Genomic DNA, 547,954 nt, shown 5'->3' with positions numbered 1-547,954 from the left:
TAAAAGGGAAATGAAAAGAATTCTGGCTGTGTCGACCTCAAATTGTCCTCTTCAGTGTCTTTCTTCCCAGTGGAGCTTTGTGGATGACTCATGGCACTCTTCAAGCTTTATTTTGTATGCGCCGTGCTGCCAGGAGAGTGGGAATGTATTCTACTCAGGGTGGCAGAGGAGAAGCTGAAGCCTGGTGAAGTAAGCACAGGGCACACCGGAGAGCTGACTTCCACTCCTGACTTGACCAGTCAGCACAACCCATCTGGGCTCTGGAGCAAGCTGCCTTGGCCAATAGCAAGGGGAAAATGACTGAAGAACAGCGAAGAGAGTAACAGATGGAGACAAGAGAATCAAGAACAGAAGTATGTCTCCTCTAGAACATTGGTTCTCAGCCTGGAGCTGCACATCAGAATCACCTGGGAAGCTTTCTGACCACCAGGCCATACCTTAGACCATTTAATCAGAGTCTCTGGGCATGGTACCCAGGCATCAGCCATTTTTAAAGCTCCCTGGGTGGTTCCAACGTGCAGCCGGGGTTGAGAACCATCTCTCGAGCATCCGCTTCTTCCAGCAACTGTTCTGCCTGCCTTCTCTCAGGAGAACCATGCATCAGGGCACGGGTCCCTTCTCATTTGTCTTAGCTTGTATTTTCTTCATTCTTCTGGCCTTTAAGGACTGTCATGTAGAATCAGGGGCATCTTGTGAAGTGAAAATGGAATCTGATCTTCTTTTGCTCAGGACCCCATATTTCCCTTTGGATCCTGTATCTTTATCAAACGTTGCATTGGAGTCCCAGAAGAAATAATTGGTTTTAGTATTCGATAGTGAGATACAAAGTCAGACCTATCATTTGACTTTGAACTTCCTGGTCACTTCTGGTTGAGTGATAAACAAATGAGCCTCTCCAAAATGAGACAATGCTTCATGATAGAAGCTAAAGAAAAGTAGAGTCTCAACAATAGGATAGATTCAATGTTTCACGGGACAAATACCCCTTTCAAATGTATATCACCAGGGCCTACAAACAACCATTTTAAAGTTTGCCAAATTATGACCACAAGATCTACCCTTCTCTCCTCTGCTGGGCATGGGGAGGTCCTGTCTTTTTTACAAGGCCCCTCCTCTCCCACTGACTACAAAGCCATTCCTGGAAGGGGTCTTGGGTTGAACTTGTATGTAAGAGAAAGCCTGTGATTTTGAAGTCTTAAGGACCTTGGGTGTGCTGGTCACCCGCTTTTGCCTAACGAACACTCCCCTCCTTTTTTCTTGCAATGTAGCTCTTCTAAACACTAAAGCCTCTTAAAAATCCTGAAACAGTTTCCCCTACTCCCTCCTCCATCCCCACCCCGCCACACTCACTAACTCCTCATAGTCTTCGCAGGATCTGGAGCCTCATGGACCACGAGGAAAGCAGAAATATACAACAGGTTGTGAACCAAGTAAGCATCAAGGAAGCATATGGTACCCCCTCTTGCCCCTCTCCTTTGCCCCCTGCTGCCTGGGGATGCCTCAGCGAAGCACCATCCTCAAGCTGTTTTCAATTAAAAAATGCTGTGTCATTTCAGGGAGGGCCCACATTTTGTACCCATTAAATGTCTGTCTACTAGCCTTTATGGTACCCTTCTTAACTTTTAACAGCTTTCCATGAAAGTTGGGTTTTCCATTTCATCCGTAGGCTAGATGGATTTACTCTGGGCACTCCCCCGGCCAAGGGCCAGGAAGAAAGCCTCTCTTCCCTTCTCACAACAGGTTAAATCTTTAGGATCCCGGCCCTGGCCCAGTTTCCCCAGGAAACGGAGCCTGAGGCAAAGCTTGCATGCTAAGGCTTTACTGAGGAGAGGGGTTGAGTTCCAGGAAAGTAAGAGTGAGGAGAAAAGGGAGGTGAGGAGGCAAAGCAAATACAAGGTGGCTCGGTACCAAACAGTCCCTGGCTTCTTAAGTAAACACAGCTGGTTGCTCAGGGAACCCGCGCTTGAGCCAGGGCCTGGGATAGAAGATGGGAGAAGCAGGAGCTGACTCGGGGCACGTTCCCAGGATGATGAGGACCCCAGCAGAGGAGGCAAACTCCAGGGTGGCTCCTAGAAGCCTGAGAGAGTGACAGCCAGTGCTGGGTGCCAAAGTGGAAAAGCCTGGGTTACCCTGGCAGATGGTAGTGAAGGAGTAGAAAGGCTGAGGAAAGTGGGAACACGGGAATGGACAAATAATGTGAGGCCAGAAGATCCACCAGGGAAGTATGTCCCATGGGGGGTTCTGTTAGAGCAGGAAGATAAGGGAAATATAATTTTTATCTCATTCGTAATACTAGTAATTTTTATTTTCTAAATTTTCTGGAATAAGTTCTCAGCATCAAAGTGAGCAAGTCATCAGGAGCTCCTCATGTGGTGAGTTTTCCTGGATGCAGATTCTGCAAGAGGATGGACCACCTTCAGGGAGCTGACTGTCCCAAACCCAAAGCAATGAAGCCCAGGAGCCGCCAGCTCTTTGCAGAGGAGGTGTGATGTGGCAGGGGGAGGGGACAGGCTCTGATGTCAATTCAACAAACATTTGTGCAGCATCACCTACGTGCCAGGCACTGTGCCAGGCATCAGGGTACAGAGATTAATCTAGTCTGGTCCCTGAGGTCCAGGAGCTCCCGGACCAATAACCAAGAACTAACCGTGGAGGACTCTGCCTGGGTAGAGATCGTCTCTGCCGGCCTCTCTCAGGATTGGGGGTGTTGATATTTACTCACTACTGGGGAGGGTTGCCTTTGAGTTGTTTTCCTAGTAACAGAAGAATCCTCTGATCCGCTGTGCACATCAGTGAGACCAGGGCAGTTCAGGGCCTGAGCTCCTCCCTAAGCCCGCAGGGCCCCTGCCAGCTGTGTGCAAACCAGCAGTTACAGGGGCTCTGACCCACTGCCCGGGCTGGCAGCCTTCTAGGGAAATGCACGAAGAAAACACGCTTTGGTGTGTGACACACTCTTTCTTGGGTTTCTGTAGGGTTCCTGACACCTTGGAAATGAAGAAGGAGAAACATCTGGCAGCAAATGGCTGAACAAAATGCCACTGGACTGGAAAGGAGATCCTCAGACTCATGGTTGTGTCACCCCAGTGCCCAGCATGCGGCCTGCACGTGATTGGTCCTCGGTTCTGTAGTTGATTGAGGCCAGGTTGTTATTGGACGTATCTGAGATATTTTACTCAGTGCCTTTTTTGTTATTGTTTTAATTATGAAAGTCCTAAATGCTCTGACAACAAATTCAGACGGACAGAGGGGTAAAGCAAAAACCGTCCCCATCCATCCCTGCTCTTTTTTTTTTTGAGGAAGATTAGCCCTGAGCTAACATCTGCTGCCAATCCTCCTCTTTTTGCTGAGGAAGACTGGCCCTGAGCTCAGATCCATGCCCATCTTCCTCTACTTTATATGTGGGATGCCTACCACAGCATGGCTTGCCAAGCGGTGCTGTGTCTGCACCCGGGATCGAACTGGCAAACCCTAGGCTGCTAAAGCGGAACGTGTGAACTTAACCGCTGCACTACCAGGCTGGCCCCCATCCTTGCTCTTACTAACCAGGGTCAGTAACTCCCTATAACTCAATAATTTCTTGTAATTCCATCTAGAAATTTCTTAGCAAATGTAAGCATAATAGACACACACACAGAGTTGGTCATACTACACATTAGATCCTTAATTTGCTTTTCTCACTTAAAAATATATCTATTGAAGATCTTTCACACCAGCCTATGCTATATAATGGCTGCAAAATATATTTCAGTGCTTGAGGGTGCCATAATTTAGTTACTCATTCACCGTCAGGTGGATGTTTATATGGTTTGCAGGTTTTTTGGTTTTATAGTGTTATAGTGAATGTAATCATGCATAGATCATTGGGCACTTTTACCAGTAAATCTAGATGGCACATCACTAAAAGTGGAACTGCTGGGTCAAATTTTGGAGAACATTGCCAAATTGCTCTCCACCCCAAATTTATTGGAAACAACTAGCGTACGAACCTGTCTGTTTCCCTGCATCTAGTACCGCCCTGGGACCAGGCCTGGGGGGGCTCCTACCATGAGCCCCAAGCCGTAGCCTGCTCCATTCTGGCTCTCCTCTGGCTGTGCCCTTCCCACAGCGCCTGTGCTCTATGGAGTCAAGGGGATGTGCCCACCTAGAGCCTGCGCTCCCCTTCTTGACCGTGCTCTGGGGATTTGGGACCTCACAATTTCCTTCCCAAAGAGCCCTAAGCTTCCCTCTCGGGTCTGCATAGGCCCCTTCCCAGATCCACCTTTCAGAGTGTATATGGTTGGTATAAGGTGGCCAAGGGGTAACCAGATATAAAGTGTAGAGGGGGCTTGGATGTATGAGGTGGGGTATACACACACACACACACACACACACACACACACACACACACACACACGGGCATAAGGCAGCTTGAGGTGGAGGATGGAGCTGGGGCGGGAAAAGAAGTGGGAGGTCGGCTACGGACGCTAGCCTGGGAGCTGGATCTGGTGCAGAAATCTGAGGAGTGTGAGGATCCTAAACTTGAACCTGGCCTTCTAGGTTGTGACTGAGATGTCTTTGTTAAGGTAAGAGAAAAGAACATATTTTATTTAACAGTTTGCTTGATTTATAACCTTTAAGTATTTAATTATATGATATGTGGGTATGTATTTGTATTGCTGCTTTAACCCTGCAAATGTTAAGGGCGGGTCATTTCCAAGTTTTTAATCTCTGCCAATCTGTTGGTGAAAATTGTATATGTAGCTGTGACGGGTGTGTCTTTAAGATTAGTAAAGTTGAACACATTTACACATGTTTCTGAGCCATTCACTTTTTTTTCTGTTCACTACCTTTTTATATCCTTTGCTCATTTCTTTCTTTCAAATCTTTGTCTTCTTTATTTGTAAATGTCTTCTTGTGTATTAAGCTAATTAGTTCTTTGTCATATGTATTCTATTCTCTTCCCCTCTTTTTGTCATTATATTTTGATTTTGTTTAGGTTATTTTTTTTTCGTGAGTGTTTAAACATTTCCTGCTTTCAAATTTATCTATCATTTTTCTTTTCTCTTCTCTCTCTCTCTTTAATGGCTGTTGTTTACTTGCTATTTATATGTTTTTCTAAAATCTATCTTACTCTAAGACTTTTTTTTGTCAAAAAACATTTCATTTAGGGGCTGGCCCGGTGGCCGAGCGGTCAATTTCGCGCGCTCCGCTGCAGGCGGCCCAGTGTTTCGTTGGTTCGGATCCTGGGCACGGACATGGCACTGCTCATCAAACCACGCTGAGGCAGCGTCCCACATGCCACAACTAGAAGGACCCACAACGAAGAATATACAACTATGTACCAGGGGGCTTTGGGGAGGAAAAGGAAAAAAATAAAATCTTAAAAAAAAAAAAATTTCATTTACAAAATATATACACTGAATACGATACATTAGGCCCTGTCACCATGGAAACAATGCCAAAGCCAAGGCAGGGAGGGCTAGAGAAAGGTGGTGCCCATGGAAAGGGTGAGGCTCCATCTCCCAGCCACCATTCCACCCCAGAAGGAACAGCTTCCCTTTAGCCCCTGGGAGAGGGCGTAGGCTCAGAGCCCACAAAGGACTGAAGGCCTGGGGGGTGTGAGGTGGTGGTGGAGACTGGCTGCTATGCAGGCGCTTAGGAAATGGGTGCTTCTGGGGACCGGTGGCAGGAGGAGTGGAGACCCAGCACCCAGTAGGGGAAGCTGGGTGGGTGCAAATGGGAGGGGGAAGCAGCAGACCGCTTGGTGCCCAGGCTCTCCAGGACCCTGAGGTTCTAAAGCTCAGGGCAAGAGGTCAGATCATGTCTGACATCCAGCAAGGGCATCTGTTTGTGCTGGTAGCCCCTCTGCCAGCCACGTGCCACCTTGGGGTCTCCCATGTCAAAGAGCAGCTCCTGCTCAGCCACGTGTAGCTCTTCAGTGGGGTGGTAGCTGCACATGGGGAGCAAGTGATGGTGAAGACGGCCCACCCACTTTTTCTTCTGTACATACATTACCACAGCCACCACCACACCGACCAGGGTGATGAGGAGGAGAGGCCCCAACACATAGCCCACCATGGAGTCACTATTGGCCTGGGTGGCATTGGGCACTGTGGTGTTACTCATGACACTGGCAGCCGGAGGGCTGGGTAGTTGGCATGGGCAGTAGTGTCTCAGGAGGCACCTCCACTGAGCTCCCTCCTGCTGCCGCAGTCTGCCACAAATGCCCTCATTAGGTTCCTGGGCCTAAGATAATTTTTTTTTAAAAAGCAAAAAGACAACTAGCTATCCTTTTTTTTTTTTTAAGTCCCTAGGAGTGAATAGGATGCACTGTCAGGTTTAATACCAGTGATGAAGCGAAATTATTCAAAGATAAATGTCCAAACTCTCCTGAAAAGTTGAACTGAGAAAACTGATTTATTTTTGGTGAGGAAGATTGGCCCTGAGCTAACATCTGTTGCCAATTTTCCTCTTTTTGCTTGAGCAAGATTGTTGCTGAGCTAACATCTGTGCCAGTCTTCCTCCATTTTTGTATGGGGGATGATGTCACAGCATGACCTGATGAGTAGTGTGTAGGTCTGTGCCTGGGATCCAAACCAGCGAACCCTGGGCCACCGAAGTAGAGAGCACACTTAACCACTACACCACTGGGCTGGCCCCCGGCTATGCTTTTTTCCCCCAGCACATTTTGGACATATACTGCCTCCTGAGCCAGTCAAAGGTCAGCTTCAGAGAGAGGAGAAGGAAGGCAGAACAGAAAAAAATATTTGCAAATATAATGACCAAAATTTTTCCAAATTTGATAAAAACTATAAACTCATGGATCCAGGAAGCTCAATAAACCCCAAACATAAGAAACACGAAGAAAACACCACCAAGGAACATCATAATCAAATTGCTTAAAATCAGTGATAAAGAGAAAACCTTAAAAGCAGCCAAAAGGAAACATGGAGAGGAACAAAGAAAGAGGACAGCAGATTCTCACTGGAAAAAACACAAGCAAGAGAGCAGTGGGGTCACCTCTGGAAAGCAGTGCAAGGAAAAACTCGAACCTGTTAACCAGCATTCCAGAGACAGCACAAGTATCCTTCATAAACAAGGTGAAATAAAGGCTTTTTTGCAGACATACAAAAGCTGAAGGAGTTCATCTCCAGCAGACCTGCACTTCGAGAAAGGTTAAGGGAGGTCCTTCAGGCAGAAGCAAAATGATACCAGATGAAAATATGAATCTACACAGACGAATGAAGAGCAACTACATGGGTAAATATATGAAATATTTTCCTTATTACCTAAATCTCTTTAGAAGACAATTGACTGTTTAAATAAAAACAACAATGTGGTGGAGGTTTTATAGTAAGTTTAAAAGTTGAATGTAAAGACCAGCAACAGAAAGGTCAGAGGGGAACAATTAAAGGGGACTACTGTGTGTTCCTAGAGTACACACATGCATTAGGTCGCTGGAAGGGAAACTGTGCTAAATCAGAGATTTATACTATAAACCTTAGAGCAGCCTCTTCTTGGGCTTTCAGTTTGCTTTCTGGTAAGCTAGGCACATTCATTTGATGATTACCTATTTTTACCAGGTTAAAAAAGAAGGAAAGTCCTTTTGTAAACAGAAAAACAAAATGTTGTTTTAGCTACCTTCCCACCAACTTGCACCGTCTTCACAGTCATTGATACAGTTCTGAAATTTATAGCTAACTCACAACAAAGTAAAGGCAGTAGGTACTCACTGACATCAGAAACTAAAAATGGGCAACTCACTTGTCTCCAGTTCACTTCTTTCTCTCTCCTTGTCTGTCTTGCTTTTTCTGTCTTCTTTTCCCACCCAGGGGATATAGAATCCTGGTGGGCTGGGAAATTAGTGGCTTCCAGGAGGTGAAGTGTTGGTCCAGGTGTCTGAGTTTGGCTTGCAGGGTTGGAAAGAACCAGGAGGCAGGAACAGCCCACAAGCCCTAAGTGAAGGAGGAAGGTCCCAGGGACCAGACCTGATGGACGAGAACTGCTTACAGGGGCTAAAGGCAGCACAGCCAGACATATCAGGCTGAAGGTTTAATTGTGGTTTGATTTTTCACTCTGCTAAGACCTGGATCCCCTCTGGTATGCCTCCTATCACCACTGATCTCCCCGTGTTGTTAAATTCAGTGGCCCTCCTCAGTCCTCGTGTCGTGACCTGTCAGCAGCATCTGGAGCACTTGACCACTTCTGCCTCTCATGTTCTTTGTTCACCGGGCTTACAAGAGATCACTCTTTCTTGGTTCTTCTCCTACCTCCTGCCTGTTCCTTCTTCGTCTCCTCCGACAGTTCCTTCTCTCTTCTCTCACTTTTAAATCAGAGGGTCTCAGGGTTCAGATCTAGGAGTACTTCCTTTCTCTGTCCACATTCACTCCATTAGGAATCTAAGCCAGGTTCAAGAAGTTATTTTTTCCACCCCAAGTCTCTTCCCGACTGGATTCCAGACTCCATCTCTTCCTTGGGCTGTGGAAGCATCTCAAAGTTAATATGTTCAAAACTAAACTCTAATCTTCCACTTAAAATCTGCCCTCAAATTCCCCCCATTTCAGTTAACGGAACTACACCCTCCCAGTTACACAGGACAAAATCCTCGCACGGAGTCATCCTTGCCATCTCTCTCTCTCTCCTACCCTTACATCTGATCTGGAAGCAAATCCTGCCGACTTTATCTTCCAAGCATATTCAGAATCAGGCCATTTCTCACACCTCTGCGGCCGCCAGCCTGGTCCAGGCCACCATCATCTCTCTCCTAAATTGTTCCAACCGGCTCCTAACTGTTCTCCCTTCTTCCGTCCATGACCTACTTCAAAATATTGTCTATTCTCAAAAAAGCAGTCAGAGGGATGCTTTCAAAATGGAAGCCAGATCATGCTACTCCTCTTCTCAAAAACCTCCAGTGGCTTCCATCCCAACCAGGAAAGCCAAAGTCCGACATCCCCGGTCATCTGGCCCCAGCTCCCTCTGACCGCACCCGGTCCTGCTCTTCCCCTGGTTGGCTCTGCTCCAGCTACCCTGGCCCCTCTGTGCTCACTGCGCATGATGCGCCTGCCTTGGCACTTGCTGTTCTCTGAGCAGGCGCTCTTGCCGGAGCAAGGCGGTTGCTCTTGAGCTAATGTGAGCTTCTGGCGCTTAACTTACATGGGCCCGTCTAAAGCCGTGCAGCTAACTTTATATTAATAACTTTATATTCTTTTTCTTAAAGAGGGTCTCAAAGTTGTATAAACATTGGGTCCCACAAATCTTGGATCTACGAGAGCCCACAAATCTTGGTCCCCAGATATCTGTTGCCTCATTACTCCGCTTTCTTTAAGTCTTTGTTCAGATATCACCTTTGGAGTGAAACTGTTTTAAATTGCACCACCATCCCATCGTCTCTGACAACTTCTATCCTCCTTTCCTACTTTATGTTTATCCTCAGCACTTATCACCATGGCAATATGAATCCTTATTTATCTTGTTTATTTTCTGTCTCCCTCACTGGGATTTAAGCCCCACGGGAACAGGGATTTTTATGTGCTTTGTTCCCGGGTATATCCCCAGTGCCTAGAGCGAATAGTAAGTGCTCCATAAATTTTGGTTTAATGAATGAAGTTCTACTTTTGGAATGAGAGGGGTAGAATAAGCTAATTTTTATTTGGAGACTCAAAAAGGCGGCAGGACCGTGGGAGGGGGACAGAGGTAGGAGGAGTGGAAAAGACAGGTGGCTCTGTGTTCACCAAGCCCCAGCTCCCTGCATCCCCTGACAACACTCCTAAGTTGGTGTTTGGTCTGATGTGCTGGGGCCGATGGAATATGGGTATTCTGTAAGGGGCGCATGCCCAGGAGCAGACACGGCTTTGAGGGCCCATTTCTGCTCCATTGTCTCTAAGGCACCTCCCTGTGGAAGGATGCTCCACTTCTGAGCAGTGTCTCTCGAGTCCCTCTTCTTCATAGGTTTCTCCGATGATAAGATGTCCCTCTTCCCTAATGGTGTAGGACACTTGCTAGCCCTAGGGGACCACTGAACACCTAAAAGGAGTGGGCTGGAATGGAAGTGAAGATGAGAGAAAGGGTGACTAGCATTGGATTTAAAGAGTAGGTAAGATTAGCCCAAAGACAGGAAATAAGACACACCTGGGAAGTTCAGGACAGGTCAGCGTGGACTTGGAGTTGGGTACGCATCTTGGAGATGGGTCAAGATGCATGGTTCTGGACAAATGACGTAAACCATGCAAGAGCACTCAAGGCTCAGCAGTAAGTGGTAGAGGCTGCGTGGTTCAAGAGCCGAGTGGCTTGGTGGTGGGAGGAAGCACAGATGCATCTTGCAGGAGGAGCTGCCAAGCCTAAACCTCCTTGCCAGCCGTCCCTGCCACCAAGGACCCATCGTCAGCTGCCCTGGATCTTTGAGAGGGCCACTGCCTTTCCAGGGCAGTCATCTGGCCTGGGTCTCAAAGACCTTTCCCACTTAGCTTGGAGTCTCCAAGACTTGGGAGGTAGAGCAGTAGTCAGGAAGGCAAGGTTCTGAACACGCTCCAAGGATTGAGGTTGCTGCTGCTTTAAACACCATTGAGCATTTGGGAGCGAAATGATGCATTATTTATATGGTAATTTTATTAACGGAATAAATATCTACAACTTCATGGTACATAAATTTGTTCAGCCCTAAGTGTTAGAGGCATTTTCCAAAACCTTATTTTAATTAATTTAAGCCCATTAGATTGACTTCCTTACTGTTTCTGGCCCAAACCAAGTTGTCTCACTCAGATTAATTTCTCCTAGAAGAGAAGTGAGGCTATTATAACTGTACACATGGCGAGTCACTCATCGCTGGCAGATGCTATTGATACTTGAGGGAGTATTATTTACCCAAAATGTTCGGTGCTACACTGTTGGACCATAATATTTAATGAGACTATTAACTCAACATACGGCTTAACTTTTTCTCAACTAAATGGAGAGCTCCACCTCTAGCTAGCTTGGTTCGCTGTGGTTTCTCATAAGGGCTGGTCCCACTGCTGGGAAGGGCTGCTGGGCTCTCTTCCGGCTGTCCACCTTGCCTCCCGCTTGCACGTCCCTGATCACAGCTCCTGGGAACTTGAAAGGGCAGTGAAGTTCCTGGAGGAGTCAGGAGGGCATCACGCTGGATGAAAATGAGGGAACATCGGCACTCTAAGCTGTCTGCAGTGTTCCCCAAGCCTGCCTTGTCATTCTGTGTCCGCTGTGATGGAGATTCAGGGAAGAGAGGTTTTAAGGTCACACAGCAAGAGAGCGGCAGAAACTGGATGCCAATTTTTTGACTCTGAGAAGTGTTCAGATCTGCTGAATTGCTAATTTCTTATTAGACTCTAGAGTAGGAGTTCTTCACAGCTTTGTCATTTTGATGCAGGCTGCCCTTGGAGAGCCTGTCCCTTGGAGCACTTTAGGAATAGCAAAGACCAGGGGCTGCCCGGTGGTGTAGTGGTTAGGCTCACACACTCCACTTCAGAGGCCTGGGTTTCCCCAGTTCGCACCTGAGGTGTGGACCTAGCACTGCTCATCAAGCCATGCTGTGGTGGTATCCCACATAAAATGGAGGAAGATTGGCACAGATGTGAGCTCAGCGACAATCTTCCTCAAGCAAAAAGAGGAAGATTGGCAACAGATGTTAGCTCAGGGCCAATTTTCCTCACACACACACACAAAGAATAGCAAAGAACAGAACAGGAGGTGTGGGCTCCACCAGTCTTCAGGGCTTCCCTTTGGCTCTCTGCCCTCAGGATGGGGGAGAAGTGGTGAACACTCGCTCTTTGTCCCACAGAACCTCAGGGAGCAGAAACTCTACAGAGATCTCGGAAGATCAAGTAAAGATGGGAACAGATGTGAGTGGCTGTCCCCAGGGACTTCTTTGCATTTGCTATTATCTCAACGTCCCTTGGGTGACTCCCTTGAGATCGCCTCAGGAATCAGAGGCTACCTGTTGTCTCAGGTGTGAAGTTCCCCTCAGTTTGCTCTGAGCCTTGGGTCAGGACCCGGCAAACATTTCCGCCGGTTTCGGAACAACTCTGCTCTCCTGGCCCCAGCGGGAATAGGGGAAAGGTCAGTGCCCGTGTCTGGGTGGAAAGTAAAGGGGAGCAGCTTCAGGCATGCCTAAGGGGAGGGGCTCCCTGGAGGCGGGAGTTGAGGTGGTGAGGGGCAGCCACACTCCCAAAGGTTGACATTCTCCCTCCGCTGGTTACGTTGGAAGGTCTTGGTGGCTTTTTTAGTGCTGACGTGATCAAGGGTGAATGTGCCTACTTAATGTAGCTATTCCTTCATTTAACAAATATCTGTGATGTGCCTCTTATATGGCCGGAACTGCTTATAACAATCCCTCACATGCCACCCAGTTGGCTCAGTGCCTTCGACTAAATCCAGCTCACCGGTTCCAACAAGTGCTGGGCATAATTCTGTGTTGCAATGAGCTGCCTTGGGCGTCGGTGGTGTCTCCAGGATTGCTCTGCTCTCTGCTTCTCCCACTTTCCTCTCCTGCTTTTGGCTCTGTGCCCTGTCCATGCCCCACCTCCACTTCTGGTTCCATATCTTAGCTCCTTGGATCCTGTAGGCTCTTGTTTGTTTGTTTTTTAACCTAGTGCGCCTTCAGTGTTGGTCTGGAATGGATGTTCCTTAAAGGTAGGTGTTTGCTGTGTCTCCAGGGGCTAGATCAGAGGCTAGAACTCCCCAAAGCAGGGGCTCAGTAAATATTTGTAGAATGCATAAATGAATGTTGGAGCAATTGTAAAAAAACAAAAAATGATGTAGGGCACTGTCCTGCCCTCCGAAGCCTTTTTATTTTTTTATTATTTATTTGTTTTTCACAGGGAATGATTTGCCCTGAGCTAACCTCTGTTGTCAATCTTCCTTTTTTTAATTCCCCTCCCCAAAGCCCCAGGGCATGGTTGTACATCCTAGTTGTAGGTCCTTCTAGTTCTTCTGTGTGAGCTGCCATCACAGCACGGCTACTGACAGACAAGTGGTGTGGTTCCACGACCAGGAATGGAACCCGGACCACCAAAGCAGTGAGAGCGCTGAACTTTAACCTCTAGGCCGTCAGGGTTGGCTCAGAAGCCTTTTTAATTAAAAAAGTAATACACCAGGATTTGGAGTGAAAGTAAATTTCCTCACTGCCTCTGCCGTCCAAATCCCTTAGAAATAATAATTATTGGGAGTTCGGTGTCTACTAGTCCACATCTTTTTTCATGCCTAAGTAACAGTTTGTAATTTTGTATATTACACAAATAGTGCTCTTAAAATTAAAAAACAATTTTCAATGAAATCATGGTATGCCTATTGTTCTGCACCTTGATTTTTTTCACATTACAATATGTCCTGGATCTCTTTCCTTGTTTCTTCATACGTTTGACTTCAGTCTTTTTAAGGCTGCACAGTGCTCCATGGTGGGAAATCATAGTAGGTAGTACATGTTTGGTTGTAAGCAACTGAAAGCCAGCTTGAACTAGTTTAAGTGAGAAGGAGAATTGAGCCAAAGGAAAACAACAACAGGGTCTTATGAGACCCATGACAAGGACGGACAGCTGGAGTGGGGGCGGGACTCTCCCCTTCTCTGTTTGTGGGACTTCTGCATGTCAGCTTTACTACTCCGCTCACACTCCCTGCAGCCTGGCAGCTGTGTTTGTCGGGTTCACGGGGCAGAAACCTGGCTTCTGAGGGAGCTCCCCAGCTACCTCCTGAGCTTAATATTTTACGTCTTTAGACTGACTCTTCTCTCACTTTCAGTTCCAAAATTTCAGGGGAGGGCCCTGACTGATCTGCCATGGATCAAGTGAGGACCAGAAATCAATCAGCTGTGGCCAGAAGGCAGACTTATTCTAACAGGAGTCATGTGAAAAGGGTCAGGGGGTGGATGGAGCCAGGACATGAGGAAGTGTGACCCAGAAAAGCAGCCGTACTGGGCAGACGGTATTTTTGGTGTAGGTGGTCCATAATTTATTTAAATGTTCCAGTCTTAGGTTATTTTTGATTTTTTTTTCCTGTTACAAATAATGTTGTGTCAAACACCTATGTACACACGTCTTTGTGAAGTATGTTACTATTTTTGTAGGCTGGAATCCTAGAATGGAATTGCTCAGTCCATGGGTATCATGCATGCTGCCAAATGGCCAAATTGATCAGAAAAGATCACAGTTTTCCTCTTGCCAGCAGTGTAAGAGGATGCTGCATATTTATATTCCCTCCCATCTTTTAATGTTCACCAAACTGATTGACAAAACAAATTTTTAATTTTTGCATTTAAAAAGTTAGGATTCATCATCATAAATGAGCATATCTTTGTATGTTTATTGGCCATTTGATTTTATTTTTTGTGATTTATCTACTCTTTATGTTTTTTTTTTCAATTAAGTTGTGTATCTTCTTCTTATTCATATGTAAGAGCACTTTATAGGTTGTAGATTTTTAGCCCTTATTTATTATATATGTTGCAAATTTTTCTTTCAGCCAATGATTTCAATGGTGGCCCTCCTTGTACAAAAGTTTCAATTTTTTTTTTAAAGATTTTATTGTTTTCCCTTTTCTCCCCAAAGCCCCCCGGTACACAGTTGTATATTCTTCGTTGTGGGTCCCTCCAGCTGTGGCATGTGGGATGCCGCCTCAGCGTGGTTCAACGAGCAATGACTCGAACCCAAGAAACACTGGGCCGCCTGCAGTGAAGCACGTGAACTCAACCACTCGGCCATGGGGCCAGCCCCAAAAGTTAAATTTTTAAGTAGTCTAATCTTCCAGTCTTTTCCTCTGTGTCTCCCGGACATTGTGTTAAGGTTAACAAATCCTTCTCCAACCTCAAGATATAGAAATAGTCTCATATTTTCTTCCAGTATTTTTATAGTTTTAGTTTTCATTTTTAGATCTTTAATCTACTTAGAATTTATTTTTGTGTATGGTATATACATAGATAATTGTCTCTATACTATTAAATAATTTATCTTTTTTGATTGGAAATGCTAATCTTATCGTATATTAAATTTCCATTAATTTGTGGTCTTGTTTCTGGGGTGCATATTTGTTCTATTAATCTACTTTTTCTATTCATGCACCAGAACCATCCTTTTTTTCTTTTCTTTTAAAGATTGGCACCTGCACTAACATTTGTTGCCAATCTTCTTTTTTTTCTTTCTTCTTCTCCCCAAAGCCTCCCCCGCAACCCCACCCCAGTACAAAGTTGTATATTCTAGTTGTAAGTCCTTCTGGTTGTGCTATGTGGGATGCCACCTCAGCATGGCTTGATGAGAAGTGCCACATCCATGCCCAGGATCCGAGCTGGTGAAACTCTGGGCCGCTGAAGCAGAGCACATGAACTTAACCACTCCGCCACAGAGCTGGCCCTGTACCATCTTTTTGTAGTTAGATTAGCTTTGAAGTATTTATTTTTTTTTCTGCTGAGGAAGATTTGCCCTGAGCTAACATCTGTGCCAATCTTCCTCTGCTTTATGTGGGATGCTGCCACAGTGTGGCTTGACAAGTGGTGCTAGGTCAGTGCTGGGGATCCAAACCTGTGAACCCTGGGCCACCAAAGTGGAGCATGCAAACTTAACCACTGTGCCACTGGGCTGGCCCCATCAATCTTCCTCTTTTTGCTTGAGGAAGATTGGCCTTGAGCTAACATCCATGCCAATCTTCCTCTATTTTGTATGTGGGTCACTGCCACAGCATGGCCACTGACGAGTGGTATAGGTCTGTGCTCAGGAACCAAACTGGGCTGCTGAAGTAGAGTGCACCAAACTTAACCAGTAGGCCACTGGGGCTGGCCCTGTAGTATGTTTTGATCTTATGAGGCATTTTTCAAAATTATCCTGCCTAATTTTGCATATTTACTCATTCAGGATTAATTGGTTGAGTTCCCCCCTCCCCTAACCTGCATTGAATTCTAAATAAATGTGGGGGAAAAAATCCGTTTTTTTATAATATTGCATTTCTACCTGGAAACATGTATTTGCCCTCATTTTCCAGTTCATCTTTCATGTCTCTGAGTAGACACATACTTTTGTAAAATACAGACTTTTCATTTCCTTGTCTCCAAGTACATCATAGTTTTTGGGCTATTGAGATTATTATGATTTTTTCTTTTTTTTTTTGCCGTTACCTTTTCTAAATGGGAAGGGTTTTATTTTTCTCACTATATTTGTCTTGTCAACCAACTTACTGAACTCCATTATTATTCCAATAGTTTTATGTTAACTGTGCTCAATATTCTAGATTAATAATTATGGTGCTGCAGTAATGGTGTTCTGGCTCCTTTTATTTATAATTCATTTCTTTTTCTTGCCTTTCATCCTCACCATTGAGGTGTCTGGACATGGTGTCTCTCTTTGGCATCTCTTTGGGACATGACTTTGGGGCTCTGCCTTCCAGCTGCAAGCCCCCAACCACGGGTGGAGTTCTATCACTATTTTGTGTGGGTGTGGGACCCATTTCCTGAGCCAGCCTCTACTTATCAGAACACCCCCTCCCCGTAAGCACGGCTTTCACCTCTCTCTGTTGTGGCTGCTGCAGCCTCACGTCATGCAGGAAAATGAGCAGCCATTCAAGGGAAAACCTCTAAGGATGGCCTGATATGCCCTGAATGCCAGCAAGCATCTGGGCCCTGTCTTAGCTCACTCCTTTCCACACTGCTGGTTCTGCCTTTCCTTCTAGCTCAGTCAGTGCTGGAAGACTGGGCTGGTCAGTCTGGTGGTCTTTGGCTTCCAGCTTACCCCAGACCCCTTTGTGTATCCCTTCATGTCCTATACTTTCCTTGACTCTTCCTAATTGACTCACTAGGATCCCAGCTTGTGTCTTCTGTCCTCCACTACCCTAGACATGACCCAGTGACTGGAGAGAGGAAATAGGAAGCTGGGACAAGTAAGCCAACCCCTCCTGCATTGGAGGCTGGCTGCAGAACCTGGTAAAATGGGAGGGATGAGGAAGCAAGGAGAAGTTCCAGAAACCCTTGGTCTGCCTCAAGTAGTCTCCTCCAGCAGTGAGGAAACATTGTATTAGGATAACCCAGAGTTACCCGAGCTGGCTGGGGTCCCCTTAAAAAAGAGATATTGCTAGGGTGGTTGTGTAACCTTAAGAACACACCTCTCATCGCCCAGTGAATCTGCCATGAAATTCAAGAAACAAGCTTCCCAACCCCCAGCCACCCTCCCCTCCTCCCCCTAGCCTCCCAAGACATTCCTCAGCCTCATCTCTTCAGACTTTCTTCGTTTCTACAAACTTCTCCTTCCAGTTTGGTCATTGGCTTGGGGCACACCTTACTTCCTGTTCACAGCCTGCATCCCCCGCCTGAGTCAGGGTCTTTGGGCATCTCCCAGGCCCCCAGGTGGAGCTTCCCTAGAGGACAGCCAGTACCTGGTGACCTGGTCCTGGCTGTCCTCCCCCACCCTCCCCTGCAGCACCGGCTATAGGGGGCTGGGCCAGGCAGCCTGGATGTGAGGGGTGAAGCAGAGGGAATTTGGGGAAATCCCAGGTTTTTGGCTGGGTGACTAGGAAGGAGAGAGAAGGGAGGGCAAAGGATGCAAGGGGCTGAAGGAAACATCCCTGAGGAAAATGACTATAGACAGAGCTAGTGAAAGAAATAGTGAAACATAGAGAAAGATAGTGAAAGAAAGAGGAATGACACTAAAGTAATTATGCTCCTTTTTATTTAATTGAGATTGTCTCTCTCTTTTCCAATTTATAATATGTGGTGTAGTGGGGGATACTTGGGAAGGCCCCATTGTTAAAATATCTCTTCCAGGGCCAGGACTCTACCATGTGAGACTTACTTCTTTGGGTCTTGAAGGCTTTTTGGTCTTTGAGGTTCTTTTATGAAAAGCTAATATGCCTCCAGAGGCTATGATTCCCCAGTGCCCTCTGAACAAAGGCCATTGAACATGGACCAAACTTCCCTGGCCATCCTTGGCTCCTGCCACTTACCCGTCTCCTGCCTCCCCCCCCCACCCCCAACGTGCCCCATGACACAGTGCAGCTCCCTAGGGCCACAGCTATTCCCAGACTTGCTGGGCTTTTTCACACCTAAGGAATATAATTTTTGCTGCTCCCTGTGTCTGGTGTACCCTTCCCCGTCTCAGCCCATCCAAATTCTTCCTAAACATCATCTCTGTAGTATTCCTACCAAAAATGTTTAGCCTGGATCCAATCATAAGGAAATGATCAGACAAATATGGATTTTGGGACATTTTACAAAACAACTAGCCTGGACTTACATTGTCAATGTCATGAAAGACCCTCTCCCTGAAAAAGAAAGGCAAGGCACTGTTCTAGATTAAAGGAAACTAAAGAGACATGATAAGTAAATGTAGGTCATGATCCTTGATAGGAATCCTGATTGAGGGAAAAGACTATAAAACTATCAAGGACATTATTGGGACACTTGAAGGAATTTGAGTATGGATTAATTAGATCATATTATTGTTGTCAATGTTAAATTTCTTGAATGTGACAATAGTATTGCGGTTATGTAGAAGAGCCTTGTACTTTTGAGATACATGCTGACATATTTGGGAGTGATGTAGCTTGATGTCTGCAACGTACTTTCAAATGACTCAGCCAAGTGTATATGTGTATGTGTATATGTAAAGAGAAAACAAATGAGACAGTGTTAACAATTGGTTAATCTAGATTGTGACTGTATCGGTCTTCATTATACTCTTCCTTCATCTTTTCTGTAAGTTTAAACTTTTTCAAATTCAAAGTTGGAGGAAAAATATCCAGTCTATCTTTGAATCTGGGAGCCAAGGCAGTCATCTCCTCGGTGAAGCCTGCTCTTTGGCCCCAATCTGAAGAAATAGCTTCCTCCCCTCTCCTCCCAGAGCCCCATGGTTTTCCCTCTTACATCATCTGGCCCAAGCTGCCCTGGAGTGGAGCAAGCTGCAGATGTGTCTGTCCAGCTCCCTGGGCTGTGAGCACCCGGAGGGCAGAGACCGCAGAGAGCTCAGGGGATGGAGAGAGTGAAAAGCAAGCCTCGCCACGTCCCAGCTTGGCCTGAGACCAACATTCCTGCCTCTGACCTGTGCCCCAGGCCCCTGAGTAAGGGCCCTCCCTGTTCCTGTTGGGTCCTGCCCTCCCAGACAGAAAGAGGGACCAATTCCAGAGTAGAAGGATCTATTTCAATATTGTATCAGGGTCCACTTAGGGAAGCAGACCACTCTGCGTGAGTGTATTAGTCAGGGTTCTCCTGAGGAACAGAACCAACAGGATGTGTATGGATGGAGAGAGACAACAAGAGACTGATTTCAAGGAATTGGCTCACATGATTGTAGAGGCTTTGCAAGTCCAAAATCTGCAGGGTAGGCTGGCAGGGTAGAGACCCGGGGAAGAGTTGCAGTTCAAGTCCAAAGGTGGTCTGCTGGCAGGATTCTCTCCTCTTCTGGGGAGGTCAGTCCTTTTCCACTAAGGCCTTCAATTGCTTGCATGAGGCTCATCCACATTATAAAGGGTAATTTGCTTTACACTAAGTCCACCGATTTAAATGTTAATCTCACCCAAAAACACCTTCATAGAAACATTCAGAGTAATGTTTGACCTACTATCTGGGCACTGTGGTCAAGCCAAGTTGATATATAAAACTAACCATCACAGTCCACTCCTTGTCAACTTGGCACCCATACACATCTCCTTAAACCATACTTAGTCTCCAATAAAGACAATAACAAAGTCATAATTCCACCTAACATGATACAACTATCCTGTGTACAACTGAAAATGCACTGGGAGAGGTACAAAGTCCTTGCGTGATGTTTACTCTTGTCCTAGATGGTCTGTAACTTAAATACTATAATGTGAAGCTAACAATACTATGATATATATGATATGAAGTCAAAACATCTTATGTTGCATGATAAGGGGATAAGAGAGAAAAGAAAACAAAGATATTACACACGCATATTCATAACAAAGTAAGAAAGAAATCTCATGACAATACAGTCCTTGTTTCTGTAACTGGACGTATGGTTGTAGCTGGTATTTATAATGACCTTTTCCCACTGCCCATCCCATATTGCCTTTGCCCTCAACTGGTCGTGGTTCTTTACCGGGTGGGACGAACCCAACCTCCCTTCATGAAGGCTCTAAGCCTTAGTAGTCCTGCCTGAACTGGGTTGTTGTAATTTTCCATTGACCTTCCTCACAGGGCATGGTAATACTAAGAGATACACTTAAGGGATTTCCTGTATTCCAGATGTACTCTTTCTTACCTCCTTTTTGATGTTCAAGGGGTATGTTTTGGCCCCACCGTCTTACAGCTGACCCTGTCCAAAGCCACTTGGCCATTTGAAATCTTCTCAGGTCCTGATTCTAGTCATGGTCAGAGCACTCTAGATATTTCTCATTCTCTTCAGGCCAGTTCCTTGCTCACTTATGCCCACACACACCTGGTAGGGAGAGCTCAAGATGGAGTCAGCTGGAGCTGCCCTTTGGCATCATTTTTTCTTGTGTGTCCCGAAGCAGAGGCATCTACCCTCGACCCTCTGCTTGTCAGAGGGCCAAACTCACAGACATTTTAAGCTTAAAACAAACAGTTATGAAGCTGAACTTTGTCTATTCCATGACAAACACACAAAGACCCAGAACTCCAAAAACTGTATTTTATCATTAGTTGGCTTTGCTTGTCATACGACTGTGAGAATTTCCCTTCCCAGCTAAAGGCAAACATTGAAATAACATACTTAAAGCCTAGTAGAGGTTTCCAGGGGTGTCTATTACACCCTATTAACAAAATTAAGAGGATTCCAGGTGTATCTGGCTTGTAATCTGCCTGGAGAAGATCCTGCGTGTTGATAGTGCTGAAGGAGCCTTGCTACGCCACCAACTAAGGTGAGAGAATGCTGGATATGAGAACGATCAGTAGAAGGAAAACCTTCAAGTCTTGGAAAGAGCTGGTGTGAGGGGAAGGGTTGGGGAGGAGCAAACAAGCCTTTGGTAAGGGGTGGTGGCAACCCGAAAAGAGAGGCAAGAGCTTTGCAATTTGATTTCCCTTTTGAAATAGTAGGCTCTGTCCCTGGTAGCAATATGCAGAAAACATAAATAATACACATTCGTTGGGAAAAAATTGAAAGATGTTAATCAAAATAAGCATATGGTTTTGTATCCTGGGTTTTAAAACAGTTTAGTACAACATATTCAATATTCTCTGAAAAAATAGAATTTGAAGTTTAGAAAATTAGATTTAAAGGTTGAGAATCTTATATTTTTGTCTTGCCAAGTTTTTATGATCAATTAGAACCTACTTTTCCTAGTGGAGGGCATCAGATCTTGGCATCTGTGTTGTGCTGCAAGAAATTTCCACATAACAAAGCAATTCCAGCTTCTGTTGGATTGCTCATGGAAACAACGCCCAACTGGTTATAAAATATTCTATATCCCAAATAGCCTTGTAAACTGGGATATTTATACTTTTTTTCAAAGCAAGAAACTTAGGACAATCGTGGCGTGCTTAAAGAAAGGGGCTGACTTGGGTGGGATCTGTCTCTGCCACTTCCCAGTTGTGTTGCTGTGGGCAATTATTTGACCTCTTGAGGCCATGCAAATGGGGATAATCTTAGGTCACTTTTAGGATTGTTGCAGAGATGAAGTGAAATAATGCACACAAGGCACTTGGCATAGTGTCGGGCACACCGTGGTCAGTCGCTAACTGCTAAGCTGTATTACTGGAAACAGGGACCCTGAATTGGGTTATCACCCTTGCAAGAACAAAATCGCAAGGCCTGGGGTATAAGAAGGGCTGGATGGTTGTAAACTGAAGGCAGGCAGGAAGGAATTCTATGGGTTGCTCTAGCTTGGGGTGGATGGGCAGTGGTGGGGACACATGTGTTTTTTATCTCCTCCCCTACTTTCCCCTCTTCAAAGATCCCAATCACATCAAAAGAACTTTGCTTAAATTTCCGAACTACTCCCCCTGAAACTTTGTGGCTTAAACAAACAGTCATTTTAATTAAATACGTTAGAGTCAAGAGAGAGAAAGGAGCTGGGGATGAAGGCACTTAATACACCCCCCCCCCCCCCCCCCGCCCCCCACCGCCCCCGTAAGATCCAAGCACTTGTTTTACTTGCTCGTTCACTTCAGGGAAAAAGTTGGGCCTCTGGTTCTCGTTCATGGGCAGAACTCAGTATTACAGCCACGTCAGGATCGAGGGCTCTTTTCATCACCCTAGGTTCTCAGCACCACAGCTTTGTTTTAGAAAAATACACTGGGCTTTTTCTTTCCTTCACTGTCAGTTACAGAAAAAGCAACTTGATCCTTCTAAAATTCTGCAGATTAAAGGCATGGTTTCTAGCCACCCCCCCCCCCCCAAATTTTTCTTTAAGGGAAATTCAATTGCATCAAAACAGCAGACCTACGGGGTTTGGGAGAGTAAATGGTGTTATTATTCTCTATCCCCCAGCAGAACTCAGCACAGAGCACTGCACACGTGCACTCCTGGAGGGCTTCGAGGTGGCTGGCTAAGGGCAGGATTTATTTATTTTTTATTTTTTTATTGAGATAACATTGGTTTATGACATTATATAAATTTCAGGTGTACATCATTATATTTCGATTTCTGTTAGATTGCATCATGTTCACCACCCAAAGACTAATTTCCATCCTTCACCATACATATGTGCCCAGTGACCCTGTTCGCCCTCTGGCTCCCTCCTTCCCCTCTGGTAACCACCAATCTAATCTCTGTATCTATGTGTTGATTTGTCCTTGTTGTTGTTTTTATCTTCTGTTTATGAGTGAGATAATATGGTATTTGACTTTCTCCCTCTGACTTATTTCACTCAGCATAATACCCTCAAGGTCCATCCATGTTGTTGCAAATGGCAAGATTTCATTTTTTTAATGGCTGAGTAGCATTCCACATGCATATATACCACTTCTTCTTTATCCGTTCATCCCTTGATGGGCACCCAGGCTACTTCCAAGTCTTGGCTATTGTGAATAATACTGCGATGAACATAGGGGTGCATGTATCTTTACACATTCATGTTTTCATGTTCTTTGGATAAATACCCAGCAGTGGAATAGTTGGATCATATGGTATTCCTAGTCTTAATTTTTTGAGAAATCTCCATACTGTTTTCCATAGTGGCCGTACCAGTTTGCACTCCCACCAGGAGCATACGAGGGTTCCCTTTTATCCACATCCTCTCCAACACTTGTTATTTCTTGTTTTGTTAATTAGAGCCATTCTGATGGGAGTGAGGTGATATCTTATTGTAGTTTTGATTTGCATTTCCCTAATTATTAGTAATGTTGAACCTCTTTTCATGTGCCTGTTGGCCATCTGTATATCTTCTTTGGAGAAATGTCTGTTCAGATCTTTTGCCCACTTTTTAATTAGGTCGTTAGTTTTTTTGTTGTTAAGATGTATGAGTTCTTTATATATTTTGGATATTAACCCCTTATCCAATATATGACTTGCAAATATCCTCTCCCAACTGTTAGGTTGTTTTTTCATTTTGTTGATGGTTTCCTTTGCTGTGCAGAAGCTTTTTCCTTTGGTGTAGTCCCATTTGTTTATTTTTTCTTTAGTTTCTAAAGGCAGGATTTAACCTGCACCAGCTGGCATTCGACACTTAACACTGAGGGCAGAGAAGACCAGGGGCATTTGGAGAGGGGGCAGGGCCCGATCTAGCAGGGGAAGGCTGGGGCCTAGGAAGATGGGGGAATGCTTAGCTTGAGCTGGGATTCAAAAGTGTGAGCTCGGAGGCAATTAGGAGCTGATACAGGGGCAGGAGCAAGCGCTGTGGCTCTCTGAGCAGGGGATCTTTGGAGAGTACTTCCTTCCAACTGAGAGTTTTTCAGGATGCGACCTCTTCTACAAGCCCATCCTGACCCACTGCCAGAACTCTCACTACACTCACATGCCCCTCTTTTAGAAGACTTACGGACTTATGATTCATTTAGCTTATGTCCCTGTCTCATTTCCCTCCTTGAAGGCAGGGACTAAGGGCTCTTTCCCACCTAATCTTAGCTTGGTAATTTGCAACAACACCCTCTTGGTGTTGAAATGAGTTGAAATGTCCTAGGTGCCAAAGACCCTGGCCCGAAACGTTGTATCCAGGCAGAGGAACTGCTTTTACAGGGAGGTGGGGGTAAGGGGAGGGCAGGAAGGAGACAGAATCTTGGCACACGCTGTGTAGGGAGTGACCTGGGTCTCACACTGTCTCTGCTTCCATGTTCAACCCCAGAGCTGAGAGTTTCTCTAAAGTCAGCAGCCGGGACCTTGGAAGCAGGGGAGAAGTTTAAGGCGAGGCTGCCGATGGCTTTGTCGGACTCTCACTGAGTCCCAGCCCTTCAGGGGCCCTTTCTCCTGGGAGTTTCTGACACTTCCTGTCTACCTCTGAGCTAATTAGCGATGCCCCAGAGGGCAGGCCAACTGGGAAATAAAAGGAGCAAAAGCTCAAAGCAAACAAATGATTCCTCATTAACAGAGTTGGGAAAGGTCTGGGGAGAATGAGGTCTGAAACGTGGGCTGAGATGCCTCTTTCGGATTAACCATTGGCTTAATCTGGGTTCCCCCCTAAAACAGAGCCTGAGCAAGGATTCGTGTACAGGTAGTTTATTTGGGGAATCAATCACCAGGAACAGGAGTGGAAGACTGGGAAGAGTCAAACAGGCAAGGAGGGAAAGAGAAAGGCAATCACGGGATGCATTATTGAATTGATCGAGCTGGGCACTATATGGGCATCGGGAACTCTATCATCTTGGGATCTGTATAGGACGTGCCCCAGAACTGCTCACCTGAAGAATGGAAGAGTGGAGTATGTCCCCACCAGCTCCTGTCTGCCTTGGTCAAGGGTTGTCCCATGAAGTGTTAGTTTCTTTGCACTTCCAGGTTTATGCACATGTCAGAATGGGCAGTGGGTTCCTGCAGGGGTCCCAGGCTGCAGTGACAGAGCCCTGAGGCTGGAAGATAGCAGGTGCCGCTGAGGCAAGGTGCTCTTGAGTCACACCTGTCTGCAGTTGGCTGTCAAAGCAAAGCTGGAGTAAAAAGATGAGCTAGCTGAGCTTTGGGAATCCTATAAATAGGGAAAGGGCAACTTTGTGAAAGTGGAAATGAAATTGCTTCAAGGAGGGGCTATTCTTAAATGGTAGAGGAAAAAAAATGCAGCCCTGGTGAACATGGAAAAAGGATACCTAAGTCAGTTGAGAAAGACCAAAATATTATTGCAAAGAAGAGTTATATGTTTTTCAGTTCACCGCTGGAATGTAAAAATAAATAAGTGAACAGAAAACAAAACAAACAAAAATGATGGGCTGGGAAGATGTGAGGTCAGCCACAGGAGGAATCTAATAAGACCTCAGGTCACACGTCCTTTCCCTGTCTTCCATAAACAGAACTATATTTCCATTTAATTCTCATCCAAAGTCAGGATCTATGGTTTTCCTAGGTGGGAATATTAATTCTTCCTTTAATTAACTGCTTTTTCAGCAATGCATAACCTCAAAGTGTAACCTGGTGATTAGTGATCTATTATTATGGCTCTCGCATGATGTACAGAGTGACTATTCTGAAACACAGCACTGAAGCACGTGCTCTGGCTTGAGGGTCTGTGAAATGGGCACTCAGAACCAAGTGCACAGTCTCTTCATGATTCTCCCAGTCTTCAGGACTCTGTGCCAGGAACCAGGGATAAAGAAGGAGGACAGACCCTCAGCCCTCAAGCTCATGGACCAGAGACGCCAGGTTTCTTTGAAGGTTCACAAGCCAGTACATCCCTCAGGGTTTTGCCTGCCTGGTCCTTTTCCAATCAGTCCTTCTCGGTAATCTGACCTAAATATAGCTCTGCAGCTAATTTGCTCCGATAGTTCCCCCTCTCTCCTCAGCCTGTTTCCTGCCCTGGAAACTTAGCCGGGTGGGAGCGGGGTGGGTGTGGGTGTGGGGGCGGGGCAGCCTGATCTGTGGCCGATTGGCCTCTGATGTTCTATTGTTGAAACTCTGGGAAGCTGTGCTATTCTTAAATTATTTTTAAAGACCCTTAGGAGAAAATCTTTAAATACATTTCAACTGATCGAAAGACAAATATAAAAACCAACCAACCAACCCTGATGAGCTCTAAAGATAGCAGAGATGCATAAGACCTGGAAGGAGCCTCGCCCTCACCAGGCTTTTCCTCACTTCCTGGAGCGGCACCTTCTCCTCCCTACCCGCCGCGCTGAAGCCTCGGAAGCCGGCTCCACGAGGGGGATACGGGTGCAGGAGATGAGCGCCGGGTTTGGGTGCTTAGCGACTAGGGGAACCGAGGGCTAAAGAGGAGGGGCGGGAGCACTCCCCGCCCCGGCGACGACCGCCGCCGGCCCCGCCCCGCGCAGCCCTAACGCGCGCACCCAAGGTGTCTGGGCGCATCCCGGCAGCTGAGGCCGCAGCGGTGGGAACTGGTAGAGGGGCTTCGAGAAGGAGACGGCGGCAGCGCCCCCACTCGGTTGTCCAAGCCAGGAGCGCGGGTACTTAAGAAGCCCCGAGTTAAGGTGAGTTCACCAGCTGAGCCCTCCGTAGCCGGAGTCCCCTGTTCTTTTGGTTTGGGGTAAGAGGAGGGGTCCGCATCGCTGCAGCTCGGGTGGGATGCGCCGGCGCCCCCTGCTCCGTTTGGTTAGGCCTTGCGTGGCCCCTTAGACGGGTGCAGGGATGCGGTTGGGGAAGGGGGCGCTGAGTCCTGTAGGCTGGGCCCTACGGCCGTGGCGGAATAAGGTTAAGAAGATGGACGGATCCCGCCCAGACCCGTCTTAGCCTCAGGTGGTCCTTCCCCGCCGCTCTCCCGGGCCTTCTGTCCGCGCTCTGGGAGCCCGGCCTGGCATTTATTATTCGGAACAATGTGCTCGGAAGGAAGAGGCCCAGGTCGAACACGCTGCCCTGAGGCTCCCAGGTGAAACCCTCAGTACTCATCCTTCCCTGCCGCCGCATTTTGCAGAAGGCGACCCCGGCTCCAAGAAGGGAAGGAACCCGCCCAAGGTCAGTCACATCGTAGTCCGAGGCTGAGCCAGGACCAAAGCCAGGAGTCCTGCCTTCCAGCCCCGGGGTCCGGGCACTGCTGCCTTCTCCACCGCATTTCCGTCTTTCTGACCCGCATCCCTCCTCATGCTCCCGCATCCTCCACGAGGCTGCGTCCTCTAGGACTCGGGGAAGACTCCCTGCCCTCCTGCTGGAGGCTGGGCGGCGGTCAGGCCGCCGGTTCGGCTGCCTTGAGCACGAACTGAGCGGGCGGTTGCTGGAGTACCAGACAGGCCGCAGGACCGGGGGAGGAGGAGGACTGAACAAGGTGGAGGCGCCCCGGGGGCAGGTTGGGGATGCTGGGGTGCCGGTGGGCCCGGGTCAGGCAGAGCCCGAGCTACCGCGGCGCGCCGGCTAGAGGACTGGAGGGCTTTGTCTGGGCGGTGCCGCCTCAGCCAATGGGAGCGCGGCTCGGGCCGAGCCCCTCCGCTCCCCGCCTCCCGACCGGCGGGAACCACGCGGCGCCTGCGCGTCTCGGGCGTTCCGCGCTCGGCCGGTGCGCGGGTTAGTGCCTGAGACAGTGAGCGCGGCCGCCTGCGGGCTGCGCCCTGCTCCGGGCGGGTTTGGCGCTGCGCCCGACGTTGAATTCTCCGCCGCTTTTTCCATCCAGTCATCCAAAGTATGCCCATAGTCAGCTGCTGCAGAGTCACTGTCTAACCCTGCGTGGGGTTGCGGAGGCACAGATTTCATTATGGAGGGCCGCCCGCAGGCTTCGTGCTGCCCAGATCCTTTACGAGGCAGCAAATGTCCTACTTTCTACCAGAGCGGTGGAGCCGGGCTGTGCACAGGGCATATAATTCTGGCGGGCGAGGAAGCTGATCTTTGAAATTTGTGTAGCTTTCATAGTCTCTCAATACACATTTATAGAGCATCTGCTTCCTGTCAGCCATCAGAGTAGATATTTTGGAGGAGCCGGAATTCAATGACTCGCCACGGGATCCATCTATGGGGCGCTCACCGTCCAAGAGGGGAATGACGGTTAGATGGGGGCTGTGAATGGTTATAAACATAAATACCTCTAATACTACCCTGCCTCCGGGAGTGCTATGACAGAGGCGCAGTAGGAAGGTGTGAAATGTGAATGTAGGCAAGAGATTGATTTTTATTTAGGGGATCAGGACAGGCATCTCTGAGGAGGTATTTGAATCAGTTGGGACTTGGTCAGATAAAGAAGTCAGATTTGGTATAGGATGAGCAAGGCACGGAAACTGGAAAGTACAGGGCTTGTTGTGGGATGGCGTAGCAAATGGTCTGACGAGTAGATGAGAAATGTGTAGTTGGAGATAGGGTTTGGAGCGGCCAGGTGAGGACCAGGATGCCCAGCCTGTATACTCTGATTTGAAATGTGGTAGGAATAGAATGGCTCCTGAATCTGTCGCTTGTGCTAATGTCATTTTCTACATCTGCGCCAAAAGTCTTGGGAATATCTTTGATTCTTTTTTTCACATCCTAATTTAATCTGTCAGTAAATGGAACAGGGCTTTACCTTCAAAACATAGCTAGATTCTGACCACTTCGAATCACCTCCATGGTTTCCACCAGGGCTGGCTGCCCTTTTGTATATCTCCAGGGAGCACCTTGTCACATTTCACTGGAGTTGTGCAGTGCACAGCCTGCATGACTGTACATTGTGTCCTTGGATTATTGCCATAGCTTTTAAATGCTCTCTCTGCTTCTACCCTTGTCCATCCTTAGTCTATTCTTAACCCAGTGAGAGTTACTGGAAACTCTGTTAATTCATTCACATATTATGTGCCTCCTGTGTGCAGGCTACTGTTAGGTGTTGGTGATACAATAATGAACAAAATAGACAAAACCCTCTGCTCTCAGAGTTCACATTCTAATGGGGCTGAAAGACAACAAATAAGTTAAATAATTACATTATGTATAATGTGTATAATGTTATAATTTTGTAAGTTGCCAAGGAGAAAAAAAAAAACGGAAGCAGGGAGGAGGGGTAGAAAATGTCAGGGTCCGGGTGGGGTTGCGGGGGTGGTCAGGGAGTGTCTTACTGAGTAAACATATGAGGAAAAGGCTGAAGTGAGAGAATGAGCCCTGTGGAGAGTGAGGGGAAGAACATTCCAGAAACAGGGAAAAGTAAGGCAGAGGCCCTGAAGCAAGAGGTTGCCTGTCACTCGAAGGACAGCAAGAAGGCCATTATGGCCAAGGTGCAGTGAACAAGGGGGCATGAGGTCAGGGAGGTCACGGGGACCCAGATCATGGAGGGCCGTGTAAGCAATCTGTACACAGTTTGGCTTTTACTCTGAAAAAGAGTTTGGTACAGGAGTGACGTGATCTGATTTCTGCTTCTCAGGCTTATGCAGGCGGTGTTGAGCAGCGTCCAAAGGGGGACTGGGGGAGGAGTGGGCAGGGAGCCCCGTGGCGGGGCTGTTGCTATAATCCAGGCCAGAAGTGATAGAGGCTTAGACAAAGATGGTAGCAGAGGATCCTAGATATGTTGTGACGGTGGAGTCAGGATTTGCTGACAGCTTGGCTGTGGAGTATGCAAGAAAGAGAGGAGTCAAGAGTGAGGAAGACTGAGAGGAGCAGATATTCAGGGCCATAGCACAGGCTGCATTTTGGACAGGTTAAATTTGAGCTACCTATTAGACATTCGAGTGGAGATGGTGACTAGGCAGTTGGATCCGTAAGGCTGGTTGGAGATAAACATCTGGGAGTTGGCAGCATGTAAATCATATTTAAAGCTATAAGAGCTCACCATGGTGGCGAGAAGAGACCAGGAACGGAGCCCTGAGACTGCGTCATTTAGTGGTCTGATTGAATTTGGTAGTCAGGCCCTGTTCTCCTGGGGCTGGAAGGCCTGCTTCAGCTGGCAGTTGTAATGATGGCAACTTTGACAGCTCTGGTACCACTTTCTCTTGGAGGACAGATGAGAAGTGGAGCGGGGGAGGCACATGTTCCTGTGGGCATTGCAAGATCTACAAGGCGTCATTCTCAAAATGATGAGGCAACAGTAAGAACTAGTAATAATGATCTGCAGAAAGAACCTGCTTTCAGTATGTTTTAGTAAATATTGTTTTGGCTGCAAGCAACACAAACTTCAAGCTTGCTTAATCGACATGGAGAATAAAGCCATAGCCTGCCTGACAGAGCTGGAGGACCAGAGGGTGGCTGGCCCTCAAAAGTAGAGCTGCCCCAAGGAAAGCTCACAAGGCTCTGTTGCTTCTTTCTCTCTCTCCACCTCCATCTCTGCTTCTTTCTGCATATGTGCCTTCTCTCTGCAGACTGGCTTTCTCCATCTCTCTCTGGCTTCAGACTCACTGTAGCGAGCGTAGCTGTCCCGCCTCCAGCAGCCGGATGATGTGACCTCACCCCACAGAGGCTGATTTGCATTCTTTCAGTGTCAGGGCACAGAATGACAGGTCCCTCCTGGGTCGGTGTTTCTCCCTGACCCAGTCCTCCATGGCCCGAGGGGAGGTCTCATGACCAACTACAGCTGCAGAGGCCAAATCCTAAGGGCAAGAGGCAGGTCTGAGAGGACAGGGATCAGCTGAGCAGGCAGACACCCACAAGGTGACCACTGCAGAGAATGTCTGTGATAGGTTGTCTGGGGAGAACTGGCCACGACCTAAGTGTGATCTGGTGATGAGAGTGTCTCTCAGACTAATCAAAGTGTCATGTTAGGTTTACCTTCTCTGCACTTGGTTAAGGCTTTGGCTTTTCTTGAAGGTCTCTGTTAACCACAGCTATATGAGAGTCACCTCTGCATTTATGATAAAATGGTGATAAGAACATCATCTACTGTGTCATTTGCTGCTCCTCTGTAGTGCTCAGAATAGTTCTCTTTCGAAGGAATAATAGGCATCTTTTTTGAATGAGGGCTTTACAACTTGTCAGGTTTCCCTTTTGCACGGCCTCAAGGAAGCCCCCATTTACCGTGCAGTTAGCATGTGTAGCTGAGCTGGGCTGGAGCTTATAGGCAAGACGGTGCTAAATGATCAGAAGGGAAATAGCCAAAGGAGAACATACATCTCTCTGGTGAGGGATCTCAAACCCAAATGCCCATGGTGTCCAGGCAGCTAACAAAGGTCTGGGTAGGCGTAAGATAGTAAGTGCATATTGTTTGTACTGAGTTGAGTTAAAGCGTAACTCAGCTGCCTAGTCACATTACCTTTTCTAACACTAGGCTTTGCCAAACAAAGCAGCCAAGTGCAACATGTCGGAGGCAGGCTGCCAGTTGTCAGACCTGGGATTCTCACGTAGCTCACTGGTCTTAAGCTCCTCAGCGTGGGGTCCCTGCATGGGGTGTTCCCTGCCTGAACCCAGCTTGCCCGCCTCAGAGGGACAGGGCCCTCCTTTCCCACTCGGTGGTGCCAAGGCCCAACCCAGAACACCTGAGTTCTCTTTCCTGCCTAAGGCCTCCTCCTGAGTTCCTGTTTCCTGCTGACCCCCTGCCTCTTCCGAGGATGTCAGTACTGGGAATGCCTGCCTCCTGCAGGCGAGACCTTGCCCCTGACCCACAGGAATGCAACCAGCTGTGTCCTCTGCAGGATAGCCCTGTCAGAATGCAACAAGGGAGCCCAGCGTCAGGACAAGGATGCACACACCATTTTTCTGATGCGGGGGTGCCTTCCACAGGTTATGCATCGGTTATGCATTGACAACGGAAAGGAAGGGCCCCTGAGAACAGACCCAAGTGTTCCCAGTGTTACAACAGTTTCTCCCAGATTACAGATTGATATGTGAGCATCTTGATTTTGTGACCGTATCTTATAAATTTGGTCACTGGGAGTCAAGTGCCCTGTGCCAGGTCACCCTGGGGCAGCTCATGGAGTTTCAAGGCTAAGGAGACTATCCCGCCCACAGGTGCTCTGCCTTCCTCCTCGCAGCACCCACTTCCCACAACCATTTCTGTTTCCAAACCAGAAGGCCAGGGAGTGGTTTTTCAAGGGGAGAACTTAATATTTACGGAGACTAAAGCCCAGCACGAAGCCTTAAGATGGGAAACAACCCCGAGGAGTGCGTGGGAATCCCGCTGCCTGTGGCATTGTGTTTGGAGTGAAAATCCACAGCCTGTTTCAGAAACTTAAAAAAGAGGAAGAGGAAGAAATCTAAATTTCTACCATTCCCTGTGTGAGACTACGCGGTGAATAGTGCATTATTCAAGGGACTGAGTTTTCCTGCATTTCAGGCTATTTTGCCTTCAGCACTTTAGGTATTGCTGACTCCGAGGAAAACAAAATTGAAAGCAGGCCCCTATTTGGAGACGGTGTGGAAGCATTCGCTGCCCCAGGCATTGGGCCGAGGGATGGAAAGGGATTTGCTTACAGACAATTGGACTTGAAACCACCCAGTGCTGGTGATCTCTGACTTCAGTCATGGCGGGAGAGGTGGAGATGGGTGTGCTCAGCCAGCTGGTCAGTACTTGGGTGGGGAGGGGGCACCCGGGCAAGGAATCTGAGCCCAACATGGGCCTGTGCCTTCCCTAATGGGTCCGTCTGGGCTCCATTTTGCTGTTGCTGGCCAGGGGCTTGCCATGGAAACTTCTGTTTTGGCCACAGGCTGACTTTCCACCTTTAGGAGGCTAAGTGCTCCAGAGTGCTCTGTGGGGGGTGGGGAGGGGAAGCACACAGCTCATCCCCACTCGGCAGAGACTCACTGAGTGCCTCCTTGTGTCATGATTCTTCTAGACGCGGGGTATTCCACGGTGAGCAAGATGGACAAGGCCCCTGGCCTCACTGAGCTTATGATCTAGAAGGGAAGATAAAGGAAAGAAACAAGATTATTTTGGATTGAAGAGTGATCGTGTAGAGAACAACCTCTGTGTGTTGCATGGAGGATTGGGGACAGTGTCTCTGAAGTTGGAGGATCCACATGGAGTGAGGGAAGAGCAAGGCTAGGGGACCTGAGGCAGGGAAGACTTGGTTTTCAGAAACTTCTAGAAAGTCAGCTCAGGGAGCACAGGGGAGGGTGGTACCAGACAAGGTTGGAAAGGGAGGCAGAGGCCACACCACCAGGTCTGGGAAGGAGGTATCAGGGAGTCACGTAAACTGCCTGGTGTTATAAAGATCCTTCTGGCTGCATGGCTGAGAAGGAGTGTGGTGAGCTGGTCCAGGAAAGATCAGGCAAACCCAGAGATCCCTATTTGTTTACCTTTCCTGAGGATTAAACAGAGTAAACGCTTCCACCTGCCTCCTGCAGCTAATGCTGCAGGGGTTGCTAGTAAATGGGCTAATTACACACCTATTGGCCCTGGCTGGTTATCAGTTAGGTTTGGAGGGGAGCAAATGGGCAGGGGCGGAGCTGCCTCCCAGGCAGGACCTGTTACTGATAAGAACAGTCTAACAAACCACAGACCTGTGTGCAAAGGATAGGCCTGGAGCGTTCACCAGCAAAAGAGCAACAGCTCCCCCAGCCGTGGTTGTGTAGCTCAACTCCCTCCCAGCCTCCCCTGCCTTAACTCAGGCCAGGAGGCATCACCAGAACAGATTTCACCAGAACAGGAGGACAAGTGATGCACACGCTGATCAACAGTTAGTAACGCACAACTAGTCATGGTGCTGGGTAACCTTAAGGTTACACCAAGTGATACATGGCTTTGTTGCAATAAGGTTGATTTAACCTCAAATGGGGGTGGTGGGGGAGACCGTGTGTGTGTGTTTTAATTTAGGTAGATTAAAGCGTGTCTCATCATATGGCTCCAGTCTCCGTGCTGCAATGAGTTGCTGATGAATTCAGCCTCAGAGCCAGACCCTCTGTTTGGTGGGGTTGGGGAGAGGGGTGGGGAGCTGAGTCAAATGGCACATGACATGGGGCTAGAAAAGCTGCCTGCAGAGGCATGTGGGCAAATTGAGGGATTTTTACTGGATGTGGGGGACACAGACGAGAGAATGAGACCCACACAGTCAGAGTTAGGTCCCTGAGTCCCCCAGTGTTTGCTGCAGAGCCTGGTTTTAGGATCACTGGGCTGGTCCAACCGCCTCATGTTACAAATAATTGGGTGATGACTTGTCCAGGGTTGCCCAATGAGTTGGTGGTACAGCCAGAACCAGAACCCAGATTAATAGATGTCCCGGCCTCCTGACTCTTTCCATCACATGAGGCTGCGGCTTGAGAGGGAGGTGCAGGAGGGCCCTGCCTGGTACCGTGACCAGACCTGGGTCAAACAGACAGAGCCACTCCTGCCTAACTCCTTGAAGGCAACAGGGCCGGGCTGAGGGTACATTCTGTGTTTCAGAACCTGCTAGGAGGAGGCCGACCATCCTACCTCTTGTGGCCACGATGCTGACCGCCCGCCTCTCCAGACCCCTGTCACAGCTCCCCGGGAGAACCCTGAATTTCTATGAAAGAGAGAATGGAACGAGGTAAGAAATGAAAGGATGTAGGTGCCCTTGAGGATCACACTTTCTAGGCGAAGCTCAGCTCTTCACACACAACGATGCAGATGGTCAGAAGGGCTGCCTCTTAAAGATGTCTCCCAATACCCACCATCTACCAGCAAAGGAAATTCAACGGCGTGCTCAGAAGACAGAGACCTTCCCAGGCACACAGGGCACGCAAGAAGATCTTTCATTCCTGCTTTATTTTTTTTTAACTTTTTATTTTGAAATAACTCTACTCTTATACAAAAGTTGCAAAAATAGTACAAAGGGTTCCTGTTTCCCCTTCACCTAACTTCTCCAAATGTTCACATCTTACAAAACCAGAGTGTAATCAACGAAACCAGAAAATTACCGCTGATATAATACTGTTAACTAATTGACAGACCTGATTCAGATTTCACCAAATGGCCCACGAATGGACCTTCTTCTGGTCCAGGAAACAAACCAGGGCCCCACAGCGCACTTAGTTAGGTCTCCTTGGTCTCTTTCTCAGTCCTTGTGGGTAGTTCCTCAGTCTTTGTGGTGCACGACCTTGGCACTCTGGAAGCGTGTCTCTCAGTTTGGGTTTGTATGACGTTCCTCGTGTTTAGATTCAGGTAGGCATGTTTGGAAGAATCCCAGCCAAGTGAGGTGGTGCCCTTCTCTGTGCATTGCATCAGGAGGCACAGGATGGTGACACATCTTATTACTTTGATCTCCTGGGTAACTGCTCTTTTTAAACCTTACACATGAAACCGGCTAACTAAAGTGTCCTGAGACTTCACTGAACTGTTTGTGTGGTTTCGAGAAAGTGCTAAGGACAAATTAAACAAGCAGCGCTTTTTTTTTTTTTAAGATTTTATTTTTTTCCTTTTTCTCCCCAAAGCCCCCTGGGTACATAGTTGTGTATGTTTTTAGTTGTGGGTCCTTCTAGTCGTGGCATGTGGGACGCCGCCTCAGCGTGGCTTGATGAGCAGTCCCATGTCCGCGCCTGGGATTTGAACCAACGAACCCCGGGCTGCTGAAGTAGAGCAGCGAACTTAACCTCAGCCATGGGGCCAGCCCCTCAGCTCTTCTTCTTCAAGAGCTTCTGAGCCTTTTGCAGGGGATTCACTGTGCTCAGCTCCTTCATTTTCTTCTTTTGCAGCCACAGCAGGGAAAAAATAAGAAATACCATTTTATTTCTTTTATATTTGCGGGGAATGAAGCTGAGTGTCCAGTTAAATTCAAAGTCCCAGCAGCTAGAAAATTGATGCATCTTTTCTATGCCAATAAATATGTTTGGAAGAACATGCATTTAGGCTTTTAGCAGCATTTGCTTAAAAGCATTTCCACGGGATACAGATGCTTGGTTGGAGATGGCCTCATGTACCAGAGGACACCATAGAAGAAGGGGTTAAAATGGTCCCTCTCGCAAAGGTGACATCCCATGGAAGAGGGAATGGAGCGTGGCTCTGTTGAAGGGATTTTGGAAGATTTACTGCAATTTTTTTTCAGCGAGTGATTCACAGAAATGGCAAAATGTGTCTCAAAAGTGGCTTTTAGGGATTTCTGGAGATTATTTTTTATAGACAATAAAATAATCCCAAAGGGAGCCAGCCCTGATGGCCTAGTGGTTAAAGTTCGGCATGCGCTGCTTCAGTGGCCTGATTTAGTTCCCGGGCACGGAACCACATCACTCATCTGTCAGTAGCCATGCTGTGGCAGCAGCTCACCTAGAAGAACTGGAAGGACTTACAACTAGAATACTAGAATATACAGCTATGTACTGGGGCTTTGGGGAGAAAAAAAAAAGCAAGATTGGCAACAGATGTTAGCTCAGGGCAAATCTTTCCCAGCAAAAAAAAAAAAAAAAAAAAAAGAATTCCAAAGGAAGTTAAAAATACTTTTACAAAGGTTTTAATCCTCAAATTAAAGGGATGTGAGGCATTAGTCAAGCTTCAGGCTCATTTGCGGAGAAGGAAAGGCTGTCAAAGGGAGATTCTGAATCTTCTGGAAGGATTGTAGAAATAACCTGGTTAGGCTGAGGGAGATGGGGCAGGGTGGTCAAGGGCAGAGCTTTGTCGGAGTTCGTGAGCTGTCCTCAGGGCAAAGGTGTGAGCAGAGGTCAGGAAGAGAGACCCAGGCGTATGAGGAGGATGGACTGGTGGCTGATCCCCATGCCTGAGCAAACAGCAGGTCTTTGGATGGGAAAAAACTTAAGCCTGATCATTTTGCTTGAATCTCAGTTGGAAAGGGCCTCATACTCCTGTCCTCACCTGTAGGTAGATCCTCTGATAGCATCCTTAACAAGTGACATCACAGCCATGGGGCAGTCAGTACCTCTCACATCAGGCCTCCTGTCTTTGGACACTGCTATTGTAAAGTTTTTTGTCATATTGAGCAGAAATCTTTTCTCCTGTAAATGCCACCCCTTTGCTCCTGGGTCTGCCCTCTGTATTCACACTGAACAAGTTACTCTCTAATCCCCAGAGACACCATGCCACCCCAGTCTCCCCCACCCCCCACTTCTCTTATATCATTTGCATGTTTTTTCATTGCTGATCTCCCTTGGTTTCCCCACTCAGCATCCAGGTCTCCCACCTCGATGATGTCCATTTGGCCTGTGCTCCTTCTTGAGATGCGGTGCCCTGAACAGAACACCCCCCAGGTGTACGAGCCTCAGAGCAGCAGTCACCCAGTACACAGCATCTGTCCAGATGAAAACTTCTCCAGGAGTGCCTGGATGCAGCCCCCACCCTGACACCTGACAGCTGCTGGGTTCACTGGCTCTCTCAGGTTTTTGATCTCCAGCTTTGCCAGAAGGCTCTGGCACCCCCTGGGGCGGGTGACTTACCAATGCATTCCCTACCCAGGATACTGCTTCCTGGATCTTGGTTACACAAATCAGCTGGCTCAGCCCCAGTGCTCAGCTCTGCATGGCCGGGTATGACACCTAATCCTCCAGGGCAGCTGACCTGGGCAGAGTGGAGAAGGGCTCTGGCCTCCCTTATCCCTGTCCAGTCTGCGCTCACACAGCTTCTTTTGGCAGCCACATCAATTGTGATTCATGGTCCGCCAGACTAAATATTTTTCACGATGCTGCTGAGTGAGGCCGTATTTCTCCCAAGCTGTGCTTGTGTCACTGACGTTTGTCCCTCCTTAACCCCATCTTGTTAGATTAGGCCTGTCAAATTGACTCATGACACCTCTCAGCAGAAAGCTGGGTTACTGGTTATTGTTGCCGATTCATGATGGGAGAAACAAAAACGATAGAGCTTCAGACCAGTAAGATGGAAAAGCAGCCAGAATTAATGCCTTGGCCAATGTGTGGTGGCGTCTCAGATGTGGCCTGGCAAGTTCCTGGATGCCAGGGCTCTGGGGACAAGCAGGTTCCTCCACAGGCCCTTGGGGAAGTGCCAGACAGCACCTGTCCGCCTCTCTGATTGCCCTTCTGGGTTAGGATGGAAATCAGCAAGCTCTCGTCCTCTGAATCTGGCAGCCGTCGCTTTGGGACTCCACCCTCAGAGAGTTTACCGACCATCCTGAGTTTCACTGCACCACCTGTGAGACTGGCCTAGCTGTTGGAGTAAGTGGTTTGGTTGATTGACCAGCAGCTTGCTGCCACGGCAAGATCCTCCTGGGCAGAGGGGACCCTCCAGGGAAATGCACACTATTTTGTATTATGGGATTTAGGCTTAACCCTCTCAGGGACACTTTTAGCCCCGAGAAGCCAGTGTATCAGGGCTGCATCACACTAATAGGAGCAAAGACCGCCAGAAGGCTGGTGTGGCTTCTGAGACCCCAGGCTCCTTGTTTCTTTCTGCTCCGTCATCCTGAGGCGGCTCTCACCTTAGAGAGCCAAGATGCCCCTCCACCTCCACTTCAGTCCAGGCAAAGTAACGTGGAGGAAGGGAGGAGCTGCTCCTGCCCGCAACGAGCATACCTCTCCCAGCAGTCACTGCAGACTGATGCTCGCACCTATTGACCAGAGGTGGGGCACACTATCACCAGGTAGGTGGAAAGAAGTGCCTGGAAAGAGTCTGGAAATAGTTGGGCACATTGCTACCCCCAGACAAAATTTTGTTAGCGAGGCGCATGAGAAGAATGGGTATTTGCGAGTGAAGAGCCGAGCTGGGCTGTGGCCTAGAGCTGATTTGGACCCCAGAGACGTTAGGGCCTTGGCAGTGAAGAGGCTCCAAAAGGAAGCCCCAGCAGGGAAAAGTCCTTTTTTAATTTTTTAAGGCAGCAGTTATGAACGCTGCTTGCAGATTAGAATCACCTAGAGCACAGTGGGGAAGAAATTCCTACTGCCCACCCCAGGGATTCTGATTTAATTGATTAGAGATGAAACTAGGCATGGGAATAGTTTTAAAAGTTTCCCTGGTGATTCTTCTTAAACTATTTTGGGAAGAATTTTAAACGTATGCAAAAGTAGAAAGTAGTGTATTGATCTCCTGTCTACCTGGGCTTCAACAATTATCAGATCATGGCCAATCTTTTTTCATCTCTGTTCCCACCCATTTTCCTTCCCCTCCCCCTACTGGATTATTTTGAAGCCAATCCGGGACATCATGTTTGATTTGTAAATATTTTGGTATCTATCTCTAAATGGTATGAACTCTTTTTACTAACATAACCACACAACCGTGATCACATTCCCCATGATTCTAATAAACAACCAGGGCAAACCTGAGAACAACTGCTCCAGACCCATGTCCGTCAGCCCTCTCCCCGGGGCCCCCTGTACTGGAATGACCTGAGGTGCTTGCTTGTTAAACATGCAGGTTTCCAGGGGCCACCCTTTCTTACTGAATCAGAGTGTCAATGGGAGGGACCTGGGAGTCTGCATTTTAACAATCTCCCCAGGTGCTTGTTAGCTAAAGTTTCAGAATTGAGGTACCAAGGTCTTGCCGAGCCCAAGGCCCCTCCAAAGTGAGAAGCAGCCCCAAGCCCGGGATCCACAGCACCTGCAGGAGCTCCAAATTGACAGATGAGAAATAAGAGCAGGCTGAGGCAACCCCAGCAGTGGCCAAGAGAAGGAGGCTGAGAAGCCAAGCAGTGCCCAGGGGGGTACTCTTGTGCCAGCTGGAGCCTCGCAGCCGTGTTCTTGGCACCGACTCACCCACCTTATCAGGGTTCTGCCTCTTAGGGGTCAAGTGTAGGGGGATGGAGCCTTATGCTCTCTGGAAAAGTAGAAATGCCATTGCCAGCTGGGTGTGAGCAGTAGAGCCTGGTATAATACACCCAGAGATAGTCAAGTTCAAGTCTGAATATATTTGAGAATGGGGAAGTGGATTAGAGAAGATTTGGCAGCAAGTCAGTCTGAAATAAGCTCTTTCTCTTGCTGTGAGCTTTTTGTTACTTTTTAAAATATCGGATAGTGCTAAGGGGGTGGCAGAGGACAAGCACATATAATCTAGTTCCAACAAGGACACCTTATTCTTTTTGCAGAGCAACACCTGGAGTCGTGGAAAAACAGTGATTCTCTTTGGGTAAAGTCATTTAACCAGCCTTGGGTGTCCTAACCATGCCATTCTGCTCACCAAGACCGTCCACGCACAAGGACTTAAAATCCAGAGACTCCTCTGTGGCAGTTCAAAAGGACGGGGTCACCTGGCAGACTTCCCAGGGGACCCTTGTTTCTATCTAGTGGGCCCAATGTTTTCAAAGAATGTTGGACAATACATTTTAATGAATTTTTTAAAAACTTTATATTTTGAATAGGTAATATATTCACATGGTACCAAATTCAAATGGTACAGAATAGTATACAGTAAAAATAAGTCTATCTCCCACCTCTTTCCCCTGTTACCAGCTGCTCACTCACCCATACTTCCTCCACTTATTGTTTCTGGTTTAATATTCATTTAAAAGTAAACAGGATTTCCACTTCTGGAAAAGATGGAGTAGATGTACTTTCCTCTATTCCTTCCGCTAAACGCAACTAAAACCCCTGGATATTATATACAACAAGCATAAAAAGAGTGTAAAAGATGGAGAGAAGAAGGCAGATCATTAGGGACCTCAGGACCCCAGAAACAACACAGTATGAGTTTCTACGTTTTCTTTTCGTTTCATATATCCCAGATTTGGAGCTCAGGAAGGAGGCAACCCAGAAAGGCCAGAAAGCTCAGGCACAAAAAGCCCCAGCAGCAGTTTGCTCTCTCTGGCCAAAGGACCAGCCTAGCCAGATGGAAAACTTTGGACAATAACCACTCTACTCCAGCCGAACACCACAGAAAAAGCTGTAGCCTTACCCCTGCCGACACCAGCGAGGGCCAATGCTGAGCCTAGACTCCCGCCTTCACCAGGCTGTAGTGAGGGACCCCAGTCCTCCGACTGGGACTTTCATTCTCCCCCAGCAATAATAAGGCTCCGTGCCTGCTTGGGGTGGGGGTGGGGGACTGTCAGAGTGTACTTTCTCTACCTCCCAGCAGTAATGAGACCACACACTGCCACACATATGGGGAGCAGTAATGAGGCACTCCAACCCCTCCCAGCCGGGGAGACCTACTGAGGAGCTGGAACCTGTCGCCACCCGGCAGTAACACTTCCCAATTTATTTAACGAAGCTACTATTACCCTGATGCCCAAACCAGACAAAGACAGTACAAAAAAAGAGAACTACAGACCAATGTCCCTCATGAATATAGATGCAAAAATCCTTAAAATATTAGCAAGTAGCAGTCAGCAATATATAAAAAGAATTATAAACCATGAAGAAGTGGATTTGTTCCAGGGATACAAAGATGGTTCAGTATTTGAAAATCAGTCGTTATAATCCACCAAATTAACAGGCCAAAGAAGAAAAATCACATGACCCTATCTATCAGTGCAGAAAAAGCAAAATTTAACAGCTGTTTATGATAAAAACTCTCAGAGAAATAGGCATAGAGAGGAACTTCCTAAACTTCATAAAGAGCATCTACAGAAAACCTACAGCTAACGTGCTTACTGGTGAAAGACCGAATGCCTTCCCTTAAGATGGAGAACAAGTCAAGAATGTCTGCTCTCACTACTGATTAAATGTAGAGCAATAAGCAAGTGCAATAAGGCAAGAAAAGGAAATAAAAGTCATACTGATTGGAAAAGAAGATATAAAACTGTCCGTATTGGCAGATTACATGATTGTCTCTATAGAAAATTCCAAGGAATTTGCAAAAAACTCCCAGTACTAATAAGTGAGTCCAGCAAGGCCACGGAATACAAGATAACCCACAAAAATCAATGTATTTTTATGTCCTAGTAATGAACCTGTGGTTATCAAAATTATATATAATACTGTTTACAATTGCACAAAAAATGAGATACTTAGATATAAATATAACAAAACGTGTACAGGATTTGTATGCTGAAAACTATATAATGCTGATGAAAGAGATCAAAGATCTAAATAAATGAAGACCCCATACCATATTTAGGGATTGAAAGACTCAAAAATATTAAAGATGTCAGTTTTATTCAAATTGATATACAGGTTTATCACAATTTCTATCAAAATCCAAGTCAGATTTTTATAAAGACAAGATTATTCTAAAGTATATATGGAAAAGCAAAGGAAATAGAATAGCTAAAACAATTTTGAAAAGGAAAATTAAGATATTAAGATGGGAGCACATAGCTCAATGAAACAGAATATAGAACGCAGAAAGAGACCCCCATGAATGTGCCCAGCTGGTATTTGACGAAGGTGCAAAAGCAATTCAATGGAGGAAAGATAGCATTTTCAAAAAATGGTGCTGGAGCTATTGGACATTCATAGGCAAAAAAACCAAACTTTGACTGAAGTCTCATATCTTATGTGAAAGTTAACTCAAAATGCATCACGGACTTAAAATGCAAAACGTAAAACTATAAAACTTTTAGAAAAAAACCTAGGAGAAAAAACCTTTGGGTTTTGGGATAGGCAAAGAGTCCTGAAACTTGACACCAAAAGTATGATTCCAGTGTCTAGGGTTATTATTTTAAAAATTAATATTTTGAAAAATTGTGAGCATAGGTTTTTACTATACAGTAAACTGTGTGCAGCATCCTTAAAAAAATGATCCATAAAAGGAAAAATTGATAAACCAGACTTCATCAAAATGAAACAATTTTCCTCTGTGAAAGACCCTGTTAAGAGGATGAAAAGACAAGTTACAGACTAGGAGAAAATATTTGCATGCCACATATGCAACAAAGGACTAGCATCTGGAACTTATAAAGGACTCTGAAAACTGAATAGTAAAAGAATAAATAATCCAATTAGAATATGAAGACATTTCTAATGGACAAAAGACATGAAGAGACGTTGTACCAGAGAGGATATGCAGATGGCAAATGAACACACGAAAAGCCGCTCAACGTCATTAGCCATTAGAGAAATGCAAATTAAGACCACAATGGGATATCATTCCACAGTTATCAGCCTGGATAAACTAAAAAATAGTGACCCCATCCAATGCTGGTGAGAATGTGGGGAAACTAGCTCGCTCACACATTGCTGCTGGGAATGTAGAAAGCTACAGCCGCTCTGGAAAACAGTTTGGCAGTTTCTTAAAAAAAACATGCATCTACCGTGTGACCCGGCAGTTGCTCTCCTGGGTATTTACCCAAGAGAAATGAAAACTTAGGTTGGCACCAAAACCTGTACAGGAATGTCCATAGCAACTTTCTTTGTAATAGCCCTAAACTGGAAACAACCCAGATGTCCTTTGAGAGGTAAACAGTTAAACAATCTGTGGTTCACCCATGCCATGGAATATGGATTTAGCAAAAAAAATGAACAAATTAGTGATATACGCAACAATCTGGATAAATCTCCAGAGCATTATGTTGAGTGAAAAAAAGCAGTCCCAAAAGGTCACATACTGTGTGATTCCATTTATGTAACATTCTTGAAATGAGAAAATTGTAGAGATGGAGAACCGATTCGTGGTTAAAGAGGATGTGGGGTGGGAGGGAAGCGGGTGTGCCTATAAAAGGGTAACATGAGAGATCCCTGGGGTGATGGAAATATTCTGTATTTTCACTGCATCAATGTCAATATCCTGGTTATGATACTGTACTGTAGTTTTGCAAGATGTTACCATTGGGGGGAATTGGGTAAAAGGTTACAGGACATCTCTCTGTATTGTTTAAATGCATGTGAATCTACAATTATTTCAAAATAAAAACTTTAATTAAAAAAAATGTCAGGAAGCAGCATGAAACCTAAGGGTTAAGACGGTGAATTTGCAGAAAGCTTCGCGAACAGAGCTATGTCACTGGAAGGCTGTTCCCACACAGTGGCAGAAATGGCCCCTGCAATTGCTGGCCTGCTTCCTCCCAGCCTAGCAAGCCTGGAGGAAAGAGCCCCTCTCCCTCAGTGGGACCAGCAGGTTGTCCTCAGTGGCTTGGGGTGGGGAGACAGTCAGTGCTGCTGCTGCTGGCTGAGGGGCCTCTGAGTTGCCTCTGCCCCAGGAACAAGGTCTGGGTGTGACCACACCCTCTGCTCAGGGTTTCCTTTTCTCTTGCAGACGCCCCCTGCTGTGTTCCCCTACCTCCTTTGACTCTGCGGGCCAGCGCACTTATGCCGATGTGGTGAACCCGGTGAGTGGCAGCCCAGCTACCTGGGAACCAGCCAGGTGGTCACAGCCGTTCCCTCTGGGCCCCCAGGCCCTGAGCCACCCTCAGATCAGGGCTTTAGTGCTTCCAGGATGCTTGGAGTCACCTCCTCACTCACTTAACCACTGCCCCCGCCTCCCCATTAAATGAAGTTTAGGGGTTAAGAGTTTAGACTCTGGAATCTCTCAGCCCTGGTTTCAATTCCACCTCTATTCCTAACTACGTTGGGCATTTAAAAAATGTCTGTTTCCTCACTTGCAACATGGTATAATAACCATACTTACTATATGGAGTTATTGTGAGAATTACATAAGAATAATGTAGGCACAGTGCTTTGCACATAGTAAGTGCTCAATAAATGCTACCTTTGATGATGGAGATGACAGTGATGATGGTGGTGATGGTGGTGGTGATAACGGTGGTGACTGCAGATGAGGAAACTGAGGTCCAGAAAAGAGAGTAACTTCCCTCAACAACATTGTTAGTTGGTGGCAGAGTCTGGGTTAGAACCGGGTCTCCTGAATCTGAGTCCAAGTGTTTTCCACTATACCGCGGTGCTTCTCCAGATAGAAAGAGCCAGGCGGGGAGGGCCAGGCCTGTCCCACGCAGGAAGCACGAATTGTTACTGCCCAGAGGATGCCTGGTCACTGTGCCTCGGGATCCTGGGTTCCTAATGTGAGTCTAACCTTCTGAAACAGGCTGGCAGCAAAGCTGTCCTGGTCACAGGCTGTGACTCTGGATTTGGGTTCTCCTTGGCCAAACATCTGCATTCAAAAGGCTTCCTTGTGTTTGCTGGCTGCTTGATGAAGGTAAGAGATGGGTCATCTTTGTCACCGTTGTCCTTCACACATTGTCATTGTTTTGGAGGGTTTTTAAAAAAATTGTGGTGAAATTCACGTAAAATTTACCATTTTTAAGTGTACAGTTCAGTGGTATTAAATATATTCACATCGCTGGGCAACCATCACCCCCATCCATCTCCATAACACTTTTAATTTTATCAAACAGAAACTATACCCAGTAGACAATAACTCCCCATTCTCGTCTACCCCAGACCCTGGCAACTACCATTACAATTTGTGTCTTTATGAATCTGACTACTCTAAGTACCTCATGTGAGTGGAATCATACAGTGTTTTTGTGAGTGGCTTATTTTACTTAGCATCATGTCCTTAATGTTCATCCATGCTATAGTCTATGTCAGAATGTCCTTTTTAAGGCTGAATAATATTCCACTGTGTGGATATATTATGTTTTGCTTATCCATTTATCTGTTGATGGGGACTTGTGTTGCTTCCATGTTTTAGCTATTGTGAATAATGCTGCTGTGAACATAGGTATACAAATATTTCTTTGAGACTCTGCCTTCAATTCTTTTGGGTATATACCCAGAAGTAGAATTGCTGGATCATATGGTAATTCTATTTTTAATTTTCTGAGGAACTGCCATACTGTTTTCCACAGCGGCTGTACCATTTTACCTCCCAACGACAGTGCACAAGAGTTCCAATTTTTCTCCATAGCCTTGCCAATACTTGTTTTCTGGTTTGTTTTTTTTAAGATTTTATTTTTTTCCTTCCCAAAGTCCCCTAGTACATAGTTGTGTATTCTTAGTTGTGGGTCCTTCTAGTTGTGTCATGTGGGACGCTGCCTCAGCATGGCTTGATGAGTGGTGCCATGTCCACGCCCAGGATCCAAACCAGCAAAACCCTGGGCCACCAGAGCGGAGTGCATGAACTTAACCACTCGGCCACGGGGCCGGCCCCTGTTTTCTGGTTTTTGATAGCAGCCATCCTAATGGGTGTGAGGTGGTATCTCATTGTGGTTGTGATTTGCATTTCCCTAATGATAGCAATGTTGAGCATTTTTCGTGTGCTCGTTGGCCATTTGTGTATCTTCTTTGGAGAAATGTCTATTTAAGTCTTTTGCCATTTTTGAATTGGGTTGTTTGTTTTTTGTTGTTGAGTTTTAGGAGTTTGCTCTATCTTCTGGATATAAATCTCTTACCAGATATATGATTTGCAAATATTTTCTCTCGTTCTGTGGGTTGCCCTTTTACTCTGTGGATAGTATCTTTTGATGTACAAAATTTTAAAATTTTTATGAAGTCAAATTTACCTATTTTTCTTTTATTATCTATGCCTTTGGTGTCGTATCCAAGAAACTATGGCCAAATCTAATGTCACGAAGTTTTGTCCTATGTTTTCTTCTAAGAGTTTTATTGTTTGGGTCTTACATTTAGGTCCGTGATCCATTTTGAGTTAATTTTTGTATATGGTGTTAGGTAAGGGTCCGGCTTCATTCTTTGCACCTGGATACCCAGTTTTCCCAGCACCATTTGTTGAAAAGACTGTCCTTTCCCCATTAAATGGTCTTGCATCCTTGTCAAAAATCAATTGACCATATATGCGAGGGTTTATTTCTGGGCTCTCTATTCTGTTCCATTGGTCCTTATGTCCGTCTTTATGCCAGCACCGCATCATTTTGATTACTGTAGCTTTGAAGTAAGTTTTGAAATCAGTAAGTGTGAGTCCTCCGGTTTTGTTCTTTTTCAAGATTGTTTTGGCAATTTGGGGTCCCTTGAGATTCCATATGAATTTTAGGATAGGTTTTTCTCTTTCTTCAAAAAAATGTTATTGAGATTTTTATAGATACTGGATTAAATCTCTAGATTACTTTGGGTAATATTCACATGTTAACAACATTAAGTTCTCTAATCCGTGACCTTGGAATTTGTTTCCATTATTTACGTCTTCTTTAATTTCTTTGAGAAGTGTTTTGTAGTTTCCATCGTACAAGTCTTTCACCCCCTCGGTTAGGTTAATTCCTAAGTATTTTATTCTTTTGATGCCATTGTAAATGGAATTGTTTTTAAAATTTACTTTTCAGATTGTTCATGGTTCATGTATAGAAATACAACTGATTTTTGTGTGTTGACTTTGTGTCCTGCTACTTTGCCGAATTCATTTATTAGTTCTAACAGTTTGTGTGTGTGTGTGTGTGTGTGGAATCTTAAGGGTTTTCTACATATAAGATCATATCATCTCCAAACAGATAATTTTACTTTTTCCTTTCCAATTTGGATGCCTTTCATTTCTGTTTCTTGCCTTATTGCTCTGGTTACAACTTCCGATATTATGTTGAAGAGAAGTGGCCAAAATTAGCCACAATTTACCATCCAAATCTTCCGCTGGAAATTGCAAACCTTCAACAGACTCCAGAGTTCCAAAATAGTTACAATAGGCAGATTCTGCCAGTGCCATTGTGGTCTAGGTGGGGAGACAGATTTCTAGTGCTTCCTACTCCATCATCTTCCCAGAATCCTACTTCAAGTTGAATATTTAACACCTGTACTGCCCAGGACCTGGGCAAAGTTCTGTTGTTGTTTTTTAATTGCTTTCCTAACAACTGGCTCATCTGTTACTTAAAACAGCCCACACCTTTTCCATTTGCTTCAGTCTCACTTGTTCTTCATAGCTTTGTCCATTCATTCATTCATTCATTCATTCATTCATCATTTGCTAAATGCTAATGATGTGTCTGACACTTTACTAGGTGCTGTAGACGACTAAGACCTGGTCCTTGCCCCCATGGAGCTCACTGTCCAGTGGTGAGGGGACAACCATACACAGACACAGCTGGAGGAATTAGAGTGAAGAGGGTTCTCAGGGTTGTGCAAAGAATTTTTAATGAGACTACATAGAAGAAAGGGATTGATTCCGGCAGAACAGAGGAGGTAACATTTGTTCTGGGCCGTGGGGAGTGAACAATACTGTTGTAGGTGGAGACGGAGAGGAATGACCTGAGCGAATGCTTGGAAGCATGAGGCTCCTTTGGGACTCATCCAGTGGAGTTTAGGGTGCATGAAGGGAAGCACTGTAAAAGTAATTAGGACATGAGCCTGCAAAAGTAATTAGGAGACAGCTCCCTCAATTTAGAGAGTTGTGCAACCATCACCACAATTCACCTTTAGAACATTCGCATCACTCAAACATTTCCCTCTTGACCATTTGCACACCTACTCACACCTACCTCTAGTCCTAAGTAGCCACTGATTTCTGTTTCTTTCGATTTGCCTTTTCTGGACTATTCATATAAATGGAGTCATACAACGCATAGGCTTGTGTACCAGGCTTCTTTCACTTAGCATAATGTTTTTGAGATTCATCTATGTTGTAGAATGTATCGGTAGTTCGTTCCTTTTTACTCCTGGATAGTATTCTATTGTATGGATATATCCTACATTAAAAAAATTCATTCACAGGGCCGCCCTGGTGGCACAGCGGTTAAGTAGTGCTCACCTTCTGCTTCGGCGGCCCAGGATTCGCCTGTTCGGATCCCGGGTGCGGACATGGCACCACTTGGCAGGCCATGCTGTGATAGGCATCGCACGTATAAAGTAGAGGAAGATAGGGCACAGATGTTAGCTCAGGGCCAGTCTTCCTCAGCAAAAAGAGGAGGATTGGCAGCAGATGTTAGCTCAGGGCTAATCTTCCTCAAAAAAAAAAAAAAAGAAAAAGAAATTAATTCACGAGTTGATGGATATTTGGATAAAAATGTTTGGATTTTTGGCCGTTATGAATAATGCTGCTATCAACATTCACACACATATCTCTGTAGACATGTGTTTGTACCTGGTTACTTTTAATGGAATCTAGAAACCAACACTGGGCATTAGGTATGCTCATTGCTAATAGGGCATTTGCTGCTCCTTGTCTCTCTCAGTGGAGAGAGCTAAAAGATGTATAAATAATCAGACAGACATATATATATGCACACACTATATTTATTTATGTCTATATATCCCCTATCTACATTCCTATAAATATCACACATTCATAAGGTTATACTGACCTCCTATTCCAATTCAACATGACAGCATTCTTCCTTGCTTCTCTCACTCCATTTCGTTTCTTCCTTCTCCTGCAATTAGGACCTTGATTCGCAACTACATCGATGTATTTACTCTCATTTGGCTAATCCTATAATACACACACAATCGCTTCAGAATTGCTACGTTCATACCATTACAAACAGCCAGTCTAAGTTTTTGTGTCAGCTCAGATCTTCCAAGAAGCAGATGCCAAAATAGGATTAGATGTGCAAGAGATTGATCTGGGAAATGCCCGTAATGGCTAACGGGGAATGAGACAGGAAATGGCAGGGAACGCATTTAGACTGCGATGCAGGTCAGTGAAAAGGCATTGGAAGGAAGGGGATGAGGTGGGCAGAGCTTCTGACTGCAGTCCAGGCAGGGCATCCTGTTTAGAATGATGGGGAACCCCAAGCGAAGGGCTCCTGCTGGAGGAGACCTGCCTCAGGCAGGAATGGCCCAGCGTGCCTGCCGTGCTCAGCCATCAGCTGACAGCAGCCCAGGCTAGCGTGCCCGTGGCTGTGGTCATGGCATTCAGGCTGCAGTGGATCTGAAGGTGCAGCAGCCAGAGACCATCTGTCAACTGCTCCCACAGCAAGTTGTCCTGAACGGAGTTCTACTGTGGCCACCACTGTCGAGCTTAAGACTTTTTAAAGTATTTTTTATCTATTGACTGAACATATACCAAGTACTATGTTTAAAAGTTACTTGGATTAATTATCTTTTTCTTTATCATTATACTATTTATTTGAAATACAGTTTGATTCATGTATTTGTTTGTATTTTGTTCCCCCTCGTTCCTGTTGATTTAATTTGTTTGGAATATGTAAAACATTAACAAGGCTGTAAAGTCAAAATTGTATAAAAAGGTTTACTCAAAACAGTGTTACTCTCCCACCACCTATCTTTTCCACTCCATTCTCTCCTTTCTCCCTTCTTACACAAATGTTTGCATACTATGTGTGCCCTTTTGCACTTTAAAAAAAAAAAAACTTAACAATGTTTCATGGAAATCGCACCCTATGAGTTCACAGAGATCTTCCTCACTTTTTTTTAACAGCGTCATAATACTCCGTTGTGCAGGTGGACCATAGTTTACTCCGCCAGTCCCCTATATGTGAGCAGTTAGGTTGTTTTTCAATATTTTGCAATTACAAGTAATGCCACAATGAATAACCTTGTGCATATGTCTTTTTGTATTATTGGGGGTTTATCTTTAGGGTAAATTCCTAGGATTGAGATTACTCTTGTGTCAAAGGGTCTATAAAATATGTTGTCATTTTTAAAGATATTCTCAAATTTCCCACCATAAGGGTTGTGTATTTTACATTCCCACCAGCAATGTATGACAGTACCTGTTTCCACACAATTTCACCAACAGAGTGTGCTTCAAGCAAGACCCAGAAGTTGTTCACAGAGCCCCTGTACTCTCACGCTATTGGCCAGAACTTAGTCACATGGCCTTCCCTGGCCACTGTGGAGGCTGGGAAATGTAGTCAGTACTCTGAGACAATAGGTACCCTGCTGAAGGTCAGGGGTTCTGCTGCTGTAGAACAAGGGAAGAATGGGCATTTGGGACAATTTGTTGTCTCTGCTTAGTGGATGAGATATTTTTCTTTATTTTGAAGGCAGTAGGAGCCAAGGGAAGGAATTTTTTTTCATACTGGGTTTAATATCTGTAAAAGCAATATCTGCTCAATGTAAAAATTTCAATAATATAAACACACACAAATAGTAATTTGCTTTGCCACAGTCTGAACATATTTCCAGATCAGAGAAGAGTTTATTTGTCCTTTTAATTTTTGTTTCTTTTAAATTATGGAAGTAATACATATTCATAGTAGATTCAAACAGTACAGAAGTGGATGATATAAAAAAGTGAAGTCTTTGTACTTCAGTCTTTTGCCCCAAAGTAACTAAAATGCATGTGTGCACATTGCTTGTGACTTTTGCTATTATAAACAAAGCCACATTCATAATCTTGCACATATCTTTGCATGCTTTCACTAGTAATTCTTAGGAAAAATTTCTAGATGTGAAAGTACTAGGTGGAAAAGTGTGCAGATTTTAGATTTTATTCAAATCTGCCTAACTGCTCCCCTAAAAAGCTGTAACAGTGTCTGCTCCCTCTGACAGGGTATGAGAGAACCTGTTTCAGGAGGGATTTGGAGACAATGGGTGTGGCCTGCTTGGAGCTGGGTTTTCTGCATAATGCGGACCTGCCTCAGCAGGTCCTGGCAGGAGCTACAATGCCACACAGCGCTTTGAGCCTTTAAAGTTCCTTGTCCATAAGTTTAGCACCTGTGCCATTGTGCTCGCTTGTCCGGTGACACAGAGGCCGCACCCTGATTCCAGAGCACAGTGCAGAGGCTGCTCGGTGCTGCAGAGGAGCCTTCAAGAGGGTGTAGGGACCTTGGGTTCTAGTCCCAGATCAGCCATTAACCCAGGGACTGGGCAAATACTTCCCCTCCCTGAGCCCCAGTCTGCTCTTTATAATAAGAGGGTTGGACTGGGCGATCGTAGGTCCTTCCACTCCTGGTAATTCCATGATTCAGTGACTGGAATTTCAAAGAAAATACCAGACAAGATCACTGCCAGGTTGTGTAGGTTAGTGTCTACCTCTTAACTATTTTGGTGTCATGGTCTGTCTTTTCTGGTCAAAAGCTAGAGGGGGCAGAAGTCACTAGGGCTCTGAAGAATGTGTTTCTACTCATATTAGTTATGCAAATCCAAAAGGTCAGAGCCACCAGAGACTAAGGACAAAGTGCCGTAGGAGCTGGAAACGGGAGATTCTTCCAGCCGATTCTGAGACGTTAAGCCGCATGATGGATTCCAGCTGCCTCTGCACCCACACACTCTGCCTGCTCTTATCTCGACTCACTCTCCTCTTGTGCTTCAGATCTCAGTGCCTCGGGCCAAGTCAAGGACATGGCTCCAGCAGATGTCTCCACTGTCCTAGTCATTAACCTTTCTCTCTCTACGGGGTCATTTTGGCACATGTGCACATGCACACAGATATACACACACACCTGACACAATCCCACATCCTGTGTGCACTACTACCCCGTTTCTCTGCTTCCCTTTGTAGAAAAGCACCCCAAAGGGTTGTTTGTACTAGATACATTCATTTATTTGCTTCCCATTTTTTGTCCAACCCGCCCAGGTGGGGCTTTCGCTCCGTCACTCTGTTTATTTGTTCGTTCATCCAGCAAACATTCATTGAGCACCTCCTCTGAGCCGGCAGTGTTCTCTGCTGGAGACACAGGATATACCATTCAGTGAAAAGTTCTCGCCCTTGTGGAGCTTACACTGAGGGGGAGAAATAGACAAGGAGCAAGGTAAATAAGTAAATTGCTTCTCTGTGGGATGATAAAAGCAATGGAGAAAAATGAAACAGGAAAAGATGGAGGGTGAAAGTTACCGGTAGAGGGGTGTTCAGTTTTAAAGAGGGAAGAACGACCTCACTGAGAAGGTGACATTGAGGGGAGGAGAGGGAGAAAGTCTTGCAGATATGTGAGGGAAACGGGGACAGCCCAGCCAGAGCCCTGAGGAGGGTGTGGGCTGGAGAAAGAGCGGGAGGCTTCTGTGGCTGTAGCCGAGAGAGAGAGAGAGTGAGAGCGAGAGCGAGAGCGAGAGCGAGAGAGAGAGAGAGAGAGAGAGAGAGAGAGAGAGAGAGGGAGGGGAGTCGTGTGAGGTGAGAATGGGGGGCTGAGATCCTGTATCAGGGAAGGAACAGACTGCCTCTCTCCGGGAGCACAGGGAGGGCTTGATGGGCCAAGGTGGCATCTCATCGCCATCTGGAAGGACGAACAGGAGTTCCCTGGGATGGGGGGAGGTGGCATATCCAGGCATTGCCGGTAGCTTGAGGTAGCTGAAGCCCAGTGCCCTCGTGGAGGGAGAGATGAGCTGGGAAAGGAAGGCAGGACTGGACCAGGAGGGGCCCCAAGAGCCTCTGACACGGACGCCAACAGCCCCCATTTTGCCAGACCCATTGGCCACTTCTCAGACCATATCACACTCAACCTGCAGACCTGACCAGACAAATCACTTGCTTGTACCACTTTATTTCTTGACTTCATGGAGCCCTGTTCTTCTGGTTTTTCTCCATCTCCCTTGTTAGTTCCTCCTTTGGCTCATCCTAGAGCTGTTACATGCCCAGTGTTTCTACTGTGTGTGATAGATGCTCACATGTAACATGTACCGAGTGTCCTCACATCCTGCCTTGAGGTGCTAGACACCTAACAATAAATGCCGAGAGACTGTCAGATCTCGCTGGCAGGCTTCGCCCATCGCCTGCCTCAGTACTGTAATAAGTTGGGGTGGAAGGGGGTGAGCGGTTGGACAGAGTTGTTGGTATGCTGTACTATTTTCCTTCTCGTCTCAAGTGAAATGAACTGGGCTTCAAGACAACTAGTTGGAGAGCTTACCTTTTGTATCCTGGAGTCTGAGGCCACAGAATGGAGTGTTAATGTTTACCCAAGGAAGTCTAAAGACCCCAAATGAGGCCAGAAGTGGCTTGTCTGGAAGCAGAGCTGAGAGAGCTGCATAGAGAAAGGCTGTCTTTCACCCAGACAGGACACTGTTGCCTGGACCCGATGTGGGCAATGGGGAGAGTTGACTGGAGTCATCTTAAGGGCACCTGTCCAGTAAGACTCCTAGGAGGGTCTGTGTGTCCCCAGCCAGAGGGGTGCCTCACTGAAGTCCAGACTGAGGAAGAAGATGCCCAGCTGGAGGAGGGAATGGCTGGAAGACGGAATGGCACGGGAGGTCTTCAGTGGAGGGAACCCACAACAGCATCCCCAAGAAGGGAGGGCCAGCTCTTATGCATCTGCCGTCCCAGGGCACCAACTGCAGACACTGATGGCACCACCCTCAGAAGACTACAGTCTTGTTTGCCAGTCCCTGGATCCAACCCTGAAAGGGTCAGAGGTTAAGGAGCAGGAGAGGAGGAGGAGCTAGAGAATAATGAGACAGACAGCCTCCACCCCTGCTGGCGTCCCAGCCTGCTTCCCGCACTCCGTCAGGCCTGGGTCAGGGCAGGCTCTGAAGTGGATACAAGTTTGAGAGTTTGGGTATTGAAAGCAGGCTGGGCGGGAGTTACTTGATTAGTAGTCTGAACTGGACTCTTTATACCAAACAAAGAGGTTCTCTATTATCTGAGAATAAGTGGGAAAGCTACAAGGTTTTGCCGGAAATTTCATCCAGGGGTGGAAAAAATAGCTTAGAGAGGAAGTTAAAGGGATAGTGAAAGAAGTGGGTTTATCAATAAACCAGTTACACAGGCACCAGCACAGGAGGATCAAAAGCTTGTCCCTGAGCAGCAAGATAGACCTGGACAAAGACAGAAACCCTGGAGCCAGGGGGGCAGTGTGGCGTTGGCCTAAGGACAGGTGGATCTGAAGGGGACAGGCTGCCATAGTCTGTAGCCTACGGGCTGAGGGCGGTTGGGAAAGGTTTCCTTTGAAAAGCTGGAGGCAAACTGGCCGTCTCTGTCCCTGCGGATGAGGACTCATGGGGAGGTCTGTCCGGCGAAGGTAGGCAGATGGGGTTTGTCTCCTGGGGGCCTGAGTGCTGAGCCTGGAGCTGTGGGCAGTAAGACCAACTCCCAGTTTCCTCGGAGAGAACACTCTTGGCTGCCAAGCTGCCAAACAAAGTTCATGTAGGTACCCTGACCTGGAATGAGGGGCTTCCTCTGGGGACCCCAGCGGCAGGGGCTCAATGCTGCCTAGAGGCACAAGGAGAGGTCTGGTGTGGGCGTCTGAGAGTTGCTGAGAGATAGCAGCAGGGTTAACAAAGTCCAGAAAGAGGGGAGGACGCTCAGGTCCCTCTCATGCATCTCAGCTGGAATGTGTTCTGTTGGAAGGAGACATCAGCACCCCTTTGGCAACTCAGCCCACTTGGGCTCTGCTCCCAGGGGCGTTTGAGGAGCCAGAATGTGAAGACTGCGTTAAAACAAGATACGTGTTTTCCTGGTGCCTGTGTGCTGTCTGGAAAGGAGACGTGTCTGTGGGCACCAGCCCCTCTGGACTGGAGATGGGATCACAGGGAGTTCCTTTCTGGTGGGCCCTCTGTGGGAACGGTGGCAGAAGCCCCAGGCCTGTCTGCTCCCCTGTAGATGGAACACCTGCCCTGTCGTTTGGGGAGGTTGGCACACCGAGGGGTGTTCAGAGCCGAGCCTTGGCCTAACCAAGCCTCACAGCTGGCTGCTCTGTGCAAAGGTGACTCTGGGTGTGGCTGCCACCCCCAGTGCCAGGCTGGGCAGAGCCTGGGGGGCCATGCCATTTTGCTTCTGCCAGGGCCACCGGGGAGGCTCCCTGGAGACAATGAGAGTTCAGAGGTGGAAGAGATCTGAGAGAGGGATCAGCCTGACCTCCTGTCTGATGCTAGGTTGTCTCTGCACCACGTTCCCCACCCTGCCCCAACCCCCACCTCCACCCTCATTGTTGCAACACCTCCCAGCAGTCCATGCCATCTTCTGCCTGGGAAAGTCACTCTTCATTGTGAGCTGAGTTTAACTTCTTGGCCCTGGTTCTGTTTTCTGGGCTGCACACAATAAGTTGGCTCCCTCACCATCGTGTTCTCCCTGAGTCTCACCTCCAGAGTGATTATAGGCATACTTCATTTTATTGCACTTCACCGATACTGTATTTTTTACAAGTTGAAGGTTTGTGGCAACCCTGCATTGAACCAGTCTATCGGTGCCATTTTTCCAACAGCATTTGCTCACTTTGTGTCTCTGTGTCACATTTTGGTAATTGTCACGATGTTTCAAACATTATTATTGTTATTATTATAATGAAATTTGTCATGCTGGTCTGTGATAAGTGATCTTTGATTACTAGTGTAATTTTTTGAGGGGGTGCCACAAATTGCACCCACGTAAGATGGTGAACTTAGTCGGTAAATGTTGGGTGTGTGCTGACTGCCCCACTGACAGCTATTCCCCGTCTCTCTTCCTCTCCTTGGGCTCCCTTATTCCCTGAGACACAACAATATTGAAATTAGGCCAATTAATAACCCTACAATGGCCTCTAAGTGTTCAAGCGAAAAGAAGAGCTGCACATCTCTCATTTTAAATCAAAAGCTGGAAGTGACTAAGCTTAGTGAGGAAGGCATGTCAAAAGCCAAGACAGGCCAAAAGCTAGGCCTCTTGTGCCAAACAGTTGGCCAAGTTGTGAAGGCAAGGGAAAAGTTCTTGAAGGAAAGTAAAAGTGATCCTCCAGTGAACATACTATAAGAAAGCGAAGCAGCCTTATTGCTGATGTGGAGAAAGATTTAGTGGTGTGGATTGAAGATCAAACCAGCCACAACATTCCCTTAAGCCAAAGCCTGACCCAGAGCAAGGCCCTAGCTCTCTTCAATTCTATGAAAGCTGAGAGAGGTGAGGAACCTGCAGAAGAAAAGTCTGAAGCCAGAAGTTGGTTCATGAGGCGTAAGGAAAGAAGCCGTCTCCACAACCAAAAAGTGCAAGGGGAAGCAGCAGGTGCTGATGTAGGAGCTGCAGCAAGTTGTCCAGAAGATCTAACCAAGATAACTAGTGAAGGGGCTACACTCAACAACGGATTTTCAATGTAGATGAAACAGCCTTATATCGGAAGGAGATGCCATCTAGGACTTTCATAGCTAGAGTGGAGAAGTCAATGCCTGGTTTCAAAGCTTCAGAGGACAGGCCTGACTGTTGTTAGGGGCTAGTGCAGCTCGTGACTTTAAGTTGAAGCCAATGCTCCTTTTTCATTCTGAAAATCCTAGGGCCCTTAAGAATTATGCGAAATCTACTCTGCCTGTGCTCTATAAATGGAGCAACAAAGGCTGGATGATAGCACATCTGTTTACTACATGGCTTACTGAATATATTAAGCCCACTATTGAGACCTTCTGCTCAGAAAAAAAGATTCCTTTCAAAGTATTACTGGGCATTGACAATGCGCCTTGGTCACATAAGAGCTCTGATGGAGGTGTGCAACGAGATTAATGTTGTTTTCATGCTTGCTAACACAACACCCATTCTGCAACCCATGGATCAAGGAGTAATTTCAACTTTCAAGTCTTATTATTTAAGAAAAACATTTAATAAGGCTATAGCTGCCATAAGTACTGATTCCTCTGGTGGATCTGGGCAAAGTAAATTGAAAATTCTCTGGAGAGAATTCACCATTCTAGATTCCATTAAGAACGTTCGTGATTCATGGGAAGAGATCAAAATATCAGTATTAATAGGAATTCGGAAGAAGTTGATTCCAACCCTCACGGATGACTTTGAGGGGTCGAAAACTTCAGTGGAGGAAGTAACTGCAGATGTGGTGGAAACAGCAAGAGGATGAGAATTAAAAGTGGAGCCTGAAGATGTGAGTGAATTGCTGCAATCTCTTGATAAGACTTTAACAGAGGAGGAGTTGATTCTTATGGAGGAAGAAAGAACGTGTTTTCTTGAGATGGAATCTACTCCAGGTGAAGATGCTGTGAAGATTGTGGCAATGACAACAAAGGACTTGGGATATGACATAAACTTAGCTGATGAAGCAGCTTCAGGGGTTGAGAGGACTGACTCCAATTTTGAAAGAAGTTCTACTGTGGGTAAGACGCCATCAGACAGCATCGCATGCTGCAGAGAAACCGATCGTGAAAGGAAAAGTCAATTGATGCGAGGGACTTCACTGTTGTCTTATTTCAAGAAATTGCTACAGCCACCCCAAGCTTCACAACCACCACCCTGATCAGTCAGCAGCCGTCAACATCAAGGCAAGACCCTCCACCAGCAAATAGATTATGAATCGCTGAAGGCTCAAAGGATGGTTAGCAATTTTTAGCAATGATTTTTTAACTAAGGCATATGCATTGTTTTTTAGACATGATGCTATTGCACACTTAATAGACTACAGTATAGTGTAAGCATAACTTTTATACGCACTGGGAAACCAAAAGATTTGTGTGACTCACTTTATTGCGGTGGTCTGGAACCAAACCCACATCTCCAAGGTACGCCTGTATCTCCAGCACCTTTGGCCCTATTTCACGTGGTCACTTCACCATTCTTTCCTATGTCCCTCTGTGGTTGTATGATGCAGGTCCTCCAGTCACGGGGTTAGGGTCCTCCTGGTTCAAACCACTTACGAGGCTCAGCCCAACCCATGGAGAACTTTCCACTGCTAACGTATGCTGACCGTCCTATGCTTCCTACTCTGGCCCTTGTCGGGCATGTTTGCTTTAGTACCAGTCATATGTGCCCTGAGCAAGCCCTTGACTGAGAGTGGGCATTTCTCCCTCACTTCATCCTCTGGCAGCTGCTCCTGTCCTCTTGTAAGATACACCACTGTTGCATGCACCACTAAGAAAAGGCACTGCCAATTAAATTATGACTGACAGTGTTTACTTTTCACATCGATTGTAGCTCATCCGTATGGTGGAAAAAAATACGTGTCATAGAATTGACGAAATATGGTAATACAACCTGCCTCACGACGAGAGGACTAATGAGATAACTCATGTCAAGTGCTCAGCACAGTGTGAAGCACAGTAAACACTGCATAAATGACAGCTACTTTTATTCACATTCTCCGGCAGCTCACCACTGCCCCGAGCAGCTTCCTGCCCACTCCAGCCTCGGGTCCCACCACTTCCTTATGCCTCTGCTCTGCCTGCAATGGCAGCACCCTCTTCCCTCTTCCTGAAGTGCCCTGTCCCCAGGGCCCCCTCTGGTTAATGCCCTCAGCAGTCACTAACTTCGGAAGGCCTTCCCTGCCTGCCTCGCCTTCGGTGCAGCCTCCCACCTCCTACAAGCTTCCATGCTGCAAATACTCCCCGTGTTGTTTGCTGACTCATCTGTCTGCTCCCCTAAAATGTGACTGTTCGAGAACAGGGCCTGAGTTGTTATTTTTTTGTCTCCAGTTCTCAGCACAGTGCCCGAACATGATAGAGGCCTGAGAAATGTTTGCTGAGTGAGTGACACTTTGTTATGGTTAATAATACTTGAATTTGCATAGCACGTTATGGTTTAACAGCTTTTTAAATAAAGGTTTCCTCATTAACCTGAGCAGGTCAGGATAGGGGATGATGTCCTTGTTTCCACCTGGAGCTGGAAAAACTGGGCACTCGTTAGGGGTGCACCTACGTGCCCAGAGCCTGGTCAGGGACTCCGCAGGACGTAGAGCTTGGCCCTGGCCTCTTACCAACTTGGGGGGGATGGGCCCTTGGCTTGGGCCAGAGGTGGCAAACTGGCAGCCTGCTGGTCACCTGTGGCCTGTGGATGTGCTTTGGTTCACACAGTGTTTTTTTAAAATGTGAATAAGTTGCCAACACTTAAAAAAATTAGGAGATTTCACACAGAAAATTCCCAATTACAAGCTTAAAAATATAAGCATCTGGCAACCCTGGGCTTACATACACATGAGGACAACAGCCAGCAGGGGTTGAGAGGCGAGGCGTTTGCTCCCCTGCCAAGTCCCTACCCTTCTCATCGTCTGATACCCACACGCCTGGCCCTGGTATGTGTTGAGTTTGCAACCTCTGCTTAGAGAAAGAGTGCTGCCGGGGGGTCTGGGGGCTCCTGGTTGTGTCTATGGCACTTCTTCTGGTGCTTGATTTGTCATCAGTGCTTCAGGGTTGGGTAGAACCACCTGCAGGTGGAGCAGCCCAGGTGGGCCTCCCGAGACCACCCCCTGCGGCTGTGAGTGAGCCCCAGCCTTTGGCAGGGACTAGGGGCCAGCTCCCCGCATTGGTCACGGTCTTCATCCTGGAGGCAGGGTGGGAAGGAGCGGGGTGAAGCAGCTCTTCTCTCCTCCCCAGGACAAAGGGGATGTTGGGGTCAAGGAACTGGACAGCCTGAAGAGTGATCGACTGAGAACCATCCAACTCAATGTCTGCAAGAGCCAGGAGGTGGAGGCAGCAGTGGAGACCGTCCGCTCCAGCCTGGGGGACCCTGAGAAAGGTAGGGGCACCTGGGGCAGCAGGGCAGTGCACAGGCCACTCTGAGGATGCCCCTCCTAAACCACCCCCCTCCATTTGCTGGTATCCTGCCAGAGACCGCTTTCCTTATTGTTCAAGCTCTTCCTCCTGCCCAATAGGAGGAAGCAGGTTAAATTAAACACACCCATGCAATAAGGCAATATGAAATAAAGCCAGACGTGATTTCAGAAGCTACAGGAACCATGAATGGATGTGCACTGGTGCAGGTCACCTTGGCCAATGCTCATTGAATGCCCATTCTCGGCCAGGTACTGGGCCGATTGTTGGAGACACAAAGATGGCCAAGACACAGACCATGTCCCCAAGGACCTCACAGTTCTTTGGGGGGCTGACCCAGGTGATTTCCACATCCCCTCTCAGGGAGCAGCACAGGCCAGAGGGATGCCTTGGGGTGGGGTGGGGAACAGGTCAGTTATGGCAGATTGTGGCAGAGACAACGAGTCAGGGGTCAAGTCTAGCGGAGGAGGTAGCAGCAAATGAGGTTGGGAGGGAGGTCGTCTGGGGCCCGGGGTGCTGGGTGAGGGAGCATGGCTGCTCTTTTGAGAGCAGTGGGAGCCAGTGAAGAGGGGAATGACCTGGTCAGACCTGGGAAAGCTCACTCTGGGGACTGTGCCAAAAGTGTGAAGGGTGGATTTAAAGGGGGAGCATGAGTGGGAGAGGCCTGAACAAGGGCAGAGGATGCTGGGAGAGAGTGGGGATCAGACTTGGGGAGTATTGAGAAGACAAAGCTGGCTGGACGTGCTGACTGATGCACGTGGGGTTGTGGGAGAGACAGGGGGTCTGTCTCCTGGACACCTGGCGCCCCTTGCTAGAGGAGCAGGTTGAGGGACCAGAAGACGCTGAAGTGCCCATGGGATGCCCTGGGGGAGTGTCCGGGCTGGAGATGGGGTGTCCAGGGTTGGAGGTGAGACTAGGAGTGGATGAGATGCAAGGAGGGCACTCCTGGGGAACATGAGCAATTAGGGCCCGGAGAAGGGGAAGAGACAGCTGTGAGAGAGGTTGGGTCCAGCACCCCAGAGCTAAAGGAACAGACAATTTGGGGGACAGTAGCCAACAGGGTCACATTCTGCAGAAAGTTCCCATAACATAAAGACTCAAGCGTTCTCCTGGTTCAGCGCATGGAGGATCTCGGTGGGGGGGCTCTGTTCTAGAGCAGAGGGGAGGGGATGCCAGCGTGGTGGTGCTGCCTGGGGAAGCCAGTCTGGTCTACTCGCTTCATCTCTGACATGTACCTGTGAGCTTCCTGACAGCCCAGGCAGAAAGGGCATGCCTCCTTCACCTCTCTGCTTTCCCACAGCACAGGGTGGGGGCAGTTCTCCTGAGTGGTGACTTCAGTGGCTGGTAGGGAGCAGGGAAGGGGTGGGGTGACCAGGGCCTGTGCTGGGCACCCTGCCGAGCATTATCAGTCAAGTGGAGATGCCTCAGAAGCTCTTGTGCTGTGTGGCTGTCACAGAAGCCGTTGCTTGGACTACCAGCCTGTCACTGATCGTCACCTTGTCAGCCCAGTGCTGCTCCCCTCCCCACCCCATAGCAGGCCATTCCCAGGCCCTCTGCTCTCTGAGGAGAGGCCTGTGAGTTCCCAAGCTCACTGAATATCTGCCTACGAATTAACAGGCAGAGCCAGGGCTCCTGTCCCATTAGGAGAAGGCAGGCTGGGTCCCACTGGGATGGCTACCAGCTCGGAAGGTACAGCCTGCATCACCCCCTTCCTGGTGGTAAATCCTCCTCTACTCGCCTTCCCTGGTGGCCAGGGTGTCATCTTCATAAACTACTAGGCAGGAAAACAGCTGCAGTCAGCGCCACAAAGCCACTTCATTCCAGCCTGTGGCGGGGGGGGGGGGGGGGGGGTTGCTGATTAGCATGCCCGTGGGAAGGACTCATCACGTAGACCTGAGCACAGAGTGGGGCTGCACCAGGGCTGAGGGCTGCTCAGGCCCTGGTTCTTGTCCCCTGCCACCGGGGCAGAACCACCTCCGTTCCCCGTACTGGACTGGCCAGTTAGCCTAATAGGCAAGGGAGCCCACGGGGGAGGCACTCAGCCCCCCGCCCCTGGACCGGGCGCCAGCTCCAGCACCAGCCCTGATGCATAAACCCTTCCCTGCTGCCCTTCTCCGCGGGACGCATTCCAATGGGGGCTCATAAACCACTCACCACGATCTTACTTACTAATATTGCATTTTTGGGAAAAAGATTTGAAAATTTTTAGGTCTGAAAAAGAAAATAAATCCGTCAGATATGTGGTTGTGCAGGTCTCTCTGTCTCCCCCTCTCCTCCTCCTGCCCTCCCTCCACCCCCACCTCACCCGGGGGGGCCCCCCAGACGGTGTCTTTTTCCCAGTAAAGCCGCTGGATTTTTCCCTTCTCTGGCAATGCTGTTTTTGAACTCCAGGTGGCGCCCTCCCAGAGCTTTCAGACCAGCTTGCTGTTCCTAAGCAGGCGGCTGCTTCTGACTCACGCTCCACCCAGGCAGGAACTTTCGAGGAGACAAGTGGAGGGCACGTTTTGATGGCTCGTTTGGTGCCCTTCACCCTGGCTCTGTGGAACAGTTGCTGCCAACAGGGGAGCCAGCCATGGGGGTGAGATGAAGGGACTGTCTGATTAGAGCAGGTGAGCCATCTGCCACCAGCTCTCTGCTCCCCAGCACGACTGTGAGGGACTGGACATCTGGAGCCTGTAACCAGCACTCACCTCTTCCACCCCAGGAAAGGTCAAGTGAGAGGGCCAACCGGCAGGCTGTGAGCGTGGTCTGATCTGGAAGCCACTTAACCTCGCAGGCAGTAAGCATTTATTGAGTACCTGCTGTATGACTGGTAGTGTGCTGAGCATCAGACAGGTCTGACCTGGCAGGAGGAGTTTGCAGTTGGACACCAGGGGGAAGTCAGTGGCTTCACGGCAGGACCTGTGAGCAACGGTCACAGCACTGGGGATGTTATGCACGGACAGGGAGGCCCTATTATCTGGGACGCCCTCAGTCTGGGAGTGAGAAGATGGGATTTACTCTGAGCTTCACCTCTTACTGGAAGGGTGACCTTAGGCTTGTGCCTCACCTGTGTGGGCCTCGCCTTGCCCGTCTGTGAAGTGGGAGAAGTGCTCAGAGAGCCCTCCAGTGCTCACACCTAGGTCCACCCGCTGCAGGAGCGTGCGTGGAATTTCAACAGAAAGCTGCTCTCACGCTGAGGGGTGAGGGAGCTGAGCAGAGGCAGGAGGGCCACTGTCAGAGGGGTAGCAGGCTGTTCAGGCCTTAGGAGGACCGAACACATGAGGGGGAGTGGGTGAGAAGCGTGGAAAAGGAGGCCTCACATCCCCACTAGGAGAGGGAACCATCAGAGCAGGAAGAGACAGACAGGGGAGGAGAGCGTGGCTGAGGGGCTTCGTGAGGTGGGGGAGAGAAACAGAGACAGGGAGACCCAGAGAGGCTTCTAATACAGGGAGGCGGTAACAAGGACCCAAACTAATGCTGTGGAAACAGGAAAGAAGACACTGATCCTAGTGACCCAGCAGAGAAAGCCAGCAGCAGGACAGGGTTAAACATATCCCCTCATACAGCCTGAGTCCTAATTCTGTCCTGTCCGCCTGTTAGCTGGGTGACATTGAGCAAGGTGCTTAGCCTCTCTGAGCCTCAGTTGCCTCATCCAGATATGGGACAGTTCTGTGTCTGCTGCGTAGGTTGGCTGTGAGGATGAGGTGAGTTAATGGATGCAAAGTGCTGAGTTCAGGGCCTGGCAGCTGTCCTCTGACCCTTCTCAGTGAGATTAACAGTACTTGGTGACTCATTATTTGGGGAGAAGTGAAGGAGCCGGAGGAGTCAAAGGTGAAAGTGAAACTACTAACAAAAAGGAGGAGCCAGCTGGGGTAGCTGGGAACTTGATGTATTGGTGTGGGCAGGGTGGGTTGGGGACCTGTGGGACATTCAGGTGACAGTGACCATCAGGAGGAGGAGACTAGGGTTAGGAGAGAACGCCGACTCCCGAGGGACCCCTGGGAGCCATGGACGCGGAGGTGATGCTGGGCCGTTACAGACAGCTGTGGTCCAGGCCAGTGGGAAAGTAGTGAGTGTATTCACTGTTGGCCGAGGACTCCAGAGAGCTCCTGCGTCCACAGAGCATTACTGCGTATCAAGTCAGCCGTGCTCTGATCCGGGAGCAGTGTGCTTTTATGGGTCAAGTTCAATGAACCTTTTTGGATATCAGTGTCAGATGTAATTAATTTTTAGATGGAAAAAAGACTGTGTATTTTGGGTCATGTGATACTGCCCTGTATGAATCAAACACAAAGTGGCTGCAAAATTCCAAGAACGTAAAGAAGACCAAGCTGCCCAAGCACGGAGTGTAATTTGAGGGAAGGTGGCCTAGCACAGGACATGGGGGGACCCCTGCATCTAGGGCAGCAGGTGGAAGAAAGGTGCCAGGGAGGATGGAGGAGATGCTTGGGTATTATTAATGGCCAGGGCGGAGTCAGTGGCAAAGAACCAAGAGTAGTGCTCACACCGTGGAGAGGTTGAGGAGAGGGAAGACAGGGTAGTGTCCTTAGCATGTGGCACCTGGACACCCTGGAACAGGGTTGGGACCCAGAATAGCAGGGAAATGGGAAACTGGAGGGCGTGACTTTTGTTCTCAGGAGCCTGGCCAACGAGGAAGGAGAGCAGACAGTGGCATGACGACATGGTGGGGTAGCAGGGTTAAGAGAAGTTTCTCCAGGACATGGAGACATGGTGTTTGTATTCACCTGACAAACATTTATTAAGCACCTAAAATGTACAACATTGAAGGGAAGGAGTTGGAGGCAAGGGAAGAGTTGAGGTTTCATGAAAGAGAGGATTGAGGGCCTATGGTGGTTTGGAAGGTGGAGGGTGAGGTGTGAGCCTTCGCAAGTGGTGAGAGGCCTCCTGTGCTCTGGGAAGAGGGGAGGGGGGATGTCTGCAGGGAGGGGGGCAGGCGCAGCTGTGGGGGTGGAGCGGCTGCGTCAGGAGGTCAGTGAGGGCGGAGGGCTGGCCCAGCCTCAGCCGCTGCGCTGCCTGGGGGAGTGGGAGTGAGAAGTTCAGGAGCACTTTGTTAACCAGCAATTTCCTTTCCCTAATAAATGGCCTTAATTCTCCGTAATTGAAGGAGATGGCACCAGAGGTCAGTTGACGAAGCTTTAATTTGGGTAACACGGAAGGAAAGCAGCTAGAGACCAATTACTGTGTCATTTACACAAACTCATTTCCATGATTAACTTGGAAGCAAAGCGGGGCCTGAGCTGCGCAGGCGCAGGCGGGGCGCCCAGGAGGGCCGCTCTACCCTGAGGCTGCGCCTTGGGAAGGAGGAGCCGCTTCCCTGAGGGTTTCCGCAACAAAGAGGCAGGGCCGGCTCTGTCCTGACGCTCCAGCCCATCCAGTGCTTGCAACATTCCTCCTTGCCGCTTCCCCCGGCTCAGCTCAGCCTCTGACTCACTGGGCGCACTGCAGCCAGTCCTGGCCGCTCATGGCGTCCCTTTCCCCAGCTGTAAGATTAGCTCTCAGACCAAGTGAACTCCAAGCAGCCTTCCAGTGCCAATGTTCTGTGTCTACAGAAGGCAGTGTCCCTTAGCTGGTCTTGCAGGAAACGGTCAACCCAAGGATACTTGAGGAGTGGACATTTGCTCCGACCCTGTACTCAGCCCCATAGGCCCATGCAAGGCTGAGGGATGTTCTCTACCTGCAAAGACCGGGTTTATACATGTGGGATATTGACACACAGGTTACTGGGTCTGGGGGCTTACCATAGGATAACCAGCAAACAGTGCGTGGTCCAGACAGGGAGGTTAGAGGACGGAGTAATTGTTAGGTGGGTCTCAGGGTGGAGCGGGATGAGGGTGTGACCTGAGATCAAGGCTGGGCTGAGCCCCTAACTTGGATGCTGGGTCCGCTCTCTGGTCCTCCAGGGAGGGCTTGGCCTGGCTTCCAGCAAGAGAGAGAATGCAGGCAAAGGCTCAGAGGCGGGGATGCAATAAGAGGTGCCCGGGTGCTGAGTGCTGGGATGCGACTGCATGGAATAGAGTGGAAGTGAGTGAGGGGGCACCTGGCAGGGCTGGGTGGTGATGGGCCCAGAGAATCGATTAAAGCAGAAGATAAGGATTGGACTTTCTAGACTTAAGGGAGGCTCACAGCCAGCACTTGAGGCCTCTCTGTCTCCTGTTGTTCTTGGTGACTCTAGAAAGTGTCCCAAGAGCCTTGGGCAAGATGCCGGCAAGTCCTGGGAACAAGGCATGAGAGTGGGGAGGGGAAGGGGCTGCAGGCTGATGGGTGCTGGCTGAGGTGGGGCCCACATGGTGACTGTGGTTCTGTCCTGCTATCAGGCATGTGGGGCCTGGTTAACAACGCGGGCATCTCAACGTTCGGGGAGGTGGAGTTCACCAGCATGGAGACCTACAAGGAGGTGGCGGAGGTGAACCTCTGGGGCACGGTGCGGATGACGAAGTCCTTCCTCCCCCTCATCCGAAGGGCCAAAGGTGAGTCGGAAAGAGACCTCCCTCCAGCCCCCCGCACCTGCCCCACCTTTTCATCTTTGCTCAGAATGGAAAGAGGTCTCAGCAGATCCAGCATCCACAGCCCAGTGAGGCTGAGCACATGGCTCCCAGGGGCCACGTGGGGCCCGTGGATGGTGGCCAGTAGAGGTGCTGTGGCCAGGTGGGTGGAAAGGGACATGTGGCTTTCAGATAGTAGAGCAGGTAAGGGCCACAGTCTCTGCCCCAAAGGCTAAAAGCTTACAGCAGCAATCCCACACTGGGAACCTAATCTGGAGAAATAACCACCCTGTGCACAGAGCTGTGTGGACACCTCAGGCATCAATAGGGGTGTAAATTTTGGTATATCCATTCTGTGGGTTACTATGCCATAGTTAAAAAGTGAGACAATTGTGCTCTAAGTAAAAATAATAATGATAATAACCAAGAGTAGAAATTTGGAAAACACAAAACACCCAAACCGTGTGAGGTAGCCAAATGCAAGCAAACTACCTAAGAAGTCACTGACTCAGATTTTCACCCTAGAACAGCAAGCAATTCTGGCAAAAAGGGGAAGATCCATATGATCTATCCCACAGTCCCAGAAGTACAGGATGAACCTAGAGAGCAGCTGTAGGATTTTAGAAGAAAACCCCAACCCTTCAGCGACTTCTAACTTAGAGGTTTCTGAAAGGTGCTTCCCCATAGTGCCCAGCATGGGGCTGCCCGTTTACTTCCAGGGGCACACCCGGGGCGAGCGGGTCCCCGGTCTGCCTGGGCTTCCTTGGCTGGGCTGGGTGAGCTCCACCTCCATCCCGCTGCCCCCAGGGCTGGGAGAAGCTGTGGTCAGCTCCCAGCAGCCCTAGGCTGGGCCTGTGGGAGAGCCTCTCCAGGTCACCACTCTCTCCCCATGCCCGAGACTCTGCCCACATGTCCTAGCCTGAAGTCAGGTTCAGACCCTGCCCCTGCCCTGCTTACTTGCCCTACCAGGTGAACACAATTTGGGGTGAAAATGCAATGGGAGAATGTTCGAGGGGAGACACAGTTGTGTGTTGTCCATTATACTGTGCCCTCTTGGCATGCAGGCCTGCTTCCCTCTCATTTCCCCTCCCCTGTCCTGCCCTGCACAGTGGGCTCCCCAGGAAGTATCAGGGATGCAGATGCTGATGTGTGGGCCTGAGCTAGCCTTGACTTCAAATGAGAAGGCTCCCTGACCCTGGATGGTTCAGAAAGCCAGGCCCCAGCCTGGCAGGCAGCAGAATAGGTGTGAGAGGCCAGGGGGCCAGGTTCCAGCCAGGCCTCCAAGAGCCTGCCAGGCCCCAGGCCCTCTGTGCCGCCAGACAGTGCCTCTGAGCCGTGTTTGCTCTCTTCCTCTGTAGGCCGCGTCATCAACATCAGCAGCATGCTGGGCCGCATGGCCAACCCGGCCCGCTCCCCATACTGCATCAGCAAGTTCGGGGTGGAGGCCTTCTCCGACTGCCTGCGCTATGAGATGCACTCACTGGGCGTGAAGGTCAGTGTGGTGGAACCTGGCAACTTCATCGTTGCCACCAGCCTCTACAGTCCTGAGCGCATCCAGGCCATCGCCAATAAGATGTGGGACGACCTGCCTGAGGTGGTGCGCAAGGACTACGGCAGGAAGTACTTTGATGAGAAGATCGCCAAGATGGAGACTTACTGCAGCAGCGGCTCCACAGACACGTCCCCAGTCATCAACGCTGTCACCCATGCCCTGACCGCCGCCACCCCCTACACCCGCTACCACCCCATGGACTACTACTGGTGGCTGCGGATGCAGATCATGACCCACTTTCCCGGAGCAATCTCTGACAAGATCTACATACACTGAAGAGTTCTGCAGTGGCCTGTGGCTGTTGGGGAGCCTGGTGAGACAAGAGGAAGGGAGGGAGGAGCTTGTGTGGTCACCTCTTGATTACTCACTTGTGGATTATCCACAGCCCCAGGAGGACCCACTACCAGTTTTAGTGTTAACCAGAGGGGGTAGCCCAGACCAACTTGTGTGCACAGCGAGTAGCTGGGCGTTCTCAATCAGGGCGCGGAGGGGCGGGCAGGCCCCCTAAAGCTCAGGGCAAACCTGGTGCCTCCGTCTTTCTGGAGTTGATTTCACATGAAGATTTTGGGCAAACATCCTTATATTAAAAACAGATTTATTATAAAATAGAATCCGAATCCTTTACATTTTTAAGCCAAAACATCAGTTGGAAAAAAATGTATCTCATTTGATTCCTAAGCCAGCCTCATGAGTAAAAGGACAGATATTTTTTCTTTTGTACATGAAGAATTTGCAGCCCAAAGGGGATATATGAATAACCCTTTTATTGCTTATAAATGGTACAAGTAGTGTATTCCTGCCACTGCCATAGAAACGCTTCAGGTTTTGTGTCCGAGGGCTGTTCTGGATCCAGTTGTCTAGGAATCCTCTGCTGAGCTCTGAATCCCCACCTGAGCCATGCATACCCTGTGCCCACTGCGCACCTCTCTCCATGTCCACAGTACTGGTGTGTGTGGCCCCCAGCCAGCGATTCAGAGCTATGTGGAGGGGGTGAGGCCATTCTGGAGATTTCCATTTGAGATATCTCCAACCTCTCTCTCTTTTTTTTTTGAGGAAGATTAGCCCTGAGCTAACATCTGCTGCCAATCCTCCTCTTTTTTTGCTGAGGAAGACTGGCCCTGAGCTAACATCCGTGCTCATCTTCCTCTACTTTATATGTGGGATGCTTACCACAGCATGGCTTGCCAAGCGGTGCCATGTCCACACCCGGGATTCCAACCGGCGAGCCTTGGGCTGCTTGAAGCAGAACATGCACACTTAACCACTGCGCCACCCGGCCGGCCCCTCCAACCTCTCTTAAGACTTAGGATAAACTTGTGTGGAGGTGCTCTTTGGCTAAGAGGGTGGTTTGTTTCTGGTTTGGGTCTGCTTGGTTTTGCCTGGAGTGGGACCCATGTTAATGGGGCATCCTTGGCAGGCACTGTGGTCCAAAGGCCAGGCACTGTGGCACCTTCTCCCCCAGGGGTGCGTCTGGATTCTCTGCCTGTCTCGGGTGGTGCTCACACACACAGACACACACACACACACACACACACACACACACACACACTCTCCCGTTCTGTAGGGCCCAGGTTGGGCTTCATTGATGGCTCACCTTCCTACTGTGGCCTTATTTTTAATTAAGAAGCCAAGTCACTGATAGGCAGAGTCTGTGTTATCACTTCTTGGGTTTGGGTTTGGGTTTGAACGCTCCCATCCCTACAATTGCCCAGGGCCTAGATGTGTGGACCAAATCCAGGTACCACCCTTCTCCGGGGGCTGCAGGCCTAGGACCAGCTCCCTTGTGCCGGCCCCGCAAATCACGGGGGCACTTCCGCCCCTCCCTGGAAGGGCCAGGCCTGCCACTAGAGGGCGCCCTGCCTCCTCTGCAGCCGGAGCGGCCTCTGCTCCGATCCGGGAGCTTCCACCCCAACCTGCGGTTTCTCAAAGGATTCGCGATCCCCACCTCGGAAACAGTCCGGGCACAAAGAACAAGGCCCCTTTAGAATCAGCACTCCTGCTCTTCTAGTAGCCGACTGGCTTACACGAGGAGCCTGGCGCCAGGAGAAGGCAGAACCTGGGCAGCTAGAACTGGCCACCGGGCTCAAGAGTGCCAAGGAAAAGGGGGTCCTAACGAGCGAATTCCGCCTGCCTCTTGGGCCTTTCTCCCCTCTGCCTTCAGTCTGGGGTGCCCTGTCCGAGCTCCCTTCTGCAGGTGAAACGGAGTTGGCTCCGGGGTGGGCCGGCAGGGCCCAGAGGGGGACATTGGATGACCCTCGTGTTTACATAACACACAAGATCTTTTTGAATCGCAGAGCTTGCCTTTCAGAATTGCTTTTACGTCTCGGGAGATTTTGTTCCCCTGCTTAATTTTATTAGAGGAAAATGGATGGAAGGGGAGATGGTCAAGTGCTCCGGGCCGGATCAGCAGTAAAGTGACCACTGGAGAAGCTGCATCCACATCCGCTGGGGTCTCCGGGAGGAAGATGGGACTGCTAGGCTGCCCTGAGTTTTCATTTTGATCCCTGTGAATGAAAAGCCCTGAGCGCCTCCCCTCCAGATAAGCTCAGTGCACCTCATGTTACCATTCACCTGGGGCAGCACAGAGCCTGCGCAGGCACAGGTGTAGTTGTGATACAGAGAAGGCTGAGGTGGGCAGGATAGAGGTGGCCGTCCCATTTTAGAGATGACATAACTGAGAGCCAAAGAGGGGAAGTGACTCACCTAGAATCACAGGGATCTGGGCAGACTCAGGGCCAGCACAGAAGTCTCCTGAGTGGTGCTGTAACACCACCATCCCCTTGCCCTGTGGCCCCCACAGCCCTGGGAACTCGGCCAGTCTTGGTCACCAGGCACCTGGACCCTCACTGCTTATCTATGAGCAGAGAGCAGCCCCTTCTTGTGGGGGGAGGGGAGGGAGAAGGCCTTCCCGAGGCTGCCCCCCAGTTCTCACTGTCTCGTCCTGCTGGGAACAAATGGTGTCCAGAGGTGCCACCTTAGGTAGGAGCATTGTCTCCAGTATTGTCCCCTTGGAAGGATTCACTCAGTGAGGCCTGAAGACACTTTTCTCATTGTCTCCTCGGACATGCAGCTCTGGCCTGGGCCCCCTGAAGTATATTCCCATCTCCTAAGCGGCAGGTACGGGTCAGCAGGGTCCAGAGCTGTGCGGTGCAGGGTATGGGGAGTTAGCAGGCACCCATACCAGGCCTTGGGCCAGGCACCAAGCATTAGTGATCTCATTTGATCCTCCCTAGGGCCTGTGAGGTGGGGAGAGAGTCCAGCAGCCCCTGGCAGTCCCACTCTGTCACCCCTGCAGTGTGACCTTGAGCAAGTGGCTCTCCGTCCAGGGCCTCAGTTGGTGCCTCAGACAGAGAAGGGAACCGTGGAGACAAAGCCTGGACCTGTGGGAGGGGAGTTCAGGCTGGGCTCAGCTTACACCCGGAACTTCGCCCAGCAGTACTTCTGTCTGTGGGGGCCCAAGGTCCAGTGCCTTCAGCCAGCACTAAGCTGCCTTTGATGGCTGGAGGCTGGGTGTGGGCTTTCTGCAAGATGCTCCTGACAGTGCTTTTTTTCAGAGCACATGCTGTGCTTAACTTTCCACCTGGGGCCAAGAGGCCCGTGTGAGGGGGTGACGGGCCGACCTGGCCCTGCCTGCCACAAACTGCTCTGCTGTGCCTCTGCCGCCCATGGCAGGGGGTCTGCCAGACTCCCCACTTGTGAGGCCTGTGTACTTCCTGTGTTTCAAACGGGGCCTGGTTCTGCAAAGCTGTGCGAAACTCTTCTGGTGCACGTGCAGGTGCAGACGTGAGCAGGCAGAGGCTCCCTCAGCTTGGGTGGCACTCGGCTCAGGCTGGCAGATGACAACCAGGCACATCTGTGCAGTGCTGGGCACGTTTGGCAGCCAGTCCACCTCCTCCTCTCCCCCGATTCTTACAGTAGCCCTGGGAGGTGGGCAGGGTGGGGTTCTTATCTCATTTTACACACAAGGAAACAGTACCCCAAGTCTCTCGCCAAGTGAGGGATAGAACTGGGTGGCCAAGCCGGATCTAACCTCCAGCCCGGAGCTAGCGATGCATGAAAAGCAGGGCAGATGGCTCCAGGATCTAAAATAAGGAGGGAAAAAAATACCTCGCTTATGTCACAGTGAGGAAAAGCTGTAAGCGTATGCACAGTAACCACCACAAAGTACTGCCACATGAGCCGCTCCTCCTTCCCTTCCCTCTGGGCTCTGGGTGCCGCTCCCGGGAGAGAACGTGCTGGAGGAGCCCATCAGTGTCCCTCTAGCAGGAAATCTGCCTTGACTGGGCTAACACTGCCCCCTTCAGGGGCATTTCTGGGGGCATGCTCTGGGAATACCAAAACCCACACCTTGGAGCTGCCTGCAAAAAGGCCAGAGGGTTATATGAGCATGGGGCTTCAGGACCTCAGACGGAACATGGAACTTGGAGGGGTCCAGAGCTCTGGTGGAGACTAAAGAAACAAGTAAACCCAGAGCATCCTAAGGCCCTCTGGGTGGGTCTACGCACTAAGGAGGGTGGTGGTGAGTGGCGGCTTCAGAGATATAGGGTGAGCACCTGCTTGGGTCAGGGACCAGGCCCAGGGACTGGGGCTGAGAGAGGCTGCCAGGACCCCCAGAACCTCAGAGAGGGAAAGGGGACTCAGCCATCACCAAGCCTGATTTCCAGCCTCCTGGGAGCTGGCCTTGACGCCCTCCAGTGACAGGGAACTCATTACTTCCTAATAGGGCATTTCCTTGGTTAGGGAAAATTTATCCAAAGACTGACCTAAAATCTGCCACCTCGAATTCAACTCCTCTGGCACTTGGCTATGGCTCAGAACCACACAGAACAATTTAAATCTTCTCATTTGACCCACTGGATATTTGGAAATGGCCAAGTCAGGTTTAAGAGTCCAGGTCCCTCGTTCGACAAGGTTTCCATACTCCTCACGCAACAGAGGGTTTCAGCTGTGGTCATGCCATCCCTCGTTCTTGAAGACACACACCAGGCTGAATGGCCACCTGAGTCCCCTCAAGCAGCCAGGAACTTTGAGGTGGGTTTTAATACATTTGGTGAGATCCTTACAACAACTCACATGCACATGTCCCTTCACAACTAACCGAGTGTGCGCACAACTTCTCTCTCATCTGATCCTCACAAGCAGTTTATGAGTTAGGAATATTATTCCCACTGCACAGATAAGGAAACAGCCTCAGGGAGGGGAAGCGGTTTGCCTGAGATTACAGAGCCAGAAAGTGGGAGTGCCAAGACAGAAACCCAGGCCTTCTGGCTTCCCTCCAGCGGGCCCCTTCCTTTATCCCCAGGCTGCCTCAGTCTCCCAGTCAGGGCCCTAAGGCTGGGCTGGTCTCTGCTCAGGCAAAGGCTGGCCACGTAGCCTGGGAAGGAGTGATGCAGAGGGAGCATTAAGCCTGGATCTTCTCTGGAGCCCACCGTAGAGAGCTGTGGAGAAAGGGAGACGGAGCCTTTTTGTGTCTTGCTGCAGGTGTGTCCATTGAGTCTGTGGGATCTGCCAGTGGCCTGGGCAGCGATGGAGGGCCCGAAGTGGAGAGAGCTGGGCCGTGGCTGAGGACTATCCTGGCCTCAGCATTGAGCAACATGTGTTAGAGGAGAGAGCATGAATGGAGACCAACTTCAGCAGATGCTGGGCTCCAGAAACACCTTGTGCTGCTCTCTCAGTGAGACTTAATTACTCTATAAAATGTGAGGCTGCTCCCACTTATCAAATTCTAGATGAGCTTAATTACAGCTCATGAGTAACCACACTGGGCTCCTTCAGAAATAGCAGCGGGCTGACTGCTCTTCTCAGCTTCAGCTGTCGCCATCCCGGTTTCAGGAGGAACCGCCTATTGTTCTGGGTCTCAGTGCTGCTGAACACTGCTCTCGGACCACGCGAGCGGGCTGGGTGGCCTCAATGGGTGCTTTCCGGTACTGGCCACTGCCTGGCTGGGACCGCTCATCCAGCGAGTGGTCTGCTGGGCCATCCGGCTGAGTGTTCTGTTACTGGGTCATTTACTCTACTTGGGCCTCTCTCTCTCCTACTTCTGTTGTGTTCTGGCCCAAGGTTTGGGCTCATAATATCTGACAAAGATGTACAAAGTCGTGTGGGACCTGCCATGAGAAGCGAAGAAAGAGCGTGGTGCTGGATGAGAAATCACATGCTTTATGGAGACTCCGGGTACCATGAAGGAAACAGGGAACAGGGCGGAGGCCACTAGGGACTGTGAACGTTCTATGACATCATGAAGGGCATTGCAAACCCCCTGCAGGCTGGCAGGATGCATGGACCTGTTCCAGTGGGAGAAACCAGCAGAAGGCATGATAAGATTTCAGGGGGTTTTGCTGCAAATGGAGGAGCAATTGCTGGTGCTAATCCAAGTGCCATTAGTGCTCCCGTATTCAGACGTGCAGCTCCGAGCAGGTGCAGCACCTGCTCCCTCTCCTCCCTTGATTACCTAGTCTCTTCCCTGTGCCAGGCCCTGTCCTGGGCATGGGGCGTCCAGTGACAGGCAACACACTGCCCTTCCAGGGCTCACCGACTTACCCAAGAAGCCGGAAAATTGAACCCAGGGTGACAAGTGATTTGGGGAAGGAAGTAAAATGCTTTATTCTACTATTTTCCATCTGCGCACAACCTAATTTGTCTTATTCCCTGCACAGCCCCAGAGCCCAAGGTCGACGGCAGATGTAAGGGGGCATGAATGCGCAGGGTCTTACCCTGCTTGGGGAGTCCCCTGACTTTCTCGAAGGAAAAGTAAAAAGTGAGTTTCCCTGGAAAAGCACTGCTGGGCCTTGCCCAGATGCCAACAACATGAAGTGGCCAAGCGAATGGTTCTGGGACCACTTGAAGAATGACCAGCGAGGGGGCTCTGGGACACATGGAGCTGGGCACGGGGTCTGGGGCTGAAGGTAGAACATAGAAGAGTGGACACCGCCTGGAGGAATGTGACAAATTAGCATTTTCAGCTTTGGGAGTTTATTTTCTGTGAGATTAAGGGTACAACAAAAGAATACAATGGAACACTAAAAAGTGCTCTTGGGGAAGCCCTTGTTTTCCTGCAGCAGAGAAAGAAGGGGCAAACCTGGGGGTCCCCGAGTGGGCAGCCCCTGGGGAAGGGAGCCCACTGGTGAGGCCGTTAGAGATGGAAGGACCTCAGAGACCTTGCAGCCAGAAGGATGGGAAAGAAACAGGCCTTGCTGGAAATTTCATTCCGAGTGAGGATGGGTAGAAAGAACACAAGTTTTGGAGCAGATAGACCTGCCTTTGAATCCCGTTCTGCAACTTCAGATTGCATAATGCTGTCAAGTAATCCAGTCTCTCCCAGCCTCATTATGTCTACAATGGGGATAACAATGGGGACCTTGCAGCGTTGTTATGTAGATTAGTGAGTGAGTAAGCTCCCCAGTACAGTGCCTGGCACAGGGGGAGGGACGGGCCAGGCCAGCATAGCCAGGGCTTAAATAACCCTTTCCCACCCCCGCCCCACCCCAACCTTTCTGAGACATGCATAAGCCTTAGTCCAAGGGTGTTGCAGAGACAGAAACTGAGAAACACTTCAGGTTGCACCACAGCAGCCAGAGCCCACCTTCCTGCTCTCCCTGCTCCTTCCAGGGGCCTGGACAGAGGAGGCAATCCCCTCCTTCTGGTGCCCCCTTCTGCCTGGCTTAAGTGCTGTCTATAATCAGGCTACAGGGGATCTGTAGTAAGACTTGATTCTCGGCCTCAAGGGGCTCCCAGTCGTGTGGAGCAGGTTGGCTGTGCATCGGGGGACAGCCTGTGCAACAGGGGATGTGCAGCCTCTGTGGGGCCCAGGGAAGGGACAGGAGAATTCTGAGTGGGTACATTACAGAAGCTTCCTAAAAAGAGGTCGTGTTCCAGTGGAGCCTTGACAAGTGAAGAGGACCTTGACAGGTAGAAGTAGGAGGCAGGGCACTTGGCAGGGCATTCACACCGAACAGGAACAGCATGGGAAGGGTCCAGCAGCTGGAAGGACAGAATTCCTGAAGGGAAAGTGCAATAAGGCACTTGACGCTTGATGACCTCTGGCCCCTGGGAATTAAAGGATGGTGGAAGGAGAGTGTGTGAGATCTCAGAGGGAACTCCTCTGCCAGACCTGACCCTCAGAACCGTCAGAACCAGACCACTCCAAGTTGACCTCAAAAGCCATCCAGCTCCCTGGTTCCTGAACCAACTGCACATAAATTTCCTGGAAAACTGGTTAAAAAACAGAACCAGTGAGTCTGGAGTGGAGCCCAGGAACTTTTTTCTAAGGGGTGACTCCAAGGCACAGCCTGGAAAGGGACAGTGAAAGAAGAGGGGATGCCACATCCTGAGTTAGTGACAGACCTGGGGCTAGAAGCTGAGTGTCCCCGCCCTGGTCTGTGCTCCTCCAGTGCACACACGAGGGCACAGCCGGAGCATCTGTGACCGTGGGTTTGCCTGGCCCTTTGTAGCTACTGGCAGGGAAACTCCTGAAGCAGAAAGGGCCTGGGGGCTCATTTCAGAAGCACCATGGCAGGGAGACACTGGTGAGCTTTCCTTCCCATTTTAAAGACCTTTGTGGGTGAAAGAAAGGCTAGGAGGGAGGGGAGACAGGTGTACCCTGAGCCCCGGTAGAGGCCGGGTGGCCTGCTGGAGAGTTCCCATTATCAGGAAAAGAAGGGTGGAAGCCTCTAGTGTGAATTTGTCCCTCCAGTTTGGCATCTGGGTTGTGGCACTGGCTGGCGGCCTGACCTCCCCACAATTTTCAGGTGTGCATCCTACTGTGGGTGACACCCCCAAGCTGTGCCAGGCCCACCTGCTTGCTGTGCCACTCTGCCCTGGGAACCTCTGCTTTGCTCAGTGTCCTCTCCTTGCCAGGAGGGGGCAGTGAGCTGCCTCTCCAATATCCTTCCTGCCTTTAGAGTTGAGGCTGGGGAGCATCCAAAAAGTGGTTAAACAGGAGAGGACTTTCTCTGACCCATGGCAGGACGCCTGAGTCCCACTTCCACATTCTCAGTTGCAGACTAAGCCACTGAGGGTGTCTGAGGAGCAGCAGCATGCTCCCATTCCTGTTTTTTAGTGCTCAGGTACCTGGCTCCCAGCTGCCAAGCTGGCCTGGACAAGCCAGAGGCTTGGGGCAGAGACTACTACAAGTCTCTGATATCCATTCTCCCCTTCTATAGCAATATATCAACCAATGTTTACCTGAGCACAAGGCTGCCCATAATAAAGACTACATTTCCCAGCTTCCCTTGCAGCTAGAGGTGGTCACATGACTATGTTCGGCCAATGGCATATAAGCAGACATGGTAGTTCAACAGCTTTCAGGAAAGTTCCTTAAGAGATAGCTTATAAACACCCTTTGGCTCTTTCATCCCCTTATTCTGCTGCCTGAGACTTGGATGCTGCCATCTTTGGACCATGAGGTCAAGGCCATGTATGGCACTATAAGATAATGTCTGGATCCCAGACACTGGGGAGCTACTTTCCACCCTTAGCTGCCCATCCAGATTTTATGTGAGAAGAAATAAACTTGATTTTTTTGCTTTAGCACTATTTTGAGATTATTTCTTTGCAGGCAAACCAAATCCTAACAAATAAAGGCCCCAGCTGTACAGAAGATGTGGCAGCCATTGCACACACATGGGGGCAGGAGCCACATTTGACAATAATAGTCATGAGCATTTATGGAGCACTTCCTAGTCCAGGCCCTGGGTTAAGCACTTTATATGCATTATCCCATTTGATCCTCCCAGTGATACTATGAGGCAAGACTTATAATCCCAATTTTATAGATGATTAAACTGAGGCTTAGGTTTAAATTATCTTGCCCAGTCAGCCAGAAAGTGACAGGATTCAGAACCAGACTCTAACTGCTGGGTGCAAGCACTGACTATTTCTCAGGCAATGAGGTGGGTTCCTGACAAGCTGGCTGGCCGCAGCCTCCCTGACCTCACCTGGGCCATGGCTCAGCTTAGATTGAGAGGAGAGGCTCCTGAGGCCGTGACTGCCCTGAATTTGACCACAAATCAGGCTGAGACCGTGGGGAACCCAAACTGTAGTCCTTATTCCCCAAACAAAATTCTGAGACTTGAAATATTTTTGAGGTCTAGTTCCTCTACCTAATGAAGGTATCTTCTCGAGAGCATTCCCAATGCGATCATCTGTTATGGTCTGAATATCTGTGTCCCCCCAAAATTCATATGTTGAAAGCCTAACCCCTAAAGATGACGGTATTGGGAGGTGGGGCCTTTGGGATATGCCTAGGTCATGAGGGTGGAGTCCTCAGGAATGGGATTAGTGCCTTATAAAAGAGGCTCCAGAGAGCTCCCACGCCCCTCCCACCGTGCGAGGACACAGTGAGAGGCTCCAGCTGTGAACCAGGAAGAGGGCCCTCAGTGAACCATGCTGGCACCCTGATCTTGGACTTCCAGCCTCCAGAACGTGAGGAGTAAATTTCTGCTGTTTATAAGCCACCAGGTCTGTGATGCCTTGTTACAGCAGCCTGAGCTAAGACACCACCTCTTGTTCAGTGGCTGCACTGAGAGGGCTTAGGGCTCTTCTCCCACCTCCTCCTCTTCTCCCTGCCTTCTTTCTCTTTTCTCCTCCTCTTTTCTTCCTCCTCTACTTCTTGAGGACCATGGAGGTTGTGCCAGAAGTCCCCTATGCAGGGCGGCCACCCCCAAATAGGCTTCTGTTCATCTTCAAGGATTTCCAAGGAGCATCAACTTCAAAATGTCTAAGACATACAGGACGCCATCTAGACAGTCAGGAAGCCTCGGAGCTACTCTGCTCTGCCACCAAGTTCCCTCGTTACCTGGGCAAGTCCCTTTTCCTCTCTGGGTCTCATTCTCCTCATCTTAAAATAACAGTAATAATAACAACAACAACCCCTAACACACAATTGTTACTGTGACCCAGAAACAACATGTTCTAAGCGCACTGCACGCATTAGGTCACTTAATCCTTACAACCACCCCGTGAAGGAGGTACTATACTACTCTCGTTTTATAAATGAAGAACCTGAGACCAGAGGTTTTCAGATTGTCCAAGGTCATGCAAAATAAAGTGAAAATGAGAGCAACAGACTTGAAAGAGGACCCCAAACTTGTGTTTAGGAACACAGTCTCCTGTTTAAGTGACTTCTCCAGCAGTATCAATGCAGTAAAGATGGAAGTGGGGGTTCAGGGTGGAATAGGGGTGAAGGTCTAAGCTCTCACCCCTCAGCCTCCCCTGCACCACCCTGGAGGCCTCTCCTTTGCTCTAGAACAGTGTGAAAGCCACCAAACTCTCTAGTCTCTAAGGGCCCCTCCAGCTGGAACATTGTGAGAATCTCTCATGCCAGGAGTCCCCGGGGTTTGTAAGGCCCTGAACAGAGAGGACGCGGCGCTCTGCCATCTACCAGCTGAGACTGGGATTAAGGGCTTGATGGGAACCTGTCTGTAAGTTCCCGGCACGATGATTAACTCCCCAAAATGGCTATTTTCTAGATGAGCAAAATCACCCCCCAGGAGAGCTGGGGCCGAGCGGCCTTCCGCTCCTTTCAGAAAGCAACTCTGCTTTACACTAGCAGCAACACCTACTCCCTAGATCAGAGGAAAGGGGGCAGCGACGTCTTTGGGCAGACACAGCAGCCCCTTGTCTGTCCGTCTGTCCCTCCGAGGCCCCAGGGCGGGCACAGGAGGCGGGGCGACCCAGTGGCCCCACCGCGTTGGCCCGGGGAGCCCGGCCTGCCGGCTCCGCGAGGCTCCTCCCTGCCTCCAGGCTGAGCAGCTGGAGCGCCTCCGCCCTCCTCCCTGGGCCGCTGGGAGTCAGGAGAGTCAGCTCGGAGGGTGACCTCCTACCCCAGATCTGTAGAGTGACGGGGGGGTGGGACGACCTTGGTCAAGTCTCGTAAACCACTTAGCAACAGAGCCGCGTGCCTGGCCTTCAGTCCCTGTCGGTCCTCTCCTCCCCTGTGTGGACTGTACCTCCATTCGGGCACCAGTCCCCTATTAACAGCGGTGATTTGCGTGTCTGACTCTGCCCGCCCCCCCCCCCCGCCAGCTGTCAGCTCCCAGGGGCGGGAAGCCAACCCAAAAGGACCACCGAAAAGTCACTCTCTGGCTCATAACTCATGCAAGTGCCTGTGGCCACGGGTGGGAGACACCTGGGGCCCTTCTGGTGGTGGGTCTGCCTCATGTTGGCTGCTGGCTGCCAGGGCTCTGGGAGCAGTGGAGAAGGCAAAGCCAAGGCAGCTGGAAGATATTTCCATTTGTCGGGTTTTGCCAGGCCTGCTTCTGCTTTATTTCCACCAGGGGCTCAGGGCCTCAGAAACATCCAGCCCAACCAATATTGTTGCTTTCAAAGGAGAGGTGAGTCCCCTGCTGCCCGGTAGAATTTGTTTATTACAGCTCTTGTCAATACCTTGCTCCGTTTCCTACCCCGTACTCCCGTATGAGCTTCCCTCCTCAGGATGTGTGAATGGCCTGGAAATGCGGGAAACCTTCTGTTTGTCTTTGATGACTCCCTGAGCTGGAGACACCTGTGCTGAGGGTTAGAACCCTGCATTGAAGGTGGTTTTGAAAAATTTGTCTGTTTTAACCGCTGGTTTATTGTGTGGCTTTGGTCACATTCCATCCCCGCTTTGGGTTTCATTTTCCCCATCTGCACAATAATCAGTGGTGCTTCCTAGAGTCCCAGTGGTTCTTCAAAAGTAGCTGATAAGGGGTTTGCTTTAAGATCTTGTGAGGAAAAGGTTCTGCTAAAAAAAAAAAAAAGTTCGAAAACCATTGGCCTAGGTGACCTCACACCTGGGTCAAGGAATTGTCTGCTTACATCTCTGACTGAAAACTTTTCTTTAGGCTTAATCAGCACGAGATCTCTGAGTGTGACATGTCTTCTCCTCTCAGAGTGGCCAGGCTGAGCCTCGCACTAGGAAATGGGGGTGCCATAAAGCAAAGGACCTGCTGCCCTGGGACAGCCCCAAGCAGAGACAGGAATCAAACCGTTCTGCAGGGCTTTCCTGCCTCCTGGAGTTGAAAGAGGGAGTTGGGCAGTGCTATGCCCACCCTCTCTCTCCCCATCCGGGCCTCCTCTGTCTTCTTCTCCGACAAGATAATAACAACACAGCCCTTCCCCACAAGCTCTCGTTCGACACAGCAAACATATAGTGGAGGGAGGGACAGGAATTATTTCCCCCATTTTACAGATGAGGAAACAGGTTCAAAGGGATGAAAGGATTGAGCAAGATGACAAAGCAAGTTTTTGGCAGAATGGTGGAAGAATCCTGGCATCCTGATAACTTAAGGTGAACCGGGATTCCTGCCAGCTGGGGAAATGGTTCTGAGAGGCGAGATGTGGCGGGAAGGAAATATACACTCCTACTGAGCTAATCCTCCCTCTTGAGCCTGCTCCAACAGCCAAAACAGGCCATGGCATGAAAGGGTGGGATGTGACTACTCTTGGTCCCATGGGGTCCTCTGAACACTTCCTAGGGCTCCTGAGCCAGGACACTGTAAGAGATGGGCAGAGGGTCCTGGCAGTCCCAGGCAAGAAGCTGAAAGGCCCTGACCCAGTGACACTCGCCAACCCCCAACACACACACACCTGGCAATGAATGAGAGGAGCCCTCGTCCACGGCAGCTTCCCTGACACGGGAGCCCTGTGTGAGCAGAAGGGCTCTCCCTGCCAGCCAGCCCAGAAGGCTCTGAGAATCTCCCCTGAGCATCGCTGGCAGCTTCTGAGCTTCCTCTGCTGTTTCCAAGACAGGCCCAGCACGTCCTCAAGGGACCCTGAGTGGAAATCAGCATTCTAGTTGCATCTCCAGTGGCTGTAATCCCTCCTGCTTAGTGGCACTTAGGAGTTCACAGGGCACATTCACCCCAGAGGCCCGGGAGGTAGGCAGCATAGACAGCAGATTTATCCCTGCGTTGTAAACTGGGCAAAATGAAGACTCAGGGAGGGGAGTGACTTGTCTAAGGTCACCCATGGCACTGGATCCAGGACTGGAACCCGGGCCTGCTACTGAGCCAGGCTGAGGGCCTTGCTGTTTCGATTCCTGGCTTTGCCTGCAGGGGTTCCTACTCAGCTAAGGTGACAGCAACCTCTCTGGGTATCCATCTTTACTTTCGGCATTTCCCCATGACAAGAGGCCCCTCTTGCAATCAGAAAAGGGAAGGCCCTGTTAGTGGACAAAATCATGCAACTGACTTGGGAAGGAAGCACTTTTCACGCCCAGTCCTGGCGCCGGCCAGCCCAGGGGAGTGGGAGTCAGGAGGCCTGGGCTTGGCATCTGGCTCAACAACTGATTCTCTGGGGGCCTTGGTCAGGAGGACACTGCCTTTTGAGTCTCCGTTTCTTCCTCTGTAAGATGGGATGAGGGACTAGAGTCACTATTCTTGATCAACTCGTGTTAGGATCTCCTAGGAAAGTTTATACAAAATCCAGATCTTGGGGTTTCACCCCAGGCCTAGTGGATAGGCTGTGGGGTTGGAGAAATCCATGGGAACCCACATTGTTAACTAGTTCCCTGGGCGATTCTGAGGCCCACTGTCATCTGAGACCACAAGACTAGATGGTCCCCAGGCCTTTCCTGCTCTGACAGCCTATTATTTGAGGTGTCAGGAAGTGTGATAAGTGCACTCTGACTTCTGCTTATTTCCTCCCATGTTTTATTCTTTATAGCAGACTTGGGGTCCTAGAAGTGGAAAATATTTGAACAGATGATTAGAGCACAGTCTCTTTAGGAAAAGCCCAACAAGTCCGAGAAGGCACAGGGTTTGCCTCCCCTTGAGGCCATGGGGCCAACCATGGGTTCTCTGGGTCTCCACCTACCAAGGTGTTTCCCAGGCCACAGGTCTGGGATGTATTAGGTGACACACCCCATGGGCGTATCCCAACGGTAGGATGATTTCTCCAATATGGCCTCTCCTCACAGATTTGTGGGAATTCTGACTCCATCCAAAGACTCTGTCTGGCTCAAAATGGCCACCTTCCCTCACTGTTCCTGAGGAGCCCCTAACTTCCAGGCTGCCAAAGCATTCTCCATGCTCCCGGGGTGTCTGCATGCTTGGCACCCACATGCTTGGCTACACAGAGAAGCCAGATGTCACTTTCCTGCTGGCCCCAGACTATACCAGTTATGGTTCTTGGCTGAAAATAACAGAAGCTAATTCTGGATGACTTAAGCAGAAAAGGAATTTATTCAAGGATATTGGGAAGGCTAGAGAACCAGGCTTGGAAAACAGGTAGAAACAAAGCTGGCTGCCTCCCAGAAAGACTCACACCATGGGGGTTCCCCAAAACAAAAGGGGGGATTTAGATGCTGTGCGTCCCACAAAATGACGAATTCTCTCTCACTTGTGGATGCAGCACCTGAGACTCTCCACCCAGAGAAATGTTGTTGGTGATTTTTGCCGTGGCTGGTGCCAATGATCACATTTCCTGTTCTTCTAGCTAGGTTTCAAATCCCCTGTGCACCCCATCTGAGAAGGGTCCTACCAGGAGTCATCTCCTTTGCCTTACCCTGCTTATCCCTCGTGATGCTAGAATCATGTTTTCCACATACAGCTAGTGGAGCTGATAGCTTCTGGCCTCTGATTCCAGACCAGCCCTTGCACCCTGCCCCCACTCATACACAAACGCCCCATCCCATGCCTCCCCAGTGTGCCCCGCTTCCTGAAAGGAGGGCATTTGATCTCCAAAACCGTCTACTAGGACTGCACCTTCCCCAATCTTTGTTTCTCCCTCCTCCCGCCAATCAGTAAATATTCACTGGGCATCTGCTACATGCCAGTAACTGTGCTGGGTGCTGAGAAATAGGATAACCCCTTCTTCATGGAGCTTGGAGTATAGGGTGGGGCACAGGCATTAAGTAAAGAACCATACAATATCTTATTACCAACCGCAAGAAATACCATGAAGGAAAAGCTCGCCAAAACCTTGAACACTTTCGTAGGGAGACCTAATTTGGTCTTGGATGCTTCCCTGGAAAAGGGACATTTGAGTTAAGTTGTGAAGGATGAGCAAGAGTTACAGAAGAAGAGAAAGGAAGGAAGGAAGGAGGGAAGGATAAAGGGAAGAAGAAGGAAGGAAAGAAGACCATTCTAGGTAGAAGGAACAGCGTGGGCAAGGATTCTGAGGCAGAATGGAGCTTGTCTCCTCCCAGAAGTCAATGAAAGCAGGGCGACTGGAGCTCCTCCTGTGAGAGGAAGAGTCATGCCACCCGAGGCTGGGGTGGCAGGCATGGCCCACATTATGGATTTTAGTTTTTACCAAAGGGCAACAAGGAAACATTAGAAAAAATTTAGAGGAGAAGTTGGGGCCTGCAGTGTGGAGAACAGATTGGAGACAGCCAAAGTGGATGAGGGGGTCTGTGAGGGTCCAGGTGAGAGACAGAAGTGTCTTGGGCTGCTGAGTAGTGGCCGTAGAATGGAATGACGAGGACAGATTCAAGACATGTTTAGGAAGCGAAATTGACAGGACTTGGTGATGAGCAGGGGAGGGGATGGGGGCAGGGGATGAGGGCGACCACCTGTCTAACATGCCTCCGGTTTGTGAATTGTGCAACCAGGTGGATGGTGTTAGGGGAATGCTCATTCTCCACTCCTCGTGTTGCCAGGTGGAGGGACTCCTATTAGAGTGACACTCCTCAGTTCTGTCTCCCCAGCTCCTTATATGATTAGTGTGTTGGGGAGGAGGAACTGGGCTAATGTGGCTCAGAGCCTTCTGGGTTTTCCAGTCATCTCTCCCTGCCACAGACCGGTGGTGATCTAGTTTGTTCTCTGAGCCATACAGTGAGCTTAGTGGGGCTGGCTCTGCCTCCCATGGCAGAACCCTGCGGTGTGGGAGGCATGTTCAGTTCAGGGTGGGGTAACCAGTTCAGCCAGCCCCAAACCTTGGTTCTGACCTGGAAATGGAAGAGGGCTGTCGTTTTCTTGACCCCCCTCCAAAGCCCCAACAGCTGAAGGTATATTTACTGAGATAGGGAACACTGAAGAGTAGGTTTTGAGCGAGAGATCATAAACTCAACTTTAGGTCCCTTTCCTGGCCACTTTGATTTCTAAACTTTGGCTAAAAATGTCCCACTACATCAGCACACTTGCCCACATGCCTCTTTTTAAAAATATCTTGGGGGCATTAACTACATCAAAATAAGAATTTCTAAAATTTTACTTTGCTTTGGCGGATCAGCCTGGACTTAAAATCTGAGCCAGGTCTCCTCAGAGAGGTGGGGAGCCTGCACCCCATCCTAGGGGATAATACTAATAACAGTAACAAATGCCGTGATTGAGCACTTAACACATGGCCTATACCTAAAGGTTAAATGGCCAGAGGCAAGGCCACCTGGCTAATGGGAAGTGAATCTGAGATTCCAAAGCTCTTGCTCTTAAACACTGTGCTGAACTGGAGGATGTGCTGGAAGAATTTTAAGCACTGTGTGAAAAGTAAGAGACACAACTGTTTCTCATGCTCTCAGCGGAGAGATTCCTAGGATCTATTAGTCTCTGCTTTCCTCTCCCCTCCAGGCTGGTCCTGCGAGCCTTTGAACTCAGAGCTGCTCTCCTTTCCTCTCTTCAGGCATTTTCCAGACATCCCTCCCCCTTCTAATGCAGGGACAGCCTGTCTGGTAAAGCCTTGCAAATTCAGCCAGAATCATCTGGAAGAGTTTAGCAGGCAGGCAGGAAGGCCAGCCTGAAATTGAGTTAGCCGGGATTCTGCCTGAGGTTCCTCACATCGACTGTGCGATGTAACCAGCGCCCGATGCAGAAAGCAGGCTGCTCTGGAGCTGGTCATGAAGTCACCTTGCTGCCATTTGTTGCCACTGGCTTGTCCTCATTTGCATCAGGAAGTAATGCTGCTGTGAAATTTGGTCTCTTTTAGTTCTGCGTCGTCGCAGGAGGGCACACCAACGCCCTCCCCCCAGCAGGCTGTCTCAAACCCCCTGTACCTGGGCCCGGGCCAGGCGCTGTCACAGCTGCGTGCCGAGCATGCTCTGTGATCTGAGCATCTGGGCACAGTCCTCCACCCTGCGTCCTTCAGGGGCTCCCCTGGGCCTCTGTGTCAAATGAGGGTAATAATTGTACCAACCCCAGGGAGCTGTCTGGGGAATATATGACTTAATATATGGAAAGGCTTTTGGCGCATACTAAGTGCTATAAAACAGGTTCCTGTCATCATCACCATCACCATCAGGGCTTAGTTTCCCACCTTCATTTTTTTTTTTTTAATCAAAACTAAGTACCATAGGTAATATTATTTATTTAATACTTTAAACAAACTTTGAATAAACCCACTTTTGAAACATAGCCTCCTCCTAAGCTCCAGCATCTTTGAAATCACAGGTTTGATGGTTTCAGTTATATTTTTAAAGGCTCCTTACGGCAAATGCATGCCTATTGAAATAAATACCTTCACCCTGCAGCACTAAATCGTCTTGTGCATGACCAGGGGTCCTCTGCCCTTGCTTTGAGGAACACCAGTGTAGGCGAGTGCTGGCACATAGCTCAGTTTTCTTGTCTGTAAAATAGATGCAACGTGATGATGACCCTGCCTCCCAGGCCCGTGGCTCTCTTCTGCAGCATTTGGCTGTGACCGTGCTTTGCAATTCACTAGCCAAGCTGATATGTAGCTCCCCCATCCCCTCCCATTCCAGGTTTGCAAAAGGAACTGCTTATCACAAGCTTCCGCCGCCCCATCCCACCTCTTTTTGGAATTTATTGGGCTGTTGCTCCTATTTTTTTTCTCACGTGTTTCCTCTTCTCAGGCTACAACGGCCCCCAAAGCCTATTTTAATCCTACATCCCCGCTCAGCAATCCTCCTTCTTATCTTAACTCTCCCGAGGGTGTCAGGCTGGGTTGCTATACTCAAGGGACAGAGCCCCCGCCCAGGCCCCTCCAGCTAGTCTGGAGCCCGCCTCAGGCTTCAGAAAGCAGAACTTCCTGGAGTTTCATCTTCACTGCCGTGGGCTCTGCTCTTGCTCGCCTGTCCACCTAACTCACAGGTCCAGAAACATCTTTCTCTGCCTGACCAGCACAGGCCGCTGCTCAAGCCCCGCTTTTTCCTTCTGCCCGATGACTCATTTGGCATTCCCTCTGACAGGAGCTTCTTCCTCTCTGTCCACACAGGCCAACAGGGAAAATCTCCCCGGGAGGTCCTGGGGTAACTGCAGCTCCAAGTGGAGAAGGCTGCAGCCTGGCGGGGCTGTGCTGTGGGCAGAGGAGAGGATGGGAGTGGATTCCAGGCTGATGCCTGGGATGCTTTGCATTTCTCTGACTCCACCCTGCCCAGCCAGCGCCCAGGGCTTCACAAATGTCCATTTAGAAAGCTCGACCCTGCTTACATGGTGAGGTCCCTGTGGCTGACTGGCCCCCCCATCAGACACAGGAAGAGCAGAGGGAGCTGGCACCAGCTTTGGAAAACTGATGACAATAAGATTCTTTTTATTTTAGGGGAAAAAGGAAAAAATGCCTAGAAACAAATCCAGAGCTGCTCCCCGAAGAGTGGAAGGGAAGAGCAGTTTTCAGTTTCTGATAAATTTTACTCAGCCTATCATGTCCCGTGGAGTCTGGAAGAAGGTGCAAACAGCCCTTCAAGTGTGGGTCGTATCTTCCAAATCAGTCAGAGCCTGTGAGGTTGGGGGTCGGATGGAAGTGGCTTTTCTCCAGTTGGGGATCCCTGGGCCTGCCTCAGCCCTAGGTCCTTTGATCTGGGCCTGAGGGCCTCTCCCATTTGGCCCTCTCTTCTTTCAGCACCCCCACCCCAAATCCTGCCCCTTCAGACTTTCCTACCCCGCTGCTCCCACTCCCAGGTCCTCTCTCCCATCCTCAGCCTCCAAGACAGGACAGGCTTGGGTTCTGCTCTGCCTAGGTGGGGACGGGGGCGGGGGCTGGTGGAAGGTCCACACCCAGGATTTGAACCGATAAACCCCGAGCCACAAAGCAGAATGTGTGAACTTAACCGCTGTGCCACCAGTCTGGTCCCTTTTTTCTTTTTTTTTTTTTTTGAGGAAGATTAGCCCTGAGCTTACATCTGCCACCAATCCTCCTCTTCCTTCGGGTTCTGTAAGGTGAGCTGAGCTTGCTCTTGGCCAAGCTGTCCTCCTTGGTCTATCTCCTGTCTACTGATGTGCTTACAGAATGTCTGTGCTCTCTCCACCTCGAGTTGGCCTAGCTTTGGTTTTTCAGGGCCCAGGAAAAGGCGGGGGAGATGGATGGAGGTTTGTTATGGTCTGAATGTTTATGTCCCCGACACATTCATATGTCGAAATCCTAACCCCCAAAGGTTATGTCTTAGTAGGTGGGGCCTTTAGGAGTGATTAGATCGTGAGTGTGGAGCCCTCCTGAATGGGATTAATGCTCTAATAAGAGAAATCTCACAGAGCTTCCCAGCCCCTTCCACCATGTGTAGATCCCCAGGCCATGCTGGTACCCTGATCTTGGACTTCTAGCCTCCAGAACAGTGAGCAATAAATTTCTGCTGTTTATAACCACTCAGCCTATGGTATTTTGTTATAGCAGCCCAAATAGACTAAGGGTTTGAGGAATATAAAGACCCATTCTGCCCTGTACATATATTTAATTATTTCATCAGAACACTAAATTTAATTTTTTTCTTTTCTTCTTTTTTTTTGAGGAAGATTGGCCCTGAGCTAACATCTGCGGCCAATCCTCCTCTTTTTGCTGAGGAAGACTGGCCCTGAGCTAACATCCGTGCCTATCTTCCTCTACTTTATATGTGGGATGCCTGCCACAGCATGGCTTGACAAGCGTTGTGTAGGTCCACACCCAGGATTTGAACTGATAAACCCCGAGCCACAAAGCAGAATGTGTGAACTTAACCGCTGTGCCACCAGTCTGGTCCCTTTTTTCTTTTTTTTTTTTTTTTTTGAGGAAGATTAGCCCTGAGCTTACATCTGCCACCAATCCTCCTCTTTTTTTTTTGCTGAGGAAGACTGGCCCTGAGCTAACATCCATGCCCATCTTCCTCTATTTTGTGTGGGAGGCCTGCCCCAGCATGGCTTGACAAACGGCACATAGGTCCACACCCAGGATCTGAACCAGCGAACCCTGGGCTGCTGATGCAGAATGTGCAAACTTAACCGTTGCACCATTGGGCAGGCCCAAAATTTCGTTTTTCTATGGCATCTATTTCATTGTACTGGCAATTGTTATCTCTTACTAAATGAGGTTCATAAATAGCTGTTCCAGCTCATGGAATTCTAGGGAAAAGAGCTTCCAGAACAGTGATATGGTGTACTTCCCACAAAATGAAGCAAGTTGAAGGCGTTTGTGAGCATCAACCCTCATTCTAAGAGCCTCATCTGGTGGGGTGGTTAGTAGGTGATACAGGGACATTTACAGCAGAATAACAATGAAATAATAGTTCTTATCATCAAACTACAACCTACGTGCTGGGGCCTGCGCTGGACCGTGAGGACTCAAATATCAACTAGATGTGATCTCTGTCCTCAAGGGCTCCCAGCGACTCAAAAGAGTTTGAAATGACCCTTCAAATCTGCTCTTCTCTCTCACCAGCCCAAACTGAGCCGTCCGCATGCCATCAGATGGGGACAGGTAGGACTGAGGACTGTGCTCCACCACCTTTCATTCCTTTATGATGTGTGCATGCAGATTTGGTGCACATGGTGCAGTCTGCACGTCCTTTTATATTTTCATCACGCCAGATTTCTTTTCTGCTTCTCCATTAAATTCCCAAAGAGGAGAAGGAAGTGTGTTTATTCATTTAAACTGCTTTGTGCAAGGGTCTGCTCAGCCGAACACCTGGACCGTATTTGGAAAATGATGATGTTGATGTTGACAAAAGCTTGAAAATTGAATAACTATGTCATGTGCCCTATTTTTAAAAGAAAGCTTGGCTAGAGCCTAACTAAAACCGCAGACAGAATTCAGAAGAGGGTTCTTTCAGGGAAATGGCAAAAGAAAAGGATTTGCAAACCCGCCAGATGAGAGAACAGAGCTCCTCCTGGCAGTTTTGTCTGCCTTTGGCGCTGGCCAGGTCACTCCCAGAATCACACAGCATCCCTGTGGACCTCATTCCATCTGCTTCTGTCTGTCGTGGCCCAGGGCCCATCAGGCCCTAAATCAGTCCCAGACAGGCCTGGGCTTCTTCTGTGAGTCATCTCGCAGCCGCGGTGACCTGTGCAGCATCAGAGCGCCTCAGTGAGACACTTCATTATTCGTCTCAGTGTCCATCCAGCAATTTCAGAAGGAAGCTGCAAGATATCGTTCTATGCCTAATCAAAAGCTGTCTTGCAAAATTGCTTCCAAAGCAAAAAGTAAAGCCAAACAAATACAACCCTAAGATATTCCATTGGTCAAGCTGGGTGCTTCGATATCAGCCTGTTACATGTAGCAGTGACACCCCAAAAGTCTCTTGTGGAGGCTTCCTTGACTCCTTGTGACCAGAGGTGATACTCAGCTGGTGTACAGAGTAAAGACAACTCTGTTCCACCAGCTACCGTGGGCCCTCTCTTCTCTGGAAACGCCCAGGGAAGAAACTAGTATGGCTCCCTCTTGGACAGAATGGGCCACAACCGCACTGCACATTTAGTGATGGAAGCCTCTAGACCCATTTTTCATCACCAGACTTTGGTAGCGCATGTCTCTATCTCTGGCCTGAGATACTCCAGCTGAACAGCACAATGATGAAGTGCTCTGGCAATCTCTGCATCTCTGTGGACCTGAAAGGTGTGCCTTCCATGGCCAGGGAACTAGAACTACGAGCTCCTGGGAGCTGGCACTTTCTCCGTAAATATTGCAAATGTAAGGCAAATTCTAAATGTAAGGCAAATCCTTGAAGACAAAATTCTAGAAGATATCAAGAAGAAAGAAATGGAGGGGAAAAAAAGAAAAAAGAAAAGACAAGTGACCAAGACTGATGCATAAACACAGAATTGGTAGAATGACACTGGTTCCCAAGAGGTGATCCTTATTCCACTGGTGCTCAAGAAGGGCGGGAGGTTCTGTGTTGGATTGTGAAGGCGCCTTGGGTGTGTCCAATAATCTGGGCATCCTCTTTGCCCTTCACTGGGTTTCAACTTGAGAAACAGAAAAGAGGGAGGATGGTGGGTGTGTGGGAGGTCTGTGAGAGAGAGAAAGGTGTAGCTGTGAAAGAAAGAAACTCTTCAACTAACATCTGAGATTTGCCACCAGCCAGGAAACATTAGTAAAGCACTAGCCCAGGCTACCTGATGCAGGGTCCTCAGAAGTCCTGTGAAATAGTTTCAACCTGACAGCCTCTTACTCACCCAGTCATGTGTTTCATATTCTTCAATTCCTAGGGAAAGAGAAGGATGGGAACCTGGTGGGGCTGCAAGTAGCCTGGACCAACAATGAGAAGGAGCTTGAGTTTGGCGCTCACTCAGATCCCAACAGTATAATCTGTCTTGTGCCTGAGCCCTCTTGAATCCCCTGGACATACTGGAAATAATCTTTGACAGTTATAGGATGGTTTGCTGGCTGAAGTCGCTGAAGAAATGGAAATTTGGAGAGCAAGAGCCAGTCCACAGTAATCTGTTGGCCACAACAAGCCACGCTGCAGACTGCCCTCAATGCAATTCAAGTCATCATTTATTACCAAGGCTTCCCTGTGGATTACCTGCTGACTGCGGCCTACCACCTCACCAAACTGGTGGGAACAGATGGTCTAATGTGATGAGAGCATCACAGAGTAGCACTGGAACTGAGAGGGTCAGAGAGTGTCAGGGCTGGAGTGCCTTCATTTTACAGGTAAGGAATCTGAGGCTTAGGGGAGAAAATATTATAATTATTCATTCACATTTCTGCTTCTACAATTAGATTACAAGGTTTTCTAGGGTCAGGACTATGTTTTTTTTTTTTTTTCCTTATATGATCATTTATTTATTTATTTATTTATTTATTTTTATTAATGTTATGATAGATTACAACCTTGTGAGATTTCAGTTGTACATTTTTGTTAGTCATGTTGTGGGTACACCACTTCCCCCTCTGTACCCTCCCCCCACCCCCCCTTTTCCCTGGTAACCACCGATCAGATCTCCTTCTCAATATACTAATTTCCACCTATGAGTGGAGTCATATAGAGTTCGTCTTTCTCTGACTGACTTATTTCGCTTAACATAATGCCCTCGAGGTCCATCCACGTTGTTGTGAATGGGCCAATTTCGTCTTTTTTTTTGGCTGAGTAGTATTCCATTGTGTATATATACCACATCTTCTTTATCCAATCATCAGTTTCTGGGCATGTAGGCTGGTTCCACGTCTTGGCTATTGTAAATAATGCTGCGGTTCCACGTCTTGGCTATTGTAAATAATGCTGCGATGAACATAGGGGTGCAACGGACTCTTGAGATATCTGATATCAGGTTCTTAGGATAGATACCCAGTAATGGGATGGCTGGGTCATAGGGTATTTCTATTTTTAACTTTTTGAGAAATCTCCATACTGTTTTCCATAGTGGCTGTACCAGTTTGCATTCCCACCAACAGTGTATGAGGGTTCCTCTTTCTCCACAACCTCTCCAACATTTGTCGTTCTTGGTTTTAGATGTTTTTGCCAATCTAACGGGGGTAAGGTGATATCTTAGTGTAGTTTTGATTTGCATTTCCCTGATGATTAGCGATGATGAACATCTTTTCATGTGTCTATTGGCCATATTCATCTCTTCTTTTGAGAAATGTCTGTTCATGTCCTCTGCCCATTTTTTGATCGGGTTGTTTGTTTTTTTGTTGTTAAGCAGTGTGAGTTCTTTGTATATTATGGAGATTAACCCTTTGTCGGATAAGTGGCTTGTAAATATTTTTTCCCAATTGGTGAGCTGTTTTTTTGTTTCAATTCTGTTTTCCCTTGCCTTGAAGAAGCTCTTTAGTCTGATGAAGTCCCATTTGTTTATTCTTTCTATTGTTTCCCTCAACTGAGGAGTTACAGTGTCCGAAAAGATTCTTTTGAAACTGATGTCAAAGAGTGTACTGCCTATATTCTCTTCCAAAAGACTTATTGTCTCAGGCCTAATCTTTAGGTCTTTGATCCATTTTGAGTTTATTTTGGTGTGTGGTGAAAAAGAATGGTCAATTTTCAATCTTTTGCATGTGGCTGTCCAGTTTTCCCAGCACCATTTGTTGAAGAGACTTTCTTTTCTCCATTGTAGGCCCTCTGCTCCTTTGTCGAAGATTAGCTGTCCATAGATGTGTGGTTTTATCTCTGGGCTTTCAATTCTGTTCCATTGATCTGTGGACCTGTTTTTGTACCAGTACCATGCTGTTTTGATCACTGTAGCTTTGTAGTATGTTTTGAAATCGGGGATTGTGATTCCGCCGGCTTTGTTTTTCTTGCTCAGGATTGCTTTAGCAATTCGCGGTCTTTTGTTCCCCCATATGAATTTTAGGATTGTTTGTTCAATTTCTGTGAAGAATGTTCTTGGGATTCTGATTGGGATAGCATTGAATCTGTATATTGCTTTAGGTAGTATGGACATTTTAACTATGTTTATTCTTCCAATCCATGTGCAAGGAATGTTTTTCCATCTCTTTATGTCATCGCCTATTTCTTTCAAGAAAGTCTTGTAGTTTTCATTGTATAGATCCTTCACTTCCTTGGTTAAGTTTATCCCAAGGTATTTTATTCTTTTCGTTGCGATTGTGAATGGGATAGAGTTCTTGAGTTCTTTTTCTGTTAGTTTATTGTTAGTGTATAGAAATGCTACTGATTTATGCACGTTAATTTTATACCCTGCTACTTTGCTGTAGTTGTTGATTATTTCTAATAGTTTTTCTGTGGATTCTTTGGGGTTTTCTATGTATAGGATCATGTCGTCTGCAAACAACGAGAGTTTTACTTCTTCGTTACCTATTTGGATTCCTTTTATTTCTTTTTCCTGCCGAATTGCTCTGGCCAGCACCTCCAGTACTATGTTGAATAGGAGTGGTGAAAGTGGGCACCCTTGTCTTGTTCCTGTCCTCAGAGGGATGGCTTTCAGCTTTTGTCCATTGAGTATGATGTTGGCTGTGGGTCTATCATATATGGCCTTTATTATGTTGAGGTACTTTCCTTCTATACCCATTTTACTGAGGGTTTTTATCATAAATGGGTGTTGGATCTTGTCGAATGCTTTCTCTGCATCTATTGAGATGATCATGTGGTTTTTGTTTTTCATTTTGTTGATGTAGTGTATCACGTTGATTGACTTGCGGATGTTGAACCATCCCTGTGTCCCTGGTATAAATCCCACTTGATCATGGTGTATAATCTTTTTGATGTATTGCTGTAATCGGTTTGCCAAAATTTTGTTGAGGATTTTTGCATCTATGTTCATCAGTGATATCGGCCTGTAGTTCTCCTTCTTTGTGTTGTCCTTGTCAGGTTTGGGGATCAGAGTGATGTTGGCTTCATAGAATGTGTTAGGGAGTTCTCCATCTTTCTCAATTTTCTGGAACAGTTTGAGGAGAATAGGTATTAAGTCTTCTTTGAATGTTTGGTAGAATTCTCCAGAGAAGCCGTCTGGTCCTGGACTCTTGTTTTTGGGGAGGTTTTTGATTACCGTTTCTATTTCCTTACTTGTGATTGGTCTATTCAGATTCTCCATTTCTTCCTGATTCAGTTTGGGGAGATTGTAGGAGTCTAGGAATTTGTCCATTTCTTCCAGGTTGTTCAATTTGTTGGCATATAGTTTTTCATAGTATTCTCTTATGATCTCTTGTATTTCATTGGTATCTGTTGTGATTTCTCCTCTGTCATTCCTGATTTTATTAATTTGCCATTTCTCTCTTCTTTTCTTGGTGAGTCTGGCTAGGGGTTTGTCAATTTTGTTAATTCTTTCGAAGAACCAACTCTTTGTTTCATTGATCCTTTCTATTGTCTTTTTTGTTTCAATATCGTTTATTTCTGCTCTTATTTTTATTATTTCCCTCCTTCTACTGACTCTGGGCTTTGTTTGTTCTTCTTTTTCTAGTTCTGTTAGGTGTCGTTTGAGGTTGCTTACGTGAGCTTTTTCTTGTTTAGTGAGGTGAGCCTGTATTGCAATGAATTTCCCTCTTAGGACTGCTTTTGCTGCATCCCAAATGATTTGGTATGTCGTGTTCTCATTTTCATTTGTCTCCAGATAATATTTGATTTCTTCTTTAATTTCTTCAATGATCCATTGTTTGTTGAGAAGCGTGTTGTTTAGTCTCCACATTTTTGCACCTTTCTCTGCTTTTTTCTTGTAGTTGATTTCTAGTTTAATAGCGTTATGATCAGAAAAGATGCTTGATATTATTTCAACTCTCTTGTATTTATTGATGTTTGCTTTGGTTCCCAAAATATGGTCAATCCTTGAGAATGTTCCATGTGCACTTGAGAAGAATGTGTAACCTGCTGTTTTTGGATGAAGTGTTCTATATATATCTATTAAGTCCATCTGGTCTAATTTTTCATTTAATTCTATTATTTCCTTGTTGATTTTCTGTCTGGATGTTCTGTCCATTGGTGTTAATGGTGTGTTGAGGTCCCCTACTATTATTGTATTGTTGTTGATGTCTTCTTTTAGTTCTATTAAGAGTTGCTTTACAAATTTTGGTGCTCCTGTGTTGGGTGCGTATATATTTATAAGTGTTATGTCTTCTTGGTGGAGAGTCCCTTTTATCATTATATACTGTCCCTCTTTATCTTTCTTTATCTGTTTTGCTTTGAAATCTACCTTGTCTGATATTAGTATAGCGACACCTGCTTTCTTTTGTTCATTATTAGCTTGGAGTATTGTTCTCCATCCCTTGACTCTGAGTCTGTGTTTGTCTTTGGGGCTGAGGTGTGTTTCCTGGAGGCAGCATATTGTTGGATCTTGTTCTTTGATCCATCCTGCCACTCTGTGTCTTTTGATTGGGGAGTTCAATCCATTTACATTTAGAGTGATTATTGAGACGTGGGGGCCTACCACTCCCATTTTGTGTCTTGTTTTCCGGTTTTCTTCAGTTTCCTTTGTTTCTCGTCCCATGGTTTAATCTGTTCTGATGTAGAGCTGCTACTCTCTGTTGTTGTCCTTCTACTTATCTCCTCTGCTCTTGGTTTTGTAGCCCCTTTCCTTTTTTGGATTTTTCAGGAATGAGGGTTTTCCTGAGGATTTCCTGAAGAGGAGGTTTTGTGGCAATGAACTCCCTTAATTTTTGTTTATCTGGGAAAGTTTTTATTTCTCCATCGTATTTGAAGGATATTTTCGCTGGGTAGAGAATTCTCGGCTGTAGATTTTTGTCCTTCAGATTTTTGAATATATCATTCCACTCTCTTCTAGCCTGTAAAGTTTCTGCTGAGAAATCTGCTGATAGCCTGATGGGGGTTCCTTTGTAGGTTAGTTTCTTTTGCCTGGCTGTCCTTAATATTTTCTCCTTGTCATTGACTTTTGCTAGCTTCACTACTATATGCCGTGGAGTTGGTCTTCTTGCATTGATGAAGTTTGGAGATCTATTGGCTTCTGTCACCTGAAGATCCATCTCCCTCACCAGATTTGGGAAGTTCTCAGCCATTATTTCTTTGAATAGGTTTTCTGCCCCTTTCTCCTTCTCTTCTCCCTCTGGTATACCTATAATCCTTACGTTGCATCTCCTAATTGTGTCTGATAATTCTCGGAGAGTTTCTTCATTTCTTTTAAGTCTTGCTTCTCTCTCCTCCTCTGCCTGCAACAATTCTATATTGCCATCTTCCAAATTGCTAATTCTTTCCTCCATATTATCGGCCCTACTGTTCAGAGCATCTAGATTTTTCTTAATCTCCTCTATTGTGTTCTTCATTTCCAATATTTCTGTTTGGTTCTTCTTTATCGTATCAAACTCTTTTGTGACATAGCTCCTGAACTCGTTGAGTTGTCGGTCAGAGTTCTCTCTTAACTCATTGAGAATCTTAATGATGGCTGTTTTGAAGTCATCATCATTTAGGTTATATATCTCATTTTCTTTGGGATTGTTTTCTGTGTATTTGTTGCTTTCTTTCTGTTCTGGAGATTTAATGTATTTTTTCATATTGCTTGATGTTGTTGATTTGTGCCTCCGCATGGAGATAGAGTTTAGTTGCTCCTTTCACTTGTTTCAGTTGCTGTGGTGGGGGGAGCAGCTGTTTATACTTCACCAACCAGGAACCCTGTCCGTAGTTGCTAACTGGGCCTGGGCCCCTCTTCGTAGCCACAGTGGCCCTTTGGATTCCCTCCTCTGCCGTGGGGGCCGTCACAGGGGGGCTTCAGGCTGCAGGTGCCTACTGTTGCAGCCCACCTAGATGTGCTCTCTCCTTGGGGTCTGCAACGGTGTTATGGGCTTTTCCAGCGGCCAGGGGTGGGATCACTTATATTTGTCGCTCCGTTGCTGTCGGCACCCACCAAATCTCACTTGTCCTCTATGGGTCGCAGGAGAGCTATTGGCATCTTCTACAGTCTGTGGTTAGTACACCTAGCTATGCTGCTTTTGCCCTGGGGTCTTCCAGCCTTGTGGCTGGCGGCTGGGTGCCTTCTACTGGTGCTGTGCAGAGGCTTTCCCTAAGGCTGCTGTGAGCCTGTAGGGTTTCCCCCTAGGCTACTAAGCTGGGTCTCTGGAACTCTCTCCAGCCCCAGTCCTCTCCGAGATCTCCGGCAATCCCTAGCCCCACGGGGCGGGCAACGGCAGCTAGGGGGTCGCCCCGCCCTCTGGGATTCTCTCCGGGCCTCTCCCGGAGCCGTGAATGCTCAGCGTGGCCCCTCTGCTAACGGCAGACAGAGAGTTTTGTCTGCTGCCCAGGCGGAGCTCCGGCGCTTCCCCTCCGGGTCGCAGAACTGGCCTTTGAAAGTTCCCCCAGCCCCGGTCCTCTCCGAGATCTCCGGCAATCCCTAGTCCCACGGGGCGGGCAACGGCAGCTGGGAGACCTCCGTGCCCTCCGTGTCTCTCTCTGGGACCCTCTGGGTGCCCCGAGCACCAGGCTGGGTCTCCCCGCCAATGGCGGGGAGAGACTCTCCCCGCGGGCTCAGGTGTGCAACTCCAAAGTTTCCCTCTGCGTTTAGGAGTAATTGCGGGGGGTTTAGGTAGGGTTCGGGTCACCTGTTTCCACCGTCGCTCCTCTGTTGTGTTCTCGCTCCTGCCCTAGATGTGTGTGGATCCTCTGGGGGCGTCCGTTGGAAGAAAGCCGCTTGCGGGTACTAGGCTGCCCGTCGGGGTCAGAGAGTTTTCACCTATTTCCACATCCTCCCGGAGGAAAGTCCATCCGCCTTCCGATGTATAGTCGTGTGGGTGTCTCAGACGTCCTGAGATGCTGTCTGGATATCCTTTGTCAAGCGATAAGTGTCCAAATCGGACTATGTTTTTGAAGCCTCAAAGCCTAGCACAGGGCTTGGCCCATAGAAGATGCTCAATAAATGCTTGTGAAAGGGAAGGAGGGAGGGAGAGAGGACTTGCCCAAGGTCACACAGGTAGCAGCAGCAAATGCTGGACCTCCCCGACAGACCTCTCTGGAGGGATACTGGCCACTGGGGGAGCCCCTCATCTCCTTCGCAGCATTGCCAGCTCTAGCGAATGCTCTTAGCAGGTCAGGCTGGCTATTGCTGTTGCCAGGAAAGTGTCACTGATACCATCAGACCCCAAGGCATCTGCTGTTCCACAGCAAGGCCTGCAGGAACTCCCCTGGTCTATGATGTGAACAGCATCAGAGGAATCAAGACTGCTTTTGTCTCAACTTTCCTGCTGGAGGGGCGAGGTCTGGGCTATCAACTTAGGCTGGGGCCTGTGGCCAGGCAGGACCCAAGGGTGCAGCAGAACGAGAGCCAAGAGTGATGCCTCCAGAGCGCAGGTAGGATGGAGCATAGCAAGGTTCTCATGCAAAGGAGTGGCAGAATTCTAGAAAAGTCAATGAGGCAGGGCCTAGGAAGCTGAGGTCCAGAGCACAGAATGGACCTACTCAAGCTCACCTGCCGTCAGGGGCAGAGGCAGATTAGAGGCAGGGTCCGTCTTTTCATGGGAGGGAGAGGTAGCTCAGAAAGGAGAGGAGGAGAGGGAGCCAGAGCAAGTCCCTGAGGAAATGCAGTGCAGCTGCAGATGCTGTTTATAGGGCGGCAGCAGCCTCGCCCAAGGCATGTTGGGAGTGGGGTGGGAGTGGGCGCTCTTAAGAGAGCTAAGCTGGTCTGGATCATTCTGTGTTGTCTCGGACTTGCTGCACTTTCTGACAGCCCTGGGAATCTACCTTGTCTCTGTTCTTTGCCCTGTCCTCACTTTCAGGGTGGGGAGGGGCCCAGAGTTGGGAGAGACCTTCTTCTAAGCAACCACTAACCTCAGGGCCTTGTCAGTGATGTCACCATCTGCAACATCCACAGACACTGACTGCGTGTCCCTTGTGTCCCAGGATTGGTGCTGGACCCAGAGCTTGGTCCCTGCCCCCAGGGTCTTAAGATCTTGTTGGGAGAGTGGGGCACAGTTGAGATGCCTAGCATGGGGCTCTCCAAGGCAGGCATGGCTCCGGGTACACCCAGTGGGTTGTTCAGAAGAAGTAGAAGCCTTGCAATGAGTTGGCTTCTTGTGGGGAGGTGAGGCTGGAATTGGAGCCCAAGCATCCCATGTTGGGGTGCTCCACATTGGGATGGGGTTTTGAGTGAAGTCCCTGCAGCAAGAATACATAGGGCTTCTTGCAGGCATGAGGGAAGGAGAGCTATTGAGGTGGCCTCAGAGTCAGGGAATGAAAGCCGGTGTTTTTCAAGCATTTTTTTAGCAGCAAATCCTTCACCAAAGGAAACCTAACTCAGAATGGATCAACCTGCTAAGAGCAGAACTGCTCTGTCCTCTCAGCTTTCCTCCTACCCCAGTGTGAGCCCCCAGAAAGTGAGCGGAACTTTACAGCTCGACCAGGTCAACCTCCTCGTCAGACCAGCAGGGACACTGAGGCACAGAGAGCAGAAGAGACATGCTCATTTGCTCTCAAGAGCAGAGGCAGACAAGAAGGCAGGTCTGTCTCCTGTCCTCAGCTCGGGAATTTTGCCGGTAGATCTTACTGCCTCCAGGATGGGGCTGGACTGGCGACAACTTCAGCCAGGCTAAGGAATGTGGGTTCCACGAGATGGGGAGCCATGGAGTGTGTTTGGACACAGGCATTCTTTCCGGCATTCCAGTTTGACAGCCCAGCTAGGACGGCAATCTCTTGCTATTTCAATCCCTTGATTGAGAAGACTAACATATTTGAATCATCTGAGAAACATCTCCAGCAGTGCAGGGTCAAGGAAGTTTGTGGGGATGGTGGTTTGGGCTGAATAGGGACAGATGCCATTGGTTGAGTTTCGGTAAATGGATGAATTGTCCGTGAATAAGTTCAACAGAAGAATCAGTGCGTTCTTAAACAGCAGCAGAAACTGCATGCATTCATCGGCCTAATGATGTGGCTTTAATTAGAAACTCAAAAACAATGAAATAAAAGTGCTCCATCTTGAGCTTACAAATAGTGCAAAGAACTGATAAGTATCTTTGGAAGCCAGACAAGACCTTCTGCTTCTGTGTTCCTCAGGGTTTGTCTTGGCAAGGCTCCTTCCACTAGGCCTTACCAGTTTTCGTGACAAGTCTTAGTGTCAGTTACCTTGGGGCTGAGAATGCTAGCTGGGACTTGGAGTGAGGTGAAATATCTAGAGTGGGTGGCACATGCATTTATTGAGTTTTTTTTTTTTTTTTTGCTTGTTATTTTACACAGCCAGGCTGAGAAATCCTTGTCAGAGATAAGTCGCTTCCTGAGGTCTTTGAGTCAAAGTACCCCTCTGCAGTCACCTGGAACTGCTCGCCCAAGCTCTGACTCCCCCCGGCACCTCCTGGTACATTATACGTCTGGAGCACTTTACAGTTTGTAAAGAGCTTTTAAGCTCATTCTCTCATTCCATCTTCACTCACTAAAGTGGCGTGAGGCAGGCCGGGCAGGCATTGTCTCAATTTTAGAGATGGGCAAAGCAAGAGTCACAGACGCAACGTCTTGCTCAAGATGGTGTTGCTAGTTAGCATTTATTCAACAAATAGTCATGGTTTTATTTATACTTATTTGTGAATGATATTTGTTATTACAGCATGGAGCTGGGTCTCCTGACTTGCTTCCCAAGACTCTGTCAGCTGCACCCGGCTCTTTCTCCTAAGGATGTAAATAAAAATGGATTTTCCACTGGAAATAGGTCAAATGACTTCATGCGGCCATAGGTAGTTCGGAGGGACCTGGCAAATCCTAAATAAGTCATGCTTCATTTGAATAACCAACCAGAGGAACTCTCAAGCCTGCAGCAGAAAGAAATAGAATTACACCGTTGGAGAGAATGAGTGGCTTTTAAACATTTTTAAGGCATAAAAACCATTCTTAAAATAAAGTCTTACCAGGCAGCTCAACGTGAAAGCCTATCAAAGCAGCATCTTTGCAGAACTTGAGGCCTCACTTAACATCCTTGGAAAACCCTCTTATTCATAATGAGGAAACAGGCCCAGAGGCCCAGGAAGAGGTGGCTCGGGAATCGGTGCCTGAGCTGGGGCTGGAACCCCAAACCAATGGTGTTCCCATTGAAGGGTCCCCATGAAGAATGAGCTGATTGTCCCAACTCACTTTTCGGTCATGTCCCCCACTGTCCCCATGCTGCTAACACACCCTGTCCTTCCTAGTCTCCTTTGCTCATGCTAGTCCCTCTTCTCAGAATGCATTTCTGCCTGTGAAACTCGCATTTTTCTCCTCCAGACCTAGGTCAAAGGGATGTCCCCTCCCCTGTGAAGTTTCCTTAAGGGTCATAGCAAGAGAGACTCACAGTCTTACTTCTGGGTCCCTCTGGAACCTTTGGTGACACTCTCCAGGCATTCTGCTTTGTCTTGGAGCCATTTGGGGCTTAATCCTACTCCTGAGATTTCATCCTTCTTGAGGACAAGGACTCTTCCTGAACCTAACTCAGCGTCTTCCAGCTCTAAAATACCGTGAAGCTATGATCTCAAAAGATGTTACTCTAGTCCTTTTCTTTTTTTTTTTTTTTTATGGAATCAATGTACAGAAACAGTCTCATTTCTGAACACCACAGGCCTGGCTAGTTAGATTCTTTTAAAGCTAAACAAAGTTCCTCTTATCTTGTCTTCATCCTTATTCTTGAGCATTTCTCACGTAGCCTCACACAAACACTGTGTCTGTTGGACCTTGCCCAGGGCCTGTGAAACGACACAGTTGCTGCCTTTAAGGACACTGGTGAAGGAGTCCACCGGGACTGGGCCCCCTTCCTGGCCCTGCCATTTCCTGGGGAAGCCACATCCTCCCTCGGAGCTTCTGCCCCTTTAGCCATTACCATGCCCACACCTCTGTGAAGTGCCAAAGACTGGATATACCTAGAGGCCTTTGTAAACTGCAGGCTGCCTTGTCAGCCAGTTTATTGACATCAGGGGGGAAAATTTAAATTTGGTTTCTAAGACTTAAAAAAATTGTGTAGTACCAAATAACTGGTTGATCTGAATGTTCTCTTTCTCCTGAGTTGCTTTGACATTATATAGTCACAGGCTTCCTTCTGCCGGCAGGTTCAGCCCCAAGGCCGTCGTATTTACTGCTCTGGAAATCTGCTCACTGTAGTCTACTGACTCCAGTTGAAAATAATTATTCATTCCCAAAATATTTTTTGAGCATCTACTATGCCAGGCTGTTATGAGTTGAATTGTGCCTCCCCACCCCTTGTACCCACCTCCCCCCACCCCCGCCAGCCAAAGATATGCTGAAGTCCTAACCCCTGGTTTCTGTGAATGTGGCCTTATTTGGAAACAAGATCTTTGCAAATATAATCAAGTTAAGATAAGGTGATGCTGGAGTAGGGCTCACCTTACTCCGATATGACAGATGTCCATATGAGGAAAGAAGAGACACAGACACAGAGGGAAGACTGCCATGTGAAAATGCGGGCAGAGACTGGAGTTACGCTGCCATAGCCAAGGAAGTCCTGGGGCTACCAGAAGCTAGAAGAGACAAGGAAGGATTCTCCCCCACAGGCTTGGGAGGGAGCATGGCCCTACCAAGGCCTTGATTTTGGCTGTCCAGCCTCTAGCACTGTGAGAGAATAAATTTCTGTTGTTTTAGGCCACTTACTTTGTGGTTCTTTGTTATTGCAGCCGTAGGAGACTAATACATTGGCATACTGGGGTCTAGCAGGGAACAAGACAAGCAGTCTTCCCTCATAGAATGCACATCTTGATGAAGGAGGCATGACAATACACAATGATGAATAAATATGAAAATGGCAGATTCGGGTACTGAAGGGATTGAACAGGGTCGGGCGATGCTTTAGTTCTTACTTGAAGAAGAGAAGCCCGGTGTGGGGGAAGTAGGCAGGAACCGGCTCATATAGGGCCTTGAGATGATCTTGGGAAAAGAGATTGTCATGGAGCCAGGGTGGCTGTGGACAGAACTCACTGGGTTGTTCGAATGGATGATGGTGGCTTGGAAGAGAATGGTGGCAATGAAGAAAAGGACAGATTCAAGATAACTCATGATGGTAGAACCAAAAGATCCCGTGGCTGAGTGGTTAAGTTAGCGTGCTTTGCTTTGGCGGCTCGGGGTTCACCACTTTGGATCCTGGGCATGGACCTACACACTGCTCATCAAGCCGTGCTGTGGTAGCATCTCACATAGAACTAGAATGACCCACAACTAGGTATACAATTGGGGCTTTGGGGAGAAAAAAAAAGAGAGAGGAATTGAGGATGAATCTAGATTTTTGGTTTAAGCCAAAACCATTTATTTTTGAGTAGATGGTGAGGTGATTTATTGAAATGGGGAAGATTAGGGGAGGCACGTGTTAGGAGTGAGAGGGACGGAATCAGGAGTTCTATTAGGTTTGAGATGCCTGTGAAACATCTTTATGGAGATGCAAGCAAGCCATTGGCTATGTGAATTCAGTGGCAAGAGGGCCGCCAAGTCCAGGGTCCTGCTCCCTGTCTGGGGACAAGAGATATATCCAAATCCCAAGGCCTCCAGCGGGACTGGAGAGAGTTTCTGTCTTCCCATTGGAAGGCTTCTCTTTCTCCAGGATTACAGCTGGGCACACGCTCCCTGGGTGGCCCTGAATAACTGCTAACACTAAGAAACTTGCTAAGTCGCACGGAAGTTTTCAGACTCCTTCAGAAAGTATTTTGTGTTTCAAAAGCTTCCCGCAGCGTCCTCAGAGCTGTGTCTAGCTTCATCAGCAGAGTCAGGTCTCCTGGGGCTTCCAGGATAAACTAGGTGGGAGGGTTGGGGGAAGCTGCAAACGACCCTGGACAGTATTCCCAGGACTCCAGGCTCCAAGCTGCTTGGCTAATTAAGAAAGCAAAAGAAATCTTTTGCTTTGCACAGACCCACTTCCTGCACAAAGCGCTCAGGGGAAAAAGAGCCAGAAATGCTTGCACTCTGGGCAGGCCGAGCCCCACCGGGGGGTGCTAACTCAGAAATGGCAGCTGCCTGCCCTGGGAGCCGGCAGTTGTTGGCACAATCAAAGATCAATTAAAACATGCCATTCTGGTTTGCTCTCCCCACACCGGTCCCTCCAGGGCACTTCCTCTCACTTTCAGCTTCCTCCAAAGACTTCCTTGCTGCCTAATTAACTTGGAGCCCAGTGGCCTGAGAAGGAGGCGGGCTGTACAGGAGGGAGGAGCATTGCACCAGGAGCCCAAGACCTGGGGCTTCTTTTGGCTCCCCCAGCACTGTTCCCGGGACTGTCAGCAAGTCTTTGAACTCTCGGGGCCTCTGGTCCCCGAACTGTGAAACACAGTGGTGGTCCACCTTCCCATCCTGTGCTTCCAGGGTATCTTGCCAGTGAAGAGAGATTGCATATGGCCACGCTCTGTAAACTATAAGTTCCTCTCCAAGTTTAACAGTTTCTAATTTAACAGTTTCTATGACGTATAGCATAGACAATATGACAAAGCATATATTTTTAACCCATCTTAAAAGTAATCCTAGCAGAAAAAAAAAAGAAATTCTTCTTTTCTAGTTGCAAAACAGTTTAGGGGGGAAGAAATCAACAATCCCCAAACTCCTGAAGTTTCTCGAAGTTGACACTACCTCTTCCTGCCCCAGGGGCCCAGAGGGGGAGCTGTAGCTGGGTGCCAGAGATTGACTGTAATGGGGGTTCCAGGAGCCTCTAAGGGAGGGTTGTCAGGTTGAGCAAATAAAAATACAGAACACCCAGTTAAATCTGAATTTCAGATAAACAACAAATAGTTTATAGTGTAAGTATGTTCCAAATATTGCATGGGACATACTCATACTAAAAATTATTCATCGTTTATCTGAAATTCAAACTTAACTGGGCATCTTATATTTTACCCAGCAACTCAACAGGATGCCTGGGTCACATCAAGCAGAGGGTTGGGGAGGTCTAGAAAGCCACTTGGATGCCTGATATGCCTTGCCCATGTCTCCAGGAGAAAGCCCTGCCTTCAGGGTAGGCTCTCCTTACTCTTCAAGCAATTTGGATTAAGGAAACAGTCTGTCTTTACTCACTCCATGCACATGTTTGAGGGCTCCCCATGTGCAGAAGGGCATTGTCCACATGTGCAAGACGATACAGCCAGTCACCATGGACTTGAACCTCAGAGAGTGTTAAAGGAAGGAGAGGATACCACACTCAAAGGATACAACAAGGTAAAATGTTAGAAGGTGTTAGCTGGGGAGGAGGACCAAGGAGAAAGCAAGGTTTGGGCCTTCCCATCCCCCAGCACAGCCTCTCTCCTCTCTGACTGGGCACTTGGGACCCACATCTGTCATGTCCTTATGTAACTCTTCCTGAGAAGTCCACACACTGGAGTCCATAAAGGGCTTTACAGCGAGGTGCAGGGAAGCAGCGAGAGAGAATGACCGCAGGCAATGCCTCACCTGGGAGCAGCAAATTTGAGATTTTCTGCTGCAATTTGTCATTAACAACAACAGAAGTGCAAACAAAGGAGAAAGCAAAGAAAATTGGCCACTGACCCTGCCGTACCCCATACTCAGGAGACTCTGGTCTGGGGCCATAGAGTCTCCTTCCTTCCCTCCCTTCCTGCCTTTCCTCATTATTTTCTGACCAACTACTACGTGCAGGGCCCTTATCTAAGTCATGGAAGAGAATCAGCCAGAGACCCGCAATTAGGATGCTTACAATCGGAGGTAAGAAAGTTAAGAAGGGAAAAGGATTGAGGACTGTGAGATCATGCCCAACTGGGGAATCCGAGAAGGCTTCCTGGAGGAGCTAGCGTTGTGTTCTGAGTCCTGAAGAACACATAGGATTTGGATGGGTAGAGAAAGGGCTCTCACGAGCAAAGGAGAGAGGGTGAGGCAAGGAAGAGAGGTGGAGAAGCTGGGAGCACAGGAAGAAAGGTGGTCCGGATGATTGCAGGTCATCCTGGGGTTGGTTTCAGGGTTCGAACCATGAGCCCAAGGGAAAGCGAAGTTTGCATCGTCCTGGGATGCTCAGAGAAACGTTCTGACCCACTTGTTTACCTGTTTTTCTCTTTCCCCTCTCTTGAGCACATCTTTCTCTGTTGGAGGCTTATTTATAATTCAGGCAACCTCCTTCAGAGGGAGCAGGTGTTTCTCTGGGATGAAACACCTTGGGAAGCAGCAAGTACAAGTGGGAAAAAAAAGCATGTCACAGCACAACCAGGCAGAGAGAAGCTTGGGTTGAGGCAAGGGCAGAAGGAAGAGGAGGGTAGCTGGCACAAGGTGACAAGGCAGCGAAAGAGAGCGTCATTCCCTTCCCACCCCCACCTCTCTCTCTCTCTGTCAAAATCTGGATTGACATTACCGTCCCTCAACCCCACTGCCTGTGACTCCATCATTAGATTGCCTTTCTTTGAGTCTCCACAGCTCCTCCTTCAAGATGCCCCTTTTAAAATGCTCACATCCTCATAAAGGACTGTCACCTGGGTTCCTCAGCAAGCCAAGGAAGTAAACGTGCTTTATTATGGGGTGCAATCCCAAGGAGCAGAAGAGAAGAGAGGAGTGAGGCTGAGAGAGAGCCAATAGAAGGGCATGTTTTCAAGCTGGCCACAACTTGGTATAAACTACAGCTGCTCGTTTGCTGAGACCCTCTTCTGAGAGCCATGCAACAACCATATACACCATTCCATCTCAGTCTGGAGGAGGAAGAGAGGAGAACGTATTTGCTGGCTCCCATCTCCTATTGGAGACATTTGGCCCACGGGGCATGAATTCCTCCACTCCTCCACGTGGCACAGGCATGAACACCAGGCAGGTCCCGAGGTATTTTATGTGTCAGGGTCAACAAGGAAGCCCCAGGACTGATGGTGAATGAGTGGCCTTGAGGTGAGGCACTGTGGGGTCACATCCAGGGGAAGGTTGCTGGCCCACACAGATTTGGTGACTGCAGTGAAGACCGGGGCTGAAACAAACAGCCTTTGGAGAGGCCAAAGAGTTTCTGGAGATGCCTATGAGGTATCTGGTTGAGGGACAGTCCTTCCTCTTATTATTAGCAGATCTCGCCTTAGTTTCCAGCTAGCTCTTCAGCAGGTGCCTTCATGCTGGCAAACCACTGAGAGCAGGAGCCAGACTCAGATTGGACCTGCCTGTGGGTGAAGGTGCTGGGAGCATGGTGGGCATCAGGCAAGCTTACCCACCACCCCCTGACCCAGGTTGGGATGTGGCTGTGATTTGAATCACCTTGAAAGCCCATTTTGGACTGCTCACCTGCGACTAGGAGGCAGACCCCAGAGGGCCTCCCCAAGCAAATATAACCCTGAAAAAAGGTAAAGCATTAAAGGGACTCCTGAGGACCCAGCATTATTAATGGCCTATTCAAGCTGGGGAAAATCAATAGCTGTTTAGAAAGGGCTTTGGGGAAGAAACTAGTTTCGGTTAAGAAAAGCAAAAAATGTTTGTTCTCTATGAGGATGAAAGGATGAAGCAGGATTTCCCCCAGACTGGCAGTGTTTCTATAAACTTTGATCGACACCTGCCAAGAAGGAGGGTCTGTGCGCGTGTGAGCAGAAATTGACTAGATTGATTTCTTAGTCTGATTTTCCCTTACCTATCCAGAGATTCCAAATTCCAAAACAGAAAATACAGTTTTCTAAAACACATTAGTACCTTCTTTCCCAAAGCGCTCAGGAAATGAAAAAGGCTTTTAAAGCTCTGGGGGACACATTTGAAACGCTGTGTATTTCAGTTTGACAGTGAAAGTGAAAACAAGCCCAGATTCTATTTGACGGGTACCGTGTTTATCTAATACTTTTCTCCAGGAGTTCCGAGCTCTGCTGGATGTAAACACTTTCTTCTTTCCCCTAAGGGAAAGAGGTGGTCAGCATTATTTGCCCAGTTTGGCAGCTAGAGAGGCCAAGTGTGTGACCGGGGAATGATCTCTAAAAGAACACAGCGACAGTGTGGGGCATGACTGTCCTCCACTGTCTGTCTTTTTGATTAAGTTGCTGTTTCAGACTAGAAATCATGGTAGAGAGCCCGGATGAAGCACCATCATTGGAAAAGGGGAAAAGAGAAGCATTGTAGATCACAGAGGGCCACTCCTTCCAGGTCTGGAAATTTGCTTGTGTTCACTTCCTTTGTTCCTCACCCTGCAGGATGAAAGCTGACTACTCGTCTGTGGCAGACAGACCAGCACTCCAGCCATCCAGTGAGGGCTCTCCTGGTCCCCCAGTGACTTTGTTCAGAACCAGGGTGCTGGCATCCGTCCCAGTGACCTGGTGTGGCTTATGTCATGACCTAAGGATACTTGAGTTCAGTTCCCCTTTGTTAAGGGCCTTCTGTGTGTCCTTGTGAGCAGGGCACTGAGTGGCCATGGGAGGCTGCACTTGGCAGAGGCAGAAGAGAGGACCCTTTGGTGCCGACTCCAGTGACAGTGGCCCCTCAGGTATGGTAGGCCCTCATGGGAAGCCACAGGGCCTGTGGCATTCTGTTACCAGCAGCCTGGGCACGAGAAGGCAGCTCAGTACTACGAACAGCTGTCCCAGCTTCAGTTCAAACCTCAGCTCTGTCCCTTAGCTTTGTTGGTCTTGGGGAAGTACACTGTTTAAGCTTGCTGGACTTGGGCCTCCTCGTCTCCCCCTCAGAACGGGGGGATTAAATCGTATGGTATGTGTCAGTGCCTGGCATGCGGGAGGCACTCTGTAATTCTGCTCCTCGTTAGGACTGGTTTCGTTCCTGGTGTCTCCAGGTGACCCTATTTCATGACTGGAAGCTGCACTTCCCTTGGCTCCCTTTGTCACTCCTGTTTAGGCTTGTATCTGTCAGGGAGGTCCACAGGTGGAAAATTACAGGCAGTTTGGAGCGTGCCTCAAAACACACCCACTGTTCCCACAGGAAAATCGGGAAGCTTCCAGACTCCAGGGCCCCCCGACTGCAGGGGGGCCGGGGTGGGGCGGTGTTTGATTGAACACGCTTGTTTTTCTTTGCAGGTTTCTTTGGCAATCTGAAAGGGCATAGCCTACTGCTGATGAAACAGTGTTTTCCATCTCTGTCTTCCCGATCAGATGTCATCTGTCTACGAGGCTTGGGAGGGGAGGGATCAGATCTCCAGAGACTCCGGATCTGCTCCCTGATTTCCTACCAGGTAGGAGGAATTGCTTTAGGAAGAAAATTGTCAGGGGGTGGAGAACCAGCATGGTTCCGGGAAACGCTGCATGGCTCCCCTCCCTCCTTCTCCCATTCCTTCCCACTGCTCCAGCAGCGGCTGTTCAGATGCCAGCACAGCTGACCTTAACATTGACAGACAAGCCCCCCCACCCCCAACCCATTCCCACAGGCCTGCTTTAACTGGGAGGTACTGCTTTGTGCCATTTGTGCCTTTGCATGGGCCACACACAGCCTCCTGGGGACAGGGGCAAAACACATATTACAGGTGCGTGCAGTCTGGGCAGGAGAAGGTGGGAGTGTCTTTGTCTTCCACGGGCGTAGTAGATGTTATCTATGGGCTTTTTATGTTTTCAGAGGTTATGTGAGATCCTGAGGCCTTCCTCTTCTAGGCTGAATCAAGCCCCCCAAATTCGTATGTTGAAGTCCTAACGCCTAGTACCTCAGAACGTGACTGTATTTGGAGATGGGACCTTTGAAGAGGCGTTTAGGGTAAAATGAGGTCCTATGGGTGGGCTGTAATCCAGTATGGCTGGTGTCCTTATAAGAAGGGGAGATTAGGACGCAGACAAGTACAGTGGAAAGGCCGTGCGAAGACACAGGGAGAAGACGGCCATCTACAAGTCAAGGAGAGAGGCCTCAGACGGAGCCAACTCTGCTGACACCTTGCTCTCGGACTTCCAGCCTCCAGAACTGTGGGAAAATAAACTTCTGTTGTTTAAGCATCCCGGTCTGTTGCACTTGGTTATGGCTTCCTGAGTGAACCAGTACACTTCCCAATTACATGCCATCAAGTTTTGTGGTGGTGGTCGTTTTTTTTTTAAGTTAATTTTTATTGAGTTTATGATAGTTTACAATCTTGTGAAATTTCAGTTGTAGATTATTGTCTGTCAGTCGTGTTGTAGGTGCACCCCTTCACCCTTTGTGCCCAACCCTCACCCTCCCCTTTCCCCTGGTAGCCACTAATCTGTTCTCTTTGTCTGCATGTTTAAATTCCTCATATGAGTGGAGTCATACAGAGATTGTCCTTCTCTATCTGGCTTATTTCACTTAGCATAATTCCCTCAAGGTCCATCCATGTTGTTGTGAATGGGACGATTTTATTCTTTTTTATGGCTGAGTAGTATTCCATTGTATATATATACCATATCTTCCTTATCCACATCATTTGATGGGCACTTAGGTTGCTTCCACGTCTTGCCTATTGTAAATAATGCTGCAGTGAACATAGGGGTGCATGGGACTTTTGGGATTGCTGTCTTCAAGCTCTTTGGATAGATACCCAATAGTGGGATGGCTGGATCATATGGTATTTCTATTTTTAATTTTTTGAGAAATCTCCATACTGTTTTCCATAGTGGCTGCACCAGTTTGCATTCCCACCAGCAGTGTATGAGGAATCCTTTTTCTCCACTCCACAACCTCTCCAACATTTGTTACTTTTTGTTTTGGTTATTTTTGCCATTCTAAGGGTATAAGGTGATTTCTTAGTGTAGTTTTGATTTGCATTTGCCTGATGATCAGTGATGATGAACATCTTTTCATGTGCCTATTGGCCATCTGTGTAGCTTCTTTGGAGAAATGTCTGTTCATGTCTCCTGCCCATTTTTGATCAGGTTGTTTAATTTTTTGTTGTTGAGTTGTGTTGGTGGTCATTGTTTTTAATGGGGAGTCCCTCTTGAGTTTGAAGGATATATTCAAAGGGAGCTTGTTTTTTTGATGAGTAAGGTTTATTAGAAATCACTTGGGGCTGGCCCGGTGGTGCAGCAGTTAAGTGTGCATGTTCCACTTCGCTGGCCTGGGGTTCCCCCATTCAGATCCTGGCACTGCTTGGCAAGCCATGCTGTGGTAGGCGTCCCACACAGAAAGTAGAGGGAGATGGGCATGGATGTTAGCTCAGGGCCAGTCTTCCTCAGCAAAAAGAGGAGGATTGGCAGCAGATGTTAGCTCAGGGATAATCTTCCTCCAAAAAAAAGAAAGGAAGGAAGGAAGGAAGGAAGGAAGGAAGGAAAAAAGAAAGAAAGAAAGAAATCACCTCATGACGCTCTTGGCAGATTTAGACAAGAGACAAAATGCAAACCCATGCTCGCCAGTGTTGGTGCATTTGCGCTACAGATCCTGGACTGGAGAGAGAATCGGGGAAGATGCATCTGTCTGTACTGACACAAAATGTTGTGAGTTTGTGAGATTTGTCCTGCCAAGCAGGACCAAGAAAAATGAGCAATTATGACAGCAAGTTCTTCATCTTAAGAATTGATTTATAACATCATTAGAGAACTAGATATTTGTCTCACTTAAAAGGCTCTTTTTTATTTGATAAGAAATATGTTTCTGTCAGTTATAATTCTAGTTAACCTAATACAACGTGCTCTGGGCTTCAGTTTTTCCTTCAGTTGTTGATAATTCGATCAACCTTTATTACCTCTTCAGTTCTTTCTGGGGCCAGAAGATTCTAGAATTTTTAATAATAATAATTCTCTTTTGAATAGCACTTTGAAAGAAGTCTCATAACAACCCTGTGAGGCTGCACACGCATCATTACTAAGAACCAGGATTTGTGTACCATCTTATCTTTTACAAATTGCCTTCATATCCACTGTCTTGTTTAACTGCCAGAGAAATTAAATGAATTGGTCGAAAATACATAGCGATTTTTAATGCTGAGCTTGGATTAGAACCCAAGCCAGAACTTTTTCCATGATATCATCCTTTTTCTTCACAAACAGGCTTAGAATTTTGGCCTCTGATGGTCTAAAAAGTCCTGTAACTTATTTTTACCCATCCTTCCAGGCCCAGTTCAGAGGCCACCTCTTCTGTGCAGACTTGCCAGATACAATGCAGAACGAATCACTCCTTCATCTGTGACCCCCAAAGCACTTTCTCAGGCCCTTCCTCAGAACTCTCAGCCCCTCTTGCTTGTATTTTGGTTATCTCTGTACCCATCTTATCACCCCAATAGACAGAGCTCTGTTAGGCTGAGAGGAGGACTTAGCCCAACCACTCCCACGCTCAACCACCAGTGTTCAACTCATGTTCAGGACGTGAAGCTGCATTGAGTTCACGTGCCCCGAATGTCAGGTCCAGGGGTGCTCCTTGGCTAAAGGGGAGTTCACTGCTTCCTGGAGTAGATGGGAATGCGGACACTTCATCTGCAAAAACTGGATGGATTTTTCTGATGGGAGAGTGCCTGATTCAAACCTCCTCGCACCTACACTAATGCCGTCTTCCTGCTGCTCCCCAGCTGCATCTTTACTCGGGTTCCTAGTTCTTTTGTTTTTCCCTTGGGTAGGTTTGAGTGCTTCTCACCACTCCTCCTACCTCCACCACTCTCCTTCTCCTACCAGCCCTCATCCACAAACCCTGCAGGGAACTCCAAAAACACAGCAGCCTCTACAACGCAGACCCACTGACCTTCAGATTTCAACCTGAGGCCCTCGGGGAGCCAGAGGCAGCAAAAACTCGGCTGGACTGAGGCCTGTGAATGGAATTTACCTCTCTAGTAATACTCTCAGAAATCGTACTATTGGTGGAATGTTCTTTAGAAAATTTTTCAGTCCTTAATTTTTCAGGATGGTGGAAGATAATTCACAATGATCAGTTTCAGCTGTTAAATATTCCATATCCATATAAATATTTCCCATCACTGCTTGTCTGTAGTCTCTGAGTTCTCTAAATGTGTTAGATAAACTGTGATGATGGAACGTACTCTAAAATGTAGAACACTGCCATTCCTAGGACCCGGTCCCCAACTCAGGTCTGACCCCCCAAATCCCTCTTGCTCCTCACCCACACTTCAGCCTCCCAATGGCTTCTTTGTCTGGGGGAAGGTTTTCGTAAAACTGCAGGTTAAGCTGCTAGTTCCTGATGCAAAGGCAGACAGCAGGCCGCGCACAATTCTTCCTGGGCATTTCACTCAGAGCAAAGAGTGATCTTTTCTGAGGCTCGAGAACATCAATATGTGACTGCTTTGCTAAAACACTTTCCGTCTCTCACAGTCAGAGGAATGTGCTTGCCTTGAGCTAGCCTCCAGTTTCTTGTTAAAAGCTAATTTTAGAGCTCATTTGGGTTCCATTAGTATACGGTGCTGTTGCAAATCTGACATTAACATTGGCGGCTTGATGAGTAGCAAAGAGAGGAGAAGCTTTTACCCTGACTGCAGCGATGCAGGCACATATGGTGTCATTTTTCAAGGAACAGATTTTTGTCTTTCATGCCATTTCAGAGCTGTTTCCCTCTGAAATTACCAGCTCTAATTTAATGCAGAACATGTCTGGATGTCACTGCAGAGATCTAGTTAAACTGAGAGAGCTGGCAGGTTCCACAAATTTGCAAAAGCAGTGTTCATTTGCACAGGATAATGTCTCCTGAGTCCATGTTCATAGCCTAGGAATCAGCCGCCAGCAAGTGTGGGGGGCTCTGCCCTTAGGATGAGAGTCGGGTCATGATTCTGGGTCTGAGGCTGGGACTCTGGTCACACAAACCCAAGTGAGGGGAAGTCAGGGTTTCCTAACCTCCAGGTACGTCCTCTGCTGCCCATGTGCTTGGGCCCACATGGCTTACCTGGGATCTGTGAGTCCAACTGGGGCAGTGACAGGGACCACACAAGACCCCATTGCTAATCTGAACTCTGCCCATAGCTGGCTGGCCTCCGCTGCCTCACCTGCAAAACAAGGGAATTTGGACACTCTCTGTAGCTAAGCCCACTAGCCTGTCGTTGTAGCTTGCATTTATCTAACTTTTTCCATTTTTCTGAGAATTTTCATGTTTGTCTTGTCCTGTGATCATCACAACATCCTGTGAGGCAGGCATTCCTGTCTCATACTTGGGAAATTCTGACTCAGAGAGGCAAGGAAACTCACCCAAGATCGTACAGCTGCTCAGAGAGAGAGCTGGGACTCGAACCTAGTTGGCCTCACTCCTGGTTCAAGGCTCTCAGAAGTCAACAGACTGGATCAGAAACCAAGTTTGAACATGGCAGCCCTTCATCAGGGGCCATCATAGAGAGCAAATAGCCTTGCCCAACAGGCCTACGCTGTTCAAACTTATCCAAGGTGGGAAGATTGCACAATGACGTGGGACATCATATTCTTGCCTTGGGACACACAGTATCACAACTGAGCACCCCAGTAGGGGCTGAAATGTAGTAGGAAAATCGCTAGAGCTAGTTCTAATCTTGGCTCTGTCTCAAGTTGCTGTGTGACCTCGAAGAAGTCACTTGGCCTTTCTGAGCCTCAGTTCCTAAATGAGGCAGGTGGATAAGCTGCTCTCTAGTGTAACTTTCCTTTGGATAGGTTTATAGTTCTGTGGCAACAGGTTCAATGCCAACACCAAAGAACACAGCAGCAAGTGTAAGACTTTTGGTCAGAGAGCAGCCTCTATGGCCAAGACATTCAAACTGGTAAAATAAAATGCTCCAGGAAGTTAAAAAGTGAAGCTTATATAAAGAGCGACCAAAGTGGGTTACTTCTGTAAGTGACTAGGCAAATGCTAAAACAGGAGTCACACTCAAATCACGCAAGTCATGCAAGTTAATAACGAAAGATGTGGGCAATAGGGACACTAGGGAGTGGTGGGGACTACAGTAAATTGGCAAGCACTGCCTGACTAAAGGGAACAGTGACCACTCTGCTCCAGGCGAGTGTTGCCAGGGAGGCATGTAATGTAGTGCAAACAATATTCCAGCTTTTCAAGAGAATTGGAGATCTGAATATTCATATAAAATATCCTAATTTTTAAACATTGGAAACAAATCCAAAAACTTAAAAACCCTTTCATGCCAAACAAAATGTGTCTGCTAGCCATATGCTGCCCAAGAACCCCAGTTTGCTAATTCTGTGCTAACATCTTCTGGGTTCGTTTGTGTCTATCTCTGCCTTAAACAGTTCCAGAGGGCCTGTTTCCTGGCCTCCCCGGGAGCAGGCTGCAGCAGTGACCCGCCTGTACTGTTTCAAGTCAACAATACTTTGCATCACACAAATCCCATTTTCCTGTCCGTGGCCTTGGAGGCTGGACCCCTGACAGGGGCCAGCATGCACACCAGGTTCCCACTCTGCCTGCCTGAAAGTGACCTTCTCCTGAGAGGCAAACAACAGCGGGCGGGGAAACAAGGGGTTTGGCCTTGCTAGGAGGGTAAGACAGACGAGGTTATTTTTTCCCTGCTATGATTTTTACATTATTGGATCACGTAACCATTTTTATTGTTAATTTAGGTACAAATTAATTGCTGTACAAATGAATGAAAGCACAGACGAATGCCCTCACCATTACTTGAAACTTAAATGGCAATTACTCGGCTTTGTAATCCAATATAGCAAACATTCGTGCCGCCGTGGTACACCCTCTGGCCCAGTGCACTGCTGATGGGAACAGCGGACATCCCTGGGGTTTCCCTGAGCCCCTGCGCAAACCTGGGAGCAAGGTGTTGCCGACCGCAGAACTTCCGTGTCTGCCTGACTCTTCTTTCCAAGGGTAACTGAATAAAGGTATTAGAGGATTTGACAGAATGGCCGTGTCCTGGCTTTTCCCCTGAAGGATTTCTTATCACACCTTGAGATTCTCTGCTTATTCTTCTCTTCAGAGCCACATATAAAATATCAGTAGTGGAAAGCACTTTAGAGAAACCCCTGTCCAGGCAGCATGCACAGACCCCCAGCTTGGGTGTGGGGGCCTCCTATGTGCTCCCACAGTCCGAGTACTGGCCCCATTAGGTTCTGATCGCACTGAGGTGGAGCCGTCCAGTTATTTGGCTGAGTCTCCCCCCAACTGGACTACAAGCATCTCTAAAGCAGGGACGGAATCTTACCCCCCTTAGTGGCCCTGCTCGGGGCATGGCACCTCATGTTGGCATGGGCAGTGATGCTCAGAAATGAAACAGAATTCACTTATCTGCCTGCAGCACCTTCTCAGTGCACCCTCTCCACACAGGTACCACGCAAGTAATTTCCTCCTTTGTGTCACAGGCTTTTGTAATTTCCTGCCTAATTTTCTCATCTTCCATGTCACAGTGAAAGTGAAAATATCCATCTAGAAATCTCTCTTTGGTTTCCATTTGCCAAATCAATCCCAACACCCCCTTACAAATAAAACGTAGTTACTTTTTGATCAAATGAAAAGATATTGTATGAATAATGGAATTGTAGTGTACAATTTTTTTTTAAGACAGGAAGAATGTCCCTTCGTGGACAGCCCTCTGTCCCAGACTCTAGATTAAATCTAGCAAATTTTCTTTTCTTGTCCTTGAGATAGTTGCCTGGAACCTGTTTTGAAGTTTTTATGAGATTGTAGATTCTCGTCACAAAGAACTGAAGGTAAAGAGTCCGTGACTAGTTTTCTCTAAACACTATAGTCATTTGAGAGCCTGTTTACAATTCAGAGAATTTCTGAGTCACTCGCAGGAAAATGTCTTCGTCTGCATACTTTACATTCCAATAGAAGAGCCCTAACTTTTGGTCAAAAGTGGTTTAAGCATCACTTGTAAGCCAATTATAATGACTTTCCTATAGTTGTTCTTGATTTCCTTACAGAGGCTAGCTGCATGGGTTTGTGTTCAATGGACTTTTTCTCTTTTCAAGTCTGCACGCTGTACAGAACCTAACACTTGAGCAATGTTTGTTGAACGACTAAATGAGTGAATGAATGATGGATGTCTCAAGAACAAAGGTAACGAAACATTCATTTATCCTAGAGAGTTCTTCCTTTGACGTTGTTGATAGAACTCAGATTTAGACTAGTAGAATGTTGGAGACAAAATAACCCAGAAATATCTAATCTAGTTCAGCATTTTTTACTTTTCAGATTTAGCATGTGAGGTTCAGAGTACCCCAAGATCACCTGGAACCCTCAAGGGAAATTTCAGGAAATTGTACCAAATATGAACCCTAAGGAAAGCTTAGGTTTCCATGGCACTGAACGTGGACTTTTTCATCACTTTCTGTTTTTTTTTTTTTTTTTACCTTTGTGCGATTCTCATAAATCAACTGAGATTCAGAAGTATGTGAAACAACTAGTTCATCAAAGCTCTTAAATACTTCTTGGCTCTCTTCATCCACTAGTTACTATGGAGTGGAGTATGGAGTTTGGTGGAGCAGAACCCTCCAGAGGGGTTCATTACTGATGCGAAGGGAGTGGAAAGAGCTCTGGTTCCTGAGTCAGAGGATGGGCCCAGGTCCCAGCTCTGCCAGCTGTAGATCCTGAGGGGAATGAGGTCTGCGAGCCCTGCCCTCATCCTCAAAGCAGAAGTCGTCACCCCTGTTCCACCATCCTCACCGGCAGTTAGAAGAGCCCATGAGATACGCATGTGAAAATGTTTTAGAAATTGTAAAGCATGCAAGGGGTTAAGCCTGTTCCCCACAATGTGTCCCTGGAGACAGAGTAAGCAGGCAGAGTGCACGGTGGTGAGGGGTGGAGGGCAACCCAGGGGTGCGTGCCTCCCTGCCCAAGAACTAAGAAACAAGGGAAATTAACTTTCTGAGGGTCAAACCAGTGGTTCCCAACTTTTTCCAGTATAAGTCCTCATTTTTATCATCAAAATATTCCCCAGACCTACTCCCACACAATAATATTTATACTTTTAGTATCTGTTGATTGAGAAAATACATACTGACAAAAAGCTATTGTGAATTATGACCACTCTTTAAATTGCCTATATTTTATTAATTACTGCATCATATTAACACTTTTCACAAATACTGGTACTAGATTAGAGTAAACCATGTTAGTTATTCAACCTCCAGGCACTCATAGATTAGGTGGCTTCTCAAAATAATTCCCTCTGCTCTCAGATCAGGAAAATCCTGCGTTAAAATTAATCCACTCATTAAACATAATGCATGAATCAGAGCCAAGTAATGCAATCATCTTAAGTGGACTCTGGCCCCAGGTTGAAGTCAGGCTTCACTGATGGCGTTAACAGAAACCAAAGAAACAAGATGTTGGTCACTAGAAGACTTGGCTGCCAGCGGAAGCCAGAAGAGGCGGCTCCATCCAGGTGAACCCTGGCCGCACCCTCCCAGTCCTGCCCAAGGAAGACGTGCACGAACGTCGGGACTCAGTCTCAGGTCCTGGTGGAACAATTCCATATGTTCCACTCTGGGCTCAACTCAGTGTCCTTGTTGCCAGCAGAGAGCAGCTAGACATCCTGATTGTTGTGTTTCGTTGCACATGAATGTCCTGGATTTAGATCATATAACCACGCTAAGAGCTTGGGTAAGGAGAGAGTAGCCCCAAGCAGTGGCCGACGGGGCAGGCCTCTGAGCCCGTCCCTCAGGGCTGTGAGTAGCCTTGGGACAGCTACTCTACTGGTCCTCACTAGGAGTATATGTTCTTTTTGCATCACTGTGAGCCATGATTTCTTAATCCCAGCACTATTGCCATTTTGGGTCCAATACTCCTTTGATGTGGGGCTAGTTTGTGCATTGTAGCTTGTTGAGCAGCATGATGCCAGTAGCTTCTCGCTCCTGCCCCCACCCCCTAGTTGTGACAACCAAAAATGTCTGCAGACAACGCCAGATATTCCCTGGGGAGAAAAATGTCCCCACCCCCCAGTTGAGAACCACTGGCACGAACCATTCCAGTCAAATGTCTACAGGATGCGACGACATGAGGTTCTTCGAAAAAAGAGTAACTCATTCCTGAATGTGCAATACATTCAATTTATATACAGTGTCGCCTTTATCCAAAGGATGCTAGAATTCTTGAAAAATCAATTTCAAAGGGCTTGCAGTTAATTTAGAAATACGGTCAAGCTCCACTTCACTATAATGCAAAGGAAATAGAGATTCTGGCAGCTGAGCGGACTGAAACTTTCCTTTGATAACCTAGTGATTCAAGGGTCGTCCTTCCGAGCGTCGATTGTTCCTATTGTAAAAGTATGGTGGGGATGGCTTGCACTGGCCAGGGGAGTCTTTGGAAGCTGCTGATATCTTGTTGTTTTAAAAAATAAATCCTTGATTTGTTTTTGAGTCTTTATAATTTACTTCTTTCTCCTAAAAACAGTACAAAAAAGATATCCCAGTTACCAGAAATTCAATTAGTTTTGTGCTGATAAATTGAGGATTTTTGCTAAAACGGTTCCAGCTTTTTCTAAAGGATTCTCCCATTGGAAATTCCTTCCTTTGAGGAGAGCATGCCCACCACAGTCAAACCCCTCAGCAGTGCAGAATCCATCAGTGCTCTTACTTACAGAGAAATTTCCACCTGGTTCTGTTCAGGAGTGAGGTTTTCCATTTTGGCCTCATCCCTACTCCTGGCCCCGGAGGCCACCATTTGCTGTTCCAGGCTTTACAAGTGCCCAGCGCTGGTGGTGGGGGGGAGTCCACGCCGAGCCCCGCGCTGAGTGCCCTTCCATCTGCTCCCTTCTTCCCTGCCTCTCCCCGACTTCAAGAACTCAGGCGTCTCCACTCCTCCTGTCTGGGTCCAGTGGCCGCCTCCTGCTTCCTCAAGCCCGGTTGTGTCTAGTCTCCGGGAGAAGAAAATCTGCTCCTCGAGCACACTCTGAGCCTTCCCCTCGCTCTAGCTCTGTGGTTTCTGTGTGTGTTTCTGGTCAGTGTGGACCAGGGTGTCCTGGGTACCAGTGAGAGGGCAGACTGAGGGAAACACACAGACTAACTCTTGGAGATGTCACCCTGCGTGTGCCTTACCAACGATGTGAGACAGAAATCAAGGCAGAAAGGGGTAACAATCTCGGCAGGCCTGCATGGGGAGCTCCTGCAGAGGCACGGGGCGTCTCGGGGTGGCCGGGCCTTGAGCTCATTGCTTAGTCTTTTCCTGCTGGGGAAAAGGAAACAAACGTGCTGGCTGTTTAGCTACAGTATTAAAGAGAGCCTCCCTGGGGGTGCTGGGATATGAAGGAGAGGTTCTGGGTTTGAGACCTTGAAGTCACCCCAGTGGGCGGCCTGCTGGAGGAGGAACAGTGGCCCGAGCCCAGCTGTAGGCAGGCCAGCCCCCCGTCAAGGAGGCCCCTCTGATGGGCAAAGGGGAACCCTCACGGTGGCAGTGCTCTCCACCTCACCACGGTCCCCATGACAGGCAGGAGAGGAGGCGAACCTGGCCTGACTGTGAGGAAAGAGGTAAGCTAAATGCTCGCGTTAGAAATGCCGTTCTTTCTTCCCCCAGCAGGGTGGGCTGGGTGCTGGGCAGACCCCCATGGCTGCTGGCCGCCCCTCCAGTGCTGGAACAGGAGAGCTGCGGCCTCTGGCAGAAAGGCCCAGCCGGGGCACCTGCCGCAGTGAGCGCGGGCCCATTGCCTGGGCCTTGGGACAGGCCTGTCCTGCCGCGGCCTTGCTCTCCGGGTGCTGCTGTTCCCCAGGGAGAAGGGGACCAAGTTTATTAAGCCTACTGGGTGCCAGATACTTTATGTATATAATCTCAATCAACTCAACAATCGTGCAGAGTAGATATTTTTATCCCCTTTTTATAGACGAGGTAAGACGAGAGGCTTAGCGAGGTCAAGCGACTTGCCCAAAGTCACACAACTTGGAAGACCGTGAGTCTTCCCAGAAAGGGACTGACCTGGAGGCTCTGCCGCCTCCTGATTGGGCAGCTGCTCTCCCTCGGGGGACACGGCGGGCGAGCCGGGACTGGCCCTGGAAAGTTAGGAGCACTGCTGAGGCCGGGAGAGCCTTCACGGCCCCCTCTGGCGGGACGCAGGCCAGGGCTTTGCCTGGGAATCTCTGTGACAGCAGATCTCAAAGTGAGACGGGCCCAGGCGCCGAGCATCTTCTGAGAAAAATCACTGCTCTTTTCAGAAATGCAAATATTTTGAGATTAAAAAAATTTCAAATCTGCTTCTCATCTGTAATTTGATTAGGAGCTTCTCTATCTCAGTTGGCATTCGCAGCAATGAAATGGCTTGAGGGTCAGTCAGGGGCATCAGGACAGGGAGGAAAAGCTGGGAAATTCTGTGCCCTCCTGTGAATCCAGTGTGGGGTTGAAAGGAACCCCAAGGGGGAGGAGAGGGGGTGGCAGCTGGAAAGAAAAGACCGTGCTCCCTGGGTCTGTAGGAAGAAAGTGGTGGAGACCCCCAGAGAGAGCAAAAGGTCGGGTGGGGGGCCAGTTCTCTGTGGGAGGCCTTGTGTGTTCATCTCTGCCGCTGGCTGCCTGCAGGGCTGAGCGTGAAGGGCTGTGCTGAGCCGGCATCCGGTCGGAAGTACACGTCTGGAGCTCCTGGCGCGGGATGCTGCAGCTGTTCTGGGGATCTGCACAATTAGAATTCTGCTAGCGCTCGGTGCCCACAGGAATCCAGTCACGTGGGCCGCGGTGCCTGGAGCCGGGGTCAATGAGAGCTCAGTCTGAGCGAAAAGCGTTCCTTCCCTCTGAGACGGCGTCCTGCTTCAGTTGCGCCCTGCTGGGCTCTTGCTCACAGTAAACCCAACCACCTGCAGGAGCAGGATCCTGCGGATGACCCAGGCCGGGTTTCTGGAACAAAGGGAATCACTTCCCCTTCTGATGAGGATTTGGCCAGCCTACCATTTCTATCAGAGGCTCTTTATCGATACCTCCTCCTCCTTTCTTTGGTTTTCCTCTCTACCGCAATGCCGACTTCTCTCCAGCAGGCTAGGATCTAGTTGCTGGATAACTTTGGGACTACAGCTTTAGAGAAATCTTTCTCTTTTCTTCTATCCTGCCCCACTTGCCAAGAATATGTAATTAATTAAGAGGGCAAAAGCTTTCATTAGAATTTCCTGAATCAAAACCAAGGCTTTGTTATTTCTGGGTTTGGGGGATTGAAGAAGGACCAGATTTCCCTCTCTTCTACTTCCTCCAAGTCTCTCTCTTTCTGCCCGCCTGCCCCCGAGCCCCAGTACATAGTTGTATATCCTAGTTGTAGGTCCTACTAGTTCTATGTGGGACGCCGCCTCAGCATGGCCTGATGAGCGGTGTGTAGGTCTCCGCCCAGGATCTGAACCTGTGAACCCCGGCGGCTGAAGCGGGGGTGCTAACTTAACCACTATGCTACCCAGCTGGCCCATCTGCACGTCTCTTGATGGCAATGCATTTCCTAGTTATTTCGGCTCACATCTATGATGTAAATCTCCTAGATACTCTCCCTCCAACCACTTAATGCCCCTCTGCCACATGAGAGACTAGATCCGAGATCTTGCCCACTTTGAGCCTCCCTTCATCCAGCTGGTTGTTTGTTACTGATGAACCTCCCTCCACACCGAAGACCAACAGATTTTTCCCAAGGGAGTTCAGATCCTCCCTATTGTTTTCCAGTTTGTTCTTTGCTGCTGCTTTTTGTCCTTCCTGACCAACACCCTCATTCCTGTCAAAGGCCTCCTGTCAGATATCACTACTCTCTTATGTAATGGGCACGTAATGTTCTGTCAGAAATTCATGCTTTCCTACCAGCAATCACTGTTTTCCTGTCAGAAATCACTGTTGTGAAGAAATCACGACTCTTCTTCTAAAAATCACTGTCCTGAGAAAAATCACCACTCTCTTCAGAAATCCTTGTTCTCTTGTCAGAAGCGCACTAACATCCTGTCAGAAGTCAACATTTTCTGTCAGAAATGCCTGTTTTCCTGTCATAAATGGTTGCTCTTCTGTCAAAAATCCCTGGTCTCCTGTCAGAAATTCCTGCCGTCCTGATAGGGATCCCTGTTTCTTGTCAGAAGTCATTACTTTCCCATAGGAAATCGCTGCTCCTTGCCTGATCCTTCTCTCCACAGGCTATTCAGAGTTGTTTGTCAGGCTTTGACATTGGTAGCTTTCCTGTGACTTCCTTGCTCCTGGCTGTTCACACCTGTTTTGCTGCATCTCTTTAAGCTCAATGCTGGGTCCAGAAGCAGCCCCGGGGGCAGTGGGCACAGCCCTGGGGAGTCCACATTCTCCTGCGCCCCTCCTGGGTGATCACAGACAAGTCGTTTTTGCTTGCTGGACTTTTTTCTCCTCTCTTTGTTACGGATGATAATATCATCGACTCTCCCTGCCTCATAGGGTTGTTTAATTTAGATCAATGATGGTTCCGACTTTCAGAAAGCTGCTACCTTGTTTGAGCCAACATCTCTCTTCCTATAATTTTTATTCACTATTGCCCACAGAGCAAGTCTAGTATTTCTACACTACAGCCTTTCAACTCCACCCCTGAATCTTCTCTTACCCAGGAGAAATGCCCCCAGTTCTCTAAGACCCAGATTAAACCTATTCAGTTCCTTGTATGACGTGGTTTCCAGACCTGTCACCAGACTGGCCATATACAACTCCTCTCTGATATGGTCTAGTTTGTTTGGGTTTCCCTTAGAGCGTGGTCTGAGCAGCTCAGGGGAGAACAGGATTGTCACCTCTCTCCTTCTAAAGCAGAGTGTTAATGTGGCCCAAGATTGCGTGACCTTTTGTACCTCAGGACAACTTTACCATTTACCCTGTAGGATCTTCCCATCCAGAAGCTCCATTTATTCAAGTCACTTTTTTTTTTTTTTCCTATTAGAGGCTTGTAATTTTCTTTGGATAGATTTTGCATGTCCTTTTAGGTTAATTCCAAAATACTTCATGTTTAGGATTCTTCAGGGAATGAGTTATCCTTTTTTTTCATTATATTTCTTTCTAGTCTTCATCATTGGAATCTAGAAATGGTATTGATTTAATTTTAATTTTATAATCTGCAACGTTGCCAAACAGATTTGTCATTTCTACTAATATTCCTAGAATACTCTGTTTCATTTTTGGAGTGTTTACCGATTCTGTGGTACAATGGGGAAAGCTTTATTTATGGCAAGCTGCAGCACTAATCCAAGCTGTAGCATTTTCCCCTGGAAACACTCAGAATGGGTGACTACATCCTCTTAAGCAGGAGTTTTGCTGGCTACACCTAAAAGAGCACGTCAGAGTACAAGAAAATGAGAGTGACTTGATTAGAGGGTAATCTTCAATTAATTCTGATTCCTATTTTTAAAAGCAAATCATTCAATAGCATTGGTAATTCAACCATTAATAGCAACAAATTGCTTACCACTTACTTCACAACTGAGCACTGATTGCACCAAAGTTGAGAAAACCCAGCCTGATGATTAAAACAGGCTTTGCACTAAATTGTATATTTTCGAAATGGTGAATTTTAAGGTATGTGAATTATTCTCTGCCGCTCCCCCCCCCCCAAATCCCATAAAAGCCCAGAAAAAATAAAAAACACGAGCTTTGGGAGCAAGTATTTTGAGTTTATGTCCCAGCCCTGCCTCTACCAGGCCCTGTGGCCTTGGGCAATTACTTGCTTTCCCTGAGTCTCAGTTTTCATCCTGTGTAAAATGGAATTATGAATTGCCCCTCCTTCAGTCCACTGATAAGGGGGACTCTCCTCCCCCACACTCAGCAGCTATGGAGTGGCCGAAGTAACCTGTTTTCCTGGACATAATGATTGGTGCAGATGTGCTCACATGACCCAAAGAGGATCAGTCAAGGTCTTGAGGAGGGTTGATGAGGATGTTGAGTCAGGATAGGGCTCCTTCCTTCTGGAATTGTAAGCTCTGAGGCTCATGGGAGCTACGACAACTGGGGGTCATCTTTTTCATCACACGGAAAGGACATACTAGAGAGTAAAGCTAACAAAGAGGAGATAGAAGGAGAGAGAGATTTTGACAACATTGTTTAAGCATATGGATCCAGTCTAGCCAGAGCTAGACAACTCCTGGGATTTTAATTTACGTGTGTAAATAATTCTCTTTTTTCTTAAGCTTGTTTGCATTGGGTTTCTGTCATGACCAACCCAAAGAGGCCTAACATAGAAATCTATTTTATAAGGATGTTATGAGAATTCTTTGTAGTAATACATGCAAAGCACCCAATGCTTGTCCATTACAGGAACTCAAACATTGAAACTTACTGTCATCATCATCATCATGAAATAGATAGGGGCAATTTTGTGTTCGCTTTGTACCCTCCAGTGGCTAAGACAGTACTAAGCATAAAGAGAGATTCCAATAAACACATCCTTATAGACAAGTCGATATCTTTGCCTTAATATAGAATTTAAACATGAATTAGTCAGAATTTTTCTCTGTTTTCTATTCTTAGGAGATAGAGACAAATCTATAAAATGAAAAGAGTGTTGAACTGGAGCTCAAGGACCAAGGTTCCAGTTCTGATGATGCTCTTCAGATGCTGAGTGCTCTCAGGAAGCCCCTTCGCCTCTCTGGGCCTTGGTTTCTCCATTTGTCTGATTAGGCTGTTGGGCTGGATGATCTTAGTCCCTTGTAAGCTCTAACCCTGAGATTCAGAGAAAAACATATCGGGGAATTCTTTCAACGCCTATGATTTCTTGGGGTTAAAAAAAATTTAATCTCATACCCCTTTTGCATCCCTCCCATAGCCTCCCATAATGACACATGGTCAGGGGCATTCGGGGTACTTGCTGATGACCATTTGCAACACTCTGTATTCGCACAGGAAGATGCAAGGAAGTTCAGTACTCTTCACTTGCTAATGTGGAAATGCTGCTGAATACATCGTGGAGTGACTTTTCAGCCACAAGGCCTAAAACATAATGTAAGATCCAGAAAAATCAATGGAAACAATACTTTATTTTTCAATCATCAAGCATTCATTTAGGCCTTCTAGGCACATACTGTGCCAAGTATCAGGGAAACAAAGTCTAAGACTCTGTTCCTGAAGTCAAGGAATCGTGCAAGGACTGTTCGCTGAATGTCTTGCTCATCAAGATTTCCCCGGAGCTTAGATGCAAATAGAGATTTTACTAACCTTACTGGCTGCCCGCTGAGAGCCAGGCACCAGGTAGACAAGTTTGTGTGCATTGTCTCGTCACTTGGTTATAACTTTCCCGTACTTGCACCTCCCAGAGACGCCGATCTGGCTGAGGCGCGGAGACATGAGCCATTGTAAACTGATTCTCCCTTCACAAACAGGCCCTGACACTCGCACCTCGTGCTCTCTCATCCGTGCTGTGGGATCACAAACTGAAGCTTCGCTCTGTGGTGGAGCCTGAAGCTCAGGCGTGCGCGGATATCTGAAGCCCCACCTTTGTGGAAGACTTGAGGCATCCATGTTTTTTTCTTTTGTTTTGTTTTGCTGGGAAAGATTCGCCCAGAGCTAACATCTGTTGCCCGTCTTCCTCTCTTTTTTTATTAATTTTTTCCTCCCCAAAGCCCCAGTACATAGTTGTATATTCTAGTCGTAGGTCCTTGTAGTTCTTCTGTGTGAGCCCCATGGCTACTGACAGACAAGTGGCGCCGCTCTGCATCTGGGAACTCAACTCGGGCTGCAGAACCAGAGCACACCCAACTTTAACCACTAGGCCATCAGGGTTAGCCCGAGGCGTCAATGTTTGCTCAAGTATCTGAGGGGAAATCACTTTTATATTAAAAATATTCATAGCTCATGGAGTACATTTTAAGATTTGAGCAAGTTTAAGATTTGTTCATTTGTTCCAACAAATATTTATTGAATGATTACTGTGTGCCAGGCATTGTCCTAGGCCCTGAGGATTGAGCACCAAATAATGCAGTAAAAAAAATCCCTGCCTTGAGGCCAGCCTGGTGGCGTAATGGTTAAGTTCACACACTCAGCTTCGGTGGCCTGGGGTTTGCAGGTTCGGATCCTGAGCAAAGACCTACACACCGCTCATCAAGCCATGCTGTGGTGGCATCCCATATACAAAATAGAAGAAGATAGGCACTGATGTTAGCTCAGGGCCAGTCTTCCTCACCAATAAACAAACAAACAAACACATAAATCCCTGCATTCATGGAGCTCACATTCTAGTGGAAGGAAGCAGAGCAAAAAACATAGTATTTCAGATGCTGACACACACTACAGAGAAAAATAGAGCAGGGAAGGAACTTAAAGAAATGTCCAGCTTACAGAGAATTGCTTCAGCCTTCACCATCTGATTCCTTGGGTCTCCCTCTCCTTGCCTTTGCCACATGGGTTGCCTGGGTAGGGGATGGGGGTTGGGAGTTGGGGCTGACGGGAGGTGACCAGGAGATGAACTGGCCTAAGTGATGCATCTTGAGCATATTGACCCAAAGAGAGTTGATGCTGAGGGAAGGGAGGAGGTAAGCTTGCCTACCCAGTGGTGCCTCATGGCCCAGAACCCACATCCTATGGGGCCCCAGTCAGGGTTTGAGCCCTCTTCAGCAGGCTTCTGTCTCTATATTTCTACTTCCTCACTCAACACAATCGCTGCTTGAGTTTCTCAGATGCCCAGATGGCTGCCCTGGGGAGCTTCCTCCAGCTGATCATCACTTTCTCTCGCCAGTTTCATCACCAGTTCCCCAGGCTCCATCCCAAGCCCTTTGCCCTTCTGGCCAAAGGCAGCCCCGCTGTCTGTCGCCATCCTACTTCCTATGGCTACAGAACTTTACAGTGTGCCAGACACTCCCCTCACCACACTTGGTAGTGTTTACTCATGCCTCACTCTTGAAGGGCAGAGGAGGAGAAGGCAAATCAGAGAAGGGAGCCTGATGAGCAGTGGGATGGGGGATGGTCCTGACACAGAGGAAAGAGACCGCAAGCCAGTGGTTCTCAAACTCCAGCATGCATCAGGGTCACCTGCAGGCTTGTGAGAACAGAGATCTCTGGGCCCCACCCCCAGAGTTTCTGATTCAGTAGGTCTGGGGTGGGCCCCGAGAATCTGCGTGTCTAGCATGATCCAGGTGACACTGGTGCTGCTCATGTTGGCCCCACACTGAGATCCACTGCTCTAGTCCAGCTGGTGAGCAGGCTGAGTCTGCCTTCTGGGCCCCAGCCTTCTCTTGGGCCCTTCCCTGCCCTCTAATTCGTGGATCCATCTCTTCCTCCACTTTCGTCCCTTTCTTGGACATCTGGGTTTTTTTCTCGCTCTAAAAAAAATGCTTTTGGAGTGTGATCTGAAAAAAATTATACTAAGTTACAAATGGCTGGTCATAGCTATTATCCCTTTCAGGAGTATTTGAATTTTAACTGTCCAATAAACGCCAAAGCTAAAGAAATAAAACAGATGGTAGATTTGAGGGATCAGCTAGTGAGTGGTGGCTGTGTCTGGGGGCTCAGAGTCTCTGAAACCGTGTATATGGCCACTTATCTTACCTCCTGCTACGTGCCCGTGGGGGAATGTCTCCCAGCCAGCTTGGACAGGAATTGGAATTCTACACCCCTCTTCTCCAGAGGCAGTGAGGCGAAGATGCCACTACTGAAGAGGAAAGCAACTAATGGCGATAATTAAACCCCCAAGGAGACAGGATTCTTAGCGTCTTTTGTGTTCCAGGAGTGTCTCTTGCTTTGGTGGAAAAAAAGAAAATCTGTTGTGACAGGCTCGTTTCAGCTGAGGGAGGTCCCACTGTGATTGCATCAGGGACTGGATTTTTTTTTTTCTGAAAAATAAACTGATCAGAATTTAAAAAATTAAGGCCATGGCCCTCCGCCCCAGGTTCAAAAAGAAAGAATGGGCAGGCTTAGAAGGGTTGGGAAGGGATGTGAAAGGAAGAGGCCAGAAAAGAAGGTGAGTGGAAGGAGGTCAGCCATGGCCAAACTGCTCCTCTGCCCAGAATTTCACCCCTGAGCAGTGGCCCTGTAATCCCCAGGGGCCTCCCTTGGCCTCCCTGCCTCTTGCCCCTCTGAGAAGCAGTTGCCTCCCGGAAAGAATGAAAATGCTAGTGGGAGAAGGAGCAGGGAGGAAGGAGCAGGGTCTGCTGGGTGGGCCAGAGGGAGTTGTCCCTCCAAGCTGACTTAAGGAGGACAACAATGTGGCACAGGTAGGTGAGAGAGGCCTGGGAGCCAGGGGCCTAGGTTCTTGACCTTGTGTGACCTTATGCAGGTCACTGTCCTCTCCACCACCCACTGAGGAGTTGGCTGAGTTGACCTCTAAATATCCCTTCAGATCCTGGAATTCTACCACCACTCCTACCATTGCCATCTGCCATGAGAGGTGTGTCAGGTGAGAGTCAGTGCATTAGAGCTGCTCACATGACCTTCATTTCTTTTCGTCTCTTCTCTTGGCCTCAGATGGAACTGCACACAGGGACATGTCTGCTGCAAAGCATTTCTCCAATCTGTCTTCTATGGCTATTTCCGAAGCCACATTACACACTGGGAAACTCTCCCCATTTTCCCCCTTCTGCCCCTTTCCCGTCTCCCCCTTGTCATTCTTGTTGGTTTTACACAAGGAACTCTGTGACCATCCCAACTGCCCTTGTCTGCCCCTGAGAAACACCTCTTCACAGTGCCTCCAGAGCCCAGACAGATGAAGCTCCCAGAGTATGAATTTATTTCATGACATGTAACTTGGGTAACGGGCCTGTGTAAGTGTGTGCATGTGTGCATGTACGTGGCACAAAGACTGCTGGGAGCATTATAGCATGGTGGTTAAGAGCTCAGGTTTTGGAGTCGCACACACATAGATTCAAATCCTGCCTCTGCCACTTATTAGTTGTGCGACCTTGAGCAAGCTGCCTACCCTTTCTAAGCCTCATTTTACTTATCTACAAATTGGTAATAATATGCACCCCCCGAGTTTGCTGGGGTCCACTTCCTCCCTTCTCAGGATAGAAAATGTTTCAGAGATAATCAGAAGCTTCCATCAGTGTCTTGGGCATGCATCCTCTCTTGTGGATCGTAGGACTTCTTTCTAGTGCTGCTATCTCATTGTGGGCCGTCCTCCTGTGCCCTCAAAGACACCTGGAATTCTGAGCCAAAGTCCCCCAGATAGGCCAGGGCATCCTAGAGGCCACTGAGTGGAAGAGGCCCCTTTTCTCCTGACTCACTGGCCCTTCAGCTGCCATAAGATCACACACCAGACTCATGCGGATTTCTCTTCTGACAGATTAGGGTGACTTCAGAGAGTAGGACCAGAACCTAGAGCACAAGTTTATTTAGACTTTGTCTTGACTCTCACAAGAAAACACTTAGTCTTCCTGAGGAAGGCCCACTTGGATGCCACCCTCGTTCTTATGTTTTTGGACCCTAAGTGCAGAAGCACACTCTCCTCTTTGGGCTGTGCAAGGCTCTGCTGTTGTGTTAGTTATGCATTCCCTTTATCTTCCATGCACCCCTCCCATTCTCCTTCCCCTATAGGCAATCATGGACTTAATGTGTATCTTTTTGCATATTTCATGTGGTGTGTTTTTATTTTACATAAATTGTGTTGTGTCCTATAGCACATTCTGTTTCTCTTTTTCCCCCCATTGCTGTGGCTTTAAGATCCATCCGTGCATGCGCTTCCAGTCTGCCATCCCCTCCATCTCCCTCCAATGAACCCGGGTGACCTTCAACTTCCCTGCCACAGGTAGCAATGCTGCAATGACTTTCCTCTGACAGCACTTCCTCCCTCTCCTAACCTGACTCACCTGCCCTCAGATTGGTCAGCATAATCTCCGAGTTCAAACACTCATAAAGAGCTCTTCTTCCTGGGTCCTTCCTGAGTCGTGAAGACTCCAGTAACACCCAGGCTGCAGAAAAACGAGCGTTGATGTTTGTGCCACCCTGTCTCATGGCCCCTGGGACATGGGCTCTAGATCTGTGGTCCTAGACAAGAGGAGTCTCTTATGTGAGTTTTCACATCAGGCCTAGTGCTTTCTTCCTTCGGTTGACTGGTTAAAGAAAGCACATCTCCCAAAAGCGGACAATTTTTTACCCCTCAGAAAGTGTAGTCTAAACCCACAGTGAATATATCCTTCATTAGCGGCACATTTACCCTGCCCTTGGGGTCACGTTGAGGAGACGTTGGTTTCTTTTTGGGGAGAGCAGGGGTCTGGGGAGGCGCAGGGAGTCTTGCTGGCATCTCAGAAGGCTGCACTTGCTTCTCACGGCTGCTCTGGGCTCTTATGGAGAAGGGCATTGGCCTCAATTAAATTCTTTCATCAGTAATTCCCTTCTAGTCTGGAAGGACTCAGTGGTTTGCCATTTCCTCCCAAAGCTTTAACAGATTAAATACTGTTCACTGAATGGTATCTATTATTGTTGGGCAAAGTTTCATGAATTTCATGACTTTTTTTTCCATCCTTCTTCTTTACTCTGGCTACTTCCTCAGTCAAACTGTTTCTTCTTGGGGGTCCAGAGGTGCTGCACAGGACTCAAGAAGCCAAGCATAGGGAGCCAGTGGCCTCGACCCCAGCCCTGCCTCCATATCCCTGGGCTATTGGCTTGTCACTCTGATCTCCTGGCTTGACTTCTCAAGGCCTCAGTTTTTTGTTAAAAAAAGTGGAATGTTGGAGAGTTACAGCCTTCTGGCTCTTGATGTCTATGATTTTACAAATGTTCAGTATTCCTTTGTAGCACCCTCTGCCTTCTCCCTCCCCATGTCAGCTCTGACGCCCAATGCTCAAACACCTATGACCACAGCCCTGTGGTCCCAACTCTCCATCGTTCCCTCCTGCCTCTGTAGTCCCTGGCCCTTTCTGAGGACCCTCTTCATTTCTCACCTCTTTCCTCCTGCTCATTCTGATACCTTTCCATAAGGAATTTCCATCTACCTCTAGTCTCCATCATTGAAATGACTGTTCTAGGTGTGTGGGGTCTTGTCCTCTTTTCCCAACCCTCCTCAGTCTCACAATCCTCTCAGGGGTTCTTGTCAGGTAAGTGGAAGTCGAGTGGGCTTTGAAGGCACTTACTTTGCTCTAGAATTGCCCCAGATTCTTGAGGTTCCTCTTGATCAGGAGTAATCTGGGCTGCCCTGAAGCTCTCACTGTTGTGTCAGGATCTCAGGCTACCCCAGACTCCTCTTTGGCTGCCCCAGACTTGTTTCTTAGGCAGAGAAGACAGGGACCAACAAATCTCCTCTATGACAGACTGATAATGCTTCTTGACCTTTCCCCGGTCAAATCAAGCCCACAGGGATTTACTGTCTTCTAAGAGCTTTGGGCTACCACTCTGCCTCAGCCTCATTCTTGCATTCTTTCATGCATCAGTCATTCCTCAAACATAGGGAAAATAGCTCAAGGATGCCCAGATGGATACACTGCAGAGACCTGGCCTTCCAGAGCTCACAGCGGGACACACAGATAGTAATGGATGGAGCCCTGCAGGCAGGTCCCATCCCTTCCACCACAGACAGTGCTTTTTCCTGAAGACTGAGAACCAGGGGACAGGTTGGGATTTGGGGAGGGTTTGAGTGAGCCCCTCACCTAAGCTATCATCGCTCAGTTGCAAGGTTGCTCACAAGCACACTCATTCCCCTAGAGAGCAGCACACACAGCAGAGCACGAAAATCGATAGGATGAAAATGGCGGAGCATTGTGCAGTGATAAATAGGCACGTTTATCAACTTGCCGTTCTGTCGGAGCTTTCTCCCTTTCCACGTCACCTTGCTTTCCTTTTTTCTCAAGAATCCATCTCGCTGTAATTCACAGGGGTGGTTAGGAGCCAGAAGACAGTTCTGAGAGGATTTATTTTAGTACACAAGGGGACCCTACTGTGGCTGTGTGCAAGCCAAGTGGGGAGACGTCCAGTGTTCTTAATATAATGATACAGACGGAAGTGCTCTCTCAAACTTGGTGTTATCTTGGAATCACATCCGCTTGCTGGATGTCAATTCTTAAAAGAGTCCTAAAGACACTGGAATTTTTTTGTTCACTGGTAGTCCATATGGACTACCATAAAAATGGAGCTACATGGACTACATAAAGATATGGTAGTAGCCATATTTTTAATGAAGCTTTAGATAAACAGAGATCAAATAATTGGTAAGTAAGTGTAATACAGTTGCAAATCTAAACACAACTACTCAGAGGTGAGGGGAAAATGTGGGGGTTTTTCTATGACTGATCTCTCATTAGATTACTCATTAGATTTCGCATGAGTCCTGTCCCTGTTGTGTAATGGGAGTAAAGATGGTGGTAACTTGCCAATCAACAGTAGCTCTGTCTATTCTGGTTTTTAGAGGCACCTTGGGGTAAATGCTTAGACATTCTGACTTATTTCCCCTCCCCTTGCCCAATCCCAAGATGGTGGCAGAGTATAGGGGAGTGGCCCTGGAGCTCTTGCTTGTCATGTTCTGGCCTCTGAGCCCTTGTGGGCTCCTAGTGCAGGCCGGGTGTCTGACCGGTTTCTGGTTTCCACAAGGACCTTGTGACTCAGTCAGCGCCTGGGGTACCGCCTTGCTGGCTCATACTTCTGAGTCTCAGCCACTTCCCCGCTCCATCCTACAGCCTCTAATGCCAGCTCACTCTGCTCCTCACCACAGAGCCCCCTGTCATGCCCACCAGCTTGGACCTCAGCTACCATCTCCATTTCCCAAGGGGCATATGGAAACTTATGGGCCCTTCCACAGAATGGGAGCCTTGAGGGAGGCCTGGGAGCACCGAAGCAGGCCTCTGCTACCTCACCACCTCATATGGCCATTTTCAGCTTTTGGTGTAGCCACTTCCTGTTAGTAATGGGGTGCTGCTTGCTAGCTGATTTCCTCACAGAGTGCCGCCATGGAACAGAAGGCTTATAAGAAACCCTTGCTTTTGGCTTTCCCTGAAAGACATCTCACATCCCCACACTCCTGGATTTCAAACTTGGGGAGTGGGGTAAACTATAAACTTCTGACCTGATTATTTCCTTCCCCTATTTTTATCTCTCTTCCTGCACCCAATGGAGCAGGAGAGGCAGGCTCCCCACCTCTTCAGCTTGTTCTTCTCCTCCATCTTCCGTAAGACAGCGGCCCTCAGAGCCTGGCCATCAGGGAGAACATAGGGTTCTTCTCTACACTCTGGAAGGAATTATGAGTTGAGGCCACCAGGCTTGGCCTTCTATATGGGAGCTGCCAGACAACCAGGAATTAAGGACAAAAACACACTGCTTTACTATGGCCCACATATCTCCGTTAGATTTTTTTTTGTTGTTGTTCTGCATTTTTTTCTGTTAGTATATTTTATTTTATTTTATTTTTTTATTGAGTTAATGATAGGTTACAATCTTGTGAAATTTCAGTTGTACATTAATGATTGTCATTCGTGTTGTAGGTGCACCACTTCACCCTTTGTGCCCACCCCCAACCCCACCTTTCCCTGGTATCCACTAAACTGTTCTTAGTCCATAATTTTAAATTCCTCATATGAGTGGAGTCATACACAGATTATCCTTCTCTCGCTGGCTTATTTCACTTAACATAATTCCCTCAAGGTCCATCCATGTTATTGCAAATGGAATGATTTTGTTCTGTTTTGCAGCTGAGTAGTATTCCATTGTATATATGTACCACATCCTCTTTATCCATTCGTCTGTTGATGGGCACTTAGGTTGCTTCCATGTCTTGGCTATTGTAAATAATGCTGCAAGGAACATTGGGGTGCATAGGACTTTTGGGATTGCTGACTTCAAGCTCTTTGGATAAATACCCAGTAGTGGGATGGCTGGATCGTATGGTAGTTCTATTTTTAATTTTTTGAGGAATCTCCATACTGTTTTCCATAGTGGCTGCACCAGTTTGCATTCCCACCAGCAGTGTATGAGGGTTCCTTTTTCTCCACAACCTCTCCAACATTTGTTACTATTAGTTTTAGATATTTTTGTCATTCTAATGGGTGTAAGGTGGTATCTTAGTGTAGTTTTGATTTGCATTTCCCTGATGATCAGCGATGATGAGCATCTTTTCATGTGCCTATTGGCCATCCATATATCTTCTTTGGAGAAATGTCTGTTCATGTCTCCAGCCCATTTTTTGATTGGCTTGTTTGATTTTTTGTTGTTGAGTTGTGAGAGTTCTTTATATATTATGGATATTAAGCCTTTGTCAGATATATGACTTGCAAATATTTTTTCCCAGTTAGTGGGTTGTTTTTTTGTTTCAATCCTGTTTTCATTTGCCTTGAAGAAGCTCTTTAGTCTGATGAAGTCCCATTTGTTTATTCTTTCTATTGTTTCCCTTCTCCTAGAAGGCATGGTGTCCGAAAAGATCCTTTTAATACTGATGTCAAAGAGTGTACTGCCTACGTTTTCTTCCAGAAGCCTTATGGTTTCAGGTCTCACCTTTAGGTCTTTGATCCATTTTGAGTTTATTTTGGTGAATGGTGAAAAAGAATGGTCAATTTTCATTCTTTTACATGTGGCTGTCCAGTTTTCCCAGCACCATTTGTTGAAAAGACTTTCTTTTCTCTATTGTATGCCCTCAGCTCCTTTGTCAAAGATAAGCTGTCCATAGATGTGTGGTTTTATTTCTGGGCTTTCAATTCTGTTCCATTGATCTGTGCACCTGTTTTTGTACCAGTACCATGCTGTTTTGATTACTGTAGCTTTGTAGTGTGTTTTGAAGTCAGGGATTGTGATGCCTCGTGTTTTGTTCTTTTTTCTAAGGATTGCTTTAGAAATCGGGGTCTTTTGTTGCCCCATATGAATTTTAGGATTCTTTGTTCTAATTCTGTAAAGAATGTCATTGGGATTCTGATTGGGATGGCGTTGAATCTGTAGATTGCTTTAGGTAGAACGGACATTTTAACTATGTTTATTCTTCCAATCCATGTACATGGAATGTCTTTCCATCTCCTTATGTCGTCATCCAATTCTCTCAGAAAGGCCTTGTAATTTTCATTATATAGGTCCTTCACTTCCTTAGTTAAATTTACCCCAAGGTATTTTATTCTTTTTGTTGCCATTGTGAATGGTATTGTGTTCTTGAGTTCTTTTTCTGTTAGTTCGTTATTGGAGTATAGAAATGCTACTGATTTATGCAAATTGATTTTGTACCCTGCAACTTTGCTGTAGTTGTTGATTACTTCTAACAGTTTTCCAATGGATTCTTTGGGGGTTTCTATATATAAGATCATGTCGTCTGTAAACAGCGAGAGTTTCACTTCTTCCCTCCCTATTTGGATTCCTTTTATTCCTTTTTCTTGCCTGATTGCTCTGGCCAGGACCTCCAGTACTATGTTAAATAAGAGTGGTGATAGAGGGCATCCTTGTCTCGTTCCTGTTTTCAGGGGGATGGCGTTCAGTTTTTGCCCATTGAGTATGATGTTGGCTGTGGGCTTGTCATATATGACCTTTATTATGTTGAGGTAGTTTCCTTCTATGCCCATTTTGTTCAGAGTTTTTATCATAAATTCTCCATTAGATTTTATATTTATGTATGATCCCCGGGCTTTCTCTAGATGAGCATTGTTGCTCAGGAAGACATTAACGGTTAGGCAGATAATTCCTACGGCTTGAAAGTCACCATGCTGGGGGAGGGGGAGACAAATGACCAGACGTGGTCTCCGACCCCAAGGAATGGTGATAAATGTCAATAGGTAACCAATCTGCAACAGAAAGTTGAAGTACTTAAGAGATGTGGTGCAATGGCTAAAGCAAGAGGGTTTGCGGAGAACTTGGGGTGCTTTGGACACAATGCAAGCAGAGAGGGAGTTGAAGTCGCAGAGGAATAAGATTTCAAGACTGGATTCAGAAATATGAGGTTTTTGAGGAGGATCTGGTTCTACTTTGCCCTGTATGCCCCTAGAATTGCACTTCTAATTGCTCACCACACGCTGGCCCTGGCTTCTGGGTGCTGCCTGGAATTCACTGTGCCCTCTGGGCTGCTGCATGGATTTGCACTCTATATGCCTGACTGGTTTCTAATGAGAAACTAAGTCTATAGCAAAACTTGACTCTTTCAGGGTTTGCCCAAAGGGAAAAAATGGCTTTCGAAAAAGGAGGGAGTCTATGGAACATCTCCAGATGTCACCTCCCCTTCTCCCTAGCAAACTGATCACTAGCCACCTTCATCATTGCCAACAGCAGGACCAGCTACAGCTACAGCTATAGCTATAGCAGCTGAGATGTGGATTTCAGAGAGCCAACAGGGTTCCAGGCCAAGGAAGATCCAGGAAGGTAAGTGATACACACTTAAGGAGCTGATGGTGAGGGTGGGAGGCCCAGGCACTGGGCGGTGCATTAATGCAACAAATATTTATTGAGTGCCTACTGTATACTAGGTTTTGTTCTAGGCAGTGAGAATACAGTGGTGAGAGACAGAAAAGGGCTCCACTCTCCCTACATTCTAGTAGAGAATGTGAACAATAAATAAGTAAAAAAACAAACTATAAACAAGAACTATAAAAATAGCAGAGGGGTAAGTGCTATGCAAAAAATTAAAATAGAGTGATGGGCTAAAAGGAAGGATGGCGCAGCTTCTTTGGAGGAGCTGATCAGGGAAGATCAGCAAAAATTATAGTCCTTCTTGTGGGCTTCTGAATGGAGCAGTGCCCTCTAATTATTATTGGAGTAAATTGTGTTGATGGTCTCCACATGCTCTGGAGCATTTATATGTATTATTTCTGACAACTACAGTTTATTAAGTATTTAGCAATAATTTAATAACAGGCCACGCTTACCTTGTTTTTTCTCTAAGCTTCCTTTAGATTGGATTAAGATAGTCCCATGTACTTCTAGTTGAAGTGGATGGAGTGAAAGAGGTTGCTTCTTTGGCTCAGACTGCAAAGAAGGCTGATAACCTTGCATTGAGAGCAATTTCTATGAAGAAAAAAATAGGGGAAGCAATCAATTCATTAAAGGATGAATCAGAGAAGAGGAAATGGGGTCATTGGATATGGGACTATGAACCATAAGTTGTGAGCAATCTTCCCATTTATAGTTGATGGGAACATTAACTCCTTTCAAGTCGGTCACTTAAGAGAGCTAATACTCAGCCACGGGTCATTTCCACCTAAAATAACCTCTTGTTTTCTCTGAAAGGATCCTCTTAAGAATGCACAATGCTCAGACACTAAGAAAGAAAGTCTATGGTAACACCCTAAAACAGTAAGAATATCAGTCACTGCAACCTAAGGTTTCTGGGACTTTACAGAAAGAATCACCCAGAGAAGAACACGTGAGCCCCGGAAAAGGTCAGCTCTTGCCAGTCTAGAGGCTGGTCTGGCACTGAGCGGGCAGACGCAGCCGTCTCCTCCCCTAGGGAGGACCGCTAATGAGCTCTGCTCCATGATTTAAAACGCCATTGATTTGTCTGTGACATTCAAGTATTTCTGAAGATCAGGGTTTGAAATATGCAGTTTCAGAGCATTTTACCCCAAATGACCAAATCTAAGGGAGATCAAAATGATATATAGAAATGAAAGGAGATTTGAGCAGTATTTCCTTAAACCTCATCATCCTTTAGATAAACCAATTAGTTTTATGTTCAACATTCTGTTTAGTTTTCTTTTTCTCTGTGGTGAGCTCAATGATTTAATTTTTTTACATTTATTTCACTTATTTATTTTTTTGGTGTGGAAGATTGGCCCTGAGCTAACATCTGTGCCAATCTTCCTCTATTTTGTATGTGGGACACTACAAACAGCATGGCTTGATGAGCAGTGCATAGGTCCATGCCTGGGATCCAAACCTGCAAACCCCGGGCCACCAAAGGGGAGCATGTGAACTTAACCACTACACCATCGCACCAGCCCAACTCAATGATTTTAAGTATTGTTTCTCAAAGTTTCCATTACCAGTGAGAACCTCAACAAGCAAATAGCCACCGTGTGCTTAATAGCTTAAACAATACTAAATGGGAGGGATCTAAAGTGATTCTTCCATTTTGTCCTTTGTGGGGGGAAAATTCACTATGATTTTGGAGGGGGACATCTAGGTGAGGTGAAGATTTGTAAAAGCCATCTTCTAATATGAAGAGATAGTTGTATTTCGGCAACTCAGAAGACTAGAGCCCTCAGTGCCAAGCAGAAGGAGGAGACCTAGTCATGTGGGCAAGAGGTGAGTGCCTCTTGGCTGAAGGAAGCCCTCTTCTTCATGCCATTTGGGTCAGTCAAATATGAACACCCCTGCTGAGCAGGGAGCAAGAACGGAGGTGCAAAGTGCCAGAGCTGCCATATTGGAAATGTAGGTGGTTACATATATGGGAGTACTGGAATGCAAGCCCTCTTCTGAGAACCAACTTACATCCTTGTCCAGAGAATCGACTTCCCCTGTCCCTGCTAAGACCTCTCATAATCCCTCCCTTACCTTCTGCCACAGCTGATTTGACCATGAGTTGACATGTGACCCCAAATGGACCAATCAGATGTGTTCTCCTGGGAAGGTGGAATTAGGTCTCAGAAACTTAGGTTTCTGCTAGGCACTTGCACTATGAGTTGGATATGAAGCTAGGATTGGGGCACCCATGTTTGGACATGGTTAGGTGAGCAGAGAAAGATAATAATGAAAGCAAACACTTGCAAAGTGCCAGGCATTGTTCAAAGAACTTTATATCTATTGATTCACTTACTCCTACAGAAATCCTATAGGTAGATACCATTATTGCCTTCATCCCCACTTTCTAAATGAGGAGACTGAAGAACAGAAGCTCAAGGAACTTGCTCAAGCTCGTGAGTAAGTGGTGGAGCTAGCTTTGAATCTAGCCGTTTTGACTCCAGAGACGGCCTTTAACCATATGTTAAACCGCTCTCTGGAGGGAGGGAGGGAGAAAGAGAGAGAAGAAAGAGAGAGAGAGAGAGAAATGAGGCATGTGCCCTAAAGAGTCAGAAATAAGAGACAATATAGCTCTAGAGAGAAAGAGATTTGGAGAGAGAAGCCAGCCAGGCTCTCGTCAGTTCTGCAGTTTCTGGCATCAGTTGCTGTGAAGCCTGGCCTCACTTCCTGCCTTTGGGGTCTACCAGATCCCTCTATTTCGAGCCAATTTTCTTTTTTGCTTAAGCTAGCTTGAATGGGTTCTGTTCAATGCAACCAAATGATCTCTGACTCAATAAATTGGAATAGGAGGGAACGTTTTCCAGCAGGGGTTCTGAAATTAGCTAGAACTGTGTTATGTTAAGCAGCTAGAGAAGTATGTGAGAGATGTTTTAATTTTGCTTTTTCTTAAATTCACACAGTATACTAAGGAGGGATGATCTAATTGCTTTAATAACCAAGATTAAATGTCATACAAAAGTGTGGTTTAGAAAAAGGAGTGAGGTCTCTGCCTGATGACTGGGGCCTATGCAATCATGGCTTCACTTGCACCTGGGCAAGTGGACCTAAATTACAGGGATAGCTTTTTAGAATGGCAGCAAACCAAGGACTGATCAGTCAGAAGAAGGGTATAGATGATACATTCTTAATTACTCTTGCTTTTTGTTTCTTTGTTAAGGTGTTTTTAGTTATTGCATGAGTTCTCCATTTTTACATTACAAACCATCCCCCAAAACTCAGTGGCCTAAAAACCATCATTGTATTCTCTCATGGTTTCTGTGTGTAAGGAATTCAGACAGGACAAAGCAGACATGGCTTATCTTTGCTCCATAATGTCTGAGACCTCAGTTGGGACCATGAAGTCTGGGTGTGACTTGGGAATCTAATCATCTGATTTGGGAAGTATCTTCATTCATATGTCTGGCTATTGTTGCTGGTTATTAGCTAGGACTTTGCCAAGGCTGTCATTCAGAACTCCAGCATGTGACTTCTCCATGTGGTTTCTCCAAATGACCTGGTTTGGTCTTCCTCACGGCATGGCTGCTGGGTCCCAAGAATAAGCATCCCCAGAGAGAACCAGCTAGAAGCTGTATCACATTTTATGATCTAGCCTCCAAAGTTGCATAGCATCCCTTCTGCCACCATCACAAGCCTACTCAGAGCACACCTATTGAGGGGAAAAATGTTAAAGTCACATAGTAAGAAGATTAAATTTGATGGGGGATATTGAAGACAGTTTTGGAAAACTAGCACAGAGACAATGACAAATAGACGTTTTGTGGAAGTCTGTAAGTCTCCACTTTTTCAAAAAGCAGAACATTTAGTAAATTCTTAAGTGGCCTGATTGAAAATTTCATTACTTGAAAGAAACAAGTTACAGCAAGGGGAATTGATGATACTCCAGACTTGATTCTCTCAGCAAAGAACGGTTAGTGATGTGAAAGTCACGAGAGCTCGGGAGAAAGTGTCCATCCCATTGAAGCAGGATAAGTCAGATGTGTATCTTCAGACTCATAGACTTGAGGAAAGCAGACTTTAACAAGTTCAAGATAGATGATCTCATGGTGAGAACGTCTGAAAGGGAGTATGGCTAAAAAAAGAATGGCTCTAAAAATAAAACTCAGAACCTAAGATTGTGAATGATCCTGATGAGGAAGGAAAAGAGGAGATCTCTAAGGAAAACAGCATTTCTGCTAAGGAACTCTGCTTTCAAGAGGACACACACAAAGATGGAAGGAGGAACACAAAATCAAGGATGTATACAGAAGAATGTCACAGCTTTTAAGAATGTCAGAGGAAAACAAAATTTCATACAAAGTTGAGGTTTCAAGGGTTGGGGGATGCTATAGATAAATAATCGAGAAGATCCTTCTGACTCTGTGCAGAAGAACAGGGAAAAAACAGGTACCTTCTATTTCCAAGACCATCTTACAGTCTGTTAAAACATCTAGAGTTAGCCTACGAGTTAACACAACGCACACTTTAAAAAAGAAAACCTTGGTAGCAAATACAACTTGGTAAGATTTCCTACAATTGACAGAAAGAAAGCAGAATGTCTTTACTCCTATTTTGCTTTCTTCTTCACCATATGGACTTTCAAATTTAGGAGGACCACGTGTCCTAGGTTGCTCAGGATAGGGTTTATACCTACGGCCCGAGTGTAATTATTAATAGTGCTCCATGTCGTTCTCAGAAGTGTCCCAGTTTGAATGCTGTATGAGATAGGACAGAGACGGCTGCAGAATTTACTGGACCCAGTGCAAAATTAAAATGCAGGCCCTGGGTCAAAAAGCAGGAAAAAAGTGCTGTTAAAAGCACTAAAATATAAAACTTTTCCTTTCTTCTGCAGTTTCTCCTGACTTGTCATGGTGGTTTTTATTTGCTATTCTATGACGTTTTAGGTAAAGAAAAAAATTTAATTATTAACACCAATTTTACCTTTCATATTTATATTGTGTAACGCCAGTTTTAAATGCAACATAAGAGCATTTAACTTGTATGTGGAATCACCAAAATTACACAATTCGTATTTTGTAGTTCATACATGTACATGTATTTTATTCTTATCAGAACAATGGAAATGATGCACGAAATTGACTTGAATGTTTTTATTTAACCTTTTCACACATGCACATTCTCCCAACACTTTTTACCTTTGGCTTATTGAAAAAAGACCGACAGCAAAAGGGAACTGGGTTATCCTATCTTTCCCTTTCCTTCTGTGTCATAATAGTCAGCATAAGTGATTAGCTAACACAGGGAGGTAACATGAGCAACAAAGGATGTGATAGAGTGCCTTGGTCATTCGTGTTTCTTAAAGTACTATTGCCGCCTTCTGTGTACAAACCAAGTTCTGGTTCTAAGGCAGAATGTGGTTTCTTAGATCTCTCATCACCCTACTCACTCAGTCGTAGACGTAACACACCTACCTTGTACTCACTTTGAGTCTGGCTGAACTCGGTGCATTATGGGCCCACTGGAATTCGTGAATGCTGTATGCAAATAGACGGGCAAGGCACGGCAGTGAACACACATGTTGTGTATATCTCCTCTGTTCATGCGCTTGCTCCAATGTCTCACCAGTTCACTTGCAAAACACAAGTTCAAAGATAAAATCAAGAATTTTGAGACAATGATAAGGAGCATTAAACCGTGGGCATGCGCCCAGGAAGCCCCTGGGTAAGATAAGGATTATGTATGGTTTCTTGAACTTGAGCATGATCAGGATCATGTGGAGGGCTTGTGAAAGCACAGATTGTTGGGTATCAGAAACTCTCAGAGTTTCTGATTGAGTAGGCCCGGGGTGGAGCTCGAGAATTTGTGTTTCCAGGCTGGCCCGGTGTCGCAGCGGTTAAGTTCGCACGTTCCGCTTCTCGGTGGCCCGGGGTTAGCCGGTTTGGATCCTGGGGGCGGACATGGCACCACATGGCACGCCATGCTGTGGGAGGCGTCCCACATATGAATTAGTGGAAGATGGGCATGGACGTTAGCTCAGGGCCAGCCTTCCTCAGAAAAAAGAGGAGGATTGGCAGTAGTTAGCTCAGAGCTAATCTTCCTCAAAAAAAAAAAAAAAGAATTTGTATTTACAACAAATTCCCAGGTGATGCTGATGCTTCTGGTCCTAGGACCACACTTTGGGCACCACTAGTTAAGAGCAGTGCGTCTCACTTGATCGTCCATACAAATCACCAGGGTGTCTTGCTAAAATGCAGAATCTGATTAAGTAGTTCTAGAGTGGGGGCTGATACAGCTGGTCTGTGGCCACACTTTGAGTAGCAAGGGTCTGGAGGAGATAATGAGTAATATGGGAGGGAGTGGGGGTAGGACTTGAAATGGGCTTTAAAGCGTGGTAGGAATTGCTTAAGTGCAGGTGTGGGCAGAGTGCATTCCAGGCAGGGCAAAGGGGAATGCGCAGAGAGGAAGCAGCGGGAACAGTGAGTAGATGGATCTGGCTGGGGCACAGGCTCTTATTAGGGAATAGAGAGTTGAGGGTGGAGACGCTGGTGGGGCCAGAATGCAGAGGGCCCTCAGGCGGGTTGAATGTCTCCCTTGAAGTGTCAGTTTGGGAGAGTATGCTTGGGTTGCAGATCCCCCAAAGCAATTCTCCATACCCATTGTCATTAAACCCTGATCATCAGTCAAACTAGCAGTCCCCGAGGGACCAAATACTCCAGGAGCTTGGTTTCCTTGGGGGGCATCCTATGTCGAGTTCTAGGGCAGCAGAGTGGGGCAGCAAAGGCCTGCTGAGTCAGGAGATCTGGCTTCAGGATCTGGCTTGGGTGAGTGACTCTGGGTGAACCAGGCTTGTCATACCTCTCTGTAGGATTCCTCTATACCACAGGGGGTCTTAGATCATCTCTCGAGTCCCTTCAAACCAAAAGAATTCACAGTTTTGGGAAAAACGTGTGTTCCATCCCTGTCAACACCCCTGCCATGAGGGTCTGCACTAACCAAACCCAGGTGTGTTGGGTCAGGGCTGAATGTGGGCAAGGAAAGTGGGCCCAGTGGTTCCCAGAGAAAGAGGAGCTTCATGGCGCTCCTGTCGCTACCCTTGGTGTCTGTTTACAGGATTAGGTGCTGAATGCCCACGGACTGAGGCAGTTCTAACCCTCAAAGAAGCATTCCAGGGAAATTAACCTTGACTGCTGAGGTCTAAAGCAGATCCAGGTATGCCCAGGGAAGGGTGGAGGGTGGTCTTGAAGATAAATTACCAAATGGATGAGGCTGTGGCCTGAATTGATGCAATGCACGCTGCAGCTTCTTCTCACTTCTCTCTCTGCTCACTGATGCCCCAGACTCAGGGTTTAGGGGGAGCTTCCAGAACCCTGGTGGGGACTGTTGCTTAGCTTTCTCACGGGCGGGAGGGAAAGGATGGTCATTGACCAATAAATAAACATGATTCTAGCAACTTGTATGTATTACCTAAAACGGTGCACAAAAGATCAGAGAGTTTCTTTTAAGGCTGGAAGACAGAGAAAGTTTATCCTCTACTGTCAGAACTGAGAGAGGGCACCCTGAGTTTATCCTGCCTTTGTATGGCTCTGCTCCTATCTTGGTCAAGAAAAGGCTCCAGGCCCTCGCTCTCACCCCCAGGGAGGCGGGTGAGCCCACTTCACTGAGGTTTTTAATTCCTGGGGTAATCCCTTCCTTCCGTGCCCGGTGGGGGCTGGGGAGACCCCTTGCCTCCAGATCTTTGATCTGGGTTGAAGCAAATGAGAAAGGCTTCTATAAACCTGTCAGGGAGATGGGAAGGGGCCTTGAAAAAGGGCTTGTAAACAGGCAGTTCACTTTGATCAGTCGCCCTAGATCCTTTTTATAGCCTAGGATTATGGGTTTAGAAGTGCCCTTCGTGTGTCCCCACAGGAACCATGTGACTTAGGAACAATTAGATTGTTCTCAAAGTTTAGAGACTGTGCACAAAGGACTTTCATTTTCGTTAAAGGAGAAAGAAGAAAAAAAAAGAGAGAAAAAGGAATAGAAAACATCAGCCCAAACCATGAAGCTGATCTCTGAGTTAGTAATAAACTGGAAACCAGTCTGTTTCTTTCCATGTAACAGGATGCTCTCTGATGTGGCAATTCCACTAAAATCTGTTAACTGACAAGGGCAGGAGACGTATTTTTATTCGCCAGTCCCCCACCCCTCAGACAAAAGAAACAAAGCATTTGCTGCCTCTTGTTGTTGGATTTTTATTTCATGCTATTAAAATGTCAGAAAAACAGAAACTTAACAGTCTGCCTTTTTTCGCTTGGGTATAAACAGATATTAGGGCTGACCGCTGAGTCCCCGTTAATTTAATGTATGTAGTCAAATACTTCCTAGAAAGAGTGATTCAGCATGGCGGTGTGTGTTTGTGCATGTTTCTATGAGTGTCTCTATCCCCTCCCACTCCAACACCACTTGAAGAGAAAGAAAGTTTACAATCTGTTTGTCTTCAAATCTGGTCAGCTAAAGATTTCATCTTTTGCTAGGAAATATAAACAGCTTCATGTCAGTGTTTAGGGAAAGTTTGCGATTTGGGGGAAGGAAGAAACTTTTCAAATGCGGCCAGTTCTAAGCCCATTAGCCATGGCCCTCCTCTTGCTCACTGAGCCCTCCTCTCCCAGGAAGCATGACTGTGAGCCCCCATGACCACACGGGCAGCCGCACCCCAGGAACGTCCCATTTCCTGTGGCAGCCCTGGCTTCCCCTGCCTGTGCATCAGCGGGGAGGCAAAAGTCCTGCCTGTGAAGTTTGCATCCCTGTGAAGCTTGCATCCCTCTGAAGCTTGCATCCCTCTGAAGCTTGCAGGTTTGCTTGGAATTCACCACACCTAGCTGCTACCCAGACCCCTTCTGAACCCACTGGAACAATCTCTTCCCCCTCTAAATAAGCATACTTGTTATACGGTTCTAGGTACCTACCTCCTCCTCCAGCACCTTTGGTCCCCCACTAAGATGGAAGTGGAGTCGACTCCTCCATTGGCCAATACTGAGCCGTGGGGCCCAGACAGGGCTCTCACCTTTTCTGTAGTGGGCCTAGCCATAATTATAGAATCACCCAAAGCATCATCATCCCTGAGAGGGGACAGCAAGCATCTGGTGGACAGTTAGGACTTTCTTCCTTGCAGTGAGGGAGGCATGGAATTCAATGCTGTCGCCATTCCTGCACAGGGCCCTGATGTCTACATGGGAGGGCACCGGAGCTGGGAAGGTGGATACCAACCTCTTGTAGTTGGACACCAACTACAACTCAGAGCAGACTCCTAAAGACTGATGGGAAATGTGAACAGCAGGGGATGGGGCCCTCTTCAAGGGAGCTGACCAGGGGAGTCTTCACAAAGAAAAGTATTTAAAATTTGAGACTTTCCATTTTTGAATAATTTTCTCTTCTTCCCTGTCCTCAGATAGACACACACACACACACAATTTCTTCTTTCCTTTGTGATTACCAACAAGCACCAGAGATTGTTTCTCTGCCTCTGCCCAGCAGTGCGTAGTTTCCTGGGATGCAAATAATAAGGAAATTTCTGAACTCCAGATGCTTACATATATATATTTAAATATTCAATGCCTGCGTCTTTATGACCCCAAAATATCTAGTCAGAGTAGTTAAAACCTCAGGCAGTTTGAGACAAATCAATCTAAGTAATCATGTATTCATTTGTTCATCCGACAGATACATACTGGGTGTCTTGCCTGTGCCAGGAACTATCCAGGAAAACAGAGGAGCCCAGGCAGAGATAATTGCTTGGTGATACGTAGCTAAGCCTTTGGTGGGTCAATTAGCCTTCTCACATTCTTGCTGTTGCTTTGGTTCTTTAAAGAGCCTCCTTTGGTGTCCTCAGTTCTGTGGGTTCTGTCGTCCTGCCGTCAGCTCACGTCTGGTATGCATGCACTTTGGGCTGCCTGGGAATGGGGCATCATTTCCGCTCCCTCTCACCGTGACAGGATCTATGTGCACATTGTAATTTTACATTCTTTCTGCTGGAGATTACTGATTGTCTTAAGCCTGTGGTTGGGAGAGCAGGTTCCAGAATGGCAAGCTCTCAAAGTGCTGGTAGTGATTGACGGTGGGAAGGCCAGAGAGTCCAGTCTGTGGGGAAGGGAACAATGCAGTAATCTAGGAAAAGTGAGGGGTTTTTTGATGAGGAAGATTGGCCCTGAGCTAACATCTGTGCCAATCTTCATCTATTTTGTATGTGGGACACCACCACAGCATGGCTTGATGGGTGGTGTGTAGGTCCACACCTGGGATGCAAATCTGCTAACCTCAGGCTGCCTAAGCAGAGTGTGCGAACCTAACCACTATGCCACTGGGCCAGCCCCAGTGAGTTCTTTTTAGAGACTATTATTTCTATTGTGTCCAGACTCCCCTGGGCTTAACAGAAGTGGAACCCAGAGCCTTGCTAGGTTTGCTATAGGAAAAGGTATTTTGCCAAAAGTCTGGGAAGTGGATCATGACAGGTTGGGGTTGGGAATGGCAGATACACTGAACCCCATTCCAGGGGGAAGAGACTTCCAAGTGCAGGAGGCTAAGCTGAGTGTAAACCAGAGGGAGACAGAAGCAAAGGCCTCCCACCCAAGAGGTCCCTCAAGCCCGGTGGCTCAATGGGATCAGCTTCTCAGGTTCTCCCCCAGGAAGAGTTAAAGGCCCTGAGATGCTGTTGGCAGTTGCTTAGTTACCCTGGCCTGGGAACTTGGAATCCTCATGCAAGGATCTTCTCAGCCTCCCACTGTTAGTGATTCCTCAGCAGGTGGACACCTCTTCAGCGGGTGTCTAAGGACCAGCCCCTGGAGGAGCTGGGAAGACAAAGGGATCCTGGGGTCGCCATCCTCATCCATGGAAAACCTAGTGTGTGAATTCCACCTTACTGGGTAAATCCACAGAAAAACTCTGCGACAGCATTCACAAGACAGATTAGTAAAACCCTGGAATGTATGCATTCCCTTTTTATCGAGAAGGGGTCAAGAAATACTTGCTGAGCACCTGCCTAATAAATTCTCTCTCATTCTCCTCCTCCATCTTTCAGTCCCTGCCCCTTTTCCTCGCCCTCCACTTCTAAGTGAGATCTTCCCTGACTCCTCTCTAATCCTTACGCCGTCAAACTTATCTCTTCGCAGTCGCCCCCTTGTTGCATTGGAAACCTGGAAATGTGTTCATTGCTTTGCTCCTCCACTACAGTATTAGCACTGTGGTGGTGAAAACCCTGACTTGTTTTTCTTTCATCTCTCTCGGTGCCTAGCTCTATACTCAGCACAGAGCAAGGGGCTCTGTTAAACGTTTGTTGGACAAGCAGAGGAATGAGGAGATGGATGAAGGAGTATAAAGATGCATTTGCTATGGACGTCAGGTGACCAGGCAGACGCTGGGCAGACAACCAGTTTGGCTTACATGTGCCAGACGCCCACTTTGCTGGAAGGCCATCACTGCTGCTTGCTCACCTTCCTCCCAGCCAGAAAGGCCTTTTTGCCCTTGTGCTTGCCTCTGGTAGGGCATGGGTCCTCCTGCATTTTCAGGGCCTTGACAAGCACAGAATGAATGCCCCTTAAGATGGCATCCTCATTCATTTACATTCAGATTGCCTTTTCTCCCAAAAATTAAATTCTTTTCTTCCTCTGGAGGTATAATAATCCCTGCGACAGATTGTTTCCTGTTCTATAAAACGACTCCTTTCTGCTTGCCGCATCCCCACCATGGCGTTACCTTCTCTCAATGTTTTCTACAGTCCTCTCTTGGGCTCCTTCTTCCTTTCTTTTTTTAAAATTTATTTATTTATTTATTTTATCTTTTTTTAAAGAAGATTAGCCCTGAGCTAACATCTGCTGCCAATCCTCCTCTTTTTGCTGAGGAAGACTGGCCCTGAGCTAACATCCATGCCCATCTTCCTCTACTTTATATGTGGGACGCCTGCCACAGCATGGCTTCCCAAGCTGTGCCATGTCCGCACCAGTGAACCCCGGGCCGAGGAAATGGAACATGTGAACTTAACCGCTGCACCACTGGGCTGGCCTCTCCTTCTTCCTTTTCAAATAAGCTTCCTTGTGCTTGAGCCTGAGCACGGCTCCCCCAGCTGACCGTGGAACCCATTGCTGGCAACTGATAGGTCTCAGCCTCAACTTAGCATCCCTGGGCTTTGCAGACAGAAGATAACAGAGTAAGGTCAAGCCTGTCTTCTCATGGGCAATCCTCTCCCTGCCACCTTCCCAGGCCTTGAGCTCTGGGATCGTTTAGCCTGGATAGGTTCTTCATCTAATTTCCCAGCAAACTTGGACTAGACAATTGAAGATTCAATTAGAGAGTGGGGAGTTCTGCATGCTGTCCCGGGGGATTCACTCAGTTCTGTACATCTTAGCCTAGGAAGACCGCCCCCTACCACCTTCCCAGAACCCCTCTTAGGGGACCACTCGTATCTAGAAGGGCACCTGTCACTTGTGGTTGGCCAGCAAGGAGAAACAGTCCTAGAGTGGGGTGAGGTGGGTGGGAACCAGGGCAGGATTCAAAGGACCCAGGCCACCAGCCATACTGTGGGTCACCTCTGCAAGACCAGAGGCAAGAGGCACTGGGGGGGTGGTCCTTCCCAGGGCTAATATTGAAGGAAGCGTGTTCTGGGAGGGACTGAGATTATAACACATGCACGTTTGTGCACAAACGTGTGCACGCACACAGACAAACAGCATCAAACAATACCCTCTGAATCTACTCCAGGCTGGAAACCCAGACGGGATTGAGGTAATGGGACTGGGTGTTCTGTAAACTGTGCCCACTCAGTCACTGTAGAGGCTTGGACTAAACACTGGTTACGTTAGGAAGGAAATCGGGTTATGAGGCTACGACTTAGAGCGACATTACATGAGAAAGTGCCAGAGAGCTCTTTGACTCTCTAGATGCACTCTCCGCCTTCTCCGCTCTGCTTGCTAGAGAGGGAGGTTGATGGCCTCAGGGGCTCCCCGTCCTCTGGCCTCTGATTGGTTTCAGCCAATGAAGAGCCTCAGCATTAGAGGGAAGGGGAGAGGGATGTCAGGTTTTATTCCCCTGGCTCCATCCTCGTGACATGGCCTGGGTCCGACTCTTTCCTTCCTTATGGTGCATCCCAGCTCTGCACAGCTCTGTCTTTGTGGTTCTGGGAACCTGTTCCTCCCCTGGTTCCGTCAGACTGGGGGATAGCGACAGCTCTGCTGCCACTAGCCCCGGGTTTCTGAACTATCCTTTGTGGTTCTCCCACACTCCAACCTTAGCTTTGTTGTTAGTTAACGTCTTTATAAACAAAACCCCCTTGAATTATCCTAATTTGACAGTGCTGTTTGTCTTCTACTGGGACCCTGACTGATACAGATAGAAAAATGTATTTCATTAGGATTCCCATGTTGTTTTAAAGAACATGGTCAGGAGCTCAGCTGAGCTGGCAGAGAGCGCTGAGCTGTCAGGCGTTGGAATAGCTGATTAAAGCAACAATGAGCCAAAATGAAGATAATGGTGAAGCCTTTCATCTTGCTGCGGTGGGTGTAAGCAAGAGGCTAAACCTGGAGGAGACGTGGGGTCCCCGTTTCATTTTCCCTGTGAAACGGCACACGGGTGGAGGGTCAGGTGGATCAGGGCTAATGAGGGGTTTTCTCACTGTTGAGGGAGCCCTGAACAAGAGGCTCCAGCTGCTTTATGGGCCCTGGAGTCGGGGGAAGCAGAAGGGAGAGCTGGGTGTGGAAAAGTGCCAGCTACAGAGTCACAGTGAGGAGAAGTGTCTTTGAGGTTCTCCCTCCTGCCTCCATGAGGAGGTCTCAGTAGAGCTGCCTGGAGGAGAGCTCTGCCCAAGGCCTCAGGTAAAGAGACTGGGAGTATAAACGTGGCAAAAAGCACGACCAGCCAAGGGGCCAGAGACCCAGACTGCCACTCCCTCCAGAGACTGCGATGCGCGGGCTGGGTGCTGAGTCTGACATGGAGAGGGCAGCTTTCCGGGGGAGGCCTGCCAGGTAAAGCCTTTCTCATTGCCTAGGGTCAGGCCTGAAAAATCACACATAGGTTCTTAACCGGGAGCTGGGCTCCTCAAATACAAACACACAGAAAACAGGGAAGTACACCAAAATGTTTACAGTGCTTTCTCTAGATCAGGGCTGTCCAAGAGAAATGGAATGTGAGTCATATACGTAAGTTTAAGGTTTTTAGTAGCTACATTAATAAAGAAACAGGTGAAATTCATTTTTTTTTTAAAGATTGGCACCTGGGCTAACAACTGTTGCCAATCTTCTTTTTTTTTTTTTCTGCTTTATCTCCCCAAACCCCCCCGTACACAGTTGTATATCTTAGTTGCATGTCCTTCTAGTTATGGGATGTGGGACGCCGCCTCAACGAGGCCTGATGAGCGGCGCCATGTCTGCGCCCAGGATCCGAACCCTGGGCCGCCGCAGCGGAGTGCGTGAACTTAACCACTTGGCCACAGAGCCGGCCCCTGAAATTCGTTTTAATAATAAATTTTAGTTAATCTAATATATCCAAAATATAATTTTAAGCATATAAGTATTTTTTAAGTTATTAATGCTATATTTTAGACACCTTTTTTTTGCACAAAATCTTCAAAATCCAGTGTGTGTTTTACACCTACCGCACATCTCAATTCAGATTTTTGCATTTCAAGTGCTCAATAGAAACCTGTGGTAGGTGCTTCCCTATCAGCCCGCACAGCGCTGGGCAATGGGACCGTGGATTTCTAAGAAGCATTTTTCAAGTTTTCTGCCACAAGCGTGGGTTTTAAATTTTATTTTATGTCTATGGTCTATAAACATGATTGTATCTAGGTTTTGTTTATTTTCTATTTTATTTTAATAAAGCATACCTCTTTTAAAAATTCTAGGCTTGTCTGTGGTGGCCTAAGAAGGAAAGGGGCTACATCTATCTTGAGTCGACCGGCCAGGGGCTGTGCGTGGTCCAGGCTTGAACCTCAGGAAGAGGAGGCGCAGCTGTGGTAGATGAACAGGGCGGCCCCGGGTGGGCCCTGAGCTGGCTGAGAGCCTGCTGCTCTCTTCCCTCTGCCTGTTCTGAGCATCACGCTGCCCAGAAGTGGGATCCAACCCACTCGAAAACCTGCAACTCCTTCTAACTAACTCTAGATGTTTCTCAAGGAATAGGTGGAACACTAAGTTTCAGTTCCAGAGATGGAAGGTCCTAATGATCAATGCAGGCTCTCTCCTCTTCTGGTCCCAGCTATCCCAGGAACCAGACGTGGAAGTGATTTTCCAAGGCCAGCTCTGCTCTGAGTCAAGAGGTGAGTGAGTGTTTGCTGTTGCACTTTGGGATAGTAAAAAAACCCAAATTATTTGTAGCCGAGTGCACAGTCCTAGGCTGGAGGAAAGCACTTCCAGGTTAGTTAGCTGGTTGGTTGGTTTGGAAACAGCTCCCATGAGAAGGGAGCAGAAAATTTACCTTGTAGCTGGAGGGAGTGTGGAAATGGAAAGAACCCTGAAGTGGGCCTCGGGACTCCTTTCCCCGGACCTCTCTGTGTGACCTGGAGCAAGACACTTCCCCGCCTGGGATGCTGTGTTTCTCCACAGAGAGGGGATTAAATTAGGATCACAAAATAATCTCTCAAACCTATTCTAGTGAGAATATTTTGTGATTTTGCCTCTTGAGGAAGTATTTAAAAGTCAGGCAGCCCAAAGAAGAATTTGAAAATAACTTCCAAGTCTGGTTCCTAGGATAGCTGGGACCAGAAGAGGAGAGAGCCTGCATTGATCATCAGGACCAACATGGAGTGGAAAAGAACTGCCCCAGGGCCAAGGACCTGAGCAGCAGCCTGGGCAGACAGTATTAGCAAACACAATACTGCTGATTTTTTTTTCCACTGGAAAAGTCCTTTTTTGTCTGAGGCAATGTTTTCCACAGCTCCAGGGGGGCTGTGGTCATTTCCTAACAAGATTTTTCCTATTTTGGTGCAGCTGTGGTCTGGCATTTGAGACGGTGTTTTTAAGCTGAACATCTCTTAGGTCCTCCAGGGCTGAGGGCTGGTGAGTAAATGCAGGCCCAGTGCATTCTGGGTTGTGTCCTCTGGCCCTCAAACCTCGGGTACTGCTTTTTCTCCAATACCTTGGAGTCAAAAGGTTAAAAAAATTAAATTAAATTAAAAAGTTGTGGTAGATAGATAGAATGCATGGTCACATGGCTTCATTCAACAGACATTGGCCGAGAGCCTTCCACTGCTGTGGATGCAGGGTAAGTTAGACACTGGTCCATTGCAGCCTTGAGATTTGCTTTCCTTCCCAACCACGGTCCAAGGCAACAAGCTCAGTAACACCCACAGAAGGCCCTGCTTAGGGAGCACAGAGGAGAGCTGGCTTGTCCTGTCTGGAGCAGGTCAGGGGTTGCAGAAGGAGATAGACTGGCCGATAGAGATCCAGCTGTATATAATAGATACTGAGATTTTGCTTATTTGGTAAAGGAGTTGAATTCTGCCTCCAGTGTGGGTAGGTGTTTGTATTTAATCCATGACCATCAGACAAGGGCCATGAGAAACAGGACCTCCCCCGGAGTCAGTCTCATAAAGTTCTGCCTGGGTCCGCAATTATGCAGCCCCTTTCTCCATCTTATCTTTTTGGTGCTCAGTTTACACTACCAATTAGAGGTACTTGGCTTGTTCGCAAGTCCGAAAGCCTCCGCCAAGGTCTTTCTCATCCCACCGAAGATGTAGACCCTGGGAAAGGAGAGCAGGCTGAGCCATAGGCAGGACGGAGTGGCATTCAGCACCCACAATGGGTCTGGGGATTCCCTTTCCACCAAGAGGCTGGGTGAGAGCTTGATGGGAGTGAAAGCTAATCTTCTGGGTCTCTTTGAATAGAAAGTCAATTTGAAAATGTCAAGCACGGCCTTAGTTAGTCCTTTCTCCAGGTTGTTATTTACTTGTGAAAGGAGCACTATTCGAGCCTTAAATGTCAGCTCCTTGCCTCTGCAAATGTGGGATCAGGTAACCCCTTGAGTATTTCAGCCTGTACTCTTACACCGAGGCCTGGGCACCCCGACATTATTGGGGCAGCCAGACATCCTGGCCTGGACTCAGTCCCAGGGAAATGGCCCTAGATACTGAAGGTTTTTGGGGTTCGGTCCCCTGTAAGTTTAGTACATCTCCTCCCTGAGGGCACCTCCAACTCTTTACCCTTATGCATTTAAAAAATGATAACTCTTTAAAAACACATTATATCTGAGCTTTAATTCCCAAGCTTGGGTCTCTACCTGGCAGTTCCCGAATCTAGCAAAACTGCTCTCAACTGCCTTCTCTTCTATGAGCTAATCTCTCTCTGCCTCTCTCTCGGCTCTCATCTGTTAATGGGCTTCCCCACCCCCCTGAGGCACCACATTTTTAATGATGTCCTGTAAAGAGGATGAATCTCCCTTAGCTGTCCTCTAACTTTTGGAATGTACAGTCCCCTCCATAGTGTTGGGGGGAAGAAAACCAAATTAAGTTCTAAGGCATCTGGACTACTAGTGGATCTGTCTTTTCCCAGGGAAGGGAAAACAAAGGTTCTAACCATTTGCAGCTCCTAAAATTCCCGCTGAGAGGTGATCCGTCCCAGCCCCCTAACGAGCTCAAAGTTTCCTATTCAGTGGTGGTCCTTTGTTCCATTCTTCTCTGCTACCTGAATTGTCTTCCCCATTCCGCTTTCAGACACACTGAAGCAGGAGTTCATCTCAGGGGCAAGAGATGGTGATTTGAGCTTGTAGTCATCACAAATCACTAGAGTGATGTCTTGAAATTCAAGGCAATATAAATTTGCCTTTTGGCTTATTATGAGCTGGTATTACCAGAAACATTTCCAGTGCAGATTATTTGAAATGCGGGAGTTCTTTTTTATTGTCTCCTCTCCATTCAGATCATAGAGAGATTAGTATTGAATATGAATAGACTTTAACTATATTCATAAAACATGAGGTTCCAGCCCAATATTTCCAAGTTATTGCTCTAGATGACATACACATACGGTGAGAGTCAGTTTTAGGAGAAGCGCCTTAAGCTCCAAACCTTACATAATTGCGCTGTAATCTTGTCTTTGCTCCTATCCAGACACAGGGCTGAACACTGACAAAACAAGCCAGCCAATTCAAACTAAAATCTCATTTGACTGTTTTCCCTCCACTAAATTAGCACGTTTCTCAGGCATCATTCAGAACAATGGTTCTCAATCCTGGCTGCAATTAGAATCATCTGGGGAGCTTTAAAAAAAAAATCAATGCCCAGGCCCTGCTCCAAATCAATTAAAATAGATTTTCTGGGGGTGGGCCTCAGGCATGGGAATTTTTCTAAAGCTTCCCTGTTATCCCAATGTGCAGCCATGGATGCAAATCACTGTTTTAAACACAATCAAAATTAATGATTACAGATTTTGAGGCATAACAACAGTTAATTTAATATTTGTATAAAACTTAACGTAGTCACACTTTAAATTAAATAAGCCAACAGGAAACTATATCTATAGAGTGAAAAGTAGAGATGCTCGTTCCAATGCAACCTCAGTTAGCCAGATCTTTGGAGGTCATAAAACGATAACTTAGACAAACAAATTTGGCCAAATAAGCTTAGCAACTGGTTTCCTGTTTGGCATGTTTCTAGTAGAACCAGGGCCGCGTGAATGTGGGAGGAGTCGTGATTCACTCTTCATCTCTCCATTGACGGGGCCTGGATGAAAGCCAGTGGTCTAACTGCAGTACTGAGTGGGGAGGATAACTGAGATTAGACCCAGGACACAACCTCCCCCCATGGGCATTGAGACCACAGAAGACTGTGGCATTTTCTTCTTGAGAATTCCGTGACGACCTGAAGCATCCACGTCATGGGCGTTTTCCTATCCCACCACATCCCCCAGCAAACACACACCCTGGGCCAATCCTGAAGGCGACTCTGTTTACTGGGCACGACCACATTCCAGAAAAGACATGCTGGCTGCTGCAGGTCTGCAGCTTCCCTGCTGAGGCAGAGCCTGCTTTCCTGAATTTGTTTGCCAAATTCCTGTGTCCCCAAATGGTCCTTCTCACAGAGAGGCCTGATCTACAAGCCTTACAACGTCTTCTTCTTCGCTTTAAAAGAACGGAAGAAATGTCTGCTTCTAATTACCACATTTACAGCTCCTTTTTCTCTCCCACAGAAAACAGACCCAGCTCCTTTTTGAAAACTTGCAAATATTTCACATTTGTTTGGAGAGCAGATTTCTTTCCAGGTTTTTGGAAAGCTGAAGTCACTGACACATGGCTGCTGGGTGATACTGTTGCTGAGTGCAAACATCACTTGTTCCTAACACAGCCAAACGTGCCTTTCAGGCCGGGCTGGGGGAAGGGAGGGGCAAGCCTGATCAGGAACAGTTCTGGGGGCTGCTGGGACCAGCACTTTTCTGTCTGTAGAGACTTCAAAGAGCAGAATTGAACAAGGCCTATGGTGGTCTGTCTTGAGCCCTGCCTCTACCCGACCCGACCCTGCCCTAGGCGCTGGCTGATTCTGGTTCAGACCACTAACCAGCGTGGGGCTGCAGAGACATTTTGTGCTCCTTTGGGAATAAAAATGGAACAGCGTAGATTCTGGGATATCAGGGCTCTGGTCTGATTCTCTGTCCATTCTGGGTCTCGTCCCAGTTACCAGTGGGCTCCCATTAATCTGTTGGATCCTCTTCTATAAAGGGGCACAGAGCAAGATCTAGTCTGGGGTAACTGGCTGCTGAGGCGCTCTGGGATCCCGCTGGTTATTGCGATCACCTTGGTCCACAGGTCAAGTCTTCATCTGTACATATGCATGTTGATCAAATGTCACAGGGATTTCAAGACTGTTTAATACAGACACTAGAATGTTAGCACTAACATTCTACATTACAGAGAGGACTGTAAGGGTCGGCCAAGGGAAGTGACTTTCTCAAGGTCACACGCTAGTTAATGTGAGAAGTAGGATGAGAACCTACCTCAGAAATCCTAACTCCCAAATCAGTGCTCTCTCTACCACCCTTTGCTGTCAAATTTTAATGAGAACCAGAACACGTCTGTAAGTTGATCAACACATTCCTTTTGCAGAAGAGAAGGCTACTTGGGGAAATAACATTGTCAGTAGAATGCTATTTGGAACGCATGGAGGGCTAGTCTAGGGTGTGCTGGAGAGAAACCGATGACGCTGAGTCAGGGGTACAAGAAGCCAAGCTGAGAAAGCCACCCAGAGAGACACTCACTCCCCACATTGGGTGCAGACCAAAGGAGCTGGGAAACTTTCTGTAGCTTTATGGACAGTCAATAAAGAACCAGGAAAGAAGCCAGTCTCCAAAAGGAACCTAAACCCCTGAGTTCGAAGTGGAATTATTCTGAGAAAGAAGAGAGAAGCCAAGCGAGAGACAGTTGATCCCTTCTTAACTGCTCTTTGTTCTTGGACAGAAGCTGAAGCAAGTAGGAGGAATTTCCAGCCCAGAACCCCCAGTGAGAAAAGTCTGGTCAGTTGATTCATTTAACCAACAGTCAGTCCAAGAAAGGAGACCTGCAGGGACTTAGAGGGACACTGCCATTTTGTGGGGGGAAAACCCTGGCTGCTGGAATGAAGCTGCAATTGTGTTTGGTCCCAGGTCAGTCCAGTGCCACAGTCGGGAGAGAAAAGATTCCCTTGATGCCAGGCATGGGGGGCAGAGTTCCCAGGGGCTGCTGGCAGGAAATAATTCCGCCCCTCCCCACCCCCGACTCTGGAAAAATACAAGTCAGGAAATTTGAACTTGGCTCTCGAATAAGCTCATTTTGTGTATCAGCGTAACCGGAGCACCCAGCAACCCCCAGGGCTTGGTGTCTGGTGACTTGCCCCTTCAGTGGCTCTGGAGACTGCCAAAAAGGGCTGGTCACTCAGAACCCAAGCCTGGTTATCCTCTGGTTCCAATCAAAGGAAAAAATGGAGGGTGACTGGAATGAGTCTCTTGGGCTGGAGGTCAATCCTAGGCCCTCTGCTGCACACGGGAGACAGTCATGTTCGATGGGATTCCCGAAAGGCATCTTGGTAACAAAGAAAAGGAGCTAAGGAGAAAGAGATTTCTAAGAAAATGGTGAGGTTTATGTCAAATCAAGAGTAGGCTGAGGTCACTAAAGTGGAGCCGCAAGGAGCTGCTCAGGGACCAAACAGCGAGTTCACGCAGGCCCACACTCTGGGCAGACATTTGCCCCCACAGGGGGCGTGGGTCAACTGTCTGGGGACTTCCTCCACTGAAGTTCCTTTCCTCCTCCTCCCAGGGCAGGCCTCAGCCAGGGGGTTGCATTCCAGAGGCTGTGAATGGAAAACCCAGTCTCTACTTGTGTCCTCAGTTTTGGCTGCTGTGCTGCGGAAGCTCTCCCCCCACCTCTGTTCATTCCCAGATCCTGAAGGACAGAGCTGCAGAGCAGGTGTTTATTAGGAAAGGGCGCAGTTACCCACCCAAGGACTCTGGCGAAGGACGGGAGCATTTCTAGGCCTCCACAAAGAGGCGACTAAGGAGTGAAAGGAAAGTTCTGCCTGTCCTCAGCGCAACCACCACCCCACATTGCCTGGGACGCAGCAGGAGGCACCAGGTCTTTCCAAACAAATCCTGGGTTGGAAAGCACTTGCTGGCAGCCTCAGAGCTATAAATTTCCACCCTAAGGAACTCCCAGGGCCCTTTGGTGACAGCACCTCGTTAGTTAGCACGGATGTGTTGCACATCCACTCTGAGCCAAGCTCTGGGCTAGCACAGGGAGACCACGGGCAGGAAGACAGACACGGCCCCCCACTCATGGAATTTACATTCTAGTCTGGAAAACAGACAGCAAGCCAAAACTACGGGAGAAATGAGTGTGGCAGAGGAGATGTGAGGGAGCGCCCAATATAGGCTGGAGGGCCAGGGAAGGCCTCCCCAAGGGAGCGGCATAAATCTGAGATCTGGGGACGAAAGGGAGTTAAACAAAGTGGGGGGTGGTGTCAGAAACTGCCGCTGTCCCTCAACATCTAGCTCCCCTTCTTCCATAATCACAGAGTGTTCAGTTGAGTACATGGCTTCCCAGGAAACAACTACGTCTCCTAGCTCTCTTATGGCCGGAGGGGGCTATCTGATCACATTCTGGCCAACGGGAAATGAGAGCAAGTGGTGTATAAACTTCTGGATTATGGGGAAGGGGCTTGCCCTCCCTTTGTCCCTTTGCCCCTTCTGCTAGCTGCAATGTGGCAGAAGCGGTGAGCCTTCTTGGAGCATGCAAAGGAAGGTGACACTCTCGGCAGTAAGACAGAAGGTTCCTGGGCCTCTGATGATTTCTCAGACCAGAGATGCCATGCCAGCTTGGAGTTTTATATGACAGAGAAATAAATGTCTACCTTATTTAAGGCATTGTTGTTTTGGTCTCTTTCACAGCAACCAAAGCAATATCCTAACACACAGGCTGAGGGAACAGCATGGAGCTCCTACGTATCTTAACTTCGTCTGCTCTTCCCAAGAACCGGATAAGTAGGGGATTGTTATCAGCATCTTGGTGTTACAGAAACTGAGACTGAGAGATAATTGTCTGGTCCGAGGTCACACAGTGGTGGAGCCAGGGATTCAAAACTCAGATCTTCATCCTTCCAAGTCCAGGAACCGTGCGCCATGCCAGGCTGCCCCCCTGCCTCTAAAATGGGTTTTGGTGCTTCCTCCATTCATGGCATGAGTTTTCACTAAGCCATCCACACTCCGTCTTCATCCCCCTCCCCTATGCTCATCCAGCCATTGACTCGTGGTCTTGATAGCACACGCGGTGACCAGCCCCAGCAGTAGTTTTAAGTGCCTGCATGATGTGGTGATTTCAGGTCAGGGACACAAAACTATTGTCACTTTTCTCAGGGAAGCCCTTACATTTTATTCTAAGAGGGAGTATTTGGAATAATTCCCCCTCTGCAGCTCAACCTGCCTTCCCTTGTACAAAGAACCCAGGAGTTCTTGAAGACACCAGCACTCGGTGAGCCCAAGGGGCCCTCTGCTCCTTTGTTAGGGCAAGCTGCTTCTCTCCTTATCATGGCAGTCTAGACGTCTTAGCAGGAGCAGCCCAGCTCCCCCGGGCTTTCCTCAGGACACTGTGTAAGAATGATTTTGTTATTTTATCTTTTGTCAGCCCTCTGACTGATTGCATGGGAAACGGTGAGCTAAGCCGTGTTCACACAAATCCTCAGCCGCTGTTCTCCTGCTGAGGCACTCCTCAGGTTATGCATCACCTCTGGGGCACAGCATCTGAATAATTCAGATTTTAAAATATTGATCTGTAGTCCTCACAGCCAGGAGACATGCATTTGGCTTGATCGGGCCACCGCGTGCCTCAGATGCCTGTCACTTGCAATGATTTAATGGGGCCTTCAGTCTGCAAAGACTGAAGCAGCCAGGGAGACAAGGATGCAGGCTGGAGGGGACACCCCTGGGAAGCCTACAGCTTAATATTGGACCTGGAGGTAGGGTGGGCATACAAGTCATGCCCCAGGCCTTGTCTCAAATAAGCAAAAACCATGTGGCTCAAGGAGGCCTCATCTGGATGGCTTCCTCTTTCCTTTCATGAAGCTCCCTCGTGTCCCTTTGTTGCTACCCACAAAAGGACTCTTGAAAATCAGGTTCCTCTCTCAGTTCTGCTGTTTTTCTCTAATTGCTTTCTCATGAATTGCCATATTTGCTTTGGGACAGGAGGCTGCTCTTAATTGATAATAACTCTGCAACACCCAAAGGATTCTTTAAAATGTTTCGGAAATCTTCACAAAAGACTACTGAGACTCTAAGATGGCCCTTTCCTCCTCCCACTCCACACCCTCTCCCTGGGGGATTGGCACACCCCCACAGTGTCAGCCTCTGCCTCTGTGCCCTGGAGGCTCCTGGGTGTGTATCGGGGCCAGTTCCCTTCCTTGAGCTCCTAACCCACGTGTCCGTGTTCCTCATGGATCGGCCTGGATGTCGAGCCTCAAACTCCCTGTGCCCCCGATGGAACTCATGATCTTCCCCTCCAAGCCTGCTCCTCATCCCGTTCTGTCCCTTAGATGATGCTGCCTCCACCCAGCAAGTCACACAGGTCTGAAGCCTGAGAGTCGGTGTGGTCATCTGGTCACCGAGTTCATTAAAGCTCCCCTTTAATGTCGTTCATGTCCGTTCTTCTCTCCATCCACTTTCCAAGTAGGTTCCAAATAGTCTCCCAGCTGATCTCTCTCACAGCCTTCTTGTTCCTCCAGTCCATTTCTACACAGCTCTGAGAGTAATCTCCTGCAATGCAAAGCTGCTCATCCTGGGACTGTAGAATTCTTTCCATGGCTCCCTCATGCCCTCAAGGCAAAAATGCAAATTCCTAGCAGGGCCAGAAGAGTCCCTTCTTGGTCTGGCCCTGCCTGCATCTCTGTCTCTCCCTCCCACTCCCCAGACACTTTACTCCCAAACTGCTGTGTTCTCACACCTCTGGGCTTCTGCTCATCTGTCTCTGCCTGAAATGGCCTTCCTCCATCTCCCTACTGGGAAAGTTTCCTCAGGACTCAGTTCAGGCGTCTCGTCTTTCAGGAGGACTTCCTGCCCCCTAGCCCCTCATAGCAGCCTCTGCACACTGTCACAGTACTCATCACCAGCTACATGGGAGTTCTCTGAAGGCAGGAACTGTGTCTTGTTTGCCTTGTCCTAGAGTCTGGCAGGGTATCTAACACAGAGAGGGTGCCATTGAATGTTTGTTGCAAGGGTGAGGCTATGGGGAACCCTAGGATGACACAGTCACTTTCTCCCAAGATTTCTGTTACTTCTACTTTGCCAGTTTTTTGTATTGGTAAAACTGAGGCAACACTAGCTTAGGCCAATGAAAGCAGTTCTCTTATTTTTTTCTCTGGGAATATTAATATATTAATTCACTTAGCCATCCCTTAATCAATCACTTCATTTAGCTTCTATGAACTACCTCCCTATGCCAGCCCCTGTGCTAAGCATTAGGGATATGCAGCTAAGCGAGACACAGTGTCTCTCCTGAAACAGCCAACAGTCCAGTGGGGAAGACAGACCCGCAGACATATCATGACAAAATGACGTGATCGGCGTTACAGTGGGTAACAGAAGTAGGAGCAATGACTCCTGGTTAGGGTCCGCTCCTGTGAGGTTCTCCTGCCTACATTCCCTCCCTGCTCCTGGGTTATAATTGTGTAGTTCTGCTCCCCTCTCCCACTGCACTCAGACTTCCTTGAGGGCAGAGACTGTTATTCATTTTTGTATTCTTTCCTTCAGCAAATATTTATTAAGTGCCTACGGTATGCAAGGCCCTTTTTGGTGCTGTGGAGACAACACGTAATAACACGGACTAAACTCTCTGCCCTCATGGAGTTTACAATGTGCTTAACATAGCGCCTGGTAGGTACCTAGTAGTCTCTGGAAGAACATTTGTTAAATGAATGGAGGGTAGACTGTGGGATGTGAGAATTGTCGTCAGACTTCTGGAGGGCAACCGTGGGAAGAGAAACACACTTGTTCAAGGATATTTCAAAGGACAGGGCTAGGACCAATGTGGGTACATTGCGTGGGAGCTGGTTTGGGAAAATTAGGAAGAATCTTCTGTTGGTAAAAGCTGTTGCATGATATGATATAGTTATAGTAAATAACTGATAACCCAGAAGCTTGTAGAAGGGATTACTATAGTGAGTTCAAGGAGGTTAAACCTGATGACCTTCAGGTCCTTTCCAAATCTGGAATTTCATCATTTGAAAACACTGAAATTTGTCCAAAATGTTCAACATATCTGGCAAATTGACCCTTGATTTGTGGCTATTTTCTCCAGAAAAGGAAACAGGCAAACACTGTCACCCATGACAGTTTCCCAGCAACTTTGCCCTGAACGCTTGGGTATATGGCACTTCTCTGTCTCACTTGGCACCTGAATCACAGCTCCTGGCCAACTCTGACCCTCAAGAGGAAATAAGGAGCAAGAGGCTGAGCTGGTGTTCACAAAAGGAGAGAAATTCACAATCCTCCTGGACTGACTTATAAGTTCATTTGATGAAATACGTTTAGCTGTTATAAAGAATAAAGTAAATTATGTTAAGTTAAAGATATGTTAAGTTAAAAGAGAGCAAATCAGGCAATTCTGCATATGTTATAGTCACTTCCACATATTTTTTAGAAAGAATACATGTAAGCATATATGCATCGTTTTTCTGTTTGGCCTCATACGAAACTGTTAATAGTCGTTATTTACTTTGGGGGCATAGTTAGCTAGGGTGGATATTGAGAAGGAGAAAAGGTGACTCAATTTTCATTTTGTGTGTTTCCATATTGCTTCTATTTTTAACACTCCATCTCTAATGCCAACAGATTTTACCTGGATCATAGGATTAGGCTAATTTTTTACTTCTTCTTTATAGTTTTTTACTTAAGAAATTAAAATCTAATAATATGTTTAATTCCCTTAAGGCTACAGAAAAGGAAGCAGGGACCAACCTGGCCACCACTGAGACACATTTTGCTAGCTCCAATTCTAAACACAAGAAATGAGCATCAGGGAAAGCCTCTTGCTTGAGACAACTCTGTAAAAAGATGTCTGAGCCAAGGACAGAGGCCAGGGTCTCCTGGGGTGAAGTGTGACTCCTCAACTATACCAATAAGGGAGAAGGAAAAGGGTGGTGGGGAAGCGAGTTAACACTTGCAGAAGGCCTACTGTGCACAGGCATTTTATACGTTCACCAGCCAACTTCTGTCCTTAGAAAGCCTTTAAACAGCAAGATCCATGTTACCCTGAGCTTTCCAGAATTAAAAGTCTTAAAGCAGGCACAGAAATTTACTTCCTGGACCCAGAAGGAAACGTGATAAAAATGGTACACACATGAACTCCCTTACCATGTATCCTGGGATTCTCATTTTTCCTAGGGATCCTATTTCTTTCAGAGACTGGTTTGTGGGACACAATGCTGGTGTCTAGAAAAGACCTTTTATATAGTGAAAACTGAGGAAGGTGTGGTCTGGGCAAGGAAGGGTTAACCTTGGTGTCAGGGCCTGGAGCCAGCCAGGAGGTTCAGCACAGTATTTGTGGCCACCCTGTCATGCTGGTTCCACCCTATGAGCCTGAGAGGCAGGGCTCAGCCCTCCTCTGCACCCCTGCATCTTAATCTCTGTGTTCCTCACTTGGGACTGGTAACCTGACCTTCCTTCTCATTTGCTTGTGGTATAGAGTTAGGGACTTTACAGACAGCAGTCAAGGTTTGGAATAGCCACCATGGGGAATGGGACCCAAGACCAACTGATAAGCCTCATTCTTCCTCGTGCGCTCTCAGGACCTCCAGTTTTTCTGGGACTGATGGGTCATGCAGGATGGATTTCACAAGAGGAGCTCATACCTCACCCACTCCCCATTAGCAGACAAGGCTTTCCAGGACAGTGGGCCAAAGGGAGCCCAGTTCCCAGCAGATGTCACCCTACCGTTCTGGGCCCTCCCCGAGGTGGGCAAGATCTAAGACATGGCTTGGGTTTGGTTGTTTCCTCTATCTCTCATGCCAGTCCTGATCAAAGAGGGGCATTGGTGGTTATGCTTACTGCTTTTCAGTTTAGGTTATGACTTTGATTGGAATCAAAGGTGGGAAAGTTCGTGGGATAGGAAATGAAAAGGCATCCTGTGAGCAAAGTCATTGTGCCTGAGAGAGGCACAAACCTTTATCCTGGTGCCAACCTTTTCATCCCACTGAAGATCGGAGGTGGATGTCACTTCATTCACAGGTAAGAGCAGGGAGGGGGGTGTAGTAGGGCCCTGCCATTTTCCGGTGACTCAGCCTGCGACCTTTTAGGAGAGATCTCAGAGAAAGCGAAGGTAGAGAAGATGGGCTTGCTTTCCCAGGGCTCAAGTGGTCGTTGTCACTGCTGCTTATTTTAGAAGTCGGCTGTAGGGAGATGAATTAATCCAACTCCTTGGTTCGTGGATATTAGCATCATTGGTCCCTGTGAGACCATGCTCTTGGATTTATTTACTTCCTTATTCCTTTTACTCCCCATCCTGCAATTCCATTCCTCTCTCTCACTCACAATGATTTTTATGTGTTTTCTGTGTATCCTTTTGTTTGCATGTTTTTATACAAGCTGTATTTGTTTGCAGTATTTTTAATTTATGTAACTGTTCTATCTCATTATGTTTCTTACCTTTTTTCACTGTTTTTTCCCCTTATTGTTTTCACTGTTCCTTAAGATCCATCCATATAGCTATGTGTGTGTATCTGCTCATTTGCTTTAATCCTGCTGCGTAGTACTCCCTGGTGTGCATTCACTATATTTTAGTCCTCAATCTCAGTGATGGAAACTCAGTTAGCCCCCCAACTCCCACCACAAATAACTGTGCAGGAAACATTTGCGTGCATGTATGCTTATGGAGTTATGTAAGGATATCTTCAGATGTACACCAAGTAGAGGAATTGCTAGTATGCTACAGTGAGTTTGACTCAGAGTGCCAGAATGCTCCCCAGAATGTTTGCTGATGCACTTCTCTGATGTCCATCTTCTCACCGGCAGTGTGGAAAAGTGGTCATGTCCCACCTCCCTGCCAATGCTTGGCATTACCCTTCTTTCTATATTTTGCTAATATAAAAGGCACACAGTGATAACTCTTTGTTTTAATTTGCATTTTTCATTACTCAATGCTTTTGAGTCTCCCTTTGTATCTGCCGTGGTGGAGGCATGGTATACGGCTCAGATCCCTGTTCCAAGACAGAGGCCCCATTATCTGAGCTGTCATGAGTGCTGGCTGCTCATGGCTCACAGGTGAGATCCTCTCCAGCAATTGCCCTCAGCCAAGGAAGCCGCTTCACTCAAGGTTATGAACACTCCTTGGGTGCGGCATCCATCCAATGACTAGTCAACGCAGGGGACTAAATTCAGGACATCTCAGAAGAGACGCCCCAGCTTCCACATTGCCCCGTGGGATGAGCCTGTGTTGTAACTGCATCACAGTTCACATTTTTACTCTACTCAGTCTTGCTTCCCTCACTCCCTCACAGTGTTGTTGCCAAGACCACTCCCAAATAAATCTGCTCACAACTCCCCATCTCAGAATCTACTTCCCAGGAAAACCGACCTAAACCAACTTGTTAGCTTTTTGGAGTTTTATCTTCTTGATAGTGTCCATTTATATCCTTTCCCCATTTTTTTCTATTGCAGTTATAAATGTTCAAGATCCTTGCATATTCATCGCATCAATCCCCTGTTGCTTTTAGATGTTACGATTACCGTCTCTTATTTTATCATCAGTCTATTAACTTTGTCCGTGGCGTTTTGTTGATTAGAAATCCTTAATTTTGATGTAACCAAAATCACAAAAGTTTGAAGTTTTGTTTTAAAAGAACTCTGAATCATAAAGATATTTTCCTGTACTTAATTCAACTAATTTCATTTTATTTCTACCACTTTTCTTTAACCGTTTACAGTTAGATCTTTAAACCACCCCGAGCCCTCTTTTGTATATGGTATTAAATAGGGATCCATTTTATTTTTCTCCATGTAGTAAACCAATTTCTCAAATGCCATTTACTAAACAATCTATCCTCCCCCCACCAATTTGTGGTACCACCTCCCCCCTATATTAAGATCTGACATATACATGAGTCTGTGTCTTAGCTTTCTGTTCTGTTCTGTTGGTCTATTTGTATTTTTTTTTAATTACTGTTTTTATCACCACAGCTTTATAATATGTCTTGATATCAGAGAGGGTAAGAGCCCCTTTTCTCTCTCCTTTTTGAAAGATGGCTTAGCTGTGCCTCCCTGTGTCTAATCTGAGTGTCTTTCCCTGTCCTGTACCCCCCTAGTTTTTAGCGTAAGTTCAGTTCGTGTTTTGGACTTTGTATGTTTGCCTTGAGTCGAAAGGCTTTGGTTCAGCTGGCAGCAGTGGATCTGCCAGCCAGCATGCCTGAATGATGACTTGCATCATCAGCAGTGAGCACACAGAAGCACAGGGGAGAAACCTGAGGAAGAAGTCAAGCCAAGAGATGATATCTGGCCTGCATTGGACGCTAGAAAGCCCTGACAGTTCTCTGCAATGCAGAATCCAATCTGATCCAAGAGAAACAGTCAAAGGCGCACAGATCTTAATGAGCCTGGGAACCTCATCAGAGACAGTAATGAATGACATTAGCAAGACAGGCCTGCCGAGGAGAAACCCCTGCCTGGATCCTTGGTTGCTTGGCCTGGGCTCCTCAGGACTGCAAGGGCCTGTCAAAAGTTCATTGCCATCTTGTCTCTCTGCTGCTTCTGCCACTCTTCAAACTCGCTGTTCCCAAAACCTCAGCTTTAAGGCAGGTAGCATTTTGGATTAGTGATAATTAGGGGACTGTGAGGAGGCCATGGTTAGTCATGCATGGTGTGAAGACGACAGGTACTCCAGCTGTGGAGGTGTTTACAGGTCAGGCACGTCAAGGCTATGGTTAAAGACAGGAGCTGATGAGGGAGAATTAGGTGACTCATCGCCGAAACCTTGAAAACTGAGTTCAAGGAGAGGGCCAAGGCTTTCTGAATGTGGACTCCGCTCTTTGATGGTGCTGAGCCTCCAGCTGGGCGCAGGCTATGCTGTTAGCTTCCATTTTCTCCTCACCAAGGACTGCAAGGCCAAGAGAATCAACAGTTTGGTTCAGTCTGAACGGCTGTCCTGGTGTTGACCAGGTCTGCTAAACCTCTTCTGGGTGTTTGTGTCTCACCTGTCTCCCTCATGCTCTTCTCGTTCTCGGCTGCTGTATGATGCTCATGTCCCTTCTTGCTCTCAGAGCTCTTCCTCCTAGGTTCATAGACTTTGAGAACAGAGATTTTCAACTGATTTGCATGGATAGAGTTTCTTCCCACAGGTGACTCCACAAAATGCTCTGTTGGCTTCACATGCTTGCCTCAAGGGTGGTCAACCAGTCTGATTGCTTGACCTTGTGACCTTCTCTGCCTAACCTGAGTGTGTGTCCCTATCCTGCACCCACGCTGGCTCCCACACTGTGGTGGAGGAGGCCCATATCATCTGCTCCCTTACAGAGGGCAGTACCTTTATTGGGGCCCAAGACTGCCTGAGCAGTGCCCTCATTTGTAGCTCTGCTGAAACTCTGAAGGCCGGAGTTCAACGGCTTTATTGTTTTGCCTCTCTGCACCTGGGCGGCAGGGCCACATAGAGCACTCCAGGGAAGAAGGTCTTAATCTCTACTCTTCATTCTCTCCTCTTTTTTTTTTTTTGAGGAAGATTAGCCCTAACTACTGCCAACCCTCCTCTTTTTGCTGAGGAAGACTGGCCCTAAGCTAAGATCCATGCCCATCTTCCTCTACTCTATACATGGGACGCCTACCACAGCATGGCTTTTGCCAAGCGGTGCCATGTCTGCACTCGGGATCCGAACCAGCGAACTCCGGGCTGCCGAGAAGCAGAACATGTAGACTTAACCGCTGCACCACTGGGCCGGCCCCTCTCCTCTTTCTTTTGCTCTGAGTATATGTTGGGAGCTCAAGGAAGTCCACTAATTGTTCCTCTGTTTCTTTTAGATCTTCTTTAAATGTAGGGGCCAGTAATCAGAGCCTCCACAGGCTGCTTCAGAGACTGGCCACTGTGTCTGGAACAAAGACAACTTGGCAGAAGGCCTTCTGGTGGACTTTTGGGGTCCTTACTCTGAGGGATATGGAAGGCTTTATCCAATGTTGGCCTGCCTGCCGTGGTAGGAGATAGGAAAGGCACTGGAGATGGCTTCTTTTTTCAGAGTCGGTGAGGAAAGGAAGCAGGCTGTGCTGTGTTTTAAGATTCTCAGTGTGGCTGTTTAGGAAGAGTCCATTCAGAAGCCTTGAGACCCGGCATATAGGTAGGTAAAATATCTACAAAAGGAAATATCTCAGTGGTGGGGATCAAGTTGTTGACTAACCCTGTGGAAAATCAGATCATCCATTCTCCATCTCTACCTTCTTTCCCCTATCAATCCAAGCTTTTGGGAGAAAAGGAGGATGACAGTCCAGCCATTGGTCAGGACACTAGACACGATGCTGAGCTGACTAAGAGAGCTGCTCACACAGTATTCTCTGGTGCCAGTCAGGTGCTGACCAAATCTAGCAGGATGACACTGACCTCGTTTAGGGCTGTCAAGGATGCTGGAATGTTCCTCTACCTCTTAAAGCCTCTGCTTGGCCACATACCTAACTAGGACTAGAGAATTCACAGTCCAACTCTAGAGGACTGAGAGTTCACCAAACACTTAGGCAGAGATGCTTCTTACAAAAAGAGCAATTGCATCCCACAAAATGACTTTCCCACATTTGGCTTCTCCCAAGAATATTAAATATAACTTTTCATGTGTTGCAGGCTTCAGAGTAGACCATGTGGCCAACAGATTTCTCTGTGTGGGTTCTAAACTTGGCCTATCAGTCCCCGAGGGGCCCTCTGAAAGTTAGGCTGTTCCAAACCACTCTGAAAAAAGTTGCATGTGGGTGAGAAAAGATGGGCAAGAGCAGAGCTGTGTCCAAGTAGCTGAATATCAGGGTTCTCTCTCTGATCCACTCTTCCTGCTCCCTGAGCCACCACTTTCTCCCTGGAGCTTCCGGGGAGCTCAGTTCAGCTAAGTCAATGTGGCCGGAACAAACACAGCCAGGAAGAGGTTTTTTTCCAGGATGATACTTGGGAGTCGCTCCGCTATACCTTCTTGTGAGCCATGGCGGCCCGTGGGCAAGGAGAAGCTAATGAGGAAAGGTACTTATGCTCCTTTATGATTCACGGGCTCTGACTCTTGCTTACGAAAGCAGGAAGAAGAGACCTCAGAATAAGGAATCAAAGATAATGCACAGAAGGATTGCAGATAATAAATACCCACAAACAGATGCATAACCGGACTACAAAAGAAAGAAATGCAAAGCCAGGACCAGGTCTCAGGCCCCACTACCCATTTGTTAAACTGGTGTCCACCTTGACTCTGAATTTTCAATCCAGGCCAGCCCACCACATACCCGTGGCTGTAAAAAATGAACCTCATTCACTTTGTCCCATTTGGAGCCTTTTTCTCAGCTTCCGCCCAATTCTGCTTCTTGGCTTCATCTCACAGATCTGCTCCCTTGATTTATACCCTCTATTCCTGACTGTTTCAGCTTCCACAATTTGACGTAACAAAAATGAATATGAATGACAAAACTCAATGATAGTACAGTTCTGTGCTGGGGGAAACAGCACATTTAAATGGAGTTGGAGGCCCTACAAATCGGGTGCTTCTTTCTGGAGCGTAATCTAGCAATAGCAAGAGCTGAGTCCTAGCATGATCCATTCACTCCATCTGGGGAGGCACATCCTGGACAAATAAGCCCGAAGGGATAAAAAAAACTACTGGTACAAAAATAACCATATTGATGTTATTAATACTAATGAACTAGAAATTATACAAATATTCAACCTGAGGCAAATTGGAAAGCAAATTATTATAATGCACCCACATAATGGACACAGTATTACAATTAAAACTGACGAAGACTCTGTTGACACAAAAAATCTGAATATGAAATAACATTAGAGAAAAAACACACTGAGAAGGGAGTACCCACACAGATTACACAACGTGAAAACTTGACAAGCACCAGAAGCGAATTAACAGAAACACAAACATTTCATATGCAATGGGTTTTCCTCTGGAAAAATTGTGTAATTTCATAAGAAAAGTGTTTCCTAAATAAAATAGACAGGTGGGAGGACAAGGTGTTCTCCTTCTGGTGGGTGTTCCTATGCTGGCTTGGGTAAGGGGCTTGGCTGCTTCTTTAAGTTTTCTCTCTGTCCTGTGGATGTTCTCAGCTCAAGGAGAGGTCTCACACCTCGGCAGCACTGCCCTCTACCCTCTTCTTCTGCCACCCAACAATTTGGTCTGCAGAAAATCCTTGGCTTCCTTTCACTTCTCCTAACTTATTTTTCAAAAATCAACCAAAGCCAATAGCCTATTGGAAAGCACCTGGAGAATCTTTGTCACCAGCGATGGACAGTTGAGATGGCACCAAACTAGGAGTCAGAGGACCATGGTTCTAGCCCTGGCTTGGCCACCATCTTGCTGGGTAGCCTTGGGCAAGTCATTTCCAGACTTGGGCACATCTGAGCCTCAGTTTCCTCATCTGTAAAAGGGCAATGTTGGACCAGGAGATTTCTAAAGTTCTTGAAGTTCTGACATTTCCGTGGCTTCATATTTACTGACCCAGGACTAGGGAAAGAGCCCTGAGATGGAATTCTCCTCACTTTGAGGCTGAGAATCAGCTCTGCCATGCAAAGGCAGCTACCTAAAACCCTGAAGGCCAAGTGGCAACATGACTAGATCCCTCTTACTGCAGGTACAAGGGCTCCTCAGGGATTAGAATAAAAAAACACTCTGCATGATTTGGGCCTTCATCATCAGACAATAATAGTTCAATGTTTCTTGAAAGGGTTAAGAGCTAGAAAGTTCTAGCAAGAAGCAGATCTCCTTTAGAAGAAGACTGCGAGAGTCCTGCTTGACCTGGAGTTCCCGGAACGAGACACTCTGAACAGCTCTGAAACAGCTTATAGGGTGACGATGATCAGAGTCTGGTGTCAAAACAATTCCTCCCCTTGAAACTGCCTGGAGAACCAAGCAAGTCAAACAGGAGTGGAGTCATAGAAGCTTCAGCCAACTGGAGAAAAAGCATTTAAAGCAAGTCAGAATTCTTCCAGGTACATTGTGATCAAGAAGAAAAAGATTGGAGAAAAATAGAAACTGTAAGAAAAAATGGCTGGCTGTGCTGTGCAGAGAGGGCCCTCACGGCCACGTCAGTCTCGAAATCTAATGAGTGCATCTCTCTTTATGCAGGGAAAAGTATCAGGGGAGCACAAGAGGGTAGGAAGAGGGGAAAGCTTTTGTCTGCTTTTGGCAGAGAGAATGAATGCCCTCTTGGCTGCTTCAGTGACTAGGCTGCAATAAGAAAGTAGATAAAGGAGCCAGCTCCATGGTATAGTGGTTAAGTTTTGTGTACTCCGCTTCAGCGGTCTGGGTTCTTGGGTTCGGATCCCAGGCACAGGGCTACACCATTCATCAGCCATGTTGTGGCAGCAACCCACATATAAAACAGAGGAAGACTGGCACAGATGTTAGCTCAGGGCTAATCTTCCTCAGCCAAAAAAAAAGAAAAAATGTAGGTAAAGCTCTATTCACTAAGAATAGAGGTACTGGGGCACGAGAGTATCCTGTCTGCAGTGAAGATCTTATAGGAACAATGAACATGGAATATTTTACGCGGAGCTGTATGAATTAGTTTTCACTGAGTAACAAATCATCCCCAAATTTAGTGGCTTAAAACAAAATCCATTTATTTAGACCACAGTTCTGCAGGCTGGCTGGGCAGTTCTTCTGGTCTGGGCCAACTTGGCTGAGCTCTGCTGAGCTCTCATGCATCTGCAGTCAGCTGGCGAGTCATCTGGCAATTACATGATGGAGGATGGGCTCACTCACATGTCTGGCAGCTAGCAGGCTGTGAGGAAGAGTTATGAGGCGACTGGGCCACATGCCTCTCATCAACCAGCAGGCTAGCACGGGCTTGTTTATGTGGCAGCAGATTTCCAAGAGCAACGAGAGAGGAAGCTGCAAAGCCCCTTAAGGCCTAGGCTTGAAACCTATATGTCATCACTTCCAAAGCATTCTATTGATCAAAGCAAGACACAAGACCAGCTAGAGTGACCAACGGTCTCAGATTGCCTGAGACTGAGGTGTTTCCCAGGACAAGGGACTATCAGTACAAAAACCTGGAAAATTCTGGACAAACTGGGACAGTTGGTCACTCTAATGGTCAACCCAGATTCAAAGAATGGGGAACTTGACTGGACATTTCTCCAAAGAAGATATGCAATGGCCAATAAACACATGAAAAGATGAGCGACATCACTAATCATTAGGGAAATGCAAGTCAAAACCACAAAGAGATACCCCTTCACACTAATTAGGATGGCTATTATCCAAAAAACAGAGAATAGCAAGTGTTGGGGAAGATGTGGAGAAATTGGAACCTTTGTGCTCTCTTGGTGGGATTGTAACATGGTGCAACTGCTATGGAAAACAGTGTGGTGATTCCTCAAAAAATTAAACATAAGATTACCGTAGGATCCAGCAGCTCCAATTCTAGGTATATACCCCAAAGAATTGAAAGCAGGGACTCCAACAGATATTTGTACACTCATGTTCGTGACAGCATTGTTCACAACAGCCAAAAGGTAAAAAAAAAACCTGTATCTCCTGTATAACCCAAGTATGAATGTATAAACAAAATGTAGTATATATATACAACGGAATATGATCTAGCCTTAAAAACGAAGGAAATTCTGACCCATGCTACAACTTGGATGAATCTTGAAGACATTATGCTAAGTGAAATAAGCCAGGAACAAAATGACAAATATCGTATGATTCCACTTATACGGGGTACCTGGAGTAGTCAAGTTCATGGAGACAGAAAGAAGAATGGTGGCTGCCAGGGGCTGCGGGGAGGAGGGAATTGGGAGTTAGTGTTTAGTGGGTATAGTGTGTCAGTTGGGGAAGACAAAACAGTTCTGGAGATGGATGATTGTGATGGTTGCACAACAATGTGACTGTACTTAATGCCACAGAAATGTACGTTTTAAAATGGTTAAAAGGATAAATTTATGTTGTGTATATCTTGTCACAACAACAAAAAAAAAGGACTGGGGAAATAGGCTCCTCTGTTAATGAGAGGAGCTGCACACTCATGTGGCCATTTTTGTCATCCAACACAGAGGTGAACGGGACCTTAATTAAATAAAGCTGAGCTATTGCAGTCGATCGTGGTTTTTGAGAAAGTGTGCTGGAAGACAGCGAGCAGAATCCAAATATTGACTATGTTGATACTCTTTCCTTTGGGAGCCAGTTGTAACTTAGGGTTATTCATCTGGATAGGAAAAAAGAGGAAAGAAGATACATGTCGATGAGTGAATGAGGTTGTTGAAATGTGTGGTAAGACTTTGGCACTAGCCAGAAAAGCAAAATAAAATCAGAATAATTCAGAGCCCTAAAGACATCACTGACGTGTGTGAAGGGGCCAAGCCGCCTTTTCCTGCTTCCTCTGTGGCCCTGGCAAACTGCTGTGCACAGAGCAGGCAGTCGGTAAGGAAACATCCAAGAAGCTGGGCTCACAGCAGCCTGACTCATGCTCTGCCTCTCCCTCCTAGTCTCTCTGTTTGGTGTTCATGGGAAACTCTGAGAGTGCCTGATTCTCTGATCCAGCAGCAGGAGGGACAGCCAGCAGGGAGGAGTGAGAGAAGGGTCAGGGCATGTGGGTGGCCAGGCAGGGTGGAGGCAGAGAAGCCTGAAGGAAGCCATGAAGCAGATGGCCGTGAGGAACAACCAGACTCCCAGAATGCTGTGGCTAGAAGGCACTTGGAGAAATTCTCATGCACTCTTCCCATCAGAGACTGAGGAGAATGAGTCCAGAAAGCTTCGGGGACTTGTTCAGGGCTGCCTGCCCAGGTAAGCAGGAAGTGGCACAGCTGGTCTTTAGGAGCCAGTTTTCTCATTTCTAAGCCTAAGATCCATCCTCTGCATCTAACGGCTTCCAATTTCCCACTGAACCTTCCTTACACTAGTCACTGGAAGAGGGAGTGGTACAGCCCCGCCACAACGTGCCTCCCTTCTCCCAGAGTGGATCTACTACCACAGAGGAATCCTGCCCTCTGGTACACAGGCACGAGTATTCTAGCTCCCTCAGCCCTGGAAAGTCTAGGACAGCGGGTGTACCTGTCCTTGTATCTTAATTAAGCTGTTCTACTGTATTTCCCAATTTCCTACTCAGGTCCATGGGGAGAAGTTTTTAGGTGTTACTAGGAGTAAGTGCAGACCAATTCTTTCTTTTCACCTCGGTGACTACCATTTAGCCTGCTCTGGGTTTGTTGTCGACACGGGTGGGCATAGCTCGTCTTAGGAAGCTAGAGTGCTAGGAGCCCGAATAGGACTCAACACCATGGCCCTCTGTTTCTGTGTGTGGAGTGAAAAGCTTCTTGGAAGAACCCCAATGGAGACGCATCTACTGAATTGACTTCTTGATCCAATTGCCTTCTCTAGCTGGGGAGGCTTCAGTAACTGGGAAGAGCTAGGAACAAGCCCTCAGCAGTCTTCACTGTCCAGGACTCATTGTGGTGCTTTGGAAATCCCAAGATGCAAATCTACACACACTGATTAAAGGCCTGCTATGGACAAGTTACTTGGAGACCTTTCAAGAGGAGGCAGGTACAATGCCTGCCCTCAGGGAGTTCAGTCTGGTCAGAGGGAAATAAGGCAAGGACTGAACTCAAAGACAAGTGGACAAGATGAGGGCTCAGGTGGCCTAAGTGCTTGGTGTCTGACATCTGAGTAGTGGAAATTAGAACCAGAGAGTAAAACAGAATCTGGAAATACCAGCTTCATCACCACCACCCTTCCCCACAGGGTTACCTGTCAGGGCAGTTCCAGAGAAAGGATCAAGGCTACCTTAAGAGGTCAGGTCAGGCCAGGTGGGAAGGGACAAGCCAAGAAGCTGGGAGATGAAGCAGTGGGCTGAGGGTTAGAGGCAGGACGAGGGCGGAAGCAGAGCAGGAAGCCAGGAATTAAGTGGGGTGGGACACTGTTAGTTAGGATACAGGTTTAGCTATATGGAACAGAGACCCAGAGTAACTGTGGTTTAAACAAAATAAAAGTGTATTTCTCAAGTAAAATCTGAGCTGGTAAAATGGTTCTGCTCAGTGAAGTCATTGGAGGCTCAGGCTTCTTTTTTCTTCTTGTTCCGTCATCTCTAGGTTGCTGTCCTCCTTTTCATGGTCAACAAGGCTCACCACCACCTCCACATTCCAACCAATGGAAAAAGGGAAAGGAGCCACAGAGGGAAGCTTCCTCCCTTTCAAAGGAAAGAGATTGCGCTCACCATTTCCACTCACATCCCATTGCCCAGAACTTGGTCACATGGCAATACCTAGCTACAAAGGAGGATGGGAAGCGTAGTCTTTATCGAAGGCAGCCATATGCTCTGCTAAAATTTCTACAGCCACGAAAGGAGGAAACAGTAGTACTGGGAGACACCAGACAGTCTCTGCCCCAGGCATAGACTAGAAGGCAGCATGGCAAAATAGAGTCCATGTGAGACAAGTCCAGATATGGAGCACAGGGGATTGGTACTGGGAATTGTAAAGACAAGCTCCCCTTGGACACTGAGAAGAGAGAAGCACAGAGAAGAGTAAGATTGCAATCACTGGGAGAACTGAGAAAGGCTTCATGTAGGCATGCATTTGAACGGAATCCCAAAGGATGGGTGGGATTTTGACACTAGGTGGGGAGGAAAGGCACACCAAGAGGATATGTCAGTTGTGTGAGCAGAGAGGCAGGAATCGAATCCAAGATAACTGGGGCCACTGAAGATGTTTGAACAGGGGGAGAGGTAGGGATGTACTTCCCCTGGCCTTTCATTGGCCAATGCAACATTGCTTTGATGCCAAGACAAGCAAAGGAAAAGAACAACAGATAAGATGAAGCTCTTGAGCATTGTGCTCTAGACTGAGTTTATCCCTCCCAGGAAGACTTGGATCTCACTGATTTTCTATAAGCAGGTGCTCTGTCCCACTCTGCTGTAAAGAGACTGTAAGCTTTGCCTTCTCATTTAGTCAGGGGTGAGACTGCTCTGTCCTCTAATGCCCCACTGAGGCATCCTCCCTGTCTCCCTGAGCCCTGGGTGCAGATGCTTGACACTGAGCCTTAACCTGATGCTCTGGTTCCCAGTCGGCATCTCGATGGGGTTGGGGAATGAGGATGGGAGCCAGATTGGCATCATTCTGCATACGTAATAGAGCCGGAAGAGTTGTGAAACCCAGGAGCTTACAGCTAGGCTGTTCTGCAGTAAATACTTGTTATAAAAATAAACCTATCTTGCTAACAACAATGAGCAATACCCTAGGGTTGCCAGCACTGGAAGCACTCGTACATCCCTGGGCACCCTGCTACAGGATACAGGCCAACCCACAGCAGCATGCACAAGTGCACACACTCTCTCACAGCCTTCGACATCTCACCGCAGACTCAGACCTTCTTCAAGTTTTCAACTGATGAAAGGTTAGGACTGTAGTCGGGTATAGAGAAACGCCAAGTGCTACGTTTGAGTCAAAAAAAAAACAAACCGAGACAATAATCTCCAACATGGGGGGTGGGGAGCTTGACTGCAGCTGGTGCAACACAAAAACTGAAGAGTTTTCATGGACTCTACATGTAATATGAGCCAATGGTACAGAGTTAGCATAAAAATGCTAATGTGGTCTTTAACCGCGTTCGAGCTGGTGGAGTGTCCAGAAGAGAGGAGGTTGTTAATTCTGTTTTAGATCAGAGTAACATACGAGGTCCGTGGATAGAAAAGACTCCAGAGTGGTATGAGAACTCAAAACAATGGACATAAGTTAAGAGGACTGAAATCTTGCAGCCTGGAGCAGACCCAGATAGACATAACTACCATCGTCACATACCTGAGAGGTTGTGAACAAGGGAGCAACTTGTTCTGTGTGGGCTCCAAGGGGTAGTTATAGCCTGGCCAATTTTGTTTCAAAATAGAATTGTCTGAAAATGGAATTCTCTCTCTCATGAGATAGTGAATTCTCCATTGCTGGAGTTTGAAAAAGGCTGGGTAAGTCTATATGTGGGATGCTGTGGCAGAAATTCACAGATTGGGTAAAGATAGGACTAAGCGACCTCTTGAGTTTCTTCTGGCTTTGAGATCTTGTGATTCTGTGTGTTTTGGTTTTTAATTAAACTTTTCATTTTGAGACAATTGTATATGCAAATGCAGTTATAATACAGAAAGATCCTATGTACCCTTTACCCAGTTTCCCTCAACTGTAAGACTTGCAAGACTGTAACACAATCTCACAACCAGGATATTGACCACACCAACAAGGTCTGTCCTTCCTGTGCCTTAATAGTCCCTGCCCTTGAGGAGCTATCAGTCTAAAGGAGAACAAGACTCATATTGAACCCAAAATAGTGCACGTCTGGGTATAAGATAATCAATTGAGTGGGACCAACCGAATGCTATGGATGATCAGAACAGAGATCACCTCTGCCTAGGGATTTCAGGAGCTCCTTCTTGGGGAAGGTGCCATTGAATTGGGCCTTGAAAAATGAATGGAACTTGACAGACAGGTGGGCATTCTTAGTTAAGGACTTGTGGCCATCCAGGCTCACTAAGAGCTAGAAGATAAGCCTCCTTTTGAATGACTTTCTCTTGTTACAGATCTAATACACAACCTGAAAGGGCCGGAGAAGTGAACACAGCAGCTTGAAGAACCTTTGGCAGCCTCTGGGCTGCGCTTCGTCTAGTTCCTACTTCTCCTGGAGGGCCCCATGTACTGTAGGTGCTTAGCATCTGCTGAGTGAATGCCTGAGTGAAGAAATGAATGAATAGGTCTCTGCCCCTGTTGCCCCAGTTCTGCTTTTCTTCCTCATAGGAGAAGAGTATACAATAGCATGGAAGGCAATGGCACTGGTATAATTTGGGTGATTGCCTAAAACCCAGGTGTTTTTCTAGTGTTCTAGGAGAGCATGTTATGCTGATAAAGGCTGAGGTTACAGGTGCCCCACAAAACCCCCAGAGGCCAGTTAATTTTTTTCTCCTCTGTGGCTACAGGTTCTCCACCTCATCCAAGGTGTACCTTGTTCAAAGGAATCTTGTACCCACAATTGGTCGTCTTTTCCTTAAACATTTTGATAATCAAGCCTGCAGAGCAAGTCTCTGTACCTAGCTACCTTGGCTCCTGCCTAACCTGCCTCACCTCTGGGACTGTGGTGTGAGAGAGGAGTGTGTTTCCTAGAAGCAAAGGATGGCAGGGCTTGGAAGTTGGGGAGAGGGGACTTTGAAATTTAGAAATCATCTGACCCTACCTGCTTATTTTAAGACAAGAAAATGGAGGTCAGGACGGGGCATGTCCTGCCCAGTGTCATCTCATGAGCCACAGGGGAACAGGGACCAGAGTTTTGGCCTCTTGGCTCCTCTTCCGGTGCTCACTCCAAGGAATCCAGCTGTTTCATCCTCCGACAAAGCCAGCCCCTTGGCAGCCTCCTACCCATGGCTACGTGCCAAGAGTCTCTAATGCTTATGACAACATGGCATGAGAATTAGGTGTACTTGGGTTTCCTTATGTACAGAAGCATAAGAAAGATCAAAGCATTTACAGTTTGATGATGTTCCCAAATGCGAGTTAAAATTGCTGAGTTAAACAGCCAGCAATTTTTTAGAGGAATTAAACCATGTTTGCCTTCGGCTCCTTCTCATCCCCTCCCAATGCCTTTGAAGGGAAGGAGGGGGGAACCAACAAAGAAAATCCTGAGAGACTATTGCTAATTACAGATTTTTACCTGCCTGACGTTCTCTTGCTTTGCACATTAATTAAATCAAGACCAGGTGTCTTGCAGATGGGTTGGCTGAAGGCTATTGGAAGAGGTTAATAGATTCCAGCAAACGGGTAAGGGAAAAGGCTCTTGAATTTTATGGGTCATTGATGCTGCTTTTCTCAGCAGAAATCCAGACAGAGAGAAAGAACTTGAGCTGAAGTGGCCTAGTTCATTAGAGAGCCTCAAGAGCTGTTCACATGTTAGCCATCTCCGGAGCCCCCGAGAGCAGACAATCCCTGCTGCCAGCAGATCTGGCGACGCCATCAGATCTGACTTAGACCTTAAATTTTTATTCTAGAGGAAATTGGTTCAGGATTTGGAGGTTTGTCACCTGGGACTAGAGGCTGCCGACAGGGCCCTGAGCAGCAACTGGGGTCCGCCAGGTGATCAGGAGCTCACTGCCTGCTGACCTAGTCTTCCTCTGCTGACTGACAACTTTCCCACTGTCAAAGCCGAGAAAAAGAGTATGACAGAAAACAGACTTTAAAAGTTGCTCCGACACAGTTTAGAACATAGCTCTGCTCTTAGAGGCCCTGTCCCCATCCTTGGGAGAAGGACTTTGGGTTAAAACATAGAATGACACCCCCATCCCGGCTACATTGTGGCTAAGGGTGCCCAATCCTGTTGGCGAGGCCAGGTCAGGTTTCCTTCTGGAGGACCCAGGATCAGTGCTGAGGCCACAGTAAAGCAGGGAGGGAGAGGAGGCTGAGGCAGAGGGAAACAAAGGTCACTTATTGTTTACAAAGGACGTATTTGTCCTAGCGTGTAAAGCCCTGAGCTTTCGCACAGTACTGGGCCATTCACTGGAGCCCTGAGCTCAGGCTAACAAACTAATCGGTTCCAAATGCTCCTCTAAAATCTGCCTTCCGTGGTGCCGATCTCTGATTCACTGCCACTGAAACTGATTTCTGGGTGAGACAAATGATGAGCAACCAAGAGCTGTGCCAGGGCCCCCGGAGTCTCGCCCACACACCATTTGGAGGCAAGGGGACACTCTTTGTCTTTGTGACCGCAACAGAGCATGAACACACATTGGTTTCTACAACTTGAATCCCCTTCTAAAGAACTCTGGACCTAGTCCACCCGCCCCCAAGCTGAGTTAAACCGAAGCGGCCTGGCTTCAGAGAGTTGGTAGAAATGACTAAGCTGTATTCTGCAGCCAATAGCCATGTCATGTCATTCTCATCCCAGAAGCCAGCAAAACACTGAAGGTAATGATTTGGTCTGTTCATTCTTTGCTTTTCTGCCTACTCGCTTCCCAAGCCCATTCCCCAACAAGTCTCTTGGCCCCATGACACTTCCATCTGCAACCTTCTGGTGGCTTCCAGAGGAGAAGGACTCATGGCCTGGGTTACCTTTTCAAATTGGGCCAGGGAAGGAAGCCACCTGGACAGGAAGTAGAACAGAGAGGGTGAGGCAGGCATGGGACCCAGGGCACACACGGAAGGAGGCGCTCTCTCAGGCACCCACAGTGCACTTGCACGACCTTGATGGTAAGCATCTCCCTAAATTTTGTGCCCTAGGTGCCTCATTTGCCTTACCCTAGTCTTAGTCTTGATGTGGAGGATATTTCTAACCCTGAAGACGGCAGTTCCCTTCCTTGGTTCACAAGTGCAGGGAGCTTTATAAAGATACCAAGGCCACAGCTTCACCCTGGACCAATTAAATCAGAACCTTAGGGGGTGGAGCCTGGGCACCTGCTGCTCCTCCCCGCTGGGTCTATCCTGCAGGCATGGTTGCGAGGGGCTGCTCTGAGGGCTCACATAGGGCCACAGGTACCGTCTGGATGTTCCGCTGATGTCTGCTGCAGTGTGGCCAGGGCTTAGTTGTTTCTGTGCTGACTTGCCCCTCCAGGAGTTTCTCTGGGCCCCACAAGGCCCTGAGGTCTGGCTGGACTTCCAGGTAGACTGAGCCAGGAAGCCTGATCTTGGCTACAGTGCCAGGCACCCATCCTCACTCCCAGCTCCCCAGCCAGACTTTGAGCCAAGTTCTTTATCAGCCTCTAGGAGCCGCAGAGATTCCCGTGCTAAGCGGCATTTCCTTTGATACGGCCATAGACACTCCTGTGTTGGGGCAGGGAATGTGTGAGGCGGCTCTTGCAGACTCTGAAAGGAGGACAAAATGTTCTTATCAGGCACATCTCCCCACGGACTGGAACCTGGGGTAGGGAGATGGAGACACACGCCTATCTGACTGCCCGACGCCCCTCCCTGCTCCCCCTTTTCCATGATCTGTTGGAAATTCAGGGTGGGCTTCCCCCTCCTCTTCCTGCCTTGTAGGACCTCCCATTGCTAAAATTCTATGATCCAATCCTCCAGGACTTTAGAAAATCCTCTCTCCTTAGCACTTGACTTTCCAGACCATTGTCCTTTTGGGGACTCGTGAAAATCTGATTTGACAGGGAAACTCCACAGGAGCAGAGCTGAGCCATTTCCCCTGCAGCACTGCCATTCCCTGCTACAGTGAATGGGAAGCCTGGAGCCCGAGATTTATAGGATATAGACACACCTCTGAAAATATTTCAAAACAACGTTATCTCCACTCTACACACGTTGTGCCGAGATTCAGCACTTCACGCAGAGCCTTGGGACGCACGAGCCTCTTCCGGGGTCTCCACTCATGGTTCTCTCAGCGTTTGGAGAGGCAGGTAGAAGGGGGACGTTTCTGTTCCCATCTCGTGTTTGTACAGTGAGACAGAGGAGAGAATTAAGTGAGTGCTGGGGCCCTCGGGGAGGGGGTGCAGTACAGGGGCCAGAGGAGAGAAACAAGAGCTCTGAAGTGGGTCTCGCGTTTCTGTTAATGTACGAGGCCCCTTAAAGCTCTGAGCAGGTCTGTGAAATTGTATTGACAAAATTGAAGCCTTTGATTCAGCTATGAGAACTGAAAAACGCACAACGCTTCTCTTCCTAAACCTGGATGTACAGTCGGGACCGACTTCATGGGTGTGGGTTTACCTGACTCTCCCCCACTCCCACCCCCGCCCATGTTCTGTCCCCCATCAGTCCCTTCTGCAAACACTCCTGTCGCAGGCTGGTGCAGGCTCACCTCTCCCTCTCATCCTGCTTCTCACTGCTCTCCACCACCCGACTCTGCTCTCCTGCCCTCCTGCCCTCAGTCAGGCAGGGCTTTGTGCCAGCCCACAGGCCCCGCTTCTCTAGCTGCACAAACACCACTAAGCCCTCTAGGCTTCTAGAAGCTGGGCCTGTCCTCCACGGGAGATTAAGAGCCCACAGGGAGTCAGCAGCCCGGCTGGGCCTGCTGGGCCTGAGCCCAAGACTCTTGGCTGGGCCTCTATCAGTTGCGGTATTTCCTGTCCCCACCTCCTCCCCTCTCTCCTCTAGACCCCTTCTCCTCATTCCCCTGGCCCGTAGGCCAGCACCTGCCCCCACAACAGGCCATCAGAGTCCCAGTGTGTCCCCCTCCCTACACTGCTCAAGCTCTGAAGCTATGCTGCCTAAAGCCCTTGGCCTTGATGGTTGGCCATGCCTATAAGGCTGAGAAGCCTGATGCTTGGTGGTGACAGTGGCATTCTGGAAGACTGGGAGGTATGGGGTGTGCATATGATCTCTCCGCGGCTGTGACCCTCAGGGTTCTAGAAGGGAGAACTGAACAGCTGCCAAGACTCACCCTCAGTCTCTGGGTGCCCACACACTCTGAATCACAGCTACTGTACGGTGTGCTGAGTCACCACCAGCGATCTGCAGAGACAACATAGGCCTATTTTTAAAAGATTTGCTAGCATGCCCAGGCTCTTGCAAAATGCTCGATAATTATTGCCAAAAATAGGTATTGGTTCAGGGTCTCCGGTGTTGTAGCAGGCACTTCCTTCAATGAGGGCTGGAGGCCACGTGTGCAGTCCATACGTCGCCACAGGGGAAATCGCCTGGATTTCCTAGCTGGACCCTATTATCATGGACCCCACCTTTGCTTCTTGAGAGGAGGAAGGGAACTGCAGGAGAAGCCCTCGGAGCCAACTTCAAAGAACAGAGCCCGCGTCTTTGCCAACTCTTCTTTGAGTCACTTAATGCCATCCCATTCATGGGGAGAGAGAAGTCTGGTGCCTGAGACTAATGAGTTTGAATTTCCAACTTCTTGGCAATCCAAGAATTTCTATTCCATAACTGAGTCCCCTCTCGAAGCACTCTCTCTTCTGGTGGGGATGCCCTCTTCATAACCTTCTAGTCCTTCAGTGAACCTTGAGCAGGCTACAGACCACAGGCCTCAGAGCTACGGTGCTCCTTACAGACCATCGCATCCGCCCCCTCACTACAAATGAGCAAACCAAGATTCAGAGCAGGCACAGGACTTGTCCAGATCACAGAGCTAAATAGCAGGTGCACAGCTCTGGGGTGAGCCCCGCAGAGAAGAGGATGGGCAAGACACAGCCTCTGCCTTCAAGGAGTCTCAGATTGGCTGGGGAAGCAGTCATTTGCTCAGAGAGCAGTGATACGAGGTAGAATGTAATTAGATCCATAAAAAGTTGAAATGAAGTGTTATGGAGAGCAAAGATGCAAGATCACTCCTGCACAAGGGATCAGGAACGATATTAAGGGGAAGAATATTAGAGTTGGCCTTCCAATGATGAACTGGATTTGGATACTCAGGGATAGGAGAAGGGGAAAGGGATATGCAGATGGAGACGGCTTGAGATGAGCTGTGGAGACGGGACGCCCAAGGAATGTAGGCCAGTTTGGCTGTTGTATAGGATGCTGAAACTGAATAAAGGGGGGTGGGGTGGGAAGAGGAGTAGCTTGGGGGTCAGATGATAGAAGGTCTGGAATGCCAGAGTGAGGAACTTAAACTTTATCATCATTGTTATCATCTCAAAGCCCCAAGTGGCAAGGTTCCTGGCGTTTTACTGAGCAATAGTAATCGTGTTATGCAGAGTCTGCGCTTTCTAGGAGCTTGGAATTTCAGACAGAGGATGAAAGTATAGACAGATATTGAAGGCATATATTAAACAGGTGCATAAATCAGAATCTATTTAACACACCAGTCTTTAAGTGCAAGTCAAGGAGTAAGTGCATTTAATGGACTAGTGGGGGAAGAATGCGTCTCGGAATTTGTTCCTGGAAGGTCTCCCTCTGTCCTCAGCCTCCCCTGTTCTCTGTGGCTCTGGGAAAGGCCCAGAAGAGCTGGGACATCAGTCTTCATATTAGATACTGGCTTTGTTTGGCTTTGTCTTCTGGATGGCTGATATCTGAAATAGAACTCTTCCTTGAGCCTCCTCCTTACGCTCATTCATTGATCCGGTTCTTTTCTATGCCTAGTCCTGAGCTCATAGTACACAGGAGACACAGCTTTGAGCGGGCAGAGGATAGGGATCAGGGCCACCAAGTACAGCAGTGCATGTTATCCACTGCACAAGAGAGAGCAAGGGAGAGCTAAACTCCAGATCTCCTCCTCTTGCCAAGTCAAAAGACTGTGGGGCCTGTGTCCACCTGGAGCAGGGGGTGCCTTTTTCTAATCCACACAAATGCACTTTATGGGCCTGTGGCTCTGACAGGAATATGGCCAAACAGCTTCTCTAGATAATGCTTTCCAGCCTTATGCTACCCCCCACCTCCTGCCATGGGACATGCAAAACACTTCCAGCCTGATGCCCTGGGCCAGGGGCCTGCGTAGAGATGACTCAGCCACCCAGCTCTCCCCACTGGACCCTAGCTCAGTTTGTACTCCATTAGGCTGGAGATCTGAGAAACAGGAGAATAAAATCTTTGCTCCAATATCTCAAAGGCCGAGAAGAAACCACACACATGCTCTAAGCACCTAGTGGGTCAGGCCCTGTCCTCAAACAGTTAAACAGACCTCTGACTGTCCTGGTGCACCGTGGCAGACACAGGACTCAGCATTTCAATACACTGTAAGAGCTGGAAGTGCCTCGGGGCCCTCATCTGCAGAAATCGCTCCCCATCCCCTAACACCCACACCATCCCTGGCAGGAGCCCCCCAGCCTCTCTCCTGGGAACATTTTCCATGACTTAGAGCTCACCAGCCCTCAGACAGCCCCTTCCATTGCGGGCGAGCTCTGGCTGTGTTAGTAGGCTCCTTTTTGTTCAGCTGCAATTTGACCCCTGTAACATCCACTGTTAGTTCTGATTCTCTTCCTTTTTGCCATACAGATTTGTAGGTAAGAAGAAAAGACAAAGAAAAACTGACACCCCTCCCTAAAACAAACTATTCCTTTTTACCCCCTCACTCATCTGTTCCTGTGCCAGGAAGGCAAACCCCACCAGAAGCAGCCGTCAATACTCCCAGCCAAGCCTCTGCCCATCGCCCCTGTAATGTGCCACTCTTTGCCCTGTTCCTGTTCTCAGCTCCTGACTCCTGGGCTGGTTTCCTGACTGCAGGTTGGGACCCAATCCCTCTTATTTATTGTTTCCTCATTCCCCTCCTCAAAGCCTCCCACCTCTTTGATTCTGCTCCTCCAGGCAGCTCATGGCAAATACCTTGCCTGAATAAGCACCAGGGCCTGAACAGTTGAACAGTTGCACAGGTTGTGCATTGCTCTGCTACACATCAGCCTCTAGACCCTATCTTTAGTCCCTCAAGTCCCTGCTGTGGCAGTCAGCGTTCCTGCCAAGTTCACTGGATCCGTTTTGAGGGGGCAAGACACAGGGGCAGAAGATAATGAGGCCTTCTTCCCTAGGGTCCCTTGGTCCTCCAGCTACCCACCTACTCTCCCCAGTGGATTGTGAGCTCTCAGAGGGCAGAGTACACCTCTTATTTATCTCTGGGTCTTGCACAACAAAGTCCAACTCAGGTCCCCAGGCAGGATAGAAGCTCAGGAAATGTTCCTCAAAAGGATGAATGAATGAATGAATGAATGAGTGGTGGTAGAGTAGGATTTGATTGCTAGGGTGAGAGGGGAGCCATTGAACAGCAGGCAGAGACGAGAGGGTCACTGACAACATGTGCATTGCCTCACCTCTCCGTGCCTTAGAGACTCTTAGAGGCCTCCCTTTCCTCTTGGCAACTGTTCAGATGACATGTTGTCAGAATAAACATCATCTTGGCCTACTGGTCCCCCAAACCTCCCTCCTGTATCTGGTTTCTTTGCAGACTCCCTCTTTCTTCCCCCACATTACCAGTCTGGCCCCCTTCTCCAAGGTCCATTCCTGCTTTTCCGCTGGATCTTTAACAAAGCGAGACATCTCTAAGACCACTCATACAATAGTGATGATGAGGGCCCAAAATAGGTGTTGGAAGTGGAGATGGAGAGAAGGAAACAGGAGTAAAAAGCAATTTGAAGGCTGAATCAAGAGAACGTGATCTGGGGTGAGCGGTCAGTAGAGACCCAAGGCGGCGAGGGGCGAGAGGAATCACAGAGAAGTCCTCCAAGAGGGGGTGGTGGTGCCGTGGAGGAAACGTAGCCATCGAGAGGACACTGACTGGAGCAGATTATGCGTTTGACTTTGGTTTTGTGCATTTTTGAGGTGCCAACTGCACAACAAGTTGGAATTGTGTAACTGGTTTTGGGGATACAGGACCCAATCTTTGATCAGACAACTGAAATAGAAACATAGAAGTCTGAAATGATGGTGAGCAAGCAAGGGTGGGAACATTCTGCCTAAGAGCCGTTGCTGCATCTCTTGGCTGTTTCTGTCAGGACATAGGCCCGGCTGCACCTGCCTCAGAGCTGTGAGGAGGCAAAAAGAAAGAGAATCTAGTTTGTTCTAGGAATTGTGCCAACTGCTCCACACAAGCCACGCATCCATTCTTACTAGACGTCTAGGCCAGTGCCATCCAATAGAACTTTCTGTGGTGATGAAAATGTTCTCCAATTGTCCTAATACTGTGGCTACTAGCCCCAGGTAGCTATTGAGCACTTGAAATGTGGCTAGTACAACTAGGAAGCAGAATATTAAATTTTATTTAAATTTAATTAATTTAAATATAAATGTAAATGACCACATATGGCCAGTAGCTAACATTTTGGACAGGGCAGATCTATTCCAGCCCCCCAAATTGATATGTGAGGAAACCAACAAAGTGACTTTCTCAGCAAAATTTTTGTCTCTAAAATATAACTAATCTGCAAAAATTCCATTTTCATATGTCTCTTTTTTCTTTTTTTATTTTGTTGTTGTTGAGGAAGATTGGCCCTGAGCTAACATATGTTGCCAATCTTCCTCTGTTTTTTTTTTGGTACGTGGGATGCTGCCACAGCATGGCTTGCTGAGCAGTGTGTAGGTCCATGCCCAGGATCCAAGCCTGTGACCCCCCGCTGCCCCCCACTCCCCCTCCTGAAGTGGAACAGGTGAACTTAACCACGACACCATCAGGCCAGCCGCTCCTGTAACTCTTTGTATAATTGAGGCCATCTGTGCTTCACAGAAACCCTGATATGGTTAGAATTTAAAGCTTGAATAACAAGACACATTTTTTGAAGAATGGAAGGTTTTGCTGAACTTTTACATTGATTTTCAAAGTTAGGATCAGTGGGATTGTTATTTTTTTCCGTCTTCTTCTCCCCAAAGCCCCGCGGTACATAGTTGTATATTCTGGTTGTGAGTGCCTCCGGTTGTGCTATGTGGGACGCCACCTCAGCACGGCCTGATGAGCGGTGCCATGTCCACGCCAGGGATCCGAACCAGCGAAACCCCGGTCCGCCAAAACAGAGTGCATGAACCTAACCCCTCGGCCACAGAGCCGGCCCCCAATGGGATTATTTTTTAATAACTTGGATGCTTATTAATATTACTACTGATAAAACAGATAACCTTGACGGAGCACTTACTATCCGCTACGTCCCTGTATTAATTATCTCTTGCAATGTAACAAAATACCCCCAAACTTAGCACCTTCAAACAATAAATATTTATTATGTCACATGGTTTCTGCGGGTCAGGAGTCAAGTTGTGACTTGGCCGGGTGGCTCTGTTCTGGGGGCTCTGAGGTCTCAGTGGACAGACATGTCAGCTGGGGTGCAGTCTCTGAAGGCTTGACCGACAGCTTCCAGATCCGCTATTGGCAGCAGCCCTCAGGTCCGCACCGCATGAAGGCTGCTCACAACATGGTAGCTGTCTTCCCTGAGAACAAGTGATCCAGGAAGAGAGTGACAAAGTGGGAAGCCTCAATGCCCTTTTATGACCCCACCTTAGAAGTGACACACCATCACATCCGCTGTATTCTATTGGTCACACAGACCAATCCTAACGCCATAAGGAGGAGATTACACAGGTGTAAGCATCAGGAGGCAGATTATTGGGGGCCATCTTGGAGATAGGCTATCTCGGCACTTCACGCATAACCCCTCACTTTGTCCTCGTAAAACTAGCAAGTCGAGGCTATTATTATACCCTTTTACACATGAGGTGATTAAGGCTCAGAGAAGTTTAGTGACTTCCCAAGGTCTCTCAGGTGACAAGTAGCAGAGCCATCTCTCCCCAGGTCTCCTGGCAAAAGCTGCCAGACCTCCCAGTTTGCACTGACGACCACTACACTGTTCTGCTCCAACGGGCATTTGTCTTGGTCAGTTCCCCGGACTCAAGGCATTTTGCAGCTACTAAATCTTTACCAGAAAACTTAACACTCATTCTTGAGTTGTTACAAAACTATTTTTGAACTAGGAATAGAAAGATACTTCCTTAACACCATCAAATGCAACTCATGAGAATAACGCACATAATACTTAACTGTAAAACATTAGACATAATCTCATTAAAATCAGGAACAAAGATCTCTGCAATTACTCTTCCTTAAAACTGAGAAAATCTGATTAATGCAATAAAATAAAGATAAGAAGTAGTATTATTAGAAAGGAGAGAAAATCATTAGAAAATCCCAGATAATCAACTGAAAACATTTGCCAGTATTAATGAGATTTCAGCAAAGGGCTGGATCTAGGATCCACACCTCAGAGCAGCTTTCCTGTAGGTCAGCAATAACTAGCGACAAGACACAACAAATGCCCCTCGTGCCACCCTGGAACCAGTGGCCAGTGCTCATTCCATGGCCAAGCATTCATGCCTTTTTTCTGACCCACGTGCAGGGCAGGCCAGCCTGAAATTATCCAGGGAAAAGACTGGGAGGTCTGACAGCTGCAAAGGAAGCCCTCAGGCTGGCAGTTTTCTGCATGGTTCTAAGACTGTCTACCTCCCTGAGGAATGACAGGCAAGGCCTCTCCTGCCACTTTGGCTTTTCCTCTCTAGGGGGAAATAAAGGACGGAGACAGCAAGCTGGCAGGGTCTGGACAGTATCTCATCGTAAAAGTGGCTGAACAGAGTGGAAAGTGCCCCTGGTTTTTGAACCCGGAAGATCCAGGTTGGTGTGGCTCTGGTGCTATTCACTTGAAGAAGCCATGCGCCTCTCCACTCCCCGCTTTCTTTACTAAAGGGGATTGCCTACCTCCTAAGGATTGCCGGGAGAAGGAGGTATGATAATGAGCAGGGAAGTGCTTTGCAAACTAAAGTACAGTGGAAACAGAAAGTGAGACCGCTAGTATTGATGAGGGCTCCAAGCCAGCCCCCTGACAAAGCCACAGCTGTGCCAGCTCTCTGACCAGTCCCCAGGGGGCATTTGACCCAGCTGTAACGCTAACCTGAGGTCCCACACGGGCCTCAGGCTTTGGTGAACTGACCGCACTAAGCTGCTTCAAACCCCTGTTGCCTCACGTGGGCGGCAAGGGCAGGCACAGGAACATAATTTTCTTGCAAGTTGACCTGGGCCCAGTTTTCTAATCCAAGGTGGGCTTTGATTTCTCAGATGGGTTTGTTTATTTTGCAACCTCTCCTCTGAGGTCCCAGGGTCAAAGGGGCAGCATGTTTTAGGTATCATCTTCCTCTCTAACAGGGAGATGGCAGCACGTTGCCTGGAACCTCAGGGCAGTGCCTCACATCCCTGTCGGGGTCTGGATCTGGCCAGCAAGAGAGCCACCCACCCGCTATAGGGCCCCAGGATGAAGACAAGCTCTGGAAGGGTCTGGGGTGGTCGGGGTAGGTGAGCACTGTGAGGAAAGGAGAGCAATGGTTGAGGAAGAGCAGCCTCAGGAGTTGGGAGCACGAAGGGGAGCGGGCAGAGGCTGGAGGAGCACAGGAGTGAGATCGAGGCAGGAGTGAGGGAGCGGCTCTGGGAATAGAGCCCCAAAATGCTCTCTTAGCATCTTAGGTGTTTGTGGGTGATTCCCCTGCGCAGAGCCCCTGCCTGTGGGTGTCTACAGGAGGTACCATGCTGAAAGCAGCTAGGATTTCCTCCAGGAAACACTCTCCACCTGACTTTGCCCCACTGTGTTGGGAAATACGGAAGTTCTGCAGTGGCTGACTTAATTATTAAGTCCTGACTGCTTAAGAGGAGCCATTCCCCCAGCAGACTGGAAAGTGTATATGTCTACGCGGCATGTACACACCTGGTTGCGTGGGGTGGGGTTTGCTAAGGAAACGGGCTGGCTGCTCCCCGCAGTCCTGAGACAACAGCAGAGGCCTGCACCCACAGCCAGGGCCAGACCAGCAGCTGCAGGGCCAGGCCCCAGGCCTCTTGCCGGCTCCCGACTGGTGGATGTCCGAGTGTGCATGCAGACATTCCTCTCTCAATTATGTCAGGCCTGGGTGCCGGGGGCTGCAGGGTCCTTTTCGTGGTCCCCTGGGGAGCTATGGGGAGAGCCTGCCCTGAGCTCCCAGGCCCTGCCTGCAGCCCCAGCCCATGGATTAAAGTGCCAGGCGCTGCAAACCACGGCTGAAGTCCAGCTGTCCCTGTAAGTCCACCCAGCCCACTGTCTGGAGCGTGTCGTCTGAGCATGACTCTCAGCTGGCTGCTGAGAGCCAAGAAACCCCCTCAGTGTGAAGACTCCTAGGCACAAACTGCACGCGTCCCCAGCAGAGCCACCGCCCGTCTGCCTGCCCCTAAGTCTGGCTTCTCTCTTTCGCCTCATTTGCCTGGAAGCTGTGTTTTCTCTCCCTCTCCTGCTGACTGCGTCTCTCGTCTCTCTGTCTATAGCTCTCCCTCGCTGTAGTTTGTCTCTTTCTATCTATGCATGCCTCTCTCTTTGTCTTTCTCCATATATCTGTCACTCCCTCTCCCGTCTCTCTCTCTCTTTTTCTCTCTGTCTCACTGTGTGTTTGTCTCTGTCTCTCTTTCTCTACCTCTCAGTCTCTGCCTCTCAGTCTCTCTCTGTTTCTGTCTTTCTGTCTCTGAGTGCCTCTTTCCGTCTCTGCTCCCTCCTCGCTCTCTCTCCCTCTGCCTCTCATGTCTCCTGTCTGTCTCTCTGTCTCTCTCTGTGTTTCCCTTTCAGTCTTTGTCTCTGGTTCTCTGTCTCTTTCTCTCGCAGCCTCCCTCTGATCAGCTCTTGCTGTCTCTGTCTCTCTCTCATCCTTGAGTAAAGACGCCCTGACAAAATGTCCAGCAGGACCAAAGCCCTCCCACGGGGGTTCCACGGAACAGAGCAAGGTGGACTACCGGGCTAGGTCCGTGAGTCAGTCTGGCACAAGAGTTTTGCAGAAACTTCCCCTCTGGCCACATGAAGCCAGCCCCAGGGAGAGAAAGCGTGGAGCAGGGGTGTTCTGGGTGTGCAAAGCAGGGCTCCATCTGCACTCACTTAATAAGCAACAGCCATACGCATCTCCTGTCACCCTGGGGAACAGCATAAAGGCGATTACGTGCTGTGTCAGCTGATCTCATGAAGCCCTGTGTCTCCCTCCGAGGAGTCAGCATTCTTCTTCCTTGTGTTCTTTAGTCCTTCCAAGTGGCAGGAAAGACCTTTAGAAACCAGTGTCTAAAGAAAATGCCAGCAGGAAAACCACAGGTTTCTGCTTTCTGTAAGGGAGTGGGAGAGAGTAGAGCTGGGGCTGAAGGATGGATAAAGAATTAATGAGGATGTAATAGGTAAAACAATGCAGGGCCCCAGAACCTGAAAGCTTGTGAAAGGACAGCTGGATCCAGCGCTTCTGACAGTGCACACCTGTGGCCAAATTACGTGCCACCCCCCAAATAAAAATAGCCACCCAGCAACCAATATATGAATCATAATATATTGTAATCATATCAATATACCAATCATAACCAATATATTGTAATCATAATCATAGTAATAATAACGGCTATTTCTCTTGGGTCAGGGGTGCTATCAGCCACTCTTCATATATTATCTTAGTCTATTCTACTAAAAATCCAAGGTAAGTAGTCAACTCTCCATTTTACAGATAGAGAAACTGAGGCTCAGAGAGGTTCAGTAACTTGCCCCAAAGTTATATAGCTGGTGAGGAGAAGAACTAAGATGAGAACCAGGACTGTCAGACTCCAAGCCACGTGCTTGCCCCATTGTCACATGGAACAAAAATTTTTAGTCAAGTAGAGATGGTTCTTTTCATATCTGAGTGTTCTTTCTGTGGGTGGATCAGAACACGGAAACATTCGGACACAATTATGCATCAGGTCACGCTGACCTCCCCTCTCTGCCTTCAGGCAGCACGTGACTTCTGAGTACGTCCAGGAGCAGTGCTGTTCCCGTTAGTCCAGGTAGCAAAGGCCCACAGTGATGTCTCCAGCGCATCAGGAAATATTCCACTTGCTGCGCCTTCATCTTACCAGGGGTCAAAAAACCAAAAAGGCACGAAAAGCTTAAGAAAAATATATGCGAGAAAAATTTACTACTGACACAATTTATTTCTTCTTTTCTTTGAATTGGGATAAAACTGACATTATTCTCATTACTGTGGCAGAACAGTTTTTCCAGTAGATTTGACCTCGAAGTCTGAGAAGGGAGCCTTCCCCTGGAGACTTCCGCCCAAATGCGGCTCCTCCTCTGGTCAGTGGTGTTGGGAGGCATGTATGTGCCTTCCCAGGTCAGAGAGAACTTCAGAAACAAGAAGGGGGAAAAAAGGATGTGTGGTCCATCTATCTGGAGACTCCCCAGCACTTTCTTCAGTGGAGAGAACTCACAACCACTGCAGAAAGGGCGGCTTGAAAGGAAGCCAGGCGGTGTAACATGCAGCACACACTCGGGGACATTTAAACCTGCCAAGGCTCTTGGAATTAACCTCTCCCTGCAGTGACCTATGGGGACAAGACGTGTGTATTTGGTGCCAGGATGAGGCTGTGGCTTCCTACAAAAAAGTTTGTGAGGTTTAAAAGAATTTGTCACTCTGATCCTACAACAGTGGCCCAGAGAGCACACGCCCAAAGTGGATTGTGGCCCAATTTGGCAGTCTTGATATAAGACCTAAACCAGATTCCATTCCACTCCGCAGATATTTCCTGAGCTCCTCCTGTGTGCGGGGCGGAGCTGGACACTGAGGACGCAGATATGAACCAGCCGTGCCCTCTGACCCAAGGGGCTCATTCACTCTAGGAAGAGAGATCAAAGAGGACTCACAGAGGGAGGGTCATTCAACAGTCAACAAATGTTTTTGGAGGGCCTGCTAGGTCCCAGGCATTCAGAACTAGGGATCCTAAAAAGGCTTTTTGGAGGAAGTCTGATGGCATATTTGACTCTTTTTTTGATGATATAAACCACATTCAAATTAATTTCATGGACAAGTCCCTAATGTTTAGGAACTTTAAAAAAACGATGTTAATGCCTTTAATTTTAAATTTTGTCTTTCCTGCCTGACTGTAAGCTTCAGGGGGGCTGGGCTACAGATGTGCGTTGTGCACAGTGTGTCTCCAATGCTGAGATGGTATCTGGTTTGGTGGGTAGTCAAGAAAACCATGAACCTGGGGAGGCTCCTAGGCTGTGAGGGTGGGGGTGGCCATGAGATGGAGAAGGGAAGAGGAACGAAAGGCCGGCTCACAAATTATCCTACAAGACAGGGCGAGATAAGTTTTCTAAAAGAAGTAGCAAAGTCTCTTTCTCTTTTTCTCTCTCTGTCTCTCTCTGTATCTCTCTCTCTCTCTCTCTCTCTCTCACACACACACGCACACACACACACACACACACACACACAGAGTCAATTAAGGGCACAGGATAAATTAGGGGCTTCAAACTCCCATGGCTCACTGAACTTGCCATGGTTTTCAAGCTTTGAACCCTCAAATGGCAGATACCTTGGCTGGCTCTCTCAATACCCACTGCAACTTCCTTTTTCTTGCCATCTCTACCAGAGTCTGGAAAACTAAAATACTCAACTTCCCAGCATCCTCAGCAGCTAGGGATGGCCACATGAGTTATCCATCCCTAGCTGAGTGAGATAGGGCCAATGACATGTTGGCGGAGGTCCCTGGGGAGGACTTCCCTTTGAGAGTATAGAAGCAAATATCACAACAAGGAAGTATTTGCCTTTTTGTCCTTCATGCTGCCCCTCCTTCCTGCCTGGAACAGGGACTGGAGGTGTAGCAGCCATCCTGCAACCATGAGGACGAAAACCACACACTGAGCAAGTCAGGCAGGGAGGCAGTGGGAACCTGGGTCCTCAGAGGTCCTTGCAGAGCTGCCACGCCAGCCCTGGACTGCTCACCTCTGGGCTTCTTGTTATAGCAGGGAAAAGATCTCCTCATTGTTCAAGCCACTCTAGCTGGTTTCTTTTACTTGTACCTGAGCCCATGCCTAATACGTATGAAAACTAGCACCATTGAGCACTTGCCATGTGCCAGAGGCTTTACATTCACCAGCTATCACACTGAGAGGCACAAATAACTAACATTTATGGAGCATTTACTTTGTGCCAGAAACTATCCCAAGTTGTTTACACGTATCCATTCTTTACTCCGCACTTATTATCATTCCCATCTTACAGATGAAGAAACAAGTTTGGAGAGGCTGTGTAGCTTGCACACGTCTGGTGAAGGGCAGACCTGCTAGCTGAGCTCTTCGCCACCCCCCATGACATCTCCACATCTCTTTAATGAAGTCATTCTCAAAGGGCAGCCCCCAGACCTGCAGCATCAGCATCCTGGGAACTCGTTAGAAGGCGAATTCTCAATCCCCACCCTAGACCCACTGAGTCAGAAATTCTGGGGTTGTGGCCAGCACTCTGTTTTAACAAGGCCTAAAGGGGATTCTGATATGTGCTAAGGCTTGAGAGCCACACTTGAGAATATGTGGAGAGCCTCCGTTGTTCTCTTCTGGATCCTCCTTGTTGCAGCCTCTGTCAGGCTCCTCCTTGGGTTCTTAATCTTGGAGTCTTTTCTTGATTTTGAGTCCCAGTTGATCTCTTCAGCCACCTTTATGTGTGAAGAAAATGATTTCTTTGCTGTTATAGCTCCAGGCTCACCTTGGGCCTCACGTCCATAGCCACCTAAACCCAGTGGTATCCCAAGACCCCATCCATGAAATGTCAGTCTGTCTAACTCTGAGGTGGCCCAGCCCCACCCCATGCCGGATCAGCTCATTTGCTATTCTAGGCTCTCCATTCTCTTTTCCACACACGCCAAAGCACCTTCCAGATGCCAAGTGGGAAGCCCCACCTGGAGCTCCCACTTTCCTCCCAGCTCTACCTTTGGCCCAGGTGGCCTCTAAGGGTCTCTGAGTTAGGGCCTGGATTCATGAAAATACTTCTAATTTCCAGGTTTTGTGACTTTTTTTTCATAGATTCAGAGCTAGAAGGGGTCTTTGGGACCATCCAGTTCAATCCCCTGAGTTTTACTGGGAAACCGAGGCAAAGGGAGTAGAAGTGATAGGTGCACGTTCTTCAGAGAGCTGATAGAAGAATGGGGTTGAAATTTACTCTGCAGTGCAGGACGCTGCCTCTCTGACACCCGACAGCAACTTCATGGCACCAGCTTAAAACACACACCTGCTGACTGTTTGGGGGACAAATAAGCCCCAGATGCTTCAGCTCCTGTTGGACAGTGTTCAAGATCAAACCCTGGACTAAGCCACATTTACTGATGCTTCTTACGAGGGTGGAGAGAAATCTCAGACCAGTGGAGCAGAAAAGAAAGAAGACAAGGCTACTGGCCTGGTTGGGAAGTGACCAAAAGACTTTTTGCAGCAGCAGTGATTTCTTTCAGATGTAAACTAGCCCTGGTTTGAGCTTTCCATGGGGGAATGTCAAGGGAATATCTATGATGTTCATGGAGTTAGGAAGAGAAAACTGGGGACCATAAGTAAAGAGACCTTTAAGGGAGAGCAAGAATGATTGTGTTTGTTTCCTCCAAGGCCACAGGGAAGATAAATGCAGGCCCTCCAGAATGGCTACTGCTGTGTTCCCTTAGCACAAGGTCTCATTTGTCAATGTAACAAAAGCAGAGGGACACCACGCCTCCAAGGTGAGTCCCAGCAGGGAGCCTGCGTCTGCTCTGAGGATGACTCAACAGAGGCCAAGTTAATTTACTTAAATTGTGCCATCCCCAGATGCTCAGCATAATTTTAAAGTGATGTGAACATCAGAACCCTCGTTTCTGGGTAGGTTATCTAGTGACGTCTCCTGGCATTCAACGGCAGCCAATTTCTCCCTGAGGAATTTCCGCTAATCTCTTCTCCAGGAATAGACCTTGGCTCCCAGGGCAGTGTCAGTGAGTTCAGGGCATAGCCTGACTCCAGCCCCAGCACTGCCAAAGCAAAACGCCCAGCTGTGGGCAAGTGGACGGAGACATGCAGAGTCTTCTCTAAGGCCCCCAGAACCAGAATGGCTGCAGTGGTCTGTGAGCTTTGGAGTCCTCCCTGCTTCAGGGACCTGGGGACAACAGGTTTGAGGGAGAAGGAGCTGGCAGTAAGGGAGAGCAGAAGCTTATGTACATATGATAAGCCTTAGCCACTCTCTGACCTTCTTCTTCCTCTTTTCCCCTTTCTGTGGCAGCTTTCCCACCTCATCTGCACTTCATCTTTATGCCAAACAGATTAACCTATTTGGGGTGAAACAGTATTTGTTTCCTGGCTCTCATTCTCCCTGGGAATGATCTTCAACCAAATAGAAAATATTATTTGTAAACTACATCATTTAGATTTTCTTCAAAATATTATGGAAGGGGAAAGTGATGGGGTTATAGATGAAACAGAATAGTCTCTGAGTTGGTAATTGTTGAAGCTGGGTGATGGCATTATTCACAATAGCCAAAAGGTAGAAGCAACCCAAGTGTCCACCAACAGAAGAGTGGACAAACAAAATGTGGTCTATACATACAGTGGAATATCATTTGGCCTTAAAAAGGAAGGAAATTCTGACACATGCTACGAGATGGATGAACCTTAGGGATGTCATGTTGAGTGAAATAAGCCAGTCACAATAGGGCAAATACTGTATGATTCCACTTATGAGAGGCACCTACAGTGGTCGAATTCTCAAAGACAGAAAGTAGAATGATGGTTTCCAGGGCCTGGGAGGTGGGGGGAATGGGGAGTTGTTGTTCAACGGGGATGCAGTTTCAGTTTTCCAACATAAAAAGAGTTCTTGAGACTGGTTGTAGGACAATGTGAATATACTTAACACGACTAAACTGGACTCTTAAAATGGTTAAGATGGTAAATTTTATGTTCTGTGTATTTTACCACAATTAAAAATTTAAAAGAAAAAAACTTTTAAAAGCTGAGTGATGGTCACAGGAGTGTTCATTATACTATCCCATCTACTTCTAAATGCACTTGCAATTTTGTATAAAAAAAGCTAAACATGTTCCATGTACAAAAGCAACAAAAACTGTTTTAAAAAAACTAGTAATAAACTTAAAAAGAAATATGCAAAGTCTACATTAAAAATACCATGAAACTTTACTAAAATATATAAAAGGAGGCTTGAATAAATGGTTATTTTGTTCCTGGAGGGAAGATGTAATCTTGGAATGACGTCCATCCTCTCCGTATTTATCTATAAATTTAGTTCAGTCCTTTCCAAAAAAATCAACAAGGAGCTGTTCTCAGGAACAACAGGCTGATTGTAATATTCATCAGGAAGACGAAATGCATAGGAAGAGCCAAGGTAAATTTGGAAAAGAGAAACAAAGAGAGAAGACATCCCTCATCAGGAGGCAGACTTAACTTTAACGCTAATTAAAACTCTGCAGTAGCAGCGATGGCACAGGAATACACAAAGACATCCGAAAAGCTGAACAGTGAAGAAACGAATTCTGGGATGGCAGCTGCTTAATGTGTCTACTCTCCCTCCACACGTGACTCTGGCTCCCACCCACCCACCTCTTCTGAGCCATGCCGCTGCGGAGGCCGCCAGGCAGGAGAGGGCCTGGAGGAAACAGACTGGATATTGAAACCAGCTTTGTCTCCCTAAGGGAGCCCTGGATGAGAGGCAGCAGGAAGCACAACTCTGGCCACGTGCACATGCTCAAGTGTCCCAGGACCCCAAAAAGCTGGGGAGGAACGGAACAGGTGAGCTGAGGGTGCTACACCTTTGGGACCATGACACCCAGTAGCAAAGAGTTCTTCCTGCTGCCTCATCAGGGGACTGCCACCTGTCTGTCTGCTCCGACACAGGCCTCCTCCACAGCCATCAGTTTTCCAGCCATGGAGCCACAGGGATCAAAGAAAGGAAACAACATATCCAAGAGGCAACCTAGCCCAGGAGAGGTACATATGAACATCCAGAACAGGCTTCTAAAGAGCCACCAGAGGAGACGGAGGACAACTTCAACCACAAAAAGAACCCAAGGAAAACGTCCTGAAACTGAAAAACATACTTTTTCCTTTTTTTTGCTGAGAAAGATTAGCCCTGAGCTAACATCTGTGCCAATCTTCCTCCACTTTATGTGTGGTTCACCACCACAGCATGGCTGAAGAGTGGTGTAGGTCCATGCCTGGGATCTGAACCCGGGAACCCGGGCTGAGCGTGCTGAACCTAACCTCTATGTCACAGGACCAGCCCCCTAAAAAACTGATTTTTTTAACCAAAAAATGAAGTGGATGATTTAAGGGAATAGATAAAGATGAGACTCAAATTAGTGGCTTGTAAGATAAAGTGTGAGAAATATCACAAACCACAAAGAAAATGAAATCATGAGAGAAAATGTGAGATTTTGAGGATGAGATCTAGCAAACTTAACGTGGGGCTGATTGAGTCCCAGAAGACGAAAAGGAAATAAGGGAGTGGGTAATATCTACAGACTCTGGGGCTCAACAACAACAGCTCAACAGTCCTATACCCAGCCTAGTCATCATTCACCCACAGGAGTTAAGAAATACACATATAGGGCCTGGCCCCGGGGCCGAGTGGTTAAGTTCGCGCACTCCCCTGCCGGCGGCCCAGTGTTTCGTTGGTTCGAATCCTGGGCGCGGACATGGCACTGCTCATCAAACCACACTGAGGCAGCGTCCCGCATGCCACAACTAGAAGGACCCACAACCAAGAATATACAACTATGTACCGGGGGGCTTTGGGGAGAAAAAGGAAAAAATTAAAATCTTAAAAAAAAAATACACATATAGACATATATATATATATATGTAAGTGTATGTATATATATAAATATTTACAAATTTGCAAGGATTCAAAAATCATAGCACTCTCTGAATAAAATAGTTTTAAAAAGACTCCAACCAAAATCAAATGAATCTTAACAAAGAAGAGAGGAAACAGGGAGGAGCAATAAATCATGTTTAACTATACATACATATACACACATGTATATATTTTACTTACCTATATATACACACGTGTGTATACATATATGTGTGCATAGATATAGACACACATACATAGTTCAACATAAATAGATAATGATAGACTGTCTGGAAATGTGTAATGCTGAGTAAGGATTCTTAAAATAGAGGTGAAATAACTGCAAAGGAAATTCTAGTAAGATCTAGAAAGAAAAGTGCTAGGCAATTTCAGCCAAAGCTAGAGCTGGGAGCAGGGCATGCAGAGCGAAAGCATCCCACAGTCTCTTGGGGTAAGGAAAGGAAAACGAGGGAAGCGAGAGTGTTCCAACCAGCTCGTTGGCGGAGGGAAGAAGCACTTAAAGGGGAGAAATAAGGGGATGGGGTATCTAAGTGGGAGAAATAATATCTCATGTTCCCACGATAGTCAAGGAATAGAGTTTATTACGAGCGCCAGAAAAGGGAACGGAGATGATCATTAATGGGATGGGAAGAGTATGGGGGAGCTCCCACATTAACCAGGGTAAAAAGGAACAGCAATTTGAGCAAGCTAGCAAAATTGAGGGGAAAAAGAGAAAATAATTCACAGCAAACACAAGGTAAAATGGAAGGAATCATATCAAGTATCGTAGTTGTTACACTAAGCGTGGATGAAGTGAATTCTGTCTTTAAAAGACAGAATCTATAGATTAGGCCAGAAAACCCCCCAAAATCTATCTTAATACTGTTTATAAGAAATGTACATTGAAGAAAATGATAAAGAAAAATCAAAAGCTCAGGAACAGATCCACGTAGATAGGAAATTTTACTCTCTGGTAAAAGTGGCATTTCACATCATCGGGAATGGATGGATATGTCATGAGGAGTGTTGGGACAATTAGATATGTATTTGGAAAAATTCAAAATTGGATCAAAAAGAAAATATCTGTAGCAAATTAGGTACCCTGAAGAAAATCAAAAGACAAGCAACAGATTCAGGGTAAATATTTACAACATATATGTTATTCATAATAGACAAAGAATTAATATCCAGAAATTGTAAAGATATCTTACAAATCAATAAGAAAAAGACAAACTACCCAATGCAGCAAAGGTTATGTATGTTTCACAGAAGAGGAAAGTCAAATGGTCAGTAAACCCATAAAATGATGCTCAATCTTACTTAGGGAAAATGGGGAAATGCACCTTAACATAACACAGCGCCATTTTTCTCTCATCAGACTGGCCAAACTGTTAAAGATTCGTAACATCAAGTGATGGCAAGGGTTTGGGGGACTATAAGTACAGTCTCTTTGGAAATCCATTTGACAATATCTAATACAATTTTTTAGGCTTGAATCTAATGCAATTTTAAAAGTGTATTTCTTTTGACTCAGAAATTCTACTTTTTCATCTTTATTCTAGAGGAAGGCACATGTGTGCAAGGAGGCATGTACAGAACGAAACACTGGAAATAATGGAGATGTCCATGCCTAAGGGAATGGTTAAAAAGCTACGGCCCACCCAAATTGTGGGATCTTGCAGCCGTTAGAAAGACTGAGTTACCAATTATCTAACGCGTAGAAAGATGAAAAGATATTTTTGACATATTGTCAAGTGAAAGAAGCAAGCTGCAGAATAATTTATATAGTATATCACTTTTGTCAAAAAAAAAATCCCACAAAATTCTATTTTACCTTTATTGATTAGGTACGTAAATGGGGAGGGGACTGGGATTGGGTGTAAGCAAAGGGAAATTTTAGTCTTATCTATATTGTTTGAGTGTTTTACAGTAAGAGTGTAATCATGAACTGTATATGTGTAAATAAAAGATACATTTAACCTATAACAAGAAGGAAGACTTTCACGTTCTTAAGAGCAGATGCTGCCATTAATCCATCCGTAAGTGCCCACGGTAGGCGAGTTGCTGCTGGGGAGAAAAAATGAGTCATACACGGCTGAGTGCTGGAGGCGCTCTCTGTCTGGTTGAGGAGATAGATTTGTGAGCCAGCGAGTGAAATATGTCAGCAAAATATGATCCAAGCCATAGGAGGCCCACAAACAAATGCTGAGGGAGCTCTGAGAGGAGATTAGCTCCTGGGGAGAGAAGAGGGGAGCAGAAAGAAGCAAAAAAGGCTTCATGGGGAAAGCAGTGTGTGTGTATGTGTGTGTCCAAGTGCCCAAACACACATATGTTGACAGAGGTTGGGAAGAGTGGCCGCTGGAGGGACCCGAAGGGAAAACCCCCAGTGGGGAACCTCTGTGTCAAGGTACAGATGAGGAGAGAATTGGGCGGGAGAGGAGGGGGGGCAATGAGCACGTGAGTCTGACTAGCCTGAGGCAGGGAAGGTGAGCAGGGGCGAGTAGTGAGTGATATAGCCAGAAAGAGAAACCAAGGCCCAAGTGTCCATTTATTTAGCTAACACTTCCCGAGTGCCAATGAATTTCACTGTCTAAGGACAGGAGGGAGAGAGATTGTCTGGGGCAAACAATAAATACATGATTATGCATTTAGAAATAACTGCAATATCACACGCACGCTTGATCACAGAATAGACATGGCCAGGCTGAGAGATTTGGATTCAATTTATAAAGTGACGGGGAGCCACAGAAGGTTTTTGAGGAGGGGAGTGACATGATGGGTTCTAGGAATCTCACCGTGACATTGTGTGGGAGTGGGTTATGACAGCTGGTTACAACGGTCTGGACCAGAGGTAATCGGAGCCTTTGCAAAGGAACGACAGGGAGAGAGAAGAGGAGAGAACAAATCTGAGCAACATTATGAAGGAAGAATTGTCAGGCTTTAGTGAGTTTGGTTTTGAATATATTGCCTCTGAAGTATTTGGGGACACTCAAGCGGAAGTGTGTTTGATGAAAGAGGAAGTTAGATAAAAGGAACTCGGGAGGGCCAGCTGGCTGGAGAGGGCAGATTGCAGAGCTGTCCATTCGAGGCGGAAGACAAAGCATTGGAGAGCTGAGTCAAAGAGAGCACTTGGTGTGGGATGAGAAAAGAGAGGGTCATTCTGGAATCTCTTGGAATCTCAGCAGAGCAGAAAAAGCTCTAGGGAAAGATGCCAGGATTTCAATTACCCAGGAAGGTCGTAGAGGAACCAGCAAAGGAATTCAGTTCCGGCATCTCCACCTCAACTTGGGCTCCGACTCTCGAAGGACGGGAAGCCCGTCCTAATGTGTGTGTGCAGCTGGCACTGGCCATGCTGAGCTGCAACTGGGAGCTGACCGGGTGGGGCAGAGACAAGAAGAGAAGGCTTCTCCTACAGCATGGAGGAAGGATGGCTGTAAATTGGACGTTCAGGATGTAAGGGCTGCTGAAATAACGGGAGGAATAGCCGCAGCCTCTGATTAGGAGTCACATCTGCGGTGATGGTGCTCTGCCCCTCGACTTCATGCTCTTCTTCACCTGCTCCCCACTTGCAGCTTGCTTGGGAGCACAGACCCTCCCCAGGCCACAGAAGAGGAGAAAAGGAGCAGACACGTCTTGCCTGTACATGGGTGCAGGACCGTTCCTCAAGTGGTGCATGGCAGGTGTATTTTACAACCCCAGCTTAAAGGCTCCTCCAGTATATATGTTTGTTTTTATGCCACTCAGATTTCATTGTTCTAGAATAAAGTACAAGCTGAGTTTGGCATTCAAGGCCTCCACAATCTAGTTCCATATTACTTAACTGTAGCCGGTATCTTCAATTTGTGCCACCCTTCTCCACCCCACATCTCATCCCAGAGACTGACCAATAGTAGCCTCTGGCTTCCATTGGGGTTGGCTGTTGGGGCACTCCAGAAGGATACCTGAGGGAGGGAGGAGTATGAGGTCAGGGTATTATCCCTCTGCGTCTAAGTGTGATTCTGGTTTTGAGTCTGAAAATTGCAATTTTATTGGTCCACAATTGTGAATATAATGTTAGATACAAAAGTGAATATGTATAGAAGTCACAAGAAATTGCAAATTTTAGAAAGCTTACAAATATCACAGATATCACAAAATGCATAAAACTACTCTTCTTAGTTAATTGCCTGGAAATCTCTATACTAATTTTTTCCCATATTTTTTAGCTGTATACTGTATGCCTCTTCATATGACAACTTTGTAATATAATTTTCTAGAGGAGTAATGGAAAGAGAATCTAGTCTTCCCTCTAATAAGTTTGCTGGAAATTTTGTTTTATCCTTGGCCTTGTTGAACTCGTTGTTTGTAACACAGAGTAAAATTTTTGAGATTGTTGTCCAATTTGGGAAGACCACCATCAACTTCTTCCTTATATATAACAAGATGTAGGACATTTCAAATTTTCTTGTGCAGGAGCTAGTCTCAATTACCCTTTGAATTGCTGACACTTACAAACCAGCCTGTCTTTCATGTCCCCATTATGGCGTGTTATGAGTTTTGTGTTATCTTTTATAGATAACACCAGATCTCCTCTTGGGGCCGGTGCAGCCATCCCTCAGCTGCTGGCAATAGCAGATCTGCTGAGACCACATGCTGGTCTGCTTCTCCCAATCCTGCCATCCTCCTTTCCTTGCAACTTTATCTCCTGAGAGCGCTCCACAGTAAGCCTTCTGCATGCAACTTTCTGTTTCACAGGCAGTTTCCTAGGGAACCCGATCCAAGACATCTTCATAGATGTCAGGCTTTTATATCAAAGCAGTAAGAAATGTAAATCTTTTCCCAATGAGCTCATATGCTTTACTCCTCTTCATCAATAAGATTATCAAATAAATTAAGGTCCTTTACTTCTTTTGGCATTTTCTTTCTTCCTGTTAAGAAATTACTAATTTTGGTACGATCTGAAATTTTTTTATGCTTATAGGCTACAAACATAGGAATCTAAAAACTGTAAAATTCCATTTAAAAAGCAAATAGTAAGGTATGTTTATAGTTGCATGTGCTGCATTATTTTTCCCCTGAGAACTGAATTCTCCGCTTAAAATGTTACAAGTCCGACAATGGGCCACAGACCAGCTTCTGGTTCCACACATTACTAACTTCTGTTCTCTTGACTACCCACGTACTTCCATGCTGGGCACCAAAGGACACATTCGTATTACAATATGACCTTTCTCTACCTTCAAGTCACGACATCAGATGAGTTAGAGGTAAGAGTATTCCTGGAAGCCATTCCTACAACAGGACAGCTAGCAATGAAGTAAATATATACAGAGGTGACCGTGAGCAACTTAACTATATCCCACCAAACCAAACTCATCTTCCCCTTCACCGGATCCTAAAAATGCCCATGAAGATTCCAAAGCCACCGAAAGTATGATGTGTGTGGTAAAGGGAAACTGAGGTAGAAAATATCCTACCTTTACAAAATTTACTCCAAGAATTTACAAAAACATGTGACATGAATACATTGCTAAGGCTCCTCCCCAGGCCTGGGGAGGGACCTGTGCAAGTGCAGGGCCCTGCAGCTCAAACTTAACCAGCTTCACTGTGAAGGCACCTGTGTCTGTGTCTCTCTCTGTAAGGGTGCCTTGAATTTCCTGTGTCCTTGGCTGAAGGCCTCTGTTTCTTCTAAGGCAGCTGCTCTACCTGACTGTTCCGGTCATGTCTCTGTGCCCAGAGGTGCCAGCACCTCGGCTCTGATTGATCCCAGTTGACTGCACTATTCTTTGTGGTTCCCCTATGCCCACCCCTTTGCAAGTAAACCCTCCTCAAATTATTCCATTTTGGGTGTGCCCTCTGTTTCCTGTTGGGACCCTGACTAGTCAACACGCTCTTCTCCCCAATAAGCACCTCTGCTCCCCTCCAGCTGCCCCCTGACTCCCTCCCTTCCTCACCCCATCCCCTGGTCATTCATTCTCCCAGGCCTTGGCTATAGCCACCTCCCTGCCTGATTGTCCTAAGCAAATTCTACCTATTCTTCCAGCTCAGCTCCACCCCACCCTCCTCCCCAGTCAGAGTGGTGCTCAGGAAGCGCGTGGGCAAATGGATGCTTGAGTATTATCTGAGCAGTGTCTGTTTGGTAGAAGCTCCAGGGAAAAGGGAGGGGCTCCTGAAGGTATCGATTTCATAATTAACTCTCGGAGAAGGAGGCTCTTTACAACATCTCTCCTGGAGACCAGACTGACTGTTTACTCCACCGCTTAAGGAGATCCTGTCAAAGTGAGTGAGGTTGCCTCCATTCCCCGGGTGAGCAGGGCGGGATTCCCTGTGTCCGTGAGTGTGTGAGTGATTAAAACGGAGGCTGGCCAAGTTCCATGCACAAATCATTTCCAGCCACAGTGCCGGAGGGACTCTGCAGCAATGCAGGGCAGGAACACAAATGGATCCTCGCTGAGCCTGTCTTAGAGGAGACAGTCATGTCTGACCTAGAGACAGGAGCTTCTGGGAGAACAGAGGGGAGAATGGCACTAATCCAGGGGGAGCAGGGTCCAGGTTTCCTCCTCTCAGTCTCCATGAAATACCTCATTGCAGAAAGTGGTGGGAAATAGCCACTGCCCGGGTTAATGGGAGCAAGTCATGGCCCCCTCCTAGAAAAAGGAGACTGTGAAAGTGGTAGGCTCCAAGCCTTTTGCTCCAGAGAGCAAAACAGCCTGGGAGGCTTGCTGGCTGCCCAGGTAGGAGGTGGCTGTGGGGCCATGCATATTCCATTGGTGAAGAAGATGGGATTTTGGCCAGAGAGGAGGTTCTTGTCTCAGAGTGCAGGAAATCTGCTTAGCATTTGGGGAGGTTCATGTAAAATAAGATGGAGCATGGGAGCCAACTCTCTGCTTTGACTTTCTGAGACTTGAGCCGAAAAAATGTAGGGGCTTTCAAACCAGAAAAGTACCGGATGTCTGGGGAATTGCTTTCACTGGTTGATCTGAAATTTGGACGCATTTTTATCTCCTTCATAAAACTGGAAAATTATGCCTGTCTAAATGTAAGGAAGTGATGGATTACCTCTTTATTCTCCACATGTGCATATGCGGGGTGGGGGCATGGAGCGGGGGTAGTTAATAGTCAGTAGAACATAACATTAAACGTTAGTGGAAAGAGCACTAATCGTAGGCAGTGGATCTGTGACCTAGACCAAGTGCCACCACTAAAATTGTTGTGACCTTAGGCAAGTCAATTTTCTATTCTGAGCCTCAGTATTCTCATCTATAAAATGAATCAATTAGATGAGACGATCCTTACTGTCTCCTCTAGTTGTAAAAATTCTGTGATTCTCGTAAAACCAGTCACAGGCCGTTGAGAGCATGAACTGTAGTCTTCCAAAGAGATGAGTCTGTTCTCCTTGGAGCAGCGCAGTAACGGAGCCAGGGTCACGGGACCTGGGCTCTGGTCTTGACCCCACCTCTTCCCATCTGTATGAGCTTAGATAAGTCAACATAACTCTCTGAGCCTCAGTCTCTTCCCCAGGGCTCACAAGGTCAGATCTGGTCTCTCGTTCCCCAGAGAGAAGCTTTGTGACATAAAACCAAAAATGTCTTGGGTCTCACTGTGTCAGTTCCAGCTGAGGAGATGGGCATTTCTGAGCCTTCTCTCCTGGACACCCTGTCACAAATAACTATTAGTCTATCATACGTCCTGACTTAAGATCCACCCTAAAATGTAATCCCCTGGATTTAAATGGAGCACAAATACACAGAAGATGAAAGTGTCTTGGGGTTTCCTACATTTAGGTTCACATTACCTTCTTAAACTGGGTCTCAACCCCTGACACTATTCTTTTTGGCTAGCTCAACATTGCCAGAATACTCACGAGGTCATTTGGAAGAGGAGACCCATCTCCTTCTGGCGGTTTTTCATGACCCTGAATCCTGGAACCAAAAACATATCCCCATTGGGTCTCAATTCCTCCTCAGACAGCTTCCAACTCACTCTTTCTGCTAATTTATTGGTAACAGAACTTCCTTAAACACAGGAACTGGAAAGAAGTTGTGTTTTCAGGTAGAACAGGTAAGGACTGAAGGCCTTGTCTCTTGGCACTAGTTTTGGATCAGGCAAACTCAAATTTGATTCTCAGTGGACTGGACTACTTTCTAGCTGTGTGACATTGGCTAAGTTACTTAACCTCTCTGAACGTCAGTTTCCTCCTCTGTGAATACCTACCTTCCAGCATGGCCACGAGGTTTAGAGACGCTATCTCACATGTATCTGAAGCTCAATACATTTTAGTTTCTTCTCCTTCTCTTTCCTTTTGTGAAACATTATGAGAAAGTGAAAAGTTGATGACTAAAAAAAAAGCTTGGGAGCATCCTGGGCCCATCACATCAGGCCTGCACTCAGCTCTCCAGCCTATCGTTACCCCCCAACCTTTCATCTCCCCTGTTCTAGTCATGCAGAACCACCCACCCATCCTCAGAACACACCGTACATTGTGCGTTTGCTTTCACAATTCTCTGCCTAGACTGCCCTCCCCAGTCTCCATAAGCCTAAGTATTTCTCATTCTTCACGGTCCAGTCCAAATGCCACATTATGCAGGAGGCGTTCCCTGACTTCTCGCTGGAAATCAATGCTGCCTCTTCCGAGTTTCCACATTGCTTTTGCTGTCTCACTCATCATTTTTCCCTTCTATTATAAAGAAGCACAAACATTGCTCCCCCCAGCAGACTGTAAATGGTATATACTGTGCATGTATTATCTGGAAACCCTCAAGAGAGTGACCTGCACAGAGCAGAAACTCAGAAAACCATATCGATTGAATAAATGAATAGAGATGTATTTATTTGAGGCAGAAGACAAGATGAGATAAACTGTAGCTCTTCAGAAAAGGGAACAGAGGGGAAAAGGATCTTATGATTTGCACACTTGTGTAAGATGGATATTGCAATCCCCAATTTACAGAGGTGGGAAAGGAAGCTCATGGAAGCTAAGTAATAATGTCATGTAACCATTAATGGGCACAACGATGTGCTGGGCACTGTTCCTAGTGCTTCTCAGGCACCATTTCACTTAAAACTCACAACAGCCCTTATGAAGTAGTATTATCCTCATTTTGTAGATGAAGAAACTGAGGTTCAATGCAGTTAAATACATAACTCAAGTTTACAAAGTTCAGCCGGGGGGTGGGGACTGTAAATTGATCCACCGTACATCAATGGTGCATAATTGGTGGGGTCCTTTATTTTCCGCGAATGATCGTTTTGTCCTTTAGAGCCCCAGATCCCAGTGAGGAGCAGGAAAAAACACCGACTTGTCAAGCCAAAGATCTCAGAGATTTTTTTTTTTTTTTGAGGGAGGATGGGAGTAAAAGAAGTGTTGTTTTTTTGTTTTTTTCCCCAATTATTTCTGTTTCTTTTCAACAAGTATTCAACTAATTCAAGCCCCAAACTTCCTACCAGGCTATTTCTCCCTCTCTAAGTCTGGCCCCTTCCCTCCTCCTTCCCAGGAAGCTGGGCCTTGTTCTCTTTTCTAGATTCTCACTGCCTTGAATGGAAAAGTCCCTACTGTGCCTGCTCACGGGTCCCTGTTCACACCTGCAGCTAAAGTCGGTGCCACAGAAGCTGTGGTCTGTTCTCTTGGCTGAGTTGGGTGTGGCATGACGTCCCTCCCTTCCTCCTTCCTACTGCTGTCCCCCAGCTCTTACTAGTACAGCAGACCTGGGTCACAGCCTGTCCCCTGTGGTGCGGGCAGTCCTCCTCACTGTCTCTGCTTTGGGTCACTTCCCCCTTGTCACTGAGGCCCATGGCAGACTTGCTGGCCTCGGCTCTCACTGACCATCTGCATTCCACCCTGGGGACCCTCAGGAGCTTCTGGCTCAGGCTGGGGAGCACCAAGCTGAGGTCTGCTCATTGCTCTGTGAGCCCACCCCAGGCCAGTGTGGGGCTCTCTAAGGGCAGTCTCCTCTCAGAGTCTCGTAAGCAGGAAGAGGGGTACAGACTACTGCGCTAGAATCCCCCTCAACTGAGCTGACTACTTCTAACCCTCCTCTTCTGGCTATTTGCCCTTCTCCTTCCCTTCCCTCTTCGCCTCCCATTCCTCCTCTGCATGTTGAAATGGTTTCCTTTCCCTTCCACTGTTCCCTGTATCGTCTCCTCTCCTTCCTGGGGTGCCCTTCATCTTTTCTTCTTTCTTAGAGCCGTAATGGCAGAATGGCTGCAAGAAGAATATATAAGGAAGGTATTTTGAAAAATACTATAATCATTCCACCTGTAGCACTAGGAATTAAATCGAAACGTGGCCAACTCTGAAGTTTTGCTCATACCCACCATATTATAAAGTCCAACATGACAAGACTAGAGTAGGCGAGATCTGGTTTGAACCCAGGTCTAATCCAACCTCAGAATCCAAGCTTTTCCATTACACCATCTTTCTCTTTCTCCTTCCACCAACAGAAAGCATCCTCACACCCTGTCCCCTCCAGACACATCCTGGGGCCTCCATAGCAGGGGTGGGAGTCCCAGGGCCCTCACTGCAGCACCACCATCTCCTTCCTCCCTCCTGGCCAGGCGGAGTCCACAGTATCTCCAGAGGTGACTCAGAGTCTGGTAGGAGCGGAAACGCAGACCTGTCTTTGAAAGCACCTGAGCATTTACTTGCCTGCTTTGCATCACTTAAGACAGGCTTGAGCGGCCTTTTAATAGCCTTGTTTTGCGGTTGCTTTATTCCTCCAATGGGTGAGTGGATCTCACTTGGCTGTATAAAGGAGGAAAGGCAGTTTATGAGCCAAGTGGAGCAGCAAACGTCCGATCAGGCTGAAGAATGCTGAAGCTTCCCACCAGCCTCAAAAACCCTCTGGAGAAGCTTGCTCTGCTGGTTTGGTGCAAGCTTTGTTTCATTCTGTTTTCCCCTTGACCGGATATTCCGAATCTGTTTCACTCACCTGGAAAGTTGCAGAATCTTGACAAGCATAAGGCGATTAAGGGATTCCTAGCTGCTGCTGCTGTGTATTGTGGCGGGAGAAAGGACGGTTGGCATCTTAGATGTGCCTTCACTGGTAAATAGAAATGGAGAGCTGAGGCAATGTCCCAGATCATTCTGATGTATATGAGCTATACTTGCCCAAAATACGTTGAGTCATAATTTTCAGACAGAGGCAAAGTGATGCATCTTCTTAATTATCTCTGTTCTTTACTGTAGGCATGGAGAAACTCAGTCTAAGGATTTAATTTAGCAATCATCTATTGAGTTCCTGATGCACAAGAGAAAGGGTCCATGCAGGTCGGAGGTTTGGTTACAAAGACAAATAAGAATTGGTCTTGAACCTCACATAGTTTCTGGCTGTTGGGGGCGGATGGGAGTGAGACAACATATGGTGCCTGCTCCCCTTGAGAAAATCCTCTCTCTCTTAACCCTGCCCCCTACTCTGTTGCTTCACAGCCTGAGTTCTAGAAAGATGGGTTCACATGCGCTATCTCCCAGTCCCCTCCCGCGTCTGCGCCTTTTGGTCCTCTGATCCTGCTTTAACTACCACACCTCTGCGCACATTTTAGCCTTTATCTACTAGAGTTACCTTATTTAGCAAATAAAAATAGGGAACATACTTATACTAGAAATTAAGGTTTAACTGGACACTCTGTGTTTTATCTGACAACACCATCTCTTACATGACTTGTCTGCCAGCTCTAACCTAGCGACTGTTCCCTCCTCCTTAAAACCCTCTCCTCCTTTAGCAGATGTGACACGGATTGACATCACTTTCTCCTGGTCTTCCTCCTTCTCCTTGGACCACCCCTCAGTCTCTTAAATGCTGAGCCCCATGAGAACTCCAGCCTCTGTTCCCTCTCCTTCTCTCTTGCTGGGACACCTTCAACACAGCCATGGGCTCAGCCATTGTGGTGTTTGCACTGATGAGTCTGCTTCTAGCGTAGAGAGCGCACTTGCCATGCACACTTCAAATCTCTACACTTCTTGGTCACTTGGGCAACTCCAAAATGTATCACAGGTTCCCCAAATTCAGCACGTTGCAAATTTTACTCATCTGTCCCTCTCCATTTTGTCTCCTCCCAATCTCAGTGAGTTTACACCACCATCCAACCCACTGCCCAAGTTAGAAACCCAGGAGTTACTCTTGATTCTGTCCTCTCTCTAGCCTTACATCCAATTGGTCTCCCTGGAGGATGGATTCTATCTTCTAAAGCCCTCCCATCTGTCCCCTCCTCCCTCTCTGTCACTGCCCTGTTACAGGCTGTCGTCATCTCTCACCTGGATCATTGCAGTAGCCTCCTGACTGTTGTCTCAGCTCCCTTTCTCCTTCTCCCATCTTTCTTCCACACTGTCCGCTGAAGGATGTTGCCGACACAAAAGTTGCATTATGCCCTTCACTTGCTTTGTTGGTTCCTCATCAACCATCGGGTAGCTTGTCATAAAAGACTCTTCACCACCTGGTAAATGCTCACCTTTCCAAGCTTATCTGCTGACACAAAATAACCCCAGCCATACTGAAAATACACTCTCTTCCCCGAGCCCACAGTATGGTCTCAGAGTCTGATTTCACATGTCATGGTTTTTCCTGCAGTGCACTCTTACTCATACTTGAAACCACAGAAAACTATTCATCCTCCCAGTCTCAAGCCAAGCTTTGCCTCCTTGCGGAAGCCTTCCTACATTCTCTAGTAAGACATGACGTGGGAGGGGTGCTCCTTGCTTTGCGTTCCTTCAGCTGCTAGAGTCTAGCACCTCCGTTCAAAAGCTCTTTAGAGCAATGATCTGTTTGCTAGTCTTGAGTGTACTTAATTGTTTGCACATTGCACCAGAGCCTGAGCTCCTTGAACACAAGGACCGTATCTTTTGCTTTGTTTAGTTTTATTAATATTTAGAACTTTAAAAATATCTGTAAGGATATAGAAACTAATACAACCAACACCCGTGTCCCAGTTGCCCAGAGTTGACCACTGTTCATACTGTGTTGTACTGACTTCCAATCTTATCCCTTTGATTCTGCTCTCATTCCTCAGAGGCAAAATTGGAACCAGAAACCAGACAAACGGATTCCAGGGTTGGTGTTTAAGTGCTGGGGTGAGGTGGGCGGCCATCTGGGAGGAGCAGGAAATGGGTGAAACGTAATCAATCAAGGCATTCTTGTAATGGGCTTTGAAAAAGCAGAAATCCACCTTTTTCTTAAAAATGCCCATTTTCCCAGAGAGTGATGGCCAATTTGAGCTGTGTAGTGGTGGCAAACTAAAAACATTCAATGAAAGTAAATCTTACTTTATGTGATTTTGGCTTAAAAAAAAAGATTTTGAAGAATGTGGCAACACTTAAAGCCCTGGTGAAGCTTATTTTAAGTTTTTTTGGGTGCTTACTGAAAGACAGCTGAGAAGACTATGCACCAAAATATGAATTGTGATTATCTTTGGGTGGGAGACTTGGAGGCAATTTTGTCTTCTGTTTACCAATCTGCCTTTTTTTAAAGCAATGAAGAAGAAGGAAGTTGCTTTAAAAACTATAATCAAGGAAAATTAAACTTTTTGAGAAATTTTTTCACGCTAGACAGAGAATTTGAGGAGAAGGAGATTCTATATGGATAGCCTAGCATTTGAAGCTTGAACTTGAATGAGATTTCTCCCTGTCAGGGTTATGGATTGACTATACCACCCAGGGAACAAACAGCTGACCTCAAATCACATGCCAATATATTCACAGTCAAACAATCACTCAAGAAGCTATAAAGCACACAAAATGCATAGTGGCTAAAAATAATAAACAAATGGAGCTTCTGTGTTTTCTTGCCTGAGAACAAGGGGACTGTTCTTTTAGCCTTTATAGTGAAATAGAGAGACTCTGTGGAAAAAAATACCGCAGTTGGTAAATGTTCTAAGCGAAGCGTTGCAGAGATGTCATGGAATCCGACAGCTTCTGACTTCACCTGGGATTGGCTAAGAACGAAGGACTGGCTGTGAGCAGGTGGCCAGTGGGCCTCTAGATAATCAATTCAACACCAAAAATGACCATTTAAAATCTCATTTTTTTCCTTGTTAATTTTTTTCCTTTCTGAATTTTAAAACAGGAGAAGTTCATAATGAGAAAGAGATTTATTTAGTGTTTTTCTGCGTATACTCCTAAAACAAGGTTGTGCTTTTCCCCCCAAAAGTAACATCTCTATTCCGGGACAGATTTATAATTGATAAAACAGTTTAGAAAGCTTTGCAAAATTTTGAAGAGTTTTTGAAAACAGAACGCTTTTCCCTATGTATTAAATCCTGTACATTTGGCATAGAGAAAGCAACAAAGCAAAATGCCCAGTTTGGTTTCTTTTAATTAGATACTTGCTAGAGTTTAGTTGTTTTTAGCTCCCTTGCTTCCTTGGGGAAGAGAGTTAATGCTAATGCTTGCTATTTGCACATCCAAATGATGGGGGTAGTTTTTGGCAACCTCTGCACTAACCAGTCCTGAAATACCTTTTTAGCGTGAGGTCAGACGGACACATTTCCCTGAGGACGCTTTCCTGCACAGCTTGCCAGGACTCCACAGGGTGCAACCAAATCCTATAGTGTGAAATGGAAGAATCGGTGCTCACTGGTGTTTGATGGGCAGCGAACTGAGGATGGCAGGTCAGCCTGCCAGGCTCCATTCCAACAAATGCCCTTTAGAGAGCTGACCTTCTGTTTGCTGGGCCTCTCTCTGCTAGATACCACATGGAATTCTGGTGATAAGAGGAAATAATTTAGGGTGTTCATTCAGTCATTCAGTCAGTCAACAAATCTTTATTGGGCACCTACAAGGTGTTAGGCACGAATAGATGCAAATAATTTTACAAGAATACAAACTTAGACTTGTGAAAGCATTTCATAATTTGTGCTGAGCTTTCATCTGTGTTATTTCAAAGAAGATAAAACAGACATGGTCCTTCTGCTCAAAAAGTTTACAATCTAGGAGGGGACGTGAAGCACGTGGATAAATTACTGCATTACAGAATAGAATATGGTACATGTCACAAGAGAAAAAGCAAGTCCCTGACTAGGGAATAAACGGCTCTCCTGGAGTCACATGCCAGAGCTTTCTCAGTTCAGATGGTTTGAAAAGGGGAGAGGCCACATCCAGCTTTGGGTCAGGCTTGTGCCTGGGCAAGACCTACCTGGTGGAATTTGGACATGTGAATATGCAGGACAGAGTGGCTGCACTTTTGTCCCCTTCAAGATATTTAAAGGTGTGCTCTCTTGGTTTTGAGGCTCAACATCTTCTTCAGGAGGACGTGTGACAACAATTTGGTTGCCTTCGCAGCACGTGCATTTTGAAATTTAGGAACATTTTTGGAGCCTAAAAGACAATCAAATCGTGGCTAATAATTTATATAGAACTAAACCTACTAAGAGCAGATCTAAGTCTCACGCTTGGGCCATTTTCTAAAGGCACACAATTTAGGGGCTAATATTTTTTTCAAATTGAGAGGGAATAATTTACAGGTTTCAGGGGCGTAGGTTGTTAACTTAGTCCTAAAATTGATAACTCTAATACAATCTCACAAAGATTCATTATGCTGCTTAGGAATGAAACCTCTCCTGGCTAAAAGTTATTCAATAAACACTTTTTGTTTCAACTCTTTATTCTGATAATTGTTCTAATATGATGTAGAAAGATTTCTTGCTTTGGTAATGAATATGTTAATTTTTTCTTTGGTGATTCAATGCCTTGTGGTGTTTCAAATTTCTCATTCCAAACGCCAGTTGCCATTGAACAAGACGGTAGATAAGGAAGATGCAGGTGTTTCAGATGAATGTGTACTGACGTCAGATTTCTTTGGGAAAAAATTACTCACTAAGTCCCCACTGACATAAATGTGAATGTGTGTGTGTGTTGCTCTTCTTTCTTCTAAAAATAAGAGTTCATGAGGGATTCTGATTAGTCCCATATTTTGCTTTCCTGACTTTGCTTATAATCTATAGCATTCATCTAGTTTTTATGACCCTAATATCCTGATTGTCGGTGTCTAAAAAGCTGAAGACACGCCTTAGAAAGTCTTCCATATTTCAACACCAAGAAAAATTAGAGGATTTGCTAAGTTCTGAGCTTGGCTTGGCCTTCTTTCCCCAACTGACTGAAACAAACTAACAAAAATATACTTCTTAAGAATGCATACAGTAATCTGAAGTCTTAGTTTGATTAAATAAAAGATATAAATTAGTCGTATTTATTTCCAGATAATTTTCTTAAGCTTTTACAATGCCAAAATCAACTATTACCTGCTGAAGTCAAAAGCCACACAGAATGAATTTTATTTCAATGGGCCAAAACATTTCTGTTAATCTCTCCCACCCCTCTGTGTTGAGGCAGAAATGAAGATGAGAGACAAAGTTAAGTCCAATGACAAATATAGAAATGTTTTGCGTACCGAATGAGTGTGTCCATGTTTTTCTGTTTCCATCTGGATCCTTTTCAGTGCGATTACTTATTTTTAGGTTGGCATTTTAGAAGGAAGATGAAATGGCTTCAGGAAATGATGTGAAAGGTTAAGAAGATGGATGAGAAGTGTAAGTCAAGAGCTGTCACGAAGGAAAACGCGGCCTCATAGTTTTATGTTCAATGTATTTCTTAGAAAAACTAGATATCCATACCTCTGCTGAATCTATATCCTTGAAGCCTGTAAACTTGAGTAGCTATGCCATAGCATAAAGGCCCGTAAGAGAAAATGTGGAACATGAAGTCCTATAAGCATGGGGGGAGGCAGTGTAACCAAGTAAGTGGGAACAGGCCCCCAATCAGGCTGACACTGTTTAAAACACAAAGCCTTGGAGTCCTGGGGAGAGTGGGGGTGAACTAGGACAAGGCGGCACTTTGGTCGTGTTCTTCACATTGAACCCAGGCAACTTATCAAAGCTGAATTACACAGTCTTCAAAATAGCGTGGAGGAAAGAAGCCCTAAGAATCTGAATAAGTATTAACTATTCTCCTAACATTTTGAGGAGTCCCAGATTTCCTAGAAATTGTCACTCCTTTCTGAAGTAAATAACAATGAGGCAGTGAGTTCTGGCTGTGTCTGTAAGTCAGCCATCGGGTGGGCACCAGGACAGCTAAGGGCAAGTAGCGCCACCCCCGCTGTATGGATGTTCTGTGCTTGTCGTTGACCACGCCAATCCTGTTCCCGCTGACTCCTGATTCTAGGCTCCCCTTGGGTTCCTGCGGCTTTCTGAACTGGGTTTGGTATTTGTTCATCTTTGACTGAACCTGGGCCCTCTGTCAAGATCTCACCTCATACTCATCCTTAAAGTCTTGACTGCAGTCTGCCTCAGTGACTCTGTCAGGCCCTCCCATTGCCACCCTGGCTCTAGCCTATAAAGATGCAGGCTTAGCTGGGCACCCTTGCCCCTGGAGACAGGGCAGTCCAGCAGGAGTTACACTGTTGTTTTCTAAGGATGCAGAGGTTCACACGGGGGACCTTCTCCTTTCTTGCCCGCACTCCCTCCATCACATGAAATGGGTCCTGTGCACTGATCTGTCATTAACTAAACATGACTTTTCTGCCCTGACACAAAAGAGAAGCCCGTCCAAGGTCTATCAGAGGCCTCTTCCCTTTCTTTACCTTCTTTTTCCTTATCTTCCTTCCTCCCAAAAGTCTTTGCTGGGCTCCTCCTGTGAGCCAAGCCCTGCGCTAGGTGCTAGGATTATAAACACACTTTCCTGCCTTATAAATTCACATTCTAGTGCCTTCTGCCTGGAAGAAATAAGACCAATCAAGACTATATGTTCATAGATTTGTTCAACATTTTTGTGTTTTTGCCTCTGTTTAACATAGGGAGGAATATGAGTTGATTTGTTCTTTGTCTCATACTGGCTGCTTAATTAAAGGCATTTAGGAAGAGCTTTGGGGAAAAAATATGTCTTAGAGAGCTTTAACTTCACCAGCCCAACCTGATATCTCCGGAAGAGTTTTTTTTTGAATCTCCATTATGCATGGATATTTGTAAACCTTTTATTTTGAAATCGTTTATTTTTGAAGCCTTTTATTTTTTATTTATTTATTTTTTTTAAAGATTTTATTTTTTCCTTTTTCTCCCCAAAGCCCCCCGGTACATAGTTGTGTATTCTTCGTTGTGGGTTCTTCTAGTTGTGGCATGTGGGACGCTGCCTCAGCGTGGTCTGATGAGCTGTGCCATGTCCGCGCCCAGGATTCGAACTAACGAAACACTGGGCCGCCTGCAGCGGAGCGCGCGAACTTAACCACTCGGCCACGGGGCCAGCCCCTTGAAGCCTTTTATTTTGAAACTGTTACAGATGACAGAAAGTTGCAAAAATAGCTTATAGAGTCCCTTGAACCCAGCTTGACATCTTATATGACTGTGGTACAATATCGAACCCAGGAGGCTGACTTTAGTAGTGTGCTGTTAGGTAGACTATAGACTTCGTTCGGTTTTCACATGCATTCATTTGTGTGTACGTATGTGTGTGTAGTTCTATGCAATTTGACCCCACATATAGATTGTGTAACCACCACAACAACTGTACACAGAACTGTTCCATCATCACAATGGAACTCCCTTGTGCTACCTCTTAGGGTCACCCCTCCCTAACCCATCCCTGGGCCCCGGCGACCACGAATCTGCTCTGCATCTCTATAGTTCTGTCATTTCAGGATGATTATAAGTGGAATCATACAGTATGTAAACTTTTTAGATTGCCTTTTGTCACTAAGCATAATAACTAAGCAGCCTTAAGATCTTCCAAGTTGTTGCATATATCAGTAACTTGTTCCTTTTTATTGCTGAGTAGTATGCCATTGTATGAATGTACCAGATTTTGTTTATCCAGTCACCCATTGAAGGACATTTGTGGTTTCTCCAGTTTTTTTACTAATACAAATAAAGCTGCTGTGAATACTTACGTAGAGGTTTTTGTATAAACATAAGTTTTAATTTTTCTAGAATAAATGCCCAAGAGTGCAATTGCTGGGTATGGTAATTGCATGTTTAGTTTTAAAAGAATCTGCCTGTTTGGTAGCTTTTTTCCCCCCATTGTATTTCTTTTATTTTATTACTTTGTTTTTCTTTTTCTTTCATTTATTTTTTTCAGGTGTACATGATAACGTATTTCGAATTATGTGTAGATTACATCATGCTCACCACCCAAAGACTAATTGTAATCCATCACCACATACGTGTGCCTTTGGCCCTCTTCCTTCCCTTGGTAGCTTTTTAAAAAAGCTCTATTGAGGTATAATTGATATACAATAAACTGCATGTATTGAAAGTATACAATTTTATGTTTTGGCAAAAGTATAGACCCCCAAACCAACACCACACTAAAGATAATAAACACATCTTTTACCGTCCCAAAGTTTCCTCATGGCCCTTGTTCCTCCTGCCCTTACCTGCCCCGCCAACCCATCCCAAGACAACAGCTGATCTGCTTTCTGTCATGATAGATTAGTTTGCATTTTCAAGAATTTTATATAAATGACACATGCTCTTTTTGGAGGCGGAGATGACTGACTTCTTTCACGCTATATCGTTATTTTGATATTCATCCATGTTGTTGTGTGTATCAATGATTAATTCCTTTTTATTGCCAAGTAGTATTCCGTTCTATGGCTATACCTCAATTTGTGCGTCCATTCTTCTGCTGATGAACATTTGGGTGGTTTGCAGTTTTTGACTGTTACAAGCAAAGCTATTATGAGCATTGATATGCAAAGTCTGTGTATGGATGCACGCTTTATTTCTCTAGGGCAACACCTGGGAATGGAATGGTTGGGTTATGTGTTAGATGTGTGTTTAACTTTTTAAGAAACCGCCAAACTGTTTTCCAAAGTCACTGTATCATTTTTATTTTCCACCAGAAGTGTTTGAGCGTTCCACTTGTTCTGCATCTTTGCCAATACTTGGTTTAGTCAGTCTTTTTAGACATCCTAGTAAGAGTGATATTTCATTGTGGTTTTAATTTCCATTTGTCTAATGACCATTGACATTGAGGATCTTTTCATGTGCTTATTTGCCATCTGTATATCTTCTTTGGTGAAGTGTCTACTCAAATATTTGCCCTTTTTAAATTGGGGTGCTTGTTTTTTATTGTTAAGTTTTAAGAGTTTCCCAAGTATCCCTCCAATAACAGTCCCCCCCCCACCCTGTTTTTATTTTGTATTTTGATTGGCAGATTAAGCTTCTGTTACTTTAAAGCAAAACAGCCCTAACTAATTCTGACTACACTTTGTGAAATAAAGAGAAATAGAGTTATGGGAACCCAGGAAATGAAGTGGCAAAGATCTTGGCAGAAGGTGAGCTCAACAAGACATTTCCCTTGAAGAGGAGATACCTGAGGGATAGTTTTTTTCCTGCCTACGCCACGTGCTTTCTTGATTCTCTTTTCTGTTTTAGTCTCAGAATTCTTCTCATTGTATTCAGCCTCAGCTCCTCAGTCTTCTTTCTCCTCATTCTCTACAACCTTTATCGAGCACCTGTCAGCTGCCAGAAGCTGTGCTAAGGACTGTGGGGAAAATGATGAAAAGAGCATCATGCGTGCCCTCCAAGAGTTCTTAATTCAATACTGGTAACAGGGATGTACACAAACACATGACAGAGCAGACGGTGATAAATTCGACAACAGACGAGTAAACAACATGTATGACAACAGAGAAGAGAGCATCATTCTTCTGGGTTGAGAGATGGGGTGGTGAGAGGTGCAGAGATATTGAAGGTCTCCCAGAGGAGGTGGCAGGTGGGCTAGGCTTGGAAAAGTGGATAGGATTTTAACGAGCGGAGAAAGAAGGTGTTTGGCAAAGGGAACAATGAGTGTACGTATGGAATGAGAAAGGACAGAGCCTGCTCAGGGAACACCAGTCTGTGTGCCTGGAATTTAGGGTTTATAGGAGGAACCAGGGAGGGGGTGGCGTGGGGTGGGGGAGTTGCCGTGGCTGGGAAGTTAAGTAAGGGCTAATGATGGAGATGACGGAGTATCTAGAAAGCCCAGCAAAGGAGCCACGGGAGGTCTCTAAACAGGGACTTAACACTTTGTCATCTTTCCCATCAGTTTGTGCCTTTCGGGTTCACCCACACTGCAATAATACATGTAAAGTTTAAAACAGCATTTCATTTGCTGTTTCCTTCAACATTAAAGATAATATCATTTCATGCAATTTGTGCTGACGATCTTTTATTTTTCTTAAGGGTTTCTCTGAATGCTAAAGTAATACATGTAAATGTATAGAAACTTGAAAAATATTTTTTAAAAAGCCTGATGACGGTTGGAAAGAGACCATAATCCTTCCTTTCAGAGAGCACTTCCACACATTGAAACTTTCCTTGTAAGTTTCACGAGGGCAAAGGCCCCATCCATGATTTTTGTCATTATTGTTGCCTTTTCTGAACTTTATCTGGTGCCCTCAAGTCAGAAAAGTGCTTCCGTGGCCCTTGATCTGAAGCTCTCTTGTGGCATTTAGCCATTCTACCCTGTATTATGGTCCTTTGTGGACCCATCCCTCCTGGATTGTGAACTGCTTGAGGTCTGGATATGTGTCTCATCATTGTATTCTCTCCTCTCTCCCTTACCACCACCCACCTCAAGATTTAACAGCATCTTGCACATAGTGGAGACTCAGTAGATGTTCTTTGAGTAGAAGGAAGGATGAATGGAAGTTTTAATTTTATTATACAGGTCAGTGTTTTTCCAAGTTCTTTGGAGCTCTGGGGTTCAACAGAAGGGCCTTTGAGTTTACCATGAGGGATGTAAGGGGCTTGCCAAGTGGGCAGAATGCTGGCAGCTCCACCTTCCCCACCCCCACCCCTCTTCAGCCAGATCAGTCCCACTTTTCTCTGTGTTGTGTAGTACGGCTCCACATAAGATTTCATTTTTTTAAAAAAGGTATTCTGCTAAAAATGAAGAGTTTAAAATCTGATCAGTAGATACTGATTTGCTGGTGTAGCTCCTTGAAAAAGGGGAAAAAAAGAAGGAATGGAATTCTCATCCAATTCATACTACACTAGGTATAAATCACTCAACCGCTGAGTGAAAAAAAGTTGAAAAAAAGGGCTACGATGTAGCAGTGATGAAAGCGCGGCAGGGGTCCCAGGATCGTCATAAGACAGCGGCGGACTCCCTGAATGCCAGCATGTTTATGAGAGAAGCACTGTTGAACCCTCCCAATCCACTACACAATGTCTTTTACACTCTGGGAGAAACTAACAAATTGGTAATAGCAGCAAATACTCTTTAGTCTTCCACAAACGATTTAACAAAGGGATGGAGGCAGGTTAAAGAACTCTGAGAGTCTATTAGGTTTGCGCGTGCATCAGAATTTATTGAGGCAGAGGATCTAAGTCTTTTTTCTAAACAGCCGAATGGAAGAGGTCACAGGTCAGTAAGAATGTTAACAATGGCCCCGAGACTTCTGAGCAAATATGACTCTGGCCAAGTCCTTTAAAAATGTCTGAGCATCAGGTTTCTCCTTTGTGAACTTGTGATGGTGATACCTGCCCCCATTGCCAGGAAAGGATGTCATGTAAGTCATGGAGGATGATGATGGTGAGAGGGCTTTGTGACCCTCAAAGTGCCATCCAAAGGAAAGGTGCTATTGCTGTTGCTTCTGCCCTGGCGGAATCTTCTTGTTCTGGACCTTCCTCTGACAGAAGCCAGGGTCACTCCTCCTTATTTGTTCTTTTCATTCTCTCTCCTTTTGCCTCAGATTCCAGGGGGTCAGCCCATTCCTGAGCAGAGCCACCTGACATGGAAAGAAGCAGAATAAAACCTATAGCCAGAAGAAAAATCAGTAAACAGACTAGGCCCATAAATGACAGAAGATGGAATTAGCAGACAAAGACTTTGAAATAGTGGTATAAATATGCTCAAAGATTTAATGGAAAATGAATATCACAGGGAATGAAATGGAAGATATACTACAGAACCAAATGGAACTTTGTGGAGTTGAAAAATACAGTATCTGAAATGAAATTATTATGATTTCATGTGATTAATAGTAGATTAGACATTGCAAAATAAAAAGTCAGTGAACTGAAAAACGTATCAATACAAATTTTCCAAACTGAAGCACAGGGAGAAAAAAAGACTGGGAAAAACATTGAACCAAGTTTTAGAGATCTGTCAGATGATATCAAGCTGTTTAACATACTTGTAATTAGAGTCCCAGAAGGGAAGGCAGAAAACCATTGCAGAAATAATGACCAAATATATTTCAAATTTGATGAAAACTATAAACCCACAGATATAAGAAGTTCAACAAACCACAAGACAGAATAAACACAAAGAAAGCTACGCTAGACCGTATGCTAATGAAATTGCTGAAATCCAGTGATAGTTACTAGAGAAGCCTTTTAATTACCCTCTTTAATTAGCTGGCATCATAGAAGGCTATTTTCACTCTTATCTTGTTCTGTACCAGCATATTCCATGTACTCCTCCCCAAGATAAAACAGAGGAACGAGGTCCTGAACATTAGCAATAAGAGTTGTTATGTATCAGGCAGTGAGCATGTACCAGGCACTCACATTACCTCGTCTAATCTTTACAATAATCCAGTGAGATGGGAGCTATTATTATTCGTTTTATGGGTGAAGAAACAGAAGCACAGAGAGATTAACTTGTTCAGACCATACAACTTGTGCTGTGGAGCCAAGGCTCAAATCCAAGGAGGCTGACCCCCAGCCCACCATGCTTGACACCACACTGGATCAGCATCATGAAGGGCATCACAGAATTCTAGCGGAAGGGGAAATGCTGTTTGTATTTCTATACTGCGTCAGCCACAAAATGGCTTCTTACTAAGTCACAGCTTTCAGCTACTTTCCCCAAACCAATACTACCTCCTCCCAGCTTGAAAAAAAATCTTAGAAAAGTCTGTTCTATGCTTACTCACTATGATTAGATCCCAAGGACCGGTAAATGAATCATCCGTAATTTGAAAAGCAATGAACTTGGAACCAGAAGACACTGATTATTAGCTCTATGACCTCAGGCAAGTCACTTCTCTGGGTCTCAACTTCTTCATGTGTAAACCAGAGAAAATAATAAGCAATTATAAGGACTACATAAGAAAACCTAAGTGGAAGTGGTTTGTAAAGCGAAAAGTAATATGCAAATTTGAGGAAACTTTTCATGTTTATTTAAGGAGGGCCATTTTGAAATGGAGTCGATATCACTTAATTGAAAACGTAAGCAGCAAGATCTGATCATTCATTTTGTTTCTTGTGACTTATGACTTATATAATACCTTTCACTTCTGAATAAGAATTTTTATATAAAGATTTATTTTCTTTGGGGGTAAAGTTTAAAGAGACAACAGGATCCTCAACTCTGTTGATACAGGGTATTGGCAGCTCAGGCTGATACACCATAAAAAGAAGCCTTTAGAAGCTTGTGTATACATTGTAACACTATGCATCAAAACTTTAAAAATGTATACCCCTTAACCCAGCAAGTCCTCTTCCAAGAATTCATCTTATGAATGAATATTTAGTCATCTAGCATTTTTTTAATAATGAAAAACTGGAACCAATCAAATAATGGTCATTTGATAAAATACTCTATAGATAATAAAAGCCATTCTGTAAGAGAGTGACATTATTAATCTGGAAAATTATTAATCTAGGGAAAAGAAGTACAAAAAAGCAAAGTTTAAAAAGGAAGCTATAAAAATAGAATTACCATATAATCTAGCAATTCCATATCTGGGTATATACCCCCCAAAATTGAAAGTAGCATGTTGAAGAGATATTTGTACACCCATGTTCATAACAGCATTATTCACACTCTCCAAAAGATGGAAGCCACTCAAATGTCCATCAGCAGATGACTAGATAAATAAAACGTGGTATATACATACAATGGGATATTATTCATCCTCAAAAGGAAAGAAATCCTGACCCATGCTACAGTATGAATCAATCTTGAGAACATTATGCTAAATGAAATATGCCAAAAGAAATATGCCTTTACAATATGCCAAATGAAATATGTCTTTGCAAAAAGACAAATACTGTATGATTCAACTTACAAGAGGCACCTAGAGTAGTCAAATTCATAGAGACAGGAAGAGAATGATGGTTGCCAGGGGCCAGGGGGAGGAGGGAATGGGGAGTTGTTGTTCAACGAGTATAGAGTTTCAGCTTTGCAAGATGAAAAGAGTTCTGGAGATTGATTGCACAACAATGGAAATGTACTTAACACTACTGAACTGCACACTTAAAAATCATTAAGATGGTGATTTTATGTTATGTGTATTTTGCCACAATTAAAATTTTTTTAAAGGCAAGGAGGAGTTAATGAGGCATATAGGGAAGAGTGTTGCAGGGAAAAAGAAAAAAGAAGAGTCATGTTAAAAAAAACATACAAGCACAGGAGAGCATGGTACATTCTGGGAACTGCATGTACTTCTACATGGCCGGATGGAACCGACAATTTAGGACTCCATATTCCGTGTTTAAGAATTTGGACTTTATCTAGAAAAGCAATATTGAGTTGATTTGCTTATGATTGCTTATTGAGTCAACAGTAGAATAGTGACAGGATCACTCAGACCTCCTGATTCCCACATTAGAAGATGTATGTTTTTGTAGACATATATGTTTAATAATCATCTTAAATGGGCAAACACCTATATGAAACACTAGTACTGCAATGCTTAATCCATTAATTGAATGGTAGCACACATTTTCCAAGAAATAAATATCACTCATTAAGATTCTTAATCTTCTGGGGCCAGCCCCGCGGCCGAGTGGTTAAGATCCTGCGCTACACTTCGGTGGCCCAGGGTTTCGCTGGTTAGGATCCTGGCTGTGGACCAGGCACTGCTCATCAAACTATGCTCAGGCGGTGTCCCACATGCCACAACTAGAAGGACCCACAACTAAAAATACACAACTATGTACCTGGGGGCTTTGTGGAGAAAAAGGAAAAATAAAATCTTTAAAAAAAAAAGATTCTTCATTTTCTATCAGTATTGCTTGTTAAGCCCCTTTGAAACTGAAAAATAAACGTAAATTCCTATTTTAAAAAAGAGGCTACAAAATAGCACGTATGATACTATTTTTGTAAGACAATGTGCACGGGAAATACTAGAAATATTTACAGCAAATGTTGGCAGTTATCTTTAGGTTGTGCAATTTTGGTTAATTTTTGTCTTTTTCCTAGTGCTTTTCTGTTTTCTAATGTTTCCTCACAGAGCACATAAACTAGAAGAAAATGTCACTAAAGAAAAAGTAATTCTAGGTTCACTCCATCCAATGGCAAATTTTTCAAGAATACTTTGGTAACTGTGTCAATCTATTCTTTTGAGTCCAGGAGCTATTAATTCCCCTACAGGTCAGCGTGGCTCTGCAGAAGGAGCTGGGAACGTCAGAGAGCAGCTGCTAACCCAGGAAGATCCTAGCCCTCAGTGCTCCCTTCTTCTCTCCCTCTCTCCTTTCCTTCCAGTGCCATTGATCCTTTTCAGTCCCCTGCTCAGTCAGGCTGTCTTTCTAGAACTAACACCTGCTTGATGAGATCACTTCCCAAGTAGCCTGATATCAGCGTGCTTAAGTACCCTGGGAGCAAAGTATGCTGGGAATTCCAAGATCTCTCAGAAATGGAGCCATGTTAGAGATCTAAATTCAGCTCAGAATTCCCTGTCTTACAAAATGAGGCCATTTTGCAGAAGCTCAAGGAGGAAGGAAAGAAAAGGGAGGGAAATAAGATTGACAGAGAAATGTCAAAAGACATGAGAAGGGGCCAGCCCTTGGCCGAGTGGTTAAGTTCACGCTCCACTTCCCAGCCCAGGGTTTCGCTGGTTGGGGTCCCAGGCGCAGACATGGCACCGATCAACAGGCCATGCTGGGGCAGCATGCCACAAAAAACGACTAGAGGCGCTCACAACTAGAATACACAACTAAATACTGGGGGACTTTGGGGAGAAGAAGAAGGGAAAAAAAGATTGGCAACAGATGTTAGCTCAGGTGCCAATCTTTAAAAAAAAAAAAAGACATGAGAAGCTTACAGGGGAGGAAAGAGGGAAGGAAGGGTGTAGGCTAATTCCCAGGCCTCTGTGCACGAGGACATAGGACACGCTTCAGCAGGGACCTCAGTGAGATGCTGAATACAGCTTCTGATCGTGAAGGTCATCATGCTATCACATGTAACTGGAGAGACTCAGACTCCTCAGAAAACAGAGAGATCTAGAATCCCAAATCTGTACTAATAGGAAGCACCCTCGCTATGCCTTGCTTACCTCTGAACTTCCCAGGCCTCCTTGCTGCTTTTCATCCTCCTCTTCCCAGCCTGGAAACTTGTTCCCCGTTTTCCCTTTGGCTAATTTATCCTTCAGACCTCAGCGCAGGTTTTCCTTTCTTATCACGTATCACATTATACTTAAGTTATCTGTGTTGACTTCCTTCATTTAGCCATAAGCTCCTTGAGGGCAAGAACTGGACCATATTCATCTCTGTAATCACACTGCCTGGAACACAATAGGTGATATTAAATATTGAGTGAACTGAATTTACCTGATTGAAGAATTAAGACTTTTCTCTTTTTTTTTTCTGCTTTATCTCCCCAAACCCTCCCTGTACATAGTTGTATATCTTAGTTGCAGGTCCTTCTAGTTGCGGCATGTGGGACGATGCCTCAACGTGGCCTGACGAGCGGTGCTATGTCCTCGCCCAGGATCCGAACCCTGGGCCGCTGCAGCAGAGCGCGCGAACCTAACCACTCGGCCATGGAGCCAGCCCCAAGACTTTTCTTGTTGCTAACGCTGTCGCATTTCCTACTTGAAGGTGAGCAATTTTTTCACTAACAACTGAGCTTGGTGCCTTGATCAACCTCTAGAGCCTCCAGAGACCCAGCCTCCTTCTAGAGCCACCGAGGGCATTATCCATCAGCATCATCCCCAGGAACATCCTGTACCAGGCCCCTCAGACAGGAGGCGTTTCTTTGGGGCGGAAAGACTGATGCGGTTCTCCTGCTGCCATCACTAGCTCTGGACTGGCTAACACCTTTGTTATCCTCTAATATAAACCCCTGACCTAATCGCTTCTCTGGAAAGCCATCTTCATTTAAGAAGATCAGAGTTAAGAATTTTAAAACATTCTCCTCCTTGAGTATAGAGAATTCAGGAGTAAGAGTTTTCTCTGAATAGGAATCTCCCTTGCTCACTCCTGCTCAGCCTTCTCTCCACGACCAGCTTTATAAGGTGCTCAATGAGATTCCGTGCTCAGAGCCCACATCCAACACACTGTACAATTTTGTTGACCAGCCATTGGTTCGGTTTTGGAGAATAGCTCTACTGACCCCCAGTAACCTGTGTTCCTCAAGTGATCCCAGCCTAAAAAAGGACATGTGAACAGGCTGACCTCACAGTCAGCCTGGCCTGAGCTTGACCTCCACCTGATCTGAACTTCCTGGCACTTTGGACCAGAACAGCAGTAGCCACACCCAAGTTTCCAGTATAAGGTCACAACGCAAAGAAGGGGATCAAAAGCACTGGTCCAAGGAGATCCTCCTAAATGCTGTATCGTGTTTGAGTTTTTATTCTCTCCTGGTTTGCTCACAATTAACTTGCAAAGCTGAGTGAACAGATAGCTTCATGAACAGATATAATGAAATCTAGAGACCAGCTATAAGAATTATATACTCTTGCAGCATCTCCTTGGAAGATTTATCAAATTAAACGACTGGCTGTATTTCTTTCTAGCTCAATGTAGAGTCACCAAGAATGGTTCACTGTAAGAGGCTATCAGAAAATGGACTATCTCATCTATGAGATCTTTTATACAAATCTCATGGTAGCCACAAAACAAAAAATCAGAGCAGAGTCACAAGGCATAAATAAAGAGAAAACCATCACAGAAAACCACCAAACTGAAAGGGCAGTCAGAAATACAAAGGAAAAGAAACAATGGAAATAATACAACAACCGGAAAACAAGAGACAAAATGGCAGTATTAAGCCCTCATATATCAATAATCACTCTAAATGTTAATGGATTGAATTCACCAATCACATGATAGTCCGGGGCCTGGCAGGGATGGGAGCAAGGAGGCCTGCAACTGCCCGGCACCAGCTCACCATCCTCATGAAGCTAAGGCCCAGCCTTGCAAGGGGCAGCTAGACAGGGTCCTCCTGGGTGCACCATCAGCCCTCTCTGACTGCAGGTACGGCTTCGGCTGCTCTTCTCCCCTCCCGAGGCCCCGCCAGTCCTGTCTGGGTGTGGAGCATCCTGCAGCTGCCAGCCCAGACAACTTTCTCCAGCCAGTGATGCAGAAGAAATATACTTCTGCTCCTACAGTCTGCCTTCCAGTCTGAAATTGAGCTTTAAGATCGTTGGCATATGCCCCACTTAACCCCTTTTGGTTCCAGACACCCCATCCACCCTACAAAGCCATCTTTCAGAATAGGGGTATCATTTTAATGTCCTGTTTCTATCTTATCTCTTGCTAGTGTAATACTATGTATTTCACATCTGCTCTGGAAATATGTATTATGTCAGAAGGGGAAAAATAAAATTTGTATTTCTGTTTCCTAGTCAAAAAAATAATAATAATAATGATTCACCAAACAAACTTTTGCCTTTCTTTTTCTGGTGTTTCATTTAACTGGTTTATGCCTCAGAGTAAAGCTATTATAATGACATTATCCTTCTAATGAGCAACGGTGCAATGCTTTCCTGATGGCAAATATCCAGAATTATGCAGAGTTTAAAAACCACCACAACACGAGGGAACACTCACTAATTTTTCTATGGCAAATACCCTAGTCGTATTCAAAATGAATGAGTGTAATTCTTTTCGTGTTTTTTTCAAACTTCTAATTCTTTTAATAAATCATAGCTCCTAAAAGGAATAAGCATAGTTCATTAGCAGTGCTAATAAAAATGTCATCTTCAGTAAAACTTACCAGAATATCATTCCCTGGAGCAAATTGTTTTCAGATGCTTTGTTTGCCAACTTTATTAATGAAAAACTTTGTGGTCTGGATTAGTAAATTGCACATAATTGAGAGAGAGAGAGGGGAGTAATCATCCTTAGACAAGTAATTATTTCTATAATTTTTTAAAAAAAGACTAATGATAGTGCTACGAACCTTCAGGGGTACTAAGAGGTTTTTTTAAATAAGAACACTAGTGTGAAAAGCATTATTATTGGTAATTATTTTTCTGCCATTAATTGCTGAAGGTTCCTTGTCATTCGTGTTTAACCAGGGAAATTTGAGAAGTTTGAAGTAAATAGTTTTCCGGCTATAGATGTAAACAATTACCCAAGATTTGAATTTCGGACTTCCAAGGCTTCAGCTATGTAGTTTCCTTCTTAGACAAGTTTGTCCTAGAGAAATACAATTTATTTTAGTGCCTGGCTCCTACTAGCATAATGCATATTAGTTGAACCTAATGAATGAAGCTTTTATTGAAGTAGCAGACTAAACAGTTATTCTGATATCATTTTTGCTCCTTTTAGGGAACTTTTTCTGTCATTGTGGAAATAAATGATGACCACCTGAATGAGAACAGTGACTATTTATTCAGAGCTTGCTATAGCTTGGGAGTCAGCTACCATCATTTGAGTTTGGCAGGGACTCAAAGGCAAGCAGGGAAGTGGGAAAGCTTTATTTAAAAAAAAAAAAAAGGAAAGCTTCAGCTATGCTCTAATTGGAGGTTTTTGACATGGGAAAGCTGGAGGCAGGATAACTAGAGGCAGAGTATTCTATATGATTGATTTGGGGAGCATATTTGGTTTTCTCTGGTTAGTCCTGAGTTAAAAGTAGGGGGAAAACATAGGGAAGCTGGCAGTCATTGACCTAGTCCTGATCATTCTAGACCAGTTGCTGCAGGTTGTGCTTTGGCACCCTGGGCTGGTTGCTGCAGAGGTTGTGGATCAGAGACCTACCGTCATATACAGCCTAGCCAGTATCTGTGTGTATGTTTACTCTCTCTTCATATATAGCAGTCAATTTCTTGAATTGCTTTCTCATCTCTATCTGCCTTGAAATCTCAAAATGTAGCGGCATGCAAAGTGATTTATCAAGCTATTAAAATCCACTCTTAAAGAGCGGGCATCAGAGATTGGGAGCAAAGATAGGGATGACGCATGAATTTTAAGTAAACACACTTCACCAGTGTTTGTAGTTTAATTTTTTTTAACCATAAACAGATTTTACTTACATAATTTTTAAAATTATATATTTGTTTTAAAATATACCCTTAAAGAAAGCATCAGAATATAAACTAAGGCATAGTAATATTTTAAAACTGGTTGCTAATGAAGAATGATTTTACTTGGAGTTTTTATGATTTGGGGGGAGAAACTTGATATTTTCCCTCTCAGAAGATCTTCTGTTTCTAGGAATTTCAGGGACCCACATATTAAGTTGGAAAGGTTCTGAGAAGTAATTTTAAAATTGTCTATAAGCAGAACCACATTTAAAGTTTCCTAGAGAGAACATCAGAGACCCCTAGAAAAAGAGATTCTGTACTCTTTTTCTTTCCGGTCCTGTGATGACCACTTCCTTCAGCTGTCTTATTCTTCAGGAGGGATGGCTGTGGCAGGAGAAATTGGAGTTATCAGATTCTTTACATCTGCTTTCAGCAACGGAATTCTGCTGAAGGATTCAATGTGACATGGAAGTCATTGTGCGTCACCTAGCTTCTCTTTACATAAATTTTTAAATAATCTTTATCTTTAATCAAATTATTGCATGCAAATAGTTTTTAAACGTCAAAGAGTGCTAAAAGTCTTACGGTAATAATAAAAAAATAGCTCCTTGCCCTCTCCTTCCCTCCCAACTGATCCCATCCCACTGCCGAGAAAAATCTTCAATTCTTTTAGCTGTTTCTTCTGGAATTTTCTTCTACACTACTAAATAATATAGAAGATCGACATCTTTGTTCAGCAATTGAAATCCTCAATTGATTTTTATCAACCTGAAACTGTTAGTTTACTGATTCTCATCCTCCTATTACAATTATCTCTCTCTCTTTTTGTTGTTAAATCAGTTTCCATTACTATATTATGTTTTCATTATTAGGACTACAAAAATATTGTACTTTTGAGCCAAACAGTGGATAATGATTATATTTCCTTTCTTACACAATTTATTTTCCTGGAGTTAATAGATGCTTCTCATTTCCGTAGTTTTCTTTCAACATCTTCTTAAGTTTTCCACATCCTCCAACAGCTCTGAAAATCTCCTCTTGATACATTTTTCCATATGATCGAAACTATGAACTAGTTGACCAATTCTATGTCTATCTAGGATACATTGATCCTGAAGTCCTCCAACCCTCCAATTTGTACTGCTTTTTCTCAACGCCCTCCTCTATAGCTGTAGTCCTAAAATTGTCTTAAACCAGCATCCTGGGAATTCCCTTCACCTATTCCATATTGGATCCTCTTTCTTGGGTCCTACAGCTCCTTTTTTGGTTTTGCCCTTATTTTGCTGGAGCACATCCATCTAGAAGCCTGAAAAAGTATGCAAGGGAGATAAATTTTTTGACACACAGACAAAATTTTTTAAAATTTTACCCAGATTGATAATCTGGTTAGATATGTAACTCTGAAGAAAAGTAATATTTCCTTAGAATTTTAAATGCATTGTTTTAGTCTTCTAACTTCCAATGTTATCAAGAACTCTGATGCCATTCTGATTTCCAATTCTTTGTACACTGACTGTTTTTTCTCTCTGGAAGCTTTTAGGATCTACATTGCACTTTTAGTGTTCTAAAATATCACAATGATGTGTTTTGGTGTGGGTCTTTTTACATTCATTATTGATGATGTTCAGTAGACCTTTTTTGATTTGTAGACTCTTTCAGTTTGGAGAAATTTCTTGTATTATTTACTTGTTAATTTCCTCCCCTGATCTCCCTTTTGGAATACCTATTATTTGATATCCCTTGTTCACCAAACATCTCATTTTCCTATATTTTCTTTCTCATTCTTTGTCTTTTCTTTCTTTCTTTCTGAAAATTTCTTTGACTTTATCTTCTGACCTTTCATCCAAAATTTTAATTTCAAAGAAATTTTTCTTCCTTTTTGTTTATAGTCCCCATTTTATGGATTTAATAGCTTCTCTGAGGACATTAATTATAATTCCTGGATTTTTCCTGTATTTCTTGCATTGACTCTGAACTCTGGTTTTCTTTGAGTTTTTTTTTCCTTAGTTTGTCCATTTTTGGTCTCCATCTTCCATGATAGAGGCATTCCCCAAATGTCGGGTGGTCCTTGGTGGCCTCTTCCTGTTGAAAGCTGGAGAGATTGGAGTTCTGTGTACATGGAAGGAGCTTCTTGTCTGATTAGCATTCTTGAAGGGCAACAAGGTGACCAACTTGACTTTTTTTTTCTTGCTGAGGAAGATTTACCCTGAGCTAACATCCATTGCCAATGTTCTCCTTTTGCTTGAGGAAGACTTGCCTTGAATTAACATCTATGCCAATCTTCCTCTATTTTTTTATATGTGGGTTGCCACCACAGCATGGCTGCCTACAAGTGGTGTAGGTCCATACCTGGGAACTGAACCTAGGCTGCTGAAGCAGAGCGCCCTGAACTTAACCACTAGGCCATGGGGCCAGCCCCTCAACCTGACTTTTTTAAAAACAGCTTTATTGAGATATAATTCACATACCATACAATTCACCCATTTAAACTGTACAATTCAATGGCTATTAGTATATTCACAGAATTGTGCATCCACAACCACTTTTAGAACATTTTCATTAACCTCAAAAAAATTCCTCACCACTTATCCTTCCATCACCAACCCCTCCCCTCTCCACGCCCATCAGGCCTAAGCAACCACTTATCTACTTTCTGTCTCTATAGATTTACCTATAAATGGAAAAATACAATATCTGGTCCTTTGTAATTGGCTTCTTTCACTTAACATAATGTTTTCAAAGATTATCCATATTGTAGCATACATTAATACTTCGTATCTTTTTATTGCTGACTAATAATTCATTGTGTGGCTATATCACATTTTATTAATCCATTCATCAGTTCATGGACTTTTAGGTTGTTTTCACTTTTTGGCTATTACAGATACTGCTGCTATGAACATTTGTGTACAAGTTTTTGTGTGGACACATGTTTTCAGTTCTTTTTGGTGTATACCTAGAAGTGGAATTGTTGTGTCACATGATAACTGGATGTTTAACCACTTGGGAAACTGCCAGACCGTTTTCCAAAGTGGCTGCAGCATTTTACACTCCCATCAGCAACATGTGAGGGTTCTGATTGCTCCACATCCTAAGTAGCACTTGTAATAGTAGGTATGTCTTAATAGATATGCCTCTTTGATTATGGCCATCTTGGAGGGTGTAAAGTTGTATCTCATTATGGTTTTGATTTGTATTTTCCTGATGGCTCAGGCTAACCTTCATTGTGAACCTTCCAACTATAAGATTCTATTGATCTTTTTTCTCAGGCAATTCAGTTTTTCCACCTGGAGGATCTCTGCCTAGCCATGGCTCCTGGATCTAGAAGGAGGAAGAGGGCTGGTAAAGGAGAATCTCTGTGTTCAATGCGCATATTTTCCTTTAGTCTCCTGTTTTTAGGACTGTAACTCAGCACCATCTTCCTCTATGTCTGGTGTCCCAAAATCAAAAGCCTCTCTTATTCTCCAGCAAATAAAACTCTTGTCTTTTGGAGGAGTAGGGAAAGGTGGTCAGCGGTCTGAGTGTGTGGGAACCTAATATTTAACTTCTCCTTTTCTAGGTATTTAGCCCTTCTCTTGTCTTCACTTTCACCCCACCACACCTGGCTGTACCTCACTTTCCACGGCATCTGGAGCCTCTATGTCTTTAGCGTTTTTACGGTTCTTCAGGACAGGTGTATCTGCTTTTTTTCTTTTACTTTTTTTTAGATTTAAAGATTTACTTAAGAAATATTTCAAATATTCACAAAAGTACAGAGGAGAAATAGAACAGACAGTCTTGTATTCACCATGCAGAATTAACACGTTAGCACGTCACACACACACACACTTACACACACACACACTTACACACATTCTTCCCCTAGTTGTTCTTTTTTTGGTATCTTTTCTTTTCTTTTCTTTTCTTTTTTTTTTGGTATTTTACACTCTCCCAACCCCCAGCCCAGGCATTTGAATTTGACCATCTCTCCAACTACTTTCTGCCTTGTTGGGGGTGACTAAGCACTCTTATTTTCACTGAGGATGGAGGAACAAGTTTCTTCCTGTCCGAATATTTTGGGAATGATTTTCTGAGAGAAAAAAGAATAGAGACGTAGCTTTATTTTGCTCCCTTGAATCCAAGCTGCTCTAAATTATTATGGTAGCATTTCCTATTAAATATTTGCTCCTCTCGTATTCTTAAATTACTTTATTCATCTTCATTAGCAATGGATAAGGCCCTTTTTTATTTTTGTTTTTGTAATTATTTTGTTGTTCCCCACTAGCTTTGGGCTTGGCTTTATTTATTCATACAGTAATTTGCAATTTGAAATGATATCCAACTTGGGGAATTTTTGCAGGGTTTTAAAAAAGCCTATTTGGAAGTTTCTCCAATGTAGTCCAATTTATTTGAGGACATTTTGATCACAAATAGTTAATCTCAGTTGATAAAATTATCTTTTGGAAGGAATTAATCTAATTTAAAGGAAATTTAAATAGAAAGTAAGATTTAAATGATTCTTTGTCTTTACCGTTCTTCTTGTGAGCTTAAAATAAAAGGGAATAATAAAGGAACTCAGGGTTATACAACATGAGGAACAGGAAAATTACAGCTCTAGCGAGTGTCATTTCCCAAAAATGAAAGATTGGCACAGAAAGCTTTTGGAAGACTGTGGCAGTTTTCTGTGCTAAAAGAGATTGGTCACTGGACTCAGTCCATGTCCAATTATGAAGACTCTTTTGGCTTCTTTTGCTTATCAGAATTCTATTAGCCAAGCCACATCTCAGAAGTGAAATACAAATCACTTCCTAAAATTCTAATAGCATTTCTTCAGATTCCAATTAAGGTTCCAAGTTTGTGTTTTGCACCCATGAAAGGATAATCTGACCAAGGGGCCCTATCCAGAGGCTTCTTTGAATAGACACTGGTAATCCTCTTGGCAGGGAGTGGGGTGGGGAGGCTGTCTCATGTAAGGAGATTTGAGTATAATCCTGAGGATTTCAATACGGGATCCTGCGGTTCTGTCAATGCCCCGAGTTCTTCAAAAGCAGAAAGGCAAATTTGGTTAAACTTGGAAATGTATGTTTAGAAAAGATTACTAATTCCCACTGCCTCTCCCCTCCAAGAGGAAGACTGATTACACCTGAAATGCCAGTAGCATTCCACTCTCAGGGAAAAGTCTTTTGATAACTGCGTGCTGATACTGTCTTGGAGCTCTTCTGGAGCTTACTTCACATGTCTGTAAAATGAAAGGATGGTACTAAACGATGTCTGAGGGCCCTTCCAGGTCGGACGTCCCATACATCTGCGAACCCTCTCATTCGTACTCAAGGGTACTTGTCAGGGTAGAGGAAGGAGAGAAGGAAGCTACAGTGTTTTAAGTAAACAGCTTTGCATTAAAAAAAAACAAAACCAAAACATAACTCATTTAGTCATAACATATAACTAGGGTATGGATATTTGTTTCTTTGTGGTCAGAGGTGAAATTCCTTTTTCCATCAAAATTGTCTCTGCTGTTAAAAGAATTCAAATATACGATAAATAGGTAACAGACTAGCCCATTGTGCTTTATTCTATTAGTATCTCTCTTTCTGACTCTGTCTCCATGTCTGTCTCTCATATACACACGTACCCCTCTCCCCTCCCCCTACACACTGTCTGGGGTTTTTTTGTTTTTTATTTAGAAAGGAGTCAAGTAAAGAAAAGGCAACAAAGTCTAATAGAGAAAACAATGAACTATCATTCAGTCTCAGCTCCATTACCAGCTGACTGTGGCATCCTAGACTGGGCTGTTTATTTCCTTCTTCCTCGGTGTCCTCCTCTGCAAAGCGGGAGATCGTAACCCGTAAGTTGATCTCATAGGTTACTTTGAGACTACAATGAATTTAATCTGGCTTTGAACACTGTATGAAGGGCTATACCAGTAAGAGTATCCCAGTCTAAATAGGAGGTGGTTATTCATCCTACACACATCTAGGGACCCATTACACCATCATATAGAAATTTGAGGGTAGATCATCCATTAAAAAGCATGAGTTTAGTGCCTAATTGTCACGAGATGGGCAACTGTCCACATTTTAAAGGGAATTGGTTTCAACTTGTACCTTTCATTCCGATAAGAATTATCTATGCGGAAGAAGGTCAGTCTCAGTACCACCTCAGCTGGGTAGAATGGATTCTGGATGTGGATAAAATGGTACCAATACCACAGCAGGAGCTGAAGACTCAAACACTCAGAACTGTGGTCTCAGAGGTCACTTAGTCCAACCTTCCGTCCTGTGTGTCTACCTCCCATTGACAAGAAAGCCTTGCTGGATTCTTTCAGCCCCTGCTTGATAAGAAACTCTCACCACCTTGGGGCAGTTCTTTGGAATTTTGGACCCCTCTAACAAATCACGTTAAAGAAGAACTTCCTGTGTCCCTGTAACTTTCATCCATTAGTTTTAGCCCTGCCCCCTGGATATAAAGAATAAGCCTGTTTGAAGATTGAGGTTAAGCTCCCCGGAGCCCTCTCTTTTCTCAAAGAAATGACCCTAGATTCTACAATTGTTCTCCTTAGGGTAAGGTTTCACATCCACTATTATTCTAGTTACTCTCTTCTTTCCAGACCCTGGTTTGCCTAGATCCCTCTTAAAGTGTACAGCCAGGAAATGCTCCCTAAGCTCTTCGCAGAGATCTGACCGGCATGCTCACTTCCATCATTCTCGACACTGTTCTTCTTCTTGCAGCCTAAGCTGGCATAAACGTTTTTGACAGCATCACATCCTTTCCTTTTAGTGATTGCCTTGGCACAGGCAGCACACTGCCACTCTGCCAGAGTGAGAGCAAAAGATGCAGTAGAGTCTGACAGGACCTGGGTACATTTACAGAGGATAGGCTGGGGATTTGGTTGGGGGAGAGGACAAAGACAGAAATTTGGAGCTATAAGGGTGGCTTGGGTAGAAGGGAAGATTTAGAACTGGGAGATAATTCTTTGAGATCACATCTCTGACATCTCAACAGAAGAATGGGAGATTTGAGCCTTTCCCTGTGGTCCTTTGACTCCTAAGCCTTTTAAGCTATTTGAAAGGAAAGTGAACTTGGGGCTGGGAAGTGTATATATAATTTTTTTTTTTAATGAGGAAGTTGAAAGAGTAATCAGATCCTATATTGGATCCTATTCAACGGCAGCTGCTACTCGCATAAAGTAAGAAAGATTTCAAGGAAACAAAAGTTGCTTGGAAAAATCCAGTTGCCACTGTTTTGTATGTAGTGATGATGTGATAGCCAGCCTCCAAGATGGCCTCTAATGATTCTTACTTCCTGGTATTCATACTCTTGAGGCTGACCTAAGTAACCAATAAGATATTGTGAAAATGATAGAGTGTTACTTCTGAGATTAGGCCATGAAAGATGTTGTGGCTGCTGCCTCACCCTCCCGGATCACTTGCTTTGGAGGAAGTCAGCCACCATGTCATGAAGACATTCAAGTAGCCCTTTAGAAGGATCTTCATGGTAAGAAACTGAGGCCTCCTGCTAACAGCCAGCATTAACTTACTAGCCATGGGAGTGAGCCATGTTGGAAGAGCCTCCCTTAATCCCAGTTAAGAATTCAGATGACTGCAGCCTGGTAGATATCTTGACAGCAATCCTTGAGACCCCAAGCCAGAACCATCCAGCTAAGGTCCTCCTGAATTCCTGACCTGCAGAAACTGTGAGATAATGTTTATTGTTGTTTAAGTTACTAAGCTTTGAGGAATTTGTTATGCAGCTATAGATAACTAATACAAATTGACAGAAAGAAGGAATGAGGAATAAAGGTCCCTCATAGTAGGCCTGGACTTGTCAGGGCCCCTAAGGGTGGAACAAGTGCCAGCTTCTTTTCTGCTTTTCGATGCTACTGACAACTGCATAGGGATAGAGGATGATAAGAAGGGAAAGGCATCATGCCCTCTTGTCTCCTCTTCCTCCTCCCTCTCCTCTTTGTTTTTAGGGGAGGACTAGGATGACATTGAGAATTCACACAAATTTTGCTTTTGACTTTTCAGTAGCCCTTGGGAAACGCTGCACTTGCCTTTATCCATTTGGTACCAGGCTGTGGGTCCTTGAGAGCTGGACTTGGATATTATTCATTTCTATCCCCATCACCTAGCAAGTGAACATATATGAACAATGAATGATATTAAGAGGGAGGGTGAAATCCCTCTCTCCTTCTCCTGAATTCTGATGAGATTCCACTCTTAGAATGGTTCCTTAAGTGGAACTATTCCATTCACAGTTCATCAATGAAGTCTTAATAATAACAGATGCATGACATCAGCCATCTTCACTAATTAAAAAGGCCCCTATTTCCCTATTTTAAAAAATCTCTCTATTTAAGCTTCTTGTTGTTAGATTTCCCTCACTTTTCCATCCCATTTCTTCTATGAAGTGTTGTTTTAACTGTTGCTCAAGCTCCAAAGATTCTTGATCCAGGACAGCATAGAGATCTGCTGCCAATATACCAACATACCACTGTCGAGTTGTCCAACATTACAGTGGAAAGAGCCCTGGACTGCAGCTAGGAGACCTAATTCTGGGCTTCTGTCACAGATTAGCCTATACGTCCTTGGGCAAGTTGCTTCTCCTCTCTGGACCTGAGTTTCTTTATCTTAAACTGAGACGGGGAGTCTAGATGAGCCCTCAAGTCGTTGGGTTCTCCCAGGTTAGGCTGCAATTCAAAAGTGAAACCCAGTGGTCAGCATACCTCTGACTAACTGTTATGGTTACAGTACAAGGTTCCCGACACTTCCCTTTACTAGCCCAAGGATATGGCCTCGGTGACAAGCTGTCAAGTTTACTGGGAAGAGTCTTCCGGTTTTGAAAGACAAGATCTCCGTGTTTCCAGTTTTGTCACCAACACTGGATGACCCTGGGCAAATTCTTCTCTCTCAACCTCAGAGCAGGGAGAGTCTTGTTATCTAGAAGAGGCTCGAAGACCTGGGCAGTAACTTGGAGAGCTTCCCGTGATTCTCCTACAGCCCCGGAGCGAGGTCCTGGGCGTCCTGGAGTCCCGCTCGGGGCTGCAATCAAAACTTAAACCAGTTCTGCGAACGGAGGGCGGCTCGGCTTCGGAGGAGGCGGCTACAGGTGAGTTCTTAAAGGGGCCGCCAGAGCTTGGGTAATACGTGGAGACTGATGACTGGACAGGGGACGCACGGAAGGAGGAATGAATGAATGAGTGAGTGAAAGAAGGAACGAATTTTCTCTTCCCACCCTTAAAAGCATTCATGCTGGGAATTCATCACTTAGACTTAAAAAAGTCCTCTAGTAAAACCCTCAAATCTTATCAAATTAACCAATCTCCCTATTTTACGTGGCCTTCTTTAATTCACCCCTCCCCTCCAGAAAAAACTTTTACTGAGGGGCGAATAGTAACTTAAAAAAATCAGTACAAAGTGGAAGACACCGCAGAGACAGCACCCCCCCGCCCTAACTCCTCCCTCTCCCCCTCCCAGGCTCCGCCCTCCCCGCCCACTAACGTGGGTGGCGCAGTGGACTCCTCCCAAAGACCGCTTTTCTCGGTTGGGGATCCACCCCCGGGGGCGCCAGGTACTCTCTCCTGCTGTAGAGTTGAAAACTGCACGTGTTTAGCGAGGTTAAAGGTGTCTTGGATCTGGTGTGAGGTCACGTCTCTCTGCAGACACCCCGACCCTTCTGGGCCTGGGGTGCTCTTCGCTCAGAACCGCGGGACATTGCGGGGGGCTAGGGTTAGGTAAAGGCGGGCTCTTCCAGGGCCACCCCGGACCACCTGTAGAGTCTGTGTGTCACCTCCTTTGTCCTCGGAGTCACTTGGGTGGCCGTGCTTCCAAGCGATGAGGTTCACTGGGGATGCTCCCGGGGTCCCCTTTCCCGTTCCCCAGCCCCCTGCCAGCCCTCCTCCCCCTTCCGAACCAAAGGTAGCAGCGCGGAGAGCCCGGGGCTCGGCGCGAGCCGCCTCCTCACTTCCCATTGGCTGAGCGCGCCGGGAGAGCGGTCACGTGGGGGCGCGGCAGGCCAGCTCTGGGGCCGCCATCTTGGCGGAAAGTTTGGGGGGAGAGCGGTTGGGGGTGCGGGAGGAGGCGAGGTTCCGGGGGTGGGGCGGCCAGGAGGGGACAGGGCGAGCGGGCGAGCGGACCGCGGCGAGCGAGGAGGCGGTGGAGGCGGCGGCACAGGCACAGGCACAGGCAGAGGGGGTGCGGCCGCCGAGGGGAGCTCCTCCCCCGTTCCCTCACCCCCCTGAGCTCAGCTCCGCGAGCCCCGGGCGGGGCGGGGGGACGTGGAGCGGGGGCAGGGCGGGGGAGCCGCCCGAGTCGGGCCGGAGCGCACCCCAGCTCCGTGCGCCCGCCGCTCGCAGGAACTTTGTGGCGGCGCCGCAGGTTGGGGGCCTGCGGAGGTGTGCATGTGGGGCGCGAGGGCGTCGCGGAGAGCGGCCGCTGCCCCGTCCGGCCCCCGCTGGAGTAGCCCGGAGGAAGCGAGCCCGGAGAAAGGCAAGCGAGGGGAGGGGGCCCGCGCGGGGCGCGGTGATCAGCCCAGCTGGTCCTTCCTCGGAGCGCCCTGCAGCCGCTGCTGGCTCAGGGGCAAGGGTCGGAGCGCCTCTTCACCCCCCCCAGTAGCAGGTGGGAAGTCTGCATACTTATGCCAGGACATGGGGGGTGGCCCCAGGTCGAGGCATTTAGTGCCCTTTAGAGAGTGGGCAGCTTTCGAGGAGAATTCGGCAGCCGACTTCTGTGTGCTCTTAATGGGCAAGGGTACCCACCCCTAGGTAGAAGCTTTCTAGGTTGACTGACACTGCTGGGTTTTGAGGCTCCTCCTTTCACTTGGGAAAACTTTGCCAGGTGGGCTTTTCAAATAGGGCTGGGAGTTTTTCGATTTGAGATTTAGGGGGAAATGCTAGGTTAATCACACTTCTGTTCTTTAGTTCTGTTTCCTTTCTGTTTTTTGCTTTTAAAGGTGTGTGCCCTCTTCCTGATTCTGGAGAAAAATGCCGGTCCGGAAGCAAGGTGAGAATTTATTTTGGAGCTCTCTTGTGGATGTCACTTGCTTTTCTCTATGTCTGTTTTGTGATTGCTGTGTTTTAGAAATGTGTGTGTAGCTCTGATGAGGCAGCACAGTCCTAGCCTTGCTATACTTAGGGAATCTAAACCTCACATCATTCAGAAGATGGAAGCACTTAATGTTTGTCAAACTTTCTTCCTCACATCTCTCTAGTGACTAGAGAGACATTGACTTTTTCCCTCTGAAAGGTCTTTTTTGAAAACTCTGAATTGGTGTTTTAGTATTTCACTTTATCATTTTACTGACCACTAATTTGTGAGCAAATGCAGGATATTGGCTAAGAGCTGATATTTTGAAACACTTAAAATTTGGATTATAATAACAAATTGTAGATAATCTGCTTTTGCATATCAGATCAGCTGAAACTATGTTACTAATACTTGGATCAAATGATCTTTTGTTGTGGTAGACTAGCAGTACACATTTATTACAGACTACTCACCTTCCTCTGTTTTCTACTGTGACATATGTTTAAAATTTTTTGGATAATTCTAGGGAATATACTTATATGTAAATTTAATGGCATCGATTGACTTGGAGGCTTTTGGGAATCGTTTAGATGTCTTGCAGAATCCTTTGCTGCCTAGCTGGTGTGTAATACTTTCTTGTAAATATATAGTTTTAATCAGACTCTTTTTTTTTCCTCTCAGATACCCAGAGAGCCTTGCACCTTTTGGAAGAATATCGTTCCAAACTAAGCCAAACTGAAGACAGACAGCTCAGAAGTTCCATAGAACGGGTTATTAACATATTTCAGAGCAACCTCTTTCAGGCTTTAATAGGTGGGACTTATAACTTTATTCGCAACCATTATTTGTCAGCGGGACTTAATGCTCTTCTGAATTCATTTATTTTAAACTTGAGAGTGATGTACTTGGTTCTCCATGAGGCATTCAGTAACCTGAACATCCAGTGAGTTGTGTGTTTTGATAGTTAGGCCAATATCCTTTCCAAAAAGATCTGATAACCAAAAAAACTTTCAGTGGTCTCTGATAACAGTGTTTCATATCCTAGTATTAACTATTAAAAGATAGAGACGTTGCAAATATGTTTCAGGACCTAAACTGGGCGACTGTTAGCCTGTTTCTGTATTTTGACTTGTATTTTTCTGGATTTGACTTGTATTTTTCTGGAGTTCCTGAAAATGTTTGAAGAGTTCTGCTGTGTAAGAACATTCATTCCCATAATATAGACCTCTGTTTAAACTTGGCATTCATGGAGTCAGAATTTTAGACCTGGAAAATGGTCTTAGAGATAATCTTGTCTAGACTTATTTTACAGACAAGAAAATGGAAACAATTTTATTCTTAACTGTAACTTAAATTTGAAGTGGTGCATTGTTTTGAAGGAGAACTGGACAAGAGTCTTGAATTCTATCCTTGACACTGCCATTAATTGGATGATAATACACAAGTCATTTAACCTTTTCTAGGTCACAATATTAGCTGTAGAATGTGGGTGGAATGTGCAGTGGAACAGTAGTTTCTAAGCCTTATTTTTTTTAAGTGGCCAGATCCTTTTTTAAAACCAAATGTTATATTTTGTACAAAATCCGCAATATACAAAACAAGGTGATCTGTCTCTGGCCCTCTCCTCTAAGTACCTTAAAAAGTATGCAAACCACTGAACTAGATACTTTGTCTCTTCCAGGTCTAAGAATGAAATGTCTTATTAGTCATTGACTATTCAGCATATTAACACAAGACATATACTTCATTGCATTACATTTATTTCCTCAGTAACTTCCAAGTAGATATGTCCTGACATCTGTCTGTTGATAGAGTGACTTTTGATGTGATTTGAGAATTATTTTCAAGTTTGTGGACCCTGTCAAATACGTTATTGGTAAATCGATACTCTACTAATTTTGTTTTAGAATTAAAGACGATTTTAAAGAAGACCACTCAAGACATCTGAATATTTTTTAAAAGTTTAACATTTGTATAGACTTTTAAAAGCATACACAAGAGTAGAGAGAATAGTGTAGTGAACTGCTGTATATCTATCACCCATCTTCAAAAATTATCAGCATTTTGCCTTTTTTGTTTAAACTGATGGACATTTTTTTCTATTTGAATTTCTAATCTCTAAGGTTTAAGGTCCAAATGAATGATCAAATTGGATTCTTCTGAAAAAACAGGAAAAAAGGAAGGAAAAATTATTTTTCGTTATTTGGTTTTTTAAATCAACATGAAACCTAGGAATGTTATATTTAGTAGGGTTGCTGTTTAGGAAAAAATAGTATGACTTGTATGTCCTCATTTACATATAGACATAGACAGACAGATGCGATCCTTCTGTGTAGAGTCTTCAACTTAAGAAAACTAAATGGTTACTGAAGTTACCAAACAGAATCTACAGTTCTTAGATTTCTCTGTAGATTGGAGGTAGATTTGCTATAATTGGAGGGATTTTTTTTGGAATATTCTGCCTAGGCTGTTTTGAATGTCTTTATTCTTATACATAACTGGATTCTGATAGCTTTCTAATTGTTAAGTTTATAGTTGTGAATTGTCTTTGTCTTCTGTAATTTCCTTGGCTGTGAATTTACTCTGATATTTAGATTTACATGTATTTTAATGTTTTATAGGATGTGGTGTCAGATTTTGGTGTAAGAAAAGTCGTAGATTTTAGGAATTTTGAAATGGGTAAATTTAGTAGAATTTTTTGTGTGTTTCTAGACTGTAATTGAATTAATTGTTGACACTGCTAAATTAATAAATGCATTCTTTTGTGTTTGCTGAAATTGGGTTAATTTATTAACCTTTATTACTGTTCTCAGTCTTTGAAAATTTTCAGGCCAAAAGGTTTTCTTTTTGCTTTGCACCTGTACCGTTGTTTTTGAAACAATTTGGTAATGTACTTTCAACCTGTCAGTGGCCCTAAGCTAAACCAGAGTCCATTGTGTTCATAGTATGTACTGAAAAATCCTGGATTAACTGCTTTTTCCTTTAGTAGGTGGCACTCTGTCATCTGAGCTGGTCCCTGTGGACCATTGAATTAAAGGAGACATGGGTTTTGACCAACTGAGTTGTTTGAAAGTCGTTTGGTGCTTAGGTTCTTGACTTTGGAAATCGTTTCCTTAGGCTGTAGAGGATTATCTAGTTACTTCTTTGGACTTGCAGTCTGCGTCAGTTATTTATTGATTGATTGTTTGAACTGGTAGTTTGTATTGACTGCTTTTGCATATTAAAAAAAAGTTTGTGTGTGGGGCTCTAGAGATTTTGGTGTTATAGAAATGTTGATTTTTTTTTCCTCCCTCTGTAGTTATAGGTTATAGATTAGGTTTCTGGTATGTTGGGGTTATTGAGAGGAACACACATGCACATATTGTATTATATCTGTTCTAAGATACCAATTTTTAAATATTTTAATGGCTCTGAATTTGGGATGCATTTTATAACTGATGTCTGTTGACAGTGATTTTACATTCTTGGTGGCACATGAAATAATTGTGCATTTTATAATTGATATTCTTAATATCAGTATCCTCTATTCAATGAAATATGGCAATCATTGTTCTAGCTCTGATGCTTGGTAGTATCCTTGAAGGATGGCTTGAAGATTTAAAAATTATTGAAAGCAGAAAAGTTTTTATTAACTTTTTGAATTTCAGCTAAGTTATTTCCTTAGTGCTGGATATTTAAAGTTATATCTAAAAAAATCCATGAACTATACATTTGTTTCAAATTTATTCTCCAAACATCTGGTGATTATTTTTGTATAAATAGGAGTTAAAGTCTGGCTAATTTTAATACCTAATTTAGGTGAGAGCAATTTGAAAATTTAACATGTTTGATTTTGTAGTCTCATTTTCTATACTTTACAGTCATGCGTTGCTTAACAGTGGGATTACCTTCCGAGAAATGTGTCGTCAGGTGATTGTGTCATTGTGCGAACATCCTAGAGTGTACTTACACAAACCTAGATGGTGTAGCCTACTGCACACCTAGGCTATGTGGTACTAATCCTATGGGACCACAGTCGTATATGTGATCCGTCGTTGACTGAAATGTCATGCAGCGCATGACTGTATTTGAAAATTTTGTGAGTAAAGTACTGGACTGAATATGGTTTGATTGCAGTCAGAGCCCAAGTGTTCAGGTCCATAGTGGTTTGAGGTCATTTCTGATTCTTAGGTTTGTCTGGGATCTGAGGCAGCCTTGGTGGTCCTCAAAGATTTCATGCCAGTCTAGACCCCTCAGGTTACTTTTGGGATCAGATGAACTCATCTGCTTTCCTTGTGCACAGGAGAAAAACCTGGGCTCAAGATCAGCTGGCTTTAGAGCGTTGAGTAAGTTGAGTCATGTGATTTGTATGTTTTGTCTGCGGTAAATACAAGCTTATTTTAGTGCAATGTTTTATTTTAGTTCTGCAGATATTTCAAAATGAAGATGGATTATGCAATAACACTGTCCATTTCTGAGATTTTTTAGCTCCTAGTTCATTTGTTGCTACTCTATTAACTGGTTGTTTCACTAGCCCTTTACATGGTAAAGAACATTTAAGTTTGTAGATACTGGGTTTCAAAAGTATGACTTTTTTTTTAATTGTAAAAAATCATAAAATTTACCATCTTAACCATTTTTAAATGCACAGTTCAGTAGTGTTAAATATATTGACATTGTTTCAAAACAGTTCAGAACTCTATACCCATTGAACAAGACCTCCTCTTTTCCTTTTACCCGAACCCCTAGCGACCATCGTTCTTCTTTCTGTCTCTATGATTTTGACTGCTATAAATACCTCCCATGAGGGGAATCATACAGTATTTGTTCTTTTGTGACTGGCTTTTTTTACTTAGTGTAATGTGCTCAAGGTTTATCCATGTTGTAGCATCAGACAGGATTTCCTTCCTTTTTAGGGCTGAATAATATTCTTGTATGTATATACCACATTTTTGTTTATCCATTGATGGACATTTGGGTTGTTTCCAACTCTTAGCTATTGTGATGAATAGCGTTGCCATGAATGTGGGTATGCAGATATCTCTTTGAGACTCTGCTTTCAATTTTTTGGATGTATACCCAGAAGTTGGATTGTGAGATCATATGATAGTTACATTTTTAATTTTTTGAGGAACTAACACACTGTTTTCCATACTGGTTGCACAATTTTACAATCCTACCAACAGTGCACAAGGGTTCCAATTTCTCCACACCCATGCCAACACTTGTTATTTTTAGTTTCTTTATAGTAGCCATCCTAATGGATATGAGAATATGATTCCTTTTTAAGTGTATATAAAAAGTAATAATGGTTAACAGCTACTGGGCACTTGTTTTTTTTTGTTTTTTGTTTTTTTTGCTGAGGAAGATTTGCCCAGAGCTAACATCTATTGCCAATCTTACTCTTTTTGCTGAGGAAGATTCACCCTGAGCTAACATCTGTTGCCATGCTTCATCTTTTTCTTTTTGTGTGTGAGCTGCTGCCACTGCATGGCCCCTGACAGAGAAGTGGGTAGGTCTGCACCCGGGAACTGAACCCGGGCCACCAAAATGGAGTGTGGTGAACTTAACAATTAGGCCACTGGGGCTTTCCCTATTGAGCACTTCCTGTGTGCTAATACAAGTATTTCATTTAGTCTTCATAATCCTGTGAAGTGTATATTCATCTGTGAGATGATTATACCATTTTGTAAGTTAGAAAACTGAGGCACTGGGAGATAACATATCTTTTTCAAGAACCCTCAGATACTAAAATTTTAGAGTCAGAAATTGAATTCAACTAATCTGAATTCAGAGCCTCTCCTCACCTTCAACCATTAGGATGTTCTTTATCATAAATTGAGTATTTTAATGCCATAACACTAACAACAAGCATATTTTACAGATGTTGACTTGTAGAGTCGGTGACATTTTTTAAAACAGTTTTTACTTTGAAGGAGAATGTTAATAATCACGGACTGATGTTTATAGCGATGACATTTACACATTTTGAAAAGTGCATTTACGTAGTAAGCAAGATTTGTGAACTTCCAGCTATTATGGTAAAATGTCAAAATTTCTTAGATTTTTGTGCTTATAATTGGTCGCAGTGATGTTACATTTTGGTCTGTTGTTAATTTCATGTGTGTGTAACTTTGTGGGCTAGGGTGGAGAAAGGAAAACATTTATCACAGGATTTGGATCAGAATATTATCTAAAACTTTGTGGAATTGCAGGGAAATTTCATTAACTTTTTAGTTGGTGGTTTTGATTGAATTGGATTCTTACTTATTTGCTAATTTGCTTACTACTGCTCTGAAGCAGCTTTGATTATGTTGAATGTGGTGAATTCTCTTTAGAACCTTGTTATCACAGAGCTGTAAAAGAAACTAAATATTTCTCCTAGTCTAAGCTGTTTCATCTTGTAGGGTCAAATTTTTCCTTTTCTAATTATTTTTCCAATACGCTATCCAGTGTAGGACCAGGTATTACATTTAGTTGTCATATCTCTTTAGTCTCCTTTAATCTGGGCACACTTCCCCAGCCTTTCTTTGTCTTTTATGTAATTTACATTTTTGAAGACTATAGTTCCCCTCTGCTCTTTTTTTTTTGTGTGTGTGAGGAAGACTGTTGCTGAGCTAACATCTGTGCCAGTGTTCCTCTGTTTTATGTGGGATGCTGCCACAGCGTGGCCTGATGAGTGGTGCTAGGTCCGCACCCGGCATCTGAACCTGCAAACCCCTGGCTGCTGAAGCAGAGTTAGTGCACTTAACCACTATGCCACCGGTCTGGCCCTGATCTTAATTTTTTATATAATGTTTCTTACTTGGGGTTTGATATTTGCTTGTGATTAGTTTCAGGTTATGTATTCTATAGGGTTCTGTACATCTAGAGGTACATGATGTCTTCTGCCCTTCATTGGTGATGTTAATTTTGATCACCCAATTACAGAATTGTCTGATTTCTCTACTCTATAGTTACTCTTTTTTTCTTAACCCTGTGTGGGGGAGACACTTTAACACTGTGCACATACTCTGCTCTTTAGCAGAGTTTCCACTTTGACTTAGCATCCATTGATGACACTTGCCTGACCCAGTTTCTACTATGTTGAAAATGGCAGTTTTGTAATAGTAGCACTCCTCTACATTTTCCACTTAACACCTGGCATCTTACACTAATCAAGAGCCCCCCTCCCCTATCTATCTATCATTTTTCTTTCAATAGTTGATAATTTATCATCATCCTTAATGATTTTGGTGCTTGGATTGTCTTAGGTTTATCTAGAGGGAACCCTCTCAAGCTTGCTCTTTTGTCCTTATGACATGCCCCCATCGTTTTTTATTTTTGGCGCTTTATTGCTTTTTGGCATAACAAGATGTTCCAGGTTCATCTTGTACATATCCGGCCCCAGCTTCCGAATCAGCCATTTTTCTAAGAAGTTCTGATTCGTTTTGATACACACCTTGTCTTAAGGAATGTGCATGTGAGTACCCTATGACTGTTAGTCAAATAGTATTTAAAGTGTTGAAATACTTTATTTTTGGACACTGGCCTGACATTTTTCCTGTTTCTAGTGTGTGAAACACAAATTGTAATACCTACTTTTAAATTTTGTATGATATTCTTTTCTCCTTGAGGGTCAAAATGTCTTTTTAAGTGTACATTGGTTTAGAAGGAAGCGGAGTATTTGTACTTGAGTAGATTTGGCTGTTGTATATTTTAGTTATAAAAATTTTGTACTTGCTTTGAGTCAGCTGATACAATTCTTTTTCCTTTGAAATGGCAGTGATATATTTCAGTGTTTTACAGCTTTCTAGTTACCTTCTCTAACTCTCCAAAATGGAATTTATTATAAAAAATAATACATGTTCCATGTAAAACATTTAAGATCAGATAAAGGTATTTTATATACAATATTATGAGCAAGAGAATTCTCACATCAAAGATAATCTCCTAATTCTTAAATGGGGTAAATATCCTTCTAGAATGTTATTCTTTGTGTTTCTCTATACACTTTGATTTTGCAAAACAAATTCCCCAGACAAGTAAAACACAGTAGAATTGTTTCCTGCAAGAGAGTTAATATTTAAAATCAGGGTGTAAGGTGAAAAATCACATCAGATTAAAATTATCCTTGAAAATCAAGAATTTAACACCGTCTCAACTAATGCAATTGTTTTTTCCTTTATGGAAAGAAATAATTTCTTCAGTTGAGTAACAGAATTAGCTGGCTTGTGTTTTAAGTGCCCTCTTATACTAAAAGCACATAGACTTACACTTGGCACGGTGAGCCATAGAGATGCTCACATTATGAGAGGGACCTGAAAACGGAGAGCACCTGAGGGAACAATCTTCTCCTTCCTCATTTTCATTTATGACATTCACTTGTTGGATGGACTAATAGGTAGGATTGCCCTTTTTTGGCAGAGGGAGGTGCTGTAGTTGAATTTGCTTAAGTGTATATTGTGTGACTTCTCTGTCCTATACATATTATTTTTATCCCACAAAATTTTTCATTGGATGTCTTTTCATATCAGTAGATTTGTACCATTTTAAATGACTATGTTGTATAGACTATTGTAGTTTTATTAGTGATTTCCTTGGAGCATTTAGGTATATAATTTTTCTGAATTATAAACAACGTTGCATTTGTGTGTGCCTCTTTGTTCTACATCCTTTATTATATCCTTTGGATAAATTCCTAGAAATGAACTGCTTCGTAAAAGGGGACATGCATTTTAAAAAGGCTTTTGATGTAATTTGTTAAATTACTCTCAGAAATGTTATATCAATTTAATTTTTTAGGCTGTATGTGGAAGAATGACTAATATACTATACCTTAAACAATGGAGAGTATTGTCCATCTTTTTAATATTTTCAACTCTGATATGTGGAATATACTTTTAGTCATTTTGATATTTTATTGTGTGTTTCTTTGATTAAAGCCATAACCAACAATGTAAGAATTTTCTTACGTAGTTGTTTAGTTTCTTTTGTGAATTATTTGTTCATGTCATTTGCCCCTCCCACCACATTTTTTTCCTTTTTTCTTAGAGGTATAAAATCTACATTAGGATATCAACTCTGTCTGGCATATAAGTTGGAAATAGCTTCCCTTGTTTGTCCTTTGTTTTTAAACTTTAATTTTTAAAGTAACACATATTTATATAAGGTTAGATTTATCAGTATTTTTTTGTACTTTCTGCCCTAAGCATGGTATCATGCTTAGAAAGGCTTTCCTGTCCCCAAGATTATAATAACATTTACCTATATTCAAATTCTTTCATGGGTTCTGTTTTTAACATTTAAATCTTTAATACATTTGTAAATTATTTTGAAATAAACTGAGATTGCTTGTTTGTTTAATATAATTTGTTATCCTCCTTTATACATTTAAAAGAATTATTACACTTTAATTTTTTTAGCAGTTTTAGATCTACAGGAAAATTGAGTGGAAAGTAGAGTTCCCATATCTTCACCGCCCCCCCATTTCCCCTGTTATTAACATCCTGCGTTAGTATGTTATATTTGTTACACTTCGTAAGCCAATATTAAGGTATTGTTATTAACTAAAGTCCATAGTTCACCTTAGGTTTCTCTCTTTGTGTTATACATTGATAAATGTGACATACACATTTGTTGCTTACACATTTGTTGCTTTGACATGTGTCCACCATTACAGTATCATACAGAATAGTTTCACTGCCCTAAAAATCTCCTGTACTCCGTCATGTTCATTCCTTTCTCACTCCGGAACCCCTGGCAATCACTGATCTTTTTACTGTCTCTAGTTTTGCCTTTTCTAAAATGTTCTATAATTGGAATCATAAGTATGTAACCTTTTCAGATTGGTTTCTTTCACTTAGCAATATGCATGTAAGGTATCTCCATGTACGTTCATGGCTTGATAGCTCATCTCTTTTTATTTATTTTTTAATTTTGTAAAGACTTTATTTTTTAGAGTAGCTTTTGATTCACAACAAAATTGAGAGGAAAGACAGAGTTCCCATATACCCCCATGCTCTCACACATACAAAGCGTCGCTCATTATCAACATCCCCTACCAGAATGTTACCTTTGTTATAATTGATGAAGCTACGTCATTATCACCCAAAGTCCATAGTTTACCTTAGTGTTCCCTCTTGGTGTTGCATGTTCTGTAGGTTTAGACAAATGTATAATGATGTGTATCCACCATTACAGTATCATACAGAGTAGTTCACTGCCCTAAAAATCTTCTGTACTCTGCCTCTTCATCCTTCTCCTGCCTCCAGCCCCTGGCAGTCACTGATCTTTTTACTGTCTCCGTAGTTCTGCCTTTTCCAGAATGTCATAGTTGGAATCATACAGCATATAGTCTTTTCAGATTGGCTTATATGCAGTTAAGGTTCCTGCATGTCTTTTTCTGTGTGTGTGAGAGGAAGATTCGCTCTGAGCTAACATCCATTGCCAGTCCTCCTCTTTTTTTTGCTTGAGAAAGATTAGCCCTGAGCTGACATCTGTGCCAGTCTTCCTCAACTTTGTGTGTGGGTTACCTCCACACCATGGCTGATGAGTGGAGTAGGTCCATGCCCAGGATCCAAACCTACAAACCTCAGGCTGCCAAAGCAGAGCGTGTGAAACTTTAACCACTCAGCCATGGGGTCAGCCCAACCTCCATATCTTTTTATGGCTTGAGAGCTCTTTTGTTAGAGCTGAATAACATTCCATTGTCTGGATGTACCACAGTTTGTTTATTTGTTCACCTATTGAAGGATATCTGGTTGCTTCAAAGTTTTGGCGATTATGAATAAAGCTGCTATAAATATCTATGTGCAGGTTTTTATGTGGACATAAGTTTTCAGCTCGTTTGGGTAAATACCAAGGAGCACGATTGCTGGATTGTATGGTAAGAATATGTTTGGTTTTATAAGAAACTGCCAAACTGTCTTCCAGAGTGGCTGTATCATTTTGCATGCATTCGTTGCAGTGACAAATGAGTGTTTCTGTTGCTCTGTATCCTTGCCAACATTTGGTGTTGTCAGTGTTCTGTATTTTGGTCTAATAGGTGTACACTGGTATCACGTCGTTTTAATTTCCCTGATGACACGAGGAGCATCTTTCATATGCTTGTTTTCCATCTGCATATCTTCTTTGCTGAGATGTCTGAGTCTTTTCTTAATATTTTTTCCATTAAAGAAAATATTATTTCCTCATAGAGATGTTGCCTATGTTATGTTAAATTATTACACATTCTTGAGTCTGTATTTAGACTTCCTACTCTGATCCTGACTTAGTACTGCCTTATTTCTTTAGTTTGAGAAATGTTTCATGGTTTGCTAGTTTCTCTGTTTAGAATGATATAAGTTGTCACTAAAAGCTGGAAAAGTTTCCTGAACCCCTTTTGAGGGTATTTCATGAATTCCGTACTTCCCTTACTGCCAGTGTCTGCAAACTTTGAATTCTAACAAGAAAATAACAAAAGTAAGTGAAAACTTTTTACTTAAAAGAAAATTTTACTTAGATTTCAGGACTTCTGAAATACGTGATCTTAGAGGTAGCCAAAAAAATTTTTTTTTGGTAGATAGAAATGATTCTCTATTCCATTGGACTAATTGCTTGTGTTCAAGTTTAATTTTTGAGAATTTTTCTATTGTGCATGTTGTAGCCTTATGATCCGGTAATATAGATCTTTGTTCAGGAACTGCATTTATGGGGGGACCCAATTTAGGCCCAAACAGAGAAAGCACTTGCAAGGCTATAAATGTAAAATGAGGAATAGATTGTGATAGAACTGGTCCAGGAGGCTCAACAAAATTAATGTTTTCAACTGAGTCAACTAAAGGGTAGTTTTTCTCTAACACGTTTTAGCATTCCTGCATTTTTCTATTTTCTTGCTTTAGTGCATCATTATTTTCAAAGGAAGTTTTTTTCAAGGTAGTAAATAAAAATGTAATCAGTTATTTTAATTGTATGTCTGGTATATATCTGGGTGAGATATCTGGATTTCAGATAAATATGGAATCACTCTTGTCTATTAAATGACAATCATTTCTACTCCTGTGTTCTTCCATTTTATTTACCTTTTCACAGTAAAAGTTTTAAGTTTAGAGTTGAACTCAAGTTAAATGTTTGCATTGGTTTGTTGAAGGACTCCATCATTTTACTCTGGATGGTAAATTTGCCAATTCCTGATAAAATAGTCTTGAGAGATGTGACTATTGAAGCATTATTTTGCTGTGGTTACATTTTTTTCATGGTATATATTTTGGTATAATTATGAGTAGCCCTTATTATTGAGATTGGATGTTGAAACGTATAAAATGACTTATATAAACCAGAACTGAGGAATTTTCATTGTCTGTCAAAGAAGTTAATTTTCAAATTTTTGAATACATGTTTCTTAATGGAAATTTAAAGTAAATGTATGCTTAAGGTTATATAGCACCTTAAAATACAGCCATCAAATTTTTATAAAAACCTGTCTTTAGGTGTTTTAAATTGAAAAGCTTTAGGTGTTATATAACGTCTTTTCCTCAATTTTTTTCCATCTCCCAAAGACATTATTGTATCATATCTCATCTTTTAAATCTTTTCTTCTTCTAAAACGTATTCACTCCATTAGTATTCATTGGTTGCATGTTTTAAATGTTAAGAATAAACTCATTAATTTCTCTATTTTCATGAAGTTTCATTAATTTAACTCTTTTTTAAACATTTTTATTGAGATTATGATAGTTTACAACCTCATGAAATTTCAGTTGTACATTATTGTTTGTCAGTCGTGTTGCAGGTGCACCACTTCACCCTTTGTGCCCATCCCTCCTTTCCCCTGGTAGCCACTAATCTTTTCTTTTTGTCTACATGTTTAACTTCCACATATGAGTGGAGTCATACAGAGATTGTATTTCTCCATCTGGCTTATTTCACTTAACATAATACCCTCAAGGTCCATCCATGTTGTTGTGAATGAGATGATTTTATCCTTTTTTATGGCTGAGTAGTATTCCATTGTATATATATACACCATATCTTCTTTATCCAGTCATCAGTTGGTGGACACTTAGATTGCTTCCACGTCTTGGCTATTGTAAATAATGCTGCAGTGAACATAGGGGTGCATGGGACTTTTTAAATTGCTGATTTCAAGTTCTTTGGATAGATACCAGTAATGGGATGGCTGGGTCATATGGTGTTTCTATTTTTAATTTTTTGAGAAATCTCCATACTGTTTTCCATAGTGGCTGCACCAGTTTGCATCCCTACCAGCAGTGTATGAGGGTTTCTTTTTCTCTACAACCTGTCCAACATTTGTTACTTTTTGTTTTGGTTATTTTTGCCATTCTAATGGCTGTAAGGTGATATCTTAGTATAGTTTTGATTTGCATTTCCCTGATAATCAGTAATGATGAGCATCTTTTATGTGCCTATTGGCTATCTGTCTATCTTCTTTGGAGGAATGTCTGTTCATGTCTCCTGCCCATTTTTTGATCGTGTTGTTTGAGTTTTTGTTGTTGAGTTGTGTGAGTTCTTTATATATTCTGGAGATTAACCGTTTGTTGGATATATGACTTGCAAATATTTTTTCCCAGTTAGTGGGTTGTGCTTTTGTTTCAATCTTGTTTTCCCTTGCCTTGAAGAAGCTCTTTAGTCTGATGATGTCCTGTTTGTTCTTTCTATTGTTTCCCTTCTCTGAGAAGACATGGTGTCTGAAAAGATCCTTTTAATATTGATGTCAAAGAGTGTACTGCCTATATTTTCTTCTAGAAGCCTTATGGTTTCAGGTCTCACCTTTAGGTCTTTGATCCATTTTGAGTTTATTTTGGTGAATGGTGAAAAAGAATGGTCAATTTTCATTCTTTTACTTGTGGCTTTCCAGTTTTCCCAGCACCATTTGGTGAAAAGACTTCTTTTCTCCATTGTATGCCCTCAGCTCCTTTGTCGAAGATTAGCTGCCCATAGATGTGTGGCTTTATTTCTGGGCTTTCAATTCTGTTCCATTGATCTGTGCACTTGTTTTTGTACCAGTACCGTGCTGTTTTGATTACTGTAGCTTTGTAGTATGTTTTGAAGTCAGGGATTGTGATGCCTCCCATTTTGTTCTTTTTTCTCAGGATTGCTTTAGCAATTCGGGGTCTTTTGTTGCCCCATATGAATTTTAGGATTCTTTGTTCTATTTCTGTTAAAGAATGTCATTGGGGGTCTGGCCCTGTGGCCGAGTGGTTAAGTTCGCGCGCTGCGCTGCAGGCAGTCCAGTGTTTCGTTGGTTCGAATCCTGGGCGCGGACATGGCACTGCTCATCAAACCACGCTGAGGCAGCGTCCCACATGCCACAACTAGAAGGACCCACGACGAAGAATATACAACCATGTACCGGGGGGGCTATGGGGAGAAAAAGGAAAAAAAATAAAATCTTAAAAAAAAAAAAAAATGTCATTGGGATTCTGATTGGGATAGCGTTCAGTCTGTAGATTGCTTTACGTAGTATGGACATTTTAACTCTGTTTATTCTTCCAATCCATGTACATGGAATGTCTTTCCATCTCTTTATGTCGTCATCAATTTCTTTCAGGAAAGTCTTGTAGTTTTCGTTGTACAGGTCTTTCACTTCCTTAGTTAAATTCACCCCAAGGTATTTTATTCTTTTTGTTGCCATTGTGAATAGTATTGTGTTCTTGAGTTCTTTTTCTGTTAGTTCATTATTAGAGTATAGAAATGCTACTGATTTATGTAAGTTGATTTTATACCCTGCAACTTTGCTGTAGTTGTTGATTATTTCTAATAGTTTTCCAGTGGATTCTTTGGGGTTTTCTTTATATAAGATCATGTCGTCCGCACACAGCGAGAGTTTCACTTCTTCACTGCCTATTTGGATTCCTTTTATTCCTTTCTCTTGCCTAATTGCTCTGGCCAAAACCTCCAGTACTATGTTGAATAAGTGGTGATAGAGGGCATCCTTGTCTCGTTCCTGTTTTCAGGGGGATGGCACTCAGTTTTTATGATGTTGACTGCGGGTTTGTCATATACGGCCTTTGTTATGTTAAGGTAATTTCCTTCTATCCCCATTTTGTTCAGAGTTTTTATCGTAAGTGGCTGTTGGATCTTGTCAAATGCTTTCTCTGCATCTCTTGAGATGATCACGTGGTTTTTATTCCTCAGTTTGTTGATGTGGTTTATCAAGTTGATTGAGTTGCGGATGTTGAACCATCCCTGTGGCCCTGGTATAAATCCCACTTGATCGTGATGTATGATCCTTTTGATGTATTGCTGAACTCGGGTTGCCAAAATTTTCTTAAGAATTTTTGCGTCTATGTTCATCAGCGATATTGGCCTGTAGTTCTCCTTTTTCTTGCTGTCCTTGTCAGGCTTTGGTATCAGAGTGATATTGGCCTTGTAGAATGTGTTAGGAAGTGTTCCATCCTTCATAATTTTTTGAAATAGCTTGAAAAGTATGGGTATTAAATCCTCTGTGAAAGTTTGGTAGAATTCCCCAGGAAAGCCATCTGATCCTGGGGTTTTATTCTTTGGGATGCTTTTGATTGCTGTTTCAATCTCTTTCCTTGTGGTAGACCTTGTGAAGCTTGTGAACCTTGTGGTCTGTTCAGATTGTCTGTTTCTTCTTAACTCAGCTTTGGGAGGTTTTAAGAGTCTTAAGAATTTATCCATTTCCTCTAGGTTATCCATATTGTTGGCATATAGTTTTTCGTAGTATTCTCTTATAATCCGTTGTATTTCTCTGGAGTCTGTTGTTATTTCTCCTCTTTCGTTTCTGATTTTGTTTATTTGAGTTTTCTTTCTTTTTTTCTTTGTAAGCCTGGCTAGGGGTTTTTCAATTTTATGGTCTCAAAGAACCAGCTCTGTTTCATTGATCTTTTCTACTGCCTTTTTTTGTTTCAATAGCATTTATTTCTGCTCTGATTTTTATTATTTCTCTCCTTCTGCTGACTTTGGGCTTTGTTCTTCTTTCTCTAATTCAGTTAGGTGTAATTTGAGATTGCTTATTTGGGATTTTTCTTGTTTGTTAAGGTGTGCCTGTATTGCGATAAATTTCCCTCTTAATGCAGCTTTTGCTGTATCCCATATGAGTTAGTATGGCATGTTAACTTTCTTTTAAGAATAACTTGGAGTTTCAGACTTTGGGCATGTTAAATAGATTTTTGGGAAAATAGGAGAGATTGAAATTATTCTAAGATTTACCATGTTTGTTTTTGTCTTCTATTTGACTTCTATTTGCATAGTAGCTTCTGTTTTACTTTACGTAGAAATCTTATGGAACTCAATGTTGTACTCCCCAGTTTAAACAAATCTAAAGAAAAAGTAGAAAGTAATATTTTGAATCCTAGAATGTTATTTTGTAGAAATACTTATCTTGTCACAATGATAATATAACCTTTTTTTTTTTTGCTAACTCATTATAGTTATCATCAGTGATATAATTCTCTTCTCACATATAATCTAGATTATAAAGAACAAGCACTGCTGATAGCATGGGGAATATAAAATGTAAGTACTTTGGACTCATAAGAAAAGCTCAATGTGTGTGTGCAATTTTTCCAGAGGGTTCCCTTTTTGATTAGGTGCATCTTTGAAAAATCTTTGCTGATAAACCTGAAGAAATTCTAATGAAGTAGTTTCTTTTTTTTTTTTTTTAAAGATTTTATTTTTTCCTTTTTCTCCCCAAAGCCCCCCGGTACATAGTTGTGTATTCTTCGTTGTGGGTTCCTCTAGTTGTGGCATGTGGGACGCTGCCTCAGCGTGGTCTGACGAGCAGTGCCATGTCCGCGCCCAGGATTCGAACCGACGAAACACTGGGCCGCCTGCAGCGGAGCGCGCGAACTTAACCACTCGGCCACGGGGCCAGCCCCCTAACGAAGTAGTTTCTAAAGAAGTGTTATTATATTGCTCATCTCTGTAGTCTTGGGACACCCTAAAGATGAAGAAATGTGGTGGACAAACGACATAAAATGTATAAACTATGCCAAGTTAGTCAAGATGGGATATGGGTCAAGAGTAAAGATGTCTGTGTGTGTATATTATATGTATATATATTTTTAAGGAAAGTGATGATAACTGACAAACTGTCATATGAAAAACATTACCACACTGTACATGTGTTAACAGAAATATGTCAGTACTTTTGCATAATGTTTTAGTTAACCAAGTATGGTAACTAAGATATTTTTTAGTTGGGTGTTACCTGGCAGTATTGGTTATCCTGAGCTCAGTAAGCAACAAAGATATCTAAATAGCTAAAATAAATATTATAAAACCCACATATTAAATTCCATGCACTTTACTCATTTAAGCTCTCCTAGACTCTGACTCAACTTGTTTTTTCATTGTGATAAAATATACATGACATAAAATAGACAGTTTTTAAGTGTACATTTTAGTGCTGGTCAGTACATTCACATTGTTGTGCAACCTGTCACCACTGTCCGTCTCCTGAACTTTGTCATGATCCCACACTGAAACTGTACCCATTAAACAGTGACTCCCAATTCCCTCCTTACTCCAGGCCCTGGGAGCAACTGTTCTTTCTGTCTGTATGAATTTGACTATTCTAGGTTCCTCATATAAGTGGAATCATGCAATATTTGTCTTTTTGTATTTGACTTATTTCGCTTAGCATAATGTCTTCAAGATTCATCCGTCCATATTGTACAGTGATCAGAATTTCATTCCTTTCAAAGGCTGAATAATATTACACTGTATATATCACATTTTGCTTATTAACCATTTTTCTATTAATGAACATGTGGGGGGTTTTCACCTTTTGGATGTTGTGAATAGTGCTGCTATAAACATTGATATATGAATATCTGTTTGAGTCCCTGCGTTCAGTTCTTTTGGGTATATACCCAGAAGTGGAATTGCTAGATCAAATAGTGATTCTGTGTTTTAATATTTTGAGGAACCACCATACTGTTTTCCACAGCAACTGCATCATTTTATATTTCAACCAGCAAAGCACAAGGTTTAATTACTCCACATCCTCAGCAACACTTGTTATTTTCTGGTTTGTTGATAATAACCATCCTAATGGGTGTTTACTCAGCTTATTTTGTTTTAAGCCTAATATAGTTAGAATAATATGGATATTTGGTTCTCTAGTGCATAGGAGCTCAGGTACAGCAGATTAGAAAGGACTGTTTGATAGATGAATATGAGACCTACTTGAGGCATTTCAATTGACAAGCAGGGTACAGCTTTTGAAGAACTCATGTAGGGATCACTTTACTCTTTGACTTTACTACATGAAATGAGTTAAATGATAAAATGTTACTCTGTTTGAATTATATTAGTCTATATATCTCTTGTCCTGTACAGTAACTACTAGCCATATGCAGCTGTTTAAATTAATTAAACCTAAATAAAATTATAAATTCAATTCCTCCGACACACTAATCACATTTTAAGTGCTCAATAGCCGTATGCATCTAGTGGCGATCATACTGGACAGTGCAGCTATGGAACATTCTTATCATTGCTGAAAGTTCTTTTGGACAGCACTGGTCTAGATTTTTGTTAGAGATGTTATTGAAGGGTAATATAGCAGTGTTTCTATTACTTAATTATAGAATAAAAGATCACATTGAAATTTAAGATTTGCAACTTGACTTACAGTAATGGAAAATATAATAAAAATTTTATGTAATGATGTGGTCAACTTATCGTAACCAATTAATCAGTACTCATTTAGTGCTCTTGGGAGCATAGTACTATACTGGGAGCTGTGGTATTTTTTGTTGTTGTAGGAGATTCTCTCTCTATATAGATCTATAAATTTGTGTCTCCTACATATATATCTCTCTTAGATATATAGAAATATATGTCCTACCATATAAGTGTACATATATATGCTCACACACCTGTGTATCTTCTACCAAAAAAGTTCCCTAATATTTTCTAGAGAATCGTCCGTATTTAAATTTCCCTGATTGTTGTCACAGTGTGTTTTGTAGCTCATCCCCTCCCCGCCACACACACACCAGTCAAGGCCCAGACACTGCAGTTGCTCGCTATGTCTTTTTTGTTTCCTTTATACAGAAAAATCCTTACTTTCAAACAGTTTCTTTTCCCTTTCAGGATGTTGACTTTCCAAAGAAACTGGGCCGGTGGTCTTGTAGGATGTCCTCTTTTGGATCGGTTTCATTGTTTGCTTTTCTGGTATCATTTAACTTGTTCCTCTATCCCCTGTATTTCCTGTGAGGTAGAAGTTGATTCTAAATACTTGATTTAGATTCAGGTTAAACAGTTTTTGGTAAGAACACTTTGTAGCTGATGCTCTGAATTTGAGTTTTTGATATTTTTCTTGATGGTTATGTGAATAGTTTTATATAGTGATTCATGGTTTATAAAATGCACATATAATTTTCTCTAGTAATATTCTTAACGCCCTGTGAAGTAGGTTAATATTATCCTCACTGTGCAGACCTTAGTTTTTATTAGCTCTTTACTTAGAAGGTTCTACAGTTTACCAGTTACTAATACTGAAAAGGAAGTTTCTTGTCTACTGGTTTAGTACATTGTTTTTTAAAGGAGATACTAATCTTTTCATCATAGTGAGAAACAAGAAGTAAAATTTATTCTGTTAATGTTATTTACAGTTATTGTGTATGATTCTATACAAGATAGTGCTTACCATTGGTGTTAAATAATGATTTCCCCCTTTAAATACCAACTCAAAATTATATCAGTAGGTGAATAAAGAACTAACAGTGGTGAACTTAAACCTTATATAACTCCCACTCAGAGCTTCTGAGCAGCATGAATAACCAATGTTAATATATTAAGTTCATGTAACTCCAGCTGACAGCAAAGTAACTTGGTTTTCTAAAGTATCCTGTGTTTCTATAGGTGAGTTTATGGTTTGTTTGAGAGTTTTGTCATACCTTTAACTAATTATTTCTAAAATAATATAAAATTCTTAATTTACTGTTTCCAAATATTTGAACTAGAGGATATCTAAAAATACTTCTAATTTGGTTTTATTTTAACTTAGTTTTTTGTTTTATTTTGGTTGGAAGGGCAGTTAAAACCACTTGGGTTTACATTCCCAGCCTGGATATTGGTGGTACAAAGATATAAAATATCAGTAATGACTCGTGTCTGCAGAATTCATGATAATGATATTAGCTACTGTCTGTTATGAGCCTATTATGTGCCATTGTGCACTTTGTATGTATTACAGTCAATCCTTGTAACAATTCACAAAGATAAAAGGCGAGTTGTTAGAGGTTGAACGTGCCTAAACGTGTAGCTAATTGGTGATGAGGAGGGATTTGAATTCGGCGCTTAGAAGGGTAAAACTCTTAGGACTTTTATGCTGTGCCCTGCAAGTTCTGATGTGACTGTGACACAATAAAATAAGCAAATATTCACTGTTTAAGTACATTATAAGATTGGACTTATTTTACTGATCTAGAGTAAAAATTTTGCTTTTGAGTTATGTTGTTTTATCAATGCACAGTTTAGTTAGACAATATAAATACTTTTCAATTTTTCTTTTCTTTTCATCACCTCTAGATATTCAAGAATTCTATGAAGTGACCTTACTGGATAATCCAAAATGTATAGATCGTTCAAAGCAGTCTGAACCAATACAGCCTGTGAATACTTGGGAGATCTGCAGCCTTCCAAGCACTACTGTGACTTCAGAAACACTGCCAAGCAGCCTTAGCCCTAGTGTAGAGGTAAGATAAAATTCTTCCTTGAGCTGGTTTTCGGTGATCAGTTTAGTGGGGCTACTAAGTTTTTTCATTTTGTTAAAATGGATATTTCGTGAAAATATCATTTATAATGGAATACAGAAGATGAAATTAAAAATATTTTTGAAAAGATAAGCTCAGAATCTCTGATGCCCCTGTCTTAACATATCGTGAATGGCTTGAAGTCTGAAATACTTGCTTTAGACTGTTAAAAAATACTTTGCGTGATAGACCTCAGTGAGGCTCCCTCTGTGTGATAATTAGATGGAAACTGTACTTTGTAGAGATGGTTTTACTCTGGTATTTTTTTCTAAGATATAGAATATAGTTTTGTGGTTTGGGGCAGTTTAGTTGATACATTTATCCCAAGGATTCTCTGTTTATTGTCTTCAAGGATTGTATTATTAAAACTCACTAGAGACTGACTAATAAATTTTAAGATCAGCATTGGTTTCTGTGTAGTTAAGTTTGTCTATTTCTTTGAGTTTTCATAACTATTTTTTAGTAGTGTTCTTTTTTTTGTTGTGATGTACTGTTTCTGGAGGAGTTAGAGATGATGTAACAGAGGTATGAAGCATTTTGTAATGAGGATTCTCTCTGAGAAACATTAGTCATTTGAAGGTGGTTGTCTGACTAAACTTGATTCTGGTCCCTTCCAGTTAGTACTAGAAAAGTGCCTAGAAAATTGCATCAGTGAAAAGTAGTGGTGGGCAGCAGTCACACAGCCCTTTGATAATAAAGTAGACAGTTTCTCAGTTGTCTTTTTTAAATGAAGTAACTTAGAATTATAGAACTTTAGAGCAGGAAGAATCAGAGAACATCGAATCCCTTTCCTTCATAAAGATGAGGAAACTGAGATCCAAAAGAAAATGAACGATTTGACCCAGTTTATTCAGCTAGTTTGGCAAGTCTGCCTTTGCATTTCAGACCTTTTAATACCCAGTTCACAGTGCTGATGGCTAATCCTGGTATGTAGTTACATGTTTCTCTCTGGTTAGAGAGTCTAGCGTTGTATTGTCTCTGTGTCCTTATTTCCTCTTTTATTTTTTTTCATCACTTCCTCTTGGATAGTTTCAATTTTCATTCCTTTTAGCTGACATTTGCATTTATGATAGTCCATTTCAAATATATTTTTAAGATATTAATCAATAATACAGTTTCTATTTCACGCTTATTGTGGTCCTAGGTTAAAAATTTTACTTATGTAAGAAACATGCTAAATTTTAAGAGAATTAACTTGTTAATTACTAATTTTTTTCTATTTTCTGATTTATGGTTCTCAACTATCATTATAAAGCATGGAGTTATTATAGTCAATTTGCTTGTTTTTATAGGAGATTGTTTAGATCATGGCTGGCTCAGTGTAACCAGTAAAAGTAAACGTTTATTAAGGTTAAATAAGTGGACAGTTCTGCAAGCTGAAAGTTAATTTCCATGTATATTTCAGTCAGAAAGATCAACAGTGCATTGACTTCCATCAAGAATGGTATAGGAAACATGTCAATGTTTATAAAATTATGAGGTACTGTTACCTAGAATGCTGTGAGCAGTGCTGATTTCTGCATCTCCTAAAAGGTAGTCTTACGGACTTGATAAAGTTACCTAAAATGAATAGGAGAATAAGAACTTTTAGACTGTAAATGTCAGATCTTATTAGTTAGGGAAATGGATGAGAAGAGAATATGATTGCAAAATGTTGCGTAAGGCCTGGCACGTGGAAAATACTCTAGTAATGTTTAAATCTGTACCCATTCGTGAATGGACTTAGTAAGGGGGAACATAGGGATGTGTCCATCAAGTCCTAGATCTTTAAAAAGAGGGAAAAATATGTGTGTCAACTTGAGTGAGCTAAGGTCAGTTAAAGGGGAGTACCATTTTACAGAGAGGACAGAATACCTTGACAAATGTTGTCTGAAAATGTAAATACTGTTGGAACACATTGATGGATGATAATGACTTTTAAAAGAAGAAAGCCTGGAATATTTGGAGGTTTAATTTCTATTTTCTTGAAGTGCAGTAAGAGAAGGAACGTATATTACCCTATTACCCATTGATTTATGTTCCTTTGGACAGAAAGCTTGGCTAAATGGCCTTTGACTTGATCTCGTTTCTTCCTCCTTAAGACTCTTAGGGGCATAATCCTTAGGACTGAAAAGAGACTTAAATCATTTAATTCACCTTGTTTTATAGTTAAAGAGAATCCACTGACCCAAATTAAAACAAAAGCACAAAGTTTTTATTGGACTATAAATTGAAAAAATCTGAAAATCATGAAAATATTTTGTACAAAATGTATGTTATTATTACTCTTGTGCACTAATTCTTGGGTAAAAGAGTAAGATAGTCTTTTTCTGACAAAATTGTATACAACATGATCTTTCACTTCACGTTCACTCTTGCAGGGCTATCATAAAGAGGGTTAATTTTTCAAAAAGTATTTGAGATTAATTTCTGCCAGGGCTTGCCTCTCTTATTTTCTTAAAGTGAAAGTCTTTGTCTTGTGACGCATCCATCCACTTTTCTTTGTTGTCCGTTTTTTTTACGTTTGGTAGCTGGTCTAACTCTTGCCAGATCCTCACTTGTCAATTAATTTGTAGCCTTGTAACTTTGTTTCTTCTGTTTCTTCTGATGTAGTAAAATAAAAATCAATACCATTTATTTTTTAAGTGGCATGATTAGTATCCCATTTTCTAATGACTTTTTTTGGTTTTGGTATGTTTGTCGTTTACTTTGAACATATGCCTAGTGAGATGTTTGGAGTAATTTTTGCTTAATATTAATGATTGCTTCTGGGTGATGGGAATTTTTTTACTACCTTTTTCTATTACATTTTAAAAATAATGAGCATATGTTATTTTTGTAAAAACAAATCTATTCTAAAATGAGTGAATTACTTTTAGAGGTGGTAAGGAAGAGTATTTGAAAGGAAGCAAGATGCAAGAGTAGGAGGACTTGCCTGATTTAATGAGTAATTCCAACAGAAAAGGATGCACTATCTTGTCTTAGTCCTTTCGGGTTGCTGTGATGGAATACCATAGACTGGGTGACTTATAAACAACAGAAATTTATTTCTCACAGTTCTAGAGGCAGGGTAGTCCAAGACTAGGTCACTGGTAGATTCAGTGTCTAGTGAGAGCCCACTTCCGGGTTCATAGGTGGTCATCTTCATGCTGTGTCCTCACATTGAGAAGGGGTGAGGGAGCTCTCTGGGAACTCTTTTATAAGGGCACTGATCCAATTCATGAGGCTCCACCCTCATGACCTAATAGCCTCCGAAAGGCCCCACCTCCTGCTACCATCACATTGGGGGTTGGAATTTCGACATAGGAAGTTTGGGGGGATACAAACATTCAGTCTATCGCAGTCCTATTCCTGACAATACAATATATTTTGAGTGGATCAAAGATTCAAAGATTAAAAAAAACAAAACCTTAAAAATAAACTTTTTAATGATTTTTGGATAGGGAAAGCTTTTCTAAGTATGACAACAAACAAAACCCAGAAAAATCAAAAGGAAAGGTTAAGAATGCTGACTTTGTAGAATTTCTTTGTGGGCTTTGCAAATTTTGGTTTTCTGAACTTTGATTATAGAACTTCTGTATCTTGAAAGGTACCATAAACAAATGAGAAATGATACACTGGGAAAAAAATTTGTCACATGAAAAAGGACTAATTTCCAACCCTCTCAACTCAAGAAACCTCTTATAGATTGGTAAGAAAAAAAGCCAACATACAGTAGGAAAGTGACCAAAGGATGCAAATGGGCAGTTCAGAGAAAAAGAAATACAAATGAACCAATAAACCTATGAAGAGTCACTTGACCTCAAATTAAGTTAACAGAAAATTTTGAACTAATTTGATTGTCAAAGATTAATTAAATGTAAGGAAACAGAAACTCATACTGTTGGTAGGAGAGTATAGTGATGCAACCTTTTTTTTTTTTTAATGAGTTCATAATAGTTTACATTGATGTGAGATTTCAGTTGTATGTTATTTCTTGTCTGTCGCCACATAAGTGCTCCCTTTCACCCCCTGTGCCCACTCCCCCACTCCCCTTCCCCTGGTAACCACTGAACTGTTTTCTTTGTCCGTGTGTTTGTTCATATTCCATGCATGAGTGAAATCATCTGGTGTTTGTCTTTCTCGGTCTGGCTTATTTCGCTTAGCATAATTCCCTCCAGGTCCTTCCATGTTACTGCAAATGGGATGAATTTGTCTTTTTTTCTGGCTGAGTAGTGTTCCATTGTATATATATATACACCACATTTTCTTTATCCAGTCATCAGCCGAAGGGCACCTGAGCCAACATCTGTTGCCAATCTTCTTTTTCTTTTTTTTCTTCTTCTCCTCAAAGCCAGTGCATAGTTGTATATTTTAGTTGTAGGTCCCTCTGATTGTGCTGTCTGGGATGCCACTTCAGCATGGCCTGATGAGCGGTGCCATGTTCGCACCCAGGATCCGAACTGACGAAATCCTGAGCCACCAAAATGGAGTGCACAAACTAAACCACTTAGCCGCAGGGCCTGCCCTCCATTGTATCTTAATTAAAAAACTTATGCCAGTACCCATTGTACCTTTCCTATTTACTACCTGCTCCCTCTTCTTCAAAGAACCATCCTGATTTCTAACACCATAGATTAATAATAGATTCATATAGTTTGTACTCTCTTATGTCTAGATTCTTTTTTCTTATGTTTGTGAATTTCATCCATGAATTGAAGCTTTTTCATTCTTATTCCTGTAGAATATTCGATTATGTGATACACCACAGTGTATTCGTCCCTTCTGTTGATGGGCATTTGACTTGTTTCCAGTTTTGGGTTAGCGCTGCTTTGAACAGAACAACTGCTTTTACAGTTGTTTCTGCCATAGCACAACATACACATTCTTTTTAACCCCTCCTTTTTGGGAAGGGGGGAGGAGTGAGGAAGGTTGGCCCTGAGCTAACATCTGTTGCCAATCTTCCTCTTTTATTTATTTTTTTCTCCCCAAAGTCCCAGTGTGTAGTTGTGTATCCTAGTTGTAAGTCATTCTAATTCTTCTATGTGGGATGCTGCCACAGCATGGCTTGATGGGCGGTGCATAGGTCCACACCCAGGATCCAAACCAGTGAAACCCTGGGCCCCCAAAGTGGAGTGTGTGAAGTTAACCACTGCATCACTGGGCTGTCCCCAACATGTATGTTCTTAAGAATCACCATGCTGTGCAAAGTTGTGCAATAAAAACCACAGGGCTTAAGAAGAAAATGGAGTTAGTGACTCAAAACTTAGTTAGTGACATATATTTAAAAAAGGATAAGAGGGCCAGCCCAGTTGTGCAGCAGTTAGGTGGACACATTCCGCTTTGGTGGCCCAGAGTTCACCGGTTCAGATCCTGGGTGCGCACATGGCACCGCTTGGCAAGTCATGCTGTGGTTGGCATCCCACATATAAAGTAGAGGAAGATGGGCATGGATGTCAGCTCAGGGCCAGTCTTTCTCAGCAAAAAGAGGAGGATTGGCAGCAGTTAGCTCAGGGCTAATCTTCCTCAAAAAAAAAAAAAGATAAGAGCTTAATAAAAATGGCACAGTTTCACACGTTAAATGGTGAAGAAATACATAAATACTACAATAAATATGACATTTTACCTTGAAAAATATCTTGTTTGCTTTGGGAATGTGTGTCTGGGTTGTAGCTTGTGCGTTATTGTTAAGTGCTGGCGGGGGGAGTTAATCTGAAATTGGATGGAAAGTTGTAGCACCAGATGTGAATGAGTGTGCTTTATAACACTCAATGAACTGAAGTCTGAAATGTGTACATTTTCTGTATTCCTATGTAGCTCATTTCATCTGGGTGCAATTTTCTGCCCTTACCTAGTGTTTCTCATGGAGAGGATCAAGCATAAGCAAACATGAAATTTGCATTATGTTCTGATCATTCCCTAAAATATTAATTATGTTGACACAAATTTGCATTTTCAAAATGATGTTATGGCAGCACTGAGTGTGTGTGTTTTCTCACGCATTTGTGTGTGCATTTCTGTTCTCTATATACCCAGTCGTGAAAATGATAATGATCTGTGCATGTGTTTAATTGTAGAACATAATGACAATAGTTTTGCAAAGCGATTATGCCTGTTTTATAATTACCACCAGTATGTGCAAGTTTCACTTGCTTCACATATTTGCCAATGCTTATTATTGTCAGTCATTAATAATTTTAACCATTCCAGTAGGTGTTCAGTGGTACTTCATATTGTTCTATTTGCATTTTCTCTATCATTAACAAGATTAACAATTAACAAGTACCTTTTCATATGTTTATTGTTCATTTTGTTATCTTTTCTGAAGTGTCTATTTTTTTATCTTTTGTCTTACTGATTTGTAGGAGGTCTCTATCTGGATATGATTTCTTTGTCAGATGTGTGTGTAATAAGTATTTTCTCTCTCTGAGGCATGCTTTTCCTAATTATATCTTTTACTGATCAAGATTTCTTAAATTTAATATAGTCCAATTTCTCGTTAATGCTCTTTGTGCCTACTGAAGTATTTTCCAACCCCAAGCTCATAAAGATATTCTACTATATTATTTGTCAGAAACTTTTATTTTGCTTTTCACATTTACGTCTATAATCCATACTGCAATTTGCAAAATTTCACATGAATCAGCATTTCAGTCTGTCTCTTTTCTTTTTTTCTTTTTTTAAAGATTTTATTTTTTTCCTTTTTCTCCCCAAAGCCCCCCGGTACATAGTTGTATATTCTCCATTATGGGTCCTTCTAGTTGTGGCATGTGGGACGCTGCCTCAGCGTGGTTTGATGAGCAGTGCCATGTCCGCGCCCAGGATTCGAACCAACGAAACACTGGGCCGCCTGCAGCGGAGTGCGCGAACTTAACCACTTGGCCACGGGGCCAGCCCCTGTTTGTCTCTTTTCTTGCCACTGTAGTCTAAACCACCCTTACTTTTTGTCTAGATTATTGTAGTAGTCCCTTGAATTGGCCTGTCAGCATTCAGACTTGCCCCTCTTGAATTTGTGACTGCTTTGCTCAAAGATTACCTTTTAAAACTGCACATCATGTCATTACCCTTCACTGGCTTTTGATTCCTCTCAGAGTGAAGTGGGAAATCCCTAATAAGACTCAGAAATCCTAAGTTACTTCACCACTGCCTGTTTGTTCATTCATTCTTTAGAACTCTTTTCTCCTTTGGCCACTGGTTCCTCTTAGCTCAGAGTCCTCTGCATAGAAGGTTCTCCCTTCTTTTGCCAACTGCTTCTCATTTTTAGCTTTTCATTTTATTTTATTTTTTTGTTGAGGAAGATTCACCCTGAACAAACATCTGTGACCATCTTCCTCTATTTTTTGGTACCTGGGCTGCCAGCACAGCATGGCCGCCAACAGAGTGGTATAGGTCTGCGCCTGAGAACTGAACCTGGGCCGCCAAAGCAGAGTACACTGAACTTAGCCACTCGACTACCAGGGCTGGCCCTAGCTTTTCATTTTAGATGTCAGTTCAACCATTCACTCATTTATTCAGCAAATATTGAACACCGTTATGTATCATGCATTGAACAAGTGCATTAACAAAACAAAGATCCCTGTTCTCATGGAGCTTACATTCTAGTGGGAAAGCAGGTAATAAACACTAATTTAATAAATTATCTAGTATGTTAGAAGGTTATAAGTGATATGGGAGGAAAAAAGAGCAGATTAAAGGAGTTAGAAATACCAGATTGGGGAGGTACTTGACAATTTTAAATAGGGTGTTCGCTATAGGCCTCATTGAGAAAGTGTTATTTGTACACAGAGTTGGAAGGTGATACAGCTATTTGGAGGAGTGACCAGTGCAAAGACTCTAAGACTCTATGTGAGAAATAGCAAGACGGCTGGTATGGCTAGAACAGTTGAGTAAGGGAGAGAGTAGTGGGAGATGAGATCAGAGGGTAAGGCAGGTGCAGATCATGTGAAGCTTTTGCAGGGTTTTGGAGCAGGAGTGACATTATTTAACCTAAACTTTAAAGGAATCAGTCAGGCTGTTTTGTTGAAAATATGCTGTAGTAAGAGTGGAAGCAGGACACCTGTTAGGAGTCTGTTTCAGTGATCCAGTTAAGGATGGATGTGGGCTTGAACCAAAGTGGTGATAACAGAGGTGCTAAGTGGCTGGATTATGGATATTTTGACTGTAGAGCGCAAGGGTATGAGGGCGGTTTGGAAAGGGGTTCGTGAGAGTAAGACAGACAGAAATCACTGAGAGAGTCAAGGGTCATTACAGGATCACTTCCTGATAGAAGCCTTCCTTTACCGCTCAGATTGTTGGAGCCTCTATTATAGCACTTTCTGCCTCTTCTTGATAATATTCATCACTGTTGTTAATTAAATGCTCAAAGGTACATTGTTTTGTGTGCATTTTTGTCACTTTTTAGACTGTAAGTCCCTGAGGTTAGGGACTGTCTTATTTACTGAAATAGGTGTGGTCTTTGCACATAGCGGTTGTTTAGTAAATTTTTTTTGAATGAAGTGAGAACTGTGCTTCTTTCCATATTGTAATTAAGTAATAGGCTAAGGGTGATTATATTTTTTTCTAACTTTTTGTCATAAAAAATTTCCAAGTACAGTAAAATTGAAAAAATAATACAACAAACATCCAGACAGAGTCAACAGTTACTAACATTTTGTCATATTTGGTTTTTTTGTTTATGTTTTTTTGGAAAACTGCTTGAAAATCAGTTGCAGACATCATGCACTTAAACTATAAAAACTTCAGCACACATCTTCTGTGAGTAAGAATAGTCATTCTCCTGTATAACCTTAGTACTATTATCACACCTGAGAAAGTTAACAGTAATTAATTTTCTCTTCAATCCATATTTATAACTGTCCCCAATCTATCTTTTAAGACTTTTTGTTTTTTTTTTAAAAAATCAGAATCCTGATAAGGTTCGTGTATTGTGTTAGATTATTAGTCTCTGTTTTTATCTGAGTTTCCCTGATAGCAGAATGTGAGGCAGAGGGCTTTCATGCTATTACTTTATTTAGGGAATTCAACCTAGAGAGCACAAGTGAGGGAAAAGGTAAATACGCTGAGAAAAAGGAAAAATTAATACAAGGATGCTTCCTGCCACTAAGTGTGACTGATTGCTGGATCCTAGGCATTGCATCCCTGAGAAGCCATATAAACTGCATCCAAGGAAAGAAAGGGAAAGAATTTATCTACTGGCTTCTAGTGGGCAACACTTCCCCTGCACTTTAGGGTTGTAAGTTTTGGGGCACAAGGGATATGGTGTCTGGTTTTGTGGTTAACAGCAAAGCCCCAAGTGAGGAGGTAAGAGGATGAGAAGTGGACAGGAGGCCAAAGGCACAAGGTGTTGCTAGGCTGCTCAGGGTGAAAGGCAGATGTGAAGATGTGGGGGTGAACATTGTAATGAGTCAGGAGGGCCCTCAAGTCTGATAATGTCTTTACTCTTTTATAATCTAGTGGAATAGCCCTCCCCATCCTTTTTTTTTTCCTTTAAATGGCACTAACTTTTTGAAGAGACCATGCTGGTTGTCTTGTAGAATACCACACATTGTGTGTTTGTTTAGTTTGTTTCCTCATGTTGTTTAAGTCATTCCACTCAGTCCTCTATTTCTGGCAACAGGAAGTTAGGTGTAAACATTGATCAGACTTAGCAGACTCCACAGTGATAGACTGCTTCATAGTGCATCACATCAGAAAACATACGGTGTCAGGTTGTTGCACTTGTGATGGCACGTTCGACTACTTAAAGGTGCTGACCTCTAGATCCTTCATTGTATGGATAGGCTTTTCTCTTTGTACTTATTAAGTATCTATGGGGTAGTACTTTAGCACCTTGTATTGAGTGAATTTGTACCTGATTCACCCACTAATAATTCTTGCCTGAATCACTTATTTCTTTAGAGGTTTCAAAATGTTGATTTCCCCCCTTAATTTTATCATTCCATTTGTATTAGCTGGTATTCTTCTGTAGAAAGTGTTTTTCCCCATCAACTAGGAATGAGCTTTTGTTCCTCCTGAAAAAACAGGGCAAAGCTTATATTTTCTTTTAATGACTAGTTTTTAGAGTTTATACAATAATCCCCTTTAAAGGTGGCTAATAAGTTTTCCCCCTTTTTCTTGCTCTTTCTTTTTAAAAAACTATCACTGTGGACTGAAAGGTTTTTATTTATTCAGTGTTTATAATCCATTTGAGTTATTCTTTGGATGCTCAGATTACTCCAAATTTGGGGGCTCCCTAGAAGGGATCCCTTTGTGTCCTTTTGACATGCCCCCGTTAGCCTTTGAGCGCATCTTTGCTTTCTGGCCCAATTTTCCCAAGTTCATTTTGAACTTTCACTGCCCCAGAACTAGAATCATCCAGGAACGATGGTTTCTGTTTCTTTGTTCCACATGATTGCCTTTTCTTTGAGGTGTTATCTTTGAGAAGTAAGAGTGTAGAGGCGGGTGACACAGTCTTCCAGCTTTAGCCTTTGCCCCAGAACTGGTAAAATAAAATTTGAGAAACACTGCTGGTTTAACATATTGCGTTATTGCTGTTTTGAAAACCAACACAATATATTCTTTCTTCCTTTCTTGAAAAGCACTAATGTGTTGTATAGGAATGGATTATAATAATAACCTTATTATTTTCAAATTGCATAGTTTAAAGGGCATATTTCCATATATGATAATATTTTTAGATGTCACAGGAGCATGGATTCTTGCTGTAATCTCCTAACATATATGAGGTTTAGCCAGATTTTGGTCCTCAGTACTTGGAGTTGATAATCACTTTAGAATTCAGCAAGCTGTAGTTGAGGGATGTTGTGACTGCCCAAACTTATGTTATTACCATGTAGGAAAACTGATATTAGAACTCAGAACTTCAGGCTTCAAGGCAGATGTTTCTATCTTACTTTATTTAATGACTGTTTCGGTAATTGGACTTGTTACCTAGACAAATGAAAATATCACAATAAAGTTAATAAAATAAGGAGAGAAAGAACTAGTTTTAATAGAGAAACATAACAGGCAAGTTGGTAAAAAAAAAAAAAATTTTGCAGAAATAATGAATGTAAGAAAATGAAATCCCTCCCTGCAGCCATGCCTGCTGAAAATAGTTTGGGATCATACATTCTGCCACGTTTTTCTATGCGTATATCTAGTATTAATTTAAACAACTCCACAAATAATCACATTGTACTAGCATACTCTTAGCTTGTGTTTTTGTAGTGTTGTGTTTCAGCATATCTGAATTATGCTTTGGCTTTCTTTCCCTATCTGTATATATGGATATACCACATTCTTATTAATTGCTACCTGGTATTCCTTTATGGATATTTGTCTTTTTTGATAGGCATTTGGCCCCTTTCTAATTTTTGTAATTACAGACTGCTGCAGTGAACCAGAGTGCCAATTATTTAACTGGATTTGAGCCTCTAAGAAAACTTGGGCATTTTGTTCTAAGATCTTCTTTTTCTAATGATAGACATTAGACTGATTTAAAATATGATTCCTTTTAATCTCTTCTCTGAAATAGGGTGTTTTTTAATTTAGTTTTTAAAACTTGAACTAAAAAGAACCAGAAAATAAGAACTATTTTATTTTTAATCCTTTAACATTCTTCCATTTTCTTAAAGAAAACCACTTCACTGTTGAGAGCCATTTAGTTTATAGTAACATTCCTAAAACTCGCTAAGTTTTGAGGATGGATAGATAAGTTCCATTTAAGGTTTCCATCAATTTTTAAGGTTTTTAGTTGTCAGTTTATATCATGAATTGAGAATACATCTTATTTTTCTCTGCCTTATTTTTTCCTGAAAGGTAGAATTCAATAGTGTTCAGATAGACTGATAATTTCTCTGTTAGAGTAGACTACTGCTTTGGTTTGCTTTCAGGAAGAAAGCAAAGGAAAATTTTAAAATAGTAATTTCATTTGTTTTATTCCTTTTTAAAAAAATACTTGCTTAACTCCTGTTTCTTTGATAAGAACATTTAAAGTTATGTGAATGTTACCAACAACTACCTTTTACAAATTCTACTTTGAGTTGAAGTAGAATATTTGTTATCCCTGAAATTCTTTGCTCCAGTGTCTTTATTTGTGCCACTCCTTCCAACTGGAAAGTCTGTACCGTACCTCATCTTGCATGGCCTAGCTCAGAAACCTTCCACGTGAGGTCTTCACCCATCTTTTAGCTGAAACTAATTTCAACTGAATGTCTGTGTACCTTTGGGATTTTTCTTATGGGACTTATATTTTACTGTTATTTAGGCCCCTTTTCAGTCTCTCTTTTTAAAAAATTTATTATTTTGAAAAAAAATTTACATTTACAGAAAAATTACAAGAATAGTAAAATAAACTGCCATTTTGTCACATTTTCTTGCTCTCTGTATACTCACACATATATATAAACTTTTATTTTATTTTTGCTGACCCATTGGGGAACAAATTACAGACATCATGGTCTTTTACCCTCAAATACTTCAGCATGTATATCCGCTAAAGTAGGATATTTTCGTCAAAAAATTTTTTTTTAGTTTTATATGAACATTTCTAAAAACGTCTAGTATACAATTATCAGACTGAGGAAATTTAAAATTGATACAATGCTATTATCTATACAGTGCTGCTGTCAGTCCATATTCAAATTCAGCACCCTTCTTACCTTTGGTACCATCTGTCCTGTGATTCTGTACCCCTGAAACAGCCCTCTAGCTCAATTCTTACTGTGGACTTTGGAAGAGAGCTGACAGACCTTTAAAGCACAACTTCGTGAATTGTCACAGTTTTGAATTCCTGCCTTCAAAACAATTGACAGTCCTACATATTGGTGGTTGGCTCTGTTTCCTGTTTCCTTTATCAGTGTCCTCAAGATTCTTATCCCTCTTCCTGATGCTTTGTTTCTATAACAGAATGTCTCTGACTTTCAGAGACAATACATCACAGAGACACTAGTGTGAACTCTCTCTTCCCATCACCAGATTTGCAGTGTTGTCTCTTTTAATTCCAGTTTTTAAGTGGTGTGTTATTAAAAAAACAAAATGTACAAAATTTGAAATAATGTACCACCCCTATGGCAGAGCCCCTGTAATTTAAAAATGTCATCAAGACCAAACTGATAGGTGTACGAGGTGCATTGTTCATGGAGTGTCTGCAAGTGATTTTGATGACCAGTATGCTGTTACTTTACATTCACTACTATATAGTTTTTTATATTTTTATGTTTATATCTTATAACAGTCTTCTCTCCGTGTTCAAATGATAGTTGCTAGTGCTAGAACTCAAGGACATACCCTGAAATCAATAACTTTGAAATGAAAGTGAAATGTAATGATATGCTATGAGAGAAGTGAAACAACTGCCATATTATGCCAAGCTGTTAATCTAGGAGAAAACATGGCAAAATGTTATACAGTTACTAAGAAAATAAGTCTGTGTTAAAGCTTGAGTATGCCACAGTGATTGTAGATTTATGTGCTGCAAGAAGGCATCCCTGATTAGTCTTGAATTATGAGTTTTGATTATATGACATTTTCAGTAACTCATTTAAATAATTTTCATTGTTCTATATCTGTATCTGCATCTAATAGTATCTTCACTATTAGAACAATGATAGCTCCTCATGTGCTCTTAAAAAAACCCAGCCCACTCCCCTTTTTTTGGATTGCCAAAGTGGTACATACTTATTTCAGAAATTCCTAACTTTATAGAAATATGTTTTCAATTATCTGAAAGTTACCTTCTCAAATAATAAATACTAACAGCTTCTATTACGCTCTTGATCCTTTTCTCTTTTGGAGTCCCGTTTTCTCCTCTCCTCATTTAATATCTATAACCTCTTTCTCTCTCTTGGGCCTTTGCTCCCTTCTTTCCTTTCTCCTATAAATAAATATGTTCAAAGATTTCAGTAAAAGAAAAAGAAACCAAAACAGTTGCTTCTCAGTAGGACTCTATAGCTTTCCTGCTCTTCCTAGCTAAGCTTCTTGACCTTCTACTTTTTTCCTTCTCATTCCTAAGATATTGTAACCTGGCTTCTGGCATTCCTTTTCCGCAGTAACTGCTCTCTCTCTTTTTCAGTTATTTGCTTTTAACAAAACAAAAACAAAAAAACTCTGATTAAAAGATAATTCAGGCATATCTTAGAACACACATTTACAGAGAAATGTGCATTGTTGAAAGTCAGTCTTTTTTTTATATTCTCTCCCTGAGATAACCTCTTTTAACCATTTGGTATATTTGTTCAGCTAATCCTACATGTTAATTAATATGTTATTTAGCTCATATATATATTTAAAATGAGAGATATATACATATTCTGTAACTTGCTTTCTATTCTTTACATTTAGATCTATTTCAGTACATTGTATAATGTAGGGCATATTGCTTAATTTCTCTTCCTTTAGTTTCATCATCTATAAAGTGGAGATGATAACAGAACTCACCTCGTATGGTGCTTGTAAGTATGAAATAGGATAATTTATGTAAAACTTAAATCAGAGTCCAACAGATGTATTAGTGCTCAGTAAATGATAGATTTTTTAAATAAAGAATATTATTTATGTTAAAATGTTACATATTCATTATTAGTAGTTTATCAGTGTACAAAGGATGAAGAACATAAATCCCTCTTCAGTGTCATTTTAGGTCTTTACCTTCCCTGATTTTTTTTGTGGCATTTGCTGCAATCTGCTCTCTGCTTTTGAAAATTTTTTCTCTTCCTGGCAACTCTTTGCCCCATTGGATAGTCTTCTTTTTGTGTCAGTGTTATTTAAAAAAAAAATTAGTCATACAGAAACTATTGAGAATATTATGAGTATCCATGTACCTATTACCTCGCTTAAGAAAATAAAATATTATAAATATAGTTCAAGACTGCTAGTTTTCCATCCTGATTACATTGTCTGCCTCATCCCCCAGAATTAACCACTGTTTTGAATTTGGTGCTTATCATTCCCATATACTTTCCATTCTTACAGTTTTCTTCATGTTTCTTGTGCTTGGAATTTATTGAGTTTCTTGGGTCTGTAGGTTTATAGTTTTCACCAAATTTGGAAATTTTTTCTCCATTATTTCTAAACTATTTTTCCTGTTCCCTCTCCTTTTCTTTAGGGACTTTAAGTAGATATATATTGGGTTCATCAAATTTGTCCCATAACTCACTGATATGATTCACTTTTTTTCAGTCTTTTTCTCTGTGTGTTATATTTTGGGCAGTTTCTATTGGTCTGTCTTTAAGTTCAATTAGTCTTTTCTTCTGAAGTGTCTAATCTTCTGTTAATCTCATTCAGTCAGTTTTTTTTTTCCAGATATTTTAATTTTTAGCTCTAGAAGTTTGATTTGGTTCCTTTTTTGTTTTCCATGTCTCATTAACATTCTCATGCTTTCCTCTATCTTAATGAACATATGGGATAGATTTACAATAATTTTTAAAATATCCTTGTGTGCTAATTCTATCATCTGCCATTTCTGGGTCTGTTTTTATTGATTGACTTTTCTCCTCTCTGGTTGTGTTTTCCTGCTTCTGTACATACTTGGTAATTTTTTATTGGATTTTGCAGACATGAATTTTGCCTTTTGAAGGGTCTTAGATATTTTTGCATTCCTTTAACTATTCCTGAGCTTTGTTTTGGGATACAAATTACTTGGAAAGAGCTTGATCCTTGTGAAGCTCGCTTTTAATCCTTTTTAGTGAGACAGGCAGCCTTTAGCATAGGGTTAATTGTCTTAGTTACTGTGACAGTATTTTTCTGAGTACTTCCACTCAGCGCCCCGTATATTAGGAATTTTTCCATTAACTTGGCCCTGTGAGCTCTGGGGATTGTTTCACCTGCTTCTTTCTGTGATTCCTTCCTCAGCCTCAGGTTTCCTTATGTGCATGACTGATCAGAACGAATGTGAAAACTTGAGGGGGACTCTGCAGATCTGTGGAGCTCTCTCTATGCAGCTCTCTCCTCTCTGATATTCTTACCTGTGAATTTTAGACCCCTTCATGTTCCTGAATCCTCAGCTCTCCTCCTCACCTTGTATGGCTACGCTTTGTTTAGCTTCCCCCTCCCTCTGCTGCAGCCTAGAAACTTTTTCCAGGAGTTACCTGTGTCGTTTACAGGACTCACTCGTTTGTTTTCTTCTCACAGGGACCATTGTTTTCCACTGCCTTTGTCCACTTTCTGAAAATCATTGTTCCTTATTTGTCCAGTTTTTTAGTTGTTATAAAGTAGGAGAGTTGATCTGTTCCCTATTATTCTATTGTGGTTGGGAACAATTGCCTGTATATAGAAAGCCATTGGTTTCTAAAATACTGTTAATTATCTTATGCACCTGAATATTAGGTGAGGTGTTGCCGTCCCAAAAGGCTTATATTTGAGACCTTCTGAAGTTCCTCATATTACAGGGTAATTTCTAAGTTATTTTGCATGGCAATTGACTATTTGAGAAGAACATGTTGGCTTGAAATGTCCTTTAGTCAGTGTCTGTTTGGATGTTTATAGAATATGCAATGAGTGTAGAATTTAACACAGATTAAATAATAATTCCTGAGTATGACCTTAAAATCTGCAAGTACTGGATGTTGTATGCAAGTTTTTTTGAAAGACTAAGAAGTGTACTAAAGAGTAATGTAGAGACTATATTATAGAGATTATAATAAATAATTCAGCAAATATTTATTGAGCTCCTCTTACATGCTGGTCACATGCCCCCAGGTGCTGGGCATAAAATGGTAAATACGTGAGATATTCTTGAGTTTTGCCCTATTGGAGCTTAGAATCCAATGAATTTAGAAACTGAAACATATGAATGTTATAAGTGGAAAGACTCTTAGAAGCCATTGAGTTTTTTTATTTTACAAAAAAGGAAATTGAGACCTCCCAAAAGAAAATGACTACTTAAAGTTACACAACCATTTAATGGGTTGAAATATTATGTCTGACTCTTGGTATAGTGATTTTCGACCTCCGCTGTTAAATGAGGTCTGTCATACTTAAGAATGCCTTCTCTCTCTGGGCTAGACTATTTTAGATATAGTAAAAATTTCACATAAAGAAATTTCAAGGGCCGGCCCTGTGCGTGAGTTGCTAAGTTGGCGCGCTCTGCTTTGGTGGCCCAGGGTTTCGCTGGTTTGGATCCTGGGCATGAACATGCTACCACTCATCAGGCCACGCTGAAGTGACGTCCTGCATAGCACAACCAGCAGGACGTACAACTAGATTATACACCTATGTACTGGGGGGCTTTGGGAAGAAGAAGAAGAAGAAGAAAAAAAAAAAAAAAGATTGGCAACAAATCTTAGCTCAGGTGCCAATCTTTAAAAAAAAAAAATTCAGAACACTAAGAAACCGGCCAAGGAGTTCATATACCTCTTTATTTTCCCTCACAGAATGCAGTGCTTAGTCATTATTTAGATATTACCTGCATTGTTTTCAGTATTTTTCCAAAAAATGATAAACTTTAATTATTTAAGGAGTCATGGGCCTTGAGTGAGCTTTACTCTTTCACAGTGGGAGCAAATGATTGTTGGAATGGGTGGGAAGAAGGGGATACTCTCCGTCTCTGACAGAGCATGTAATTTCCAGGTTGTCTGTTGCACATGGGGAAAGAATGTGTTGGCCCATGGTGAAATTTACTTCTGCCCACCACCCAAGTCTTATAACGACATACATATATGTATATGTATGCAGATAAATAGCTGTAACTAGCATTTATTGAGCACTGAACAAGGTTGGGATTATTTTAAATTCTGTCTTGTATTATTTCATTTAATCCTTAGAACAGTCCCATTAGACTCTGTTCAAGGTAAAGTCCCACTGGATCTGTTTCATGTATATCCTATTGGGCTTGACAAAAGTATCACCTGATAGCCAATCAATAATAGTAATAACAATAATGATGATGCTTATTTTGTGATAGGTACTATCCAAGTGATACACATCTCTTAACTCTTTCATAACTTTTATAGTTAAATTTGGTTTACTATGAAAGTTGCTAATGCAGCCCATGATATTTGAAACATTGGGAGTAGGAGTGGGTAGAAGAAGCAAATGGGAACAGTTCAGTTTGAATTTGAGGTCATTCATAATATCTGTAAACTCTGAAGAAATCTTGTGGGCAGAAATTGCAGGTAATACTCTACTATGTATACATTTTTATGAGGGAGTGTGACTGCAAGCTTATGACACTGAAAGCCAGTTGCATCCCTGTGCCTCGTCCCCTGTCAGCCTTTCTAGCTGTGTTTCCAGTGATCTTGAGGACAGAATGTCAATTTGCAAAGTTAGGCTACTTCTGGGTTAAAAATGAAGTCTTCTTGAGGAGTTTGAAATGGTACATAGTTATAATTATCTTTTCGTGGTGTTGATTTTTTTGGGGGGGGGTAAAGGATTAGGTGAAATGGATTTAGTAAGGCACTAAAGTTAAAATCTGGCTTTATTGGGAAAATGTTATTATTGTTATTTTTTAGTAAAGAGAGAAGAGGTGAGTTTTAGAGATAATATTTTAAATTACTGCATTTTGTTCTTCCTTCTCCCCTTCTCAAAAATACCACATGGAATATTCCATTCATTACTGCCTGAGAAAGTCATTACTTTGCAAGCTGCAGTTGCTGAAATGGTTTAGTGGAAGAAATGTTTGCTTGTACATATATATATATATATATATATATATATATATTTTTTTTTTAGTGTTTTTTTTTTTTTTGGTAGTTGTGTTTTGACTGTCCAAATGGTAGCAAACAAGAAGAAGCAGATTTAAATTTATATCGGGCAAACGTGTTTGTGGAGCATTTCATCAGATGACTCCCTGTCAGCCTCCTATCTTGAAAAGAGGGATTAATGAAATACCTTCTGAAGCAGCAGTGAACTCTTGTGGAATAAATCCTGACATCTTTCACAGTGTTTTGTGGGATAATTTCAAGTTCTTCAGATACAGATTACATAAAGAAGCTTGTAGGACACGTGACACATTCTGATTTCTTGTATTTTAAATAGTAGAAAAATTGCTACCTCTAAGAATGGATCCTGGAGAGATCTTGTCACAGTTATAACTTTTTATCTATGGTTTTATCTCACAACTTTATTTTTAATTTTTTATTCTTATAGACAACTTAAAATAGTTTGCAATAAACTGCTTTATATATAAAGTATTGTAATGGTAGAGTAATGGATTGCCTGTGCATTGTAACCACAAAGGTAAGATACAGTATGCTTGTTACATTTCATTGTTAGTGACAGAATGTGAGAGACCTTTTTGTTCACAGTGTATTTTAACAATAAAGTGTAACCATTGTTATATTTTTGAAAATAGATATTTGAATCCATGTGATGCTTAGTTTGTATCCCTTAGGAAAGGTAGTATTCTGAAATGTGTTTCAGATAGCTAAAAATAGTGTATTGAACAGATATTTTTTTCCCTGAGATTTATAGGAAGCTTTTCTCCCAACAGCAGAGGTTTGTAAGGCCTTGATTATGCTTAAATCTTTTAGGTATATTCTCAAAATTCTCCCCCTCTACCTTAGTTTCTCTCCCAACGTCTTGTGCTGGTTGAAAGTATAACTCATTTTGAGAACATTTTCTGGACTCTTCCATCTATTGCAAATATAGTTAATTTTTTTTAAGAAGAGGAAAATAGTCAAGTTCTGATTATGTTGCCTTGGAAAGATCTTGATTAGGGTTTAAAATGATTAAACTTCTATAAGTACTCCTTAAAGTACTTGTTTTCAAGTCTGTTTTGCTCATTTTCCTCAAGTGCAGCATACTTGACATAATCTCCAAGTTTGGTTTCTTTTGTTTTTGAGCACCAGTTTGTGGACATTGTGTGATTTTGTAAGATTCAGGATGCTTACATTTTAAATTTATACTTTGGTTTTTAAACTATGGAATAATTTACTATTTTGCTTTCATTTCTATAAACATGACATAGTTATTGTTAGATGAAATTGTTGAGATTTTAAATTATGTTCAGTAAATTTATAAATTCTGAAAGTCGGCTATTCCTAGGTAGTGAATTATTTCTCACAAGAGGAAAAGCGAGAAAACTGATGGAAATTAGTTTTGTTTGCTTGTTGCTCACAGAGATAATAGTTCAAACAATAGTAGTTTTGATCAGGTACAAACATATTCATTATCTGGTCCCATTCTGTTTATTAGGGGATGTCTTCTCTGTGCCTCTAGGTAAACTGTCTCATTGGAATATTCTTAAAGAATGTTTAAAGGGCAGTAAGCCTGGAAAACAGTTTTGTTTTGTTTCTCTGAGTTCTTTCCATGGTTGTCTGTGGTTTGTTCTCCCAGTGATTTACCTTTTATCACTTCATTTTAGTTTTCATTTCTGCTATTATAGCAAGGCTATTTGAAATCATCTATCTCTTCTCTCTGCTCTGTCCTTCTTGATAGGTGAAAAAATTTTTGCATTTGGCTCTTTTTAAGCAAAAGAGAGCTAAGCTACTATTGTTAAAAATTGTATGGAATCAACATCCTAAAGTTTCTATAAATTATTATTATGTAACTGTTAAAGCAAAAATAGAAAAAGATGTAGGTTGGAAATTAGGAGGCCTAAAACATTATTTGTAGTTACTTTTGAAAGAGCTAAATTAAAATGATTACTTCTATTATTAGAAATAAAAACCCTTTGAGCATATTTAACCAATAACTGCAGCAAGAAGAGCAAAATTCTTCATTTTCTTTTCATCTAAGGCGCTACATGTTTTTTCCCCCTTGGGTCGTTGCTCTCTTTTCTGATTTTTAGAGAGCTTTATGGTTTTATATGTGTTTTTAAAGTCTGACAATATAGTTGATGTAATTCTGTCATGTTAATACTAACACACCTTTCCAAGTGAGATTTTTTCATCATCCGCCTCCCCTCTCTCCCACTTGTGTAGGCACGGTGAGCTAGGTAGGCATGTTGCATCACTGCTGCCATGGCTACCCTAAGAACAGGCATGTGGGTTGAGCTAAAGCAGTGGTGATTAGTTTTCCAGGTTTTCTCCCCCCGTAACTATATGTTCTTCACAATGAAGACTCTTATTTTAAAACGTTTACAAATGACTAGGTTGTGAGATGTGATGACTGAATCATCACTGCTGCCGATCTGCCAGATCTTGGCTCCAGTTACAGTAGTAGATTAATGCCGTTCCTGTTGAGGATGGTCAGAAATAGCTCTACATTCCTTTTCTGATTAATACATTTTAAGCACAAATGTCATGTTTCTTTTGCCTCTGAGTGAAAATGAAAATGTGTTTCCTCTTTGAATTTTTAAAAATATTCCTCTGAATTTAGATATTTTGCAGGGGAAAAGATCCTAGTGAGCATTATCTATCATGGCAGTATTTCTGATTATTGTGGGTATACGTACATAGATTTTTATGTAGTTTAGTCGGCTTGGATACAATATTTTATTTTGTGCCTTTCCACATAATGTCTTTCTAAGATATTTACTTTTGTGTCCGTAAATCCTTATATTCTTGACTAGCTTGTTTGTAAATGTATGTCAGCTGGGATAGAGTTAATGTTGTTAGGGGGCCTGGCGGGGAAGTATAGTTTTTTCAGGCTCATTAACCCTATAGGAAAATTAGCATACGAGGTCCAACAAGTGATTTGGGAGTGTTGTTAATATACAGTATGTTTTCTTTTGTTAGCAGTAAAGCACTATATAAACTGCAGCTAAGGTCATTCGTATCTTTAGTGTAGAGATTTCTCAGTGTCCATTAACTTCTGAGAGAGGGAGTTGCATAACCTTAGTACCAGAATTTCTTCAGTAGAATCATGTCTTTCTCCATCTTTTGTTATACTGCTTATTGATCAAGTAGAAAAGGGATGTTCTCTATCTCTATTAATTTTAGAGTCATTTAGCACAAGTTTAGGTGACAGGAAAAAAGACTTGAAAAAGAAATTTTTCCCGTATGTTCTTCACTAAGCTTAGGAAAGAGAAAAGGAACTTTCATATTTCAGGAGATTCTCTTACACTCAGTACCAATTGTTATTATTTTTATTATTTAACTTATTTGCCAAAACTTGGGAGTCCGTGTTAACTTGAACTGTTAGGGCAGTTGCTGTTAGGGCAATATTTGAAGTATATGCAGTCTTGGGGGTCTCTTCCAGTTAAGGAATTGCCAATACGTTTGTTTTAGGAGTTGCAGACTAAGTTTTCAGTATTTTTATTAAGTCTTTTTTTCAATTCTTGCGAGGTGTTTGCTTCTTTGTGATCTTGATGCATAATAATTTTCTCTGTTTGTAAGTCCTTACCCCCAGATCTTACTAACCCTTCAGATTCCAGCTAATAGATTACTTCCTCAGGGAAGCCTTCCTTGATGCCTAAGCTTGAATAAAGTTCCTCTACTTCTATAAGTATACTTTACTTTTCCTTTATACACACAGTGTATTTGTGTATTTGTGTGATTCTTTGTTGATGTCAGTTCTGTTACTGGACTATAAGCTTTACAAAAGTAAGACTGTTTTGTTCTCCGTGTTATCCCCGATGCCTGACCAAGTGTCTGAGCATCTCCATATAGTGGATGCTCAGTAAATAATTGTTCAATGAATGAACTTTGGCACAGATGTTCCAAACTTACGGATTTTAAAAAAATGAATATCTTACTTTGAAATGCATTTTAAGTCCTATTTTGAATATGGTTGTATGTTGACATCCTGGAATTATCACTAAAATTTATTTCTCTTTTTGTATTTATAATGAATCAAAAGGATCCAGAAAGTGGCCTGTCTTCCCAGTGTTTTCCACTTGTTTCTTAGTTTATGGTGGGGATGGAATAAATCATCATGTCTTGACACTTAATTGGCTACTAGTCACTCAAGTATTTGATTTGTTGACTGATTGTATATACATGGTGTATGTTTTTTTTTCTGGCTTATACTTAATTTAGGAGAGACAGATCCTTTTTCATTTTATAGGACTTGCCTCCATCTTTAACCTGCAAAATGTTAACTAGCAACGTCAGCATTGTCCAATAGAACTTTATCCACTGATGGAAATGTGGTATATCTGTGCAGTTCTATTCATTAGTACATGAAATGGTGCCAATTTGACAGAGGAACTGAATTTTAATTTTCACCAATTTAAGTAGGCTTATAGTATTGATTTGTAACAACCATTCTCATACACCAGCCAACCCTTCACTTATTTACTCCTCCTAAATTTTTAAACATTTTTTTTGAGTGAGTAGTAAACTCACATATTACTCAAAATAAACTCAAGAATCAAAACTGTCATTAAAAGGTTTATGTAGCTGTGTCTCACTTCTATTCCATCTCTCTCTGGCCCTCATAGGAAATTATTTTTATTTGTTTCTATCTTTCCAGTGTTTATACATATACAAGAATTAAGAATGTTTTTATTTCTCCCTTTCCTTATACAATAGATAGTTTTATATTTATACAATCTTTTGCCCCTTGCTGGTTTTACTTATAATTTCCTGTTCTGTCTATTTTAGTACACAGTGCTTTTCCTCATTAATTTTTACAGAAATAAAGTATTTCATTGTGTGAATGTATCATAGTTTCTTTAACCAAACATGGACTTCTTTTTTTCCTTTTGGTAAGGAAGATTGTTCCTGAGCTAACATCTGTGCCGGTCTTCCTCTATTTTGTATGTGGGTCACCGCCACAGCGTAACTTTGTGAGTGGTGTGTAGGTCCACACCTGGGACCTGAACCTGAGAACCCTGGGCCACCAAAGCAGCGCGTGCAAATTTAACTACTGCACCACCAGGCCAGCCCCAAACACGGACTTTTTAATTTAATAAGTGACCCATGACAATTGGTTCTAATTGGAGAAAGATTAAAGTTGGATCTGTACTTAATACTGTATATCATGAAAAATTACAAGTTTTCAAAAGATACAAATGTGTTTTTGCCGGACACTAAAGTTCTTTCTAACTTTTTACTATTATAAACAGTGCTTCAGTAAGCAACTTTGTATGGATGTCGTTTTATATTTGTGCAGGTACGTCTGTATAACGTGAGATTGCTGGTTTAGAGAGTAGACGCGTCTGTAGTTCTGGTAGCTCTTGCCAAGTTCTCCTCCATTGGGGTTGTGTTATTTGCATTCCCACCAGCAGTGAATGTATGAGAGTGACTCCCTGCGACTTTGTCGACAGACCGTATTTTCAAGTTTTTGTATTTCTGCCAATTTGTTGTGTGAGAAATGGTGTATAAATGTAGTTTTAATTTGCATTTCTCATATATTTAAGCAACGTTTATTATATTTTATACTTTGATCTGTTGGCTTGTTGGTCTTCTCAATTTCTCAGAGCCCTTCATGTAACAGGAGATTATCTTTTGTTTATGATATGAGTTGCAGGTTTTTTTCTCACACTTTGTCATGGTGTTATTATTAGTTCTCTTTTCTTCTTTGGCTTCTGAATTTTGAGTCAGAGATAAGACTTTCCACGTTCCAGAGTTATAAAGAATTCACCCGGGTCTTCTTTTGGTACTTTATATAGGGTTTCAGTTTTAAATCTTTGGGCCATTTGAATATTATCTTGATGTCTAGTGTTAGTTGTGGAAACAGTATAATATTTTTCCATGTGACTACTTATTTGTTCTGGTGTCATTTGTTAAAAAATATATATTTACCCCCACTGAATTGAAATGACACATTTTGACAAATAAATTACATGTGTATTTGGGTCTGTTTCTGGACATTTGATTCTGTTTCATTGGTCTGTCCATTCATGAACCAATTTGACAGTGTTTTATTTGTTGAAGCTTTTTCGTATGCCTTAACATCTAATATAATTATCCTTTCTCAGTGCTTCTCTGTTTTTGAGCTTTTTCTTAAAAAAGGCTATTTTTTCTTGTTTGATTTTCCATATAAACGTTAGAATCACCTTATCTAGTCTGAGAAAAAGTATTTTGCTATTGCAAACACCCTCTAAATAAGTAGTACACCTTAGGGAATGTTTTCCTTCCCATTAGGGAAAGGCAGGAGGGCTGGGTAAGTTTCTCTCTTATGTACCTTCCCAACTACTGGTGTAAACTACCAACAAGAGGCTAGGCAATAGTCTTGACTCCCTAGCCTGGGGAGCAGGATTTTAAATTCATCTCTTAAATTTCTTACCAGTTGACTTTTGTTTAATCAAAGACACATTTTACCTGTTTCATAAGGTTTGCCTAGCCCTTTGCTCCGTGACTTTATCAGTTGACTGAGGTTACCTGCCTTTTGATTAAATGAAATAGGTTTATTTCTGGTGCCAGCTGTGGTCGGTGTTGAATGCCCAGAGGGCTGTGTTGAGAATTCTAACAGGCTGAAGGAAAGAGTGCTGTCATCAACTAGCAGTCTTTGCTATGGCTGAGGGATGCAGAAGGGTAGGGGATTTGACAGAACAATGGAATCATTTGTGTTTAATTTAGTTTGAAAATCTTTACATGTTATTGAATGATCACCTGTAGCATTTGAAATGACTCCAGTTTTTGGATGCTTTGTAATTTATTTAATGAGTTAACGTTTGGATAATTTCTGTTTATTTCACTTAAAATGATGTACTTGATGCTTAATCTCTGAGCATAACTATGATTCTTTAGGTGAGGAATTTCTAGTATAAAAGATATGAAGATTTTTAGTGTTTTGATAAATATTGCCACAATTTCTAAACTTTAATCACCTTCAGACTGTTTTCCCAGTTAAAGTATCCTATTTCAAAGATTGTATTTTTCCTTTTTCTCTCCAGAGCCCCCTGGGTACATAGTTGTCTATTTTTAGTTGTGGGTCCCTCTAGTTGTGGCATGTGGGATGCCACTTCAGCGTGGCTTGATGAGCGGTGCAACGTCTGTGCCCAGGATCTGAACCAGCGAAACCCTGGGCCGCCGAAGCAGAGCTCGCAAACTCAACCACTCGGCCACAGGGCCGGCCCCCCCCTTTTTTTTAAAAAAAGATTTTATTTTTGCTTTTTCCCTGTTTTATTATTAAATGTATTTTTACTAAATTGTTTCTCCATTTATATCTGGAAAGGCTCATTATAGCTCCTAATCTTATCTATTATGATTGTATTTCTTTGAACTTTTTAGAATATACTATTGTCTTGTTTCTTGACTATTTCTCCTTTTTGTTAATTTTTAATATCCAAGCAATGTTCACCTGGGGTTCACCTTGTTTGAGACCTACTGAATTGGAATAATAGAGGTTGCTTTCAAGTACTACTGTATTTCTGCTCATCCTTTTACAATCGGATTTTCAAATGAGTGAGGATAATAGTGTCTTCTGTTTTTCTTATTTTATCACTCTCTGACTTTTCAAATTCCCTGACAGTCTGCATTCTGTATATAGTCAGCAGTCACTCAGCTGCAGTTGTGCCACTTAGGACAGAGAATAAAGGATAATATGGGGCCAGCCCGGGGCGCAGTGGTTAAGTGTGCGTGTTCCGCTTCGGTGGCTCAGGGTTCGCTGGTTCCGATCCCGGGTGCAGACATGGCACTGCTTGGCAACTATGCTATGGCAGGTGTCCCACGTATAAAAAGTAGAGGAAGATGGGCATGGATGTTAGCTCAGGGCCAGCCTTCCTCAGCAAAAAGAGGAGGATTGGCAGCAGTTAGCTCAGGGCTCATCTTCCTCAAAAAAAAAAAAAAAATGATGATAGTTAAGAGCTCAGGCTCTAGAGGCCTTTGAAGTTCTATTCCCAGCACTTGATTCCTGGATTTGTCGCTTATTCCTTCTGTTTCAGTTTCCACATCTCTAAAATGGGGAAAATAATGGTGCCTACTTTACAGGGTCGTTACAGATTAATTTAGCTGATAGCTGTCAAGTGTGTGAAACAATGACTACCACATAGGAAGAGTTTACTCATTGTTAGCAGATCTTTTTAATAATTTTTGTTAAATAGCAATAAAATATATAGCCTTCTTGTTGGACAGATCAGTCTTTTCTGAATCATTGTGTCTGACAGTGTTGGTTTTTCCTCTTTATTATTCTTTTTCCTTGCCTTCTATGACTAGGGTGCTGATTCTCTTTCTTTATTAGGGCGGATGGTTTAGGTACAGCTCTATTATTAAGGCAAGCTGCAAGTAGGAATGAAAGGAAAATGAACAAGGATGAGATTTAAAGACACTTCTTTCTGCCTTATCTGTCTTCTTTTGCTGCTTGTATTTTGGATTTGAGAGTTATGCTGATCCCTCGTCTTTGGAGACAGCTCCCTGAATCTCTGGTTGCCAAAAGTTCATGACTGTAATAACTGTGACACTTCTTTTGGTGATTAGTGTGTTCTCATATGGATAAAGAAAAAGAATTGTCCATATGTGGGAATAGTAGATATTCGTTTGTGATTCCAGTGGGGTACTCAACAACTATTTGTTTTAACTGAATAACTGATATAATGGTAGGTGATAAATCACCAGAAAAATGTTGAATTCTTTTGGCTTATCAGTTTGGGGATTATGAACAGAGAAATTTGTCTCTTTTGGGTGAAACAGCTGTCTTTTATTTAAATGTTCATATTTATATGTCAGGCCACTTTTACTTGTGCTAGGTTGTATTAAAATTGTATGTTAGCCAGCAGGTTGAAAGGGATGTGAGACCTTTTACAAGGAAGTCCCAGTACAGAGAGTTCAGACTTTGTAGTTTTGAAAGTTAGATTTTGATAGTGAATGGAAATACTGCCCTCTACTGTTGGCTTATTGTTTTACTGCCATGTAAAAATGTTCAATAACCTACACTAGGATGGTTTTTAAAGTATATATTAGTTCGGAGTATAACTATATAAAACATTACTCTGATAACTTGTTGATAGATTTATTACCTCATGCTAACTCCCATTATATATGTATGTTGTCCTCATTTTGGCTTTTAGAAAATCCTGAAACAAACTTTAGTCTTTCTCGTTTTGTATGGTGAGCTTGAAGTAGCTGCTATAATAATTCCTTATGGTTGTGTGATTCGTAGCTTGTATTGATAGCTTATAAGCAAACTAGAAATAAGTTCTACAGGTAAAGATAATTTTTCTGAAATAATCATCGTTTTAATTTATCTTATTTATGTATTTGACATTTTAATAAGTATTGAATAGGGATGTAAGATCTTTGTGTGTTTACTTAAAGGAGGCACTGCCTAAACAATGGTGATACGGAGCAGAATTTAACCTCTGGATTTCATAGTTTTCACTATAAAATGAGGGAATTAGAAGAGGTGATTTTTAAGATTCCCTTTAGCTTTGCTGAGTACCTACTGTATATAAAGTATTGTACTGGCTATGAGAGAGATATGAAAAAACAAAGATGGTTAGTATTGTTCTTACTCTAGATCAGGGGTCAGCCAGTGAGCCGTATCAGGCCACATCCATTCATTTACTTATTATCATGGCTACTTTCGTTCTACAACGGCAGAGTGGAGGAGTTGCAAAAAAGACCATATGACCTGCAAAGCTGAAAATATTTACTGGCCCTTTACAGAAAATGTTTGCTGGCCCCTGCCCCAGAGGAACTTCTGGTCTAGTGCAGAAGATAAATATCTAAACAATAATTCTAAATGAGTGTTTTTAAAAAACACATAGACAAAATGCCAGGAGTAGTTTAAATAAAGTTAGTACACAATAAAGGAAAATACGCTTGCATCATTAGCACTATTCTCCCAGTTCAGTAGTGTATTCACATCTTCTAATAATTCCCAGATTCCTGTTTATCAGCCATTCGCAGGTATCCTGCTTCACAGCCTCCTTATTAATATTGTCTTTTTTTTTTTTTTTTGTAAAATGCACAAGTCTAAGTATGCAGCTCAGTGCCTTTTTATAACTGTGATCACTACCCATGTAAAGATATAAAACATTCTCGGTATCCTAGAAGACTCCTTTTTGCTGTTTCTAAAACAGTATGCCCTCTCCAGAGGTAATCTTTTTTCTGACCTATATCACTTTAGATAGTTTTGAACTTCTTTGTAATCATACAGTGTATATGGTTGCTTATGGCTTCTTTTAGTCAGCATCTGTGTCATTGTGTGTGTCAGTAGTTCACTCCTTTTTATTGCTATATAGTATTCCATTGTATGAATATACTACTGCTTGTTTATTCTGCTATTGTGGGAATTAGAGTTGTTTCCAGTTTGGGGCTATTATGAATAAAGCAGTTTCAAACATTTTTGTACAAATCTTTTTGTGGACATATGCACTTATTTCTTTTGGTTATTCTTCCTGAGAGGTAGAGGTTTAAATTCATCTTATAGAGTCTTTACCAGAAAGTTTTCATTTAATGGGACGAGATGAGAGGGAGAAATCAGAGACACATTTTCACCTACTTTATAAGTTTGACTGTCCCCTGCTCCATTACAAAGTATGACTTTAGATTTCTTCATAAACCTGTGAAAAGGCAACCTACCTTTTGACTAAATCAGACAGATTTTATTTCTGATGCCAACTTTGGTTGACGTTGGGTGTTTAGAGGTCTTTGCTGAGAATTCTGATAACAGGTTGAAGGAAGGAGTGCTGTCATCAATTAGCAGCCTTTGCCATGGCTGAGGGATTGGAGAAGGGTAGGGGACTTGGCAGAACAATGGGATCATTTGTATTTAATATATTTTGAGGGGCCGGCCCGGTTGCGCAGTGGTTAAGTTCGCACGTTCCGTTTCTCTGTGGCCCCCGGTTCACTGGTTCGGATCCCAGGTGCAGACATGGCGCCGCTTGGCACGCCATGCTGTGGTAGGCGTCCCACATATAAAGTAGAGGAAGATGGGCACGGATGTTAGCTCAGGGCCAGGCTTCCTCAGCAAAAAGAGGAGGACTGGCAGAAGTTAGCTCAGAGCTAAGCTTCCTCAAAAAAAAAAAATTTTTTTTTTGAAAAACCTTACATGTCATTGAATACAGTTCTATAGCATTTAAAGTTACTTCGTTGTTTGGATATGTCATAAGATTTCTTAATTTATTGTACTTTTCACTTTTAGAATGTCTGCTCTTTTTTAGAGATTCCATTTTTCTTTTTAAATTCATAATTGCATCTACTTTGTGTATCCTTTCCTCTGTGTTAGTATTTTACATATTTAAAATTGCCATTTTAAAGTTCTTTTCTGTTAGTTCTAACATATATGTCATCTGTGGTTCTATTGTGTGTCTACTTTTGATTGCTGTTCTCTTATTTTCTTGTTTTCCTGCTTCTTCCCTTATCTTGAATTTTTTTGTCATGTGCTTTACGTAATATGTAAAAGAACCTTTGAGATTGAGCCAATGTTCTTGGCCTTTCAAGAATCTAGAATGAAACTAACCAATTAGAAGTTGAGTTTGCTTAGGGCTAGGTTGCTGCATTAGTTCCTTTCAGCTCATTTCTGTTTTCAGATATTTTCAGATAAGGGTGAGATCAGTGCTGTCTTTCATAGGTCCTTTCAACCAGCAGGACTTTAGGATCTAAGTGTGAGACTGCAGAAGTGTTTCACTGCTTTTCCAACCCAATTCCTAGCCTCCAGCATTCTTAATACTCTCAGTAAATATCTCATTAGGGTTATCCAATGTGTAGGGACAAAAAACTCTCCATTTTAGGTTCCACCATATTCCAACTTGTCATGCCAAGCCAGATGTCCTTAAAAATTCCACTCCTTACCCCAGCAGAGTTCCTTAATTTATATCAAGCCCAATCCTTTGCCTCCCGGGGTCTGAACTTGCCAAATACTCCATTTAGGTAAATATCTGCCCTTTCTCATCTCTTTGGAATTGGAATTCTTTAGACTAATTTGTGTTCAGAAATTTCCATTTTTTTAAAATTGAACTTCTTATTTTGTGATGATTGTAGATTCATGTTGGTTTGTAAGCAGTGATGGAGATCTCACCTGCACTTTACCCAGTCTCCTCCAGTTTTAACTATAGTACGATATTACTAACCAGGATATTAACATTGATACAGTGAAGATACAGAACATTTCCATCACCACAAAGATCCCTGATGTTGCTTTTTTCTAGCCACACCCACTTTCCTCCCACCCCCTCATCCCCTTCTTAATTTATGGCAACTAATTTGTACTCCTTTCTATAATTTTGTTAAGAATTTTATCTAAATGGAGGAATAAATATGTAACCTTTCGGAATTAGCTTTTTTTTTCACTTAGCATAATTTTCTGGAGATTCATCCAGAAGATGGTGTGGCGTGTATCAATAGTTTGTTGTGTTGTGTTGCTGAGTACTGTGCCATGATATGGATGTGCTACTGTTTAACCATTCATCTGTTGAAGGATGTCAGAATTTTTCCAGTTTTTGGCTTTTACAGATAAAGCTGCTCTTAAACATTTGTGTACAGGTTTTTGTGTGAACATGAGTACTCATTTCTCTGGGATAGATACCCAGAAGTGCTGGGTTATATGGTACTTGCATATTTATTTTTTTAAGAAACTACTAAACTGCTTTCCAGAGTGGCTGTACCATTTTACATTGCCATCAGCAATGTGTGAATGATCCAGTTTCTCTGCATCCTGGCCAGCATTTCGTGTTGTCACTCTTTTTTTATTTTAGCCATTTTCATAGGTGTGTAGTGATATCTCATTGTGATTTTAATTTAATTTCCCTAATGGCTAATGATGTTGAACATCTTTTCATGTGCTTATTTTCTGTCTGCGTATCCTTCTTAGTGAAATATCTCTTTATGTCTTTTGCCCATATTCTATTTGTTTTTTTTTACTGTTGAGTTTTGAGAGTCCTTTACATAGTCTAGCATACTAGTCTTTTGTCAGATATGTTATTTGCAAATATTTTCTTCTAGTCTATAGCTTGTGTTTTCCTCCTCTTATTAGGATCTCTCATGGTGCAAAAGTTTTTAGTTTTGATGAAGTCCAGTTTATGAATTTATCCTTTCATGGATAGTGCTTTTGGTAGCAAATCTAAGATCTCCTTGCGTAGCCGTAGGTTTTGAAGATTTTCCTCCTGTTTTTAAGTCCATGATCCATTTTGAGTTAGTTTTTAATTAGATGTGAGACTTGGGTTGAGGTAGTTTTTTTGGTTTGTTTTTTTGCCTGTATATCTTCAGTTGCTCCAGCACCGTTTGTTGAAAAGGCTATCTTTCTCCCACTGAATTGTTTTTACAGCTTTGTCAGAAATTGGTTGGGCGTATGTGTGTGGGTCTGTTCTGTTCCATTGATCTTTGTGTTTATCCCACCACAAATACCACACAGTCTCGATTACTTTAGCCATACAATAAGTTTTAAATTGGGTAGACTGTTTCCTCCCACTTTATTCTTCTTCAACATGGTTTTAACTTTTCTAGTTCCTTTGCCTTTCCAAATAAATTTTACAGATCTTGCCTGTATCTACAAAACGTCTTGCTGGAGTTTTGATAGGATTTTAACTGTATTAAATCTGTGTGTCAGTTTGGGGAAAATTGACAGCTTTACTATGTTGAGCCTTCTAATCTATGAATGTAGTGTGGCTCTACATTTATTTAACGTATCTTTAATTTCTTTCATTAGCATTGTGTAGTTTTCAGCATGCAAGTCTGGTACATTTTGTTAGAGTTACAAACTAGTATGTCATTTATGTTTTGAGTGATTATAAATGATACTGTATTTTTTATTTCAATATTCATTGCTATTATATAAAAATACAGTTGACTTTTCTATTTTTATCTTGTATCCTGTGACCTTGCTGAACTTATTAGTTCTAGGAGTTTCTTTGTGGATCTCTTGAGGTTTTTTTACGTAGACAACTCAATCCTGCAAATTGGGACAGCTTTATTTCTTCCTTTCTAATCTGTATGCTTTGTTTCCTTTTTTGTACTGGCTAGAACTTCCAGCACTAGGTTGAATAAGCGTGATAAAAGCAGACATTCTTCCCTTTTCCCAATATTAGGAGAAAAACATTGTTCACCATTAAGTATAATATTTACTGTAGATTTTTTGTGGTTGCTCTTTTTCAAGTTGAGGAAGTTTCCCTCTACTCCCTTTTTTCTGAGAGTTTTTATCATGAATGGGTGTTGAATTTTCTCAGATGCTTTTTCTGCATCATTTGATGTGTGATTTTTCTTCTTTAACTTGTTAATATGGAGTATAACATCGATTGATTTTCAGATATTGAACCAGGCTTGCGTTTCTGAATAACTTCACTTGGTTTTGGTATGTAATACTTGTATATTGCTGAATTTTATTCGCTAATATTTTGCTAAAGATCTTTGCATTTATATTCATGAGAGTTATTGGTCTGTGGTTTTCTTTTTTTGTACTGTCTTTGCCTGGTATTATTAGAAAAATGCTAGCTTCATAGGTTTAATTGGAAAGTTCTGATTTTTTTCTTGTCAGTCTTACTAGATGTTTGTCAATTTTATTGATTATTTCAATCAAGCAGCTTTTTGTTTGATTTCTTTTTTCTATTTTTTTGTTTTCAATTTCATTGATTTCTGCTTTCATCTTTATTTTTTCTTTCCTTCTACTTGGTTTGGGTTTATTTCCCTCTTTTTTTTCCCCTGTATTCTTGAGGTGGGAGTTTAGATTATAAATTTGAGACTTTTCCTCTTCTCAGCTCTGTATTTAGTGCTATAAATTTCTATCAACACTGTTTTAACTGTTTCTAACATATTTTGATACGTTGTATTTTCATTTTCATTTAGTTCAGTGTACTTTTTCAAAATTGCCTCTTTAACTCATGGTTTATTTAGAAGTATGTTTTTTAAAAAGTTTCTAAGTGTTTGGAGATTTTTTCCTATTATCCTTCTGTTGTTAATTTCAAGTTTGAGTCCATTGTGGTTGGAGAACACACTCTGTATGATTTCATTTCTTTTAAATTTGTTGAGGTTTGTCTTATGACTAAGACATAATCTGTCTTGTTATATGTTTTGCGCGTAATTGAATATGTATTCTGCTGTTGCTGGGTGGAGTGTTCTATAAATGTTTATTAGATCCTGATTGCTGATAATGTTGTTGGATTATTCTATATCCTTGCTGATTTTATGTGCATTTCTATCAGTTGTTGAGAGAGGAATGTTTGTCTCCAACTGTAATTGTGCATTTGTCAATTTCTCCTTACAGTGCTCTCAGTTTTTGCTTCACACATTTTGCATCTCTTTTGTTGGGTACATGCATGTTTAGGATGGCTATATCTTCTTGATGGATTGACACTTTTATCATTTTGTAATGTTTCTCTCTTTCTCTGGTAATTTTCTTTGCTCTGAAGTCTAGTTATTTGACATTACTGCAGTTGCTCCTGCTTTTCTTTGATTAATGTTTGCATGATATATATTTTTCTATCTTTTTAGTTTTAGCCTGCTTATATCATTATATTTGAAGTGAATTTCTTGTAGACAGCTTATACTTGGGTCATGGTTTTTATTTATTTATTTGGTGAGGAAGATTCGCCCTGAGCTAACATATGTTGCCAATCCTCCTCTTTTTTTGCTTGAGGAAGATTAGCCCTGAGAGCTAACATCTGCCAATCTTACTCTGTTTCATATATGGGATGCCTCCACAGCATGGCTGATGAGTGGAGCAGGTCCACGCCTGGGATCCAAACTCACAAACCCAGGCCACCAAAGCGGAGCAGGCAGAACTTCAACCACTTGGCCATGGGGCCGGCCCCTGGGCTGTGATTTTTAATCCACTCTGCTAATCTGTGTATTTTCATTTGTGTAACAGAGCATTTACATTTAATGTAATTATCAATATTTTAGGGTTTAAGTCTGCCATTTTATTTTTGTTTTCTGTTTTTTATTTATATTTTACTTCCTGTGGGTTACTTGAATAGTTTTAAAGGATTTTATCTTCTCTGTAGTGCTTTTGAGTGTATCTCTTTGTATAGCCTTTCAACAGTTACTGTAGGTATTACATTATATATATTTAACTTATCAGTCTACTCATGTCATTTACTAGTTCAAGCAAAATATAGAAACCTTACCTCTTTTTACATCCCTTTACCCTTCCCCATATGTAATATAATTATTTTAACTATTTCTTCTGCATACTTGTAGAACTGCATTAGAGAGTGTTATAAGTTTTGCCTCAGCTGTCAAACAAGATTCAGAAAGCTCAAGAGAAAGAAAGTCAATTGTATTTACCCATATTTTTGTGTACTTTGTTGTTTCTTCATTCTTGATAGTCCAAGATTCCTTCTTTTATTTTTTAACCTTTCTGTTTAGAGAACTTCCGTTAGCCATTTTTTAGGGTAGATCTTCTGGCAACAAATTCTCTTGTTTTTTTCATCTGATAATGTTTTGATTTTCCTTTGATTCCTGAAGGATTTTTGCTAGATATAGGATTCTGGGTTGACCATTCTTTTCTTTCAGCAGTTGAATGATATTGTATCATTTCTTCTGGCCTCCATGTTTTATGATGAGAAATCTGCCATTATTGGAATTGCACTTTCCTTAGAATTAATGTCGCATTTCTCTCTGGCGGCCATCATGATTTTTTCTTTGTCTTTCATTCTCAGGAGTTTGAGATGTGTCTTGGCATGAATTTCATGGGGTATCTATATAGTTGGAGGTCTCCTTAGCTTCTTATATCTTCATCATCTCTTTGTGTGCTCCAGTCCCGCCCTCTTTCTTCTCTCCTCCTTGAACTTGGATGACATAGGTGTTAGATCCTTTTTAATAGTCCTGCAGGTCTCTGAGACTTGTTTTTTCTTGTTTTGTTTTTGTCTACTTTTTTCTCTCTTGTTCAGATTGGATAATTTCATTTTGGTTGTTGTGCTTTCAGCTCTACCATTTCCATGTAGTTCTTTATATATTCTGTTTCTTTGCTGTGACTTTCTGTTATTTCATTTGTTTCAGGAATATTTGTAATTGCTTATTGAGGCATTTTTATATTTGCTGCTTTAAAATCTTTGTCAGATAATTCTGACATCCCGCATCTTAGTGTTGGCACCTATCGATTGTCTTTTTTTCTTCTGTTTCTTGTTTCTTTTATTATTAATTCTTCCATCTTACTGTAATTTCTTATCAGCATACGAACATACTCTACCTTTGCCTAACTTAATAAAACTCTCTCTTGATCACCCATCTGTGCACTTTTCTTTCCCTGCTCTCCTTTATGGCCACATTTCTCTAAAGATTTATCTACACAGGCTGTCTCCACTTTCTTACTTCATATTAACTCATAATTCATTTTAATTTATCTCAATACTGCATTTAAATTGCTTTTCTCAAGATCACCAACAGCTTTTCTGTTGTCGAATCTAATGGACACTTCTCTCCTATTCTCCATCCTTTTAATAGCATTTGCCACAACTGACCACCTTGTTTTTCTTGAAATATGCTTCCCCTTTTGGCTTTTGTGATAATGCAATCTTCTGGCTTTTTTGTAACCTCACTGGTTCACCAGCTTTTCTAAGATTTCCTCTGCCTTACCTATAATTTGGTGTTTCCTGGAGCTCTGACATGGCTCTCTTTTTATTCTTTATTACCGAGGGTGATCTCATTTATTCCCTTGGCTTTATCTATTACCTACATATTGATGACTCCCAAATTTGTATCTCCAGATATCTTTCATAGATTCGATATACGACATTTGACTTGGATATCTAATAGGTATTTTTAATTTAAAATGTCTGATGAACTTTGCCATTTCTTCCACTACTGTGTTTCTCAAACTAGAAACCTGCGAGTCATCCTTGTTTCCTTTCTTTCTTTCACTCTGACATCCACTTCCTCAGCAGATTGTCTCCCCCCACCTTCAAAATGTAGCCTTAACCCTTCTTCTTCTTCTTATCTGTTAGCACCCTTGTCTAAACCATCATCATTTCTTACTTGGACCCAAGTTTCTAGTAGTTGATCTCTGTTTCTGCTATTGCCTATGTATATAACCCATTCTCTACATAAACCAGAATGGAAAAAAATATCTAAGCCAGATTCTCATCTCTCCCTTGCTTAAAACTCCCTAAATGGCTCACAATTTCAGTTGGAATAAATTCCAGTTAGAATATGCTTATTCTGGAATGCCAGATGCTGCATGAGCACTCTCTGATGTTTGCATGATGATGAAATTGCCTAACATTTCTCAGAATGTACTGTTGTCAATCAATGCATGACTGTATATTGATAATTAAATTAAATGTAGATTTTCTAAATGTATCCTTCAAACGGACCATTTGAAGTGTGCACATTTTTGTGTAGATGTATGTTTTTAAATCACTTGGATATATACCAAGGAGTGTGATTGCTGGATTGATTGTATGGTAAGAGTATGTTTAGTTTTGTAAGAAACTGCCAAACTGTCTTTCAAAGTAGCTGGACCATTTTGCGTTTTCACCAGTAAGAAATTGAGAATTCCTGTTGCTCCGCATTCTCACCAGCATTTGGGTTTTGGGTTTTAGTCACTCTGATAGGTGTGTACTGGTATCTCGTTGTATCTTACAATTCCCTAGTGACAAATGATGTTGAGCATCTTTTCATATGCCATTTTGCCATATGTATATATTCTTTGGTAAAGTGTCTATTTAGATCTCTTGCCCATTTTATAATTGTTTTTTGGGGGGGGTCGTTTTCATATTCTTGAATTCTAAGAGTTCTTTGTATATTTTGGTTACTAGTCCTTTCTCAGATAAGCATTTTGCAAATATTTTCTGCCAATCTGTGGCTTGTCTTTTCATTATATGAACAATACCTTGCAAGAAGAGAAGTTTCTAATGTTAATGAAGTCCACTTATCAATTTTTTTTCATAAATCATGCTTTGGTGTTAAAGAGTTGTCATCAAACCAAAGGTCATGTAGATTTTCTATTATTTTCTAGGAGTTGAGTTTTACAGTATTATCTTCTAAAGAAATTTAAAACTCAGCAATAAAGTATTTAGATTCACTCGAATATTTAATACTTTTTATGGCCTTTATTATATTCTGTAGATCATCTAATTTTTTTTTCACCATGAAGAACTTCTTTAACATTTGTTGAAATGCACTTCCTCTGGTGATGAATTCTCTCAGCTTTTGTTTGCCTGAAGAAGTATTTGCTTTTATTTTTGAATGATATTTTCAATGAATATAAAGTTCTAGGTTCACTGTTTTTTTAGAAAAACATTGAAAGACCTTACTTGCTATGGTTCTCGTGAGAAGTCTGCTGTGGTTCTTCTCTCTCTTTTTCTTTTTGTACTGTGGCCTTTTTCCCTCTGGTTGCTGTAATTTTTCTCTTTTTGACAGATTTTTAGTCATTTGATTATCTTGTGTTTTGGTATGTGTGTGTGTGTTTTCTGCTTAGGATTTGCTAAGCCCCTTGGAGCTGTGAGTTTATAGTTTTTATTAAATTTGGAAAATTTTCGGTTATTTTTTAAAAAACCTTTTTTCCTACTTCCATCTCATTTCTCTCCTAGGCTTTCAATTACATGTGTTTGATTTCTTGATATTGTCCTATGGTATACTGTGGCTATATTTATTTGTTTTATTTTTTTCTCTCTGTCCTTCAGTTTAGATCATTTCTATTGCTATGACTTCAAGTTCATTCATTTTCTCTGCTGTCTAATATGCTGTTAATCTCATCTAGTGGATTTTTCATTTCAGATATTGCGTTTTTCATCTCTAGATGTTCCATTTGCTACATTTTTATTACTTCCATTTGTGTCATTAGGTTCATGTTTTCCTTTAAGTGTTTCAACATACGTATAATTTTGTAAATGTGTTTCGAAGTTTTTGTGTGCTAATTCCATCACCTGGTTTTTCTAGATATGTTTCTGTGGACTGATTTTCTCTCTGTGATGGGCTACTTTGCATGTCTTTGCATTTTTCATTGGATACCAGACATTGTGAATGTTATTGAGTGTTGCTGAGTATTATTTGCTCTAAAGAGCACTGATTCTTTTTGGCAGACAGTTAAGTCTTTTGCAGATAATGTTGATTTTTGTCCAGGACTACTTCTTTTTTTTTTTTTTTATTAATGTTATGATAGATTACAACCTTGTGAGATTTCAGTTGTACATTATTGTTAGTCATGTTGTGGGTACACCACTTCCCCCTTTGTGCCCTCCCCCCACCCCCCCTTTTCCCTGGTAACCACCGATCAGATCTCCTTGTCAATATATTAACTTCCGCCTATGAGTGGAGTCATACAGAGTTCGTCTTTCTCTGACTGGCTTATTTCGCTTAACATAATACCCTCGAGGTCCATCCGCGTTGCTGCGAATGGGCCAATTTTGTCTTTTTTTATGGCTGAGTAGTATTCCATTGTGTGTATATACCATATCTCCTTTATCCAATCATCAGTTTCTGGGCATGTAGGTTGGTTCCACGTCTTGGCTATTGTAAATTGTCCAGGACTTCTTTTTAAAGTCTTTTAGGCTTTTTTAAAATTTGGTCTCCAGTAGCCTTTTCTCTGAGGCCATTTTAGACTTATTACTAAGGCTTGACTGCCTGGGAGTCTATACTGATTGCTCCAAGAGTTCATTGATGTCTCTCTACTCTGGCTGTATGGATCTGAACAACTTCCAGCCCAGGGTGCGCTCTGGAAGTTGTTCATCATATAACTCACTGACAGTTGTTTTTTGCTTTGCCTTGTCTGGAGTTTCACACAGATCATGTAGATTAGTATTCAGACCAAAGTATGTAGATTAGTATTCAGACCAAAGTTCTGATTTCTGGAGCTCTCTTCTTAACTTCCTCCTTTCCTGTGTACTATCTTGCAAATTCCAACTGCTTCAAACTCCCGGAAAACTAATCTTGATCTCTTCAATTCAGCGAAATGGCTATGTTTGCTTGGGTTTCTCCATTGTGTGCCAGGTTCCCAAATTTACCTCCAGGCAGGAAGCCAGAAAGATAGTAGAGCTCTTCTGGTTTGTTTTCTTTCTCTTAGGTATCATAGTCCTATACTGCTTGTTGTCTCAGTGTCTGGAAACCGTTGTTGCGGGCATTTTTTCCTAGTTTTCTAGGTGTTTAAGGGAGAAGTGCAAGCTCTGTACCAGTTACTCCTTCATGGCCAGATGCAGTTTTTCCTGTTTTATTTATTTAGATCCTATTTCATCTCACAATAGATTTAAGATGGCCTACTTTGGAATATGAACTACTATTTCAATAATTTCCTTTAAAAAATAATGTTCTTGCTCTTTTGGGATGAAGGAGATATAAAAGTAATATATATTCATTGAAAACTACAGAAGTATATAACAATGTACATTAACCTCATCTGTAAACTCAGACTCCATATCTTAATACTATAACATTTTGGTATGTTCTAGTCATTTTTCTATGTGCATATGTAACCTCTTATACACATAATTAAGGAACACATACACATAAACATATAATCCTCTTTGTTCATCCAATTTGTAATTTTTTTCCTTTTAGAAAAGAAAGGTTAGAATAACTTTCTATGTTATAAAATTTCTTTAAAAATATGTGTCTATTTGTGTGAGTTACAATAGCAGTTTAAAATTTCATCACAGGAATGTATAATCATTTATTCAGACAATGTGGGATTGATTATGATTAAACATTTATTGTTTCCCCAAGTAAGATCTTTAGTCAGTAAAGGCTGTGCTCCTAAATTTGTTTATCCTTTTTTGGGGATATTTTTGTCCTTGTTTCATCCATTTCCTCCTCCCTGAGAAAAGTATTGTGTCAAAATTTTGGATTCAATTCGGTTTGAGAACTGTCCTTTTCTTAATTGGATTATCTAGATTTGCAAGCCTGTCTGTGTATTAGAATCACATAGGGAGCTTGTTAAAAATAAAGATTGTTAGACTTGAATTAGGGAATCTTATTTAGATAGCTCACCATTTGGGAATCACTATTCAAAACCTGATCTCTGGTACTCTAGGATTGCTTACAGCCCAGTGTGTCGATTGGTTCGGGAGGACATGTGAGGATGTGTGATAGGACACACTGGCTCTCAGCCAGAGCCTCTCTGGTTTATCTGTGTTGGTTTTTGGGATGTCCACCTAAGATATGGTTTCAAAGAAATTTTATGTTAAAAGCAAATGTGTTTACCATGAGTATAGCTTATCAGAGCTCTGCTTCTGATATGTGATGGGTTTATTTCTTTAAATATAGAGAAGCTTTTACAAACTGCCTAAGATACAAGTTATGGCTTGTTGAAGCTTATATGAAACCTTTTAAATGGTTATGTGAATATAATGTTTCTCGAATAATGGACTCTAAGTTATAATTTTCACTTAATGGTTGTTTTGAGTGTACTGAACAAATTTTTTAATAAGTCATTTGATTCTTAATTGTTTTAAAAATCTTTGAATGGAAGTTGAAAAATGATAGTTGCTACCTTTACATAGTAATTCTTTCAGTCCGTGAATATGGAATGTCTATTTAAAATCTTATTTAGTTTACGTTAATAATGTTTTGTAATTTTCAATATTTTTTCCTAAATATTTTCTTTTTTTGATGTTAACGTGAATGGAATTATATTTTTAATTTCATTTTCAGATTGTTCATTGTATATAGGGTTAGAATTATTTTTTGTATGTTGCTCTTGTATCCTGCATTCTTACAGAACTTATTAGTTCTAATAGTTTTTTTGTGGATTCCCTGTGATTTTCTATAAATAGGATCATGTCATTTGCAAATAAAGGCAGTTTTACTTTTTCCTTTCCCATCTGGATACCTTTTATTTTTCTTGCTTAGTTGCATTGGCTAGAAACTCTGGTACAGGTTTGACTAGGAGTTACTAAATTATACATTCTTTCCTTGTTTTTGATCTTAAGGAGAAAGCATTTAATCTTTCACCATTAAGTATGGTGTTAGGTGTAGGTTTTTTGTGGGTGCCTTTTATCAGATTGAAGAATTTTCTTTATTTTCCAAGTTTGCTGAGAATTATCATGAATAGCTGTTAGATTTTGTCACATGCTTTTTCTGTGTTTATTGAGGTACTTGGCAGTTCTTAAATAGGTATTTCATTTGGCACAAAGAAGTTTTTCATGTTTTGTTTTGTTTTTTAACATAGGTGGTGATTTTAGGATCAACTGTGTGTTGCATATCACATAGCCTTAAGTGAGAACCATAGAAAATGATTTTCTGTCATTCATTCAACAGTATTCATGAAGTGCTTGCAATATGTTCTAACAAGTGTACTAGATTCTGATAAACACTTAAGATTTAGATTTACCAGGTTAGAGTTTCAGATTCATGATTACAAAGTTTTGTTTCTTCCATGAATTTAATTTTTTAAAATTTTTTAAAAATCTAAATATGTGGCTATAAAACCTAAGAATAATGAATCCAATTCCATCTCTTCCTAAAATGATAGCTTTTCTATTATTTTTGTTACCATGAGCAGTATCATGGTAGAGGAGAGCTCTTCTTACACAATTTTTTTGTTGGTTCAAATTAGGGTGGTTGAGAAGTTGCTAGGTTTTCTTTTAGAACTGCTTTATAAGTAATAGCCATATTCAGAAAGCAAACTGCACTAATTCGTTAGTGCTCCTGTAACTCCGTTATCACAGTCTCCATTGTGGCCCTGTACTTTGAAGTGTGATGGTACAGTTTGCAGCATATAGATTTGCCCCATTATTTGAAATTGCACATAGTCACAGTTTAATTTGTTCATTTCTTCTAATTGGCTGTCTTCAACTGTGAAAGCAGCTGAAATACTGTGGTTAGTTGAAATTAGTCAAGGTTGATAAGAATGAACATAGTATTTGATTTGATATTAGTTTTAATTTTCATTATTCAACATTTTATTTGACAGAGTAGCATTTTAGTATTCTTAATTACGGTGAAGTATATTTTATCAGTTTTATGGTACCTTTGCTATATCAACTTTTTAAGCCTACTTAAAACAGAAATGTCCACATTATCTTGGGCTAGATATCAATCTGCCAGAAAGATTGATAGCAAATTAATAGGTATATGATATTATTGCTATATTCCTCCTGTTTAAAAAAGAGAGCAAATAAGCAAAACCTAGCTTTAATTCTTCCTTCATATGATTTAAGAAAAATCATGTTTCTCTAACTCTGTTAACCATTTGAATCCCATATGGCCCTCTTACAGCATTGTATCTAACTGCATTTTCTTCACTGTAAGAATTTTAGGAACTTGGTTGGGAATAGTTTCTAATGTTGAAATTATCAGTGAATGTTCATTAATTCTTCATGTATGAGCCATTACCATGGAAACTCAGATATTACGTCAACTAGTTATAATCTGTGACCTATTTACTTAGCATTAAGATGATTAAGTAAATTACTATATGTAAAGCAATTGGAGGAGTTCTGGCAAATAGTGCCATATCTTAGCAGATATTACTGTTGTTTTATTGTTGTTGTTTGCCAAGTGTGAAAATTAAATTCACGTATTCTTTAAAATTTAAAGTTCTGGTCTTTAGATGTAACATCTCTTTGTGGGGATTATAATTGTTTATTAAAAATTATTCTTATTAATAATTATAATAATAAAATAATAATTATTAGGTGAAAGTGAAATCTTAAACATGGAACTGTAGTATGTAAAATAGATATTTTATTATCATGTATTTATTTATAAGTTCAGATTTATAGTATTTGCTTTATTATAAATGTATATAGTAAAGCAGTTTTGAATAATGCAAACTTTTTTTTTTTAAGATTTACAATTTTTATTGTTTCTGCAAAATCATGGGACCAAACCAATTATTTAACCATTTTCAAAAGAAGCTTTCCTTCTAATTACAATGTTATCAGGGGATCAGTGTTACACAGGGTAGGCTGAGATCCCTGGGGGAATAGGAAGTCTCTTCTCCAGATCCTGAGGTCTCTGGCTAAGAATCTCTTTTGCAAAGAGGCAGCTATCATCTCCTGTGGGTGTTCTCACCAGATAACCTAGGTTAAATCATAAGAGACCTCTTTTTTTTCCCCCCTAATTTCTCTTAGAGTAAGGCAAGCTTTCTTAGTACTGATGCATGTTACCATCTTTCTTTCTTAATGCAAACATTTTGATATTATTAGACTCAGCATCTTTTTTTCCCCTAATTTTGTTATATAATATCAAGAAAACTCCAAACTTAAACAGATAAGTAATTGATAACAGTGTTTTAAAGCTTGCCTTATAGTCTTAAATTGTCATTCTAGCAGCTGGAAAGAGTAGTAAGGACTTTGAAGTTCAAAGTTGACTCCCTAAATATTTAACCATTACTTACATTTACTGATTATTGAAAATGTGCTTTGGGGTCAGAAGTGATTCTCTTTCCAGCTAGCTGTGACACCTTGGATAAATTATTTAACCTCTCCAAGCCTTGGGTTCCTCATTTACTGAATGGACAGTATGATAGGTTTTACCTCATGAGGTATTTGGATTAAATAAGCTAAATATATGTGTTCCAGTATGATTTTCAAAAAAAGGAAAGTCATTACTGTTAGGCAAATATAAAATGGACATGTGTCACAAATTCTATTTCACTCACTTATTAATGAGGGAACCTGTAAGATGTTAAACCAACCCAGAGTGCATTTGTGAATCTAAGTATTTATAGGCAGTGTTAACACAGGATCACTCTGTTAGATAAGACACTGGTTAATGTCCAACAAGACCATGAACTTAATCTTTGTGGTTACCTTTTCAGTTGGGCAAAAATAATTTACTTCTCTACTGGATAAAAATCTACAAGTCAACGTGTAACTTTACTAAGTCTGGGATCTTTAATTAATAGCAAATAGTGAGTTGAAGTACATTCCCTTAAATCAGGATTTCTTAATCTTGGCACTATTGACATTTTGGGCTAGATAATTCTTTGTTGTGGAATGCTCTCCTGTGCATTGCAGGACTTTAGGAGCATCCCTGGCTTCTGTCCACTAGTTGCCAGTTGACTCTTCCTCCCCTAGTTGTGACAACAAAAAAATGTCTTCAGACGTTGTCAAATGTTCCCTGGGGGGCAGAATTGTCCCTGGTTGAGAACTGTTGCTCTAGATAATCTTAAGTGGCCTTCGTCTCCATATAAAATTGAAAGAATATGTCATCTGTTTTCCCCCTCTTTTTCAAATTTGTGATAATTTTTCTTACACATGTAAAAAGCACTTTGCACAATGCCTGACAAGTAGTAATTACTGAATAACTGCTATTAATAATGATGACACTATTATTTGTTATTTTTACCTATATCTTGTTCCTTAGGCAGTTTGAAAGTCATTATTTGGTATAATGTACTTGTGATATTGATTTATTAAATAATGTCATTAAAAAGCAAACAAAAAAAATCCCAAAATACCTAAGTGCTTATTTGTGAGATTTACTCAGAGTTTCAAAACAGTCAAAATTAGGTTTTGCATGTTATGACCCAAATTCATATTTCTCACATTCTTTCTGCAGTTTTTAAGTGTGGTAAATTTTGACCCAGAATATATAGAGTGAACTCATTCATTTTATTTAAAAATTAGATGAGAGACACTCATAAGTTCCTAATAATCATTAAAACAATCATAGCACAATATTATTGTAGTTGAATATATTACATGTTCACATTTATTTTACAGCCAACTCTTTAAGCCAAACCATGTTAAGAGCATAGGCTGAATAGATATGTTTGAACTTTGCTTGGCATTTTGTTTAGTAAGACATATGCCAAAATGATGTACTTGGTTATATAATTTTAGGTGAACAGATGTGCACAAGACTAAATTTTTATAAAGGTCCAGTGTAGAACTACAAATTCATGATCAATGAGACAAATCCCATATGTACACAAAAACTGGAGTTGTATTTTGAGATCTAGCAAATTTAGTTGGTATTATAAGTAAATAAATTGTTATAGATAAATACCCCTATTAAAACTTGTTATACATTTGTGCTTGTGGATTTTTAAAATTGAAAAATAAAAGTTTTAAAATGAAAGAACATTACTGGGGCCCCTGAAGCACTGAGGTGAAATATCCTGAGAACCGTAGCTTGGATTTAGTAAATGTGTTTTTAAATAGTCTTCTAAGGAGCACAGTTTGCTTTCTCTTGTCCTAGTTACATTAGACACTTGACTTTTCATTTGAATTTCACAAAGTCCATGTGATTTGCAACTGTTTACCTATCAGGGTAATTAGACTGGAAAGCCAGCCATTTTCCATACTGTTTTAGAAATTAAGCTAGTTTTATCTCCTTCTTTCCCTTCTCCTTATAAAATTGCCTAAGTAGGAAGGGGACAGAATAGGGAGTCATTTAGGAAATTAGAATTAAAAGTATCCTTGGGCAGATTTGGAAGGAGAGTAGTGATTGGTAATAAGAGAGTTCTTCTTGTCTTTTGACTCTCTATCTCTGGGGTATAGAAAAGTATTCACCTTTCCACAGAAAGCTTTATTTGTTATGTTAGAGAAGTAAGGTCTTTGAGTACAAGTATATGACTTGATAATGTTAGTTTTGTAAAATTAAACAGTCTTCCTTAGCAATGATCCTGGTCATTTCCTAACTGCAATACACATATAGGTCTTAGAAATATAGTGGAAGAAAGAAAATATAGTTACATAGATGAAGCAGTAAATAGTCCTTTTACTATTACCCAACCTTTTGCTGTCATTGGTTAATACAACTTGTAAGTTTAAATAAATATCGTAATTATAGCGAAGCTACAGCATAAAATGCAGCATTTATGTGCAAGATTTTAAATAAGAAATACTCTAAGAATAACATTTTCACAATGTTTTGTTGCTTTGGATATAATTAGGTAATGATACTTTTCTGCTAATGAGTTGGTTAAAAAGCCAAAGCACAGAAAATAATCTTTGGAAGAGTGAGTAAATCAGTGTTATATCAGTGCATTAAATTGCTTACCTTTTTGCCTTTAAACTTTCTACATAGTGTGGGTATACATCAAGATTGATTCAGTAACATTTCCACAGATTTTAAGTTTTTTTGATGTATTTAAAAGTGGTTTTACCTCACTGAACTTTTTCACTGTCCAGGTTTAATTCTGTTATTATTCTGTTTAATTTTACCAGATAATTGATTTTTTTGTTGCTTGAGTGGTTTAGAGAGAGGACTCAAACCACAAAATATAAATGGTTGAGGCACTCGTTTTACCATTAAACTATATTTTAAATTAACCTAGAATATTTAATGTTGTATGAAAGCATTGGGTGCGATAAGCTCTGGGCTCCTCATCTCTTATCGAACTGTGTAATGAATGAGTCCCTTGCAACTTCTTGCCCCTCCCTCAGAGCAGCCAGCGTATATCTGAGCATAGTGGCTCTGCTTGTGTTGTATCTTATTCTCATGGAGGAGATAGCAGTGCCTACACTGCAGCAGGTGGAGCTCCTGTGATGAATCCGATCCTGGATTAAATTTTAAGGATATTAAGCAAGGTTTGGGACCCTTACAAAGTGGTGCTGAATGAGTACTTTCATTCTGGGAAGTTGATTGTAATTTTATGGAAACAGTTTTATTATATAGGAAAAAGAAACAGCATCTTAATTCCATTCATAATATGCTGACTTGATCTCTGCTGTGGGGGTGGAAACAGCAGAAGAATGCAACATTTTAATGTAAATCTTTTTAAAAGAATGCTTTGAATCTAGATTAAGTGTTCAAGACAGTCAGCAAGCATCGTTTACCAAGGCATTTTCCTGGAATTTCAGTCTTGGATCAGTTGAAGTGCTCAGGGTCGGAAAAAATGTCTCCTAGCATCAAAAACTTGGATTGCTTTTCTCCGATGTTATGCCACTGTAAAGTAGCATGCACTAACAGCGCAATATCCTTAATGTTTGGATGTAAGGTGGGTTCGAATAATATTTCTAAAAAAAGCTTAGTTTTAAAATCCAGTAGTATTTCAGCAAAGAAATAATTACGGTTAAGATTAGATGGTTTGCCAGATTGACTTTATTTTTTATTTTTTATTTTTTTATTATTATTATTTTTTATTGAGTTATTGATAGGTTACAATCTTGTGAAATTTCAATTGTACATTAATATTTGTCAGTCATGTTGTAGGTGCACCACTTCACCCTTTGTGCCCACCCCCAACCCCACCTTTCCCCTGGTATCCACTAAACTGTTCTTGGTCCATAGTTTTAAATTCCTCATATGAGTGGAGTCATACACAGATTGTCCTTCTCTCTCTGGCTTATTTCACTTAACATAATTCTCTCAAGGTCCATCCATGTTATTGCAAATGGAATGATTTTGTTCTGTTTTGCAGCTGAGTAGTATTCCATTGTATATATGTACCACATCTTCTTTATCCATTCGTCTGTTGATGGGCACTTAGGTTGCTTCCACGTCTTGGCTATTGTAAACAGTGCTGCAGTAAACATTGGGGTGCACAGGACTTTTGGGATTGCTGACTTCAGGCTCTTTGGATAAATACCCAGTAGTGGGATGGCTGGATCGTATGGTAGTTCTATTTTTAATTTTTTGAGGAATCTCCATACTGTTTTCCATAGTGGCTGCACCAGTTTGCATTCCCACCAGCAGTGTATGAGGGTTCCTTTTTCTCCGCAACCTCTCCAACATTTGTTGCTATTAGTTTTAGATATTTTTGTCATTCTAACGGGTGTAAGGTGATATCTTAGTGTAGTTTTGATTTGCATTTCCCTGATGATCAGTGATGATGAGCATCTTTTCATGTGCCTATTGGCCATCAGTATATCTTCTTTGGAGAAATGTCTGTTCATGTCTCCAGCCCATTTTTTGATTGGGTTGTTTGATGTTTTGTGGTTGAGTTACGAGAGTTCTTTATATATTAAGGATATTAAGCCTTTGTCAGATATATGACTTGCAAATATTTTTTCCCAGTTAGTGGGTTGTTTTTTTGTTTCAATCCTGTTTTCATTTGCCTTGAAGAAGCTCTTTAATCTGATGAAGTCCCATTTGTTTATTCTTTCTATTGTTTCCCTTCTCTGAGAAGGCATGGTGTCCGAAAAGATCCTTTTAATACTGATGTCAAAGAGTGTACTGCCTACGTTTTCTTCCAGAAGCCTTATGGTTTCAGGTCTCACCTTTAGGTCTTTAATCCATTTCGAGTTTATTTTGGTGAATGGTGAAAAAGAATGGTCAATTTTCATTCTTTTACATGTGGCTTTCCAGTTTTCCCAGCACCATTTGTTGAAAAGACTTTCTTTTCTCCATTGTATGCCCTCAGCTCCTTTGTCAAAGATAAGCTGTCCATAGATGTGTGGTTTTATTTCTGGGCTTTCAATTCTGTTCCATTGATCTGTGCACCTGTTTTTGTACCAGTACCATGCTGTTTTGATTACTGTAGCTTTGTAGTATGTTTTGAAGTCAGGGATTGTGATGCCTCCCGTTTTGTTCTTTTTTCTCAGGATTGCTTTAGCAATTCGGGGTCTTTTGTTGCCCCATATGAATTTTAGGATTCTTTGTTCTAATTCTGTAAAGAATGTCATTGGGATTCTGATTGGGATGGTGTTGAATCTGTAGATTGCTTTAGGTAGAACGGACATTTTAACTATGTTTATTCTTCCAATCCATGTACATGGAATGTCTTTCCATCTCCTTATGTCGTCATCCAATTCTCTCAGAAAGGCCTTGTAATTTTCATTATATAGGTCCTTCACTTCCTTAGTTAAATTTACCCCAAGGTATTTTATTCTTTTTGTTGCGATTGTGAATGGTATTGTATTTTTGAGTTCTTTTTCTGTTGGTTCATTACGCCAGATTGACTTTAATTCAAGGCATATAATTCCCTGTCCTTTGTGTCTCTGACACAAGTAAAGAATTGATTTGTGTACAGTGAAAGTGTAATGGAAAAGGATCTGATTTTTATGAAAGCTGCGTGTAAAATCTTGTCATTCTCCATTAATGAAGATTAATTATTGACTGGGTTTTTATGTTTTGCTGCTGTGGAGAATTGAATATACAGGAAAACAACATTGAAATGTAGGACTGGAAATGCCTTTAGATATCATTTTGATGGAAGAAATTGTTGATGGCAGGTTTTATGTTTAGTGCCATAGGCAATGTGATTTTGGTACTAAATCAAGAGTTAGTATTTAGATCGTATGGGGGGGGGGAAGCTTTTAAACAAAACAAACAAAAGGATGTCATGTTCCCTACCCATCCCTTGTAAGTGGAAAGGTGCCTAGGTTAATTTAGTAGTGGCTCTATAAAGAAAATAAATGTAAAGTTTGCCTTAAAGATAAATGATTTATTTATATAAGATATTAAATGGCATAAGGAAGTGATGTATTTTTACCTGATTTGTGCTTCAAAAACAACATATGGTTTAAAACCAAGTTGAAAGCAGGAAGAGCTTTCTAGTGAATATAGTATTGGGGCGATAATTACTTATTCTGAAGTATTGTTTTGAATGAAACCTTTTTCTTAGTTTTGTGGGACTGAAACTTCCCAATTGATGATATGAAGAGGTCTTGAAATTGCTAGTTGACTAAAAAAAATTACACTGAAACAGTTTTTTAGATCTTTATTAGAGAATATGTTGCTTTTCTGGTCACCTAAGTTTTTTCCCCCCTCGGTTTAAACTCTTTGCAGTGTGTCAGAGAGTTTCCTAGTGATAGTTCAGAAATTTTCTGAAATATTATCTGAATATAACATGGAAATGGTTGTGCAATTAAAATATGCTGCTTATAAAAACAGTTTTAGGAGTTTCTTTTAACATTTATACTGGTCGTTAAACTGTGACCTGGTATAAAATTCATATCCATGGTTTAAATGTAAATTCCTGTGCATGATTTAAATAGCTCAAGCTACATTTTTGTTTTCCCCTGAGTGTTAAGCTTGCTTTTCATGTGGTGTGCACAACAGAATTTTTGAGCAGTGTTTTAAATTTTTTAAATAATATTTTTATAAAGTTAACCACAGTAAAATTTTTCCTCTTTTTATATTTAGGCAAATTAACCACCTATGAAGTATTTATTATGTTTGAATGAAGATTGCTGTCCTTATCACAGAATCAGTATTAAGAAAGTAGCACACCATTGCTCATAATTAGTCTAATAATCTCTGTGAACTTGAAATCTTTACACCAAACCCCTTCAGATCCTGTGGTATTCATCACAAAATACCACTTGAGGCTCTTAGTTGCCCCCTAGTGGGAAATTGAGAAAATACTTTATTGAAAATGTCTTACTGTGGTCATACTTGGTAATTAAAGATAGTTAACAGGGCATGTAAGTTATTATACTTATCTACTTAGGAAATCATTAGATAATTTAATTTGGATAGTAAGAAGAGTGTTTCTTCTTTGCTTAAACTTTTGTGGATAGAATTTTTACACTTTTTTCCAAAATGTTTGAATTTTATAGCAGGTAGCATTGACAGACGACTCTCTGCAGAAATGTAGCTTCTAAGACTGCAGATGTCCTGGGTGCCTTTTTCATTAATGTATCTTTGTATATTCAAAATTAAACCTTTAAAGCTTTATATTTAAATTAAAATTTTTAATATTGTAATTGAAGCAGGACACTTTTGGGGGACAGGGATAATATTAACAAAAAGGGGAAATTATCCCACAACTTTCAGACAATATATTAATATTAGAAATAGCTTGAAACAATAAGGGTAAGCAAATGTTTCTAGTGAGTAAGCATAGTACCAGTACTGTAAATGTGCAGAAGGTTTATTTTCTAATACCACTGGTACTTTTAACATCAGTTATTAATTGTTTGCTCCTTTAGTTTATGTACAGCAAGTAATCTACCTATGTAAATTCCAAATCACATTTTAAAATAAACTTAGTATTTTCGTTCATGGTTGTGAACTTTTGAAAAGTAGTAAAAGCACCACCTTGTTTGTTGGAAATGAAATATCTTTTTTAAAACTCAGATTTCTGTGTGACCGGAGCTTCTCTCTAACTGTGCTATTCCTTATGAGGCATCCATCTAAGACAGTTACATTAATAGGTTATCATGAGGAAGCAGTCATCTGTTTACTATATAAAACGTGCATTCGTGTGTAGGAAGGTAGGTAGGTAGGTGAAGCAGTATCACCAAAAGACCAAAAGATGAGTTTAATTTCTAGTGAAGGCTCCAGGAGAAGCCTGCTTATCTCTCATCTCTAGTATTAGAACTCAGAGAAAAGACCCTGGGGAATGTAGTGAGAATGCAGAGGGTACTCAGATTCTTAATCTAGAGATTACAAAACTGTCTAGGATGCATTCCCTGGGGGTGGATGTTAACAGAAATGACCAAACTTGTAGTGCCTGTAAAGGGTGTGTCAGCTCTTTAGGTTACAGTTAACTATTTGAAAATACGAGGTGCAATAAGACCAGAGCCTAAGACTCCCTTAGAGGAAGTTAGCTGTGCTAAGATCAGAAACTTGTATTTTGGAAAGGAAGCTACATTTTTAAAATTTTTCCATAATATATTTATAAGAGTAGAAGCTCTTATAAATTTTTGCTTTTACTAACTGTCCGCAAGAGAAACCATCATAAAGCATTTTATAATAGAGCATTAAAGTGTATTTGGTGGCAGCAGTTATTAAAGTGAGAGAATCCCAGAGAGCAGGCACACAGCGGGTAAACAGTCAGGAATGTTTTTGTGAGTGTCTTCTCCCCACAGGGAGATAATCTAAAGTGCTAAACCTTGGTGATTCTATTTTATTAGAAGAGGTGCAGTTCCCTTACAGCTGTGATTCTTGGCCTGGGATACAAGTAGCTTCAGGAACAAACATGGTGTGTGTCAGTGGTACAAAAAAAGTTATCCTATAGCATCAGTTTATCTTGATTGTATTTTTAAATAAGGAAAACAGTACAGAGTCTTATTTTCATATTGAAACTTGTGATATATCATTTGAGTAGGTTAGTGTGTAATTTGTATGAATAATTTATATAAGTGTAATTATGTATGTGGAATACATAGAAGTTTTCAAGAAATATCGTATGTGTAGCTATGACTCCTTGCTGTGTCTCTTCATATCCTTAAAGTAATGATTTGCTTTTTGTTATTAGAAGACCTTTGGTGGAAAAGTTTGAGAAGCTCTGTCTTCTAGTTGTATAATTGCCTTCCCCTTCTTACCCACCTGCCATCCCTTGGGAGAAAAAGTCTTACAGCATAGATTTGAACAGTATGGCCCATTTACTTCACTTAGCGCACTCATGCTTAAGATCGTGTTTGCAAATAATTAAGTACTAAACTAACAATGGCTTTAAACAAGTGGGCCTTTATTTATTCCTAATTATAATCAACTTGGAAGTATGCAGCTGCTATGGCTGCTGACATCTCTGCCTTTGTCTTGGCCTTTCCCTCATTGAAAGATGACTGTTGGAGCTCTAGCCCTAAAAACAGGAAGAAAAGGTGGGAAGGGGAAAGGGGTGTGGTTTATAAAGCTAGAAGCAACTGCTTATATTTCATTGATTAGAACTATGTCACATGGACTCTTGTAGTAATGGAGAGTCGAAAACCTAGTATTTAATTTTTATACCCTCTATATTAGAGAAAAGCAAGGAAAACACTATAACATTGTAGCACTGGGTGAAACAATCTCCATACAGTGTTAGACAGTGCATTAGTGCAGTATTTTTTACTGGAGTCTGATTAATTTCAGAGATGCTATAGATAATGCTAATTAAGTGGTGTATCCATTTCACTGTAATAAAGCAGTAAAGTAAAATTGAGGCTTTCTTTTCACTTCTTTGACTTCTTTGCTCCAACCTTTAGAAGCAAAAGTAAGCTTTTTTTTGGATTAGTTCTTTACACACTGAAGTATAAGAGCATACATATTTATAAGTATAACCTTTAGCCTTAGGTTATGGTGTATAGTGCCTAGGCTTCCTTACAATCATTTTACTAAGCATTAATAGGCGATCTGAAGTGTTCTTATTTGGGGCCAGCGCGGTGGTGCAGTGGTTAAGTTCACACGTTCCGCTTCTCAGCGGCCTGGGGTTTGCCGGTTCGGATCCCGGGTGTGGACATGGCACTGCTTGGCACGCCATGCTGTGGTAGGCGCCCCACATATAAAGTAGAGGAAGATGGGCATGTATGTTAGCTCAGCGCCAGGCTTCCTCAGCAAAAAGAGGAGGACTGGCAGAGTTAGCTCAGGGCTAATCTTCCTCAAAAAAAAAAAAATTCTTATTTAAGAATACAGTTTCAAAATAGACTTCAAATTGAGAAATACTCAGTAATGAATAATGACCAATAGCAGACTACTCATTCTAATTAGATTAGAATAATTTTTAGCAGTAATTAAAGTTAAATGCTGTCTTATGTTAGAGCACAAGCTTCCTTTAATATCTTCCTTCTTGTTCTAAGATTAAATGTACTTTCTCTTGCAAGTGTTGCCAAACTTTGACATTGAACCAGTATCTTTAGTGTATTGTTCTTTTTTTGTGTCCTTTTTTATAGACTGCCTGGTTTCTCGTAAAGAGGAAAAAGTATTCTGTAGTGACTCTGGGACTCCAGTTAACTCCTCAGTCTTTCAGGATGCTGTATTAAACTCCTTCCTCAAAGTGAATGGATTGAAGTAAATAATTCTTTCATGTGTTGGTAAATAGTTTCTGGTGGCACTTTGCTGATAGCAGTGGGCCTTTGTTAGGTCTACAACCAGACATAGTTGCTTGTTTGTTATTTTCTCATATCAACTTAGAACTATATACTGTGATATATAGTTATAATATATATGTGATATATATTAATGATTATCTTTTTAATTTCTTTATTCAAAGATCTATTGCTTTGGAATGTAGTTTTTCTTATGTTCCTTTAAGAATGTATTTATATATTTATGAAATTTTCTTTTTCACAACTGAGTTACAAATTGGAAAACTTGAAAGTAAGTTTTGAAAATATTTCACTGTAAACCACATACCACTTGTTTGAATATATAACATTGAAAACAGTAGAATTATTTTAGGAAGTTACAATAGGATATATGTCTTTCTAATTTTTACAAGGAAAATCATAGTCATTTAATGACTCATTCATTCCTTCATGCATTCACCATCACTCATTCATTAATTATTTATCGAGCATCTGTGCGGTGGGTGTATAGCAGTGAACAAAGGAAATCCTGCTCTCATGGAGTTTACTTTCTAATCGTATTTCCTATTGTAACTTTTCTCCTTTATAGCTATTACTTTATAGCTATACTTTAGAATTTCTGTCAGTGAGAATGTTAGAATAAAAACTCAAGAGTAGGAAAAACTCTACAGAGTGCATAATTAGTGATTGCTGTTTAAGCTCTGTATAGGTTTGCTAGGGCTACCATAACTAAATACCACAAACTGAGTGGCTTAAACACAAAAACTTACTTTCTCACTGCTCTAGAGGCTTTGGAAGTCCAAGATCAAGGTGCTGGCAGAGGTGGTTTTCTCTCAGGTCTCTTTCCTTGGCTTGCAGATGGCCTTCGTCTTGCTGCCTCTTCTCCTGCTCTTTCCTCTGTGCATGGGCACCCCCTGGTGTGGTTTCTCAGTGTGTCTGCATTTCCTCCTCTTAGAAGGATGCCAGTCAGATTGGATCAGCACACCCTTATGGCCTCATTTTAACTTAATCACGTTTTAAGGGCCCTATGTGCGAATACAGTCACATTCTGAGGTGCTAGGACTTAGGGCTTCAACATATGAATTTTGGGGGGACACAGTTCAGCCCAAAACAAGGTCCTTATTAATTAAGGAAGAATTAGGACTTCAAAATTCCACAAGCATGTGAGGGAAGTTTTGAATGTAAAACTTTTAAAATGTATCAAATTCTTGGAAAACATCTTATTATAAAGTTTATGAGCATTCATAAACTTGGTTTGAACATATTCTATTAGTGGAGATTGTCAAATGAAAAACTGAGGGTGCTCTGATTTAAGCATATTCAATTTAAAAATTACTGGAATGTTCAGGTTAAGAAAGTCATTGTAGCCTCTGCTTCTCAATTTGGCCACCCTATGCCTATTTGCTGCCACCAAAGAAGGAGAAATATCTTGAGCATTTATTTGGGGGTGGAAAGTAGGGAAGAAAAGAGAATGTTTTGGTAATTTGAATTTCAAAACAGTATTGTCTGTACACATGCATGTTTGTATTTGATGGCTACCTATATTTGAACAATATATACCTTGGGTACATTGTGTTACGTAGACTTTTTATGGGTTGGCTTTGGGAACCTAATCATAGTTTATATTGTTATTTCAAGTTGTTTCAAACAATTAAAAAGTGCTGATTTTTGGAATACAACCTATTCATCAATTGGGAACTGTCTCTATAAAAACATATTAGGCAACAACAGAAGTTGCAGTTCCTGATTACTTATTGGTCCTGCAGAAGTAGAAAATAATAACTTTTGTTTGACATTATTTTTTGAGGAGGGAAGCAAATTTTTCTGGACTTAAGGTCCAGGAGTGGGTTTGTTCTGACAGTACAGCTGTTTTTTTTTTTTTAAAAAAACAAATCTATTTTAAACTGTCCTTGGCATTTGCTGGAGTTAAAATACATGTAAAAGAAATCCTCCCTTGACTTTCATAGCCATTAAGATGCATGATATATAGACCGATGGGAGCTCCTGGCAGAATTTTTTTTAAGTGATGCTCACTTGGTTTTAGAGGAACAAAGCAATGCGGATTTGACAAATTTTGCAAATTTGAAATGCAAAGTAAGTTATGATTGTCATAAATTCCACTAAGTTCTTTTTATTATTCTTATAAAGGTTAGATATCTGCTATGCAGACTGCCTTGATCATTTCTCTTAATGATCACTTAACCCTCAGTGTACCTGGAAAGTTATTCATCATTCTTTGTCACCCTTTTATTTTTTATTGCCATTCTTTTCATTTTTGAGTATTTTAAATCATTTTATAAATAATTTTCAGAGGAATAATGAAAAATTTCATTAGAAATTTTAATTAGAATCTAAACATAGCAAACCCAGTTTTTAAAATCAGCTTTACTGAGTTGTAATTGACATACAATAAGCTGTACATCTTAAAAGGGTACAATTTTACAAGTTTTGACATATGTGTAGACCTGTGAGGCCATCGTTGCCATCAATATAGTGAACATATCCATCACTCCCATAAGTTTCCTCAAGCTTCTTTTCAGTCCCTTCCTTTTCTCCTTCCCCATCCCTCTTCCCTCAGACCACTGCTGGGTAGATTTCTGATAGATTAGTTTGAATTTTCTGGAGTTTTATATAAATGGAATAATAAAGTGTGTGCCATTTTTTAACCTGGCGTCTTTCAGATTAATTATTTTGAGATTCATCCACGTCATTGCCTGTATCCGTAGTTCATTCCTTTTAGTTGCTAGGTAGTATTCTGTTACAGTCATGCACCACAAAATGACTTTTTGGTCAATGACTGACTGCATATACGACAGTCCTGTAAGATTAGTACCATATAGCCTAGGTGTGTAGTAAGCTATACCATCCAGGTTTGTATAAGTACACCCTGTTATATTTACACAATGAAGAAATCGCCAAACGACACATTTCTCGGAAAGTATTCCTCTTGTTAAGCAATGCATGACTGTATGTATATTTAACACATTTGGTTTTGAAGATACTTATATCCCACATGTGCAGTGTCTTTTGAATGTAACTAACCGCTTGTCAACTAATGTATGTGAACATGCAATATACATCCATTTGGTACATACTGATTCCAGATATCAAATAGATTCTGGTTTTTCTTGATATCTGGTTTCTTGATATCAAAACACAAAACTTTATTATAAACTTTGATGGCTCGTAATTTTTTAGTAGAGAAAACATCATTTATCTTTGATCCATAATTGCAAAGCATTTTATTTTTAGATTTATCAGCACTAATTAGATTGATCAACCTGGTGAATTTTTTCATTTTTGTGTCATCTGTTTCCTTCCTTTCACCTTTGTATACACAGCTACCTTCAACAATTGCCTACTTACGAATTGCATGAAGCAAATTATGTTGTATAAATATAAAAAATAAGAGGTTACTGTCACTTTTCCTTTTAGGATACTGGGATGGTCCAAGTTTTTGTCACAAAATGTTGCATGATAAAGTCCTTGATTAAGTGGATGAAAATGCCGTATTTCCTTTTTGTCCTTTGTCTTTCACTCATCTATTGAATTTGAGAAAATTCATTTAGAATATTGTCATCTGAAGACTTGTAATCTCAGATTTCTCTTATGCAACCAAATGGACCATCACCATTAATCTACAGTGCTACTCCATTTTCATTCATCTTCTGATCATCTACTAGTTGTAACATGTCGTTGTCAGTTTTCTTCTCTTTCCCGTTATTGGTAGTGTGCAGAAAAGAGTTAACATAACCTAAATTGCTTCCTTGAAAAGGTCTGCCTGCAAGGTTGGTCCTGGGCTTGTGTCTGGAAAGTTAGATTTCAAGAGGATGCCCACCAGTAACTGATATGAGTGGTTCACTGTGCCTAAATTGTTTGTGCAAACACTTCCTTCTGGGAGTCTGGAACTTTGGTTTGTGCTAAACAGAGGCCTGGCCCATGTGACCAGCCCCCATTGAATACCCTGGGCTCTGAGTCTCTCACAGTCTTTCCTGATTGACAACATTTCACATGTGTTATCACAACTTGTAGCTGGGAAAATTAAGGGCATCCTGTGTGACTCCACTGAGAGAGGGCTTTAGAAGAAGCTTGCCCCTGGTTTCCCCCAGACTTTGCCCCATGTGCGTTTTCCCTTTGTTGACTTTTGCTTCTGTCATATCACTGTAATAAGTCATAGCTGTGAGTACGACTGTATAATTGGTCTCGTAAATCCTCCTCGCAAATCATTGGACCTAGGAGTCTTGGGGATCTTTCAACACAGGCAAAAAGTTAAAAATTCTGAATTCTCAACAATGAAAACTTTAAAAAGAGAGAGAGAGAGAGACTACAAAGGTGCTATCTGAAGGATGATGCAGTAGTTTGACTTATTTCAAGATAGAATGAATTTTGTTTTATGTATAAAAAAGTAAATGTCCTCTTTGTTATATGCAAGACCTTAAGTAAGAACAAAAATTACAGAAAAGTGGTCCTTAGAAATAATTAGAACTATTTAAAAACAATAACACGCACACACACACAAACTGGAATTGGTTCATTAAACCCTGATGATCTACCAAAAGTTTAATAAAGTGTAGTTTCTTAGTCACTTGCATGCTTTTTAAAATGTGCATTTATTAAATATTGAGTAAATAAAAACTAATATATAGGAAGTATATGTTAGATGTAAAGAATCTCTACATTGGAGCCAGCCCCAGCCCCATGGCCGAGTGGCTTCCGTGGGCCAGGGTTTTGTGGCTTTGGATCCCGGGTGTGGACATGGCACTGCTCGTCAGGCCATGCTGAGGCAGTGTCCCACATAGCACAGCCAGAGGCACTCAAAACTAGAATATACAACTATATACTGGGGGGGTTTTGGGGAGAAGAATAAAAAAAATAAAAATTTAAAAAAAGAAAAGATTGGCAACAGTTGTTAGCTCAGGTGCCAGTCTCTATGTAACATTAAGAATAACCAAAGAATACTACCTGGTTCTTTGGAAGTCCCCTGTTTGTCCCCCTCAGATCCCATCCTATTTCTTCCCTATTCAATAATCCTAATTCTGAATTCCGTATTTGGAATTTCTTGCTTTTCTTTATAATTCCTAAACAATAAATTGTATGGTTTTCCACATTTTTGAACCACTGAGTAATGATGTGAGTATTCGTTTCTTTTGCCTACTTTTCTATTGATGTGTTTCTCTTTTCCTTACTGATTTGTGGGAGGTTTTAAAAATATATTCTAAATATAAGTATTTCGTTATAAGGGTTAGAAATACCTTCTCCCGTTCTATGACTCATGGAATCTTTGTCCAGCCCTTTCTGATATCTTTTGATGATTAGAATCACATAATTTTAATGTCAAACTACCTGTCTTTTCTTTTAAGGTTTATACATTTCATGTCTTGTTTTGAATATTCTTCCAGAGCCAGAAATCCTAAAGATAATCTTCCATATTATGCTCTAGAAGTTTTATAGTTTTGACTGTCGTGTCAGTCTGAGATTAATTTTTGTTTTGGTATGATGTAGGAGTCCCATTTCATTTTTTCTAATGGCTATCCAATTGTCCCAGTCCCGTTTATTGACAAATTCTTTCTATTCTCCAAATGATCTGTACTGTGTCATAAGTTTCCATATGTGAATCTGTTTCTGGATTCTTTTGTTCCACTTGTAAGTTTGTCTAACTCTGTGCCAGTACACATTATCTTAATGACTACAACTTTATTACCAGTTCTAATTGTTGTTTTGTATATTGTGTTGTATTTTCTATACGAGTGATAATATCATTTGTGAACAACGACAACTTTGCTGATGTCATAAAAGGGAATTCCTGGGTCAAGGGTTATATGTGTTTTACATTTTGATAGTTTTATATTGCTAACAGGAAAGAGCTATTCTTGTTTACATTTCCACTCGTATGTTAGAGTTCTGTTTTTCCACACCCTCGTCAATACTAGGTGTTATCAGGCCTTTATGTTTTTGTTGAACATCTTTTTGTATTTTTTTATTGGCTGTTGGTAGTTCCTTTTTAAATGAATTGCTAGTTCATGTCTCTTGCTCATTTTTAAAATTGATTTGTAAGTATTATACATTAAAAAACTGGCCTTTTTGTAATATGATTGGGCTCTTTCTCATCAGAGTTTTCTTTTTTAAGTCAGTGATATGGAAGTTTTAAACTTTGTTTTCAAATTTATTAGTCTTTTTTTGTTTCTAGATATTGTTTCTTTCTTAGACTTCACCATTCCAAGAGTGTGAACAAATTCACCCATGTTTTGTCTAAGTGTTTGACTCAATTCTTTGGTTAGGTTTGTGATCTACTATGTAATTTTTTTCTTTAAGTTATGCTGTAGGAATCCTGAGTTTTTTTTCCTGATGTTCGTTTACCAAACACTACTCATTCAATAATCCATCACTGCCCCAGTAATTGAAAATATTATTCTTATCATGTTATTAGATTCCCCTATGTATTTGGTTCTGTTGGGCTTTCTTTTGTTCAGTTGATTTGGTTATTTATGTTTGTGCTATTATCAAGCTTTTAATTATTGAGACTTCTTAACGCTTCTTTATACTTGATAGAACCAGTTGCCTCTCATGACTTTTTAATTCAGAATTTTCTTGGCTTCTCACATGCTAGTTTTTTTTCATATGGTGATTACTAATACCCTGTCAGGCATTCTCACCCACCCAAATAAAAGTATATTGATATTTTGATTGCAAATACATTGGGTTTGTAGATTATTTTCTTGGAAAATTCACAATATTGGACCTTTACCCAAGAAAATTGTGTTGTTTTCATTTATTCAGTGTGCCTTTATTCCCTTCAGTAAAATTTTGAAGTTTTTTTCCATAGAGGTTGAGTCCTTTAAGTTTAATTCAAGTTCCCTCTTTATTGTTGTTGCTGTTGTAAATAGAATCTTTTTCAACAGATACACAGGAATTTACTATTTTATTTAGTAGTTTTTATTGAGGTATAATTTTTGTTCAGTGAACTGCGTCCATGTAAAATGTACAGTTTGATTAGTTTGACAGCTGTAAACCCCTGTGAAATCACTGCCACAATCAAGTTACAGAATATTTCTCTCACTCCAGAAAGATTCTTTGTGTTTCTTTGCATTCTATTCAGCCTTCCATTTCTCACCACATACCACTGATCTACCTTTTGTCAATGTAAATAATTTTACATTTTCAAAAATTTTATATAAATGGATTCATACAGTAAGTACTCTTTGTGTCTGGCTTCTTTAACTCAGCATAATGCTTTGGGAGTTATTGAGGTGGGTGGTTGTGTCAGTATTTTGCTTCTTTTTATTGCAGAGGTATATTCCACTATAGGAATGTACTACATTTTGTTTATTCATATCTGCTGATGGACATTTAGATTGTTAACTGTTTGGGGCTACTGTGAATAAAGATGCTATGAGCCTTCATGTACAAGTTTTTTGTGTAGACATGTTTTATTTTTCTTGGATAATTATCTAGTGGTTGTTTTCATATCCTAGGTGTAAGAATGGTTAATTTCATATCCTAGCAGTTGCTCCACATTCTAACACTTGTCTTTTCTAAAAAAAATTTTGCCATTTTAGTTGGATGTGCAGTAGTATCTCATTGTGGTTTTATTTTGTGTTTCCTTGATCACTTGTGATGTTGAGCATCCTTTTGTATTTGACATTAGTGACTCTTCCTTTTGGAAATGTTGTGGGTTTATGTCCCCTAAGAAAAATGTTGATTTTTCATGTTGGAGTCCTAACCCCTGGTACCTCAGAATGTGACCTTATTTGGAGATAGGGTCTCTACAGAGGTAATCAAGTTGAAACGAGGTCAATAAAGTGGGCGCTAAAAAAAGAGAACTACAGGAGAATATCACTGATGAACATAGATGCAAAAATTCTAAACAAAATTTTGGCAACCAGAATTCAGCAATTCATCAAAAGGCTCATACATCGTGATCAGGTGGGATTCATACCAGGGACACAGGGATGGTTCAACATCCACAAATCAATCAACGTGATACACCACATCAACAAACTGAGGAATAAAAACCACATGATCATCTCAATAGATGCAGAGAAGGCATTTGACAAGATCCAACACCCATTTATGATAAAAACTCTGAACAAAATGGGCATAGAAGGAAACTACCTCAACATAATAAAGGCCATATATGACAAACCCATAGCCAACATCATACTCAATGGGCAAAAACTGAACGCCATCCCCCTGAAAACAGGAACGAGACAAGGATGCCCTCTATCACCACTCTTATTTAACATAGTACTGGAGGTCCTGGCCAGAGCAATCAGGCAAGAAAAAGGAATAAAAGGAATCCAAATAGAGAGGGAAGAAGTGAAACTCTCGCTGTTTGCAGATGACATGATCTTATATATAGAAAACCCCAAAGAATCCATTGGAAAACTCTTAGAAGTAATCAACAACTACAGCAAAGTTGCAGGGTACAAAATCAATTTGCATAAATCAGTAGCATTTCTATACTCTAATGACTAACTAACAGAAAAAGAACTCAAGAATACAATACCATTCACAATGGCAACAAAAAGAATAAAATACCTTGGGGTAAATTTAACTAAGGAAGTGAAGGACCTATATAATGAAAATTACAAGGCCTTTCTGAGAGAATTGGATGACGACATAAGGAGATGGAAAGACATTCCATGTACATGGATTGGAAGAATAAACATAGTTAAAATGTCCATTCTACCTAAAGCAATCTACAGATTCAATGCCATCCCAATCAGAATCCCAATGACGTTCTTTACAGAATTAGAACAAAGAATCCTAAAATTCATATGGGGCAACAAAAGACCCTGAATTTCTAAAGCAATCCTGAGAAAAAAGAACAAAACGGGAGGCATCACAATCCCTGACTTCAAAATATACTACAAAGCTACAGTAATCAAAACAGCATGGTACTGGTACAAAAACAGGTGCACAGATCAATGGAACAGAATTGAAAGCCCAGAAATAAAACCACACATCTATGGACAGCTTATCTTTGACAAAGGAGCTGAGGGCACACAATGGAGAAAAGAAAGTCTTTTCAACAAATGGTGCTGGGAAAACTGGAAAGCCACAAGTAAAAGAATGAAAACTGACCATTCTTTTTCACCATTCACCAAAATAAACTCAAAATGGATCAAAGACCTAAAGGTGAGACCTGAAACCACAAGCCTTTTGGAAGAAAACGTAGGCAGTACACTCTTTGACATCAGTATTAAAAGGATCTTTTCGGACACCATGCCTTCTCAGAGAAGGGATACAATAGAAAGAATAGACAAATGGGACTTCATCAGACTAAAGAGCTTCTTCAAGGCAAATGAAAACAGGATTGAAACAAAAACACAACCCACTAACTGGGAAAAAATATTTGCAAGCCATATATCTGACAAAGGCTTCATATCCATAATATATAAAGAACTCTCACAACTCAACAACAAAAAAATCAAACAACCCAATCAAAAAATGGGCTGGAGACATGAACAAACATTTCTCCAAAGAAGATATATGGATGGCCAATAGGCACATGAAAAGATGCCCATCATCGCTGATCATCAGGGAAATGCAAATCAAAACTACACTGAGATATCACCTTACACCTGTTAGAATGACAAAAATATCTAAAACTAATAGTAACAAATGTTGGATAGGTTGTGGAGAAAAAGGAACCCTCATACACTGCTGGTGGGAATGCAAACTGGTGCAGCCACTATGGAAAACAGTATGGAGATTCCTCAAAAAATTAAAAATAGAACTACCATACGATCCAGCCATCCCACTACTGGGTATTTATCCAAAGAGCTTGAAGTCAGCAATCCCAAAAGTCCTATGCACCCCAATGTTCCTTGCAGCATTATTTACAATAGCCAAGACGTGGAAGCAACCTAAGTGCCCATCAACAGACGAATGGATAAAGAAGATGTGGTACACATATACAATGGAATACTACTCAGCTGCAAAACAGAACAAAATCATTCCATTTGCAATAACATGGATGGACCTTGAGGGAATTATGTTAAGTGAAATAAGCCAGCTAGAGAAGGATAATCTGTGTATGACTCCACTCATATGAGGAATTTAAAACTATGGACCAAGAACAGTTTAGTGGATACCAGGGGAAAGGTGGGGTTGGGGGTGGGCACAAAGGGTGAAGTGGTGCACCTACAACACGAATGACAAACATTAATGTACAACTGAAATATCACAAGATTGTAACCTATCATTAACTCAATTAAAAAAAAATAAAAAATAAAAAAATAAAAATAAAGTGGGCGCTAATCCAATATGACCGGTGTGCTTGTAACAAGGGGAAATTTGAACAAAGATGGCACACAACAAGAATACCACGTGAAGATGAAGACAGAGATCTGGGTGATTCATCTGTAAGCCAAGGAATGCCAAGAGTGCTAGCAAGCCACCAGAAGCAGGAGAGAGGCATGGAATAGATTCTTCTTCACAGCCCTCAGAAGGAACCAACTCTGCTGACCCCTTTTTCCAGACTTCTAACCTCCAGAACTATGAGATAATAAATTTGTATTGTTTACGCCACCCAGTTTGTGGTACTTTGTTACAGTAGCCTTAGCAAACTAATACATAATTACTATATAAATAAATTCGTTCCTCATTTAAAAAGACTGAATTTTTCTTTTCCTGTTATTGATTTGTAAAAGATCTTTATATATTCAGATAGAGTCCTTTGTCAGATTTATTTATTGCAAATATTTTCTCTCATTTTGTGGTTTGCCTTTTACTTTCCTTAGTGGTGATTTTGAAGAGTGAAAGTTTTAAGAAAGCCCAGTTTGTCAAAATTTTTCATTGTTGGGCTTTTTGTGTTCTATAGAATAAATCTTTTCCTATCCCAAGTTTACAATTCTTAGACTTTCTTCTAGAGTTTTTATAGTTTTATGTTTTACATTTAGATATGTGATCCCTTCTGAATTAATTTTGTGTATGATGTAGGATAAGGGTCAATGTTATTGTTTTTCTATTTGAATATTCAGTTGTTCCAGTACTATTTTTTAAAACGCCTTTTCCTTCCCTCATTGAATTACTGTTGCATTTTGTCAAAAATCAATTGACCACATATGTGTGGATTTATTTATGAAGTCTTTATTCTGTTCCATTGATAAGTCTGTCCACTTTTTGGCCGATACCACACTGTCTTGACATCAGGTAATGTAAGTCTTCCAACTTTGTTCTTTTTAAATTTTGGTTTGACTATTCTAGATCATTTGCATTTCAGCATTTTACAATTAGCTTATCAGTTTCTGCAAAAAGTGTGCTGAAATTATTACTGGGATTGCATTAAATCTATACATCATTTGAAGAAAATGGACATCTTGACAATATTTTTTTCCACTCCACAAACTTATTACATTTCTCTGTTTCTTTAGATCTTAATTTCTTTTAGCAATATTCTGTAATTAGCAGTGAAGATGTCTTGCACATCTTTTGAAAAAGTTATTCCTAATTTTTAAAATCTTTTTGGAGTTGGTGTAAATGGAATTTTTAGAAAGTTTTGGTTTCCAATTATTTGCTGTTGGTATAAAAAAATAAAATTTTGTTAGTGTAGTATCCTGCAACCTTGCTATAAATTCAACTATTAATTTTAGTAGTTTTATAAATTCCTTGGAAATTTCAGTGTAAACAATCACGTCATTTGTAGAGACAATTTTATTTCTTCCTTACTGGCTTTTATGCTTTTTATTTCTTTTACTTGCCTTCTAGCCATGGTTAGGACATTCAACATAATGTTGAATAGAAATGAGAAGAATGAGAATCCCTTATGCCTTATTGCCCATCTAAAAGGGGAGAATGTTCAACATTGCGCCATTAGATATGTTAGCTGTTGGACTTTTGTAGATGCCCTTTATCGGATTGAGATTGTTCTGGACTTTTAATTTGCTAAGAATTTTATCATGAATCAGTGTTAAATTGGGTCACATGTTTTACATATATTTTACTGAAATGATCATATGGTTTTTCTCCTTTATTCTGTTAATATGGAGAATTACAATGATTTTTTCTTTCAAATGTTTTCATCAATTCTTGCAATTGATGTATTATCCTTTGGATTATCCTTTTCATATTCAATTTGCTGATTTTTAAAAAGGATTCTTGCATGTGTTCATGAAGGATATTGGTCCATCATTTCTTCCTTTTGTGATGTCTTTGTCAGGATTTAGTATTAATGTTATGCTGGTCTCATAGTTGGGAGGTGTTCTATTTTCTGAAAGAATTTGTGTAAAAATATTTCTTTCTTAAATGTTTGGTAGAATTAACATCTGGGCCTGGACTCTTCTCTGTGGGAAGAATGTTGATAAATTCAGTTTCTTTAATAGATATGGAGACACTCATTTACTGTTTCATATTGTGTCAGAATATTATGTGTGGTAAGAAGCGTTTTTCAAGGAATTTCTTGATTTCGTCTAACCTGTTGAGTTAGTTGGCCTAAAGTTGGTCGCAATTCTTTTCTTATTGTGTTTTTAAGGTTTCTAAGTTTTTTTAGTGATACTCTGTCTTTCATTCTTGATGTTGGTGATTGTATTCTCTTTTTCCCTCGTCTGTCTAAAAGAAGGGTTTATTTTGTTGATCCTTTGGTTTGTTAATATTCTCAATTGTTTGTTTTCTACTTAATTGGTTTCTGCCCTTGGTTATTTCCTTTTTTCTCTTCAGGTTTACTTTAGACTTCTTTTTGTAGCCTGTTGAGGTGAATCCTTAGGTCACTCATTTTACTTTCTTCTCTAGTATAAGGCATTTAAAGCTACAAATTTCCTTCTAAGTACTTGTAGAGTTCAGAAACAATCCACAAGATCACTCTTACTTCTGACACCAATTGCAAGTTTGACGGTTACCAAGACCACTCTTGGGTTCAGTCAGTAAGCCCATTGAAGAGTATTGAACTCACAGAATGCAGTGAAAGCTTTATACTCATGGTTATGGTTTATTACAGTGAAGGATACATATTAAAATCAGCCAAGGGAGAGACCCATGGGGAGAGTCCAAAATAGTTCCAAATGAGGAGCTTCCAGTTGTCCTCTATATGTGGGCTCATGGACAACTTCAACACTCCTGGCAATGATATGTGATAATACACACTGAATATTTCCAACCAGAGAAACTCACCCCTTGGTGTCCAGAGTTTTTATTGGGGCAATCATGTCTATGTGGTTGGCTGCTCATAGTGCTGATCTGTCTCCAGCACCTCCTGGAGGTTAAGCTGATACTGTGTGACCCAAACGCTCCACTATAAATTGGATTGTTATAAATCTAGCATGTCCCAAACCCCCCTGGTAGACAAAGGCATTCATGTCAGACAGAACATTACAGGGGCTTGGAGAATACCTCCCAGGAGCTGAGGACAAAGGTCAGACCTTTCTTTGGGCGAAGTTAAATTCTTTACTACATTGTACTACTTTAGCTTCATTCTACAAATTTTAATCTACTTTATTTTCATTATCATTCAGTTCCAAAATGTTTCTAATTTCCTTCTTGAGTTCTTTTTTGACCCATGAGTCTTTTAGAAGTATGTTGTTTAATATTTAAGTATTAGTGGTTTTACTAGGTATCCTCTTGGTTGTTTCCAAGTTAATTCTGTTGTGGTCAAAGAATGATTCATGATTTCAGTCCTTTAAAATTTGTGACTTGTTTTATGGCCTAGCCTGTGGTCTCTCTTGGCAAGTGCATCATGTGCATCAAAAAGAATGTATTTTCTTCAGTTGTTGAGTATAATAATGTATTATAAATGTCAGGTAGGTCAAGATGGTTGAGTTTGTTCAGATTGTCTGTCCTTACTGATATTTGTATAGTTCTGTCAGTTGCTCATCAGGGAGTTTAAATCTCTTATTAAGATTGTGGAATTGTCTGTTTCTCCCTTTAATTATTTTATTAAATTAATTATTATCCCTATTTCTATCTTTATGTATAAAGTGCTTCTCTTGCTTTTTAAAATTCATTCTGATAATCTCTGCCCATTAATTATAACATTTAAATCTACTTACATTTAATGCAATCATCAATATGATTAGATTAAGATCTTTTTTTTGTTGTTGTTATTGTTTTCTCTTTGTCCCTTCTCTCTTTGGTTCCTTTGTTCTTCCTTTCTTGCCTTTTTTTTTGGATTATTTGAATATTTTAAAATATTTTATTTTAACTATTGGCTTCTTAGCTATCTGCCTTTTTGCATTTTTTAATTAGTTGCTATAATGATTACAAAATACTTCCTTATCTTTTTGGTCTCTTAATATTGTACTACTTCACATAAAATGCAGAAACCTTGCAATTGTATAGGTCTGTTTACCACCACTACCATCCCCCAATCCTACCATCCTTTATGCTGTAGTTGTTGTATGTATTACATCCATATGTTTTAAATCTATATACATATTTTAAACCCTACAAGACTTGTAATTTTAGCTTTAGACAATCATATATATATATTTTTAAAGGATTTTACCTATGTCTGCTTTGCAGATTGAGCTAGGGATAACACATCTAATAAGCATGGAAAGTTACAGAACAACTCTGAAGCCAGAACTGGCTGCTGACAGACTCAACTGGTCAAAAGGTTTAGTTTCTGCATGAGCAGTGGCCTGAGTGGTGGCCTGGGCAGTAGGGCATACCAGAGTTGCAGTAGTGTGAAGGCCTCCTGGGGGTCAGTTGGGGCTGTAGCAATCCTAGTGATGGAAGCCAGAGTCAGTGACTCAGAGATCCAGATGCAACTGGAGGATGAAGTAAGAGATTCAGTTAGATTCTTAGCGTCATTCAGTTTTGACCCAAATCATATCTGTTTTAATTTATCATTTAAATATGGAAAATCTGATTCCTACTAATTATTAATTAAATCAGTTAACATAGTAAATTGCTTCTATTAATTTTTTACTAGATTTTCTAGCCAAATAGAATCTCCTGTAAATAATGATCATTTTATCAACTCATTTAAATTTTTTAAGAAAGTTTTTAAGGTAATTTTGCAAATGAATAATTACATGGTTCTAAATTGAAAGGTACGTAAAAATGAAAACTCTCCATCCCACCCCTTCCCCCCAGGCACAGATTTCTTTCCAACAGGCAACTAAAGTTGCGTTTCCTGTGCATCCTGGTTTCTCCATATTTAAACAAATATGCGTGTTTTCCCTCACCTCTCTTACACACACATACATGCACACACACAAATGGGAGCACAGTCTACACTGTTTTGAAGTTTATTTAGCCACTAAATATTATATTCTGAAGCTCTTCCTATTTTCATATTTAAAGACTTTCCTCATCTTTTTATGGTTTATGATAGTCACTGATTTGGTAAGATTATTGTTTGACAAGTCCATTGTTTATGGATATGCTGGTGCATGTTTCCTATTATATGCTTTACAAATAGTGCTACAATGAATATGTTAATTGTACATATGGAGATATGTCTATAGGATAAATTCCTAAAAGTGGAATTATTGGGTCAGTGGATACGTGTATTTGTAATTTTTATATATGTTGTGAAATTGACCTTCATAGAGATGGTACCAGTATACACTCCCAGATATGTTAGAAAGTGCTTGTTTTTCCTATGCCCTCATCAGTATAGTGTGTTATTAACCTTGGATATTTGATAGTCTGAGAATATGAGAAATGGTGTGTTAGTGTAGCTTTAATTTACATTTATCCTATTGTGAGTAAAGTGAACATCTTTGCGTATATTTAAGAATTATTTATTTCCTGTTCTCTACAGTTTATAGTCTTTTCCATGCATAGGAGAGAGAATTGGAAGGCTTTGTATCTTTCTTTTGGGATTTGTAGTCTTTATATGTATTTGTGAAAATAGTCCTTTGGATTAAAGTTACAGATACTTTTTTCCTGTTTTTTTTTTTTTTTTTTTTTTTACTTTTTAACTTCTGGTCATACTTATCAGTCATTTTTTAATAACTTTCAGTTTTATGTTACGGTTGTATAGATCTTTGAACTCTGTAGTTATTAAAGACTTTGCTAGAAGAATCTTGAGTTTTTGTGGTTTCATTTAAAAAACTAATTCGTTTGGAAATTTTCCTGTTACAGCTATGCATTTTCCCTTTGCTGTTTATCGAATAATCTATCTTTTATCCAGTGATATTGGCTGGAGATGTCACTTTTATCAAATAACAGTGAATTTCTATTAATATAAAGTACTGATTTTCTTCTTCTTTTCACTAATCTTTCTGTTCTTGCACCAGTAACACCATGTTTTAATCATCATGCTTTTATAATAGGTTTTAAATTTGTTGAAGATAGTTCACACTCATCACTTTTTTTTTTTTTTTGAGGAAGATTAGCCCTGAGCTGACTGCTGCCAATCCTCCTCTTTTTGCTGAGGAAGACTGACCCTGAGCTAACATCCATGCCCATCTTCCTCTACCCCGTATGTGGGACACCCACCACAGCATGGTGTGCCAACTGGTGCCATGTCTGCACCCGGGATGCAAACTGGCAAACCCTGGGGCCGCCAAAGCGGAACATGCGCACTTAAACGCTGTGCCACCAGGTCGGCCCCTCATTACTTCTTATTCATAGACTTTTTTTCTTTGTTCTAGCTGGTTACTTTTCATGAATTTTAGTTACCTCTTCTATTCCTAAATAAACAAACATTTAAATAAATGAATAAATTTCCTGTTGGCCTTTTTGTTGGGATCACATTAAAGAGAAAATGTACATAAACTTACAGAGGGAGATGATACCTTGAAGTTGATTCTTCCTATCAAGAACATGGTATGTCTTCTTTCCACTTGGTAAATTCAGACATTTGGATACTTCAGATTTATTAATTCCTGGGCATCGTATCTTTTGATTGAAATACAGTCTTTTCTTTCATTATGTCACCTGACTGACTGATATTGGTTTAAATCAGAGGTTGGCAAACTTTTCTAAAAAGGACCAGATAGTAAATATTTTTGGCTTTGTCAGCCGTCAACTTCTCAGCACCACCATTGTATGAGAAAGCAGCTTGAAAGCTATAAATAATACATAAATTACAAATGAGTATAGCTGTGTTCCAGTACAACTTTATTTATAAAAACAGGCAGCAGGGCATATTTGACAGCAGGCCAGCATAGTTTGTGGACCCTTGGCTTAAATTAAAACTATTGATTTCTATGTATTCATTTTCTGACTGGATAACTAACTGAATTCTTTTCTTGTTTATAGTTTTTATGCATATCTCTTGGATTTTCTGGGTTTACCATTATATCATCTGTAAATTGTGATAATTTATTCTCTTCTTTCTAATTTTTATATATCTTAATTCCTTTTTCTTACAACTCCTGGACAATGTTAGCAATAGTTATGATAGTGGTATTTTTGCCTTATTTCTGACTTCAATGTGAATGACTGTATTGTTTCCCCATTAATCATAATGTTGACTTTCTGGATGGATAGAAAGATATTAAATCAAGAAAGCATTTTTTACTTATATAGTTGAGTTCTTTTTAAAATCAAGAGTAAATACTGGGGTTTTTAAAAAATATCTTTTTAGAAGAATCTGTGGAAATGATTAGACTCTTTACATCATAGATTATTTATTTATTTGTTTATCTCCCAAAAGCATACTGTGGTAAGCAGAATAATGCCCCTTCCCCAAAAAACATCTGTGTCCTTGTCCCTGGGATCTATGAATATATTAGGTTACATGGCAGAAGAAAATTAAGGTCACACATGGAAATAAGGTTTCTAATCAGCTGACATTAAAATAGGGAGATTATTCTGGATTACTCACATGGGCTCAGTGTAATCACAAAGTTCCTAAAAGTGGAATAAGAATTAGAAAACAGAACCAGAGGAGATAACAGCCTGAGGACTTGGACTGACGTTGTTGCCTTCGAAGATAGAGGAAGTGGGCCAACAGCCGAGGGAACATGGACAGCCTCCAGAAACTGGAAAAGGCAAGGAAGCAGATTCTCCTCTAGAGCCCCCACAAGGGAACGCAGCCCTGCTGACACCTAGATTTTAGCCCAGTGAAACTTACTTTGGACTTCTCATCTACAGAGCTGCAAGATAATAAATTTATGTTGTTGTAAGGCACTAAATTTGTGGTTATTTCAGGTAGTGGCCATAGAAAAGCATCCCTTTGGTTTTGTTCCTGATTATAGTAGGTGAATGGCTGATGTTTCGCCGCTTGTTGTGGTGTGGATTTTGTGCTGATTCATGGTAGGAAACTCTCCATCTATCCCTATTTCACTCTAAAAGGTGGTGGTGGTTGTTTTTAATCAGTTATGGATGTTTTTATTTCTTGATTATTTGGCATCTGTTAATAGAATTTTTTCCTTTTGACTTATTAATAAGGTCAATTGTATTAAATGACTTGATATTTAACTATTTTGATGTTTTTGGAGTGTATTCTACTTGGTTTGTAATATTTTTGATGTTCTTCTGAGTTGTGTTTGCTAATATTTTATTTTGGAATTTTGCATTTATATTTGTAAGTGAGATTAGTTTCTAGTTTTTTTTGTCTTCTCTGAGGAATTATTATTTGAGGATGTTCTGGTTTTTGTTCGTGGCTGTTTCAGGGTTTTATCTCATCTATGGCCAATTTTGGAAATTTATGTATACCTATAAAATCATAACCATGCAATTCTATTTGTATTGTATTTTGTTCTCCCCTGCCCCCAGACTTTGTTTCTGAGGGAAGGTGAAAGCAGTAAATGACAATATTGGTAAGGCAGATTGTTTTTCACATGCATGGCTTTATCATATAAAGGTCAAACATATTCTTATCTGCAAGTTCTAGGTGATTTGTTATGTGGAAATCTTTTATCTTGGCTTATCACAATTCCTTCCTTAAAAAGTTTGAGTTAGTAACTCTGTTCTTCTTGGGCCTTAACCTTTCAGCAGTTGTCAGTGGTTCCAGAGATTTTTTAATTCATTTCTATTCCAAGCAAGTGAGTGGTTGGAAGAAATGGTTACTGAGAGATATTTATCAGTTCTTCTAAAGTAGGAATCAGTTTTTATCTAAATTATTTCCCTTGGTTGTATAGATTGGTTTCTATTCATATTTGGTTGGAAACTAAGTATTGTTTAACCATGGGCAATAGTTAATTGTACCTCAGATCATCATTTTAGCTCCCAGTTAATGCATATAATACTTAATGAACTAATGAAATAGGGAAAATCATATTTTAGTTTTCTATCCCAAACCAGCAGATGTTTTACCAAAACTTAGTTAACCCCACTTTAAGACAATTTGTCTGGAGCTGGCTCCAAGATTGTCTTGAAACAGCTTTTGTCGGGACAGGAAAAATAAGCTCTGAGTCAATCTAATATCAATTGTTATTTTTATATAATTCTTCTGTTTCCATTCCTGCAGCTTCACATTAAGCCACTGCGAGGAACAGAAGCAGCACACTGTTTTGTGTGCATTTTTGTACTGCAGTTATCTCATCAAGATTGATAAGTAGGAGAATTGTGGGCCTGGAAAGCTGCTTGGAAATACTCCCCCAAGTAGTAATTGTAACCCTAGGAATCCCTTTTTTGAATCATTAATAAATAATAGAATTTTCTTTTTGGTAACTGTGTTTTGTTGTATTAGACTTCCTTAAAGGTGCCGAGTACAAGGGAACTCAGAAATTAAGAGATTCCTGCTGGCTAGAGATAAGACAATTTGAACTTCAAAAGGATATTTGCAGTGGATTTGAACCAATGAAATATATGTAATCTACCAATTTGTAATGACAATAGTAATTTTTAAATTAATATATTCACATACCATAACATTCACCCTGTTAAAGTGTACAGTTCTGTGCAGAGGATTGTGCAACCATCACCACTAATTCCAAGAGATTTTCATCATCCCCCAGGAAAATTCAGTGTCTACTAGCAGTTGATTCTCATTTCTCCCTCTTCCCAGTACTTGGCAAACACTAATCTACTTTCTAGTTCTATGAATTTGCTTATTCTGAAATTTCATATGCAGTCACATATTGCTTAACGATGGAATATGTTCTGAGAAATGTGTTGTTAGGTGATTTTGTTGTCATGCAAACATCATATGGTATATTTACACAAACCTAGATGGTACAACCTACTACACACCTAGGCTATATAGTACTAATTTTAGGGCACCAACATTGTATATGCAGTTTGTTGTTCATTGAAACGTCATTATGTGGTGCATGACTGGAAGTGGAATTATACAGTATGTGGCCTTTTGTGTCTGCCTTCTTTCACTTAGCGAAATGTTTTCAAAGTTCCATGTTGTAGATGTGTAAATACTTAATTCCTTTTTATAGCTGGATAATATTCCATTGTATGAATATACCACATTTTGTTTATCCATTCATAAATTGTTAGACATTTGGGTTGTTTCCACTTTGGCGCTATTATGAATGGTGATGCTATGAACATTTGTGTGCAAGTTTTTATGTGAATGCACATTTTCAGTTCTCTTGGATGTATACCTAAGAGTGAATTGCTCAGTCATATGGTAACTCTTTTTACCTTTTGAGGAACTGCCAAACTGTTTTCCAGGTGGCTGAACCATTTTACATTCCCCCCATCACTGTGTGAGGGTTCTTATTTCTCCACGTTCTTGCCAACATGTGTCGTCAGTCTTTTTGATTATAGCCATCATGGTGAGTGTGAAGTGATATTGTGGTTTTGATTTGCATTTCTGTAATGACTAATGTTGAATGTGTTAGTGGCTATTTATATGTCTTCTTTGGAGAAATGTCTTTTTAAATTCTTTGTCCATTTTAAAATTGGATTGTCTTTTTATTGTTGAGTTTTAAGAGTTCCTTATGTATTCTGGATACTTAACAGACATTTACCTTATGTATTCTGGATACCCTTATCAAATATATGATTTACAAATATTTTCTCTCATTCTATGGGTTATCTTTTCACTTTCTTGATAGTGTCCTTTGATCAACAGAAGTTTTTCATTTATGTGAAGTCAACTTTATCTGTTTCTGTTTTTCGTTGGTTGCTTGTGCTTTAGGTGTTGTAGCTAAGAACCCACTGCCTAATCCAGGGTCACAAAGATTTACACTTATGTTTTCCTCTAAGAGTTTTATAGTTTCAGCTCTTATGTTTAGGTCTTGATCTGTGTTGGATTAATTTTTATATATAGTGTCAGAAAGGGGTCTAATTTAATCTTTTACATCCAATTGTCTCGGCATCATTTGTTGAAAAGACCATTTTTTTCTGCATTTAATTGTCTTGGCACCCATGTTGAAAATCAGTTGGCCATAAATGTAAGGATATCTTTCTGGGCTCTTAATTCTATTACATTGATATATGTCTATCCTTATGCCAATATCACAATCTTGATTAATGTGGATTTGTAGAAAGTTTTAAAATTGAGAAGTGAGAGTCCTCTGCTTTGCTTTTCTGTTTCAAGATTGTTTTGACTATTCTGGGTCTTTTGCAACTCCATAAGAATATTAGGTCAGCTTGTCAATTTCTAGGGGTAAAAAACAGGTGGGCTTTTGATCAAGAGTGTATTGGATGATATATAAAAATCTCTTAATTGCTTTAGGATGATAGGGAACCAATATTATCTATCTTGAACACTGGTAAATAAGGGACAGATTCAAGTATTTTTCCTATTATTCATGTGTGAACCATACTGATAAGTAACTAAACAGTAAGTGAAGAGAAAGGTTTCTTTATATATGTATACCATTTAATAAATGAAAAAGAAATAATAGAATTAGATTTGTACCATTTTGCATCCTGTAGTGAATGAATTGAGATATATGCGTGTGTGTATATATATATCTACATATCTATGAATGTACATATGTAATTCGGGGGAATCTGAAAGGATTTAAAACAAAAAAATGGTTCATTCTGAAAAGGAAAGAAAGAAATCACTAAAAAAATAGTCTTTTAAGTACTTTTAATATATGTTACCCCTGGATCGGATCCCTTTTTAGTCCTTATAATTATTTTAAAAACTCCAAGCATTTGACCTGTGGGTTTCCCAGTAAAATCACTCCATACTTGGAACACCATTCACTATGGTTCTTTGCCTTCTGTATTTCATGAGAATTGGCAGCTGGATGCAGTAGCTTGATCAGTCTTTCATACGTATAATGTTTATATACACATACACATAAAGAAATACACTATTGCTTTGCTTTAAAATGTTCGAACTGTGTGTATGTTAGCTTTGAAACATACTTTCCTCATTCAGTAATCTATGTCTTCATCTTTTTGTGTTAGAAGTAGATTTTTACCCAATTGAACTTCTGCATAATATATCTCTTCCCTAGGATGACTGTACCATAGTTTATTTAGCCTTTAAAAAAAATTTCTTTTTGGTCTCTTGATAGGCAGCTTGTTTCCAATTTGTTGTTGTTGTTGTTGTTCCAAACTATACTATAGTGAATGTCCTTCTGCGTGTATCTCCCTAAAGTACACACTAAGTTGTGGAGTACCTGTGAAGTTTGAAAAGGTGGCATCAAGTTTCTTTCTTTATATTGTAATTACAGCTAAGGCATAAGAGTACTTAGATTTTACTTCTGCCTAATTGAGTATATAAACTGTTAAGTTTTGTAAATATGTTTATGTTAACTTCAGTCTTTCTCAGGATAAAGCTAGAGAATTCTTTTCATTGGTTTTGAAAATAATTGAGGTTTATGTGTAAAAACCGATTTCCCCTCTCATGTTCAGTAAGCTGGCTAATGTAGATGTGGGCCTGATTGTTATTTCACTTGTAATTGTGCTAAGGATGTTGTTTAAAAAGTGGTGCTGGAGGTTGTGTAGTAACTTTCAGCAGTTAAATTCATAGTTGAGTGTCGCTATTTTATTTTACAACGTACATATTTGTCTGTATACAACACATATTTAATGTTCCTCGCTGATGCTATATCTAAGATTAATTCTTAGAAGTGGAATTACTGGATCAAGGAGCAGATACATTTTCAGGGCTTTTGAAACATAGTGCCAAACTGCCCACCAGAAAAAGACCTCTACCAAGAAATGTGATGATTTATGCCCATTTCTCTGTATGCTGTCACTGTAATTTTTACTTATTAAAGAAGTTGAGCATGTTTTTCCTATAAGTTTACTGACCTATTTAGATGGGTTTTGTGAATATCCTTTTATTATGTTTGCTGACTTTTTTTTTTTAATGATTTATAAGAGCAGCTTGTAGTGGCTAATAATCCTTTGTTAGAAAAAAATTTTTTTCTGTTGTGCTTTGTGTCTTTTCTTTGAGTGTGTTTATTTGGGCAGGTAGGGGAGATGGGAAAGAGAATATTGTAGTTTGTTTTGGTTTTATGATTATGCATACACATTCCCAGTCTGAGTTGAGAAACATGCACTTTCATTTTCTCCCAGTTCTTATAATTATGATTTCCTTTACTGTAGTGTATGGTATGAGGTAGATTTGGCTTTCTTAAAATTATGTTGATCTTTTAAAAATAGATTGCATAGAATTATTTGTGTGTGTGAGAGAGAAAGGGACAAAGATTCTTTTATAGGTAAAAGAAAAATACTGTTATCAAATAGGCTAATTTTCAGTTAGAATTTGAAATGGCTGATTTTTTCATTTTTGTACAAGTTAACCAAATGAGAAAACCAGACTAATTTAGCCGAACAGCCTTGGCTTTTCATGTTGACTTGACTTAAACAACTATATCTTTAGAGATGCAGTATTTAGCTAACATTGGCTAAGAAAAGGACAAATCAATATTCAGATTTCTTTTTTGCCTAGCTTTGAATTCTTTTTTTTAATTTCCTTTTTGTTTTATTGTGGTAAAATACATATAATAAAATTTACCACCTTAACCATTTTTAAATTTACAAGTCAGTGATATTATATACATTCACATCGTTGTGCAGGCATCACCATCGTCCATCGCCATAACTCTTTTTGTCTTGTAAAACTGAAAGTCTGTGGCTGTTAAATGGTAACTCGCAATTCTCCCCTCCCCTCAGCCTCTGGTACCCACCATTAGACGTTGTCTCCATGGTTTTGACTACTCTGAGTACTTTATATAAATGGAATCCTACAGTGTTTGTCTTTTTGTGACTGGCTTATTAGTCTGCGAGGGTCTTCCATGTTGTAACATATTGTAGAATTTCCTTCCTTAAGGCTAAAGAATATTCCATTGTATGTATATACCATATTTTGCTTATCCATTTATCCATTTATGGACACTTGGGTTTCTTCCATGTTTTAGCTGTTGTGAGTAATGCATCGGTGAACATGGGTGTACAAATCTCTCTTCAAGACCGTACTTTCGCTTCTTTTGGGTATATACCCAGAAGTAGAATTGCTGGATCATATGGTAAATGTATTTTTAATTTTTTAAGGAACCGTCATCCTGTTTTCCACAGCATCTGTACCATTTTACATTCCCACCAACAATGCACAAGAGTTCCAGTTTTTCCACATCCTCACCAACACTTTTTTTCTGTGTTTTCAGTAGTAACTATGCTAATGGGTGTGAGGTGATATCTCATTGTAGTTTTGATTTGCATTTCCCTAATGATTAGTGATTTTGACCATCTTTCATATGCTTGTTGGCCATTCATATATCTTCTTTGGAGAAATGTCTATTCAATTCCTCTGCCCATTTTCGAAATGAGTTGTTTGTTTTTTTGTTGAATTTTAGGAGTTTTCTACATATTCTGGATATTAATCCCTTATCAGATATATGATTTGCTGATATTTTCTCCCGTTCTCTGGATTGTCTTTTTACTCTGTGAATTGTGTCTTTTGATGCACAAAATTTTTAAGTTTTTATGAAGCCTCATTTGTCTATTTTTTCTTTTGTTATCTGTGCGTTTAGTATTATATCTAAGAATCGTGGCCAAATACAATGTTGTGAAGCTCTTGCGCTGTGTTTTCTTCTGAGTTTTATTGTCTTAAGTCCTATATTTAGGTCCTCTATTAACTTTGAGTTAATTTTTGTACATGGTGTTAGGTAAGGGTCCAGCTTCCTTCTTTTGCATGTGGATATCCAATTTTCCCAGCATTGTTTGTTGAAAAGACTGTCTTTTCCCTATTGAATATTCTTGGCAGTGTTGTCGAAAATAATATGACGATATATGTGAGGGTTTGTTTCTGGACTGTCTGTTCTATTCCATTGTCTTTATGCCAGTACCAAACTGTTTTGATTACGGTGGCATTGTAGTAAGTTTTGAATGAGGAAGTGTGAATACTCCAGCTTTGTTCTTTTTTTACATCATTATTTTGGCTATTCAGATCCACTCAGATTCCATGTGAATTTTAGGATGATTTTTCTATTTCTGCAAAAAATGTCATTGGGATTTTGATAGGTATTATGTTGGATCTGTAAATTACTTTGAGTAGTATTGACATCTCAACAACTTTAATGTTGTCTTCGAATCCATGAACACAGGATGTGTTTTCATTTATTTCTGTCATCTTTAATTTCTTTCAGCAGAGTTTTGTAGTTTTCATTATACAAGTCTTTTACCTTGTTGGTTAAGTTCATTCCCAAGTATTTTATTCCTTTTGATGCTATTGTAAATGGAATCGTTTTCTTGCATGTAAGATTATATCATCTGCAAACACATAATTTTACTTCTTCCTTTTCACTTTGAATGTCTTTCCTTTCTTTTTCTTGCCTAATTGTTCTAGCTGCGACTTCCCATACTATGTTGAATAGAAGTGGTGAAATTGACCAAAATTAATGCAATTTGCTATCCGAGTTTTGCCCTGGAAGTTGCAAGCCTTCTACAGACTCCAGAGTTCCAAAATAGTTACATCAGACAGATTCTGCCTGTGCAGTTATTGTCTAGGTGGGGAGACAGATTCCTGGTACTTCCTATTCCACCATCTTCCCAGAATCAGAATTATTTTTAATAATCAAATAATTTTATTAGAATATTGGCATAACTTTAAAATGGAGGCCTGTTTTTCTCAGACTTGTGTATTAAACCATAAAATACACTTTTCATACAGTTAAGTATTACTGAGTATTTTGCTAGTCATGAAAACCATGATTTGAATTAAACTCACTTTGCTTTGCAAGGCTTCTTCATATTTAATAATTTACTTTACAGAAATACCGGTATCAGGATGAAGATACACCTCCTCAAGAGCACATTTCCCCACAAATCACTAATGAGCTGATAGGTCCAGAATTGGTTCATGTCTCAGAGAAGAACCTGTCAGAAATTGAGAATGTCCATGGATTTGTTTCTCATTCTCATATCTCACCGATAAAGGTAAGATGATAACTTTACTTTGTTGCTGTGAATTTTATATTACTTTTGTTACTAGTATAGCTCATACTCAGAGAGAACTCTTTTTTCCTATAGGATTTTCCCTCCTTGATTGTTTCTGGTTTCGTAGTTGTAGGGAATTTCATAATTATTAGCATTCCAAAGACATTTTTAAAGATAAATTTTATAAATTAATTTTATATTCAGTGATACTATTTTTAAACCTGAAAATTCCGTGAAGGAAATAACTATTTTATTTCAAATACTACATTGAAATATTCTTCAACACTTGTTTTAAATATTAGTAGATGTGGAAAAGAGCATTAACAATATCTTTGAAGTCCATTACCTTTCCCTGATTCCATCACCTTGTCTCTCCCTTCAGAAATAACCACGATCCTGGTTTCTTAGGAAGCTCTACTACATATTTAGATCTCTAATCAATATATTGTGTATTTTGCCTAACTTGAACTTTACGTAAATGGTATTTCAGATTATTGCTAATATAAAAAGTGCTGTTAAAAACATAGGTTATGTATACACATCTTTGTGGGTAACACGAGATTATTTTCCAAGTGATAGTATAGTTTACTTTTTGCAGCAATATATAGCAGTTTTAATTGATCCGTATTCTCATCAATACTTGGTATTTTTATTTTTGCCATTGTTTGGGTTTGAAATAGTATCTCATTGTGCTTTTACTATGCGTTTTCCTGTTTAATAATGAGGTTGAATGTATTTATTGGTCATTCAGGTTTCCTATTCTGTGACATGCCCTCTCAAGATTTTTGCTCGTTTTTGTATTGGTTGTTCTTTTTACTGATTTGTACATATTCTTTATGTATTCTGGATACTAATCCTTTGTTGGTTGTGTGTGAATAAGGATCATTTCTTACTAGTAAAACTTAACCTGGGTTTTGTAATTCTCTTTGAGGTATAATTTCATATTACTGGTTAAAAATTTTAATGGTTATAGTACCATTCAGATTTTCTATTAACTTTGCTAGGTTATTTTTTTCTAGGAATTATTCTAAGATATTCTTAATATCCTCGTTTTTTTAATGTCTCTAACATGTTTAGGTGAGTCCCCCTCTTTGTTCTTAATATTTTTTGTGCCTTGTTTTTTTTTCTTGATCATTTTTGCCAAAGGATGGTCTTTTCAAAGAACCATCTCTCTATTTTTTAAAAATTATTTTATTGAGGTCATATTGGTTTATGACATTGTGTACATTTCAGGTGTACATTATTATCTGTGTAGACTGCATTGTGTTCACCACCAATAGACTAGTTTTTATCCGTCACCTTTATCCCTTTCACCCTCCCTCCACCCAGTCTGTTCTTATCTGTGTATGTTTATCTTTCACATATGAGCAAAGCTATCTCTTTTTAAAGATCTCGTGTTCCTTCACCATGTCCTGCCACCCCCACCCCCGTTTTTATACACATGTATGCATACATATATACACGTTTATGTACATATATAAATATAAATGTGTCGATAGCCTACATATCAATTAAAGATTGTATTTGGTAGAAGCGGTCTTGTCTTCCTTTGGGAGACTGAAAGAGAGACACAGGAAAAAATCAGTTGGCTGTTAGTAAGAGGGATAGTTCTTTTATTTTTTTTCTCTTTTTCTTATCAGTATCATCTTTTTCTCTTCTGCTTTCTTTGAGTTTATTCTCTTTGGTTTTTTTTTTTTTAGTTTCTCAAGTTGGTTGTTTATTACATTATCAGCCTTTTCTAATAGTATTTGAGTTTGTAAATTTTCCTTTAATAGCACTTTAACTGTATCCCACAAGTTTTAATATATAATTTTTTTATCATTCTAACATTTTCTTTTATTTCCATTATTTTTTTCTTCCCCCATGAGTTATTTAGAAGTATGTTTCTTAATTTTTAAACATAGGGGACATTTATTTCTTCCATGTTGTCGTTTAGATTATATTTCCTCATCTCATTTTTCCTTCTTATTAGCTTGGAAGTTATTTATTCTGTCTTCCTTTAATGGTTATCCTACGAATTTTAATATACATATTTAACTTATGAAAATCTAAAGTCAATGAATACCTTTCATCCTCATTCTGAGCAACATAAAAACCTTAGAACACTTGAATTCTAAGCAATTCTTCCTCCTTTATGTGCTGTTCTTGTCAAAGTAAGCCTGTTTTTTTCTTGACTGAATTAACATAACCTATTTCTTACTTTAGTTGAAATACCCCCGCAGGTATGTATAATTCTTTTATTTCTGATGTTTTGAATTTCTGGCCATTCTGATTGTTACAAACTATCCGAAGCCAATTTGTACACACCCAATTCCTCAGTCCTTCGATAGTTAATTCTATGTGTGTAGATTCTGACACAAGCAGACATTTAAATAATGAGCCAGCATGCATCAAGTATTTTGTATAGCCTCTTCTTTAAATATGGTGAAGCCTCGGTTCTCTGTTGTTGCATAAAATGCTCACTCCAGGCAAGTAAAACAATATTGTAGAGAGAAGATTTTGTTATCCACAATTTCCAGACATCTAGGGGTTGAACGTAAGGTGCCATCCCTAAGAGTTTAGGTCTCTTTCGCATCTTCTCTTTCTCTTATGGATTGGTGGATTAATGTCTCTAAATTAGTTTAGCCAGTCCATATAACTGGAATACAATGAATTTCACCAGTGAAAGCCCATCTCATTCATTATGATAATTGGGAAAACCTTTGGTGTTGATCAAATATTAATATAACAAAGTCTTACAGCAGCTTTCTCCAAATTTGACTTTTCTAGTTAAATGCTAGATGATCAGTCTAGGATTGGGAACACCTAATTTGGACAACTAACTACTCAGAGAATAGTGGTTCTCAGCTGTGGCTGGACGTTGGAATTACCTAACATGACTTAAAAATTGATATCTGAGGGACCGGCTCGGTGGGGTAGTGGTTAAGTTTGCACACTCTGCTTTGGCAGCCTGAGGTTTGCAGGTTCGGTCCAGGCATGGACCTACATGCTGCTTATTAAGCCATGCTGTGGTGGCATTCCACATACAAAATAGAGGAAGACTGGCACAGAGGTTAGCTCAGCGACAGTCTTCCTCAAGCAAAAAGAGGAAGATTGGCAGCACATGTTAGCTCAGGGCCAGTCTTCCTCACCAAAGAAAAAAAAGTGATGTCTGAGTACCACGTCAGAGATTCTGATTTAATTGGTCTGGGGTACAGTGTGGCCTTTGGGGTTTTTATAAACTCTCCAGGTGTTTCTAGTGTATAGCCACAGTTGAGAAGCACTGCACTAGAGCGTAGGTTAATTGAACCAACATACCACATACTTCTTCACTGTGTTGAGGTATTTTAAAGTAAATTTCTGATAGCATCTCTTTATTTAATCCTTATTCTGCAATGAGGCTTAAATATTTCTGTTATTGAGAGAGAAAGCATTATTACTTTTTTAAGATTTTCACTTGCTTCCTTAATCTGACTCATTTTTTCCCGTAATTTTCTCACCATAAGAGAATGAAGTAAATTTCGCCCAATTCTTTTGGTATCTGCTTTAATAATGCTCTTATTCTTTGCGTACAGTTGCTTGTCCTTTGCATACAGTTAATTATTACATAATAAAGGATTATGTACCCCACAGCTTTTTAAAGGCAAATTTGACACAGACTTCTTTAAAGGAGTATGTTATTAGATTAAAATATCCTTTATCATCAGTTATAAAAACACACCTTTTTCATATTTTATCTTTTCTGACATTGATGTGTATCTGACAGTTGCTGATGTTTTACTATTGCTCTAGTCAAGTGGCAATTTTGAGTGTTTATGCAAACCTTTGTCGACACACTTTGGTAAAATCAGGAAACTACCAGCATCAAAGCATCTTAGTGTAATATGGTAATAATTCAACTGATAAGTCAAATTTAATAATTTAATAGTTCAACTGCTCATTGAAAAGCATCTAAAAACCTGTCCATCCTTGTAGGCCATTCTCTTGCTCTTTTTCAGTTGATTTTCATTTCTTAGGTAATAATAGCATCAGTCTCTCAAGCAGTTACAAACAAGCCTCTGATGCTCGTAGGGGCAACAGGTGAGTCCCCTCCTCTCTGCCTTCCCTCCTTGGTGGCTACCTCTCTGATTTTTATCTGGCGACTGAGAGACATAAGGATTTTCATTCCCAGTAGAAGAAATTATCTAACTTCTCTTTCATCTGTTTCTGAATCACAGTTTACATCTTACTTTTTTATGTGAGTTTTTTCCTATTATGAAGTTGTTTATACGTATTTTCCCATGTTAAATTTCTAGAAACCTAATGGGTAACATTGTATAGTATATTTGTACCATAATTTAATGAACGCTTTTAGTCTTTACTATTTGTTATTTCCATTCTTACTAGGTTTTGTAAAGAAGGCTACAGTGAATAATCTTTGGGCATAAAAAGTGTTTGGGTTATTTCCTTAGGATGAATTTCCAGAGTCATATTATTGGATCAGAAGCATATGAACTTGTTAAAAGTTCTTGGTGCTTGTTGAGAGACTATATTCTGATAAAATTTTAAGAATTATTAAAGCTACCCTGTTTGGGGAATTTCTTTCTGCTTCTCCTATCTCATGTGTAGATTACTGTGGCCGGCACCTCATAAAATAATTATTTGAGAAGTGAAATAGATTAGGAGTGAGTAGAGTAATAGCATAATGGTTAGGGTTCCTTTAACTTCCTGTTGAAATTAAATTTGAAAAAAAAATAGCCTTGTTTTGATATAAGAAGGCAAGTGTTAATGTTTTTAAAAATTTTTTTAAACTAGGACAAATGTTTTAGGAAGCTTAACAATTAAGTATATTTTATTTAAAATATGCTCTCAGTTATCAGATTAGTAGCCCCTTTTTTTTAAACAAAAGAAAATATAGGGAGCTTTTCTACTTTTATAGTATTGTGAATGAAGCAAGCAAGAAACTCTTATCCATAGAACTCAATATATGAATTATTTTTGTAATTTGAAAAATTATCTTTGAGTAGTGGTGATTTGCTGAGTAGAATGTAAATTAGGCACTGCTTTATTCTTCACAATTCTTATAAAAGCTAATAGTAAAAAATAAGATTAATTTATAGGTGCTCGCTTTAAAAATCAACTGCTAGAATGTTTTGTCTATCAAACAATAGAGGCATTTAGCAAACATTTATTAAACATCTATGCTATGCTAGTAACTTTACTAGACTTCAGTGATTAGTATTTTTTTTATAAAGAGGTAGTTATAACAATGTGATATAACATGAAAAATAAAAGGAGAAATTAAATTCTTGGAGTATTGTGAAAAGAAGGAAGTTGACATTTGGAGGTGTTGAATGATGTGTACAAGATTCCATTTCAGCGGAGGAGGTAGTTACTGGGGAAAATAAGTACAGGAGGAGGATGATAATCACAGGAAACTAAAAAGACAGGAAAGTTCATGATATTGTAGCTCGTGCTTAAGGTACTTGTTAGGAAATGAGGGCAATGTGTGAAGGACCTCAATCCTGAGTTGACGAGTTGACCCTATGGAGGGTTTGACACCCTGAAACGTGCTGTGAAATAATCTGTCAGTTTCTCATGGTACTGGTGCTGATTCTTGTTACTGAAATAATAAGTGAAATAAGACAATGATTTAAAGGTACTTTATTCAGGCCTTAGCCTAAAGGTAATTAAGATCTAAGACTGAAAGGGAAACTTTCTTGCTTGTGCTGGACAGTTTCCAGAAAGAAATTGGAGATATAGTGGTGAAAAATCTTGATGTGGAAGAAAGGGACACAGTTGGTAAATTCTTGAGGTACATAAGAATCTTTAAAGTAAGCTTAGGTTTTAAACAGTTATGAATATAGTGGTATGATAGTAATAAGAACAGTGTCAGGATTCCTAAAACTGAAAATGAACTGGAAATTAGGAAAAATGGTCAGAACAGTAAATTGAACCAATTTAAATGAACAAAACCCCGGACTCTTTCAAAATAGATTTAAATGTGGGTGAAATGACAAGGAGGGCAAAAGGTGCATTGCTTAGTATGGGATGTTGCGGTGATCATTGAGGAAACAAAAGAATTCATAGTTTGCTTTTGTCTTCAATGACAAGGAAAATTATGTTCAAACTAATATGTACAAAGTAAACAGTTAAGAGGAACTTGAAATAGACGTAGAACAGGGTATGTGAGGAGGTAATTATTTTGAATGAATATGTCTCCTAGCCTGGACACATTTGATCCAGTAGTACTGAGAATACTATCAAATGAAATTGGCATCAGCAGTAGGTAATTTTTCAAATATTGTGAGAAATGGGGGTAGCAGAAGAATGTGCGTAAGGAAATATATACCTATTGAACTAAGGCTGTAGGAATAGCATCTCTCCCATTTTGAGTACATAATGGGCCCTTTTCGAAATTAACTTTGTTTTCACATGTCTGGAACATATTAAAATATTACTGAATTTTATCTTACCTTTTTTGGATAACCCTGGTGTACTAAGGTGAGCGTATAGTTTCATACAGTTTGACCGCTAGATGGTGCTCATACAGAAGGCATTTGTACACAGTACGTGTGATCAGAGTTTCCAGATAAATAACAAATCTGTGTTATCAATCTTCTAGTTCAGTCTTGCCCTTAGTGCAGTTGTATATTTTGAAATCTAATATGCTAGATTATAAAAACAAAAGGGTAAGGAAAATGCCTGTTGTTGTTGCATTTACAGTACGTTAGCTTTGTAGTTAATGAATTTTTTAGTATTTTAGAGTTTCAGTATTATTTTTCCTCTCATGCTTCAACCTTTTAAAGTTTTTCACTAAGATTATTTAATCTTTGCCTTTGTTACTCTACGTGAAGACTTCTGGGTTTATCTGGGAGTTTGGAAAGGTGTACAAATAATTGAGGTCCTAGCCTGTATAAATTTTGAACTGTCTTTACTTCCATTTAATGTTATAAATTAAACATTTCTCACAGTCATAGATTTTTCATAATCATATTTTAGGTTACATAATTCACCAAATGGATATACTTCATTCACTTAAGCTTTTGTCTATTGTTTGGAGTTCTACTATAGGTAATATTATCATTCTATAAAAGAGAAAGACTGTACAGAAAAAAGAATGTTAATTCTTTATATATCATATTAAAATGTTAATAGTGATTATCTTTGATTATTTAGACATGTGTATTATTCTTTTAATTCATTATTTTAAATGGACTTCCCAGGTTCTCTAATGAACTTGCGTTGTGTCTGAATGGAGTAGAGTTTATCTTTCAGCTCTGCTGCATGAGTGGGGCTGTTCTAAAGCAGAGATTAGTGAGGAGTTGGTTGCCTTCACCCCCCATCAAATCGTGGGAAACCAGTTGTGATTTAGCCACTTACATGATTTTTATGCATGTATTGACTCCTGGGCAAAGGATGAGATGATCCTAGATTTTTGTACCTCAGGTAACAGGACATTTTCATAAAGAAACCTTTCTCAAAACTGAAAGTTGCTTTCTTGGTGTCGGTGGATTTGAATAATAAATCTATACACTGAGAAGTATTTCTTCCCTGTACACAGGAGATATGTGGGATGGGGTGATCTGTCAACTTGAGGTTGTTCTCGAGCTCTTTGGCTCTCTAGGATAAGAAATTTATGTACACTAGAGGCTTACTATTCTGTCTGTGTTGGTACCATTTGCAACTTGAATAAAAAATTGATGTTCAATATCCTCATCCATACCAATCCAGAATAACAGAGTCCATATCAATTCTAGGTTCCCCCCCACCCCAGTTTTTTGTCAGATATGGATCAAGGCACATATTTTGAAGCCAAACCAGTTACTACAGCATTTGTATAAACTACACTAATTACTTCTTTGTTAAGTACCTGGTCTATGGTAAAACTTATTTTTTTTCAGGAAATTTCTTCTTTTTTCTTTAGAGAGGATTATTAGTTCTCTCTCTACTCTTAGTGTTTTCCTCTACTCCCCTACCCCAAGTGGATAGGACCAATCTGTCTAGGGCCTCAAAATTGCCAGCCACTGTCTCCACAGTCCTTGGGAAAAAGCACTAAACTTCTTGCTGTAATCTCTGTCACAAAGCATCTTACTCCAGAGGGTCCCACTGGACTCTCAACCCTTGTTTTGGGCATGTGTCTGTATCTTAGGGATAGAATCATAGAGACAGCATTAGCATCTTTTCTTGCTGAATCAGGATTTATAGTGGACCTGGAGGTTGTAGTGTGCCAATGCTACTTTCCAGTAGGCCGCATTTTGTTGGTGCTGGTAAGCACGTAGTAAGCAAGATTTTGTCAGTTCACATCTGAAAAAATGTCTGTGGCTGATGTTGGGGCTTGTGATATGCTTATATCTAGTTAAAAATTGAATTACTCAACCATTGGCAAATTATCAAATAGCATTTTATTCATATATTGTTTTTAAATGTCTATATATGTTATTATATACTAATGTAGCATTAAGAGGACAGTCTTAGGAGTCTGTGGTTCTCAAACTTGAGGATGCTTAAGGGTCACCTAGGAGTCTTTTTAAAAATGAAAATTCCCAGATCCCCCTACCTCTAAAAATTCTGATAGCAGAGTGGTGCCCGTGTGCTTTTTTAACCAGCACCATGTATGATTCTGGGGTGGCCTACTGTGTTGAGAAACACAGACCTGGTTATTAGATGTTAGAAAATATCTATTTAACAATCAAGCATTCTGATTTTGTGAACCAGAGTATTATTTATGTAGTGTTGGATAAAACGTGTTTCACTGGTAATAAAGCAAAAAAATTTACCTTTAATTCTTTACATTTTTGCAAATCATAACTTTGTAATCTTAATGTTTATAATATATGAGAGATGCTGCTGATGATAATTTAACAGTTCTTTCATATTACAAAAGTTCCAGGAGCCAAATATTTATTTTGTTAATTTGTTTCTGTCTCTAGACTCAATTATCAGAGCATTAAAAACCAATATATTATGTAAAATGATCATGCTACATTACAAACAGATTTCCTTCTATCATTAGATATGTCCTCAGAGTTTAATGTAGAATAGTACCTTTAAAAAACTTAGAACCAGTGCTAATTAATGTAAACTCCTTCCTGATATAGAAATTCATGTATGCATGACAAAGCTCCTTTAGTAAAATAATTATTTTAAACAATCAACTATTGGCAGAGACAATCCTCTCGTATTTTTAAATTCAGTTCATATTAAAATTTATTTAAGCAGTGAAGATGCCATTGGATTTTACTCCGGACTGTGATTGAAACTTGATAATCCAGGTTTCTCCACCCAGTACCTTAAATCAGGCAGCCCCAAAGGGTCTTGGTAGTCCAGTGTTTATAACATCCTTCTTTACCTGCTAATCGACCTCACTTCCTGGATTTCAGTCCGTCTAGTTATCAGCTAACAAAAGAACAGCTTTTGGTTCCTGCAGATGCTGGTGAAAAAATAATCATGAGAAAGAAATCCACCTTATGCTGTCTTTTTTGTCTGCACGTATAAACTCAGACATCATACAGCTAACAGGTACAGAGGGAAGATACAAGCTCTTTCATGGGAAGAAATTGCAGAGAAAATGAGCATCATTTCTCAAGGTTTTTATTTTCCCTGATCTACAAGTGATGCGGCTGTAATTCTAGCTGCAGTTTTTACCGGTCATTCACCACTCAGCAGCTGGTAGAGAAGTAGGACTGCTTGGCAACCACCTGCAGGGCTGCAGAGATGAATTACATTTTCGGGAACAACACACTTCTGTACTCTCGCGCCAGTCGAGGAGGCAATACTAGCTCTAGCCATGGCTCAGTAGGCCCAAAGCAGAAACACTGGGCGAAAAAGGGCTCATCAGATGAACTGCAGGCTGAGCCAGAACCTTCACGCTGGCAGCAGATAGTTGCATTTTTCACTCGAAGACACAGCTTTATTGACTGCATCTCGGTAGCCACCAGCTCCACCCAGGTAACATACCACTTGTTGAAATTATTTTCACTGTATTTCAGTTCATATTTGCTTTGCAAAAATGTATTAGCATAGATTTCTTATCATTAAAAACTACAGTTTTGTGTACTGTAACCTTGGATGCGCAGAAATGTATGATTTTCAGTCCATCTGTGCAGGTCTTTAGCATGAAAGGGGAAACAAAAAATATTTTCCCTTTTCCTCTTATGTAATGCCAAACAAAACAGTGTCGGATTCTGTTGAATGACTTCTCTGAAAATATTTAAGCCACTGATACATAAATTAAAATGTAAATTAATAATGCTGTGTCTCCTTGTTTTTAGACTGTGTTAAATGCTATAAAATATGATGTCTGACCAAATAAAATACCTGTTTGTTTAGCTTTTGTATGTCAATAGAGAACCTTAGGGAGGTTGTTAGAATAAAAAAACAGAAGATAATTTTAAATATTTTTATTTTCTAGTGTTTTGAGAATAGATTAAATTGAATACAGTTGGCTGTTGTGTATACTTATATCTTAAAGTTACATTAAATTATGGTTTATTCAAGAAATTTAATGAATCCTTCGATTTCTATAAATATATGTTATCTAGGGTTAATTTGAAAGCAGTAAACTTGAGTAATTACACGATTGTAGGAATATTTTTCAAATATTCAATTGACAGTTTAAAGAGATGAGCAAACACTAAAAATCTTACAAATTAAAAAAAATCACATAAAACCATTTCTTTTTGAAGAAATGAGTATTGAAAATCGGAGGAAAAATATGAAATTAATAATAATTTGAGTGAAATACCTATTATTTGGTGTTAAAGAAGGATTGGGGGAATATTCCTATTTTAAAACGTTTTAAATAGATACTCATTCAACTTTAGTAAAAATGAAAGAATAGGAAATAGTGTAATTTAAAAACAAGGTGAAAATGCTTTTGTCCTTTGACGTCAATAATATTTAAGTTAACAAAATATACACACACCTTAGGGCCTTTTTAAAATAAATTCCTTTAAAACCCATCCTTTTTTTAATGATCAGGAGCAGCACAGTAAGTATAAACTGACTGTTGACAGCTTCTTATTTTTGGTTTCCAGAATTGTCTTTTAATAGCTTTGATTTTAAAATAATGTCAAATTTCTTACATAAGAAATTCTACTTATTTTTATTACATGTTTGAGAAAAATGGAATTACTGGGCTAGGGAGAGTCATTAATTGTTTTTATGTAGGCAGTGAGGTTACTTATAATCAAAACTTACTCAGAGGCAACGATTGATTTAACTCTTTAGATTGAATACTGGCCCAAAAATTTAACTAACTTAATTTTGACTCCAATTACATATCCCAAAAAGGGATGCAAAGACTACAGCTTGGCACTGTTATTCACTGTAGATTAATTTTAAATGGTATTTTCCATTGTTAATAAGAAAGATAGGTTAAAAACTTTTAAAAATCTTATAGTTTATATAAATACAGCCTAGTATATTTATATAAATATACACACATGCATACATTGATATATAATTCTAAGTAAGGTTACAAATGAAAAGGCAAGCAAAATAGTTCACATAGAGAACTATTGAAACCACAGAATTACATTATAGTTACTTAAGAGTTGGAGCAAAAAGTTGCTATTGCACTAAAATAGTCAGAATTTTATCAAAAACTATTTGTAGTTGACCCTACAAAGCCATTTCAGATTTTATTTTCCTCCTGTTTGGTTCAGATCATTTGTGTATACTGCTGAATGACTTAGTTTTTATTTCCTTCAGACCTCTTTCCTTTTCCTTTTCATTGCCTTTATATTTCATCTGTAGAAATGTAGACATTAGGTTAGAGATTTTAGCTTTTATTTCTCCTGCTCTGGAGTAACAACATGTCATTTTTTTCTATATATTTGTTTAACTGATAAGTTGTGTATTTTGTATATCCAAGTTTCTTGTTTTAACTCACTAGATTTTATTTTACAGGATAAAATATAAAAGGACTGAGAAAGACTATTAGACATACTTGGATCTTATTTGATGCTAGGATACATTTTTCTGTTTTATCTACTGAATCATGGCTGGCAGTTTTATTTTGTCCTACCAAAAAGATTTGTATATTGTTAAAAACAAAGTAGACTAATGAAATTCATAATGTATTGAGCATTAATCTATACCTGTGGATGTAGTGTTGTTCTGTAATTGGTAAGTAGCAACAGTGATTACCAGCTCTCCGCTTTCACTGTTGTCAATAACATTCTTTTCTAAGATTTGATAGCAAGATTAACTTTGAATCTAATTTTTTTATAACTATACCGCATGATACTTTTAGGAGTTTGGAGAGTTGTTATTAAATCAAGTTTTGTTAATTTGAAAGTCATTACTTTGATTTAATATCCCTCCAAATATCCTGTATAAATAAAAATAAAATTTACTCACTTTACAGATTCATTTAAATTGCTTATCTGTTGGAGGTATTCATGTTCATAACTAAGATTATGTGCCATGTTCTACTGTAATATCTGGCATTTAGCAGTCATTAATGTTTTTTAAATGATAAGGAAGCAAAGTGGTTATAAACTTCTGCAAGACCCCTAGCTTCCAAGATAGGGCTTGGGATGTAGTTGGTGCTCAATTAGTATTTATGGACTTGATTAATTTCCATTTCAGTCACTTGGAACCTTCTTAGCTCCTGGCCTTCCAAAATATGACACCTAACCTGAAACCTCTTGGGTAGCTATATTTATTGGATCCACTCTGTTCTCTCACAAGTGCCTTTAGTTCTTCACAGCAGCCCATCTCTTCCTCCACTTCGCTTTTTTCCCTTTCATTCTTACTTTCTCCAAGCTACACATATCTCCCATGGACCTGATTTCCTCCCCCCTTTGAATCCCCACCCGTTGATGATAACCATATAGCATACAGGCTGTCTCTAATTTTTGTCATTTGGTTGTATCCCAAAAGTTTACGTTAGGGATTTTTTTGTTTGTTTTGTTTTTTAAAATGTTAAGATTAGTTTCTTGTGAATTATTTTACTTTGGTGTGTTTTTCTATTTTGGGCTTCATGCTGCTTACATTCTTAGGTTTGAATAGTTATTATAATACAGAAAAAATGGCCTACATGTTGTCAAGTCCTCCTCAGTTCTTCTCCTCATCATTCCTTCTTTTCTTACGTTTAGAATTACTTGATGCCAGTCTGCCCTGTCCTATTTAGCACATTCAACTCTGATCCCATCTAGGACCAATTTTTATATTCAGCAGAGTTTTAAAGAACTCCAGCACAGTACTTCTGCACTTTGCTACTTGATTAGCTTCTGGGTAAAAAGTTTTATCTACTTGGTGATATCAGTGTTTATTAATGAGAATAGTGGTCGTGTAAACTTTGAACAGCTATGAAGTGATCGGTCGCTTTCAATGTGTGTTTAGCTACTGTTCCTGTATTTTTGACTACTTGAAAATCCCTAACGTAGATCATTATAAATACTCAAATAGGATTCCCCCCCGCCAAACAAATGACATGCCAAATTAAGCTGAAAACATGAAAGTTCTATTCCTAGGAGTGACTGGAACAGACATGATGACTTGTCATAATTGAAGTAGAACAATAAAATTTTAGTAAAAGTGAATATTAGCCACATGAGTTGAATAATCTGCTTTTTAGAGGAGAAACTCTGTCCTAGATTAAAATATAGGAAAACACTGTTCATATAACCATGTGGGAAAATATATAGGCTAATTTTTATAGAAAGAGTACTATTTGTCCTAAACAGGTACATTCTGGATTATAAAGAAATTAATTTTTAGAGCTATACATTGAATATATTGTCCAAAAAATGAAGATAATAGTATCAACCTCATCGAGATAATTTTATTAAATGTAACATACTCACAGCAGTGCCTGGCATCTATTATTGTTACTATATTATTACTTTTTTATATTGCTTAACTGTAATAGTCAGTGGGCACATTCAAATATAGGTAATTAGGAATTCCAGCACCTGTGGTAGCGCACACAGTTCATTCGAGCATTCAGTAAATAGTGTTGACTGAATAAGTTAACTGTAAGTGCAAGCCGTACACTTTTTTTAAGAACCACAGATCTCAACATCTCTGATTGTAGGATATCAGAGAGGGACTCAAAGAGCACTTCAAATTCTTGGTGAGACCACCAATTACCTGACCTCGCCTCCCCTCCCAACACTTCCTTCTGCGAGCTAGACCAGTCACAAGAGGAAGGCTAAATTTTACTGGTTTATCTACCTTTTACCAAGCTCCCCCAAGCATACCATCAGGATGAATTTTATACCCTACATCCCTTTTAACCTTAATCACCACACAAAGTCCAGACCTTCCAAATCACTCTCACTCATTTCCTTTTCCCTGTGAGACTCTGGCATATCTCCAGTCTGTTTTAAGCTCCTATATATCTCTAACCTCCCAAACCTTTTCACTCTGCCATTTGGAACTCCCAACTTGTCATCAGCAAAATCTTCTTTGTCCTTGAACTCTTCTGTGATGGTTCATCTCACCTTTTTTCTCTCATAGAAAATTGACATTCCCCTGAGAATACTGTTTTTTCCTACAGCTTCACAAAAAGTAGAACTTTTATCTGTCACACCTTGTGCACTTTAGGACCAGCAAGTGGAGTTGATGTCTTCCTTGCTTATCATTGATATTTATGGATGATTGTACCTCATCTCTCTTTAAAAAAATGTAGATGTCATCAGACTGTGTTATCTACTTCCCCTCCTTTTCTAGTCATCTACCTCTCTCCCAGTCATTCTTACTCACTGAGAGTTTGAACACCTGGTTTACTCTCTTTCCTCTGCCCACTATTCCTGTAATCATTCTTAGTGATTTTCAGTATCCTTGTGCGATCCATCCAAAATTTTGACTTCCCTGTTCTTTGCTATCTTTACCTCCAGGGAATCTTGTTTTTTCTTTCACTTGAGTGACCCACTCAAATGGTTATATTCAAGACTTCATTATCATTGACTATACCACTTACAAAAACTCAGTTGCAGGCATTTCAAACTATGACTAGCATTTCCCTTTTTTCAGCTAACTTCTCTTACTACAAAGATTTTTTTTTTATCCTCTGAAGACCTCCAGATGTCGTTTTATTATCTGTCAGTCCTTTCATGCTCTCACTTCCCTCCTTACCTTGCTCCGATTCGTTGGTCCATGACTATAAGCACTGCCTTTCATAATCTCAACTCTCTTGCCCCACTGTCACTTCATTGCTGAGATCCAACCTTGGTTAATTGCAACTCTGCTTTCCCCACGCCAGCTCCAAAACTGCACGTTAAACTTACAATGCCTGTTTCTTGGCCCTCATTCTCAATTGATCGTCCTACTCTGTATTCCAGCCTATTAAAACAAATGATCCATCTGTGTTCCTCAAGCTCACCCTTCACTTCTGCACTAGATCTTAGTCCCTTTGGCTATTTAGGGCCTTCTGAAATTCTCTCTTCTCTTCATTACATTATCTGTCTTTCCCTCTATACTGCATTAGTCCCATCAGCATGCATGCCTGCTATAATACCTCTCATTAAAACAACCAACCTAAAACCCTCTTTTAGAGTTTAGATTGTCAAGTCCAATGATCAGCTCTCAATCTTTGTTTTACTTGACTCCACAATAGCTTTTTACACAATCTACTACTTCTTTAAATTCTTTTCTCCGTTGACTCTTGAACACCACCCTTCTGATATTTCAGTTTCCTTTGCAGTGTCCTCTTCCTCTCCCTACTGCTAAATGTTAGGATGCCTCAGAGCTCAGTCCTAGAACTTCTGTCTTTTTATACTCACATTTCAGGTGATCTCATCAGTCCTGTGCCTTTAAATAACATTGATATTTATATCTTCAGCCCAGAGCTAAGCGTTGTACGCTCGACTTGTATATCTAGCCTCCTACTCAGTAGCTCCACTTGGATTAAGTATCTGGAAGTTAACATGTCAAAAACAGAGTTTCTAATTTTATTGTTCTCCCCATCTTCTTTATGCCCTGTACCGTTCACTGAGATGCTTGGAATCATCTTCTATTCTTTTTTCCTTTGCTGCACATTTAATCTAGTAGCAAATCCTGTTGGCTCCATGTTCGGGATATATTTATGATCTGATCATTTCTCACCACTTCTACAACTACTAATTCAAATTATTTAATTTGTTGCCTGAACTATAGCAGTAGACAGCTAACTGGTCTCCCTGTCTTGACTCAGCAGCCAGAGTCATCCTTACAGAATGTCAGTTCATGTCAGTACCTTGTTTTTGACCCTCCCATGGCCTCCAATCCGATTTATAATAAAATCCCAAATCTTTATCTACCCTAGTCCAAAAGGCCCTGTATGATCTAGTCCCAGGCAGTATCTCTAATCCTGTTTCCTGCTCCTCCCTTGCTTATTCTACTTCAGCTATACTGGCCTTGTTCCTGTTCCTCAAATAAGCTTGTGGCCCTCTCAGAGCCTTTATCTTGCTGTTCCCTCATTCTTTCCCCAGATTTTCTCTTGGTTCATTCCCTCATTTCCTTCAGATTTCTGGTCATCTGTTGCCTTCTCAGGGGCCTTCCCAGATTCTTACCTAAGGTAGCAGGCACTCCTTCACTCCATACATCACTCTGTTTTCTTACCTTTTTAAAATTTTTCCTCATAGCACTTAATACCACCTGATTCTTTATTATTGTAGATTTTTTATCGGTCTTAATTCTCCCTTAGACCTTCCGTGAAGTTATATCACACTTTATCTAGTGTTATACTGATTCTCTAGCTGAGGATTCTCTTCTTATTTACCCCCTGGGAAGAAATACACAAGAGGAGGTGAGGCAGGGAGAGAAGAGGAGAATAACCATTCGGTTTCCTTATAACTAGGATGACCATATAACTCATCAGTGAAACTAGAGTACTTTTGATGGAGAGAGGGAACTATTTAGTAATTAAAGTGGGAAAACAAGCATAAATAGAATCTCCAGGCAAACAGAGGCATGTGCTACATCATTTATAACCATTTTTTTTCTGACTATTCTCACCAAGCAGTAGGTCTAAATATTTACACCAAGACATCTCCACCTTGGACCATCCTGGATCCGCCTAACCTTCTTAGCTATACATGTTTCATACACGTGGCCTCATGCCTTAATCGTAGAGGTTGTGTTTTGAAATGATAGATCAAATATATATTTTTTTCTTTATCTCTAAGGAATGAAATTGCTTATTTTCAGCAGTATATGGCCTTTGTATTTAGCTGGAATATAGAGAATAAAGTAAACAGTCTTCTTTACTTTGGCAATACTGAGTCTGATAGTACGAACGTTTCCAGGAGAATGAGTAAAAACAGTCTCCTTTGGGTATTGATTAAGTAATCAAAATTGGATAAAAACTCTCTTATACTGGTTGTGAGATGGTATGCTGCCTCTTGGCAGAGTTTAATTTCCCCTTCAAAAGGCCACTAATTTTGTAAGATTAATACCATGATTCAAATTTGGAAATTAGGGGGCTGGCCCCGTGGCCGAGTGGTTAAGTTCCTGTGCTCCGCTGCGGCAGCCCAGGCTTTCGCTGGTTCAGATCCTGGGCATGGACGTGGCACTGCTCGTGAGGCCACGTTGAGGCAGCATCCCACATGCCACAACTAGAAGGACCTGCAACTAAGATATACAACTATGTGCTGGGGCGATTTGGGGCAATAAAGCAGGAAAAAAAAAACGATTGGCAACAGTTGTTAGCTGAGGTGCCAATCTTTAAAAAAAAAAAACAAATTTGGAAATTAATTGTTTTCCTTTTTACCTGAAGAATTTAGTGTTTTTTTTTTTTTTTATGGGGAACCTATGTATACCTACTCAGAAATATGTTTAAATGATGTTTAAGGCCCAGTCGTTTGTACAGCAGAACACTTTAGAAAGGCATAGAGATGAATGTTAAACAAAAAGTAATTATTTACAATGGGTATATCAGCTTTAAGAAAAATACCAATTGACCATACAATCCACATCACACTTCTTGGTATTTACCCAAATGAGTTGAAAACTTATATCCATGTGAAAATCTGCACACAGGTTTTTATTCATAATTATCAAAGGTTGGGAAGTCAAATTGTCTTTCAGTAGATGAATGGATAAATAAACTGTGATACATCCAGACCATGGAATGTTATTCAATGCTAAAAAGAATTGAAAAGATGTGGAGGAACCTTAAATGCATATCATTAAGTGAAAGAGGCCAATCTGAGAAGGCTACATACTATATGCTTCCAACTGAAACATTCTGGAAAAGGCAAACTATGGAGACAATATCAGTGGTTGCCAAGGATTAGAGAAGAGGGAGGGATGAATAGGTGGAGCACAGAGGATTTTTAGGTCAATGAAACTATTCTGTGTGATACTGTAATGGTAGATACATGTCATTATACATTTGTTAAAACCTGTAGAACGTACAGCACCAAGAGTGAACCCTAATGTAAACTGTGAACTTTGGGTAATAATGATGTGTCAGTGTAGTTTCATCAGTATACAAATGTAAATTCTGGTGGTGATTGTTGATAACGGGGAGGCTAGGCGTTTGTCGGGTCTGAGGTTAAATGAGAACTCTGTACTTTCCACTCAAGTTTGCTTTGAACCTAAAACTTTTCTAAAAAATAAAGTCTGTTATAAAAACAAAATTGATGTCTTAATATAGATTAGATTGGCTGTGGTTTAAAGAACTAAATAAGTGAAATTTGTTATATGAGCTCTTTATAAATAGGAAGTATGTCGCATTCATCTTTCTAGCTTCTATGTAGCGTCATGATTCTTAGATGTCTTTTGTCAAGGACAAGTAGGTAAAAAGAAAGAAATTTCACAAGCCTTAATATATGTATTTTTAATATATTCAAACAGGTTTTAAAGTTAACCTTTAAAATAATGTGTTAGTAACAGTGCTGAAGAGTGCTCATGGGGTCAGGACAGGAGATTCAGCCTGTACAGCATTTTTGCCCTGTGTTTATTTTCACACAGTGTTTGTTTCATGAGAATTGTACTTCATACATCTTATCACAACTGTATTTCAGTAATCAATTTGGTAATGATTTGTTTAATATCAACTACTAAACCATAAGCTTCACAAGAGCTGGTAGTACAGGATGTGTGTTTTCTTCTCTTGTATCCCGGAGCCTAGTGAATCGGGTAAAATCTAGGAATTTAGAAATCAGGTAAAAAGGTGAATGCCCTTAGTAAATTCTTGTTGAATGAATAAATAAATGTTATATATGTGCTTATTTTTATTTAATCTGATGATGGCTACACGGAAGTTTGGAGCTTCTAAATACAGTTTGGCTAATGTAAATTTCCCAAGCCATTTTTATATAGAACAATGTCTTAAAAATTAACAAGTCTACATTACAGGATTCTGTAAAATCACATATATTTCAAAAATAATTCAAAGCCCCCTGTGAAAAAATTGAGGTGTATATATTCTTACACATGTGAACAACTTAAATTCTTATCGTTAAAATTTGAGTTAGTATAATTTTCCCTAAAGATCTTTACTGTGTTATTCTTTGTACTTCCTGGTACTCTTATTTAGATAACATTTTCAGTCCTCCATTTTTATATCAAAATTTAGAACTTTGATAAAGGCAAAAATAGTTGTTCAGACCATGTGGAGAACAGTAGCCTACGATTATCACCTTATTTAACAAACTTTAAATAAACCAACTGATGTGATAATTTTACAGGCATATGCAAATCAATCAACAAAGACTGGAACTATTTTGTGCAAGTGTCAACCAACTGGCTATGACATCTGGAAGTAGTGGAATTTTAGCAGAAGCCTAAAGACAACTTCTTCTGCCCCTAGATACGTTTTTTAACCAACGTTTCTCCCTCACCCGTTAACAGGAATCCTGCCTGTTCGTTCTTTATCCTTTTATAAACCCCCGTTTGGTCCCATTTCTGAACAATATTTTCAGTGTTTATGAAATCTAAACTGTGAATATTGACTCAGCCAGCTCTGGAGTGTGAAGAAATTACTGTTATGACAGAATGGGACCAGTTGATTGCCTTACAAACTTTTTGTTGATCCTGAGAAAAATAACTGGAGATTGTGATCTGGGATTTGAATCAAAACAGATCCCAGCCTCGTTTTTCTGTATTTAACTCTGACTAGTCTTGGTAGAGCCATGTAATGTATCAGAGTTGTAACTTGAAAAAAAAATTAGTTTGAAAGTATTTTGAAAGAGGAAAAACAAACAAGATGCATACCAATCTTAGGAATTGATTGCTTCAGCTATATTAAATGCCAAAGCAGGATTTTGGAGCAGGGGCAATAAAAACAACAAAAATCATATCATTTTAGTCAAAATTTGTTCAGTTATAAGAACATAGCTTTATTATATAGGCCTTTTTTGTAAAAATATTTTAAAGAATGCTAGATGAAACTTGAAATTTCCATAAATATTTCTTGTTTGTTGTTTTTTTTTTTTTTAAAGATTTTATTTTTTTCCTTTTTCTCCCCAAAGCCCCCGGTACATAGTTGTATATTCTTCGTTGTGAGTCCTTCTAGTTGTGGCATGTGGGACGCTGCCTCAGTGTGGTTTGATGAGCAGTGCTATGTCCACGCCCAGGATTCGAACCAACGAAACACTGGGCCGCCTGCAGCGGAGCGCGTGAACTCAACCACTCAGCCACGGGGCCAGCCCCTCTTGTTTGTTTGTTAATTTTCACTTCCATGTTTTTTTGGGAAGAGTTACTCATTTTTATTATCATGGACTAAGCATTGCAACGGAATTAAACCAACTGTAGTTAATAAAAACTAGCCTAAGTGTCTTGAAATCATTTTCTGTTTCCTTCACCAACCTAATCAGCTTTTTTTGCGAGAGTCAACAAAGTATAGCCTGTAGGCCAAATCCAGCCTGCCTCCTGTTTGTGTAAATAAGGTTGTATTGGAACACAGCCATGCCTGTTTGTGTATTGCCTATGGCTACTTTCACACTGCTACAGCACAGTTGGGCAGTTGCAAAAGAAACTGCCTGGCCCATAGAGTCTAAAATATTTATTATCTGCCCCTTTTCAGAAAATATTTGCTAACCCTTGACTCAGGATTGATGAAGTATTCTCTTTCTTTTCTGAGATGTTATATATTGTCTTTGCAGTTAAATATAATAGTAACGATAAAGACAAAATAAAACTCTTTATGAACTATTTTAAAGAGATAGTGTAGGATACTGGTTGAGCATTCATTTAGAGGATAGTGGCCTGGGTCTAAATCTCTTTTCTGCCATTTATTGAGACAAATTACCTCAGTCACTGATCCTCTCTTTCCTTCACCTGTAGAAAATAGGCATGAAAATGTTATCTGCATCAAGATTTAGTGAGAATTAAATGACACTGTACATGTGACACCTTTATTATAATATCTGACGTCAGTAAGGTATACCTGTCATCATCATCATCATTTTCATCGCCACTCCCATGACCACCACCAGCATCATCATTGGTTCCACAAAATATTCTGGCCTTTTAAGCGAGAAATCTGGAGATATGGAGAAGCAACCTAATTATAAAATGATAAACAATTATGTTTTAGCCAGAGGATTGGTTCTTGACAGGTTCCAGCCAAGAAAACAGAAACCATAGCAATTATTTTAACAGAGAACATAATATGGAGGTTGGTTAAAAAGGAATTAGAGAACTGAAAAGGAAGAATGGGAGCACCAAGGTAAAACACAGGAAGCAACTACCACTTGGATTGGGACCTAGGGACCAAGTTAAGGTTAGTAGAACCTAGAAGTTTGGAGGAAAGGCACCACAGGTTTTAAATATGAGCTGTAAGTGTGATTTACTTCCTACTATAGTTTAAAAAGGAAAGAGATGAAAATCTTTTGAGCAAATGTCCTTGGGCAAGACATATTTATTTTAAAATAGGACATTATTAGGCAATTAGCTATTGCTAGATAGAGAACAGCTTGAAACTGGCAATTTTTGGCATTTTTATGTTTGAAACTTCTGTTCTAAGGTTGTTAAATGGTGGAACATCTTGAACACCTTCTAATTGGTAGTGACTGCCCAAGCACACAGAAAGAATCTTTTAGCAATGTTTGCTATGTATACAGCATGGAAGGGGGTGGAGGGAGGGATGGATGTACACAATTTATTCCCTGAGTCATTTTATCATTTTAGAGTGCTGGTAAAATCACTGTCTTTTCGTAATCACATAATTTCATTCATCCAACAAATATATTTTAAATACTTCCTTTGTGCTAGGTACTATTCTGGGCACTGGGCCTATTGGAGTGAATAGAACAAGAATCCTTACTCTTATAGAGCTTATATTAAGTGGGGAAAGGACAGATAATAAACATAATTAACTAAAATATGTAGTATGCTGGGAAAAAAGTACAAAGATAAGACAATAGGAAATGTATATATTTGTGAGCATGTGGCAGGACATTGATAGGATAACCAAGAGGGGCTTCAAGTGAAAGATGACATTTGAGTAAAGACATGAAAGAAGTTAGGGAATTGAGCCATGTGAATATCTGGGGCAAGAATATTCTAGGCAGAGGAATGGTAAGTAAAAGACTGAGGCCAGAGCATGTTTAGGATATTTGGGGAAAACAGGGAGGTCAGTATGGCTAAAACACTAAGTGGAAGGAGAGTAGTAGAAGACAATTTCAGGAAGGCAACAGGGGCCTGAATCATTAGGAACTTGTAGAAGAATGAATAGAATAGGGTAAATGTGTGATTACCAGAAGGCCTTAAGGGCCCGTTGTAGGTTAATAATCACAAAGTCCGTGGTTGTACATGTTTCTCTAGCCACATTCTGATAAAATCTGGTTAAAAAAAGCATATTGCAGTTGGTAGTTTCATACCTGTTTGTTAATTATGTAACTATATCTTTAAATCCAGGTTTTAGGTCTGCTTACTTCAGATTTTTAGTGGTGGTTAGCTCCTCCTTCTTCCAATACAAAATGACTAGCTGAATACTGATAGAATATCATCTTTTCATAATGAGGGATGATAAACGTTAACTAAATGTGTGTCTTGAGTCTTGCAAGCAGAAATAGATTCATACGCTAGATGATCTGTCTGTATGAACTAGCAAATTTGCACCCATGTTTCTATAATAGGATTGTTAATCACTAGGTCTGTTTTCCTATCTCCCCTTTGTTATTTTAAAGTTAAAAATTTGTATTTGAACATCCTTAGTGATTTGTTAAAAAACATATCTAGTTTTATTGATGTTTGCTTCTAAGATAATTATGACATGGATGTCATATGCAGCTGGTTCCAATAACATGTTTTCGTTTTCCACCAGTTTATATCGAAGGTACCTGTTTGCAGTAACTAAGGCAAAAAGGGCATTTGAATCAAATAAGAATTGGTTTTAAGCAATGAAAAGCACTTTTATTGTGAAGATACTGGACCCCTGTTGAGTACAGTGATCCCCAAGCAGAGTTTTGATAAATCCGTTCTGCTGTATCTTATCCTTCTGTAAACACGCAAAGGCTTGCAGGTTTTTCCTGGTTTCTCCTTCCCTCTTAGATAGCTTCTTTGAAATTTGACCAGGGAAATAGGTCTCATTACAGCACAGCACATCTTTAAACAGAGGAACTTGAATTAAGAGTGTTAATTATGTCATAAAAAACAAAATAAGGGGCCAACCCAGTGGCATAGTGATTAAGTTCGAGCACTCCGCTTTGGCGGCCTGGGGTTTGCGGGTTCGGATTCCGAGTGCAGACCTACACACCACTCATCAAACCATGCTGTGGTGGCATCCCACATACAAAACAGAGGAAAATTGGCACAGATGTTGGCTCAGTGGCGATCTTCCTCAAGCAAAAAAGAGGAAGATTGACAACGAGATGTTAGCTCAGGGATAGTCTTCCTCACCAAACAAACAAACAAACAAACAAAACCCATACAAAATAAGGTCCTTATTGACCAACTGTGGCATGAGGGTGATTACTTTTCCTTATTATCTAAGATGTTGATAACAAAATATTTGCTAATTCGTGTTTCATTTTCCCTAAATGTGGTATAAATTTATTGAGACCTTATTGAATTGAGCTCAGTTTACCTCATTCATGTAACATGCTAATGTAAGATGTAAATAATTATTAATTACCAGGTTGTATGGTTTCAGTTATCTTCAGAGTTTCATCTTATGCTATGAAGATCATTTTAATAAGTAATTTAGTGAGAAAGAAATTTAAAAATGTATTCCTATAACCTTGCAAATCTTTTATGCTTAGGCCTAACTGACTATAATGTAAGAGGTAATTTTTAGTGTCTATTGTTGGTGTTATTCTTAATAGTTCTTCCTTGCTCCTGACGTCTCATCAGTCGCCTGATACACCAATTCTGCATTCAAAATCTATCTTGATTTGATTACTTCTGTCCACTTTCACCATCACCACCATTTGGTTTAAGCCACTGATCACCTCTTAGCTGGATTATTCTGGCAGCTTCCTAATTGTCTCTTCCTGTATCAGTCACGATATGAATATGAATCAATCAGGATTCATATGCACATGTAAAAACCACTTTAGCTATTTTAAGCAGAAAGGGATTTAATAAAAGTACGCACATGTACATTTTTTTCATTTATTGTTTGGTGAATGGAAGTGAAAGAGGTGGTACGTAGTCATAAATGTAGATTTGCAGTGCACATTATGCACATGGCTGTACCTAATGAGGCTTCAGATCATTTTTATGAAAATCTGTTGTTTTAAAAGCTAATTTCATAATTTTAAGGTCTTACATTAAATGTAAAATGTAAAGCTATGGAGAAAATTGGAAGAATCTCTAAAAACAAGTTTAAAAATTTTTCAAAAAGCTGTCAATAATATAAATAAAAGTACTTTTAAAATATATACAATCCAGTTATTTTACAGGAATATACAGTTTTCTGCAGTGTTCTTTGAGACAGTGTTAATATTATAGCCTCTGTTGTCATGGAAACAAGTCTCCGAAGGCAGCCTCAGAGGCTAATGATTCCATGGTGTTGCTATGGATAGAAACAACTGAGACTGTTGTTAGTCACATGGACAAGATTGAAAAAAAACAAAACTCTTTCGAGCTGATCTTATTGAGTGATACAAATGGAGCAGGAAAAGGATAATGGCATAATAGTCACTATCCTCTAATGAAATATGTGTATAAGATTTTTCAAGTTTAAAAATGCTTGTATTGAATTCCTCCTTTTCTGTAATAACCCAAATGTAGTGGTTACTGTATATTGCTGCCTCATTATTTATATTAGAATCTTAAGTATGACATTTTCCAATTTAGAACCTTCTTATATATAAGAACTTATATATTTAGAACTTTCTTCTTATATAGCTCCCCAGAATTTTACCATGCTTTAAGTCGTGTGCTCAAAATATCCCCTTATCTGTTCATTTTATTCTGTTATCAGCTCTAACATCTATGCTGCTCCTCGTCATTCACCCTTCATTTGATTATCTGTTATTTGTGTAGCGCTGTATTTTTGTTTTATATGAACTAAATGAATTATTTTGTTGTTCTATAATTCTTTGTTACCTGAATTGATTATCAGCTGTGGCTAGGAAATTGTGTGTGTTGAAATGCTATTTATTTTTGAAGACTTTCTCAACAGTTTTTGCCTTTATTGAGGAAGAGGCAGGGGCATGTGTTCTTTTTCAAAGTACTTGCTCAGTGCCCTATAGGGAGTAGGGTTGATTAAGATGGTGTTAAGTTGTTTTAGGATTTTTAAAGGATTGTGTTCAGATCCTTACCTAAAGGAGATAGATTTTAGAAGAGGCTCAGAGCCAAGGTTACAGTGAGGTTTAAATGTAATATTAAAGGATTTATAGTTTATCATAAAGGGTTTTGGAGAGTAGCTGCCCAGTGGAGGAAATTTTGGGGCTTGGCCTTGAAATTTGATGTAAGCATGTAGCTTTCCCTTATTTTTATATTAAAGTGGATTATTAATTAGCTAATATCTGACCCTATTAAAGAAGCATGAGGAAACTTTTGGAGGTGATAGGTAAGTCTGTTACCTTGATTGTGGTGATGGTGTCGTGTGTGTATGCATATGTGTGTCCAAACTCATCAAATGGTATACTTTAAATCTGTGCAGTTTTTGTATATCAGTTATACCTCAATAAAGCTGTTTAAAAAAATAATAAAACTGAAATTATAAAAAATAGTAATGAACTTTTTAGACTTTCTTGTCTTTGATACTTTCAATGACTATGACTACAGCCAGTTATTTTGTAGAGTATGACTCAATTTGGGTTTGTCTGATGTTTACTGATTACGTTCAAGTTGTGCATCTTTGATAGGAATATTGCAGAAGTGTTGAATTCTTATTACATCCTATCAGGTAGCATATGATTTTGACTTGTCCCATTCCTGGCAATGTTAACGTTAATCAGGATAGTATCTGCTGGATTTCTTCACTGTAATTAGTAAATGTTTTTAGGGGAGATACATGTGTGTCTGTCCCATTCACACTTTCATCCACTTGAATGAGATGGAAAGTTCATTTAGCAGCAGTTTATGTTAAACAGCAGTTGCTGTTAAAATGGACATTTTAACATCCATTGATGTTTCTTGAATGAATTATTACTATGATGATTGCCAAATGATTTTGTAATTCCATCATTCCTTGAAAATTTTTTAGTTGGCATACTTCTGTAAGGAAATGCTTTCCCTTCTCTCTATTCTTTTATTCTTCTAATTATTTCTATCAGTATGGACTCTTGGAATCGTGTTTTATTCAGTGTGTTTTATGCCGTTGTTATCATTATTTATTTTGAGGCTCAGCTTGTTCCCACCCAGTCTGACAGATGAGAGCCCTTCAAGCCGACTCCACTGTCCTTTGTCATGCCCTCATTATCCCTTGAGCACTTCCTTATTTTCTGGCACAGTAGGATGTTCTAAGCTCCTATTGTGCTTGCTTAGCTCTAGCACTGAAATCAACCATTTCTCCTGTTTTCTTTTAATTACAAAATAGATATTTAGAAACCATGATCTGAGTGCTAGGGATGTTCATACTATTGAGTTGTTACTCCTGTCAGGTCTTCTCTGTGGACAGAGCTAGGGAATACATGTACATATAAACATATAAATATATTTATGTCTATATTTCTGTATCTATCTATATATTGAAAACCATGCACTCATACCAATACCTTCAGTTCTAGTCTAAAACCACAGGTTTCATGCAAATTTTCTCTTTCCATATTTGTAACTCCCTTCTCTGACATGAAGAACCTTGCTCCCGTTATCCTTTATATATTTATTTATTGGATCAAAGTCCCCTACATGTAACCAATCTCCTGGCATTATTGCTGCTGTTGATGGATGCCCTCCTCACGCCGCTCAAGCTCCAACAGATCCCCCTCTTACTCCACTGAGGCCCCTACACTTCACACCAGACTGCTGCTACCACTACATAGATATTCTCTGCGTCACGCTTGGCTTCCAACAAAACATATCAGGCTGCTGCCACACTCTGCCCATCTGAACACCCTTCTTTTCTGCTTGGGCTCTGCTGCCACCCCTCCACTCCTGCATACAGGTGCTCTCCACACCTGGCTTGGCATCAGCAACCTATTAAAGAAGTCTTTGACCTCTTAAAGAAGGTCATGATGATATTCTATCATTATCTTCCAGAAACCTAATTTTTGTATTTCTCTCAATTATGTCAGCAAACCGTCTTAAGTATGGTGTTAGGTAGGGATGAGGATTCACTTCATTTTCCACGTGTATACCCAGCTGATGCAGCAGCATTTCTTATAACACTGTCTTTTCCTCACGGTTTGTCATAAATCAGGAGTCAGAGCCTCTGGGTTTTCAAACATTTTTAAAAAGTCATGTGAGTATTCCACTGAAAATTGGTTAGCATTTAAGTTATTCATTTTAGGCTCATAATATGGAATTCAACTTTTTTTTCTATAGGAACTATGTAAATGGTGACTGGAAATCCCAAGCCAGGCCCACAGAGGCTTTATTCATAATGTCCTTTTTTTTAATTGTAAAATATACATAATATAAAATTTACCATTTTTAAGTATACACTTAATTCAGTGCCATTAAGTACATTCACAATGTTGTGCAGCCATTGCCACTGTCCAACTTCAGATGTTTTTCCTGGTCCCAAACTGGGAAGTGGTTTAGACTGGAAATGAAAGGGCAGGAGGGAGAGATCCAATGGCTTAGTTAGCTTAGAACGATTATTGTGAAATGTATTTTCAGTTTATTTTCCAGACAATGAGATGGTAAAAGATCATAATAATTGTTTTTGTTTTAATATGAACAGATCTCGCATTCCTCATCCTGCATTATAAATCACTCTGTATTCATTGTTAACAGTTGGAAAAGTAGAATTCAAAAAAAAGAGGCTGGGGGGAAAAGCTGCTCATAATCCTGCCCCTGAAGGTTAACTTTTCGAACATTTCTTTCCATTTTTTTTACACAAGTTTTATCTTCTCTTTTTTACTAAATGTCATGTCATGTACTGTTCTTACAGATGATCTTTAATTGTTGCATAATATTTAATCTTATATAATTATTGTTATTTACTTAGTGATTCCAACACCTTTGCATATTTAGGTGGTTCCACATTTTCCAAAATAAAAACAATACTCAAGAGCACATATTAAGAGTATTTAAACATTTGCTTTAAAAATTATTCCCTTAGGGTAGATTTCCAGGATTACTAAATCAAAGAGTTTGGACGTTTTTAAGGCTATAGATAATTACTGCTAAGTAGCTTTTTTGTAAAGTTCATATGAATTTATACGTCCAGCAGCAATGTGAGAGGACCTTTTTCCAGGCATTAAAATTTTTTTTTGAGTTTTTTTTATTGTGGTAAAAGATATATAACATAAAGTTTACCATTTTAACCAGTTCAGCTGTACAGTTCTGTGGCATTAATTACATTCCCAATATTGTGCAACCATCACCACTATTTCCAAAACCTTTTCATCATCTCAGACAAATTCTGCAACAATTAAGCAACTCTGTAACCATAACTTCCACGCTCCTTTCTCCCCAACCCCTAGTAACTTCTAATCTGTTTTCTATCTCTGTGAATTTAACTGTTCTAAATATTTCATGTAAGTGGAATCATACAATGTTGTCCTGTTGTGTATGGTTAATTTCACTTAGCATAATGTTTTCACGATTTATCCATATTGTGGCATATATCAGAATTCTATTCCTTTTTATGGCTAAATAATATCCATTGTGTATATATACACTGCATTTTGTTTATCCATTCATCTATTGATGGACACTTGGGTTGTTTCCACCTTTTGGCTGTCATGAATAATGCATCATTGAATATTGGCGTAAAGTATCCAAGTTCCTGTTTTCGGTTCTTTTGAGTATATGGTTAGGACTAGCAGTGTGGGGTCATATGATAATCCTATGGTTAGTTTTTTGGGGAACCACCAAACTGTTTTCCATGGTGGCTACACCATTTTCCATTCCCACCAGCAGTTTTTGAGGATTCCAGTTTCTGTGCATCTACACCAACACTTGTTACTTGCTGTTTTTGTTTTCCCTTTTTTATTACAGCTTCCTAGTAGGTGTGAAGTGATATATAATGGTAACTTTGATTTGCATTTCCCTAATGAATAATGATACTGAGTTTCTTCTCATGTACTTATGGCCATTTGTATATCTTTTTTGGAGAAGTGTGTATTCAAGTCCTTTGCCCATTTTTTAATTGGCTTTTTGTTGCTAAGTTGTAGGAGTTCTCTATATATTCTAGACATTAAACCCTCATCAGATGTATGATTTGCAAAGATTTTTTTCCATTTTATAGGTTATCTTTTCACTTTCTTGATAATGCCCTTTGGTGCACAAGAGGTTTTAATTCTGATGAAGTCCAATTGATTTTTTCATTTAGGCTTTTGATTTTTTTATTGAAGAATCCATTGTCAAATCCAAGGTCGTGTAGATTTGTCTCTGTGTTTTCTTCTAAAAGTTTTATGGTTTAGCATTTATATTTAGGTCATTGATTAATTTCCAGTTAGTTTTTGTGTATGATATGAGGTAGTCATTTAACTTCATTTTTTTATGTCTGAATATCCACTTGTCCTAGCACCATTGTTGAAGAGATTCCATACATTTTTGGTAAATCTTGATTGATTGATTTGATAGACAAAAAGGGTCAACATTGTAATTTTATTTTGTATTTCTTTATCAGTGAGGAAAAGCATGGTTTCAAGTTTAGCAATTTTTTTCTTCCTGTTTTGATTTGTCTCTTTTAATGCACATTGGCCTCTTATGGATTTAATTTTAATGTTTTTCTTACATGTAAGATATGTCATTGGTATAGCAAATATTTATGAATTAATACAGCTTGTAGGGATTGGGACTTGTTACAAACACCTTTTCTCTGTTCTAGTTCCCACTTCTTTTTTCATTTTTTCCAGAATATATCTGACACGTAATAGATACTCAATGTATGTTGGTTGAATTAATGGCTTTCCTGGAAGATTTAAGGCAGGTTATTACAGTTCATGATAGTAGAGGTTGATAGCACAGATTATTTAAAATGTTATAGATTCAATTTTGAAGTCCTTTGAATCTTTTGTCTGTGGATTTGTAGGCCCCAATTACCTACCCGGTGGGCTAATAAATTTATTTTTGATCCTTTGAATACAAGGAGGAAAGTAGTCAAATATATTCTGAATGCTAGAAAAATACTTGGTAGTCTATGAAGAAAGTGTCCTGTCTCCTAGAGGAAGAATATTAGAAGTCATTATCTTTTATTATTTTCATTTAAACATCTAAATAGTCACTCCTTTTAACTACAGAGTCATTAAAATTATTATTGGTAGTATAATTATTCCTAGAGTAATTTCTGGAGAGCATTTTCTCATTTAAATTGAAGTAATATATTAGTATTTTACCTGTTTCTCAATTATTTTGGAAAACTATAATTTATCTTTATGACGAAACTTTGTTATGTGTTTCCCTTTTATTTTGGTGTCTTTTCTGATTTTTTGTCGTTGATGATTTTTAGCCAACAGAAGCTGTACCTCCCTCTTCTCCCACTGCCCCTGTGATCCCTGTCCTGCCAGTCCCTGCTGAGAGTACTGTCATCCTACCCACCACACCACAGGTTTTTATTAGTTTCTTTTTTCTTTATGAAAATTTCATTTGCTTTTAATGTTTCATTTGTGTTCTTTTCAAACTGTTTTAACTATTTCTTTGTTTAATTTGGTTATTCACTTTGGGTTTCAATTTGTATTTTTAGAGAATTAAATATTGGGGATTTAATATAAAAGGGATTCAGTATTTGCCATTTTATTCGGCTGTGTATGAAATAGGACACATTCTGAACTTCATAATATTGAACCCCCTTAGATTTGTTATCATGCCTTTTGTACTTATAAATCTGTTTGGGATAGTTTTTAAATAATTTTGCTTTAGGAAATTTTATTTTCTAAAGATAATAAAAATCATTGTCCTCCTGATCCTGTACTGATGTGTCATTTTATGTAGCATTTTGTTTCCCAATATATATCTGTCTTCTTTGGAAATAGTCATCTTTCTGTCATTTGGTTAGATAACATACTTTATTAGTTAAAAATAATAGCTGATGTATATAAAGTATATGGGAATTCTTTGTGCTATCTTTGCAACTTTTCTATAAATCTAAAACTATTCTAAAATAAAAAGTTTGTTTTTGAAAAGTTGATGTGTAACAGTCAAAAAGTAAAATGAGATAGTAGCCAAATGTCAGCAAATCTGAACATTTTTAGCTTTCAGAGCTTTAGCAGTTCCCAGGGATGGCTTATTAAGACATTAACTGCTCTACTAAGAGAGTTATCCAAAGTCAAAATAATGGTAGTGTTATTAAGTATAATAATGATGATCTGTGGTGTGAAAGATCTCATTCTCGTTTAAAGTGTAGAAAATGCACTTTAAGGTATTTTTACTATTATTGATCTGTAGCAAAAATCTAGGTAAAAATAGTACGTTTGCTGTGTAAATGCAGTTTCAAAATAAGTCCCATTAGGGAAAAAAATGGGATATCAACTATGATGACTCACGTCCCAGTGCCCGTCTTCTCTCCAAAAAAATGAAAATCAATAGGAACATCATACAAAATAGGATTCTGAGGGAATTACAGGTATTACACTGAAGAGTTCAATCTGTGTTATTATGTTACTACTTCTATATAATTTTTTTTTAAAAGATTTTATTGTTTTCCTTTTTCTCCCCAAAGCCCCCCGGTACATAGTTGTATATTCTTAGTTGTGGGTCCTTCTAGTTGTGGCATGTGGGATGCTGCCTCAGTGTGGTTCAATGAGCAATGCCATGTCCGGGCCCAGGATTCGAACCGACGAAACACTGGACCGCCTGCAGCGGAGTGCGCGAACTTAACCACTCGGCCACGGGACCAGCCCCACTTCTATATAATTTTTGACCCTTTATGAAAATCATTAAAAGTTAAATCATTGTAAATCCACCAAGAATTGAATAAATCTAGATGGATGTTTTCTCTGTATTGCAGAGAAGACATTGAATTTATAAATAAAATATAAATGCTAAGTAATCAGCCTAAGGGTTATTGTAATAATATAACATCTTTCCAAGTATCTAGAATTTAGTAGTACAATATTTTTTAAAGTAGGAGATTTGAAAGTTTATTTTGCTCTTGTCACTTCAATTCATCTTTTGGTGTTAAAATAGTTTTCTAGAATCCTTTGAAATTTTGTAGTAGTTTCTATTCTTACATTCGGTAGGGAACCTATCCTTTCTTGTTCAGAGTTCTCAGATTTATTTCCAGGTGTCCCTAACTTAGCATCACACTACACTTGGAAATTGTTGAGATGTGGCATAGCCTGTAGTTATAAATAAAGGTTGCAGAGTCAGATTGATCTGGTTTGGAATTCTGGTCCTACCACTTACTGGCTGTGTAACTGAGCTGTGTAACTTAACCACACTGAGCTTCTGTTTACTCATGTGTAACACTGAAGATAATAGTAGTACTAACTTGAGATGTTTTACAATGATTGAAAGAATAGTAGCGCTTGTGCAGCTGGCATATGATCTTGACTATTCGTATTATTTAGTGTTATTATTTCATGTTTCTTTGAGACGGTAAACCAAGGAACAAGTTGAAAAAACAAATGAGAATATGTGCACAAGAGAAAGGCTTATTTATTCCAGGTAACCTCATTTTGGGTTTTAAATACACTAAAAAATTTTTTGTAGGGTAGTTTAATAATTTATCTTGTATTATCTGGGAAACCTATGGATGTGCCTCATTTTCCAGGATAAGTAAGTGTGTTCCTGATTAATTGAGCATAATATATACATTGTAAAATTAGTATAACTGATTAAAATGTTTGTCCCCAAATAAATTTTGTTTATTTATTTATTTTGAGGAAGATTAGCCCTGAGCTAACATCTGCTGCCAATCCTCCTGTTTTGCTGAGGAAGATTGGCCCTGAGGTAACATGTGTACCTGTCTTCCTCCATTTTTTATGTGGGATGCCTGCCACAGCGTGGCTTCTTGATAAGTGGTGCGCAGGCCCACACCCAGGATCCGAACCTGCAAACCCTGGGCTCCCAAAATAGAGTGCACAAACTTAACTGCTATGCCACTGGGCTGGTGCCCCCAAATAAATTTTGAAATCCATCCTTAAAATATAACCCAATTTTGGGGCCAGCCTGGTGGCATAGCAGTTAAGTTCGCACGTTCCATTTCTCGGCAGCCCAGGGTTCACCGGTTCGGATCCTGGGTGCGGACATGGCACTGCTTGGCAAAAGCCATGCTGTGGTAGGCGTCCCACGTATAAAGTAGAGGAAGACGGGCGTGGATGTTAGCTCAGGGCCAGTCTTCCTCAGCAAAAAGAGGAGGATTGGCAGTGGTTAGCTCAGGGCTAATCTTCCTCAAAAAAAGAAAAAACCCCATTTTAACTTTTTAAGTGGATATAATATTTCTTCTAAGGATCTACTACTTTACATTTTAGATACATCAGGATGTAATAGGAATAGAAGCAGACGACACAAGATTCAGAGTCTAGTCCTGCCTTTGTGACTCAAACAAGTTAGTTAACCTCTCTGAGTTTTATACTCTCTTCATCTATTAAAATATGGAATAATGTCTTCCTGACTACCTCATAGTGGGTTTGAGGATCAGGCAAATTAGACATGCAGATAGCTAGGTAGATAATTTATTTTTAATTTTTCATTTTTATTTTTTTGGTGAGAAAGATTTGCCCTGAGCTAACATCCATTGCCAATCTTCCTCTTTTTTTTTTTTTTTTTTGCTTGAGGAAGATTAGCCCTGAGCTAATATCATTGCCCATCTTCTATTTTGTATGTGGGCTGCCTCCACAGCATGGCCAATGAGTGGGGTAGGTCCGCACCCAGGATCTGAACCTGCAAACCCGGGCCGCCAGCACTGAGCTTGTAGAACTTTAACCACTCTGCCACAGACGGGCCCCTAGGTAGATAATTTTTAAAAAAAAATAAATATTGTCTTTCATTATTTATAGAACTTTTATACTTTTTAGAGTTCTTTTATATTAATCATGTCATTTAAATTTTATGAAAGCCTTCTACAGTAGGAATTATTATGCTTATTATACAGAGTGGTACAAAGAAAGATATGTTGAATGACTGCTTGAAGTTGCAGAAGGAGCATGGACTTTACAGTGAGATGTGACTCTACCTCTTCCTGGCCTCACCACTTCTGACTATGTGTTGGTGGGGAAATTACTGAGTTTCTCAGAGCCTCAGTTTCTCCCCATAGAAACTGAACAAATAGATGAATAACAGATGCTAGTTCTTCCTACTGGAGACGTAATCATATAATCTCTATGAGACTGACCTATTAAATATACAGGCTTATTTCCACCCCAGAGTAACTACTCTGCTTTCAAACCAGATGCTGTAGACCTCTATTTCTTTATTTTATTTTTTTTGTATTATTTTCACATCATTTCAGACTTACAGAAAGTTGCAAGAATAGTACAAACAAATTTCATATACCCTTACCCACATTGCCGAATTGTTAATATTTTTACTTACCACATCTGCTCAATCATTTCTCTTTGTACATAATTGAGTATGATATTATTATTTTTGTGAGCCTTTTAAAGGAAGTTTTACTCGTGTGTCCCTTTTACCCCTAAATACAGTCATTCATCATTTAATGTTGGAGATAACCTTCTGAGAAATGCATCATTTAGGAGATTTCGTCGTTACGCAAACATCGTAGAGTGTATTGCACAAACCTAGATGGTATAGCCTACTAAACACCTAGGCTGTATGGTACAAATCTTATGGGACCGTCATCTATACAGTTCATCATTGACCAAAATGTCATTACGCAGCACATCACTGTGCTAATGTTTTATAAAACTAAATATTTTTTCCTAAGAATAAAAATATTACCATAGTTCAATGAGCTAAATCAGAAAATTAACATTAATATAATACTATTATCTAATCTACAGACCTTAGTCATGTTTTGCCAATTGCCCCAGTAATGTTCTTTATAGGAAGAACAAAAACAAGTCCTTTGGTCAGTCCAAGGCCATACATTGCAGTTAATTTTCATAACACTTTAGTCTCCTTTAATCTGGATTAGCTCCACAGTCTGTCTGTCTTTCATGAGTATGGCATTTATGGGATAACAGGCTAGTTATTTTGTAAATATACTTTAATTTGTGTTTGATGCATTTTTGTAATTTGAGGTCATATTTTTCCAAATATTTTATTGTGTTGAAATATACATAATGTAAAATTTACCATGTTAACCATTTTTAAGTTTATAGTTCAGTGGTATTAAGTACATTCATATTGTTGTGCAACCATCACCATCATCCATCTGCAGAACTCTTTTCACCTTCAAAACTGAAACTCTATACCCATTAAATGATCACGCCCCATTCCTCCCTTTCCCCAAACCCTGGCAACCACCATTCTACTTTCTGTCTCTACGATTTTGACTCCTCTAAGAACCTCATGTAAGTGGAATCATATAGTATTGGTCTTTTTGTGGCTAGTTTATTTCACTTAGCATAATGTCCTCAAGGTTCACCCATGATCAAACATATGTAGCATCAGAATTTCCTTTCTTTGAAGACAAATAATATCCCATTTTATGGATATACCACATTTTGCTTATCCATTCATCCATCAGTGGACACTTGGGTTGCTTCCCCATTTTAGCTATTGTGAGTAATCCTGCTATGAATGCAGGTGTACAAATACCTCTTTGAAGCCCTGCTTTCAATTCTTTTGAGTATATACCCAAAAGAGGAATTACTGTGTCATATGATAATTTTATTTTTGGGGAGAACCACCAGACTGTTTTCTGCAGTGGGTATATCATTGTATATTCACACCAACAGTGCACCATGATTCCAATTTCTCCACATCCTCACCAACACTTGTTATATTCTGTTTTTATGATAGTAGCCAGCCTTATGGGTGTGAGGTGGTATCTCATTGTAGTTTTGATTTGCAGCTCCCCAATGATTAGTGATGTTGAGCATCTTTTTGTGTGCTTATCGACAATTTGTATATCTTCTGTGGAGATGTCTATTGAAGTCCTTTACCCATTTTTGAATTGAGTTGTTTGTTTTTTGTTGTTGAGTTTTAAGAGGTCTCTGTATATTCTGGGTATTAATTCCTTATCAGATAAATGATTTGCAAATACTTCCCCCCATTCTGCAGGTTGCCTTTCTACTCTGTGGATAGTGTCTTTTGATGCACAAAATTTTTAATTTTCAGGAAGTTCAAACTGTCTGTATTGTTTTTGTTGCCTGTGCCTTGGATGTTATTTATATCCAATGAATCATTAACAAATCCATTGTCTTGCAGCTTTTACTCTATGTTTTCTTCACAGAGTTTTATAGTTTTAGGTCTTTTATTTAGGTTATGGATCTGTTTTAACTTGATTTTTGTATATGGTTTAGGTAAGGGTCCAGCTTCATTCTTTTGCATGTGGATATCCAGTTTTCCCAGCACCATTTGTTGAAAAAAACTGTCTTTTCCCCTTGAATGGTCTTGACACCCTTGTCGAAAATAATTTGACTATATATGTGGGGATTTGTTTCTGGACTCTATTCTGTTCCCTTGGTCTCTGCGTCTGTCTTTATGCCAGTACCAAACTGTTTTGATTACTGTAGCTCTATAGTAAGTTTTCAAATGAAGAAGTGTGAGTCGTCCAGCTTTGTTCTTTTCAGGATTATTTTGCCTGTTCAGGTGCCTTGGGATCCCATATAAATTTTAGGATCGGTTTTTCTATTTCTGCAGAAAATATCACTGGGATTTTGATAGGGATTGGATTTTAGATCTGTAAGTTGCTTTGGACAATATTAACATCTTAACAATATTGTCTTCCAATCCATGAACATGGAATGTGTTTCCATTTATTTCTGTCTTCTTTAATTTCTTTCAGCTATGTTTTGTAGTTTTCATTGTGTAAGTTTTTCACCTTGTTGGTTAAGTTTATTTCTAATTATTTTATCTTTTTGATGCTATTGTAAATGGAATTATTTTTGTGATTGCCTTTTCAAATTGTGCTTAGGAATACAACTGATTTTTGTGTGTTGACTGTATCCTGCTACTTTGCTGAATTGGTTTATTAGTTCTGACAGGTTGTTTTGTTTTGTTTTGTTTTTTTTACTTTTTATTAAGATTATGGTAGTTTACAACCTTGTGAAATTTCAGTTGTACATTATTTTCAGTCATGTTGTAGGTGCACCACTTCATCCTTTGAGCCCACCCCCTATCCCCCCTTTCCCCGGTGACCACCAGTCAGTTCTCTTTGTCTATATGTTAACTTCCATATATGAGTGGAGTCATACAGAGTTCGTCTTTCTCTGTCTGGCTTATTTCACTTGACATAATACCCTCAAGGTCCATCCTTGTTGTTGTGAATTGGACGATTTTATCCTTTTTTATGGCTGAGTAGTATTCCATTGTATATATATACCATAGCTTCTTTATCTAATCATCAGTTGATGGGCACTTAGGTTGTTTCCACGTCTTGGCTATTGTAAATGATGCTGCAGTCAACATAGGGGTGCATGGGACTTTTGGAATTGCTGATTTCAAGTTCTTTGGATAGATACCCAGTAGTGGGATGGCTGGGTCATATGGTATTTCTATTTTTAATTTTTTGAGAAATCTCCATACTTTTTTCCATAGTGGCTGCACCAGTTTGCATTCCCACCAACAGTGTATGAGGGTTCCTTTTTCTCCACAACCTCTCCAACATTTACCACTTTTTGTTTTGGTTATTTTTGCCATTCTCCCAGGCGTAAGGTGGTATCTTAGTGTAGTTTTGATTTGCATTTCCCTGATGATTAGTGATGATGAGCATCTTTTCATGTGTCTATTGGCCATCCATAGATCTTCTTTGGAGAAATGTCTGTTCATGTCTCCTGCCCATTTTTTGATCGGGTTGTTTGATTTTTTGTTGTTGAGTTGTGTAAGTTCTTTATTCTGGAGATTAACCCTTTGTCGGATATATAACTTGTAAATATTTTTTCCCAATTAGTGGGTGGTTTTTTTGTTTCAATCCTGTTTTCCCTTGGCTTGAAGAAGCTCTTTAGTCTGATGGAGTCCCATTTGTTTATTCTTTCTATTGTTTCCCTTGTCTGAGAAGACATGGTGTCTGAAAAGATCCTTTTGATACTGATGTCAAAGAGTGTACTGCCTATATTTTCTTCTAGAAGCCTTATGGTTTCAGGTCTAATCTTTAGGTCTTTGATCCATTTTGAGTTTATTTTGGTGAATGGTGAAAAAGAATGGTCAATTTTCATTCTTTCACATGTGGCTTTCCAGTTTTCCCAGCACCGTTTGTTGAAGAAAGTTTCTTTTCTCCATTGTATACCCTCGGCTCCTTTGTCAAAGGTTAGCTGTACATAGATGTGTGGTTTTATTTCTGGGCTTTCAATTCTGTTCCATTGATCTGTGCACCTGTTTTTGTACCAGTACCATGCTGTTTTGATTACTGTAGCTTTGTAGTATGTTTTGAAGTCAGGGATTGTGATGCCTCCCGTTTTGTTCTTTTTTCTCAGGATTGCTTTAGCAATTCGGGGTCTTTTGTTGCCCCATATGAATTTTAGGATTCTTTGTTCTATTTCTGTTAAAGAATGTCGTTGGGATTCTGATTGGGATAGCGTTGAATCTGTAGATTGCTTTAGGTAGTATGGACATTTTAACTATGTTTATTCTTCCAATCCATGTGCGTGGAATGTCTTTCCATCTCTCTGATGTCATCATCAATTACTTTCAGAAAAGTCTTGTAGTTTTCATTATATAGGTCCTTCACTTCCTTGGTTAAATTCATCCCAAGGTATTTTATTCTTTTTGTTGCAATCGTGAATGAGATTGTGTTCTTGAGTTCTTTTTCTGTTAGTTTGTTGTTAGAGTATAGAAATGCTACTGATTTATGTATGTTGATTTTATACCCTCTGACAGGTTTTTTTGTGCTATCTTTAGGGTTTTCTACATATACAACCATGTGATCTACAAACAGAGATATTTTTCCTTCTTCCTTTCCAATTTGAATGTTTTGATTTCTTTTTCTTGCCTAATTGTCCAGCTATGATTTTCAATACTGTGTTGAATAGAAGCAGCGAAAGCAGGCATCCTTGCTTTGTTCCTGATCTTAGAGGAAAAGCTTCCAGTCTTTCACCATTGAGTGTGATATTTGCTGTGGGTTCTTCATACGTGACATTAATATGCTGAGGTGGTTTCCTTGTAGTCTTAGTTTGCTGAGTTTTATTTAATCATGAAAGGATGTTGAATATTGTCAAATACTTCTCCGGTGTCAATTGAGATGATCATGTAATTTTTTTTTCCTTCGTTCTGTTGATGTGTGGTGTGTTACATTGATCAACTTTGATATGTTGACTCATACTTGCATTCCAGGCATAAATCCCGCTTGGTCATGGTGTATAATCCTCTTAATATGCTGCTGGATTTGGTTTGCTAGTGTTTTGTTGAGAATTTTTGCGTCAGTGTTCATGAGGAATATTTTTCCTTAGTTTTCTTGTAGTATTCTTCTTTGACTTTGGTATCAGAGTAATGCTGGCCTCATGGAGTGAGTTAGGGAGTGTACCCACCTCTTCAATTTTTTAGCAAAGTTTGAGAAGAATTGGTGTTAGTTCTTCAAATGCTTAGTAGAATTCACTAGTAAAGGCATTAGATCAAGGGCTTTTCTTTCACAAGAGATTTTTGATTACTGATTCAATCTGCTTATTAGTCTATTCAGATTTCCTCTTTCTTCATGATTTAGTCTTAGTAGCAGTTTGTCCATGTTGTGTACGTTATCCAATTTGTTTGTGTACACTTACTCATAATATTCTCATAATCCTTTTTATTTGTGTAGAATTGGTAGTAGTGCCCCCACTTTCATTTCTGATTTTAGTAAAATAGAGTCTTCATTCCATTTTGGTTAAAGAAGGTACATTGTATGGTATTTATCTTTTAAAATCTATTGACAGTTAATTTCTGGCCTAACATGTATGGTCTTTCCTGGAAAATGACCCATGTGCACTTGAGAAGAATGGGTGTGCTGCTGTTGTTGGGTAGAGTGTTCTGTATTTATGTGTTAGGTCTAACTGGTTTGTTGTGTCATTTCTTTTTTTTTTTTTCTTTTAAAGATTGGCACCTGGGCTAACAACTGTGGCCAATCCTTTTTTTTTCTTCTTCTTCTTCTTCTTAAAGATTGCCACCTGAGCCAACAACTGTGGCCAATCTTTTTTTTTCTGCTTTATCTCCCCTAATCCCCCCTGGTACATAGTTGTATATCTTAGTTGCAGGTCCTTCTAGTTGTGGCATGTGGGACGCCACCTCAGCGTGGCCTGATGAGCGGTGCCATGTCCAGGCCCAGGATCCGAACCAGTGAAACCCTGGGCCACCGCAGCGGAGCACGCGAACTTAACCACTCGGCCACAGGGCCGGCCCCCTGTTGTGTCGTTTCTGACCTCTAGAGTTTCTGATAAGAAATCTGTTGACAGTCTTATTGAAAATCACTTGTACGTTAGTCACTTCTTTCTTGCTGCTTCAAAATTCTCTCTGTCTTTTAGCAGTTTGATTATAAAGTATCTCAATGTGCATCTCTGAGTTCATCCTACCTTGAGTTTTTTGAGCTTCTTGGCTATTTATATTCATGCCTTTCATCAAATTTGGGAATGTTTTGGCCATTAATTCTTCAGATGTTATCTGCATCTTGATCTCCCTCTTCTCCTTCTGGGACTCCCACAGTGTGTCTGATGATCTTCTTAATGGTGGCCCACAGGTCCCTTAGACTCTGGTCACTTTTCTTCAGTCTTTTTTCTTTCTCTTCTCAAGGTTAATAATTTCCATTGTTCTACCTTCAAGTTCACTGATTCTTTCTTCTGCCGGCTCAAATCTGCCTTTGAATCGCTCGAGTGAATTTTTCATTTCAATTATTGTACTTTTCAGCTCCTGAATTTCCTTTTTGTTTCTCTTTAGATTTTCTGTCTTTTATTGATATTTCCATTTTGTTCATACATCATTTTCTTTACTTTGTCCACCTCATTTTTAAGTTCTTTGAACATCTTTAAGATGGTTGTTTTAAAAGTCTTTGTCTGGTAAATTCACCACATCTTTTTCAGAGACAGCTTTTTTTTTCCTCCTTTGGATGGACCATACTTTCCTGTTTCTTTGCATGCTTTATGATTTTTGCTGAGAACTAGACATTTGAATCTTAGGATGTGGTAACTCTGGAAATCAGATTCTCCCCCCTTCTGTAGAGTTTGCTGTTTTCTGAGTTTGTTTTTTGGTTGTTTTGGGCTATCTCTGTGCTAAGAATCAGCTTCTGGTATAAACTTAAGGTCTTCTTGGGTCTTTTCTGTGCCTGTACTTTCCCTGGGCATGTGCAGTGACTTTCTAATTTCCTTTATATATGTGGTTGCTTTTGAATATCCTAATCTTCATTGTCGGACTCTCAAAAGGGAAAAAAGAGAAAAATGAAATGGTAGGAGGATTTGCTTGCCCTTTAAATGCCCTGGAGGTCACTTCAGCCTGAGGGGGAAGGATTTGCCTCATTTGAAGGAGGTTCAACAATAGTGGCCACTGTCTCTTTGTCTGCACCTCTGTGATCAGAAGCAGCCAGAGCACAGATCGCCTATATTTGGAGGACAGGGTCCTTTTTTGCCCACCCTGGCTTGTGCAAGCCTTGTGCCAGCTGCTCTAGGAACACTTGCACAGCTGTCTGTTACAAGGCTGAGGGGTGGGAGTTGGGTAGCTGCTACTGTGCTAAGTACTGAAATTGACTGGATTAACCACAGTTTACCATTCACTACTTCCCCTGGAAGTTGCAAGGCTTCGATAAATTACAGAATTCCAAAATAGTTATATCAAGTAGATTCTGCCAATGCAATTGTTATCTAGGTAGGGAGACAAATTTGTGGTGCTTCCTATTCTGCCATCTTCCCAGAATCCACCTTATTTGTTTTTACATTCACTTTAACTTACACTGATCACTTAAGTGATAGCATTTAACTTTTAATGCAGTGTGTCTCAAATTAGAATCCAAAATATATTCTCTAGGATTTGTGAGTTCTACATTTCAAAAACACTTGTTTATAATTTAGTAGAGGAGAAAGAGAGAGACGTTAAACAAATGACATAATTAAACTTTGATAAATGCTGAGAAGGACAAATACAGTGTACAGCATAAAAGCATTTTCTAAACTCTAAATTTTGGCCTGTTTTTAAATAACTGGAGTTTTGAATTATTTTAACACAATTTTTAAAATGTAAAATTGTGGAAGGATGCTGCAATGTTTTATAGCAGCAATCCCTACAAGGTCTTATTAATGAAATAGAATAGTAAAAGTTGGATGAGCAAGATTATGTTTCTTAAGTCTTGTTGATACTTGAGTCAGATTCTTTCTGAAATATCCCTGTCCCTTTTCTACCCCTTGCCCCCATCCGTAAGTGAATTGTAGGACTTCCTTATTGTCCAAGTTGAAACATACACAATGGTATATATGTTAGTAAATAATAATAGATTAGCAATAGGTTTCCATGGTTTGCAACGTATTTTCCTTTATACTACTTCACTGGATTCTTCCACAGTCCTCTGGGTAAAGGCGTGTGTTGCAGTGGTGTCTTTATGGGTGGAGAAAATGAGTTTCAAAAACGCTTGTGTTTTACCTATACAGTCAAAGTCACCGTATGGTAGAATGAGGTAGAGAGAGACTTAGAACCATATCTTTTGATTAGTGTTACTTGAACTGAGGTGCAGGGAAGGGTTTTTCTGCATTTAGAATAACTTTCAAATAGATTTCTTCTCAAGTCTTGTTGTTGGATTTCCTGCTAAGTAAAGCTGATAACTTCATGGTACCTGTTCTGCTACCCACTGTCTTGGTTATGGATCCCAAGGTCTTAAATTGGCCAGGTTTCCTACAGTTTTAGTGCTCTTTACCTCAGTTACCGGAAAGTACATACTTTCTGTAGCCAATTTTTTCTGTATCTTTTCCTTCAAAAGTAACCTGTCCTTTAGCTTTCATGCTAGGATTGTGTCTTTCTGAGTTGTGTGTTATACCCACAAAGCCCATTCAAATTGTGCTACTCCATTCACTTCCATTCCCAACTCCTCCAAATTGGAGAGCTATGAAGTACTACTGTGTCAGATACCATTTCTGTATTCTGTAATACAAGAATTTAGAAAATTTCAAGTTAGTAAGTAAGGGTATAATTTATTCCAAGATAAATTCTCTACCTGCTAACACAGTCTTAAATATTTTTATCATTATTTTAGGTGGCTAAACTCGAGGCAATCAAATCATGCCTCTTGAGCTTCATTTATATAGGCTTTTATTTTAGACTATCTTTTGTGATATGTCTTTTTCAAATTGCTAGGTTTCCTTATCCTGCTATTAGTTTTGATTGAATTTTGCTTAATCCTCAATGTGAACATTCCTGGGTTTTGTCCAATTTCAAGTCCTTTATTCCCATGATTTCCCTTTCAAGAATACTCAAGTAGTCATGTTAATTCTCAGATGCAGCTACAAATAAAGTTATTGTACATATATTACTTATTTAATCATGTTCTTTAAGTCAAAATTACAAATTACTTTTACTAGTCTGTGTTATTCTTTGTTCTGAACTGAACTTTAAAATTGAAATCGATTTTATGGTGTAAGTGCTAATATCTTAATAGCAACTCTAACCTATAGTATTTCACAACTGCCTATGTTATTAACCTCTTACAAACTGAGTACTTAGCTCAATATAATTTTTTTTCTTTACTTTTCATTTTGGAAAATTTCAAAAATGCTCACATATAAAGGGAGTAGAACAGTGAGCTCCCCTGTATACTTATCATCCAACTACAACAGTCGTTGGCTCACGTGCACTCTTAGATGATCAGGGCCCCTCCTACTTCTAACCTCTCATTTGTCATTATTTTATTTTGAAGTGAATTTAACACTTTCTATCATTTTGTTTGTGTATATTTCAATATCAGATAGACTTGTTATATGAATGGAATCAAAAGACAACTATTATACAATGATGTGTTGGTGCTCATGAGCAGCTAGCTTTGTAATAATTTTGATATAAATTAGATTTTGACAAAAACCAACTTTTTCCACCATATGTTTGGTAATAAATGGGCAGAGGGAACCAAATGGCTTTCTTGTCATAATTTTTGAAGAATGTGACTTCTTTTTAACTTTAATTAGTCTTGTTCTTTCTTGCCCTCCTCTCTAATTGCTTTAGCAAAATAAGATGAAGTTGTACCATTAGTTTTTTTAATGAAGTGTAATATTATCAATTTGAAGAATCTTAATAGATCATTGGGAAAGGAATAATATCATATATCCATAAAATCCAAAATGTCAATAAGTTTGACTATCTTTGCTTAAATATCAGTCTTACAAATAGTATTTTTGTCTGTTAGGTTTGCTTTTCACTGAGTTATTCAAAGATAGAATATTATATTCAAAGGTAGGGCTGCATATAAAGTAGTTAATGTCATGTTTATATATAATAAAGTATTACCTACTCATTTTTAACCTGCTGTTTCATGTAGCCCAGATGCATACTGTATAATTATTTAACCATGAAACTGTGTTGTCTTTAAGCATTTTATCAGATGATTATCCAGATCTAGTACTTTGCTGAAAATAATGTAAAACATTTGAACTCTGAGTGTTCATCTTTTAGAAAAGCTCATTCGCTTGGAGGAAAATGGCTATTTTGTGTATAAGGTTTCATACAGCTTTTATGTGTAATTCTTTAGTTAATTGGAGTAGAACTATTAATGTTTATAAACATATCTCCTAAAATTTGTTTAAAGAATATTCATCTTTTTGATTCTATGAAAATGTTATTTGATTTGGCACTTTTATACTCTTAAATATGCAGAAGAAAGATAATTTTGAGGAGAATCCCATCAGTTTTCTGGTATGTTCCTGATATGTTTTCCATTTGATATTAATTGCATTTTCTTCTTTACATTTTATTTTACCTACATAATAATCACTTTCCAACTTAACCAGAAAACCAAGTTTTTTTCAATGCAAACTTAATTAGACATGTTTCTACTTGTCTTGTTTTTATTTTTTTGACCATTGTTTTTCTGTGAGTGGTGTGTGATAACAGGTGGAAAGCAATAATTGCAACTGAAAATAATTGGGGGCTTTTACATTTAAGAGTGTACTTCCAGTTTTCTAAGAATTTATAATTGATTTCTTTGTGTGGCAGACTTTTTTTTGTGTTCAAACACAATTCAGTGTAGGGGAGAATGTTTTCCTGTCTGGTAAAATGATTGGCATCTTCATGGTATCCTTTGGAATAGAAAAACTAATGATTTCTAAGCAATTCAAAAAGAATTGTTATACTAAAGAATATTTGTGGGTTTTTTGAGAAGGCTGATAAACTGCTTTGCAAATCTGAAGAAAATTATATCTGTTTTAGCAGAAATAATTTCTTTCTCAAAAGCAAGTCTGACTGCTTATACCTAATTCTTTCCATTTGGTGCTGGAAACTAGATACATTGTTTAACATATGGAAAGCTCATATAAAATTATAATTTGAGAAATAGCAGATCTTTCATATGCTTCTACCGTTTGTAAACATTAATATGTAATATGTGAGTTTTCCTGTTAAGCTAACACATTTCTAATTCTTTCTTTAAGGCGAATCCTCCTCCAGTACTGGTCAATACAGATAGCTTGGAAACATCGACTTATGTAAGTTCCATTTAAAACATTCTGCTTTTCTTGTTCAACTTTTGATACAGATACAAAGATCACAGCATTATTTTTCCTAATACCTGTATTTATGATGTTCTATCACTGAGCTGTAATTGTTAAAGTAAATGAAATAATACTGTCCTTTTTTGGTTGTTTTTCCCATACTTATGCAAACCAGAAATGTCGAAATAGAAATGTATGGTTTTATTTTTAAATTAAAATTATTAATTTTCACTAAAGGCTGTCTCTGACCAGTGGTCATGCACACAATGCCATATATTCAAAGAGTCATTTTAGAAGTCTAATTGAGTGGCTAGATTTTTAGTAACCGGGTTTGTATGTATGTTCACATATTAAAATAGTTATAACTTTGTAACTTAAACTTGATTCGTGCTTCTCTCTAAACTTACTTTGTTAAAAAGCCCTCTTTTCCTTAAAGATAAATAGCCAGAACAGCAGAATCTGATCTAACATTTTTCACCCCAAAGGAAAATGTCTCTGAAGGTGGTTAAGTAAAAGTAATGCCCGTGCAGTTTTTTTAATCATATGGCATATAATTTCATAGACTGTAAAAATCCTCTCCTCCGCTTTTTGAACTCTAGTCGATTTCAGTCTGTACTTTAAAATGTTTTATTTGGCTTTATATTCTGTTTGTATTTATATGAATATGGGTGTATCAAATATTTGATGATTTTGCAAAACTTCAAATAATAATACTTAGTATAAACCAAAAATACTCTTCTGTACTTCTTTTCAGTCAGTGTTATCTTTCACACTGATTTAGAATACTTAGTCAAACAGGATTTTGTTTGTACTTTTGTCAGTATTTTCTTCTTTACATTTCTTTCTACATCTCTTGTTCTCTTTGTTAACTTATGTTTTGCTTAAGGGCAGACTCAGTGATTAAACACTTTGATTTTAAAACCCTTTTAGGGGCCAGCCCCCTGGCATAGTTGTTAAGTTCGATGTGCTCCGCTTCAGCAGCCCAGGTTTGTGGGTTCAGATCCCAGGCATGGACCTACAACACTCATCAGCCATGCTGTGGTGGCAACCTACCTATAAAGTGGAGGAAGACTGGCACAGATGTTAGCTCAGGGCTAATCTTCCTCAAGCAGAAAAAAGAGGAAGACTGGCAACAGATGTTAGCTCAGGGCTAATCTTCCTCAGGAAAATAAAAACAACCTCTTTAACTGAAAGTTAATGAATAACACAGAAAATGATAATATCAACAAAGAAAATAAATACACATAAATTTTAAGGGAAATATCAACAAATTAAAAGCAAGATTAGCATACAAGCGGCAAACTTAGAGCAAAAGTTGTGTAATTTCAACTTTGTGTGACGTATTATTCAAAAAATATTTTTCCTGCCAAGCAAGGTATGTTGGACATCTCCAAGACCACTTACTACCCATGTTGGGAGATTTGCCAGGGGGAGTCACAAGACTCAGCATATTGTTGTACTCATGGCTAAGGTTTATTACAGCCTTGTGGTAAGTCAGGATCTGCAGTCAGATTGTATGGCTGTATGTCTAGGGGAATCCATGTTTAAATTTCCTTACACTTTCTTCCTCCCATGAGGGATCACACAGAGCAGTCTTTTCCTCTATCAGTGAAAATGCAGCAACATGTATGCAGCGTTTCTGGCCAAGGAAGTGCATTCTGGACTCAGTCAGTGTGAAGTTTTTTGTTGGAGATGGGTCACATAGGCACCCTCTGTCCAGCACCTAAGTCCCAGAAGGAAAGCAGGTGTTCAGCAAAAACAGGTTGTCTCTAGAAAATCTAGCCACAGTAAAGGACCCTTTCAGTTAGGGGATTGTAGGAACACTCCTAAAATCAATTTCCCAAATGCCTGCTAAGACCCTTCCAGAGATAGCAGCCTTAGACCTCATGTGTTAGCCCTTTTCTGTACATAGGGAAAGAGGATAAATTCCAATTCTTTAAGCAGGATTTGTCAGAATGTGCTACTTTATCATACTTATAGAACTCTGTGTGAAATGTCTGGGTAGTAACTATTCTCTGTGACTCTTGCTTTGTGCAGGTAAAAACCATGTGTTTTGTTTGAGTAAAACAACCTTAAGCTTTTAAGAGACTGAGGAATTTAATTCTAAAATTTAAAATATATTACAGAATGTTTTTTAAACTTATTTGTTATTCCTTTGTTAATTTCCTGATCGTTTAATGCTAGCTGTGTATAAATATACTATTCATTTATAAATATGAATAAAAATAAGAAAAATTGCAGCTGCTGCCTTAGAACATTCTTTTTTTTTTTGGCTGTAGTCATCATACTTCCCAAAATTAAGTAATTAATTGAATAGATATGTTTTACAAAATTCAAAAGATACAGAAGGGTATCCAGTGGAAGTCAGGCCTTCTTCCCTTTCTTCCACCCCTGTTCCCAGTCTTCCAGTTCCCCTTGCCTAAGGCAGAAAGTGTTAGTAGTTTCAAATATATTCTTCTTTAAACATTCTATGCATATTCAAGCATATCTGTATTGTTTACAAACTTTTACCATGTAAAATCAATGCCCTACTGAACATTTTAGTGTACATTCAAGTATGTAATCAGAATATATTCATATACATAGATTGTGCAGAGGGTGTCAGTTTAGATTTGATCAATTTGCCGAATTGCACTTCGTAGAGTTTTACCCATTTATACTTAAAGTATCAATGTTTTTACCCCACTCTGTCACCAGCAGTGTATTAACAAACTTTTTAATCTTTCGTTAACGTAATGTTAACACATTGTTTTAATTTGTGTTTGTGTTATATTTCACCTGTTTCTACCTTTTCACTTTAAGAAAATTTTATGTTGAGACATTCGCATACCACAAAATCTACCCTTTTAAAGTGCACAGTTCAGTGATTTTTAGTTTATTCACAGCGTTGTGCCGTCACCACCACTTTCTAATTTCAGAACATTTTCATCACCCTATAAAGAAACCTTGTAACCTATTAGCAATCACTCCCCATCCTGCTCTTCCTTCAGCCTCTGGCAGCCATTAGTCTACTTTCTGTCACTAGGGATTGATCTGTTGTTGACCATTCATATACACAGAATCATGCTATATGTGGCCTTTTGTGTTTGGCTTCTTTCACTTAGCATGTTTTCAAGCTTCATCCGTATTTTAGCATACATCACAGCTTCATTCCTTTTTATGGCTGAATGATATTCCATTATATATGTATACCGTATTTTGTTTATTCATCCTTCTGTTGCTAGACATTTGGGTCATTTCTACCTTTTGACTATTGTGAATAATACTGTGATAAACATTGGCGTACAAGTATCTGATCAAGTCCCTGCTTTCATTTTTTTTGGATATATACCTAGTGGTGGAATTGCTAGGTCATATGATAACTCTATATTTAGGGTTTTGAGGAACCACCTGTTTTCCCTATCAGATGCACCATTTTACGTTTCCACCAGCAATGTATTAAAGTTCCAGTTTCTCTGAGTCCTCGCCCGTCTTGTTATTCCTCATCAATAATGTTTTGGTGTTTTTGTTAATAGCCATCCTAGTGGATATGAGGTGATATCTCATGATAGCTTTGATTTGCCTATATTCAGTGACTAACGATGTTGAGCATCTCTTCATGTGCTTATTGGCTGTTTTTATGTCTTTGGAGAACTGTCTATTCGGATCCTTTGCCCATTTTAAATTGGATTATTGTCTTTTATTAGTAATTTGTAAGAGTTTTTTGTATATTCTAGAGACAAGTTCTTTATCAGATACATGATTTGTAAAACTGTTCTCCTATTCTGTGGATTGTCTTTTCACTTTCTTGATAATCTCCTTTGAAGCACAAAAGTCTGATTTATATGTTTTTTCTTTTGTTACTTATGCTTTTGATTTCATATCTAAGAAACCATTGCCTAATCCAAGGTCACGAGGATTTACATGTTTTCTTGTAAGAGTTTTGTAGTTTTAGCTCTTGCATTTAAGTCCTTGATCCATTTTAAGTTAATTTAGTGTATTGTGGGAGGTAAGGGCCCAACTTCATTCTTTCGCATGTGGATATCTGATTGTACCATCACTATTTGTTGAAAACACTATTCTTTCTACATTGAATGGTCTTGGCACACTTGTAGAAAATCAGTTAATGATAAATCGATGGATTTGTTTCTGGATTCATAATTCTCTTCCATTGATCTGTGTGTATATCCTTATGCCATTGCCACATAGTCTTGATTACTGTAACTATGTAATAAGTTTTAAAATGTAAGTCCTTTAACTTTTTAAGTTAATTTTGGCTATTCTAGGTTCTTTGCATTTCCGTATTAATTTTAAGATCAGCTTATCAATTCCTGCACACAACAAAAAGGCAGTTGGAATTTTGATAAGGATTGAATTGAATCTATCGGTAAATTTGGGGAGCATTGCCAGCTTATCAGTATTATGTCTTCCAATCCATGAACACAGGGTGTCTTTCCAACAGTTTGTATCTTTAATTTTGTTCAATAATATTTTGTAATTTTCGGTGTACAAGTCTTATAATTCTTTTGTTAAATTTATTCCTAAGTATTTTATTCTTTTAATGCTCTTGTAAATGGAATTGTTTTCTTAATTTTATTTATGGATTTTTTCATTGCTAGTGTGTGGGAATATAATGGATTTTTAGGTATTGATCTTCTGTCCTGCAGCCTTACTGAATCATTTATTAGCTTTAAGAGTTTTTTGTGTAGATTCCTTTGGATTTTCTACGTCACCTGCAAATAGAAATAGTTGTACTTCTTCCTTTCCAAATAGAATGCCCTTTATTTATTTTTCTTGCCTAATTACCCTGTCTAGAACCTCCAATAGAGGTGGCAAAAACAAACATCCTTGTTTTGTTTCTAAGTATGATGTGTTATATTCAATTTTAAGTATTAATTGATAGTATAACTTCATTGGCACTGGAGTTGCTTTTCTTTTTTTTTTTTTTAAAGATTTTATTTTTTTCGTTTTTCTCCCCAAAGCCCCCTAGTACATAGTTGTATCTTCTTCGTTGTGGGTCCTTCTAGTTGTGGCATGTGGGACACCACCTCAGCGTGACCTGACGAGCAGTGCCATGTCTGCGCCCAGGATTCGAACCAACGAAACACTGGGCTGCCTGCAGCGGAGCGCGTGAACTTAACCACTCGGCCACGGGGCCAGCCCCTGATTTTCTTTTTATGCATTCCTTTTCTTTCGTTAAGTAGTAAAAATGTTAAGGGAAGGCAAAATGAGAAACAAAAATTCTAGAGTTCGTACTGGCTCCAGTTATGAAGTGGAAATGAGGTAATTTGTTGAAGTAATTCCCATCTGTTTCTGTCTTTATTTTCCTTAAGACAGACCTTGAACAGTGAAGGTTAGGAAAATTCATTTAGTTTGACTTTGGTAGTTTTCTTACATTCTAAAGCTTCAGTTTTTCCATATGTAGTATGATTGATAACTGATATTTTAAAATCAACCTTAATGGCTATTCATTATTTAGGAAAAACTTTTAAGTAAATTCTTTTGGAGCTAATACTTTGTATTTAGTTATGGTAATTTTTCATTAGGAAGAACATTTTCTTCTTCCCAATACATTTCTATCTTTAGATTCTTGCCTTGTGATAGTGTAGACTGTGAGGTTTTTAATTGCCTGAGATTATGCAGTAATATGACTCATATGAATGTTGATAGATAAAATCTTAAATTTCAATATCTTACTCTATAGATAGAAAGGTATTACTGAATTGAACCTAAATGACAGGGAATCAGTCAATTAGGCTTCTTTTTATATTCCTTTGGACAAATCTTCTACTTATTATGTAGTAGGATTTGTCTGTCCTGTTTGTATATATTAGTGTAGGCTGATTAGAAAATTAAATCTTTGGACTGATAAGGGATTGAGGATATCTGTGTTATAAATTTTCCCCTGCTTCTTTATGGCATGTGTTTACCCATAGTTAAAGCAAACTGTATTAAAAAGAACAAACTTACACAACTTAAAAGTTAAACAATAGATGCTGTTCCAGTATACTAGCAACAACTAGTTGAAAATATGAGTCCATTAACTCTAACAACAAAAAATATGAAATACCTAGCTATCAGCTTAACAGGAAATATATAGAGTTTGTAGTAAGAAAACTGTAAAGCTTAGCTAATGGCGTGAAAGACTACCTGAGACGTAGAGAGCAGCTCCTGTTGTTGAACAGGAGAATAATGTAGAGATCATCGTTTTCCTCAGATTAGTCTGTAAATTTGATATAATGCCAGTCATAGCCCCAAAAAAGAGAGTGCGTGTTTTGGGGGAGGGGAAGAGGAAAAGGAGCAGGAGAGAGAAAGCATGTTTAGAGGGTTGGAGATGGACTTAATGAGTCATCTAGAGCTGCATCATCTGTACAGGAGCCACTACCTACATCTTGGTGTTTAAATTTAAATAGATTAAAATTTCGTTTCTCTGTTGTACTAGCCACATTTCAGGTGCTCTCTCACATGTGGGCAGCATCTCCTGTTTTGGACAAGGCAAATTATAGACCATTTCCATCATTACAGAAAGTTCTGTTGGACACTGTTGTTATAGAAAAGTAAAAACTCAAGAATAGCCAAGTAAAATTTAAAATAAAAGTAATTATGGGAGATTTCCCTACCAGGTAATAAAACATATTATAAAACGTCTTTAATTAAAGCAGCATAGGTCTGGTCCAAAACCAGATAGATTAAAGGAATACAACTTACCTTTGATATGCGTTATATAATCTGAATTTTCTTTTCCTGGTCAAGTTTATTGTAGCTTAGTTGTTCCTGGTTATGGCTTTGTGGGGTTTTTCCCCCACTGTTAGGATGTTTTTTTCTTTTTTCTTTTTGGAATTTACCATCTATTCTTAAATGTCTTTGGAACTTTTGCCTTTTACCCAGACTATTACCTTAACTTACTTACCAGTTTACTTTTCTCCAATTTCTTTCCACTTCTCTTCCGTATTGCCGTAGTTCTTTTTCTGCAAAATCTGTTAAACCTACTTGATGCTCAAAAACTTCTGAGAATATTTCTCATTCCTTAGGAAAGCATTCAGAGCCTTTCCCAGTCAGACCCCAGTCTGCATCCAGTTTCTGCTCCAACTTCCACCCCATACACAGTCCCATTTTGTTGATAGGACTAAATTCAAAACCAAGAAAATGCTAGCAGTGACAATTCTCAGGAAGTATTCTAAATCTATTCTCTTATATTTTTAAAGAGAAAAAACCATATTTTGTCAGTAATATATTAATTTTGTCTAAAAACTGATCTCTCTTCTCTAATTTTGTTCCCACGTTACCTCTCACTCCATCCTGTTAATTGAGAGTAATATACCCATTAGCCAAACATTTCTTTTCTTTTGGAAGCCACAGTTTGTAAGGAAATTATAAAAAGAGAATTATGCAAACCAATCACTTTGTAGTTTTGCTGGAAACCATATTGCTTTTGAAAATATTACACCACCATTATTTTTTTCACTCCTGTCAATGGAGTGGTACTTGTAATTTATGTTTTTGACAATGTACTCTTGGCATTTAGAAGCCCAGTTTGAATATGTTTAATGTTGTTACTGAATTGTCTCTATATGTGAAATTATCAGACCATTTCAAGTTATTGAGGGTTTAGGAATAAGGTCATTTGGGGTTCATATGGCCTTCTCACTTTTCACCTTTTTTACATCATTCTGTACTACCTGGAATCCTCACCAGATATCGATACATCATGACTTGGCATTAAATCAAGTGCCAAGGACATTTACTAAGTGCCTGCCTTTTAAGAAGGCTTAATTGTGAAAATCTCAAATTCCTTAAAGCAGAAATCGTAAAATCAAAATACAAAACTTTACATATTAACACCAAAAAAGGCCATATAAGCACATTCACTTGGAAATGTTTTGCAAGATAAAATTTTGGACTATTTAGAAATAAAGAAATGAACAAAAACAGAGCCCAGTGTAGCAGTTTTGGCATTTGGCCAAAGGCATATGCTGAAGAAAATTTAACTTTAATGTGTTGGGTGTTTTTAAAAATAGACACGAGTAATGAGCAAATGAATTGGGCATTCAACTTAAGAAGCTTTAAAAAAAGAAAATTCTAAAGAAAGAATAAAGAATTGTTAAGAATCAAAACAGCCAGTCCTGGTGGTCTAGTGGTTAAGATTCGGAGCTCTCATGGCTGAGGCCTGAGTTCCTTTCCTGATAAGGGAACCACACCACCTGTCTGTCAGTTCACACTGTGTGGTGGCTGCATGTTGCTGTGATGCTGAAAGCTATGCCACCAGTATTTCAAATCCCAGCAGGGTCACCCATGGTGGACAAGTTTCAGCAGAGCTTCCAGACTAAGACTAGGAAGAAGGACCTGGCCATCCACTTCCAAAAAGTTGGCCGCAAAATCCCTATGAGTAGCAGCCAAGCATTGTCTGATATAGCACCAGAAGGTGAGAGGATGGCACAGAAAGACCAGGCAAGGTTCCGCTCTGCTGTACACGGGGTCACTAGGAGTCAGAATCGACTTAACAGCGCTCACAACAACAAAAAATAAAAGCAGAAAGTAATAGCATAGAATGTAATAGCATGGAATGTAATAGCATAGAATGTAATAGATTAATCAGTAATGTTAAAATTCTTTGATAAAGGCTGATAGGCTTTTAGCAAGGCTGAGCAAGAAAAAGACACAAATAACCTTTAGAATCAGAAAAGTTGTATGGCTGCAGATATGGATTTTATCTTCACTCATAAGAAAGGACTTTCAATCAAGTTGTCAGGATATTCATATGTATAACCCTCCTGCACTCTAGATGCATAGAAATCATACATTTAAAAAGTATATATATATATATGAATTTGTGACACACAATCTCAGAAACAAGAAGAAAATCTCTTCAGGTGAGAAAGAAGAGGAGACAAAGCAGCAGTTCGGTTTGAATCCATTAGAGCCATAAGAAAGAACGCCAAAAAGTAGTAGAGATGAGTTGGAAAAGCCCTCAAGAGAAAAACTAGCCCCTGAATTGGACTTGAATTGGTTGCTTTCTTATAGTATGGTGAAGAAAGCAAAGTAGCTTACATAGATTTCATTATTCTGTTGCTGTATAACAAACTGCCCTGAAGCTTAATGGCTTAAAAAGCAACAGTTCCTTATTTCTGATGATTTTCTGGGTTAACTGGATGGTTCTTCTGCTTCACATGGTGTTGGCTGGGGTGCTGGAAAAGGCTGGAAGATCCCAACTAGCCTCATTCACATGGCTGGCATTGGTGCTAGTTGCTGGTTAGGACTACAGCTTGGGCTTTTGGCCAAGGGCCTTGATTCTCCTCTGTTTGAATATCTTCCATAGGCTATTTGAGCTTCCACACATTGTAGCTGCTGGGTTGTAAGAAAGTACATTCTAAGACAAAGGCAAACACCACAAGGCATCACACCACCTAGCTTCAGAAACCACACAGCTCACTTGTGCCATATTCTTTTTAACAAAGCTCATCTAAGACCGGCCTAGATCCAAGGGAAGGGGAAACAGACGACATTTCTTCATGGTAAGAGGGTTGTCATACAGCGAAAGGGCATGGAAGATGGAAGATAGGAGGCTTCTCGAAAAATGTAGTTTATCACAATCCCTATTTGAGATTTTAAGATTGAGAATTTTGCCCAGCCTCATATCACCAAAAATGTTAAAGCAATGATTTGAACTCAAGTTAATCTGATTCCAAGGACTACTCACCCTTCACCAGTGTCCCTCACTGTGAGAATTACTTCTTCCAGGAGGGAATACGGAATAAATTGAAAGGAATAAGAGAAAGTTCTTGGTCTGTAAGATGTGAGCAAGAACTTGAATGGGGAATCAGATTTGTAGGATATGTAAAGGAAAGAGCAAATCATTCAAGTATGATGGTATGTAAGGCTCATGAAGATGTGAGGTATGGATGCTTGGAATGAAGCTGAGTGATAGATTGGGGCCAATTCATGCAGAGCCCTGTATGAGAGTTTCTGAAAGTTTTGGAGGAAGTATGTTATTAGACATGGGCTCCAAAAAGATACATCTGTGTAAAACACATTAGAATGATTGGGCAGTGGAGAATACTAATCTAAAAGATTAGGTAGATTACATTGGCAGTATTACGGAGAAGATTAACAAAAGCTTGAACCAAGGTAATAAAAATGAGAATGAAGAGGTGATGGTTCCCACAAAAATTGAAGTATTCAAATCAGTAAAAACTGGCAACCAATTAAATGTGTGGATCAAGGCAGAGAAAAGAGTCAGAGTTCAATAATATTAAAATAAAGCTGAATGTGTATCCTTTCTTTATTTGAAAGTTGTAATACCATAAGTGTCAGTTCATTAATCATGTTTGCACTCTTTCGTTCCTTGAAAATCTTCCCTAAAATTTTTCAAATGAAGCTATCTTATTTGATTATTATCACATTTAACAGGTTTTCATTAAAAAGTCATGCAAAAATTAGGTCTTGCCATTTCAAATTTTACACTCTAAATTTCTATGCTACTTCTCTTTTCTCCCATTAGGTTAATGGCACTGATGCAGATTATGAATATGAAGAAATCACACTTGAAAGGGTAACAACTGTTAATTGTCTTAAGTTTTTTTATGTGTAAATATGGTGCTTTGAAGAACCGTTGAAATATACTGCTCTTTAGTATAGAATCCAAGAGACAAGATCTTTCAAAAACAGAACCATGTAATATTAGTTTCTTTATAAGTTCACATATCATAAAATTAGCCATGGTATTTTCAGAACCTGTTAGTTTTCTTTAATATAAACTTTATGTAAAGTAGTTTTAGATTTACAGAAAAGTTGTACAGTGAGTTCCCATTTACCTTGGACTCAATTTTGCATATTAACATCTTACATTACTAGAATACATTTGTTTCAAGTAATGAACCAATATTGATACATTATTAACTAAAGTTTAGATTTTATTTGGATTTCCTTAGTTTTTATGTTTTTCTCTTCTAGTCTACCACATTGCATTTACTTATCATGTCTCCTTAGGCTCCTCTAGACTGACAGTTTCTCAGATTTTTCTTGATTTTTAATTTTATTATTTAGTCTTCATATGATAAAATATTTATTTTAAATAAGTTTTTAGTATCCTAGTAACATGCTCATTGTATCAATTTTCTTTTCTAGCAAAATAATTGTCATAGTTCTAATGGACAAGACTCTATTGAAAACTTACTATCATTTACTCCCCCAGTGAGAAAATAACTTGAGTACAATTCAGATGTGTAAATTTTCTTGAATATTTTCCCCTTAAGAATATCTGCATTCAACTGATGCTATATTTTAGTAATGCCACCTTGTCTGACCAGCATTGGGGGAAATGAAGAGTTCAACACAAGTAAATTTCCTAAGAACTGAGAATCTGTATATTTAAGACAAAAACTCTAGATAATTGGATTTGCCAGAATAGACTGAGTGAAAATAGACCTGAGAGAGTCTTTTACGTTTATAATAGATGTTTATTGCCTGCTACCCAAATTTGGGTCACCTGTTCAAGTGACGTGAACGACTGAGTAACTTTCAAGTAAGCTCAGTATTAATGTACTGTACATATTTTAATATGGTATTTTGTTGGTCTTTTTTTCCCAGCCTTATTGAGATAAAATTGACAAATAATCCTAACATTTTATTTTATTTATTTTTCATTCTTTTCCAGTGCCTTTTAAATTTCTTTCTAAAGTCGTGACTATGTGTTATATTTTTCGCTGATTAAAGAACTTGAGTACCAGGATTGGAGAGCTGTTATTAAAGGGTACAGACTTGCAACTAGAAGATGAATAAGTTCTAGGGATCTAATGCAGAGCATACTGCTTATAGTCAACAATACTGTATTATGTACTTCATAATTGCTGAGAGACTGGATCTTAAATGTTCTTGCCACAAAAAATAAATGATAATTATGTGACATGATAGAGGTGTTAGTTAAAGCTACAGTGGTAATCATATTACAGTATATAAATGTATAAAATCAACTCATTGTACACCTTAAACTTATACAATGTTATATGTAAATTATATCTCAATTTTTAAAAGGCAAATGAAAACAAGAACTCAAGTACCTGAGTAACTTGGTAACCTCACACAACCTATTGATGCTATTATTGAAAATATAGTAACTCTTGAAGTGTTTAAACTGAAAAAAAAATTGACTAAAATAGAATGTTAGGACACATCATAGTAGAGTGAAGGTTTAAGCTGTTTAATACTAACAGTGAAGTAATAGGTCAGGATATATCCACTTATTTGAGTTGCCTGAAAGCCAGAGTTAGAACATTTCTTGCAAAGATAAGCGTTTTTTAATACTATTACTTAGGACAGTTGTTCTTGAAGACTTTCTGTAGCAGTAGAACCCTTTCTTCAAAGAAAATATTATTCAAAATGCAGAATGTAAAACAAGCAAAAAGTAACTCTACTTTGGCAAAATTGACTTTGCTATCAAGAAAGCTCACCAATGTTAAGTACTCAGGTTGGGCTTTCAGTATTAGAAAATGCCTTTTGCAGGGCCAGCCCAGTGGTGCAGCAGTTAAGTTCACATGTTCGATTTGGCGGCCTGGTGTTTGCCAGTTCAGATCCTGGGTGCAGACCTACACACAACTTGTCAAGCCATGCTGTGGCAGGCGTCCCACATATAAAGTAGAGGAAGATGGGCACGGATGTTAGCTCAAGGCTAGTCTTCCTCAGCAAAAAGAGGAGGATTGGTGGCAGATATTAGCTTAGGGCTAATCTTCCTCAAAAACAAAAATGCCTTTTGCTAGTCAAGTGTCTTGGTTAAACACGTCAAGCATGGTGGCACCTGTTACTTAGCAGATACAATTTGGTCATTTTAAAGTAAGCTGATAGCAAAGCTAGCAGAAGGAGAGCACCACCTTCTACCTCTTTTTTAAAAGGCTTTTTTAAAGGTTTTACCTACTCAGAAATAATGGCAGCAGAAAGATCACTTCAGTGTTTTTCTCTCAGAAGAGATTTGTTTTACCAAACATGAGTGAGATGCACTCTGGAAGAAAGAGACCTAATAGTGACACCTGTACAGATGGATGACTAATCCAGGGACAAATTGCACATACTTTTAAAGAAAGAACCATAGACTAGACTCCAAAAGTGCTCAGTACGTGTTCTTCATGCTCACCTACCCAACAGTAATGCCTCTGAATTCTTCATAGAGAAAAAAGAGCTTTCTTTAAGTTTCCTAATTTAGAATCTTTGTATTCCTTACACATACACTTTTGTGTGTGTGTGTTCCCTATGTTAGTACAGTTTCTAGGTCCTATAATGCCAGGAAGCTATCAATAAAGATAATTCTTATTCAGTCTTGAATGTTTTTTCTTCTATCCCCAGGGAAATTCAGGGCTTGGTTTCAGCATTGCAGGAGGTACAGACAACCCACACATTGGAGATGACTCAAGTATTTTCATCACCAAAATTATTGCAGGGGGAGCAGCTGCCCAAGACGGAAGATTGCGGTATGTTTTGCACTTTATGTTGTGATACTGAATCCACTTTGTGTATTTTTCTGAGGCAGACCGAACAGTCATAAATACAAATAAAAAACTCTATCGTAATAACTTACATAAGATAGATACTCAAATACCAAGAATGAATGAGATAATTGTGCTCCAAGCATTGTTTTCCTCTTGTCATTTAAGAATTCAATTTTATCTGAGCTATTATAACATTTTTTTTTTTTTTTAAAGATTTTATTTTTTCCTTTTTCTCCCCAAAGCCCCCCGGTACATAGTTGTGTATTCTTCGTTGTGGGTTCCTCTAGTTGTGGCATGTGGGACGCTGCCTCAGCGTGGTCCGACGAGCAGTGCCATGTCCGCGCCCAGGATTCGAACCGACGAAACACCGGGCCGCCTGCAGCGGAGCGCGCGAACTTAACCACTCAGCCACAGGGCCAGCCCCTGAGCTATTATAACATTTTGACTAATAAGTTTTATCGGTGGTTGAGATGTTTGTGAGCAGATTTATAAAAAGTAGAGATTTCCCTTTGTATTTTCAAATAACATTCACAAAATGTTTTCCCTTTATTTTCTGGGTGGGAAACATCTATAGAAACTTATTTAAGATAATGGGGATCATATAGATCTGGGTTTGTATCATACTACAAAGAATAAAGATGATGCAAACTTTAAATAAATTACTGTATTTTCTTAATTGAATAGATAAAAGTAACATTAGTCTCTTGTTTAAATTTAGTGTTCCGTTTCAGAAGATATCTTTAGCATACTTTGTTGTTTCCATAGGCTATAGATTATGGCATAGATTTTCCTATTCCCTTGTTTGTTGTTTTTTATATACAGTGACCATCTAAAGTTTTAAGACTAAGGATTTTTATATGGTCTGTTAAAAACATCTCTTTTTTTGAGTTTATAATAGCTTACATCATTGTGAAATTTCAGTTGTACATTATTTCTTGTCCATCACCATGTAAGTGCTCCCCTTCACCCCCTGTGCCCACCCCCTACCCCCTTCCCCTGGTAACCACTGAACTGTTCTCTTTGTCCATGTGTTTATCTTCCTCATTTTAGTGAAGTCATATAGTGTTTGTCTTTCTCAGTCTGGCTTATTTTGCTTAACATAGTACCCTCCAGGTCCATCCATGTTGTTGCAAATGGGATGATTTTGTCTTTTTTATGGCTCAGTAGTATTCCACTGTGTGTGTGTGTGTACACCACATCTTCTTTATCCAATTATTGGTCAATGGGCACTTGGATTGCTTCCCTGTCTTGGCTATTGTGAATAGTGCTGCAGTGAACATAGGGGTACATAGGTCACTTTGGATTGTTGATTTCAAGTTCTTTGGATAGATACCCAGTAGTGGGATAGCTGGGTCATATGGTATTTCTATTCTTAGTTTTTTGAGGAATTGCCATACTGTTTTCCATAGTGGCTGCACCAGTTTTCATTCCCACCAGTGGTATATGAGGCTTCTCTTTTCTCCACACCCAAAACATCTTATTTTAAGGCTGTTGGTACCTCATGCAGCTCTTTAGTTTCTAAGCTTTACCTCTCACTGGATGTGACAGGTGATATTTAGTGAAATTCGTTAGATACAAAATTAATAATTTGATTGTTCATGTGAACGTAGACGTTTACTTTCTGATTCTGTTACTGGCCTTTTATTTATGCTTCTTATGTAAAAATTAATGTCCTGTTTGTTTCACTGAAGAACGTTTCTGTGGTACTAACTCCAAGCTATCACTGTCTTTGGTTATAGAATTTATTTCCTGTAAAAAAAAGTTAATTCGATAATTATCGGGATCAATTTTAATGTTTTAATTGTGTTTTGTTCCTCTTCCCTGCCCAATTTGAGATGACCATCTTTTTTTTTTCTTTTTCCCCTAATGGAATATCATGCAATTGAAACTGAGACCAGAACCAGGAGGAAAAGTTAGGACTAGGAATAAATCAAACTTTAAAAAAATATATTACTGTGTCAAGGGTAAATTATTTACTTGAGAAACCTTTTAATAATTGGCATAATCTTTAACTTCATATAAATTTCAATAGATAGGTTTGTTTTTTAAAATCTATCTAGATTGGAAAAAGCAATCAAAAAATTATTTTTGGATAAATCACTGAATTAGTCTCAGTTTTGCCACTTACTGTCTCTCTAACCTTAAGGTGATTACTCAGTCTGAACCTCAGTTTTTTATCTTTGAATCACAGTTCTGTCAGTCATCATCTGGGTGGCCTTGAGAAAGTTAGTTAAACTCTTTGTGCCTCAGTTTCTCCATCTGTAAAACAGGGATATAAATATATATCTATCTTACAGATTGTTGTAAGGGCTAAAACACTAAAAGAAGTACCTGACATGTAGTTAGTGCTAAATAAATATTTGCTGTTTTTGTAAAGTATCTAATGCATACACATAACAAGCATACAATAAGCATACAAATTACAGCTGTCATAATGATTTAATATTTTCATGTAATAATCTATTATTTATACTGTTTCTTTTACTGGCCCTTGGGAAATGTTTGTTATTTATTTATGTGGGTATTTGATACATGGAGTATTTGACATGGAGTTTCTTGATTTATATATTCTCTACTAATAAATAATTCTCCTTACCTTAAAAATGAAAATGACAAGAAATAATTGGCAAAGGAAAAGTCGATATTTAAATTTTTAATAATTAATTTTAATTTTTAATATTTTTTCCTCAGGGTCAATGACTGTATATTGCGAGTAAATGAAGTAGATGTCCGTGATGTGACACACAGTAAAGCAGTTGAAGCATTGAAAGAAGCAGGGTCTATTGTACGATTGTATGTAAAAAGACGGAAACCAATATCAGAAAAAATAATGGAAATAAAGCTCATTAAAGGTCCTAAAGGTATGAAATAAATCAAACTAAGACAAATTATTAAGTAAGAAATCTCTGAGTTAAATGTAACTATGAAGTTATTTGTGACCGACATTCTAAGATTAGCAATACTGGTAAGCTACAGACCTTATGTGAATTTTTAGAATGTCTCCGTTATTTCTAGTGATTTTTGTCTTAAGTAGAATTCCACTTAAACACTTTAAAGGTCGTGTATAGTGTTGATATTAACTTGAAATCAGTTATGTACAAAGTACATTAAATGCAGATACGCAGGCTAAGTTCAAAGAAGAAAGAATATTTGTGAGTGTGTCATTAGCCGTTACATCTACAGTGAGGACTGTTAAGATGTGATTTCCGAATTTTGAAAATATTGATGAGATTGAGGATAAATGGAAATACTGATTCTAATTTGTGGCTTCGTGGAAGAGGTGGTATTCCAACAAATTAAAAAAGGAATAGAGAGCTACAAATTGGTGTTGAAGCTGAGAGAGTTATGAATTACAGAAATTCCCTATTTAAAATTCATTCATAGAATATTGGAAAAAGAACCAAGTTACCCACAATTCTGAAGCCTATTAGTTCTGCCCACCAACAGACCATTTTATTTTTTCTCAATTGTTTTAATCTTGCCAGTGTATTAAAAGTGTTAGTAAGAAACACAATTATGATGGAAACAAAAGTGAAACATAATTTTACATTGTCTCTTTGAACTAACAAATGCATTTACAAAGAGCTTTAAGAAGTAACCTGGAAGAAAAAAGGAACTTATTTCTAACTATAGGAGCACTTATTCATCATTGTCCCTGATTGCAGAACAAATACTTGGGATTTAAAAAGTAAGTAAATGGGTTCTTTTCTATTTTTAAAAAAGTTAGTGTGATGAAATTATCACCTTCTACTTTTCAGCCATTTCTTTCTGGACTGAAGTTCTCATTTATTGATGAGATTCTAAAACTAGTGTTTTCCAAACAGGTCTTGGATTCAGCATTGCTGGAGGTGTTGGAAATCAGCATATTCCTGGGGATAATAGCATCTATGTTACCAAAATAATTGAAGGAGGTGCAGCACATAAAGATGGTAAACTTCAAATTGGAGATAAACTTTTAGCAGTAAGTATAAGAAATCTATTGTTACAAAAATCATTTTGATGTCTTCTTTTTTCCTGACAGACCCTAGAATTTCTACATGCCAAAAATGTTTAAATGATATTTAAATGAGTGAATCCTTGCTTTAGTCAAAATCAAAAATGTTTTTTGGTATTATCTTTATTTGCTATGTCCTCTACCAGCTTCCCTCTCTTTTCCTTCTATTCTTTTTTTTTTTCTTTTTCCTCCTCTTTTTTGTTGAAGGGTTAGGGGCTTGGATGCCTAGAATTGTTTAATCATAATCCTTAGTTTTATAACAGTGTCATCCTTTATTCTTGTGTGACCTTCTTTTTTCCTTTTTTTGACTTTATTTCATTTTGTTTATAATATGATGAAAACTGCTAGTCATTCCCTAACTCAAGAACTAGAATATCAACAATCTGTTTCTCGTTCCTTTGCTTTTTTTTTAAAGATTGACACCTGAGCTAACAACTGTTGCCAATATATTTTTTTTTCCCTGCTTTTTCTCCCCTAATCCCCCCAATGTATAGTTGTATATCTTAGTTGTGGGTCCTTCTAGTTGTGGCATGTGGGACGCCGTCTCAAGATGGCATGTCAGCGCCCAGGATCCGAACCAGCGAAGCCCTGGGCCACCGAAGCAGAGCGTGTGAACTTAACCACTCGGCCAGAGGGCCAGCCCCTCCTTTTCTTTTTAAAAATTGTTTAATCACGTACATATGCCTAAATATTCTGTTTAGTATTAATTGTTTTGAAATTTTTTTAAAGGCTATTGTGCTGTATATAGTCCTTTAATACTTTTTTACTCAATATTGTTTTACTGAGACTCATCCATATTATTGCCTAGAGCTGAAATTTATTCATTTCACCTCTATGTAATACTCTGTTCTGGGACTGTACCACAATTTATTTATCCAGTCTTCATCAATAACTGTCTTAGCCCATGTTCCCTAGAAAAACAAAACATGAAGAAAAGCTGCTGTGCTATCATATTATTGGGAACTGTAATCTTAGAGAAGCTAGAGTGAGCGAAAATAAAAAGTGAGCCAGAGAATGAGGGAAAGCCAGAGTAAGGTATTCTGTTTCTGAGCTGGCTGTAATTTAATGAGAAAATGTAGCTCATTGCTTGTCATGTAGGACAGTCTTCCAGGCAGGTGATGTGGAACCACTAACCCTTAAATCCAGCCGTCTAGGGCAAAGAAGGATTTATCTGCTGGCCCCTTTTAGTCTCCTGTCTCTTGTTAGTTAGAATCTACTCCCTGGGGGTTAACTGTCCCAAATTTCTGGGCTGTGTCACCCAGCTCATCTGGGCAAATGCTAGGAAGCCAGCTCCCATAGTCCCTGGCCCAGCACCTCCCCTGAACTCAGAAGTGGTGGGAAGAGCTAGAGCCTCAGTGGTCTGGACAGGTCATGCATGGGCTTCTAACACATTACAGCTCTCACTGTGTGGAACACACCAGCCATGCCAGACCCAGCCCTTAGCCCAGAAGAGGCTGCAAGAGGTGGTAATGGTAGGAGACAAGGCGAGAGGAACAGTAGCCAGGACTCTCCACTAAGCAAGCAGCCAAGTCCTGGTGGGCAGGTAGGTTCAAGTGAGTTTGAAAAGGCACATAAACTAGGTCTGCTATAGTGGTGAGTTGTGTGATTCCCCCTTTTTTGGTATTATGAATAATTCTGCTAAGAAGAGCTGCTGTGTGCTCTGGTGAACATGTACAAGACCTTTACCTATTTAAGAATGTAATTTAATGGATCGTGGTATATCCTATTAGTAACATTATAACAAAAACGTATTGTTTTCCAGACTGCTTGTAAAAATTTACACTCTTCGTCAGCAATATAGAAATGATTCCTTTGCTCTGCATTCTGTCCAGGACTGCTTATTGTTGCAGCAAGGAGCTAGACTGATTATTTTTGACTTAATGATGGGGAAGATGAAAGGGTTGACCTTGAACTGCTTTTCTCTAACTTATCCTCTCACGGCTGTGACTTGCCACTTTTTTCCCCAGGCTACAACCAAAACCCCCTCGTCATCAAACACACACATGTGCACGCGCACACACACCCCAGTTCAAAGCAGCCTTTTTTCTCCACTGGGTTTGTCACTTTTGTTTTTTCATTTCTTAGATACCACATTTTTCTTTTTGGTTTCTCTAGGATCAATTTTAGTGATGTGGAGCCAGCACTTTATGCTGATTTGCTATTTAGTGTGGCTTTTGTTGTCATAATTCCACTGAAATTATTCAGTTCTTAGTTCTCATCTTAATTGACATATCAGGCATTTGACACGGCTTCCTCCTGCTTCGGACACTTTTTCCATTTTGCCTAAAGGTCACCCTCTGTCTTGGTATTCCACTTATCTCACTAACCCCTCCTCACTCTCCTTTTTCGTGCCTCGTCTCCCTCACCTCTAAACATTGAAGTGATCCAGGACTCAGTCCTCATACATTCTCTGTCTTTGATAGGTCTTCACATAACTTACTGAGTCTCATTGCACATGATAGGGATAAGTATTGTTTTCTGAACTTTAGTTTTATTTTTACACACACACGTTTTGTGCATGGCTGAAATATAAAAATTTTTCACAGTGGCTCTTGTCAAAACATTTGAAAAGCCCTGAGAGATTTCATCTAGTCTCCTTTTTTATGTCTCAAGAGTCATCTCAAACTCAGTGTATCTAAAAATGAACGTCTGAGTCCTCCCCGGGTCCCCATATCCTGCTCCTTGTACAGTTTTCACTTCTCATTAAATGGAAACTTTATCCTTCTATTTGCCCTTGTCTGAAACTTTAGGATCATTCTCTTTCTTTCATACTTCTCATTGAATCCCTCAGCAAATCTTGTCAGCTCTTTTATCAGTGTTCTGATGCTGCATAAGAAAACACAAAAATTAGTGGCTAAAACAGCAATAATCATTTATTTGCTTACACTTCTACAATTTGGGTAGGGTTTGGACAGGACAGCCTGTCTCTACTCCACATAATGTCAACTGGAGTGGCTCAGCTAGGGCCAAGGATCCACTGCCAAGTTGGCTCACATATGGTGGTCAAGTTGGTATTGGCTGTCAGCTGGGAGCTCAACTGGGGCTATTAGCTAGGTGTTTAATTCTCCAGTGGCCTCTCCACATGGTTAAGTTGGGTTTCTCACAGTATGGTGGCCAGGTTCTGGGAGGGATGTACTAAGAGTAAGCTTTCCCAGAACACAAGCTCCAGTGTGTGGCATCTATCAATCCTTTCTTTGCATCTGGGTTACTAATGTCTCATTGAGTAAAGCTAGTTACATGGCCAAGCAAGATTCAGATTTTACAAGGGTGTGAATACCAAGATCCATGGCTCATTGCAGGCCACCAAAGAAACAGTATGCCACAGCTGTATATTTCAAAGTGCAGGCAATCCTCACTATGCATGGTAGTGTGGGACCATAAAAATGACCATGCAGCTGAAACCCTGCAAAGCAGTGTTAATGATCAACTGGGAAAGTTGCAGTTGTTCTTTGACCTTTAGAAATTTTTGTGAAGACATCTAAAACACTCCTACTGTCAATTATAAAGGTACAAAATTAGGGAAATGAAAACTACTTTAAAATAGGTATTTGTTTAGTATGTTGTAATTTAAAGTATTATAAACATTATAGTGTTTTATTTCTTTGCAAAAAAAAATGTTTACCAAAAAGAACAATCTAAACCTAAAACTAGCAGAAGGAAGGAAAGAATAAAGATTAGAGCAGAAATTAATGAAATAGGGAATAGTAAAACCATAGAGATCAACCAAACCTAAACTTAGTTCTTTGAAAAGGTCAAGAAACTTGACAAACCTTTAGCTAGATAGGCTAAGAAAAAGAGAAGACTCAAATTTCTAAAACTGGGAATGAAAGAGGGGGACATACAGGAATACTTTTATTTATGAACGACTAGATGCCAACACATTAGATAATTTAGATGAAATGGACAAATTCCTAGAAAGACACAAACTACCACTTCTATTCAACATTGTACTAAGGAGTCTAGCTAGGGCAATAAAAGAAAAATACATTTGACTGGGAAAGAAAAAGTAAAACTATAGTTGCAGATTACATCATATTGTATATAGAAAATCCTAAGGAACCTACAATAGAACTAATAAACAAGTTTAGCAAGGTTGCAGGATACATCATCACTACTTAAAATCAGTTGCCTTTCTATACAAAAGATAGATGAATGGCCAATAAATAATTGAAAAAAATCTCAACTTTTGACTATTAACAATAGAAGTACAGATTTAAATATAACTTATGTACAAATTAAAACATATGTCATTTTACAGACTTTTTTTACAAATTGATAAATATTCATTGTTGGTGAGATTCTAGTAAATGAGCACTTGTATTCTGTGGTGGTGAATATAAATTTACTAAAGCTGTTTATTTAGTACAGTTCAAATACATATTAATGTTAGAATGGCCTAATAAATTATGATATAACCAAACAATGGGGTGGTGTGCAACAAGTTTTAAAAATGAAGTAATTCTGTGTGTCCCAACGTGGAAAGATCTTTAAGATACCTCATATTAAAAAATCCAGTTGCTGACCAAAAACTTGAGTATGGTCTCATTTTCTTTAAAAAAAAAAAAACACACAACTAAAATATACCCATACACATTCCTAAATACCTGAGAGTGGAAGGAGATTCAGGCTCAGGGATTGGAAGAAATGGGGGCTGGAATCAAAACTGGCTGTTTCATTAGCATCCATAAACAACTTCACTTATCGTCATAAGCAACTTCCTGATATCATAGACGATAAAAATGGGTGTTTTCTTTCCATGCACCTTTATAGTCCTTAGATCACACTCTCATTTTCTTGGTCTTTTGGTGTAATTGTTTATAACCTAAAAGCAGAAGGCAAGTGAAAATGTCTTAAAATAAATGTCTTTTGGGATTTTCTTTTAGGTGAATAGTGTGTGTTTAGAAGAAGTTACTCATGAAGAAGCAGTAACCGCCTTAAAGAACACATCTGATTTTGTTTATTTGAAAGTGGCAAAACCCACAAGTGTGTATATGAATGATGGCTACGCACCACCTGGTATAACCAACTGTAAGTCTGTTTGCTTAAATCTGTCTTCTTGCCAGAGATGTAATATATTTTAATGAAACTTTTCCAATATAAAATTTAAACATTATACCAATATTTTTAAAGGAACTGTTAAGTGTTTTAACCTAATAGTTTTAAAAAATCAATTTTAAGTCAGAATCATCATCATAAGGTGGGGGAGGGTAACTTTCTCCTTTACTATTTTATGATAGTAATTATTTTTAACATTTAAAGCACTGATTCTCAAACTTTCTTGTAAATAATAGTCACCAAAGGTATTTGCAGATAATTCAGATTATTGTTTTGTTCTGATAGTTTGGGGATGGAGCACAGAAATTTACTTTAACAAGCAATTCTTTTAATAAGTAAGGCAATTCTGATGCTTCTGGTGCCACTGGTTCATGAACTACACTTTGAGAAACACTGCTTTTAAAATATTTCTGAAACTTGGGATTTTCTGTACTCTCAGCTATTTGAGCACAGATATTCGTACTTCAAGCTCCTAGTGTATTGCCTAAACTATATTTGTGTGCAATACAATTGTGTTACAGAATTGTTATTGTGGAAGTACTTACGTAATTTTAAGTTTCCTATTGATTTTCAGTTTTTTAAATATACAAGCTGAGATGAGATTTAAATGTATTTTTAATGTGTGTGTGTTGGTTGAAAAATGGTTTTACTTGTTTAGTGCATTGAGGTGATAGTGGAAGCACCCAGGTATAATAAAGGTCTTAAATGCACTCTTTGTAATCTGCTTTTCCAAGTTATCCTTTTTTAAATTAGGAAATTTTAGAGATATTTGTGATTTTGGAAGTGGCAATGTTTCTAATTTTAAAACTGTCAAAGTTTGTTACCATCACTAATCAGTATAAGTTAAATGCAAAATATATGTTGAAATATATATACCATTCTCCAGTCATACATCTTTATTTTATGCTCATTGATTCATTAATTACTCAAGTATAACTGAATTTTTTCCTTAATAGCATTCAGCCTCTCTTAATGGACAGAGATGCTGCCTTTCACTTCGTTTGTGTCAGAAAAGAACTTTGCTTTACTTGTTAAAATTCTTACATTTATTTGGTCTTGCAGACAAACTTTATATAAGATCTTTATGTATTTTTATTTGTGATTAGAGATGCAAATTCAATAATAGCATTTTATTATTTAATAAAAATATTTAATAGCATTTTATTCACCAACTTAAGTATCAATTTTATTTATTTGTTATGCTGCCTTATGAGTTGAAGACAACTATGTGCACATTTATGACAGTTGTTCCACGAATTGAGAATTGGTGTCCTGATTATGGCCAAATATAGATAGCCAGACTGCTTGTTACAAATATGTTGAACTGAAAAAAAATGTTATTTTCTTATTGAATTATCTGTTTTTATATATAATAATATGACATTTAAAAAATGGAAGAGCTCGTCTTAAAGAGTAATGATTAAATAAGGATGAGTTGTTTTCCTTATGGGGATAGGTAGGATATTTCTTTCCTTTTTTTTAATCTAATATTGAACTAATGGAACATTATGAAAAAGTTTAAGTATAACATTCTATTTCCGTTTCCCTCTTTGTTAGGCAACTACAACTGTGAATTTGGTTGTATACTTCCAGTCCATGTTCAAACTACATATGCAGTTCATAAATAATTTGTTTTTTAAAAAGTATTTGTGTTTTAAACTTTTCATGTAAACAATTTTTAACCATCAACCCTGCTGAAGCCCTTGCCGTCAGACTATTCAGCTTCCCGCCTATCCCTTACATCGTTAGTCATCTGCTGTCCTCCTCATCATTCTGGCTTTGGTCACTGGAGATCTTAGGGTCAGACCCATTGTCCTTCTTGCCTCTGCTGTTCACGTCGTCATTCTTAGTGATGTCCAAGCAAAATCCACACTGATAATTCATTTAACAACCTTGCTGCTTTGTTTCTTGATCACTTCCTTTTTAACTATCCTGCCTTCTACTCCAGCTCTGATACTTCCGAGATAATAATTTAGGTCTTATCATTATCAATACATTCATAACCTCTGAAATCTTGGTTTAAGCTATCCCGTCCTCTGACTGCCATCCTCGGTTCATTTACCCCTGTTCTAGCAATTCATCCTCATTTTGACCTTCAATCATGTGACACTATCACTTGATTCCCCCCCGTGTCTCCACTTGTCTACTTTTTTTTAGCTTAGCTTCCGTGATTTGTCATGATACTTACTTCCTTGCATGTATCTTCTACACCCTTGCCCCCTCCTTTTTCATTCAACCTGCTGTCTTCCTCCATTCCTATTCCCTAAAAAGCAGAACATGACTGGAGAAAAGCACAAAATTCTACTTTGAGTTATGATCATAGATCTCAGATGGGGCCATACTATTGTGGTTGTAATCAAAATATGTATAATAACCAAAATATGGTACCTGGGAATTAAAGTAGGTTTATTACTGAAGAAGAAAATGTTCATTGGATCTGATAGAGAACATAGTTTCTCTGCTGACATTAAAATGCTCATGCTTTTGCATTCTCTATCTTCCTCCTCTTTTTTGTTGGTGAGGAAGATTCGCCCTGAGCTAAAATCCGTTGTCAATCTTCTTCTTTTTTCTTTTTTTCTTTTCTTTTTATTTTTAAGGAAGATTAGCCCTGAGCTAACATATGCTGTCACTCCTCCTCGTTTTTTGCTGAGGAAGACTGGCCCCGAGCTAACATCCGTGCCCATCATCCTCTACTTTATATGTGGGATGCCTACCACAGCATGGCTTTGCCAAGTGGTGCCATGTCTGCACCCGGGATCCGAACCGGTGAACCCCAGGCTGCCAAAGCAGAACGTGCGCACTTAACCGCTGCAGCACTGGAACAGCCCCATTCTTTATTTTTTTTAAAGATTGGCACCTGAGCTAACATCTGTTGCCAATCTTCTTTTTTCCTCTTCTTCTTCTTCTCCCCAAAGGCCCCAGTACATAGTTGTATATTCTACTTGTAGGTCCTTCTATTTGTGCTATGTGGGATGCTGCCTCAGCATGGCTTGATCAGTGCTTCTGGGTCCACGCCCAGGATCCAAACCAGTGAAACCCTGGGCCACTGAAGCAGAGTGCGAGAACTGAACCACTCAGCCACAGGGCCAGCCCCCATCCTCCTCTTTTTTTCCCTTGAGGAAGATTAGCTCTGATCTAACACCTGTGCCAGTCTTTGTGTACTTTGTATGTGGGAAACCTCCACAGCATGGCTGATGAGTGGAGTAGGTCTGCACCCAGAATCCGAACCCATGAACCCGAGCCGCCAAAACAGAGCAGGCAGAACGTTAACCACTTTGCCACGGTGCTGGCCCATATCTTCTCATTTTTGCAGTACATTCTCTTCAGCTGGAAGGCTAAACTTCTGATTTGACCACTGATCTCTTCCCACTTTTACTTCAAACTCCTCCACTTGCTTTTCTCCCAAACCTTGGAGGGCTTGGGTCATTAATCTTGATAGTTAAAGACAGTAAATTAGGCTGCCTTGTTTTGTAGTTTCCTGGTGAATCTTTTTACATAGGATTTTGGGGGTGGGAATTAGCATTGTTTTAACTGATCCTTCTTTGAAGGAGCTGTCATTTCTTTGATAGGAACATTAATTTTTAGTCCCCGCTGTGTGAAATGTTATGCCTTACGAGTGAGAATGACTCCTCCAGAAAGGATCCATTGAATAAAGGCACAGTCTGGATATGGCAGGGAAAACACATTGGGAGTACATTTCCTGGCTTGGGCAGTTGACTGAAGTTCTTGTCTAGTTGTTTTTTTGTTCCGTCCAGACTTGTTAATGCAGCAAAGAAAGTTGAGTCAAAAAACAGTAAACTCTGAACTTTGGAAGGCCAGTAATTGCAGAGATTCACATGAGTGTCTGTTGCTTTAGGGCAATGTGCTAGTTCCCTTGAAAATCACACATCGTGCTTATCACCCTGGAGAGACTGGACTTTCAAAGTCAAGAGCCGTTGGTAGAAAGTCTTTTGGCTCAAATGCAAAAGAGCATTTTTTATATGAACTGGACAAGAAACAGTTGCTATTGGATACTGCAAACCTGTAATAGCAAAGATAGACTGGGCTTCCAAGCCCTGTACTATCAGTAGACGTTGTAGACTTTTTCCTTTTTGTATGATTACAGAGAGACAGAGATGTATAGATGCTACCTCCTTTTGATAGAGTATACGTTTTTTTTTCCAGTACACCATAGTTTCAGTCATTACCTATTTTCTTTGATAAGGTCACTTCGCTCCTTTATGTTACCTGTCTGGCCACTATAGTAATTTAAACTAAGGATCCTTGCATTTTTGTACTCCCAATTTGTATTATAATGCCTTGGGCATAGAAGACACTTGGTAATATAATGAAAGAAGAGATTGATGGTTAAATAATAAATATTACAGCCAAATTTTGAAATGCTGTGTAATTTTATCATAGTTAAAGCCTCAAGAAAGTTTAATACTGCTTTCTGTGTATTTCAGTAATGGTGCAGATGATTCAGGTGTGTTGTGTTTTTTGGAAGCTACAATTGAAATGTGTTGCTTACCTGGGTCAGGAAGTTTTCTGTTCTTAGCTCTTGTTAGAATTACAACCTATCAATGACATTTGTTATTGAAATGCACCAATAGATAGTTTTTGCTTATTTTTTATTTTTACTTTTTATCAGGTTTCCATTCACGGTGCATTAAAAAGAATAATTATAAATTGGAATAACAAATCTGAGCTGGTGTCAGGACATAGGTTTTATTTTAATAGACTTTATATTTTAGAGCAATTTCAGATTCACAGCAAAATTAAATACAAAGTACAGAAATTTCCCACATTCCACCTGCCCCGACATGTGCATCGCCTTTCCTCTTATCAACATTCCCCAGCAGAGTGGTATATTTGTTACGATTTATGAACCTACATTGCCACGTTGTTGCCCAAAACTCATAGTTTACCTTAAGGTACGCTCTTGGTGGTATTTGTCCTGTGGGTTTGCACAAATGTATAATAACATGTATTCACCATCATAGTATCATACAGAGTAGTTTCACTCCCCTAAAAATCCTGTGCTCTGCCTGTTCCTTGCTCTAATCCCTGGTGACCACTGATCTTTTTACTGTGTCCATAGTTTTGCTTTTTCCAGAATGTCGTGTAGTTGGAATCATCCAGTATGTAACCTTTGTTATGTATCATCCAGTATTTAACCTTTGTCGTGTAGTTGGAATCATCCAATATGTAACACTCATGTATGTAACCATCCAGTATGAGGTTGGCTTCTTTCACATAGTAAATGCATCTAAGGTTCTGCCGTATCTTTTCATGGCTTGATAGCTCTTTTCTTTTTAGAGCTGAGTAACCCTATGTCTGGATGTACCACAGTTTATTTGTCCATTCACCTATGGAAGAATGTCTTGGTTTCTTCTCAGTTTTGGCAATTATAAATAAAGCTGCTATAAACATCCGTGAGCAAGTTTTTGTGTGGACGTAAGTTTTCAACTCCTTTGGGTAAATACCAAGGAGTGTGATTGCTGGGTTGTATGGTAAGAATATGTTTAGTTTTAGAAGAAACTACCAAAGTGTCTTCCGAAGTGACTACCATTTTGCATTCCCACCAGCAGTGTATGAGAGTTCCTTTTACTCCAGCATTTGGTATTCTCAATGTTCTGTATTTTGGCCATTCTAATAGATGTACAGCAGTATCTTGTTGTTTTAATTAGCATTTCCCTGATGACATATGATGTGGAGCACCTTTTCATATGCTTATTTGCACTCTGTATATCTTCTTTGGTAAGGTGTCTGTTAAGAGTTGTTGGTACATTTTTAAATTGGGTTGTTTGTTGAGTTTAAGAGTTCTTTATATATTTTGGCTGATAGTCCTTTATCAGAGATATCTTTTGCAAATGTATTCTCCCAGTCTGTGGTTTGTCCTTTCATTCTCTAGACAGTATCTTTTGCAGAGCAGAAACATTTAATTTTAATCAAGTCTAGCCTATAAATTCTTTCTTTCATAGATCGTGCCTTTGGTGTTGTACCTGAAAAGTCATTGCCACACCCAAGATCATCTAGACTTTTTCCTATGTTGCCGTCTAGGAGTTTTATAGGTTTGCATTTTACATTTAAGTCTATGATTCATTTTGAGTTAATTTTTGTAAGGTTTATGTCCAGATTTGGGTTTTTTATGTCCAGTCATTCCAACACCGTTTGTTGAAAAGATTGTCTTTGCTCCATTGTATTGCCTTTGCTCCTTTATCAGACATCAGTTGACTATATTTATATAGATGTATTTTTGGACTCTCTAGTCTGTTCCATTGATCTATTTTTCTATTATATTGTCAATACCACAAAAGATTACTGTAGCTTTGTAGGAAGTCTTGAACTCAGGTAGTGTCAGTCCTCCAACCATGTTCTTCTCCTTCAATATTGTGTTGGCTATTCTGGGTCTTTTGCCTCTCCATATAAACTGTAGAATCAGTTTGACAGTATCCACAAAATAACTTGCTGATATTTGGGGTTTGAACTGAATCTATAGATCAAGTTGGGAAGAACTAATGATGGCAGTATTGAATCTTCCTATCCATGAACGTGGAGTATCTCTCCAGTTATTTACTTCTTTGATATCTTTCATCAGAATTTTATAGTTTTCCTCACGTAGATCTTCTTATATATTTTGTTATATTTATACCTAAGTATATCATTTTCAGGGGGGCTCATGTAAATGGTATTGTGTTTTTAATTTCAGATTCCATTTGTTCGTTGCTGGTGTGTAGGAAAGCGATTTATTTTTTTTTTATGACTTGCAAAAGTGTTATCTGTTAGATCATCAATAAGAAAAATCAATTTTTGTTTTACCTTCTCCTATTTCTTCTTCAGTGCTCTTCCTGTCTTTATGTATAACTAGTTTCTGACCTACCAACTTTCCTTCTCTGTAAAGAACTTATTTTAACATTTCAAAGGGCCGGTCTACTGGCAACAAATTCTCTCAATTTTTTGTTTGTATAAGAAAGTGTTTATTGCTTCTTCACTTTTGAAGGATAATCTTACTAGATAAAGGGTGGGTTTTTTCTCTTAACACTAAATATTTCACTCCACTGTCTTGCTTGAATGGCTTCTGAGGAGAAGTCAGACATAATTCTTATCTTTGCACCTCTGTCAGTAAGGTGGGTTTTTTCCTGTGGCTTCTTTCAGGATTTTTCCCCCTTTTAAAAAATGTTCTGTAGTTTGAAAAGAATATGCTTAGGTGTAATTTTCTTGGCTTTTATCCTGTTTCATATTCTCTGAGCTTCCTAGATCTGTGGTTTGGGATCTGACATTAATTTGGGGAAATTTTCAGTCATTATTCTTTCGAATATTTTTTTATTCCTTTTTCCCCTCTTTCTCCTTTTAGTATACCCGTTATGTGTATGTTATACCTTTTGTAGTTGTCCCACAGTTCTTGGATATTCTGTTGTGGAGTTTGGTTTCTTTTTTTTTTTTTTCAGTCTTTATTTTCTCTTTGTTTTTCAGTTTTAGAGGTTGCTATTAAAATATCCTCAACCTCAGAGATTCTTCCCTGAGCCATGTCCAGATTACTAATAAGCCCATCAAAGGCATTCTTCGTTTCTGTTACGATGTTTTTGATCTGAAGTATTTTTTTGTTTCTTTCTTACAACTTCCATCTCTCTGCTTATATTGCACGTCTATTCTTACACACTGTTTACTTTATCCATTAGGGCTATTAGCATATCAATCATTGTTTTAAATTCCTGGTCTGATAAGTCCAATTTCTCTGCCATGTCTGAGTCTGGTTCTGATGCTTGCTCTTCAAGCTGTGTTTTTTCCTTTTAGTATGTCTTCTCATTTTTTTCTTGATAGCCAGGCATGATAGACTGTAAAAGGAACTGCTGTAAATAGGCCCTTAGAAGTGTGGTGAACGTGTTGGGGGTGGAAAGTGTTCTAAGTCCTATGATTAGGGCTCAGTCTTTTAGTGAGCCTGTGCCTCTGGAATGTGAAATTCACAGTGCTTCTCAATGTTCCCCCTATCCTCCCTTGGGTCGGATAGGATGGCTAGAGTGGTCTTGGTTATTTCCCTCCCCACAGGCCAGTTGGGCTCTGACAAAACCCCGGCAGGTTAGGCTGTGGTTAAATAGCTTCTCCTGAAGGCAGACTCTTGTTAAGAACAGAATCTTCTTGTGTATTTCAGAATGGTTCCTTTTCCCTTGCTCCTGTCAGAGGTATGAGGGGATTTTTCTCCAGTATTTACTGTGAGAGCCTGGTAGAGATCCCAGGAGGTAAAACTCATGAAAGTGTGGGGTCCCCTGGTGACTGGCCCGCCTAGAGTATTTGACCCTCAGAGTTGTCCACACTGAGCCTCCACCAATTTGTCAGTTACAGTTCAGGTTTCTCTACCCCAGTACTAGTTCCTGCAAAGGTTTCTGCTCTGGCAGCGTGTGATTCTCTGTATTCGCCTGTCTCTCCAGTTCCGTAGCAGTTTGCTTTGTGACCACCCTTATCTTGACAAAGAAGAGTTACTAATGTTTCATATTGTTGTTAGGACAGAATGATGACTTCCAACCTTCGTATATGCCAAACTGGAAACCAGAAGTCCCTCAATCTATTTTAAAACTTTGTCAAGCATAGTCTTTTTGCACGTGTTTTTAAGCTTTTGATTTTCATTATTCAAAATCAAATTTTGAGTGTATATATATACTTTTTTAAAATAGTAATCTGCAAAATAAACTCAGAAAAATACAGTTATGGTACTTCAGGATTATTTTAGTCATTTCTATGACCATCTTTACGTGAGCTGTCCTGGATTTCGTTGTACAAATCAGTTAATGTAAAACTTCTTTTTAGTTCTGTGTTATCAAAAGAAACCAAATGGAATAAGTTTGCTTTACTGATCTAAATATCTAAACTAGTTTTTACCTGGAAACTTGAGCCTGTCTAATTTTTTTACCTGATAAATCTTCTCTACCAAATTGTTACATGAGTAAGTGATTATGAATTACACATTAACTAACCTTCAAATTGATAATTCACAAATGTGGTACTGAATGACTTGTTTGATTTTTCAAGTGTTTTTTACTTTATTTTGAAGCTTCTCAGCCTGTTGATAACCATGTTAGCCCATCTTCCTACTTGGGCCAGACACCAGCATCACCAGCCAGATACTCACCCGTTTCAAAAGCAGTGCTTGGTGATGATGAAATTACAAGGTAAGGAACTGCACATTCTTCATCCTTCTTACATAAAGCCAACTATTAGATGGAGTGATAATGAGCCGAGTAAGATATAGCCACAATTTTCAGGACTAAAACATTTTATTGACAGATGATGAACTTAAACCTTAATTTTTTTCATAGAGATTCATTGAAGAGCCTGAAATGTAAACATATTTTATATTCCAAATAAATCATTCCTGTTTTTTCTGACATTACTATGTTTTTTAAAGATTAGTAAATTGTCCTTAGAAATTAGATTAGGTAAAACTAAGTTAAGAATATTTATGCATATTTGAAACTAACTTTTCATATATTTCTTATCTAATGTACATCATAAAATATTATGGAAATTATTTAATTTGTGTTCAGAAGTCAAGTGGTTTTCTTTGTTTGATATATATCTTTGATAGCCTGACACTTAAAATTTACTTTCATCTAACATTACTAACTGCGCTAAAGTTCGCGGATTAACTCTCTTTTTATTTCCTAAGAACTCTTAACTAGGTGGGAAAAAATAAGTGAATTCACATATTCAGTATAGTTATAAGACATTATATTTGTACAGTTTGCTTTATAATTTGTACAAGTATTTATTAATTATAGCATTTAATATTAAATGTATGCCAATTAGTATCTGTTTTTCTGTCTTCATTATGTTGTTTAGCACGTGTTATTTTTGAACCTTCATAATTGAATTATTCTTTGTCAGTTGCTTGACTCTAGGCCGTGGTCTCTTCAAGGTCAGACAGGAGTGTTTGTCTTCGTTCTCCTCTTCAGGAGTCAGCAGTGTCGAGAACTTAATTTAATAGGTGCTCAGTAATTATGTTTGGAATGAAAATTTGCAGAAAGAATAGTGTTTGTGATATAAATTTTCGAAACTGTCTTTAGGCTGTCTTCCTATACTGATCTGTCATGGCCATTTTATGGTGGTTATTGTTATTTTCATTTAGTACCTATTTATAGACGTAAAGAGGAAAAATCGCTGGCTTATTTAGTCTTTAATCTCTGCATATTTTTCAAACTAAAAAATATGTTAGCATCTTGATTGTTGTTCCCTATCTTTTTTTCACAATATCTCTTGTCTAGAATATTGTATTGCCTTTTTAGTTTTACACAACAGGTCTACCTGTTGACTTTTCTGTGACAGTCAGGTGGCTGATTACTGAATATGTCTTTCTAAAATGGGTTGTGTTTTATCACTCCGTTTTGATAATAACACTACTTTGCCAAGATAATGAAGTACAAAAAATCTTTCCCCTCATATTAGAAGTTCTCCACAATTTGACCCTAAGCAATCATTTGGAGATTTTATAATTGGTAATGTGAGATAAAAGAAAAAGAAAAGAAATCCCAACATACAAACAGTTGATGATCCTAACGTTCATTTTTTAACAGCTTCGTTGAGATATGATTCACACAGCATATAGTTAACCCATTTGAAGTGTACAATTAGTGATTTTTCGTATATTACATTATTAATTTTTTAAATTATGGTAAAATCTGTATAACATAAAATTTGCTGTTTTATCCATTTTCAGATGTGCATTTCAGTGGCATTAATTCATTCAAATGTCATGCAACCATCACCATTATCTATTTCCAAAACCTTTTCATCACCTCAGACAAACTCTAACCATTAAGCAATAACTCCCCATTTCCTTGTTCTCCCAGCCTCTGGTAACTTCTACTCTACTTCCTGTCTCTATGAATTTGCTTATTCTAGATTGTTCATATAAGTGAAATCTTATAGTATTTATCCTTTTATGTCTGGCTTGTTTTACTTAGCACAATATTTTCAAGATTATTTCACATTGTAGCATGTATCAGAACTTTATTCCTTTTTATGGGTGAATAATATTCCATTGTGTGTGTATGCCACATTTTGTTTATCCGTCCATCTGTTGGTGAACACTTGGGTTGTTTCCACCTTTTGGGTGTTCTGAGTAATGCTGTGATAAACATTGGCATGCAAGTATCTACTTATGTCCCTGCTTTCAGTTCCTTTGGATATGTACCTAGGAGTGGAATTGCTGGGTCATATGATAACTTTATGTTTAGGTTTATGAGGAACCACCTATTTTCTATAGCAGCTGCACCATTTTACATTCCCATCATCAATATATGAGGGTTCCAGTTTCTCTACATCCTCACTAACACTTGTTTTTTCTGTTTTGTTTTGTTTTATAGCCATTGTGGTAGGTAGAACGTATCTCGTCGTAACTTTGATACATTTTCCTAATGATTAATGACGTTGAGCATCTTTTCATGTGCTTATTTGAAAAGTCAGAATTCATTTTCCTCTGGAAATATCATTGGATTTCAGCAGAGTATTCTTTTAATTACTATTTGGTAATGTAAAATTATAATTCATACATATGTTTTAAAGCATGGTAGGAACCCTAAACCATGAGTCCACCATCTAACAAGGAATAAAACATCACCAATATAGTGAAACATATCTTCTGCCCCTGATCCTGCCCTGCTTCTCTTCCACTGCCACACCAAGTTAACTGCGTTTGTGAATTGTGAATTTATTATTCCCTTTTCTTTCATATGTGTTTGTATGTATAATATTTCCTAAGCAGTATATTATGTAGTTTTGCTATATTTGACAAGAAAATATGATTTTGTTAACGCTGTAAATGAACTGGCAAAACTGATTATTGATGAATACCTATATATAACTAGAAAACACCATTTTAAGTTTTGAGCAGACAAATATTTAAGGTTAGTTCCACATTATATGGAAGATCCCTAAAATTTATTTTAAAAGAATACTTAGTTCTTTTAAGCCTTTTGTTACTAATAACTTTCTGCAGTATTTTAGATAAATCAGATTAAATTTTTAAAATAGTTACCAAGTATGATACATTCTAATTTCAAATGGTACTTTGTATTTCATCGTATCTAAAATAATCTGCTACTGGGATTTTCCTGGTCTTACCAGGTGTGAATGGTTTTCACATAACTGTGTATAATTGGCAGCAAATGTGAAACATGATTTAGTCGTAAGATGTTTTCTGATTTCAGATTTTAAATGGAGGAGGGCAGAAAAGGTACATCTTAGAATGGAAGAAAAGCAGAGATAGAGGGATGTGACCTTAGAAATAAAGATATTTAATTATTTCATATTAAAAGTCTGATGATGGGCAGTTCCAAGGTTTGTTTAGCAACCCTAGGTCCATGGTGTCTCTGGGATTTTCTTGTTTGACCTTCATGGTTATAATATATCCAAGCCAGTAATGGGATTTTATTGTTCATTCTTTTTTTTTCTCTGATTTTTTTTCATTGCAGTGACATTGATTTATAACATTGTATAAATTTCAGGTGTACATCATTATATTTCGATTCCTCTGTAGATTACATCGTGTTCACCACCCTTGTTCATTCTTTAGCACGGGATTAATTTAGATCTGGAGGGAAATAAATGTGCTTTGGATGGGGACAAAATGTGCTTTGTCCTTGTTAAGGTCTTTCTTTGGGAAGTGACAATAAAATTTTCCTTCATTTCTGAGGCAGGAATAGGGTCGTAGCCTCACCTTAGCAAAGGGGAATGGGATTGCAGTGACTGGCTTATGTTAGTCATGATTCATCCCTTTGGGACTAGAAAAAGGGACTACCTGCTCTAAGACAAAGGATGCCTTTTACAACATCTAAGAAGGTAGGGGTAGTGACTACTTCATAGGCAATAAAATGTGTGCAACATCAATTTTTCATAAGTATATGTATTTCTTGAGTAGGCTCTTTATATCATTTTTTTAGTTGCTTCATTGTTTTCTCCTTTTTGTTTGAGTTTTGTGTTTATTTTTTAATGTGATTTTTCTTTAGCTTTTTTATAAAATTAGAATTTTTTCTTTTAATGTCTAAGCCTAATTTTGTAGGCTTAGAAAGAATGTCTTTATTCCACAGTTTTGAAAACCCTTTTAAATTTCATCTGGCTTTCTTTATAGTTTGATAATATGAGAGTTATCAATAGGGGATTCTCGTTGATAGAATGTCCAGTGCTATATAAAATTTCTAAGGTATTCAATATTTTTTTAATTTTTAGGGAACCTAGAAAAGTTGTTCTTCATCGTGGCTCAACGGGCCTTGGTTTCAACATTGTAGGAGGTGAAGATGGAGAAGGAATATTTATTTCCTTTATCTTGGCTGGAGGACCTGCTGACCTTAGTGGAGAACTCAGAAAAGGAGATCGTATTATATCGGTAGGATATGTTGATCAAAATACTGTTTTCCCTATTTTAACTGTTAGTAATAATTAAAAGTTTTGGTTTTTATATTTTAAAGTTATGGGAGATATTTTGTTTATCTTCTTACCATTTTACCGTTTAATTGTAGAATTATAGTGTTATGAGAGAGCATGTTTTTTATGATAGGTTTTCTTTTGATATTTGACTTATAAGGGGTCAGTCTTTATAATTTATAAATGTGCTTGAAGGAAGTATGTATTCTCTGTTGACTGCAGGGTTCTCTTAGATGTCTGTTAACTCAACCTTGTTTCTCTTATAGTTCAGATCTTCTTTATACTTAAATCTGTTGTCTACTTAATCTATTATTAAAAGACATTTTTTAACCATTCTGAATATGATGGTGGCTTTAGCATTTTGTCCTTGCAGCAATTTTTTTCTTTGTATCTTTGAAACTATGTTATGAGATGCATCTAAGTTTAGAATCATCATTGATTATTTGATGATTTTGATTATTTATAGTTTCTTACATTCTTTTAAGTTTTTCTTTTAAACCTATTTATTTTATATTCCATAAATAAAAGTTCTGTTTTCTGAAGTTTGTGGGTATCTAATACACACTATTTTGTGATGACTTGTGGTAAATTGCTTTCTCATGTTCTAAATTTTGCATTGTGAGCTTATTTTCAATAGTATTTTATTTACTTTATGTCTAGGAATCCAGTGCTACCTGCATTGGGGAGTGGTATTCTTCCAAAAATATTTTACATTGCTTGTAGTAGACTCAAGAGCATCATTCTTATCACCATTTTTCCAATGAAAAAACTGAAGTTTAGAGGTTAATTTTCCCATAGTAGCTAACAATAGCTAATAAATGGTATAGCCAGGATTCACCTTAACCACTACATTATGCTTTGCCATTTTGTTTTTAATTAAAAAGGTAATACTTTCTAAAATTTTAGGATCTGGGATACAGAAACAAACCTCTATCCTGGGTCAACAGTGCTATTCAGTATTGATAACTATTTTAAACCATTAATATAAATCAATAGAGATCTTTTCAACTACAAAATATAAAGAAAATCAGAAATTACTCCTCAAAACGAAGATGGATGTTGTTGGAACATGATGAGAAAAGCATTCAAAAAATGTACACTGCATCTTTTCTGCCATTTTCAGATCAGTCCGTCTCGCCACCTGACCCTTCCCTGTATGTCCTTAGATGTATCAGCATATTCCTGCAGCCTGTCCTTTTGAGGATCCTTTATTAATTCAAGATAGACCGAATCTAAGACAGAAAGAGGGTAACTGGTCATTTACAAAAGAAGTAGAACTCTGTTTTTGGTTTAGTTCTGAGATCATAGTGTAACCAACTGGTGTTTGGATGAAAATCTTGGGCATTTGAGTCTTCAAATATGCAGGGGTACTTTACTAAGAATTACAGTACCATAATCTTAGAAAATAAAGGAAATTATTAATGTGCAATGCAACCAAGTGGAAACTGTACTTCTGTACTTAAGGCTACAGCAACTAAAATAGCATAGTGCTATCCAAGAACAGTGATTATTGGAAGAGATCTGTAAAGCAGGAATACACCCTAGTTACAGTGTTAGAATGTCAGGTGTCAAGAGACCATAACTCTTACCCTAAAAACCAAAACAATCTGGATAAGTTTAGAGAAACTAACCCCATCAGAGGACTGAGAATTCAAAGTAGCCTAAGTAAACTAACTTACAGATAGTAACTAGTCCTTCACAGAAGAGAAGACACCTGTGGCAGTGCCTTCTTGGTAGAGTGGTGGGAGGAAGAGAAGGAATAGATGGGGGTAGGGAGAAATCAGCCAAAACTTTACCCAACATTTAATGGCCTCAGTGGACTGATGAAACTGATAAACATTCTGGGAAGCCACAGAGCAAGTCTGCACTTACCTGCCAACTCTTTCCCATGGGTGTTCACTGAGTGCTCAGAGGCAATAAACCAAAGGTTAGGAACCAACAGAGGTGAACTGAGAGAAAATCATTCCTTAGTCGTATAGTGCATCCCCAAATACAAGACACTTGACCAATAAATATAGGGGACTTTGGGCAGAAGATTTGTGAAAGTCAACCTCAGGAACTTTGTACCTTGAGCTGCTAATGGCTGAGAGTGGGGCAGGAGAGCTGAGAAAAAGCAGTCTGAGGCAATCTAGACAGAGAGATATCTCCAGAACACAGCAAGCCTGGGGTAGGTCTCAGAGCGTGGAACTTATCAGCAATCCAGAAAGCTGGCAGCAGGGTTATAAGGCAGTGGTTCGGTGGTTCAACTATAAAACACAAAGAGATCTTGGGGATCTCATCTGTGCTCACATCGTAAACCCCTCAGAAGGAAAATTCTTAATCCTGCTCTCAAAACATTTGACATTAAACTTAAAGTTACAACAAAATCTAATTACATTTCAACTACAGATCATATCACTGCAGCTCCCTCCCCTACTTTAGTGGCCTGAGACAAGGGTTGTTCCCTGTTCTAGAATTAAATATTATTTATTTCAGCCTCTACTGTTATTTTACCCAAAATGTCTATTTTATAATTAAAAATTACAAAACACGTGAAAAAGAAAGAAAATGAAACTAGTTATCAAGACAGAAAGCAGTCAACAGAAGTAAATGAGAGAAGGCTTAGATGTTGGATTTATTAAACAGGAGCTTTAAAATAATTATGATAAAGTCATGTGATGATAATACTAAAGGGTGTAGTGGTAAAGGGAGACAATAAGGTTGAAAAGATTGGAGAATTTCAGCAATGACCTAGAAACTACAAAAAGTGAATTATGTGGAATTGCTAGAAATAAAAAAAGCTATCACAAATGAAACTTTTATTTGAGAGACATAATAGCATACTGGAATCAGCAGAGGAAAGAATCAATAAACTTGAACATAGGTCAAAGAAAATTTCCAAACTGAAACATAAAGTGAGTGGGGAGAAAAGTTTTGGGAAGAAAAAGCAAACCAGAGTGTCTGAGATCTATGGAACAATATCAGATGGTCTAATAAAGAGGAGACAGAATCTTTGAAGACGTAATGACAAAGAATTCTCCAAACCGATGAAAGGTATCAACTCACAGATCTCTGATGCGCAGCAAACTCAAGACACAATATGTACAAAGCAAACCAGACCTAGGTCCATCATGCAGTACTAGAAAGCTACGCTAAAGAGCACATGTCAAAAGCAGGCACAGAAGCAACACGCTGCGTACATGGGAACAATACAAATGACAGCTGACTTCTCCCTAGAAACATTAGAAGACATAAAACAATTGAACAATATCTTCAAAGTGCGAAAAGAAAAACTGTCAACCCAGAATCCTATATCCAGTGAAATTATTCATCAGAAATGAAGTTGAAATAAAAACATTTCAGACAGACAGTAACTGAGAGAATTTGTCTCAGACACACAAGAAATACTAGAAGAAATTGTTCTGATTAGAGAAATTCTACCAGATGGAACCCTAGATCTGCAGAGAGGAATTAAGAACAACAGAAAGGGTAAATACCTGGATAAATATAGAAAATACATTTTTAAAGTTTTTAAAAGTAGTTTTACATATTTTATTAGACTATTGGCTATTTAAAACAAAAAAATTGCAGTGTATTGTGGGGCTTATGACATGTAGAAGTAAAATGTAAGGCCACTAGAACACAAACTGAAAGGGAAGATGGAATTACACTATTGTTTCTTATACAGTTTGTGAAGTGGTATAAGCTTACTTGAAAGTAAACTGTGATAACTTATACTTATGTGTTATAATCTCTAGAAGAGGCAGTAAAAATACTACAAAGAGGTATAATTTTTAAAAAATCTATGCAGGAGATAAAATGAAATATGAAAAAATACATGCTTCTTACAAATGAAGGCAGGAAAGGAGGAAAAGACAGGGTAAATAAAAAGCAATACCAAGATGTAAGTTTGAAATCCAACTATATTAACATCTGTCTTACAGTAAACACTCCAATTAAGATGCAGAAATTTTCAGCTTGGTTCAAAAACAACCAAGACCCAACTATATGCTCGTTATCAGAAATTCATTTTAAATCTGAAGACTCAGATGTTGTAAGTAAAAGAGTGGAAGAAAGTATACCATGTAAACAGCATCTGGAAGATAATGTGACTATATTCATATGAGACAAAATAGACAAATAGATTATAACAGATTTTATAATGATAAAAACACCATTTCATCAAGACATAACAGTACTCAGTGTGCATGTACCTAATAATCCTTTCAAAATACATGAAGCAAAAATTACCAGAAATGAATGATGGAACTGAACTTCTAGAAGAAAACATACAAGAAAATCTTGGTGAACATTTGGATTAGTCACAGGTTTCTTAAAGAAGACCAAGGGACCAAGTCAGTTCAATGGTGAAAGGCAAGTCTTTTTAATAAATGTTGCTGAAACAACTGCATATCTCTAAGGAAAAACATGGACCTCAACCCAGTCTTACTCCGGATGTAAAAATGAATCCTAGATGGATTATAAATCTAAGTGTAAAGCCCGGAACCATAATTCTCCTAGAAGAAAATATAGGAAGATATCTTTGCCACCCTGGGGTAGACAACAGTTTCTTGGACAAGATACATAAGACACTAACCATAAAAAAGGTGCCATTAAGAAACCAAATAGGGAGCCCGCCTCGTGGCTGAGTGGTTAAGTTCACACGCTCCACTTCAGCAGCCCAGGGTTTTGCCGGTTCAGATCCTGGGCATGGACCTAGCACTGCTCATCAAGCTGTGCTGAGACGGCATCCCACATAGCAGAGCCAGAAGGACCTACAAGTAGAATATACAACTATGTACTGGGGGGCTTTAGGGAGAGGAAGAAGAAGGAGGAAAAAAAAAGATTGGCAACAGATGTTAGCTGAGGTGCCAATCTTTAAAAATAAATAAATGAATAAAAAATATATTTAAAAAACAAAGAAACCAAATAGACAAGCCACACAGTGGGAAAAAATATTCTTAGTACGTTTATCTGACAAAAGACTTGTGTCTAGGATATATAAACATCTCCCACAAGTCAACAATAAAAAGTTGAGTAACCCCATCTAAAAATGAGCAAAAGACTTAAATATTTCACAAAACAAGATACAGGAATAATCTGTAAGCACATAAAAAGGTGCTTAACATTGGGCATCAGGGCAGTACAGAAAACAGTCAGTAAAGGGGTTTGGAGGAATTTGGATGGGAGTGATGTAACTTTTCTATATCTTTATTATGGCTACACAACATAGGCAATTGTCAAAACTCTTAACTGTAAACTAAAAAATATGAATTTACTGACTGTGAATTATGCCCAAATAAAAAGATATTTTTAAAGCTACAACAAAATACCATATCCCACTTGAATGGCTAAAGTGAAAGATGTATGACAACAAACATAGGTGAAGATACAGAGCAGTTATTATAACTCATTCCTTAGTGGTGGGCATGTAAAATTGTACAACCACTACAAGAACTTTTGGGGAAGTTTTTAAGAAATTAAATGTATATCTAACCTGTCACCTAGATTTTACCCAAGAAATCATGTCTATGTAAACACTACCAAGAAATGTTCATAACAGCCTTATTCATAATTCCAGATCTGCAAATGACTGAAGTGTCCATCAGTAGTAGAATAGCTAAATAAATTGTAGTATACTTATATAATATAAAGCTGCTCAGCAATAAAAAGTAACAAACTACTGAAACTCAATACAACATAGAGGCCACTGAAAAACATCATGTTGAGTAAAACAAAACACACCACAAAAATACATACTGTACGATTCCAGTTATATGGTAATCATAAGCAGGCAACACTAATTTTTATTGATAGAAGTCAGAAAGTGGTTGCTGGTGATTGTTCTTAACTATAAAGAGGCACAATGGAAATTTCTGGGTTGGTTGATGGAAAGGGTATGTATCTTGTTTGGGGTTGTGGTTAATGGGTGTATGTAGTTGTCAAAAATCCTTCCAACTGAACTGTTCAAATTTGTATATTTTATTGCTTATAATTCTACTGTAATTTAATTTTTTAAAATAAGTTCTGGTATGATAAGTACATATTAGTGGTAAGGAATGGATTTTTTAAAAATAAATGTTGTTGGATGGATTAGCTAGTTATTTAAGGGAATAAAATTAGCTTTACAACCTCACTTCACACCTTGTGTTAAAATAAGTTTTCAGTTGGCTTAGACTAGATGTGAAAAACACAAAGCAAAAATAGGTGTTTTTTAAATTGTCCATGTGGGACCACTTCATAGTGGGTCACTGACACACTGCTAGAGTATATTAGACTGACCAGCACAACCTGGTTCACCCAGAACTTTCCCTGTTTTAGCACTGACAGCCCTGTGTCTGGAAACCCCTTTAGTCTCAATTTTGAAACTGAAATTCCCAGTCAGTCCAGACCAGTTGCTCACCCTAATGTGAGTGTAAGTTAAATACAGGCTTATGTTTGACGGTATGTGTCAATAACCTTAAAATTTTAATACTTACTATGCTTTTCTAGGGAAATATCCTGAGAGCAGTAGGGAAAACCTTAGGTGCAAGAGAAAAACATGAGAAAAGATATTCAAAACTAAACAAAACTAACTTAAAACCCTGAAACAAACTTAAGTACTTCATTAGACAAAACTTAGCTGTTTTCAGTCTTTCACTTCATCACCTCGCAGCCGTGTTAAAAGGCAGCTTCCTAGACCCCATCCCCAGTTTCTGATTGAGTATGACTTGGGTAGGGTCTGAAACTTTGTATTTCTAACAAATATCCAAGAGATACTGATGTTGCTGCTCCTATGACCAAACTTTGTGAACCACTATTCTAAAACCATCCCTGTTATTGATGTTTGTAATGATGAACCCACATTACTGAGAAAAATATAAATAAGTTATTTGAGAAAGCAAGGAAATAAGTTTTATAAAATATTCCCTTTTACATATTTAATTTTGCTGAAGAAAGAAGCTTTTGAAATCAAGGTCTATTACCTATGTAGAACACTGTATTTTTCAATATGGTATAAATGAAGTATTACTGTTATTTCCAATGATGTCAAGTGTAGTAGAGAATATAGTGGATATTCACCAAAAATTTAAGATCTTAGAATCAAAAGTGACCCAAAAGGCTTCAACAAAAATTCTCTCCTCCGTCAAAGCAGTGAGAAGTGGCCAAAATTGTCAGAATAAGCTTTTTTGTGTGTATGTGAGGAAGATCAGCTCTGAGCTAACATCTATTGCCAATCTTCCTCTCTTTGCTTGAGGAAGATTGTCACTGAGCTAATATCTGTGCCAGTCATCTTCTATTTCATATGTGGGACACTGCCACAGCATGGCTTGATGAGCAGTGCATAGGTCCACGCAAGGGATGCAAACCTGTGAACCCTGGGCGGGCAAAGCAGAGTTCATGAACTTAACCACTACACCAGCAGGCAGGCCCCTCCCCCCCCTTTTTTTTTGAGGAAGATTAGCCCTGAGCTAACATCCACCACCAACCCTCCACTTTTTTCTGAGGAAACTTGGCCCTGAGCTAACATCTGTGCCCGTCTTCCTCTACTTTATAGGTAGGATACCTGCCACAGCATGGCTTAATAAGCAGTGTGTAGGTCTGTACCCGAGATCCAAACTGATGAACCCCAGGCCACCAAAGCAGTGTGTGCAAACTTAACTGCTATGCCACTGGGCTGGCCCTCAGAATAAACTTTTTTAAGACTCTGGAAAGTAATCAAAGAATTGCAACAGTTTATTCAAGAAAAATGACTGAATCTCATAAATGTGAGCTTTGTGGAGTTTTAACTTGCCTAAGTCCTATTCCCTGCTCTCCAGTACCACATTAACCTTAAAAAATAGTCCACATTTACAGTGAAAACCAGTAAGCTGACAGCCACTAGAGAGAGTAGAACAGAGGTGGAATTTTCAGAGCCTCTTCCCCAGAGAACTGTCATAATTTGACCTAATAGTTCTTGAAACACCGTATTTGCAAGGTTCTCTGTATTTGACCTGATTTAGAGTTTCACCAGTGCAAAAGCCTTCTCCCCTGGGGTAATTGTCAAAACAATTACAGGCACGTTATGGCTGCCTGAGACATTGGATAACGGGGCAAACAGTACGCAATTCAAAAGTTTACACAGAAAACTGAGAAATGAGATCTCCATAGGGCCTTTGAAAAGTCCTGACATATTGCTTGGAATCTAGGAGGACACCTGCATGTCTTGGACTCTGTGCATGCTCAGGAAAGACCTGAAAGGACCCTAAACTCTCCCCTCTGGCTGACCATGAGGCTCTGTGCAAGCAGTAAGTGAAGACTGAGGCAGAGTTATCAATTGCCTAGGCGAGTGTTGAAGGTGTTAGCCAATGTGCATGCAGAGCTCTTCAGGCAAAGAGTCCATGCATTTAAGGAAATTACTGTCCATTCATTAACTGACCATTAAACTAACAGGCAGAGACATCAGTGGTACACACAAGAAAGAATACAAACTTTGTAGAATTCAGAAAAGTCACCAAACAGCAACTATAACAAAAAGCAACAATAAGTCATGGGTAGGAGGGCAGATCTGATTTCCAGAGTTGCTACATTATATTATTTCAGATGTCCAGTTTTCAACAAATTATGAGACATGCAGAAGAACATGAAAATGTGGCCTGTACACAGGAAGAAAAGCAATAAAAAGAAACTGTCCTGAAGGAATCACAACTTTGGACTTAACTAGACAAAGACTTGAAATCAGATATTTCAAATATGTTCAAAGAACTAAAGAAACCATGTCTACAGAATGAAAGTATAGGAACAATCTCTCACCAAGTAGAAAGAAGATCAATAAAGAGATTCTATTATAAAAAAAGAACCAAATAGAAATTATGGAGTTGAAAAGTACAATAACTGAAATGAAGAAAATCCTAGACAAGCTTAACAGCAGATTTGAGCTGGCAGAAGACAGAATCAGCAAGAAGAAAAATTAACTGAGCCTCAAAGATCTATGGGATACCATCAAGTATACCAATATATGCATAATGAAGTCTCAGAATGACAGGAGAGAAAGGGACAGAAAGAATATTTAAATAAGTAATGACTGAGAACTTCCCAAATTTGATAAAAAGCATTGTACACATCTGAAAAGCTTGGTGAACTCCAAGTAGAATAAACTTGAAGAAATCCACACCATAGACTCATCATAATCAAACTGTCAAAAGACAGACAGAGAATCTTGAAAGCAGAAAGATGGAAATGATTCATTATGTACAGGGAATCTTCAATAAGATTAACACCTAATTTGTCCTCAAAAACCATGGTGGGATGACATATTAAAACTTGGGCGGGCGGGGCGCAGCTGGCCCCATGGTCGAGTGGTTAAGTTCGTGCACTCCACTTCGCCAGCCCAGGGTTTGCGTGTTCAGATCCTGGGCACAGACCTAGCACCACTCGTCAAGCCATGCTGAGGTGGCATCCCGCATCCCACAACTAGAAGAACCCACAACTAGAATATAAAACTATGTACTGGGGGGCTTTGAGGAGGAGGGGGAGGGATTGGCAACAGATGTCTGCTCAGGGCCAATCTTTGGGGGGAAAAAGAAAAGTTCTGGGGGAAAAAGCTATTGACTAACAATTCTATATCCAGCCAGGCTATCCTTCAGAAATGAAGGACAAATTAAGACATGCCCAGGTAAACCAAAGCTGAGGAAGTTTGTCTCTAGTAAACCTGCCCTGCAAGAAGTACTGAAGGAAATCCTTCAGACTAAAATCAAAAGACACTAGTAAGTGACCCAAATCCACATGAAGAAATGGAGAGCACTGTTAAAGGGAACTACGTAGATAAACATAAACAGTATAAGTGTGTTTTTTGTTTGTAAATATTTGTTTTTCTCTTACATGATTTAAAAGACAACAAAGCAATAATTTTAAATCTGTGTTGATATGCACACATTGTATAAAGATGTAATTTATATCACAATAATATCACAAGGTGGGTAGAGGACACAGAGTTATATAGGAGCAGAGTTTTTATATACTACTGAATTAATTTGGTATTAATCCAAAGTAGATCATTATAAAATGTTAATTATAATCCAGAGAACCCACCAAGAAAATAAAATATATATAGCAAAAGAAATGACAAGGGAATTAAAATGGTTTACTAGAAAATATCTATTTAATAAAAGAAAGTAGTAATGGAATAATAGAGGAACAAAAAAGACATAAGGCGTAAAGAAAACAATATAGATGACATACATATTGCTTTTTCCATAATTACATTAAATGTAAATGGTTTGGGGGCTGGCCCTGTGGCCAAGTGGTTCATTTCGTGCCCTCTGCTTCGTCAGCCCAGGGTTTCGCCAGTTCAAATCCTGGGCGCAGACATGGCACCGCTTGTCAGGCCGTGCTGGGGTGGCATCCCACATGCCACAACTGGAAGGACCCACAACTAAAAAAAATACACAACTATGTACTGGCAGGGCTTTGGGGATAAAAATAAAATCTTTAAAAAAAAAGGGTGTAAAGGGATTAAGTGCTCCAGTTAAAAGACTGATACTGACAGAATGGATTAGAAAACAAGATCCAACTATATGTTGTCTACACCAAACACACTTAAGATTCAAAGATGCAGTGGTTTACTTTCAACAAACATTGAAAGTAAAAGGTTGGAAAAGATACACTATGTGCAAGCAGTAACCAAGAAACATCTAGAGTGGCTATACTAGTATCAGACAAAGTAGACTTTAAAACAAAACTTATTACTAAAGACAAAGGACATTTTATGATACATGTGTTTTGTAAATTATTTGTAATATATCATATAGTTGTATATATTATATAATTTTTGGTAAATCCCTAGAAAGACATAACTATTGAAACTGTCTCACGAAGAAATGGAAAAATCTGAAAGGAGCTGTAACAGTTAAAGGGATTGAATTGATAATCAAAATATCCCACAAAGGAAAAAGCCCAGGACTAGATAGCCTCACTGGTGCAGTCTGCCAAATGTTTAAAGAAGAATTAACACTAGTCATTTACACAAACTCTTCCCCAAAAAGGGATAAGCATGAAGAAGACTTCCCAACTCATTCTGCAAGGCCAGTATTATTGTTATATCAAACCAGACAAGGACATCATCAGAAAAAACTACAAGTTAATACCCTTATGAATATGGATATAAAAATCCCCAACAAAATATTATACCGTATCCAGCAGCATGAAAATGGATTATACACCATAACCAAGTAGAATTTATCAAGGAACGCCTGGTTGGTTCAACATAGAAAAACCCCTCAAAGTAAGACACTGAATAGAGTAAAGGACATAAACCACATGATCATCTCAACAGACACAGAAAAAGCACTAGTTGAAAACCAGCCCCATTGCATCATAAAAACACTGAAGAAATTAGGAAGAAAACTTCCTCAGCCTGATGAAGGGTATCTATGAAAAACTAATAGCTTAAATCACACTAGGCACTGAAACATTGAAAACTTTCACTCTAAGATTAGGAACAAGACCCAGGTGTCTACTCTTGCCACTTCTATTCAACATTGTCCTTGAGTTTCTAGACAGGACAGTTAGGCAAGAAAACGAAATAAAAAGCTTCCAGATTAAAAAGGAAGAAGGAAGACTATCTCTACATGACATGGCAGATGCCATAACCTTATATATAAAAAATCTTAGGAATCCAACAATAAAACTATTACAGCTAATAAACAAGTTCAGCAAATTTGCAGGACAGAGAATCACTGTACAAGAAACAGTTGTATTTCTGCATACTGGCATTGAATAACCTGAAAGTGAATTTAAGAAAACAATTCCAGGGCCAGCCCTGGTGGCCTAGTGGTTAAGTTCAGCACACTTGCTTTGGCCATCTAGGTTCAATTCCCAGCTGCAGACCTACACCACTTGTCAGTGGCCATGCTGTGGTGGCAGCTCACATGCTAAATAGAGGAAGATTGGCAAAGATGTTAGCTCAGGGCGAATCTTCTTCAGCAAAAAAAAAAAAAAAAAAAAAAAAAAGGTCCATTTACAATAGTATCAAAAAGAAGTAAAAATTTATGGATATATTTAATTAACAAAGTGGATAAACAAAATGTGGAATAGCCATACAATGAAGTATTATTCAGCCATAATAAGTAATGAAGTACTGATATGTGCTACAACAAGGATGAACTCCCAGGAGACCACACATGGTTTTATCTTCTGGCCAACATGTGCTTGCCCTATAGGTATACTATATGGAAACCAAGTTAATCACTGGTTGCTTAGTATTATAGAAAGCCTTTCATTTATATGTTAAAGGCTAAGTTAAAGAAGCCAAATACAAATGGCCACATATTATAGTATCCCATTTATTTAAAATGTACGTGATAGATAAATCCATTGAGTCAGAAAGTAGGTTAATGGTTGCCAGGGACCAAGCAGAGAGGGAAGGGGAGAATGACTGCTAATGGATAGTGGGTTTCTTTTAGGGGTTATGAAAATGCTTTGGAATTAGATCATGGTGATAGTTGCGCATCCTTGTGAATGCACTAAAAACCACTGAATTGTACACTTTAAAAGTGAACTTTATGTAACTTACGCCTCCATTTTTTTAAGTGTTAGTCTAAAAGAAAAATATGACCCTAAGGCTATTTGCATAAATATGTCTTTCAGTACAAGGATTTCTACTAAAACATCCTTGATAATCTATCTTCCATTAAAGTGTTCACTGATATTTAGGAAAGTTTTTAATTTGTAGTCTTCTTAACAGACTGTTCTCTTTTGAATCTATTTAGGTTGTCTTCAGATCTTTTCTGCAGCAGAAGGATTTGATGCTCAGGAATAATTCATTAAAAATTAGAATCTTCTCTATAATAATCCGTGAAAGTTTATCTTCCTTTTATGTTTCTTCCCTTATTTGTTCCCTTGGAATTAGGAGGATTTTCTTTATGTTCAAAGTAGAGCTGTTTATACATTGTGTTGAGTTTTTTATAGCCTTCAGCTAGAGATATTCTCTAATAAAATGACATTTTGTTATATTTGTTTAGATTAAGGTTCTTGGGTCTTGGTTTTCCTTCAAGAAGTATGTGTGTTTCTGCTTAGTTGCATAATGATATCCTTTATAGATGATATAAAACATCAGGTCTTTACATGGTTAAAATGGTTTTTTACGTAAATTTTATGATCTCAAGAATTTCTGGGCTCATAGTCAAATTTTCCAAAATTGGTGTGTGATCTTTAACAGGTTTTAGATTAGCTGTCGACAAAACAAGCTTTCATATAAAAATGGCGTGACAGTTCTCCTTCCTTTCCAAAAATATTCAGTGAAGGTCCGAACATTGCTGTAGTCCACCCATTGCTGTTTCTAGGGGGGAAAAAACCCAAATATTTAAAACTTATTACATTCAAGTGTAATGCTCCCGTGAATGTCCTATTAAGTTTTTCTTATGGTGAAAAAGGTACAGTCTCTTAAGATAGTGTGCCTTGCAGTATATACTAGGTATTGGCAGCCTTTCAGAAAAAGAATTAAGTTGCTTCTTCTTCTGAAGTGGGATTGATCCCCTCAGTAATTATTTCACCCAAGGAAGGGCCCTTTATTCAAAAAGTATCTCGTTGCTCATTTAATATCATTTACTCTGTTGAAATGTCTGTTCTTGAAATCTGAGCTATTTTAATACTTTTAAATAATTGCTTTCCTGTTACTCCAAAAGAATGGAAGCTTTAGTTTGGGAAAGGAAGGAAGAGAATTGGAACTGAAATGAGTAATAGGAGTGAAAATGTGGCAAGAGTAGAAAATACTACAAACAAAATGAATTTCCTTCCTCTTGCTTGAGGTACTCATGAAATGACAATGTACAAAATGATGACACTTGTTGACTTTTCAGGTTGTCAAAGTAAGGTATGTTTCTCAAGAGGTTGATAGACAGCCCTCCGGAAAACCTGCAGGAAGATGTTTTGGCTTTACTCATTTGACATTAAGCAAAGTATTTTTAGTGAATAAAAGTGCTTTGATTGATGGTAATATTTTATTTTACTGTACGATATATTTTTAGAAATCAGAACAAGAAAATATTTTAGTGATAAAGTAATTTTATCTATGCCTACTCAAAGAGCAGTCTGTTGTGATTTCTAATCAGTGTGATAATTTTCTTTCAAGTTTAAGATTTGGTTTGATTTACAGGTAAACAGTGTTGACCTCCGAACTGCCAGCCATGAGCAAGCAGCGGCCACTTTGAAAAATGCTGGCCAAGCTGTGACAATTGTTGCACAGTATCGACCTGAAGGTAATAAAATTCTTGCTATCTATGTTTATTGTTTATTTCAGTTTTTAGAATTATTATTCTTAATAATGTTTAACTTTCCAATCTTAACCTTTTTTATGTTTTGGTCTTATTTATTAATCTGGTGTTTTTTTAGTCTGAATCTAATTCACTATCCAGGCCAAAGGGTTTTTAATAGGATGTAGAAACTTAGATCTGCCAACTCTGTTGAGTATTTCACCATTACTTGGATTAATTTTCAAGTGTGTATTTTATTAAATCTGTTCTCTAACCAAACACATACATTTTAACATACCTATTACTAACTCAGTGATCCAAAAGAATAATAAAAATCATCAGCAAAGATAGTAATATTGCCAAAGAAAATTAGGTCATCTCAGTTTTTTCTAACTTCTGAATTAGATTGTATTTATTAATATCAAAGTTTAAGATATGTTTCTGATAGCCTTTCTTGCTGTTTAAAATATTGAGACATAATGTGTTTCTAGATAGTGAGGTATCATGGATATGACCTTACTGAGTTCCTAGGGGAAGAAGGTGGTAATGGAAAATTTGAAGTCATGCCATATTAACCATGTAGAAGACTCTAGTGTGTAGCAACATAGCCACTTCTCCAGTAAAACCTCAGTGGAATTTAAAAAGCAACCCAAAAGAATACATAGCATACTGGTTAATGTTCATAAACCACAAGATGAGGAAGGAAAAAGTGATGGGACTACAGGAGCCAAGTGAAACTTTCTGTAATTTGGCAACTGTTACATTTATTAATATTTTCTTGGAGTGAAATTTATTTTTGTAACAAAACCCAGTACGTTTTTTAGCTGATCAAAGAAGTTTGTTGGGCATTGCTTGCTATTTCATAATATGTACAGTCTTGTAAACCTCAGCATTTTAGGTTTAGTAACTGAACAAGGGTAAATTCATTTACATAAGGGGTAAATTCCGAGTAAATTCACATTAACCAAACAAATAGGGACTAATATATGAAGTCAGAATGCCAATTTATTAATTTCTGTGAGAAACAAAACTGCCAGGGAACCACACATGGTTTTATCTTCTGGCCAAACCATGCTTGCCCTGTAGGTATACTATACGGAAGCCAAGTTAATCACTGGTTGCTTAGTATTCTAGAAAGCCTTTCATTTATATGTTTATTAGGAATATAAACTATTTAGTTATAATTAAAGGTAAGTCAGTATCTGCTCCCTGACCTCCCCAGAAAACATACAAATGCAACAAGTAAAATAAAACATACATACACACTTCAACCCACACAACTCCACCTCACATTAAGCAAAACTAAGAAGACAGATGTTAATGCCTGAACAACAACATATAGGCAAAGGCTGCTTAGCAGCTTGAGATCTGACGGAAGCCACATGGAAAGAGGGGAAGAGTAAAACATGGAGTGTTGGGAATGTTCAGTGGTGGCAGAACTTGCAATATGACAGAAAAGTACACTTTCTAAAGGTGAGGGGCTTGTTTTTGAGGTATAAAAACATTATCCCTGGGGCTGGCCCCATGACATAGTGGTTAGGTTCGGTGCACTCCACTTCAGCAGCCCAGGTTCACGGGTTCAGATCCTGGGCGCAGACCTACACCACTCATCAGGCCATGCTGAGGCAGCATCCCACATACAAAATAGAGGAAGACTGGCACAGATGTTAGCTCAGGGCCAATCTTCCTCAAGCAAAAAGGAGAGAGAGAGAGTGGCAACAGATGTTAGCTCAGGGTGAATCTTCCTCAGCAAAAAAAAAGAATCCCTTCTTTAAGGCAAGCCTCTTGGGAATTGGAGTGAGCAGGCTAGAACAGAAGACATCCTTGATATGGTTTGGTTTAGAGAAGTAGAGGACTCATTTGGGTGAAGCAGTCTGTCTTGATAGCATCAGATAATGTGAGTCTTTTGGTTTTAAAGACTATAAAGATAACCTGTGCTTCCATCTCCCTGCGCCCCTAAACTTTCTGGTCTAGCCAAATAGCTAGTCCAGCAAAATCCAACTCATTTAGTAATGAGTAATCGAAAAGTCACTGGTCTGGCATCATACAAAGATATTAATAAGAAGAGGTGGAAATAAACGGCAAAGTTTGACAACAGGTAAAGGCTAGTCACACACACACGTACACACACAAAAGAACATTGGCACAAATCAGATGAAAATTTGATCTTAATGTTTAACAGTTTATGCATTCACTTCTTTGAAAGAAGGCCACAAAGCAGAAATGTAAGAACTGTAGGAAGAGATGGTTTAACAACCAGAAGAGATTAATTTTGAGCTCGCAGAACCCAAGAAAGAAGAAGGCAGACAAGTTTCTTCAATTGGAAGGCAGAGGCGAAGAGAGAGTGCAGAAAAATCAATAGGGGATGTAGAGGATATAGTAGGAAAAGTAAACAAAATGAAACAGATAAAGAGAATTTTAAAAGATTAGAGAGAAAATATTACCAATGCAAGACAGACAATTATGTATATGCAACATACACATAATTAGACTTCCGAGAAAAGAAAAATTAAGAGAATAAATATTTGAAATTATAATACATTCAAGAAAACTTCCCTGAATTAAAAAGAAGTGATCCTTATAGTGAAAGGATACAGCATGATAGAAAATTCACTCAGATTGGTCAAAATTCAGACATTCTAGTTAATGTTTATCGGGAAAGAATCTTCTGGGACCCAGGGAAAAATAGTTATCAATAAAGGGGTAAATACTGATTGATAGAAGGAAGAACTGCTCTAATGCTTGGTGAGCACAGATCAGAACAAGGACAGTTAATTGTACCATTTTTATATTTGGTGGCTCCTAACTAAGCCTAATGTATCCCTGTATGCACTGGATGTCCTTGCCACTGGCCAGGGTGGGCTACCCTTTTCCTAGGATAGTTAGTGAAGGGGCCCGGGAATCTCCCTTTCAGATTATCTTTTTCTGTGTTTGTACTGTTTTTCTTTCTTTTGTTCTTTTTTTGTGATTTCAATACTTTTCTTCTACTTGAACCTTTCTGAGCGATGCTTTTTCTTTAGTTGTATTCAAAACTTTATTCTAGTCTTGATAGAGCCATTTTTGTATCAAGAATTTGCATTCTACTTTTCATTATTCTAATAGCTACTATTTAGTAGGTATCTTCTATGTTTCAAGATTAGACCCTTATGTTGATTACTCCTGTATATGTATTTTCTTTCTGAACATCTCCTGAACACCAGGCTTATGTGTCCTATTTGATTTCTTCGTAATTTTTGAAATTGAGCATGTCTGAAACAATTCTTTTACTGTCTCAGTAAATGACATCTCCATTGATGCCTAAGCCAGAAGCCTAGGAGTCCTCTCTGACCCGACTCCCCTTTCTGAACCTCTATGTCACAGCCACTACCCTAACCAAAGCCACCATTATCTCTTACCTGAACTATCTTAATAGCCTCTAACAAATCTCCTTACTTCTTTCTCTGTTTTCTTTAATCCATTCCCTGTTCAGCCAGCCCTGGTGGTCTAGTGGTTAAGATTTGGCACTCTTACCACTACAGCCTGGGTTCGTTTCCAGTCAGGGGACCACACCACTTGTGTATCAGTTGCCATACTGTGGCATCTGTGTGTTGCTGTGATGCTGAAAACTATGCCACCAGTATTTCAAATGCCAGCAGGGTCACCCATGGTGGACAAGTTTTAGCAGAGCTTCCAGACTAAGACTAGGAAGAAAGCCCTGATCTCCCGCTTCTGAAAAAACTGGCTATGAAAACCCTGTGAATAGCAGCCAAGCATTATCTGATATAGCACCAGAAGGTGAGAGGATCGCACAAAAAGACCAGGCAGGGTTCCGCTCTGCTGTACACAGGGTCACCAGGAGTCAGAATCAACTCAGTGGCTCTAACAACAGAATTCTCTGTTCATCAGCTAAATTAATCTTTTTAAATACAAAGATTGGATTGTATTGTTTCCCATTTAAAACATATACTCTGAATAAAATCCAAACCCTTTAATAGGAGCAAGGCCCTGTGTGACTGAGCACAGCAGGACACATGTGGCTTTACTGCATGCCCTCTACTCTTTCCTTAGCTCCTCAAGTTCTAACCATACAGGCCTTCTTTCACACCCTTGATTGCACCAGATACTTTCTTAATTCTCTACTCCTTCTGTTCTTTCTTAGAATATTCTTTCCCCCTCTTCTTTATATAGCTGGCTCCTTCTCATGATTCCCTTTCTCATAGCACTGTGATAGTTTTCCTTTGTAACACTTAACACAGTTGGTAATTGTGATGTTTATTTAGATGCCTATTTGTTTATTATTTATTTAAGCCTTACTCTAGAACCTTATAAAATACGTGGGTCTATCCTTACATACAGATGATGAAGTAGACTCAGATAAAGCTGGTAATAACTAGGATTGAGTCCCAGATTTATTGCCTTCAAAATCTAGATACTTTTCACTGGGGATATTTTGACAGGTGCTTAGTGTGGCAGTGTTGATGTATACTGTATATTCTTTTACCGAGCTATGGTACCATTGCCTAATAAACACAAGGTAAGTACCAATAGAGCACAGAAGACAGACATTACCTTGAGAATTCAAAATGACATAAATTGTATTGCCTGGCATGAGGAGAGATGCCACAGAGTAGGATTAGGGCTTAACTGCCAACCTAAAGAATGGATAGGATTTAGATGGGCAGAGAGAAGAAATGTCATCCTAGGTAAAGAATATCTGAAGACCAATTTAAAAGCATGTTTTGGGTACAGTCCTCCCTCAGTATCGTGGGGGATTGGTTCCAGGACCCCCCATGGATACCAAAATCTGAGTATACTCAAGTCCCATGTAGAAAATGGTGTGGTATTTGCATATAACCCATGCACATCCTCCCACATACTTTAAATCGTCTCTGGCTTAGTTACAGTATCTAATACAGTGTAAATGCTATGTAAGTAGTTGTTATGCTGTATTGTTTAGGGAATAATGACAAGGGAAAAGTCTGTACACATTCAGTACAGTCACAACCATCATAGGCCTTTTGATCCACAGTTGGTTGCATCCGCTGTTGTGGAACCCACAGATAGGGAGTGCTGACTGTGCTCTGAAAAGTCACCTGCCCTCCTTGCTGTGTTGGCTACTTTCCTTATGTTTGTTTATTAGGTACTGTCGCTGGAGCTTTATGTTTTGTTTTAATATTAATTATGTATTTTTAATGATGTATTTTTGTTGTACAGCACTTTTTTAAAAAACGTATTCTACATCATCAGTGTGTAACTGCTATGAGGGCCAAGGATATAAGTTGAAGATAAGATTCAGATTTTCTTTCTCAGTGAGCTGGCCATTTTAAGAAGTACACAAGGAGTTGCCTGACACTCTGATAATAGTCATCTCCCTGCAGTTAGTCTCTTCATGCTACTGATGACGAATCCCTCGGGATTCTCTGCTCCACTGATAGTCTGACACACAAACACACACACACAGACAAAAGAGCAAAGAGGTAAGCTTGTGAGAGGAGTAAGTTTTTATCTTTTAGGTTCTATAGCTTGCCTATTAGTCTTCCATAAAATACTGTTACGGGTTTATCAGCTTGTATACTTTGAACTTTTATGACTTAGACTCTAAGTCTGCAAAAATAATCTCTACAAGATACTTAAAGGGACTTTATCTCCTAACTCCCCTCAGTTTTGCTAACTCCAAAGACTAACCATACTTCATTTTTTAGAGCTTTACTACTAATCATTTTGGGGAATCATAATCAGAAATCAAACACGGACACTGGAATTACTAATTACTAATTATTAATTAGTTTTATCCAGAAGTTAGAAAATTTTGACAAATAGTTCCTGGTCTGTAGTTCAAGAATCTCCTATGGGTTGGGTGATAGACTATAACAAAAAAAAATTGTGTGGTGCTAACCATATTCCGTTTGTTAACTCTCTTAATTCTCATACAACCCTGTAAGGTAGACACCCCCATTTTACGTTAGAGTTGAGTAAACTAAGGCAAAAAAAAGATTAAATAACTTGCCGGTTACCTAGCTGTTAAGTGGTTAAGATTTCTTCTAGCCCTTTGTAGAGGAATAAAACTTTGCCTTTACCCTTTTAGCTTCAGTGGTTAAGGCCTGCAAATTAATACTGACAAAAGACAGATTACCAGGAGAAAAAGGTTTATTTTGTAGTCATACAAGGATCCCACAAAAGAAGTAGCTGACTCATTAAATGGTTAAAATCAAAGGCTTATATACCTAACTTAGTATGGAAAAGAGAGTAGACAGAAAAGCCATCCATGGGAAAAACAAATAGATTTCTTTAGGAAAGATGAAGGGGTTTTTAGGAGAAAGTTCATCTATTCAGGAACGAGTGGTCTTTCCATCTTCTTCAAGGCTATCAAACTCCCTGGGAGAGGGTGTTTGTGATAGCCTCATTTCCCAGAAGCTGATGCTTTTAGTCAGGTAAGGGAAGCTCTGAGAAGGCTTTTTTTCCCCCTTCTGCGTTCGTTGCATCTCAAATGTCTTCAGCTTAAAGTAATCTTTCTCTTCTCTAGACCAGTCATAATAACCATTCTCTGAGAGTTGTTGCTCTCAGGTGTTAAGCTCTGTGTTTAATTAATATATTTCATTATAGAGTATAAATTAATTTTATTCTTCATAGTTGGGATTGCAAGTTTAAAAGAGATTGAGAGAGGTACAGTTTCTCCCCATTTTCCTGTCCTACTTTCTTTCATCTTTTCACTTCTAGTGTGGGGGTGAAAAAATATTAGAAGTTGAAAAGGGGAATAAAATAGAGGAAATCAGCTATTACACATTATCTCAGGGCCAGCCCAGTGGTGCAGCAGTTAAGTGTGCATATTCCACTTCGGCAGCCCGGGATTCACTGCTTTGGATCCTGGGTGCAGACATGGAACCGCTTGGTAAGCTATGCTGTGGTAGGCGTCCAACATATAAAGTAGAGAAAGATGGGCATGGATGTTAGCTCAGGGCCAGTCTTCCTCAGCAAAAAGAGGAGGATTGGCAGCAGATATTAGCTCAGGGCTAATCTTTCTCAAAAATAAATAAAACCCAAAAAAACAAAACATTATCTCTCCTGTTATAAGCTTATGCATATTGTTTAACTTATGGCCAGCAGTTCAGAGACTCCCTAATATATTTAATGACAAGAAATATAGTTTGGTTCAGAAATTTCTAAAATACCGAATGGAGAAAATCTCCTGTGTAACATTTCAGCTTTCTTCCAATAGTAGCTTTCCTCAGATGAGTTGTGATGTGATTTCTAGGAGAGGAATGCAAATGACTTACCTGAAGAAAAAAAATGAAGCTCTTCACCTAAAATAAAATCTAAGAAAATGTACACAGGATGGATATAAGGTGGAAATTGATAGAGCTAAAAATATGAATTGATTGAAACAAAAGGAAAAGATGGGAATCTTAGGTGGATAAATGAAATGGGAGATAAAAGAAAAGTAACTTTGAGGAAAGTGTTGAAGCATGTTCTGGATAGACATATAGATGGTTATGAGGAATTGTTAGTAGTAAGTAAAGACCATAAATATGAAAATCTGAATAAAGTGAACAAAATAAATAAGGCACAGATTTAAGAGATTATCAGGAATTGACTTAGTTCTCCATTATCTTAAATGCTAGACATCTGAGACTTTATTTTAACTACTTTGTAGTGACTTAGTCACTTCTTAAGAAAGGGTATTTTTCTGCCTCACTATAAAAAGTAATGTGTTCTTGGGGCCGGCCCTGTGGTGCAGTGGTGAAGTTCACACGTTTCGCTTCAGCATCCCAGGGTTCACCAGTTCAGATCCCAAATGCAGACTTGGCACCTCTTGGCACGCCATGCTGTGGTAGGCATCCCACATATAAAGTAGAGGAAGATGGGCACGGATGTTAGCTCAGGGCCAGTCTTCCTCAGCAAAAAGAGGGGAATTGGCAGTAGATGTTAGCTCAGGGCTAATCTTCCTCAAAAAAAAGAAAAGAAAAAAAGTAATGTGTTCTTTTTACATAAAGTTTTTAAATTTCTAAAATGTAGAATGTTTTAAATCACTAGGACTTCTGTTAATCCAATCAGCAAAATTGCTGAGAACAGCTAATAATGTACATGCAACATAATGAATGTCTTATTAAAAGCATCACAGAGCTGTTAAGGCAGTAAGGAATTATCAAACAAAAAGTGAAGGAAAACTGGGAACTCAGAGAGTTACAGAAGCACAGAGGTTGCTTATTGTATAAGAGCGGTGGTGTACTGGCTTATAAGAAATGATTATTAAATTTTCAGGAGTTTTGCAAACTAGTTGTTAAACACAGCCATTATTAAAAATAAAATTTATAGGGGCCGGCCCCGTGGCATAGTGGTTAAGTTGGGCACACTTTGCTTTGGCAGCCCAGGTTTGCAGGTTCGGATCCCAGACGTGGATTTACAGCACTCATCAGCCATGCTGTGGTGGTGACCCACATGCAAAATAGAGGAGGATTAGCACAGATTTTAGCTCAGGGCTAATCTTCCTCAAGCCAAAAAAAAAGAGGAGGATTAGCAACAGATGTTAGCTCATGGCTAGTCTTCTCACCAGAAATAAAATAAAATAAAATTTATAAATGTACAAATAAATTATATTTAAAAGATTAAAATATTAAAGACAAAAGTAATAAATATTGAAAACTCATTACTTCCTAATCATTTGCTAGATTACCACTAAATAATGGGATCGTAGAACAGTGGGACAGACAGCAAATAGAAAATAAGATAGTAGACGTAAAGCTAGATCACCCAGAACTCCCTCCTCCATACCCCTAGAAAAATAGTAGGATAGCAAAACCAAAACTTATTAACAGATCTGTAACAAAACTAGATGAGAAGGTATCCCCATGAATCGCAAAATACAAGCAGGTATAAACAAGCTAACAACAGCTGTAAGTCTGTGCCATCAGCATCTGTACAAGGGGGAAGCAACAGAAGCCCAAAAACCAATTAGTACTCATTAGGACATGCAGTGAGCCAAGTTGAGAACAGCACTTGAAACTATAAAGGTTTTTGCATAATCTCCATGTAAGCGCAGGGATCTACAATAAAGTGCGAAGGATCTGGAGCAGTCTGGGCCCTATGACACAATTAACCAGCTATTGCTCCCTTTCAGTTCAAAGCCCCACACTAAGGAAAAACTACTGGGAATAAAATCCAAATTGAGCAGGATATGGATAATAGGACCAAAGGAAATAGAAGGTCCAGATGAGTAGGGGGAAAGTGCAATGCCAGGAAATCTCACAGTATATGAGATTCTGTCTTTGAACACTTGACAGAAAAAGAAAAGAGCTGTGAAGATAGAAAAGCTATCCTGACCCAATACTCTTATCTAAAGTTCAGGAAAACTGTCACATAAAAATGAACAACAGAAAAGGATCAAGATTGAATCCAGTAGAAACCTATGTGAAAATTAAAATAAGGATCAAAATAATGTCTCTACAGGCAAGGAAAATATGCCAGAAAGACATGCCCACAAAACAAATGAAAAGTATAACCTAATATTTCAAAACAGGTTAAAGAAAATTGATGGTCGGAAAGAAGGACATAAATGAATTGATAGAACTCAGAAATTGTTAGAAATAGAGAAAATTTTATTTCAAGGATTGTTTATCTAGAAGGAGCACGATATTTCTTTAAAGCAAGTAGGTGAAAAAGAGAAAGTTTTTAAAAATCCAAAGTATAGAGCTCTTTCCCTTTCATATCCTGGTCAGTTCAGTTCTAAAGCCATCAAGTGGAGCACAGCAAGGTAGTTATCTGCACTGCAGGGGCCGGGAAGGTTAGGTGAACCATTAAGACATAGCAATGAAGATGGCTTCCACATAGGGGATTGTCCTGGTGTGAGGAGTCAGAGCCTGAGCAAAGTGAGGGGGATACACATGGGACTGGTCAGAGCCCAGTCAGGGAAGTGAATGGTAGTAGAGACAGAAGATTGGTCACATACAGAGAGATTGATCAAATGAATATATATGTTAATGGTAGTGTTAACCATGATTTTCACTGTTAGAGAAGAGTTATAAATCTGGCAAGGGAAAAAACTAAATATAAACCCTATAATGTTGGATTAGAATTGGATAAATTGGTATGAGTATGTGGTTTTCAATTTATATAAACATGTAGTTATAAATGTGCATGCGTTTTACATATATGTATAAAATTTCCTGGCTCTGTCCACTAAGAGGTCCTAGGCTCGGTGCCATCCCAGTAACAATAAGCATACCTGACACTCAGATCTTGGCTTCTAAATACTATTCCCCACCAAAATTACCAAGGCTGTTTGGATAAATGACTGGTTCCAGGATTCGGGCAGGGAAAGTACTAGATTATTCTGTAATAGCCAGTTCCAGAAAGCAAGGAATTGCTCAAGGAATGATGGAGACATGTGCAAAGGACACAATCCAGTTTGAAAGGATTCCCGCTGGCTAAATCGGGAAGAATTTGAACATCTGATTGATGATCATAATCCCAGATTATAATCCACTGAATATATTAGGAAATCATGAGTCTTTACTAATATAAATAAATGAACTAATTGAAAGTTTGATAAGAATGGAAAAGTGTACATGGTCTCAATAACTTACTATTTGCAAAGGGAAAAGGATAATTTTACAGTAGAGAAACCTGGCAGACACAGCCTTCCTCAAGTGCTAAAAGTTAATAATGTGACAATAATAAATTAGTAATGTGGCAAATCAAAATTGCCTACCACCTAATAGGGTGCATTGGAAAGAACGTAACATCTCTTCTATGATATTCCCACCAAGTTGCATAACCTGGATCTAATTATGTGGAAACATCAGACAAACCTAAAATGAGAGACCTTCTACAAAATAATTGACCTGTAGTCTTCAACAGTATCAAGATTACAAAGTCAAGGAAACACTAAGGATCTGTTCTGACTGAAGGAGACTAAAAAGATATGACAACTAAAATGTTTGTGTTCAGATATAACTTGTGATTTCAAACTGGATCCTTTGCTATAAAAGACATTATTGGGGAAACTTCAACGGGATATGAACATTAGATGGTAGTAGTATATTGATGTCACTGTCTTGATTTTGATGATTTTGTGGTTGTATAAGAAAATATCTTTATTTGTAGGAAATATGTGCTGAAATATTCAAGGGTGGTGATAGATCAAGGTAGCAAGTTACTCTCAAATGGTTCAAGAAAAACAGTTTGTGTGATTGCTTCAATCTTTTTTTTCTTTTTATTTTACTGAGGAAGATTTGCCTGAGCTAACATCTGTGCCAGTCTTCTTCTAGTCTGTATGTAGGTCACCGCCACAGCACGGCTGCCAATGAATGGTGTAGGTCCACACCTGGGAAGCACACCCATGCTGCCGAAGCAGAGGGTGCCGAACTTAACCACTAGGCCACAGGGCTGGCTCCCTGTGATGGCTTCAGTCTTTAAAGAATATATTAATTAAAAAAAGAAACAAAGAAAGAATAAAAAAGGATTTGAAGAGTGACAGATTTAGAAAGTAGGCAAAGAATATTCAACATACGTAAAATAGGAGTCTCAGGAAAAAACACAGAACAAATACTAAAAATATACAAACAAGAAAACTTTTCTAAAATTAAAAAAAAAGTTTTTTCAAACTGCATATCACAAGGACATTCCGTGTACCTGAGTTGATAACCAGCACTGAGAAATATTCTAATAAAATTATTGAAATTAAAAAGAAAAAGTTGAGTGGAATGCCAGGCAAAAAGAAACAGCCCTTATAAAGAAAAGAAAATGAGGTTGTCGTCAGAACTTCATCAGCAGTGGTTTATAGGAGACAATGGAGACAACATAAAGTATCAAAGAAAGAAACTGAATCAAACAGGCTTTCACATAATATTATAAAGGCTGCAATCAAATGTATCAACAAAGAATTAGGGTGATATTGTTCATATAAACCCTTCCTGAGGAGAACAACAAACTTCAGACACCCAAAATGATGGGAGAGATACTGACATAAGGACTGGTGTGGGCAGTTAAGATAGTAATAAGGGAGAGAGTGTATAATAGGAAAAGACTGTATGCTATGACAATTTGGATAAAGTTATCAGAAAATGGGAAAATTTGGAGATAATATGAAAATAGAATAAGCTTTCTGATTGCTTTAAAGTTTTTAACTGGTTATAAAAGGATAATATTTCAAATCAGATCTGGGGAGATTGCTCATAGTAGAGAGCCAAAAGCCAAACAAAAGGTTATCAGTAGAACACAAAAACAAACCTTCCTAATTTTATATTTATATATTTGTAAATATAAACTTTATTTAATATAAAAATTTTATAAATATGTAAATATTTATAAATATATTTATATAAAAATTTCATTTTATATATCTATATATATTATTTGTATGTATGTATATAATTCTTTAAGAATTTAATGTTTTTATATATAAATTTGTGTGTGTGTATATGAACAAATAAAATAAGGTGCACAGTGAGACTGTATTCCAGTTACTGTTGTTTCATAACTACCCCAAAAGCTTAGTGGATTAAAACAATAACCATTTTATGGATTCTGTAGATTAGAAATTCAGGGAGGATTTTTGGCTAGATGGTCCTCATGGCATAGACTGAGGTCACTTAATGGGATTCAGCTGGTGGATGAGCTGCTTTGGAGAGACCAAAATAGCTTCTCTCTCCTTGTGTTGTGCTTGGTGGTACTGACTGAAAGTTTCGGCTCGGAGCATCATGTAACCTCAATCATGGTGCTTTGAGGATAGTCAGACTTCTTACATGCTGTCTGGCTTTCGCCAGAACAGGCATCTTCAAAGAACTAGACAAAAGTTTCACGACCACTTCTAATCTAACTTTGAAAGGCACATATGATCATTTCTGCCACATTGACTTGCTTACAAGTGAGTCAAGACCAGCCCAAATTCAAGGAGAAGGGGACTAGACTGCTTCTTGATGGGGGAGCAGCAAGATCATACAGTACAAGAACATGTGGGATGCAGGCATCTTTGGAAGATACAATCTGCCACAAGCTCTTTACATAAAAGGCTTCAATATACATATGTATTCGATATATATAAATATAACAAAATAGTATGAATAGAACTGAGATCAAACAACTCTAGTCATATCAAAAGTTAACTCACCTTAATTGTTAAAGGAAAACAACTTTCAGATTTGCTTATAAAGCAGAATCTAACCCTATGTGGTATTTTGTTGTAACAAAGATAAAGGTTAAAAATAAGAGAACTATATATCTAAAAAAAGAATGAGGGACATCTATAATTGCTACTATGGAGTGTTCTTACTATTCCTATACTTACTATTAAGTAAAATAAGCAGATTGGAAAAGTGTATAACTTAATTTAAGAAAGAGGAGCAATACATATATAGTTGTGTGTATATATACACACACACATAATTATATATTATATATTAAAATAATGTAGAGTAAGTATATATAAATATATTTGCTTGTGTGTATGTCTCTGCTTATATTAGTAAAAATAGAACAATAAGTCTTTTTAAAAATAATTATATGTAATGACCAGGATGGAGTAGAGTGAGGGAAAGATAAAAGCTAGACTTTTTTTGATAAGCTTGTTTTATAGATTTAACTTTGGAACTATTTTACCTACCTAATAAAAACAATGAAGAATTTAAAAATCAACCCCTAAAATTTGAAGTTGAAAGTGAAAAAGAACAAATGAACCTAAATGTATATCCAGTTGGCAGTGTTAACACCTAGGGAAGAACTATTCCAAGTGACTTCAAAACAGTAATTCACCTGTATGTCCCTGGTAGACCATACGCTAAGGATGAAAAGAACTAGGGAAAATAGTTAACTGTTTAGTAATCACGTCGTGGTCGTTGTGTTGGTGTTGTCACTTTAAGACTATTGTGAATGTAATCTTGGATAAAAAGAAGTCATGATGCAGTACTGTAGTTCTTTTATCCCCAGTGTCTTGAGAACCAGGATTCTTCATATGCAAGAAAGCACATAGAGATATAAGATATTAAGTAAAAAGCTAATGGTCCTAATTTAATTAGAAGAACCAGTATAAACTCCTGATCACTTTATATTTTTATCTGTATCTCCCGTCAGTCTGTCTCTATCTTAGCTGTGTTTGCACAGACTGAAGATTTGCCATGAGTCGGGAATTGTTGAGTTGTTAGGGGTACATTATACTAATCATTCTACTGATGTTTGTACTTTAAATTTTCTATTGTATTTTTAAAGGACGATAAAAGAATATCTTATTATACAGTAATGTGAGCTTTTAAATGTTTTTTAGTTTTTTGATGAATTGTTGCTTCAGTTAATTTTGATATCCATAGAGCAAGCTTGAAGACTATAGTGAGAAGAGGAGTGACTAACTCAGCAATAGTCGTGCTTACTCTTACTGCCTTCCTAAACTACCCAACTCCCAGACAAGTTATTTGCTCTTGCTGTCAGACTGGTTTTATAAGAAAATCTGATGGAATCTGACCGAATTGTTTGTAGAATGATTTGTTATAAATAGAGAAAAAGGTATAAGCATATATAACCATGTAATTGCAGTATTTTTGAAAAAATGCTTAAACTTTTTATTATTAATAGATTTAGTCATTTTTAATATATGATACAGTTTAAAATAGTACATCTTCAAAATCATACTTGTTTTTGTATAAAAATATCTTAAATAAAATGTTTCTTACTTCAGATTGCTTTTGTGTCTTTTTTGTTGGTTGGTATTTTGGAAACTTATAAAATGAGTTGAAGTAAATTTAATTTCATTTATCAGTTTTTTAAGGCATATTTTTCCCATATTATTAATAGATTCTGTACAGGTTCTGTATTTAAGAATATAAGATTAACTGATTTTCTCATGGGGAAAGTGTCAGTATACAAGGCATCTAGTATAAATTATTGTAGATTTCTTTTTTTAAGTATAAAAATTAGAATAAATCCTGATTTTTAATTTTTAAAATTTATAGTTAAATTAGACAGTAATATAAGATTGATATTGCTATTTGATGCATGGAAATTGTCTTTTAATTGATTAAATGTTATATGAACTTTAAAATAGCATATGAGAAAATTCTAATTAAGCCAATTCTAATTTATGGTACATTTAGAAGATTATTAATTTTTGAAATTTGCATATTGGGCAAAATGTTATACAGATTACTCTAACCACATTTAATCAATTATGACAAATTGCATATTTAATACTTTATCTTAAAGTAACTTATTTCTTTAAATATAAATTTCTCTTTTTCTTCTGTCAGAATACAGCCGTTTTGAAGCCAAAATACATGACTTACGGGAGCAGATGATGAACAGTAGCATTAGTTCAGGATCTGGTTCTCTTCGAACTAGCCAGAAGCGATCCCTCTATGTCAGGTAAATTTTTTTACTTCTAATTATGGCAATCCTTAATTATTTATGCATGGAAATTCGTTTAGGTTTTTCACTATGACTGACTTAGTTTTACTCTAGAAAAATATATCACAAACCAGGGGAATTTTTTTTATGATTGATTTCCTGACAGTATGTCTTTCAAGAATTGGAGTATTATAATTTTGTTAATGAAAGTTATATAACCCCTTGAGTAATAATGATTAAAAAAGACAAAATGTGGACCAGAAAATTTTTTAAGTTGATATTTTACTGAGTGACTGTATTATAGCATCATATGTCATATCACCCAACACTTATATTTACCTGTATCCTTTTATAATAAAATATTCTCCATTTGAGTAACATTTAATTACTATGGCAGTTTCCATAATAGCAAAGACAACGTATGTAAATAATAACTTAAAATGAGAATAGCCTCAGTAAAGAAGTCAGATTAAGGAAATTTCTACATGTATTTTTTAAACACTTGGGAGAAAACAACATGTTGCTTTTCTATAGCATATAAGATTGACATGACAGCATACATCTAGTAATATTAAATAGATACTGTTAGTATATAAATTGTTCTTTTTCATTTCTTTGGCTAATAAGATTTAATATAGATATCCCATTTATTTGTATTCTGTATACTATTTTTTAGTAGAGCTTTTATTGAGCACTTTATTAACTTTAACTTTAGTTGATTACTACAAATAATCTGTGTCATTCATTAATTATTCTCTCATTCCTTCTGATCCTATAGGAGAGCCTATTCCTGATATGTTTTATTTAGTATTCTGGTGAGAGATGATATATGTTACATAAAATAGACAAGTATCCCACATGTTTGTGTATGTGTGTAAATATATCTGTATACACAAGCATGTGCTCTGTACTTGTTTACATAGGATATGACATTGTCTCAAAGAATTTTATTCTATGATACATAAAAAAAGGAAATTTTTCTTTCATCTTTTGTTCTATTCCTACTCCTTTCGTTTCTTCTGCCCTACCAGTGATCTGGGAATCGTTAATGTATCAGATTTTTCTCTCCTTCCACTAATTCTTACAATATTTATTAAACTCTTCTGTTCCAAAGTCATTAAAAGTAGTTATGTAGAAATATCCACAGAAAAAGGAAAAACTTAGAGTTTTGTTTATATTCTCTTTTTTTCATTTTCTTACCTGTATTTTTTAATTTTAGTATATTAACAGGTATTGCCTTTAATATGTGATTTATTAAATACAAAGGCATACAAATCAAAACATCAGGTTATATTTGTTTTAGGTACATTTAATGAGTCATCTTTACTTTTTGTTATCAATTTTCATTTTTAGAGTAGTAATACTTTATTTTTACAAGCTATATATTATCAAAAGACTTAGAATGAAAAATAAATTGTCACCCACCAACAATCCCCAATTCTGTTCTCTAGAAACAACCATCCTCCATTTGCCTGGCAAATTCTCTTGCCTTTACCTCCCAATTTCTAAATACAGTCATGCACTGTATAACAACATTTTGTTGAACAACAGACTGCGTATACGACAGTGGTCCCATAAGATTAGTACCGTGTAGCCTAGGTGTGTAGTAGGCTATACCATCCAGGTTTGTGTGAGTATGTTCTGTGACGTTTTCACAACAATGAAATCGCCTAATAACACATTTCTCAGAATGGGTACCCGTCGTTAAGCAATGCATAACTGTAATATGCATATACTGCTGTTTCCTAGCTTACCAACTTTGGACACTACAGACTTTCTGCCATGGTAGATGAGAACTTTTTCTCCCATAACAAACCACTCATTCTGCCTCTTCCCCTGTCACTCAAAGATAGTCCTGTCACCATTAATAAAGTTAACAAAGTTTAGAGTCACGTGACTATGTAAAACCTGTCATTACTCAGTCAAGCTGTGTGTTATGACCACGCTTCTTTTCTTCTGCAACCCTTCGTTTTTCCTGGACTTAATAATTGTCTCATTTTTACTTGCTTAATTTTCCATAAACTTGTTACTAAGTATCTTCCTTTATCTTCCAGTAGCCTCTCTAGAGTTTTTTACATGATGAAACATGTGATCGCACATATGGTCTTTTCAGTTCAGGTTTTTACATCTTTCTGCTCCATTCTGGACTAGTTGCTCTGTAGACTTGGTGTGTGGCTCTCACAGGAGACTTGCCTTTGCCATTAGCCTATTTCCTTTGGCTCTCTGCTGTGTCAGAGTCTGTTTCCTAGATTCCACATTTTCTCTTCTCTCAGTTTACTTTTATTTTGCCACAGCACATCCTCCAGTAAATTCGTGAGAAAAGGGTGTGTGGGAGGTACTTTCTGATTCCTAGCATGTCTGAGGATGACTTTCTTTTGCCTTCTGCTTGATGGAGGATTTGGGTTGTGGTAGGGAGGCTGTGATATCCTGTTTTGTTTTCCAACAGCCCTTCTTGTTATTTGCTTGTTCCTTTTTTGTCATCTGTTTATTTTATGGACATATCTTCTCATTTTTCTCTAGTGTTTTTCTTCTGCTTCTCAAATTATCTGCTTTCTCTGATTTCCTTTTTTCTAGTTTGCTTGTTTTCTTGGTTTTTTTTTCCTTTGGTTGTTTATGTGTGAGGTGTTCTTTAAAGGTTTAGTGATCCTTGTTTCCTGTTCTTTAAATTGGAAGATAATTGGCTTTTTCACTGCCCTCTCCCGCCCTATGTCATTCTTTTCTTTGGGGTCATTAAATATCTCTAGAGAAGAATCTTTAATCTCTTGCCTGCAGTATAAACCATGTTGCTAGAATTTGGGTTCAGTGTGCAGATTTCTTTTTAATCCATCTGTTTTCAGCCCAGCACCTTCCTCCTCCCCCGCGAAGTGCTAGAGTACAGAGCTTCTCAAATTCACTTTCTGTAGAAACTAACCCTCTGGTCCCCTGTGGGATTAGGAACCGGAAAAGGGATCTGGAGGGTTAAGTGCCATATACAGTGTTTTCACTGGTTCTTCTGTTTTCACTGCTGTAGTTTCTCTCTACCTATCCAGATACTGTATACCTCTAATTCATGAGCATTTCCAGGATCTGTGGAGTCAGTCTTATTTCAACATCCCTCTCTTCAGGCACCCCATTTAGAGCTTCCTTTACTCTGCTACTTTTAGCTGTTGTCATCCAAAAATGTGTTAAACTCTCTTTTCTCCTATTGTCGTCTCTTGTATTGTGTGTGTGTCATTTTAGTGGATTTCAGGATGGAGAGGAAATAGGCGTGTGTAGCCAGTCTACCAGAGTTAACCAGAAATCTTACGGTTCTTTTTTAGTAAATGTATTTTTAATTCCAAAAGTAAAAAAAAAAAAAAAGGGCTACAGAAGACTACATACAATATGGTTTTTCAGCTGTTGTAGAATTCTTTCTTCAAATAAAACCCGATGTGTACTATATATATTTTGATGTATGTTTAAGTAAGCCTTCCCACTTCTGATTCCCACCTACTTCCCTCACACCATTGTCCCTTGAAAAGACTTGAAAGAACACATTTGAAAACCATTAACTGGTTTATTCATTTGTCATCAAATAATTCCATCCCTCTTCAGTTTTATTTCAAGAGATAGATTCTTAAAGTTGGGTAGCATGAAAAGGAATATGAAGACCGGCCCTGTGGCCGAGTGGTTAAGTTCGCACGCTCTGACCTGGCGGCCCAGGGTTTTGCTGGTTCAGATCCTAGGCATGGACATGGCACCGCTCATCAGGCCATGCTGAGGCAGCATCCCACATCCCACAACCAGAAGGACCTACAACTAGAATATACAACTATGTACTGGGGAGCTCTGGGGTGAAGAACGAGAAATTTTAAAAAAGAAAAAATATGATTTGTATCCTAATTTCCAGTTGCCAAATTAGAAGAAAAGAATGAATAAGTTGTATTATAAATGTAATTGCTGGGATCCTTTCTTGTACTCTCAAGAGAGCTTCTTTGGCTATAAGAATTAAATCTGTTTGAATATTATACATTAATTAATAAAGTAGTGGGACACTATTCTTTTTATCAAATTTGAAGATATTCTTACCATTTTGCAATTAATACAGTATTATTTCCAAAATATTTAGAGCGGTTAAAATTATCTTTAGTTTTCATCATTGTTGTTGACTCTGAAAACCCTATTAACTCTAGTTTTGTGAACACATGGAAGGAATAATTAACTGGCAAAATAATCACTCTGTTGATCTAGTCTTACAGTCCACAACTAATGAATCAAATCTGTCAGGGGATGTGTTTTCCCAAGTATGTCTAGTCAAAATAGAAGAGTACCTCTTAATATTTACTTTTTGTTTATTAATTTAGAGCACCTCTCTAGATTTGTCTTCATTTTAGAATTCAATATAGGTTGCCATTGGATCATACTAAAAGCATTTTTGAAATTTCTTATACAGCGTTGAGAGAAATAAGGTAGTATACCTAGTAGCAAACTATTACCATAACAAGTTAATCGTGCTATTTCTTTTTTGTCTCGTCGTCGTCTTGTATATAGTACAAGATCGAGCTTGGCCTTATTTTGCTTACCTTGGTATATTGTTTAATTATGTACTCAGATTATATATACTTTCAGAATCCTATGTTTATTTAGTATTGATAATACCTTTATAACTAATAATTATGGACTTTTTTCTTCTTAATCCAGAGCCCTTTTTGATTATGACAAGACTAAAGACAGTGGCCTTCCCAGTCAGGGGCTGAACTTCAAATTTGGAGATATCCTCCATGTTATTAATGCTTCTGACGATGAATGGTGGCAAGCCAGGCAGGTTACACCAGACGGTGAGAGTGATGAAGTTGGGGTGATTCCCAGTAAACGCAGGTAAATATAAGTCTGTTACAGTCTTGCCACTTGAAAGTTGGGCATTATAAATAGTTGTTTTTCCTGTCAATTTCTTTGACTGAGTTGGTGATTTTCTGCTTGGTTTTTCATATTGTGTTTCACAGTCATTTAATTTTATTCACCTTATACTGTTACCAGTGACATAACTAGAGAATATGATGCCCCCAAACAGAAATTTCTCTAAAGTTCTTATTAGTTGCTAAAAACAAAATAAGTACGATTTAAGTCACTTTGCCATGTATCTAAACTAGTGGGGAGAGAGAATTAAAACTTTCTGTAGTTTTCCCATGTAGCTAGTGATAAAACCTAAATTTTCGGAGATTTTGATTGTGTGAGTTGCCTCCTTTAGACTTAAAAAATGAAAGCGTTGTAAATAAATGATGAAATGATGCAGAATTTTTAGACATAAATCTGGTAATATGCTTCACATCTCTCTTTTTTTTTTTTTTTTAAACTTACTTTAGGAGTATTGGTGCATTCACTGGTCTTTCTTCTTCACTTTTAACCGTTTATTATAGTGATTTGTTGGTACCTACTTACCATCTAGTGGTAAAAGTGGTTAAGTGCAGATTATCTTTAAAAAGGATGATTCCAGCTTAGACAACCCCTTCTAAGGTCTGTGAAATGCTGTTGAATGTCCCTACTTTTGTGGAAAAGGTATTATGACGTCAGTTCATAATTCCCCCAAAATAGCTTATTTATGAGATCTGAGTCGTTTAAATCATTGCCTTAAAAGTCCTTTTAAGTTTTAAGATAGCCAGCAAAAATTGTTAATGAGACATAACTGTTTATTATAGCTGGTTAATTCACTTCACATCAAGCTTATGATGTAATAAACTTGCTCTCATTAATGAGTTGGATTTATACTTATTTTGTTGAGTCTCCATAATTGATAAGTATGCCAAATCATATACCTGTTTATAGACTTCTACCTATATACATTTGTATGTATCTGTATATCTGTTTGTAGAAGTTGAAGAGTAGGCATGTTAAAGTATTTAAAGTATTACCAAGATTTGTAATTGTGGCTTTGAGTTTTATGACTGTTGGTGGTAGATGCATATATTTAGCAAGATCCAACTATTTGGCTAGATCTTATATTTGGTGGCAACTCCTCTTTTAGCACTGCAGCCCTCAGCATAACTTTTTTCCTGGAATAGAACATAGTCTGCTTTAAATTCAGAAATACTTCCTCTGTGCCTTGTTGAGTCAGTAGAAACCTCACATCTTAAATGTGAAGGTCAGAGTTCTTAAAAATTGTCTTATCCCTTGGAGCCTCATATCTTGCAAAGGCTTCATGTTTGTTTGCAACAAATGAAAAATACAGCTGACTTTGGTGGAAAGAGATTTTTTTTGTTTCGTATAAAAATTCTCTAAGGTGGATTTTAAAGCCAGGAGTGATGTAAGAAATACATCTGAGACCTCTAAAAATCCCTGAATTCATGAATAACATTATGGAATATAATTTTTCTCCAATAAAGTACAGTATGAAACCATAACTAATTATTGCCATTTCATTCTTGAATGTATTCAAAGCTTACATTTTCTCAAGTAGAACTATCTCTTTCTTAGACCTCTTTACCTCTGATAATAGAAAAAGAAATTGTGGTTCCTACAATTCTTACATTTCTTTCAGGAGCAGTATTTGCAAATAAACAATTTAAGTCACTCACCTGTTTAGTGCACAAGATTATGGTTAGAAAACAAAGCCATTTTGAGTTGTAAATGTTCACTCAGTAAATGTTAGTTTTGCAGTACCTTCAGTAAGTGCCTAGGCAAAATTATACATCAATTATTCATGTCATGGACCCTCGAGATTGCTCTGAAATAGTAAAAAACATAAGTTTTAAATCCATGACTGCTGAGATTCTTTTCTACCCATAGTAAAACTATCTAGCTAGATAATAAAGAAAACATAAAGAAAATGCATTTATTCATAGGCGCTTTTGGTAGGTTTTCCTGCTATATACTCACATAATTGCTATGTTGAAATCAAGGATTTATAAAAGCTTAATTTACATGAAATTTTGCAAGATTCATTTTGGTGTTACAATCTACATGAAACATTTGGTTTGTTGTAGTTTTGTTTGCTTGCTGATCTTGAATAGGTAACACTTTGGGTGTACAAGGACCACCCACTGACCTTTCATCTACTTTCAACAATTGCTAACATCTTTCTCTTATTTTTGGCATATGTGTTCCATCCTGAGCTCATGTTAAACAAGAAAACAAACAGAAAACCTAGAAAATAGCTAAAGTCAGAAGTGATGCCTCATAATAATTTCAGTATAATTATGGAACTGAGTGCATATATAAATGCACATATTTGTACTGTATTTTGATACTTCACAAGTGGTTTTGTTTCATAATAAAATGAACCTTGGATTTCATTTTTCAGAAATTCTAATTAATTTTGGGGTGCAAACCTAGATGGCTTCTGAAGGTTTTAGAATATAAAGATGCTCTTTATTAAAATATCAGTTCTGATGATTTCTAGTTAGACCCTCAGATATGTTTGGTATACTTAAAAAATAATATTCTATACTTTGACAGGGTTGAGAAGAAAGAACGAGCCCGATTAAAAACAGTGAAATTCAATTCTAAAACAAGAGGAGATAAAGGGGTGAGTATATGAAATCTCTTCTTTCTAGAAATTAATAATTGAGAATAATAGGCCTTTTGATAATTCTTATTTGAGCTACATTATTAAATGAGAAGGATTTTGCCGTAAGAATTAACTGTCAACAGCTCTTGCGTTGATGCTTTACAATAGTAGATGCTAAAGTAAACAATTTCTTAAGTTAAAACACCCATTTCACAGACCTTTCCAAATTATCAAAACTGTCATTTGATATAGTCTTAACAACGTACTTTTGGTCAAAGTTCTTTTTATAAATGAAATGAATTCAACCATCATTCAGATGTCCAATTAGAAACTTGTGTCCCCAGTATTAACCATGATAGCTGATGTATAATGAATCTGCTGAGAAAATAGGTCCCCAAAAATTATTATCTAGGTCATAATGTAAGTTCACAGGTTTTTTCAAGTGAATTCCTGGAAATTTCCTTGTTCTCTCCCGCACTTTATTCCTAATATAATTTATTAATAGAGTCCATGGTTTAAATGTTTGAATCACTATGAATTTTTATTTTGAGGGCATAAAGAAAGGGACAGTGAGAGGAGGAGTTTGTACATGATCAAGAAATGAATCAAAATTCTGTCATATATATTTTAGACATTTTTTTTTCATTTACTTTAAGTCCTGCTTGAATCTAATAGATCTCAGTAGATGAAAAAGATTACAGGCTTCATCCTGTACTATGTGTGGAATTAACCTGCAATGGAATATTCTAGCAGTAAGCATGAAGAAAGAGCTGAACACGTGTTGTTTTGAAATACTATTCGTATCAATGTTTTGTTTTAGAGTTTTTTTAATCTAAAGCAAAAGTTCTATACATCTTTTGATCATATATCAAATGAATGTGGAACATTAACTCAGCAAATAAATTACCCAGCCCTCTGATACATCTCTGATATCACTAAGCACTCAAACTTAAGGCTTTAAAATTTAGAAGATAAGAAATATCCTTGATCAAAGAAATTAAATCTGAGTGAACTGTATAATGTATTCAGTTATTTTGGAAATGATAAATTCCATTAAAATTAACTTGTAGTTTTCAAAAAATGCAAAATTATATAGTGTGATCTGAAGTGATATTTAAAATGTAAATTTTTCGCAGGAAAAATATCCCAAGTAAACGCTCAAGATTTGAAATATATACAATGCTTTTTGTGCTTGTTTTATATATGTCTTTAAAAATAATTTAGTAAAAATGCACTGTCAGTATATTGAAAAACAGGCTGCATGTTGTGACTTTTCTTTCATACTGTAAGAAGTTAACTGAATTAACGACATATTTAAATCTTAGTCTTGTTTGTTGACTGTAACCAACTTTACACGGTCACTGTGTTCTAACACAGCACCAAAAGTTTGCATGATACTGAGTGGGGTAAAAATACGCTTGCCATTGATACAGAACTGCATTTCTTTCTGTGATACCATTTCCCATTCTAAGTTTTTCTTTTCCTTTCCTTGCATGGTGGTTTATGGACTTTATTCCCACTACAGACTTGTAACATTTCAGTTTCTCATTAACATTTTTAACATTCATTTAGCTGTTTTCAGATACTACATATGGAAATTATATATTTAGATAGTTTATATATTATCATGAATTTGTGGTACTTTCTCATTTCTTATATTTATTACAGTCTATCTCTCTTGCACTATAGCATTAATAACTAAGTAATTAAACAGTGTATTTAGTATGGAAAATTTAGAGAAACTGGAGGGTAATATGTTTCTTCAGTTTGTGTTTTCCTTACACATTTTAGTCTTGTTTGCTTGTGCTATTTCCGCTTTTAATAAATTCTTCACCTGGAGGAGGTTAAATGTAATACACTTAATACATTTCTTCACTAACAGGCATTTCTTTCTGTCTTCTATTATGATATCTTTATGATATCTCATTTCGGCTAAGTGCAAAGATATCAAAAATAAAAACATTTTAAACTTCATGTTTCTTTTGGTTGTTTGCTGTGAAACTGACTCTGACCACTAAATATGCAGTAAGAGGGGTAAACAGTCTTTTATTAAAAACATTAGTTTTATCAGATATCATAAAAATTATTACTAAATTCAAAACCAGTGATTGTCACAAACAAAAAGATTTAGTCCTTCCCTAAATTAGATTACCCTAAATTTTTCTCTGTTGAAACTTTTCTTCTCTTTCTTTTTTCTAAAATTTGAATTCAAGCAAATATTTTTATTCAAATAATGCTGCTTGACAGTTTACAAAACAGTTATAAACCCACATTTTGCCACAATATTTTTTTCTCATCAACTTGATTTTTGACTTCTGCTTAGAGTCATCAGATCCTTCAGATTTTAAGCTTGGAATCAAGAAAATCTGTCTGACTAGTAACTATGAATTTATTAATCCTGAATTGTTGATATGAAAAGGTAAAAATTAAAATTTAATCTTGTTTTTATAAGGATTCTTACCAAAATAAATCCTTTCAAGTAATAGAATTTGAGCTAAAAGTCACTTTAATCTACTTCAGCACCTTAATCACCTGGCATCACACACTTAAATATAGGCATGCCAAAAACATACTGCCTAGTGTCGATATACTGCAAAATGATGTTTATCCACATCAGAAGCGTCTATGACATGGATAAACTCAAGAAAAATCACAACAAAATTATTTTTATCTTATATTGTTGCTGCTTCAAAATAATAATAACAGTAATAATAATAATAAATTACAGTGTCACTAGTAGGTAAAGCCGTTTTCTTCAAGACATGGATGCCTGTGACAGAAATTATAAAAGAAACCGTTCCTCTTTAGTGGCCTCATCTTTCTTTGTGCTACCTGCTTTTAAATCTATGAATGCGCAAATAGGACATTCACAAAGGGGAAAAACTTATTTCCAACATGTGTGCAATAAAGACATCAAGTCAGCTTTGCATCTCCCTCATAGCAATTATGTATAAACTATTAGAATATTAATTGCCCTTTTTGGCTTTTATGGGCACCAAACTTTTTTTTTTCTGAGGAAGGTTAGCTCTGAGCAAACATCTGTTGCCAGTCCTCCTCTTTTGTCGCTTGAGGAAGACTGGCCTGAACTAACATCTGTGCCAGTCTTCCTCCACTTTATATGAAGGTTGCTGCCACAGCATGGCTGGTGAGTGGTGTAGGTCTGCACCCAGGATCCAAACCCACAAACCCAGGCTTCTGAAGCAGAAGGTGACAGACTTACCCACTGTGCCACAGGACTTGCTCCTGGCCACCAAACTTTTTATTACCTATTCAGGACATGGTGCCAATGGATTGAATCTGGTTCTATTTTATTTATATATACTTTTTTAAGTAGATAAGTATGGTAAAGCTTAAAGACAAACAAATCAACTGTAATTGCATTCAAGTTGGCCAGGAGATTTCTGACTCTTCTTCCTTGGTTAGATAGCATTGATAAATCTTTTGCTGGACTGTGTGTGTTTTTGATGGACCTGTCTTAGTTTTGTCCCATTTTCTGATTCATGCCATAAGCATTTAGTTGTCTTTTTTTCTCTTCCAAAAAATGAGATTTTTGTTTATTTTTAAATATTCAGCACTGGCAACTTTCTCAATTGTTTTGGTTTTCTTTCTCTTTTTCTTTTTCTTTTTTTTTTTTGAAGAAGATTAGCCCTGAGCTAACATCTGCAGCTGATCATCCTCTTTTTGCTGAGGAAGACTGGCCCTGAGCTAACATTTGTGCCCCTCTTCCTCTCCTTTATATGTGGGACGCCTGCACAGCATGGCTTGCCAAGCGGTGCCATGTCCACACCCAGGATGCAAACCGGCAAACCCCGGGCCACCGAAGCAGAACGTGCAAACTTAACTGCTGCACCACCAGGCTGGCCCCTGGTTTTCTTTAATAGTGGCTTTTTTGTTAGTTCTTTGGAGCCGTACACAAAGAAAGAAAAAGGAGAAAAATGTGCTCAAACCAAAGGAAAATAAAGATTATTATCTAATGCGTAAAAAATGTTTGAACAGGGGCCAGCACAGTAGTTAAGTGCACACGTTCCGCTTCAGCGGCCAGGATTCGCTAGTTCAGATCCCGGGTGCAGACATGGCACTGCTTGGCAAGCCATGCTGTGGTAGGCGTCCCACATACAAAGGAGAGAAAGATGGGCATGGATGTTAGCTCAGGGCCAGTCTTCCTCAGCAAAAAGAAGAGGATTGGCAGCAGATGTTAGCTCAGGGCTAATCTTCCTCAAAAAAATAAATAAATAAAATATTTGAACGGCTAAGAGTAACATTTAAAATAACTTTTGCTATACAGCACCTAGTACCTGGAAATCTAGAAAGATGGGGATTGGTATCAGTAGATGTTAGCTTGGTTTATACTGTAGTAGTAGCTAATCTAACTTACTCTTCCCTCTTTTTATCAAGTAGCACTTATTCTTTATTTTTAGATATTACTGAATTATACTCTAAATTTTTCAGTATTTTCCGTTATAAAATGTTAAAATTAGAAATTCACTTTATATTTGTTTCAAGTGAAATTCCTATACAAACTGCACAGTGTGGTCACAAGAGTCAGCTTCCACAGAGCTACTAGGCTGGGCCTTTGTACACACAGACAGTAGACATCCCTTTGTTTTGCCCCTCCTTCTCTTCTTCAGCAGTCATTCAATGACAAGCGTAAAAAGAACCTCTTTTCCCGAAAATTCCCCTTCTACAAGAACAAGGACCAGAGTGAGCAGGAAACAAGTGATGCTGACCGTAAGTATGTGGATCCAGTGGTCAACTGAAAACAGACATAGAGGGACCTACTGCCCTGCAGTTGGTTGTTACCATGGAGACAGTTTCAAGAGCTGCAACAGGTTACGAATTGTCTTAATCAGGGGCAATTTAATAGGCATAAGTTAATTTGTATACCAATCTTAACTTTTTCTGGTACCTTAGGAATTCCTAACTTAAAGTAAGCAGTATTTTTAAGCTGTATATTAAAATAGTATTATTTGATGTAAGGGTTCTTATAAGAAACACTTAGCATACTCTCAAAGATTATTTTAAAGGAAAAACATGGATACCTGAGAAGCTGCTTATTGATTTCTAGGAATAGCATTGCCAGTCTTTGATAGTAGATCTTCTGGAATAATTTCATTTTATCCTATTTCTTCATTACAGCCATGCATCAGTTAATGATGGGGATACATTTTGAGAAATGCATCTTTAGCTGATTTCTTTGTGAGAACATCATAGAGTGTACTTACACAAACCTAGATAGTATAGTCTATACACACCTGGGCTACAGGTACTAATCTTATGGGACCACCGTTGTATGTGCAGTTTGTCATTGACCAAAGCGTCGTCATGCGGTACATGGCTGTATGTAGACAATCTGAATTTTACTTTTAAAATAGCAAGAAATAGTCTCAAATTTTGCTGCTTTACCCTAATCAGCCTCTAAGATAGAACTTTCATTCTTTTTTAGGTTACATTTAGCAGCTAGCTTACCTCAAACTTTCAGAAATCTACAAAAATGCTCTAAGATATGTACACCTGTAATGGTCTTGGAACTGTCTCTTATTGTAGCACCAATTTTATGCATTACTGACAACTATTTTCTTTGATTATCTTTTTATTGCTTGCTCTCTGGGAACTACTCTCTACAGGAGATCCCTGACGACATGGGATCAAAAGGCCTGAGTAAGTTATCAAAATACTCCCAAGTTATTTTTTAACCTCCATCTACAGACCTACCTTTTTCAGATACCTTTTGAGATTCATGGTAGTGCCCTTCTGGCATGAGGAGGTATATGATTTAGACTGCTTTTAGACTTTTTATGTTAATAATATGCTTGGGATTTTTATTTCTATAATACACACCTTTTGTTTTTCTTATGCTCCATTTTTCACATGTCATTTGAAAACCTCTCTGCTCATAATTACATTTTCCTTTTTGTAATTTTTAGGGCAATTACTTTTGCTAGGGATATTTTAAATATAAAGATTTTTTTAAAAAAAATTTTAGACTACCTGCTCTCATTATTAGAATGTAGAAAATCTTCCTTGCAGTTTTATGTCCCCCCTTTTTTTGTTAAAACAAGTTAAAATTGATTCTGTTAGAAACATGGTATAATTTCAAACTGTAAAACACAATGGATCTTAAATATTAGAGAATTATGGACCTCAAGTTCAAGTAGCAGACTATGTAGGGGAAAAATTGGATATCTCTTTTTAAAGAGGTTGAAAGTTATGAAAAGAATTACAAGATTATCCTTTGTTTTATCCTTTTTTTTCCTTTCACCAGGGTGTTGTCTCTGTTTTCAGTTGTTGTATTGTTCTTGTTTAATTTTCTAGCTAGTGTTTAATCAGATAAAGCTTGCTATAGAGTCTAATATATAGGAGTAACTCAATAAATGTTGGAATGGATGAATGAAACAAGAAGTCATTTTATCAAACATTTTAAATTTTGATGTTTTCAAATTGATTAAATGTGAGATTTTACCAAATATTACTATTTTAGGTGACAGTGACTCAGAAGTGATCTTTTAGGCTGAAGTTTTTTTCTAGATAGTTCTTTCCATTTGGATTACTAAACATTTTGAAAACATTTCTTTATAATTCATTAAGGATATAACCAATGCTTGTAACTTTCTAAGATCTATATTAATAAAGATTAAATTTCAAAGAAGATTTTTTCCTGATTTATGCTAATTTTATACTGAAATTTTAATCTGAACTATAGATATTTACCTTTTTATCAACCATAATGATTAAGGTTTGTATTAGATTGAAGAGGAAGTATGCTGCTTTATATGTAATTATTTCTATTAGACACACTTTATTTTTGCATCTACCTTTTTAGGATTTGGCAAGAGCCACAAATTTACTATCACTAATGGCACCCTTTTTAAATCTCTTACCTTTGGGAAAAAGTATCAGTAAAAATCTTCAAAACTGGAAAATATTTCCACAGATTCTTAATGCTATAGAATTTATTCTGAGAATGATAACATATTTTAGAGGTGGTATGGATCAGCAGATGGACCCACAGGTTTTTATTATCTGTTGAGTCATCAGAGATCTGTGGAAAACTCATTGAAAAAGTAACTAAATGAAGAATTTAATTCCCATATTGATAGTGTTATGATGGATGGTAATTACACCTTAACCACATCATGTTTTCATCTCTCATTTTAATTGAGGTTTGAGACTTGGGAAGAGAAACAAATGAAAAATGGTGGCTGATTACCAGACAACGGCATTTAGAAAAGGTTTTAATTTTCTAGATAGTGACTGAAGATCCCTTGAATGATAGGTTTCTGTGGTTCATCTCACAGGAACTGAAAGAATTTATTCACCTGATAACTTGATGATCAAATCAAGAAGATTTTTTTTTAATGTTGAGGAAGACAGAAAAATATAATGAAAATTCTAAAACTGGATATGGAGGTTATCGTATAAAACAGATGACTGGCAGGTGACCAGGTGCCCCTTATTATACAATAGAAAATGCTGGAAAGAGGGGTGTGTCAGGGACATTATTTTTGGCATCAGTTATAGATTCTAAAGTTCAGAATACAAAGAATAAACTAAGCAAAATCCTGTGAGATTTTAATATAAGAAAATAAATGTGACCTCATATTGGTATCCATCAAGGCTTTTTGGAATAGGAATCATGAAGGGACTGGGAACAGAAGGGTAAGTCATTCCAGAGAACCAAACGTGTTGAAGAGATGTGGAATATCACTGAATATCAAGAAAGATGTACATCTGCATGTAATTTCACACACCTATGAGAAAATAAAGTTTTTAATTGAAGAGCAGAGAGAGAAACAAAAGTGATATCCTAGAATACTTTTCATAGACATGAATTCAATGATGCTACAAAGAAGAGAATCAAATAAATTATTGATTTGCCCTGTTGAGAGTAAAGGACGCATTAGTGACAGTAAAGGAAATATTACAAATGAGAAAAATTGCCTTTCCAGACCTGATTTTGACTAATAGAACTAATTAGAGTAAAATTGAAATCTGGAAAATGCAACTAATCATCGTAGCTTGTGAAAAGCTAGAAATGGAAACCTGTGCAGCTTGTATGCTATAGAAGGCAATTTTGAAAAAGCTCAGGAAAAAAATCTGGGTAAGATTCCTTCAACAGAGACTAAAAGGAAATATAGTTCAGAAGGAGCTATATAAGGTATTCAGAAGTGAAATCATGACACAGAGTTTCAGACAAGGTTTGTACCTGTCTTTTGTGTGCAGCTCAATTTTTATAGCTTTCCATTTTGTAGAACACCTCAAAAACTTCCTCAGTTAGGCACATAGGTTTCCCATTACATATCTCTTTTCTTTCTTCTCATCTTAAAGGCTTATTTAAGCAAGCTGTGCAGAGCTCTTAAATGCCAAAACCAGACTTATTTTCATTTATATCAAGAATAAGTGTAAGAACAGTAGTATTGCTTGAGATTGACGGTGTGTAGAATTTAGGGAAAACGAAGAGAAAAGATATGATACCTTCTCAGGAAGAAATGTTTGATTAGAAAGATGAGACTGGGGCTGGCCCAGTGGTGCAGCAGTTAAGTTCATGCCTTCCGCTTCCGCAGCCCAGGGTTCACTGGTTTGGATCCTGGGTCTGGACCTACGCACCACTTGTCAAGCCACGCTGTGATGGGGATGGAAAAACGACCATGCACAATATAAGTGAAAAAAGTAAAATAGGAAACTGTACATATATTGTCTCAGATTTGGAAATAAACATATTTAGGGCTAGTTTGAATAGTGTTGCCTTAAACATTCTTGTGTATGTTTTTTGGTGAACATAGATAGGCCTTTCTTTTGGGGGAAATAGGAAAGGAATTGCTGGGTCATGGATACAGACATGTGTTCAGCTTTAGTAGGTACTTCCATGTAGTTTTCCAAAGTGGTTCTACCAATTTACCCATCCCTACCCACTCCCAGTAGTATATGAGTTCCAGTTGCTACATATTCTTCTCTATGCTTAGCGTATCTGTTTTGTGTTTGTTTTTTTTTTCATTTTAGCCATTCTGATGGATGGTAGAGTTGTCCATTGTGGTTTTAATTTGCATTTCCCTGATAAGTAATAAACTTGAACACCTTTTTTTGTGTTTATTGGATATTTGAATATCTTCTTTGATGAAGTGCCTTAAAAAAAGATTATTTTTAATCATCAGGAAAAAAGCATTTTACCTTTCTAATAAGCTCCCAAGCATTGACGATGGCTATTCCAAGGGCCATACTTCAAGTGGCTAGATTTTATTGTGATAGAAAAGGATTCTGAAAGAACTTGAAGAATTTGATTGCTTAATAGTTGTTGGTAATCTTAGGGAACTCAAGATGGGTAGGAGAAATCTTCAGAAAAGAGATTGTAATAACTTTAACTTTTTATTATATAATGTGTCAGACATATTCAACAGTAGAAGAATAGTAAAATAAACCTCACAAGTACTCATTTACCCCCCTTCTGCAATTGTCACCTCACGGTAAATTTTGTTTCCTTTGTACTGCCACCTACTCTCCCCCTCGCTCACTCCATTGCAGTAACTAATGTTTCTTTCTTTTAGATTATCTTTTAGAGGTTGGTGACTGTAATACTAATCCTAATATTTATTTAAAAACTTTTTTTTAATGTAGCATTCCTGCTCTGGGAATGAATTTTAAGGAAATAGGACAAAAGGTAAAAAGCTATATAAATGAAGGCATTCATAATAGTTTGTTGGTGTTTGTGAAAAACAGTTGAAAGCAAATTGAACTAAAATGTTTTAAATAATAGGTAGTAAGGTAAATCGTGATCTATCAGTCCAATAGAATATTATACAACAGTTTAAAATGATGGTTTTGAAGTTCATTTGGTAACATGGGAAGAAATTTTTAAATATAAACTTTTAAAAACCACCATTTTACATGTGCTTGTCATATATTATTCAATCTCATAATTTTTAATATCCCTGCTTTATTTAAAATATGCATAATCGTGATTAAGATACTTATATCTCATCTTTGCAGGTTAGACTAAGACACTTATTTATCACTATGACAACAACTCAACAACCGTTATCTTTATATGAAATGTTACGTTCTACCGTTCTCTGAGCTTTTCAGTAGGATTTCAGGAGGCTCTCTCGGCTATATAATATAGTCCAGTAGACACTTCTCAAACTTTTCCCTTATCCTTTAAAAAAAGTATTTTCTTTGACTGACATAAGTTTAGATTTCCCTCTCTCCCAGGGAAATTTTGTTTTTTAGTTTTTATAAATAAAATTGCTTTTTTTTTATTCAAAGGAGACATTTATTGAGAGAATGCCTGTGCTTATATTTACGTGAGAAGAGTGCCTGGTGTTTACTGAACAATCAAGTTATGAAATGGGGTCACTTTCGAGGAGGGCCAGGCAATTTATGACTGGGTGTATTTGCTTTATCTTTTTTGGTTTGCAAAGCAGCCATTGTCAGTCTTATCAAAGGACGGTTTCTCAGAAATATTAGTCTATTTTAAAATACACTCCCACCTTCTAGAGTTCCCTTCCATTAGACTTTTTTTTGAAGCATCTGAATCTATGACATCTAAAATGCTTTATCTGTATGATCTCAGAATTTTCTGATCATGGATTTTCATTTCAGGAACAAGAAAGAAGCTGAACTAAAAGCAAGATCCTTTATTTTTTAAAAAGACATCCCTTCATTAAAATGAGTATCCGTTTGCTCAAATAACTTGTCTCCTTTATTAGTCATTACTGCTTCATAAACTAAATTAAATGGTGCCAACTACATTTTCTCTTTTTGAGTTTTATGTACACTTGGACTAATTAGAATCACTTTGCCCTCTTTGTCATATTCTACTTGCTATTTCTAATCTAGGTTTTGTTCATAAACCATGTTGTACAAAAATGAAGTATTGTCCTTAATTGCAGGGTGTTTTTCCTTGTTAATTCATGTTTGTTTATTTCAAAAAATTAAACTCTTCAAAGAAAATCAAAAATACTTTTTAAAAATTCTCCAGGTTTGTGTGGTTTATATCTCAACATTTTGTATTGTCACCTAGTGCTTATTTTGACAATTTGCTTTTTTGAACTCATGACGACGTGTTTTATTTTTTGCGTTGTCCTGCAATCTCAGCGCATGCAACTTCTAATGCCAGCGACAGCGAAAGCAGCTACCGTAAGTGTTCTAAGTTACTTGTTCTTTTGTAATCGCAAGTAATGCATGAATTCTTCGGGGGTTCTTTCTCCTAGTGGTGTTTTCTAAAAACTGAAAATTATATGCTGAATGTTTTAAAATCAGGAGAGCCAAGTAAAATTCGGTACTTAAATAAAATTAGACTATATGTGCACAAGTTAATTTCCAAAATTTTAATAAAGTACTAAAATCTTTTTTACAAGCAGTGCTATTTGTGTATACAGTGTATGTGTGTGTGTCTGTATCTTTTGTAAGAAGTAGATATCTAGTTAAGGAGGGGTAAACTTGTATTTTGGCATTTTCTTTAGTAATTCTGTGTTTAACATGAGCATTAAAATATTTTTCAGTAATGCTAAATTATAATTCGCTTTATTTCTTTTTTTATTCTGTGTCACCAGTACTGGTCTGGGTCAAGTTATTGTTTGTCACCAACTTTTGGTGAACGTAAGAAATGATGAAGGAAAAATTTTCAACAGTTGCTCAAATAATAATACTGATTTCTTTTTTGGTCTCTTGTCTTACATTCTTGGTATATTATTAAGTGAACTGTACAAGCATGTGAAGTTTTTAAACAGATTGGGCATGGGAGGAGGGGAGAGTATGTGAATATTATCAGTTGTAGCACCTTAAAAATTAAAATTGCTTTTCTAACTTTTTTTTTTTTTTACTGCTGTCTAATATGAAAGTAATCTTGATTACAGATGAGAATGGCTGCTCAAAAGGTCCATCCTCTTACTATCAGTCTCTAATATTTTTCATGTTGACAATATATACTTTTAACCCTCATTCATTTGATTATTTTTTCTGCATAATAGTTAGATTTTCTTTCTTTGGTGTGAAATTATAATTTCTTGTATTCTAGCATTTTATTAACTTATAATCAGAACTCACCATAGAGTAGTTGAGTAGCTTTCTAGACTAAAAAGAGGCAATGAAAGTATATACTGTCTGTCTCACCATTTGCATGGATTATTAAGTCTGGCGTATTCAAAATGCATGTTTTTGCTAATATGTAAACCTTGTTTTACATACAGAACTTTAAAAAGCAGCTTATAAATATATATTTTATACATTATGACAAACTTGAAAACAATAAAATACACTTTTAAAGCAGGAAATAAATATTTTTGCTAATACATGAATTTCAAAGATCTACAGCTACATACATGTCATATAAACCAATGACAAATTTAGTGAAAAGATTGTTATAGAATCTCAATAATCAAGGAGAAAATCTTTCTTCCTAGTTTATTGTCTACACATTTCTGCGTGTGTGTGTACAAGTGTGTGTGTGTGTAAGAACTCCTAAAATTAACTCTTTTTTAGTTCTTTTCATTGAGTCAAGGTATAATTTGTAGACTTTTTATTTAGGATATTCTTAAGCTCTACACCTTTAATTTAATCTTAGAGGATTTAATTGAACTTCTAAAGAGCTTTCAAGATCAAAACAAAATATATTTTATCTCCTTTACTATCTCTGTGACTCATTTTATTGGAAGGGAAGGATTTAGTTTTCTCTAAAGCTTTTTTTGGCTCACTTCAAATGTTACTTTTTTAAAATTGAATAAATGAATTATTAGAATAATCAGTGAATTTTTTAATGAGTGAAATAGTTTTTAATGAGTGAAATAGAAATAAATATATATATGTATACTCTGTTAAATATTATACTTCATGGGACCAAAAAAGCAGCATATTCTTAATGGTGGTAAATTAATCTGCATATATTTAGAACTGCTCGATAAAGTATTAATCTTTAGATTCAGTAGTTCTTAATTCTAAATAAAAAATCACAAAGGAAGATTTTAATTAGACCTACTGATAATCTGTAAAACACAGAATAAGAGAAAAATATTTATTAAATAGCACATATATTTTGTTTTTACATTTATTGAACTTATCTTTATGACTTTATAATTTGCCACCTTTTTTTTTTTTTTTTTACTAAATCTTGCCATACATAATTTATGAAGTACCTTTTTCTACATCTTTGCTATTTTCTCAGGAAAGTCTTAGTAATTTATATGTTATGTATAAAGAATTAAATTAGCATTAGTTATCTTTATAGATTTTCTCATCTGTGTCTTAACTTTCTAATAGGTGGTCAAGAAGAATATGTCTTATCTTATGAACCAGTGAATCAACAAGAAGGTTTGTGAAACTTGTTGATATTTTACAATCTTCTAGAAAAATATACATCTTATTTTGGAAAATAGGACTAACTCATACCTCAAAAAGAAGTGTTATATTAGAATTTTACTATATTTTTATTTTTTACTATATGTATATATGTAGAAGTTACTATATGTATTTTATGAAACATGGTTTCGCGTACAGTATATTAGAATCTAGTCATTTTATATCAGTGATTTTTTTCCCTAAGCAGCTTCTTTACAGTGTTCATACCATCACTATCCTTCCAATGACCCTTGTTCCAAATCTTGGAAGCATCTTTGATGTTAATCATTCCTCATCTTCCTTATCCAGTCAGTTTCTAGGCCTTATTTATTCTTCTATCATGTCTTTCTTATTTATAACCTCCTTTTCATCCCTCCTACCACAATGTTAATTCTGAGTCTCACTGCCAGTCTCTGCTTCCGGCATGATCCCTTACAGTTCACTGCAGACACTTCTGTTAGAGCATCTTTCTAGATTACTGCTGTGATTATGTCACTTCTTATACCCCGTTTCTTTTTTGCCTTTCTTTGATCTGCTTCCCTATAATTTCCACTGCAAAAATGACCAGTAAACACTGTACTGTGTTTTTTCATTTGCAGTGCAATGATGTTAGCAACATGTAGAAACATCTGCTAAAATGCTGAATTTAACATAGTTGAATTATGAAGTGTATGACTTCCAACAAAAGATTACTTAAGTTTAAGATCTTATTAAAGGTTTATAAACTAGCAAGTAAGGCATCATTGGTGAAGAAAGAAAAAAAAGAAATTCTTCATAACAATTCAGGAAACTGTGTGCTCCAGTGAAATAAAATAATTAATGTTTGTTGAGTATTGTTCCATTTAACATGCAGTTTATCTTTTTAGTTAATTATACTCGACCAGTGATCATATTGGGACCTATGAAAGACAGGATAAATGATGACTTGATCTCAGAATTTCCCGACAAATTTGGATCATGTGTTCCTCGTGAGTAACCCACAGAAAAATTCTTAATTATTGTTCTAACATTTTGTCACTGTGTATGGTAAAAGTAAACATTACCATTTTTTAATGGTTTATACTGTTACTTTATCAGTATTCTTCCAGTTCGCATTATCGTCCCCTTTCAAATTTAAATTAATCTCTGTTGTGTTGAATTTTACAAAACAATTATTTAAGTAGAAAATGGATTTGTTATGTTAATATTTATGTTCTGTTCTATTAAAGATACAACTAGACCAAAACGAGATTATGAGGTAGATGGAAGAGACTATCATTTTGTGACTTCAAGAGAGCAGATGGAAAAAGATATCCAGGAACATAAATTCATTGAAGCTGGCCAGTATAACAACCATCTGTATGGGACAAGTGTTCAGTCTGTGCGAGAAGTAGCAGAAAAGGTAAGCATGAAAGTGATCCTAGAGTATAGTTTCTAATCAGATATGCCCTTGAAAGTATGAAAGAATGTTGGGATAGAAACTTTGAATAAATATTTTTGACACAATATAGGATAGATGTTGCAGCATAATTACTTAAACATTATGAATTCATTCAACTAAATATTTAGTTTTGAATGGCTTAGAAATATATATACAAGATAAAGTAGATAAAGAAGATTGACAAAGAAAATAAGAATACAAATCTCTCTAAGAGATTTATTATTTATTTATTATTTTAAAGTCCTATACATTTGCTAGAGGTAGACCTGGTGTTTAGCCCTAGCTTTCCAACATCTAGCATAATTAAGGAGCTAACAACAGCATTGTCCATTAATAAAAATGAACCAGATATTCAAGAGTAAGTATAATTGCTTCTTGTACTGAGACTAGACAGAAATTTTTCCTGAATAGCTATTTAATAAAAGACACTGTAAAAAATACTCAACAACACTGTAACAGCAACAGAGTTTCTGAAAGCATCCTTCACAGTAGTCTAAGGATATATTGACACTGAATTAGAGCAGTTTTATGGTGAAGCCAAAACAACGTACCCCAGATGTGCTGCTGTGCTCAAGTCACTTTTGGGCCTGCAAAATAAACACCACCAAATTATCATATATCATCAAAACTAGTAGTTTAGGACTCAGTCGTGAAATGCCATTAAACATGAAGCAGTAATTCAGCATCTCAGTTTTCCATCTGTAAATGCTACTTTTTCTATAAGAGGTTTGGTTCATTGTGATTAGTTTTAAAAATTGAAAAAATGGAAATATCCAATGATGGCAAGAATTTGGGAAAATAGAAAATCTTAGATATTGTTAGTGGGGATATAGATTCTTTTTTATAGACCGTCTTTTGAGAACAGTTTGGCAATGCCTAATAAATGCACATACCCTGTGACTCAGAAATTTTACTTCTTTGTATCTAAGTAGAGATTCACTCACAAAGATGGTTAACTTCCTAGAAAAATATAATTTACCAAAACTGACCTGTTAGAAATGGGAACATTTCTTTAGGAGAAATAGAGCAAGTTATCAAGGAACTACCCCACAAAAAGTACCAGGCCCAGATGGCTTCACAGGGGAATTTTACCAAATCTTTAGAGATTAAATTGTCCTCAGCTCCATAAACTGTTCAAGAGCATCCTTTCTATGAAGCAAGTGCAATGTTGATATCTAAACTTGATGAAGACAGGAAAAATCATAGACCAATATCACTTACAAATATTACTGCAAAAGTGTTAAATATTTTAGTAAACAGAATCCAGTACCACATTGTAAAAATGATACACCATGACCAAATGGGATTAAAGAAACTTAGCGTCAACTCGATGTTAGGAAAGCCATTAATGTAATCTACCACATTAACACATCTAAAGAGAAAAATCATATCCAGAGATGCTGAAAATGCTTTTGGTAGAATTCAATACCTTTCCTGGGGCGGAAAAATAATATAAACATAAAAGGTTTATAATATATATAAATGTAAAATATTTATAAATATTCACATAAATATTTATAAATATTCAAAAATATAGAGATTGGTGTTATTTTTAAAAAAGAAAAGAAGAGAGAGATTGGGATGAGTGGATGGATGAATGAATGAATAGGTATTCTTAGTTTTAAATCCTTAATGGGAGGGGCCAGCCCCGTGGCAGAGTGGTTAAGTTTACGTGCTCCACTTTGGTGACCTAGGGTTTCACCGGTTCGGATCCTGGGCACGGACGTGGCATCACTCATTAGGCCATGTTGAGGTGGTGTCCCACATAGCACAACTAGAAGGACCCACAACTAAAATATACAACTATGTACTTGAAGGGGATTTGGGGAGAAAAAGCAGAAAGAAAAAAAGATGGGCAACAGTTGTTAGCTCAGGTGCCAATCTTTATTAAAAAAAAAAAATCAATGGGAGAAACACAAGGCAAATACATCATGATGAGGAACAAGACAAGAATATCTGTTACCTCCACTACTGTCTAACATGGTTCTCAAGGTATTAATGCAAATTAATGTTTGTATTATTAGTGCAATTAGTGTTATTAGACAAGAGAAATCAATTAGAGGCGTAAGAATTGGAGAAGTAAAACTAACTGTTTTCAGATAATATAGTATACCTGGGAAACCATACAAAATCTATTGTAAAATTTATTTTGTAAAATAAATTATAAATTCATTATAAAATTAAAGACTTAGAAAAATGAAAGGCATAAAATAGAAAACTAGAGTAAGGTAGCAGTATATAAAATTAATATGCAGAAATTAATAGCTTTCATTTGAATGAATAGCATTCAAAAAAAGCTTTCATTTACATGAACAGTAACCAGTTAGAAGATAATGATAGATAAAACTCTATTTGTAAGAAATAGAATATAAAATACTTAGTGAACTTAATAAGAAATATGCACACTTATATCAGGAAATCTGTAAAACACTACTGAAAGACAGAATATTAGACTTGAACAACTGGAAATAATCCCTTGTTCTCAGTGACAACTCAACATTGTGAAGCTGTTAGTTCTCTCTAAGCTAATTTATATATGAACACAATCCCAAAAATACCACCAGCTTTTTAACGGCTAGACAAGCAAATTGAAGGTCATACGAGAAGCAAGGACAACACAGAAAGAAAAGCTACAAGGGATTCTGGCCCTACCAGATACTCAAGCATACTATAAAGTCTTCTTAACTGAAACAGTCGGTACTGGCACTAGAGTACACAAACAGACCAGTAAAATAGAAAAGAGAATCCAGGAAAGACCCAAATACATATGAAAATATAATATCTGATAAAGGTGTAATCTCAAATCACTGGAATTTTTCATAAATAGTGCTGGGACAACTGGAAAAAAGATAAATTAGAACCATACTTCACACCATACACAAAAATTGGTGGAAGAAAATATTACCTGGCATAGGGAAGATTTTTCAACCATGAATCAAAATTCAGGTGCAATAAAAGACTGGTAAGTTTTACCACATAAAAGTAAAAAGACTTGCTTGGCCAAAAAACTTTTTCGAAACTATTGGAAAACGCTATTTACCAAGGTCAAAAAACAACTGACAGAGAAAAAATTTGCAAGCGAAGGGCCAATATTCCCAATACACAAAGAAATCTTAAAAATTAAGGAAATAGGGACAAAAAGTCTAGTAGAAAAATAGAAGATATGAATACACAATTCACACAAAAGTAAGATACAAACATGATGAATCAGGGGCTGGCCCCATGGCTGAGTGGTTAAGTTCACACTCTCCGCTTCAGCAGCCCAGGGTTTCCCTGCTTCGGATCCTGGGCACGGACATGGCACCACTTATCAGCCCATGCTGAGGCGGTGTCCCACGTGCCACAACCAGAGGACCTACAATTAGAATATACAGCTATGCACTGGGGGGCTTTGGGGAGAAGGAGAAGAAGGAAAAAAAAAAGATTGGCAACAGATGTTAGCTCAGGTGCCAGTCTTTTAAAAAAAAAAGAGAGAAATCAGCAGCTAATGAGCTGGGTTACCTACAGCAGAAGAGAGGGGAACGGAGGGGAGATTGGGAATGAGGTCAAAGGAACGGAGGGAGGCGTTTCTCCACATATACCTTTTTGTATAATTTTGACTTTTGGAACTATGTTAGCATTTTATGTATTGAAAAAAATAAAATCAACAAGGGAAGATGAAGGAAAAGCAAAATGAGTATACAAACCGAAACTAAATTAATCTATATTTCCAATAAATCACTGTATTGAAGAGGGGAAAGGAGGGAAGAAGTCTTAACACAGGCTAAAGACAAAAAGAGCTACAAACAAATATTAAACTCTAATTAGGAGGTTTGTTTTTCAGTGTGGTGTGGGCTAACAATTCTGAAACCACCTTAATGTGTAGTCTAGAGTTGGGCAAATAAATTAATATATTGACAGTAATGGGAGCCAGGTTTCTTACTGTCAGAGAAGGGATTTTAGAAATATAGAAAGGGGAGAGAGTAGAATAAACTCTGTAAGAATTGGATTGGAATGACAGATATAAATATAAACCCATGCATCTTAATATAGATAGATGTAGAAATGAGATGTGTGTATATATACATGTCTATATTTTCCTGCTGTGTCCACAAAGAAGGCCTAAAAAGGATGATTCCTCAATGAACAATGAGAATATCTCATGCCTAGATCTTGGCTTCTAAATACCGTTCTCCATTAAAAAGATCCAGAACTCCTTGGTGAAATGGCTGGTTCAGGGCTGGGACTGGGAAAGTACAAGATGAGTCTAGAACATTTTGCCCTGCCAGAAAGATAAGGACGTGCTTAAAGAATGATGGCGATATGGCAAAAAGACACAGAAGCCAACCTTTAGGGCCCCTTGGTGTCCAAGTCTGAGATAATTTGAATATTAAAATAAATAACGATAACTGATTATAACAGAATAAAATAATCCAAGAGTCTGTAGTGGTATAAATAAATATATGGATACTTAAATATATGGATAGAAGGAAAGCCTTGCCTTACATTAGAATGTCTACTAATAAAGACAGAAAGAATGATGAAATTAGGAGATCTCTTTTGACAACCACCATGGAAATAATTATTTCAGGCAAGAATCATCAGTGTATATTAAAATTGAGTGAATTAATTAATATCTGATGAGAAACAGGATATTTACATAGTCTCAATATACCCTCCCCCAAGATACTTACCAGTTACAAAGGGAAAAATAGTAATCTTACAGTGGAGAGACCTGGTATACAAAACCTTAAACAAGTGATCCAAATTAACATCACTAGTGAGCCAGCCCTGATGGTCTAGTGGTTAAAGTTGCGTGCTCTTCCACTTTGGCGGCCTGGTTTGTTTCCAGGTTGTGGAACCAAACCACCCATCTGTCAGTTGTCGTGCTGTGGCAGCAGCTCCCACAGAAGGACTGGAAGGACTTAGAACTGGGATCTACAACCATGCTGGGGCTTGGAGGAGAAAATTTTAAAGAAGCAGATTGGCAACAGATGTTAGCTCAGGGCAAATCTTAAAAAAAAAGAAATTAACATCATTAATAATGGGACAGATAGGAATCATATGCCTCCTGATACAATGGACTGAAAAGGATACAACATCACTGCTGTGGTATTCCTGCCAAAAATGTGTAGCCTGCGTCTGATGGGAAACATCAGGCAAACCCAGGTTGAGGCATACTCTATGGAAAACATGTTCTGTGCTCTTCAAAAATATCAAGATCCTCAAAGACAAAGACTAGAGAACCGTGCCAGATTCAGAGACTAAAGAGACAACTAAATGGGATGTCTCATCCCGGATTGGATCCGGGACCAAGAAATTTTCTTTTCTTTTGCAGTAAAGGATATTAGATGGCCACCTGAAATTATACTGTGGTTATGTAGGAGATGTCATTGTTTTTAGGAAATGGGGGTGAAAAAGTGTTATGCCAGCGATTTTTCTCTCAAGCTGTTATGAACATATAGAGAGAGCGATAAAATAAAGCAAACATGATAGAATATTAATGTTTCAGTGTAAATTTTTTTTTAATTTCTGAGCAATCAGGTAAAATGTTAATATCTGATAAAAGTAGATGGTGGGTATATGTGTGTCTGCTATTTTCTATATGTTTGAAGTATTTATACAATATTAAAATTTTTTATTTTAAATATTCCTACTAAATTGAAGTTATCATTCACTGAAGTGGGCTGAAGTCCTTAGGTTACAAAATCCATTGTAGGGGAATATCTAATTTAAAATGTTATAATAAAATGTTTGATTTTATAACTTTATATAATCTGTTTTTTATAAAATCTGTTTGATTTCATAATTTATTATAAATACAACCTTATTTAACATGGAATTGCTTGTCTTTATTAAAAAACCTAAATGGCCTTTGTCAGTGAATTTAAGCATGTCAGAAAAGTGTCTCAGATCTAGAACTGGATCCAAATGGCAGTTTGTGATAAGAGTTTTTGCTAGTCCCCAGTAAAATAAGAAATAGGATAGAGTAGTGGTAGTGAGGTTTTACAAATTTAAATGTATTCAATTTTAAAGATTCTCCTTTATTCTAGGCTCTTTGCCTTCTTGTTGATCATATGTTCTTTTATGAATTGATGGTTATGGTAAGATGGTAGCTTGGGGTGTTTGTTTTTTTTTAATGCCCTTTTTCAGCAAAATAAAAGATAGGAACCCCATACTGGTTGCCGTTATGAGACGTTATTGGTCAGTGGAAACTAGGAGTAAGGGAACTGTGTTTCCCTTCCTTTTTAAATGTAATGTCTGAGGATGGAAATTGTCTTCATTTCCTTTCCCCTCTGAAATTTGCTAACAAAAATTACGTATTGCTTAAAGTGAACAGGATCCAAACATATCAAAATCCAGATTTTGTACTTGTAGGAAATGTACCTCTGATGTAATTGAAAATACTTGGTTCACTTGTTTTTCTTCTTTATTCCCTCTATTTTAGGGCAAACACTGTATCCTTGATGTGTCTGGAAATGCCATAAAGAGATTACAGATTGCACAACTTTACCCAATCTCCATTTTTATTAAACCCAAATCCATGGAAAATATCATGTAAGTGTAAATGCCTAAAGCACAGCCTCTAAGTACAAATCCAGTCTCTATCACTTATTAGAGTAATTTACTTACCCTTTCAGCATCTCAGTTCCTTTCTCTGTAAAATGGAGATTATAGTGGTATCCCCACCTCAGTTGTTGTGAGGATTAAATATGCACTCTATGATATTAACTGCTGTCATCATCATCATCAACAATAATATACTGAAGTAGGAGGTACTGTGGATTTGAATTGTAAAGTTAAATAGTCACATGTGGCAAGTACCTACTAAATAGAACAGTGCAGTTCTGGGTAACCAGTCAGAGAATAAAATAATGTATAACTGTTTACCTAATAGAGGGCAAAAAATAGGACTTAAATAAAAACTAAAAGAAAGAGCAAATAGAAATATTGAATAGGTGGTGCAAAAAGTATACAGATAGTAAGATGGTATGAATGAACCCAGAATTTTCATTAATTAAATGCTAGACTAAATGGTCCAATTAAAAGACAAAATCGTCAGGATGGATGAAGGAAAAATAAACCACTATATATTACTCTTGTAGAAGAGGAAAAAAATCTTTTCCTTCTGCTCTTCTAGGTTCTCAGCTCGGCCTCTGTAACAAAAGACAAGTTAACAAGAGAAAAGCATACAAATTTACTTAATTTAAGTCTTATGTAACACAGGAGCCTTCATAAGGAAATGAAGACCCGAAGAAACAGTTAAACCTGAGCATTTTATACTGAGTTTGTTGAAGAGTGGAAAGTCATGGGAAAATGTGATTGGACTGAAGGATATGAGCCAAGAGTAGTAAACTAGGGGAAACTAACAAGGCCTCTTTGTTCAGATTCCTCCTGGCATCCCTACATCTTCGGAGATAAGGGTCTCCTTTCTTCCAGGTGTAGAGAAGTGACCTCTCATGTGGGGATCTCATGACCTGCTTCAGGTGAAGGTCGCAGAGTCCTTCCTATACCTGCCATTTTTAAATTCATTCAGCTTAAAATATTCAGTATGCCAAGGTGCCATGTTTGGGGGGTAGTGTGTTAGGAAACCCATCAGTTATGTGTTGCTTTCATAAGACATACCTTAAATAGTAGGCTAGAGAAAGGCTGAAAGTAAGACAACAGAAAAAAGACAGACTGTCCAAACATTAACTGAAAGTAAGCTGGTTTATATTACTGTCAAAGTATACTTTAAGGCAAGAAGTATTAGTGGAGAGGGACAGTCCATAAAAATAAAAGGTTCACTCCATCAGGAAGATATATTCATACATTTGTTTGTACTTAATAGCACAATCTCAAAATACATAAATTCTATTTATAAATTGACAACTATACAGGAAAAAAAAAATAATTCCACAGTTGTAACTTAAGACATCAGTCAGCAAGTAATAGAATAAGAAAACAAAAAATCAGTAAAGCTATGGAACAACACAGATTAAAAACTTTACCTGACAGACATATGTAGAACACTGTGCTCAACATCTGTAAAATTGACACATTGATTTCAAGTGCATATAGGACAGTTACCAAAACTAATCATATGCTAAGCCATAAGTTTCAAATGATTGAAAACAAATATTCTCTGACTATGATGAAATTAAAACAGAAATCAATAATAAAAAGATCACTAGAAAATCCCCATACATTTGTGAATTAAGTGTTATTCTTCTGAATAGGTCAAAGAAGAAATCACAGCATAAATTAGTAAATGTTTTGAACTAAATAGTAATGAAATTGTCAAGTAAATAAATTTGGAAGTTATCGTCCATCCCCTCGCATGTAAATAAATAAATAAATAAATAAATAAATTTGGAGGATATAGTAGCCTTAGTGATGAAAAACCCACAGCCTTAAATATTAGGAAAGAATGTTAGAAGTCAAATAGGAAATAAATGTTGAAAATCTAAGATTTTGAGAAATTAGAAAAAGAGCAGTCAAATTCAAAGAAGAAATAGAAAACAAGTATATGGTTGAGAGGATTAACAAAGCCAAAAATGTTTTCTTTGAAAATGCTATAAACTGTTAATAAGAAAGATCAAGAAAAGAAAATAAAGAAGGCATAAATAATATAAGGAATGAAAGTGGGAATATTACTCCACATCCAGTATACATTAAAAAGGTTAACACAGGCAACCCAATAGAAAAATGAGCAAAGGGCTTGGACGCTTCACAAAAGATGATATTCAAATAGTCAGTAAACATATGAGATGGTCTTCAATTAATCATGGAAATGCAAGTTAAAACCAAAATGTCATATGCTACCACCAACACACCACAATAGCTAAAATGAAAAAGACAGAAAATATCAAATGTTGACAAGGATGTGGAGCAACTGAAACTCATGTAACACTGATAGGAGTGTAAATTGGTACATCCACGTTGGTAAACTGTTTGTAGTATCTCCTAAAGCTAAACGTACACATAGCTCAGGACTCAGAAGTCTCATTCCTAGATATACACTCAACAGAAATGCTTCCATATGTTACCAAACTGCACTAGATTGCTGACAGAAGTGCTATTCAGAATAACCAGAAACTATCCAAACGCTCATCAGAGAATACATAAATAAATTACGACATATTCACACAGTGAAATATTCTACAGTAATGAGAATGAGCAATCTCCAACCATGCACAAAAGTAGTGGAAGAATCTCACAAACGTAGTTTGAATAAAAAAAAAAATCCAGACCTAAAAATGTATGTACTCCATGATTCTGTTTATATACTTTCTGATTTCAAATGATTCCAAATGTAATCACTGCTTAGAGAAGTCAGAGGTTACTCTCTGAGAGTAGAGTTGGTTGGTGACTAGAGTGAGCACACCCAGATTCTAGGGCACTGCTGTAATGTTCTGTATCTTGATCTAGGTACTAGATACACAGGTAAGTGTAAGTAAGTGAAAATTCATTAAGTTGTACATTTATGATATTCCTCTTCTATGTTTGAAAGTTATACTTCAAAAAAAATCTTAAAAAAGAAATAGAAAAGGAAAAAAAGAAAAAATCTAGTTCTGTACCTGTTGAAGAACTTGGACTCTGCCATGAAAAACCTTTCCACAAACAAAACACTAGGCCAAGAGGATTTATACAAATTCTTCAGCTAATTTTGTGGGCATTAATTTAGTACCAAAACCTCACAAAGACTTCACAAGAAATGAAAATGACAAGCCAGTCTTAACATGAATATAGATGCAAAAATCCTTACCAAAATATGAGCAAATTGAATCGAACAATTAATTTTTTTAATAAAGTAAAATATAACAACCAAGTTGGGTTTGTTTAAGGAATGAAGGCTATTTTAACATTTAAAAATTAATCAGTGGTGTAGCTATAGAGAAGATGGAGTAGGAAGCACCAGGAATACATCTCCCAACCTAGACGATAATTGGACTTGCAGAATCTGATGTAACTATTTTGGAATTCAGGAGTCTATCAAAGGCTTGCAGCTTCTAGGGGAAGGTTTGAATGGTTAATTTTGGTTAATTTCAGCTCTCAGCGTGGTAGCAGCTACCCATCTCCCCACCTTCAGACCTATAGCAGGCAGCCATGCACACATTCCTTGAGCAGCTTGCACAAAGCTTGTGGAAATCAAAGTGGGCAGTAAGGACCCTGTCCTCCAAATATTGGGGATCTGTGCTTGTGGGAACCAAAGTGGTCAATAAGGACCCTGTCCTCCAAATATTGGGGATCTGTGCTCTGATAGCGGATTGATGTTTCTGATTGTAGAGCTGCAGACACAGAGGTAGGGAGCCATTGTTGCAAATCCCACTGCCATTGTTGCAAGCCCCTACCCCTTGGGCTGAAGGGACTTCCATGGAGTTAAGGGACTAGTGCCTTTTTTCCCCCACTTTACTTTTCCTTTTTCCCCATTTTGGAGCCAGACTTGCACATTCACATATATGGGGGAATTTAGAAAGTCACTACACATACCCAGGGAAAGGCATAGGCTCAGAAAAGACCTGAGAAGACCTTAAATGTATATACCTCATGCTTATCCCTGACATGGAAGTATCCTACAGCAATTTTTTTTAAAAAGCAAACCCTAGGAAGAGGGAGAATTTTATCTCCAGCATTATCATATTATAGGATTCCAGTGTCCAGTTTTCAACAGAAATTCACAAGGCATACAAAGAAACAAAGTATGGTCTATTCGAAGGAAAAAATGCATCAACAGAAACTATCCCTAAAAAAGACCTAATGGCAGATATACTAGACAAAGACTTTAAGACAGCTGTGTTAAAGATTCTCAGTGAACTCAAGGGAGATGTGGAGAAAGTCAAGAAAATGATGTGTAAACAAATTGGGAGTATCAGTAGATAGAAAACCTAAGAAGTAGTTCTGGAGCTGAAAAGTACAATAACTGAAATGAAAAATACACTAGAGGAATTCAAAGGCAGATTTGAGCAGGCAGAAGAGAGAATCAGCAAACCTGATGGAATAGTGGAAATTATCAAGGCTGATGAACAGAAAGAAAAAAGATTGAAGAAAAGTGAATAGAGCCTAAGAGACCATCAGGTGGATAATTATATGCATCTGGGAGTCTCAGAAATAGAAGAGAGAGAGGATGGACAGAGAGAATATTTGAAGAAATAATGGCTGAAAACTTCCCACATTTGATGAAAAATATGCATATAAACATTCAAAAGGCTCAATAATCTCCAGGAAAGATGAACTCAAAGAGACCCATACTGAGACACATTATAATCAAACTTTCAAAAGACAAAGACAATGAAAGAATCTTGAAAGCAGCAAGAGAGAAGTGAATCATCATATACAAGTGATCCTCAATAAGATTATAAGCAGATTTCTCATAAGAAACTTTGGAGGCCAGAAGACAGTGGCCAATATATTCAAAGTGCTAAAAGAAAAAAACCTGTCAACCAAGAATCCTGTAGCTGGAAACACTGTCCTTTAAAAATAAGGGAGTGGGCTGGCCCAGTGGTGTAGTGGTTAAGTTTGTGCACTCTGCTTCAGCAGCCTGGGGTTTGTGAGTTTGGATCCCAGGCATGGACCTACACACCACTCATCAAGCCATGCTGTGGTGGCATCTCACATACAAAATAAAGGAAGATTGGCGTAGATCAGGGCCTGTCTTCCTCACCAAAACAAAAGAAAAAAAATGAGGGAGAAATTAAGGCATTCCCAGATTAACAAAAGCTGAGGTAGTTTGTGACCATAGACCTGCCCAGCATGAAATTCTCAAGGGGAATCCTGCAAGGTAAAATCAAAGGACACTAGATAGTAATTTGAAGCTGTATGGAGAAATAAAGACCTAAATAAAGACAAATACATGGTCAGTTATATAGCTAGTATTATAACAATGGTTTGTAACTGGTTTGTAACTGGCTCCAACTCATTCTAACTCATTTTCTACATGATGTGAGACTAATATATTTAAAGAAAAAAGAACAATTATTAGTGTAAAATAGTATACTGCACCTTTGGTTTCTGAATTCCAAATCTTGTTTTCTACGTAAGTTAGGAGACTAAGACATTTAAAAGAACTATTAGTTCATGTTTTGGGGCAAACAATGTATAAAAATCTAAATTTGTGACTGTAACTGAAAGGGGTGGGGGTGGAGATGTTAAAGGAGCAGAGTTCTTAGTTATTGAAGTTAAACTGGTATGAATTTAAATCAGAGTATTATAACTTTAGAATGTTAAATGTAATCCCCATGGTAACCACAAAGAAAATAGCTGCAGAATATATACAAAAGGAAATGAGAAAGGAATTTTAACGTTCCACTACAAAAAATCAACTAAACACAAAAGAAGACAGGAATGCGGGAAATAAGGGGCAAAAAAGCTACAGGGCATATAGAAAAGAAATAGCACAATGACAGAAGTAAGTCCTTCCTTTTCAGTAATTACTTTAAATGTAAATGGATTAAACTCTCCCATCAACAGACAGAGATTGGTAAAATGGATAAAACACAAGATCCAAAGACAAACAAGTTGAAAGTGAAAGGATGGGAGAAGATATTTCATGCAATTAGTAACCAAAAGAGAGTAGGAGGGCTATGCTAATATCAGACTAAATAGACTTTAAGTCAAAAAAAGGCTACATGCAGCAAGGAGGACATTATATATTAATAAAAAGTTCAGAAAGGCAAGATGATATAACAGTTATAAATGTTTATGTACCTAATGACAAATCATCAAACTATATGAAGGAAACACTGACATAATTGAAGGGAAAAATAGGGTTTTTTTTAAAGATTGGAAGCTGAGCTAACAACTGTTGCCAATCTTTTGTTTTTCCTGCTTTTTTTCTCCCCAAATCCCACCTGTACATAGTTATATATTTTAGTTGTGGGTCCTTCTATCTGTGGCATGTGGTATGCTGCCTCAATGTGGCCTGATGAGCGGTGCCGTGTCCGTGCCCAGGACCCAAACCAGTGAAACCCTGGGCCACCAAAGCAGAGCGCACGAACTTAACCACTCAGCCACAGGGTCAGCCCCAGATAGTTCTACAATAATAGTTGGAGACCTTAATACCCCACTCACAATAATGGAATGAACAACCAGACAGTAGATAAGTAAGGAAATAGAGGACTTATACAACACAGTAAACGAACTAGACCTAAGAGACATACAGAACACTCTACCCCACAACCACAGAATATACATTCTTCTTAAGTACACATGGGACATTTTCCAGAATAGATCATGTGTTAGCCCACTAAGTAAGTCTCTGTAGATATCAAAAGATAGGTAACATAAAAATATCTTCTGATCATAACAGGATGAAGTTAGAAATCAATATAACAAAAGTAAAACTGGAAAATTCACAAATTTGTGGAAATTAAACAGCACACTTTTAAACAATCAGTGGATCAAAGAAGAAATCACAAGGGAAATTAGAAAATACTTAGAGACGAATGAAATCAGTAACAGAACGTACCAAAACTTACAAGATGCAGCAAAAGCGGTGGTAAGGGGGAAGTTTATAGGTATTTATGTTATAAAAAAAAGAACAAGGAAGACCTCAAATCAACAACCTAATTTTACAAATTAAGGAACTAGGGGAAAAAAACCTACTAAATCAAAGCTAACAGAAGGAAGGAAATAAAGATTAGAGCAGAGATCAACAAAATAGAGAATAGAAAACGAGAAATAGATCAATGAAACCAAAAGTTGGTTCTTCGAAAAGATCAGCAGAAAATGACAAATCTTTAGTTGGATGAACTAAGAAAAAAAGACTCAAATAACTAAAATCTGAAATTAAAGTGGGAACATTACTACCAATTCTCCAGAAATAAAAAGGGTTATAAGAACACTATGAACAGTTGTGCACCAAAAAATTGGATAACCTAGATGGACAAATTTTTAGAAACAAAACCTACAAAACTAACTCACAAACAAATAGGAAATCTGAATAGACCTATAACTAGTAAGGAGATTGAATTGGTAATCAGAAATTCCCAGCAAAAAAAAGCCCGGGACCTTGAAAAGCCCATGGCTTCACTGGTGAATTTTACCAAACATTAAAAGAATTAATGTCAATTCTTCTCAAACTTTGAAGAGGAAGAAACACCTCCCAACTCATTCTAAGAGGCCAGCATTGTCCTGATACAAAAGTCATACAGACATATCACAAGAAAAGAAGACTGCAGACCACTATCCCTTATGAACATTGATGCAAAAATCCTCAACAAAATACTAGCAAATAGAATTCACCAACATATTAAGAGGATTATACACCATGACTAAGTGGGATTTGTTCCTGGAATGCAAGGACAGTTTGACTTAAGAAAATCGATCAGTATAATACACAACATCAACAAGTGAAGGGGAATAAACACACAATCATCTCAACTGATGCAGAAAAAGCATTTGACGATATCCAACACACTTTCATGATAAAAACACGCAACAAAATTGGAGTAGAAGGAAACTACCTCAACCTGATAAAAGCCATGTATGAAAAATCCACAGCAAATTTCATACTTGTTGATGAAACACAAAGCTTTTCCTCTGAGATGAGGAACAAGGCAAGGATGCTGCTTTCACCAGTTCTATTCAACATAGTACTGGAAGTTCTAGCCAGAGGAGTTAGGCAAGGAAAAAAAAGACATCCAAAATTGGAAAGGAAGAAATAAAATTACGACTGTTTGCAGATGGTACGATCTTATCTGTAGAAAATTCTAAAGACTCCGTATAAGAACTATCAGCACTAATAAGTTCTTCAAAGTAGCAGCACACGAAGTCAACACAAAGAAAACAGTTGCATTTCTATATATGGACAGTGAACAATCTGAAAAGGAAATTATAAAAACAGTTTCACTTACTGCATCAGAAGGAATAAAATACTTAGGAATTAACCAAGGAGGTGAAAGATTTGCATGCTGAAAACTAGAAAATAGTGCTGAAAGAAATTAAAGACAATATAATTAAATGGAAACACCTCCCATGTTCATGGATTAAAATACTTAATATTGTTAAAATGTCAATACTACCCAAAGTGATATACAGGTTCAGTGCAATCCCTGTCAAAATCCCAGTAACATTTTTTGCAGAAATAGAAAAACCCATACTAAAATTTGTATGGAATCTCAGGAGACCCCAAACAGCCAAAATAATCTTTAAAAAGAACAAAAGAACTGGAAGACACACGCTTTCTGATTTCGAAGTTTACTACCAACCTACAGTAATCAAAACAGTGTGATACTGGCATAAAGACGGATATACAGACCAATGGAGTAGAATTAGCTCAGAAATAAATCCTCACATAAATGGTCAGTTGATTTTTGACAAGGATGCAGGACTATTCAATGGGGTAAAGGACAGTCTTTTCAACAACTGATGCTGGCAAAACTGGATATCCATATGCAAAAGAATGAAGGTGGACCCTTACTTAACACCATATACAAAAATTAACACATAATGGGTCAAGGACCTAAATGTAAAACCTAAAACAATAAAGCTCTTAGGAGAGGGCATAGCACAAAAGCTTCACAACTTTGCATTTGACCATGATTTCTGGGATATGACACCAAAGGCACAGGTAACAAAAGAAAAAAAGACAAATTGGACTTCCTAAAATTTTTTTAAAATTTGTGCATCAAAAGATACTATCCGCAGGGGGCCGGCCCGGTGGCGCAGCGGTTAAGTTCGCACGTTCCGCTTCTCGGCGGCCCGGGGTTCGCTGGTTCGGATCCCCGGTGCGGACATGGCACTGCTTGGCAGCCATGCTGTGGTAGGCGTCCCACGTATAAACTAGAGGAAGATGGGCACCGATGTTAGCTCAGAGCCAGGCTTCCTTAGCAAAAAGAGGAGGACTGGCAGTAGTTAGCTCAGGGCTAATCTTCCTCAAAAAAAAAACAAAACAAAACAAAAAAAAGATACTATCTGCAGAGTAAAAAGGAAACCCACAAAATGGGAGAAAATATTTGCAAATTATCTATGTGATAAGGGATTAATGTATAGAAAACTCCTAAAATTTAACAAAAAACCAAGCAACTTGATTCATAATGGGCAAAGGACTTGAATAGACATTTCTCCAAAGAAGATATACAAATGGGCAACAAGCACATAAAAAGATATTCAACATCACTAATCATTAGGGAGATGCAAATCAAAATTACAATGAGACAACCACCTCAGACACATTAGAATGGTTACTATCAAAAAAAAAAAACCCAGAAAACAAGTGCTGGTGAGGATGTAGAAAAATTGGAACTCTCATGCATTGTTGGTGGGAATGTAAAATGGTACTGCCACTGTGAAAATAGTATGGTGATTCCTCAATAAATTAAAAATAGAACTACCGTATGATCCAGCAATTCCACTTCTGGGTATATACCCAAAAGAATTGGAAGCAGGGTCTTGAAAAGACACGCATGTTCTCATAGTGGCATTATTCACAAGAGCTAAAACATAGAAGAAACCCAAGTGTCCATCAGTGGATGAATGGATAAGCAAAATGTGGTCTATACATACAAAGGAAGGAAATTCTGCAATATGTTACAACATGGACAAACTTTGCAGACATTATGCTAAGTGAAAAGCCAGCCACAGGGGCCAGCCCCGTGGCTGAGTGGTTAAGTTTGTGCGCTCTGCTTCAGTGGCCCAGGGTTTTACCAGTTCAGATCCTGGGCGAGGACCTAGCACAGCTCATCAAACCATGCTGAGGCAGCATCCCACGTGCCACAAATAGGAGGACCCACAACTAAAATATACAACTAGGTACTGGGGGTCTTTGAGGAGAAGGAAAAATAAAATCTTTAAAAAAAAAAACAAGCCAGCCACAAAAAGGCAAATACTTAGGATTCCACTTACGTGAGGTGCTTAGAGTAGTCAGAATCATAGAGACAAAGTATAATGGTGGTTGCCAGGGATTGAGGGGAGGCAAGAATGGGAGACATGTTTTATAGGTATGGAGTTTTGGTTTAACGAGATGAAAAGAACTGTAGGGATGGATAGTGGCGGTGGTTGCACAATGTGAAGTTACTAATGCCACTGGACTATACACTTAGAAGAGGTTAAAGTGGTAACTTTTGTGTTATGTATGTTTTACCACAGTTTTTAATTAACTTTTAAAAATCAGTGTAGTGTACCTCATTAACAGATTTTAAGAATAAAAGCATATGGTCATTTTAATAAATGCAGAAAAAGCATTCAATAAAATTAGCATCCATTCATGACAAAAGCATTTTGTAAACTGTGAATAGAAGGGACTTTCCTTAATCTGATGAATGTCATCTATCAAATATCAAAGCAAACGTCGTATTTAATGGTGAAATATTGAAAACTTTCCCTCTTAAGTTGGGAACAAACTCCCATATACCCATCATCAGCAAGAACAGTAATCAACAGCTGTGACCAATCTTGTTTCATCCATCCCCCACCTCCTTACCCTTCCACTCCAGGTTATTTTGAAACAAATCCAAGATATTATATCATGTCATCCATTTCAGTATATATTTTACAGATAAGAATTCCTTCTTTAAAAACATTACTGTCATCATACTTAGAGCAAAAATCTTTTTATATCATCAGATAATTATTTTCCTGATTGTTTCGTTAGTTTTGTTTATGTTTTTTTTATTTGTTTGTTTGAATCAAGTTCCAAATAAGGTCTGTTCATGACAATTAAGTCTTTTAATCTATAGCTTCTTCCTCCATCTCTCTTCTTCTGCAGAGTTTTCCCCAGACTGTATTTTGCTGATTGCCATCTCAGTGTTGTTTAATAATTTCATGTGTCCCCTTTATTGTCTATAAATTAATAGGTAGATCTGCATGTCATAGTTTAATATGAAACTTTCATCAAAGTCAAAACTGTCAAATTAATGCATAGTTTTTTTGGCTGCGTTGAGCCAATGCAAAATTGTGTTGAAACCCGTCTGTCATTCCGAGGTATAAAGCTATATATTTAGTGACTGAATCTTGTTTTCAATGACGTATTTTCAACAGAGCTCAACTTTTCGTGATTTTTTTTGTGTGTCTTCTCTCCTTTGTCATCTTTTTTCAAAAAGTATCGTAGTGTAGTAATTACCAATGTCTAAATGTATTTGTCCAGGGAAATGAATAAGCGTCTAACAGAAGAACAGGCCAGAAAGACGTTTGAGAGAGCCATGAAACTGGAGCAAGAATTTACTGAACATTTCACAGGTTGGCATCATGTGTGGCAGTGCCCTTAATGGTAGAATTTTGCTTTGGAACAATATGAACTGATGCATTGAAATGGATTTTGAACTATGCCCACATCTACCAGTAGTGATTAGTAGTAATTAGTCCTGTCATTTTCAGAATAATTCATTTAAGCTAGGCAGGGTGATGGGGAATCCTAAAATTTGTTGTCTCTTAAATTGTTGATTAGGACAGCATGTATAGGAATAATTCATACCTGATGGGAGAAAAATAGATTCAGACCAGATTTCTTCCATGAAACTGACTTTTCTCTTATCCTTTGTAAATTTTGACCCATTTTAAAATATTATTTGTTTAAAAAGGAAAGAGTGGGCAGCAATTCCCAAACAATCTTGTCTCATTCATTTTGTCCTTTAAATTATTCCTTTGATACATTTGGACAAGTTTTTGTTATTGTCATTTGTTTGTTTGAAATAATGATCAGCTTATACTTGGTGTTCACACTGAGTACCATGAGTATCATGGTAGGGTAACCCCTATGCTTTTTTTCTTTTTTCTTTTTTTTTTAATAATTTCAGACTTACAGAAAAATCACAGGAATGGTACTGGCAAGTCTCATACACTCTTCAGCCATGTTCCCCAGATGTTAACATTTTACCACATTTATGATTTTTTTCTGAAACATTTAAGAGTAAGTTGCAGACAGATGCCCTTTTGTTTGCCTCTAAATACTTTAGTGTGTATTTCCGCAATACACAAAGTAAAAATCACCAAGTCCTACTTTTTGATCAATTTTTAAAATAAAAATGTTTAAAAAATGTTTATATTTTTCCAGTAAGAAAATTAATGAAATGAGCAGTTTTTACTAAGCAAACAATATGTAAATGGTGTCTCTTCTGGATGAGTAACTGTTTCTAAGATTTCGCTTATGCTATTTCACCAATAATTGTAGTGGTGAAGATAGATGATTAATGGAGATTTCTGATTTTGTTTCCATCATTACAGCTATTGTACAGGGAGATACGCTGGAAGACATTTACAACCAAGTGAAGCAGATCATAGAAGAACAGTCTGGTCCTTACATCTGGGTTCCAGCAAAAGAAAAGTTATGAGGACTGCTGTTTCTGTTTCTCTTTTCCACCGTCTTATTTTCTTTGACTCTTCTTTGCCCTTTCCTTCTGGAGTCTGTCTTCGGTACCCCCCCCCGTGTTGCACCATATCCCACTCATCATGGTCTGCAGCTACACTTACTTTTGACATCTAGTGTCTCCTTCCAGTTGTAGCATCTGTATTATTTTCTATCACTGTTGGTTTGTGGCCATTTTTCAGAACTGAAGATGGAATGGCCTGACCAGCTATTAAGGATTTGGGGAGATGGGGAAATTGTGGTAGAATTCCTTAATGTTTAAGGGAAAGTAACTTTAAGAGATTTTCAGAAAAGCTTTATATACATTCTTTTCAAATTTCAGTATAAATGAAAGAACAGTGGTTTTAATCAGTGATTTAGTAAACTTTGAGCAACAATGCACGCTTAACTTTAATAGCATGGTTTGGCCAATGTATTAGCTTTCAAGTCCTTTCTCAATTGACTTCTGTTATCAAAGCAAATATTTCATTATAGGAATATATAAGGAAATATATGTTTTTTAATTTCAAAATTAATGTCTGGGTTAACTTTCATAATTTCACAAGGGATATTCATTTTTCATAAGAGTTCTTAAAGTCTTTTATTGTTTGAGTGTTTTTTTTTTTCTGATACATTTGCTAGGAATAGCAATGTTTAAATGTTTTTAATCTACTTGTGCAACACTATTTATAGCGTCTTCCAAAAGTTGTTGATACATAATGATCATCACATTTTCTGAATTGAGGCCATGTTTAGGTGCTAGGGGAGCTCACCTTTTACGTGTAAGGTTGAGAATATTTCATAGACATAGTACAGACAAGACGGACATTACAGTGGTGACGTAATAATCATTATGGCAATGGAAAAGGAGTCCAATTCCTAATAAAACTCTAAATGTATTCTTAGGGGTCAGATTTTAATGAATATTTTACCCACAATAACTGCCTATTTTGTTATAATAAAATATATATATATAAATATATATAAAACTTTCTTTAAACTCTGTAACTATGGGAATTATTTTCTTTACATAGTTGCACACACACAAACATATATATATATTTAAAATATATTTTTTCTTTTGCCACCTACTCTTTTTGTTTGGTTTTTTTAAATTAAGTATTAATTGATTAGACTTTATCTTCCTTAATCATGTGAACTGAGAACCAGGGGTATGGTGGTTGTGGAAAGAAACCTTTAGGGAAATTAGATTACAAGTAAAAGTATGGGCGTGTTCTCCTCTTTTCTACAAAAGTTTTCAAATGGCTCCTGGTTTTTTTTGTTGTTGTTACTCTTATTCTTGTCATTGGGTTTGGATCTGGTCCTCTGCCTCCTTCCAGTTCTCCTTTCATTAATAGGCAAACAGGCAAAAGCCTCGTGTGTGTGAGTGTTTTCCCCCAGACTGCACACCTCTTCATCTCTCGTAGCTGCTCTGCGCTAGAGTTGCACAGATCTTTATGGTGAGCAATTTTAAGAAATTTTGGTGAAAGGTAGATACGATTTCAGAAATCAATTTCTCTGGTCTTTTATATTAATAATATTGTTTGGCTTCCCATTGCTTTTTTGGAGTTGTTTATTAAATATGTGTTTTTGACAACCTCCTCATTACAGTTTCTTAAACAAATGAGTACTGGTTTGTAAAAAATTATCAACATTATCCATTCCATTTATGAGAAAGAGGAGAACAGCTAATAAACTTTATTGTAAAATCCATATGTTAAATGTGTCTTGAATTCTGAAAGAGAAAATTATTTTACAAGCTAATGTCTTCTTGGAACAATTTGCCGCATCATGTAATTTAGAAACTGAATTCAAGAGCCTTTAGGCAGCCTAATCAAAATTTCTTCTGTAGGTTTTAGAACTGAGTATGTTAACACATTGAAATATATACTATAGCTGTTAACACCAAATATAGTAGGTTGTTACCAAACGTAAACATACTAGAAGAAAAGTATTGTGAAATGATCTCAAGAGCCCCAGAAATCACCTTACAGCAAGACCCAGTGTAAGCCATTTTGAAGTATTTCCTGATCACATGTAACATATCAAGAGATTATAAAATGATGCCATTTATGTGTTAAGTTGTATGTTATCTTGCTTTCTGGATGTCCTTGTTAAGTGCTTTTTTTGGTAAGAAAATACTTTTGTGCAGCTTTCTAGATTGTATAGAATTATTAATAAAAGTATTAATTGCTTAGTGCTACTATGCAACAGCTACTTTAGTATATTATCATTTAATTTTAAGAAAAGAAGGTAAGAGTTCCTAGCCCCACTGTAAGGCTTCAGTGAATTCACCCGTCCAGGACGACTTAGTTGGTAAGAGGCAGCACTCGGTGCTTGTATCCGAGTCTCTGCCCAGTTCTTCCTAATCTCTGTGCTGCCTCGTTTTCAGCCCCTGGTATGTACGGCGCTGTGACTTAGGTTATTTTAGTTCCCCTTTACAGATAAAGAAAGACTTAGATAAAGCTCCTTGCCCAGAGTCACACAATAAGTAAGGACAGACCCATAGAACAAGTCATTCCCATCACAACTGAAAGGACTGTTTCTAGGAAACAAGTCAGCATAACACTGCCACAGTGATGTACAAAGAACTTCTCTAGAACCAAAAATAAACCCGTATTCATTAGAAAAAGCCTACTATTGTAATACACAGGGGATATTACCATTTCAAATGGTTTATGAAATAGTCCATATTTTTTAATATGCTTCTTAATATCCTTAAGTTGGCAAAAAATAAAAACCTCTGTGGGGCTGGCCCCGTGGCCGAGTGGTTAAGTTCTCGCGCTCCGCTGCAGGCGGACCAGTGTTTCATCAGTTCGAATCCTGGGCGCGGACATGGCACTGCTCATCAAACCACGCTGAGGCAGCGTCCCACATACCACAACTAGAAGGACCCACAACGAAGAATGTACAACTATGTGCCGAGGGGCTTTGGGGAGAAAAAGGAAAAAAAAATAAAATCTTAAAAAAAAATAAAAACCTCTAAAACGTAACTCCACATTTCTGCTTGCTTTCCTGTTCTGGATCTGCCTGGGGCTCCTCAAAGAACGAGGGAAGCCAGCTCGCAGAGCCCACTGCGGCAGAGTACACTCTGCTTACCAGTACCTGCTCAGCCACTCCATAGTCTGTAAACTCCAAAGACGGCAACTTGGGGCCTTCACTAATAAAAAAATTTGTTTTCTAAAGTATGAGAGTGAACAGTTAGCCTCCAAGATTCTCTGCCTTGAATACTCCCAGTTTACATGTGGTGAAACAATCCTGGAGATCCCTGTGCGTGAGCCAGTGACACTGCGAATCAGGCTCAGGGCGAGGGGTAGAGCCTTTCCCTCCCGGCTCCTGGAACGGTGGTCTTTCTACCATAACAGTTTCTTTTCCTCCCATGCTGTGAGCTCAATTTATTGGGTTATTCAGACCCTGGAGGTTTGAATTACTGATTAAAAGAAAGTAAATAAATTTAAGAGATTGTGTTGAGGTGTGGGTGTCGGGAAAGCATGAGGATCATCACTTTTCTGACTCAAGTTTTAGATTGTCTGGTGTTTCAGTCCAATGTTGAAGATGCCGTGTGTCTCCCTCCAGAACTGCACAGGATAGCTCTCCCTGGCCTTGGCAGCAGAAGACCGTAATGTGGAGACTGTGGGCTGTGGGATCAGAGCTCAATTTGAATACCAGCTCTGCCTCTTACTGGTTCTATAGCTAACCTTGGGCACGCTATCCTCCCTCTTTCTGTTTACTTGTCTGTAAAATGGAGATATTTTGAGAACCAATAAGATTACAGATAAAGGGAGTGAGCACATAGCATACTCTGAAAGTTAATTCCCTGTTCCTTTGGAATCAGAAGCCTGGAATTGTTCCAACTCCCCTTGTATAGATTAACCTGAGCCTTCATTTTGACATATTTTAAATGGAATTTGAATGACTACTTTGCAGGATTGTTATAAGGGTTAAATAAAATAGTGTGTACCAAACACCAGTCACAGCGTCGGATAACTTGACTCAATACCTGTTCTTCCCTTCGCTCTTAAGTGTGTTATGGTTGGTAGCAGAAGGTGGAAGAATATGGTCCACCATTCTTCGTTATCTATAGAGAAATTTTCTTTGACAGAGTTTTAGTTAAATTATTTACATTTCGGTCCCTATAATCATGTTTACTCATCTCTTCTTCTAAGGACACTTACGCTTTGTCGGAGATGGTGTGACTTTGACCTGTCCTAACTCAACCTTAAACATGGAACTGGAAGACTTCAAGATTTTATAAGCCATTCTCACATCTCTGCATGGTACTAGACCCAACAGTCCTTAGCAATTCTCCAGGACATTTAGAGTCTAGAAACAGGCCTAAAAAGAACTACTTAAATTGCCCGGATAAGAAATATATTCTTTCATTCAATTTGACTAAGAATAGAAGACAGTCATGTGCTGCATAACTGATGTTTCAGTCAATGATAGACTGCATATACCATGGTGGTCCCACAAGATTAGTACCATATAGTCTAAGTGTGCGGTAGGCTATACTATCCGGGTTTGTTTAAGTACACTCTGTGGTGCTCACATGACGATGAAATTGCCTAAGGACGCATTTCTCAGAACACGTGTCCATCGTTAAGGGATGCATGACTGTAGTCACTGCTTACTCATTGACTGCTTCCTCATCTTTCCACTACCAGCTCTTTCTCCATTCCACCCCCAGATATAGTTACTGAGAGCTGGCAAAAAAAATCCTGGTCTCCTAGACAGCATTGTGAACTTGGTGGTCAGGTAACCCGGTATTATTGTTTGAGGCTTAGCAACAAGTACCACCCTGACCAGGGAGAGTTTCACACTATGGTTTTTCTAGTGGTTTCTATTTAAACTAAACAGATATAGGAAGAATTAGGGGAGGAAGACAAGAGGACAGTGAACGCTAGAATTCCCTCCCACCAGGTTTCTTTGTTTTTATTAAAGTATAACAGGGGGCGGCCTGGTGGTGTACCAGTCAAGTTTGCACACACCACTTCAGTGGCCCAGGGTTCGCCAGTTCAAACCCTAACACCGCTTACCAAGCCATGCTGTGGCAGGCGTCCCACATATAAAGTAGAGGAAGATGGGCACAGATGTTAGCTCAGGGCTAATCTTCCTCAGAAAATAAAGTATAATATACACATATAAAATGTATTAATATTGTCAGTGTATATATACCTCAGTGAATTTTTACAAACCAACATCGCCCATGTAATAACTAGCATAAAGCTCAAAAAGCAGAACACGACCAGCATCCCAGGTGCCCCCCACAGCTACCTTCTAGTCACTATTCCCACTCCAAGAGAAGCCACTATCCTAACTTTCTTATATATATATTTTTATGTATAGTAAAGTTCTCTTTATGGTGTACAATTCTATGAGTTTTGACACATGCATAGAGTTGTGTAACCACTCCCACAATTGAACATACAGAACAGTTCCAGTGTCTCAAACATTCCTCTTGTGCTTGTCCCTATGTAGTCAATACCTCCTGCCACCCCCGACTTCTGATGACCACTAATCTCTTGTCAGTGCCTATAGTTTTGCCTTTCCCAGAATGTCATTTAAATGGAATCCTATCTGATGTAGCACTTGGGATGTGGGTTCTTAGCAAAATGTATCCAAGATTCATCCATGTTGCTGCATGTATCAGCAGTTTACTTTTCATTGCCAAGTAGTATTTCATTTTGTGAATGTGTCACAGTTCATTTATTCATTCACTGGTTGAAGGACTTTTGGATTATTTCCAGTTTTCCCACTATATTTCTGTACTTGTTTGCAACTCCAGGCCTGTAGGAACAAGGAGAAGCAGCAGAAATGGGTTTCTGATCTGACAGCCATGATGGGCCATCCCCCACCCTACCTCCATCTCTGCTGTGAGCATCCACACATTTTGGCAGTTGCACAGGAGCCTTTCATCTTAAATGCAGAATAATAGATCCCAAGAGCCTGGTTACAGAACAAATTTGTGCCTGAAGTAGGAGACTGCGAGAATAAGCAATTCAGAGTTTTTAGAATTTCAAATACCCAAGAATGACGCTTGGATGATCCAATATCTGGATGTGCCAGTGACTAGTGGCAGATTCTCATTGCTGGTGTCCGAGGGGAAATAAGTGTAGTCTAGTTAGGATAGTAGTAAATGAGAACAAAACAATCTGAGCGACAAGTGATAACAGCCATTTGTGAAACGTGAGATTATCTAATAACCCTACGATTTAGAAAACCGTCCATGGAGACAGCCCTAATCTTTTGAGAAACTCTAGTTTGTTGAACACCAAAGGCTTATAGTTTGTTTTTTAAAATTATTACCTGCCAATTTTCTTTAGGTGGTAACCTCTCCACATCTTAAATTTACTAATATTATGTGATTAACAGAAATCTAATTCTAGTGCAGCAAACAGGAAATCCTTGAACCACAGCTGGCCCCCTGACTGGTCTGACACTTGACCCTTTCGCATGCAGACAGCACACTGCCTTGTCGGCCTTTCCACGCTTAGCACAGTATGACTTGTTTTCTCACGTGTGTGTTTTCAAAAAAGGTTAGGTCACTCCTTTAAATAGGCTCTAGACTAATCTTAGGAACTACGGGTGTTTACCCAAAGTAGGAATAAACTACTTGTTTAGAGCATCTATTCATCCCTATTTCTGCTAATCAATTGTTAATGACCAATTTCATTTGGACAGTTTTTAACTAGAATAGGATGATTTTTTTTAACTATATAGAAGCTCACAAAACAATTAGCATGTGAAACAAGATAGAGTTTCCTAATGGAAGAAAAGATTAGAAGGGGTGATGTAATCTTTCTGTAGGATGTCTAAAATTAGGTTCGTTTACCTCGCAGATGGGAGGACTAAAGACAAGATGAAAGTCCCATATGTTCCACCCTGTGAATCCGTACAAAAACGTTTCCTAAATCTTGTGAGAGTCGTTTGATCAAAAATATCTACTTCCCTGTGGTGTTATGTCTAGAAAAGACCTCTATCGATGACAGATCCCTTTCTTTCTCTGACAGTTCGCTGCTTGGTTCAGATCTAGTTTATCTGATGTTCCTCACTTACCCTTACTGGCAACAAGCTTTAGTAACCTTTTAACTGTGTTTCTACCTGTGGCTAATAGTTATACATCACCCAAGTTTTAACCTTAGTGCTTCTTGACGTTTCTCTTCCCTAAATATCCAGTCACCAAATACTACTATTTCTTCATGTTTTTCTTGCTGTCGTTTCCACTGTCGTCATTCCGATCCAGGTCCTTAACCCGCCCCCACCCCCTTAAAACAGGCTTGGATTTTTGCAGTGGCCCCTTGGGTCATCTCCCAGCTTCTACTTTGCTGCTCCAGCCATCCAGCAGATGACTTGCCCTGGAATGCAGCTTGAATTGTGCTTCTCCTCTGCTCTCTGACCTGCATGGGTCCTATATCCACACTGACCCGCACTGTGTCATATAGTTCTGGAGCAAAGCGTGTGCTCATTGTCTACCCCCACCCCTCCCCAATCGCACCTCTCATTCACACGCCCTCTGCAGGGCCTCTCCTGTGGCTGTTGGTCATGCAAATTCCTGCCTTGCTAATTGTGTGGCCTCCCCACCCAAGCCCCCTGAGCACAGCCCACCTTTCTTCAGTGCCTACGCTAAATCCCTCCTGCAGAACCCTCCGAGTTACAGCCCTCCATGCCCGAATTCCTGTGGTACTTATGTGTGTCCCCTTAACACTGAGCATGTGCTCCCTGGGCTGCGTCTACCCCTCTAGGTGTGTGATCTGACTCAGGTTGGGTGGCCTTTTTGTATTCCTCTGTCCCAGGGAGGTACCCATGGCAGGTGATGAGAGCACACTGCTCCCTGGCTTCAGAGCCTGTGCAGCATGGCAGGCTTCACCGCTGTGGCTTGTAATGGGCTGAAAACAGCCTTGCGTAAGTGTTGGCAGTGCCTTCATTTGCAAATTGGCAGAGCTGGGGGGATGGAGGAGGGGATGGGAGTGGATGAAAAGGTCTGACTATAAATCTCTAAATCAGTCAAAATTTTTTCTTTAATTATAGTCCTTTCCCTTCTGGTTCCTGGTATAATAATCTCCCTTCTTGAACATACTTTGTGATTTTTCTCTTTTTGATTCAATTTTATCTTTCTTGCGCGTATGTTTTCATTATAAGCATCTGGAACCCTCCTTGGAAGTAGCTGAGGTATGAATAATTTCTCTGAAAGTCTTAGTGGCAGAGCCAAATATAGGACTCCTGACTTTGCTTTTTTACTCCTTACCTCTTTTCATCTGGTTTCCGCTCTGATTAAATCTTACATTCAATGAAATACATTGATTAATGGCTTTAAAGCTGTGTCTCCAGAGTTAATCTCGGAGCCCTTTAATCCTCTCCTACATTTTAAAATCTGGACTGCAAGGAAAATTTTCAGGGAAGAAAACTTTCGTGTGTGATAATTAAAATAGATGGAGCTCTAGCTGGGAGACTGACACGTGACTGCGGGTTTGACCCAGGTGGGGCCTCCGGTGGTCTTCTTTCCCGTCTCCAGGGGAGAAGCATTGTCCCTTTTCCTTTCGAGCTTACCCTCTCTGCTTTGCCTCCTGATCTTAGTCCTCACATCTTCCTCAATTCCCCTTTCCCTGTAGCTTTCATCTCCTTCCTCCATGGGCTGCTTGTGCTCTGACCAAATGATCAAATGTCTCCTGTCCTATAGAAATTTCCCTTGACTCCAATCCCCTGAGAACAAGCCCTCCCCTCTAACTTCCTCAGCCAAATACCTGGAAAGAGACACCCTGTCCACTTTTCCCTTCTTTTATAATAAATAATAGCACTTATTGACTGCCTACTGTATTCCAGACACAATGCCAGACATTGGGAATGGCAGTAGACAAGGTGCCGCCCCTGCCCTCGTGGGGCTCAGCCTCCTGGCCAGGCCTCAGCCCCTGCCATGCCACTGCCACAGCTCAGACACAGCTGTCTGGGGACCTCCTGGTCCCCAAATTCTGCAGCTCTTCTCAGTCCTTCCCGGTCAGCAGCATGAGATACTTTAACGATAGCTAATAACATCCTAAAACTTAATCGTTCAATAGAAATCATCCTCCATGTTAAGACCCTGTCAGGAGTCCAGAGAAGAACCAGCGCAGCTTCGGGCTTTGAGAGGCTGACACACCGATTATCACGTGGCCCAAACGAGCAGCCTTCCCCTGGGTTCAGCTGCATAGGGAAAATACTTTTAAAGAGGAAAAGCTTTTATTCACAAAACTTGCTCTCCATGGCTACTCTTGATCTCAACATACAAATTCAGATGTATTAACCAGTCAATAAATACGCTGTGAATGTTGTCAGGAGTCGGGGGTGTAAAATCCTCTGCTGACACATTTTCTGCTGCAAATGTTCACCATTCCTAATTTTCTCTTTGTATACCAGCCCTTCCAAGTGTCCCCCGGAATAAAAATTGTTTGCACTTGTTCTTAGTTAATCAAAGACGTTACCAGCCCATAGAAATAGAAAAGTATAAATTATGATTTGTTGAAATGAAAAAATAGGTATTTTCCTAAGATTCTGGGTAAAAGAATTATTCATCCACGTTTTGCTGGCTCATTAGCCCCCACCTGCCAATATGGGTTCTCCGCCCCCTGTCAAAGGCGCCCTCTTCTTTCTGAGTCCCCAGAGGCTGTCTTTAGTGTGTTCCGCCCCATGGCATCTGCTGCTGTTCCCTAGTTCCCTGACAAGCGAGCTCCATGCTGGGGGCGCCCTGAATCCTTGGAGAGCCAGAGCTGAGTCTTTGGCGGAGTGGAGAAAAGCTCTTTGCATTTCATATTATGGAATGGGGTCAAGGGGTCCCAAAGCAGTGTCACTTAGGCCCCAACATCTTACAGAAGTGTTAGTGATGTCACTTCTTGTAGTTTTTATCCTCTCCCCCTAACCTCAATATGAGTCCAGAATGGAGACCAACTTATAGAGGGTTAAATTACTGGCTCATTATTCCGTCGTTGCATCCTGCCCATTCCTCTGATGCACGCAGGTGTATCTGCACCCAGAAATCCAGGATCCAGGCTCAAGCCGAGACAGGGTTCCCCATTACACACAGGTATCGGTACAAAGTTACGCCTATGCTAAGGCCGGGCAAGAGGGCCTGATGTAGAAGCCCCTGGAGCCCAGAGACAGCAAGCTCACTGATGAGTCACAGCGGAGGAGAGACTCCTGAGACAGGAAAAGGACCTCATTGTGAAAGAACTCACCCAAGCTCTTTGGTTGTAGCTGTCTGACACCTTATCAGTGTCACCGGGAGTTTCGCTAAAGGAATGACTTAATGAATACATCCTGCCAATACCTTCCAGTTGCTCCTGGAGTGTGACAAAATGAGCCTTGAACCTCATGGTCAGGAGGGTGAGGCTTGCTAAGCACACTTCTATTTATTCCATTCTCATAGGACAGGCCATAGCCCCTCTGCCAGGGCCACCTGCTAGTCCATGTGTGTGAATTAGAAAGAGGTGCCCCGGGCAAGCCCGGTGGCACAGTGGTTAAGTGCGCATGTTCCGCTTCGGGGGCTGGGGTTCGCCGGTTCGGATCCCAGGTGCGGACATGGCACTGCTTGGCAAGCCATGCTGTGGTAGGCATCCCACATATAAAGCAGAGGAAGATGGGCATGGATGTTAGCTCAGGGCCAGTCTTCCTCAGCAAAAAGAGGAGGATTGGCAGCAGATGTTACCTCAGGGCTAACCTTCCTAAAAAAAAAAAAAGGAAAAAAAGAAGTGCCCTTCTTCCTAATGGATCCAGCTAAGGGTGGAAAAACAGCTTCCACCACACATGCCCCTCGGATTCTCCAGAGCAGACAGCTATTGGAGGAGGAAGAATGGTACATCAGAGCCATCATAACTTGCCTTATACATATAGGGAAACTGAAGCCCAGAGAGGAGAAGGAACTTGCCTAAGGTCACACCGTGATAACAAAGGAGTAGAGCTCAGGTCTCCTGAAGGACAGCACAGGTAACACAGTGTGTGATAAGCAACAGCTTTACGGCCTGAGCCGAGGAGCCAGGGCTCCCTCCACCAGGGAACTGAGCAGGCTCGAGGACTCAGCCCGAGACGTCCCTTCTCTCTCACTCAGTGTTCTTATTACACATGTCCTCTACCCAAGACAGGGAGCATCTCATTCCTGGGTACTCCTGAGGGGATGATGACAAACGGTGAGGACAAATATGGAGGCAGATGACTGAGTAACTGTTTCCGCAGCCCAGCCCCCACGTCCCCACCACACGCGGAGAAGTGCAGCTCTGGTCCCTCTGGAACCGTTGTTCTCAAACTCTGCTGTGCACCAGAATCAAAACCAGATTATTGGCCTTACCCCTGGAGTTTGTGACTCAGTGGGTCAGAGGTGTGCCTGAGAACCTGCATAGCTAACAAGCTCCCAGGGGATGCTGATGCTGCTGGTCTGGGGACCACCCTTGGAGAACCACGGGCCTAGAAAAACAGACAACCAAACCTTTCCTCTCTCCCCTTCTTCATTCCTCCCTCCTCTCATCTCCCTCTTTGTCCTTTTCTGCTTCCTCCTCCTTTCCCTCTTTGGTCTTCTTCCCATCTTTCAAAGCGTGACAGAACGAGCCAGGCTCTGCTGGGGACCTGGGTTCTAGTTCCCCCTCTGTCTCTGATTAAATGTGAGACCCGGGGCAAGTCACTTCCCCTCTCTGGGCCCCAGGAAAGGCAGTGGTCTAGACTGTGAGATCCCTCACTGCCGGCTCCTCCCCACCAGGACCGTATCTACCTGGGCTCTTCTCTGTATCTCCAGGCCCTTTGCTCAATATGTGCTTGAAGAGAGGCTGGTGCATGAATTCAGCGGCCTCAGAGCTTCGCCCCGGCTCAAACTCTGGGATTCTGACCTCTTCTTCCTTCCAACTCTGACCTTTTCCCTCTCCAGGGGACATGATATACAGGGCCTTTCTAAGGCAAGAGGAGCGGAGGATGCTCTGGGAAGCGGGGCAGACTGTGTAGGGGAGAGCGTCCAGGGACGCCGGCCGAGGCTCCGGTAGGGGGCGCCAGAGAGAAGGCCAAGGCCGGTCTGGTAAACCCAGGTGTCCATCCTGGGTGGGCGGGGGCGCCCTAGGGGCGTGGACACCCCCAAGGCACGCCCAGGCCGCGCTTAAGTAGCTGCGGGTCAGGGCCAGAGAGGAAGGAGGGAGAAAAGCCCAGCTGCTGCTGAACCTCTTGGACCAGACCTGGATCCAGCCCGGCCCCTGCCATCTAGACGGCGCCATGCGGGGCACAAGCGTGCCTCTGTGGCTCCTCCTGGCTCTGCGCACTGGTGAGGCCCCGCCGCCCGGCCGTGGGAGCAGGAGCCGGGGCGGGAGTCCTGGGGCTTTCCAGACCCCCAGCAGAGTCCCGGGGGCTGGGAAGTGTGGTCTGAACCCGCGTCTCCCGGGAAAGGGGGGAGGTGTGGAAAGGGGCGAGGCGCGGGTGAGGACAGCGGAGAGAACCAGCACTGATCCGGGCAGTCTGGGATGTCTGGAGGGCTTCTTGGAGGAAGCGGCATTGAGCTGGGCCTTGAAAAAGCGGACCTTTTGACGGGCCAAGGAAAGGCTTGGGCAGAGGCATGGAGGGGAGAGCCCTGGAGTACAGGAGGAGGTCCGAGAGGGTGAACCTCTTGACGGGCGTTGAAGCCCTGGAGGATTTGGGGGCCGGAGCGGCTCTACCTCTGCCGAGGCCCCGCGGGGAGGGAGGCGGGAGAAGATTCGGAGGGATGGGAGGAGATGAGGCGCGAGATCCCACCCGGGAGACGCTCCAGGGCTCCCAGCATGATGCAGGGATGGATGGGGAGGCGCAGACCGGGTCTCCTGGCGTCCGCACCGACCCCCTTCCAAGGGAGTCAGGGCCCAAGACCGTGAGGCGGGTTCTCCGGGAGCTGCTCGCAGGGATCGCAGGCCAAGGTGCTGGAAGAGTGGGTTCTTGTCGCCGCTCTGACCTCATCAGTACAAAATGGGCCCGTCACTCCGGTCCAAACTCTGCAGTTGCCCGGCCTACCAGGGTGCATTCTGGGAGCGCTGGAGAAGGGTGGCAGTCCCACATTCCAGGGTGCCGTCAGTGGTTGGGGAGACAGAGGGTGGCGGAAAGGAGACGGTGGAGGAACCGGCAGTCTTGACCCTTGGGGTGGGGTTGGGAAGCACAGGTCGCCGTAAGAGGGTGACCTAGTCCCTTGGAGGACAGGAACTGGACCCAAAGCCGTGCGTGTCCCACAAGCACAGGCCTCTGTTGCGATCCTGGCTGGGCAAGGTGACTGGTGAAGGAGCTCAGGTCTGCAGAGGCATCAACCTCAGGGAACTCCAGCGCCACTTCTGCTGGGCCCCCAGGCCAGGAACTCTCTAGGACTCTGACCTGATCAGATCTGAGGACCCAACAGGGTCCCCACTAAGAGGAGGGGCATAAGCAGAAGTTACTTGAGGACCCATGTCCTGGCTCTCTACATAGGTTTACTTACAACACAGAAGGTGGGTTTTCTCATCTGCTTTCTCAGATGATGAAACAGGCTCAGAGAGGTCACACAAGTTGCCTGAAGTCACCAGCTGAAGGAGCAGGAACTTGAACTCAACCTGCTGACTCCTCAGTCTCCCCTTGGCAGGGGTCTGGCGCTTTGCCCACTGAGGGTGGGTTTGCAATGGGGGTAATCACAGATGCTCCAAGAGGGCACAAGGCTCCTCAAGGGCAGCCACAACCACTTCCCGGTCTCACGTCCCAGTTCATGAGAAGAGCCCGGGGACACTGCTGAGTGAGAGAACCCAGTCCAGCGCCCTCTTGTTGGAGGACATAGAGACCCAAAGAGGCACAGGAAGTTGCCTAGTCACGGAGCTGGCCCAGACTGAGCAGTCAGGGCTCCTTCCACCAACCAGGCTGTGCTCCAGACATGCAGGGAGGGGTGGGGGTAGCCACACTGCTACCTGGGATACCCACCCCTCCACCTCTGTAAAAGGCCAGCCTCAGAGCCGCCCACCTGCCCCGAGCACAGGGACCCGCATGGCCCCACACACAGCTTTGCCGGTGAGCCCAGCCCCTTCGCATCTGTGACACGTCTTTGTGCCTCAGTGCCTCCCAGTGGGAGGGCAGGGCTGTTGCAGAGGACTGGCTATACTTGCTGAGGGGGTCCCACAGAGCTGCGGGAGCCACCCTCCACAGTGGGGCCGGGGCTGGGGATGCCCAGGGAGCCAGGCCTCACTGTCCCCTGCCCCCAGCGCTCGGCGGGATGGAGGTGCGGTGGTGCACCACCTCGGACCCGGAGCAGCAGAAATGCAGCGACATGAGCAAGGCCTTCCAGGACGCCGGGATCCAGCCCGCCCTGCTCTGTGTCCAGGGCACCTCAGCCGACCACTGCGTCCAGCTCATCACGGTGAGTCCTCTCCCTTCCACTCTGCCACCACCACCGCCCAGACGAGAGGGCTCTGACTCAGGAGGGAGCGCACAATGGCCTCATTCACTGGGAACGGCCCCCACGCCCTCCTGCCGGGCGGGCAATAGGATCTCCTGCGTTTCCCCAGCAACAGGGCCAGTTTGTTTCCTGCCAGGGCCCCGGCCAGGCGCTGGGAGGCCTCGGGAGGCCCTGCTCAGATGGGCACCAGTGGGGAAAGGTGTCCTTCCACAAGGCCCCTGCTACAGTCAGGACAGTACCCACCCCACCAAGGGGAGCCCAGACAGCAGACCCCTCAGTGGCCCGTGGTGGGTACTCACTCTTCTGTGGAGTTTTCCAGAACCCGGCTTGTGTGGTTTCTGGGGAAGGAGGAGCAGGGGCCAGCTGTCCTGGGTGGGGGAGTGGGGAAGCACTTGTGAGGGGCAGGACATCTGCTGAACGGACACTGACGATACTCAGAGGCAGGACGAGGTGTGGAGGGAGGCCTCGGGCAGGCACAGGGGGACCTGGGTTTTCCTTGCGCCTCAGCCACTGATAGGCCCCCAAAGCCAGTCCAGTCACAGTCCCACGTGAGCCAGGGCTTGGGTGAGGCTCTGCTGTAAGGGCAGAAACCAATCACATTGGGACCCCGTGACACGCTGATTGTATACCTTCATTTGTGTTTTAAAATAAAAGGGAAAAAATTGGAGGCGGCATTTATGGGACTCATTCTGCATCTTAGAAAACCTGAGAAACAGGTTAGCAGTGGAGGCAGGGGATGAGAAACAAGAAAGTAAGGGAGGTTCACTTGTCATTACATACCGTTTGGTACTATCTGATTTTTTATTACATATTTCTATTGTAAGTCCCATAAAATTAATAATTTTTTTTAAAGATTGGCAACTGAGCTAACAACTGTTGCCAATCTTTTTTTTTTCTGCTTTTTCTCCCCAAATCCACCCAGTACATAGTTGTATAATTTAGTTATGGGTCCTTCTAGTTGTGGCACGTGGGATGCTGCCTCAATTTGGCCTGATGAGCAGTGCCGTATCCACGCCCAGGATCCGAACTGATGAAACCCTGGGCTGCCGAAGTGCAGCGCGCAAACTTAACCACTCGGCCACGGGGCCAGCCCCAAATAATATTTTTTAAATAATATAATTAGAAAAACAAGGTGAGCCCTTGGCCCAGGAGAGCTGTCACCTTGGGCCTGGTCAAGGGGAGACCCCTAGGCCCCACTGGGGGAGGGCGCTGCAAGCCTGAGCCAGGACAGGGCTCCAGGCTCAAGGGGACAGTGTGGCCTCCAGGACTCTCAAGGGGGCCCTCAGCAGACTGGTGGGTGTGCCTGAGCTCCTCGCTGAGTGGGCCCCGGAGGCCGGCTGGGCTGACCCACATGTTCCCAGCAGGCCCAGGAGGCTGACGCCATCACTCTGGACGGAGGAGCCATTTACGAGGCGGGGAAGGAGCATGGCCTGAAGCCCGTGGTGGGCGAAGTGTATGATCAAGGTCAGAGGGTCTGGTGGGAGGAGGGGAGGGGGGAGAGAGGAGGTGGGTCCACAGCGTGTCCTTGCTGGACCCAGCCCAACCCTGCCCCCGCCGAGCTGGTCAGTAGCCCCATCCCCAGAGTCCTGGAGTCCTGGCCAGAGAAGCCCTCAGAGGCCCCCCTAAGTCTCCCTTGACCTCCCCCGCGAGACCGGGGGTGCCAGACACCCAGGGGGCTGGCCCGAGTCTGTTCTTCCTTGAAGAGCGCTGTAGCCCTACTAACTTTCACCCACAAGCTCTTGACTGAGGGGCTGCCCGTGCGGGGCTGGTGCTGGGTGTGATCGTCTGGGGTAATGGGGCGTCAGTAATGTCCAGCTGTCGCCCGTGGCTCTCTGTCAGAGGCAGAGTGGGGAGAGGCTGGGCAAGGGGCAGGGGCTAGGAGCTGCAGAGCCCAAGAGACCGAGAAAGAGCCCCGGCTCTGCCTCTCCCTGTGATCTTCTGTGACCTTGGACAACCTCCACTCCCTTGACTGTCGAAGGGGGAGAGTGATCCCTGCTTTGTCACACGGATTAATTGAGCCGGGGTGTGCACTCCTGACACCCGGTGTGTGCTCGGAAATGTGAGTCCCTTTGCCCTGGTCCCTGCAGCTCACCTCAGACCTGCCTCGGGCTCACCTGCCCTCTGCACCTCCCACACCGCCTCTACCTGTCCGGTGCCTAGTGTCTGTCACAGCCCAGCTCAGTTGTCACCTCCAAGGAGCTCCCCTGAGCCCTGCCACCCCTGCAAAGGGCCTCTCCTTCCTGCCTCCTGGAGCACTGACTCCCTCCGCTGAGGTCCTGATGCTTTTCTGTCTTGTTTTCACTGACCACGGCAAGTCCCCTGAGGAGGGCCCGCTCCTCATCTTTGTAAACCCCGGGGGGCCTGGTACCCGAGATGGGGTCTCGCCTGGTTTCTTGTTGAATGGATGACTGTCACATGACACGGGACATAGTCCAACCCTGCAAACCAGTGAGGCTTTCCCCTTAAAGGCCAGAAGCAGCCCTGCCTCGGGGGCCCAAACCCAGCTCCTCCTCTTTAATTCATTCAGCACATTTATTGAGCCCCTGCTACACTGCGGCCATGAGCAGCGAGCAAGAGAGCCCTCGAAAAGCAGGAGTCGGAGAGCGAACAAACAAACACAAACAACAAACGCAAACCACTCTGGGGGCCTGTGCAGAAAGTCAAGGCCATGGGGGAGAGAATATGGGGTGCTGGAGACCTAGTGAAGTTGAGCAGACGGGGTGTTCCTCTGCGGAGGTGACGTTGAAGTTGAGCCCTGACAACGGTTCCAGGTGGGAAAGAGCTTGGTGTGTTCAAGTAGGAAGAAAGGGACAGTGGGTGAGTCAGAGGGTGGGACCAGACGAGGCCACTTAGGTTGGCAGGGGCCAGACTCAGGTGTGCACAAAATAACACTGGCTTTGCTTTCTAGAACTCAGCTTCACCCTGATCATGGGCATCTCACCACCACTGGACAGTCACGTGTGTGTGTGCTTACGTGCATGTGTGTGATGGGCTGCATGTGTGTGATGGGCTGCCCTCTGCTCATCAGTCCCCATAAATGAGTCACCCCTGTCTTGTCCGAATGGCTCCTTCCTGGCCATATTTGGCCCAGGGGAATCTTTTGCAAGTCCGTAGACCCCCGCCTACCCACATGCACCCCATTCAGGGTCTTGAGTGGTTTGGGACCACATTGCTTGTGCCTCTCTCTCTCTCTCTCTTTCTCTCTCTCTCTCTCCCCCTGCTCTCAACACCGGTAAATCGCTTTTCCTAATCTGAGGGAAGTGCCTACCCTGGTCCCCCTGCTCCTCCCAACCACTCCTCTTCCCTTCCCGTAACCATACCCATGATACATTCCCTCGAACCCTCTGAGGTCTCCTAAGTGCTCAGACTGTTGGAAAACAAAAGACTTGCAGGCTACTTCTGCCTCCTGTCTAGCTACAGAGTCCCCTGCCCTGTGCGAACGCAGACCCAGCTAAGTACCAGCTGGCTTGGAAAGGAAAGTGGGGGAATAACTAATGAATTCATATCTCAAGGGAACATCTACCACAGGAGGCTGGGGGGGCGTCTTGTGATAGACACGTGGATTGCGCCCACCTGCTCTCCTAGTAACTAGAACGCCATGCACACACATACACATGCCTCCGTGCGCAGGTACGTGTGCACACTCACACATCTCCTTCTCCCACAGCCTTCCCAGGCAGGGTCCCAGCCTCTCTCGCGGCTTCTCCCTTGCCATCCTCACTCCTCTCTCCCTCCTCCTTCCAGAGGTTGGTACTTCCTATTATGCCGTAGCTGTGGTCAAGAGGAGCTCCCACGTGACCATCAACAGCCTGAAAGGCGTGAAGTCCTGCCACACGGGCATCAACCGGACGGTGGGCTGGAACGTGCCCATAGGCTACCTGGTGGACAGCGGCCGCCTCTCGGTGATGGGCTGCGATGTGCTCAAAGGTGAGGGCCCCGGGCCAGGCGGGGGCTCCTTCTGCAAGGGCTCTGGGCTTCCGCTCCCCTGGCCTCTGCTCGTCCCCTCATGGGATAGCCCCCTCCAGCTCACCTTCATCTGCACTTCCTTTAAGAAGCAGCCCAGCCCCTCCTGCTCCAGGCCTTCCCGGACACCTAGAGTGGTGTCACCCCCCTCCCGGATCTCATGCTGGCCAGCCTGGTATCGCCATCATTTAAGTTTCTGGTTGATTGGCCCCTCCAGGGCACTTGACTCTCACTTACTCATCACCGTGTCACAGACACAGCCAAGCACAGGGCCCAACCCACAGTGGGGAGGCGGGGACTCCCCAGGAGCGGTTCTCACCTGGGGTAGACATGGTGTAGGTCGCTATTTCCAGAAAATGTCCCCAACTTTACAGGGTCAGAAACCATTTTTTCAGGACCCAAATAAGCTGCCGAGTTACACCCAGAAAGCTCACAAGTGGCTAATCAGAGACCTGCTGTTGACCCATTAGTAGTGAGAATAGGGCTGTCCTGGTCGTGCTCCAGGAAGGGAGGTGAGAGTGAGCTGAGAGGGCTGCTGAGAGTAAAACCCACGAGGGGAGTGCAGCGAAGCCCTGAGGGGGCCTGGGTGAGAGCCCTGGGCCCTCATTCCTGGGCCAGAGCCTGCTTCTCATGCTGTGGGCTTTTCCTGTCATCTGCTGGCCACCAAGCTGTGTCAATCTCTCTGTAGTGGGGACAATACAGGAATGAGGTAGCCCCTGACACATGACAACCACATTCTCAAGCTGCCCTCCTGGGATCACACCATCCCTTGAATAGAGTTTGGCGTGTCCCCAGTCCCTGGTCCTGGTTTGCTCCACAGGTGACCCATGCCTCTGGGGATTGGGGAGCCCGCAGGAGAGCACAATGATCTTTTAAAGCCCAGACTTTGCTGTCAAATAGTTGTGGGTTTAAACCCTGGCTCAGCATGACCTACCCTCAGATAGATTCCTCTACACATTGGACTTCAGTTTCCTTATCTGTAAAATGGGAAAACTGACACTGCAGTGCCATGACGTTGGGAGTACCGAGATAATTCACACACTGTCTTCGCACACTGTGTGGCACAGGATGTGTGCTCGCTGCAGGGAGCTGTTGTTTTTATGAGTTCCACTTCTGTACTTCTCCGTGGGCACACATATGCACACATGCACTCTCATGCACAAACCCACGTGCATGCATGCACATGTGCACACATACATGGGCACACCCATGCATGATGCACAGACCCACACAATACACACATGCGTGCTACCCACACATGCATACACACGTGCTTGCATACGTACATGTGTATACACTGCCCCCATGTAGCCCCCACCACTGTGTAAGCCAGCACAAACCACAAGAAGCTGGAAGCCTTGTCGTCTCCCATGGTGGCCAGGGGTGGCTGGTTTATCAGTCTCTTGGCACATGTCTTAAACATCTACTCCCCTGGGAGGATGCAAAAAGAAGACTAAGGAAAGGAGCTCACCCTGGAAGAGCTCGCTCTGCTGGGTGATGAGCAGGATGTGACTGGCTCAGTGCAGAGCTGGCGTGTTGCTTGTTCTGCGTGGCCCTAGGGCATCCTCAGCACAGGACAAATATTTGCCAAGAGGGTGGACATGGTGCCCCGGTGCTGGCAGGGGCCCCAAAACCATGCAGATTCCACCATCTTCACCGACGAGGCCTCCTTCTCCGCTGCTTCCAGCCCCTCCCTGTGTTTTGACAAATGTTGTCTATCAAATTAATTATACTTAAGTAATAATTTATTTCTTTCCCCACTTTCATTGATTACACATAACCAACTTTGAAATGAAACCCTCAATGAGAACAGAATCTAGGTGATAGTGTCCTATGTGGCCATTTGGGGGCAAATGTCTTATTCCCTTGAGCCATTTTTAAATAACAGTCACTCCTGACACCCACACTTTTGTGGCCCCAGTTTGAAAATCACTGATCGGATCCAGTTCCCCAGTTTTGCTCAGACTGAAGCCTGAAGGGTCCAGCCAGGTCCCTGGGGAGCCCACCCTCCTGACTCCAGCCTGAGTGGCCTGAGCACTTTAGGGGACAGGGGTCTGATGCTGTGCACCTGACTGACCTCTGTCTGCCTCCTTCCCGCAGCTGTCAGCGACTATTTTGGGGGCAGCTGTGTCCCCGGGGCAGGAGAGACCAGTTACTCAGAGTCCCTCTGCCGCCTCTGCCGTGGCGATGCCGCTGGGGAGGGGGTATGTGACAAGAGCCCCCTGGAGAGATACTACGACTACAGCGGGGCCTTCCGGTGAGCCAGGCGGGGCTGGCGCTGGAGTGGAGTCAGGGGAGAGGCCTGGACCTGTGGCCGCGGGAGCTGGGGAAAAACACCTCTGCTCAGAGAGGGCCCCTGCGGTGTGGCAGTGTCAGCTGCGTGTCATCAAAGCACCCTTTATATCGTTCATGTGCCCTGGTTGGTTTAAAAACACCACACTGGAGTATGCCAGACCGGATTTGCTCATAAAATCAACATGTTTGGTATATTTAGGGAGGTGAGGACTCAGAGAGAAGAAAATCACAAAAACAGCCTTTTGCCACTCCCATGTCCCCATTCCGGTGTCTCAGGGCGGCAGGGAGAGGGCGGGAGGAGGGCAGGGAGGATGGGGGGGGGGGTTGGAAGTGTGGCAGGGAGCGCCGGAGGCTTGACGCTCAGGGCTGGCCTCATCTCTGCCCCTGGTTCAGGCTGGTGCTTCAGATCAGCCCTCCACGGAGCCCACAGAGAGTCTCTAGCCGTGTGTGGTGCACTCCATCTGTCCACAGCTGTGGAGACGCACCCAGTGGGGACCGGAACGGGAGACTCCTGGCTCCCTCTAACCCCCACCCAGGCCCCAGTGTTTCCACCTGGAGGAGGGGGGAGCCCGCAGATGCCCACGCTGCAGGGTGTGATCTGGAGAAATGTGGTTTTGGGCACAGAGAGAAAAACAGTCCTCAGTTCTCCAAGTGTTCCCACCCCTTCGCCCACCCCCCTCTCCTGGTGCCCCCCGCCCAGTCCATCCCTGCTTATTTGCTGGCTGTGGGGACCCAGGCAGCCCCTTTGCCCAGAAGGTCCTGACCTGCCTCCCTCACTGGGCAGTGACACGTAGAGATACGTAAGTCCTGGGCCCCTCCACTCAGGCATGAGAAGGTCTAGTCCATCCCCTGCCGCAGAGCAGAGTCATCTTCAAAACGCCCTGGCGTTTAGGCTGCCCAGGACGGCAGCTGCCATGTGAGCGCCTGCCCTTTCAGGCCCTGAGCCGGGCTGGGCAGGATCTGTACGGGTGACAAAGGATCTCTCCCTATGGGGAGCCACTTTCTCATCCCCACTTTACAGGCGATGGGGCTAGGAGGGCTCCACAATTTGGCAAAGCCACAGAGCCAACAAATGGGGAAGCTGGAACCCGGGACTGCATGACTGGGAAACCCATGCCCCCCGCCCAGCCCTCCTTCCCCCGTGACCACCCCTTCCGGTTCAGGCCAGACCTCCAGAGGTGGAGATGGGCCAGGCTGAGGGGCTCGAGGGGAGCTCAGCCCCTCCCAGGCTCACGGGTTTCTCCTCCGCAGGTGCCTGGCAGAAGGAGCAGGGGACGTGGCCTTCGTGAAGCACAGTACGGTGCTGGAGAACACTGATGGTGAGTGGAGGGGCTGGCCCAGGAGCACGGTACTCCCTGAGGACAGGAAGAGCTGGGTCTCCCCAGTGGAATTCAAACCCCTCTGTGGGGCAGAGGGGCCCAGTGAGCTGCCCTGCCCTGCCCCGATCTGTGTACGGCCTTGGGTTCCATTTCCACTGGAAGACTGGGTTCTGCTTTTGAAAAAGAGTTTGCAAACCTCTGCACTAGCTCTCATCTCCTGTCTCTTCCTAGCGTTTTTCTCCGCCTATCAGAAGAAGCCATTCCTTATCCCTGGATTAAATATGGTTTGATGTTATGTGTTGATTCATTATATCCTTGTCATTTAAAATTTTAAAATTCTCATTCAATTTATTTAAACTAAGGTTTTTTTATTTTGAGATAACTGAGCTTTAGAAAGTTGCAAGAATAATTCAAAGAAGTCTCATTGATTCTTTACCCGGATTCCAACTTTTAGCATTTGCCACATTGGCTTTATCCTTCTTTCTATACGTGAGTGGTCTTTCTGAACCATTTGAGTCCATTTGCCTCTGTCCTCCCTTTAATTCTCCAGCGTGTATCTCCTAAGAACGAGGAGATGTGGGCCTTGCCACAGTACAGCTGCCAAATTCGGGAAATGTGGCATTGACACAATACTGTTATCTAATTTACGGTCTATCTTCTAGACTCACTAAGTGTCGTGATTCTGTCCATTGTAGCAATTTTTTTCAGGCCAGGACCTAATCTATGATCACACGTGGTATTTAGTTGTTAGGTCTCTTTAGTTTCCTTTAACTTCAAGCAGTTTCTCAGTCTTCTCAATCTTTGTCTTCTGTGACACTGACATTTTTGAAGAGACAAGCCAGTTAGTGTACAGAATGTCTCCTAATTTGGATTCGCCTAAGGATCATTTCTTTGGTTTAACTGAGGTATGATTTACATGCAGCAAAAGCCACCTTTTGAAGTTCAAGTCTGTGAGTTTTGCCAAAAACGTACAGTTGTATAACCACCACCACAATCAAGACAGTGACTGTGACAGATCCTTCACCCCAAATTTCCTGCTCGTCAGTCCCTCCCCCAACCACCATGGCAGCGACCAATCAGACTTCTGTCTCTATGGTTGTGCCTGTTCTGATATGTCTGATCATTGTCTTTTTGGCTAATCTTTACCTTTTAAATCAGAAAGTCCATCTTGTAGTCTGATATTCATGAAGGCAAAGAACATGGACCAGATTTGAGAAAGAGAAAAAAGTGATGTGGAAAAGATGAAGGCACATAGGATAGGCTCAGAGCAGGAGCATCCTATGAGAACAGCTGGCCGGGACTGGGGCCCCAAGATGAGGCAAGCACAGGAGAATTTGGAAGGTGGAGAAAGAATAGGGATGTATTGGGTTAAAATCAGCTCTTTTGCAATTTTGATGGAAATCTAAAGAAGTAATTATTTAAAGAGTATCTTCATGCAAAAAGACTAGTAAGAGCAAGAGTGGAATTGACATAAATGCCTAAAGTAGTGAAGAAATATGGCTTTAAGTGTCCCTAGCCTATGGAAAAGAGGAGTGGCAGAGCAAACACTAAATGATGCATTTCTCTCCTGGGAAGGCCAGATGATCCCCAGAGTTCTACACAAAAGTTTTGCAGCAGTTTAAAAATAGAGAAAAGTTGGGGAGTGGGGAGAGAATGACTCTGAGTAATTGTCGAGAGTGCTATAAATTATCATGCAGTCATTAAAAATGACCTTTGTGGAGTTTTCCAAACTATTATTCTCTTGGTTTTTGGTTTTTGGTTTTAAATAGCTTTGGAGTGAATAGAGTTTTCAGGATCCCACAAATTATCTTTTCCCTTCCTATTTCCTAGCAGGGGTTTAACCTCATTTTTGAATTTAAAACTCATAAAAATATTGTTATATAGGACCATTTGTGGTATATTTTATCACATGAGTTATAATCCTTAAAAATAGTCTTCTTAATATTCCTATTCGATGTCTATATGCACTCTTTCAAGTAAATCTTGTTTTCTATTATAAATGAGTTTTATGGAAAGTTTCCAATAATGTGGAAAAATACTTTTAAATGATAAGTGAAAAAAAAAAAACAGGAGGCAGAATTGCCTATCAAGTATGTCCTTAACCATATTAAAAATGGTTAGAAAATAGAATAGAAAAAAGGTCATGGGGGAAATATACCAAATTATTAATGGTTGGATTAATATTGGATGATATGTGGGTGAAGTTTCGGAGAGTCACCCTTTTCTCTCTGGGCCACAGTTCTGGGTGGATTCTGTCAGGATTTTTCTCCACAGTGGCCCCCACCCCCTGCCCTCTGCTCAGAACCAAATTTCGTGCCCGATGGCAGTGATGAACTCTGGTACATTGCTCTCTCTTATCCTAAACTTCTCTTATTCTCTTACTCTTTTTATCTTTAATAAACAATTCTATTTATATGTGTTGTATTATTGTCAGACACCTCAAATCCATTTGATTAGTAAAAATCGTGAGAGGAGAAAATGTAAGCAAATAGACACAGTCTATTGAGACACCTGGTCTTGTAGGGTGCAGCCACCAAGCCCTTCTTCATTCTGAGTTCTGGATCTCACCTGCTGGTGTAGTTCTGAGTTCTCACCTCCTGGTGTAGTTCTGGGTCTCGCTTCCTGGTGTAGTTCTGGGTCTCGCCTCCTGGTGTAATTCTGGGTCTCACCTCCTGGTGTAGTTCTGAGTTCTCACCTCCTGGTGTAGTTCTGGGTCTCACCTCCTGTGTAGTTCTGGGTCTCGCCTCCTGGTGTAGTTCTGGGTTTCACCTCCTGGTGTAATTCTAGGTCTCACTTCTTGGTGTTGTTCTGTGTCTCACTTCCTGGTATCAAAGGCTTCCTGTCTTCCCAGGGAAAACCCTGCCCTCTTGGGGCAAGGCACTGCTCTCACAGGACTTTGAGCTGCTGTGCCGGGATGGCAGCCGGGCCGATGTCACTGAATGGAGGCGATGCCACTTGGCCCGGGTGCCTGCTCACGCCGTGGTGGTCCGGGCTGACGCAGATGGGGGCCTCATCTTCCGGCTGCTCAACGAAGGCCAGGTGAGTTCAGGGCAGCCTGTACAGCTTCCTGGGCTGATGCTCGACCATCTTATCTCTCACTGGGGTGAGAGCTCAGGGCAAGAGCCATCCTAGGGCTGGGCCAGCCAGACCAGGAGGGACAGGACCCAGAGACCTTCCCCTGGGACAGCCCCAGCGGGGGATCCAGGCCTCTGTGGTGTCCAAACTCAGGCCAGGTCAGTGTGAAAGAGGGACCAACCATGCTGCTGGGGGCTGGCCAGAAAGAGGAGACAAGGGGACTCAAGCACCCCTCAGAGAAAGCTCCTTATACTTGTGGTTCTTAAAACCAAAGCCAGAACATATGAACAAATAAACAAAATGACCAAACCAATAAATGTCAAAGTACATCATTAATTAAAGGTGGTGAATAATGTTTTGCTGAAACCGCTGCTTACAAGAGCAAGTTTCTGACTGCTGGGCACACCAGCTTTAGTTAGTTTTGCCCCATCCGTGCTGCCATGGCTCAGCCTCATTGCTTGTCCGCAGTACCATCCCACACCTGGGCCACGAGTCATGTGTTCAATTGGCTGAGTGTGACAAGATGGAATGCACTGGGGGAGCACAGAGGGAGGAGAGAGGCCGTGCCTCACCTTGTCCTCAGAGTAGGCGCCTGGCCTGGGGGTGCAGAAAGAAGGATGTCGTGGCTGAACAGGGAGGAAAGGATGCAGCCCCCCAGCAGCACCTCACCAGCCCCCACCCCTTGACACACAGCGTCTGTTCAGCCACGAGGGCAGCAGCTTCCAGATGTTCAGCTCTGAGGCCTATGGCCAGAAGAACCTGCTGTTCAAAGACGCCACCTCCGAGCTGGTGCCCATTGCCACACAGACCTACGAGGCATGGCTGGGCCGCGAGTACCTGCATGCCATGAAGGGTCTCCTCTGTGACCCCAACCGTAAGTCCACCTGTCTTTTCCCCTACCAGCTCCTGCCTAACCACAGGCATGGCAGGGCTTTCTGGAGAGGTGCCTGGGGGCGGACACTCACCTCGGAGGTGTGCCCCTCGGCCTCAATGGGAACCTGTCGCTTCCATCTCCCTGCCTCCCTCTGGGGGTCTGGGGAGGAAACATCTCTGGAGTTGCATGGTCTGCTGTACCCTAGAAGCCCCGCCTGCTCCAGGGGCTGGGGTCCGGGCCCTCAAGGTCTGTCTTGGGAAGGGCCTCCTTAACCCTTCAGCAGAAGTCATCAGGTCCTGTGGTTCTCCCTCCTACTCCTCCCCGCCCTGTGGCCACCGCCCTGGCTCAGGTTTTGTCTCTCGCCTGGACCATTGCAGTAGTCTGCAAATGGGCTGCTTGCCTGCAGCCCCCACCCCATACATCCTCTGCCTACAGCCAGGGAAACGGCGTGCCACTGAGTTGGATCCACGACAGCCATGATCTGCTACAAACCTCCTCACAGCCCCACCAAAGAGCTACAGCTCTCCACTCTGTGTTGGAGGAAACGGGATCAGATGGTTAAATACTGGAACTTATCCCTTACAGCTAACAAGGGAAAGAGCCAGAATTTTCCTTGGGTCTGACTCCAAGCTCTTCCTACTGAGCAACCGGCCCCCACGGCCCCTGTCCCACAGGCCACGCTCGAGCCCGGCCCCTGAAGCAGGCGAGCGTGGCGGTGACCACATGCTCACACCTATTCAGGGCTGCCCCACTACCTGCGCTGGTGTGTGCTGTCCACTCCCGAGATCCAGAAGTGTGGCGACATGGCTGTGGCCTTCAGCCGGCAGAGGCTCAAGCCAGAGATCCAGTGTGTGTCGGCCGAGTCCCCCCAGCACTGCATGGAACGGATCCAGGTGGGGGCCATGCGTGGAGGGGCAGAGCGGTAGGGGTGGTGGTGACAGTGCGTGGGACAGTCCTTACTGTCCCTCCCCGATGGACGACCCAGCCTGTCCATCCCCCTGGTCTGGGGAGGAGAAGACCGTCTCCTGTGACTACCTCGCAGAGAAAGGGGAGGCGGAAGGACCTGCACGGACCAGCCATCCCCAAGTGGGGGACAGGGCAGAGGGGACTGTTTCCAGGGACTGCCCCTCGCTAAGCAGGTGGCCAGGAGCAGAAGGAGCAGGAGACCGGCCCAGCTTGGCGCTGGCCAACCTGTGGTCTTGGGCAAGCCTCTTCCCCTTTCTGAGTCTCAGTTTCCCCTTGTGCGCAATAGGAGTGGGCTTGATCATTGTTTGTTAAACAGCAACCGGCAGTCAGAAATGCATTTTATGGGGGCAGGCCCTGTGGCCGAGTGGTTAAGTTCACCCGCTCTGCTTCAGTGGCCCAGGGTTTCACCGGTTCGGATCCTGGGTGCGGACATGGCACCGCTTGTCAGGTCATGTTGAGGTGGCGTCCCACATGCCACGTCTAGAAGGACCCACAACTAAAAAACATACAACTATGTACCAGGGGGCTTTGGGAAGAAAAAGGAAAAAAATAGAAATGCATCTTACATCAATCACAGTCTAGTACACAAAAATTTTTCTTTTGGATACAAATATGTAAAAAAAATAGCCCTTATGTAGAGAGATGTGAAACAAAGCAGCACTTTTCTTACTAAGTACAGCATACGCTGATAGTTGCCGTTGTGCTCTATCCTCATTTTTAAAACATGTCACAGCCCATTAAATTGACTCGGGGTCCACTCACATGCTGGCCGCCTGCAGTCGGAAGCCCGGCCGTGGTCTCTATGCCCGTTCAGCTCTGTCCTGCTTTGCTTCTCCGACGGAGACTGTGGCCAGGAATCGGAGGCGGCCCCAAGTCCCTGAGGTCAGGGACAAGGTCCTGTGGTGGTCACAGGGGTCCCAGAGGCCTCTGGGCTCCTGAACGCCTCCCCTCCTGGTTTTTAATAGCCAGTAGGTGGGGCCTGATGGTGAGGATCCCTTTTCAGAGTGGTCCCCAAGCACAGGCCAGGCCACGGCCGCTCAGGAGTGTCCCCCTGCCCTGGCCAGGCAGCCGCATTGACTTGAAAAGAGCAGAGAGGACAGGACTGACTCGGCCAGGACCATGATGGCAACAGGCCCATAAGCACACGCTTCCTGTGTGCCATGCACTGTGCTAAGCGCTCGCTGCCTCAGCCAGCCCTCACGACAACGCTGGGGGTGGGTGTGATGACTCAGATGTGGGAGCTGGGGCTGGGAAAGGCTGAGGAAGTAACTTGCCCAACGTCACCCAGCCCGAGGGTTGGGGAGCCCCTCTCCCCAGTGACCCATGGGAGGCCGTTTGGATCTTGTGTGGCGCTGAGGGAGGAGGACCCAGCTAAGATTAAGGAGGGGAGACTGAAGGGTAGGCGCCTTCTCGCTTCCTAATGCTGGGCAGGCCGTCCTGTGGAGGGCGGCGGGTCCCACTGCCCCAGAGCAGGGAGAGATGCAGGAGGGAGGGTTTGGCTCCTCCAGACACGAGCCTCTCTCCATCCAAGCTCACAGAGGGCCAAGGGGCTGCCCGGGGCCTGTGGGGAGAAGTGCGGACTTCGGCGGCTCCTCAGAACCCCAGCAGAGAGCTCCGAGATCCTCAGTTCTGACTTGTAAGGTTCTCAGAAATGGCATCCAGTGTGCTCCTGCAGTATACCCATTTCCTACCCAGCCACAGTGACCCAGGCAAGGGAGCATCAGCCACGAAGGGCCCTGGGCCCAGGGTCTGAGTTCCTCCCTGACATCACAGTGGAGAGGAGAGGTCTGGGTGGGGGAAGAAAGGACCCCCAGAGATGCACCCTCAGGCTCAAAATATCAATGCCACTGCCTGTCATTGCACCATCGTACTTCACGCCTCTGGGCCTGGACCATGTGGGGCACCTTCCTGGGGTGCAGGTGTCCCCTCTCTCCCCTGGTTCCACCCCCTTCCCTCGGGGTTTGTCCCACGACTGTGGCTTGATTATCAGTTAACCTCTTTGCAGGTCCAAGGGGCTGAGTGTCCAGAGGCTTCAGAATGGATAAGTGGTGCTGGGGTGTGGGTGACCTGAAGGGCTCCAGCAGGGTCCAAGGGAGGAGGGTCTCAGGGAGGAGGGTCCCAGGGAGGGAAGGGCCCGGGCCCCTCCTGCTGCCTCCTGAGGCAAGGCTTTATCCCTGAGCACTGGGGCCTCCTCCCACAGACCCTGAGACCAATGTCTTTTAAGACCTGGCTCATTCATCCATTCTCACATGCATTCAACAAATACGTCTTGCACTCATGCTGTGTGCCAGCCTTGGCCAGGTGCTGGGGATACAGCACAGTGCCCCAGGCCTCTGAGGGCTGGTGATCCGGGGGGAGATCCCGCACCAAGCATGAGGGCAGGGATGGTGCTAGGTTCTGCTCAGAAAACATTTGCTGAAAGAATGAAACAGACGCTCATGAAGGGGAGTGCTGGTGGTGGTTGGTTTTAGGGCTCTGGTCCTCCAGGCACCCCTCTTGCCTGCGCATCTTCACAAGGAGAGGAACGGGCAGATGGGGGAGAATGGGCTTCCCAGGGGAAGGGAGCCTCTGATGGCACTTCCATCAGATCCCAACATCCAGAGCCATCCTGGGCCACCCCAGCCCAGCCCAGCAGCTCTTTCTGTCCCCCTGCAGGCTGGGCAAATCGATGCTGTGACCCTGAGGGGTGAGGACATTTACATGGCGGGGAAGACATACGGCCTGGTGCCAGCAGCCGGGGAGCAGTACGCCTGTGAGTTGTGGGTGGGGGGTGGTTGATATTTTTATATATAGAAAAACTGTCCCCCGGGCTGTTTTCAAAAGCTCCAGCCCCGCTCCGTGCCTCTTCCCCTGGGCTGGTTGCTGTCTGCCACAGGTAAGCCCCTCCTGCCCCAGGCCCCAGTGTTCCCATGCCAGCAGTGCAAGTCCACCAGGCGTTGGCGAACTTTCTGTAAAGAGTGTAAACGCTTTCGGCCTTGCAGGCCACGTACAGACTCTGCTGCACAGTCTTTTTTTTTTTTTTAACAACCCTTTAAATATATAAAAACATTGTTAGCTTGCAGCCCAGGCCATACAAAAACAGGCTGAGTAGTTTGCTGAGCCGTGGCCTTGAAGCCTCCTCGGCCTCTTCCAGCCTGACCCTGTGGCTCATGGGAGGTGGCCTAGGGACCCTCCCTCCTGTGGGCTCGTGCACACCCTCGGAGGGGCCCCGGCTGTGGCCTTGGTGCTCAGTCCTCTTAAGTGGTGACCTCAGGTCCCTTCCACTTGGTTGTGAAAACTCTCCCGGCTTAGGGAAAAGGCTTCTGCAGCCTCAGCTGAGCCTCTGCCTTGCTCCCAGGAGTGAGAAAAATACCACCTGGGTGCAAGGAAAGAAAGAAACCCCTCTGGGTGAGGACTGTTTGGGAAGCAAAGAGGACAGAACTCTGCATGGGCTGCTTCTCAGCGATGGGGGACAAGCAGGGGTCCCACTGCCAAACACCCACCCGGCCCAGGGCCTGGGCACACCCAAGTTTGTGCAGCCAGGTCCTGGAGGCTGGGGGGCCTCAGCTCTGGGGTGGAGAGCAACGGGAGGGAATGGGTTTGAGGGATGAAGGGTCCTCATGGGGATTTGCCCCTGGCTCTTGCCGGGCTGAGGCCAGAAAGCACAGATGCGGGCCCTCACTGGTGTCCATGTTCCCCCAGCGGAGGACAGGAGCAACTCATACTTCGTGGTGGCCGTGGTGAAGCGGAACAGCTCCTACGCCTTCACTGTGGACGAGCTGCGGGGCAAGCGCTCCTGCCACCCGGGCTTCAGCAGCCCCGCTGGCTGGGACATCCCCGTGGGCGCCCTCGTGCAGAGGGGCTTCATCCGGCCCAAGGACTGCGACGTCCTCACAGGTACCACCCTCCGCGGGGACACAGACGTGCAAACTCTCCGTTGGGGTTGGCTGGGGTCAGGGGCCCGCTCTGAGGGTCGGGGGGTCCTCTCCCAGCAGAACCCCACAGAAGGCAGCCCCAGAGAGATTTCCTCTTCCTCCTGGACGAGCCCCTTGCTCCTGGGGAGTTGGGAAAATATTCCTGGCAGCACCCGTGACAGTCAGGGGTGTCTAGGGTTCTGTGGAGGGTGCCATGGTGCCCCTACCCACTTACTCACCAGAGTGGATCTAGCTCCAGTGGGCATGGGGAGTGGGGTGCGTGATGGGCTCTGGGCCTGGCTGTGTCACCGTCCAGTGTTGGGGCTGTCCCCATCCTCCAGCAGCCCCTGGGCATCTGGAGGACCTTGTTGGAAAGTGGCCAGCCATCTGTATAAGTGCTGAAGAAGACACGTTCACCAAGCACCCACCATATGCCATACGCGGGCCCTCCTTGTGTGTTAAATCGTGCACATTCATGGTGAAAGGAAGGCAGTGGGAAGCTGGCGAGATGCTGGAGCTGACTGTGCACACACCTCTGTCCTGCCTGGCACCTCAGGAAAAATAGCACGTTTTTTTTTCTAACCACCACACAAGCGCATAGAAGGTGTTAGGGCTGGCTGCTCCCACTCCCAGACAGCTGGGCAGGTGCTCTGACTGGAACAGAATCGCTTATGAGGTAGTGAGTTCCTCGTCCCTGAGGGAGTCCAAGGGAAGGGTGGGTGACCACTTGCCAGAGGTTGTCTCTGGGGTTCCTGTATCTACACAACCTCCGCATTTCCCCCATCCCTGCAATTCTCAAGGAGGAGACGTGCCACCCTGAGCTGGGTGGGCAGTGGGCAGATGGGTGCCCCTGAGCCATGGCCCAGGCAAGGCGGGCAGATCTGTGGGGGAGCGGCCCAGCCACCTCCTCCCTGGCCACCCTTTCTGCCGCCGGCGCCTCAGTACAGCCCTTCCCCTTCCGCCGCAGCGGTGAGCCAGTTCTTCAGCGCCAGCTGCGTGCCGGTGAACAACCCCAAGAGCTACCCGGCCTCGCTGTGCGCGCTCTGCGTGGGGGACGAGCGCGGCCGCAACAAGTGCGTGGGCAACAGCCAGGAGAGGTACTACGGCTACAGCGGCGCCTTCAGGTACCCTGGTGGGCCCGGCGGGTGGGCCCGGCGGGTGGGCCTGGAGCCGGCACAGAGGCAGGGACCCTCCTGCCCACACTCACCATGGCCTCTGTGTGGCAGGTGCCTAGTTGAGGATGCTGGGGACGTCGCCTTCGTGAAGCACACGACCATCTTCGACAACACGAATGGTACACTGTGGGGGGCTGGGGCCAGAGCAGGGCCAGATTCTGGGGGCGCTGTTCCCCATCTCCGACATGATCCCGGCACTGGGCGTTGCTGGCATCCGGGGTCGACAGGTAGCGGGGAAAGACTGAGTCTAGAAGGGGCTGCCCCTTGGGGACCCTGGGGGCCCCACGGGCCTCACGCTAAGAACAGACTTCAGGCCACGTGTCCAGGGTGCAGGACACGTGGCAGTCTTCACTGGCCTGGGATCTAACTCCTCATTCCATGGCAATGGTCGAAACTCAATCTCAATCAATTTGGAGAGACCCGTTCTGGGGTGTTTTATGTAGTCCTAAGCTATGGGGGTGGGGGTGGCAGGGCCTGTCCCCACAGGGTCATCGGTTCACATCAGCATCTGGTCTTTGGTCCTGACAGGTCACCGTGTGCAGGGAAATCACTGCACAGCCCCTAAGCCGGGGGAGGCAGGGCACATCCCTGTTCACATCACACGGGCAGTTCTTCTCTGGAGTCACCATCCTGGGCTCCACCTGGGAAAAAGAGCCTAGCAACTCTGTGCTCCAGGACCCCCTAAGCCCTCACCTTGGGTCCCAGCAGTGCCCAGGGCCCTTTAGTGGGCGTCCATTCCATCCCCCTCCTGCTCTCCCTGGCCAGGGAATCCGTCCGTTTCAAAGACTGCAGGCTGTCTTCCTCCGGCACCTATAGCTGGTACTTTCTGTATCCCCGGCCTACACCCAGGCTCTGACACCCCAAACGCAGGAGGCTCCGTCTTCTCCCCTCTGTGCTAACACATCTCTTCCCAGAAACTCAGTGCGGAAAGGCCTATTAGAGTGTGTGGCCCAAAGCAGAGGAGGGGATTGACAAAGGGAGAGCAAGACAGGCAGGGGTAAAACATCAGTTGGTGTTTCAGAGTTCAGACCTCACCCTGCCTGTGAAGGTCACCGAGGCTGTAGACCCATTACGCCAACAGAGCTGGGAAGGGTTCCAGGCCTGTTACCACAACCCATCTCCCCTGCCAACCTCCCACCAACACTCAGGATCATCCCCCAGAAGGAGGGAGCTGTGTTCTCCCGCAGGAGCCCAGGAGCCCTGCCTGGTCCCAGCCCCATGCCCTCGGTGGTCCTGCGATGGGGCTGGGGAAGAGGGCAAGGCCCAGGAGGCCCTTCTGAGATTCATCTGCAGTGAGACATGCACCTCCCACAGCCACTCATTTCCCTTTATTTTTATCTCTACTCCTGGGTCCACCTGGAGTTCCTGCTGGAAATGGGAAGAGAGTGGATACTAAGTGAATACATGAAAACAGAAAAATAATGCGGCTCCCAAGGGCTGTGTTTCTCAGGAAGCCCTTGGACCAACTACCTGCTTCAGAACCACTGGGTTGCTGGTTTAAAATGCAGATTCCTGGGCCCCACTCGCACCTACCAAAGGAGATTCTTTGCAAGCAGGGGCCTTTGAAACTGCCTCTTACAGATCAACACGTGCTGTTATACCCCCTCCAGTTTGAGAACTTCACCCGTTAGGAGAGGAGGTCAACCACCACCTTCAGGAGCCCGTCCCCCCCCAGGCCCAAGACCTGTAACACACAGATGGTGTTCTCTGCCTGGGAGTGATTAAGAGCCTCAGTTTCTTCACCTGTAAAATGGGGTTGATCCGTGGGTTACTTTCGTGAGGACTGAGCACATAGTAGGTGCCCCCTGTTCCCTGCTAATGGGAGCTTCTGCCAGCGTTATTAGCCCGGCTGGGTTCTCTCCCTGGTAATAGAGCAGAGCATTGGAAAATGCAGGGGCTGGGGAGCTGGCCAGATCTCAGCACCTCTCCCCAGTCAAGAATTCGGGGATCCAGGAGAGCAGCCTCTATTCCTCCCTTCCTCTCCCTCTGCTCTGTCCTCTCAGGCCACAATTCTGAGCCCTGGGCTGCTGAGCTCAGGTCTGAGGACTATGAGCTCCTGTGTCCCAACGGGGCCCGGGCCGAGGTGTCCCAGTTTGCCGCCTGCAACCTGGCACAGATACCATCCCATGCCGTCATGGTCCGGCCAGACACCAACATTTTCACCGTGTACGGACTACTGGACAAGGCCCAGGTGAGCCAGGGCAGGGCTGCATCACTGGGGGGCGGGCGACAGAGGTGAGCCAAGCCCCCCCACCCAGAGATGCCTCAGTCTACCTGCAGCAGACCTCAGGAGACTCTGAGGAAGCCTGGGGGAAAATTCTGTGATTTTCCCTTAGTAAGGACATCCCTCCAACCACTATCCCCTCTGTGTCCTGCATTGTTAACTTTCCCTTCTCAGCTGGACCATTCTCGCCAGCCTACAAACCTGCTATTCTCTCTATCATCTTTTAAAAACAAATGAACCCTTTCTTAGTATCGCACCGTCTGGTAGCCATAATCCCACTCTCATTTATAGCAAAACTCCTTCAAACAGTCGTCTCTACTCTGGAGTCACCAATTCCTCTCCTTCTGGTCTCTCTTAAGGTTGGTGACTACTCTAGACTGGCCCCCACCAGGGCTCTGAAACGTCCCTGGTCAAGGTCACAGTGACCCTTGTTGCTAACTCCAGTGGCTGTTTCTCAGTCCACATCTACCTGACCTCTCAGCAGCCCTGGCCTCGGCTCTCTCCTCCTGGAAACACTGTCCTCTTTGGGCCCACACCTGCCTGGCTCTCCTACCTCTCTGGCCACTCCTTGCAGCCTCCTTTGCTGGTTCCTCCTCATCTGCCCCGTCTGTAACGGCTGGGTTACCGCTGGCTTACCCCAGGGCTCCATCCTAACCCCTCTTGTCAGTCTGCACCTACTCTCCACTGGCCTCATCCAGTCATTAACTACCACCTATGCACGGATGGCTACTCAGTCTACATCTTCAGCCCTGCTTCCATCCATGCTTCAGTCTCCAACTTGCATCTCTAACAACTGGCCACTTTACATATTGACTGGTATGTCTTTTTTTTTTTTTTCCTGAGGAAGATTGGCCCTGAGCTAACATCTGTTGTCAATCTTCCTCTTTTTGCTGAGGAAGATTCGCCCTGAGATAACATTGTGCCAATCTTCCTCTATTTTGTATGTGGGTTGCCACCACAGCAGGGCTGCTGATGAGTGGTGTAGGTCTGCACCCAGGAACTGAACCCAGGTTGCCAAAGCAGAGTGCACTGAACTTAACCTCGAGGCCACAGGGTGGGCCTCTCGCCTGGAATTTCTGACAGGCATCTCAAACTGAATGAAGCCAAAGCTGGACTCCTCTTCTTCCTTCAGTCTTCCCTACTTCTGTGAATAGCAACTTCAGCCTTTCTATTTCCTCAGGAGTCATCTCTGACTCCTGTCTTCCTCTCATGTGCTACATCCAATCTATCAGCAAATCCTGTTGGCCATGTTTTCAAAAGACGTCTAGAATTTGAACCCAGTCTGTCTGACAAGAGAGCCCCTGGTTCCTAATCCTCTCCCCTGCCCCCCACAGCCCTACTGATTTAGGCTGAAATTGCCCCCCTCCACCTGTAAGCACCACAGAGTTGCAGAGCCAGTCAGCTCTCCAGGCCGGTTCCTAAACTTTGGTATGCCCTATGCTTTCAGCTCCCCCATGGAGTCCCTCCGACTCAGGAGTTGTTTACTCTGGGTTCCTGGGCTTCCCTGGGAAGTTCCTAAACCTTCAGAGGTGACATGAGGGAAGAACCCTGTGTGGATGTGTCCTTTTCTGGAGAGAAGGCTGATAGCTTTCGTCAGATCCTCATGAGGATTGTGAGTCCCCCAGAAGGACTGATAGCCACTTTACTCCTTCTCTTCCTCTGGATCAGTATTTAAAGCCTGACACAGGCATTTGTCCACGTTCCCCTCATGTCCTTTATTTGTGTCTGTATTTATAATTTCTTGTACCACTTCTGCTCTTTTTACTGGATCTTTCAGGGCTGTGGCCAAACACACTCGGTCTGAGGATTCCCAGCAGGGAAGAGAGTGGCTCCTGCCAGGATCTCTAGGGCGCTAGGAGGGTGGGCTGGTGACGGATATTCAACTCACCTATTGCTTTCTTAGGACCGGTGACACAATGTTAGGACCGGTGACACAATGAAAGGCCCTCTCTTTGCAACCATTTTGGTTTGTGGGAAAGCACACCCATAAGTCAGAGAGAGTAAGCATTGTAGCAAAGGTTGAGAAATGCTGAGCAGGCCTAGCAAAGCACACAGTGCTCTCATCCGCATCCTCTCTCCTTTCTGGGTCTGTCTTCCTGTAAATCTCACGCTTCCGTTCTATATCCAAGAACTGGTTTGGTGTGAGGTTTCTGAGTGACTTTCTTACGATGGTGGCTATCGTCATATCTTACCCCAAATCCCCCTTGATGACCGAGGTCCATGAGTTGTCAAGCTTACGATTTCAAATCAGAGTCTTGGCACCCTGAAATTCTCGCTCTTCAGTCCACCGTATGTAAAGCAATTAATAGCAAGCGGCACCTGGCGACCATTTGTGAGCCGGGATGAAAAGCAGGTCCGCTGTGGTGCTTTCAGGACCTGTTTGGAGATGACCACAATAAAAATGGGTTCAAAATGTTCGACTCCTCCAACTACCACGGCCAAGACCTGCTTTTCAAGGATGCCACAATCCGGGCGGTGCCTGTCGGGGAGAAAACCACGTACCTCGACTGGCTGGGCCAGGACTACGTGGCGGCTCTGGAAGGGATGCTCTCTCAGCAGTGCTCAAATGCAGGTAGGGCACGTGAGAAAGCCCTGGACAGGCGGGTCCACACCCCCAGAGGAAGAGCGGGCACATTCCCCGGGCATCATTCTGAGCCTTTCACCCAAAAACCTGGAGTGAACTGAAGGGCGGGCGCTCTGGGTCGTTACAAGCCATCAAGGTGAAGCGTCCCGGGAGGGTCTGAGTGGGAAGGCTGCAGACAATTATAGCGGAAACACTGGCTGTGTGAGCCAGACAGACCTGAATAATGCATATAAATGCCGCAAGTAATCGTCCAGAGAGGATTGAGGCAACTACATGAATATACATGTAGTGTAATTTTGAAAGGAATGAATATGTAAAGAAACCAGGGAAAGACAAATTGTAAAAGGGTAGAAAGAGGGAGCCGAGAGTGAGTTAGGGAGGCAAAAATGCACTCCATCAGGTCCTGCACTGAGTGCCACCGGCCACCATCCGGCTCTCGGCTCTCCCTCGGTGCTGTGGTGTTTGGAGCCTTAACTACCTGTGTTTAATCCCTCAGCAGTCCCTGCCTCGGGGGGCTCCCTGCTCCTGCTGCTGCTCCTGCTGTCCCTCAGCACCGGCCTCCTCCGGCCCTCCCTCTGAAGCCGCTCTGGGCAAGCCTCACCCTCCCTTGGAATGGAAACCTATTCAGAAAGCCCTATAAATAAGGCCGTTCTCCTCGGTAAATGGTAAATCCGGTTATCACTGCTCAGAGGGGAATATGTGATGGGAGAGGAGCTGTGAGAAACCACAGAGCTCCTTGGAGCTGCCTTCCAACCCTGAAGCTGCCGTGATTGCTTCAAAGTGGAATAAAGACGAATGTTAAAGAAAAGTCTCCAGTTGGATGCGAGCAGGTCTCTCCTGCTGGAACCCAGCCTCTGCCTCCCAGGCACCACCTGTCCCTCTGTTACCTGAGGCGGTGTGCTGGCCAGCCTCCCAGTCGCGCCCCACCCACAGGCTGGCACGGCCCGCTTCCCTGCAAATCTGCAGGCTCCCACCACATGGATCCTCACCAGGCTTGACTTTGGAAAAGACCGTTACCAAGGAAACCGGCTGCGCCCGGGCTTCCCACACGGACCTCTCTGCTGGAGTTCGCCCTGCCAAGCCACCCAGGGGGGCCTGGTGAGATGACAGGGCCTGCCGGCCCCTCCCTGGCTGGTTCCCACTTCCCCCTCTGAAGAATAGACACTGCACCCACCACCTCCCATTGGCCCCCGCTCCGTCTGTCCTCTAGGCTCCACGTTCCAGACTCCCTCCTCAGGACACTGTCTCTGCCACCAAGGCGTCATCAGACGAGGCTACAACCAGGCCCTCCAAGGAGGCCTCCAAAGAGGCGAAGCTGCTGGACACATAGCCCTTTGTCCTTGTCTCCTGTGGCTTGGCATGGCCCAGACCCTTGGAGACCTGATTATGCTGGGCTGGGGATGGCAGGGAACCCAGGGCTGGACCATACACATGAAACCCTCAAGGGGGCCTCAGACAAAGGAAACACTGCTCAGCAAGCATTTTTACTAGGTCGGGGGCTTGATGCAGGGTTGGGGGTCTAAAATCCTGCCTGAACCCCTGTCTGCTGTAAGGAGGCCACAGAACTAGACATTCTCTGTGTGCCCTGCCTTGTGGGGGGTTCGGCCGTGCCAGGCTCTGTCCTGGGGTTGAGCCCCATCAGCAGGAGCCCCCACTCGTGAGTTCCCTCCTCTTGGGCTCCATCTCAGATCCTCCCCTTCTCCTACCCCAGGGTGAGGCCCACCGCCTCAGCTCCGCCTCGACATGCAGCAGCAGCACCTGCCTCCAGACTGAAGGGCTCAGCCTCCGGATTTCCCAGGAGCTCCAGGCCCTGGAGCAGGAGGTGGCCCGGGCCTCTGAGGCAGCAGGAGGCCCTCTGAAGAGCTGGGAGGGGCGCGATGCCGTTCTCTGCGTCAGAGGAGCCACAGGCCTGGCTTAGGGACTGAGGGAGCTCCCTGCACTGACTGGGCCCTCAGGCCACTCGCTCCAGAGGAAGGGTTCCTCCCTCCCATGGCTGCAGGTCAGCGGAAAGTGCCTGGAGAAGGTCTTCTCTCTCCCCCATTATTGCCAGGGTTGTCTGAGGAGCCAGAAAAAGTTTCCAGAACTGCCAGCTCTTCCTCTAAATTTTGCTCCCTGAAAAAAAGTAAAAAAGAAAGGGAAGAAATGGGAGCAAGCCACCCTCGGCAGCAGCCTGGGAGCCGCGTGGGCCTGGAGCTATTTGCATCTCAGTCTGCGGGGGCCTCGGGGACACTGATGACAGGCCGGTGCTTGGTGCTTCGCCCCCACCTGTGGGCGTTGGGACGAATCCCTTCCATCTCTCAGCAGCGAAGGAGACCCCTGGCAGCGTGCTGGCTGCAGTCACACCGTCCTGAAGAGTCCTGGTCACCATGCTGGGGCAAGCCCCCAGCCCACTGTGGGGCCGGAAGGAGCCGGCCTCTGCTACCAGAAATGATTCTTTCTCTGACCTGATGATTGTTTGATTTTCTTTTTTAAGGGAGATTTGTGCAGTGAGAAGTGTATTTCTGGGTGACCCTGAGCCAGTGTGCTGCCCAAGGTGTGACACCTGCACTGTGAGCCTACTGAAGGTGTGACCTGCGTGAATGCTGTGTGACATTTGATTGTCAAGTGACAGCAGGGGGCCACCGCTGTCTTAGTGCTAATAAAAGATGTCGGTTTGTTTTTAAATAAAGCCAAACAACCCTGCGTCTTCTGAGGCTTGGATTCTGAGAGAAACTTTCTGCAGCTGATTGGTTTTTTCTCTTCAGGTGGTCAGAGGCCTCCATGCCCCAGGCCATTCCCCCGCCCACCCAGATGGCAGAGTCCACTCAGAGCCCTGTTCCCTGAGAGCAAGAGTCAGGGACAGTCTGGGCCTCCAGCCAGTGAGGCCCCCAACTCCCCTTTCCAACCTGGACTGGTTGTCTGGCCCCTGCAGGGCGTCGGCCGTGCCATCACGTCCCAGCTGCCTCCATCCCTTTGGCCTCTTGGGTGTCCATTCCTCTGAGGACCGGGTACAGAGGAGGATGCAAACTTCTCCACTGCCCTCTGCCCTGTGTCTCCAAAATAAGCCACCCCCACATGTTTTTTTTGGCAAGTTGGCTGCTAACTCAACAGAGGAAGTAAGGGGAGGGTCAGATCTCAGACAGCTCTCACAGCGGGCGCTCTCTGGCGGTACTGAAGTGTGATGGACTGCGCTGCTCCAGGTCAGAGTCCTGCTCTCGCTCGGGAGTGGAAGTTCTCCATGCTCCCGTCTCCCAGGGCACCTGCCCTGCACTCTGCCCCCAGGCCACCCTCCCTCCCTCCCTCACTGCGGCCATCTCACAGAGCTGGTCTCACCACTGCACACAGGCCATCAATCACATCAACCACGCAGCCAGTCTGTGAGCCAAGCAGCCCCCCAAACTTGTTTAGGTGACATTTGTTTTAGATGATATTTGGCATTCGTTGAGCAAGTATTAATTGATACCTACTGTTAGTACCCCTAGACCTGGGCAAGAGGGACCCTCGTCCTGTGTTGGGTTTAGAACAGTGCTTTTCAAACCTCGATGTGCACATGAATCCTCTGGAGATCTTGTCAGAACGCCGATTCCGATTCGGTGGGTCTGGAGCGAGGCTGAGCATCTGCTGTTCTAACCAGCTCCCAGGGGGTGCCCGTGCTGCTGGTCCAGGGACCACATTTTGAGAAGCAAGCCCTCAGAGGCCTCTACTGGAGCCCTCCTCTGCCCACACCCCACCCACAGCCGGAAGAGTCCTGGGGAAAAGGGATGTGTTCACCCAGAGCCCACACCCACTCTTTTAGAACATGTTCCAGATACCCAGGATCCTGGAATTCTTATCCTAAACAGTCCTGAGCCGGCTTCCAGGGTTGGACAGCCCTCTTCAGGTCCTGCTTCCCAAGTGTGGTCGGAGGTGGCTGTTTGCAGGAGGTGTAGGAGGAGCTTGATGAACAGCCTTCAGGGTCCCTCAAAGTATGGGATGGAGCCTGGATGGGAGGAGAAGGGGGTGCTATGAAGTGGGAACCTGTTCTCTCTGCACCTCATTTTCCAGTCTGCCAAGTCTTCATAAAGGCTTATTTGTCAAAGCAGGAGGACAGGACACATTTTAAGTTTTTGAGCTTGATTTGTAATTTAAATTTGCGGCCACATGGTAGGTGGGCTTCCATTGGTACTCTTGTCCTGGGCCCCACAAATGGTTGTGTTGAGCCAGCTGTGTGCACAGCTGTCCAGCTATGACAATCTTCTTCTCAGGGCTCTGGAAGGCACAAAGAAGTAAGTTTAAGGCCCACTGCCCCTGCCCTTGGTCTCATTTGGAGAGGCCACTGAGCTGGTGTGATGGAAGCAGGGACAGAGAGAGGTGAGTGACACCCCAAAAAGGTCATGCAGGTCATCCTGGCCTACACAGCACATCCCAGACCAGGCATCATCCCCAGCTTCAGACTCTTCCCCAGGGCTTTCTTTACATGAGGATAGATTCCTTAGAACCACATTCTTATAAAAGATTCATGCAATAGATATAAATGCTACAATTTTTTTTAAAAGGTATCTTAATTTGGTAAAAAACTAGATCCCTCGCCTGGGATTCAGGAAACTTGAATTCTAGTTTCACTTTTGCTATTCACCTCGGGCAAATACTTTTTCCCATTCCAGTCTCAATCCCAAAGCTATGAAGTGGAAACTTGGATGGTCCTCAATGGTTTTTAGCTCCAACAGTTATTCTTAGACTCAGAAATCTCAGTCTTCGTGGGGTTATTGCTGGTCTGTGCTGAGCGCAGAGCGGCCAGCTCTTGTGTTGTTGCTGCCTTTCCCAGCTGCCTTTGGGTTGGCACTCACAGCCCAGGAGGTCTTTCACAGCCTGCGAGTCATTATACATCAGTGGTTCTCCAACTTGAGCATGCACCAGAATCACCTGGAGGGCTGGTTAAAACACACAGGGCTGGGCCCCACTCCCAGATTACGGATTCCACAGGGCTGGGGTCGGGGGGGGGGGGGGGAAGCGGCCTGAGAATTTGCATTTCTGGCAAATTCCCAAGTGATGCTGATGCTGCTGATCAGGCCGCCTCACTTTGAAGACCACTGTTAAAGACAGTGGGAGCTCCCACTCCATGAGAACATGACAGGTGCCTGCCCCAGCGGGGCCAAGGGCTCAGGTGGGAAGGGTGAGTGGTTAGGAGGTCTCTCATGGAGAAAGCTGGGCCCAGCCTGGAAGAAGGGGCAGGCCTGTGACCACAGCCTCCGTGCTCTCCATGGGGAGAGGTGGGATGTGCAGGACGATGCTGAAGCACCAGCCCAGGTGTCTCAGCAAGGCAGCTGAGGGTCTGGGGCGGCTCCTGCCCGGCACATGGTGGTCTCCTCCCTCTAGTCCTGTGCCCCTACATGCCCCACTGCTCGTTTCAGAGTAGGGTTTTCAGGAAGGAGAGAGCTCAAAGATTAGCATGAGGACAATGTGCAGTCAGAATACCCCTCTTCCTCCTCCTAGCTTCTGATGTCTCCAGAAAGCTCCAACTTGGCAGCAAATCCACTTTATATTGTCTACTGTAGCCAACCTTTGGGACAGTGGGGGACAAAGAGAAGGGCCTGACGGCTTGCTGGGCAGGGCATTCTTAGCCAAAATCCCAAACCAGACTCTGCCTGTGGCCATCCAATATCCTTCTCCCTTTCTGCCCTTCAAGCAGACCCCACTTTGGTTCAGGATGGCAATGTGCCCAGCTAAAAACAGTCACTATGGGGCACCAGGCAACCCAGTCCTGGCCAATGACACCTACGTGCAAGTCATGGGGGTATAGATTTTTGGAAGGCGTTTTAGAAGGAACACGTTGGGCTGGCACAGCCCTGCACCCTTCAGATGCCCAGAAAGCAGAGGTGACAGCGGGAAAGAGGAGCAGCCATCTTGCTACGTGAGGCAACGAACACACGGGAAAGGACCTGGTGAGCAGAGCAGAGCAAAAGATGGAAGCACCGGGGTTGAGCTTCCGCTGTGCCCAGGCCTGGACTGTTATAGTCTGATGCCCTGACAGCTAACCTGGTTTTCTATTGTTTCGGCTGAAAGTATTCCTAACTGATTCAAGTGGTAACAGTGGAAAGAGCACGAGATGGGCCCTTAGGACTCATCCTGGCTTTGTAACAGGCTGTGTGACTCAGGGAAAGTCATGGCTCCTCTCTGAGCCCGTTTCTTCATCTGTGGGGACGAACCAGCAGATCTCCTTCTGTGGCTCCGAATCAAGAACCAAGCTGGTCCCAACCAAAAGTTCCAGGGCTGGGAATAAGCAGGGGTTTCAGCAATGGGGCAGGAAGTCACCTTGGGCATGTGTGACGTCCTGGGGTTGGAGTCTTAACAGTGTTGAACCGAAGGGAGATCCTGAAGCACACAATTAGAGATGTCAGCAATCCATTTGTCTTCAGTCCCTTTGTCATAAACCTTTGAACATCCCCAAAGGGGTTCACATTTGTCCCTGGAAGAATCCTCGGGTAGCTCTGCAACCTGTGTCCCGGACCACAGCCCAAGTAGTTAGGCGAATGGCCAGTTAGAGGTCTCACTGCTCCTGGGAAGGACAGAGCCTGGCGCCACCTCAGGAGAGAGGCCTGAGACGCTTCTGATTGGTGTCAGCTGGGTCACGAGTCACCCTCTGTGATGTGTGGACTGGATTAGGCCTGGATCACATGTCAGACCCCTGGTTCTGGGCATGCAGAGCCATCCGCCCTAGAAGTACAAGGTTTGAGACTGGGGAAGAAGGGAAAATCAGGGTACTATGATTAAAGATTGGGAAATGGATACAGGCTGCCCAAAACCACACAGTCCTCCACCCGAGCCGGGCCCCAGCCCTGTCCTGGGACGGAGTCCTTAAGGCACCTGCGGTTCTGTGAGCTCTCTGAGGAGGCGCAAGGCTGGGGCACTGCTATCTCAGCAGGAGGAAGAATGCACCAAAAGCGCTTTTCAAAAGCCACCTCCTGGGTGGAGGCACTAACTGGTGACTGTGACAGCTGATTTCGAGATCAGGCTGGTGGGAGTCAGCTCAGAAACACTCACCTCCATGGAGACGACCTGGGAGCCTCAGTAAAGAAGGTCACTGGCCAGATCCCACCACTAAGACTCTGGAACTCCCCTGTCCGCTCCCTCCTTCCCTTCCCACCACGCTTGGAAGGCCTCCTCCAACCCCAAGCCCAGCTCTTGATGGAATCACTGTCCCCCAGTAAGCCAACCTGTGACTTCGGAACGCCCCACAGGGGCAGAGAGGAAACCTTGCCTTTGAAAATGGTGAAAGAGTCAGGTTCACCTAGGTCTCTTCCCTTGGCAAAAAGCCACAGCTATGCTGGGGGAAGAGGCAGATGAAAGTTACCCTCACTTTGTTTTATAAAAAATAGGCCTTGCCTGGCTAGGATATAGACTAAAGTCTGATAATGAGTGACTACCCCCGACAACACCCAAGTCCCCTGCCTTCCCCTCCCCCAAGGGCGTGAGAATTGTCTGTCACCCTCTGGTTATCTGACTGTTGGTAGGTTCCCCCGTACCAGCCGTGAGCCTGTAACTTCTGTGGTTCCACATACCCAGCCCGAGCACAGAGCCCGGCTTCTGAATAAAGAATGAATAAATGAGTGAGTCCATGAAGCTCCAAGCCCAGGCTTCCATCCCCGCAGGGATTCCCTCTGGCCCACCAGCAGGCTTTGGCCCGAGTTTCTTTAGCCTCTGCCTGGCCCACTGGCCTCCCGGAAGGCAAAGCCAAGCCCCTCGCCCAGCTGCAGGCCATCCACAAGCCCCACCAGCCCCCGGCAAGACTGATTCATGGGGCTGAGTCGTCTCTTTGGATTTGAACTTAGAAATTTCACAGCTCGAGGTAGGCAAGGGCTTGTCCCCACCCCTCACCCACAACTGCTGCATCCCTGAGCGTGTGTCTCTGCTGACCGGCCATGGCAGTACTCAGGATGGAGGCCACTGGCCTCTCAGGAAGAGCCCCTGGAAAACAAGAATCTGCGACTGGAATGAGGCAGCAGGGTAAGCGCCACTGCTGTGGGAAGTTTGCTTTAAGATCAGCCTGCTAAAACGTGCCCTGAGACAGGAGGTGGACAGGTGGCCAAGACAGAGGTGTAATAATGTTCCCCCTAGAGTTTTTGTGATAGTCAAATCCTGGAGATGATCTAAATGCCCAGCAGTATTGGGTTGGATAAATGAAAGATGATGTGTTTTCATCTGCAGTGGAATAATGGACGGTCTGCAGCCATTAAATGCAGTCTAGAGCTATATTTACTCATGGGGAAAGATTTCCATGCCATATTGTTGAGTAAAAAGAGCAGGTTATGAAACAGTATATGATCCTATTATATCATAAAATCACACACATACACACACGCACACGCACACAGAGCTGTCTGGAAATCTGTTCGCCAAACTGTTAACAGTAACTATCTCCAGTTGGTGGAATTTAAGGGTAATTTTTACTTTGTTCTTTAAACTCTATATTTTGAATCTTAAAGAATTCTAAATAACTCATCATTTTCATTTTGGAATGAATAAATAAAAAAGCAAACAAAAAGTAAAATAAAACTTCCACTGTCCTGACCACAGTCCTGATGTCTCACGTCCTCTTGTCTCTTGCCAAGAAATTGAGTGGCCTCCACGAGCAGGCTGAGCAGGGCTGCGGAAGGAACCATGCTTGGAGCTGCTCAGTCCTGGATGTGGATGTGGCTCTACCATGAGCTGTGGGACCTTCGAGAAGCCACTTAACCCTTCAGAGCCGCCATTTCTTTCCAGAGTGTCTGCCCCATGTGCTGGTTGGGGGGTGTGAATAAGAGGTAGATCAAGTGCCCACATGGTCTTCTGGAAGGGATGGAGTGAGGCCCTCGCCAGCCCAGGCCAATCCAGGAGCTCAAACTCAAGGCCCCACAGACCAGAAGCCAGTGCCTGTGGTTCTGTCCACTCCAACTTCTGCAACTGCCTGTGATCTTGAGCCCATGACTTCCTGCCAGGCTGTGGGTAGACATGAGAAGAAGCAAGGGAAACCTATGAGGCCAAGGTCTTCCTAAAGGAAGGGACAAAAATCCAAGCTCAGTGAGGTCAGCTACAGGTGTCTAGCATCAGAACCCAGTGGCCAGGGAGCGCTGGGGAGAGGAAGGGAAGGGGGCCTGAGCCCAGGATCAAACAGGCTGCTTCAGGCAGGTGGGGACACCGAAAATCCCCTTCAGGCCCCTCCACTCCTCACCCCTCCCTTATTCACACTCTTGGCTCCAGGGTGCTCCCATCCCACTCAAACCCAGTCACTAGTTCACGGGCTCATGTAGGATGCTAGAGCTAGAAGGGACCTCAGTGAATCCGCCCATCCAGTTGGTTCATCCCACCCATCTTTCAGGAAACCAAGGCCCACAGGGGACAGGACTTTCTGCTGATGGGGACTTAGCTGTAGGCTCAAACTCAGTCTGGTTCCCAGCTCTGGGGTAACAGGACACAGTACGCAGTGCACATCCACCAGTGCATTCCCTTCCGCCAGTCTCCCAACCCAGGTCACGACCTGGGAAAGTTTTAACAATTGGGCCACAACTGTGTGCCTGAGTCCTCATTGCCAGCTGGCCTCCGGGTGATCCGGCACCAAATCCTGTTTTGGAGTCTATTTCTAGGACCTTTCCTGGCATGACCATCATAGGTTGGGTCCCGCAGAAAACACCCTCTGAGACAGAGATTCGTGTGCAAACTTATGGGAAGTGCTCTCAGGAACAGTGCCTGCAAGGGGGGAAGGAATCATGGGGCAGAGAGAGGAGCTGAAATGCAATTCGGTAGCAAGGGAGACCTCAATTGATCCCACAGGGAACTCTGCTGTCCCTTCAGGGATATCCCGCCTGAGGCACGAGGGCCTGGCCTTTATACCCCTACCTCAACCTACTGGCAGATACGTTTGGGGGTGGGGGGAGGGCATGTGTGACCTTGAGCCGGGTGGCTCTCTTCAGCTGAGAGCAAATCCCAGAGAGAATTCCAGCTGGGACCCATCAACTGCCAACCTCCCAGCAGGACGGTAATGAGAGCCTCAGTCCTGAAGAGGGCTCTCCCCGCAGCGGACCACGGCGTCCACAACAGAGAGGGGAAGCAACTTGCCTGAGATCACACAGTCAGTAAGTGATGGAGCTGAATTCCAATCCAGATGGCCAAAGCCCACATCTTAGTCCCAATAATCGTACGACTGTCTAATATGTAAAGGGTGTGCTTACTGTGCTGGGCAAGGTACTAGACACTATCTGTAAATGATGTCATTTACCTCTCAAAACAACCCTCAGAAGTAGATATTAATATTATAGCCACATTTTACAGACGAAGAACCGGAGGTTTGAAAATGATAAGTAACTTGCCAAGGTCACTCAGCTAATAACCCAGGCAGTTTGACCCCAGAGCCACCCCATGATAAAGTCATACAGACAAATTGGACCCTTGTCTAGTACCTTATGGATAACGTGCCTTTTTTAAATGTCTTTTGGAGTAAGAGGCGAGCGTGGTGAACGCTGACCTCTGCCAGCTGCCCACTGGTCCGCAGACTGATTCCACCGAGGAGGCCGAGCCCGCCCGGGTCTGCGCTGCCCTGCACGCTCCCTGCTCTAAGCCCTCAGAACGCCCTGTGCTCAGGGAGCAAGCCCAGCTGGAGGAGTCCAAGGCCGCACCCCTGCTCACAGCCCAAGTCTGCGCAGAGCAGCCGGTGCCAGCACCAACCAGGCAGCCTGGGCTTCCGCCCCACGATATCTGCAGAGCTCTCGTCCCTAGGACTCGGGGAGCCTGGGTTTACAGAGCTGTAAGCAGTGGCTCAGCCCTATTATCTCCATTGTCTTGCTCCACCAGGTCTCTTTGAGAGGGCTGCTGGTGAAAAATGATTGCACTACACATTGCAAAACACTGGTGCCGGTTGTGTTCTGCAGCGTCACCAGCCCCAACAGAAGTTGACCTTTGACAGCCAGCCACCCCACATTCCTCGGATATAGTGTGTTGTCTCCCTCTGGGAAGGGTGGGGCGCCCTCCATCAGTGGCAGTCTGTCCTGGGAACCCAGATCCTCATGCCCCAAAGCGGGCAGCTGCATGGGGAAGGCTGACATAGAGCAACAGACCTGAGGTCCCCTTGCCATGCTCTCGCCAGGCTCTTTTCTGTCCCACTCAATGAAGGGTCTCCATCGGGGAAGGGCCTGCCTCCCCCACCAGCTCTCTAAAGGCAGAGACTGAGCCTGCCCTCTGCCCACTGCGTTGCCTGGAACATAGCTGGGACCCAATATGGTGTTAGCCGAATGAGTGAATGCATGAATGAATGAATGAGATAAGATGTTAGTTTTGCATTCTGAAAGTTGGACTGCTCCTGGGGGAGTTCCAGGAGTGCTGAGTGGCCTGGTCCTCCCTGGCAACTCCCAGACTGTGTCGCTGAGGGAGAAAGGGTTACTGTTGGCGTCAGGGCTGACCAGTGTCTATCTGGTCCCGAGGCTGACCCTTCCCAACATATGCATTCGCTAGGATGCCGTAACAAAGTGCCACAGCCTGGGGGCTTAAACAGCAGAACTGTGTCCCCCAGTGCTGGAGGCTGGAAGTCGGCAGAGCTGGTTGCTGAGCTTGTAGATCAACCCAGTCTTCGCTGTATCTTCACATGGCCTTCTCCACGTGTGCGTGTCTCTGTGACCAATCTCCCCTTTTTTAAGGACACCAGTCATGCTGGATCAGGGCCCACCCCAATGACCTCATCTTAACTAATTCCGTCTGCAGCAACCCTGTGTCCAAACCAGGTCCCATTCTGAGGCACTGGTTGGGGGGGCGGTTAGGACTTGAACGTACGAATTTGGGGGACGCAGTTCAGCCCCTAGCAATTTGCTCTTGTTCCTTTGGTCAGGGTTGGGCATAGAACACCTCACAGTCTCCCTGCCTCACCCTTGCTGATGCTAACCTACGGAGATGGATGATGTTTGGGTGAGATGCTGACACAGAGAGATGGGACCATCTGGGCTGCACCCCCCTAGCCCACGATGTGCCCTGACCCTCCACTCGCCTCCCCTCGGTGAAGAGGCAAAGGAACAAGTACAGACGGGTCTGACCTGCAGGAAGACTGGCTCAGAGGACTTCTCTCTGGCCCCATGGCTTTGGCACACCTGGGAGAGAGAAGCAGCTGCTCTCATTGCAGGATTCTGTGCACCAGACTTAGTGCCACCGGGGTGGGCTCACTCCCAGTCCCAATTCCGTCACCCTCCTTCCTTTCTCTGCTCCAAATCCTTGTCTCTTTCTCAACTCCAGCCATCCTAGGGTATCAGTTGCTGGTTCCTCGAACCCGGCTTCACCCATGGTGAGCTGGAAAGGGAGCAAATGGACAGTGGCATTTTCCAAGGATGTTGCATTTCATATCAATCACCAACATTCGCTGCTACCTCATCTTCTCCCTCCCAAACCTCCATAGGGGAAATATTAGTATTTCCCCCAGTCTATGGACAGGCAAGTGAGGCTATGAGGATAGAGGGACTTGCCAGGATTTGAACACAGGCACAGCCAGCCCCCGAGCATAGTGGTGGCAAGTCTGCACGGGGCCACAATGGGAAGTGAATGGCTGCCTCAGCGCTGGCTGAGCTGCTTGAACTCAGACTCCAGGACACCCCAACCAAAGTCCACGTGCAATTGCCCTTATCTCCTGGGCTCCAGATCTCCATAATCATCTCAAGGCCCTGGTCAGGCAGGCCCCCTGACCCACAGCAGGAGGCCTGGGTCAGCGTTTGTCAGGGCACGGACTCATCTCTGATAACAGAAGTGCTGGCCCTGCGGATGTTAAGGCAGGCTGGGGACTGAGCTGAGCTTTGAGAGGCAGGCATTCCACAGCAAAGCTTTTCAGCTCACTGGCTGAAAGTCCCTTCCTCCTCTTGCAGAGGGTACCAAGAGCCGAGTCTGCCTGCAGATCCACTCTGCCATCAGCCCTCCTGGCTCAGGGGTCTTGCCCCACAGCAGCGAGTGGGTATGGCTAGGGAGGAGGGACGTGCAGGCTGACAAAGGCCACCTGCCTCAGTTACTAAGGCTCAGGTGATGTTTTAACTTCTTTCTTTCAGTAACAGACACCAGCCCTGTGTGAGTGCATGTGTGTGTAACCATTGTATGTGACAGATGTGTGTACACGAGTGTAAGCACGTACAGCTATTTCCAGACCTTTCTTCTGGCAAAAAGACAGAGGAGCGGGCTCCTGATCAGCAGAGGATGACAGGAAATGTCCTCACCCAGAGGTGTCTTAGGACTCCAAACTGTTGAAGCCCTTACTCTATTCTTCCCATTTCCATTTCCATCAGCAGCTGAAGAACTTTTTAAAAGCCAGGCCTCCTCCTCCCACTTCAACCTCGGGTTTCTTCTGAGGTCAAGAAGCAGCCCTAAGGGTTGAGTAGAGGCTGCATCGAAACACATCTCTTCTTCTTCTCCTCCTGCTCCTTCTCCCCAAAGCCCCCAGTACATGGTGGCATATTCTAGTTGTGAGCGCCTCTGGTTGTGCTATGTGGGACACCGCCTCAGCATGGCCTGATGAGTGGTGCCATGTCCGTGCCCAGGATCCGAACCAGCGAAATCCTGGGCCACCGAAGAGGAGCTCCCATTTTAACCATTTTTAAGTGTACAGTTCTGTGGCAATAAGTACATTCACACTGTTCTGGAGCCCTCACCACCTTCCATCTTCTGAACTTCCCCAGAAACTCAGTACTCAGTAAACATGAACTCCTCATTTCCCTCGCCCCAACCCCTGGCAACCACCATTTTACTTCCTGTCTCTGTGAATCTGACTCCTCTAGGTACCTCATATAAGTGGGATCATACAATATTTGACCTTTTGTGACAGACTTATTTCTTGGCATATTTACTTGGCATAGTGTCTTCAAGGTTCACTCATACTGTTGTATATTGCAGAATTTGCTTCCATTTTAAGGCTGAATAATATTTTGTGGTATGTGCATACCACATTTTCCCATCCATTCATCTGTCAGAGGACACTTGGGTTGTTTCCATGTTTCAGCTATTGTGAATAATGCTGCTATAAACATGAATGTATGAATATCTCTTTGAGATCCTGCTTCCAATTCCTTTGTGCATATACCCAGAAATGGAATTGCTGGTTCATATGGTAATTCCATGTTTAATTTTTTCAGGAACCTCCATACTTTTTTCCACAATGATCACACCATTTTACATTCCCACCAGCATGGGCCGGCCTGGTGGCGCAGCGGTTAAGTTCGCACGTTCCGCTTCTCGGCGGCCCGGGGTCGCTGGTTCGGATCCCAGGTGCGGACATGGCACCGCTTGGCAGCCATGCTGTGGTAGGCGCCCCACATATAAAGTAGAGGACGATGGGCATGGATGTTAGCTCAGAGCCAGGCTTCCTCAGCAAAAAGAGGAGGACTGGCAGTAGTTAGCTGAGGGCTAATCTTCCTCAAAAAAAAAACAAAAACAGAAAACAAAAATACATTCCCACCAGCAGTGCAGAAGAGTTCCAAATTGTCCACATCCTCACCAACACTTACGTTCTTTTTCCTTTTTGTAATAACCATCACAATGGGTGTGAACTGGTATCTATCTCATTATGGTTTTGATTTGCATTTCCCTGATGATCAGTGATGTTGAGCATCTTTTCATAAGCGTACTGGCCATTTGGATATCTTCTCTGGAGAAACGTCTATTTAAGTCCTTAGACAACTTTACATTTTTAAAAAACTCCTTTTATTTATTTTTAAAATTTATTTATGTTTTTATTGCAGTAACATCAGTTTATAACATTATATGAATTTCAGGTGTACATTGTTATATACTAGGATTTCTGTGTAGATTACCTCATGTTCACTACCCAAAGACTGATTGCCATCCGTCACCACACACATGTGCCTGATCACCCTTTTTGCCCTCCTCCCTCCCCTCTTCCTCTCTGGTAACCACCAGTCCAATCTGTTTCTATGTGTTTGTTTGTCGTTTTTATCTTCTACTTATGAGCGAGATCATTCAGTATTTGACTTTTTCCCTCTGACTTATTTCACTTATCATAACCCTCAAGGTCCATCCATGTTGTTACAAATGGCCGGATTTCATCGTTTCATATGGCTGAGTGTATTCCATTGTGTATATATACCACATCCTCTTTTTGTTTTTGAGCAAGTTTAGCCCTGAGCTAACTACCGCCAATCCTCCTCTTTTTGCTTAGGAACACTGGCCCTGAGCTAACATCCGCGCCCATCTTCCTCTACTTTTATATGTGGGACGCCTACCACAGCATGGCTTTGGCCAAGCGGTGCCATGTCCGCACCTGGGAACCGAACCACGAACCCCAGGCCGCTGAGAAGAGGAACGTGCGAACTTAACCGCTGCACCACCAGGCCAGCCTCAACCACATTTTCCTTATCCATTCATCCCTTGATGGGCACCTAGGTTGCTTCCAAGTCTTGGCTATTGTGAATAATGCTGCGATGAATATATGGGTGCATGTGTCTTTATGCATTCGTGTTTTCAAGTTCTTTGGAAAAATACCCAGCAGTGGAATAGCTGGATCATATGGTAGATCTATTCTTAATTTTTTGAGGAATCTCCATACTATTTTCCATAGTGGTTGCACCAAAACTCTTCTTCTTGATGCTCTGAAGGTTATCATTTGGGACTACTTCTCTCTGAGATTTCTTGTGGCCCATTCCGGGGCTGGACCTGCTCCCAACCCAGACATTCCTATGGGAATAGGAGGTGAGGGGAGAGAAGGAACCACAAAGAAAAGTCTTGTCCACATTGGAATCTGGCCTAGAGAACATTGTTCTTGGGATTTAGCCTATTGCTTATGAAATCCAGCAGCTCGAGTTGA

The 547,954-nt window shown here is 41.8% G+C and overlaps 4 protein-coding genes and 1 long non-coding RNA gene across 23 annotated transcripts; 4 read left to right on the top strand and 1 right to left on the bottom strand.

Annotated features, from left to right (window-relative positions):
- Nucleotides 1-5,772: 5,772 nt before the first annotated feature.
- On the bottom strand, nt 5,773-6,105 carry LOC123285434 (small integral membrane protein 29-like). Its single transcript, XM_044769315.2, has one exon. The coding sequence runs from the start codon at nt 6,103-6,105 to the stop codon at nt 5,773-5,775; it is 333 nt and encodes a 110-aa protein (XP_044625250.1).
- A 19,868-nt stretch (nt 6,106-25,973) lies between these two features.
- On the top strand, nt 25,974-68,332 carry BDH1 (3-hydroxybutyrate dehydrogenase 1). Its single transcript, XM_070509140.1, has 7 exons — nt 25,974-26,443; nt 34,162-34,288; nt 43,765-43,837; nt 44,551-44,661; nt 59,508-59,649; nt 66,002-66,154; nt 67,528-68,332. Exons 2-7 carry the CDS (start codon nt 34,206-34,208, stop codon nt 67,995-67,997), a joined length of 1,032 nt encoding a protein of 343 aa, XP_070365241.1. The 5' UTR covers nt 25,974-26,443; nt 34,162-34,205; the 3' UTR covers nt 67,998-68,332.
- Nucleotides 68,333-108,213: 39,881 nt separating this feature from the next.
- Nucleotides 108,214-109,984, top strand: LOC139045243 (uncharacterized). The gene is made up of 3 exons (XR_011503210.1): nt 108,214-108,472; nt 109,017-109,171; nt 109,549-109,984. It is a non-coding gene; the product is annotated as an uncharacterized lncRNA (long non-coding RNA).
- A 129,477-nt stretch (nt 109,985-239,461) lies between these two features.
- On the top strand, nt 239,462-496,418 carry DLG1 (discs large MAGUK scaffold protein 1). Of its 18 annotated transcripts, none has more exons than XM_070509126.1 (27): nt 239,462-239,711; nt 241,554-241,603; nt 242,309-242,440; nt 262,094-262,260; nt 342,380-342,544; nt 373,404-373,502; nt 388,540-388,593; nt 399,077-399,127; nt 401,911-402,035; nt 404,745-404,914; nt 405,878-406,014; nt 410,931-411,075; nt 420,131-420,248; nt 424,303-424,459; nt 438,590-438,692; nt 453,896-454,010; nt 458,652-458,828; nt 461,403-461,472; nt 466,083-466,182; nt 472,543-472,584; nt 473,289-473,324; nt 474,703-474,753; nt 475,647-475,748; nt 475,989-476,161; nt 482,628-482,737; nt 494,244-494,335; nt 495,320-496,418. In XM_070509126.1, the coding sequence occupies exons 2-27, from the start codon at nt 241,585-241,587 to the stop codon at nt 495,424-495,426; spliced, it is 2,817 nt and encodes a 938-aa protein (XP_070365227.1). In that variant the 5' UTR covers nt 239,462-239,711; nt 241,554-241,584; the 3' UTR covers nt 495,427-496,418. The 18 variants fall into 18 exon arrangements, with proteins under 18 accessions (XP_070365227.1, XP_070365232.1, XP_070365236.1 ...); XM_070509130.1 differs by lacking the exons at nt 239,462-239,711; nt 466,083-466,182 and adding exons at nt 240,874-241,090; nt 467,079-467,112; XM_070509127.1 differs by lacking the exon at nt 239,462-239,711 and adding an exon at nt 240,874-241,090 and having other exon boundaries at nt 466,086-466,182.
- Nucleotides 496,419-507,528: 11,110 nt separating this feature from the next.
- MELTF (melanotransferrin) lies at nt 507,529-534,902 on the top strand. Of its 2 annotated transcripts, none has more exons than XM_070509113.1 (16): nt 507,529-507,705; nt 509,624-509,778; nt 511,182-511,281; nt 513,562-513,744; nt 515,881-516,037; nt 517,327-517,394; nt 520,246-520,433; nt 521,163-521,343; nt 522,085-522,236; nt 524,965-525,061; nt 525,991-526,185; nt 527,170-527,326; nt 527,429-527,496; nt 529,381-529,568; nt 531,975-532,173; nt 532,685-534,902. In XM_070509113.1, the coding sequence occupies exons 1-16, from the start codon at nt 507,657-507,659 to the stop codon at nt 532,762-532,764; spliced, it is 2,217 nt and encodes a 738-aa protein (XP_070365214.1). In that variant the 5' UTR covers nt 507,529-507,656; the 3' UTR covers nt 532,765-534,902. The 2 variants fall into 2 exon arrangements, with proteins under 2 accessions (XP_070365214.1, XP_014723626.3); XM_014868140.3 differs by having other exon boundaries at nt 532,682-534,902.
- The last annotated feature ends 13,052 nt before the right edge of the window (nt 534,903-547,954 follow it).

This window comes from Equus asinus, chromosome 5 (genome assembly GCF_041296235.1).
Source record: "Equus asinus isolate D_3611 breed Donkey chromosome 5, EquAss-T2T_v2, whole genome shotgun sequence".
Taxonomy (NCBI): domain Eukaryota; kingdom Metazoa; phylum Chordata; class Mammalia; order Perissodactyla; family Equidae; genus Equus; species Equus asinus.
The sequence above is the reverse complement of the archived record's forward strand: the minus strand, read 5'-3'. Positions and strand labels throughout refer to the sequence as shown.

Coding starts and splice junctions, on each gene's coding strand:
- BDH1 (XM_070509140.1), top strand. CDS start 34,206: ATGCTGACCGCCCGCCTCTCCAGACCCCTGTCACAGCTCCCCGGGAGA. Junction 43,838..44,550: donor ATGCCGATGTGGTGAACCCG/GTGAGTGGCAGC, acceptor CTTCTGAAACAG/GCTGGCAGCAAAGCTGTCCT. Junction 44,662..59,507: donor TTGCTGGCTGCTTGATGAAG/GTAAGAGATGGG, acceptor TCTCCTCCCCAG/GACAAAGGGGATGTTGGGGT.
- DLG1 (XM_070509126.1), top strand. Junction 402,036..404,744: donor GCCCAAGACGGAAGATTGCG/GTATGTTTTGCA, acceptor TTTTTTCCTCAG/GGTCAATGACTGTATATTGC. Junction 472,585..473,288: donor CGACAGCGAAAGCAGCTACC/GTAAGTGTTCTA, acceptor CTAATATGAAAG/TAATCTTGATTACAGATGAG.
- LOC123285434 (XM_044769315.2), bottom strand. CDS start 6,105: ATGAGTAACACCACAGTGCCCAATGCCACCCAGGCCAATAGTGACTCC.
- MELTF (XM_014868140.3), top strand. CDS start 507,657: ATGCGGGGCACAAGCGTGCCTCTGTGGCTCCTCCTGGCTCTGCGCACT. Junction 513,745..515,880: donor GGGCTGCGATGTGCTCAAAG/GTGAGGGCCCCG, acceptor TCCTTCCCGCAG/CTGTCAGCGACTATTTTGGG. Junction 527,497..529,380: donor CATCTTCGACAACACGAATG/GTACACTGTGGG, acceptor CTGTCCTCTCAG/GCCACAATTCTGAGCCCTGG.